General features: G+C 41.7%; 13 protein-coding genes and 2 long non-coding RNA genes across 29 annotated transcripts; 9 read left to right on the top strand and 6 right to left on the bottom strand.

Moving 5' to 3' along the window:
* Positions 1–569: 569 nt before the first annotated feature.
* Positions 570–6048, bottom strand: acmsd (aminocarboxymuconate semialdehyde decarboxylase). The gene is made up of 10 exons (XM_037110754.1): positions 5859–6048; positions 4174–4218; positions 3403–3499; positions 3261–3310; positions 2516–2752; positions 2247–2340; positions 1690–1785; positions 1366–1538; positions 1007–1105; positions 570–781 (listed from the first exon to the last, which is right to left on the bottom strand). Exons 1-10 carry the CDS (start codon positions 5913–5915, stop codon positions 719–721), a joined length of 1011 nt encoding a protein of 336 aa, XP_036966649.1. The 5' UTR covers positions 5916–6048; the 3' UTR covers positions 570–718.
* A 985-nt stretch (positions 6049–7033) lies between these two features.
* Positions 7034–69558, top strand: LOC119026395 (transmembrane protein 163-like). Its single transcript, XM_037110755.1, has 8 exons — positions 7034–8338; positions 15382–15501; positions 54260–54303; positions 56625–56716; positions 60072–60168; positions 65524–65635; positions 68584–68725; positions 68924–69558. The coding sequence occupies exons 1-8, from the start codon at positions 8137–8139 to the stop codon at positions 68982–68984; spliced, it is 870 nt and encodes a 289-aa protein (XP_036966650.1). The 5' UTR covers positions 7034–8136; the 3' UTR covers positions 68985–69558.
* Positions 69559–74272: 4714 nt separating this feature from the next.
* On the bottom strand, positions 74273–90718 carry LOC119026392 (alpha-1,6-mannosylglycoprotein 6-beta-N-acetylglucosaminyltransferase A-like). Of its 2 annotated transcripts, none has more exons than XM_037110750.1 (19): positions 90598–90718; positions 89901–90009; positions 89655–89739; positions 88422–88487; positions 87942–88142; positions 87470–87546; positions 86148–86237; positions 85956–86021; positions 85211–85387; positions 82994–83163; positions 82219–82344; positions 80420–80553; positions 80172–80305; positions 79645–79788; positions 77795–77941; positions 77553–77666; positions 77369–77443; positions 77101–77258; positions 74273–76087 (listed from the first exon to the last, which is right to left on the bottom strand). In XM_037110750.1, the coding sequence occupies exons 2-19, from the start codon at positions 89991–89993 to the stop codon at positions 75889–75891; spliced, it is 2256 nt and encodes a 751-aa protein (XP_036966645.1). In that variant the 5' UTR covers positions 89994–90009; positions 90598–90718; the 3' UTR covers positions 74273–75888. The 2 variants fall into 2 exon arrangements, with proteins under 2 accessions (XP_036966645.1, XP_036966646.1); XM_037110751.1 differs by having other exon boundaries at positions 82996–83111.
* A 5277-nt stretch (positions 90719–95995) lies between these two features.
* On the top strand, positions 95996–110088 carry LOC119026098 (polycystic kidney disease protein 1-like 2). Its single transcript, XM_037110208.1, has 12 exons — positions 95996–96314; positions 99308–99466; positions 99562–99744; positions 101267–101377; positions 102355–102502; positions 103528–103757; positions 103870–104060; positions 105339–105555; positions 106705–106799; positions 107162–107309; positions 108763–108946; positions 109922–110088. Exons 1-12 carry the CDS (start codon positions 95996–95998, stop codon positions 110073–110075), a joined length of 2139 nt encoding a protein of 712 aa, XP_036966103.1. The 3' UTR covers positions 110076–110088.
* A 136-nt stretch (positions 110089–110224) lies between these two features.
* Positions 110225–115664, top strand: LOC119026480 (flocculation protein FLO11-like). The gene is made up of 9 exons (XM_037110912.1): positions 110225–110311; positions 110416–111321; positions 111434–111576; positions 111655–111840; positions 112548–112685; positions 112976–113110; positions 113306–113430; positions 113677–113797; positions 114908–115664. The coding sequence occupies exons 2-9, from the start codon at positions 110451–110453 to the stop codon at positions 115082–115084; spliced, it is 1896 nt and encodes a 631-aa protein (XP_036966807.1). The 5' UTR covers positions 110225–110311; positions 110416–110450; the 3' UTR covers positions 115085–115664.
* LOC119026096 (polycystic kidney disease protein 1-like 2) lies at positions 115554–133738 on the top strand. The gene is made up of 24 exons (XM_037110206.1): positions 115554–115661; positions 115895–116008; positions 116446–116560; positions 116649–116839; positions 116923–117153; positions 117243–117344; positions 118547–118725; positions 119046–119192; positions 119990–120189; positions 120326–120552; positions 120742–120940; positions 121252–121498; positions 122813–123053; positions 123223–123310; positions 123392–123526; positions 123922–124107; positions 125230–125560; positions 125998–126131; positions 126559–126686; positions 128367–128527; positions 129651–129861; positions 130471–130572; positions 130717–130848; positions 132670–133738. The coding sequence occupies exons 1-24, from the start codon at positions 115554–115556 to the stop codon at positions 132877–132879; spliced, it is 4119 nt and encodes a 1372-aa protein (XP_036966101.1). The 3' UTR covers positions 132880–133738.
* A 16089-nt stretch (positions 133739–149827) lies between these two features.
* pth2ra (parathyroid hormone 2 receptor a) lies at positions 149828–204539 on the bottom strand. The gene is made up of 13 exons (XM_037110958.1): positions 204049–204539; positions 196114–196219; positions 193474–193584; positions 192776–192897; positions 190506–190603; positions 186297–186480; positions 179931–180084; positions 175911–175971; positions 169183–169249; positions 163612–163706; positions 158105–158243; positions 152892–152933; positions 149828–150680 (listed from the first exon to the last, which is right to left on the bottom strand). Exons 1-13 carry the CDS (start codon positions 204133–204135, stop codon positions 150294–150296), a joined length of 1653 nt encoding a protein of 550 aa, XP_036966853.1. The 5' UTR covers positions 204136–204539; the 3' UTR covers positions 149828–150293.
* Positions 204540–226597: 22058 nt separating this feature from the next.
* On the bottom strand, positions 226598–245352 carry si:ch73-116o1.2 (ras-related protein M-Ras). The gene is made up of 6 exons (XM_037110120.1): positions 245138–245352; positions 235873–236133; positions 234931–235084; positions 233214–233313; positions 232413–232492; positions 226598–231095 (listed from the first exon to the last, which is right to left on the bottom strand). The coding sequence occupies exons 2-6, from the start codon at positions 236063–236065 to the stop codon at positions 230996–230998; spliced, it is 627 nt and encodes a 208-aa protein (XP_036966015.1). The 5' UTR covers positions 236066–236133; positions 245138–245352; the 3' UTR covers positions 226598–230995.
* Positions 245353–255560: 10208 nt separating this feature from the next.
* Positions 255561–256940, top strand: LOC119026090 (tripartite motif-containing protein 35-like). The gene has a single exon (XM_037110199.1). The coding sequence runs from the start codon at positions 255561–255563 to the stop codon at positions 256938–256940; it is 1380 nt and encodes a 459-aa protein (XP_036966094.1).
* A 1338-nt stretch (positions 256941–258278) lies between these two features.
* On the top strand, positions 258279–261381 carry tmem177 (transmembrane protein 177). 2 transcript variants are annotated; one of them, XM_037108971.1, is made up of 4 exons: positions 258328–258413; positions 259146–259196; positions 259443–259708; positions 259812–261381. In XM_037108971.1, exons 3-4 carry the CDS (start codon positions 259508–259510, stop codon positions 260541–260543), a joined length of 933 nt encoding a protein of 310 aa, XP_036964866.1. In that variant the 5' UTR covers positions 258328–258413; positions 259146–259196; positions 259443–259507; the 3' UTR covers positions 260544–261381. The 2 variants fall into 2 exon arrangements, with proteins under 2 accessions (XP_036964865.1, XP_036964866.1); XM_037108970.1 differs by lacking the exon at positions 259146–259196 and having other exon boundaries at positions 258279–258413.
* Positions 261382–264158: 2777 nt separating this feature from the next.
* Positions 264159–339280, top strand: ptpn4a (protein tyrosine phosphatase non-receptor type 4a). 2 transcript variants are annotated; one of them, XM_037108968.1, is made up of 27 exons: positions 264159–264710; positions 292317–292471; positions 302170–302277; positions 302513–302555; positions 303322–303400; positions 304972–305016; positions 305325–305377; positions 309561–309681; positions 310200–310287; positions 311914–312002; positions 316211–316274; positions 316715–316887; positions 317925–317993; positions 318111–318248; positions 318916–319077; positions 325233–325392; positions 326005–326088; positions 326284–326340; positions 326508–326664; positions 328246–328412; positions 329033–329123; positions 329318–329379; positions 330915–331061; positions 331674–331802; positions 333341–333489; positions 334220–334355; positions 334732–339280. In XM_037108968.1, the coding sequence occupies exons 2-27, from the start codon at positions 292334–292336 to the stop codon at positions 335152–335154; spliced, it is 3132 nt and encodes a 1043-aa protein (XP_036964863.1). In that variant the 5' UTR covers positions 264159–264710; positions 292317–292333; the 3' UTR covers positions 335155–339280. The 2 variants fall into 2 exon arrangements, with proteins under 2 accessions (XP_036964863.1, XP_036964864.1); XM_037108969.1 differs by having other exon boundaries at positions 264160–264710; positions 318114–318248.
* Positions 339281–340810: 1530 nt separating this feature from the next.
* On the top strand, positions 340811–372602 carry epb41l5 (erythrocyte membrane protein band 4.1 like 5). 6 transcript variants are annotated; one of them, XM_037110150.1, is made up of 27 exons: positions 341268–341825; positions 341956–341983; positions 342444–342656; positions 347928–348032; positions 349170–349212; positions 349331–349409; positions 349692–349736; positions 350352–350404; positions 352779–352899; positions 353139–353226; positions 353393–353481; positions 353600–353669; positions 355039–355223; positions 356558–356664; positions 356885–356903; positions 357793–357838; positions 358037–358158; positions 364229–364380; positions 365000–365097; positions 365280–365417; positions 365716–365786; positions 366490–366612; positions 367984–368065; positions 368199–368279; positions 368980–369042; positions 369250–369389; positions 369617–372602. In XM_037110150.1, exons 3-27 carry the CDS (start codon positions 342477–342479, stop codon positions 369684–369686), a joined length of 2370 nt encoding a protein of 789 aa, XP_036966045.1. In that variant the 5' UTR covers positions 341268–341825; positions 341956–341983; positions 342444–342476; the 3' UTR covers positions 369687–372602. The 6 variants fall into 6 exon arrangements, with proteins under 6 accessions (XP_036966047.1, XP_036966044.1, XP_036966049.1 ...); XM_037110152.1 differs by lacking the exons at positions 341268–341825; positions 341956–341983 and adding an exon at positions 340811–341027 and having other exon boundaries at positions 358040–358158; XM_037110149.1 differs by lacking the exons at positions 341268–341825; positions 341956–341983 and adding an exon at positions 340811–341027.
* Positions 372603–379471: 6869 nt separating this feature from the next.
* Positions 379472–404169, bottom strand: LOC119026059. 4 transcript variants are annotated; one of them, XR_005077002.1, is made up of 5 exons: positions 403719–404169; positions 392410–392716; positions 391946–391994; positions 391107–391164; positions 379472–380282 (listed from the first exon to the last, which is right to left on the bottom strand). It is a non-coding gene; the product is annotated as an uncharacterized LOC119026059 (long non-coding RNA). The 4 variants fall into 4 exon arrangements; XR_005077001.1 differs by lacking the exon at positions 379472–380282 and adding an exon at positions 381682–382005; XR_005077000.1 differs by lacking the exon at positions 379472–380282 and adding an exon at positions 390298–390983 and having other exon boundaries at positions 403719–404167.
* LOC119026060 lies at positions 404089–407979 on the top strand. 2 transcript variants are annotated; one of them, XR_005077004.1, is made up of 3 exons: positions 404089–404213; positions 405184–405271; positions 407073–407979. It is a non-coding gene; the product is annotated as an uncharacterized LOC119026060 (long non-coding RNA). The 2 variants fall into 2 exon arrangements; XR_005077003.1 differs by having other exon boundaries at positions 407070–407979.
* A 705-nt stretch (positions 407980–408684) lies between these two features.
* LOC119026056 (neuropilin-2-like) lies at positions 408685–512053 on the bottom strand. 3 transcript variants are annotated; one of them, XM_037110147.1, is made up of 18 exons: positions 510828–512052; positions 497321–497501; positions 483180–483361; positions 474168–474395; positions 471086–471241; positions 470817–470986; positions 465846–466001; positions 454716–454860; positions 450474–450649; positions 449503–449676; positions 447918–448062; positions 434157–434231; positions 433124–433288; positions 428519–428787; positions 427611–427707; positions 425196–425228; positions 412226–412288; positions 408685–410728 (listed from the first exon to the last, which is right to left on the bottom strand). In XM_037110147.1, exons 1-18 carry the CDS (start codon positions 510901–510903, stop codon positions 410400–410402), a joined length of 2820 nt encoding a protein of 939 aa, XP_036966042.1. In that variant the 5' UTR covers positions 510904–512052; the 3' UTR covers positions 408685–410399. The 3 variants fall into 3 exon arrangements, with proteins under 3 accessions (XP_036966042.1, XP_036966043.1, XP_036966041.1); XM_037110148.1 differs by lacking the exon at positions 425196–425228; XM_037110146.1 differs by lacking the exons at positions 408685–410728; positions 412226–412288 and adding an exon at positions 412339–419244 and having other exon boundaries at positions 510828–512053.
* Between the last annotated feature and the right edge of the window lie 47545 nt (positions 512054–559598).

Raw genomic sequence — 559598 nt, 5'->3', positions numbered from 1 at the left:
AATTACAAATGATCAGCTATGTCAGAGTCCACACAAGTTATATAACAAATTGATAATAACTTCAAAGCAAATTATAAAGCTATATACTTAAAAAGCAAGGAAATGTCAACAAGGTGTTTTGTGTCAAAGTTCAGTCTTTTCTGCACAAAATGACCAACTAGGCCACTGTACTGTAACAGTTTTGCAGTGTTTTAGCTGCGTTCATCTGTGTGCTTTATCTCTAAGAGCTGAGTTAATGTGCATAGGAATCACTGCATTGCTCATTCTTAGAGTTAGAGCACATATTAGTGTATAGGTCATTAAGATCTGATGTGCAAAATTTCCTGGCATCCTCATATTGAATGCAGGAACCCTTTCATCTTATCAACATGTTCTTTTACAGCTTATAGAATTTCATGATTTCCAACTGAGGAGAAGGGAAAATTATATGTTTATTTACTATTACAATAAGAAATTAAATCATACACAAGCATAAATTAGACTGATCACTTGCCGTTCTTGCGCATTACCAATAACTCCCCCATTTTCCATTCTGCAGGTTATTTTGGGTTGAAACAAATAATGCAATTTGCCACTCAGAGTAAAACACTCATTTATTGCATCAAACAACAATTGGTTCTATCTACTATACAAGCTTATACAGAATGATTGATCATTCAAATAGGAATACTTGAAGGCAGACATTGCACTGAGTCGCTGGCTGTAGCAGATGTTCATGTTACTCAAACTGCTCTCGTTTCAGGCCCAAAAATTCCAGAGCATTTCCAGCGAGTAATTTATCCTGCAAAACAAAAAGCACACGCCTTATTAAACACTGGACCGGATATATAGTACCCTAAGAGTTTGAAAGTACAGAATTGAGGACGTACTGTCAGAATGTTTGGGATGGATTGTAACATCCTGACTGTTAATAAGACTTTGTTACAGAGTCGTTATAGAGACGTAATAGAGTCGGATCACAACTGAGGTAACATAATTCTTGAAATAGAGGGAAAAATATTTTGACCTTTAGTTTGTCATCAAATTCGTCCATTGACTGGATCAGTGATCCAGGCTCCAGCTCACCCAGTGGGAATGGATAATCTGTTCCCAGCATCACTTTATCCTGCAGGAGGAATACATGCATGTTAACTTTTAGCAGTAAACATGTTCAGATATACACACCCAACAATAATAATAATAATAATACTGACTCATTCTGCAGCATCACAATGCTCGACACCGTTTGGCGTCACAGTTTTTATATCCAAGGTTAAAGTGTCTTTACAGAAATGTTCCACACATTCTCCAGCAATACTTCCTCTGTGTCTTCTGAATGTCCTTTGTGTGCATGTCTGTGCTTTCAATGAAAGAAAACAAGCTCACTTTTCCGATGATGTCAATGAGCAGCTTCAGGGCGACGGGATCATGAACCAGGGAGTCAGTGAAGAAAGAACCGAGGTATTTCCGTGGACTGATCTTGTTGTCAACGGCACACAGGTCAGGCCGGACTTTGTGGCCATGTTCAATTCGACCAATAGTGAATGGAAACGAGCCGCCTGCAACCAGATGAACAAAAGTAATAATAGTCAAACATCGTCCATACAGTGGCTCATGGCATCTTTGAAGAAAGATTGAAACTGAAGCATAAGTGGTTGTATTATTCTGCTGTGAATTGAATGTGCTACAGCAGAAACATCTGGTCTTTACCTCCATGTGCAAAGCAGACTTTTAATTTAGGAAATCTCTCAAAGACGCCTCCAAATATCATCGAGCAAATAGCCATGGTTGTCTCTGACGGCATGCCTGAGAAGGAAAAGCAAGAACAAAATGTAGTACCTTGTTTCAGCTGTACTTCAAATAAATATTGTGCTGTTAGTATGAGACAATGTAAATGTGTTAAGACACTAGGTAATGAGAAGTGAATCAAAATGCTAAATCAAGTTTTCCTGGTTACTATCGGCTGTAACCACAGTGCATCAAATATGATGTGAAATCAACAGTGCTAGAAAATCAACACCAATTAGAGAGTTTCACCACGCAGGGAAGAACAACGATTTGGTTTTTGATGGCTTCATCAATCATTGTAGAAAATACATTATGTGTTCCGTTATGCACGGATAATTAAACACGGATCGATTTCAGCCACAAAATTACTTCATTTTCAAGAAAAAAAACTGTTTTTTTGTTTTGTTTTATTGACATGACCGGGGGGGGGGGGGCGTAATTAAATATCTCCAATTCCGACTCCATCTCATTTCCCTCACCCACCAGCCATGGCAGCCAATACTTAGCCATCCTCCCATCTGTCTGCATGTCCCATGGGTGGACAAATATGGAGCAGCCCAGCTCCTCGGCTGCCTGCGTGGCAGACACAAAGTCAGATCAGTATATCTCCATGAAGGAGAACTTGACCTCACAAAACAAAGGACTGTCTCACACCTGGGTATGCATTTTGTACATACGCAGGTACATTTTCAACTCCTAGAGCTTTGTGCTATCAAATACGCATGTCCTGCAATATTCAAGGTCTCACAGCATAGAAAGGGTAGAGTTCAGTGGCATTTAGGTCCCAGTTGTTGATATGTGAGCCAATCTGCACCCCAGGGAAGCCCAGCTCCTTCACACAGCGCCTCATCTCCAGTACAGCCAAGTCAGGAGCTTGCATGGGCAGAGTGCCCAGGCCCACAAACCTCTTGGGGTGGGTGCGCACTGTCTCAGCCAAATTGTCATTTAGAAGGACACAGAGATCCAGCGTGTCATGAGGTTTGGCCTGTAATTCCAAAATAAGATTTAATTAGGTAAATATACTGTATCTGTGGAGGCTGGAATCAAATTTGCTTCACATATTCTTTATTGTGTTGACACCTCTGTGACTGCAGAGGAATTAAAAATGTTGCAGACAAGTGTGGTGATGCACAAATAAGCCTCAAAATGCAATATGTTCCTTTTTCTCAACGGGAACAGGTTCAGCTCACAGTAATTTATCACAGTCAACAGTGTTTCAGGTTTAAAGGGGCACAATGTAGTTCTGGAGAAGAAATCCAAACGTGTGATATTAAGAACATTAATGAGGTAATAACACAAACTCACAGATATTTATTTCTTCCACAACTGAATAAACAAGCTGTTCTCAGAGGAAAATATGGTCCACAGAACACTGTTTGAAGCTAGAAAGGTGGCAGGGTCCGCCACATACAAAGTAAAACAGTAAAAAAGTAATAAAATATAATAGCCGCACTGTTTTTGATCCAGGCTGCTCAGACTTCGTGTTCACTCACCCAGTAACTGAACATCACAGGGACAGTAGAAAGGGCTTGAACTGTGACACCTGATGATCATGAACACAAACGTCCATTTCAGTCACTAAACAGATGATACACTGCTGTTTATGGTCGCTTTCGTGCATTTGTGTGCATCTACCATGTTGATCCATGTCCCTTATGCGAGTGTTTGCGTCCCAGCAGTTTTGTTGAATCACCCGGAACAGCTTCCCGTCCTTCACCATCTCTGCTTCACCCTGACACAAAAACACAGAGTGTGGGTGTCCTTACAAACAAATGTACTCTACTTGTTCATTTCCCTCATTACATTTATAATTTTCATGCTCGTGTTTTATAACACTTTCAAAACACAGCCACATGATGGCAGCAGACAGCTGATTGATACTGTGTCATGGAAAGCGTACAGGACGTTAACTTTTATTTACATCTGGCATTTAGCCTATTTCATGATCCATGAACTGTCTTTGTAAAGCTTCTTGGTGTGTATGTGAAGGCAGATATACAAACAACATCTGGAGAGTCTTTTTTCCCCTCCTTTTAGTGGTTGTAATTGACTCGGAGTCCTCGTTGATCTTGTTTTAACATTGGCATCAGGACCTAAACAGATGTTCTGATGCATCAGCTGTTTGTCTTCATGTGCAGGTTCCCTTTGCTGCACAGTGGCCGGGCTGCTCCGAGGTCTGCAGCATCGAGGTGAATCTCTCTGATGATGCAGAGGCACCGTGCTGAGTTCTGCAGCTGCTCGCACGGCGAGGACCGGGCTGACAGGTCCACCGGGGTGGGGTGCAGCCGGGAAGAACCTGCTGTGTTCCCAGCAGAGTATGCAGCACAATTGCATAAGTGCCCATGCTGCACCTATACTCCGTCTGTGTGTGCATGCCAGGAAAAAAAAAAAAAACAAGTGACTCACCTTGCAGTGATGGTGGAGCTGGACAAAGCCGCCGTATCCATACCTCTGAAACACATGCAAAAAGGGTGATTATGGTTCATAACTGGTGAAGATGTCAGATACTGAAGAGCACATTTATATTAGATTCTGGTGCATCTGATTTAGGTGTCAGATCTCTGCATAAATGTGGACGTAGTTTGGTATCCCACACACGTCTGGCTGTGGAAAAGCCTCTACTGATTGTGTTATCCCATCTGTGAGGGTTCAATCTTCATGCTAGAGGACTATCCTCTCCATCGCCCTGGAAAAACTCTCAGTGAACGCCATCTGAGGCTGTTGACTCTTGCATACAGATGAAGCCGCAAGTGATCTACGTGAGCAATACAGCCAGTAAAGCCCCATTTCATATCCCTGCAGATCTGCAGTGCTGTGTACTCAGTTGATACAACAGAGAGGCTTCAGCTTTTCAAACTGCGGGATGGACTTGGTGCCCTTCCCTCAAAAGTATTTCTTAAAGTAGCTTTTTCAGTGACAGCCTGCTTTAAATCAAATGTATATGCAACAGTGGAGAACATATACAAAGTGGAGTGACAGAGTTCCCTCCATCACTGCGTTCATGTTCAATTCTGCCACCAACTAAAAATAGCTGAAAAAAAAAAACATGTAGAAAAGCAAAAACAAATTGTGTAAGTCTTTATCTTGTTTTTTGCTTTCCTGACGACTTTCCTCGCTCTTTGTGCTCTTCGTCTGCTCACATTTTTCTTATATTTAATTTTCTCTGTTGTCTGTTTGTGTTTGACTGCAGCATCATCTCCACCACTGTTGATCGACTTGTAAACTTATGCTGTATCACTCTTCCCTAGATTGATTTGTGAATTCTCCTTGTGCTAGATACAGTGGAAATACAAGTTTTTTACAGAAACCTTGTGGTCTCCTGATGGATATGATAAAAAATATATATCAGTAATCACATGAAGAGGAAAACAACAGGAAGTGTGACAAAGAACAATGGCTTTGTTGTCACATATAATAACCTTTATAATCTCATCAGTCATAGGATACAGATAACAACAAACGGGCCCCAGTGATACAGGAAAGCTGGACATGCAATAATGTAATAAATTCTGAACTTGTCATTCACAATTATATTTATGTGAACCTTCAGTGTGTTTATCTAAAACAAGCTGCGAAAGTGGTGAAACACAGTATCGTTTCTGTGTAACACTAAATAACACTTTGCATACAGTTAAAGCCAGATGTCTATAGTAAAGGAGAAAGAAAGAAAGAAAGAAAGAAAGAAAGAAAGAAAGAAAGAAAGAAAGAAAGAAAGATGATGGCAGCAGGCAGCAGACCAGCACTAACTGTGGGAAATCATTAGCTAAAGCCGGGCCTCCACACTGACACAGACATGAGGGCAGGAGCAGATAGGACAGGGAAGACCAAGGCCAGAGCCACTTATTGATTAAAGTTTAACCATCCATAGAGAACACAGATTTATGGAGTGAGCTGTTAAACTCCCTGCTGCCGACACTCCAGTGGGGAGATGTCTGTACATTTTTATCTCCCTGGCATTTAATTCAATGAGCTACAGAGCCGATACAAACAACAATGTGTTTTAAAAAAAACCCACTCAAGCATTCTAAGTGGATTTACACATAAAAAAACAACCTCTCAGGCTGTCGATGAGCTTGTCTCTCAGTGCCTACCTGCTTCAGATCCGGCCACTCCTTTGGTAGAATATGATTGTGAATATCAACCTTCATCCTTCTGGTGTCCCTCAGGGAAACGTGGAGGTCTTCTGCAGGAGGTTTCTTGCAGCAACTGAACGCTAATCTCAGCAGTTTTACTCTCCGCCCTCAGAAAGAAACCAATGACCGACAGGTGACCAGCTGCTGCTGCCGGGACAACCTGGTAATTTATTACCTAATCTATCAGACAAACAGAAAGTCATAATCAGTCTGTGGAGGGCATTCAGCCTCATTAATGTTGGATATCCTGACCCATGACGTGATATTACAGTCTAAGACTAGATTATTTACACTCCACTTTACCAGAACCACACACAGACATTCATTCTAATGCCTGTATAATTCTGCGTCAGCATTTTGTGCTTTATATTTTATGATAAGTGCATGTTTGGATGTTGCAACAGTCACATTACTCCATCAGGCCGTAGTCTCACCACAGGTGAAAATCACAGAGCTACAGAAAAGCTGACTGACATCTTCAGTGGTGCAACGTAACCGAGTACATTTACTCAGAAACAAATCCAAGGTACTTGTACTTTGCTTGAGTATTTCCGTTTTATTCAACTTTGGACTTTTGACTCCACTACACCTGCCTGGCAGCTTTAGAAAAAAACAGAAAAAAGTAGTATGAAGCCTCTTGTGGCTCCAGAGGGAGCTGCATATAATCTGATAAACTGCCTACAGTGCGGTCACTCAGTGGCTAAACTGCACCCTGGGTAATGTAGTTGTTACATTTTAAAAAGCGTCTGCTGGTCTAGAAGTGACCTTTAACAGTGTGGACAGTTTAAAAACAAACGATCAGAATCGATCCAGTGGAAACAGAGGTGTCGCCTCTTAAACTCCACACATTCTTCTTTCTTTTCAAAGCCTGGTGCCTACATTACCCACAATGCAACTTAATGAGTGAGTGATGTCAGTGTAGGCAATTTATCAGATTACATGCAGCCACAAAATACTTTATACAACTTAATTCCCCACATATGCAGTAGTGCCCGACAAGACCTGTAAACACACTTAATGTGTAGAATTGGTGGAGTTACCCTTTAAAGCCACATTATGTAGAAACTGGCATTTCTGCAATTTAGCATAGACTTGCTTGCCCTGCTCTGCCTCTGACCCAGTGTGTGACAGGACACTGCACCATGTGCGAAAAATAACTTCTGAAAATTAAAGTGTATAAAGTATGAATCTGAAAATGTGTTTAAAAAACTGACATACTGTTGCTTTAAGTGACATTTAATGTTGAGGGGTATTTTTTACAGTGTGGTATTGGTAGCCAATAGATCTGAATACTGAATACTCACCTGCTCACATTTAATATGTTTCGGCGCCACCTGGTGTTTAATTGTGGCGGTGAGCAGGTCCAGCTTCAGGACAGCATCAGATAAACAATCATTAACAAGGCTGTGGTGTAGTACACAACTTTGTTTCCCGCTGGTTAGGAGAACTTGATAGCGCATTTGTAGGATTTTGGAGCAAATTCACAATCAATAAAGTTGTGAATTAAACTAATAAGGCTCATCTGAGCATCATATAATAAAGATTAGATTGATAATAGGAAACAATATCACATTTACATTTTTGTTCTAGGAAAAATACAGTTCTCTAAGATGCATTTCAGCTGTGTTTCATCCGTGCGTCAAACTTGTAAACGCTGTGACTGACTGATTGATTAATTGATTGATTGACTGTGGATGGAGGTCACTGGTTATCTCGCGCTGTGGCCTGTGTAGGGAACAGGGAGCTGAGTTGTGAGAGAGGAGGAGAGAAGGAGGGAAGGAGGAAAGGGGAGGAGGAAAATAAACTTGCTGGCACCGCCTGTCAGATCCACAGCAGATCTCAGCAGTTTATCGCATCGCCGCATCTCTAACCCTAAACTGTCTCTAAGTGGCTCCGCCGGACAGCCTGTTTCCACCGAGGCTGTTCCCTCGCTGTTGTCTGGGAGTTTCACGCAGGGGGAGTTGGCTCGCTGCTGATGCTGGGGAGATAAATCCTTTATCTCTCATCTCCTGTTATCGCCATCTCTCCGTCTCTCCTCTCAGCCCCACCAGCACCACCTCAGCTTTGCGCAAGTCTTCACCGGTGGCAGATCGGGCGCGCTGGATGGCTGCTGCACTCAGCGAACCGGCGTGAATATTTTTATTTTCCCATCCTCATCTTTCATCTATATATATTTTTTTAAATTATTATTCTCCCGCCTGCGAGCCTGCAAAACAAACCAGAAACTGCAACTACAATGACGGACCCGGCGACCCAGGAGTCCTACCCCGTCCCGGACCCGACTATTGTGGATCCTTGCCCGGCCACGGTGCGGAACGGCCAGTGCGCCCCGGATGGCTTCACCAACAACCATCACCAGCCGGCCAAAGCCCCCGGGCAGCCCGAGACGTTCACCACGGGCCAGGAGATGAAGATCACAGACAGTGTGGAGGGAGAAGGTAACTCCATCTGTCTCTGTCATGTCCGGAGCTGGTTATTTAAAAAAAGGAAAGAAAAAAAAAAGTTATAGATGTGCGTGAGCGTGGATGTGTGCGTGTGGAGGGGCCCCCGGGGAGACAGGAGGGGGGTATTTTTACCCTGCGAGGTATTTTTAGTCCGCCCTCATTTTAATAATTTATGATGGTCCTACATCAGCAGGATTCAGAGTGAAGGCGAAGTTGAATTCGAGGCTTAAAACATTATGAGATTCATTCATTCATTCATATTGGATTGCCTTCAGGGGACAGACTCAGCTGTGGGAATTTTCGATAGCACTCAGTCTGCTCTCCAGCTTCTGATACCAGTCACATGCGTGCCTAACAGACCCCTTAAGCGTGTCTTTGCATTTGCTTAAGCGCATGTGAGTCCGCCTGTGTGTGATGTTTCCTCTGGAAATAAAGCCCAGTCATGATCTCACACATGCATGAAACCACAGAACCAACACATTCCACCTTGGAGAACAAAAGGGGCCCTTCAGTTGTACCATAAATCAGGAGCCTGTTGCTTGTATATGCATTCAGCTGGATTATTCCTGCTCTCAGTGAGTGATTGACATTTTGACTGAACCGCGCAGCTTCAAGTAGCTCGCAAGACTGATGTGATGGAGCGTGTGTTGAGTTATTGATTACATCTGAAGTGGGTTTATGAATTTAGTGTCTGAGAGAAGGATTTGGCTTCTCAAAGACAAAGTAGAGGTCAGGATGAAGGATGAGATGTTGCAGTTCCTTGAAAGACTTAAAGACAATAGCCAGCTGTCAGATTTGAACCCTTAAAGGCGTAATTCAGTAATTTATAGTTGCAATTCTATAAGGTCTGAAACTTGTCGATCAAAGTAGTTGAGTCTGCGAGATCCTGACGTTTGGATCCCTGGATCCTCTAACTGTAGCCGACCCCTGTTATGTAAGCTAATTGCTGGCAGTTATGAAACACCATTTTAATAACTCAGTCGAGGCTATTTAAACAACTTATTGAATGCCTTTGTAACACCTGACTGCAAAAGAAACAGACATAACTTTGCCTTAGACTTATACTGCCACACTTGTAACACAGCCTTGGATTCTCCTCCTCTCCTTGTTCAAGAACGTAATAAAACCATTTTCTTTTCATGTTTTTTTTTTGTTTGCTCCTCTGTGTAACAAACAGCAGTAACAGGCATCGATATCCATTTTCCAAAGCTGCTGACAAAGCTTGAGGGCGCAGCGCGTGCTCGGCGCTCACAACAGCTTTATTGTTTTGTCACTGTGGATGCTCACGTCGTTATCATGATAGTTATTGTTGCAGTGATCACTCTTGGTGTTGGACGAACCCAGACAGAACCCTGATGACATCAGTATGACATCACAAGGGTTCCTCTCTGAGGCTCTGACAAAGCTTCTCTAGCTATGACAGATGTTATTGGTTTTGAAGCTTCAGGTCTGGCACCGTCTTGTCTTTCTTGGACGAGAGGGCGGAGCTGGGGAGGAGATCCTGAAGACTCGCTGTGGTAGCAAACTGTCAATCCAAACGTGATGCAAATCATCAATTTTACTCTAAATGGCACCATAATTTACTAAATGAACAGCATGCTTTATTGAAGAAGACTTGAAACTACAGACTGAGTCCATAAACCGTTTACTGAGGTAATACGTCACGCGAGAAGTAGGTTAATTTTCTCATAAGCTCACATACAATCAGACCTCTTTTTGAAACCAGTAGCGTGACATTCCTGCAGGAAGCTTCAACAACACTGGCAACTGTCACTAGTGAATCGATCTGTTTAAAAAGGTCATTAACTTGTCTGAGAACGAGGGTCTCACACACGCAGATATTAAAGAGGACGTGAAAAGCGATTCAGCGAGGGGGAGATTTAAACAAACACATCCTGCACAATATATTTCTCACATTCACAGTGTCCCTGTCTCCCTCCCTCCTTCGCTTTCCTCATCTCTCCCCTATTTACATAAAAGTCCCTGCCATGGCTGCAAGAACACCCCTGCAGTCTGATCATGCTTGCCCATGCCTGTGTTTCTATCTATCTATCTATCTATCTATCTATCTATCTATCTATCTATCTATCTATCTATCTATCTATCTATCTATCTATCTATCTATCTATCTATCTATCTATCTATCTATCTATCTATCTATCTATCTATCTATTGCACAGTTATCTCAGATTGCATATAAATGAATCAGGTAAAGACAGGTTTTACAGATTATGTAAAAAATCTAATTAATTTATCTCTTTCAGCTCACACTCCTCCCAGGAGTATTATATTCAGTCATGTGTTTCTGGGCTTTGTGTGTGTGTGTGTGTGTGTGTGTCTGTGTGTGTGTGTGCGTGTGTGTGTGTCTGTCTGTGTGTGTGTCTGTAATCAGCCTTTTGAAGCTGCAAGGCTGATGTTAATTATTTTTAGAAAAGAAAGGTGTGACAAAAGACAAGTGTCTAGAGAGAATGCACACGCAACCACCCACGCCGTGTGTGTGTGGTGTGTGTGTGGTTGCGTGTGTGTGTGAGAAATGAGATGTGAAGCACATGCTTTCAGCTCTCTGATCCCCCTCCCTGCCTGGTATCATGTGAACAAAGTGATTTAACCATGCTGTCTGACTTACCCTCAGCCACACACACACACACACACACACACACACACACACACACACACACACACACACACACACACACACACGGACAGCTGACATGACATCACACTACGTCACCATGTCACTCATTCATATTATTTATGCCTATACTCACAGTGGAAGTGAGGCTAACTGGAAGCTGAAAACACAACAGAGTTGACTGGAGACACAGTGAGTGGTGATGGCTCAGGCGTGTGTGAGCTGACCAATCAGAGCAGACTTGGTCTTTAGGAGGGGGGCCTTAACCTTGACCTGCGTGACAAAACAGAAGTGTTTTTTGAGCATCAAGCCATGTAAACCTAGTCTAGTAATAACCTGAAATCAAATTATTATTTAGTTTATTTATTAAACAATTGAGGATATCGTAATCTCTTCTTGCATATGCAGGATTAAAAGGAAGAAAAAGGTGTAAAGAAACAAAATTATGTCCTGGTGCTTCTGAATGAAAAAGTTAGGTGCTCCAGGGCAACTATTATGGAAAGTCAGTCAAGAGCCCTGCCATAGAAAATGGGGGCGTTGTATAAGAGCAGGATCAGACAGGTTTCAAAACAAGTTTTGCAATCAAGTCAAATGATCGTCTGATCAGAAGTGTTGATTGTGTCTCTAAATGTCGCTCCTTGTGACTCTCACACTCACAGCACTCTTTTCTAAGAAGGTCATTTCCACAGACAGACCCTGATGGAAGAAAAACTTCCAGATGACTTTTAAATCCTAGTACAAGCCATGTGATTGCCTTTGACATTGTGTCTCCAAAAGAAAATCAGTTACAGCCAGATTAAGTGATTTCACATCTGCTATACGGTTAAAGTCAAGGGGAGAATGGGTTTGTGCAGTAAGCATGAGTCGTGGCGATAAAAGGAGCCTGTGTGATGTTTTCTTCTTTGTGTAAACAACATTTAGATGTTTTAATGACTTCAAGTGTGAAAATGACAGTGTATGTAATAAATTCTGGATGTATAACTACTGAATATACACCATAATGAAGATGTCACGTCAGGATTTCAGATTTCTAAACTAGTTACGTTCAAACTTGGTGTCTTTTCTCAACCATAGTCTCAAACAGTACAGGAAACATATATATATGCGTATATGGATACAAAGTAGTAAACGACAGTTATACTGTGGATACAAGTTGCCAGAACTAAACTAAAGCCAGGTGAAGTAGTAAATTGAAAGATCAGGTTGTCCGTCAACAACAGTCGGCAGTGTTGACTGATGGGAAGCCGGTGAGGGATTATATCCCTTTGGCAGCGTCATCTCCTTCTGGATTCTCTGGATTCACGTCTCCTTCTGTCCACACCGACACTAAACACACTGTGGGAGTTAACAACAACAAGTGCTGCATGGAGGATGAACTGTACCGCACGGACTGTGTGGCCAAATGAGAGAGAATATATATACAGGTGACAGACTGTGAAAATGTTGGCTATATGCATTCCTGCAAAGCACGAATATGTTTAAACTTTAGTTTTTAACTCCAGTTTTCTTAAGCATCCATAAACATATCAGGAACATTCACCCTTACAAGTACAGGCTGCAGGATTTGCCATTAGCTAGTTAGCTCAGTTAGCTGTGCAGCTAGTGGCCTGGATTCGGAGCTTGGAGTGGTCGGGCCACAGCTAGCTGTTAATTTTATTTATTTGTTGAATCTTTTTTTAAACTAAAATTGTTACACAGTGAGTCTTTAAGGGTCTAGACTGAGTGATTTGCTCGTTTGTCTCAGTTGGAGCAGATCTGCAGTCGGTGTTTCCAGGTTTCCTGCGGATCTAGTTGTATGTGGCACCCTGACAAATATTTACAATTAAAAAAATGATCCAGTTTTGTTGGGTTTTCAGATAGGAGGCAGAGAGGGAAGGTTTCTGCAGTATTCTAAGAAAGTCGGTCGATTTAAATAAATAAACTCTTCTGGTTGCACAGAAGAGGCGAAGGTCTGTTTATATGGGAGCATTTTTCAGGTTTTGAACACAATCTGGTGTAATGCACAACTCTCTCGATGCAAAGACACCTTATTAGTGTTGAAGTTGATCCGTGCGGATGAGAGCAAATTCGCCCACAGAAAGAGTTTAATACACAAAACATGTCTCATCCTCCAATAGTCCTGAACAGTTGCTCCGTAAATACAACAAATAAGGGCAAAGCCTCACAAACACCTTGACATTCTGACTAAATTACCCTTTGAGTGCAGACTACTTCTAAGCGGACATTTTCAAGTGACTTCCAAATATTATTACTGCAATGTGTCGAAAAGAGCCTTATTTTCCCTCCATTAGCTCCCATTTTCTGTCTGTTTTTGTGGGTAAACTTGAAGTCTGAATAGAAAACACCTCCCATGTGTCTCTGGAGAGTTCACAAGAGACTGCAGTGCTTCCCCGGGACAAATGTCTGGCTCTGGACAGAGTGACAACTGATATCATTAAAAGCATTTTCTGATGTAAAAGTTCAGGCTCATGAATGTTGCATGAGTCTGCAGAGCCGGCCTCACGCTACGTGACAATAGAAAATGCTTGAGGCGGTTCAGAATCTCTGCTTTTTGTCTGTGACTTCAGGCAGAGACTCCTCACACAGACACTGCGCTGGGAGCCATGAGGAAATACGTGCAGGGTTGTTATACTAATATTCCGCTGTAAAGCTCTGTGTCGAGACTGTTAGAGGGGATCTGAGCATTAACTTTGTTTGGTTTTGTTGGTAATTTTGTATTCTGAATGGGTTAGTTCATCATTATTTTGTATGAGTTCGAGGGCTTTGACAGTGAGGGAAGTTCTGCTGGAGTCAAACTTGACAAGCTGCCCCCCCCCCAAGCTGTGCGTCACCCATGACCTGCAATCTGCAGCGTAACAAGGGTCCCTGGGCGTAACACAGTGTTTTGTGTCCCTCGGTGTAAATCCCCGATGATCCGGTGCTCTCTCTGAAGGCGTGGATGATTCTCTAACAGGAGCAGCCAGGAGCAGGGATGAAGCAGCTCCAGTTTATTGGTCAAGGCGCTTATAAATACTCTAAAATAAAGCATTCATTTTTCTTTTTTATCGTCTTTTAACACTTTTTTTTGTTCTCGTCAGTTTAGTCTTCTTTTTTTTTAGCTTCTCCAGAGCTGTTTTACTTTTTTTCAGTTGAAAAATTTTAAGTCTTAGCGTAGTATTTATCATTTTCAGTATTAGTTTACGTTTATTTGATATATTATGTGGGGTAATTGTACAGTTTGTAAAGTCTACTGACGTCCCTCAGTCCCAGTAATCACAGGCACATATGCCCCCTCACGCATTTTCTGTTCGGAAAGTTGACCAATTTGACAAAAACTGAAGACGAATCTGGTGTATTTCTGTTTCTCTTCAGTTAGTTTTGCAGGAACGCCTCATCGGTTTAGTTAATTTGAGTTTTTTTGTGAAGTTTTAGTTTTAGAACTATAATAAACTTTGCTTTGAACTGGGGAAAAATTGGAGAACTTCTGGAGGATTTGGACACAAGTCAATGTCTCCAACAGAATATGGGCAAAAACATGGTGGTATTTTAGGACGTTCTGTTCTGGCTGATTTAAACACGGGCCTATTTATATGTTTTGGTGAGTAAATGATTCATACTGTTTTTGTTTTGGAATTGGTTCAGTAGATCGGTTCGGCTGGCAACTTCGACACACTGCACTAAAAATGGCTGCAACATGATCCGTTGTGGAAGTTTCACCATCAAAGTTTTGTTCACAAAAATTGCTCGTTTTTGTCACGTGTGAATAAAAACCCCCTTGGCAAAGATATTGAACCCCAGAGTACTGATAGCATCTTGCATGATGGCCTCTGCCACAGGTAGATGAATGTGTGTGTGCGTGTGTGTGTGTGTGTGTGTGTGTGTGTGTGTGTGTGTGTGTGTGTGTGAACGGGTGAATTCTGACTGTATTCCACAAACCACCGGCCTCATTGACTTATTATGCATATTAAAGCTGAATTTCTCTTTTTGGTCGTGACTAAAACAAGGCACTGTTGTTGTTGTGGAATTGATCCAAAGTATTGAATTATTACTGATTCAAAAGGTTGAATTAATCAACTTTTATGACGGGTAAGCTCAGCATTTTCCCGATGGACTCCTAATGTAAACGCTCTTTTTCTGTGATGAACAAGCTACTGATTATTAAATATTTAAAGGCCCTACTTGTAAGAAAAGTTTACTTTTAAGTCAAATACTGATCATCTGCTTTTTGAATTATAGGTCGGGTCGGTCGCCATCCTAAAGGGTTTTATTCTTACAAACAGGCCATTAGAGATTTGTATTGTTATGTAAGAATTGTTCCCTCTGGACACTCGATGAGGTCAAATGATAAATATGACATTATAAAACACACACACACAAACAAATGAAGGAATTGTTCTTGTAACAGAGTTTACGTGTCTCTCTGCAGGTCTCCTGGAGAGCAGCATGCGTCTGAAGCCCCACGAGGCTCAGAGCTACAGGAAGAAGGCACTGTGGGTCTCCTGGGTCTCCATCGTGGTGACGCTCATACTGGCTGTGGCAGCTTTCAGTAAGTAATTTAAAGTATTCGTTCATGGGCAACGTGTGTGTGGTGCTGTGCAGTCAGGACAAACTGAGTGTGGCTGTTTATTCCTCACTTCCCCATTGACTCAGAGGAGATGTTCCTGTTCTAGTAATGGTACAAACAATGTTGTAACGTGAGGCTGAAGTTACAGTGTTCACTGTAGATTATATTCATATAACCTGTTTATTTAAGGTCAAAAGCACAAATGCTGCTTTTGATTTGGACAAAAAAATATACCTAATTAATTATTTTTTATCATACTTCTGTTTATCTGCAGGATTAAAGCAATTATTTGTTCATTCGCACAGTATTTGTTGCATATTGAATGCTGTGATTGATTTTAATTTCATGATAATCTGAGCACAACTCGAGACTGAAAGAATAATACAACAGCACATGAAAGAAAAGCTGATAAAAACCAATCACCGAGCTGATCAACTCTGTGGCTAACGCAGCATCGAGGACACATTTTCGATGGATTCTTTCAGTGCGTACAACAAGCGGCTGCGTGTTGTAGGACTTTTAAAAGAAGCCTTTATATTCAGTCATGAAAGTGAGGATAATTCGAACTTCAGCCCAAGTAATGTGTCACTAATTCGGCCTCAGCGTAGGTCAAAGGTCAAGTCACACATCTTCCTGAGCGGTAATGACGAAGAAAGAGCATTGGCCTTTTCAGCCAAACTGACCTGCTGATGGACAGCTGGATGGAAGCACATGACGGAATCTGACTAATTCGTTTTGAAAGCTGAGAAGTTGCTGTTTTCTGGTGGAGCGTGACCGTTCTTTTTATATGTCTTATTCTGAGAATTGTAGTTTGGTGGCTTACAGTAGTGTGGTGAGAAGAAGCACTGTTGATAAATCAGTTGAGTTGTGAAGAACAGAGGCTTTCATTATGTATGAATAGTAGGAACCTGCAAACTGCACCTCACAAGTTGTGTGTTAGGCTTGTGTTTTTGCTCACAGTCACGTAGTTACTCTTAGATACTCTTTAATTATTTGATCCACGACTAAGGTTCAGGAGCTATTTCTTCATACATCCATCCTGAACAGTTTCTGATGTGTTCTCACTCCCAACACGTCAAATAGGGCAGCTACACTTCTAAGTTTGACCAAGTCATCCATAGTGTCATTTTCTCGGAAGCTCTGGGATGGTGACTGGTGGACTTCAGGACTGGCAGCCTGTAGTTTGCATCCTGACAGGTATTTTAATATGAAGCAGGATCTTTTCCCAAGCCTAACCAAATAGTTCTAGTGGCTAAACCTAACTGTGATTGTTTGACAACTTAAATAACAGTCAATAAAAGTAAGATGTCATTTCATGTGAAATGTTTGTCTGTACGCTTCATTTTGAAAGTCTTGACCTTCCTGTTGATACCTTCATTGCTTCAAGACTCCCTGCCAACTATTTTTCGACACACAAGATCAAGGTCTTTTAGTGATTTTGTAATTCCTTCTGTGTATTCTCAATGGTGTCATTGCAGTGCAAGTGTTTCATTAGCCAGTGCTTCATAAATACTAATTAACAATGGTTGGATGTGTGTACATTAGTGTACAGACACAGGGCGTATTAAGGTAAAAGAAGAGAAGACAATTGGAAGTTCATGTTTTTTTACTCAGCTTTTTTCACTGAGTTTTTATCAAAGAGGTTTACAATAGTTTCTTAGTTGGAAGTGTCTTATATATTTCACTGCTGTGATGTCCCTTATGCGGAACAATCATTAACTGTACTCAGAATCTGAATCTAGATCTGGAACAAAGTGACTTCTGTTCTTTCTGTTCTGCCGGGTGATGCACCACGTGTGCTTTACCTCAGTGATCCCTGTGATGTTGTGAAAAGGGTGAAGCAATGCGGCTGCTGCACACATTTTGTAGTCTCATGATATAGAGGATGTCCACGACGTTGCTGCTCCTGTGAGTGCACCGCAGGATGTTGCTTTGTCATCCTGGCTAAGCATCGGCTTCAAGTCACAAAGTGTCCCGGTCTGTTCAGACCTTTTGTCTTATCCTTGATGTGCTGAGTCGGCACAACCTTACTTCTTTAAATGATTTAGCTGAATCACACCAAAGGAAGCCAGATGAGGGGGGTATTCTTACTATTGTTGATGGTGCTCGGAGCCTAAACCCCCTTTATTGACAGATTTGATTACTGATTATGAAAAAATAATTAATAATTAGGATCGCAAATGTTTAAAGAGAATTTTTTTTTTATCTCACAGATAATAAGACAGCATAAACAGCAATTCACGGTCTAATATTTTTATGATAAATTTTTTAGTTTGTTTTCACTAGAAACATCTGGCAGGCCAAATTGAACCTTACGGCGGGCCAAGAGTGAGCAGCCCGGTGGTAGAGCGCACCAAAAATCAGTGGAAAAAAATCGAAAGATTGGAATAAACCTTAAAGGTCCAATGATGATGATCATGATGTTGGTGTTGAAGATCATGATGATGATGATGATGATGATGATGTTGATGATAAATGGATATGTTCTTTGGGTGAACTGTGAAAAGTTTTTTCAGATTCTCAAAAGTCATCATAGAAACCACATTACAAACATTGCTGCAGATGAGTTCGGGTCTGAGGGGACGGATAACCTTTGGTTTGTGAATGGAGTCCTGTTGTCGATTCATATTTTTCACTCCCTTCAATGAAGCCAGTGCCAGGAGCCATGGAGGCAAATGTACAAATGTGGGTGTTTTTCTACTTGTGTGTGTGTGTGTGTGAACATTGTTGGACAGAGATAAAGAGTCTGAACATGGAGATTTAAACAGCAGATGACCCGCAAGTACATGAAACCGAGGCGGTGAATGCAGGGACGATGATGCAGCGAGTGCACATAGGCTCCCCTCCACCAGTCATCACTGCAGTCTAGAGAGAAAGGATAGAAATGTAATAAATAAATGCAACGCTTCCCCCCCCCCCAAAGCGTGGAGAGGGGGTAAAAAAAGGAGATGACTTTAGTGAAAGAGAGCAGAGGTACCAGAGACAGATGGAAGTGGAGGTGTGAAGTGAAGCTCTGAAAGGTGCGATGGCACCAGGGGACGAGGCAGGATGAGTCCTGGCAGGCGGCGTTGGGGATCTTAGTGGATGCTGTGGCTCAACATTAAAGAACGCCAGCGCGCCGTCTCCTCCCGCCTGTGCCCTACTTTCTCTCACACTCCCAGTTTTCGCCATCCTCCATCTTTTATCTTTTAATGTTCCATCAGCTTGTTTCCTCACCCTCTACTTTCTATACCTTCCTCTTTTATGTGCTCTCTATCAGCATAGTGTGTCTTCCTGGGTAAAGACAAAAACAGTTTGATTCTATTAAGCTACCCTGTGTAGAGCCCACTGCAGTCCACTGGGTAGGAAGAGGATCAGGACACTGGACACTTTTTTCCTTCACAATTATGACTTCTCTCACAAAACAGTCAGAATTCTGATAAAAAAGCATCAGAAATCTGAAAGAAAATTGGAATTCTGTGAAGAAAGTCTAAATTCTGAGAAAACAGATATTGGATGAAAAAAAAGTCTGAGAAAACTCTCTGAATTCTGTTTTTTAGTAGTCTTAGTGAGAAAACAGTCCGATTTTGGGAAAAAATGTGTGAAATCTTGAGAAAACATTCTGAATTCTGAGAAAATAGTCAAAAGTCCAAGGAAAGCAGTCTGGGGATTCCGGGTTTAAAAAGATTTTTGAGAAAAAAAAATCACATTTCAAGAATACAGGAGCCCAAATCCTCTTCAATCACTGTGTATTGTGTGTCTTCTCCTCGGGTGGACATGTTTTAATAAAGCGCAGTAAAAGTCAGAGTCCTCTGTATCTGCTCGTTGATCTTTCGTCCTGTTTCTGCCAACCTTTCCAGTCTTTGCGCTGTCTCCTTTCCGCCCCATCGTCTTCTTCTCTGTCTGCCTTTTTTTTTCCTCTCCCTGAGGAGAAACTGCCTCCCTGTGACCTTTAGCAGTATTTTAACATTTAGAAGGAATGGGGACTCGAGGCCGATCCTTTCTTTTTTTTTTTTTTTCTGCTCCACTTTCAATTGTGTCGGGTCTTGAATGTCCTGATGGTAAGTGGCTGCTCCATGTCAGCTCACAACCTTTTTGCGAGAGGCCGGTCTTTTGTGCTCTCTCGGCTATCTGCTCACCTGCGAAAGTGGCACGAGTCCTCGAGGCTTAATCAGACGCGACGGGCTCAGACGCCGAGCCGAGACCACACTTGAAGAGGGAAGCGGCGGGTACACTGGCATCGAGCCGGACAGAAGAGTGCGAAGGAGCAATTAGAGGAACAGCAACAAACGCGACTGACAACACGGGAAACCACCAGATGAGGTCACACTTCCTTTGTTGTGTCGGCCAGTAAAGCATGTGAAGACGCGGGCGCATGGAACTGAGTCGTACATTTCCTGATTTGACTGAATGAATGAAGGGCCTTGATCCAAAAGAGGAAAAAAAAAAAAAAGACAACTGTTTACTTTGATTCTGCGCTTAAACTAAAAACAGAATTCACTGCCAGCCTCCCACGTATGTTTATTTCTGTTGTTTTATGTAAATAAGGGTCTGACACAAGAAACGTTCACACCGGAGTTATATGATGTTGGCAGATATAGAAGTAGTATTTCTCCCCCCTTTTTTCTTTCTTCATGATGAAATCTTAGCAGTAATACAAGACGAGCTAACTTTAGTATATCAGGGTAATAGAGACGGTGGAAGTAATAAAGAGCACAGCAGCGTGAAGCAGATTATCACACCGTCCTTGTTCACACTGTAGACTAGACTTGTACCATCGTCACTTAATGAATAAAGATGAGACTGTGATCAAATCATCACACGTCTGGTTACGAGGAGTTTTTCTCTTGCGAGCTGTTTACATTTACCGAAGCAACTTTTGGATGCAAAACTCAGAGAGTGATGTATGAATTAACTCTCAGAACTCAGCGCCTCTTTATCACACACGCTGACTGTGACATGCACCATCATTCCAAAGTAAAGCAGCCATAAAGTGGGAAAATGCTGACCTGCCAGAAATGTATGGTATGGCTCACTAAAAGCTTTCCAATCTGTGTGAATTTAGTTGAAAGGAGTTATGAAGTAGTGACTCTTATAAGTCAAACAGAGCCTGTTTATAGCAGGAGGAAGAAATACGCTGATTGCTGTATTCATATTTTGCCCCACCTTCATTATTCCTCAAAAAGCACTGTTTTTTTTCATTTATTTTTTATTTTGCAAACTGTAGTTTATACATCACAAGGATGTTACATTTAATTTGGACAGTAGACTTTCACATTTTTCAAACCTTTTGTTGGGGTTGTGACACAAATATAAAAAAGGATTGCTTGTCTCACAGTGTAAGCTTGGGGGGGAAATGTCTTTTTCGGACCACAGCGCCTCACGTTACGTTGTGATTACATGGTTTGGCCACTATGAAAAAACTTGCCTCAAAGCCCGGCACTCTTCCTGGGGGCTTGGTACATCCATGTTGATGTGCTGCCGTTCTGCTTCCCTCCTGCTGTGGCTCGTTGTAGTGTCTTTGGCACATTACTGCCACCTGTAGGTCAGTGGAATTGTGCAAATGCCATTGACAGAAAGCTGCAGCACATCACTCACCTGATCATGCATGCTGATCCTCGTGCACGAACAGGGGAGCTAACAGAACAGGCCGGGGTGCCTTTAAGTTTTTGTGTATTTCATTTCAGTGTTGTCTTCAGATTTATAAACCTGTATAATTATATTAAAGGTTAATCAGAGGCTTTATAGTGGCCACTCCACAGAGTATAAAATACAAAGGAAAGACTTTATTTTTGTAAATAAGCTACAATTTCCTATTCTTCAGTGGAAGCAGAAGCTCAGATGACTACTCTTCTCCTTCATTTTACATTTTCTCTTTGCAAAGGAGCAACTTCACACCTCCGGGCTGAAATATATGACGAGAGGGAGTTTTTACAACATTTCAGTGTGTCTTATTAGAAACCTCAACTCAAACTTTAGCTCTATGAATATGTATTGTGTTGTTATCAGGTATGAGGGATTTTTTTCGTATTGTAGTTTCTAAGCAGCCAGAGGTGAAAGCTGTTCCATGATCAAGGAAGTGGACGTACAAGAATGATTTTCAGACTGCCTTACAGGGCTTTCCAGCAGCAGGCTATAAGAGCCGGCCCGTCGACTCATTTGGTGCCACACGATCAATCAGCGGCACTGCCAGCTACCATTCAATGTTTGAGCAAGGAGGCTTCTGCTCGGAGGGAGCAGGAGCGACAGAGGAGGGGAATAAAGGCGATATAGGAAGGGGACATAAAGTCAGGGAGGGCAGAGGAGGAAGTGCAAAGAGTTTTGGAGCAAGAAGTACAGGAGAAAAAGAAAGTGATACAAAGACGGTCTGATGGACGAAGAAAGTTAGAATGTGACAGGAGGAGACGGAGGAAGATGAAAATAAGGTCAGTGATAGATGGTTAAGTCGTCTTCACACAGCTTCCCTCTCAGTCCTCCCTCTCTTTTTCTGCTTTTCTCTCTGTCTCCACATCCCTTGTTTGCTCTCTCTGCAGTAGAGCTGTAATTACTGCGATTTAACCCAGATACATAAAGTAAAAAGCTCAACGTCGTTATAAATAAACCATCACTTTATGGATATCTATCTGTGCCAGACTTCAGATAGGAGGAGCCGTTAGGGTAGGGGGGAAAAAAAAAAGTTTGCCCAACTTTCAAGCAAGAAAAACGCATATTTGACGAGTGGTAAGAAAGAACTAAGATAAATAAACCACTGAAAGACAGACAACACTTAAAGAAAGGATTGTATTAAAAGTGGTTATTGGACTGTTTACATCCTCTGCTACATACTGAGTTTAAGTGGAGCAGGCACCTTGTTGCCTTGATGTATATTTAAGCATTTCCGGGTCTCAGCCTCGGCTTCACTTATTTTTTTGCTGTCCCTAAACAAGAGTCTTGACCCGTTATGCAAGCAGCATTATACGGTAAATGAAAACTCGCTCCACTTCTGGGGATTTCCGGCGGCGAAGGGAGGAGGACCCAAGCGCAGACAACCGAGACAGACAGAAACTGTTCAATGATTTATTGCCAAAGGGAAGGTGGATATAGACAACGAGACAAAGACAAGGACAGGGTCAGAGTCAGGTTTAGGAGGCTCAGAAAAGGAAAGGCACAACACTTGAAAGTCTGGCAAGGAGTGAGTGGAAATCAGCTGGTTAAATGCTGCAGGAGGGATGAAGGGAAAATGGAAACAGGTGAGCAGGTGTGCAGGGAAAGACAGAAGACTGGACCTGGAGGGAAAGCGGTCACTGTAGGACAGAAGGGAGTGGCAGGCATAATGTGATAACATGCATTTTATCATATGTGTGAACCAGCTCTATAAAGGTAGTCTGTGCTGATCCATAGTGTAACATTCGTCCATGTGGGTTACTGTTTTGTGTTTGTGCATGCACCATATTACACCAAGAAATGTAGCAATGCACCAGCAAAGGGGAAGAAAAAGACCACTAGGAAGTCAACATGAATATTAACAAAGCAGGGTGCAAACTTTTTAGAAAATCCGTTTTTGCAAATCTCTTCCTCACAGTTGTTAAACCTCGAGGATGCACAGCGTGTGCACTGTGTTTTAGTGGGCAGCGACACCCAAAACTTGTGTGCTTTCACAAGAAAACTCGGCAGTAAGGCAAATAGCTGCGTTTTTGAGTCTGAGTTTCTCTCACTGAACTATCAGGAAAGGGAAAAAAAACAAAAAAAAACATTGGTGTTGGTTGAAAGTGATGAAACAAAAAACACTGCGATGGTCCAAAATCCATTTATTCGCTGCACCAAAGCAAGTCCCCTAGCAAAACAAAGACACATCAGAATGTAAAGGGCTTTAAACTGAACAGAAGTACAGCTATAAGGAGACAGTAAAGCAGAACAGAGCAATGATCTATGGGAGCCCGGATCCGTCAATATGTGAGGCGGCGGGAGCCAAGAGAGTGAGATTGTATCTTATCTTATCCAGCAAATACTATCTGTAGATCTTTATCTGATATAGTTTCTACCCTGAGACTTTTTTATTGGGTGACATGTTTCCTCAGCTCTGTGAGCGCTGATACTACAAGTTACTATGATTTATTTTGAGTCATTCTATTGACCAGTGCACAAAATGTGTCTCAGTTCATGGGTGAAGTTAGATTAGAAATGCACTGTTTACTCCTGTATAAGTAATGTTAGCTAAAAACTCCAGAGCTCAGCTGTTTTGGGGACTTACTTAAAATCTAACTATTTAAAAATTAATGTCTTCAGAACCAAGCTGGAAGCTACCAGACTAACTGAGGAAAACACAAAGTTTGTTGGTCTTCTCATGCGATTTATTGACAACAACACTGTAATATAAAAGGAAAAAAACAGCCACCACACACGAGTCACATTTTATTAAGGGTGACGCGAATTAGATTTGACGCCATGAGTAATGACAGACCACACAAGACAAGAGAGTCTTTATGTCATACGTTTGTGATGAAACGCTGTAATGTGTTCATCTGTGGTGATTAGAGATGCATTTGCTGACTCCTGCTGCTTTCACTGTCTCGTTTGCTCAATGTGAAAGAATAACAGAGCCAGGGGGGAAAAAAAAACAAAAAAACAAATGATGAATCACAGTGTACACAATAGAGATGTTTGCATTCAGCTGTACCGTGGTGTCTGCAGGCCATTCATCATCTCTGGGCAGTCACTGCAGAAACACAGTCGTACCGATATCCCTCCCTCCCTCCCTCCTTCTCTTGCTCCAATTCCACCTCTCTCTGTGCTTTACTCCCCCCAATCCCTCACTCCCCTCGCTCCCGCCCACTTTCCCTCCTTTCTTCCTCTCCACCCCAAACCTCCTCCATCTTCTGTTTCCTCCCTGCACCTTCCTCATACACCCCGACCCCACCTACTGTCTGTCTCAGGGTAGAAAACACAATCATTTATTCATTTGTTTTTCTCTTCCTTTCCTGCGCGGTCTATTTATACTGGTAAATACCGAGTTGCCGGCCGGAAATAAGTGCAAGGCGACGTGATGTCAGACTGAGAAATCAAAACCATTCACTTCCTGTTGATTTTCTCTGCAATCATTTCTCTAGCCGTTTTTTTTCCTGTGTTGCCAAATATTTTGCACAATTTCCATTTTCGTGCGACAGTCCAGATGTGTATCTTTTTTTGTGATTACCGCCTGACTCCAATAATCAGCTAAGACTTAATCCCCTGATCCAAATGTTCATTACGTGTCATTGTGTTTTTTGCCGCAGCCTTTACATGTCACTCTCTCGCTCATTTCCAAAAATGTCACTGCACATGTGCCGTCGAGGTGTCGGTCTGCGAGGACCGTACGATCCTCACTGCTGTCACTTTGAGGTCAGCATGCCTTGTCTGTTATTCCAGTTTATGGTCCCAAGTGAATTTAAGTTGCATTTCTAAAGATTCATTCTTGCATGAAGAACTTGCAGACTTGTTCAACCTGCTGGTGCAACATAAACATGTAGGTGGATGTGACAAACAGAAACAGTATGAGCTTAACATCCATTTTTGGGGGCCTAATCAAACATTGAGGCCTAATGTTTAGTACTAACAAGTGGGCATGCGAGACAGAAAGGATGAATGAGTTTTTGTATGTATGTGTTGGCAAACTGTGAGTTTCCCCTTCAAACATTATCCTGGTATTAACGATCTGACTCCCCGATTCTAAATGCAGTTAAACACAAATATCACTGGGACAAATGGACACAATGTAAAGCAGTAAATATCTTCATGTGTAACATCTGCTGAATTAACAAGAAGGGCCATATAGTTAAGAATTTGTTCATAGACAGCATTTGATGACATTTTTAAGTGTATCTTTACTCAGCAGCTCACAAAATTGAGTGATTTTTAAAGGGAGTCTGGGGACTACCTCCACAGGCGTTAAAGAAGTTGTCTATGTTAGTTCATGTTTACTGTATTTGTGAAAGTTTAACGTCAATAAAATGTTGACTTCTTTCATAACAGTGTGTTCAAAACAACTGCAAAATATGCAAATTAGAAACAGAAGCAGACAGGTTGGTACAGCTGTGCTGTGACAAACTGAAAATAAAAAAAAGTTAGAGGATTGTATTTAATGCAGAATTTACAAGAGGGCACGAATGATTTTGAATATGGTAAAGCTGTTTTGCTAAGTTTGGTTAATTTTTCCGTACTCAACAACTCTTAAATTCACTCAATGTGAATGTGAGTCTAGTTACTAGTTGAAACTAGTTCTCAAACATCAGCTGCTGTCATTGGCAGGTTAAGAGCATGTAATTTACATTAAAGTGAACCACGTGGTCATCAGGCAGCGTGTGTTGTTGTGGTTTCTTCTTCTTCTTTTTCTTTATCGTCTTCTTCTTCTCCTTTTCCCTTTTCTTTTTCTTCTTCTTCTTCTTCTTCTTCTTCTTCTTCTTCTTCTTCCCTTCATCCTTTGTCCAGTCATTACCATTCATTCAGCGTATGCTGGAGCTGCCTTTACTGTCACCATGATAATGGGTTTTTAGAAAAAGCGCAGAGGCAGCGCTGTTTTCCATAACGCAGATTTGCCAAAATGTAAACAACTAAGCTGAAGGCTGTAGACATGGAGGAAGTTTGATATGCAGATGTTTGGGGGGATTCATCCCCATTAACATTTCATTAGTATTCACCACGTTTGTTGCACAGTACAGGATAAAGATTGACGGATGCTGCACAGGTGTCTTTTTTATCTCATGATCCCATCTCGTGTGACTTAACAGCAGAGAGAGAACAGAGAAGAGGAAGTCTGGCGCCGTCTCAGAACTCAGCTGTCTCATTTTTTTAACGCTTCAGACCGACTTTATGCAACACAACGATGCCCAATGCCATTTTGAACGTTAAGACTTCCTGTTCTATTTCTACACAACTTATATTTAGACGCAGTTCAGATGATTTTTCAACAAATTTGTCTGTGGCCCAATCCAACAAATGTTTGAATACAGATATTTTTTGTGTGACACCACTAAGTGATAAGCACAAAGAAGGATGGTGGTGTATTTCTTAAAGACGCATCAAAATGAGCTTTCAATTTTGGTTATTGAAGTAAAAAGCAGAATCAGTGATTCTACCTGCGTATTCTTTCTCTCCACCGCTGCCTATTTGCTCGTCTCCAAAGAAAGAAAAAAGGTACTTTAAAGACGGCTAGCTCACCAGTAGCCTGCAGGTAAACTCCCCAACACTTAACCTGCGTGAATGAGGATGATTGACTGGAGATGTTGGGCTCATTTTCTTTTTCAGAGATACTTCATTGATTTGTTTGAGAAAGAGTGTTTCGACCCGACGGGGAGGAACTGAACTGTACAGAACTCAAAACGCTGCCAAAGATCCTTGATGGATTTGTTTTGGAGGAGGTAGAGGAAGAGGAAACTGAACTTTATTGAAAAAGCTTAATTTCTCTCTTGTGTTGTTTATTGTTAAATCACTTCAGGGTTTGTTGAAATCTTGAGTCTTTACTTCAGCGAATGTTATCTGAAGCTAACCTGATAAAATCCACCTGGAAGGTGGAAAGCTCTGGTTGTGTCTTTTCAGAGAAGACAAATTGAAAATGTTAACGACAGCTGTCAGGCCATAAAGCCAGTCCAACAAATCCAGATGCATCCAGCGATGACATGTTTATCTGTGCTGAAAAAGATGTTTAGATCAAATCGAATCTCCAAGTGGCTTTGGAGAATCACAACATCCCTGCTCAGCACATCATTTCCGCCATCCATCGCAACAATTGTTGAGATTTTCCTCAATTACTGACTTTAAGTCCAGATGTAAAATGCCACGAGCCTCCCCCTTCAATTATCTGCCAGCTGCAGAAAGAGAAACCCTTTATTACTTTGGATTGCTGTTATCAGATGACCGAGGAATTTGCAGCGGATAATGTGACCTGAATCCCCACTTTCTGCACATGAATTCCTTCTCAATGATTACTCTTACTATTGTGTTCTAGTACTCCACATACCTGCTCTGTGTTTAGTGGCAACCCCTGTCATTCCAGAGAGGTTTAGACTCTATGATGGTCCACTGCAGCAGAATGGGGCCTCTGTTTGTTGACTGGTATGTTAATCTTTAGTGGTTAAACATCTCATTCTTTGACTTGTCTGGTTTTATTGTGTGGTGAGGAGCATAATGCTTCCTCTAACAGCCCATGATTTGACAGCATGTGCTTAGACTGTATTTGCCACTTTACACACAATTACATAATAAATGGAAATTGTAAGATTCACTGGCCTCAGCAGCACAGAGCATCACTATCTTACTGTTGACAGAATGGGGACAAGGGCACTCTGACTTCTCAGGGTTACTGAGGTGTCTGATGCTCTGCATAGACACAACTCTCCATTAGCTCTACTCTCAGTGACTTGAGGAGCAGAACATCATGGAGACTACACATTAGAGAAAACATGGTTTTGGTTTTAAGACCTCTAGTTCATAAAGTAGTGGGTGAGGGCGCTTTCAGACATGAACTGTTGTGCGTGGTGTGGAAGCAGACACAGGGTTTTGTGATAGCAGCAACTCAGCTGCCAGAATGAATGTTGTCCAGTGTCAGCAAAACACAGATATGTCAAAACTTCACGTCTTTATGTTGCAAATTTACATTTCTTTAGGCTGAGTTTCTTTATTTTGACACGCTCTGGTTAGGTTTAGGCACACACTTCACTTGGTTAGGGTTAGGAGAAGGTAATATGTCAGCTCAAATTATATGTTTTTCTTCCACAAACATGACTCAAGTTATCCAGACTTCTTGTCAAAAATATGTTGTTTTGTCACAACAATCAAGGCTGGTACTTGTCATGATGTCCTTTTAGAAATACCCAGTGCTGTTGTATTTATTAATGTTGAAACATTGTGGTGCCTCATCACAAATATCCAGTGGTTTCTCCCTTACAAATGTAGGAACACAGTAATGAACTGCAGTCACTGGCTTCTCGCCTGTGACTACACCACTTTCTCAGGTCAGCGTAGAATGTGGTATGTTATATGACATGGAGAAATGACAATGTGGCACATAGGCTGGCGACTGGGGCGTGTATTGTATACAAATGTAGTGTTGTTACAGTGTTTCCCACACATATACTTCACCACCCATTTTAGCATTTTAGCCTTCCAAGAGAATGACGCCCCCTGCAATCAGTTGACTAGGTGACGATCAGCCCTCGTTCTAACATCTACCGTCAATCACACGTGCTCTGCAGACAGAGACGCTCTCAGGTGTGAAAACTTGTAAACTTGTTGTGAAAACGGAATCGTGGGTGTTTTTTGAGCGATTTTATAAAAACCTACCGCTGGTGAATACAGCTGATAACGTTGCTGGCAGAGAGAAAACAGGTATCTGAACAAATACGGTCAGTGTATCATTTTGCAGGATGGACCAACTGAACCAAACTCGGATATAAGTGCTAAATGTTTGTTCTAGTTCTTGTTGCTCTCTTTACTTCTACAGATAAATCCACTGCACCAGAGTAGCTGTAATATGCTAACCAGTCACTTGTCACATGTGTCTCTGCAGCCAATTAAAATGCGGTTGTGACAGATGTTTTTGAGTCGGTAGATGTTGCGCGGCTGTAATCATGACTACCTTAACACAGCGCAGTGATGCTGCATTATTACTGCCTGGTTGTCTGCAGAAGTACCCCACTGTCATAATAAACAGATCCACTGTTGTTCACACTCCCTGAATCTCTTCTGAGCGCAGCAGCGAGGTTTATCTTCAGCGTTCTCGCTTTCTCACACCAGATGCTTCAGTCACATCACCCCTCCTCCTCCTCACACTGACAGGACACAGACATTCATACATAAGCGTACACATATAGATCTTCACACGGCAGCGAGTGACGTAGGTCGATGATATGAATATATTTCTTCGAGCAGAGTGTTGGACATGCGTAGAGTGCGAGTGGTTTCCTGAATTTGAAAAGCCAAAAACAAATAAAGGTGTAATCTTTCACAAGCGACAGCTCTTAAGTGATCTTGCCACTGACTCCCCTTTCATGGATTTTATAATTCAAGGCAGCGTAATCTTAATTATCAGTGACTGAAGTGTCCACGGGGTGTTTACTTTGGTGTGTGTGCATGAATCTGTGTGTGTAACACTGTGGGGGGTGTGAGTGTTATTCTGTAGGTGTACTTATGAAATCCTTACAAGGCAGAGGATAATGTCAGGGTTATAAATCACCAACCTAATGTTCCCAGAACACCCATTTTTCTTCCTCTGTATTAGTCCCGATCATTCATCTACATCCATTAGTGGATCATGGCCGGGCCTCGATTATTTATTACATAGATTTCAGTATTTCTTTTCTTGTTATTGGTGTGTAGTTCTTATAAAACATGGTTTACATGCATTTGAATTCTGAAGTTTGAACAGAGACAGATAATAAAAATCTCAAACACTGTGAGATCTGTTGGTGTAAATAAATGTTGCAGAGCTAAAGCTAGCAAAGAATTACTGTACGTCATATACGTCATCAAAACTAGTCTTATATAACATAGTAAACATCTCCAGCTCATCTGGAGATTTTAATGAATAAATCCATAATGATGACTATCCTCTGTGATTATCTATCTATGCGCTGTGTTGAAAACAGTAGTTAGTGTTGTGTTTAGCATAATTATCAGTGATCCACCGGCGGATATATGGAGTTTTTTTTTTCTTCTGGGTTTTGGATTGTTTGAGTTCAACTGATCATAGTAGATCAGACATCCCTGCAAAATATGCTTGTGTACTCACTACATCCTCTCACCCACATCATCCCTACAGGCTCTTCTTAAAGAGATTAAACAACTCCTCTGTTGATTCTAAGCTATACATACAAAAAAGAAGTTTCTCTCAGCAGTTATATCTGTTAATGATGCGACTCGCAGTACAAAGCCTTTGAACACATGAGCGTGTGTGTGTGTGTGTGTGTGTGTGTGTACACCTGTGCAGTAAAGTCTTGATGTTCGGGGGAAACCATGTGGTCATGCACGGTTCGTTGCACAGCTTCAACCATCAGATTTTGTGATTAAATGAGTGAATTATGAATGCTGAAGCAGACACATGTATGAACACATATGTGCACCGTATATCTCGCTAATGTGGCGAACTTAAACTCAGGGGTTTGTTTCATCTGATTCTTTTTAAAGCAGATCGTTGTTTGCACGTGTGGTGCCGACAAATTGCATCCAGTTCAGTGACAATGGTTGAGAATAAAACCTAAATAACTTTAACTAAAACGTTTTTAGCTTATGTTTAGATTCAGACGTTGCCAGTGTTGTCAGTGTAATTCTGTCTGTCTCAGCCTTGTGTGCAGGCTGAATGGATTTCTGTTGAGGCTTCACACTTCATTATCTGTCTGATCCCACCTGTAGCTTGTGGCAGGTGGTCCGATGTGACAACAGTGCTGCTTGGTGACTTTGACGTGGCTAATGGGCTGAAGTGACTCCATGGCAGCTGTACCACTCAGGTCCGGCTTAGCTTTTATTTGAGTTGGATTAATAAAGAGGCCTTGAATCAGGAAGTGAGGCTGAAACAGATGCATATGTTCTCCTTTTTGATGTCTCGTGTTTTGGTGCATGTGTGTCAGTTTCTTGAACGTTTACTGCCTTAAAGAGCAACATTAAAGTGTGAAATGTGTGGAAAAAAGTAGTATAAAGCCTTTTGTTGCTCCAGAGGAAGCTGCATGTAATCCGATAAATTGCCTCCAGTGAAGTCACTCAGTGGCCGAGTTGCATTGTAAGTAATGTAGGTGCCAGGTTATGAAACTGTTGGACTCATTATGGCTAGTTTAAAAACAAATTATCAGAATAATTAAAGCAGATCCAGAGATATCGCCTAATTTATTCCATGCAGTCTTCTTCCTTTTCAAACACTTGTGCCTACATTACCCACAATGCAACTTTGCCACTGAGAGACATCTGGAGTTGATTAAATGCAGCTTCCTCACAAAAGGTTTTATTTTGCTTTTTTTTTAACACATGCAGCAGCACTCCTCAAGACCTGTTAATTAACATGTTAATGTGTAAAATTGGTGGAGTTACCCTTTAAAACCCGTTTGCACACAGGAAGCTAAACATCAACATTTTTGAGTGAAAAACAAGCCATAAAGAAATTGGGAAATTAGCTCAGCTATGTTTAACCTGTTGCAAAAATATGTGTTTACTACAACACCACTTTTTCCCAAATCCACCTGTACAGTGGATAATATTTATACCTTATTTTAGCGCCTGTCACTTTAAGGCAACTCCAAAAGCCCAGTCTGCTATGATTAGTCAGCTTTCACAGGCCTGAGCAGGCAACGCCCACTGTGTTTATGCATCATCTCAGCTGGTGTTTTTGCAAACTTAGCCATGCTGGCGGGTGGTGACTGTGTAGTTGTGACATCACAACGTTACAGAAGTCCTGACGGCTCATTTAAAAGGCACAGTTTCATGTCTCAGTGGATCAAGCATTTAATAAACGACTTGGAAACTTCACTTTCACTTTAAAACTTCTTGGGGGTTTACCTGGTGCAATCATTTGTTTCTGCCTTCATGCTAAGTCGCCTGCCGCAGCTTTCAGCAAGAAGCCATTGAGGTTATTCTCCCTCTCTGCAGTAACACTACACTATTGATCTGCTTCTCAAGAGAAACTGTTTTGAAAACCCTGCCGGAGCAATGCAGGACGGATGCTGAGTCAGAGATACTTTATTTTCCAAGGTCCAATTTGAAACTGTATTCCAGTTGTGGACTGTTGTTGTCCATCAGCTGTGCCTCTCTGTGCTTTTCACTTTGAACCGACACAAAAAAATAAAAGACAAAGAGACTTTTTTTTTTGGCAGCACTTAAGATTCAGCGCAGTGATGCTGACTAGTATGTTTTTAAAGGATGAAATGATCGCGTGTAGGGATTGCGAGTACACACTTCGCCTCGCTGTTGATGTGTCAGGGAACTCTGGGTAGGCATTTTTATCAGAAGCTAGCGAGTGTTTTATCTGTGTGTCTGCTTGGCTGTCAAAAAACCCTCCACCTGCAGCATAATTATAGGACGGCCTCTCTCGGCAGCCTCACACCATCTTTTATCAGTCAGCAGCACTTGGCTATTTTTACTCCTCAAAGACGAGTGAGAGAAGAAGTGAGGTGGTGCGTTATGATGAGATATAAATGTCAAAAGGGAGCGTGTGCGTGTCTGTGTGTGCAGGATAGCTCTTGTCGGTCGGTTGTAATGTTCTGCCTACTTTGTGTCGAGGTGTAATGTTTCCCAGCCAGTCCAAACAGCTCCGTGCAAGCTCAGACACTCAGCGCTGCTGAAATAGGATTCACTTAAAGAGGACTTCCTGGTGGGATGTCTGGATATTTTCTACCATAATATCAAACTGAAGGACGGTCATGTCGTTTGTACGGGACCACACAGTTCCCCTCCGTGTAGTTTGTCCCGTATCTTCTCTCCGGTGTTGTAGCATGTGATCTATACATGAGAGGAACCGCCTTGTGAATGTCATTAAATATTAATGGCAGCTCAATTAATCACACCGTCCTGCACAAGACGCTGTAGTCAACATGGCGGCTAACAGCTGCAGGGGAGCCCGTTTCAACTGCGTCGGTTCGCTAATCCTGAGAGGGGTCAAAGATAATACACGGGTTTCTCTGCTAAAGGTTCCAAACGAAAAACATATATACATGATCAGAATAAAGGGGCACTTCGGAGACTTCAGTGTAAACTACAGTAGAACAGACTTGTCAGAATAAAGCATCACAATCCAAGACATCCTGACTTTTACTCCTTACTATGGCTCGAGCTCCAAAAAACTACAGTTCCCATAATCCAGCTGCAGTAATGCGATTCATTGGAGCCTGCTTACAACTTTCAATTGCCACACCCCCAGTTTACAATGCAGTTTGTAATGCCAGCAGTTTGATTCTCTGTCTATTTACACATCAAGCAGTTAAAGCATTTCACTGTTGTTGGTTCCACCAACTCCAGACAGAAACTTCTCAGCCTTTTCGCTGCTAAAATCTCCGCCATGGTCGCCGACTATTTACTAACTACGTCTGCCTGCTGTTTATGGCCCAGCAGGTAGTGCCGAGTTGATATTTACAGCTGTTTGTTCTAAGCAGCTGCCTGCTGTGACCCAAAATGACATGAACCAAAACAGTAAAGTTGCAGCAGGGACGGCTGCATTATGAGCTGAAAGATGCTGTGAAGCCGGAGCTGAGCTGCAGGATTGGACCGGGACCCTGTCACGGTGTCACCTTGTTTTTGAGACTGTCATTTCATACATTGTTGAAATTGCAATTTCAATCGTTGCAGATATCACCAAATGATTACAGTTGAGCTGGAGGGGAACGCGAGTGTGTGCAGCCAATTAGAAATCTATCTCGTAGATGAAGAGATATTTCACCAGATAAGTCAAGACCCGCTGGAGGCACGGGGGAATAAGACAAGGAAGTCATTATAAGGTGCTAAATTCCATCCGATTGTTGTCAAGACATTTCAAATCTAAAATGTTATCCCCGTAGAAGCAATGCACCGCCTGAGTAATACATGTTCTGCCTTTTCTTCTCCATCAGCACAACAAAGAGCTCACTGAAGCTCCTGACCCACGTTCCAGACTCCTGTTCTCCAGTGGAGTATCTCCTATGAAAGCTTTTTATTTATGAATGGTTCTGGCTTTTGTAATAGACTTTTATCGAACCACTAGCTTTTCTTGCCTCATGCAGTGGGCGAAACACACAAGACCAGGCAGCGGTGAGACTCCCCAGAGCAACCAGCAGCACCACTGTGATCAATGGTAAACTGATGCTTGCATTGGATCAATTACCAAGAGGCCTGGGCTTCCTCGTACTGCAATTTGTTACCTGGGAATAGATTATATACCGGCGAGGGTGGCCTCGGGGAAAAAAGGGACCGGGAAAGCCCAATTTTCCTCCTAATGCAGGACTTTTTATCGAACGTCACACTGTTGTACTGATGGAGCACGTTAATAAGGAGGAGGGAGGCTGCAAGAGAGGTGAGGAGGAGAGAGGGAAATGGTACAGAAGGGGAAGAAAGGCACATCATTAATCTTCATCCCGCAAGGTAATTTCCGTCTTTTCCATCATCTTTTTGGAGAGCACCGAGGGATAATAGGTGGAGCTGATGTCAGCGTGCTTACAAACCACGTTACACCTGCCAAGGTTTTTATGAACTCAGAGTAAGCAAAGACAGACGCAGACGTGGGTACAGGGAGGATAAACAGAGGGAGGGTGAGACAGAGGTCGAGAGAGAAGAGTGACAGCAGTCTGAGGGGGTGAGAGGGAAGGTGGGGTAGAATTCACAGTGCTAAAGAACAAGAATGAGGTATGAACGCGAGCAGAGATCTCCCATCCTGCCGCCCGCGGAGACGAGCGCACCGAGCTGACGAATGTGAATGAATCTGAACTCTGAGATTCGTGTAGCGTTCGTAGGCTGAGAAGAGGCCAACAACTACAATTTTATGTTCATATTTACTCTACTGGAGCGCCTACACTATGATGAGGGTATCTTTCTGTGTTTGTGCCTTTCACAATAAGAGTCCTAATTGTATACACTGCATTACTCAGAGGGGAGTTGAGGACTTCTAGATTGATTTGGTGACAGAAGAGGCCAAAAACTACATTTTCATTTTTATTTTTATTTTCTGTTGGAAAAATCCATTTTGCTGTCTGCATATTTAACTGTAACATGGTGGTTCAACAGTTCTGCTGTGGGTCAAAGTTTCATTCAATGAACGATCAGCAGGCTGAGTTTTATATTAAGTCGGTGTCTAAAGGTGCAGATCCATTGATCTGGCAGCCGGTAAGCATTTATATGCTCTCTGTTATACAATTTTTCATTGAGGAGAAAAGAGACAAGTGCAGCTGGACCTTCAGCTGAATCAGTCTGACCTTGAGTTTGATCTGTTCTTCCAGCTCACAAGGCTCTGCAGTTATATCTTTACTAAAAATACATTAAAAGCAGAAATATTCTCCAAAGAAAAGATGGAGTCCGTCTGGTTCTGGTGGAGGTATTTTAAGCCGGTCCATCGGGAGTGGATGGAGGATAAACGCCACCTGGAGATTCTACCTGCTAAATGCACATATTCGTTTACACAAGTTACTTTCGTCAGTTCTGGGATCGTTTGTTATGCCCACCGCTGAATCATGGTATCCTCTGGTGGGCACTATGCACACAACCGCCTACTCATGCTAGGCTTTGTATGAATACAAACGCACACACACCCCCCTTTGTGCTCAAAGTATTGTTTGATGTTGATTCTGTCGGCCAGAACGTGAACGGCATCACCAGCAATTAGCTCTCATGTGCAGATGAAGTTAAGATTTATAGCAGAAATCCGTGTAGCATCTGAGCTGCGTGGCGGTCTGAGCCAGCGAAGCTCTGCTTCCAGGTGCAATTTAAACTTGAGTGGTTACAAGTGTTTTTTCCCGACCTGTCAGAATCCCCCAAGCAGCAGGCGACATTCACGGCCATGTCCGGACAACACTCTCACACACACTCTCACACACACTCACACTTGAGACAGAGGACTAATTTGCACTCAATTTTCAGCCGGCTCTCCGCGAGACAGGCGAGGCGGCTCAGATTATGTCTGTGAGCCCGTGTGTGTAAGGAAACATGATCCCTCCTGATAAACCAGAAACACATTTTTCTTTCACAGTTGTCTTCCGTCTTTTGTAACAGTGACTCAGGATGTTTTACTGAATGAGCAGCCTGTAGAGAAGATGTCACACTGCACGGAGATGCTGAGTGGATTATGGGCCGTAGGCATGTGTCTGAAGGTGGCGATCCGGTTGGTCGACAGACACTAGAGAGGCATTTACTGTAAGCAGCGAACAATGGGACTTTTGTCCATCCCTGCTGTCTTCACCAGAGGACTGTCTGGCCTTGTTTGTGACATGTTAACAGTCAGTGGCGCCCCCCAAGGGTGGACCAGCTGGTGGCATATGCTTCTATCTGATATTTAACATTTGGGACTATTTAATTGAAGTAAATCAATGTTGAAAATAAGATGAAAATATGAAATGCATGGCCAGACATTGGGTACACATACTGAACTTAAGTGTTCAAATATGAACAGTACCAGAAACCAACTCACTTAACCAGCAGTGAAGATTTTCCCGTCTTTTAGGCTCTCGGTTCATCTAATGCACAGAGACGAAACAGTAAAATGGCCTCAGTTGAAATCTAAGCTGCTGCTCGTCCCCATCTGGTGCTCGTCTCCTGTGCCTGCACAGCTGTACCTCTGAAAGCACACACTGTATAGACAGTAGCAGAATCACACTCAGCATATACGCTCACACCATATGACACACTTGCCAAATTTCACTTCGTGAGATCAGGTCAGAAGCAGCACACCGCCAACATTGCTGGAAGTGTTGATTAATTTCTAACCTGATCGTACATGTGTGGCTGTGGGTCTTGGGTGTTCAGTTTCCAACGTCTTGTACTGTCTTTGTCTTTGCTTCAGATAGCTTCCATTTCTGTAGTCTATTTTTGGTCTGGCAGCATGAGGTGCTGAAACACACCGACGAGTACAAGTTACTGGTCTTTGTTGCACCGTGGAAAAGGGTTGTTTTTAATAAAATTCACAGGAAATGACCAACCGGGTGTACAAAGTGTTAATGCTGTTGGAAACACATTCCCATCTGTCTCAAAGCAAAAGGAAACATCATCATCATCATCATCATCATCATCATCATCATCAGATAATTAGAGTATAAACATGGCAGTTGTTTTTAATGAATGTTGTTCCCTCATCGCTGCTGCTGTTTGTATTTTTGACCTAATTTCTTGCTTTTCAGTGTCTCTGAAGAATGATCATAAACTACGTTTGTTACAGCTCGTGTTTATAAATGAACTGCTGTAGCTGCCCCACAGTGTCTGCCTCTACGTAGGCATACTGATAATCTATATAAATTACTCGTAATAAGTATAACTTCAGCCTGAATGACCCGCCAGTCCACGCATTCCACAATGAAAGCTCTGCCAAAAAAATGTCATTTTGGGAGCCAAAATCAGACGGAGGAAAAAAAAAAATGCAGGGTCGATGCCAGCTAGAAGAAGTGTGAGAGAGCGAGCTAATGGCCCCAACTTCATATCTGAGAGGGCTCAGGCAGCCCGGAGCGAGCTGCATCAGCTGACGGGCCGGCCCCATGGCAGCTGTTTGTCGGCTGGTTTCAACCAGGACAGCCTGTGAGACGCCATAGCTGCGTTTATCCCACTGATAATCAGAACGATAGCCTTCTTCTGTCTTTCTCTGTTAGCACCCAGAAGCAGAGTTGATGGCTAACAGGAAGTGACAGCACAGAATCAAAATAGATGGAAATAGTTGCTGGTCATGACTCACACCTCATTCATTTTTAAGCGAGATGAAACAGTGCACTGGGTGCAGGCTTGTTCCAGTGAGGGAAACTGGGCTGCGGCTGCTCGTCATGAATGTAGGTTAGCCTGCAGTGAAAGCGACTCTTTCAAGAGAGCGGCACAAAAACACTGATGGAGTCATTTCTAACAGCGTTTTCAGAGCAAGGTAAAACTGTTTTTAAAGGGTTAAAAGAGATGCCAGGCCAGGATGACTTTTTGTTAGAAACAGTTAACATCCTCTGTTACTCAACACAACGACTGCACCACAGTTTGAGCAGTTTTCCTCAGCTAACCGAACACCAACACATCACACACAGTGTTTTCAGCTCGGAAGCCTATCAGCGCCTTCTGTGCCCGTGTTACCACGGTGAAAGATGACGAAACAGGATGCCCGTTGCCATGACAGGACCGCTTGTCACAGTGTGCATCAAGATCTACTAATCCCCTCTGTTCAGAGGATGTATAAGCAGAGAAAACATAGATAAACACACAGGACAGAAGATGAGTAACTGATTTATCTTGAGTCGATGGAGCTGATTTTCTTCTGATTGAATGTAACGCTTAGATAATCTCCACAGCTGGTGAAGCTTGTTTCCACATCCTTGATGTCACATTATTGAGGCTGATGAAGTAAATTCAGTCTTGCTGTATATTCATTACAGTCCCATGAGTGACACAACGAGACGCGTTCTCTCGTCTCTTCAGTAACCTGCTGACTTCTAGCCGAGATAAGATCGGTTTGTTTTCAAGTCTGGAAAGATTCAATTAGGAGGCAGCAGAAAGGTAGATGCTGGGATGTATGAATCACTGTGACTCTGATGTCACTCATTAGCAGCTGGCACATTTTAGTCATCACACCTTCATCCCGGTGTGAGTTACAGAGACGCCTTAAACTTGATTATCTGAGAAGTTTAGAAGATTATAGAAATAGGATTAAGGATTATTTGAGCTCGTGTTGTGTTCATTGTCTTGGTGTGATCTGATGAGCGCTTTAAATCAGTCACTTGTTACTTCATGTGAAACTTTTTACGCAGCTCTCTCGGCCAGGACTCGCAAGTTAACAAGATTTTGAATCTCAATGGGAGTATTCCTGGTAAAATAAAGTCTAAAGGTGCAATTTGAAAGAAAGTTGTCTCGTCTCTATCTCGTCTAATTCTGGAGCTTCTGACGGGATTGTAGATCAAGTTGGACGTCAAATCAAAGCGTCAGTTGGGAATTAGACAACGATCTCACAAAGTGGATCTTTTAGATACTTTAAATTTAATTAGGTATTGTATTAATTGGGGAGCAGTTGGTAGAAAGTAACTGAATTTAGCCTCAGTGAATACTTGTTTGTTTTCCTGTTAAAAGTACCGTAAAGCAGAAAGTGAGAGTTCCTGTCTTTTTTGTAATTATGTAGCAGGTGTAGGTGCTTTATAAAAACTGTGAAAGTATCCACAGAGCCTGTATTAAGAAACTGTGCCTGACAGGTGCCTGTTCAGGCCTGCGTGAGCTGACCAATAAAGGCAGACTAAGCTTTTCGTCACTTGTTTTATTTTGTTTTCACCCGTGTCCCTCTGATTTCACAAAAACTACTGACCGGATTTCCACTAAACTCAAATTGAGGATTGGTCTCAGCCCAGAGCAGACCGCCTTAAGTTCCGGTCTCTCTCAATTCCTTTAACATTCTGAGACTGGTAATGACGCATGGATCTTGATGAAAAAAATCAGGCATATTTAGGTGGGAGGTATCCATAAGTGGGTTAAGGTGGGGCAGGTGCATTTAATTTCACTCTGCAATAAATTAGGAGGAGGTTATGGTACTCTTAGCTCATTTAGCTTGTTGCACATGCCTTTAATGAGTTTAATAAGTTGAGTTTTCTTCAACTGAATTGAAACTGTCCTTTGTTTTCTTTTTTTTGTCGCATGATTGCGTGGTTACATCTCAGAAATACGGACGGCAGATGAGAGTTTACAGAAAATTTCCAGATGACTAATACTTACTTCAACTACTGCAGCTCCGGTACAAAAACAGCAGTAATTGGTGTTTGACAGCAGACTTGCGTCATGTGTACGTGTGTGTCGTGTGCTCATTTATTCCTGATGTCGGCGGCATCTCTCGCTGTCTGTGTGTGTGTTTGCACTTGATTATGCAGAACTGGCTGCACGGAGCTCATTAATAAAACTGTGGGGGAAAATGTCTGCGTCACTCGCTTGTCTTAATGCGAAGCCACACTCACACACGAGGATGTACAGGTGAGGAAGATCACCTATGCGCACACACACGTCCACCATCTCTCACTTTCCCTTGTTCTGTCTTGATGTCACTACGTGCTGAACATCACTGGAGTCGGGTCTGAATCAGCGGTTCATCAAGGTCAGTGGGAAAGAGGGAGAGACCTGCAACCTGAATGCACCTGCAGCGAGAGAACTGTGTTCTGCAACTATCTGGATGCAAAGTAACCGTTTTTAAAGGGCAAACCGTGGCGTCTTAACTTGAGCGCGCATTTAATTATATAGTTCAGTGTATTTTTTGTGGTGTGTGTGTGTGTGTGTGTGTGTGCTGTTAAATGCCGGCCTGCAAGACCAGATATCCTTTGGGATTATGCTAAAGTTGAGGTTGCTTTCCGAGTTTTTTGGAATACACTGGAAAGGCGATGTTCACGGTTGAATGCTTGCTTATACATTCTCCTCATTATTTTTCTTAGACTACTACCTCCTCCAGATACCAGCGAGAGAAGGGAAAGAGTCTGTAAGAGCGACCAGGATACACGTTGGCACTGTATGCTTCCGCAAAACACAGTTTTGTTGCGCAGTTTTTGTTTCTTAAGCTCCGATATTCTATTTTATGTTGTGACAGCGCTGTGCCTGTGGTCTGGTTAGGTTCAGCGGTTTCTGGTTCAGTTGTTTCCTGTTATATTTTGTAGTTCACTCCTCCTGTGCCATGTTTTACTTTCCACTTCCTGTGTGTTTCCTCCTGCCTTTTTTTTGATTGCCCTATTAGTGTCACCTGTGTCTTCCCTCTCTTGTGTGTTAAAATCAGTGTATTTGCCTTCATCCTTGTCAGTTTGTCTTGTTCTGGTGTCAGTCCTGTGTCTCTTGTGCTTTATGTTCTCTGGTCCTGATTTGCTTCTTGTGTTCCCAGCGCTTAATTTGTTTGTACTTTTTAACTTTCGTGTTTTCTGGTGGTTCTAATTCTTGGTGTCTGTCCACTTCCTTTTGAGATTTTAACTTTGGTTAAAAGTTTTGAAAAGCAGAGAAGATAAAGCTTGGTTGGTGTTAAGTAAAGATCACGATTTGGCTTAAAATACCCGTTTTACGCAGCTGGGGATGTCACAAAATCTTGTTGAAAATATCCTTCTTTGTCACCACAAACACAGCAGAAAATTATCCAGATGTCCTCTTAAAAATCTACTTGCTTCACACTTGTTGTGACGCACAGTCTCAAACTCTCGTCACTGGCTTGGCAGTCTTCTCACGTTTTACTCCACCACCAGCCTCTCCACCCCCTGATATGACAGTCAGGTCATAAATAAAGGTGTTGAAATGTATGTGCACTCTCTGTAACCTGCCAAAGGTTTTGCACAACTTTGTATATGCATTACAAAATAGTCAATCAGTCAGTGTATTCAGCTCAAGCTCATATGAGTGTTTTTTTCTGAATTGAAGTGAAAGTAAAACTCTTGTGGAAAATTTAGCAAGATCAACTGTAAGCCAGCAGTGATTTCTTAATATTCCAGTGGCCACAGCTAACAAGCTTCATCTTACAAGCTGAGAAAGTGAGAAACTGCAGGAAAAGCCAACCGGCTGGATGAAATTTCCCCAAATCATTGGCCGTTTGTCATGTGACCTGAACTTGCCATTTGCCTTTTCTCCCTGAGCCCCACCGTTCCGCCTTTTCATTTCCACTAAGAGATATTAATGCCGTTTCTGCAGCAGACGGCAAAAAGCTCTCAGGCCGAGGTGTCGTGGGAAATTGGCAGATAGTGAATTAATGCAGCTCTTGAGTGCAGGTAGGATCTTCGAGGGGAGAGGAGAGGGATGGAGGTGAGTGAGGTGACTCAGGTGTCTGGCAGACCTCCTCCTCTCTGCAGGGATAAAACAGACGCAGGTGAACCCACTTCACCAGAAGCTGAATATGCGTGTGGTCATGTGCCCGCTCACTTAGTCTCCTCAGACCCGCGTGGACCTCATGTGGTGCCGACCGTTCGCCTGAATCTGGTCCTGTCAGGTCAGAGCGGTAACACCCTCAGTGAAAGTGCTTACCAGTCAGAGTTAACGGCAGCAGCTGTCTAGTTTGGGATAACGAAGATGTGTGATTCCTGCTAATTATTGCTCACTGTATCCCTGCCAGGCACCGCTGGAGGTCTTGGAACTTATCAAAGTAAATAAATTAGTGAGGAAAACAGTAAACAGAGGGGAGATGATTTAATGCTGCTGCCAGCCGGAGCTCTGACGGACCCAGAGGACACGCCAACAACACTATGGTGGAGTTTGTTTGTTTGTTTGTTGTAATTAAACGGGGACGTCTGAGGTCTGATGGGTATAGACAACAGGAGTTATGTAACGCTGAATGGTGGAAAACAAGGTTTTATCAGTTTTGACTCTTTTTGAAGTGCTTTTGAAGAAGAAGGAGAGAACAGCAGTGCAGCTTTATTGGTTTAACAGACGCCACATAGAGACGCAACGTAGAGAGATAGAGAGTGAAGTTACACAACATCCAGAACATGTAGGTCACCATCGTGAAGACTCGTTTTCAGACCTATGAGGCGCAAATCTACAAGGATTGTTTGAATTGCTGATGTGCAGCTGAAATGATGCCACTGCTTAAGCGTCAGTCGAGGTGTTCGGGTTGATTGAAGTCTGATTTAAGATAATCCACATTACCGGAATCTTAGCCCTGATCTTCTGCTCGCCGGTGGTTTTTGGAGATCGCCAACAAAAAGCCCCAGATCAGAGGCAGATCTTCGAAGATGCGATGCAGGAGCTCGTCGGCCGTCACAGACAGATCAGGCAGTCAGGAACGAGCTACAGCCAATGAGAGGAGACTCTGAGTGTATGAAGTGGGGGGGTGGGGGTTACAGCCCATAGTAGCAGTATCAAAATAAATACAAGCAAGCTGTTGCTGACAAATCGAACAGGCTGCGACATGTTATAGGGCAAAAAAATAATCCTTTTTTCTTTTTCCTCCTCATTTTTTGACTCCGATTAGCGCACAAACGACTTGGACTCCTCAGACCACGCCGTCTGTGTCACGTCTACCGTGTGTGATCTTGTCATGTGTGACCTCCTGTCGATGTGGCGTGGAGACTCCCAATTACGAGACAGACAGTTGTGTGGCGCGAACACGACAGCAGTCTGATGACTCTGAGAGTCGTGCGGTGTGACCGAGGCATCGGTCATAGGAGCTATCCACAAACAAACGATGCACCCTTGCAAGTCTCCATTGTTGTTTGTGTTTTGGTATTTGCTACGCTTCCCCCTTTCGGTTTGGTTATTCTCGGTCATTTTTATTACACCACTCATGTGGACGCAGAATTGTATTTAACAAAACCTTGGCTGCAAAATAACCTGGTCTGGTGTGGACAGGGCCATAGCTGAAATCTAGTCGTAGCCATTCCTGTTTATCGAGCACCATAACTGCAATTTCCACCCTTTTTGTCACATTTTGTAGAAAGTCCAAGTTGGCTTACAAAAAACACAAACAACAGGAATAAAACAAAACAAAACAGACCGTTCTGAGAGGTGATGTGGTGCCAGCTGGAGCCGGACTCTGTGCTGGCAGAGGTTTGGGCTCTAACAAGTGCCTTTAAGTGTGAGATTGAATCTCAGTGATGCAGTGACCCCGATTTGGAGTCAGAACAGAAAAACACTTTGGAGGTGTTCGAAAGTTGCTTGAGTTATGTAGATAATGGTAAACAATTTGTAGCTTTGAAGAAGAAATTCAAACTCAAAATGTATAATACAAACTCAGAAATGTCCCAGAAGACTGTTTGAAGCTTAAGAGGTGGCAGGGTCCGCCACATATTAACAAAGTGAAACTGTGGCGTCCTTTAAGGTTGTTTATTCCATTTATTCAGTCATGAAAACAAAAAAGGTGTTTGTTTATTTAGTTTGTTTAGACATTAAAAACAAAAGTCAGCCGATGAAGATTTTTTCTCTTCTGATCACAACATCTACATAGTGCACCTTTTAATGTTTAAGTCATTTAAGGAAGATTATATTGCTGCTTTAGAAAAAAGACGAGGGACAGGAAATAAAGATAATTAGATACCAGCCTGTACCTTTCTCCTTTTTGTCGCTGAGCCGATGTTTTGAGACCTGAGAGAAGATCCTCATTAGTCCTCATGTCAGCTTTCCCTTGAACTACAAGTTTTAGTTGACTCGTTCTATTTAATGAGTTGTATAAAGATTAAATAAACCAGCTTGTTTGTCTTGTGCTGTATTGAATTGAAGCCGTAACTGCACAATGCATAAAAATCCACAGGGACTTAATTAGATGTTGTTTATGTTACATGTAAAGAGACATACGTCACCGTTGGAGGGCGACATGCTGAAGAGTGTTATAGTGTTAAAGGGGGATTATTCATATGTAACATCACCCTTTGATGTGTAAAGCTGTATAGTTTAGCTTTTCTTTGTCCCTTCATTGAACTGAACTGGATTAAAGTCTGGATCACAGTGAAAATAAACTACAGCCTCACAATCCATCCATCTGAGCTAAAAACCAGCGAGCAGCAACAACTGCGGCGGAGACCTTGAGAGGGTTTTTTTTTTTGGTCTGCCGCTAATGAATTCCCTCATAATACTGTCACATTGTTTGCCCCAAGATGTCCTTTGGCTAACTGCATCACAGTAACTCTCCCTGCTGTGAGGACATTAACACGAAATGAATAGTCGGTGGAAACGTCTTTTATACCAACATAACCCATTTATGACTCTGCTGGGCTTTGCCGAGCTGTAATTCCTGTCTAATTGTGAGGCACTGTGTCAAGAGCTGTGATTAATAATGAGCCTTGTGTGCACGTGTGTGTCTGTGTTTGTGTGTGTGTGTGTGTGTGTCATTATCACTCCACCGATGACGCCTCTCCGTGGAAAGCCGGAGACCTCCTGCCATGGGTTCTGTTTTTGGAAAAATCCTTGAACGCCGCTGCAAGTTTTCTTAAGCTGCTGAAAACGTTTTCCCCGATGAAGCTCTTTAAAAACCTGCAGGTGTGTAGGAAGCATTAGTTCAATCAGCCGTGAGCTTGTCCTGGCTTAATCTCCACGCCAACCCTGGTACCCTCCCCGCACCCCTCCTGGTGCCAAGCCGCTCGCAGATGGCACCTCCCATCGACTGCAATCCTGCCCTGCTGCAAATCAATAAAGCCAGGCTGCGGAGAGGGGAGAAGGGACGCACCGAGAGGGTGGTAATGTAGGAAAAAGGAAGGAAGGAGAGGAAACGGAGGAGACAAATTGAGGGGCGAAATGAAAGGGATGGAAATAGATAGGTAGCGGTAGTGGGATGAAGGAGGGGGACAGATGGGAGGATGGAGACAAATGCAGCAAAGAGGACGAGAGAGAGAGAGAGAGAGAGAGAGAGAGACAGAGAATGAGAAGCAATGATTTCTCTTTTAGGAGACCCGCAGGGACAGAAGGGACCAGGAGGGGCCGTCCACGGGGGGACGCAGAGGGAGACGAGGACAGAAAGAAAACAAAGGGAGGTTAAAAAGGAGGAAGGAAGAGGAAGCGTCCCAGTAGGGTTTTTTTTCCGCAGCGTGAACTCAGCCAGAGCGCGAGGCGCGGTGCAGGGCTGAGCAGTAGGTCCTGAATTATTAAACACAATATTTTGCTGCTGAGCAAACGGCCGCGGCCATGTCGGATGTATCTGCTGAGGGGGCAAGGAGTGTGTGTGTGTGTGTGTGTGTGTGTGTGTGTGGGGTGGAGGGGTTTATGCCAAGCAAGTTTTGTGATGTGTGTTTGCATGTGCTCAGATGGGTTTTATGTGCGCTGAGTGCAGTAAGGTCCACGCTCTTTGCTTAATGGTCTCGCTTTGTGACGCGTACGGGCATCAAAGGGAGTCGATGCCCATTTAGAGACGCTAATTAACGAGGAAGCGGCGTCCGCAGGGCCTTTGTCTTAACTCCCTGCCCCAGTGGACAGCAACCAGCAATTTAAGACTCAAACGCACACATACACACATGTCTGTACACGCAAGTACTCCACATTTACACCTTTGATTCAATCTTGTCTCCTACAAATTAAGTAGAAATGAGATAATCACCAGTAGATTTATGAACTGCACTGAAGTCACAGATATGAGGGGCGGAAGTAACATAAAGCAATCGTTTTTGTCACAACTGTTCTAATCAAATTAGCTTTAACATGTACAACATTGTTATACTCCTCGGAACGTACACATCTTTGTACATAAGCAACAACATAACTCGCTTTATAGATTTGAAGCAAGCAGCGATTAGTGGAACCTGGGATATTTCCCCAGATGGGAGCTTCTATGCCCGTCCCAGAGCCTCCAACAGCCAATGGTCAGTTTTCAGTGTGACAGAAGACTTGCTCAGGTGTTTAGTCTGGTTAGGATGGCAGGAAAGATCACGAGAAACACCTTCACCTCTCATCCCTCAGGTGCCGGTCCAATCAGGTGCAGCCAGCTTGTGTTTTGCGTGGTTGTCAGACAGTACAGCCTGCATGAGTGAAGCATGTAAACCTGGGAAGGAGGTTGAGTGCCCTTGCGTTCCCAAAACAAATTCTGTGGACACGTAGCATCAGTTAAAGTTATTGATGGGCAGCTCCTGGAGCACGGACAGAAGAGGCAACTCAGAATCAAGTGCAGTTTTTGTCCATTTTGTCACCATTAAATAGAGGAATACTGTTCTTTCTCTCTAAATATGTCACTAAATGGATCTAGTGGATATTTTGGGATTAATAGAAACCATTTTTTGTTTGAGTATGATGCTACTGAAACACTCAATACATTTAAGTGTTGGCAAAACATGCTAGTTTGCTAGCTAATTTGGTTGGTTTGTTCCTTGATTGTAACTTGCTGGTGTGGTTTTATTTTGAAGTGAACAGAATCATGAGAATCTACGCTCTTTTAACGATGTATGTCATGTCTCTATACACTCTAATTGAGGCATTACATTACTTTCAGTTGTATTTGCATAAAACCCTTGTTTAGGTTTAATGATGTGTGATCTCTCCTCAGTGACAGTCCGTCCTCCTTCCTCCACTCACCGATCTTTCTGTCTTCTTCCCTCCTTTGTCCAGCTCTCTTCCTCCTCTGTCTGGCCTTTTCCCTAACCCGCCTCTGCTTCTCATTCTCTTCCCATCATAACACTGTGCAAATGCTACCATCGCCACCAAGCTCAGAAATATAATGAACTGCTTTTTGAACCACACAACCCGACTTCAAACACTTTGAGAGTCTCATCTTGGGACTGTTAAGTGTTTTTTTCCTCAACTTCATTAGCCGTGTCTGTTGGGAGGTTCTGGTTTTTTTTGTTTTTTTTTCAGAGCACTAGCACAGATTAGTTATTGGATTGGAGGCCCTGAGTCGCTGATTGGCAGAGTGGCTCCTTCAATCCCTCTCTCTCCATTTTTTTTCCATCTTTCTCTCACTGTGCTAATCTCTCGCTCCGTCTCTACTGCTCTCTCACCCACACTTCCTCTCCGTCTCGCTCTGCAGTCTGTCCATCTGCCGCTCTGTCTGCCTCTGCCGTCACCTTTCTCCCCTTCATCCCCCGTCTCCCAGATTATTCCTTTGCTCCTTGAGACGTAATTGAATTTCACAACCCTGAATTGAGCTCTCGAGGAACGGCGTGGAGGACATAATTAGATTCCTGTTTGGCTGCAAATGATTCCACTAATTCAATCTAGAGGTGGTTTGATGGAAAGCAGAGATTAAACCGATTTATAGTTTCAGTAACATTGCAACTACTTCAGTATTAGATTAAGGGAAGTTGTTGTCATTGATAGCATTGCAAAAAAAAGGTAAAATCAGCACTATTGCTACATATGCAATGTTGGCACATCATCCTTCTCATTCTCTACAAATCACTGGAAGCAAGGCAACATTGTACTCTTCCCTTTCTGCCATGTATGTTATTTTAACCTCATCTTAATCCTGGAAATTATTGTCAAATAATCATAAAACTCCTAGCCCAGTCCATCGCCAAAGTCAGTTCAAAGCTGTTGTCGAACCACTTGGAGTACAGACATGGTTTGTGGCACTTTTAAAAGGTTATAAGCTGAAGCTAAAACGGTCAAAAGCTCTGTAAGTGCTTCTGGCGTTAATCTATAGGAGTTTGAACACACTGAATTATTTATTTATTTTTCTCGCCTACATCTTTTGAGGCAAAAAAATAAGCCTGCAGATGACCTATAAATGCCCTCTTAAATGGAAATCACCATGGGTCCACATCATGTAGTCTGACATGGTCTATTAGGGTCTCACTTAAAATTGACATTGTTTTCTAGAAAACAGGCGCCTGGCAAAGAAAATTGACCTCAAAATACCCCTTATTGAGAATAATAGGCAAGAACTCAGTATGTTTTTTTTTTAATTTCTTTACTTACACAAACTTTATGAAAATAAACAAAAACAAAGTGCTTAGGTGAAAAAACAGCTTAGTAAAAACAACACAACACAAGACGACATATTCTTGCATAACTGCCACATTTAGGGCTTTAAGAACTGATCCCTCACTGGCTGATGTAGGCTTTTATTTGGATGTAGAAGCTCATATCTTCTGAAATGAACTGACAATCAAATGGCTGCCACCTCAGGATCTCTTTTGAAGAGGGTTAATGGTGTCTTTTTTACTGAGAAAAGCATGAAAACGCATCCACAATTGCAATTTTTTAAGCGAACTAGCCATTGGCAGCGCCATTCTTGTCCTACAAGTTCAAGGTTCATAAATTCATACAACCCATGGTTGTGTGGTGAAATGCAGGATACAGTCTCTTTATGCTGCACAAGAAAAACTTCTTTTTATAGTGCAGTGTTGAGGATGAGTTAAAGAGTCTCAGCCACAACCCATGCCAGATTGTGATGTCTCTAGTCAGGTGTGGGTTGATGACGGCTAACACAATGGTTTTGGACCACTGGGTAAAACACATTTTCAGTCCAGGGGCTTCTGTTTTCTCAGCTTTATTTGCATCTCTTAAAAAGGTAGAGCCCTTTCTGTCCTTTTTTGGTAATGATGAAGGCGGTGTCATCTGCACACTTTACAACAGAGTTCTCTCGATGTCTGGGAGTGCAGTAATGGGTTAACAGCAGTGGGCTAAGTGTGGAGCCCTGAGGTGCTCCGCAGTTGAGTACTAAAGTGGCAGAAGTTGGTACTATTAATATGAAGTGTCTGAGGATTGTTTGCGTCCAATATCCAATTTAGTTGATGTATATTTTGAAGTAGAGCCTAAAATGACAATTTTATCTATGCAGTATTCATGTCATGAGTTTTGGTTCACTTAAATCCTGAGATTTATATCAAATACACAGGTTAAACGCTGTCAGCTCCTATCTGAAACAGGTGTCATCCTGCCTTTCATGTATGCACATCGCCACAAGCAGAGGACAGAGCAAATGAGGATCTATTAGCACATTAGCATTCTAAATGCTTGTATGTTGTCTCGCTTGCAGGTCCTCGACGCCCCCAACAGTTCAAAATCTGGTCTGGCACTAATGTCTGATCAGATGCTGCTTCATCTATGTACTGCTTATAATCAGTGCCAAGAGAAGGGAGAGAGAGGGGAGGCAGAGGGAGAGAGATGGGGGGAGTCAGGGTGTTAAGTGTTGGCTCTGGCCCTGCTTCTTGCATAACTCACTGATAATTAGGATTTTATTGCTGCCAAGTCTTAACCATTGCCGTGGCTATGCAGGTGCTGGCAGGACATCTAAGTGGACCGTGGGGAGAATAGAAGAGAATAGAAAAGAGAGTTATGATTTCTACTCTTCTGCTCCTCCTCATCCTCCTCTTCCCCGCTCTTTTCTGAATCCTCTCTCCTCTTTCAGTCCGTAGTTCCTCCCCCTCCATCAGCTCTCCCTTTCTCGCCTGCCTCCCCAGTCTTGTTAGCGCTGGTCACGCATGCTTGCCTCCCTGATTAACTAACAACCCAAAGGATGTTACACCGGGTAGTGTCTGCGCTCCCCGAGAGAGGCATCGATTTGCTGGCAGGCGGCAACCACACAGACGGCTGGCACATCGAAATGAGCCAGAGCTGGAAAAAATGTATCGCTGCCGGCAGAAGAGAAAAAAATAAAATAAAAACCCTATCTTCAAATTAGTAGCTCATGAGGAATAAAGAGAAGAGCTCTGTGTGTTTGGCCAGATGACCACATATATCAGGACTGTGCTGTGGCGTCCTGCGTGTTTAAATGAGGGCAGAGATGAGGTGGAAATGAAGGGAGAGATCAGCTCAAGTTATGGATGAAGCTGAGGGGTCTCAAATGCTTCCCAAATGAGTTTGTAGATGAATGACACACACGCACACACACAGAGGACATCTGTTCTTTCTGGAGCTGAATACAATTTAAGACCAGAGACCGTGTGTGTGTGTGTGTGTGTGTGTGTGTGTGTGTGTGTGTGTGTGTGTGTGTGTGTGTGTGTGTGTGTGTGTGTGTGTGTGTGTGTGTGTGTGTGTGTGTGTGTGTGTGTGTGTGCTTCCTCAGTGAAAGTGTTGATTAACAATTCAGCTGACTCACAGCGTTGCTTATGAAGACAGAGGGTCAGACTAACAGTTTATTATACGGTGAGGAAGCGGATCTTGGGTCGGATGTGTGAGCGATGTGTGGGTACTGAAACCATGCGTGTGCCTGTTCCATCGCATATCAATCACAAATACTTTATTGATCCCTCGATGACTCTACAGTGATGCAGGATGTCGACAGGTGGTTCTGATTACCAACCAGTCGGGAGGTCGATGATTCTGTCCACACAGCGTTCAGTAAAATGATGTGCATTTTAATTGTATTCACTGTACATTGAAGACATTACTCCGCTGGTGGTGATCTTTCTATTTAATCCTGAATGGCAAAGCACTTTATTAAAGTGTGTTTTGATATTGATTGATCATTGATCAGCCCTCTGACGATTGATAATGATGGCTGAGGTACGGCTGGATTAGAGGTATGAGTGCTTTTAGTAGTTGCAACTGTGCCTGATCATCGCCGCTCTGATGTTCTTTGGAGAACCTCCCTGATGAAACACAACTGCTCAAACTGGGCTTTATTTTCCGTGCTGATTTAGGACCAGTGAGTCGGCCCAAATATAAATAAAGCAAATTATGTTTTAAGGACATTTCTTCATCCATTCATGAACTTGAAATGGAGCTTGTCCACGTGCACATCATCCGCGACGACTGAGATTCAGGCGTGCAGTTTTTGTGTCATTGTGTTTATTTCTGGATATGCTACGGTTTAAGTATTTACAGTGACTTACCAGCTCAAATCACCACAGCTAATCACTGCAGTTCATTTCCTAGTAATGTTGAGAACATCCAGTAGATATTATCAACAGTACTGAGAAGACACGGTGCTGGAGTTGATTGCAGTCACAAGTTTAGAATATATATGGACTTTAAACAATAATTCTTCTCTGTAGAAGAAATATACTGTAAAGATCATATGAAACAAATGTTATGTGCTCCCTTTGCTAATTAGGCACAAGTCTGAGTTGTATGTGTTCTTGATGTGTGCACATTATACAGCGTGGAAACCACAAAACTGGGTTAAACCCATGACGGTTTATGGGTCAGTGCCTCTCAGCCAGCAGGTTCCAGCTCTGAACTCTTATCAGAAGCTCTCTCGGAATGTAGACGGTCACACATAGAGGCTTTTAGATCTGAGAGCCAATTATCTGCGAGGTCAAGACCCCCCACATCACTGGATGTATACCAGATGACTTTAAAGTCAGAGTAAAGATAAGTATGCTCATAGGTGAACAAAGAGAGAGAGAAAGTTAAGACATTGTGGTTTAGTTTCTGTAACAAGTTCTGCTTTTGTTTTAAGAAAGTACCAGTTTGACTCTTTTAACAACTAACAAGTTGGAGGTTATGAACAAGGGAAGCGATTAAGTTTCCCCTGAGCAAAGCATTACGCTTTACTAACCACGCAGCAGGGTGGGATTATGGTCGTCCGAGGAAGGTTTCAATTGCAGGGGACTAGTTAGACACGAATGGCAAAAAATGGTCTGTGCAGCTTCCTGGAATTACTTCATCCATCTCAAACACACACACACACACACACACACACACAGACTGTTTGCATGTAGGTGTGTGCGTGTGTTTCCTGAAACTTCAACTTACAATACGATTTTGTCCTCCTGCCTTAAACGTGTACTTAGTGAACCCATCACCCTCAGTAGGGTGTTTTCCAGCCCTCTGTATGATGTAAATACACATTGAAATCAAAATTTAATTTTAAAAAAAGACATTAAAGCCATATATATGCAACCAAATTGCAGGTTTTGTACTATGACATGCTGTCAGTTTTACTAAAACTGCAGTTTGCACTACAAACTGTAGGATACGGCTATTTTGACTGCTGGTAGAAAGAGGTTTTGGAGCTGGTTAGCATGCTAACGTCAGTAGATATGTCAGTGTTGAAACCGTTATTTCTTCACACATTCATGATAATTGTTGATTCTCAAATTTCTTACATATTGCACATTTAAAGCTTGTTACTGATGATGAGTTAATTTGTTATAATTATGCAGCGCTCATGCCGTAAGTTATCATTTAAGATTAACTATTATGAACTGAAAATACAGTAATGGAGGCAGCGGGAACCCAGACACCCATTTACAGTCTCTCAGCACATTCATAGTATTGAGCTTCAGACATAATTAATATGAGGCTCATCAGCATTTGATTTCCGATAGCCCTGTATTTGGATCTGGAAGTCCTGTTAAAAGGCAGGCACACTCTCAGTTCTGGCTCCGTTTCTGGACTGTCCAGATGGATCGCAGGCCTGGTGGAGCTCCAGAGAATCAGCTCACCCTCGGTGTGTGAGAGAGTGTGTACATGAGAGGGAAGACAATCAAGAAGGAGGATGTGTTAGGAGAAAAAAAAAAATAGAGAGGAAGACTGGGCAGCGGTGTCCAAGACAGAGGCGAGACACAGAGGCGGCATAGGTGTGTGTGTGTGTGTGTGGGTGTGTGTGTGGGTGTGGGCAGTCATGTGTCACACATCCAGCCCGACTCGTACCATCTGCCTCGGATCAAAGGTCTATCTGGGGCTGCCCTCGCCTCTCTGCGCTCTTTAATTCCTCTTTCTCACCTTCAACCTATCGTTTATATGTTTTTCCCTTCTCCTCTCTGTTGTGACTGCAGCTCAGGCTGCCTCTCTCACACTAGTGATACTGTGAGCACTGCGAAAAATTCAAAGTTTGACGTTGTTTTAAATATTGTGTAGTATTTTTGGGTCTTGTCTGTTCCTGGCTCGCTCCAAGAAAAGAAGAAAGAAAGAAAGAAAGAAAGAAAGAAAGAAAGAAAGAAAGAAAGAAAGAAAGAAAGAAAGAAAGAAAGAAAACGAAGGCTCTGTAGCCCTTGGCCTCAAATCTCCTGTTACCATGGTGATTTAAGTGCCGATATGCGGTCCCCAGAGACTTTGTCCTGAAAACACAGGAGGAGAAAGAGAAGGAGAGACAGAAACACAAGGACGGGCAGAAGGGCAAAACAGCACAGGTGTGCTGGACAAGGACTGCACAGCAATGAGTGTTCTTCCACTGAAGACAGATAGTGTCCAGACAGAACTAAAACTAAACAGAGAATGAATACCGGGCTTATAGTGTAATAGCCAAATCAAAACCTTTAAAATGGCACCAGCTTGTTCTTGCTCACTGAATATTCCAGAATATAAAACAGGCACAAAAAACTACCTCTTCCTGTGTCCATTCTCAGGGTTTGTGCACTGCAGGCTTCAAGTTTCCAGGTCGCACTTGTATGTCCTGAATACTGGACCGGGATTGGCTTCCAAGCTGTCTGTGATGTCACGAATCACGCTCGTAGCCCCGCCCCTTAAAGTCAGAATTGTCAATGAGCTCAGAGAAAATGTGTGAGGTGTGTCTACACAGTCAAGCTCAAACGTTCAACTGTAGGAACGAGAAGAAAAACACATTTTGGACTGGAGTGGGACTTTAGTGCAGCTTGTGTGCATTCAGCCGCAGTAAAGGAACTGAAACTGAAGGTTGTGATGTGTCACTTTTTAATTGTTTTCCATTTTGCATTATTAACTGTTATTTTTTATGCACACTAGATGAATCTTTAATAAACATGATGCATTCTATGAACCAGATAAACACTCGAACATGCATCAATAATGCAGCTGAAAACATCAATATCATATCTTGTATTCAGTGAATTGATTGATCTCACGTGTGTCACTTCGCTGTACCATAAAAAGCTAATCAGACAGGACTAACTGCTCTCTCTGTCTCTCTCCACAGCTGTATCATTCATGAGACACAGCGCGTCAGCCTTCGGATTTGCCGTGAGTTCCGCCTCCTTTCCTCCCTCCATTTGCATTGATCAATTAGTCATAACTCCGGGCTCTGTGATTTATTAATGACTCCTGTTTCCAGCGTGTTATTGGTCCCTTTTGTCTCCAAGGTAACGGGGCAGGGAGGAGGGACGGGGCGCAGCAGGGGCTCAGGTTGAATGTCAGAAAGCTTTTTCGTGTTGGCTAAACAAATCTGCTGGCTTTCACCAAAATAAAGCTCCTTATTACTCCTTAGGAAGTGATTGAGAATTTGATTAGTTAAAAAAAAGTAATAATAAGACTTAATAGGAGTGAAATGGAAATTAAATCAGCCACAGCTTCAGCCAGGGAGGGAAAATGTGATTAGCATAATGTGATTAAAATGTTATAAAGCGTGATCTGCAGTGTTATCTGTCTCTTTATTAGAGAGCAGGTTTTAATTAGCAAGCGCTTGACTGTCTATGACAGTTTTAATAAAGCAGTGACTCAACTCAGAGGGGTTAGATCACAGAAAGTGTTCATCGCTAGCTTTAGCTGCTATCATGTTGAAAGTTGACGTTTGTCTTTGAGCTGCAGCAGGTGGAGCGTGTGACTGGGACATTAAATGATAAGGATCATGCCACCAGGGGAGATAAGACTTTCTTTACTCTTCTGTGAGAAAGTCATGTTGGTAATAACTTCTATATCCTTGTTCCCCCGTGGCAATAAAACATCAGTGGTTATCACATGTTTCGCACCATAGAAAGCCTGAACTGGATTTTAAACCACTGGGATGGTGTAATGGAGACATAACTGAAGTAGAAGTGCACTCAGAGAGCGCAGAACCTCGCTGGTCTTTCATGATATGCAAATCTGCGAACGCAACCACTTCACATGTCAGGATATATTTCCCATTTAAATATTAAGAGTTACTGTATGTCACAATGTGGTTGTGCTCAGCTGAAGCCTCATCGTCAACTGTTCATTCATTATTTACATGTAAACTGGAAATATTTCACGTGTTAAACAGAAAACATTATCACGTGCAAATGTCCAAATATCAAATGCTTGGACTGAAGTAACACCATGAATGTGGCAGCTTGTTATTGTAAGACATTTTTACTTGGCTGGTTAATGAACTCTGTTACATCTTCTCTGTTTTTAAGATGTGTGACATTTATTCCAACTGGACCAAATCTCGTCTTGTAATGTTAACAAAAGTGAAAAATAACTTGTGTATCTGCCCCATGATGTACGTTACCTATGTGACTGAAGGTTGATTTAACCCAAAGTATGATCTTTTTACGGAAGCCCTGAGGGGAAAGTGAAAAATATGTTTTTAGTGCGATCTGGTGTGGAAAAAAGTTTTGCAAGGATAATCTTTCAAAGTTTCTTCCTATTTATTTTTCTCCTAAAAACATTTTTTTTCCCCACATGTTGTCACAGATGGAAAAATAAATGAAGGAACTTAGAAAGATTATCCTGATAACTTTTTCTTTTCCTCCAGACGCAAGTCATAAACACAGGAGAAAAAAAAACAAATGTAGATCAAACTTAGAAAATAGATTGCTGCAAAAAAATGTCTCCTTTTCCCCTCAGGGCATCTGAAGCCGTGACCTTTTCACAACATTAGTAAAAGTCCAAAAGCCCTCAAGTGTTATAACATGTCAACCTGTCAGCGAGCTTCATATTAAAGTCTAAACGGACATGATAGGGAGATTTTGTGGCTGAACTTTGGTAACACATAATAGTCTAAAGCTTAAGACCACGCTGCCGTGCTTCCACTAAGTCTTGTGAACATTGGGTCTGTGGATTTTTGTAATCCTTCTGACAAACAAACACACAAAGAGAGACACAAAACAAATCAAAAACATAACTTGGACAGAGGTATTAAGCGCCCGCAAGATGAATTCTCCTATTTATTCTATTTTACTCGAGGCAATGCACCACTAAAGGTAAACAAAGGTAAACTTCTTAATCCTTTGCTGCGTTGGGTATGTTTATGGGTGTCATCCATTCTGGAGGAAGATTGATAGTTGACTGTAGAGTCTCATTTCCAGGTTGTTAAAAAACAGATCTTCATGATGGCGAGCCCCAAACCAAGCCAACTGTTTTTCTCGCCTGCTGCATCTTTAAATGTGTGTTTAGAAACAGCAGCTGACAGTATTTTATATATATATACAGTTTGCCTTTGAGTGCACTTTGAAGCTACATTATTATCGCTGCTGTATCAAACACAAGGTGTTAACAATTTATCAAGCTACTTTTTCCTCCTATGCTGCAGATGTTGTAATAAATTAGATGTAAGAAGCTGTAATAACTTTCCTCTCTGGCTTCCTGTGTTTCTGCTGCAGTTTGATGCCACGCTGGACGTCCTCTCATCAGTCATTGTTCTCTGGCGCTACAGCAATGCTGCAGCTGTGCACTGCGCGCACAGAGAGTATATGTGAGTAGAAAACATCACGCTGAGTTTAATTAATGTTTGATTAATGATGAGTGTGCAGTTCATGGTGTGATGCCGTTTGTGGTCTCTTCTCCACCTGCATCCACGCAAGAGGACTTATATACGTCACTGTTTGTATACAGTATTCATCCGTATCTCTCTCTCTCTCTCTCTTTTTAATTATCTGTCCTGTTGTGTTTCATTTTCTTCTTCTTCTTCTTAACATTTGTTTACATCAGTGAAGATGTTATTTTCAGCATTATCACTGATGGGAAGGAAGCATTTAGTTGTGAAAGGGGCGAGGATGGGAAAGAGGTCATTTACATGGACCGCACTTCCAATTTTCATGTTTAGCCCTCGTTTTCAACAGCCCGCTCGTCCCTCCCTGGTTGAAATCTCCTCTTATAAAACGGGGCAAGCCTTCATGACCTTCATACGTCATCAGCCGATGTCATTTTGATTTTTGTCAATAGACGTAACATTTCCAAATGCCGTCTTCAGCTGTGGGGATTTCTCTCCTGGTGGTATCACAATGCAATTTATGCTCTTTAACTGAAAAGCATGGATGCTCGCACTTCATTCACAGCTTCACGCTATCGGTCGCTTCACATAAAAAAAAGAATGCTGCTTCATTCATGTGGCTAACATTAGCATCTTTTGCTCCTACCCTGCAGATTAAATCACTCTTGCTGTGTCTCAATTCAGGGCCTGCATCCTTCGTAGGTCGCATTTGAAGGCCAATTTTGTCCCAATTCAAAGGTTCCTCCAAATGCAGCCTTCTTTCCCTGTTTTTGGAGGATGCACCGCTACCATCCTTGGTGGCCTCACATATCCCAAGATTCTTTGTGCGCCCAAAAAAGAAGAAAGAAAGAGAGAAAATGCTGGCGTGTGACATAAGGGTAAAACATCTGGTGACGCAATCAGGGAATGATCCAAAGACTAGGCCGTCCAATTTAACAACACTTGATGCAGTTAAGGTCTCTCAGAAGGACTCGCCTTCGAAGACCGCAAAGGCCGGGTCCTTCAAAGGATGCAGACCCTGAATTGAGACACAGCATGTATTTCCTCATTTGAGAGTGTGAGAGAATGGAGCAATATTTATTCTCAACAGAGCAAAGTCACCTCACTGTATGTCACCGTACATCTCTGCTGAACAGAAGCCTGTTAATCATCAGTATTCAGGTCTGCTGCAGCCCAGCTGAGCTCATCCAGTGGCTGTCAGGTTGCACAGAGCTTTGTTCATCTTACTGCAGCACCTCTGCTCCGCTCAGAGGGGTCGCACACGATCAGAGAGCGAGCTGCCACTCTACCAGCCGATAACACACACACACAGACACACACACACACACACACACTCGCATACACGCACGCACACACACACACACACACGGTTAGTGATTTTTCTTTGGTTTGTTCTTTTTCCGTCATGACAAAAATCTGTCTCAGCCCACATGGAGTTTCCATATGGAGGACTGTAGGAGCCAAAATCAAAAATAAATAATGACTCTCTTAATGAATAACTTGATAAGTATGCCATTAAATGCACCAAAAAATAACTGAAGGCATTGATTTTTTATCAGACTACTCTATTTTTTTTTTAATCTCTGTGTCAATTCCCCTATTTTTTACTTATCCATTTAATTTTCCATTTATTTTATATTATTTTTAATTTTGAAATCTATTTATGAGAAACTTTGTATGATAATCCCATCATTATCATAACAATGCAGACTGCATTATGAAATAATAAAGAAAATACATTAAAAAACATAAGTTATTGGAATTATATGGTCACAAGATGCAAAGGGGAAAAATAAATATGTATGTAATGTAAAAATGTAAATAATTTATTAGATAAAAGGAGAATAAATAGCGGAATTGAAAATGTGTATCACATTTTTTTAATTAATTTATTTCTTTTATTGGTTTTGGTGATTTTCTTTTTTTCATTTTTTTAGTTGTTTTTACTTGATTTTGTGATTTCAGTCCTCCATATTACAAGACAGTTTCACAAAATGAGCATCTTCTTGTAGATACGAAAACAAAACAGGAATGAGGGGATGAGACTGAATGAGACTTTTAGGTTACTCTGTTTAACTGAGAATATATACAGCAGCAACAGAGGCAAAATGGGACAATGTTATAATATCAAATAACTGAGCAATGTTGAATTAGGTCGAGGAACAGTGATTAAGACTGTCTCGGATAAGACCCATATATATGTATTTAGGCTACATTTGTATTTAGCAGCAATTTTAATATGCCATCTTCTCCCCATTATGCTGTAGCTGTGGGATCTGCACACATCCATCACAGTGTTATTTATGTACTTGTTAATGAATGCATGTTTTAGCACTTAAAACCACGGCAGCTCTCAAACTGATTCATTTTCCATCGTGTCTTGGAGGGAGATATGCAGGCTAAAAGTTGTCGTCTCTCAGGGAATTGTTGCAGTTTCACCGTGAGCGACCACCATCCATATCAGTAAAGGATGAACACCACTTCACTGCACCTGTCAGACACTGTGTCTCCGTTCCGTAGTAAGATAGATGGGACACAGATATTATAATTCAGACCTGGCACAGGAAGTGAAAATGTAAATCAAGATATGAAGAGGCGTCTTGTTCCAGGGCTGCTGGAGAAAGATGGGGTGTGCACACGAAGCATAATGCATCCCCACCCTCCCTAAAACATCCACCTCATTATGCCTGATATTTTTTTAATAAACTATCATCACAAAGTGCCGCCCTCAAGCGCTCTGTCGGAAGTCGGGAAATTGTTTATTCTGGTAGCGCTCGGTGCCTCAAATAGACTGCAGACAGTCTCCTGATACCTGCCAAACACTGAGATCATGTAGTTTGAGAAATGTGGTTTTCAGATTACTTGTGTTATCGCTCAAATCAGACAGCTGCTGTAACACTATACACCATACAGTGTGCCTGACACTATCATGAGCCCGTCGATATTTACCGTGATTGAAGGGCATTGATGCATCAGTAGACTTATCATTACTGATAATGATGCGGATGCCGTGGCTGTAATTCAAGCCAGCAGGCAGAAGCTGTTTTGACTGGATTTAGTTTTTTATTTTCTGTTCTCCTTTAATATTTCACAGAGGTTGGTAGAAACCTTTTCCAGTTTGTAGACATCCAAAGGCCGCTGCCAGGATCATTTATTACAGTTTATGTGAGACGTCTCTGAGCGTTTATTCTGGGTCTTCTCTGCTGCAGGAAATGATAAAACGTCCTGATGCAGTTGCAAGAGAAAGAAACAAGATAAAGTGTCAGCTTCAGTGATTATCGCTGAAGCTAACCGCTAACACGCTGCTCTCTCTGTCTGTCTGTCTGTCTGTCTGCAGAGCCTGTGTTGTCCTCGGGATTGTGTTCATTCTCTCCTCCTTGTGCATCCTCGGAAAGGCCATCCACGATCTGGCGACCAGGGTGCCCCCCGAAGTGGTAAGAATACACACACACGGCCCACAATGCATAGGGATATTGTACATATTGGTGTCCAATGTATGAATGGAGTTGACTGCAGTTTCTGCTAGTAACGACTTGCGTCTTTCCCTCAAGTTAACCAGGAGTTTTTTGTTGCCTTAGGGGAGCCACACTATTTTATAGGACTAAATGATTTCCGACATTAAGGTTCATATGTTATATCAGCAGGAAGTGTGTTTTTGGTTCATTAAGCCTTGGTGTGTCGTCAGAGGACTGTTAAAGACTGTTGTCTTGAGTCGGAGACCTGGTAACTTGGAAACAATGCGAACATGATCTCTCGATGGGGGGTCTTACTCGGCGTCACGGTGTGTTAGACCTTGGATTAATCTTAGACCGGAATATCCCTTTAACGGCTGTTGTGTGTGTGAATTGAAATATCATTGGGTGCTGTGGATACGAGGCACTGTATTGCTCCTGATGAGCAGGTTGGCACCTCGCATGGCAGCCTCTGCCATCAGTGTAGGCATGTGTATGTGGTCAGCAGATGAGAAAAACACTATGTGAATGCATTTACCCAGCTTGATGAACCGACTTGCATTTTCACAGCTCAGTCTTTCATTAGACATAACGCTCTCTTCCCTCAAACTTCTCAGCTGTAGTGTTATAGAGGCTTTTTGTTATGAATTTTAAATGTCAAGTCCTGATTGAGACAACCCTGACAACATCGTCAGGGTTATTTTTTAGAACCGAACTCAACCTCAAACAAGCATTTTTTAACAGGCTGTGTGCCTCTCACCAGAATAACCCATCAGACTGTAAATAATGTGTGTTAAACAGAAAAGAGAACCCTCCGTCCAGCCTCCTGTTTGCTGTATTCTTACTTCAGGGCCTGGTAGTGCCGGGGCAGAGCTCTGCATGTGGCTGTCTGGATTGTGCCGTGATTGTTTATTCATTAAGGGTTGTTTAATTCAAGGTTAAAGCATTTTTTCGAGGATTTGCCAGTGCCAAGACAGAGCAGCTGTTTAAACCTTACCTTGGCTGTATTTAAAAAAAAAAAAAAAAAAAAAAGACTATTTTCAATAACGGTTGTTTTTCCTTCAACAGTACAAACAGTGTGTTTATGAGGAAAGTGGCAGGTGTATGAGTGTGTGAGTGCTCACACATGGGCACACACACACACACACACACACACCATTCATGGTTGTGAGTGAGATATCTTTTTATAGCCCTCCGCTGTGGCTCTGCTGACGTCAGAGTTTTTGTCTGCCTCCACCTGACTTTTGTTCCTTTCTTTCTCTTTGTCACAGATACACACTTTCTTTTTAATGTCAACATCACCACACACACACACACGCACACACACACAGACACACACACACACAGACTTTCTCTGGCGGTGTTAAGATGATGAATAAGGTCTCAGAATAGTCCCAAATTAGTGTTGCTGGGGCACGGCCCGACTCCTCCATCATCCCACTGTTTGGGGAGCGCCCGTCGTGTCCTCTCCAGCTCTCAACCCTCCTATTTGGTTTGTAAATGATTTAACCCTCACCATCTGTCCATTCCTCTAAACCGAAGAATCCAAGACAGACAGAGAGCGGAGCCAGATTGTTCTGCACCAAAAACACAGAGTTCCTTTATCAAGTTTCCCTATTATGTCGTTTCAAAGGGTTTAAAATGCACAGCGGCGCTCCAAAATCCCAAAATATCCTCACATTTCGCTGCTGGTATCGTTAAAACTCAACACAGCTCACCCCTGAATTTTAAAACAGCACTGAGCCGAGAAGAAATTTGAGACTTGGAGGCTCCTTAACAAAATCAGGGAGTGTATTTGAAAGGTGCCATGTGGATTTCTCTTGTAAACAGAAGTGCATTTTCTAAACTCTTGAAGCCTAAAAAAAGGTGTACACAGTCTCAAACCAGCATTGTTTCCATCCATATTCACAGTGGCAGCTGTCTTTGTCTCCCTCTACTTCTCTGGTGTGCTCAGGGTGTTAAATGATGGATGTGTCCTTGTTAATGTGGACGAGACACAAACAGAACACGTCACTGCTAATTTCAGTCAGTTTAGATTTCCTTCTGAAGGAACAAATAATATTTGTACAGATCTTTTTTTGGGGCGGGGGGGGTCTTGTGATCATCGCTCTCCGTGACTTACTCCTCAATGCAAATCATGATTTATTTTTTTTTTTTAGCAAGTAAGGTAAGTTTTTAGCAAACCTTACCAAGTGGTTTTGTTCCCACAACCCTAACCAAACTGCGCCTGACAACTGAAAATGTTCTTTACAACACCTGAAAACAATAAATTCACTAAGTCTAAGAATAAAATCAAAAACATCTTAACCACAGAGGGGACGAACTCTTCCATGGCTGAGACTCTTGTATTCATAGCCTGTCTTTGTTTTCTTTACTTGTGTCTGTGTACATTTATAAAACAGATTCATGGAGCTCCAGTGCAGCCGTGAATCTTTCCATTAAGTTGAAACCCTCGACTTGTGCGCCTGCCATTATACCAACTGTGCAGGGCTTAGCTTTAAGCCAGCCAGGAACTGATGCACCTGTTGTACGCAACGTCTGTCGTCTTTCTCCGGTTTTTTTGTGCACGTTTAATGAAGCAGATTCCTAAAGCCCGGAGTTGCATTCATTTCTCGCTCAAGTTGAAGCAGTTTTACCTCCCAAGGACGCATCGTAGCCTCGGTTTGTATCACCTCCCACGTAAGAACAACTCTTCTTAGGGCTCGCTTGAAAACTTTAAATGCAATCAATTTTAAAATTCACCTCACGCTCTGTCAGAGCACCTCAGTGTTTGTCTCTCAAAGCTTTTTTCTGCTGTACTGGATTAACCAACATATTAAAATCCGCGTAGCAACAGACTGAGAGTTTGTACAATAAATGTGAGACACAACAGATGAAGAGTCGGTGTGGCTAAACAAGAAAGTGATGGAACGCCTGCGGATGTAATCAGATTTAAAGCATGAATATGCTGATATGTGATGTGAGATGCGCTTTCAGTGTCTGTACTAAGTCTCGCCAACTGTGTCTCTTCTCCTGATTATTTTTAAGTGTGCGTTTGATGGCATAAGAAAATCGAGTCGCTGGAGATCCCTTTGACCGCGAATCAAACGCGATAAGAGACGGAGGCAGAGAAGCAGGTTTGGGGGCAGCAGCTAGTCTGCCGGCTGTGTTTGATGCTCCAGTGCCATTATGTTAATAGAAACTGTGGGTGTTGGGTCTCAGAGGAGCTTCCTGACACCAGCAGGAGCCCATTACCACTGCCTTTCTCTTTGACATCCTGCCTCTTTTCTTCACCGTCCCGCTCCCTTTCTTTGTAGCTTCGATCTGGGCTCCAGCACTCGCCGTCTTACCTCGCTGCTTCTTTTTTTTAATTCTTACGTAAAATCTTTCAATGGAAACATGTCACGTACCTATAAATAGATATATGTATTTAGTATCAAGAGCAAGGCAGCTACATATTCTGGATTCTTCTTCTCTTTCATTTATCCAGGCCCTTTCCCTACAGCGCTTCCTCCCCTCACCACCCCATTCATTATATTTGGCCACTGTCTTCCCGTCCTCCTTCACATCTCATCACTTTCATGGTTTCTCTCGCCCCTCTTTCATCATTATCCCCCTTGTCTTCCCCTGACCTCTCCCTACCAGCTCACCTAGTCTACCACTACTCATTACCATGTCTATCTTTATTGCCTCTCGCTCCCTCCCTGTCTCTCTCTCTCCCCCCTTTTTCCTTGAGCTTGTTTCGCTGAATTTTTCATCAAACAGCAGTCGGAGGTGATTCGTGATGCCAGCAGTGATGTGTTTGTGCGCTCGGCTTGTGTTTTGTGTCTGCGGGACTCTGTGCGTGACTCAAAGAGCCCGGAGAGAAATTAGGAAGACAAAACAAAACTTGCAAAGTTCGGGAAGGAAAGTTGAATCAGCACAAGTTGGTTCCCCAGATTTTTTTTTTTTTTCTTTGACTCTAAGAGATAAACAGCAGCAACACAGCACGTGTACTGTAGAACAACGCTGCTACCTTGACGTATTGGCCGGTAAATTCGCACTGAGTGGACAAAGGGAGAAGGAAATCGGGTATCCTGATTCGCATCACGTCCTGGTTGCTGGTCTCATAGCGGCCTGTCTCAGTCTAGTGCCTGATTAAACACAGAGAGCTGAGATTGGCTCTGTGTGTGTGTGCTGGGTGGAGAGAGGGCAACACACACCACTGCAACAAATACATACAGATGGCGCATGCATGCAGTGACACACCTAAAGTGATTTTACAGATTGTTCGCGGATCTTTCTACATAAATAACTTCTGTCTGGGTAAGAACCTTTTATTGTTGAAATGTTCAGTACATATACGGCAACAATGAGGCTATAGAGTCTTATATAATAGGATTTATTGCTGTAAAGACACAGCCAATAAAAAAAGGATATCATGCACGCAAAGTTAAACTCACTACAGTGTAGCCAGCTTTCCAAAATATATCTCAACAGTGCACTAATCCAGCACAAGCTCCTCTGTAGCGAGCCTCGATGTGATTCAAGTAAATGTAGAGTAGAGAAGGGTGAGAGGGATTAACAAGCTATTAGCCCACCAGCATTCAAGAGATCAGAGGATGCTGATGTTGGTTTACCAGGAGGTGTGAAGGCCACAGAGACTGGCTGTATATCTTTATACAAGGAGCAAGGTCATTTTTTAAATGGGTAGAAAAAACTAAATAATAATTGATGCCTTGAGTCTGTGTTGAGTTCAGTTGCTGTTTAATACATTACATTTTGGAAGTGCCGACACTGCCAGTAACACATTTGTTTTTCCCTCTAAGAGTCAGTCAAAACGTCTGCTGTGAAAAAGGCTATCACATCTGTTTGATTAAAGACCGTCACTAATAAGCACTTCTACATAATGCTGTCTTGTGATATAAATAACCCTGACAAAAGTCTGTTGAAGAAAGGTGTCAGACAAACACAATTGACTCGGATTATTCTCACGTGGCTCTGATTGTCCCAGTTTCTCCTTTCTCGACTCCCTCTCCTGCTCTCTCCCCCCTGTTGGGCCAATTAAATCTGACAGAGGCACTCTGGGGTCAAGTGCTGGTTTTTGCTGAGTCTGTTTGAGACTTACGTTGAAAACACCAGACGCTCACATCACTTAGAGGCGTCATCTGTGTGACCTTGGGTGGATGCACCGAGTCCAGCCTGTGTATGTATTATTAATGGTTGAGCTGACAAAATCTTTGTAGGTCAGTCTGTCTGACGGGTGATTCTTCACTGGCGACCCATTATCTTTATCTTTTCCTCGTTTTATGATCAAACAAACAAACCTCTTGTACATCTAACCTGCTTCTCTATCTCCTCCTTCCCGTCTCTGTTCAGGATGACTTCCTCTACAGTGTGTCTATAGTGAGCGGGCTCACATGTGCTCTGCTGGCTGTGGCCAAGTTCATGCTGGGAAGAGTGCTGACGAGCCGGGCACTCATCACTGATGGTAGGGTAAACACACACACACACACCCAAAGTCAAACATGAATAAATGAACAAATGGCCACAGAGGCAATAAAAAATTGAAAATAATATTTGACTCTCACATGTCCTTAACAACTCTGTAAGGAAGCTCCCACACAGAGTCTAAAAACCTGCAACTCCCTCCCAGTTAGCTAGAAATCTTGGATGAGAGATTAAATGTTCTCAAGAAACTGAATCTTCCCTATAACATAACACTTTGAGTTACCTTGGCTTTTATGACTGAGAACCTCCATCAATATATTTGACTGTCAGTACAGATAAATGCTCAGGAAAATTATGATTTTCACCAACTAATAAAATAAGTGTAGTTTTGATAATAAAACATACTACAATATCTTTTGAACTGGTAATGACACAGACTCCGTTTAACACAAATGCCACTATATGACATGCATAAACAAAAAAGACCATCAGGGAGAGGATTGGCTATCTGAAGTTGTTTTAGATATTCTGAATGTCTGACACAGGCTGGATGTGAAATAAAATCAGAACTATTTTTTGTGGTGATTTACTCTGGATGACTTGAGGTCTCGTCCAGCCCAGGAAAAGAAGTTGTTCTGTCGTAGAGAACAATTATTTTCAACACCATCGTATTACAGTTATTCATCTTGGAGGAAATCGAACCCAGTAGAACCAGGCCAGCAGGTGTAATAGAAAAAACGACATTCGTGTCTGTTTTTCACTCGCTCTGAAAATAAATGCACAATTAGTCAGTTCAAGATCTTTATGGCAGGAGGCGGTGGTGCTTGTACCACTGTGGTCCACAGGTGGTGCCAGAATGAACACAAAATGAAAGTTCCTTCTTTTTGAGGGAGAAAAATCTAACCTTAGTTTTGAATGATAATCTTTAACTGTATAGTATATAGATATGTAAATAGACAAAAGATTTAGAACATTCTTGTACAAACAGTTTTAGAAGATGTATTTAGAGCATTTACCTGAAGTAAAACTAACTAATATCTCAGTGTAAAAGCAAAAAGTAATTATGATGCATTTTGTTATCAGTGGTTTTTCAGTATTTTAGCTGGTCCAGAGTGAGCTAACACTTTTATGTGATATGCCGTTATGTAGTTTAATTTTCTCTATATTGATACACCAGATTGTACCGTATATGCTTATTATAGACCTATAGGTTAAAACAAAAAAAAAAGTGGTGAAGTAAAGACTACAATCATTTCCTCTTAATGTTGTGAAGCAGAAATGTAAAGCAGTATAAATTCAGGATAGCGTCCCTTACCCCTAAAAGTCCAGAGTTAATAGTCCGGTTACGATACGGCGACACCAAAAACACAAAACAAGCCTGAAAAATGAAAAGAAAACAGAATCCAAGGCATTAAAAGTAAAACCACAAGCTGGAGTATATTTCTGTGTTGTTGTTTTTTTTGTGCGAGGGGAAAGTTACTCACATTACTGAACAAAAAAAACCTGCTGGTTATGACCCAGTGGCTGCTCATAGACACATGCACCTGTGAACAAATGCACACACACACACACACACTGCACACTGCCATCCCCAGGTCTCAGAGCGCACAGGGCATCAATCCAATAAACCTGAGGTTGCTGTTCTCAGAGCCTGGATTTATTTCCCACAAGACTATACACTTACTGCAGGCTAGACAATAACCCAGCATGCCGGCTCACACAAGGAGAAATGTAATTATGAAAAAACATAAGCTACCATACAGGGTTACTTAAATCTAGTAGATTCAAGGATTATGTGGGTTATAGTACTTCATATTTGAGCCTCAATTCCTATGGTGCCCTTGTGGTAAAGTTCAGTTTAAATCTCTTATTATTTTTAGAAAGAAGTTTATTGTTTTTTTGTTTTGCCGAAAGCTCCAGCAGAGGCTCCAGAAGAGGATCAATATCAATCTCAATACTGTATGGTTGATATAAAGAAATACAGACAGCAAAAAAATTAATAATCTGCTCATCAGCGTCTCCAAGGTCTTCTTTCTTTACTGAAAACACCATCCACAATGTTTTTTCAGCGGAGAATCTTTGGTTATTATGATACAAATTATCCTCAGAAGTCACTTCTCTGCCATTGATATTGTTCAGTCTTTGTCCAGCATTTGAATGAATTAACCAACTTGTAAAATCTATGTCTATGCACAAAAGAACTTGTACCCAGATAAACACAATACTGTTGTAGATAATATCTGCAAAAAGAAGCCCTTCGATGGGTCATTAGCAGTAGGGATGAATGAATACTTCATTACCTGAGTCTAAATAAGCCGTATCTGTTTCTGTATTTTGAAGTGGGCAGAACTTATAGCAGAAGTGGTTGTTTCTTGAATTTAAGTTGTTGTTTAAATCAGAAAAGAAAATATAAATAATTAAAAGTACTTTATTTTTTACCTGATACTTGCTTTAGCTGATTACCTGCTCAACACTCATTATCAGGATTATTAAAGCATATTTAAGCAAGCGGGTGGCCAGTTAATATCCCTTGAACAGCAGGAGAAATCTGGATAGAGAAAGTGAAAGACAGTGTTTGCCCCTTCCTCATTACTGACACTGAGGTGCCTTTGAGCAAGGCCCTTAAGGTGATAGTTTGGGTCTTTTGATGCAGAGTTATGTATTACCTGCCGTAGATGATTCCCTCATCCATATAATGTCCTTTTCTCCTATGCACAAGCGAGATGTTGTGCCAAAGGAAGAGTCTGTTTGACAGCAACGTAAAGCACCAAAAGGGTTCAGAACATAGCGTACACTTCAACTGATGCTGATACGGTTTGCAGCAGTACAATACCCCGCTTCATGCCACTGCCTCGTACAACTCCACATCAAAAGACCCGAACTATCACCTTAACCCCAACTGCTACAGTGCTTTTGACACCTTCAGTGAGGGCTCACAAAGTAAATGTTGTGTTTTTTTTAAAAAAAAACAATGCTTGTGTTTTTCAGGGTTTAACTCTATGGTTGGTGCCATTATGGGATTCTCCATTCTGATCAGCGCCGAAGTCTTCAAGCACCACCCTGACGTCTGGTTCCTGGATGGCACCATGGGAGTTCTCATTGGACTCATCATTTTGGCATACGGCGTGAAGTAAGAGAGAAAGTGACAGCAGCCCTCTGTAGTTATTTTGACTTATTGATTGGAAACATTTAATAATGTTCCATATCCACATATTATCCATTAATGCAAAATCGCATGTCGATTTGACACTTCCTTCCTGGCCCAAACAGGTTTAAATCTGTAATTTCTGCACATTTATATACTGAGAACATGTTTCTGTCTCCGCAGACTCCTAAGGGATATGGTGCCCCGCGTGAGGCAGACGAGAAACTACGAGCGCTTTGAGTGAGACGCGTGTGTGTTGACCAAGTCAAGCAGGTTCACACGTGCACACGCTCACACACCTGGCTGCCTCCTGCCCTCCACCCTCTTCTCTCTGTCTTTCATACACACTTGAATACACATCTCAGCCACACATGCAGCACATATACACTCCACAAGCCCATGTTCTCATATACACACACACACGCTGTATATACTGTACAAATGGCATTCATACATTCAGACAAGCAAACCCAAACACATGCATGCATACACAAACAGAGATGCCTGAGAGACTTTGAGGGAAAAGGACATGGTTGAGGATCAGCTCCCGGAAAGAAAAGTACTTAAATCAAATTCTGTCCACGAACCACCCATTTTAGAAATTACATTTAAAGTAAGAAAAAGCACAAGATGAGAGACTTCTGGTTATTAATAGGAGTTTTGGATTTGTCTGACCTGTACAGTAGTTCCTGCTTTGACGACACACTTCACATCATCACAGTTTACACCCTGCAAGAGACTACAGTCTACTATTGATTGTCTTTGGGGGTTCAGCTGTTGTCATGGTGAACATCAACACTGGTTAAAAAAAAAAAAAACATATGTTTTCTATTGTAGTTTACTGAAGAGAACATATACAATGAGCTTTTTAAGAATTCATTGTCTAGCGATTGTATCTAAATTAAGATGACTGTGGGCTGCCCGCTAATTTTAGTTTTTTTTGTTGTTTTTCTGTCAAAACATCACCGGCCTCCCCCTTTTCAAAGCAGCCACTGCACATCCTCATTTGTTGATAAGAGAGAAAGACAGGAAGTGAAAAGCGGAGAACTCAGACAGAAAGCTCACACGCAGCGCTGAGTCAATAATCACCGCTTTCTCCAAAAGGTAAAAAAAAGCGTTGGCGAACGCATTTAGAAACTCTACTACTAAAAGCAAACAGCAGTAAAGAGCAACAGGAGACACAGAGGACAAACATTAGCCACACGATGGCAATAAACCTAAGTGCACAAGTCAGTTCAAATTACATTGCATAGCCTACTGTACTGTATGTAATATATCCAAGCACAAATGAGCAAACCTTCCTTCATGCACTGTTGTTTGTTGCTGGAAGCTCTCATTTCAACACTGCGGGCAAAAACTATGAATGATTAGAGGGTCTTTATCCTGTTTTGTCTTAAAAGCTTAAAAGCTGCATCTGACTTTACATGTGTGTCATTGTATATGGTACATACGTATCTTCTGAGTTGTTTACAAGCACACATACCATAGTCAGTTATTTATTGAATTCCATCCAGTATCCTTTGTGTTTTACTTGAAACTCAGCTCGATGCAGTAAAGTTCTAGCAGGCAACATCTCTCCACTGTGGTGCGACATATGTGTAGCTGTACGAACTGCATCTCCTTTTCCTTCCAGTTCCAACTCTACATTATACATCTGTAATTATCACAGTGTTTTTCATTCATAACTTCCTTATATCGTTTGTTTTCGTAGATAGTGCTTATGGCATTTTTGATCGATTAGATCAGGTGTTTTTAACTAGCGAGGTGAGCCAGCTCTCCTCGCTGGCCTCCTGAAAAAATGTTGCATATACACATCAATTATCCAGCAATGGGTTTGTGAGCTTTACTGCTCACTTTTACGCGACACTGCATCACTCGCTTTCATTGTTGGCAGCTCTTCTATGCTCTGAGTGTACAAACGAGCTGCATACCCCATTTCGACCAAGGTGTTTCAATGCTTGTTCAGGATCAAGTCTTTGCGATTTGACAGCCACAGAACTGGCTCTTCGTGAGGAGAACTGGTCTAGAACAAAAAAGCACTTATCGTGACCAAGGACCAGCTACAACCTCTTATGACCGCCATTAAAACTGAGTTAGTCTGAGTTAGACTTAAACTACAACTCTACGGTGTCTCTCATGCCCTTAGAAAATATTGAACCAACTTCAAACCAGCACTAACACCAGCCCAGAACCAGCACATGGTCGAAATGGGGTAACAGTGGCCTAACGTTAGCTGGTGTAGCTAGCTAACATTGATCACAGTCCATCTAAGAGATCAAAATAGTTTGAAATATTATAAGCAAATTATAAGAATATATGCAAAGTTAAGTGTTAAAAGTGAAGTATTTTAACTGAGTTATGTCTAAATAAGCTGAGATAACTAAAGATGTTCACTGTAGAGTTACACTGATAGGAAAAGGACATGCAGTTTGTATACAGCGGATGTATGTCACACTACATTGTGCACATGGAGAACTGAGGAATAGTAATAAAATCCCCCTTTTTATAAGGAGAATATGAAAAAGAACACAGCGATACTTCAGTTTTCATTTTTGTTCTAACACGTCTTCAGGCTTAGATAATCAATAGATGTAAAAGCAATTAACTCGGTGGCAAAGTTTCCTGTCCTGTTTGCTGGGATCCTTTTTATTTATCATTTTCTCTAGGGACTGTTGCACTGAACACAGTTGGGGTATTTATTACTTTTATTACTTTTCATTTTACTCCTTTATTTTGAGTCTAAATGAAACTTTGGACATGAGAAAATCTCAAACTTAGGATGAAACAAAGCACAACGACAAAGATAAAGCGGGAATTTCATTTTCATTGCATATCATTTGCAGACAGTGTTTCCATTTGTTCTGCATGTTCCCATCATTCTCATTCATTATTATGTGCAATGAACAGAATGTAAATACAAACCTCACAGTCTGTAAATATGTTTATTACACTGTTTGGGTGCATCAGTAAGAAAATGTCACAAATATAGTCATAGTACTTTATGGCCGACATTATAGGCTTTTTGGAGTAGACCGCATATAGTTAAAGTTCAGGATGATCAGTGTTGCATATAGTTAGAAATGTTTCCTCTATAGTGCTTATATTGTAAATGTTGTTTTACATATTGCTGTAGATTACTGGTGAAATCAAATGACAAGTCTTACTGTAAGTTTTTGCACTGTAAGTGAAAATCTCAGATTGGATGTAGGCGTGATCTGAAGGCACTGTCCAAGGCTCCTTTGTCACTTATTTGAAGAATTTAAAAGAAGGATTTAATGCCAAGCAAATCATCATTTTCGATGCTACAGCTGGCACTAATCAGTGTTTAGTTCAATTCCAGTGGGTGTCATGAGCTCAGACATAAGATCACCCAGAAAAAAAGATTTAAACCATCCCAGAAACATCAGCCGCCAACATTTCATCCTGGTGACTGGGCTGCTCAAACAGCAATGAATCGTGGATGTAGTGACACTGGAAGGAATTTCTTCGTCTCTTTGAGAAATGGAAGCATCTCAAGTTCCAACTGTGGATTAATTTTATACAGATGCATTCAGATAATTACCCAGAGGAAAATTTTGCTGCTCACAATATTTTTTCTTTTGTCTCATCAAAAATAAAACATCTTCTTATTTGGAAATTACTAATTTCTCATCTGTTTCTCCTAAAACCCCCTTTAGGAGAAATAAATGCCACAACTCCCCCAGAGCCACCAGCAGGCTCTCTATAAATAATGCTCCTCTGAAGAAGGCATTCAAAACGTATTTGTGACTAATCAATGGGGAGTTTATACAGACATCTTGTTTTGGCCCTGTTTTGACAGAAGATGGCAGAGCAGCACAATGAATCAAGATGTTATCAAAATCTCAGTATGGCAAATTGGCAATATCCAAAATCTTAATAATAAAAGTAGTACTGTTTGCAGCAGAGGTGCCCTGGCCTACAAATCTTCTCCAGATATAAGAAACAGACTCCAAACAATGTCACATCATCATGATTTGAATAGTTTTTTTTCCAGAGAAAATTATGTAAAAATGATCATTTTCCCCTGATTGTCCTCATAATTATATCCATCAAAAATAAATGTGTACAGCCCCGGACGTGAGGCAGCAGTAACAGCAGGTCAAGTACAGAGATGAGACTTGAATTTGAGTCACTGAGACATTTGTCAGGCTCACGTATGAACCATTCAAGTTTTCTTTTGAATCCAACTCTCGAGAGCTGATTATTTCAAGCTAACACATTTTTGCAGTGAGAAAGAGAGAAAAAAAACACCATCTGAAGATCAAGCTGAGACAAGACAAGGGCTACTTCTCAAAGAGCTGAATTAAAGAATTATGAGAACATGGTCAAAATCTGGTATTGATGTTGAATCGAGCTCAGTTATATCGAGGAGAAAAAGCCAAGACTCTTAAGTGAGTAAAATCTAAAGTGTACACAACTGATTGTAGCCTGGTTTCTTCCCTACAATGTGGATCCACAGTGATTGGGTGCCCCCTTGTGGTTGTTGGCCATACGACACAAATTTTAATTAGTATTCAGCACACTGGATCCATGGGAGAGAGTCTAAATTTATCCCTGGCTAAAGACAGATACCAAGCCTTGGACAGTGATTCTGAGAGGGCCTCCATCCGCTCTGCACTGTAATTAACTCTGAGTCTGCATACTGGCCAAGGTGCAAAATGACTGGTGTTATCTTTCATCCTATTGTGTGAAGAATAAGGATTTAGCTGTAAACTGAAGGCGAGAAACAGCTCGCACCTCTTCGACTCACCAACAGCACACTGATTTGTAATGTTTCCCCCTCCTATCTCTGATGCATAGAAGACAATCTTCACAATGACTTTTATTAGCAAAGCACAGTGTTTACATGCTGATAGGCACAGAACAAACCCATCATCACTCTCAGTAATGGTACGCTTTAATAGCTCTATTGCTTATACGGTTAACTATATTGTGTTTGGATGAACTGGAGGTCATTTTGAATTTCTACCTCTCTTCTTTGCACTTTGTGTTGTTTTCATGCCACTTCTCTCGTGAGCACTCACGCTACAGAAAATGTAGGCCGGGTGCTGTGATTCTCGCCCGTCGCCCCCTTTACACTCCTCAGAAATGAGCGATCTTTGAAGCTGTTGCTCTCATTTGACAACTTCTGCATGAGTGCAACAGCTGGCTACCAAAAAAAAATATGTTGAATATATCCCGTAATTCTCTGATAATTTACCTGTAATATGATTTTTCCACTGCCCCATGAAATGTTTCTCGTGGTTCGTGAAGAAACGAACTCTGAACTGGTATTCAACTTGTAACTTCACTTGTTTGCACAGAAACACGAACCCCTATTCATTTAAACAGGTCACATAATATTCAAATCTGTTTTCACTGAAAAAGCTCAGAAACATGTCCGATTCTGCAGCTTGATGAACTGTGCCAAACCATCGAAAACATCCGTCCACTCCTCTTCTGACGGGGGTGTATCATTCAGTCGTAGCTGTATTGATGAGCTGACTTGTCAGAAGAGGCATCACACCACTCTTTTTTTTTCTTCATTTCCCAAAATTGTAATAGCAATATTAACCACTTCTCAGTTGCTATAGGCTTTGCATGGGCTTGTAAAAAAACCCTTATAGCTTTAGTGGTTACACATGCATTGCAGCCACACGCAAAGACACACACACAAACACACACACACATGTAAAGATGTAATTGAATTTCCAAAAACTCTGACTATGTAACAGAACTATTATTTGTCTGTTTGTACAGTAATGACATCAGTGGTATTACAGATGATGTAAAAATACGTTTATTTATGTAAAAGAATTATGAGGTAGCTCTTTGTCAAAGAGCAAAGTTTTATTGATTAATAAAGTTTTATCCTGCTTATTCATCAGTAACGGTCAGACGTGGTCTTTTCTTCTTTACTTTTTAACCTCACGACTGTCACGGAGGCAGACTGTGTGTATCATGTAGGATGTGTACATACGAGCATCAGTCCCACCTACACTACATCAATGTCTATTTATCCCAAATAATTAATAAGGTGTCAGATTTGTCCAGCTGTATAATTTCTGTTGACCTGAACTATCAGCTGCTGCGTCTATAAGGGAGATAATAAAAAGTTCACACATTCTTTGTAAAGAGTAAAGATACTATATTAAAAAAAGACTCTGGTAAAAGTAGAAACACTGATTCAAGTTCTTTACTCGGGTGAAAGTAATAACGCACAGGCTCTGAGATGTACTCAATGTATGAAAGTGAGAAGTATCCATCTGAAGGACATTTCCATCAGCCATCTCTGTGTGAAGCTGAACTGAACCTCACTTCTTAATATTATAATTATATTCTTCTAATAGGTCTTTTCTCTGTCTCACTACGCCTGCTGTGCGTGATTTGGCCTAATGTCTCTTTCTTTCTTTCATTAATGATGATGAATGACTGATGTTTATGAGCCTAATTTCCAAGGTGGGAATAATAAAATAGGAGGGGTTTCAAAAATATATACAAAAGAACAGACGATTATAAATACATAAATGAAATAAAATCAAATATAAATAACATGTTTGTTTTTTGCACACGGCTTGAAATGTTACATAAAAGTGTGAGCTTGTTTCCGGTTTCCACTCGGTTGGCTAAGTTAAGCTAATTACTTACTGGCATTAGTTTTGCATGAGAATGGGATTAGTCTTTTCATCATCAAGCACTTTGCCTATTCCTTTAACCTTCCTGGTAACTACTCTTCATGCCGCTGTTATCATCACCAGGAATAAGCATCAGTCAGCTACAGTGTGGAAGACACAAATGGTTTATCCGCACGACAACGGTTTACTTTTCACCTTTGCTACCAGTGTACTTTCACCACTTGTGAATCTATGGCATGAATCTATAGAGTACTGCATGGGTAACTCTGTGACTTCAGTGTACCGTAAAGACAAATAAATACTGACACATTATTATAATAAAAACCTTTTCTCTCTTCAGGATGTTCTCCCACCTGCCCTCACTCAATTTCACACTTTTGCATCATCATCATAGTCGGCTTGCACTCTCGCTGCTCTGGCAAGGCCTCAAGGAGATGGCTGGAAGATGGGAATCCATTTTCTTGCTTTTTTTCTTTTCAGGTTTCACAAGAGAAATGAAATGTTGCCTGGATGTTATATACACGCCTTGCATAAGGCTATTTGGTCCTTTATGTAGTCTCTACAGGGGCAGATGCGAATCAAAGACTCTTCTGATCTGACGCAGCTGAAGAGCAGGGGATCAGACTGGAACACACAGTGTTCACTACTGCTGTAGGCTGGAAACACCAGACGACTGTCAGACAGCTCTGATGACCGACAATATACACTGTAACTGGAATTAAGAAAAAACAGAAAACAGAAAAACAAGAGAAATCATCAGCAGCTGTGGACTGAAACAGAAAGCATGAACTTGGAATACAATCAGAGATGGCTCGGACTCAGACAGCACAGAAACTGTTAAACTGTTAAACCTGTAAGGCTGCACTGACAGAAAACTTAGGCACCACCCTCAGCAAGCTCCATTATTCATATTATCATGTTCACACAGCAGGTACGAGTGATTTTGATTGGTTTAAATCTGTCAACCCTGTTGGAACCCTACTGGAAAAAAACAGCATAGACCAGCATAGACCAGAACCAAAACACAAGTAACTTGAACTGATTGCAAATGTGTTGACTGGCGCCAAAGATTTGCAACCTTTTAAAACCTTGAAAATTAGAAATTGTTTAAGACTTGCTATCTTTCTTTGTTTTGGGGCTGATTTTGCTGGACTAATTGCAGGGGATTCAGCTCACCTGAGCACAGGGTTGGGGAGACTGACCCCTGATTGAGGAGTGGAAGCAGCTTGGGCATTCCCCTCCCAGCCACTCGTGGTGTGAAGAAGCCTTTTTTGTCAAAGCTTAAAAGAGGCGGAGAATGGCGCTCAGTGGGCCCTCACACTCATTCTGGATCTGCCCTTAACACATTGAAACCTCATCCTATTACCCAGAAACTCTTTCTCTTTAGAACCTGTTTTCTTACCTGACCCACATCATTCTAGTGAGGAAACTATGTTTATTCTTGAACCCCCAGAAACCCTAAGCCTCTATACACGTTAAGTTTTGACATTTTATTCCACGGTGGCTTGTAGGAGCACAACTCATGTAGATTTTACCCTGAAGAGGCCAGTTTATTGGTTTACATGTTTTTTTTATTTATATTGTTATGCCTCTGGATGTTGCTACAGCAGCTATGTCAAGCTCATGGCAGAGAAACATAACGGCCATGACGGGGAGCTAAAGGTTTTGTACTCCAGCTTTTTTGACTGCATTCATGTGTATGCAAAGAATCATGTGTGAACTGACTTGGCGAGATTGTCGACGCTGTTCAGATGTGGGAAGAACGCAGGTTCACAGATGAGCCCCTTCTCCTGGCAGGCCTGTTTACAGGAAGTGTTGACCTCTGCCTTCACGACCTGGAGCGCGCTCAGTGGGGGCCAAGTCTCTGTGTTGTTGCAAAAGTCCTGAGGCCAAAATAAGAACAATGTGAGAATATAGATGACCAAAGATGTTTTATCCCCAAAATAATAACTCTGATCCTTTTTCCCAACCCCTTGATCAACACTCCTTTGACCTGTTTTTCAGTCAGGGTGTTGACCCTCTGGAGCATCCCTTCACAGGTGAACTCGTAGGGAAGGTAGGGCTCAATCTGAAATGTATATTCAAGAACTGACTCATCAAATGGATTCTTCTCTGTATTTCTGTTATGCTCTTTGTTAAGATATGTAGATTTGGAGCCATATTTAGAAGGCACTTACTGTCTGATTGAGGATAACAGAGAGAGCTCTTTCCACATCCGTGGAGTTTTGCATATCTACCGTCCATACGTAGGGCTCTCCTATCGCCTCGGCGTAAGGATTCTGTGATGACACCTGCAGCACAGTTTTATTTGGAAAAGAAAATCAGCTTAACTTGGTCAAAATTTAAATGTGTGAGGTTCAATGCATCAAAAAGATACACAATATTGTACACATAAACAAAAAATATTTATGGACCAGACCTCTCTGATGGTGGGCTTTTCCTCGAAGAACTTTGTGTTCAGTCGACTGTGCGGAGGGTCTAACCTGGGGTTCAGGAAAGCACAGCCATTGGCTATGGCCTCCAGTGCAGCAGGGCCTTCATAAGGGAAAGACAGTCCCACAAAAACCTGCAAGAGACCACAGATAAACATCAGCGCAGAATTCCCTGACACATTAAATTTTTCAGTCGAATTGATCAGCTGTGCCCCGTTTTTTCACCATATTCTTAGCCCTGTCAATCATCCGTGGTTACCTTCTTTCTGAAGTGTTTTATTTCATTTTTCATCAGAGGTCAGACAATGTAGATATTGATACTGGGTTTAAGTGTGTTTCTCCCATAGACCTCAAAACAGCTGGCACCACAGCCTGGCGCCAAAGCAAGATTCAGTGACACAATGACCCTTCCTCCATTATTTAGGTTCCTTAACACGTACAATGTACTTACACGTGAACCAGCTGCACTTCTTTACTGCCACCACATGGTGCCAGCAAACACCAGGAAAATAAATGATAAATTCAGCTCCTACAGGCAGGAAGGGTTGTCATTACAAACCAATGTTGTGTGGACCCAAACTACAAGAAAAAAAAAATGCATTCCTGTCGTAGTTGAGCTAGATTCAACTCCAGTCCAGATCCAGTATTTCCAAACACCAACACCACGTGCTGAACAATGGGAAAATTAGCGTGATGCTGCTTACATAGTGTTTGGATCCCATCCAGATGTTTTGATATTGCTGAGCACTGTGTTTGTAGTTCCCCCAGGCATTTTCAACAGCTTGGAAACCAATTAACATCAATTTATCACCTTCATACTCAAGAAATGTTCCAACGTTTCTAGAATTAACACTATTTTGAATTTAGGGAATGATCACCACACTACCACAACACTAAAACATGATAAATACAGCAGATTCTTATATGATGTAATTGATGGATGTATGGATGTAATTGATGTTGACAGTACTTATGGGACAACTTAGAATCCATTAACATTTAATTAAAAATCTGTTTATTTATTTGGACCCCTATTATTTGTTACCAGTGCAACAGCTATCCTCTCAGTGTCCCGTCAGGGAAAAAACATATGACAATAACTTCATGTTAATCAAACAAAAGTAAAATAAATAGTACGCACGCATGCAGCTAGTTACCTTGAATAATTTCCTGCAAACACATACACATGAAACAAGAATTTAAGTCAGCTAAAACAAGACACAGAAGTCATTTCTAACATATTTACCACTGCAGCAAATAAGCTTGCCTTGATCCTGTCAGTGGCTCATTAAAATATCTGGTAGCTCTTTTAATACAGCCTGCGGCTGATTTACCATGTCATTGTTTGCAACTTACTGTAAATTAACTTGCAGTTCTATAGCACTTTTCCAGTCTACAGACCCTCATAGCACTTTAAAACACTTGTCACATTCACACAGTCTGAGATGTATGATCAGGAGGCCTCACGTATAAAAAAATGTACACAGCTGTGTTCTATAACTCTTAAATCAACTTAAGATGACAACACCTGCCTTTTGTCAAGAAGAGCCGTGGATAAAAAAAAAGGGGGACATTTTCAAGTCAAGGGTTGGTCCCAAGAGTTCAGTTAACTGAATTTCTGGTTATATATTTATGTTGCTGCTTTCATCAAACATGCGAGCCCAGTTTGTGGCAAAGAGAAATGTTTTCCACTAAACATTGGTTTCATTATTTGCAGTAGTTATTTCCCCACATACAGCAGATGGCTTTAAACAGATGGTGTAATGCCAAAGTCAACAAAATACAGAGGCTAAGTGAACCCACCTGATGTGAAGTGGGCAATCGCTCACACACTCACCTTGCTCTGTCTCAGCAGGACCTGTACCTCACTGCCTTTGACAATGCCGTGGTTCTTCACATAGGCTGGGATTGAAGCGCTTTTATCAACCGTCCCATGGATCTCTAAGTATCGATGGATGACGTCCAGATAAGCCTCTTTATCCTGCGGCATAACAGCAGACGAAACAAAGGTTGACCTGCTGGAAAATCAATCAGTGGACATGGCACAAATTATACCTCTACCTTGCCAAGTGTGTCTTTTATGGGTATGTCTGGCTGATAAGTGGGGGGACCAGCAGACTGCTAAACACCCACAGACGACATCCACAAACTAGTAACTACATGAAAGGTAGTGTGAGGTGACAGAAGTTTTTTCAAGACATGCAAAAGCAATTACAACTGTGTCTCAACAAGTGATAAAAAATGAATACAAAAATACAATTTTCTCTCCTCAACAGCCTCCATCTAGAAACTGTATCCTCTTCTCAAATGAATATTTTACACAAGAAATATGTGCGGGCTATTACAATCTCTGTGTACCGTTACCTTCCAAAAAGTGGCACGCTTCCCATACACAAGCGCCTGGTTTTGTCTTTTGGTGGACTCGAGCTGCTGACGTTCTTCAGAGCTCAGCTGGTGCTGCACCACGAATCCCAGGAATGTGTTGTCTGGTGTATGAGCTGCTCACAGTGCGAGAGAACGCCGTCATTAAGATATATCAACAGAAGCTGTGATTTCTGGTCAATTAACGATACGTTGAAAATGAGGCGCTGAGCAAGAAACAGGAAACATACGAAACATGGTGTTGAACTGCATTGGGATCAGGTTCAGGCCGCCAAAATAACTTGTCAGGTTGTGCTGCTGGGCCCAGGCTGCGTGATTGAAGTCCGGCTCAGTGCCAAAAGAGTCCAACACGCGAATCATACACCTGATTGACACACAGGCGGACACACTCTTAAACACATTAATACACATCATAGCAATCACTCAAAGATGAGAACATTTACATTTTGGGATAGTTCAGTCATTTTAATTCATACATTCATTCATTCATGCATTGATGGTGGTGGCTGCCAGAACTAGTATTCAAGCTAATATGCTGTGAGTTCTCCTTCAGATGGTACAACAGTTTATTAAAACTCCACTCTGCGACAGTCCAAAGGCTGAGACTTTATGTGCAGTGCCTGCCAACATCATGGAGTCCAAACCTAACCACAGGTTATACGCACACGATGGAACGTATGACAGCTCCTGTTGGCCCACACTCTTGTATCCACAGCGTGGTTCCTATATGTTGTTTCAGTCAATCAAAAAAATGGTGCAGACACAAAATATAGTCATTTAAAATGGCCATCATGGATCCTGTTAAATATGCTTGATGAAATTTTGACTCTATTTCACTTCTGTGTTGTGAGGTCAGCTTTTGTGATTTGTGCACAGCTGCACTTCCACGCTGAAATAGAAAATGGTCTTCCTTAAAACTGTTGCCACTTAATTGAAAGTGCACGACTGACTAAAATATTATCCCTTACCAAAGCATTAATTTTACCCTTAAATGGAACTAACTAGCCCGAAACAATAAAACAGTTACATAAAGTAAGTACAGTATAAATAAATTAGAGGGCCATGTCTCAGCACACAGAAAATATGTTGGCAGCGTAACAACTATCTGTCTGCTTTAACTGTAGTTAACAAAACTTTTACAGGAATAGCAGGTTTAAGCTGATACGCATCAGTAGACTTGGATGGTAAATCTTACACTTCCTCCTACTGCTCATCTTCTCAGGGGTAAAAATTCACACCCACAAATATAGATTCACACTGAGATGAGGCTGATTTAAAGTTGGCACATGGAGGTGTGAATCCATGTAGTTCCCCATCCATGTATGATATAATATGGTATGGTATAATCAACATGTATTTCACCATTCTATCCCATCATCCCACCCATCAGTATCAGATTCAGGTGTAACTTAGGAAAACTGCCCTTTTTTGCTATTTTTCAAACTAGTAATATATTTGCTTAACCAGGTGAGGCTACGATGGTTAAGCAAATCACTCATCCACTCTTTTGTAAAAACAGGGGCTCATGCGGTGCAGTTCGCTTCATCAAACAGGGCCAGAATGACATTTAATTCTCTGAAGTACACTTTTGGTAAGTCATTATTCCATGAATCATCAGACTCTTATATGAATGCCGAATGTTTCAGTGTCATATTTATATGTGGGAGTAACATGGTCGACAAAAAGAAGTCGTTTTGCATTTTATCTCTCAATGTTTATGTCAAGTTATTGCAAGGCCTTCGTTAAGGCAAGTCAAGTCCTGAGTCTTCAACATCCAACATCCACGTCCAAGTGGACTCTAAGTCATTTATTTTCTGCCAAGCCAAGTTGCGAGTCATCAAATCAGGGACTCGAGTCGACAGAAGTCCAAGCCACAATTAACCGAGTCCACATCCCTGACAAGAACACACAGGGAAACCCCTCAATTCATCCTCCGAGCGCAACCCTGACACTGTTCAAGGATGAATAATTGTAGTCTCGTCATCTCATCTTCACAGACAAGGTCATCTCTCAGGACTAGTCTACTCACTTGTATTTAACCCAGTCTGTCTGTAGTGCTGCCTGTATCTGTCGAAGGCCGACAATGTCTGTGTAAATCAGGCTTGGTGTCACTACAGAATGAGGTGGGCAGCTTGTTCTCATGATCCCTAGAGAACTGGAGAGAGAGTGAGATTAATATAAGATTGGATATACAGGAATAAGGTTATTAAGAAAACTTCAAAATTCCTTATCTGTTCAAAACTTTCACACGGCCACCATTTTCCTCTGATACCACGCCCAGAGTGGGAAGCATTCAAACATTTACTCGCTAACATACTGTTTGATAATCTTACACAGGGCGAAGATCAATTCGTTGAATGGCGGCTAACATTCAAGCACTTCCTAGCAAACATAAATGTTCTATTGTGGGACATGATGTGTTTGGAAAGGAGTGAGTTATTTCTAAAATATCGATTACATTTTTAATACATTTGTTTGAGTGAAGTGGAGATGAAATGCACCTCATGAAATCAAACAGTAACGTTAGCTAATGGTTATCGAATATGTTGTTTTACCTTGAAATACAGCTTAAACTCTCTGGTTTTTCACTATCCATCTCTCATTATTCACCAAGTTCTGTGTTTTCCTATGTTTATACAATTTGCTACCTGGGAAAACAACAACATAATATAATCCCAGAATTCCAACATCCCATTGTGAGCATCAGAGGAAAATGGTCGCCATGTGAATATGGTCTATAATACTGGTCACCCTGACCAGAAAGCAGTCTGCAACAGAGAGGCCCTTTTTGTGTGCATACTCACACCTTGAGGTCGGGTATTGAAGCAGAAAGGTGAAGATCGTGACCCAGAATGTAAAGTGTGGCGATGAGGTCACTCCACTGGACGAGCTCCCCGAGGGGTCCACCACTGAAGGCAGAATCTGCTATTTTAAACCCAGATTCAACTGTCAGAGCCCCAGGATGCACCAGGATCTGGGGGACGATATGTCTTTCTTTACTCTTAGAAGTCAAGCTGCTCCATTCATATGGCCAAAAAAAAAAAAAGGATACCAGCAAATGTTATTCAGTTTTTCAGTGTAGCATGGCCATCGTGCAGATCCTATTTTGGGTAGGTAAAGATAAAGCAGGTACATGTGATGACTCACGATGACTCGTTTTCTATAAAGATGACATTAAGTACCCCTCAACTGTAAAGAAGCAACAGAAGAAGCTGGGTATGGCGTTACAACAATGGTGTGGACTCGACTTGACACTGAGTTAGGGAAGGTAACACTCTTTGGATGGTTGAGCAAACAAATAGGTAATTAGATGATTAGAGAGCCAGGCTGAAAAGATTCCCAGTGAGCAAGTCACAGATCTGCTTGCATGTAGACTGTATAGAGAGTTCTCTAGCTGTGGACAACAAGTGTTTTTATCATTGCATTAGTCCAATCAGAGGATGAATTAAATGTGATACCTTATCAGTTCAGTTATTTATGTTACATATCCTTTTAAGTACTGGCCTCAGAAAAGTGAATGGTTCATCCAACCACCTCAGCCACCTCTTGACTTGGACTTTCTCGCTCTTTACACTGCGGATCTAGCGGGGTGTTTCAAGACATGAAGACAGAGGAGTAACAACAGCTTCAAAATTTGAAGCATAGGGCCACTGACCAAGCTGCTGTATTTTACGCGTCGGTAGTGAGAACAGCCTTGTATATCAGCTCCATGTGTGATTCTGTTGTTGTTTTGTGCGTCCCTTCGATGCATTGTGTGAAAGGTCTGAATGTTGAAAATGAAAATAAACTCTCAGTTAACTCTGCACTTACATTTGGATATTTTGCCAAGTGCCTGTAAGTGCCGGTCTGGTCTATGGCAGGTCAAGCAGTGATGTTAGAATTGTGAATAAATTCTTCTATTTAAGTGACTCTCACAGATGAATGAGTCAAGTCGATTTAAAGAATCAAAGGTCCCTTTTTCCTGCACTTTCTGACATTTTGGTGCAGTTTATTATCAGGCTGCAGCCTCTCCTCTGATGTCTGTATCAGGGCTGCTTCTCTACAGAAGTTATGAAATGAAACTCTTTCTCACGCATGCTTGGAGTACAACTTGAAACAACTTTTTGGAGCATGTCATTATGAATGAAAGGCTTGCTTCTTCAGACTAGTCTGACAGGATGAGCTACATGTGGCTGTGTGCGTCAGCCCAGACGATTAGTGTGGTTTCAAATGAACATGCCAGTGCAGGTTAGAGCATAGTTGTGACTCTTTCTATTATTAGCGCTTTGTGGTGTCAGGTGTTAAAGCCATAAGCCTTTTACTTTTTTAATGGCACCATTTAACTTTTGTGCCCAGGCCAGTCTTCACCAGAATCACATGAGTGCCTTCTTCAGTGTTACTTCCTTTTTTCATTACAATATTGATTTTCTCCACATAAAAACTACCAGAAATAACATTTGAATTTTAGCCTCTACTGGGTTAGATTAGGTAGATTAAGATCTTTTCAAAAGAATGCACTGTCATACTTCTTATCCAGTGTGAAACCAACCTTATGCCACCAGCACCAGTCTCCTGCTGGATTTTATGTCATTGGTTTTGTACGCACCAATCCGGCTGGCTGTAACTTGATATTCATGCTGTGGCAAACATCATCAGATGTCACTCTGCATCTCTGTAGCATGTTGAATCTCAGCCTAGCTGCCTGTCAAAGTGTCCTGGAGCAAAATACTGAACTACAATTGCTTGTGATGAGCAGGTGGCGCCTTGCATGTTTGCAGTGGCCTATGCATGCAAACAATGTATGACTGTGTGTAAATGGGTGAATGTGATGAGACTTTTAGCGGTTAGCAGACTGACAAAGTGCTACAGAAACACAAGTCCATTTATATTTAAGCCAAAACACGAGGAGCGATCCCGGTTGCAACTACGTGTCGTGTGAGAGCAGAAATCTTGACACATGTAGAGAGAAAAATCTAAGGATTTGGCCAGGTTTGGTGAATTTTCAGGTATTCCAATTAAAACAATTAGAAGCAATATATTACCTGTTTGGCTTTCCGCTCTGCGAGGTTGTATTTGGCTGAAAGAGAGCGCCCGGCGTCGACCCAAATCTGTTCCATACTGTGGATTCTTTGGTGAACCCATTTGAACTGCTCTCTGTTTTCCAGGGATGGATACAGACCAGTAAAGTTGTTCCGGACTACGGCAGTGTCAGACCCCACCTGAAAAAATGAGGAAAACAGAACTTATTGTACGCTCCTAGATTTGTTTTGGACTTCCCTTCACAATGTGGTAACTTACCATTTGGCACTGACTGAATTCATGTTAAATCATTTATTTTTTTGTTGCTTATTCATTTTCTAAGTCAGATTTGAATCGTTTTTGTGCTTTAGGTTTATGACGTGGGTAAAACATAAGTTTCACCAGAATAATCCTCTTTTATTTCTTTATCTCTGGAGTGTTTATTGTTTCATTTGTGAAATCAAGTAAAAAACATTTTTAGGAGAGTTTTAGTTTTGTCTTTTTCGTTTGCGAAACTGAATGAAAACAGACACTTAGAAGATTTAGCCTTACAAAAGACAAAGTAGAAACTGTGTGAAACTGAGTGAAAACACATTTGTCTTTTGGTTAATCAGAGACGAGAAACTTTGCAGTGATAAAAAAAAGTTTTGGTCAAGATGAATATCACACAGACAAATACGCACTTACACCCAAACAATCTCCTGCCTTCTTTTCCACTCAATTTATCTCACATTCAAACAAATTGCATGCTTTGAACTTTGTCTTTACCGCTGAGCTAGCTGTTACACCTGGGGGGATCGCTCGGCCTGGAAGCAGAGGACACCAGTTCTCCATCTTCACAAGACACAGACAGAAACAGGAGACGGTCACACCAGCACAAACACAAAATCAACACACATATTAATCTTTGTGCCTTTACGGAATAGAGTAAGACATGAAAACTTGACACAACTTCAGTACCTCACTGAGGTAGATCAGGAAGGAGCACAGGGACCCGTTCACCCCATAACGGCCGTAGCAAGGGTCAGACCTCCACATCTCCTTCATCCACTGGAGAGGCAACAAACCACATCATGATCAACACAATGACACAAAACTATAAGCTACTGAAGAGATGTTAACACTTTATTCACAGCCCATGATTTACAATATAAGTAAATCTGATAATACTAAAATTAGTATTGGTTTCTATGCAGGTAAATTAAGACCATGGGGAAAGATGGAGGAACGGTTGCTGTAGTATTTTAATGAGGACAGGAAATACTGATCACCGTCAGTACAGCTTTGTTTCTCAGTAACACACCTGTGTTGAAGTTTGGGGCAAACATTTATTTTATCAAGACTGACTGAACACGTTTTTCTAGAGAAAAATCCACTGGTTCAAAATCCACAGTGTGATATTATGACCTCAAAATACCCCCGCTTGAGAATAACAGAGGGAAAAATTAATTATAGGTCTTAATTATTTACATCTACAAAGTTGTTTTTTTGTTACTTTGTGCATATAAGATGTGTGACAAGTGTGTAGGTGGAAAAACAGCCTATTCTATAACCGCATAATTTCCAAATTTAGTGCTTTAAAAACTATATATTGCATATTATTACAATATAAAAAGATGTAGATATCGAAAATTTAATGTAAGGGCATCAGCGATAGCATTTTACCATTTACCACTTAATCATGTAATATTAAGTAGCATGAACTCTGCCTGGTTTTTGTTTTTTTTCACTCTCTCTTACATGTCAGCAGTGTTTTCCTTCACATCGTAGTGATTTACTCTCACAAAATGTGAAGGCCTACAGTCCACAGTTACAGGATTCAACCTATTTCGATACGATTTGGAGTCAGAGCCCCGCGACTTTACATCATGCAGCTGGAGGAGATCAGACAGGCTGCCTCTGGTTCTTCTTTTTTAAAGCCGTCTTCTTTTTTTTTTTTCCAATTGTGCTTTCTGCAGCTTCAAAAATGAGATCTTTTAATCCGATAAGATTCTGGACACCATATATTCTTTCATAACATCCCGTCTAGATTACCGTGACTTGCTGTAACTTTCTGTCTTGTCTCACTCAACACAACCTTTCCAAACTTCAGCCAGTTTAACATGCTGTAGCGAGACAACACAAAAAATACAACAGACAAGTCCACATAACACATTTTATTATTAATCTTACAAGCCTGAATACATACATATATGCATATTTATTTTTTTTTAGAAATGTTTTATTGAAAGTCTCTAGTTCAATGGCATGCTGCTATTACAATGATTCCAAAGATATCTTACCTTTAATTTATCCACACAGTTTGGGTATCCATCCATGAGAGGCAGTGGACAGTTTTTATCCTCGCTGTTTTGACCACCTGAGGAACACAAAACCTTAAATCCTTCTTAACAGGGAACGGTGGAACAGAAGAAGATAAAACTTTCCTGCACATTGATGTCTATTTACTTTAGCACTTGGCATATACATTTAATTAGAAGTCCTGATTAACATTTAAGGCATGTTGAGGAAGACAGCCTTCACCGCTCATATGACTAGCTTCTATCCAGTCCTCACTGAATCCCACACATACTTTATTGCTACCATAAACTCAATAGACTGCCAAACATGTTTTCATCCACTGCTGAAAATAGTCCCCGACAACAGCACCATCTAGTCATTTTTGGGTAAAACTTACCAAAAGCAGTTTCAAATCATACATTCAAGTTCTCCCTCAGTAGTCGTACGTCTCTCTATGCATTTTGATTTCCTTACCGTCCCTGGCAAGTTCCTTCATCGTCTGCAGCCTCAGGAGTTCCTCCAGGTGAGCCACTTGCTGCTGCAGTTGCACCTTATCAGATCGCAGCTCCTCAACCATCTTCTCCCTCAGTTTTTCTTTGTCTTTCTCTGCCTCCATTTGAATCTGGAGCACTCTGAACTCTTCCTTGTAGTCCTTCAAAGGAGGCGGGGGGGAGACTGAGAGGGAGAGGGTGGCAAGTGTTAATTTGACAAATTAGTTCTCTGCACTCTGAACATAATTTGAAGAGGCTTGTATGTGAAAAGAGCTGTTGAGGCAATAAGACACATTAAACATTTACCACTCATACAGGATTCAGTCTGCAAAAACTACATGGAAATGCGTCTTAGATGTCGTGCTACTTCACCAAAATGCTATTTAAGGAAAAAAAAAAATCATTTTATTTACTGAGGGCTGAGACACAAGTGTGGATTTAAAGACAAGAAGAGTTTGCTCACGGTCGCCAGGGGGTCCCACAATGTTCAGGAGGTCATCGACGAACTTGACAATTCTCTTCATTATGTCTGGCAGAGAGAGGGGAGGTATTCAAAGGAAGGTCAGGGAGGAAGAAGGTGGAAACGGAGCAGAGGCTGAGGCGCCAGTTCACAAGATATCTCCCTGAAAACTGTAGTTAAGGATGCAAAAGATCGTTCTGACATGATGGAGAAAAAACATTTGTGACGAAAAGCAGAATGATGTTACCACCATGAACCTCCACTATCCCCTCTCATGCTCCCAATTCAATGTCCTTTTTTGGGACGAGCTGCTGTAACTGAATCAGACGATTCTCTCTGTTGTACTGTATCATAAGGAGGCACGATCTTACATACATCTACTTGAAATTATTAAGTTGTTCATATTTATACCCTACAGTATTTTTCTAGCTTTATAGTGAAAAATGAAGGCAACAAACAAAACAAGAGACAAGCTAACTAATACTTCTCTTACAGATGATCATAAAAATGATATTGACGGTGATCTATAAGCAAAGTGGTCTATAAAGTATCCAGAAGTCATCCTTAAAGTAAAAGTAATGATGTTGTGTTAAAATATGACTTTGGTAAGAGTGAAAGTCGCTCATATGATATAGTATCTGATATTAAAGGTAATCAAATATAATGTCAACCAATTATCGTCTCAGATATTCAGTATTTTTCTGATCATCGTATTGTTTAATCAGATATTTGATCATATCTGTACATTTGTTCCATCAGCTTCACTGATTCACTCATTCAATTGACAGTTCAGGATGTTTTACGGAGTAACACCGTAACGATATATAAACACAGGCAGACGTCACCTTTTCTGCGCTATCATGTTCATTGAGGAGATACAATGCAAAATGCATAATTTGTCTACTAAGTCCCGCCATGAGGCGTTTCTGTCATGGCTCCACTTCTGAAACTTTTCAGAGCCCCAAACTGTTGAAGTGTGCCAAGTTTTTATGCATTAATGAAATGCATAAATCTGGACTATAATACAGACTTTCAACAGCAAATAAACTATGGTGTGATATTATACGTTAAGATCACTTAGGAGAAAGTTACCTAGCAGATAAAATATATAAAGTACTCTTTTGGCAGGAACGAAGGGAGAAGTATGTGTCTGCTGTGGATATTTCTTATGAATCCTCCAGCTGCTCCCTCATCCATTTTATCACTCCTCTTGTTATCTCTGTGCTCTCTTCTCACCTTCAGCCCTGCTGCTTTCCCCCCACGCTTTTCTTTGCACTCTGCTCTGATGGGTCAAACTGATGCCATCCTTGTCAGCAGCACCCTAAAAATCAGTTTATACAGGCAAAACACAGAGTTACACAACAACGTGCTGGTATCAAAACGCATTGTCGCAGTAGGAGGGAACTAAATGTAACAAGGTGGGGTTTTACAAGACATGAGTCAATGTTGTCATGTTGTCAATGGGTGAATGAAGATACAGACCAGGATGAAAAATGACAGAGTCAGACACCAGATGAAGCTGATGGCCACTAGCACGAACAGAGTCCATCGCAGGATGGGCGCTAGTTTTCTCATTATTCTAACCAGTCTGCTGTAGTTTAGTTGGTCACCAGTGCAAAAAAGAAAAAACAAATAAAAGAAAAATGAGATGATTTTACATTGAATGCAATTTTTCCTTACAGAGCTGTATGCTCAGTGGTGAGACGTGAGTGCAGGAATGTGTCTGATGACGATTTCTGCTGCTCTTTTGTTTGAAATATACTGAAGATGATTGAAAAGATCTGAAAAGCTTCGACTTTCAGACCATTCAGATTTGTTTTCTTCTGTGACTCTTTGCTCAGATTTCAGACTTTAAAGGTCCTATTTGTAAGAAAAGTTCATTTGTGTCATTTCCAACTCATCAAATACTGACACCTTTGGATTGTGGGTTGACAGAAATCTGAGCATAAATGGTAGAAATGTCCCTCCGAGGTATATTTTTAATTTCATTCTTTCAGAGTCTGTGTTTGATTACTTTTACTTGAGTTACAAAATTGAGTCAGTGCTTCAGTGCTTTCACCACAGTCTTTTTTTACACAAACTCTGCCACACAGTGAAACAGTTCATTATTAACTTTACTCATTCAAGTATCAAGATAGTTCCAGTGTCCACAGCAATAACAAAAAACTCAAAGACTTACCCTCAGCGTTTTGGTCAGTCCTTCCAAAAGAACCAAATGAACACACAACTATAATTATTCTATAATCTATAATTATAATCCCATTTCGTTCAGAATAAAGTGCCTGCCTGCCGACTGTGCTGTCGGGTGGAACTACTCTCTTCCATGGAAACCTCATGAGGCAAATGCATGCAAATGTGATGATTAACTGATACAACCAGTCTCCTAGCCAGTTTATCAGCGTAACTCTCCCTACAAATGTGGCAATACCAGTTGAACCGCAAGTTGAAGATCTAGAGAATCTATGTAACACCGACAACGCCACCTTAGGCCTTGCACCTAAAGAATATACTCTAGAATATACTTTCTCTGAGGGTTTCCCAAAAAACAACCCATACACAGGTCCTGGGCACAAATGAATACAGGCATGATGTACAATAATTTAACAACATTTATTACTCACAATAAAACAATTTTGTTTATCAGTTATTTCTCTAAAACATGTTTGTAGTTCTTTTCCTTAATCTCCAACACATATGATGTTTCACCTACATCAATACACAGTGGCTTAGTCGGGAAGAGAAAGACAGACTTCCACAGCTAGCTCTGGCAGAGTCACTGCACTCAAATAATCCCCCAAAACAAGAAACAAAACCAAATATTTATTTACAAATCAACTACAAACTCAAAACAAAAGAAGAGAAACCAAACAACAGGTATATTGGCAGGTCCTCCACTATGACTGCTGCAGTAACCCCTCCCACCCCCGCTAACGTCTCAAGGTCTGATTGGGTGAACTCAACTACACTTTTTAAAAGAGCGTCTACACAACGACAACAGACCAGCCGTTTACTGTAGGCTAACTAGCAGGGCAAGGCAAAAAGAAAGAAAAGAGTTTAGAGGAAAGGCAGGGCAAACAGCAGCCTAACACCATACAAGCTTTAAAAAGAAACAAAGTCATCCCTTAGTGACACATCTAATCACACTAGCAGACACAATAGCATTTAGCTTATAGCACTGGTTAGCTGTGTCCTGCACACATCAGTGCTTGTAGCTGTTAGCGGCTACGGCGGCAGCTGCAGCTAACTGGACGGCGACACACATACACACCATCTCGGCCCAACGCGCCAACCCACGACAGAGGACCATCAGCATATTTTTGCATGTTTCATGTTATCTTTATTCCTCAGAATTCACTCAGATGCGACAATGCAAATATAATCAGGAAGTGCATGTTGTGAAACATTTTATATCCAACATTTGCCAACCGTTGATGTTTGACATTTGTACCCTGGGCCCCTGGGTCTGAGTGTACCATTGTTTTTTTTTTCAACAGAGAGTGACAGGGAAACGAACTTCACTGCAAACAGCTGCCTCTTCCTCCTGCCGTGTGCGTGTGTGTGTGTGAGATCCATGCACTTTACTTCTCCTCTCCACCAGAGGTCAGTCTCTAACATTTGTAGCTGACATTGATGGCAATGGTGTAGACTGAGGCACAAGATAAAGCCTCTTGTTTTCGTTGAATATGGAAATGTATCATATTTCCTCAAATATGATATGATGATCTGCTGGGGGGTTTCTGTCCTGCCTGCAGCCTGTGTCTGTGCTCATCATCATATGTTTTCATCCCATATTTGCTTGCAGCACATGGAGAAAATACATGATATTGAGAAAGAAGGCTGCAGAAAGATTTTAATGAGACATTGAGACCAGATGGCAAGAAGAGATAGTTTGATGTGAGTGCTGTCCTTTTGTTTTTCCTTTGTTTAGTCGCTACAAGAGGGATTCAGCACACAATACTGGAGATATAAGTTGAGCTTGTTGTCTCTTATTTGTAAGGAGACCTTGGGACAATTTCCAGTTGTGTTTGTAGCAACCACAGCTGGTATTTAAAGTAAAAAACTTGTATCCTGATTAAAAGTAATTTGTACTAAGAAAACTTTTGTTGCTGTATACCCAATATTGTGAACCCCAACCTTAAAGTTCAAACTGTGCCTGTGGCTGCAACGATCTTCTCAGGCCACCAGTGACACAGCAACAGCAAGAGAAGGTATGGAAAAACATATGAAGTAGTATCAGGATGTGAAGAATTCTCAGAATCAGGTAGGATAAAACAATGGAAATTAGATTACGTGACTCGTATACCGATGAGGTGTCCATAATCAGGAATTAATGGATGACTCGGAGGCCTTAGTGAAGTCCAATGGTCACCACTTATACCATAGTCACTTGCCAAAGTATAGAAATTTAGACCATTAATTTTATTTTCATGCATTTTACAATCAAAATATAGTTTTTCACAAGTCATAACTTAGTTTCCCCAGTAACTGAGGGTTAGACTAATACCTGGAACAATCATTACCCTCCCTTAAGGTTCTTATGCAATGGAAACGTTGCTCACTCCTCCAGTAAATAGGACGGACCATAAATACGACTTGGCAACAGGAGATATTCTAGTCCGCTCAGCGATGAGTCAGATAGCTAACGCTATGCTAGCAAGATTCAAAGTCAATAACATTGCGTACGGTAGACAAACAGTAAACATATTTGACAGTATGCTTAACAACAAGACTAGCTAACTAACCAGTCATGTCATTGCCCCCAAGTCAATATCAAGATTTTCACGAACAAATGATCGGCTGTGTAACATTATCGTTACTGTGGCCGCAGCCTGAAGTAGAGAGTTGAACAGCGAATGGAAGGAAGTGTACTTTATGCAGCTTGTGTGTTACAGTCGCCATCCTGTGGTGTTCAGAGGATAAGGCACTGAAGGACTGATGGACTGTGGTCAGTGTTGGAAATAAAATATTCAGATTTTTTTTCATGTCTATATGCCAGCTAGCGCATTAATTTAGAGCAGTGAACAGACAATTTGACTGGAACTACTTAGTAGCTGTACATATATCCTGAACACCCTGCAGCCAATCAGAATTGAGTATGGTATAAATGAATTTAAAACAGTAGTTCCATAATTCAGTGATCATCCTTCTTGGTCCAAGCCCTTAAAAAGACGAGACCTTCTGCGATCTGAAGTGCAACACAGACACCAGAGGGTTCTGGGATCTCAGGGACCTGAACATTGCCGTTCGCTCTGTAGAGCTAATTCCCATGACAGACAAGCCTGACTGCATATTTTGATAACAAAAATCCATCCTCTTTTGTTGACCTAAGAGGATAAAAAGCCTTTTACAAAGAACGGAGGCTTGTGTTGCCTTTGTCCGCGGCTGTTCACTCCCGCCCAGCCAGATGTAAATATGTTGTTGATACAGGGCTTCACTCATGCATATATAAGAATAATGAAAATCCATTAAGGACGGTAAGGCGGATATTATAAATACACAGATACAGAGACACGGTCAACATTTCCATTTTGTCCAAGTTCAAACATAGGAAGATTCAGACCAGACAGAAACCAATGATGTCAAGCAGTCTGCATGGATGAACATGAAACCACTTAATAAGGAAACTGAAGAATCAAAGAGAGAAATATGAGACCCACAGGTCGAACACATAAATATAGAATGATTCTTTGCTCATTAAAACCGATTTACATCAGAACATGAACATGCAGTCAGGAAATAGCAGGCTCAGGTCAAAAAGTGATTCATCAGTTCATCTTGCAACTGCTTAAACTTATTTCAGAGCTGGAGCTCATTCCTGTTATTACATTTCTTGTTATTATATAATGACCTCTTGGATCAGCAAGCGACAGCAGCAATTCAAAAAGCAGGGGATTCCAGTGGCACAGCATTTGTTACCATTTTGGTGGGTTTCATACCCACTGTGCAATCAATGACGCAGTCAAACTGGTGTAGCTTTTTGGGGTGCAGATTGATCCAAGCTATTTTTTACGCAGGGGTTGTTTTTAATAACACGTTTGTCTTTTTCTTGTCAGACACATCCCAGAAGGAAAAACACTCTCCATCGCATTACAGGGAGCAGATGTCCTTGTTTCACGGAAGTACTATGTGTAGTACTGAGGTGCAAGTTGATACTGAATGGTGTGTGTGCGTGTGTGTGCGTGTGTGTGAGACATGACTCAACTATACCAGACTGAGAATAGCATCACTGGACATCAGTGTTGAAGAGACATAATTCATTTTACTTTGCTTTGTGTTTGAAAATGATTTGAATTTTTCAGATGTTTTGCATAATTTTGAAATTAAACTCACACGTGTGATATATCATCAACATGAATAACCTGGATCCTGTATCAGAAACATGTTTTATTGAAGCTGTTAAGCATTAGCAGTCATTTCGAGGCCACTGACCAAGTGGCTGTTTCAAAATCTCTGAGCCTGGAACCACCGGATATTTCCAAGGAGGCATCAGGACATCTTCCAACAGAGAGCGGTGATCTTTTCTCAACTCTAACCAAGTGGCTGTTGTGCCTAAACCTTATCAAACCGTTAGCACAACATCGTCACAGAATTCTGTTGAAAAAGTGACCACAAAGTAACACAAAGGTCTTTTTTTAATGAGTGTGAATGATGTTTCACTTTACTCAAAGTTAGACGAAAAGTGTAGTTAATGATTCTGTAATGGCATTTCTGTAGCACTTTTCCAGTCTGCTGGACCGCTCAATCAGATTCACCCCTTCACACACATTCATACAATAGTGATGGATGCTGCCACGCAAGGTGCCAACTGTACATCAGGAGCAATTTGATGTCCAGTATCTTACTCAATGACACTTCCACATGCGGCCGGGATTCAAACCAGCGACCTTTCCGGATACTAGACGACCTGCTCTACCTCCTGAGCTATAGCCACCTTATTATCACTAATAACTGAGTCTGTTCTGTAACTGATCAGTGTTTTGTTTCACTTTACTTGAACGTGCACAGTTATAGTTACTAATGATTCAGGAATTAGTATTTAGTGAGTTAGCAATAAATCATTAGATATTAATCACTCCTCCCTCATGTGTGTCTTTGTAACTCCTCACATTTTAGTGTACCTTATGTTGCGTAGAGTTGAGGGGGATAGTTGGGTTCTAATTATTTGTGGGTTCATAAATTTTAGAATATTCACCTCAAAAATGCAATAACTCATTAGATGTTTAAAATATGTACCTACAAACTCCTTTTCATTAATGGTGTAAATCGCTGGTAAACCCTAACCTCAGGCTACTTTGCCATCTGGCTGTTGCCGGTCTCCCAGGTTCCCTTTGTTGCAGCTCTCACTGTGTACAAAGCTAATGCATTCCGTGGTTTTTCAGAGAGCCTCTCTGTTAGGTAAACAATGTTAAACTAACCCAGAACAAGGTGTGTGAGAGAGGCTCGTGTCAGATCCACTTAAAAGCAGGATGTCAGCGGGGTGTGTGTACGAGAAGATCGAGTGAAAGAGTGTTACCTTCTCCTCGGCACTAATCGCTCCGAGAAGTTGAAATGATTGTTTGAAGTGAAAACAGAAAAGGATGATCCAGACGTACATGCTCCTGCTGATCCTGATGACTCTCAGCTCTCTGTCTTGCGCTGAAAATAAGACAGAGGTGACTGTTTCCTGTCCAGAACACCGGAACGCCTTTGGAGCCTCCTGCTATGAGTTTGTGGGTCTCCGGCGTAGTTTCTCCGGTGCTCAGGCTTGGTGTGAGCGGCATGGAGGACACCTTGTTTTCATCCGGGATGAAGGAACTCAATATTTCCTTCAAAGACACTCAGACCCAAAGAAGGATTTGTGGTTCGGAGCAGCGTCCTCTGCTTCTACAAACCTGCAGTATCCTCCAACTGCTGGAGGTAAGACGTCACAGACGAAAATCTACTCTTATGTGGATACTCACAATTAGTTGGATGAGTACTCAGTAGCAAGTCTTTGGCAGGGATTTACATATGATTAAATTAATAGTATTTAACAATTTAGAACGTTCATACTGATCATTTTAGCTGTTTCTGCAAACTACAGAGACGTCCAAGGTCGACAGTTGTACAAAAAGTAACCTGTCACTTTCACATTACTGTGTACCAGAAGGTGGAGGAGACGGTGGTTGGGGTTATTATAGAACAACAAGGCTGATTACAATTCGAGTCACGCCACTGGATGTTTTTAAGGACACCTGGGGATATTTCCAGATGTTTTTGTGGCGTCAAAACAGGCTATTTTTCACGGGAGGTCGGACCGTCTGAGGTGACCAAAACAGGTATTTTAACAGTTTTGTTTTCTTTTTAACCAAAGCAGAAACATAACAGTGTTATGACATGAGAGGGATGGAAAATGTAGCCTATACAAAGTTGCAACATAAAGGAACATTCAGTTTTATCTGTTGTTTTGCAGAAAAATAAAAAACTTAAAAAATGAATATACAACCAAGAACATGTTAAAGCACAAGGGTACAGCTTTCACTTCCTTGCAGTTCTGGGACAGATTTCAGAAATTTAAATCCATATCTGGAATGGAACAAAAACCTTCGAGTCGGTCTTTAATGCAGCTTTGAGGAAATACATTTTTTTGCTGATCCTGTTGGCCGTGGTTGACAAAATTGACACTTGCAGCCTCTAAAGATTTTGTACATATTTGTGGTTATTTAAGATAAAAACTGTAATACGACTAAAGTAAACTGTACATGCCGTACCATAACACCAGACTACAGAGCAGCTTCTTTCCTACCGAGGTAACCATTAAACTGAGACTGTTTCATAGCCAGTTAAAAGTTCTTGTATGTAATTCACTTCATCAAATCCTGCACCGCTGACTAAAAGAGGTTAATAAAGGCCTGGTCCAATTTATCCTTTTGTACAATTTTCCCTCCCACTCAGATATCATTCTCACTTTTCCTCTTTTCAATAGCTAGTCGGCTTTTTTTTAGCTGGTGTGAAATTTTTTTCCACCGGACCTGAAGTGTGAAATGACTTTACACGGTACTTATTTTTGTAAGAAGTGATAATTGTGGATCCCAGAATTGTAACACCTTGTTGCTGTCCCTTGTGCCCAGAAGCCTCTGTGTTTTTTTAAACAGTGGTTAGCATGGGCATATAACTAAGTTCATATGCGAACAAATTCCTTGTTTTCCGAGTGATGAAAAAAATGCATCACCACAGTGTCACTGATAACCATTTTTTGGTGGAGAAGAATAAACTAAAGCAGAAGAATTAACTACATAGGCTTTAGTCTGTGAATAGGATCACTGTTGGTGTAACATTTTAATAACACAGGAAAAATATAGAAGTCCCTCCAGCCTTACCCTTGAAACTGCTACATACTATTTAATTCAAGGTGTTGCGACTGACAATATTTTGAAGAGGTACGCTGAGAGTTGTATTCATCCCGTCCTTGAAAACTGTGTGAACGCTGTTGTGAAGTATTCTGTCAAATTAACAGAAGCACCATGAAGTTGGAAAACGCATCTTTGTCAACACAGGTGAAGTCGGCGTATTTTCAAGCACTTGAGCTTCTGCTGTTGGGTCATTTTGAAAAAAATTGACATGTTATTGCTTTTAGTTCTGGTCGGGTTCCTGTTCACACAGACTTTTACAAAGAATCCAAGAGGAGTAAACATAAAGTCACACAGGCTGAGAGGTAACTCGCTTATTTTGACAGTTTCTGCCTCGGTCGTCCTGCATCATTAGTGCATCATCTTGAAAGATGTGGGGAATTCAAACTTCATGCAGCCCTTACATGCCTTTGATGTGTATTTATGCTCTTTGCTGTCACAGAGAGCTCACAAAGAAATAACTCATTATCAGCCTTTTTAGTAATATCCAGACTGTAACTCCCTGCATGTTGTGAATAATGAGGCAGAGGCCGGCACAAAACAAGGTGTCGTGATTCAGGGGGCTTGTGAGTGTGGGACACTTTAAAATGGAAAATGGAAAAATACCCACCCTGATGTGCAAACACCTTACCATCAAGGACAACGGATTTAAAGGCAACTTAAAGGCAACAAATCGCTTCTTGAACAGTTCACGATCAGCAGATGGATTTATAAGCACTCAAAATCAAACATCTGTTATTCAAAATTCAGCTGTTTGTCCACTTGTTTTCATGCTACAAACCAAACGCAGCACTTGGAAGCTGAGCAAGATCCACCTCTTCAAGCTGTTTCAGCCTGGTTGTTCGGTCGATGCCGAACTAAACTAATTCACCAGAATAAAAGTCAGCAATGTTCTTCTCTGCAAATGTTGAACCTTTACATTCCTTTCTGTTGCAACTTTACTTTTCTATTTGAAGTTGTGAAAAAAGCTGTGCTAATGGATTGTGGATGAGGTTTGTTCATCTGATCAAAGGAGATTCAGGAGAGATGGCAAAGACGCTTCCCGGTCTGCGACTATTTAACTCCCTACAGACTAGTCTGTGGAAAAGTGCCTGCCTAAGTCACTCAGTAATTGAGGGCAGGATACGGAGTTTGGTGTATCATGGAGCCGGTCTCTTTCATGGTTTATGGTGATGATTAGATGCTGAGGGAACAGAGAGTTACCGTGGTGTCTGGGAGACAGCACCCCTTACCTCCCTGGCTGCTCACAGTGGGAGACATACATTGACAAATTCATGACTATGATTTCTTGATGGCATGACATTTTTTATATCTGTTGCCCAATCGCAATAAGAAACATTTTAGAAAACTAGAGAAGGAACTTAACAAAGTCATTATCGTACCATGACATGTACAGATTTGGACAGATCCAAGGTTTTCAAAAACAGTAAACGCCGACCTCCGTGTTCAATCGACTTCCCAAAGAACCCCACCTACACGTGTAAAACGACGTATGTTGAGCCGTTTTCCGTTGCTTCTCAGGTCCTCTCACTTGGCTGGACGGTTCAGACATCACCTATTCGAGCTGGGTGAGCAGCCCACAGCCAGGAGCCGCATGTGGACACATACTGAGAGACTCAGGCTTCCAATGGGAAGCAACAAGAGACTGCAACAAAAGACTGCCCTTCATCTGCCAGTTTGGTATGTGTTCTGAATCACGCTTTAAAAAAAAAAACAGCCTCCTGAATCACTTTATGATCTGCTACTTTTTTTTATGTTTTTTGTATTCTTTACAGAGTCTGGGAGATCCATTGCATGTGCAGGTCATAACACCACTCTACGTTGTGGTTCTGGTCGAGTCTTAATGATAGATGGCGGCTTCTACGGTCGGAAGAACATCCATTACTGTCGATCCTCACCGCTAACACCACCCACACAGTTTCAGTGTGGCTGGGTGGACGCTGCAGAAGCACTGAGAGGTAAAAAACACGGTCAGATTGTTTTCATGTGCAATACAAACATGAATTATTTCTATATTATGTAGTTGTCTGTCTTGTTATGATAACTGATTGTTTGAATGTTATACAATTACCCAATCTGGCGCTGTTAACTGATCTGATCTGCACAATAATCACTCGCAGCTTCATTTCATCTGCTGAACTCTGAATAGGAACACAAACACTGATGGCTCATGAAAAGGTTCTGCATGGATGAATACCGAAACAAAACTCAGTCCTGTTGCGATGAAGTGATTGCCGGATATCACAATGCGCATATTGTCTCACACATTACCAGCACAGAACGTTTGAGCCTTAGGACATAAGGCGGAATAAAAAAAGCGCACAATGAAAGCTTAACAGCTTAATAGCCTTAAAGATACAACAATGATTTCCATCCATTTTTCAAGTAAATATTGACTCATGCATTAAACTGATTGCAAAAGCAAACCATTCATGTATTCAATTTACAAACTTGCTCATCCCGTTCAGGTTCTTGAGGCACTGCAGCCTTTCCCAGCAAACATTTGATAACCGTGACCTTTAATAACACTCTTCATTGGTTCGCCACTGAGCTAACACACACAGAAAAATAATTCAACATTATATATTCCCTGAAACAAATCTTAGCTTGCATTGGTTAAAAGTCAAACACTGACTTTATGAATTTCAATTACATGAATCTTATGTAAAGTACATTATTTAATGTGGTATTTCCATCATGTTGAGTTGAATGAAATAACATTTAAAAGTAATGCATTGCGTATGGATTGTCGTGGTGTTGTCAGGGCCTTAAGAATATAAAAAACAATTGTCTGATTTAATGTTTACCAGATTATAATTTTTAAATTTTGAATTTATTTATAACAAACTCTGATTCTCTCATGTTGAAAAAATATCTGTTAAGATAAGCAGGATTTAAAAAAAATTATTTGTCACTTTCCATCCACTATCATACAAAGTTTTCTATAATAAGGTCCCATGGGGCAAACCGGATGAGGCGTGACTTTCATTAGTACGCTGACATCACTCTTCGCCGTGACATAACATTTACAAATGCAGGATTTGTTTTTGTAATGTAGAAGATGCATCGGTGGCTGTGTTTCAGGTGTATGAGCAGGTCTTTTCTGTAGTTACAGCTTTTGTAGTTTCAGCTGCTCATCCTGTCTGCATATCAAAGCGTCCTTGATCAGGAAACTGAAGATGAGCAGCCCAGGGCCTCTGTGTGTGAGTGTGTGTGGGTTTAATGTGAAGTGTTTTGTTCTGAGCCCATGATGAGACCTTCACGGGAGTGCAATTAACAGTATTCATGATAAATGTACGAAAATGTTGATCCCTCTCTGAGGTGTTATTGGTAGGCTAGTTAGTTAAATAACAGCATAAATCTTTCTAGAAAAAAAAAACAAAAAACTTTCCATAGTCATTCAGCTGTAATTGCTCTTCTGACTCATTACCAGTGCTGTGTGTTGTAAGCAGCTGATTATGCTCTCCATGGGTTTCCCAGCTCACTGTCATGGCCGTCAGGTCTGCCAGATCACTGAAGTTATGCACACCTTTGGTGAACCCTGTCCTCAGCTGGGGAGCTACCTGTCTTTGGACTACCACTGCAGAGAAGGTGGGTCACTCGAATATAATCCATCTCTATTATTAATATTTCAACCGAGAATCACACTTTCTGAATCCAGTAGGAGACAAGCAGAAACTTCTTTGGCCCCAGTAACTGACAAGCCTGTGTGACATGTTTCACAGTCTGCACAGTTAAATAACATTAAACTACGGCACATAAATTGTGTTGGAAGAAAGAGAGCTATCACAGGAGACGGAGGTGGAGCCGATTGGGTTTAACTGGTAATCAGCACCAACAACAGCACTGAAACATAACAGGTAACTCTCAGGACATGGTTCTCACAAACTCAAGGCCTGATGTGCAACCCGCACCAGACACAGGTAGAAATGAAATAAGGACCCACTGATTGTGAAACTGTGGGCTGATACCAATAATGATGATTAAAATGACAAGTTGATCAAGTAGCCGACGCTGGTGTTTATGTGTTGTTGTTTTGTTTTTGTTGTAATATTCACCCTTTAGTACCAGGCAAACAGATTAATCTTCATTATAAAAGAATAACTGAACTGATCATTTCACAAAACACTAAAGATTTTACAGAAAAACACAACATGTAAAATATTAACACAACATTTCACAAAAACGTAAGACATTACACTCCGTACGCGTGACTTGACTCGAATGTGTTCTTTTTATGTTGTCACGTTAGTTTCTTACACCAGATGGCCTGAGTCATGTGTCTGTTGTGTAGTGTACCACAGCTGATGACACCTCACTTTGGTTGCCTCACAACATCCTGCCAGGCACAAGAAATTCCTAGCCTTGTTCTTAGGCATCAACAGAGCACAGAGATTTGTTCCCTGAACGAAGAGGATTGATATTGTCAGTGCGGCGAGCTGGAACTCTTTTTTTCAGATCATTGTTTACAATCTTGTTCCCAGAAGCTGGTCTGTCTGTCTGTCTGTCTTTGTCCAGTTTGTTGCAGGCACTTTGCTTCACCTCTGCTCATTTCTCCCCACCTCCAGGACTCACACTGTCCGTGAGCGCTGTGGCTGCCGTGTCTGATGACATCAGCATCAGTGTGAACTGGCTCTTAGATTTGCAGCGCGGAGACCTTAATTGCAAGCTGACGACGGGAGATGGCCACATTATTTATCTGCGCAGTCCAGAGGGGTGAGTCGCATTTTGTGCAGACCGACTGACTGTGTCTGACTAATTGGATTCAAAATAAGAATCAAAGATGTATTAATTGACACACCACTGATTCTTCATTACAGAAAATACTGCAGTTTTTCTGCTCAAATGATTTGTTTATTTATTTTTTTAAGTTCCCTATCTTTACGGGGATGGAGCACTAAACCATTATAATACCCCTTCAAACTTACATAAATGCTCTGGAAGTTCAGACAAGACAAACTTGGAAAACAACTGAATTGCAATTGCAAATGCTGCCACAAGGGTTATTTTACACCACCCATTAAAAGTTTACATTTTTACTACGATACTTACTCTATAGGTAGAACACATCCTTCTCAAAACATTTTCCCTGGGAGGGCCAAAAGCTTTTTGTTTTGTACAGTTAAGATGCTAAATGGTTTTATACCGGAAATCAGGTGATCTATTTACTCTGAAGTTTGATCCAAAATGTTTTGTGAGGATAATCTTTTGTTCAGTCGGCTCTCAGGGCTTCTGTAGCACTCGGATCCTGCACAAAGTGTCACTCTGCCTGCCATGCTCGGATTCTGAAAAGTAACTGGTAATAAGGGGCCCTACATTCTGCCCCACAAAAATAAAAACAGCATTAACAGTGATATATGTCTTAATATTTATTGTTTTTATATTTTTGTGCCAGAAACATCTAACCTCATGGTATGCCAACACCTGCCTATGGGCCCTGCTTTGGGCAAACCGGCATTATTGGGTTTAGTGCAGACAAAATAAAAGCTCACAAGAGAGCTAATAAATAAAAAGCACAGTCCGGTAAAATGACAAACAACAATGATATCTTTATTTCACCCTTTTGATCAACCCATGAATTATACCAGAGTCTCTTATTATTAATGTGAATACATCTCCACTTTAGAAGGGAAGAAGATGTTTTGACTTGTGTGTGACATACCTTTAAAATACATACATTTTCTCCAGAGAGGAACGTGATGCGCTCACCGCTAACTGATTCTACACATGTTTTTTTTCAGGCTGGAGAGCGGAGTGGTGCATAAATATGCTCATCCAGGCTCATTTGTTGTGGCAGTTGAATGCACCGGCAGTGACACACACATTACAGCTCAGAAAATAATAGACATTCAAGAGCCCATCAGAAATTTTGGTGTCATCACATGCTATGCTGGGAAACTGTCCTTTCATGCAGCCAACTGCAAAGCTCTTTACAAAGAGCCATTTCAGATTCAAATGGAGGTAAATGCCGGTAAGAGGACCATAATCGACCATCATGCATCCTGTCCACTGCTTGGAAAACATTGTGAATCATACTTTGAGTTTAAACTGTTAAAATGTATTTGTCTGTTTACTTCCGACAGGGACAAATGTGACCTACAGAATCCAGAGCGATGAAATGTTGCTGCCCGGTTTGTCTGTTGTCAGAGGAAACGTTCCCCAGAACATCACAGTGACTCCACAAATGGTGGAGCAGCTTGGGCCCGGCTGCCACCAGCTGACCATTTACGCATCGAACATGGTCACGTTCCCCAAAATGTCTACAAATCTGCAGGTAAATCAACATTAATTGAATAAACATGTCGTCCCCTCTTCAAATGAAACAAGTGGCATTTCCATCATGTTTTTATAGGACTGTGATGAAGGAGTATGAAATATAAGATTTAGGGAGATGTCACTATGAATATCATTTGATAACTTATATTACAATTTTTTTTATATTTAAGGTTTAATAGAATAAACAGCTATTTGTGTATTTTGGATTCTTCTCTTTCCTCTTGTCTAAAAGAAAACATGTTGTAGCTCAAAATCTCGCCCATGACCTCCTTGCACACAAGATTTTGATTGAGTTGATTGAGGAGTAAATCCGCTCTCAATTAAAGAAATTAAATTTAACCTTTATTCGTGGAATCCCACCGCCTCATTAGTGGGAACAGCATAGTGGATGCATCACCCACCTCTGAGCTGATGCCTCGGCTAATCAGTGCGACAGTTTTAAAATGTTTAATCAATCAAGTAGACTTCAGGCATCTTTAATACTGCATCCAGTTGTTACAGATAATAGGTAATATGATGTACATACATGCTTATTTGCAGGAAGAGGGAAATAAAGATAATGGTCACAAAAAATACCAATAATAAAGAAATGATAAATAACTCTTTGCAACAAGACATACATAATAGATTATGTTTGGATTGAGTTGATATATTGTTGATACCTTTTATTGTTGATAGTTTTTATTACGGTTTAACTGATGCGTCTTTCACAATGTCAGCTTTTGGGAAAAGTCCCCAGTGCATCACATGACGATTTAAATACACGACTTGGCCACAACAACATCTGGATTCTGGGGCTCTTTGTTGGGGCTTGATCTCAACAATGAGACCAGCCATCTTCTTTGCAGAGGAAGTCATGGTTAAGCCAACTGCATTGAACAGTCCTCCTCCTCTTCTTCGTTGGTTTTACCAGCAGATTAAAAACCACACCATCCACTGTATCGGAGTATATAACATCACAGTGTTCACCGACAGTTGCGCTGTCTTGAGTGAGAGAGAGAGGGTCCAAAAATAGAAAATCAATGTTGCAGCCAATGTTGATACTGCCACAAATAAATTAATGTATGGGAAACACTGCTAGCTATTACTCATTCTATGAGATGACTGTAGAATGTGGTCTGTGAAATAATGTTATAGTAATAGTAATGATAAAGTTTATCTCTATAGCACTTTTTTAAGCCAGCCTTACAAAGTGCTTTACCCATAATTGTTATACTCGTGACCTGGGAGGAAAATTTGTGTGTTTCTCTGTATTGTAATTCTTCACGTATTTCAGGTTTGCGTGTTGGAGAAAGTATCCGGTCTTCAGGCCTTTGTGGTGACAGAGCAGGACGACTGTCTAGACTCTACAGATATAACGGTCAGTGTTTCCCTTGAAAGAGGAGTGCCTGTGCTGCTGCTTTTCACCTTTACTGGAGACGATAACTCATTCACTGAGACCAGAAAGATGAATACAAGGAAGGACGTTTTTCATATTGGACATCAGATACATGGTATGTAAAACTGGAGCCTACATAGTATGTGAATGAAAATAATGATTTCTGAAACACGTACACTCAACACAATTTAACCCTCCTGTTGACTTCAGGTCAAAAATTACAACCTTAAAATTTTCAGCTTGAAATTTTATGACTTTTCCTAAAGTGACCACAACATTATGAAAAGGGGAATATTGCCTTTATTCATATTTCCATGGAAGCTGTACACCACCTGGATACAAAGATTGTCTTTGGGTCATTTTTGATCCGGCAGTCAGTTAAAATCAGTCACAGAGTGAGTTACAGACTACAAAAGACACACACACACACACACACACACACACACACACACACACACACACACACACACACACACACACACAGGGCTGATTGATCTCAGACAGAACCAAAACTTTCTTATGCAGGTGTACGTCAACTTTCCACGACCCCCTACACAACTTTCAAAGATCAGAGTTCAGACAGTTTCAGACACAACCATCAAAGACATTGTTCACTAACACTTGTACACTCAGAGTGTAAACGTGCTGCAGGTGACAGAACCCTCAGTTCTCTCTGTGCTGCAGAACACAGGTCTGGGACCAGCAGGTGAAGAAGCTGATTGTTCACTTGACAGGTCGCCTTGTTGCTTTATGTTGTTCACATTTGACTATTATTGGAAGCGCTTTAAGTAAATTGCATCCAAAACTACTTTCTGTGCATTTGTGATACTTTCTTGGGCTATACAAGTACTATTTCTTGATTTAAAAAAAAAAAGAATGAATAGTGCTTACCACCTTTGCAGTACCTTAAGAAATAATAGTAGAAATCTACTTAAAAAAACATATATAACAGCTGTGTTGAAATAAAAACGAGTGGTGTCCACTGAATGAATGCAGAGCGTCTTTCTGCACTGTTAAAAGGGAGAACTCTGATACTCACTCAGTTTCTTATGAATAACAGGTTGTTTCTGCATGCAAAATAGATTTGGCATTTGAAATGAAAAGAAATTGCTTTATTTTATATTGTCAGTGAGGGTGGGTCATTTTTGAGCCGGAAAACAAGGGGAAGTATACAGAATGTGAAGACAACAGGAGGGCGAAGAAGATTAGCTGTACTCAGCTGTGCATGTGTGCAGGGTGTGCTGATGTGAGCTTGATTTCACAGGATCTGTGCAAGTGAAACTCAAGGCGTGGAACGTTTTCTCCTCTTCAGAGGTGGATATGTTCGCTTTCTGCAGCAAGGATTCAGCTGCTACAGTGGTAAAACGTTTCCATTTCCATTTAACATCAGTGGTATTTTATATTTACCACCAGCAGCTCCATCAAATGTGTCTCAACTGACCAGATCTGCCAGTATGCAAATATTTTTACACAAACTAAGAAATATCTTCATGTAAAACATTTGCCGGATAAACAGATATAAGAATGCTGTATTCAGTGTTTTTCAAAGTGTATGCAGATTCTCCAAATGCAACAAGTCTCGATACTGAGCGTTTTTTTAAATTTACAGCGGTTGTAAAATTTCATGTTTACCATCAATAGGTTTATTCTCATCAGTTTTTCCCATCCAACAATGTGTACTGCATTATTTATTCATTTTTCGTTTTATTTTTCATTTTCAGGCGAAGAAACATATCAGAGTGGCCAGATCTTCACAGACAATCGATGCAAAACCATCAGAGTCGGTGGACAAAAAGGAAAAAATCGAGCTTTCATTGCATGATGTGCAAAATCTAAACGACAATAGCAAACGATACCAGTGGTCATGCAGTAAGAACTACATTTTTTGTTTGTTTGATTTTTACTGTTTTTGATTTCAAGGTTAAAAAATGTACAAAAAGTAGCGTAGACAAAGTAACATATTTGAATATATTGCTGTTGATTGTCTGAGTTGCAAATCCCACCATCACAGTAAGAGTTGCGATGCACGTCAAGCTTTCCATCTTCATCATCTTTTTAATAACTGTTTTTATCAATTCTATCATATTTTTGACCAGTTACATAAAGAAAGTTCACCATTTTTCATAATACCTTGATTGTTTGTTTCAATAGCTTCTAGGTCATTTGAACCATTGACTCAAAATCAGAGCCAGCATGTCCTCCTTTACTGATTGAATTTGACACACTTTTTTGGAGATTATTGGAATTTCTTTATTTCATTTATAAGTTTATAGGTTAATTTGAATACAAACACATGTCTGTTAATGGCTTTGCTAGAACAGTCTGAGGGAGAGAAAAAAGTGAAATGAGCTAAAAGAAGCTCAGTGTGGGAACATTTTCTCAAGTTAAAATTTGTTACTGTAGTCTTTAGTTTAGAAGTACTACTAGAACTATGCTGCCACATCTGAGGATGTCTCGCAGCCATAGATCACCTTGCTGCTGGGACTCCCTACAAACTTGGTATTTTGCCCTTTTAAATACCTGAAAACAATAAAATAAACTCTGGTTATTGACTCAAAAGTCATATCCAGAGCCCACTCAACCATCTCATCACCATATTATGCAAGCAATTAAGCATTTTCATACTATATCATGTAAAGACCCACCTTTCCAAAGTGTCGTAAATCCACACAAACAGGCAAAATATCACCTTCGATGCACATGAATGAGGTCAAATACATGCAAAGCACCTTGAGAAGACGAAAGATGAACTGAAAGTCAAGATGGCCAAGGCAGACAGGCCAACATTCAAAAAATTAACTTCCCTGCTACCTGTAACTTCAGCAGTGCTAAGTGTGGGATGCCGACCGAGCATGAAAACAAGTCGCAGTTATCCTCCTCACCTCTCCATCTGGCACATTAATGGGAGTTTGCAAAATTCGACAGCAAAATTAACTGAAGCTGAAATCCTTAACCCAAACGGATGTAGCGTTAACTGTGCTCCTTTATGTTTGGACAGATGGTAGCTCGGCTAAGATTGGACAACAGCGTCATTAAGTGATTACAAAGATAACACAAAAACAATACGCACCAGTGATAAACAAGTTGTGGATAGCAATGAGAAAAACAGTTCAGTAAAGTGTTCGATAGTTTCACACATAAAAGTTAAATGCAAACAGATGGAAAGCACGTGACAAATACTCCTGGGCTCATAAACAGTCTGATCCCCTTGTTAAGGGAGTGTGCCATGAGTTTCTATTTCACTAACTCAGCATTTCTCTTAAATGTTCAGGGAGACAGTCTTCATTGCAGAAGTATAATGATTTTCCTTCTTTATTCACAGCGAATCCCTGTAAATGCCAGTTTAGTTCTGACGGACTGACATACGAAATCAGAAAAGACTGCGTACCGACACCATTTGAATTTAATAAGTATCATTTTAAAGTGATAAACAAAGCTGACAATAACGTGGACGACTCTGTATCCATATGCATCACTCTCACTCCAAAGAAGATGTCAAAGGCAAGGTAGGCTACAGATCACTAAGAGCACTGAACACGAGATTCTCATCAGTGTTGTCTGTGTGTAAACTGTAATTTTCCTGCAACAAAAGGTCGAATCTGTTGTAAGCGTTGCCCTCAATTAAGCTAACTTCCCGTCCATTTTGCAGGCATCGTTCCCATCCCTCCTCTCTATGTCACCACACTGATCAGTCTACAAGTTAGCATTAAAATAGTTTGCGATCTAAGTTGGCCGTAAAGATGGACAAGTAGAAAGGCTCTTTATGTCTTGACCGATGATGTTTAATGTCCGTGACAACTTCAAGTCTCATTTAGCCACTTGTTAGCAAACACCATTTAAAGTTATACTTTATGTTGTAGAATAAATCCATGTCTTAAGCATGTGTGAGCCACAGACCTTATCTCAGACATTTAACAAAAAAATATTTAAAAAACTAACTGAATTTGAGACAAGGGAACTGGAAAAGCGATAACACTAATGCTGGGATTTAGTACTCATTACTTCAGCACTCTACTGTGGCTGTTTCTTGGTTTTTTTTAGTTTACAGCTGTGTCACAAATTAATAAACAGCTACTGCCGGGCGGCGTAATGATGTTGTTGAGTTAAAAAGAAAAATATGGGGGAAACTGGATCATCCATTGGGCCGACATACAACCCAGTCATTTTCTATTTCTTATAACAGCTGAATTAATATATAAAAATAATTTCAGTTAGTGTTTTACTGTTCAATACCACTGTCACCATGACTCCCCTGTCCTGTATTTCACCTTTTCTGATCCGGCCACCCTAAGCTATCATAGATCACCAGATCAAGCTAAGAACTTAATAAAATGAAGTTAACATGAAGTCATGGGGTACGGCATGAGGAGGATGTTGTTTAACGCTTTAACTCCAGATCCTTTTACAGGACAGCTTTTTTTTAGATTTAAACATTCTAGCTTTGTGTTAACCACATGATTAATGTATCTCTTGTGCCACAGCATTACTTGTACTGACGGCTGTAACCAAGTACAGATAGTAAAGGATGTAAAATTGAAAATTACTTGTGATGGTGATGATTGTGAAAACCATGTGTGGTACACTGAGGACCAGAGAGTGTATAGCCAGTGGCTGGTAAGTCTTAATCAATTATGAATTATTTGGAAGTGAAAGAACAGATACTGTTAGATGAAAAAGCTATTTTTTGCACATTGACTTAAATTGTATGTTGATTTGTTTACAGAGTGAGACAAGGAGCTGCTATCAAGCAGCAGGTAAAAGGCCACTTGAACTGAAACAGCATGGGGGGCAGACTTACACTCTAAGTCGTTCGATTCTTGCATTGGCATTGACAAATGATCAGGATGTCAAAGTGGTGGTGACATTTGATGGTACGTATACATGAGTCAGTTTTTGACTATTTAATCAAGATTAACAAACTAGCCCCAAAATGAACTGTCTTTGTTTTTTTTCTTTTTTTTTAAAAAACACACAGAAAACGATGATGAACCTCGTTACGTAGATTTCACCATGAGGACATCATCAACAAGAGAGACTTCAGCTCCTACCACGAATAAACCAGTTACGGCTGGTACGACACCAACCACTGCTCCTCCAGCAACCACTGCTCCTCAAGCAACCACTGCTCCTCCAGCAACCGCTGCTCCTCCAGCAACCACTGCTCCTCAAGCAACCACTGCTCCTCCAGCAACCACTGCTCCTCAAGCAACCACTGCTCCTCCAGCAACCACTGCTCCTCAAGCAACCACTGCTCCTCAAGCAACCACAGCTCCTCAAGCAACCGCTGCTCCTCCAGCAACCACTGCTCCCCTCTCTACCACTGCTCCTCCAGCAACCACTGCTCCTCCAGCAACCACTGCTCCTCAAGCAACCACTGCTCCTCAAGCAACCACTGCTCCTCCAGCAACCACTGCTCCTCAAGCAACCACTGCTCCTCAAGCAACCACTGCTCCTCAAGCAACCACTGCTCCTCCAGCAACCACTGCTCCTCAAGCAACCACTGCTCCTCCAGCAACCACTGCTCCTCAAGCAACCACTGCTCCTCCAGCAACCACTGCTCCTCAAGCAACCACTGCTCCTCCAGCAACCACTGCTCCTCAAGCAACCACTGCTCCTCCAGCAACCACTGCTCCTCAAGCAACCACTGCTCCTCCAGCAACCACTGCTCCTCCAGCAACCACTGCTCCCCTCTCTACCACTGCTCCTCAAGCAACTGCAGCTCCTCAAGCAACCTCTGCTCCTCCAGCAACCACCAACAACTTCGATGGACTCATGTGCAGCATATCACCACAGTCTGGGACAATCTTGGATGCTTTCAATATAATTTGCAATACGGAAAATCCTTGTTCCACTTGTCATTATTGTTTTAAGACTCATGAGGGTAAGTAGTCTTGGTTTGTAAACATTTCAAGGACATAATGATCATGACATATCTCTAGGTAATGGCCCATAAATCTATTAATCACATTTTTATGTGTTTGAAAATTGATCAGGTAAGCATCTGCGTTGCAGTAAGGACAATGAAGTGAAGTCCATCTTCCTTCCTCTTGGAGACAGCAGTTCCAACTACAACGTGATTATCAAAGCCACTGCAAAAAGTGGCAACTTTGAAGCTAGCACCACTATAACCACACAGGTTTGTAGAAGTAAAAACATGGTCGTCTAACAAGACAAGACGAACGCTGCAATGTGAAAATGGCCTTTTTGTCCTCAGGTGTGGGATTTCCCAGAGAACTCGAGCTCTTCAGTGGATGATCTTAAGAATGCAGTGAAGAATGCTGAAGATCAGCTAAAGGAAGAAGGTCTGCTGTCAGGCTCAACAATGGCACAAATCATAACATCCGTTTCTCAAAAACTCAACGGTCAATCAGATGAATCAACAAAAGCTGAGAGACAAAAGGTGATCGGCACTCACAGACTGTAGTTATAGATCACGGAAGCTGGAGTAGAAATTGACTTCAAAAAATGTAAAAAAAAATATTCATTACATGCATCAAAGATGTCATGAATTTCACTACTTATCCACGCTAATCCCAAAAATGATCTTTAAATGCTTCAACATTTTAGGATTTTTGGATTGTTTCCACATACTTATGTGTATGGAGTCGAATCGACCAGAAGTCCATTAATTATGGGAATCTCTGTGATGTCTGATGATGTGCCTGCAAAACTCCTCCCCTCTGTAATACTTTGGAATTTGCCTCAAGGATGTACAAAAAATGTAACTTTTGTGGTTTCGGGCTGCAGATTAGTTAACACTGTTCGGTCCTGATCTTCTCCCTGTGGTCAGGGACAGAATCATTTTTTCACCTCGTGACTAAACAGGAAAATAAGAGGGGGAAAAAATCATTTCCTTGTGTTGAACACTAGAGGCATTATCCATACATATTTACAGATCTACGGACACCGGTCACACAAGTATGTGGAAAATAGACAGTGATGGTTTACATTTTCAATTAATGACACAGCGCCCTCCACTGTTGAGGATTTAAGTATGAAGTCCAAGCCCTAACTACAACTCACTGAGGACAGTGTTCCATGACAATCTATCCGACTGAATTACAATATAAATCATAAACAACGCCGGTATGTTTTTGTCTGTTGAAGCTTCGCGAGCAGATGCTGGGCACAATAACTTCCGTGGTAGGAAAAGTTCCCGCTAACACTCCAGAGGAGGTTCAGGTGGTGGCCAGGAGCCTTACAGCCCTCACCCAGGAAGCCTCTGAGCTCAGCCCTTCAGCCCAGGTACAGTGGAGCCCACACTGATATATAATGAATAACATTATTGGAGGGAGGAACAAATCATCAATTTGTCATTATTGTGTAACACCATTAAGAGCTCTTTTCACTGATGTTCACGGCTTTATTGTTGATGAATACCCACTGGGATGACAAGGCTGATTATTATTATTACACTTTTTGTGCATTTCAGCCAGGATATTTGAGGATGGATATTAGGAGAGTGTTATAGTGTCTTAGTGTTAAAATGATGTCACTGAACGCTCACCAAAAATATGTTTGATTTCCACCTCTAGGAAGAGGCTTCATTGTTTCTTGGGGACCTCAGCTCATCTCTCCTCAACATGGAAGTGAACAGTAGTGAGGAAATACAACTTGCCGCCAGTGCTGTTGTACAGGGAGCAGGAAACATCCTGGATTATTCTTCCAATGTGAGTGTTTAACCTGATGGCTCCCACGCTGATGGGATTTACGTCCTGAGGGAACGTGGAGTTATTTAGATATTGCATATGCCGATTTGTGATTGTAACGCTTAAAAAGTGCACACAGTATGTGTGCAGTTTTGTTTCTACAGCTCAGGGCCGAGTGAAACAACTTCCTCCTTGTCATAAATGTTTCCTTTGCAGAAAAACGTCTCTGATGTCCTTCTTGTTGCTCTGACCGACACGCAGAGTGCCCTGTTAAAATTCAAAGATGTTAACGAAGGGCCAACTATCATCCAAGAGGCTCATATAAAGATGTCCGTTAATAGGTGAGTTCCTTTCTTGTTCAAAATCTGTGACATAGCTAGACTTTTAAATTTTGCATTACTGGTGGAGAGTTGGGCGGGATGATTTGTACAGCACTGTAGTCATTTGGGTCTGTGCTTAAAACATTTTTGGGAACCATTTCCAAAGACTGATTTGATCACAACATTAGGCCTTGTGAAGAACATTAGCGAACAATTAAAAGCATAACTAATCACTAACATCACTGGTTTTTATATTTTTTCCCTCAGGGTGACACCAGAAAGTTTACACAACACATCTGTAAATATCCCCAACTGCTCCAGCGCTGCATTCTCTCTCCCAATTCTACTGGCGGATATATTACCTTCAGATGGCATAGTGGATATACGCGTAAGTCATTGGGAGTGCTGACATGTTTACATATGTATGTTGACTGTGCTAAAGCTGGCCCTGAATCAGGAGTCGACACCTCATACCTATATGCATCAGTTAAAGATATACTTGCTTCTTCCAGTTATAAGCATGTTGATTTGTCATGCGGTTCGTTGGTTCACGTTTTTTTTTTGACAATGTGAAAATACCTTGCATTATTGCTCACTTCTTTTCTTCAATATGACAGAGCTAAAAAGAAATTCAACAAAAACAATGTTGTTAACGGATGACTCAAATCATGAACTTTCAAGGGGCAGCCTTAAAATGATTGTTTGGGTCTTTTGATTTGGGGTTGAATGAAGTACTTATCCCTCGTCAGTGTATTACCTGCAGTAGATGACAATCAGCTCTCCCCTGTGTGGAGAGAGCGCGTAGCACCGGTAAGGAGGCAGAGCATTGTATTGCTTAACGGTGCCAACAGCAAGACATATTTTAAATATTTAAAAGAAGGCACACCCAAAAACATATACATCTGTTTAAATGTATGCTATATTGAACATTTGTGGTTTACATTGCCATCAGATGGCACTTTTGGTGCTACATGTACTCATTGATTGAAGATGCGGGTAAACCAACTAAAAATAGACAGTTGAGTAGTTTCCATCACAGACGATTGTAGCTGGAGCCAATAAACCTGCAACTAATGCAGAGTTATTTGACCCGAAATAATGACAGCTGTGCCCTTTTAAAGTCATGTTAGTCTGTGTGACATCTGTATTCCTACACACAAGCACAACTGTGCATGCCACACATTGTATAACGCAGATCAGCAGCTGTCTGAGGGCAACGTAAAGTCCCAAATCATCTTCACTGCTTGACGACTCTGTCTTGTCTCGTATTTCAAATTTTTACAACGAATAAATAATCAATGAATCAGATTTGGTGTGCAAGGTTTGAATGATGCAATTAAAGAAACTTAAAAAAAAATGGCCTTTGTTCCCAAGGGCCATTAGTGTGTGCATAATAAAGTATTTTACAGAGGATGCAGTGCATCCTTTTATTGATTTTAAATCAATAAAAATGTGTCTCAGGTGCTAATGGGGTTTTGCTTTTTAAACACACTTACAGATGATGAGCTTAAATAAAAACCCCTTTTCCTGGAACGAGAGAGGCAACATAAGTGGCTTGATAGGCTCTCTATCCCTCACAACAAAAGATGGTTCTGCTATCCCTGTGGAGAACCTGAGCGAGGACATTGAGGTCAGTGCACCAGCAGCGCAGCATCCTCACAGAATAGATCTATAATGTGCTTTTATGTCAAGAGCATGTACTCTTTTCTATACCTTCTGCAGACTGCACTTTCAACAGCATGATGCAAAAGGGAGCGTGTACAAGACGGAGCACTCTGTGAAATGAGAGCTGTTTCTTAATAATGGACAGTGCACATATAGTGTCAAAATGCAATTCAATTAAGCACCATCAGCCATTTTTCATGAAAACATTTCACAAGTAAAGGACATTTTGTTAAGAATTCCCTTTTTACAGCCTCATTTATGTTTCAGTAATATAATTTACGTACTGTATGTGCTCTGCCATCTCATCATCAGTGTGATTAAACAGGACAATGAAATGACGGATATAAATAGCGATGAGAAAGTGACACACAGATCTCAGAACAGTTCACATACATCCATTAATAAATATAAGATCTTTTACTGTTATCGCCGCTTCATTTAATAATCTGCATGCACCATGTTCTTTTACATGGTCTAGCATGATTGGCTGTAATTACCAACGTGACGTGAGCTCTTCCCGGAAGCGATTCTTCCTCTACATTACAACTCAACGTTCTCCTCGCAATGAGCAGATCATTCAGGCTAGAGTAGGTTGAAGGATGACGTTGATGTTGTCGGCCATTGTTGTAACCAGTCTGTAACACACTCACCTTGAATGCACATGAGGAGACACTTCCAAGTTGTATCCAGTTCACTGCTCATTTTGTGTCCTCCATTAGTGAGAACCCTTGCCCACCCTCACAAGCTGAATACAGTTTTACATCTGAAAGAAAAACTCTTACATGCGGATCCATTTTCTTGGATTTTTCCTGGTCCACAGATTCTGTTGCCAAGGTCTGCTGGAGAGCAGGTGAACACCTCTTTTTTGGACCTGGGGAACTTCAGCACAACAGCCATAAACATTTCTTCAGCTGACAGCACATTAGTGTTAAAGGTACACTACGATATTTTTACCTTCATTTCTTGGATGTGGAGGGGGGTGAGGACGAGATTCAAAAATCAGCCACCATTTTTCAGAATTGTTTTGAAAGTTTGCCTACATAGCGTTGCTTTAATTGTCATAATATTCATAATATTCATTCATAATAAAAAATGCTAAAATATATACTGAACGTACCTGTGCGTCCACGCTAAGTAAAGTCTATGTGTGGGAAACACTGGCTTTGGTCTAGTTTGACACTGCAGACTTTTTTTTTTTTTAATCAAATTGAATGTATTCATAGTACATATCACAAATTCCTCAACTTTTTAAAGTTATATTTTTGCCTTTTTATAATGGGGCTTGAAAAACAAAACCCAGAAATCTGTGTTTGGTGATCATTTGTCTTTGCTTTTCTGGATGCCACAACTATGTTGATATTCCTTTTAAAGATGGTGCCCTCGAAAGATCCTTTACCCTTCAAACTGTTCCTTGGTTATTTGGACTATCCCACTGACAAAAATTATGTTGCAAAGACTGAGATGCCTCTCCAGGGAACAACACAAGGTAATACATCTCTTACTTACTTACTTACTCTAATGCCTTTTTAATTAGATGTTGATTCCTTTCTTAATTACTTGTGTGTCTTATGCAGAGGAGAGATACACTTGGCTGCTAGAACCGAAGGATCTGAAGGGGAACATTGGACTGCACTATCTTGTAGTGAGGCCCATTGTTGGTCCAGGTATAAAATCCATCGATGCCAACTTATCAATTACCCCTATCATGACTGAATGTAAATTTTGGAATGAAACGACATTGGATTGGGGCAATAATGGATGCAGGGTAAGAGCAGAGAATCATTCATTCTGTCTATTGTGTGTAAGATATTACCTGAATTTTTATGACAGTAAATGTTGTCTTCTAAGGTTGGTGTTCAGACAACACCTTTAGTCACCCAGTGTCTCTGCAACCACCTCACCTTCTTTGGGAGCTCTTTCTTTGTCACTCCCAACCTTGTCGACGCGTCACGAACTGCTGAGCTGTTTGCAACGTTCGCTGAGAATCCCGTGGTTGTCTGCTTCGTGGGGGCACTCTTTGTGGCATATCTACTGGTGCTCATATGGGCACGACGAAAAGACCTTCAAGATGCGACCAAGGTACACGACAGTTTACTCAGGAATGAAGTGAAATTATTATAACTGTCAGTTCCCCATATTATATGATTGATGTGTTATGTGGTTGGCAGGTGAAGGTGACCGTGCTGGAGGACAACGACCCCATGGATGAGTACCGCTACCTGTTGAGTGTCAGCACTGGGCACCGAAGAGGAGCCTCTACATCCGCTCAGGTAAATGTGTCATCAGATATGTGAGACTTTGAAGAGCTAGTCCCCTGTCATAAGCATACATGAACATTAACCTTTGGTAAATCAACAGTACCCACTGTATCTCAAGTTGGAGGTCAGATGCCGATAATTTGTTAGCACCAACAGATCATGGTTCACTCACTCATCCCTATGCTAAATGTATTTATTTTGCCTTTTAACTTTCCATTCTGCCTGGGGAAGAAAATTGGCAAATATGATATAAACTTTAATACATTGCCCCGTCCATGGACATTGCTGCCTGTGTCGTATCATGTTTTCATTGCCAGTGGTCGTTGTTTGACAATGAAGACAACAACCTCCTGACGCCTTCTTGACATCAAAGCATGTCTTTCATTTTCATTGTTTTGATAGCGAGAACCCAAATGGCAAAAAAAATAAATAAATAAATGAATTACAGGGGATGCTGTCACAGTTTGGCGTAGCTGGTCACCTGCCCTGTCACCAGCCATTCTCACCTAATGAGCCAACTCCACTCACCTGTTCACATGAGAAACCAGGAATAGTCGACTGAGGGTTTTAATAGTCAGATGGAACATGTGAGCAAAACTACAGAAGTGTCTCTTTTCAAAGTCTCCGATTGATCCGTCGATATGGCAAGCAGCATCGGGCAGGGTAATTGCTGGTTGCACAGTAGACTTGCAACTCAGAAGAACAACGGCTACAATAGCAGGCGATGACTTTGCGAAGGTGCAGGCCAGCAGGTGAATGTGTACTCAGCGTACTCACAGCAGCGAGCGAGGCAGCACAGCCGTAGTCTCTGATCACCTGGGAGTCACAAGAAAGCTGAATAGAAAAAGCTCAGTCTGTGGTGTAGCAGTGGAAAATCTCAAAGCGGGAGACAGAAGGCAGGTGAAATTACCGGGGTAATCAGTCTGGAGTAAAATGCTGGAGAGGGCTAAAAGTGCTTGGATGAGGTGAAGAACAATCTGGCAATGAGTATCTGAGAGGCTGGAGTGTATAAACAGGGTAGACTGGTGATGAGGAGCAGCTTTGAGAACAGGTGAGTGGAGCTGGCTGATTAGGTGAGAATGGCTGGTGACAGGGCAGGCAGAAATGAGCAGGCGCAAAGCTGCCAAACTGTTAGCAGATGCTGATTGTGATTGTATTAACTTTCCTTGGGTTTTTGAACTCAGTTTTGACATAAGCCCACCGAACTGTTACAGGTGACAATAACTCTGCTGGGTGCAGAGGGAAACAGCGAACCACATCACCTGTCAGATCCAAAGAAGTGTGTGTTTGAAAGAGGAGCGGTGGATCTGTTTCTGCTGACGACACCGTTTTCCCTGGGAGACCTGCAGGCCATCAGACTGTGGCACAACAACTCAGGGAGCCACCCTGAATGGTACAGCATACAGAAATGTTTCCAGAAATGATGAAATGTTTCCCTTCTCGTTAGAAACTGCTTCTGCCGCTGGTCATGCTGCGCCTTCCTTAATGCAGTAAACATGGAACATAATGTGAGCACACAGTGTCTTGGCTGATAATTATCCAGACCTGACAGATGGTTACTTGCTCTTTTTTTAAGAAGCACATAAAGAACAACAACAAAAAAAAAAAAACATGTAATGCATTTTTCTCAGACAACATTTTAGACATATTGCCACATGAAGTCATTTGTAATTGGAATATTGTTAGTCAGTCATTATATTTTATACTCCCCAGGTATGTTGGCAATGTCATGGTGCAGGATTTACAGACGGAGCAGAAATGGCACTTTCTGTGCAACTCGTGGCTGGCCATAGACCTGGGAGACTGCTCCCCGGATAAAGAGTTTTCCGTTTCGACAGAGATGGATTTGAAGAAGTTCAGGTGAGGTTGAAGCATTGAGGTACTGGACAGCGAAATTATACGTTATGATATATGATGCACAGCGTTTAAACCCACAGAACTGAATGTGAAACTGAAACCATATGTTTGTATGGAAATTTGAACACAAGCACCGAGCAAAAAAATATGTCAGGAATTGCAATTTGTCCTTATAAAATGGAAGTAAGAAAAATCAAACATTATCAGATCAATATTTAAAAGAGGAAACCATAACATAGGTTGCTAAATACATTTACTTATAATACTTTCAGTTAATGTAAATACGGTCAGTGAATTTTTAGGCTGACTAATACAAAAAAATGTATGAATTCATCAGTGTTACAGGAAAATGCTAAATTAACAGTCATGTCACTGAGTATGCCTGAACATATTACTGACCAGATCTGCGCACAGAGCTCAGCAGGCTACAATATGTATAATGTTTCTCATGATTAATGTGTGGCTACAGACAACATGTACAGTATCTGCTGTCACGTTGAATCACTCAGCACTTGGCCTCGTGTTTAGTTGATCTGACTGGTTGTAAATCAGTCCAATTTGTACCCTCTCATAACACATCCTGGGAAATCAAAAATTAGCCGAGAGGTTTATTTATAGCTCTTTTCTTTGAAGACTCCAAGTATTAAATTCAGAGGTGTATGCCGAGGTTGAGCGGCGAGGAATTGAATGCAATAAGCTCACAAATGCGATGCTAGTCAGTTGCTAATTTGTTATTCATGAAGCTGTTTTTTTTTTTTTTTAACTGAAGGGGGTCACTCCTTGTTGCTTTTATTTCGCAGTAATTTGTTTTTCATGAAGACATCAAAGGATTTCAGTGACGGACACCTCTGGTACTCCGTGATCAGTCGACCACCGAGCAGCACCTTCACTTGTGTCCAGAGAATTTCCTGCTGTTTCTCCCTGCTGCTCTGCACCATGCTGACCAGCATCATGTTTTATGGCATCCCCGCCGATCCCTCCGAGCAGACCATGGACCTGGGTACAACACTTTTTCACTACAGCTCAATTTATTCTAAAAGAAAACCCTAAAAAGGCCAGTATTATTTGACCTGAGGTTTTTCTGTGCACATCCGGTGCCACGTCCAGTATTTGACCCTGTTCTCTTCTGTTTCCAGGCCACTTTGAGTTCACTTGGCAACAGTTCATGGTTGGAGTTCAGAGTTCCCTCATCATGTTCCCGGTGAATATCCTTATTGTCAGCATCTTTCGGAACACTCGTCCCCGGGAGTCTTCATGTTGCAAGCGCAAATCAGAAAAACTAGATGCCCTTGAAGAGACTTCCATCCCACAGACGGCCTCCACCAACACGGATGCCAGTGTTACCTTAGAAACTGTCATTAAGGTGCATGCCTCATGTTGTCTTATTTTACTTTGCTATTTTTATGATTTCTGCTCTTCATGAGCTGCTTTTTTAACAGCATAAAAAGTTTTAATGGATAATTACACTCCAAGTACATGTTCATAGCAGAATATTACAATGTCATATATTCTACGTGTTTCTATGTAAGTATATTAATATTTTCTCCTTCAGGACATCAACAGAATTGCCCATTCACTTTCTAAAACCGTGAAAAGCAACATACCATTCACAGAGTCTGAGTTTGGTCCTGAAAAACAAGTCGATATCAACGCCGCCCTGTCTGTGGTGGAGGACTTCATCAAACAGTGCAACAAATCCAGTGACACCGCCCAGTCCAAAACGCCCAACATCCTTCAGCCTGAGCTACCAGGTGTGTAACTGCTGTGGATAGATGTAGACAGTATTGGGTGAGGTGGGTGTTGGGCTGGAAAAGTGATAAACACAGCGTAGTACAACCAAACGTACGTTGTGTTACAAGAAGACCAAATTCCAGTATTGAGGATGAGTTCAGGAGACTCACAGCCTGAGGAGTGTCGACTGGGTGTCATCTTTTAGTAACTCAGAATAGCAGTATTTATAAACTGGACATCTGAAAAGTCTGCAAACGATGACTTATGCACACCTCTGTACACTTAACATGTGAATCAATTCAAGTGCTTAAGTCAGAAATGTTGTTTTCAGGGGACTGTGCCAGTACGCCTCCTGGGTCAACAGCGGAGGGGATTCAGAAGAAGAGCAACAAAAGCCAGTATCTATACCGGCAGCTGTGCCGCATTGACAGAGAGCTGAGTCAGCTGGGACCCTCCGTCTTCCCGACGCTGCACAGCTACAACCAGGCTCAGCTGCAAGTCCAGGGCATGAAGGGCTCTCTTGAAGATCAACTCTTCAGATCTAACTGCGTCAGCCCAGATGATCTTTCCCAGAAGAAGTACGGAAGTGACTCACTGGTGGATTTGCATGTGTTCGTCCGTTATCTACAAACAGAACATAATTATTTTTACCTTCTAGAGTACACCGGAGCCTTGAGAGTCACTAGATAGTATTCAAATTAAATACTGAATCGCATCAATGGTTTGTTTATTTGTCGTTCCTCTTCTATGATAGTTATTTGTCACAACAGGACAATGCCCTTGCTAATGGTGGCCATTTTCTGGTTGTTTTCAGAGGCACCACGACATTCAAGATAAGAAAGTAGCAGTTGATTGACATCACAGGTTTTGATTAAAATGCTCCCTGCCCACGACTGTAACAATATTTGACATTGATATAAAAAGGCCGGGAGTCTTCAAATTTGTTCACTCTGATGAATTACTCTTATCGCGAGTGTTTCAAGCCTTTTCCAATTGGTTTTGTTTGTGTGTCAAAATGAATTTACTCAATTAGGCAGCGGCATTGGAAAGTTGGCAGTCAGTCTGAAAGAACAGTTCAACAATTTGTAAAAGAGGCTTTTTCTTTTCTTTGATTAATCACGTCTTTACGTTTAATATGAAACTGGAGCCAGCAGACTGTTATCTTCACTGAGCATAAGAATGGACGCAAGGTAAAACAGCTAGCATGACGTTAAAAAGTATGTGCCTACCAACAACTTTAAAAGTTGCTGGAGGTTATAACAAATATGTCTAAGATGAGTTGTGGTGTATATGTTGTAACGATTTGTTAGGTGCAGTGACTTCCTGGTGACCTCTTGGCGACACCTGGTGGCTGTTCACCAATAAGTTGTTGGTGTCAAACCCTCCAAAAAACCACAACTTGTAATTCCTCCTTTTGGCTTTTTGTCATGATTAAACAAAAGATGAGTACATTGTAAAATTTACGGATTCTGGAGGGAAGATCATGCAACCCAAATTATATTGCTTCTAGTCTTAATGCTAAACTAAGCTCACCAGCTGGTTGTAGCTTTATATTGAGCATACAGACGTAAGACTGCTGTTTTTTTTATGCAACAGTTTTGCAAAATGTTGAAGAATTAATTAAGGAATACAATCTGCGGATAATGGGCTAAAACTTGCCTGCTGTGGTTTCATCTTGTTAACCAATTTTCATTTAATTATATCAGTTAGTCTGTAGCAGCAGATGTAAAACCACTGATTACATCATAAATGGTAATGTGAAGTAAATGTTTTTGAGCTGAATATGTGAGATATCCATTTAAAAAAAGACTAATCAAGCAAAATGCATTAATTGAGCCTTATATAAAGTTGTGTTGGAGTGAATGACATCCTTTAACTCCTTTCTCTTGCAGGCTGAGCCCTGCAGACAGCACCGATGGCGAGGCTAGTCCTAAGAGGAGGGCGTGCTGTCACGGAGGGCTCCCCTGGTGGTTCATTTTTTTTGGCTGGCTGCTCGTGATCGCGTCCAGCGTCGTGTCGGGATATTACACGATGCTTTATGGGTTGAAATTTGGGAAGGAACGTTCCATAAGCTGGTTGGTGTCCATGAACGTCTCCTTTTTTCAGAGTATCCTCGTCGTTCAGCCACTGAAGGTGAGAAGACACCTCAACCTCCTCATTATAGTTCAGTACAGCACAGTTAACGTTCAGGTGTTTTATAAAGCTTTCCCACAGCACAGAGCTTATTCTTTATGAGCACACTTCAAATATTCATATATTGGGAGAAGACCACATTAACTCATGTTCATGCTTTTTACTACAGGTGCTCTGTCTCGCAGTCTTCTTTGCGCTTGTGATTAAAAGAGTGGATGAAGAAGATTATCAAAATGTGGATTTTGTAAGAAGTCAAGGTAAATGTTAGAGAATCCCAAATGTACATGTTATTGGTCTGAATTGTGGACTTGCGCATCACCAGATATGTTCACCCTCAGGTGATCGCAACAACCAGCACGCGGTCAGACAAGATCGCGGCCTCTACGAGCCTCCTCCTCCTGCTGACATTGAGAAGATGAGAAGGAACAAGATCTTGGAACAGAAAGCTTTTGCCCTCCTCAGAGAGATTTTGAGTGAGTACAAAGACTTTTTTGTTTTCATTTCAGTGAGGGTATCTCAGAAGGGAGGATTAACATATTCACCACATCAAAGGACATTTGATCATGGGAAAGATTCTGCTTTAGATTCTGGAAACTTAAAACCGGCTGCATGTCAGATAAGACAGAGCTCAACTCTTGTACCATGCACATTTTCCGGCTCCAAAAACGTAACCACACTTCTCAAACTGTGTTACCATCTTCTGTCCAGACTGAAACATGCATTATTTATAGAAAGTTTCCTCTGTCTCGTCCCCAACTTGTCTAAGAATTTTGCAAATTTGTGCAGTCCACATCCCATAATCCTGATGTCAGTTTGCATCTATTTAGCAACTCTGAATCTAAAATAAACTCTGCTGTATTTGTTGCAGCCTACATGGGGTTTATGTGGATGTTGCTGCTGGTGGCGTACGGCCAGAGAGACCCCAATGCCTTTTTCCTGAACCAGCACATCCGGGATAGCTTCAGCGCGATGACCTCAGACAGCATGAGTGTTGGGGATGTGTTCACTTGGGCCAACACATCTCTACTTGATAACCTCTTCGGAGTTTATCCAGGTAAAAATATATCCACACCATCACATCTATAACATGTTTATTCTGGTGTCACTCGTTTCTCAGATGGGACATGGGATTCCTCCGCAAACACTTGAAAACACCACAGACAGGGAAGGCAAGGTTTTTCAATGATCTTCTATTTTTATCGCGATATAGAAATAAAGGTCACCATGTTTAATAAACGCCACTGATAAATATCTACCTGCTCTTTGTTATCTATGTATACAGATGGAAGCTTTTTCGTCTGTTGGTCTGTTTTGGTCTGACTTGTCGCTCAAATGCTGCGGCGTCCAAATCTACAGCCAGGCAGCGTGAGGCTTTTAGTATTTAATTTCTAATCTCTCAGTATCACACAGTGTTTAAAAGTCCGTAATTGCAGGCTAATGCCGAAAAAGCAGCAATTAGCACCGCATTTTCACTGGACAGCTGTCTTTAAAGAAAAAAAAGAGCATTTGCACCGAGGCTTAATTAAGTCACCCCAGAGACTCATAACTCAAAACCTGATTAATTGCCTGAACGATCAAAGATCTCGCTGCTGTGCTATTGGTTGGATTCCTGTCAGAAATCTATCTGTTTTGAAGGTTGAGTTGCACAGTCCAATTACTTTCATGGCTGGTGTCAAAACACTTCAGTGAGCTTGTTCCTGATGTGACCGTAGTAGAATTTAACATCATGTGGATGAAACTGTTTGGCCTCATGTTGTCCTCGTTTTTCTAGACCTCTGTGAATGCTTTTTTTTACATTATAATTATTTTTGGACTGAACAAAGTAACACTTTTTTGCTGTTTTGTTTTGTGATGAGCAATCCCATCTTACCCGGTCAACTGATCAATTTGAGCAGATTCTGGGCATGGAGAAAATTCAGAAAGCAAGATGAAAAGTCGATTTTCATCTTGACATGCACAGCAATTTGTGACGGTATTGAAATAAAAGTTTGAAGTTTAAACTTGGCTAAATAACCCAACAGTAATCTGCACAGAAATACAGCAGAAGCAACAAATATTGATAGTTGTGAGTATGTTGTATGCAAATGAAAATAGACCATAAGCCGTAAAAATTCCTTTCATTCAGCGCTTCCTGAGTAAAAGCCAAATGCTGACGCTGTAAAACGCTGTGTTCCAGGATTCATCACAGACGGAAACTCCAAGCTGGTGGGTAATGCCCGTCTCCGCCAACTGAGAGTGCGGAAGAACTCCTGCCAGATCGATAGGTTAATGCTCAAGCTTGTAACAGACTGCCGTGCGCCATATTCATGGGAGGAGGAGGATATGGGCTCCTATGACCCTGGCTGGAACCGCTCTGTCATGGGTAACAACTCTGAGAGCACATTCAGCCCATGGAAGTACCAGACAGAGGCTCAGGTCAGGGCTTACCCTGTCTGGGGCAAAATGGTGCTCTACAGGGGAGGTGGATTTGTAGCAGAGCTTGGTCCGGATTCACAAAATGCCAGCAGGTACATACTTTACAAAAAAAAACATCTTAAATCTGACTGAATGGAAGGATTGCCATTGACTCCCAAATAGACGTGTATCACCGTTGTCAAAAAAGACATATGCATGGATGTTAGTTAGTTAGTTAGTTAGTTAGCTAGTTAGCTAGTTTGCTAGTTGGCTATTTAGCAGCTAAAACTACAGGGATAAGTTTAGGCACTAAAGCTACTTAGGGAGGAAAACTACCTGGTTAAGTGTAGGCAAGAAAACTATGTGGTTAGTTTCAGGCTTAGAAAGGTTTAGGGTTTCTCACTGGACATGAACAGCTGTCTTCTCAGTGTACAACCATCAGTCCACCTCCTCCTCCCAGACTTTTCACTCTTTATACTACAACTAACAATTGTCACTACTATCTGTTCGAGGTGTGCAGTTTAAATATTGTTGTGTTCTCCGTCTGCAGCACCCTTGAGCATCTGTTCGGGAATAAATGGCTGGATATGCACACCAGGGCGATCTTTGTGGAGTTCACTGTTTATAATGCTAACGTGAACCTCTTCTGCATCGTCACTCTCTTGTTTGAGACGACAGCTGTAGGTAAGGTTGAATGTTTCATCTCATAACATATTAACAGCTTTGCAGAAGATGGAAATGTGAATGCAGCTTTGCCAAAGAGCATCTATAATAACTTTACACCAAGCTGTGAGTTTTCGACCGTACTGTCTTTCTTCGTTACATGATGCTGTTGTACACTTCACTATGTCAGTGAGTTCATGCTGCCCTGATTCTGTTAAAGGCACCTGGTTACTGAGCTGGTTTGGTTGCCTGCATAACATTTGTCATTTAAGGTTTCCTTTCAGATGTGTGGAGAGAAAATGAGTTTATGTGGCTTTAAATTTCTGTTCTGTACATGTATGCAAATTAGTGCATATTTAATTTGAGAGCATGCTTTGCATATTTAAACATATAAGACTATCTATTAGTTAAAAATGCCTGAATAAATTGCCCTCTGTTGGTCTTACAGGAGCCTTTCAGTTCAGCAGTGAGCTGAGGAGTGTTCGGCTTTACCAATCAACCGGAGGTCTTCACATCTTTGTTATGGCCGCTGAGATCTTATATATGCTTTTCATCCTCTATTACATGTTCCTGCAGGTAATACTAACAAAAGCTGAACTGCAGCCCTCAGTGGTCGCTCAGTTCTTTATCATCCATGCATCTGTTTGGATTCAGACGTTTAATCAGACCCTCAATATGCAGGCAGTGCTCATTAGTCAGTGAACATGAACCCTGTCACCCAGGCTCTGAGGGGAGCATTCTTCTTATATATGAGCCTTTCAGTTTATTTTTTCCAGAACACATTACAGTTGTTTGTTGCCACGACTTACATCAGAGATATTAACCTGACTTTGAATTGATGATCAACCTATTTTGTGAAAAATGTGCCTATTATTCATCAAACTCTGTCCGACAGATTTGTTTATATAGCCAAAAGCAAATGACAGCTGACTCAGAGCAGCTTACCACTCTACAGTTCATGTTTCCTGTAATATTCCACCTTTATAAATTAAGCATGACAGTAAATAGCCTGTCTCGGTTGTATGTGTGCTAAATTATTACATAAGGGAAGAATTATTCCAGGCTATTAACAGTAATGTGTTGATGGCGATGTTGTCGTCGTGAGGATGTATTTTGTTCATATTCTGTGATTTTCTTCCATATGACAGCCATTATTAGTCGGCTCATAATCACTGTTCCTTCTCTATCTACGGCACAGATATTCTTAGTGTGAGTCATATTTGAATTATGCTTTTCTTTCGGGCCATTTAGGTTTTTCTCAAGGGTGTTCACCATAATATGTGTCATTTGTGTAATTCTGTAATTTCTTAGATTGTCAGGTTCCGTTGCGTGTCCTTTGTTGTCCTTTGACTCCAGGGAGTCACAAATAAATTTGTCTTGGTATTTTTGGTCCGTTTTGCCATGTTTTTGTGGCTGACTAATTGAGGCAACAATTTCCAGTATTGAGCGAGAGCGCTGGAGCCACAGTTCGTCAAAGTTCGCCCACAAAAATTGTTTGTTTTTGCTCCTAACAAGCTCAGATTGTTATTCCGACAACAGTATGAAATGGAAACCCCTTCAGAGATGGACCTTTTCCAAAAAACGAAAAGGGCTGCTGTTGTCCTGACCAAATCCTCCCAACACAATTTACAACAAGAAACAAAGTAAAACACCAAAACAGTCTTGGTTTTTCGTTTCACAACAATCAGCATGTCTGGTTTGGTCTAAATGAATCCTAAATCCAATGCAAGAATTGTGGAGATATGTGACGGAAAGTAGCCAGAATATTTTAACATCTAACGCGATGTATTAAAAATGTAACTCAGCCAACCCAGAGCTGGTGGAAACAGTGGAAAGACAAACCAAGAATTGCTCTGGTGAGTTTTCTTTTGGAATTTTGTTGATTTTGAATGAAATGTGTTTCATGTGGAGAAAATGACTGTTTCTACAGCTGGAGACTTGTGGCTTTGAGGAGAGGCCTCCTGGTTAAACAAAAAATTATTTTAGTCCTTAACAAAATGGTCTGTCTCTGTCGGGATTCTTTCCATTATGTTGTGGCACACAAAAAAATACCAATCTGTGCCTGTCAGTAGCAGAAACAAACACTTTGAGTGGACTGGCAGTGGTCTCACTTGTTACTGGACCAATTTAAAACAGTGGTTGCTCACTTGGACTCAAAAAAACATTGAAAAGTAGGAACTTGGATTATTTTGACTTGTGTTAATGGCTCCTCTCTTCTTTGTCTGCCAATTATTTTGTATTCTTTTTCCCTGGAAGGGTAAATTATTGAAGCAGCAGCGGTGGGCTTACTTCAAGTGTAAGTGGAACCTTCTGGAGTTGACCATCATCCTACTGAGCTGGAGCGCTTTGGCTTTTTACATCAAAAGGGCCCTGACCGGGGAACAGGATATGACCTACTACCACAACCACAAAGACCAGTGAGACTAACATATACTTATTAATAACCTCATGTTTGATCCTTGTGTTTGTAGGGCACGAAATTCAGCTATCAAGTCAACACGTTCACAAGTCAAGAAGATGTGACGTACGCTTTATCCTGAGCTCACACTACAAGAATTCAGCCCTAATGTTTCACTCTCCAATATTGCAAAATGATGCCTCACCTCAGGAAGTCACACTTGCTATTGGCTGAACTTTTGCGTGCATTTACCAAGAGGTCAAAACACAAATCAGACTGGTGTGTCAGGTTGGTTGTGTCAGCTGCAGCTAATGAGAGACACTGAAACCATTATAAACCTTGTCCTCCTTGATGAACCACAATACAAGCAGACACCTCTATGTTTCACTGCAAAAATATATCAGTTTATATTTGTTATCATCCAGTGTTGTCACCTTTATTTTATTCTTTTTCCTCCTTGTTTTTTGCCTCAAATCGGAGCAGAAAAAACAATTGGGCAGCTTGTTTCTTGTCACTTCTTGCTCATTTTTTATGTGAAAAAACATTTTTTTCGACTTTAAGAATCCCAATTCTAAGGCGTGAGACTGCAGTTTTCTTTTTAGCCACTTGTCTTGTCATGTAGCAATGTAAGTCTGTCTTCTGTCCAACCAAAATAACTCAACAACTTTCAGACTGAGTTGCTTGGTATTTTGAACCGACCTCCGAAGTCTCCAGTGGATTGCAAGGAGATGGAGAGGAATTCCCCAGACTCCCTTATAAAATCGCTCAATTTTGAGAGTTGTTGAGTTCAGAGAAACATAATAAGCTTCATGAAATGTTGTCTATGAGAAAATCTTAACTATTTTGGCCTTCTTGTAAATTCGGCAGATGACAGCAGACATTAAGGACATTTATTTCCTTTATTTAAAGTACACAGTCTGTTTTTCTCCCAGTCATGTCTAGAGCACCTTTGAGAGGTGAGATCAGACCACAAAGTGATCACCCAAAGGAGCAGGTGCATGTTAATATCAGGTGTCAACTGACTGATTCAGAGCTGTACATTTGTGAGTGGATCACCAAAGTCACATGTCAGTAACGTGGATAAATGCCCTCACAGATTACAATAATGAAAAATCCTTCTAATCTGCACTGTTTTCTTGTAGATTTGCCAGTTTTTATGATACAGCCAAAGCAGACTTGACGCTCCAGTACCTGATCGCCTTCCTGGTCCTGCTCTCCACTGTCAAACTGTGGCACCTGCTCAGACTCAACCCCAAGATGAACATGATCACTGCCGCCCTGCAGCGGGCCTGGAATGACATATTTGGCTTCCTGTTGATCGTACTGATCATGTTTGTGGCGTATTCCATCGCGGTGAGTATCTTTCACCTTTTTTTTTTTTTTTTTTACCAAGACCACCGAGCAGCCATGGCTGAAAAAATGACATTTTTGTTTTGTGTTTTCCTCAAAATATAAGTTACACAGTTCTAACCTCAAAGTTATCCTGTGTCTCCAGGGATATGTCGCTCAACTTGGGCAATTACAAAAGAGTTGAGTTGCAGGGATTGTAAAATAAGTTAACCTTTTTACCCTTTCCCAGGGAAGGAATCCTCAATGGTACAGACATTTAGAATTAAACCATCAGAGTGCTCTCAATTAAATGAAAACTTTTATAAAGCCAACATTTTTCCAAAAGAAAGAAAGAGTTTTCACTGCAAGCGGTGGAGTGCAGCAAATCCTCCAACACAACCCCAGAACTTACCGATCTTTTCCTTTGTGTGTGTGTGTGTTATTGAGGGTTATTGAGCACAGATGGTGGCGGTGCTGTGGGAGGTTGTCTTTAATATATTCATGAAATTGAATCCTCTAATTAACAGTTCATATTCTCTATAGTTGGAATGTACTGTGCGGAGAGTGTGAAATACCAGTGGCCTCAACTCAATCATTTAACTCCAACATTATCTTTTTAATCATTTCCTATAGAGCAACGTGATTTATGGCTGGAAGCTTCCCTCCTATAGAACATTTGCAGATTCTCTCCTCACCATCATCAGTTTGCAGATAGGCATCTTTAACTATAACGAGGTATGTGAGAACTTCCCCCGCCATGCAGATTTGCTTTAATGTGAGATTTTCTGGGCTAATCACAAAGACATACTACCGAATCTAAAGACTTCCATTGTATCTCAGTGTCAGCTCAAACCTATATCACCGTCTGTCTGTTTGCAGGTTTTGGACCTCTACCCCTCGCTCGGTTGGTTACTCTTCGGCTCCTGCATTGTGTTCATGACGTTTGTGCTGCTCAATCTCCTCATCTCAGTGATTCTCGTGGCATTTAACGAGGAGCAAATATATCACAAGGTAATATCTAAGACGTGACATTATTCTGGGCAACTGATCAAGTGTATATATATATATATATATATATATATATATATATATATATATATATATATATATATATATATATATATATATATATATATATATATATATATATATATATATATATATATATATATATATATATATATATATATATATATATATATTAATGAGAGACAGATAAAGGATGATACAATTGTACACTAACAACATAATGTACAGTGTGGCACAACAAATACAATGTTGTATAAGTACCCAGAAGTATGCTAAAGTCTTAAAGTATCTGATATTAACTGCAATTTGAAAGTTTCAAAAGTAATTATCTGGTAAATGGTATATAAAGTTCTCTCAAAACCGAGATCTCCGAGAAGTTAGAGGCCAGTTTGATGACAGGAAATACAGCGTGTCACGAAGAGGAAGTTTAAAGTAACAGAAAATGTGAATACTCGGGTGCAGTTACTCTAAATTGTAGTTAGGAAAAGACTGAAAACAGAATATTGAAAAAGACAGCTAGTTAAAAGTAAAATAAATAAAACAAACACCATAAAATACATAAAGCTGCCATATTTCCATAAAGGTATTGGTGATGAAAGCAGTAAAAATGTGTATCTGTGTAGAGACCATGCATCACGACGTCACGTAGCTCTAATATGAACAGCCTGTCCATCAGTGAAGGCACAGAGAGAGACTGGGTTATATTTGACTCTCTTCAAAGACGAATGGTTTCCTATAATTCATGTTCCAGCTTCACAACTTCCCCTGATTTAACTGTAAGATGTCTCATTTTACCCTCTTAACAGCTCACAATGGCAGAAGGTACAAGGCTGAAGTGATACATCTCCTTAGAATCTCAAAGGAAAGACACCTTTACCTGCTCATTATGCTTCCTCACACTATGCAGAGCTGCCACTAAGTGCAGTCCCTCGTCAGTCCCAGCTCAGTTTGACAGAACAATTCACCCGACTCGATAACTTTCGAGTGTTTTTCAATATCCTGTGCCAGGATGGTTCAATCACTGGAGAGGACACGACCAACAAAAGAGCTGCTGAAGCCTGACCTTGAAATAATTGTGTGTCAGGATGATAGTCCTCCCCCCTTCAATCTTGCTACTGCAGAGAAAAAACTTCAGCATATGTTAGGTTGTTTTTGTGATAAAAAGACATTCCAACCTACATCATCAAGTTTAAATCAGAGCTGATCGAGCAAAATCAACACAAATAAATGATATTTATGAGAATGTCTGTAAAACTATAGGCCTAAAACTGAAACCATGCCGTGGATCTGAATGGTTTTACTCTCAACCACTCAGATGTGCCCTCGCCATAGTTATTTATTTATATTATATTTTAGCTTTGTTGCTTCTATTTAGGACACTTATCACCTTTGTTATTATTACATATAGATGTAGTGGGATATGTGATTTATCGGAGTGAATGTCTCAAATTATTGAAGTCAGAAGAGTCATTTTGAGGGGGCTGTGTAGCTTCAAAACATTTAGCCAGTGTTTTACAGATACTTCTTTCACAATATGAGTTAATGGGAAAAGATATTTTTGGGCTGCAGGTTGTAATGACACAGTTTGTCCACTATGAAAGTTGGCTTCAAAGATTTGCACTCTTCCTGGGGTCTTGCTTCTCGGTCAATTTAGCGACGTCTGGTTAGACAAATTGGTCACAATGTATGACATATTATATGAATGTTATTAATGTAGTCAAACGGTCCCGGTTTAGGCAAAAATAACCACTTTGTTAAGTTTTGGTTTCTAAAAAGGGTTTTGTCATCTCCTCTCTCACCCAGCCGTCAGACGAAGAGGAGATTGTCGACCTGATGCTGAAGAAACTCTGCAGTCTTTTTGGGATCAGCTATAAAAGTGAAAACAAAAAAGATACCCAGCTTGCATCTGATGAGAACAGAGACTTGACTCTTAATAACAGCAGAAACGTCCTTAACAATTCCGCAATGGATGTAAATGTTCTTCATCCGTCAGATGAAAGATCAAACCACTAAAGTAAAGATATAGCTGAATGTTTTCATGCGATGACACCCACATGCTCGTTTAATCGTGTTCGTTATTCTTATCTTGTTTCATTCTGGACGGTCGGTCTGATCATTCATTAATCATCATCATCAGTCATTGTGTGATAGATAATCATCACACATTAGATCGTAGCAGCACATCGTGTTCCGCTGGCTGCTTGGCAATAAAAAGCTGCATGTAAAGCAGAGAGCAGGATGTGTCATTTACATTAGCTGCACGGCACTGCCGCGGTGTAAGGGGAGTGAACCATAAACACACTGACGCTGTTTTTGAATTAGATTACATGCAGTTTTGCTTTCCTTGTGAATGCCTTGTGCTCGGAATAGTGATGGACACAGGTGGTGATCACTGAATGTAAATACAATGAACGACTGTTGCAGAACTATAAATACAAGGCTGTTTTCTTTAATGATCAAGGTTTATAACTTTTAAATCAAAGCTTATTTTTACATATTTCTACACTTGTTTTCCAGGCAAGTATGAATTGATAGGTGTAAATCCCATGTGCCAGTTAAGAAGTGGTTAGTATTGTCTCTGTCTTTCATGTACCTTCGCCATCTTTTATTCATATTTTGATAACCGGCTAAAGTAAAACCCTCAAAGCAGAAATGCCTTTGTTTCGTGTGAAATATAAACTGCATGTGTAGGTGAAAAGGTTTGTCTGCTTTCATGAACAAAACAGTATATTTAATGCATGAGGTTACTGTTTAGACACCCAGCTAATAAATGGTTCCACCAACATTGTGATGCTGACAGAACCTGAATCTTCTGCGATACACATTGTAGGTTTTCTCTGTGGTATCCAATTAAAGGAGACCTTTAATGCTTTGTTGTGTTTTCCTTTTCCTTCAGTGTGTCATAAAGGTTCTTGTGCATGTAAAAAAAAAAAAAAAAAGTTAGAAAGGTCTGAGCACCAACAGAAGCTCCCACAGAAAACACCGCTCCTGAACACCTCATCAATAGTCCCGTCTTTAAAGCTGTGATTTTGTGACATCACACTACATCACCACGTCGCACATTTGCAGCTATTTTGGCTTGTGAGAATTGATTCAGTTGGGTCAGGCATGTGTGAGTCGACCAATCAGAGCAAAGAGAGGAGCAACTGTCAAACAAAGTGGACAGTATGAAAAAATGGATGTGTTTTGTTTGAGCAGTGTCTCCTTTGAAATTACATTACGTAACTAAAGTTATGAAGATGACTTCTTTACATTTGTGACTGAGCGTGAGCCAAACCACGATGTTTCACTGAACCTAACCAGACTACAGGCGTACAACGGAGGTCCGATACGCCTGTTGTTTTGTGAACAGTGATTCATGTTGTTTTACGAGTCACTAACAATCAATATATTTGGTTGTTTATGAATGAGGATGTGTTTTGCCAGGTCGTGTTTTGTCAGGAGCTGAATGTGTAGCAACACCCACTGTAGGTTGTCAATCAACATCAACAGAAAAGCATTTTTTTGTTTTTTTGTTGTTGGATCAATGATGAATGAGCGACTTCTTACCAATGGGTCGGCACAGGAGGACAGTACCAGATGGAGTTACAGTTTAATGCTCTGAGTCAGGACTAATGTGGGGAAAAAAAGATGTATAACGGCAAAAAAACGTCATTTTGTCACTGATGTGTGCATTTTGTATCCCGAAGTATGTGGACACATGCTGTGTGCTAGTAAGCTATTAGTACATTATTCAGGTTCCACTCTGCTAGCTTTATCTTTATGGCTTATTGTCCATTTATTGCACATTTGTTTTGTGAGAAGCATAAAGGGGCTCCAATAAGCATTAACAATAACAACATGCGCTGTTATTTATGGACACAAGAGGCTGTCAAACATCTGAAGTCTTTGTTATTCAAAACTGTTATGATCTGGAGATCTGTCCGCACAGGAATTAACAGAAATCAAAAAAGGTCACATTCGCCATTTACCCAGCAGGGACACACAGGAGGCGAGAACACTTGACAGCCTTTTGACAGAATGTTGATACCGTGAAAGCTGTGATCCCAGTCCACCGCCGCCCCTGTCGGCCCAAACTCAGCTAGACCACCGAGCCAAATGGATGCGGTGATTACATCTAAGCAGCGCTGATTGCACTGCTTCCAGGCTGAAAGAAATCGGCTTCAGTTTGATCCGACAATGCCAAACTTACAAGTGCAATGACGTGAATTCAAAGAAATGTCTAATTGTTTCCAGTCACAAGCCAGTCAAGTGGGTGTGTGAGAATATTTAATCATCCTGCTGCCTGCTGAGAGAGAGAGAGACCACGCCGAGCCACCGAGTCTGATCGCACTCCGGGGGGTCGACTCTCTCTCCAGTGCAACCGTTTTCCTTACCGGATGAAAATGGCGGTTTCCTGTAACTGGGGTTGACGCTGTAGACCTCATGTAGCTTTGTTTCCTGTTAGTGTTGCAGTTTTCATCCTGGCGGTCCTTACAAAATCATTTGCTTCTTTATTTGTTATGCAACGTTCCCAATTATTTTATTAAAGACCTTAGTTATTGGTTTATTCATCCATTCATCCATATATTCATTAATAATAGTTTTTCATAGTGTGTGTAATTAGCAGCTCAGTGAACATTTCATTGGTATTGAATTGTGTTGGTTTGTGTGTCCCAAGAGGGCCTGATTGGACTCATATGTGTCTAGGCAGGACAAGAAGTTGAACAAATTGGAGGAGAACGAGGTGAAGGGTGGTAACCAGAGACAGGAAAGATTGTCGAAGCTTTCTGTTCTCAGGCAAGGAAAATGTCATCACAAGAACATGGTCAGGAGAAACCCCAAATCATTTCCTCCTGTGAAAAGGCAGGGCTGACAGTAACAGTAACCCTTAGGTGATCTGGGAAGGGTTTAATGGTCTGGTCATACTGGACTGGTTTGACAGTTCCATGGTGCAGTGATGTGAGGGGGTTGGAGGACACACCTCCTAGATTCAGGACCACTTCCTCTCCTGTTATGTAAGTTTTAGCAGAAGGTTTAGTTTGTGTTTATTGGGGTAGCGGTGGCACTCTCATCAGCTTCAGCTTGAAGGAGCCCTATAATTTTGGCTGTTAGCTTTCTTGTTTGGCAGAGAGCGCGATGATGAGTTCAGCAGCCCACAGATAACTGCAGTCTGGGCAAAGCTGCAGTCACAGAGCAGCCAAAGTGCAGTAATGAATTTCTGGCTTGCTTTATTTATTTTGTTTTTTGTTTTTTTTTTTCAGCTCACAGGGCCAACACAAAGACTCAAAGCTGCCAGCTGTCCCATTAGAAATGTAAAAGTGGAACTGTCTGTGCAGAGTCAACAATACATCAGCAGCATCATGAATGAGACATGCAACATCATCATCTCACAGGCTGAGCTGCCATTTCCAAAAACTGACCATCTGTCGGGCTGCCACCACATATTGCGGGTAGATGAGGTTGACTGGCACCATTAAAACTCAAAAGCGACGTTGAAGCCGCAGGTTGAAAGGCAAGAGTGAGTAAAATAAAGGTGGCATTTATTACTTTGCCACTGAACCAGAGGAACCCAGGAAACATGATGGTAGAACCAGTTACACTCCTGTCTGATGTCTGATCGTCCATTATCTTTCATTTTGTAGAAGGCCCATAACTTTTTTTCACTTTTTAGTCTGTTGTCAGTGATCAGCACCTCTGTAGAACCCGGGCATGCATGTTTAACACCTAATTCAGTTAAATGTCATTTACTGGAGCAAACCTGTTGTCACCATCACTTACAGAGCGGCTGTTTAACAATGACACCATTTCACTGAAGTGACAAGTGAAACAAGCATTTTTTATCTATGTAAGCTTATTTGTAATCCACTGGATACACATAAAAAAATAAGAATAAAAAAAAAACACTGGACTGAAATTAGCAATAAACCAGACAATGTCACAGTGATCATATTGGGGAACAGGGTCTAGTGGAACTGAGAGAAAAGCAACCATTTCACATCATCCTTATCGCTAATAAACTTTTTTGTTTTCTTAAAGGCAGAATTCCACTGTGCAGTAATACTGCCTGCTGGGGAGCAAAGAGGAAAAACACTTTAAAGTCAATGAAGACTTGCAACACAATGGGACAGCAAAGGCTCAATATGCTGTGCCGGCCTTTAAGCGAGAGTGAACTGACTTTGCAGCCACGGGACTTCGACATCAGAGCCACTGAAGATGGATAGTGACAATTCATTTTTATATATTCATGAGAATCCTCACAGTGTTCCTCCAGTTCTCCCCGAGCGCATTCATTTCAAATGTATTTGTGTCAAACGCACTCTCTCCCCTGCTGCTGTCCTTCAGCATGCGAGCAGAGTTTTGTACCACATTGCATTACAAGGAATAAAAGAATGTCGTTTTTGTTTTTTTTTTTGAGGGATGCAAAGTGGTGCAATTTCCCCCCCCTAAAAACGCCACTCGATAATATGTACAGAAATGTAATCATTGATGCACCATATTGATGCCTCGGCCTCAGTCACACACCATGCAGAAATACCTGGATTATTTTTTTTGTTCTTGCTTCCTGTGTTTTGTTCCAATCCATAGGCAGCACAGAAATCCTACAAATTACAGAGAATTGCTCCGTGGAAATAAAAGGCCAATCGAATCTCCAGGTCCCACTTGCTGCTATAGCCATAAATGCATTGTTCTGTACACAGTGTGCAGTCTGTCACGGTCTCCGCTGATGTTCATGTTATGCACAGACACGATGGAGAGGATGGAAGAAAAGACCCAAAGATTGCTTTATTGGATTTTTAATTAGGGAAAATTTTTATGTCGTTCTCTGAAAGGAAGTTTACAATTCTCTCACATGGCACACTTGACACACTTACAGACTTGAAAACACGGTCTTGAAGATTGTGTCTGACATATCACCATCATAGATCTTTAGCTCCCAAGGAAAGATTATAATTTGTACCTTTCATAAATCTATAAACTGTCATTCCTAATAAAAGTACTAATACCTAAAATCAGGTTAACTATCATTATCTTGTTTTGAGGAAAATGCAACTCAATTAAGGGAACGTCCTGATCGTATCTGTTCTCTAAATGGCCAGGTGGATGCGCTGAGTTGCAAGATAATGCAGTCGACTGCAAAATGTTCAGTCTGATCAGAAAAAAGCACAGCAGAGACGCCTGAAGCGGAACAGAACAGTCACTCAAACTGTCAAACTGTCAGACAGCGAAACTAAAAATGTTGGAGGCCACCACACAGTTCTGAAAATACGTGACCTAAGATTCCTTGGACACATCCTCTTTAGAGTAGTGAAATTGGATAAAGAGGCTCCAACTAAGCAAATAACGGGGTTTTTTTTCAACATATAAAGGTTTTCTAAACAGTTGGGCCATCAACAACTCACTGTCAGGCAGATTGAGGAAATCGAGGACATAACAGCGAACTTCAGAGAACATGTCGGGGTACTGTAGTCTGTTCACCTCACACATGCGTCAGGAGGCAGAATCGTTTGTACAGTACGAGCCAATTATTTGTGGGAAGCAAGCTGAGAAATGCATGGTGTCTTGTTAATTACACTTGTCTGTCACTTCTTCTATTTCTATGTGATCGGTGTGGAACGAACATATCAACCTGCTGCATCTGCTGTCGGCCCCATGACAGTGTGCTGTAAATATGTTGGAAATTCGTTATTTTGTTAGTGTACCAGGGAGGATTAAAGTAGATGCATTTTTGTGTGCTTCTGTTTTTCTTCCTCGAGCTCATTTAATTGAGCTTTTGAAGAGCAGGGTAACTGAGTATCTGGAGAGAAACCAGCCCAGCTCTAACCCTACCACCCAGCTTTTTCAGTTACTTATTTCAATATGAACATGAAAAGCAATATGCAAACCGTTCCAGGGACAAAAACAAAAAGGTCAGATGAAATTGAGCGAGTGAACTGAAAGGAAGGGAATTAAAAGTACAGAATGAGTACCGTCATTGAGGCACAGTTCTATTGACTGGAGAGAAACACTGACGTCAATGGGTACGGTTGCACTTGGAGGGACATTCAGCCACGCTCAGCGGTGGGTTTTTGTGCCGCTGTGATCTCCGGATGCTTGCACTGCACGTGACTGGGCACCGAAACACTAAATATACTCACGAACCTGCAGCCCGCAGAGAGAAACATGATGAACAGTTATAGTCCTGGTAAGCCTTCCTGGGCAGCTGTTGTCATGAGAAGCCGAAGGTTGGTCGCCTCATTTTCTGTGGGCGATGAAGGTGAGCGCCTGCCGAAATCAACTTGATCTCTGCTAGTGGTTTTAACGCCCGTCTTACTACTGTGGCAAAAATGGTCTCTATGTGTGTGCAGAAATGTGATTTTATCCTCGTGTTTTAAATAGCTCCCCAGTGTTATCGTCCAAAAAAAGAAAATCCATGTGCTAATCACCTCTATTGTAAATGTTCCCCACGCACAGCAGCCTGCCACTCACTTCCATCTTCAGACACGTGATTCTCGAGTCACACCTCTAAATATTTCAAAAGGACACCTGTCTACCGATGCTTCTGTGGTGGCCAGAACTGGCAGAGGAAGCAGGACCATCTCCAGCTGTGATCGTGGTGACCAAAACAGGCATTTTAAGCCAAACCATTATTTATTTTATAACCCTAACCAAGTGTTATTTTGTTTTGTTTTGTTTTTTTTACCTAACCAAACCAGAATAAAAGCACAGCGTTGTGACTAAACAAAAGCCAGAACCACTCAGTTTTATCTCTTCTGTGGTTTTGCTCTTTTGTACTTAACTAACGTTTATTCTGGCGACTGGGTTGCAGTTTAGTCAGTATAATGCGTCACTTGTCTCGTGCCAGAATCATGGACATTGTTGATTACCTCACATTCTCTACGGACCCTCTTTAAGTTGCCGCTGGACCCGAAACAGTGACCCAAAGTGTCAGTATTTGATGCTGTGGGGATGAGATTCAACAATCAACTGTCTGTCTCCATAAAGCTTTTGTTATTTTACATAATATTGCCGCTATGACGCCAGAGGTGGTATAAACGTTTCTGATGTGTGTGTGAGTGTTTTAATTGCCTCTGTGCTTAATTACCCCTCTGTGTCTCAGCTGAGTGTGTGCGTGTGATTGGTTGCAGGTGTGTATGAGTGAGTGCAGATTGTCCAGGGAGCCGATTGGTTCCTGCCTCAAAGCCAGAAGTTTAAAGGCCAGCTCCGCCCAGTTCCTGTGAGCTCTCCTCTCTCAGCCAGACTGCCAGCATGTCTGGTTGATTGTGTGCCAGATGTGTTTTTAAATGAAACCTTTAAAAATGGGATTGGAAGAGTGGAGTCTCATTTTCATGTTGCACCAGGTCATAACAGTTGCTTTTAAGAACACCCCCCCCCCCAAAAAAAAAACAGGGAAATCCACAAGTTTACCCAAAGTAATGGTGTGGTGTTTGATTTGGCCACCCGTTTCTACTTCCTGAATAGGGAAACTGGCGAACAAGACTAAACTTAAAGTGAATAAAGCTTTTAACCATGATCTTGTCTGCAAACACTTATCCCAGGTAGATCATTATCATCAGCAGTGGTTGTTGTTGTTGTTTCTACTCCACTACTTGCTTATCTGCCCGAAACAGCCAGATTACTTTGCTGTACATTAGCCGCAAGCTAAATGTTAGCAAGCAGTGGCACGCACCGCTCGAGGTGACTTCATCTCTTTTCAGTACATTTACCCTGCAGCTCCAGTCGGCTGTCAAAATTACAGTATGTTAACACCCATCAGTGGAGGTCACTTCTGCTGATCACTGATGCAGTCAGGTTGATATAACAGGAGTGAAGATAAATCCACTTTTTTATCCCGGCTACCATCCGGATCAGAGCAGAATCCGACCTGATTCTCCAGAGGTTCTGGCTCAGCACCCGTTTCTAAAGCCGGCTCGTTATTTAAGCTTTAAAGAACTTGTCACTTTCAAATATCAGTTGGCTCCGGTTCCTGTCACCGGCCCTCACTCTGTCCTGGTGAGCCGCTCCCCTGGTGTTTCCTATTTTTCTGTCCCTGAATTTGTTAACGAATTTACCACATCCAAGAAGTGATTTACATATTGTTTTACTCCCCGTTTGTTACCCGAACAGACTCCACACAATGACTCAATCTTGCCTGGAGGCACGTTTTTTATTCAGTTATTCTCATGCAACCTGCAATTTGTCCCAAAAGCCACAATAGGCAGAAATGAATGACGCAAGTCGATCAGCTCAGTTTTCCTCCCATTTCTTTGTTTACTGATAAAATCCTTTTCTAACTTTTATCAAAGAGCGCTGTTTGATTCCAAATAGTCTCATCTGCTCATGCAATCGCTTCCTGACGTTTTTGTCAAAATCAAAAGTTGATTTTAAAGCTTTTTTTTTTTTTGCGCGCAACTGCAGCTGTGAAAATGGAAATCAGATTTTTTTTTTTCTCTCCCACCCAAAGGAGAAATTTGAAATACTGTGTCGAACTTACATAATTTGAAAGTTATTCGCTTTGCTATTTCCTTCAGTTCACTCTGTTGGTGTTGTTTGTTATCTGTGCTTCCAATTCTGACATTTTTTACTTCCGTTCCTCGACATAAAGAGTCATTTGTGGCTTGTGCTTCAGTTAATTCACTAAATTATCTATTAGGTTGTATAAATAACACAAGCTGGGTTTTAATTTGTTCAAGGGGTTCACCCTGTTGTGTGTTGTTAATTCTGCGTGGGATGTGAGAGAAGCCACTCAAATCAGGGAGAGTGAAAACAGGTTTGGCATCGTTATGCCCACTTAGCAGGGAGAGAAGGCACAACGTCACCTGTTTCCCAGGTGCATAGAGGAGGAGGAAGGGGGGGGAGTCTGAAGAGCTTCATAAAAACAAGTAACTTTAGCCAAATCTTTGAAAGAAATGTAACATTGCACCATGAAGACGTGTGAAGTCTTTTAGTTGGCATGTAACATAATTTTTAAATGCATTATTCCTATTTAAAGTGATTGGTAGATAGATTATTACAACAAACAAAACTATTGTTATAATTATTATGAAATTATAATTCTTGCCCCTGTCTTAAATAATTCTTAGTGACATGGCAGCCGTCAGCCCTGCAGACCCAGTTGATGGACGACGTGGTGGACAGAGGAGACTGGACCCCCAAACACCCTGATACCGACCCAGATGATGTCCCACTGACACCAGGGTCTTTACTGTGGCACCCCATCCAGCCCAGCAGCTCTGCCGGAGACTCCTGCTCAGCCTCTTACTGTGCATCATTTGTAATTCTGTAAATAATTTTGAATATTAAGACCGCTGATAATAAACGCTTCAATCCCTTGTTGTCCCTGACTAGTAGCACTTGATGCCGTTTGCTAGCCCTGTTATAAATTAGATTAAAGTTGTAAATATTAAATGGAATAGCAGTCAGCTGTTGTGCTGTGTCTGTGTCACTCAGGTAACAACTAGCCACTTGAAATGTGACGTGAAATTATCCGGCTTTTGATTTCAGTATTGTTTCTCATATGAGGCTCCTTTTTCAACTTCAAGGTCATTATTGTTTTTTGCAAGCGACAAAACAACAAAATATCCGTGCATTTATATGGAACTAAGGTTCAGGAGCGGTCCACCTTTACTCTCCTACCTGCTAGGTCGCACTCTGGGATCAACAAGTCTGGGCTGCCATGCCAACAGCTAGAGGAAGATGCTACTGCTAACATGAGTTGTTCAAAAATGTTCTTTTTAATAAACTCTCTGTACACAAACAGTGTTCTCAATGCTCGAGTTCATGTGTAGAGACCCTGGTGATACTACGAGCAAAGTTTTATGTTGTGTCGAGCCTTCTTAGTGTTTTAAAAATAGCGATTTTGATGCTAGCATAAAAGTGCCCCATCCACTCCCACTGAAAATGAGTTTGAGCCAAAAACAAAAACAAAAAATGTAAATCTTATTATATTCCACATTTTCTGGGCATTTTTTCATATAAATAGATGGAGAAAAAATCCCACATTGTGGCATTCACAGCTTTTGATATATTTTGAGTCTTGCATTGTTACCCCACTATTATGACTCTTTATACTCTTCAGATGTGACTGCAAGTATGTTAAAGCCAGTCAGTTCAGTTTAGCATTAGCTTTTAAACAAACCTTAAATTGATCTTAATTTTTCAAGCAGCCAGTGATGCACATTTGGCTTCAGCTGACTGACAGTCAGCATTCACAACCCCAAGTTCTTCAGATCTTTCTTGATCTTGTTCAGTTTGTCCTTGTTCAAGTTTTTGTTTGTTTGCTGTTATCTTGTGTGTTTTCTTTTTTCATTCTGCCTGTTTTCTTTGGCTGGGTTCTGCACTTTGGGTCCCCTTTTCTTGCTACTACCATAACACATCTATTGCAAACCATTTATGCTTTGTGATTTGTGAAATTGTGATTTCAGCAGTGACTCTAATGTTAATATTTTGTTGTTTATTTTGCTTGGTTTTTATGTCTTTGCTGGAATTCAAAGGAAATTACAACGTTGGTCGCTCAGATTCAGGTTCGGCAGATTGCAGTGGCTCCGCTGATTCACGGATCTAATTGGAGCATCATCTCTCCTAGTAGAAATCCTTAACGCTGCTTCGATTCATTTCCTCTTTCAAATCTGTGTGACCATTTGCTGTAAACGGTCATTTCCTTTATTTGAGTGTCTCAAAATGAAGTGAAGCCTGGCGTGAGATCAAGTAAAGCAGTGAGGCAGCAGCTGTGACTGTGTCCCACGAGGTGCTGTAGCACTAAAAGTCTCCTGAGGAGAGCTAAAAAAAAAACCCAAGCTTTAGCACACACCCCTGCAAAGTAATATTTAATAGCCATTTAATATTGTAACAACATAAAAATTGAGTTATCTGATAAATGCAAATAAAAAAAACATTATTAGTTTGAGGTCAAGGATTGCTGCAGGCAAAATGTTCTATTGTGGTGGTTATATAAATAAAACGAACCTTTTATGATAGTGGAGGTTTCTCTGCTTTTTTAAGGGACTTTCTGTATAAATCTCAGAGTGACATTGTGTGTTTATAACAATGCAATCCGGGAAAATACGGCATATACATGTAAGAAATGGTTATTTTTTAGTCTTATTCAAAGGTTAGGAATGAGGCTCAAAAAATAAACTTTTCTTAAAAGTAGGTAAGTTAGTAAATGCACCTCTGGCCAACAGCTGCAATGGTTTATGAAACTCCAACTGTTGATATGATCAAGATATCTAAATCTCCTTGGAGACAAGCAAAAGGGAGTAAAATGCAACTATGGGTATTTAAATTACTGATCCATTTCTTTTCTTTATGTATATATTAATTATACTCTATGGAAAACAAAAGCGAGTGTTCCTCAAGCAGAGGATGCTGAAATTGCTCTTCATGGAGGAACTGAATGAAAAGAACATTTCATTAAGGATAAATTAAATACAGCTCTTTATCAACTAATTAAAGATAAGCTCCTCCGCCTAATGCAGGTTCTCACTCTGTTGTTAAGGTTCTTAATGGGTCAAGGTTATCTATATCCCCAATAAAGAAAATTCAGTTCATGGAAAGGCTGCATTACTTCATTCTCTCTTTTCTTTAATGCACCTACTTCTTTCTGGATCCTTCATCTATGTTCAGTTTATTATTGAGTAGTCTGAAGGCTGCACGTGTGGTCACACTAAATTAGGCGCTAACACACATGACAGAATAGCAATCCATGAGTCAGGCTGAATTAGATGTAAGTGAGCGTTATTGGTGTGTATCACTGGGTGCACGAATGAACTTTACGATGTTCATTTATGAAAGGTGACTGAGAGATTGCATCTCCAAAATGGCCCACATTTTCACAGCAGTACAACAGCTTGAGGTGGATGAGTTGAACATTTGCTTTGTGCAGGATAAAGACTAAAGTAAAATGCAGCGTTTGATTCTACTTGTTGACAGCTGGATGGACGGGGTTATCTGGAGAAATGGTGTCACACAAATGGGGAAAAATGGGATGTGGAAGATTTTGCGCTTAGGTAAAGTTACAGGACCTTTTTGGGGGTGACCATGAGACTGGACTGGGTTTCAGTGTTATCATGTAAATGGTTGTCTCGGTCCAACAGCGTGTCAGGTTCTAATGGTTCTATTGGCGAGGCTCAGTCTCAGAGGTCAAGGTAATCAGACAGGGCTATCAGGAGGACCCACTGCCACCAAACAGAGCAGAAACTCATCATGTGGGGATACAATTAAAAGAGCAGACAAATCGTCGCTTATCCCATGCACATATTCAACCAGAATGAACAGTTTCTTTCTGCCTGGTTTCAGCTTTGACAGAGCTGCATCATATCATTATCTTGACAGTGCAGAATACTGTGGGAGTAATTAGCTGTAGCACATAAGCAGGAACACAGCGGTGCACTCTCATTATCCAGCCCGTGTACTGTAGGTCGACTGTGAAAGCCGCTCATTAAGAAACATTTACGTTCATGGGTCTTTCACCCTGGAGACGTCTAGTCATGTGAAACCAAACGTCGACGATGATTTCAACTTACAAAACGTAGCGTATATGTAAATTAACATACTGTGTTGGGGAAAGCCCATGGACATTCAGGATCAGGGTGGGTGTGGTTTGGTGTGTGGTTCTCGCACTGTGAGTGAGAGTGGTGGGTCGCCCAGTTATGTTGCTGAATTCTTAAATGTATGTTGTGTGTAATGTTAATAAACATAAAATGCCAATTGGAGCTTGTCAAAGTTAGCTCCTACTTATGTCTTACTGCTGCTGCTCGCTACAATACATTAGTAATTAAGTGGTAAGTGCTTAATTTATCCCAACTCAACATCTTTTCCTAAAATCAACAAAGTGACCAGACTAAATGTTGGCAGTGAATGTTCTTGCAAACCACTGGCCAGGTTCAGGCACAAAAACCACCTGGTTCAAATTTATGTTTTGTCTTAAAATACATGGTTTTTTTTGCCACAACAAGCAGGAAGTGTCCCGAAATGTCCCGGGTCTTCTTACCAACTCATTCAGACACTGTTCAGTCCCAGAGAATCCTTACAGAGTCCGCTGAGAGCTCACAGCTGGGCTCACCTAGCCTTAGCAACACACATGAAGGTCAACGACCTACAAGTGGCCCTGAGGTCTCTGTAAGGACACTCCCACATAGAGTTTGAAGTCAAGCCAACTCCCCTCCAGTTAGTTAGAACTGAAGGAGCTTCTTGGATGAGAGCTGAAACGTCTTCAAGACACTGAAACAAGTTCAGCTGCTTAATTATAGAGAAAGAAACTACATCTACTCGTGTAACTTGTTACAGCCTCTTAATTAAGTCAAAGTGTCATGTTTAAAAAGGGACTCCCACACACAGTCGCACTGTCCACTCAAATAAACAGCAGAAATAATGATACACACCACAATTAGAGTCACTTTTATTTGGATTCCTGGGGCTGTTCCTTCCATGACAATACTTCTAATTATATTGATTGTTGGTGCTTTTTTTTAGTATTCCCAGAAGAAGTAGTAAATGAGCTGAGTTATTTCATCCAAACAAACACACAGCCACAGCTCCCTACTCCTTTGTTTTCTTATGCAGCATATCAGAACAGCTAAGAAGCCTCACATGCCGTACCTTACAACGGCTAATGAGTCCCCACTGTGCCGAGCCAACGCTGTTCTTATTTGTATGCGTGTGTGTGTTTGTTTGTGGTTTCTGTGCATTTCTTGCAAATGGCTGGACTGCAATTAAGCAAAAGCCTGTATGACAAACCACAAGTAAGGAGGAGTATGTCTCTGAAATATACAACAAAGTGGGGGAGAAGGCGGAGAGGTGATCGCACAAAGCACATGAACCAACAGAGCAGGCACACAGTTATTTTGTCCGCTTGTTTCAAACATACAACCAGGCCACTCAAACTCAACCCCGTCCTCTTCAAACAGCCACTTTTAATAGACGTGGAGAGGAGAGCCATACGGATAATTAGAGGTTAAATGATGCTTTTGCTCGCACGGCTTTGATGCGATGAGCTCGCTCGTGCTTCTCCCTCTCTCTCACATGAAAAAACAAAACAGAATTTATGACAATCTATGCAAACACCCTCAGGCCACTTGTGACCTACTGAGCAGCGTGCTGATCAAAGCAGCCGAACCTCCGTCAGCCAAACCTAAACGCCGGAGTGAATTTTGGCAAAAAAAAAAAACGTATCCGCCTTCCTTCAACTCCAGCTCCGGCGCCAAGCTAATGCATGTAGTGTGACAAAGTGGTTTACAACTGAGACCTTTCAAACATCCAAACAAAAGCCATCTGCTTCCATGCACAGCTGTAAACGTGGCGTCGCAAAGTGGACCGATGATGTGGGTGCTGCTCTGCGCAGTGCCGAGAAACAACGTGAAAGTCTTTTTGATGCTTTTCTGAACACCAGCGAGACACTGCCAAGTGAGAGACCACCGTTTGAGACAGCATTTCAATTCCTGTAAGCTTGAACACACTGGATATTTTTAACCTGACATCGGCCATGTCCAGCCATGACAGGATTGCGTTGGCAGTTAAAGTTACCACAAACCACCCAGACGAACATATTTGTTAGCGTCATAGGCCTACATGTTACTTGACATCCATATTGGGGGAGTTACGTGCAAGAAGGCTGCCGTGCCTGCAGTTCAGGAGTGCACTTCAACATTTGTGACCATGACACCAGAACAACTTCTGTCCGTGTTTGCGACTCCAAAACACTGATATATTTGACAGGAAGTTGTGATATCGTCAGCCAAGTTTGTGGGAACCAAAACAGATATTTTAAAGCCAAAACATGATATTCCCCTAAAACTAACCATGTGTGTATTTTGCCTAAACCTAACTCGATCATAAGCGTGTGTGTCCGTGTCTGTGGGCATGGCAGCTGCGTCTGCAGGAGCAGAGAGGTGCAGCTGCAGATCACCAGCTCATCTTCCTCTGCTATGTAACCCTGGTCTCATCTCCACAGTGTTGAGATTTCTCTCTTTAGTGTTTTTACTCCTTGTCTGGGCTTCGTCTCCTGCTCGTGTTTTGTTTGCCCCGTGTGCAGAACCTCCACGCTGTCACCAGACAACCCTGCCTGCCCGCTGGCACGCCTCGTCCGCTATTCCCTCGAGAACTCTGTCCTGAAATACATTTCTTTAAACCTGATGTCCATCTCTGCATTTTGGGTCTAGAGAAAAACTCCCCTGTAACATGATTTGCAGTGTGCAATGTACACTGCCGATATATTTTATTCTGGTGATTAGGTTGGCCAAAACATGATCTTTTCTCAACCCTTTTTTGTTGGTAACATACAGAACACTGCATTATTGTAAAAGCTTTGCACGAAGCGTTTGAAGTCAGGCTGTCAGATACTGTTGGAGGCAACAAAAACAACAACTTCAGTCTGAGTTTTCTGACGCACAAGTCACTTTAAATCAACATCTTTCTGCCATAATTACATTCTGTGTGATGTTTGTGTGGGTGTGTGGTTTTTAGCTTAATCATTTAAAACAAAAAAAAAGTGTCCATCACATTCAATTGATTGGCAGCTGGAATATCAAAGAGCAGCTCAACAGGCGGTTGTTGAAAACATATAACATTTATCAGCAGGTAACAGGTAGGAAGGGGAGGGGGGACAAATAAAGCAGGAAGGCAAAGAAAGAAGGGGAGCCAGACACTGACAAATATCACAAAGAAAAACCTCCAAATGCATTCGGGCAACAAACGAGACTACAAAGAATCCTTTAAAGATTTTTTTTTTTTTTTTTTCAAGAGAACAGACACGTGTACAATATAGACTCGAATGCACTGACAGACACGCATGCATAAAAAAAACTTGAAACCATCGAGCAGCCACAAAGCGTAGCCCTTCACAGTCAGAACAACAGTTGACTGTCAAAAATAAGAAGTCGTGATTTTTGATCTCATCGTAACGCCACATGTGATGCGATCGTAAACACAGTACGCGTTACAGACAGTGACCGTCGTTTTGGACTTGTAAACACACCGAGTGAATCCACAGATGTCAGCGGTTAAAGGCAACAAAAGTCAAAAGTGTCCATGTACACGCATACGTCAGTACAGCTCCTGAAAAGTGAGCGATATCTTTTTTTTCTCTAAATTTCAGCTCTGCTCCAAAAATATCAGCATACTCTTTACTTCCATTTGCTTCTGGCTTCTCACATAAAGAACAGAGTCTTCACAAAGCGGCTGTGACTGTACAAGCAAACACATTAATTCCACCAAGACACTGAGCATGTCCGTGAAAAGGATGCATCAACGAGACGTCCTGCACTTTCTTCACTGCTGGAGTTGTAACCTTGCCAACTGGGGGGGGGGGGTTGGAAGAAACTCCTGTAAACGGCAGTACATGATGTAGCTTTGGCACATGTTGAGAAAAATCACATTCAGCATGTTCAAATTCACTGAACAGCTGTTGGCAAGAACAACGGTTCATCAAGGAGATGGGTTTTATTCTTCCATAGCTGCTTGAAGCGTTTAAAAAAAAAAAAAAGGCATCAACCTTTTTTTCTTCCCACCTCCCAGTTTATTCTTATGTCAAGGTATGTTTCTCAAGAGTTTTCTTTGTGCTTTCATTTCCGGCTCTGCCTCTCCATGCTCAGCTGTGGTCTTCTTGTGATATACAATCAAGGTGAAAGCAGGAAAAATTTAAAGGAAATTGCATAAATCTCCCTCAGGAAAACAAATGCTTTATCAATACTTTTTTAATTCTTTTTTTTTTTTTTTAATTTTCACATCTGTCCTCTGAAGGGTGATAAATAATTGCCTTCAGAAGCAGTCGCTGCAGAGGCTTAATATATATGAAGACGCGTTGTTTTGTTTTGTTGCATTTCACCTTCTGGCACTGCACAACTTCACCTCCCACAAACACATCCATTTGCAAACAATCTCCGTCAAAGTTAATAGCTGTTAATCGTTTTCACATAGCGAGTGAGAAGTGGAGGTGAGGATGTGGAGGAGACAGAAACATGAAACATTTGCTTGCAACACAGGCAGCTGAGGTTCATCACCCGTGTCAAGCTTTCATCTTTTATTCTTTTTCATGTTTTCTTTAAGGGGCTTTTCTGGACTGCCAGCTCAGATCTTTTTCTTTGCATGTCCGGATTGATTTGAGAAAAGTCTGGACAGCAGAAAAATGCATGAAATGTGATTTTGCTAATAATGCTGATTTAGATCTCGGACACATGAAATTCCCTTCGATGTGAACAGGCTGAGCGTCCAGACAAAAACACATTTCCAGAGGTCAGCGTCCTAAAGTGTCACATGTAACGCGACACACAGCGACGAGACAGAGGAGTTCTGCATCGCGACTTGACCATCTTCATTTCTCGTTTCCACAGTGAACTATTCAGACTGGTTGGAGATGTCCAATCAGTTTTATCACAAGTCCCCACGAAGGTTCGAGACACTTTCAGTTTGACTTTCAGTCACATGAGACCGGATTTGGTGGACAGAGCTCCACCTGCAAACATCCCCGACTGCTACAATGTCTCCTCCTCATCCTCGGCTGTTGCACTGGGACTAGGAGCGGGCAGGTTTTCCTTCAGCGAGATATCGTCCACCTGCTTGGGGCCGCTGTCCTCCGGCTCCTCAGGTATGGATGGGTCTGAGTTACTGATCACGTATCCCGGGAGGGTGGCGTGCATGCTGATGGAGGGGGCGCCAGAGCTCCGATAAACACGGCTCGAAACAAGCGTGGTGGAGCGTGTGGACGGGCCGGCCCCTGCCAGGTGGGACTGGCTGCTGGTGCTGTTGTTGTTGAGGCCGACGACGACGGAGCCGTAGCGGTAGCGGCCGCAGACCACCGGGCCCTCCCACTCGAAGGCCAGGTTCCAGCGTGTCCATGTTTTCTTGATCTCCGTCTGGACCTGTGGGAAAGAGAAAGAATAAAAGCTATAAATTATCACCGAGTGCAGAACAGGAGTCTTATTTTGAGATACAAATATCTGACAGAGCATAATTTGACATACAGAATTGTTTTCTAATTAAGATCATTGTTCAATTCAGGTTTATGCAAATGCTGTTTTACCCTGGTTTATATCATTTCTCTTGTGCCGCTGTAGATATGTTTTGGTGGAACTGTGATCCAGCGAATTCAATCTCTATCGTGACAAATTATAATACATGAGCAAACATCCGCCTCCTCACAGACACAGAGCAACAAAGGCATCCCTGAGTCATCTTTGTCCTCTGTAGACTGACTCTCCAGCTCTCGGGCCTCATTTATTTAAAAATATATATATATATTGCTATATTTGTGTGTTGGCTTGCATTTGATTTCTAAAAGTTGGTGAGAATGAAAACAACTTGTTTAAAGATGCACTGTGTAGGGGAAACAGTTTGGCATAATGTCAAAGAGATATCTACTGGAGTTAGCAAGCTAACCAGCTTGCCAAGCTTTACCTGTATCATCTAAAACACTTACACCTCAGGACAGAACTGTCTGGTAGTATCGCTCAGGCCCATTGAGGTGGGCTGTTGACTCGAGTCAGCTAATAGGACTGCTAGCTGCACGGTTAAGTGAGCTAACTAGCTAACAGCAGCTACAGTTATCAGCAGTTAGCAGGTGGTGATTTGTTGCCCCCTATTTGTTAAGAGTATGAATTCTAACATCTCCCGTTTGACTACTGCCTGGATTTTTGCTTTTTTTTGTTGCAAATTTTCCTTTAAGACCCAAATGATTGTGAATCTGTTTATGACGCCTCTGGTTTGATCTCTAAAACTTAGATCCTGTTTTCTCAGGAGCTGGTAATCTTGCTAGATGTTGATCTTCAGCAGCATTGTGTGTATCTTCCATCTCTACCACTCAGTGCTATAACAAGCTGCAAACACTCAGCTGTCTGAGCTGGTTTGCTGGATGCAGCTGCCTGCAGTTTTCTATATGCTGAGGATAAACTATAGCCTCTGTGTGTGGGCTGAATGACTAAAGCGAGGCATCAGGAGGAGCTTAAAGCTGCCTAGTGCTGCAGGGCAGCTGGGTGATTGTTGGATGAGACCATTTTACATTACATGAGTCATTTGGTTCATTGTTTGACAGAATTATGCACTGTGGTGCTGAATTTCAACCGAAATTGAACATATTTTGTTTAATTTGGAGTTGAATTGATATAGAATATAGGATGATACAATGTAGATCACAAAAGACATGAGAAAGGGGATAAAGAATAGAGAGGGTGATGCAGAAATGACAATTCCATTTGAGATGTAACAAGATAGTAGAGGAGCACAGAGAGAGAATTATATCACAGCTGCACTTTTCATCATCAGTTCACTGAAGAGGGCAAGAAAAAGATGGATTGAAAAAGAAAGACAAGTTACTTTTTAAATTCTTCTCATGACACTGGAGAAGTTATTTCTCTCAACAGTAGCTGTGATTTATCTTTGACATATCTGAAACCAGGGTTCAAGTTATTATCTTAACTTTGTGAGGGTCTGAAAAATAACTAACCTTAGAAATAGAGACACATAAATAAATAAAGGCCTAATGGGTTTCCATGAGAAAGAGAGAAAAAGGGAAAAGGACACAATCCTGGAAGCTTAAAATAAAATAAATAAATAAATAAATAAATAAATAATAATAATAATAATAATAATAATAATAATAATAATAATAATAATAATAATAATAATAACTTAAAACTAGCCATACTTATGACATAAATAAATGTCAAAAAAAATAGATACAAAGTCAAAATGTCTCCAACAATATTAACTTTTTATCTCTTAATTTCAACAAATCATTTTTGCACATAATTTTTTTGAGGCAAAATCGTCAATCAATTTTTATGTATATATTCATTTCTTTTAAATCAGTTTTTTGCCTGCGGTGGAAGTGGTCTTCCATAACATCCTCCTCCTCTTCTGAACTGCCCAAGTGTGTGTTGGTCAGTTTGGTTTACCTGGGTAAACATTTCTCTTTCAGCTAATTTGTATAATTAACATAAGTAACACTCACATTAAAAAAAAACATATTTGTGATTACAGTAATTGGTGATTTGTTAATGACCCCTACATAGGTATTATTTTACTGTTTTCATGGAAGCTCTTATGATTGCTCCACTCACACCCGATCCACTCACCTCTCCATTGCAGAAGCAGTAGATGATGGACACAAAGAAACCCTGAAAGGAAGAGACGGATATATGAGCTGTCAGTCATATCACAGTGTGAGCCGAGCAAAGTGTGAACAAACGTCACGTACCAATGGAGATGATCACAATCACTTTTAAAATGTCATCCTTTTCTAATCAATATGACGAGGATGTGAGTTCACAAACTACCTAGTTGATGAAAAAGAGCTATCTGCTGGAGAAAAGACTGACATCGCTCTGCCCGTTGTGTTCTGGCCTTTTTCTGTTCCCACCACGATAAGAAGGAAAAAAGAACAGGGTGTCTTTTTCAAAGTGAGAGATTTCTGGGAAGATGTGTGTCCATGTATGTGTGAGTCTCTGCTGGTAAGAGACATCTAAAGGAAAGCAGTGTACTCTGAAGAAGAAACTCCTCCAGAACAGTTGCGTAACACTAATGTTCTCAAAAAAGGAAGTAGATTATGTTCTAAACTGCAAAATCTATATACAATTCTTTTTAACCACTCCACAGATTTCATGCCGACAAAAGTATACCTTTGGCGAGTCGGTTAGACAGGTGTGATAAGATGTGACTTTATCGATCCCTCGCTGGGGAAATTCTCTGATTATTTCACTTATAGTCGCTACATCACAATTCGAATGGGTCAGGTGTTTATATACGATAAGTTAACTCAGCCTGGATTGGGTTTCCTCTGGAGAGTTTCCTCTGTCCCTTAAAGTTTATAACCACAGCTTTTTAGATTTGATGTTAGAAATGACTGAAAGCCGTCAGGTGCTGCAACATCAATGCGCCTGACGTACATGGTCAGGTCAGTCAGCCCCATTTAGTGATATAACAGTCGATGTTTTCTCACAGGGGAACATATGTAAGACCATTTGATGAGTTGGAAATGACACTTAACAATCCACTATCTTTCTCCAGATTTTCTCCACACCTATGTACGACTAATTAATATGCAACATACAATCCCTTTGCACCCAGATTATCTGCTGTTTACCTAAAAAGAGGGAGTTGGACATAAAGGCACGAGCACCACTGACTTTAGACGACGCACTACAGATCTTTCAAATGAGGCCCTTTGAGTCCAAAATGAAAAGGCTTGTGTCTAATGAATATACACGTCTTCCTCCATGAGGTACCTGGCATAAAAAGGAACGTTTGTTCCGATTAAACAGAACGTGTGATTGACGTGTGAGCTACTAAAGGTCCTGCTTAATGATCTACTCTATTGAAGAGGATCCCAGGTTGAAAGCCTTCATTAGTTCAGTATTGTGCTTAAAGCATATTCATGAATTAACTCTTTTTTTATGATTTAACACACACAGTAAATGAGTAGTCATGTAATGCTTCAGCACAGAAAAGAGTGGGATTTTCAGCCCCAGGCCCAAGCAGCAGGTTCACCTGGCCCGGCGTATTAGCACCTGCTGACTGAACCTACCAAAACTCTGTATTTTTCTTCTCCTCCTTTTATAAAAGTTGCCTTTACTTTTTTTGCTTGCACGAGAGAGCAACACCCTTTGTTTTAAAGTGAAAGACCCTGGTGATAGTACGAGCAAAGTTTCATGTTGTGTTGAGCCTTCTTAGTGTTTTAAAAATAGCGATTTTGATGCAAGCGTAAAAGTGCCCCGAGCACTCCCACTGAAAATGAGCTTGAGCCAAAAACGAAAATACAGTTTATCTTAACAGTGCATCTGTCTTCGTAATTACATTTTTACACAAAGGTTTGACTATATATATATATATAGATATATAGATATATAGATATAGATATACATTCACAAATAAAGCCTAGGTTGCATTTTGGCGAGAGTTTCACTTTAATTAGAATATGCCTCCAAGAAATGAGTTGTTTGTCTGAGCCCCATATGTGAGTGGGTGCCTGCATTATGATCTTTTCATGAAGGCACACATGGTTCTCACCTACTGGCACTTTGAATGTGTTGAGTGAGCGACATCAGATAAATAAAACTAAAGCTCTCTCTTTTGTTTGGACTCATTACAGCCTCTAAACTTTGGCGGTTATGGTGTGTAAACAGGAGCTCATGAGGATGTGAAGCGTTACAGTGTCTTTGGATTCATCACAAATATGATCTGTCTCTGCAAAACCTGGTTCCAGCACGTCACTTATTACTTCCACTACAACTTACTTCTTCCATCATGTCGGTCAAATCTGTCCATATTATTCCAGACGAGGGGAGCCTATCACAAGAGGGTCGAGACGCATTCAATGCCAGGTGTAAATTGACGCTAAGTGTCTTCATTGTCCCAAAGTCCATCGTCTTACAGGACATTGTTGTGGATTCTCTAACATTTGAATTATCTATGAGGGTGGTAGCTATTAAAAGAGGATGTGCAAAGCAATGGGCACCTGGAATGATATTTCCAGGTGAAATTCCAATTATCCTACCTACCTTTGCTTATGTTTGATCTCCCAAATGTGTAGGTATTACACAACCTGAGCACGTACATGAAAAGCCATTTTCATCAGGCACATCCTGTGTTTTAAGTCTGTTTGGTCACATATTGCCTCAAACTAATCTGCAACCTCATGCTGAGGGGGACGGAGTGATGCAGCTGATGTTTTTGTTGGCACAGCGGGTGGTGTGGAGCCATTCTGGACCACGTTTTGGCACCAAATCAGGCTTTTGCTGTGTCTCTGGCACCAATCAGAGTTTTTTTGGCTCGAGTTGATGAAAGTGCAAACAGACCAAAAACCCTTTCATGGGTGTTAAATGAGCTTTTTCCACTTAGATACTAACTCCCTTAAAAACGTATTCTAACAACTTATTCTAACTAGTACACATTTAAACACAAATCAGATATGAAGATGTCGGGTCGCACGTTTTTCGAACATTTGTTTCGAAGATCTATCCTCCCACAGGCATTTAACAAAACAGGAACATGATATGTTATGATTGTTACACAGTAGACCTGACACAGACAGTCATCCCATTTTGTTTATAAAATGATTCTATAAAGATTAAGTCAATCTAAATTGTTCTTCCTGTTTGTGAACACATTCCAGCACATATTTATGAATGGTGACTGATGAAGGGACAATTTCACTTCAGATTTCAACAGTTCAATTTCACGCTTCCCCTGATGAATTCTGAAGGCGTCTCAAGATGACTGAACACACTCAAAAGACTTTCAAATTGTTTCGTGAAAGTCTTTATATTTTTGTCCAGTTAATTTCATCTCCATCCAGAACAGTTATCGTGAGCAGTGATGCTCTGCGTGGATACAAATGAGCATCTGAAGCCTCTTGTGTTTTAATTATGATGGAAAACAAATTGGTTCTGTTGACTTGTTTAGCGGTTCCTTTCATTATATATGCGTTTATTTATTAAAACAAAACAATGTATTCCAGGTGGTATAAGTTCACTATAAAATGTATTTGCTTATGCAAACTAGTTGCATATAAATGTCATTTTTAGGAGACAAGCAGCATTTTAATGGGGTTCAGTGCAGGTTAAAGCTACAGCGTTTGAACAACGCCATCTTATACTTTATTTTTTGTCCATGCTGATCAGTGTGTTCAATGTTTAATTTTCTCAGTTTTGACTCAAGCACAGAATATGAATGTAGGCTTTTTTTATGCTTCTGTCACAGGATGTTTTCATTCTTCCAGGTTTTTGTGTCCAGCTCATGCAACAAATCAATCAATCTAAGACTGTTCAAACAGATCAATCGTAATGTCTAATGTATGCCTGCTATCACGTGTCTTTATTGCAAGCGAGAAGGTTACATAAGATCAACAATTACGTGCATACTGGGCTGATGGGAAACATCAGCATGCACACTCGAGCTCGGTCACTTGACCTCCTGTGGAGAGGCTCTTCAGCCTGGGCTGCGCTGACTCTGAGGAAGAACAGGAAACGACTTGAGAGAAACTTCAGGATCAAGTATACTGCTTAATTGATAAAAATATGAGCAGGACTAATGTAATATAAAGCCGTGAGTCATTGTTTGGTGAGCAAGAGACTGCTTTCAAGTCTATAACCGTCATCGAATGGGCTTAGGAAGGTCAGTCTTTTATAATTTTATTCCCTGATATATAATTTCGCCCCAATTAATATTGTACCAGGCAGCGAAAGTAAAGCCTCTGGTACATAATGATGCAGATTTATTTTGAAGCCGTTACTGCACATGGCATTTTAATGTGAAGTGGCGTTCATCAACTTTTCTGTCGGCTTTGTGGTATGAGGTTATTAAAAAGCATTAAAGACGGGTCAAAAGTATGTTGTCCTCATTAGGATAGTGCTGATACGTGGAATATGCAAGACTTATACAGTTAGTACTCTCGTAGTGTAAAGATGATTTCTTCACGTTAAACAAGAGGATTTTGTGCTTGAAAATTGAACCCTCAGAAAGGTGAAGTTGCCACATATCTGTGGTTTGCAGAAACACTGTACACTACCCAAAATTAATCTGGCATTTGGTTTGTGACAAAAGTTTGTAAGCCAACAGCAGTAATATTAGTTTGAATGCTGTTTTATACTTTTTGCAACAGACACAATGAACTACAAAAATGTGTTTTTCTCTGAAGCCAGCAATCATTAACAGAGCATATGTGACTCTTCTTGGCTCCCCTGTAAGTTAATTGGATTTTGCTCAGACTACTTTAATTTTTTTCACATGTGAGCGCTCATTTGCTGATTTATTCATTACAGACACAGTTGGGTCAAACTGAGAATTACTTCATTAAAACAGCTCACGACTTCATGACAGAATAACGTCCTTGATGCTCTTCAACATGGTCTCCATGGCGAGGTTGAAAAAAATAAACTGTGATGAGATTTGAGCTGTAATTGAGTTATTACAGTACACGGGAAAAGTCAATCTCACACTTACAAGTAGTTTGAAATTGGTCATTTAAACTTAAGCGAAGCTGAATGACGACATGTCTCATTATGGAGCTGCTTCACTTGATAATGAAGAGGACTCTTGACTGTGAAACTGACAGTCATGTAATTTAAAGATAATTGCGGTGAGGGTACAATGAACTGACCATGACTGTGTGTGTGTGTGTGTGTGTGTGTGTGTGTTGGGAGATGAACAGTTGCTATGCCAACTTTGAGATGTTGACTTGCTGACTCTAAACCAGACACTACAGTGTCCGTGTAACTGACAGCGAGTTAAGTTTCGGGGCAGATTTTTCAAGATGTCATCATTTCTTAAACGCAGGAAGACAGAAAAGTACCTGAAAGGAGTTGAAGAACAGCTCACAGTACATGCGGACCTCCCAGCTCGACCCCTCAAATGTGTGAGGCATCCCGACAAAGATGATGTAGTGGATACCGAACACCAGCACCAACACGAGGGTGGACTTCGCCAGTTTCCTACGGACACGAACACACAAACATGTACTCAGAGCAGAGCCCAGTTTGGATAATACTGATGACAGTATTTAAGAATAACAATCACCGAATATTAGCTGGCAGCATGCACAGACACAGTGGCAACTCTTACTTAATATTCACATTTGATATTTTCTATATATCATGTTTACATTAATATTCATCCTTTATTTTTGTATTTTATAAGCATTCCTCCATGTGGCTCAGTACGGCACACTGAACCTTGTGCATGAACAATGACAATAAGGGTTTTCTTCTTATAAACAATAATAAAATACACATTGATATGTTGTGGTGACGACATTTCATGACAGTAAATTTCCATCAGATATCACTGGAAGACAGAGCAGAGGTGGACTCTGTGTTTGGTGCTTGGTGCTCACACACACAAAGCTGATGGACAGTTTTATCTGATGTGGAACTTTTGATAAGATGATCATCGACAACGTTATCGTCACCGTCTTGTTGCTGCTGTTCACATTCACCCTGATGCAGACCTAAAAGATATAAAGTGTATATACATCTTATAAATAACCTCCTGTACAAAAGTTTAAATCCACCTGCTATATTACGTATTTTTTCCTCTTACCATCAATGATGATTCTTAAAACTCACATGAAAACAGTGTGAATGAATGAATAACTGGATTTCCGTTACATACATCTTGACGGGGAAAGTCTCCCTCCCACTGGAAACACCTCATTGATCAACTGCTTCCCATGGTGACCTAATTCCTGATTGGGTGTAAGTGCCAAAGTCTGCTCCCTCTGTTCGCAATAAAGAATGTATTATATGTCACGTCCTCTCACTTGTTTTGTTTCTGTCAAAAGTTTACATGAATGATACATCAAACAGCTGAGAAGAACAGTCTGAGGATCTTTGGAGCTTATTCTGTTTGGATTTCACTGAGTCTTCACTTTCAGTCTGGTTGAACCACGTGCAGTGTTTTGTTCTCCTGTACAAAACATTCCTTTATTTCTTCGAATCCACCCGTTTCCTCAGAAGTGTATGTGCGCTGCCATGACAGACCGCCGGTGGTCTCTGCGCCAAGCTAGCCCAAAACAACTAGCGTTATGTCATAAATGCTAAATTGTATTTAAAATGAGCTCGGGTACAACATGTGCCGTTGTTGGTTGCCACGATAATTCATGAAAATTGAAGGTTTTTTCAGAAACTTCTTGTGTAGAACATCAACAACTTTGCAAAATCAGGAATAAGGTGGATTAAATAACATCAATTTATAAAGAATACTTTCTACAACCTTAAATCACAACAGGCCATTCAAAAATAAGCAGCAGTCCTCTCAGCCTGTACTGAATCACACCTTTGTGGCAGAAAATTACACATTTTCTAACAGTAGTGTATAAACAGTGTTTTGGTATGGGAGTGGTATTTATTTGCTGAGGACGTTTATTGAAAGCTGCCTGCAGACATGACATGTTGCAGCATTAACATGGCAGCTTCATACGTGTGAATGCAAAACAAAAGCAGGTTTATTTCTTTGTAAACGTGCATTATGAGTTTTACACATCAACAGAACTAAATTAGCTAATCAGTTGTACTGTCAGCATGTTAATGGCTCACAACTCTAGATACTATCTAGGAACCAGTAATGGTATTTTTAGTGGGCAGGCTCACCGTCTCTCACAGTTGGAGAGTCTCCTGGCTCCGACGCAGCAGAAGTACACGGATACATTTCAAACTCGCCTCAGAGGGAATATATGTTTTTTTTCTCCTGCAGCTGCCACAGTGAGGGAGTCTCACTAAGGGAACTTTTTGTTCAGGCTAAGTGTCAGAGGAACTGTCATTGTCTCTATTTCCCAAAACATATACTGCAACACTGCTTTGTACTTTCTTTTCCCTTGCTTCAGTCAGAATCCCCACCGCAGCACTTCGACATCAAGGAGCGACAGATTCTACTCTGTAACACAACTTTCTTCAGGGACTAGTTCCTGCCGGAGACAGGTATATTTTTACCCTGACTGCAGAATAATGTGGAACAGATACTGTACATTTTATATTCACAGTATAGAATATCTTATAGCCCTTATCGCATAGAAAAAAATACATTCTCATCATTTCTCTTACAATCCAATCAGTGCAGACTACATTTAATTGCAGTCCAACATCCAGAATATATTGGATATAAACAGCGATTCTTGAGCATCCAATGCATCTCTCTCATGTTCAAAGTAATCTGAGTAAAATCCACAAACAGCCATGAAACGCTCACAGCTGAAGCTTGGACAGCCTTCCAGATGAAATAGCAAAACAGGCTTCATTTCATCCTTTTGATCTACGAACACCATGAGGATTGTTAGCTGCAGCTCGGGGTATGCAATAGATCTGACAGAGGTGAAGTTTCCTGCTTGGAGAAAGTGTGTTTTCCTGCAGAGATCATTGAAATATCTACACCACTTTAAAGGTTTGCAGCTATTCAAACATTGATGGGAGTGTAAGAATTCCTGTGGGCAACAACTGCAACAAACAACAACAACTGCAGAAATTCAACGCAAGATGGTGACCACCTTCTCTATCACAGCAATTTTGACAACCGTCGCAACCAAGATCTATATCAAGACCTTGAAACTGCCTGAACGGAGCACAGTTGACTCTGGTCACTGACCACAATCTCAGCGACTCCCTGCAGCCTGTAACTCTCAGATAAATCCTCCCTGCAGCTGTGACAGTAATAGTCTGTGGCAGCTCTAAATTGTCACACGCATCTGAATTTCAATTCATAATTGGGATAATAAATGTCGTCAGTTAATTCTCATTCTAATTAATTCAAATCAGACTGTTATTTTAGCCAGGAGACCATGTTAAATACCCGAATACATTCTGAATGCTGCAACACAGAGACTAATGATAATAATCTCAGCCCAGTCATCTGGACAAAAATATTTGCATTTAATGTTCCTGCAAACCACAGATTCACAGATGTTCATTGTAACATTCACATGAAGCGTTTATCATTCTGATGTGAGGAAGTAGAGCAGAGGGTGTTGGAGTTTCAGGAGACCAGAAAGCCAAGCCAGCGACCGCAGTTCATGTCTGCGTTTCAACATTTGTAAGCGTCAAACCACCAGATACTTGGTCAGGGTTAGGAAAACATCATGGTTTAGCTTCAAATCTTCCCAACTTCATGTGGAAAATAGCCGGTTTTGAAACGGCTGCAAACACCTCCACAGATTCAAACAGCAGTTGTCGGTTTGGCAGCCTTGTAACATGCACAACCATCCGTTCCACCTCCAGATGGGAAAGTCCAGCATTAAGAATATAATGTGAGCGTGATATGCCCACATCTGCTACAAATGTCAACCTGTAGTTTGCAGAAAAGTTAACGGCTAACACTACATCCTGGTGGCTGGGCTGCACGTTTGTGTTGACGTATGCACTTTGTCTGCTCCTAACCAAGTGGTTTCTCTGCCTTAACCCAAGAAGAGCATACGCACAGCACTGTGACAGGAGAGAAATTGAGTATTGAACCCAAAGAAACTAAAAGTTTTAACTTTGCAGCCCATTATTCTGGCGATTGGGTTGAATAATCTTTATGTACAGGGCTGAAAATAAAGTTATTGCCACAGCAAACAAGAGGATAAACAGATCCCCTCCTCCGTCTCACCCTATTGGAATTTCTGCTCTTGTGACAGTGAAGAATACACGAGGTAAAACAGGATTATTGTCCTGCGATCCAAGAAGCAATCTGCAGTCAGTTTCAGTGTTTTTCAGACATTACCTTTTAAACTGCGTGACTTCAGTTTAAAATTGATTCCAATCTCGTTTTGGCTGCTGCTGTTCATCTTCTTCTCTCTCCTCGCCTCCACAACATCCAACTTGAACACTTGTGATTAGAACTCATCAGAACTTATTCGATTTGGCTTTTAACAGTCATCCATTTAAGTAACGCGTTCACACTGTTTACATAATAATACAGCTGTTTATCTCAACTGATGGTTTCTCGTTGAGCGCTGAGAAAATAAAACACAAGTTGTCATAAAGTCTAACTTTAGCTTTAATTTCCAGCAAGTTACTGGAGTTATCATATCATAAATGTCTCGATTTAATCAACACAAAAGCTCTCTGTCTGTCTGTGAGTGCTTTTTAACTGGTGCACTCATTCAAAATAACTTTTTTTAAACTGCTTTTTTTCATTTATCGGCTTCTCTACTTTTCTTTTTGAGGCCCCCTGACTTTGCTTAGATTTTTTCCATCTGCATGCAATGCGGCGAATCTGGCTTCCATTCATCTCCCGATCACTATCATCTGCTCTGACTAGCAGCCTGCTCTGCCACACAAAGCAAACCTCGCTTGCAGCATTCAATACAAATCTTACAAAAAATACACTGTCGTGTAATAAATCGCCCTTATCTGACCGACTGATGCCAGCTCCAGCAGAATAACAGAGCGAACTGCAGATGTGAGAATAAGGTAGAATTAATTATATCCGTGCACGTGTGTGTGTGTGCATGCGTGTGTCACAACATCACTGTGTATAATGGACTTTGACGAAGGGATCGACGTACAGAAAGGAGCTGTTCTGTTAATTAGCCAAACCTGGCAAGTAAAATCACCTCGCTACTGTTTTCCCCTGTCCCTTTGTACAGGAAACAGGCAGCTACACTGAAGCAAACAATGCTCCACCTGCAGTTTCACAACACCTTCATTGTAGGGATTGGGCTTGGGAAGTCAGAAAATAACTGCATGACAAAATAAACAAGTGATGTGAACGATAAGAATATAACACCAACTTATCTGATTCTTTAAGGATGAAACGCACTTGCTCCACTCAAACCTCTCATCTGTCACCTTCTCTAATCGCCACAAGGGGCACAATGTAGTTTTGGAGAAGAAGTTCAAACTCTGAGTTTTAACATTTACATTATTAGCGAGGTGATAAAACAAACTCAGACATATGCATTTTTTACATAAGCGAATAAACAATCTGTTCCCAGAAGACAAAGGTCCACAGAACACTAGAGCTAGAAAGGTGGTAACAGTATGAAACTGTTTTATCCTTTAAGGTCAGTTTGTTTATGCAGTTTATTTACTTGTGAAAATAAAGAGAGTTAATTCACTTAGTTTGTTTAGACACTAAAAAGAAAAAAAGTCAATAAAGATCAGCACCTTTAACAAAAAATGACCTTGGTTATAATTGACATATTGTTTCAGTTCTGATGTCAGACTGTGGTTCATAAATATTGCCTGTAAATCAAGGTTAACTGCAGTATTAAAATGCACGGATCTATATATTGACATTCATCAAGGTTGGACAATTGTACAGGAAACAGTTTACGACCCTGAACACACAATGAACTGCTGGTTCATTAGAGATGCTGTCAGTACAAACCTGTACTGTTTCCTCGTGTCGTATCTCCCTGCATTGGTCTCTCGAATTTTAGTGGCCAACACTCGTACGATGTTCACAAACAAGATGAAGTTGAGCTGAAACAGAAAAACAGAGATGGAAAACTCAGTTTCTGTCCTTCCACCATACAGACTGTTAACCATGAAAACATGAATGATTTCAGCTTTAACGTACAACTACGGCTGTATCACTGTATATGACTTTCTGAGAAAACCTTATCTGTGCATTTGTCTCAACACTTTTAGGATGAAATAAGTGCTGAAGGGCTACAGATTAATTTTTGCATTCAACAATGGTGTTCTGGTGATCTTTTGTTTTGTGGAATAAAGCCAATTTTTTATAACAGCTAAAGAAAGAAAGCTATTCTATTTTTCCTGCCAAGTTGTGAGATTTCTTTTCACAGACTTTAATGAGACTGAGGCAAAGTAATTTGAAAGATGCAAATTGAGGCTTAACTCTTCCACAGCCAAAGTCTTGGAGCCCTGAACCTGTATCACTCTGAGAATATAACAAACACAGCTCCAAAATACAATTCAACATGCCAGAGCTAACAGCTCTGTACACAGAGATACAAGAAGAAGAGGAAGGAGTAGAAGAAGAAGAAGAATGAGGAGCAGGAGGAGGAGAGGACAAAAGAAGAAAGGGGAGGTAGAGGATCATACATGAGTATTCACAGCAGTGCTGAGGAAGGAAAGCTTCACTTGTGATTGGTTTATACATTAATGAGACGCAGCTGTCTGACCCTGAAATCCCCGACAATAAGTGATGAGAGGAAAAGTAATGACTGACAGTGGACCTGCAGACAGCACCATGTTATTTCTTCCACCAAAACATTTCTCCCCTGTGATGAAAATCAAAGCCATCATTCGTGCGGAATGATTCTGTCTTTGCAAATAAACTCAAACCTTCACCTGGCAGAACAGATTATGAGATGTCTCTTCTAATCTGTGTTCATACACACCATGTGACGGGTGTTTTGGCATTTTATTTGTTAAATGTTATTCTCTGAAGCCTCGGTTTGTTTTTGGAGCGGCTGATAACCAGGAAAGACTTTTAGCTGTCTGTTAAAACTTGACCACATTTTAATGAAAGTTAAATTTAGTGATGCAGATTACGACCAATATTTAAAGTGTCAGCATGTAGGATGTTGGGGGCTCTATTGGTGGAAACTCTGATATCAGTGTGTTTGTCATAATTAATGTTTGCTCCAGGACCAGTGTCCTTTTTATTATCTATTTTAACCCACATCACATTCTCCTAAATGTCTCCTGACTTTTTTTGTTGCCTTAACCTAATCAGAACAGACAGAAAACTGAAAAGAAACAAAAAATAGTAACTTGATTGAGTGTAAAAACCACAGCCTTAGCAATACATTTGTTGGCCAATCACAGATAAATCATTATCCGCACGTGTTGCCGATATCAATATAAGGAGTTCTTTATTTTATTTTTTAAAGAAAACAATATTTTCTTGTTTAACTGTAAAACACCCTGCGTCCACTACGTATTTTTTTCTATGCATTTGATAACATAGTAACAAAATAGATCATAACCTCATATGTCATCACTTCATATGATCTTGTGTAAGTGTTGATCTGACCTGAAGTCAGCCGGTGAACTTGGTAGGTTTCATCTGTGTGTGAGAAACTTGCTTCGCCTTTAGAGCTTCATTTGTGAACCGCCTCATGTGAGTCATTTTGCGAGCCAATGGCAATCAACCTTTTCAGTCAAACTTGTGGTGGTGTTCGATGTAAATTTAGGGGATCACCAAAGAGAGAACTCATCCACGGGGGACCACTGATGTGCGTACAAAATTTCAAGGCAGTCAACCTCAGACAGGTGGACCAATTACCAGCCGACATTTTCATCCCCAGAGGCATGCTGTTAAAAACCAATCAGAGGATATCCTGTGACGTTATTATGACCCCTATTTTCTCTCCAAACTATGTTTTAGATGGACACAGAAAAAATATCTTTCCTGAGGTGAAGCCTTTTCAAAATCTTTTGACACATTAGAATTAATTATCAGCAGTCTAATTTATTAGTGCATGAGGATAACCTGGTTGAGTCTACGTTATGGCATGCGGTCTTATTCTTCAGGAGGTGCGCAGGAACTGCTCCTGCTACAGCAGTGCATTAGTACTGACAGAGCAGCTCTGAGTCTGATTAGAATCTGCAGGAGGTTTGTTTCCAATCACGGCTTGACAGCAGCTTCGCTCCCGAACATGTCTTTTGACAAACGTGTCATTTTTCAGAGGTTTGATCATTAATTCAGAGTCCGCTTTCTTTCTTTTAAGGAGGCGCTCACAGCAAGACGCGTGACCGAGCACTCTCTCAATCGTCTCTCCTTAATTTGTGTCGTCTTCGTATGATAAGCTCCAAATCACAAAGAGGAGCTTTGCACGGTACGGAGCGTAAACACAGAGGTAGAGACTGTTGCTTATGATTGACATTGGCAAGTTCTTTTGCTTCATGCCTTGATGCTCATTTGAATTTTGAATTGGAGGAAGGTACAGAGAAAGATGAGGAAACGTCATGTTCCACTTATTCAGCACTACTCCATGACAAGTAACATGGAAGGACGCTTTACGTTGATATTCAAGTAGCTTGCTCGATGTTATTATACAGCAAACAGCCTCTTTATTAGGCTGTAGTCTGCCTGGAAAAAATGTGTAATATGTGCTTAGTTTAGTTGAGGGAAATTAAATCACCTCATTTCGGGCAGGAGGAAAGTTAAACTTTATAATGATTTGTCCTTCCTGACTCCTCTCAGTTTCTCTTTTAATTTATCCCTCACCTCATGTCTGTGCTGAGCTTCTTCGATTTGGGAACAGCCTGCAGATCATTAAAAAACATTCACATCCAACTAACTCTGAGGCTACTTTCTTCTGGGGTGTATTTAACGTTAGTTAACAATGCCCCGGTTATACTCCGGGTGTTTACTCCGGGTGTTTTTCAGAGGCAGGTGTTGATTTTTAGTAATTGGTTCTTACAAACACATAAAACACTTCCACAACAACATCTTTTTTTATTAGCTTTAGCCAATACTTAGTTGTCTATTCTGTGCAGGTGATGCTACTGGTTCATTGCTTTCATTTGCAGCTGGGAAGATTTCTGTAACTTACAAATTAGAAGCGCTAGATTCACCACATATTTGTATGAAGGATTTTACCACACAGTCTCAGTAACAGTTCCCAAAACTGTTGCTGATGAACAAAGTTAGTTTGAGAACGATTGCATTCTGTTTTCGTTTTTTTTTTTTGTTTTTTTTTTTGTTTTTTTTTTTTATGATTTACTGAGGGTCCCAACAGTTTTTTGGAATGGGTTGTATTGTAGCAAGAAAGACAAACGTTATCATCAGGTGTTTAAATTGTGCCAAAGAACCCCAAAGTCTGGCAGACTCATACAATATTGATGTTCTGTCAGGTGATAAGGTCGGCTGGTTGTGTGTGCGAGCGTTAGACGGGGCGGTGAGAGAAGAACAAATATGGAGAGCAGCAGTTGTTGTGACAGACGCAAATAAGGTAAAAGCCTGACAGCCACGTAACACATCACAACACAGAGAAATCCATAACACACTTATTTTCTTAGATTTAGTAGGAGCTACCCTGGCTGTGGATGGCATTATCGAGATCACGGTGCTTAAAAGTTTACAAATATGCAAAGTTGTAAACAAATATGGGATGGTAAACGTTTTAGACCACAGAATCCATTATACTTCTTCCGCCTGTAGGAGAGACACAATCAGTTATATTAGGTATTCTTTACTTTTTTTTCCTTTTTCTTTTATATTTTTGAAAGCATGACTAATATGGGGAAGCGGGGGTGCTTTGAAAAACCCTGATCAACATGCCTTTCATCATTGCCACTTAATTTCACACCCAGAAGATGCTGTGAACCAAAGCTTCTCTCTCCAGCAGCACTGTGACCGAACAAAGACACTGATGGAGAACTACAGCTGCTGCTGTGGAGCTGTGGAGCTGCGGAGCTGTGGAGCTGCTTACACTGCGTGGGAGATGTTATTGAATTTACTACACTCAGTTCATGGCTTGGGCTGAGGTCTCTGTATCGGTGCCAGTAGAGTAATACACAAGTTTTGTACCCCTCAAAAAAAAAAAATTGGGGGGGATTACACATGTGCTAAATTGCTCAGTGTATCAGTGTTTAATAAGATCTCAAACGTTTTCTGGTTGAGATCAGGAAGGATAATCAGCACTAAACAAATAAACAAGATTCCGAGAGCTTCAAATGCCAACTTCTCATGCATTACGAACAGCTAGGTAGAAGTATTCACATATTTTACTGAAGTAAAAATACTCTCTTACATCTTTGACAGTTTGTTTGTTCCTTTTGTGGTAGATATATTGGTAAATACCATGTTGTTTTTTCAAAATGTTTTTGTAAATAATCATCTTTTTTTATTCTGCTTCCTGTTTTTTTGTTGTTGTTGTTGTTTGTTTGTTTGTTTCTAATTCCTTTTGTATCATTCATTTTGGAGGTTTTACTTTCCACTTCCTGTCTTTGTCTGTTTTTCAACCATTTTTTTGTACACATACAATTATAATAATGATAATATTATTTATACATTTTATTTACAAGCACCTTTCCAGTCACCTAAAGACACTTTTCAAAGCCAATAAAATCAGTCAATACATAAAGAAGACAACCATCTCTGTTTTGTTTGTTTGCTGTGTCAGGCTGTGACTGCGTTTGGGACTTTTTTTCTTTTCTTTTTTTTTTGATCAACGCTGCCAAAAAAATTGCGAGGTATTGCAGTGAAAAGTTTAATACGCAGCTGCACTTAAGAGCAATATAAAATATAATTGAGTTTCACCAAGTTCAGACACCGTGCAAACCTGGGGACAAAGCACAGTGTTTCAGAACAGTAACGGGGACATCTAGGCCGAATCAAATCATAGATCTGTGTGTTCCTTTGTAACAGTGTCAGAAATCACTCCAGCTGTAATACAGTGATGAGCAGAACCAAAGGAAGCACATCAAGGAAATCAGAGGTTTGGACGGCCTCTTACATCAGACCCACAGAATCACCAGATTGTGTTTGTATGGTGCCAGTCGCAGAACAAGGCCTGGCATGCAGAACATTAAGACTCCTCAGCCATCCAAGTCAGATTTCATTAGTTTTTAAGATGATTCTTCATCTTCATTGTACTACGCTGAACAATGAGGTCAGCAGGCAGGAAGCAGTTTGTAATTACACAGTTGTTGAAAAATCTGTCGGACACCAGTACACTGCAGGACTGCAGGAGACATGAGAGCTGAAAGGAGAAGAAAATGACTCAACTGATTACCTATAAACACAACAATTTCTAAATATTGTTATCGCAGCAGGAATGTTCAGGACTCTTTCATTAAATAGGATTTCACCCGCTGGAGTGAGGAAGGAATGTTTGCACCCAGTCTGAAAACAATTATATTTAGATTTATGCCTTAATAAGACACACATGTACAAAAAAAGCCCCAAATCTGGGAATCCTGGCCCTCTTTATAAGAGCTGATTCTTATTTTGAAGCCATCAGTGGGCACTGAAACTTACCCCAATGGCTGTCAGAATGGGAACCTGGTAGATCCACTTGATGTTCCCAGCACTTAACTCCCAACACCTGCCGTGGACGCAAATACAGAGGAGGAGACGCAGTCAGAGAATCAGGAATAATGAGGCAGAAGACAGTTTATGTAGGGTTAAAAACTGATGCAAACAGGCAGAAATATAGAAGGTAAAGATGGAGAGCAAAAAACGTGAGGTAAAACGACAGGAGGGCTTTTTTACATTTCCACTCTATACTGTACCTTTTTCATGATGTACTGTTTTTATTTTTTCTATTTCACTTTTTGTGTCACAGGACACAGAAGCAGGCAGGTTCAACAACCAGAAGCAAGCTTTGCTTTTTGTAAGCAACTGAAGTCCAAGGTTCAAAAACGCAAGATGAGAATAGAATAGAATAACTCGATTCTCAAGCCAGAGCATGGAAATTGTCTCTGGTCTCACCCAGGAAAATACAAACACGAACATGTCCAAAGGATTAAAAGCAAAAAACAAGACACATCACATCAGTGAAACAAAGACCTCTCAACTTATAACTGTCGGTGCGTTCATACCCATAGTGTTCAGCTTACAGTCTCATATTTAAGTTTACTGTAATTGGTTGACTACATTAATTCCATTTGGGATAAACCAGCCGTGGTAGATCTTTTTCTTTGCCGCAGCTCAGACTCGGTGTAGAGTCATTTACGATTGGCAGGGCTTTCCTGTGCTGTACAGATCACCCAGCTGCTTCTGTTGGTGAACTATTATATCTCCCGCTGTCTTAACAATCCTATTTAGCTCGTTTCTGTTTCCTGATGCCAGATGCCTGTATCAAACAAGGTTGACATTCACCTTTTCCAGGATGTCATCACTGACCAAAAGCCTCTTCAGTTTCTGAACTAAAAACATGAGCATAAAATTCCAATATAAAACAACATATTAGCAGAACTAAATACAAGGACCATGACATTCTGTAACCAATAAGCAGTACCAGTTTCTATATTAAGCCAATGTCTATGATGCATTTTAGCACATTATGAACTTTTATAAAGCATCTATGGTGCTCATGACCACAGTCCCTTACAACAATGACCAAAACTCATTATTACACCAATGTATGTAATGTATTATCCACATGAGTATATTGGATTAAAGATCCATTAATTGTACATTAACACCTGTTAAATTTTACAGTGTTTTGTGTGCTGTTGCACGTTTATCTTCAGAAGCTCTACATTACAAGCTGGTTGTAAGTCAACAAAAAATAAACAGTGGTTGCTTTAAGTAAAGTTATGAATAATTATAAGTATGTTTTTAAGGCATCATTATCATCATAATGTGTTATAATGCACTATAGACATGGGCCTTTTCAGAAAGTGTTAAAGTCGTGACTGAATTTATAGTTGTTCTAATGACCTGGACAAGTAAAATTCTTTACCCCTTTTCTCTTATTATGTGTCCTCTCTTTTACTTTTCTGTGTTTTAAATTGTCCAATACTTTACAGGACATTACATCACACACACTTCATGTCATGTACTAATCCTGAGAGCGAAACTCTTGTGGGAATACTTTATGTACAATATAAGTATGAGGGAGTTCAGCCTGGCATTGCCTCTGCATTTCAACCATCAAGTTTGGATTTTGTTTTTTTTCACTTCAAAGGAAACCTCACATCATTATGCACACATATAGATTTCCATTTTGCGTATCTCCCAGGGGATTATGCAAACATGATTATGCAATTGTATCACAAACATTGCGGAGACTCCAAGCCTGCCTGTGAGTTTGTTTTGCATCCCCAATGTAAAGTGATGGAAACTGCACAAGGGTATAGATGCAAGACATTACACACAAGGATTATCTAAACTCTTAATAGCTGCTACACTTTGAACGTTCAGGTTAGGAGTAACATTGTCAGCTTCAACAACTTTACCTTGTACCTATTGAATGTCATGTCATCCATTCATTCGAAATGTCATGTGCTGGACAATATAACAGTAACCATGACCTCAACAAGAACCAAGACTTTATTCAATTCCTCTCAGAGAAAAAATGTCAAAGAGGAACAGCACAATAGATGGATAGATGTTATATCTATACAGTCTTTTTCAGAGTCACTGAATGTAATCTGAACTGTGTTGTACTGACATGAACAACATGCTATTTCACTATTATAGAGAAAGTGCAATAATTGCCCTGATCTCTGTGAAATAGGGTGGGTGAGAGCATTGACACATCAGAAAGGGAAACAACAGAAAAATAAGACAAAAATCTCTAAAGAAAATCAATGCTTGTAATGTAACTGGTTGACATACAGGCGCAGTTTAATACATAGCAGCTAGCAATTTGTAAGATATGGCCAGAGTTGAGTTTAAAACACTCACACACACACACACAAATTGACCGACGTTATCAACAGAGTGTGAGAAAACAACAGTGCTGACGTTGATATATTGTGTTGTGGAGATGACTACTGAAGTAGCATGCTAATCAGCAAGCCCCCCCCCCCAGTCTGATAGTTCCAAACAAAATAAACTTGACTCGACCTTACTAAACAGAAAAAAATACAACCATACCTTCTGAATTCAAGTTTGTCTCTTTTACCCAACTATGACAAGCTTAATTGCAAGTTGAACTTAACATAAACTTAATAAAACTCACCGAAACAGTCTTGGTTTGTCTTTCGACAAGAGTTAGTTGGGACAATATTCTGTTTCGTCATCCCTAAAGTCAGAGTCTTGGTCTGTAAATCGCCTCCTTACTGTCACCCCTGTTGTCAAACTGACCTCAGTCTGTCTTGGAGGCTGTGTTCAGGTCCAGTTCACTGTCCTGCTATGTTCACTCTCAGGCTGCCAATTAGGTGAGCTGAACCCCATCGCCTGTGGGGATACCTGTTCCACAGCTAACAAAGCGCAGCAGTTGTTGATTATGCAGTAATATGCTGCCCCTTGTCTTTTGAAACTACCTTCCAATGATCGCCTTATTGTACAAATTACACCTCTGTATCGCCCCTGCTATAAAGACCATACTCACAGCTCCTTCCCTCCAAGGTCTGCAGTCTGAACAGAATACAAATTAACTTAATGAATCCTCTGGACCTCTGGAAAAGCGATTTTCTGTACCTGCATATTGTTTTCAGGGTCACCAGTGAGTCAGAGCTCAGAAGAAACACCCAAGACAGCTCACAGCATGGCCAGATGGACAGAAGGTCACAACAATGGGCAATTCAGTGAAACTTGGACAGCACAACGTTATAGATTTTCAGCCCACAGTGTTCTTGCTGTGACTCACTACTGTTGATAGACATAGTTAGTGTAAGGTTCAAGGGAACCTTGTTCTGATTGTCCGAGTTACAGTTTGGTGTGTCAGAGCTACTGGCCACTTTCCTTTTCAATTAAAAAAGTTCAGCTTTCATCAAAAGGCTTTGAATAATTCTAATCAAACATCGCTTTGAAGCGAAAAAAAAAAAAAAAATGCCTTGAGGTTGTACGACTAGCTTTGTTTTGAATTTGAGTGTCAAAATAAGTCTGTTACCTGAGGCTGGTGAGACTGTTGAATTATTGTCTCCTCTCCAAATATTTTCTGCATATTTGTCTGTGACATGATGGCTTTTTAATGGCTTTTTTAGATTGCACTTTTGAAAGTTATAAGTTATAAGTTATAATAAGATTCTGCAATCTGCAATGGATGCTGTGTAGAACATCATTAAAACTAATTATTTGCTAATCCTTTTTAACATATACTTGAAGCAGTACAAGGGAGTTTAACGATTCTCCAAGTCCATCCTTCAGTTTTTTCATGCTCCTTTTTTATTTTTGTACAACAACAGCTTGACTGTATCCTGGTGGCTTTTTGCAGGTTAGGGTAAGATAAGTCCAAAAATAAAGATTCCAGAGCTCAACAAAAAATACCAGATTCAACAATGAACAACATAAGACAAATATGAAAATATCACAAAGTTTGGTTCCTCAAATATGTCCTGAGTAAACCCTCTTCCCAAACTAATCATTCAAGGATCTCTGATAATGGCATTATCTATGTCGCAATGTCAGTGACGTCTATTTATCGCCAGACAGTAGAGACCCACTTTTGTGGTGGACATTCGAAACAGGTTCAATATTTGGAAGTCTCACTAGGAGTCGTTTTGGAGATCCATTCATGAGCAACACGGGTCAAATATTTAAACGTCTGGCTAGATAACCCCATGGCCCCAACTGGGACCCCTCTTGGACGTGTACCAGGGCTTAAATATTTGAATGTCTGACTGGGACCAAACTCTTTTTTGCTTGCCTGTCGATGTTCAAGAAATCTAAATGTCTTGATGTCGAGCCAGGAACCCTTTTGGGCATCTACAGACATCTGACTCAGTTTCAACATCTGAACCAATCTTATTGCCATACATTTTTAATAGTCATTTGATATACCTGTTAAAATAAGAAAAATGTTGAATGCAGCAGCATGTTTCAAAAAAATTTGGGAAAGGAACAACAAAAGACTGGAAAATGTGTTGAATCCTCCAAAAACAGCTGTTTGTAACATCACACAGGTAAAAAGCTTATCAGGTGATGGTGTCAACATTGGGTATAAAGCTGAAATTGTGGTAATACTATCTGCAGTTGAAACAGAAATAAAGCCATCTCTCATTACACCAAATCAGTGCGCTTAGCTCAATTAACATTTTTACATGAGCCACTTATTCTCCGTGATAGTCACAGATCCATCACCGGGGAACGGATACTTAGCATCAGTCACATAATGAACATTAAGTGAAAGGTCAGATTGTGATGTTTACAAAGGTCAAAGATATTGCTTTAAAAAATATGTATGTGTATTCATTATTGCTTATTGTCTGTGACCCTGTCTGGAGGGACGCTAAAGCTCAGAGGGTGGGCAATGCATTAACAGGCAGGCTCTACTGAATCAATGCAATCAATGTCTCATAACACCTCTGAAATGTAAAGAATAGACAGATATGCTGCAAAACAGTCGGCAGTGATTCTTACTCAGCCTGTGACACTCAGTATGAAAAGGCTTTTTTCTGAATAGCTGTGAAACAAATGATGATTATTATCGGGTGTCTCTGCGAGGCAGAGGGAGGTCGTATTGAGTAGGAGATATCATTTCATCAGAATATATGAAAAACCAGCACTCAACTCAGCGGTCAAGATCTCTGATGTTGTATTATATTCTGACGAATGTGAATCATTGCTATAGCAGATGTTGAGCTACAGTTGATTGCTGGATTAACAATTTTACCCTGCAATCCACTTTATGCCCAATATGTACGTACTCTTTGTGTACATTTGGCCTGGTGGCTTTTTGCAGGTTAGGGTAAGGCAAGTCCAAAAATAAAGATTCCAGAGTTCAGCGAAAATTACCAGCCTTCAGGGATTCAACAATGAACAACATAAGATAGAAATTAAGTTGTCACGAAGTTTGGTTTCTCAAATATGTCCCGAGTAAACCCTCTTCCCAAATTAATCAATCGAGGATCTCTGACAATGACATTATCTACAGTATGTCGCAATGTCAGTGTCGTCTGTTTAACGCCCGCCAGTAGAGACATGGACATTCGAAACAGGTTAAATATTTATACATCTCACGAGGAGTCCTTTTGGAGATCTGTTCACAAGCAACTCGGGTCAAACATTTGATCTGTTTGCAAATGCATTAAAAGTACAGTAACAAAGTATTTGTTCTTCGTCACTGTCCGGATTTGGTCAAATGAGCAGCTGTAAACACTTTTCCTCCCCTGCAGGATTATCGGAAAATATCCACTGATTCGGAGTTAAACACGTTTAATCTTCTTCAAATGATTTACACCTCAGCCAAGGTGATGAAACAGAAACACAGGAGAGAAACTAGAGAGACTTGGATAGAAAGTACTGAGAGCTGAGCCCACAGACACTTTTAAAACTGTATTTTTCTCCGGTCGCAGTTGCACCACATGCTTCATTGAGGGGCAGAGGGAGAGTCGTCACAGGTTGGCCGTGGACGAGGGATGGCACAGCAGCCTGCCTGGAGGTCGGGTGACCCAGACCAAATGTGGCACGGCTCAATTCACATCAGAATCGGGAAAACAAATCGGCGTGGCATGGTTTGAATCAGCATGGCCAAAAGTGCCAGCGGGAAAAAAGCCCCGATAGACAGATGGTTCATCCAGTGTCTTGCCTTTCTGGAGAACGTCCTTTCCTTTCTGTCCAGCATCAAATTACTCATGTGCACAAAGTCAGCTCTGTAAAGAAACAGTTGTTTGAGTTTGGTGTGGAAGAGCGTGACTGGCCTGCACAGAACCCTGACCTCAACCCCAGCACAGCACCACTAAGGAAGCAAACTTAATGCAGCTGAACTTACTCAACCCTGCAGCCAGGCTCCAAAAGCCTTCAAAGCAAAGCGTAGGCAGTTACAGCAGCAGATAAAACCCCATGAATTCAGATAGAGAGGTTCGACAGTCACATAGAATATTTACGTGAATTGTTCAGTGTCTTAGAGTCTACCTGACATGACAGCAACTGTTGATTTATTCAGATGTGTTTCGCTAATTAAATGGTGCCTATGTAATTGGATGTCGCTGATGATTCAAATGTCACCGTGATTAAGTTCTAATTATGACATCATGCAATTTCTCTTTTATTGTGTTTGTATTCAGGTTTGGCCTTTGGACTCATCAACTTCCTTCCTTTTTTTTTTTTTTTGCTGTGAAAGCTTTAAGACACAGCGTGGTTTGTTCTCTCACCTTGCGTCTGCTAGCGTTGCCCTGACAATCGCCCACACTGCCACGAAAAGAGCAGGAACACCTGAAATCACACACGAGAAGACAGTGAGCTGTGCTGATGTCTTGTGCTTTCTTTGTCTAACTTGTTGTGTGAGTCACACTTCATAGTCCCATTCATGATCAATTTCAGAAGCAGAGGTAACTAGAGACATCTACACACTTACCTCCACCTCGAATGCACTCTGTGTTTAGTATGTCGTCTAACACACTGCTGGCATACTGACAGGCATCATCACTCCACAAAAGCAGCAGTTTTATATCTTTTACTCCCCAGAACAGCGATCAGACTCCAGCTATTGTATCTTGGCTATTTCCTCTGTCAGTGGGATACTTTCTTGTTGTCCCACTGGTGTAAAATGACACTAAGCTACTTGACAAATCTGCTCTGCTAGCCTGTGGAATCACTCACCCTTACTGTCATATCACACAAAAGAAGTGTCTAGACTTTCAGAAACCCTAATAAAGAGCCAAGACCACTGGGAAAATCGGGTGACATTTCTTAGGCCATAAAACATTTCTGGAGCTTCTTAGCACGACAGCTTTGCAGCAAACTGCTTTAACCTCCTAACTGGTGAATCGGCGTTATTCATGCAGAGCGTAGAGCTTTTTTGGATGAGTCATTTTGTGTTTTGTTTTAATTTCTGGTTGTTTCTGTACGTTTTTTAAAGTTAAGTCCTGATCTACTTCAGTTGTCTAGGAGAATGCTGCAAAACTGATTTGCTATTAGGCTGAAATGTTTTGTTGACCGAGACAATTCACCTGACTTTCCACCGGCATTAGGGCCAGTAGATAATTATGACTAAATTTCAATTTTTTGGTGAACTTATTCTTTTCTTTATATCTAATCCATCTTAACTTATTAGTGGAGGCTCTTTTCAAAAACTCCAGCGAGGCCTTTCCTGTGTGACACTTCTAAACAACTTAAGACTATGGTAAGATTTGCTTACCTCAGCCTATTTGCAGTTTAGAAAATCCAAAATGCAAATGGGACCCCTTGACGATTTAAGAGTAGTATCAGTATTCAAATGGTGCTGTAAATGAACTAAAATCATTTCTTAAAACAAGCCCAGAAAAACTACTGCTACTTTTGCAGCAGGAGGCTGAGTTGCAAACTTGAACACTTGAATGGTAAATTATGTTGCTGCTCATCAAGCAGGCGATGTGAATCGAACTTTGTTGCTGTTACGTACTGTTTGTGCCCTCCTTAGTCGAGCTTTTAGAGCAGAGGTGAGTGCATTGGATCGTGGTTGTGCAAGACCAATTTGGCTCAAAAAAAAGTTCACTTCACCCCTCTGTAAGCACCGTAATCTAGATATGGCAGCTTTATTACAGTTATCATGGAACATAAAGTAGCTGACAAGTCTTCCCCCGTATTTTAACATCACAATGATGGACAGAATCTAAATTAATGCTCTATCTAATTCAAGGCTGACAGAACATAATCGGAGCAAGAGAGTGGCGGAGAGTGCACGGATGTGATAACGAGATATATTTACTGTTCAACTTGATGGTGGCTACTGATGGAAATGAGAGCATTTTCATCCATTTTACCTGCTCGGAGTGGGATTTGCATCCCAGGTATAGCATTGCTTTCTTTCAAACCTTTTGTGCTTCTGCTATCCATGTGCACGAAAAGGAACAAATTGTGTTAAAGAGGCTGTATTATGCTTTTTGGGTTTTGTGTTATGTAGCATTTGTTGTGCATGTAAAAGGTCTGCAAAGTGAAAAAGCCCAAACGCCGAAGGGAATTACTCTGCTCCTGTACTGCCTGAAATGCCTGGTTTAGAGTCCAGGCTTTGCTTCCATAACCTTTGTGCATCACTATGTAAAGGGGGTTATATAATGTATATATTTATACATCTATTATAAAATATATATATACATTCCACTGCTCCTGTTGTAGCAGTGTTATTTTAGATCACACTACCTTGTTTGGCATGACCTGCCCTACTCTGCCTCTGATTGGCTACATCCTGACCATTAAGTAATTTGCAGATGCAACTCTCACCAAAGATTGAGCGGAGGTGAAATGTCTGAGTATGTAAAGGGATGCTGCAGCAAAAAAAAACTTTTTGTGAACATGGATAGCAAAAGCACAAAGGTTTGAAAGAAAGCAATGATATACCTGTGATGCCAATTCCACTCCGAGCAGGTAAAATGGATGAAAATGCTCTCATTTCCATCAGTAGCCACCATCAAGTTGAACAGTAAATATATGTTGTAAACATAAAATGAAATCTGCAACACACATCCTCTCTTAAAAGCAGTTTTTTTTACCAGCTAGGAAATTATTACTTTCTTATCTCGGAATGGAATTCCCACCACCGAGTCAAAGTAACAAAAAAATGTGAGTTACAACAATAATAGGGTCGTCTGGCGTCGGCGGAGAAAATGAAGGGGTTCCAGTGAGAAGGAGACGATGGCTCTGAGGCAATTTGAAGGTACCCTGTGGAGTAAAACCACAGAGAGCTGCTTTTACACTACAAGAGGAGCTCCAGTTTGTGTTCTCTCGTGCATGTGCACTCGCTCACATGCACACATACTCTATGGGTGACATGACACAAAGTCCTCCCGCTGATTCATGCATTCAAGAGCTGTAAGCTGTAAGAACACATCAATAATGCAGCAACTGATGGAAAGTCTCCACTGAGGTCAACGACCGACTATCGAGGCACCTCACGTCCCCTGTGTGCCGCCGCCAAAATAAAACACCTCTCCAAACCTGTGCTTGCTGCAGAGTTATCGGTGTCCCTTTGTCCATATGTCTGGGTTTTCATTGCCCAATTTGTAATCAGATAGCTTGATTAGCTACAGAAATGCAGATCAAATTTTTTTTCCTCTCTTTTGCACACATCAGTCATGACAGTGGCCATCTGGTTTGTCAGGGGCTTGACAGAACCATGCCCCTGCTTAAAAGGGCTCTGTGGAGCTTCTGTGTTGTGCTGGAGGCCGGTCGTTAGTTTACGCTACTGGACTCTCGTTTCGTTAGCTTCTCTCGCTCTCTGCAGAGGCATTCAAGAAGTTGCAAGTCACATCCATTGGACTGACACCCCGCTGACATATGGCCAATAAAAAAGTGATTAGCACATGTAAATTCCTACTAATAGTTTGGAGCACTCTGAACGATGCTGAAACTGTTGGGTTTTAATCCAGCCGAGTCTAATCAGCCGTTTAAATTCTGACCAAACGTGCAGAAGGTACAAACAAAAAAGAGACCCGGCTTCTGATGAGACAAAAATCTCCCCTTTTTGCTAATATGACTTCAAAGAAGAGAGCAAAGATTTTCAACACTTTCATCTTCTTGTGGGAGCACTCTTTTATTTATGTGTGGGTGTGTGTATATATATATATATATATATATATATATATATATATATATATATATATAATGTGTGTGTGTGTGTGTGTGTGTGTGTGTGTGTGTGTGTGTGTGTGTGTGTATATACACACACACACACACATCTTATATTTGTGCTCAAGGAAAGAGCAAACACGAGAAATACTTCCAACTATTTTTTTTTTTTTAGATTAAATATCAGAAGGTTTAGTCTGTCTCTAATTTGCCTGTTTATTTTTCTGATGATAACTGATTTTGATCTGTTTCAGAACTGCACCGTTTCATTTAAAAGTGGTGGGATACAGACGTGTGACTTGCTTGAGTTCCTCTGATACTCAGGTCTTGCACTTTGTATGCACCAAAGCACACACTATTAATGACCAGACTATTATATATGAGCTGTTGTCACTGCTGTATAAGACATTTTTCCTAAAATGTGGTTTGCTGCAGAAGAACAATTATGTAGTGCAGAATTAATTAAAGCATTGTATTCTCGGTATATTCAATCATAAGGCTGACATGACAACCGCGGCTGGTTTGTGAGTTTGAGCTCTGCAGTAAAACTTTCAGCTTCATTTTTTCCAAAGCAACTGGAGGACTGCATAAAACGTTTGTATCTGTACATGTATTTTCTTTCCACTCACCCCATCCGATGAGTGTGAAGCCCCAGAGGTATCTGGAGTCTGATCTGAAGGCCATGAAGATGAGGCTGTGGAGGTAGAGGCCCTCGACCAGGATCCAGTAGTAGTTGGTGGCCAAGAAATAGATAAAGAGCAGCACTGTCACCTTGCAGCCAATCTGATGACAAAAAAAAAAACAAACAAACAAACATGGAGGCTTTCATCACATCCTGCTCATACTTCTTTATTTGTGTGCCTTTGCGTTGACACATTTTTCCGAGCAAAGCATTTCACAACAAATATCCTCCCATCACTGGTGCAGCTCAGAGACTCAATGATGTGATTGCAGTGAGGAAACATAAAACAGCAGCAGTGAAACAGTAACTTCATGTCAATAAAAGTCATCAAATCTAATGTAAGCGTGGACGCCCACTTTGTCTCGGCTTTGGTTTTCGGTTGAGTAATTCCAGTTTTGTTTTGGAGTTTTATTCTCTTGTATCTTGTTGTCACTTTCAACTTTGTGCTCACCTGTGATCCTCGTGCTCTGCTTCCCTCCTGCGTTCCTCCCCAGCCTGATTTTCTCGTTAGCACTGACGCCATCACCTGCACCTCGTCCACTCGTTAGTTGAATTTGTATTTAAGCCTGCGTTGTTCCCTCACTCTTCGTTCACTCGTCTGTCACCATCCACTTCTCCCGTGCCTGTTCCCCCATCCTCATGTGTTCCCTGTGTTAGATTGTTCCCAGTTTTGTATTTCTCTTAATTTCTTCCTTGGATTTTCCTTTTCCTGTCTTTTGTTACTTGCTTTTTGGATTTTAGATTTCACTGGACATCAGCTCACTGAAGCCTGCTTATTGTTTCCCTCGGTCCTCTTTTGTTACAGACTTTTGGCCCCATATATTTGACTGAAAACCATTATTTTAATCTCTATTATCAAAGATCTTATTTTAAAATAACACCGTCACTTGCAAATGAGGATTTAGTCAAGAATAAAAGCAGTGTGTTAAATGTGTTAAATGAATGGAGTTCTCCGCAGAAATCTTTGCTCTTTCCCGTGTTTTGGTTTCTTAATTTCTGGTCCACATGTGCTGGCTTGGTTTGAATCTTAATGCATGGGGCCATCCTATAAAAATTAAAATGAATTTGCAGGCCAAATAAACAACTGCCGCAAATGTACACAAAAAAAGATGAAAACTGCTGTGATATCCTCCCACACACGGAGATATCTAAAGGTACAAATCTGCTCTGATGACACTCAGAAAAAATCCCTGAGTTTGCCATGTGTATTTTCTGAGCTTCTCTCTCTTGTTAGACCCAAATATGGTCCATTACTCCTCCTTGTTGAGTTCAATATTGATGAAAGTTGTCCTTCTAACTCTCTTCTCTGTGATTTCCCGGATCTTATTGAGCCTTTTAGTTTAAGAACACGTGCAGGACAGTGGTACAAGGTTTACCAGTCGGAGGTTTGGCCTTTATAGTGAGCTGTGCACTTTAATCCTCTGCTGATTCTCCCAGAATACCTCAACCTCGAGCTCTTTCAGTCAGAAACAGTGACAGGCGCACAAGCTAATTCTTCTACCTCTCAAGACCGAAATGAATAATCATTTTTTATGGCTCAATAGAGAAGCTCAGGCTCTCAAGAAAAAAAAAGTGAAATTGTCCCTGGGCAGCCAGTATCTAACCAGTCTCCCTTAGCATCCCAAGTAGTCATCATCAACCTTCAGATTGCTGTTAATAAGACAAGGTCAGCCTGCATCTCCAGTTTATTTTTTTTTTATTTTTATTTTTTTTCAGAAATCCCCTTATTGCCAAAATCTTACTTAATGTTACTGATTCTGTCATAAGATGTTCCTCCACCCTCCACTAGTCATTCATTAGTGGAGGATTTTCTGAATTGGATTCTGAATCTCAACTAGTTGAGTCGGCCCAGTGTGATCTGACATGTCATATCATGAAGTGGAGAGGATAGTGGTGGATTTACAGGTGTTCCAACATTTGTTCAACATTTGCTTTTCAACAAAACCATTTAATATTTTTAAAGAGATCCATGGGAATTCCATATTTTTTTAATTCAGAAATCAATGTATGGATAACAATGTGTCAGGAATTCAGATAAGGGTCCAGTGTTTTCATCTAGGGTGTTGGAAGGTGTCAGGAAGTCAGATGAGGGGCGATTGTTTTCGTCTGAGGTGTTGTCTGAAAGTCAGATTAGACTGACACTCACTGTCTTGCAAACGTCAAAGGCTCATTGCCCTGAGGACAGCCTTCTCATCTGTCATGAGGTCTGCATCTGTTGTTCCATTGATACCTGACAGTTTATAAGTGAAGAAAATCTGTAAGTCAACAGAGAACCTACCGTCTGGGTCTTTTCTCCATGCTTCATGTATGAAAGAGATCTGATTCATCACACTAAGTGTGTAATTCTACAGAGAATTAGCAACTCTCCAACTTCAAGGAGGAGTATTTCCAATCTGGGGACGAGGATGGGATGGATACTCTGCTGATGGCGCCTGAGCCTGGCCTGAGGGTTAAACTGCTGTCAGCAGTCTCAGTTGGACTCGGGGAAAGTTCCACTCTGACAAATAGAGGACATGATCCTGCCTGAGGGATTTCAGGCCAATTTCATGCCATGTATTGAGGTGACAAAACAGGTATTTCAAGCCAAATCATGATCTTTCTCTAACCTGAAACAAGTATGTTATAATGCCTGAACCTAACCGGAGCATAAGCACCCTAGTAAAGTGAACCTAAAGTAATGCAAAGGTGCAGAGTTAAAATATATACGTAGTTTGCAGAAACCTATAATGCCTACATTTATTCATTCACTCATGCCATGTTTTAAAATAGAAGTATGTTCTTCAGCTGAAGGGAGGAACTTTTCCTTGAGCTCACCTTAAATGTCACCAAGTGTGCTTTGGAAACTTGAAACCTTCAGCACACATATGCATGAGAATTGACTTTGGTGGGAGACATCTGGTATTGACGGAAAAGAAGCAGGTGTTACATTTCAACAAGAAAATGTAACTTTGCTGTAAGCCGTTGAAAAACTATTATCAGACACAAGTTAGTATTCAGAGCAACGTCTTCGATCATGTCAGCGGTGGATCTTAAAAATTAAATATATTTCAATAAAGCTAAATTATAGGTAGACCGTTAAGACCAAGTATTTTTCATTTCCAGAGGCAGAGAACAACCGCATTGTTGATGTGGATGTTAACATGCACATGAGGACACATACGTACTGAATGTAAGACGACAAACACTTGGCGCTCATAACATAACCCCATAATGAGTTTTCACTGAGCATATCGGTCCAGAAAAAAAAACACAGACCAAGTCCCTTAAAATGATGTAAGTCAATATAAAAAATAACTGAGAATGTGTTAAAAGTGTTTGTGACTTGAGCAGACTTACTATCAGAGTTATCTCACCAGGATTAAGCTGCATGATTCAGTGTAAAATAATTGCTTTCACTCTGTCAGCGCTGCACTCTCGCTTTGTGACATGACACAATTATCTTTGATATTTTGTATAAATCACCCGACTGAAACAATCCTGACCCTTTTTGATTAAATAATTGATTCCTCTCTGAACTCAACGAAACAAACAATCCTCCTTGAAAACCAGATGAATGTCAGGGTGATTCCTCCATTCTTATGACTAATGACACATGACCGGAGCTGAGTCACTGATTAAATTAGTTGCTAACTAAATAAAAACAGAAGGACAACATGTCAGAGGCAAGAAATTTAGACGTGTGCTACTTTCAAAAAAAGTCTCCATGGGAGTTTGTTGTGGGGGTGTCAAGGAAGAAGCTTTCACCTGCAGAGATTTAATGATTAGAGTATTTTTGTGACAAAACAGCCAGTTTTAAGATTTAAGTCTTGTCTCTTGACTTATGCAACCATGACAACGTCAGACCAGTAGATTCTTTATCAGATACCCAGGGTGTTTTTTATATATATCTTTATCTGTCAATGCACGAAAATAGAAAAAGTAGTCCTTACAGACATTTGTATTACTATGAGGATATAACTTTGTGAAGCTTGTCTCACATGTGCAACCTTTAAAAGCAATTACACTGTAAAACACAACCTGTAATTTGAAGGTTTTATTCTGTTGTTTTACATAATTTTTCATTATTTTTGAATATACAAAGACATCAATGGCATTATATAAATTTGTAAAACTTGTCTCGTGTGCTAAATTGTAAAGCTGTTTAATGTAATTTTTAAGGATTTTTTGCCTGTTTATTTTACAGAATTTTACTTTACTTTTAATTTATCAATTAAATTAAATAATCTTCTCCTAATTGTCACATAGGCAATGTTTATTATTTTGAATGATTTTTTGCGTTTATTTTACAGAATTTTCCTGTATTTTAGATACAGATTACATACAATAACAGACACTGTGAATTATTATGTATTTATGGTAATCTATAATTTATTCAATATATGACGTGGTTATATTCAAGTCTACATTACATTAGATAAAGTAAGATGGTTTACCATTTTATTACATTAATACATAAATCAAATGAAATACCCTTAAAAAGACCCTGCAGTCTGAAGCCTGATTATCAGAACCATAACAGTATCTAAAGTGGATTTAATTGTTTTCACATGTGTAAATTAAACCTTAAAAAAATAAGATTTTTACGTAAAAGTCAAAAACTGTACTTCAATAACAGGAAATGACTTTTTAACATTGTAGTTGTTGATCCTAATGAACAAGTTTCTCCTTAGAAAAGATGCACTAAGGAAACAAAAAACATTAGCTTAATTCCACAGCGCTTACAAACACAGTTAAACAAAAAACACATTAGCCTTTTTTAAATGATATGGTTCAAGGTTAAAACATCCCCTGCCAGCTCTCCCTCCCTCAGACCGGTTCATGTGGATAAACACTGCTGAACGCAGCCTCAGGGCGACTCTTTAACATGCAAAGCTATTGCGAAGATGTTTCTGCCACAGAAAGCTGATCGGGTGATTGGCCTTGAAAAACTGTTTCATGAGATTCTCATTGAATTAGAGAACTTTTTCCTGTCCGGAAATCCATTAAAATAGCTGGACGCTCTTGCTGCGGTGCATAAAACACAGTGTTTTCTAAAGAGAACGATCAAGGCTACGTGCTGTGGGGTCGAGATTAAGTACACTGCTGTATCGTCAGAGTTTAATAAGGCAATTAAGATCCATTTGTAAAAGGAGGACTCATCTATCAATAATTAAAAATAAATAATTGCAATCCCATCCAACTGTTTATTCTTGCCACAAGAATAAATAGTTTGATAGGATTACAATTCTTTATTTTTATTTTGTTTATTCACAACTGAAGCTATATACGTGAGTTGAGTGCTTTGCTTCTTATTTGTAATTAAAAAATTAATTATGTGGAGGGTCTGAGCATATAGGTGATTTGAAGCTTGAGCAGTCAGAGTTAGACAGATTTAAGTTCACTGCAGTCTATTTGGTACAAAGCTTCCCCAAAACCATGCCGCATGATGCTGATGGAATGAAAAAGGGGTATGATAAATGGATGATTACCTTCTGCAGGACAAACACAAACCAGGCAGCATGTTGGTGAACACCTTTAGCGCCTTCACAAGACATTACAACTTTATGTCGATGGAGCGGTCAGCGTAAAAATACCTGCTGACAACCGCTAACAAGCTAACAAACAAACACTGCAGCAAGCATTCAATACGTTAAACAAACCCTGTGGTGAAGAAAACACGTCTGCTCAAAAGCTTCTGCCCAGAGTCTCGTACAGCGACGGACCTCTCACTGCTGGATTTATAACAGTAGAAACACAGCGAAGCACACACAGATACCCAAAAATTGAAATCAACTCAGGTCGAATCGAATAGAGAGATTTACGAAAGATTCACACCCCAAACGAACATGATATGGAAATGTCAGTATGGTACGTATGACATGTACAAACGTGAAAATATCAGCGTGTTTTTTTAAAAATGTGAACTGCCAACATTTTATTCCGGCCAATCGACTGAATCCCTGATGGCAAAATTGTCCTCGTCGAGATGCGGCCCACGCCCGGCACGTTCGTCCAACCCACATGGTGCTCCTCTTTGCTTCCTGGAGCTCTTTGTGTTATTTTCCCAGAATAAACACAGCTGCTCGGATCACGTCAAGTGTTGGGAGAACAACGAGACGAAAAGCTGTGCTATTGTATCGACGCACGTACTGTAGAAACCCAGGTACCTTTCAAGAGTGCACCAAGGAATTTACTCTGCTTGAATGTCTGTTGTAAGAGGCTTACAACCCACAGTTATCACTGTAAGATGTTCAAAAACAACTTTTCTGTGGTCAGAGCGCTCTTGTCACCCAGATCGGGCTTCAGATGAGAGTCGAGTGGAAGCGGTACTTACGTACTGAGACTTGTCCAGTGGAGCCATGCTGACCGTTTTCAGGTTGTCCAACAGCGCCGAGTCGAAGTCCTGGAGTCCGGCGCTGGAGTGGACGACTTTGTCCTTCACAAAGATGCTGACGGCCCGCAACATGAAGGAAACAAACAGGTGCATGTGGATGTAGTTTCTGGTGCAGTGAAGACGTCTGCCAGGAAAAGCAAACAGCATTCAGAGTTATGGATTAATAATTAACAGCATAATAAAATGTTGTTCAAACCACCGCAGAGAGCTTCAAACAATGTGTTTAACTCCAGAGTCTCGCTCATTTCTTCGGTTACATTTCCACATTTCCGCTGGCTCGCTCTCCGACTGTGATGCTGTTAATTTGTTTTCTGGGAGCCATCTCTCTGTTCTCTCTGGCAGAGAGACACTTTGTGGTCCTTGCCGAGTGTAATAACAGAAGCCAGAGCAGCACTTCTGCATTTATCCTCCTCTTTCATGAGACCTGACACTGATTCTGTTCTCCACCGTGGCTGCACACGTATTAGAAGCTGTATTTGTGAGCGTGCGGCTGTTGGTTGCTCCACGTCTATAAACTTACAGCAACGCTCTGACTCTGATGAACTCTTGTGTTATTGTTGTGGCTGCTTATAATTACTCTGAAAACTCCGAGCTTATTTACCCAGCAGCTAAGCCACACAGCCTGGCACGAAACTGTAGTGTTTCATCTGTAATTGGTTGTAATGGAGAGATTAATTAGCGCAGAGTGGGAGCTGTCTTGGTGTCAAGTGTTAGAAAGGTTTGCTTTCACCTTTCAATTGTGTGTCAAGTTTAATTAAGTTTTTTTTAAGTTCAAAGCAGTCACAGCGATTCTACAGACAGTCTTAGCTGATCACGTTATGGTGTTAGATGTCTCATACTTACAGTAGTTGCTGACTGTGGTTTGCAGTAGGTTCAATCAACTGCAGCCTCATAAATAAAGCCTCATATTGTGGAAGAAGAAAAGAGCCCTGCTGCCGGAGGATGGGGATCATGGGGATTTGATTAATATGCATGCATCTGCCTTTACTCTTAAGCCCACTGCACTAAGAACTCTAAGTCTGGGCGAAAAGACAATGTTCTGTTAATCTACACGCCCCAAACTTATCTTGTCTTCAGCGTCTTGTTGCTGCTGTTTCTAACACTCTGACTCAGATTTAAAAGATAGGTGTTTATGTATATTTGTATATACATGTTTGGATATAGTTTCTGTGTTTTGTGTATCATGAAGGAGTTTGTGAACTTTAATTTCATTATGCAACCACATGTAGATAGATAGATAGATAGATAGATAGATAGATAGATAGATAGATAGATAGATAGATAGATAGATAGATAGATAGATAGATAGATAGATAGATAGATAGTTTGCTGGTTGCTTTCTCCACACCATACACGACAACATGACATGCCAGTAACAGGCGAGCGTGCCCTCCAACGCCGCCGCAGCCCGGCGTTATTAAGTTAACTAAATGATGTTTTTAAGGGTTTTCTAAAGCTCTAAATATTGAGGCAGGGCCAAGTACCGACTCAAGTGGAGAGAGAATTTCAAAAGGTTTCTGAAGTGCTGACTGGATGATTACATCTGTGGATTTCATTTCAGAATAAACCTGAGGAGCCTTTAAGGCAGTTTAAAATGTATGTTTTTAACACTTGTGATCTTTTCTCCAAGAAGGCAACGGAGAGAAATTGTTGTTTGAATACTCCGTTTAGTTTCATCTCTCCAGGTACAAGCAGAGGGAGTTTAATGCCTTCCTTAAACTCTGAGCTTTTATTTGCGTAATTTCTTAAGTATATTATTACTTTTCAATGACACACAGCCCATATATGGTTGTTAAGGCACAGGATTTCTAGAGATAGTGTTCACAGCTTCACAGCTGACGTAAAACATTTAATTCAACTCAAAAAGAATCCAAGGTAACGCAGGATATGGTGATGAAATTGTTGTTTTGCCCTCAAGTTTCCACCCACAGCTCAGAAAATGAAAGCCGATTTCTCCTTGGCTTTCTGTAATAGTTTTACTGATCTGTGATTTCATCATAATTCCCTTATAATTTCCCGTAAAGGTTCTGGGGCAGAACTTTGTAATTCGGTGCTAATCGTGGGAAAAAAAACGGATTTCCATTTTCAATTATTCCCTTGTTAATGCGGGTTTGAACAGAGCCTCTAAAGTAATCGACTACGGTGGAAACTTCTTTTCATTTTTTTCCAACATTGAATTTCCTGCTCTGACGCGCTGACAGACGCTCTGTGTTAAACTTTCAATTAATTGGGATTAATTGTGGAGGGATGTGGATATTAAGATGTACAAGGAACAGGCGAAGACGAAAGAACATCGGGGTAATAGGAACCGCAGGATAATGGAAACTAATCACGCAAATGAAAAGCAAAAACGGGTGACTCGGCGATGACGGAACAAAGGACGGGTCGCAAATGCAAACTAAATAAAGGAGGAGAGAGAGGCGCAGGTGGAGCGAGGGAGAGAAACTCAGGTGAGGGCAATGAAAGGAAAAACACTAGAAACTGAGACGAGGCTGGAAAGACTCAGGAAAAGGGGGGAGGGCTTATTAGGGGTGTGAGGTGCAGGTGTGAAGAGCGAGCAGGTCGGGGGAGAACTCAGGTAACAGGGCTAATGAAACAAATACAGGACAGGTGTGGAGAGAAAAATCAGGCTGGTGAAGAAACAGAACACTGAGACGGAATAAACCCAAAAACCTAGAAAACATCCAAACTCCTGAAAGGACCACGACGACCCGGGTCTCCAAACTTACTACACCTCCATCATCTGTCATTTCAGGCACCATATCGGCACTCAACGCTGGAATATGAACATAAACCCGAGTGACATCTGTCTGCAAAACTTTCGCTCCGTCAGAGTTCTTTGTGGACTTCACTGCTGCTGCAACACTTTTATCATTATTTCACAAAGCACGAGGGACACAAAAACGAAGAGAAAGTGAGAGAGAAAAGTTGGGAATCAACCAAAAGTACATGTCATAACCCGACACCGTCTACTTTAAGTGCTTCAGAAATAAGGCCCGCCATTTTGTACTTACAGGAGGTGTGCAGAATCAAAACACTCGCAGTTTTCAGTCACAATAAAAGTAGCAGATAAACCAAACATTTTCATTTCTATTGAAAACGCAATCATTTATTGCCACTTCATGTTCTATGGTAGAGTCAAAAAATGTGGCAGCAGGGGGACGCTTCAGTTTCAAGTGTTTCCAAAAGGTTTTGAAGGGCAGAGGGGATGATCACACCTGCGCCATTTCATAATAAAAAAGGCTAGCGAGGCTCGAGAGTGGAATTTTAACATTAAAGGGCAGTTTAAAATGTTAAAAAATGACCTCTGATCTTTTCTCCGAGGAGGCGGTTTGTGAAGTGCGGACATAAAATCATCGGTTTACCTGCATCAGCGAGGTGATGCTGTCCTTTACCTCGAAGCTTTTGTTTGCACAATTTTTTGTTTGTATTCTAAGAACATAAATCATCTCTCATTTCATGGAATACATGTAAATTGATCTAGAAGTATTATTATGTTCAGACTCACAGCTAACTTAAGAAGTTCAGTGCGGCTCAGAAGTGAAGCGCTCTCGATTCAACGCAACACATCGGACATTGTTGAGCAGTTATCATGACCTCCGTCCGAAAACTCAATAATCTATTGCTCCTTTATTGTTTTACAAGCTGTCTACATTGGTGTCAAAGCACCGTCAACGGTTTATTTTCATTTTTTAGGTTATCAGCTGTGAGCAAATCCCTTCATTTCCATCCTGTGCACAGCGGCGTGGAACAACGGTGTCCATCAACACCGCACTCAACAATCGAATAATGAGCCTGTGGCTGTCAAGTATCCTCAATTTTAGCAATTCTGTCAGTGTGAGCAGAGCACAAAACATTTGCTGTGACACTGGATCACAGCAGGACAGTCAGAACACAAATGCAGAGGCTGGAAAAGAGACGCAGGTTTCACAAAATGCTGCGGGCGTGTCAACGAAAACTGCTGGTCTCTGCTGGTTTAAATCCGCCTGATGACGTGAAACGTGCCCAGCTGTCGGGCATCGAACCTTCGAACCTCCTGCTGTTTGTCTTTTGAGGATAATCAAGTGGTGTTTGTGTTTGTTACACTGAAGCTGTGAGGGGGAAAAAAAAACAGCTCATCGTTTAAGTAATTAAAAACTGCTTTCATACCTGAAGTACCCGATGATGAAGATGGCCACCAGCAGAGAGCTGAAGGAGACGGCGTAGCCAACGGTGTACATGACGTACAGCCGCTCGAAGAATTCTTGCTGTGAACACGGACAGACGTAGAGATGAAGAAATAAAATGAAGATCTTTCTCTTCTGATTAAAATGTCTTCCCCAAAACTACATAATCCACCTTTAAAGATGCTACAAGTGAGTTTTTTTTGTTTTTTTTTTAAATGAATGTAAGATAAATATCCTTATAATCCTACAGCAATGAATTAGTGTTTGGTCAAAATGTAATCAGAAAGAGAGAGAGAAGAGGTTTTCTGGTATCCCTGCCCACTTTAACCAATCAGGACAGAGAGCTCCAGAAAGAGGCGGGCCTCTCCTTGACAATGCAGCGCAGCTTTAATGTTTTCATCATCGGTGTTAAGTCGTGGCTGAAAGAGAAACGACACTGTTTCACACCTACAAACAGCTGCACAGACGTTTCTGTCTTTGTTCTCTTCTTTGTGTTTTTCTTTTCTTCTTTCTACTTTTAATTGTTAGAAAGCCTCCATCTGGAGCTTTTATCTATTTATTTATCCATCCAGAGGCAGCGTATATTAATCATTATTACTGTTAATATGCCAGAATTGGCCAAGGTTTTTCTTTGCAGTCCCTGGCCACGTTCTGCAGCATCAATGTTCCTCCTGTTGTGTCCACATCAATGACTATCTGACTGTCAGAAGATTATCTCAAGATTATCCACAGACCTTTTAGCTGGCGGGTCTAGTCTGGTAGAGAAGAAAACAGTGCTCAGAATAAACTCTGCTGAGCTTCTGCAGCTTTTATCTCCAAAGATCCACAACTCACCAAAAGAATGCAGCCTACAAAAAAACAAAAATCAGGAAAAATCCCGTCAATGACTCCCAGCTGCTCGGCTACACCGGACACCACGATGAGAACAGAGCAGCCGCCACCGCTGATGTTTCGGGGGTCTAATTATTAAGTGTTTGCATGCCGATGTGAGCTGAGGAAGAAATGACAGCTGCACCAGTAATTAATGTCAAAAACTGACGTTAATGCCGCCATGTAGCCGACACGTGCACCAAATTAAAGACTGGATCTGAAAAACTCCACTCCCGGAACATCTAACTGTGTCAGTGTGTGTTTTTGTCTGAAGTTAATCCAAACAGGAGGACGTAGATTCATAAAGTCTTAGCAGGTAACTTGCAGGATTACATCCTTAATCTCTGACGAATACCTCCAAACAACAGGAGACAACTTCAGGGATTTTAACAAACACTTTAAATCTTGTCTGGTATCTGAGATGACGTATCGTCAGGCATTCATCAGACTCAAAGGAGCCAAACGCTTCAGGTAATACCACAAACTAAAGATGGCTCTATAACTGGTAGGTTTTCATTTTACACAGAGCAGAGGACAAAAAGTGTCTGAGGTGATTTGGTTCCTTGGGTAAATAGTTTGAATTTCAAAAGGACATGATTCATTCTCAAAAGTCAAGGAGACGAATGTATGTCAAAATTACTTTTCAGTATCTACAGTAAGAGAAAGACGATGGAAATGCAACTCTGATCTGAGTCTGCGTGGTGGGCAGCGAGGAGCGATGTTAGCCTGCTGTGCACTTCAGGGTTCGATGGTGGGACGCCTCCTTGAGAACGTGTCTCACAGTGTGTGTCTGGACATCGTGACTGGAATCATCCAAAGTCCAGTTCTGATAAACAGACGATCAAATGACCATCCTGCAGCAGGCAGCTGTATCTCAGAAAAAACCCACAGCAGGCAGACAGGGTCAACATTATGGAGCGCCGAGCAGCTAAATAGCCAGATAATTCCCAGCTGGTGGAGACCAAAGGAGAGCTAAAAACAGTGGATATTTGACATTTGGCCAAAAGAAAAGAAACATGACTTCAAATTAAATCATGTGTGTATTTACAGGTGTGTAACCGAGCAACGTTTGCTAAACAAATCAGCTTGTGTAGCTGACAGCGTGTCATTGTTCCACAGCCAACAAAGCACTAATGAGCGTCTACAGAGAGTCTCTTTGTGAAAACTCCTCAGCTCATCGGTGACCGACTTTCTAATGGTTAGTGTCTGTTTTCTGAGTGCATCTATTTCGCGGCTTTTGTTTTTCACAGAGCGGTGGCGTCCGTGAGGCATTCGGACACGATTTCACAGCGATCCCTTTGACTGCGTACGCATGTGAGAAATACCGGATTAGCCGGGAAAACCAAATAAGCTGCTGTGTAAATACTGGACGGTCAGACTCACTCTCCCGTCCTCATCATTGGGCTGAAGGAATCGCAGACACTCGGAGTAGTTGGTCCACGTTTTGTTCCAGCGGTCCACAAACACCCAGGAGCCGTTCACGTCACACTTCCTGTAAGCATGACCTGGAAACACACACTCCTGCATGAGTTACATGATATCTTAAAGCTAAACTGAAAACATTTCACGCAGCCTTGATATTTTAAAGACCCTGAGCTTCCAAAGGTAAAAACCTATTCATGTGAATTTTATCATTTCTAGCTAATTAGACCTCCTTGAACACAGCGTTATCATCAGTAGAGGACTTGTAACCACCGTAGAGAAGCACGGATATAAATGATGCAATCATCAAGTACTGAATGTCAATTAGTCAACTCACTGTCAGACTCTCATGGCTTGCTGGGACACTCGAACACGACAGAGCCTTCATCAGTGTCATTAGCAATACTAAAAATATTCTAAACAATCAGCGAATTCGGCCAATTAACGTGTGAAGTGAAGTGACATTATAATTCCATCACTCACCTTCAGCCTAAAACGTTTAATTAGCTAGAATAATTGAAGACATTCGAACAACGAGTGTATTTTAGCGGATTCAACAAAACACGACCACAACGTTTTTATTTAAGTAATTATTTCATTCATTTTACTGCAACACATCGACAGCAAGAAGTAAATAAACAAAAGAAGCAAGTGTTAACCTTTGTGATTGAAGTCATAGATGTAAGACGGGCAGGGGACCTTGGTAACGAGCCCGGGGGAGCCGTGGGGCCAGCAGATAAGACCGTCCCAGTCAGGAGGACACGCTTCATCTGCAGCCAGAGGAGAAAAGAGGAAGTCAATGTACAGAACATGGAATCACCGGAAACATTTGATCCGCAGCCAATTCAAATTGTTTTGGGGGGGTGCAACAGATCAAACTTCACCAGCTGAGAGAAAAGATGCATCCGTCTCACTCGTGACAATTTTGCTGTTTGCCTACTGAAATGACAGGGATTGCTGGTTCATGAAACTATTTGAGATTGCAGAGAAATCTTAGGGTTTGTCAGGCAAACACACCAAAGAATCTGAAAAGCAGACAAGAAGAGTTTTGCAGGTTTTAATTAGCAAATGCCGGCTACGCTGATTGTGCTGGTCTTATATCAGACACACTGTGTTCGATGTGAATCTCTAGATAACCCAGTTATCTCCTAAATTATCTCTGTAAACTTGTAACACTTGTTTTTACATCCATTGATCAGATGTTAGAGAGTTTCAGGTGGACTTTAATAATCACTTTATTTGTTTCTCTGCCCTCTGCCAGCAACAGCTATTAACAAAAAAACACACAATGGATGTCAGAGGACTGTATTGTGTGGGATGTATACAAACCAACAAAACAACTTTAAATCATCTCTGACTCATCCTCTCTCTGCTCCCGCCACAGAACGACTGCACTCGCATATGCAAAACATTTTAAAGTGCAACTTTCGGAGCCAGCGCTCTGTCGGTCACATAATTCACCTCACGTCACCGCTAGACAACACATCTTTCAAACACATAAATATGAATCCGTCACAAACACTCCATCAGCCGGGGGGATATTGCTCAGACTCAGACAGCCCATTGCTGTGATAATAACGTGTTGCGTTTTAGAGTTTTCAAGTCTAAAACAGTTCAAGTGAGAAAGCATTCGGGCTTAATGTGTTTTTGTGACGGGAAGTTATCACAACTCCTCTTGATTCTCTTGTGACTTCGGGCTCCGAACATGTCTCCCTCACAAAGACTGTCCACACTGCAGCATTTAAAGTTTCCATGAAGCAGCGAGGGAGGGACTGGCTTATACAGTAGCTCATGGCGCTGGATGATCACTTGCTACTGAGTGGTAGCTACATTAAAGTCGAGCTGAAGCGGAAGGCGTAGTGATAATCACTCTCGCCTATTTATGTGTTTTCTGTAAAAACATGTCAGGAAGGGGAGGGACTTTGGTTTGGTAGTGCGGCTGTGGCTCAGGGGTAGAGCCAGCGTCTGGTTACAGGAAGATCGCTGGTTCAGATCCCCTGGTCTGCATGTCGAAATGTCCTTAGGCAAGATACTGAACCCCAAACTGCTCCTGATGTGCTGGTCGGCACCTTGCATGACAGCCACCGCCATGAGAGTACGAATGTATGTAGGAATTACTGTAAGTCGCTTTGGACAAAAGCATCTGCTAAATGTAAAATGTAGCCAGTGGTGTTAGCACTGATGATGAGTTCCGCCTCTCGCCAAGAAACTGCCTGTCAACGTAACCACCTCCGTCTGAGCCGGATCACAAGGGGCTCCAAGGGGAGACAGACGATAATGTGATCAGAGGGCTCGCCAAACAAGAGGAAGGACCAAACGCAGCATCCGAGACCCGAGGCTGCTGATTTGGCCACAGAGAAAACAGTAGCACAGTCCCGATTATTTCTATCAGCTAGCAGGACAGCAAACATTAGCTCCACGACAAAACGAGCCAGCGGGAAATCAAATTCCCTGTCGACAAACTGGCCGCAGTTGATCTCAGAGTTTCTGTTAATCAAGAAATCAGCCAGGGTTCAGGCAGAGGCAGCTGGAGGACATTAGAAGGAAAACCGTGTATAAAGTTGGGTTTTGTGCAGTAATCCTTTTTTTCCCCAAAACAAAACAAAATGAAGAGAGCATTTACTGGATGCAAAATTAGTAAACGTCCCTGAGATCAAGATGACTCAACATGTTTTTCAAATGAACTTTAAGGTGGATTTTGAGTCCATGCAAAAAAAGCCCAAGATCAGAGACAAATCAAACTCAAACTCCCGCCTGGACTGTTCAGTTACGCACTCTCTGACGTATCGCCGACGCCCGCTGGATATCCAGCAGGCTACATATGTGGCTGAGTCACCGACAGTCCAGGGTTCCTTCCTCTCTCCCTCTCTCATGAACCAGTTTCATCATGCTACTGTTTGTACAGAGCGGGCACAATAATAACCTTCAGTTACTATCAGAAACAAATACACACATGCTGCACACAAACCACAACTCAAGAAGGAAACCTGGCTCCCTGTTCATCCGAATCAATTCTCTTGCACATGTTCTTTTCCTTCCTCTCTTCCTTCTTCACATCTCACAAGTGTGATATTATAATGGGTGCTCCTCCGCCGCTGATTCGTCATGTAGGATGCAAGCCACAACGGGTGTGGTAATCCTGGTAATGAGACAGAAAGTTGGTGTCGTCGATGTGATGGCTTTGAAAGCCGTGGAGTGCGGCCAAGGCATCCGGGGGGGATCTTTCTAACGCAGCTCAGGCCTGGCAAACTTTGAATTTGAGGGCCATGTTTGAAGTGTCGCGCGTGGACGTTCAGTACCTGTGGACCCTGGGTCAATGTTGGAGAGGTTCTCGTAGCACTGCAGTTTGATTTCGTAAAGGATGTACATCTGCTCCTGTGCAGAGAGAGGACCATCAAACCCCACCTGTGGAGCACAACAAACAACATCAGATGTGTGTGAGAATCTGATTCTTTTGTGCTGTTCAAGAACATTTGGAACATCGTGCCACGTACCATCTGTTCTGGCTACAAAGAGGAGGAAAGTTGTGGGAACAAAAGCATCAGATGTATTTTGTCTTGTGGATATGGAGAAATTCAGGTGTAAATATTAAAGTCTGTATATTTTACCATTAGAGAGAGGATTACTGATGCATTCACTTCATGTTTGCTCTGTTACATTCAGAGCACGTCTACATCTGGCTCATTCTGACCTCTCGTGTGTGATATTGTTTTCTGCTGTATAATGAGGATTAGAGTCTCACCGGGCTGCTTGTGTGGTTACAGGTTTTAGTCCCGATCCATTACAGATCAATCAGGAGAAGCCTAATTAATTATTTATGTACATGTACTGCAGGACAAGCTGAAGACCCAGAGTATTTATCATTGACACAAGCTAACTTTACTCACATTTTTCTACACGGCAACACTTTTTATGAACACTTTTAATTCCTCTCACACACAGTATACATTGATTTCCTTTTAACTGAGCTCTAGTCAGGATCTTTCCACTGAGGTATTTCAGTCAGAGGACTGAACAGTTAATTGAGGTTTGACAAACTTTGAGCTGGTTTTGCTTCCTTTACAAGGTCGACCAGAAAACTTTTTTTTTTTTTGGCATTGTACATTTCAAACCATTCATACGTTTAATTTGTACATTTTACACACATCAGTACACGTCATATTACTTTCAGATTACATAACTGTCATGTCCGGAGGTGGACGGGATGGTGCAGGCATAACAGTGAGGCTGCTGAACAAGATGGTGTATTTGGTGTATTTTTAACAGGACATCTGAACATTTTCTAACTATGTTTGTGGTGACAGAACCCTGGAGGCCAAATCTCAGTCTTGGATCCTACACCTATCTAAGACTGAATCCACTGTCAAAACTACCCCTTATTTTCGAGTAAACACAGTATCGTGATATGCAATATATCAATATTTCAAATGTTGTCCAATTTACTTCATAAATTCTAGGATTGAGCACCAAATTACAATATTTTTCACTAAATTTTTCAATATCAGTGTTAATGTAACAAAAAAATATTGTCTGGTACTTTTCACAAAACATTAGTATAATGAGATTTTTGACAAAATGATGAAACGGTCTGGTGAGTTTAGAAATACGTCAAAATGCGAGACTGTCTCGCACAAACCAGCAATAACAACAGCTGCGACATGGACGTCAAATTCTCTGTTACATTTCCAACACTGATTCAGGTCATCGTGTCGGGATTTTTTGTCATTTGCAGACTTTACAGACGCTGTCTGCCACTCATCCAAGAAGCTTCCTCTCTTGTTGGGATCTATCGGGATCGTCTCTGCCATTTTAAACCTGTTCACAGCTGGAGGTCAGACGGGAGTCGTTTCTGTCACTGTGCAGTCACTTAGCGTCACTTGACTTAAAGTGTGAAGTGCCACGAAATTGCCGGAGAGGAGCTATTTTGCAAAAAAAAAAAACACTGTCATGTGTCAAATGAGCTGACAGGAGCGAAGGAGAAAGGGCATCTGTTTTGCCTTATTTCAAATTCAACTCAGTACACAGTGTGCTGCTGTGTCTGAAACACTATGAGGAGCCAGAAAAGTGTCTTGTGCAAATCATAATATTTGCTGTCGTCTTTGTTTCCTTTTGAGAGTATAGAAACTGTGTCGTTGAAACCACTGAAGTCCCACAGTTAATGGCATCATTCCCGCCTCCAGGCTAAACCGTCAAGCCTCAGTTTAGGCTGAAAGGATTTGCCAGTATCTTTTCATAGTCGCAGCCAGAGCAGGATTACAGCTCTGATGATACAACCTGGGATTTCCCCATCCCTGAACCTCCATTTACAAATACATCCTGCATGCAAGGACTCAAGGTCCAATCTATAGCTGCAGAAACACAGCCCGAGAGCTTCACACAACCAATATAATAAACTGTCCTCTGAATTCAATCATCTTTCTCAAACCTATTACCACTGTATATACTACTGCTGGGTCGCGACCGTCATTAGCACTTAAAGACTGCAAGAAAAGAAGTAAAACTGCATAAAATCAGCTTTAATACCAACATGTTGTCATCAAACAGGTGAGGACGGGAGGGCAGGATGAAACTAGTCATAACCCTAACCCAGACTATGGTTTTAGAATAATGACATAATCTGCATTTAGATTGATTCCATACAAACGTTGCTATTACCGTGCAATCCAGCCATGTAATTTTGTCTGCCAAGAAATCTCTGAGGGAAAATTAAAGCTGAGAGGTAAAGCTGTCACGTCTATATTATAGATTAAATGATTGAGGTCGGGGTGGTCCAACATCACTTCAGCAGCTTAATATAACTCTTAGTTTTCCTCATTAGGAGGGACTGTCGTTAGTTTTGTAGGTATTTTATGCAAAACCAGAGTATAAAGTAAAATTTTACCCTGGGGGGGAAAATCAGGGATCACCACCGTCATGAGGATTCATCGTCTGGGACAGATTTCCACACTTTTCAGACTGAACCAACTATCTTTCCAAAGTACCACCAACTGCGAATAAGGATCTGAATCTCTGGCAATCTCGTGATTTGATGCCGATTTTGATTCCTGGCTAAGCATAGCAACATTTTAAATGACGTGTATTATATGTGTTTATATAACTTTTCCCTGTAATGAAGTGAAATCATCAGTTTTATGGTCTTTGCGCCAGTTTGGAGATCAGTTTTCAGCGATGCTCTTGCATAGCACCAGGTGGAGCTCATCACTGATCACTGATCTAGGTACAATGTACTCGCTAAATTTGCCACACACGTCCTTTTAGGAATGATTTAAATTTGTCCTTTCCCGTATTTAAGTGCTGAGTAACCTCCCAGTATCAGTGATCATCTTTCGTTTGAAGTCTTGGCAACAGCAAGATCCATGTCTGTTTTTTTTTTCCCTCCTCTCAAGACTTCTGGGTGAAAATTGTTGTGGAAACCCCTCAACTGTGGAAAAAACCCTGAGATTCAATTATTAGATGTGAAGGCGCGTTTCTTATCTAGAGAAGCAATTTAAGACCTGAAGGGGGTTTTTTTAGAGGGGGAAGGTAATGACATATCTAAGTTTTACCCTTGGTTTTGTAACTATCATTAATACTTGAGTGATTTCTTCTTCTTTTTTTTTTTTGACTGTTGATTGCTTATTTTTGCTTGTACTCTCAGACCTATTTGCCGTTGGGTGTTAGCTAACTGATAAAAACCAGGTCATCTTTCTCACGACTCTCCGTTTTTGAGAGAAATACCAGTGCCAGATCTGTACCATCAGGCCATTTAACAGCCAAAGACACGATAACAAACAAGAAAAAAGAAGCTTTCTATTCATTACCACATTCAGACTTGTTACTTGTTTCTCAGGCCCAGGCTAAATCTTCTCAGTAACTCTCCTTCTCGTTCATCGAGACAGCAATCATTCCGTTTATTTCACTTTTATACATGGACTTATAAGTAACCTGTTTGCATTAGAGAACGGTGTATTTATAGTAGTCAGTTCATAGAGCCATGTGAAATTAGATTTCTGACGCATCATTAAGCACATGAATCAGGCAGACTGAAAGTCTTTCATTAGCCGTAGTCTGCAGCTAATCACACATGGGACACACTGAACACACACCGCTCTCCACGATCAAAGCGTGCGCTCCGAAGGCCCACCATCAACCTGAACCCTCTCCCCGCGCAGCCAAACACAGCACTTAATCGAACGGAGAAAACTGTGGTTGGTGGACACAGCGACTGCACGTTCCTCCAGAAACTATGAGGAAAGCAATATAGAGTTTTTCTGAAGAGATGGTCTCACCTAATGAGATAATTGGAAGAGGAGGAGGCGAAGAAGAAGAAACGAGGAGTATATTTTTAATTGCAGAGATAAACAGCTGTTGCTTTGTTACAGTTATCCGTAATGTGCAGTTGCGGAAAACAAAGGTGCTCATATTTTTTTCTGCAGTTAATCACCAGCTCCTGCTTACCAATCATGAAAGCACATTTGTTAAGCGAGCCGTTTAAATTACACGATAAGTTCATGTTAATGCTAATACAAGCTGTCTTCGTTTGTCATAGATGATAAGTTGGCCACTTTTCAGTGCTTAGGTTCCATTTTCTAAGTCTGATCTGAATTGTTTTCTCTCTGTTCCCTCCATCGAGAGATCAAGCTGTGAGAGGAGACGTGACTTGTAAAGGGAGAGTGTTTGAATGAAAGCTGCAGGGACGGATCTTCAGATCATGCGTGTAATGATGCAAGAGACAAATCCAGTTCTCAAGCTCTCTGGTAACTACTACTGTTGGTGTTACAACTGCACTGTGAAGAAAAAACATCGGAAACACAAAAGTACTTTACTCTAGTTGCTGCAGCTGAAGGTAACCATTATAACCATTAACAGTGATGTAACATGAGAAGGCTCATGTATCAGAATGAGGCCGTTGAGTGTTACTGCTTCATCTGACGTGCTAATAAAACAGGAAATTGCGCCCGCACACATTAGATGTGTCCGTCTGTTTAGAGCGGAAGATACACGTAAGAACTCCCCTGGAAGAACATATGAATCACTGTTAGAACATGAGGAAGTGATGCACTGCAGCCTCTTGTGGTCACAATGAGTAGGACGAAAAGAAACACTTTGAAAAATGAGCCTAAAAAAACCACATGGTTTTCTAATGAGAAATTCGAAATGTGCCAATTTTCTGTTTTCACAGATGACAGAATGAGAAGCTTAGAAAGTTTGTCATGGCAAAACTGATTTCTCACCAGTTATCAAGTCATAAACACAGGTGAGAAAATTTAGATCAGATTTGGAGAAAATGTATCACAGTTAGAGAAAAAGTAGATCAGACTTGGAGAAAACTTAGATCAGCCTTAGACAAAACTTAGATCAGACTTAGACAAAACTTAGATCAGACTTAGACAAAACTTAGATCAGACTTAGACAAAACTTAGATCAGACTTAGACAAAACTTAGATCAGACTTAGACAAAGTTAGATCATACTAAGAGAAAACTTAGATCAGACTTGGAGAAAACTTAGATCAGCCTTAGACAAAACTTAGATCAGCCTTAGACTAAACTTAGATCAGCCTTAGACAAAACTTAGATCAGACTTTAAGGAAACTTAGATCACTGTTAGAGAAAAAGTAGATCATACTTAGAGAAAACTTCAGTCAGACTTGGAGAAACCTTAGATCAGACTGGAATGTAATTAAGGGTTCACACTGACTTTGTTCACCCCACACATGCCTGCCCGTAATACATGTACTGATATCCTTTAGGGTCATTAAAAAAAATACTCTTCCTTCAAATATTATACAATACAGATAAAAAAAAAACAAAACATTTGAGCTTCCACTAAAAATGTCAGTGGAAACGACTTAAAAGCTTGTTTCTTCTCTCTCAATGAGAGTTACAGGATCTTTTCATATGCATATATTAAGCCGCCTGCGGGCAAACCTCAGATACGATACGACAGAAGAAAGCAGATTAGGCACTGCGTCTGACCATGTGTGATTCATGTGCACATGTACATTCTGGAGGCAATTCTTTTTTCCCACAGGATCAGGAGGAGCCTTTAATCAGGCGACAGGTCTTTGAAAAGGAAGAAGAACGTGTGGAATAAGAAGGAGATCTCTGGTTTTGGTTGAGGTTGACTGCTTTTCAAAACCTGGTGCCTACATTGCTCACAATGCAACTTAGCCACTGTGAGACATCACTGGAGGCAACTGCTCAGATTACATGCAGCTTCCTCAGGAGCCACAAAAGGCTTTACACCCATTTCTTTCTCCCGCATGTGCAGTTTTACTCCCCCAGGACCTGTAAACACACGTTAAAGGATAAACTCGGTGGAGTTACCCTTTAAAAGATTACAACAGCAAAACAGCAATGGCTACTGGCTGTTACAGAGACCAGTTTATAAAGGTCAAATGTTTCAATCAGTGCGGAACAAACATTACGTGAGGGTCGTATAGGGAACATTGTGAGAACAGACGCTGGTCTGTCGTGCAGAATGAAATGAAGAAGCTCCGTCCATCAAAGGAAACGTGAACCGAATCAGACTTCAGTGTGATCACGAGGATAAAGCCCACATCACCGGAGGGATCTGAACCAAGTTTGTCTTTAGATTCGATTAAAGTACAGAATCAGACAGTCTCACTCTAGTGGAACATTTCTGCAACCATTTTTACTTAAGGCTTAACTGACCAGAAGAAAACTGAAAAGCACCACGTTGCCGGAGCTTTTTCCAAACCGCTCATTATTCCATGCTCTGCGGTTGCATGGCAGCAGATACTAGTTGTTGTCCGTCTTTGCTGGGGCTTTTTATTCGCCCAGAATCTCATTCATTCATGTTTTTTAGCGGTCCTTGAGCTGAAGGCGCTGTCCGCGGTGCTGATAACACAGGCGCAGTCCTTTCACTCTATTCTTAACAACTGAGTCATTCACCAGTCAGGCGCTAACAACCCTGTCAGCCACCTGAATCACTTGCCAGCTTTTTACTGGCTCATGTTGGGCTGCAGCTCAGCCACCAACATCACTCAAAAACCTACAATTTTGCAATGTGAGATTCTGTCTTATAGATGAGCTCTGTCGAGGGGGTTGGCACCAGATGTCATCTCACTTGTTAACTGAATTAGAAACCATAGGGTGTCAACTATATTGGCAGGTGATGGTGAATGATTCCGCTACTTAAGTCAGGATTAAAACAGCTCCTGGAAAGTGAAGAAGCACAGAGACTGCAGACGCAGACGGACAGCTTCCTGCTGTCAGAAAATACTACGGAGCAGATGACTGTTGTTTTCCTGTGCTCGCATCAAGAGGGCAAATACGCTGAGCAACACCATAGTATTGAGGAAATTAAAAGGGATGGAGAGCTGCACCTTCTACCTGGAGCGCACAGTGAGATTTCCTGCTGGGGATCCTTGAAAAGTGATATCAGGCTGCTGTGTGTCAGTCCACCTCAGTCAGCAGGCAGGAGGTGATTTTCATTAAAGGGATGCATGACTGTTTTCAGCCAATTCAACAACCGATAACCACCTGACACCAACATTTTCTGTGCTTTTCTTAATGCACACCTGAGTGCAAGACAGGGCTGAGATGGTTTATGTACTGAGATTCAGAAATGAGTGAAAAGCACGTCTGTGTTTTTGTTTGTTTGTTTTTTTTTGTTTTTTACAAGCGCACGTTCTGGAGGCAACTACTTCTTCATGCACGATCAGGCGGAGCCTTTCACCAGCAGCGCCTCAGGATTGCTCCCGATGTCGGTTGTTCAGCAGTTCAAAAAGCTCTCGTCTCATTTTTGGGCTGATTTGCCTTTTTTTGTTCACTTTAGAGTAAAGAGACAAACCAGTAAGGAAGGATTTGGATTTTTTTCAGCCGATACAACAACCGATAATTACCTGACACTCGTGGCCGATACCGATAAAATAACCGATAACACAAACCAACATCTCAACATGATTTACTTGATATTCCATTAGGGTGATGAATATGTGATGACCTTTCCCCTCCTGTTGTGTTCCTCTTGTAAGAAAAACATCCACACCAGTGATGACTCAGTGGCTTTTGTCTACATCTGACAATTGGTGATCAGCATGTTTGTTCTTCTCCTCTGTATTTGTTGGCTGCTCACAAAAGCACTTTAAGGGTGCAAACCGCCACCTACTGTGTGTAGAAGCTGCACTCATAACATAATAATTTATCTGTCTTCTTTATATCGCGCGTCTCTGATCTTTCCAAATGCATAATTGTAAATTCGGCAGCAGTAGTGCGTAATGTTTCTTACCTGCGCGTCAACCGAAGTCCAGCATGAGAAAAAGTTGAAGACTAAAATCCACATGAACAAGTTCATAGTTCGTTGGCGTGCCTTCATCTCCAGCGGCACCTTTTTTTTATTTATTTGAGTTCAAGCAGCCTCATACTCGAGGGGAATATCTCCATGAGTAGCAGCTCCACGTTTCCCGGAAAGTTTGTGTGCTCCAAAAGCTGAGCCGCAGGAAGGACGCGGCGGTCGTCGGATCACAAAGCCCACGTGTTGTTTCCATCCGAGAGGCAGCAGCGGCCGTGTGATCGCTTCCCCTCTGCTGCAGGAGGGAGAGTCCTGGAGCCACCGTGGCGCAGGAGATCCCCGGCGGTCTGGGATGTGCTTCGCTGTGAAAGCAACAAATGACGCGCGACAGGGGCGCGTTTGGAGGAGAAAGCGCGCTCCACGTGTCAGAGGTGTCACAAGGAGGCAAGCCTGTGCGCGCAGTGTGCCACACAGAGCTGGACGGTGCGTAAAAGCTGCCTGCGCGGCTTTGGACTGAGATGCTCTCTCTCCCTTTGCGCATTGATGGCACGCACTGTTGGCAAAGAGGACGCTGCGTTTTTGACGCACAGGAGTGTTTTGTGTGGTCCATAAGACACACTGACGATGTTATTTTATGTCCCCTTGTTTTAAATTAGTCTGGCAGCTACACTGTTAGACCTCTAAGATCAGCTAAATCAACCCACAGCTAATAGAAATATACGATTTATTATATGAATTTGAACTAACTGCATGGTCAATTCTTTGTGTGACAATAAAATGTTACATGACTCATATTAAAGGTGCAGTATGTAAGAATCTCTCTGGAAACCAAAAAGGGGGCAGCATATTGCCAGCCGTTAACTGCAGCTGCCATTAGCTACTTAGGTGAGTTAGCACCGCTAGCACAGGAGCTTTGACCGGGACAGGCCAGTGCTAGCCGGCTAGCATGCTAACTTTAATAGATATCCCTGACTACTGAATATTTTCAACTAAATGTATGATACGGCAACTTAAACATGAAATAAAATATGTCTCATGGAAGCTGAACCCCAACATTGACAATAGAGTGCACAAAAATATGGTTATACATGCTAACTAGCATATTCTCCTGTGATATTAGCTTGTAAGCTCAGTTAACGTTGGATCTGATGGTTCAGGCAGGAAACAGGAACTCAACATGACACATAGATGTCATTAAAAAACGTTATTTCTTCACATTTTTTGGATACTTCTAGTTATTTTTTTGCCAACGTTTTCAACTAAAACTCTTACATAAGTCACCTTTAACACACTTAATTGTGTCGCTATGTTTTAGTTTTGAAGGACAGTGTTTTTACAGCGAAACCAAGAGCGAGGACATGTCCACTGTTGTGCTGAGTTTCAAGACTGGCGCCACACCAGCATCTTTATTAAACACTTGTATTAGAATCGATCGGCCCGTTTGCTTTGACCAAATTTTTTAAAACCCGTGAGCTGAGCTGCAGTGTGCTGCTGAAGGATCTGTCCGTGGTGCTGACAAGGCAGGCCAAAGTAATTCAAACCACTGCTGGGACACAAACCTGCCAGCGTTTATTTCACAGCATCACATTCTTTTTTGCATTAATCAGATGAGAAGAAGGCAGGGGAGCAGGTGGCCCCTCACTTATTAGCACAAATGATTGTCATGCTTTATAAACAGTAACTCTTCGTCCCTGTTCGCCTCCACTGGAAGCCCTGTGACTGTTTACTGGGCATGAAGCTCTGCTTGCTGCTCAGCTCGCTGCACAATGCACACAGTGGCAGAGCGTGACTGCTGACTCATTAATGAGCCTATCCACTTAGTCCACACATCATGGACTTCACACTAGTTACAACATTCTGTTCTCAGATGGTGACTGTTGATGGCGAGCAGCTGTCAGTTTGACATTTGTGTGCACGCATTATTAACAGCATGTAATGGCTGTAAAATAAACCACTTAACAACCGTATGTCTGCGCTGTGACAATGGAGAGGATGGCGAAATAGAGCCAGAAAAATGGTTTGTTACTCACAGAGAGAGATCTGGGGAGCGTGCACCCTTTCTCTCTTGAATAAGCTGTGATTACTGTCTGATTTTACACACAGGCGCTTATTATTCCTCCTCTCAACAAGCAGGAAAGGTCATCCACTTACAGTGCTGAAGGCACGGCCTGGGCGGGTTCTGTCTATCCACCTTCATGACGCCTTGAGTGTTGAGAGAGAGTCCTCTTACGTAACCCCCCCGGTGTGCAACCCTAAAGCCTCTCGACAGCTCTTTTGCCTCAAAAAATCTAAACTGTGATGCTCCTAGCGGGCTGTTTCTCTGGAAACACTTGTGCCGTGGAGAAAAAGGCTCTTTGGTCCGAGAACAGAGGGGCAATTTTCAAGTTGCAGCCAATATGTTTCCATTGCAGGCTATTGCCAGCTACCACCTGCTACTAAATGAAAAAGTTAACTACAGTACAGTCATGGTTTGGGCTCTCTGAAGCTCTGAAAGGACCCTGATATTAATCTCCAGGATTTTTTAGCACAATTGAAAAGATAGTGGGCTCACAGAATGTAGTCTGACATGATCCAAGTTAACATTTTCATGATAAGATTACCAAAAACTGCTCTTTTGTGACCACAAAATACCCCTGCTCAAAACTCACAACAGCATTAAACTCATTATAGTTCCTTATTAGCACTGACGGTGTGCATATGAAATAATCAAAAACAAAAAGTTAGGTGTAAAAATACAAAGAGATTTTTGTGTTAAATGACACAAACTTGCATAATTCCCATGGTTAGTCCTATAAAAGGATTTTAAATCTTATTGGCTGCACGATGCATCAGTCATGAAGAATCTATTGTGAGTGGCTCAAGAGAGATGAGGGAAGGAGCAAGGAGTGACTCTCCTGTCTGTGAAATCACTCGTTGGCTGTTTCAGGCCACAGGGCGGGCAAAGAAGCTCCTGACTGGTCAAGTGAGCTGTCAATCAATAGCTTAGAGGTCAGCAGCCATCTGAGGTAACTCTGCCTCAGTCTGGCCCTCTGTGTTTCCTTTGCCCTCACTGGCTGACTTCCTGTGTACCAAACCTCTCTCCACTGCTGACACCCAGACTCTCCATCGATGCCCTGCCCAAATTTTGTACATGCTTATTTGCTGGCCAGGTGGTTTGCTTGTTTATTAGTGGTACCTGCCTGGTGTTGTTTTACCTCGGAATGGTTTGCATGAACCACAAATCACAAGAGTTCACACTTCGCCCGTTAGCCTGTCAGCTAAACTGTGTTTAGTGAACAAGCCGATGCGAATGGAAACTTTTTCCACCCTCCTTTCCTGTGCCGATTGTAGCATCTCTTGTCTAAATACATAAATATATCATATCATACCACTTTTGCACAGTCATTTGTTCACTGCCCCCACTTCTCTTAGTAGTTTCAGTGTCAAAGCATCTCACAGGATGCTTTCTCTCTCTCTTAGTGGAAGAAGTACTGTGATTTTTCGTTGGTGTGAGTGCACATGAAGCTCACATCGCAGTCAGCCTCTCCTTACTGCATTGAAACTGTTTCATTTTCACAACGCTGCTCTGGTGTCTGGTTCTGTTCGGAGTTTTCCCTGAATTTTCAGTGACGTGTTCTGTTGCATTCTCCCACTGATTCATTCTTTCACTCCCTTTCCTTTTCAGCTCGAGCTTCACCTGGAGAGGCTATTGTACTTAAAATAAAGTGGTTCATGGTTTGCTCAGCAGAGCAAAAAAAAAAAAAAAAAGGAAAGATTCACAACTTCCAATTTAGCTCTTTCAAAACTTCAAAAGCGATGGGGTTTGTGGTCAGATGAATTTACTGGCACAATGAATTACATTCGCTCAACAACAAAAGTAACAAAGTTCAGTTTGAGAGATAATAAGAATTTTACTTCAAAATCAACGTCGGTTTGTATTTTTCGATTATATATTGTGTCTCTAAGGTGTCACTGAAAATGTATTACCTGTAATGCACAATCCCAGATAAAGTTTGGAGGCTCAGAACAACACAACAAAAAAGAAGCTTGCACAAAGACATAAATCAATATTTCCATGTGCCATTGTGCAACATTTTTCCCCCCGTATAAATATCTACTCTCACCTTATGGTCTCCTCATCACGTTGCCTGAAGTTGCACATGTTAAACAAAGCTTTTATGAGCTTTTATGTCCCCACAACTTTTCGACACAAAATGACGCCCTTGGTTTCAATGATTTGAATTTGTGGATTTCACCATCTACAATACATGATATCAAAAGCTTCATAGAATCTCGAAAAAAAAAATCTCTGCATGTAAAGGGTGAGGCCGAACCCCTGTGACCTTCAATACTTCAGGTGGCACTGCGATAAAAAGACATGGATATTTTTTTCCTACTCTGGAACAATTAAGAAAAAAACATTTCTCAAACAAACACAGGTCTTAACTGCATCCGCAAATACAATACAATGTATGTGATGTGAAGTGAAAGATGTGTATCAACAACATCCAGAAACATAATATAGAAGTATGAAAAATACTGTCTATTGTGTTGGATAAAGAGCATAAACACCATTCAGATTAGAGCTGCACGATATATCATTTGAGCATTATCACCACGATGTGTGCACGAATGAGAGAAAATCGCCGAAAACGAAGACTTGGTGCCAAAAAGAAAAGTAAACGTCAGTTAACTGGAATTATTTTAGCTAAAAGAAGGATGATATTGACCAAACACGTGTTCTGTGTCGACAGTGCCTTGCATCTGTTGCCACAACGAGAGGTAACACGACTAAAATGTTTGACCATTTACGTCGGTACCACACAGATCAGAATGACAAAAAGAGGTCAGATCAGTGCAGGTTAATTGTCCATAAGATAGCAGCAGTGCAGCATAAAATAAAGTGTGATTCAGGACATCTGATGAAAATTCCTGTAGTTTTTCATGTGGCAATATATATCGCAGGGTTAAAAAAAATTGCAATGTCAGTATTTTTCCAATATCGTGCAGCCCTGATTCAGATTATCACCAGCTTCCGTCTCTGTGATGTGTCGGGGGGTGTTAGTGTCCATGACATGCACATCAGTGAAGGCTCCATTTTCAGGTACATTCCTGCTTATTCAAACAAAGACAGAGCCCAGCCACACTCTGAATCATATGACAACAAAGTGTCCTCGTGGAACAACAGTACAGGCACTAGACCTGTCGGCCATCAAACGTGTGTGGTGCATTATAAAAGGGAAAGTACAACAACAGAGACCCCAGATTGTTGAGCTGTGAATGTTGTGTAACAAGCTAGAATGGGAGAGAATTTCATTTCACAAATCTTAACAACACATTGTGTGTTGATTAACTTCTCACGCGGCGTCCCTACTTTTTTTGGGAATTGGTGTATTGCTTGTGTTTCACAAGCTGTCACTGCTGTAACCCAACAGGGAAATGAGTTACGAAACAGCTTCTTTCTGAAAAAGTTATATTTAAATTGGCTTATGCAGCCTGCGTCTGGTGATGCATTATACATAAATACACTGCAGTGTCAAACTTAACTTGCTCGAATGCATTTGTCAAAGAGAAAAGTGGCTTATTTCTCCAATGAACAGACCACTGCAGTGGAAAATCCAGCACTTGTAGGCCTTTTTTTTTCTTTTTTGTAAATGTAAGTGTCAGAGCTGAATAAAGTGTTTACTCACCACCTTGTATTGTAAAGAAATGACCCTGGATGTTAAAAACAATGCAGCAAAAGTAGCCCCTTAGATCTAGCTCTGTGCTAGATAAGTGCGTGCCCTGGAGTGAATTAGCTGGGAGAGTCAGCAAATAGGATCGCTAACTGCGCTGTTAGCTGTGCTAACTATCTATAACAGCAGCTAGTCCATCAAGTTCTCATTCAGATCTGTTCAGGAAGAGCAGCTGGAGAACATCACAGGAAAGACATCACATGAAAATAATTCCTACTAATGTGACCCACATCATGGTCCTAGCTAACTGCAGTTAGCCATGCAGTTAGTTAGGAGGCGCAGCTAGTGGTCCTATTAGGTAGCAAGCTCTCCTTGGACTGGGAGAGGTGTTTAAAGGCCCAGGGTGGGGGTCTCTGGTGATGGGAGTCAGCTAACAGGATTGCTAACTGCACTGCTAATTGAGCTAAATATCTAATCCATCAGCAAACTCTGTTCAGGAAGAGCGGCTAATATCAGAGAAAGAACCGCAAACTATTGGATCTAAATGTGACCCGCATCATGGTCCTAGACCGCTGGGAACAGAGCACTCAGGGCAGTCGTAAACCTTACATACGTTTAGCTTATTAAAGAAAAGCATAATATTTCCCCTGTTCGTCCGTGTGTTGATGTCTCGCTGCATGCAGCTGGCATCCTTTCTCATTTCTTTGTAGCCCCTGCCCGCTCAGAAAGCGCCACGTCTACCACTCAGCACAAATACGATGGAAAAGCTCTTCAGCAACCTCATGTTTTGTCACCGTTGAACTGGTACTCCAGACCAGAGAGAGAGCCAGAGAGTGCGACTGCTCTGCTGCTTCTCTTCTGAGTGTCTGAGATGAGACAGATGATTGAGGCACAGTGCATTAAGTCCTGCCAGCTCACTTCTCAGCATGGCGTTTGATGAAGCTGTGATGATTGAAATGAGTCACACTCAACGGAGCTCTTCCGTTCATTCTCACAGTCATGACATCTGTTGCGTAAACCGTACTGAAAACCTCTCCGTCTTGATTTAACACTTAGATTTCGCCGTTCGCTTGAGAGAAAGGTGGAGAAACACATGCCACGACCGGCTCATCTCAGACCTTTAGATGAAATAACGTTTGTTGATCATGCATGCGTAATTGAAAAAAAAAAAGTTTTCATCAGATGTGCTCATCATTATAATTGGTTTCAGATTCCTTTGTAGATTTTCCTTTTATCCCTACGTACATCGACGACACTTTAGTTTGATCTGACACGTAGCAAGGTTGATGCCATCGGTACTGTTAATGTAAATATGCTATGCAGCGTGCAGCACAATGTAAAACTGTGTTCATTTTCCGATATAAGTCTATATATTACAAAACACATATATTGCACAACTGTTACACATCAGTTGAAAGGGAGATATGAAGGCACACAGGAGGTCAGAAGTCTTTTCAAGGACAAAAAAATAAGAAGCTGCATGTACTGTAACGTGGTTTAATTCTGAAAGGGACCTTGAGAGGAATAAATCAACCTAAAGTGTTTTATTGAAGGTCAAGTGCAGCATAAACAACCTTGTAAAAGGATGCTGTAAATAAAAGAGGTTACATAAATCATCCACAACCGCTTGATTGTAGTTTTTTGACAGAGGGATACTCAATTTCGGCATCATGTTGATTCAATCGGGCCAGCCTCCATATACGAATGTCACTCTGATGAACTGGCTATCTGACAAGGTGGGCAATGCCAGAGGAGATGCCCACAAAATATGTATAAATTAATGTATGATTACACAAATAAAACTACTTAATTACTTATTTTATTTATTTCTTTTCATCACTGTTTAGAAAATAGTCAGCTATCTTTTCTTTTGATGCTCTTACTATCAAGTGAAAGATAAACGTTTTTTTGGCATAGGATGAATGATTGTCAGGGAACACAATGTCTCAAGACAATTTGGAGGCTTTCACGCTCATGGAAACCCAAAAAGTGATCATGAGAAAAGGAAAATCCCTTCAATTTTGCACCAAACATGGAGCAATGTTTTGCCTTGGTTACTTTGATCGGTGGATCGTTTGTGTTCAGCTGCAGTCAACATTACAGTAAAACAACAGACAACAGAAGTCACCTGCGTGGATCGTTGCTGCAGTCAGGTTGATAAATGGGAATGAAGATAAATCCACTTTTTAATTGCTGTATTTTAGAATTAATCCTTGATCCTTGTCCCCTTCAGAAAACAGCTCTGGTTTGGAGCAGAATGTGCCTCCAGGCGTTTACTCCTCCACAAAATTTGGCTCTGCACCCAAAACCTTAAAAGCCCCACAACATGCACATTTTTGGCTGTGAGCTCATTTTGTTTTTCAACTTAAGCAAATTCACTCATGTCATTCTTGCCACCCAGCTTGAATAGATGTAAATTCTCGACTATTTGATTTTAGATTTAGATTTTATGGCATTTAGCAGGCACATTTTTTATCCAAATTGACTTACAGTAATTCATACATACATTCATACACTGAATGTGGCTGCCATGCAAGGTGCCGACCACCATATCAGCACATACATCATGGTATGTGCCAAGTTGTTCAACAGAACCATTCAGATAGAAAACTGACTCTACAGTGGTCGGTGTGACATCACATCTTGAAGGTTAAGGCCGCAGAGCGAGCTGCAGCATACAATGCACTGGGACTGAGAATACGTAGAATTGTTAAGACACAGACACACTTGAATAATTTCATCTTCTGTTTCCTCCTTGACTCCTTGACTTTCACTTATGTAACTTGTCACATAAAGGGTAAAGTATTCTGTATGAGTGCAGATCTGAAAGTATCGTGAGGTCAGACTAAACCCAGAGGAATTATTCTGATGTAGAAGATGACAGTGAGGCAGGGATGAGATCGTTACTGCCAATGAGAATGTGAATATTCTGTGCCATGCTTTTTGGACTCATTTTGTGATACTCTCTCCTGTTTGTAGAAATACCGTATCATCATCACAGCTGTTGTCAAACTTGGCAGATCGGGTAACTGAAGTCTCACACTGAGACTTTGACAAACCGGCACAATTTGCGAGAACTCGCTGCCGAGGGCATGAACATTGTTGGCATGAATGCATTTTTCAAGGGGTTTTAATGAAAATACTGTGACATACAATATTTGGGCTGCCAGTCACCCCCCGCTTGGATTGCAACAAAACATTTACATGTCGCGATGGAATGAAGGGAGGTAATCATTTTACCATAGGAGGAGCGTTTGTATTCACGAGACGAGGGGGAATCTTTTAGGTTTCTATTCAGCGAGTATGAAAAATGCAAAGGCAGAGATCACATACTGTGACAATGACGAAGCCTTTGTTGGAATCTTTACACAATAACTCTAAACTGTGATTATAGTTTTGTATAGAACGTAAAAGAACACAATTTGCATAGAAATTGCTTTTGAAAGGTTTTTATTTTTCGTCGTCGTATCTTGTCCGTCATTCTTGCAATTGTTGAAGTCATTTCACTCCAATCAGTTGTCCTTCTCAAACAGAGCAGTGGCAAATACATTTCCATTTTATGCAATGCAACACCAATTCTAACAATAAAAAAAAAACACTGAAATAAAACAGAATGTGTTAAATCTGTTACGCTTCACCTGCTTGTACAACTAACCGCTGCTCAAAATCTTTTATTACCTCTGCAATTCGTCTTGTAAATTCTATTCTTTTGCCATTTATTAACATCTTCCATTCATTATACATTAATTTATTTATTTCCTGTGTCTGCATCATACTGTACAGTGTGTTCTAGTATGTGAGCAAGACAAGCTGTTCACTGTCTGATCTCATCAACATCTTTAGTTTTTGTAAATGTATGCTTTTTTGTGGCAGCATCGTGTTTCAGACATGTTGGGACAGGCGACAGGAAAGGACTGGGAAAGTTGTGTCACTTTCAATGATGTCGAGAGCACAAATAAAAAACAGAACGGGAGCAAAAATGTGATAACAAACCGAAACAACGAACACAGTCACAGAGCGAACAAGCAGAATGGGTACATAGAAATGGTAACAGATGAGAAGCAACATGACAAAACACAAACAGAACAGAAAGGGCATAAGAGATGAAGTCGTTCACATGTGAGGATGGGCTGAGGTTCACCACTTTGGGAAACACATGATTGTATGAATGATATCACTACATGGGCTCAGGAACACTTTGTAAAACCGTTGCCGGTAAACACAGTTTGTCTGAAAATGATTGAATTCTGTTTTTATTCTATTTTTTGGAATCCAGTTGTCCTTTTTATTCACAACATTTCAGAGGAGGTCACGGTACTTTGTATTTAAACATTTGATTCAACAATGTCTCCTAGAAACTGGATTTATCCTCCCTCCTGTTAATCAACCCGACTGCAGCAGCGATCCACAGAGCTGACCTTCATTTTCAGGTCAGGCTGTTTGGCGACAGGAAAATACTGCACGAGTACATAAATACACACAGATGTTCCTGCCGTCAAACTTGCTTTGCTGTTGATGTATGAACCATTAAAACAACCACCACTTGCTGATGGAAAATCTGATGTGAGTCACGAATCTAATTATTCATGTTAAGTTTAGTCTCGTTCGACAGCTTCCCAAAAAATATCGTCAGGCAACCCCATGAAATCTATCGTTAGATTTATGGATATGAGTTTGAACATTGCTGGACATTTAGGATAATGTAACTCTAAAATCTGACACAATCAAAAAAACGGTAATTGTATTCTGGAAAAGTTACATCAAAAATAATGTAAATAGATTACATATGCATACAGTGAAAAATGTGCTTACTAACAGGATTAGAATTTTGAAATAAAGAATTATACTAGTCTGTAACAGGAAAGTTACATTACTTTAATATTGTGATACTTGGATCATGTTACTGACAAGGTTTCTTTAACAGGTAATAAGTAACTGTATCTGAATATATTTTTAAAGTAACCCTCCCAACCCTGGTTGCTTTAGAGAGTTATTTGAACAAGTCGGGCTCGCCGAACATCTTACTAAACACATTGACGCTGTTAAAATGAGGGAAATGATAGATAGAGCACCCCACTGTTTCAAATAGCAAGAATTATGTTCGGTCTGATGTACGCTGCCATGTGCTGCTCTGTATTCACTACTTCACTTCTGCAAATAGTTTCTTCCTTACAATTCATTATTTAATACACGCCACACAAAGGCGTGAAGAGTGTTCTCTCCCGGTGCTGGTCAACACATCACACCTCTCGTTATGCGGATGGAAAGACGAAGGCTCTATGTGTACAATATATACTTTGTTATGATAGTATGATTAGAAGGAGCAGAGAAGTTGAAAGAAGGCTGTAATGATTCACCTTGGGTTTAGCTGTGATGTGACTGCCAGTATCTACAGCACTTACGTTACTAACCATGAGATATTTATGCACTTTATCAGCTAGTTATCTGGATTGTGTATACGGTGTACTGACTGTGGGTATCCTGTTTGTTTTCCTTGAACTGTACATGACGTAAATCTTTTAGCAACAGAGTCACTTGGGGTATTTTAGGACCAGGTGACTTATCCCTCGGGGGGGATTATAAAGTTTATCTTGACTGTGGTGCTCAAACAAGCATACTAAAAATGTTAAGGTGGACAATAAAATTGGTAGTTTTTGGAGTGAACTGTGTATCATCTCAGAACGACTCCAGCAGCTAAACAAACAGTCAAAAAGTAGCAGATAGCCACCCATAATTTCCTCACACTGTCACTTTTCATTCCTTTTGGTTTGATTTTCTAAGTTACAAAAAAAACACAGGGTAAGGGTTCGGGAAAGATCACGTTTTGACTTAAAATACCAGATATTTACGGCGTAAACACGGCTGGAGAAGTCTGAACATTTGGCCAAAAACATGATTTTATGTCACCACTAGCATGCCTCCTTGAAGAACTGGCTGCCTGAATTCATACTCCAAACTAATAGGGGGGCAGTATCCCCAGAGTAACCACTACTGTACCTGCTGCTAACTGTAGCTGCCATTAGCAAGTTAGCTCAGTGAGCCGTGCAGCTAGCAGTCCGGATTAAGTAGAATGTTAGCTCTGGATCTTTTTTGACTGTGAAGGGCCTGGGCTAGCTGGTTAGCACGCTAAAGTAAATAAATAACTTTGCAACAATACATAGACTTTATAGCATCAAAACTCTTAATTCTCCATATTCTGTTGATAATCTCAGTTAACTTTTGGGGTGTTTTCTACATAAAATGTAACATTTTGCACCTTTCAAATATTCTGTGGTGTCACAATACAAATGCTGACCATGGCCACTGAGTAAAGCTGTTTTACCAAGGTGCAACTTTGCTTACATGTATTTCAGATCATATGTGTTTTTAATCACATAATCCCGAAAAAATACATGTTTGGCTTCCAAAACTTTGCCTTCAGGTGGGGAGCGCATAAAGACGAGAGGTTTTCACTCAGCTGAAATTAAACATCTGGTCTTGTAGATGTGTGAGAGAAGAACCACACACATCTGTTAAAACTTGACACAGCTGAAGCAACCTGACATCCTAATTAATGTGGTAATGTGTTCCTCCTGTATGTGGCGGCTGTTTCACGATGGTGAGGGAAAGTTACATCAGGGTCCTGTTGTGTGGGAGGAAAATCAGGTAGTGTGTGTTAAGTGTCAGTTTCAATGACGAGGAAAGTGACATGTTTAACCCCGGGGTTTAGGCAGTTAGTGAAGTTAGCTTTTGAACCCACAAAACCTGAGACGAGAACGCAACATTGCAATTCTACTCCAGAGAAGTGCGGTGAAAACAGTATTATGGAATTAATTTAAGTTAAGGGATATTCCGGTGTAAGTTTAATCCATGGTCTAACTCACCGTGACACAGAGAATTTATGTAGTTTTAGCAACCTCAGAAATGACCACATGATAACAATACATTGCAGTATACGCCTCAAGCAAGAAACCGCCGTCAAAAAGTCACAAATAATGCTCAGAACAGCACCAAACTTCAGCAACAGTACAAATAGGGTCTCAGCACAATAGTTCAAGGCATCAAAACTCTGCTAGCTTAGCCGGATTGCTATTGACAAGTTAACGCAACTTTCCTCCAACTCCTGCAGCAGCTTCCTGTTGTGGGGAAGTCCCGACACGTCGATTACCGAGTGCAGTAGAGTTCTGCAGCTCAAGGATGAAAATATATTAGTCCATGGAAATACAACCAAAGTTCATATGTGTCTTACCTCCCAGTTTATAACAGTTATTAAGAACGGAATTGAGCATCTCTTGCTGCACTCGGTTATCGTCGCGTCGGGACTTCCCCAGAACAGGAAGCGACGGCAGGACAGTAGTAGCTCACTTCACTATACAGTTTATTGTTATCATGCAGCCATTTCTGAGGTTGCTAAAACGACAGAAATTAGCAGTCTGCTAACGTGATCTCTCGAGGGGGGGGTCTTACTTGGTGTGACAGTGTGTTAGACCATGGACTAAACTTACACCGGAATATCCCTTTAATTGTCTAAGGGAAAAGCCACAACAGAATTAAGATTGGCTGTAAATACTTCAAATATAGGAAATAATATCATAATTATTCCCACAGGAGAAAGAATATCAAATAATAGACCCACAGTATGAGCATCCAAAGAATGATTAAGAATTAAAATTGTAACTGCACTTAATGAGACAATCAATATGACAGTCATGCAGGAGGAGGGAGCGGCGGCGCCCAGACTGTTCATTTACAGGCAGAGCGTTCTCTTTTCTTTCAGTTTATCTTCAAACTCTCGCATCCAGGATTATTTTCCAGGAATGCAAATCAAATCATTTATACATCAGCCGGGTGTGTCTCAGAGTGTCATTATTTTTCTCCCAGTGTGCTCATTTCCCACGAATACCAATCTTGCCTGTTACCACAGAGCCTGTCACTCCCTCCTGACCTCCAGCTCACCTGACTGCCTCATCAGCCTGCTCACCTGTTTCCACTTCACTCATTAGCCTGGGAGTCTATATACCTGACTGCCTCACATGAACGTTAGACCTTTGACTCTTTGCCTCAGCCCCGTCTGGTTCAGTCTGCCTCTCTTTGGCTGAATCCACATGTGTGTTCCTTGGAAATTAGTGGGTGCTTGGTGCTGTCCAAACCCACAGTTCGTCCGGTCCACACAGGACCTTAAGTGGACCTTCTGCAGACTTACACCCCCATCATACCTGGTCTTTTTAAGGGGATCCGTGTCTGAATATCTTATCCAGATAGTAAATGAGCGGGTGTATTTCTAAAAGCATTCTCCTCATCCTCTCTGACATCTGATCTCTGTTCCCCATGAGTAATTTATGGCAAAATCAGGAGTTTGGTGAGTTTTGCTGAATCTGAAGGAACGTAGAGCTCTTACAAATGCAACTTACAGCCATGACGTGGAGGTGTAGGGCTCACACGAACACACAGTTTTTAAAGTGACAGGCATTAAAATTTATATATCTGTTAAAAGCAATAAATAATTCATTTCTCTGAGACCTTCACAAAATGTTTTGTGACAGGGAGGAAGGTAAAAATGTGTTTGTACAACTAAGAGGAGTTTGTGTATTTCAGTGTGTGGGGTGGACTCGTGGAATGGGTTGTGTGATGAGTTGAATTAAATTTTTTTTTTTTTTTAACTATACAAAAAGGATATTTTTGGCAAAAAACGGAACGGCAGCTGGGATTGTTATTTATGTATTTGATTTGGTGGTAAATAAAGAGGCGAATGCTGTAAATACATTTGAGAATTTGTTGAAATAATGTCATAAAAAAAGTATGCAAATATGTGACTCTGCGACATAGTGTGATGTCATAAAGATGCATTAATTAAAGGCGGGGCTACTGACGAGGCGTTTGAGGTGCAGTGTTCTCTGTGGGACAGAGGAGCTTCTGTTGGTGCGGACGTTGAACTTCTTAAACTTTCCAGATCTTTCACATGCACAGGAACATATTCACCTGTGATGGGAATATGGAGTGTGAGGCGGACAGGCGGTTTGCAGGGCGGTACTGCGGGTGCTGGCTGCACAGGACCATTGTGACTGGATTTACCAGTCCAGCCACATTCCCGACCCTCACCTCTAGTCACGAGCAGTGGGTAGTGACTGAAAGAACAAGATCGTGGTTACGAGCAGGTGTAATGTATGTCTCCTGTAGGGTGGCTGGGCTCAGCCTTAGAGATGAGGGTGAGGAGGTCAGACATCTGCGGGGAGCTCAGTGTAGAGCTGCTGCTCCTGCATCTCAGGCGATTGAGGAATCTCGTTAGGATGCCTCCGGGGTGCTTCCCGTTAGAAGTTCAGAGGGCGCGACCAGCTGGGAGTTAACCCACGGGGGCAGATCCAGCACCCGCTTCTGGGGGATTATATATCTCATCTTGCCTGGGAACGCCTCGGGAGTTAAAACGCATTGCTGTGGAAGGTGATAAAGACCAAGCAATGCATGCATGGCTTCTTAGGTCACAGGTTCAACTTCATTAGCCTCTATGCTTGTTATGCTTCTGGCATTAAATCTTTTTTTTTTTTTGTACTCTGACTAGTCTCTCAAATTAGATTACTGTCGAATTAGAAATCAAATTAAAATGAACTCCAACAAGTCACGCGAAGCAGGACTGAGAGACTGAGTTTCAGGACTTTCTGCACGGCTGTCTCTGGACCTGAATTTGAGACCTCTGTGCCGTTAACGTTCACCGAGGGCATATTTCTCATCACACAGCACTGTCTGCCTTTTTATCTCCTCTCATGTATATCCTCGAGGGACCCCACACATCATCATGCAGAGCTACGAGTATGTGACAAAACCTTTTACCCCCTGTCATCCAACTTTTTCTTACAGAGCAGAACTCATTACCAGTTCCAGAAAGACATTTTTCACATGGAAAACACATCTCCAAGGAGCAGCATGACGGTAAAGGCTCCCTAACGTGACACAAAATGAAGGTTGTGCTGAGAATATGAAATATGCAATTTATTGAATGTCGTTCTCTATCTTCTCTACTACAAGCAACAAAATTTGTTGATCAGGAATTGAATTAAACGACCACAAAGGATTTACACGGCTGCCCGGGGAAAACCTTCGTGCAGAGTTACATGACGTGGCCGGTTTTCTTTCCAAATTGTTAATCTTGCTTCCAAGGTTTGTAGCAGAGCGTGATGTCATGTGGGAACGAAACTGAGTAAAATTGCAGAAGGGTGTTTTGTGTATCTCGGGTACTCACGGATGCTTCTCAGTAATATTTATTTGGATGAATTTGGCTTGGAATGAAAAATCGAACACCTCTCAGGACTTTTACAACTCAAGGAAAAGTCAAGCACGGTTTGACAGTATGTGTGTTTTTTTCATCACGTGCAGGCACAGGATTAAAAAACAAAAAAGAGTTGGTACGGATATATCACAAGAAAGGTTGAAACGTTAAACCTCAGCTGACGTCAGGCTGTAAATGAACTACACCACAGTCTCATGACTTCAATGTTACCAACACTAATCTTCCTACTACACTATACTAAACACACTGTTAGAAAGTTGGAATTGTTGGAGTTTCTGTGTTCAGCGTGACAATGATTAATGTCCACTATGACCTCTGTAGTCTCATTTAGTCGCCTTTTTACAACACACAAACGCTTCTAAGTTCAAATGTTTTGTTTTGACTTGTGTATTTTTGTGTCGTAGACCACAACGTGAAAATGTCTTAAGCTTGTGTAAAGGCATCTAACCGAAAAAAGAAAAAAAAAATTCAAGACATTCATCGACTTTGAGATGGGGAAACCAGGAGTGCAGAAACATTAACTTGAATCTGTGTTTCATCACTCAGACCTGCTGCACTCTATCATGAAGTTAAGCGGTATTAAGGGACTGGATGCGCCAGGGCTAGCTGGTTAGCATGCTAACTTCAGCAGACTTCTCTGCAACACGGTAGGCTAAAATTCTTGCTGTATCTTGCAAATTGCTCCTTTTTAAAGATCACTCTGTAAGTATAACTACGTCTTCATAATAAAAACACAGGGAGCTAAAACTACCTTAAGTTTTCAGCAGCTGATCCATTTTTTTTTTTTCCTTTTACTTTTCATTTATTCTCCTGGTAGTTAATACTGAGCCTGTTGGTGGTGATGGATGAGAAGTCAGGGGATCGCCAGAATATCTGGCATTCATCATCTGAGATTCATGAATGTCTGCGCAAAATTTTCGATCCAACACATTGATCATCGGCTTTGTCTGACAGGAAGTGTGAAAGGAAAGTTAAAACTCTTAGAACACACTGACAAAGTCAATCCAGCATGCCTCCTTTAAAATTCGGGTCACCAGGGACCTGGAAAAACATCAATTCTCCCACAACAAAACATCTGTTACCGCTAAGACAGCATTGAAGCTTTTCCTCAACAGCGACATCCCAATTAAACCCGCTGATCCCAGTCATAGATCGTCTGTCACTCTCTGATCGCTAGCATTGCATATGTAGCCTGGTGGATTTGATGGTCCTGTCACGTTGATCACAATCATTTTGAAGACTGCAGTTACAATACGGTCGTCATCAAACAACTTTCCTTGCATGTTGAGCAGAGCAGAAAGTCTCAAAATGTGTTATCGGAGGATTCAAGTTGTGTGAAGAAGTGAAATACTGTCTCAACAGTCTGGCAGTTCATTTGAAGACTTCTTTGACCGCTTCAGTTCAGTCTTGTTTTCCGGCACCGGGAAATTAGTAGGCCAAAGTGGATTTTGGACACCTCGTATGATTTGAAGGTTGAACCAGTGGTTGTAAAACTTTTTGTCTTGTAACCGCTGATATCAAATATATGTGATTTGGAGAATTAACCCTCTAAACTTTGTTTTTGCAATAAATAGTCAAATATTTCACCCACAAAAAATCAGATTAAAGTCCAAATAAGAAAAAGATTGCGTAGCAGAATGTTTTAGGTGGGTTTTTTGGGGGGATTTGGGTTTCGTTCCTGGCAACCCGAGGATTAGTCATCTAATAGAACTGCTAACGTTAGCTGCATGACTAAACAAGCAGGCTGCAACTACCAGCAGCTAAACTCTATAAAACTCAAAATTGCACTGAATTACCTGTCATCAAACTGGCCGCAGTTGGTCTCGTAGTTTGCGTTAGTTAGGTCCTGACACCAGTCGTGTTCACTTGGAGCCTGGTACAAGTAGAAACATTGGTTCATCAGTAAATAATTGAGGGTTCAGGCAGAGGACTCTGGGAACTGAGCTGTGAGTTACATAATCTGTACTGGACAAATATCAAGTTTATATGACCAGTGTCACAGTTTGAGTTTGTGGTTTTGTTATTTCCTGTCATATTTTGAAATCCAGCCCTCATGTGCGCTGTGTTACTTTCCATTTCTTGCCTTTGTGTGGTTTCCTGCCATTTTTCTATGTTCACCTGTGTCCTATTAGTTAAGTTGTCGATATGATATTGATTTTACGTTTTGCTTTTCGTTTTTTTTTTTTTTTTCTTGATTTGAAGTTTTTGTTCAGCTCTTGTGATTCATCTTGTAGTTCCTCACCTGCCTGCTCGCGTGTCTTGCTCTAAGTAATAAACATGTCCTTTAAAACAAATAGTTCATAGTTCAACAGAGGAACATGAGCTCGAGAAGCAGGGAGTGAAATCAACGGCACAAAAACACAAGATGGCTTTATTGAAGTGACGGAGAGCAGCAGGGTTAATGAAATGTGATGGAGAATTTGTTTCTCCTCATTTCTCTTGCACTTTTTCTATCTGTTCTCATTACAATACAAATTGTTGAGTGACATATGGAGACATAGGATGTTTCGACTGTGTTGCTCCTCTCTGTTAATATCCATCTGTTGTCGCTGCCGCCTCCTAATCTCAAGAAAAATGAGAAGAAATCCATTTTAAGCACGAGGATTTTATACAGTGGTACCTTTCACACCTCCATCCTTCCCTGCTGCATCTACTCATTCACTCCTGATTTTTTTTTTTTTATTATTATTTGTCTTTTTCTCTTTCTGCTCTTTAGGACACTTCTCTCTCTGAGTTGTTCTGTCTTACGCTCTTTGTTATCTCACACTCCTGGACATTCTCTGCATCACCTCCTCTCTTTCACTACAATCCGGCCATCACCTGAAGTCACGTCACACCTGCCATATACAATCTCTGAGGCCATTTGTGAAGATTAAAAAGCAAAACAAAAAACAGCTGGTTGTGAAACATTTCACCCCAGTTTACTGCCAAAGCATCTGCAGTCACAATATTCTACATATTGACAAAATTTTGATCTTTATTTGTTTTTCAGTACACACAAAAGATGGATCCGATGTTGAGTCCACCATCATACAGGACGTGTTACATTCACACAGCTGTCATTTTCCTCTGATGTCAATTGATTGATCGAATGTTTTAGTTGACTGCTTATTGTCCAAGTTGCACTCTAACTGTTATCATATTACATCTTCCTAAAAGAAAGGAAAACGGAAATTGAAACTTCTTAGGTACATCGGGCTGTACTCAAGATATAACAACATATTTGTTAACCCATTAGCTAACGTTAGCATTCAACCACTTCCTAGCTAACGATACTGTTATATCGTTATATGTACGATACAATAACAAACATGTAAATTACTTCTAAAATGTCAACACACATCTTCGACAGAGTTATTTAAAAGGACTCTGTCAAACCTCTGTGTCATGCGCGAAGCCTGTCGTAAGTCTGCGTTAACGGACTTTATTTCTAAGCTAACGTTAGCTACTGATAGCAGAGCCCTCAGAAGGTCGCCAGGCGTCGGCCAAACCATGTAATTACAACATCAGGTGATGCACTGGGGCTGAAAAAAACAACTTTTTTCCCATAAGCTTCCATTGTGAAAGAGAAAATGTCTCGTTTTACTGTCAGAATTTGAGCCATTCACTCCAATAAATATTTTGAAAGTCTAGAAGCGCTAAAAAGGCAGTTTGCCGGCTCAGTCAGTAAAGGACAGAGAATTTTTTCACGTCATGCTACAATCTGTGCACATATTACCAATAAAAATTTGACGAAAACACGGAAATTGCGACAAATTGTTTTTCATAGAACTGCCTTGAAACCTGAGAGTAAAAGGCTCTGGATGTAATCAAACTGTAACTTTAGTGAGTAAGTTGTTGAACGCTTATCAAACATGTTGCTCTACCTTTAAATTCATGTCACTCCAGATTCTCACTATCCATTTACTTATCAGTTGCTGATCGACCAGGAAGTGCTGAAATGAAAATCGTTTGTCAGAAAGCAACCTGGAAGACAGAAATATGACACATGAGAGGAGGAAAACGGCTGCCATGCGAATATGGAATGTAGTACTCGTCTTATTTTAGATTTCAAACCACCTTCTCCCATTTTTTGCACACATACACACACACTTATGCACTCCGCGACCGCTGTACTGCGTGACCCTCAAATTCCACAGAACCGAGACACAGCTGCTTTGAAATGTTATTAACAAGAAAAACCAGCCCGGCTGCAGCAATAATTGAGTATCCAGTTGTGCTAATTGGTGAGCTGCTGCACGCTGCCCAGATGAATCCAGGCAGCTTTGTGAAAAGATTGCGCCCGACATCAATTAACCAAAGGTAACAGGTACACTGACCGGCACCTGGCAGCCACGGAACATTTCCAAAATGAATGTCAAAGGTAATTCACAGTGCACAGTATGAAATAAGCATGATTAATAAGAAACCTGATCTGGCTTGTTATGTGATAAGAACTAAGAGCAGGGAACACACACAACAGGACACATCAGGAGTTCACCACGTGTGAGACGAATGAAACGTACCGGAGCACAATGACTATGACAAAACAGTGATGTATTGTGGCCTTTTTTTCTGCCCCAACAACAGCTGCACATCCTTGTCAAAATGTATGACACACGCTAAACTACTTATCCTTAAACACGTCTTGTTCCTTACTGTGGATTACCATTTAAATGACCTGCTTGTGTAAAGGAGGGCCGACTGAATGTCGTGCAGTATTTATTTCCATTCAGCATTTCATGATTGTTCCCGACGCTGAAATCCAGTTGCGGGGATGTTGATTGTTTCGAGCAGGTCTCTGGGGCTTTGTGAAGCGCACACAGCTTTTTATTACCCACATATTAGGAGGGGATAACTGATCAGTAATGTGCTGTCACCCAGTGGTAGGACCCTCAAATGGCACGGGAACCCTGTGGTGGTACAAGAAATATCTCTTACATTTTTTGACTCCATCCTGGCAGTGTTGTTAAAAGCATCCAAAAGTCAAACTTGAATTAAATGTAACGTTTGCATTTAACCACACATACTGTATGTGAACTTGCACTGTAATTTCACGTCTTGACCTATAACCTCATTGTTTATTACACCTCCCAGCCCTGTGAATTATGACCTGGCCCTAGTGTGAACTGTTTGACTTACTTTCACATGGTGACCTCGCTGATTTATGGGAAAGTAGAGTGCTACTGTACTCCACGGACGCATGTCGGATGCTGTGAGTACATCCGAGGCTGTCCGGCCATCTGGATATTGTTTTGGGAAAAGGTTTCTCTCAGCGCGCTGTAAACTGTGACTCTGTCTGAGACTCTGCCGGGGTTTGCTCGGTGGATGAAGCTAAAAATTTTCAGCTGAAAATTCTCTGTTTGCTCTTTATTAAATTACACAAAGACAACCTTGTGTGAATCATCTATTATTGGTTCACCTCTAAATAAGTATTTCCACCTCATAAAGCCACTGTGTTACATTTTTACTTTGAGAAAAGTCAGCTGTACAAATAGTACTCGAGTGACAGTCTTACACGTATCTGATTAAATGTGCTTTTGTATTAAAAGTCAGAATACAGTCTGCAGAGGAACTAGTGAGTCATGAAATAAATGTAGAGGAGTAAAAAAGTGCAATTACTCCCTCCAAAAATAGAGACGAGTGGACGTATAAATTTGCAGATGATGGAAGTAAAAGTACCTTAATTCAAACTCAGAATGTTAATATTTACAATTTCAAGGAGGTAATAACACAAACTAGAATTTCTTTTTTTCCATAACTGAATAAACAAGCTGTTCTCAGAGGAAAATAAGGTCCCCAGAACACTGGTTGAAGCTAGGCAGGTGGCGGGGTCCGCCACACATAAACAAGGATAAACCTTTGAGGTCAGTTTGTTTATTCAGTCATTAAAACAGTTTATTTAGTGTGTTTAGCCATAAAATATCAGTCAATGACGATCTTTTCTCTTCTGATTAAAATGTCTTCCCCAAAACTACATAATGCACCTTTAAGTGTAGTAGATTTACTAATCCATCACTGGATCCTCCTATGTCTTCTAATGGAAGATGTACGTTTTTTTAAAAAGGACTCTGGTTTCTTTCTGCTGATTATACTCACATTTTGACAATTTCCCACATCAGGTGAAGGAAAATTCAACAATTGTTTAATCTTACAAGCTGACTTACACATTCGCATTTGAAATATTTAACTCTCCTTGATGCATTACTGGAGGATAAAGAATTCTGTCCATCTTCTCAATTACCCTGAACCCCATCTTACAGTTCTCCTGCCTCTCACCTCATGTTGTGCACCTCTCCATGCCAATTTCACTCTGAACATAAATCAATAAGCAGACGCGCGGTACCTGTTCGGTGTGCGGGCTGCCGAGGTTTATCCCGCAGGATTTGAAATCAATGAGGCAAAATGGAGCTTTCAGCACTCTCGGTGTTGAACTCAATGGACCTCGACAGCTCTGAAGATTAATGAGGCGAGCTTCTGCTGAACAAGCACGCTGACTCTCCGAACACGTGTAGCCGTGATCACCGCGGCGGCTGTACACGGCTCTGATCACGGGCCATTCAGCGGTGAGTTAGTGTGCTGCTCTGCATTTTAATACCATGACTCCACCCAGCTACCACCCAACAAAATCGAAACAAGGCAGTAAATCATGTAAAGTCACAATACTTGTATTTCTTTATTGAAATATAATCGACCCCTGAGGCTAGATAAAAAGGCCACAGTTTGTTTGTGCCTCGTCTAGCTCCTCAGTCTGACACAGCCAGTTAGAACACAACAGACCTGTCCAAAAACACACATTACACAAATCCAAAGTTTGTTTGTTTGTTTGTTTTTTTGTATTCCAAACTTAAAAGTTTACGCGGCCCTTTACATACCGACAAAGTTTCAGGACATACACAACTCAAATCAATTTGCATAACTTCAATAATACTTGGTGCTACCTCTCCCAATTCATGCAAACAAAAGTGCTCACTTCAGCTCACATATACTCCAGGGTCACACAACTGGTACGTTTCATTCACTTTCAGCATTTGTGTTTGGTCTACCTGAAATGTGAAGACGGCACAACAAATCAGCAGGTTTCTTTGTACCAGCCACAACGACTCATTTGAGAAAAAGGTAACTTTCTCGTTTCAAACTGATTTTGGACCTCAAACCCAAAAGTTAAATAGTCAACTAGAAGACACCAGACTGGTACATGAGCTCGTTCTGCTTAAAGGAACTGTGCAACATATTTGGAAATGCCCTTATTCACTTTATTGAGAAATAGGTGAGAAGACTGATACCACTCTTTTTTTATTTGTGCTACTGTTTGTCACGGCCAGCAACATTCTTTTGTTTACATTTACGTTTGTGCATCTGGAAAACTTGGTGGTTGGAAGTTGGAAAGAACCAAGTGGGAAATTATGACCTCCTTAATTTGACTGGATTCTGGAATGCAACATAAATATGGAGCTAGGTAGCATGCCCGCTAGCTTAGCTAAGCATTTAAAAAAAAAAAAATTAAAAAGGGGGTTGTTAGCTTTTGGCATGATCCTGGAATCATTTGGAAGTAAGAAGTTTGAAATTTCAACTGGGAAAGTACGACCTCTGACATTAACTGGAACACAACATAAAAACGAAGCTAGTCAGCATGCTAGTTAGCTTAGCATAAAGACTTTTTTGTTTACTTTTGCGTGCAGCTGGTAAACTTGGATGTCCGAAGCTGGAAATATCAAGTGAGGAATTGCGACTTCTGAAAGTAGCTTGGTTGCATCATAATTATGCGCCTAGACAAAATCCCAGTTAGCTTAGCTTAGCATAAAGACCTTTTTTTATTATTATTATTATTTTGGCACTTGGTACGCTTGGAGTTTGGGAAATTATGGCCTCTGAAGATGACTGGATTCTGGAATGCAACATAAATATGAAGGTAGTTGAGAAATAAAAACGGGGAAACAGATATATGGGGCCAGTCAAAAGGTACAAAATAATCCAGCACATAAACCCACATGAAATTACAACTCAAACACATGGAACAGACTAAATATAACATATTCAATGAGTGTGTTTTAGAGGTGCTGGTTGGCTGATTTTGTCACCTCTTGACAGGTCCAGGCAAGCTGCTTTCCAGTCTTTTAGTCTAATCTAGGTTGGTCTGCAACATACAGTTATTTTCATTGCTGATTTTGCTATGAAATGTCGAAAATTTGTTCCTCAAAGTCTAGGGTGATCCAAAACCCAAAGATATTCAGTTTAATATGACATAAAACAGAGAAAATGTCCATATTTGAGAAGCTGAAAACAGCATTTATGTGCACAAAAAAAACTTTAGCAATTAACAAAATAGTTGGCAGCTATTATTTATTTAATGGACTAAGTGTTGGAAGTCTAAAACCTAAGCAAAGACAAAGCCTGCTACTGTGAATAAGTGCATTTCCCAAAGTGTCAAACTATTCCTGTAAGAAATTTCACATTGAACAAACAAACATATTAAAAATTGGACAACAAACTCTCCTTGTTGTGACCCTTGTGTTATTACATTTTCACTTGTGAGGTCAGCCACATGAGCTCCAGTAAAGCAGAGGTCCTTAAGCTCTTTCTTTTTTTTTTTGAAGTTCAGGACCAAATTCTGTTCCTTCATCTCGGTCCACGACACATCAGAGTCTCTTCATATCAGGTCTCAAAGGCAAAAGGCCTCTGAACCACTGACAGTCCCAACGACAAAAAAAAAAAAAAAAAAAAAAGGAGAAGGGGAGTTTAGCTTTTTGTCCAGGTCTGGGACACGCTGAGGTAACATAGACAGTAATAAATTATTCAGTTGTTTAAAAAACACTTTGCAAGAATCATATCAATAATTCATATCAATAATACAAAATGGTATCAAACATACATGATGCAACATTTTCATCAAACACATTCAGTATTTTTTTTTTTTTTAGCTCCCCAAAGATCCAGAGTCTGTTGCTTCACTGCTCAATGATCAGTACTTGAATGTTTTCTTTTCTCTCTCTGCGAAGTCCCTTTAACAGTAGATGTGGATTAATACTGTGTTCCTTCTTTTTGCTGAGGTTGATTTTCCACTTTCATGCTGAGGTGAATTTTTGTTATGCCATTCAATCAAAACTGAGTAAAACACAGAACTTTTCTTTCAACACCTCTCGAATGATTAAACCCCAGCTTATTCAGTCGCCGTTACAATCACCGCCGAGGCAACAGGCATACACAGGCACACAGGGCTACAACACTAATCGCCTATTTGCTTGTTTTGTTATTCCATTTTACATTCAAATTGTTTATTTATTTATTTTTTTTACTGTGCCTTTCATTTCGCTTACAGATTTAAACAGAAAACAACATGCCAATAGGAAAGTCAGAAATTGTATTAAAAGTGCAAAAATGTATTCCTTCAAGAGACGGTATATTCATCCACACACACACAAAAAAAAGAGTTGTCCACTGAAACTTTAGTGCGTTAACAGTACAAGCCATTTCGTAGGTTATTAAATTGTACATTCCTATCCACCTCACAGCTACGAACATGAATACGCAGAATGTCTTGCTGCTCCGAGTGTGTGGCTCTCCTACAACTAGTCTGTAGCTAGGTTAACATGGCTTCATGCCGCCCGCATCGGACAGGCTCTCTAACTCCCCGAACTTAAGGAGCGTCCGTCCTTCACCGAGCATGATTCTTCTTCTTATTTCTCATAACGTTCTCCTGAATTCATTCTGAAAAGCCCCAAGATTGAAATAAAGTGACATCACATTATTTTGGTTAGTGGCCAGTGCAAATCAGCTTCTCCAGCCTGTTTCACATCGGAAACGTGAAGCTCTCACTATCCCTTATCGATTAAGAATTTCCTACAGATGTTTTTTGTAAAACAGCATTGAATTTGTTTACATTGCCACTTAGAATTAGATCATGTTATATCACAAATATAAGTTTTACTTTCTATATTTTTTTTAGATACAAAAACAAAACAAAACATGGAAAGTAACATGAATTTGTAAGACTGCAAAGACAAAATATTTCAGGGCTATTGTTGATACAGTACTGATGAAGGCTGCCCTCACCTGGACTGATGAGGCAACCTAGATTTACCATAATTCTTTTTAAATACATGATGTAAAGTGGCTCTGATATATTTTTGATGGGAAAATAATCTGTAAAAATGGCTGCTGACACGTCAGTGTTGGTGTAAACCCTGTTCTGTTCACATCAAAGTGTAAAAACACACACTGACCAATCTTACTTTCCTTTACAACCACAATATTTAAACACTGATATGACCAGATCATTCGCCTTTTCTCTCAGCATCATGTCACATTTCTCTTGCTCTCTTCAACACGTCCTTCCATCCTCTCTGAACTGACATTTCAAAACTAGAGCATCACATGACCACGAGGTGCACGCCAACACTCCCAGACAACACCACACAACATCTATTTTCACTACCAAAAAAGTCCCCGCCACCGCTCTCGTATCCATCCGTCAGGCCCTTATGATGTCCACTCTATGAAGAGAGAACTCAGGTAGCATATCAGGTGCTTTTCTTCCAGAAACTGTAGGAGGGTGATGACAGAAAGGTGATGACCAGCAGGTTGTCAGAGTTAGAGAACACGAGCCTTGTCCTTCTTCCTTCCCGTTCCAACGATCAGGGTGAGTCTGCTCTCTTTGCTTTCCCCCACTGAGTCTGTCATCTTGTGCCACATTTGATATTAAATTCAAAACTTACACTTGATTGAGAAACAGTTCAGTGACACTGTAGTTCTGTGTTGAATACAGATTGGAGGAATCTATAGACCTTTTGAAAGGGACCATAAATTGAGTAGAGATGGCATAGCACTCGTTCCAAGGCATTGTGAAGGGTTGAGGGGACATCAGTCCAACATTTCAGTATCACTTCTGTCCCTCCAGATCCATCCAGCCATTCGTCGACCCCCCTCCACCCCTCACTTTTGTGCTCCAGTGGTTCACCACTGCTGGGAGTTCCTTCGGGGATATCCCAAAGGTATGTGGGTGTGCGTGTGGATTTGTGTACGTTACGAATGATAAACAGGACGAGGGAGGTCACAATATGGCACAGTGGAACCTGTGGGAGCCCGTGGAACGTTCTGCTCTCCACTTCATCTTCTTTTTCTTCTTCTGGTTTCGCTCGGGGACTTGTTGTCTGTGTGTGAGGAGAAGGAGAAACCGTTTGACAAAATAGTCTAGTGTAGGATCACTTTACTCACTTTTTCTGATACCTTACATTGCAATAATCCTACCGTGTTAATATTTTTTTCTTACAAAGTTTTATTAACCACTTTTATCCACAACTGATAAAACTCAAAGTTATTGCTTATGTATTAATATAACATTCTAGGGAGATGCTCTTGCCTTGTTTTGGTGCTTTCATCTCAACAAAAAAACAAAGTGTAAAAACAAAACGTTGTGGTTTTATTCATCTACTAGAGGCCACAAAACAGTAAAACATGTCCATCCCAGTTTCTTAAAATCCAAGATAATGTCTTGTTTTGTCAATCCCAAACTCAAAGATATCCAGTTTAATGTGATCTGCAACAGAAAAGCAGAAAAATCTCCATATTTGACAGGCTGAAAACATAATTATTATTTTTGCTTGAAAAATTACTTGAACAACTGATTGATTGATCTATTATCAAGATCAATTGTTTTTCTGTCATTGCAGCTCTACATATGTTTGGCAGCATCTGTGAATAATGCACCAGCAGCTCTTGTAGATCACAATTACAATGACAGAATACAAGTGAGTCACACTAAGCTTCAAGCCAAACAATAATATGTGGAAACATACACGCGCACAAAGAGGATTGACAGTTTGTGCCTGAACTGCTGACGCATCAGTCACTAAAGAAAAGCACATCATGTCTTTATAAGTGGCTTTTTTCTACTGTCTGACCACCAGAGGGCACTGTTGATTCATGGATCACTTCTCCTTAGTCAGGAAAAAAAAGAAGATTTTCCTCATGAGTCAGTTACAGACCTGGCATGAGGACCATGAGAATTAAACTTTTTTGCAAACACAGAGGTAAATACAGCTGTGGATTTTATAACAATGTGACACGCCTACTTGTTGCTTATTGGTCCTTGCAGCGAGAGAAGGACTTAAAACAGGATATGACCACATGCAAAACATGGACAGAAACCAAAGTCTTCTGAAATTACACGTCTGTCAAGACAGGAAATAGCTCTGGGATTATTTCTTTGCTTTTCCACTCTTACCAAAAACACTTTCACTGCCTTCACATACCAGCGTAACACTGTCTACGTGCCCGTAACCTCTAAAGCAGTTAAATACACACTTAAAAAAGGAGTAATGGGTGATACGCTCTATGCTGAGACAGTTTTATTGATGTAATGACTGTATTTTAGTTTGTGAACAGTTATAACTTTATATTTCAAGCACACAGTCACTCACTGTGACTTTATTTTACAGTCTTTAGCTCATGGAAAAAAAAAGAGTTACCTTATAACACGAACCAGCTCATGAAAGGCTTTGTCCACATTCATCGGAGGATCCTTGGCACTGGTTTCAATATAAGTTATCTGAAGAGATAAACAGGAACATTTCAAATCAAAGCATACATGATATTAGAAGTGAACACGTTACTGAATGCAATAAACTTACAATACACAACTATAGTGAAACAAATCATAGATACACAGCTTAATCCAACACACATTTTCAGAAAACATTTTCAGTCGTTCTCTCCACTCAGCAGTCACGCTTCATGCGACAGCCGAGTTGATCTGCTTCTGCCTGTTTTAAAGGTTCAGTGTGTGCGGAAATGGAATAGAATATTCATTTTATTTGTTAGTGTTTAATCACTATATCACAATTAAGAATTTGGTGTGTTTTTGTTACCTTAGAATAAGCATTTTACATCTACAGAGGAAGAGAGTCCAATTCCACTGAATCCACTATGTTGCATCACCATATTCTATAGTAGCCAAAAAGAGACAAACCAAACGCTGTCTCTAGAGAGAGTAAATTTCATGTTGATTTACATTTGTGAGTGTTCAGTTGGTTGCAGTCTGCAACCTCGCCACTAGATGCCAATCATTTCTACACACTGGACCTTTACCTTTCACTGAGACTAGTTAAATATTATGCTGGTTAATATTTGTCAAGCCATATATTTTCTCAGTTTCAGCCCTTCGTCCAGACTCAATCAGCCTTCCGCAACAGAGCTTTTTTAAAACAACCTCCAGAGACTGTGAAATCAAGACACCCACCACGATGTCTATGGAAAGGTTCACAACTTACACTATGTTTTGCAGCCATCTCTTGGCCCTGGTCAGAGGTGACCTTTCTCAGATGGACCAAATCCACTTTGTTTGCCACCAACACCATGGGGAAGGCCTCCCTGAGAGGAAAAGGACACACGAACACACATACATAATCAAAGGCATTCCTGTATAACTGAGTAACTGATTTTCAAAGCAGTTTCAGAGAGTGTCTCTAAGTGTCTCAGGTTCTAGGGTCTATTTTAAAGACCTGACAGGTTTACATTTGGATTAGAAAGAGCACCACATGCTTCACAAATCGTCTGGGAGGTGTCAGATTTCTGTAACACTCAAATCTTGCAGAAAAATGAGCTACAGTGAAGCACCACTAAATATGGACAGACAGCAACTTGCTCAGTTCCAGTTTCTATTTTTGTTGCATCTCAAGCTCAGTTTTATTGGCTACTGTCAGTCACAGTCAGAGAGCAGATGCACCATTTTCTCTCACAACAGACTTTCATAACACAACTGATTAGAATTTTGAAAACAAATCTGATGTTCGGCCCAGCTGGTCGGCAGCTTGAGGAGAGAGGAGACATCCTTTACAGTCATTAGTTCCTGGGTCAATTTGGGGGTGGGGGCGTTGGCCAAAATTTCTAATGATTATAACATTTTAGATTTAACTTGTGCAGGATTACATTACATTTGACTGAGCTGCTTCCTCTTTCGGAGACGTTGGCTTAAAGTTCAGTAACTTTAACCTACTCTATTAACCATAGTTGTGCACAAACAGATTTCCACTTGCTTGTTTCGGGATATTCTGGGTGCTGTCTCTTTTCATTTCACTTCCAAATATCTAGTTTAGGTGAGTGGGACAAACTTGGGGTTTATTTAGCTCCAACCAGTCTGATGGCTCACTTCAGTGATGTTGCAGTGTTCCTAAATCAAAGCAATTACTTTGTTGACTAAAATGGTATCATCACTGATGGATATAATGACAAAAAAGTGTGTTCTTAAACAGAAACGGGATGCTGCGCAGATATTAAAGCATACTTGACATCTGTGGTAATCGGTGGTAGGTCTTCAGCCCAGGCCCCAGAGTAAAATGTTGTCAGTTAATATTTCTGCAAACAACTGATGCGTTTGTACCTGTATGTGTCATTACCTGACTTTCATAACAGGAGGTGGAGGGGATGATAGTGGAGTTACAGGCTAATGACCACAGTTCAAGACTGTGTTTTAACACATTTTTTAGCCATGTTCTGGTGACATGGGCTCACCTGCGAGGCACAGAGTCACTGCAGGGGGTGAAGATGACCAGGAAAAAAATATGGTGTGAAGCAAAGTGAATGAATGTGATGTATGTACGAAAAATAACATACAGAGCATTTGCTGATGTTATCCTGCTGAGATGAGATGAAATGAGATATTTTTAAAGCTGACTTGTTCAAGACATTTAAATGTCTGCCTGATTTGACACATTTGACACATTTGTCACATTCTCACATGTAGAAAAAAATAACCAGCTGTGGGTTTAGTGTGCGTGCCTGTTTCACACATCCTGTTTCTCTAAGCAGGAGTTCATGGTGAGTTCGTTGTCACTTAGACAATCTGGGAAGACTGACCTGCTAAACTGTGATTTCATATTCAGGACAGTGTAAATGTTTGGCTTGCATAAAACCGTAACATGAAAGTAAGAATGTCCTAATAATTCCAACATTACCACATATTGTGGTCTTTGAGTTGCCGTAACCTACCTGTCTTTGACCCGTAGTATGAGTTGATGGAATCGGTCCACGTGTTCAAAGCTGGCCTTGTCCGTCACAGAGAAGACGATGAGGAAGCCGTCTCCTGTCCTCATATACTGCTCCCTCATCGCACTGAACTCCTCCTGACCGGCTGTGTCCAGCACTGTGAAGATGGAGAAACAAGCACAAATCACTTTACATGGACAGGTCTTGCTTTTACTCTCTAACTTAACAATTAATATGGTACTTATCAAGAATGCAAAGGCCTGTAACATCTGCAATAAAGACTCAGAATTGTTTCCAATGTGAATTGAGTCCCTTCTTCCCAAAAGCATTGTTATATTCATTGCTAAAGAACATAAACTGAACCAGTTTTCATTATACAATGAGAGTGTTATTGTGACCTGTTTCGATTTCTTGGGATTTTCATAATCCAAAGAAAAAGAAACTTGTGGATTCTAGTGATCCTGTGATCTTTCCCTGAGTGTCCCCCTCAGGGTGACCCTTACATAACAACTGTCACAGAGGAATTTCTAAGCCTTGGCAGAGTTCATTAGTTGTAAGGGAATATCAAAAGATTACATAAAAATGCATTCCCACTGCAACTGTAAAATTGATTTTTAAGTGGTTTTCTTATTTTTTCCAGAGCTTGATATGTTTCCAACATGACTTTAATATTTTATTGAGGGAAGGATAAAATCATGTAATGATGCATAATTTCTCCCCCATGCAACAACCCTAGCAGTGCCTTGCTATTCTGCAGTCAGCTCAGTGCAGGATAACAGCGACGACAGGAACATAGTTAAAGCTCAAAAATATTTTTAGGAACAAATACAAGCGTTGTACACTCATTGGTCAATGATGAGGATGTTTAACCGAAGCCATGGGGAATAAGGAAAATAAATTAAAAAGAAAACTATCATGGAAATGTAGTTTAACATTACTACTCACCATCCAGTATTGCCCACTGTCCATCAATCTCTGTGTGTTTAAGATATGAGTCCTCTATCGTGGGATCGTAGTCTGGCACAAAGATCTTCTGGAAAAACTGGATGGTGAGGGCGCTCTTCCCAACGCCACCATCCCCCACCACCACCAGCTTGTACGTTGGCAGGTTGTCACTTGGCACAGCGCTGGTCGCCATCGCTACCTCGACGCTGGTGGTAAAGGTGGGAATGCTAGGCTAGTAGGTGGCTGATGAGACACACCTGGCTGAGAAAGAGAAGAGAGAGGGGTTAACAACAACAGAGAGGGGAGAGAATAACAGACAGATGGGGAGAGCTACTTTTATATCACCATGGAGATCACAGTCCACAGCTTGGCGCTGTGGATCAAAGCAGAAAGATGGAAAAAGATTCAGAGAGGCAAAAATAGAGCAATCAGCAGTGCACCTGTAAAATAAATGTCATAGCTGGGTAAAAATAAATCAGATTCTACCTAACAGAGAAAGACAACAAGCTGAATGACAGATGTGCATGACTTAATAATATGACAGAAGAGTGAAAAAGTGGATTCATTGTCAATTCACTTTTTTACAGGAGGAGCTAATGTTTTTTCCTGTCCCTTAAATGCAATCAGCGCTTCTGTAGCCATTATAGGAATGCATCTTATGGGGGCGACTGCATCGAATTTATTTATGCAAGGTGGGCAGATATTAAACCAATGAAGCCTGAGAAGCTCTGTTACATGGCAAGTATTAACATACAGTACACCCAGAGCACCCAAAGGGTACCTGACTTTCTGATTAAATTACTTGTATGATCAATAATGTTGCGGATGTCAGCATGCACAATATAGGGGTGACCGGAGTAAGCCACCATGAAGGTTTTATTTAAAAACATTTAATTGATTGTTCATATAAAATTAAAAATTAAAAAAAAAAAAAAAAAACCTCTCTGGTTAAAGCCTGAGACGTGAGTCATAGTTGTTTTTTTTCTGGTTAATATGATGCTGGCACTGTCCTTTTCTTAGCCTAACCCCAATGTGCCAAGCTGTGTTCATATGTATTTCTACTGCTGCCTCAAAGCAGGGGTTAACCACACTGACCTACAATGTTATGGTCCTGCTTAGGTAGGTAGTGCTTATGCACTAAACTGACTGGTGTGCAGGCTTGCAGGCAGCGAGAAGAAAGCATCATTTTCAAAGGACTTGCTGTGTGCAGCTTTTAGCACTTCAGTGTACACTTTAGTGTAAAATATAAGGCTCTATTTTTGTGAACCATGTGAGACAACACAGATCACAGTCTACTGCACCCTACCCAGTACGCCTGAGGCATGTTCAAGGTTCAAGGTTCAGATATATTTCTTAATTTATTTGTCATTATACAATACAGGATTGCACAATGAATTATGAAAAGTAAACTTGAGTATTTTGGTGGCCAGGTTTTACCAGATTACATTTGGCACACTTGGATGAATTAATACATTATCCTACATTATTAGCAACATAAACATGTTATGGTAGCACAAAGAGGCTAATACTCACAATTGTTGCGCAACCCTGTGTTATAAAATGACAAGTATATATATATTAAGCTTTCTACTGGAAACCACAAAAAATGCATTATGAAGCAGCTACAGGAAATGCAGCTGGTTGTCATCAAGATTACCATGTTGCTGCTCTTGTGGTGAGAATTTTTCTACCAATATCCACGAGCATGCTCATATTTTCCTTTAAGCTGGCGTGATTTGACTATAAGGAAGAAAAGTAAAAGCAGCAGCAGCAGCCACAATAGAACTGGCTGGATTGGCAACACGACTTAGTGCAAAGAAAACCACTTTTACTGACCCACATCATTGGCTCAAGCACAGCATGGGTACGACAACTATATGGAAAAGTGGCTAAAGCAAGCCTTGGTGAGCCTGGTTTGGCCTAGTGGCAGAACAACATCTACTTTCAGTAGCCCACTGGAACCACAGAGGCAGCAGAGAAATGTGATGGTTTCAACACACATGCACTTTGTAATTATGGCTTTTTTAAAACAAAAATAAACATCTATCTTGCAAGAATATGAGAGGTTTAACAGAGTATTTTATTTTTCCACATCAGTTAGTACATTAGAGGCTCAATAAAAAACATTTGCAAACGATCAGATGATTTTCACACCTCAGGGGAACATGCTTAACAAAATCATGTGGGGTTTTTTTTATAGATTCAACCTTTTGTAATGAATACAGTCATACTTTACACTAAGGGTAATGACAGGAGCATTAACACGTGCCACGCCATATAATGTTGTTCTGGCAAAAAGCTATTGCCACAAAGGGAGAGCGGCAGAAAAAAAAACAAGACATGAGAGGGAAGTAAAAGAGTTGAGGGTGAGAGGAATCGGAAACAGAAGAGTGAGGGAGAGGAAGCAAGGGCACACGAGGACAAAGTTGATAGAAGCATTACAAGACGGTGTTGAGTAGAGACAACAGACACCACTTCTGGCCACTTTTTTAAATTGCTTTTTATCCTTTTACAACTTATTGAAAGTTCATACTACATACTACTGCTTGATTTCATCTTTCAGTTATCAACTGCAACCGTCCAACACTGGATTAGAATTTCTTTAATTTGGCACAATCAGTCCTGAAACTCAAATAACCATTGTGACGCCACCTTACACTACCTGTGCATATCAAATAGCCAATCTGATCAAGCTCACTTAAAGGTAGAGTTTTTGACCATTAGTAGTGCTTTTGAGCAGTGTTATTATGAGTAAATCCACCATTTGGGTTCCCTACATAAGCGACACGCACTCCCACTGCCAGATTCACTAGTCCACTAATTGACAGTCGCTGGCAGTAACACAGAAAGTAACATAGTAATGACGTAATGAAAATTAAAAACTTACTGCATGTAAGTGTGCCTTTGTTTATTTACAATAAGTGCCCTGTACCTTTTTTAAATAATCACATAGGAAAGAAAAGACCCAAATGTTCATTATGAGTATTACATATTGTTTTGAATATTTCTTAATTCCTAATGTTTTATTAACTAAAGAAAATGTTCTTCTAATACTAAGTTACAATGATCAATTTCTTGGAAGGTAGAAATCTTTGAATGTTTGGTTTGCTTTAAAAACATTTTGGGAGTAATGTTATGTAGGACTATATATATTGATAATATATTATTCTTGTGATATAAGACTGTCTAACATTTTAGTTTTTGGACATGTTATATTGTGTTATGGCGTACGTGCTGTCATTTTCTGGACTCAGCAGATGTTCTACTTGTTCTAATACTTGCGTTTACCCACTTGGTCATAATATCCACATTATTGATGACCATTTATGTAAATTTTCAATGTGATGATAGTTTGTTAAAGTCATCCCTTGAAACCCTATTGTCCAGTATCAATATTGAAGGATGTGGTCAAAAATACTGATGTTTATGCATTTGAGAATTCCTTTTGAGGCGTTTTTAAAACATCAAGATATACTGTGTATCGCAATATAGCCAAAAAGTATTGTGACTTTATTTTAAGGATATATAGCCCAGTAATTACCCAGTAGTAGAACTAGTTAAAACATAAAAATCACTGATACGTTAGAAATTATCCCAACCAGATATAAAACTAACCTACTCTGTCTTATAGTGAAACCTTAAGATTTCTACTGTAGTCCTGACTAAACTGTAGTATACAAAAAAAAGCAGACAAAAAAACACATTCACTCACTACTAGCACAACACCCTCACCACGCACCCACCCACGCACCCATTCCTCCTTCATCCACCAGGAAACAGCTGTCAGCTGGCTACAGTCCATCCTTTCCTGCCCAGCACAATGGAGGGAAGGAAGATGTTTCCTTCCTTTTCAAAGACCAACCAGCCAATCAGCCAGCCAGGTCGGGCAAAGAATTTCGGAGCCAAATTCCTGATGTTCAAAAGCCTCTTCAGTCAGTCAGTTGGCTGGCTGACTGGCTGGCTGTCATGAAGTCACAAAGTAAACGTCCCTGCCACTACACCATTTCACAAGCCACTGCCTTAGGCAGACTTTCAATGCTGTTCAGGAAAACAAAGACAGAACAGCTTGAGAACCACTATGAAAACCACAGTACCTGTCACCAGTAGTGGTTTTCAATCCAGTCATGCTTGGTGAAGCCAAGTCAGGTCACAACCTTGTAAGGTGTGTCAGCATTTCCCTCTGTGAGGGTGGAGTGCACAGTTCTCTGAAACAACACTCACCATCCTGTGAGACTAAAATAATCCACAAACACTAGTTTAAACCAAATTCCTTTGGGAATGGAATCTGTGTAGAGGAAACTATGTGTCCAACCAAAGCTAGTCGTCTGACCGATGTGGCTGGTTGTATAGCTTCACAGAGGGCCAGACATGTGCAGTATCATTTGACTGTATGTATATGCGTATTGTTATAATTTCAACTAATCACAGACTGTTCACATGACTGCTCTCTTGTGTACATAAGATGAAGCAGTGTCACTTTTGTCTGATGAAGATCAGGTTTGCCAAAAACGTCACTACTCTGGTGTATTAAATAATTTGGATCCCTGCAGTCTTTTCGTTTCACGTTTTCCTAATTTTTCGACTCACCACTTTCCCTTTTTGGCTTCTTATATAATTAAGGTTAAGGGATGTCCCAGGTTTTTAATCAAATACAGAAAAAAAACAGAATTATAAATACGACTACTGCGAACCCGGGTGTCAATAACGTTAAACTGCACCATAACTTTTGTCTTACTCATTCAGCCATTCAATCCACAGTGCTTCATGGTGTGTTCTGGACTTCATATTTTGTCTGCACCATGGCTCCGCAAAGGCTCTCTGGGTTCTTGAGAAGTGTTTAGCTGCTGCCTTGGGAAAGGATGAAGAGACTTCCCTCTTCACATGGGAACAAAGCAGCAACATATCTCACAGAACAGGAATAAGGAGGAACACAGTGGTGCGCACACCCCAGCCTGTACTGTACAGCGTTGACATCAACACTCATCGATCATTTAGAAGAGGTGTTAAAACATAGTTCACAGAGTTCAAAAAAGCTCTAAAGCTGCTGTCAAGTAACAAACTCGAGTCGAATTCCTACCTTATTTTCTTGAATTGCTAGCTGATCTGATTATTCATTTTACCTATTTTACCTCACAAAAACCATTGCAGAAATGGACTGTGCCATGGCTGACTAGAATATCTGTCTTCCCAAGTACTGAAGCACTGACTTTTTAGAGGAACTGGACATTCAGCCTTGGAGAAGCAGGGTGCTGGTTCTTGTCACCAAGACAGCTGAAGTGAAAGCAATATTTTACTTAAGGGCCAGCTTGTCTGAGAGCTGCAGCAATTATAAAATGGACCAGAGCGTTTCTTTACCAGCATCAAATCCTCAGTTGTTAATGCAGGCTAAAATCTGGTGCACACAGAGCTCTTAAATGAAAAGTTCACCCAACATACAAATTCAGTGATCATCTTTTCACCCCCATGAAAGTTAAATGAAGTTTTGTCGCCCATAAAACCTTTCTGGAGCTTCAGTTTTACAGTGTTGCAGCATTTTCCTGAACAACTGAAGTGGGTGGTGTGTAAAAAAAAACAATTTAAAAAACATATAATGGCTCCATACAGCTCATCCAGTGTAATCCAAGTCTCCGGAAGCCGTGAGATCCCAAATTAACTTTCAAAAAACCTTATTTACAACCCTTTTAAGCTGAAATCTTCACTTCAGCTGCAGAGCTTAAGTCTGATCATGCACCATGTCTGAAGTGGGTGCACAAGCTTGACTCAAACATAGTCTTTTCAAATGAATTTGGATCCATGGAAGACTTGGATTACACAGGGAAAGTTGTACAGAGCCATTTTCATGTTTTTCCAAGTGTCCATCGGTATGGCAGGGGGTAGACAATGACTAAATTGATATCTATCGGTGAATCTTTCCTTTAAGAAAAGAAAAATTGCACAAAAGACCTAGCCAAGATTTTTGTGACAAGTGGTGGTGCTCATACCACTTTTATCCACAGGGGCTGCCAGAATCAACAGGAATCTAAGTATCTTATGGCTGCTTTTGCAGTGTTTTCTGTAAATGTATGCTTGAAAATTAGGTGAGAAAAGTCCATTTCCCCAGATTTTTGACACCCTGAGTAACATTTGGCTGAGAGGACAAAGTGCATGTAACCGAGGGCTGTATAGCTGATCACATGACTGTCACTCATCACCAATGACTAACTTGACACAGTCTCCGGCCTCACAGCATTGTGTGAGAACACATCTGGCCATAAATAAAACTGATGTATTTTTCACAATACTGCTCTCCATAATACTTTTCAGAAATTCTCTGTGGATAAGGCTGCCATTCACACACGGCCCAAACATCTCACTAATGTACTGTGACTTGCTGGGGGCATTTCCTACCCTGACCTTCATTCATTCATTCTCAGCATTTCACATTTTTCTCTGGCTATTTGGGAATTTCAACCAGGACACAGGATGTTGTTGGTGCACAACATCCTCCAGTCATGTCGGGGAGAAAGAAACAAATGCAATGCACCCTAACAATCTGCAATAAGAAAATCCTGGTTTTACAGAATGCATTAGTAACAATAACGTCACATAACACAAAAGTCACATGGGACATTGAGCACTTGATTTACTAACCATTCATTCAGTAATTTGACGATGTGTGGTATCTGTATTTTTACTTATGTAAAGGATCCAAATTCTCCCTGGATAAGAGATTATTTTGATGCCATTGACAACAGGAATTCGTATTTATTGAGGAGTTAAAGGAAAAGTTCACCCAGAAATTTCTTTCATTATCTTCCCTTGCACATACTGATGGAAAGTCAGGCGCAGTTCCGTAGTCCACAAAATGTTTCTGGAGCTTCACAGATTCAGCATTATCCTAAACAACTGCAGTGGATGAGGACTTGATGGGAAAAATAATGGGGAAAAAAAAAAGAAATTGCGCTATATAGCTTGTCTGGCATATTCCATGTCTCTGGGAGATCCCAAATTGGTTTGAAAAGAAGTTATCCAACCTTAGGCTTGCAGTCAAGCTCATGCAACCACTTCAGAAACTTTTAGCTTAAAGGCTCGAGTGAAGACTTTGGCTTAAAAAGGGTGTAAATAACATTTGGGATCTTGGGGGCTTCCGGAGACTTGGATTACGATGGGTGAGCTGGTGGGTGAGCTGTGTGGAGCCATTTTATGTTTTGCAACAGCTGTTCACAAGACCCTAAATCCCAAATTGATTTTAAAAAAGACATTATTTACACACTAATTATTTACACAACTAAAATCTTGACTGTAGCTAGTAAGCTAAAAGCACAGCCCATCTTAAGTGGGTGAATGAACTCAACCTTGCGTCGAGGGTGTAAATAACACCTTTTCAAATGAATTTGGGATCTATGGATTGGGGCTGTTTGAAAACATTTTATGTTTTTTTAGTCAGGAGTTTAGGAGAATGCTGCAATGCTGTTTTGCTGTGAAGCTGCAGAAATGTTTTGTGAACTACAAAACTTCATCCGGATTTCATCCGAATGGGGAAGGAGTAGATAAAGGCTTGGGCCCATATATGGAACATTGTGATATTTGCCGCCATATATTTTTCACAATATTGAATATCACACCGATGATATTGCCTGTTTGGGCTTGCACGCAGTGCTTTAACATACATACATGGAGGATTTCATTTCTAAGAATGCCAGCTCAATCATTTTACCATATTTCAGGTTTCAAACCTAGATAAAATGGCAAGCCAAGGGATATGAATGACGTTACATGTCGTCTTTGGCGTAAGCAGGTGTTGACTAAATGGGGGCAACACCACAAATTTGCTGTCCATCATCCAGTTAACTAAGTGGTTTAACAAAAAACTAGATGGTATTTTACTTAAATTACAACAAACTATCATTTCCAGTTTGTCCATCCAGTTTAGTGTTACGCAACATGGGTTGCTCACGTTGAAAAAATATCTTTTGAATAGACAAAACCAAATGTGTGGTTCGTGGCACGATTCAAATGGAATCTTAAAAATGATTTGTCTCTCTCGGTTCACTACCAAACAAAGTTTTCTGAAACAAGGTCCCATGAGGGAAACTGACTTCGATAGCATCTATCGCAATATTTGGGCAGGACAATATCGTGATATCGTATTTTGGATATCGTCCAATGCTAGAAGATAATGACTGCATTTTGATATTTCGTTTTCACTTGAGGCCTTAAACACATGACATCTTCAAAAATCACATTCCTGGACGGGGGGAACCCAGCATCTACCAATCATCCAGTGGGTAGATTCCCCCCATCGAAAGGTCACAATTAACTTCAGGGAAATTGTGAAACAGCGTGTAAAAGTCAGCGAACCACTTTACCCTCACATGCAACTCCATCATCATCATCATCATCATCATCAGTAGCAGCAGGGTTTGACATTTCCATGAAGTTATGATGGAAGATGGAGGGATAAAGGGGGGATCTGTCCCCCAGACTGCCAAATTATCTGGTGATTTCATTCTGCTATTAATAGTGATTAAGGTGTGTGTGTGTGTGTGTGTGTGTGTGTGTGTGTGTGTGTGTGTGTGTGTGTGTGTGTGTGTTTCCCTCTCTGCAGACTGACTGGTGCTTCTGAGTGATCTCATCCTATGATTTGATTCATGAAGAATCTCTCTGTTCTCTGTGTCCAGAGCTGGACACCAACACCACCACCACCGACAGCACCACTGTGTGTTTCAACTGTATACAGCTGTGGCGCTAGGCTAAAATATTGCTGTGGGCTGTATTTCTGACAGACGATAAAAGACACACACACAAAAAAAAAAACCACTGTGTTTTTGTGTCGGAACATTTTTTGACACACGGAGGCAAGCGAGGCCCGCCTGAGTGTCTGTCTGTCCGTCTGTCTGTGAGAGAGACAGAGAGAGAGCGCGGCCGTATGGAAAACCGACAGTAGCCGCCCCTGAATAACGGATTTCGGTTGCTTCATCCCTTCGCTTGAAGTTTGCAGCAAAAATGAATTTCCGCAAAAACGAGCCCCGGTCGTTCGTGTCGTTAATTAAAACGAGCTAACTTCCCTCGACGCTCTGCCATTAGTGGGAAACAGCCCGGTGACAGTTGAGCTAGCTTACAGTAAGTTGTTGATACTGAGAGCAGGAGTTCATTTTGACATTAACGGTTAGCAGTTAAGGTGTTGCCTTCACTGACGCCCGCATTCACGACCTCTTCTCTGTTAACAGTATAAATAAATAAATAAATAAATAAATAAATAAATAACTAAATAAAAGCTACTCACCGATACGAGCTCCGCGGTCGTGAGCACAAAGAAAACGTCCCTCACGCCACCGACATATCCCTCCTCATCTCCCTCTTTCACGGCTTCAAACCACCGCCGCCCTTTCGCCTCAGACGGGAGTGAGCTCCCCACATCTGCGAAACAATACGTTGAGTAGCTAATCTTTGTATTGCAACAGCTGATGCTAAAAATAGAAACGCCCCAAAGGGGTGAGCGCCGTTTTTTTGGTGAAGACGTTAAACCGCCGAGTGATGAATTTCAGTGTACTGTGATGTCCGTTTTTAGGAGCAAGTCGATTTCAACGCGTTTGATGTGCTTTTTACCGTATATTTAGCGTTAAATATGTGAAATCTCACGAAGCAGTACAAGAGTTCCCCTTTTTAGTGGAATGGACTGTTCTCATCCTCTGTTGATACAGCGGACTTCTTTAAAGGGATAGTCCTGTCAAATTAGCCGTGCCTAATTTAAGGGGAGTCAAATGGATTTATTACATAATAGTAAATGTTTGGGGGTTTTTTTTACTATTTGTTTTTATAGCACCTTTCATAAGTAACATGCAGCCCAAAGTGCCTCGAGGACAGAAAGAAAACATAGCAGAAGAGCATATAGAGGTAAAAACAACACACAAAGTCATTATAAGAGTTAAAAAGGAGGATGAAAGATATATAAAATAATGTCAAAGGAAAATACAGCATGTCTGTGTTTTGGAGGTGTATGAGTATAATGTAACTAAGTATGTAGAAAATATTGATTTGTATTTAAACTCAAATACTGTTGATCTATTTAAGTACAGTTTTGAGGTACTCTACATGTACTTTACACAAGGATTTCCATCATACTTTACACTTCATCTAAACGCCATTTTGGGATCCAGTATTATATGTTTTTTATTCAATTACAGTTATTAGACACAACTACCTGACTACATTTCAGATTATTAATGCAAACATAGATCAACTAATATATTGTGTTGCATTATAATGGATTAATCTAACCAGCAGGATATAAGTTAGTTGAAATAAGCCCCATCTTTTTCATCTATATCCATTTTAGCCAAATTTAATCTTCAACTACATTACATGTTGGAAGTCGCTGTTGCACCTCAGTAAAATTTATTTGACCACATTTGTTACTGGTTACTTTCAGATTCTTAATACAATATATAGACTGACTAATAAATGATCATGTATTATAGGTTTAATACATTAATACGATTAACATAATAGGCAGATTTTGCTTTCCAGGGGCACTTTTAATGAGTTAGAAATACATGAAAGATCCAAAGTGACCTTTTCACATGGTGTTGTATTTTTGTATCTCATAATTACGAAATCTGTATGACATCATAATTACACGATCGTATAGCTATGATTTAGTTTCCTTGTAATTATGAGATTTCTTCTCTTAATCCTGAGATACACATCTTGTCATGAGAAGAGTACAAGAGTCTATTTTCAGAGATAAGACAAAATCTTTTTTTTTTTTCTCCATCACTGATGTTCTGACATTTCAAATGTGAAGAAAAAAACGTGACACTTGCACATGTTGTTTTCTGGCATTTGACGTGAGGGGAAAAAAAATGACTGTTCACGTGAAAAGCCACCATTAAAACACAAAGTGCAATTCATTTACTATCGTGTGCTCTTTCCTCCTCGGTGAACACGCTCAAGAAAAAAGGATGTGACACCGCAGCCTTGGTTCATTTTAGCTGGAGGTCAAAGAGGTAGATAAGGATCTGATCAATCAAGAGAAGAGAAGGAGGTGTGTGTGTGTGCGTGTGTGTGTGTGGCAGTACAAAATGATTGAGAGCAAAGGGTAAAGAGATTGCAAGAGGGGCTCGGAGATATTGCAAATAGATCAGGACAGATGATGCTGTAGGCTAAAACAGTAAATATGCATGAGGCCGACTGTTCGCCAGCAGATGTGTGCAGAAGAAATACCAGCGTAGATCCTTTGTTTTACAGGTTATCAAACTGATTACGAGTCACTTTTACACAATCACATTCCTCATTTCATAATGCACTCAGTAACAGGTCAGTAACTTGTTCAAAACATCAAATATCAGGGGTTATGAAACATGGAAAGTGTTTTTTTATTCCTTTGGCTTCCTTGAATCTCTGACAATCCTGAGTTTGTTTATGAAAAGAGATGAGTTCATTGAGAATATCAACTGGAAGCCACATAGGACAGGGTGTAACATGCCGATATCTAATGAGATGCTGTTTTTACCGATATATTATTTAAGGAGCGATATGATAGTGTACTTAATAAGTGCACACAATGCAAGTGGATGCTCAGAGACTCAAAACCCAGACGTTCCCCACATTACCGGCAAGACAGTTTACAATGTGGCAGTCCATTACCAGTAACCGTCAGAGATGTGTGTGTGTGTGTGTGTGTGTGTGTGTGTGTGTGTGTGTGTGTGTGTGTGTGTGTGTGTGTGTGTATTTGAGTGAGAGAGAGAGCGAGAAGGAGATAAGATGTAAATAATTCAATAGAAATGAGAAAGAGAGAGCTTGATATGAGTTTTACTTCTGAATAATCCAGACATTAGGTAGGTGATGGGTGAGCTTTCTCTCTCTCTCTCTCTCTCTCTCTCTCTCTCTCTCTCTCTCTCTCTCTCTCTCTCTCTCTGTGTATGCTTGTCAGGATTTCCAGTAAAAATCTCTATCTAAAAGTATGTGGAGACACATGTGTTCTGATTGTCTGCATTAACAAAAACATATTATGATTAGAATAAAGATAGAATGTATGAAGATGTCAAATTCAGGACAGTACAGTGATTTCAAACTGATGGTGTCACAGTAAGCAGCTCTGAATTCTGATTCTAGTAAATGGGAAAAAAAAAACACTTCAACACATGAATACAAATGTTTTAAATTACAGTTCTCTCTCTCTCTCTCTCTCTCTCTATGTCTCTCTCAACCCAACCTGCTATCAGGTTTCGTCCTGTTAAAAGACAGTTTTTCACCACTGTTGCCAAGTGCTTGCTCATGGGGGGAATGTTTGGTGTCTGTAAATAAATGAAGAGAATATTAAGAGAAGTAGAAACAGGGCTCCAACTAGAGATATGTTTGACCCACAATAATGGTGTTAAAAGTGTGGGGAATGATTTCACATCAGATCATATTTAGATAATCTGGCATGTTTTAATCCGTTACTGGTGTCTATTAGCCAAACTAGGTCTACAGCCACCCTGGCGACTTGTTGGGTAAATAATAATGTTAGCAGTGCAAATAAGCCAACGGGAACCATTCGCTATGTTTATCATTTTATGTAAGTAGATAAGCATGCTAACATTTCTAATTTGGAAAATACAAATTTTGATCTGATGAAGGCGACAGAAACAGTAATGAAATCACCAAACTCATGGCAGTTTACTCATGACACAAATTTTACTGCAATGCATCCCATAACTGTCGAGACATTTTCCCTGCAAACCTGCAAAGACTGCAGATCAAACTTCATACTGTACTGTTTCTCAGGAATGTGTTGTGCTGTTGTAGCATATTTGTACCATCATCAGAATTTTAGTTATCCACAAACAAAGTCAACATTCAGAGCCAGTTAATGTAGTGAGCTTGACATGTGATCATGTTAGTATTATCACTGGTTGGTCAGGATGACAGGGAGACAACTGCCTCTTTTCTATCAGCATGGAACAAGTTCCATCTCTGTTGGTGCAGCTAATTTTGAACTGACTGGCTCATTTAGATAAATTAAAACTGGTTTTGAACCCCAAAAGTTTGTTCCCAGCTGGTGGGAACCAATTCATTGCCGTAAAGTGGGAACCATAGTGGGTGAGTTGTATTCTATAGGTCATTGGGCTTTGTGTGGCGCCCTTAGATGACGATGCCTAGTTGTTTACAATGGTTCGACTCAACATTGGTGGAAATGCAGGCTGTCTAAGAATCTTGAACAGAACCAGTTCAAGAACCAGAGCTTATTTTTGTTGGAGAAGAGGCCACAAAGATTGAAAGATATCAGGAGATGTTTGTTTTTGACAACTCTAAAAAGGGATTGATCTCTCAAATCATATGCCAAAGCATCATCAGCATCATCATTTTTTTTTTTTTTTGCCATTTTCTAGGATGAACCAGGATGTTTACAGTATGTTTTTAACGTGAATTCTCTTTTTGTTTTTCCAGTAAGTTCATCGGGCAGTCAAACGCTTGCTGTGTTTGACAGGAAGATCTATTGATTCAGGCTTTGGACGACTTGTAGGAAGCAATCAAGAGGTGGTGAACTGATTGACCGGGTTACTGATTTATTCCTTCATTGAGAGGTCACTCCACTGGATCGGACGGCAGGCTGATGGGATCTTAATTTGAGAATTGATTGCTTCGTGTCTCCTCATTTTTCTTCAGATGCTGCTGCTGGGAGCTCAGTTTCTGACGGCAGACCTGCACCTACAAGCACAGGAAGGCCAAACGTCTCTGGGAACAATTATACTAAGCCACATCACATAATCACAGAATTCCTGTCTGGACAAATCGATGTTGATTTTCTCTTACGGTACATCAAAAGGCTACAGTGTCCATCAGGTCCACGTTGAAAAGCGCAATTGGCATTCAGTATCATGGCTCATTAAGCACCAGTGACGTCTGTGTGTCAGTATTGATGCACTGACGCACAGAATGCAGATGTGCACGTGCATCCATGTGTAAAACACAATGTCCAGCAAATAGCTTCCTTGACCTCTACAAATTGGATTCCTTTGCTCCTTGAACGAGTGTGCTGATGAACCTCTGATCCCACAAAAAGATCAGACAGAATGCAGTATTGTTTTCATTCAGTTTTGGTTTAGGACATAAAATGAAAGGTCCTGATGGTTGTGTTTCTGCATAGTGAGTACAATATAATCCCTTCAGGCTGGTTTAAAATGCCAAGGATCAAAGAGTGCATGAGCAAGATGTCACTCATTCCCAAATCATCTTTTAAAAGAGGCATAATATGCTCATGTTCAGCTTCATAATTGTATCTTGGGTTTCTACTAGGATAGTTTTACATGCTTTTATGCGAAAAAAAAAACAAAAACAAAACACATCAGTTGTCTCACACAGCAGAGCATCTGTCTGAAAGTGCTCTGTCTCTTTAAGAATCCCAGTTGTGATGTCAAAAAGTCACAGATTTAAAGGCGGGACTACTGACGAGGCACTTTAGGAGCATTGTTTTCCGTGGAAGAGAGGAGCTCCACTTTGGATTTTTTAACTTTCGAGATCTTTCACATGCATAAGAACCCACAGTTTATAACACACTGATGGAAAAGAGAAAAACTGGAGAAGCATGATAGGTCTCCTTTAAAATGTCATGAACACAGAAAATCGAGAATCCAATCTTATATTTGTGCACTTCTTGAGGTTTATAGCTCAGAATAGAACATAGAATAGAGTAGAACAGGATAAAATAGAACAGGATAAGGGGATCCTCTCTGTCTGTTTCCCCTTCAGACACACACACTTCCATCGCCTCCTGCCTGTTTCCATGGAGACAGTAGTGAGCTGTTTCTTTCGGTCAGACCATCTGTCTTGATCACAATACATATGCACACACACATGCGTGCACACACATACGCCGCAAAGTGATGAATTTTTCAGTCTGACCACATTAATCGGCGCTGCACCAACGATGTGATACTGTCCTACATACTGTAAACATGATCTCTCTCTACGTGATCAAGGTTATATTAAATATCACTCCACAGGTTTAGATTATATAATAATCTGTCCTCTTTGTGTGTGTCTCTAATTTCCATATTGCTCTGATTCATTTTTTTATGTGATGAAAGTGTAGATTTAAAAATAAAAAATGCACGTCAAATCGTGTTTTCATATTTTAACGAAAAGATTGGGAGAAAATGCTGCAAGCCAGATCTGGGTCAGCTGAGCTCAATGAGCAAGAGGGTGATGAAGGTTTGTGAGGATAATGTGCTTTTAAGAACATAAAAAAAAAAAATGGCATGAATGGCCCCTGTTATTTTATTGCAAACATCTGATTCCTATGGGGGGGTGTTATTCCCCAGTCGTCTTCCCTGCAGATATAGTGAAAGAGAGATTTGAGGTTATTTAACGTATGTGATGAGTTCAGCAGTCTGTGTTATTAGACGAAAAGTGGTGGAGATAAAAACTTCCCGCAAGCGAACCGGCCGAGGTGAAGTAGCACAAGATTGGACTTGAACTGAAGTTAAAGGAACAATTCAGCCCAAAATGTGTTCAGTCATGTCATTCAGTCATTATCTACTCACCTACATGCTGATGGAAAGTCTGCAAAACATATCATTGTCCTAAACACCTGGAGTAGATGGGGACTTTTCTTGAAATCTAAAATAACAACTGAAATAAAACGGCTCACGCTGCATAATCAAAGGCTCCGGAAAGCCCCAGGATCCGGAAATTAATTTGAAAAGACTTTTTTTACGCCCTTCCTTCAGTCTAAACTTCACTGGATAGAGTTTAAAACAGCCGTGTCGCCTGCCGGTGCCTGTGCCTTCTGAATCTGAAGCCCAGCAAAATCAAAAGTGTATTTTCCAGAAAAACTCAATTCGTTATGTGACTTGTAATGAATGCTAAAACTTGTAATGAGTGCTTTTACGCTGTCCAATTGGTCGTCAGTGATGGATCATCACAGCAAGGAAGCCAGAACAAAGTTTAAGAGGCCACGCATCAAGAAAGAGGAACAGATAACGGCTGGCAGAACAGAGACGTCTACGGAAAACTCGGAAGCCCCCTCCACCCTCCTGCACCTCCAAACCAAAACCAGCTGGTGTAGCCACCAGCCCTGGACATGACGGCCCTGTAACTGTTACAGTTATCAGCAAGAGACAAACGTGCAGATGTTCAGCAAGTGGCAGACGGTATAACTCGAGGTTTGACATTGTTGCAACATTATCAGTGAATTTATCGCAGCACTGAGTGAAGACATCAAGTTGCAGCTCGCCTATCTCACCGTATTTCTTGAAACTTTCAGGTGTTGCTGAGCAGCAGCAAACAAAATCAGTAAAAAAAAGAAGATCCATTAAAAAAAAAAAAACACCTCATTATAAAACATTTGTAACGTTAGTTTCAGCAGTTGCACATTCTGACCTGAAATACTGTAATTAAAAGTCATCACGGGATCACGCTGTCAGCCTGACACACTGGACGTTTTCTCATTTGTGTCTTAAGCAACTGCACAACTTTCACTTCCTCCTCCGCCATGACACCACAGCCAGGGACTGGATGGAAATCAGCTGTTGTGTACCCGCTTCCAGCCTTCATTTGCATCCCGTGCATTAGCCCCTAAACTCAACCGCACCATTAAAATTTAACAGCAGCTCGCGGGCATGTAGCCTCAGCTCAGAGCTTTTTCAGATGAAGTCAACGCTACAGATCAGCAGCAGCAGCAGCAGCAAACACACCCCTTCACTCCTTCCCCTTTTTCTAATCTGCACGGGATCTTGTGCATGTTTGACTCAATCTAGAGAAATGTGGAACATGGAACATATGCGTGAGCAATAGCACAGTCATTTCAGTGGTCAGGGTCTCTTGAAAGAGTGGAAAATACCAGTAGAGCTGTATGGAAGCATTCCCTATCTATCATCACACCCACAGACTGCAGCAGCAGCAGCTCATGTGTGGGAGATCGGTTTTATTTTTGTTCTAGTGAGTTCTACCTGTTTGGTTCCTCATTTTTCTGCTCTAATTATTCTGATTTCTATTTTTTTTTTCCACTGATTTCCTGACTGATTCTTTTTTATATATGATTCCTGCTCTGCTTTAATGGTTTCTCTTACAATTGCACATCATTTACAGGATGTAGATATAATAAACTACAATAACTTCTGTCTAAATTGACCTCTAGTGACCTCCTCCTTGAATTACACATTTTCATTATGTTTTCTACCAATAAGCTCTATTTTTCTATTTGTCTCTTTCTTTTCTTCACAAAATCTGTCTGGCTAGGATTTTATTTATTTTTTACTTTGGACCAAGCCACAGCCTGGTTTCTACTATGTAAAATAAATACACAACTAAAATAATAACAATAATAATAAATGACTAAATACGTAAATAAATAAATAGAACTGAAGTAAACAATGTATCATCTTGAAAATCTGAATTTCAGCATAAAATTGACCAATGCATGAGATTATTTTCAAGGTTGTGGTAAAACAGGATACACAGCTAGTATTCATAACTTTCCTACATAACATTGCAATAAAGTGCAATATTCAATAAAGGTTTTTAACAATTGTCTAAGTCCAGTTCTTTGTCAAGAGGGAAGAATAATCCCAACTCTCCATCCTAGGGCTCCTGATAAAAGCACATCCTCTCTCTGCACATATTCCCTCATTCAATTTCAACTGAATCCCGTTTTTGACTGACAGTCAAGAATGTGTTTCCTGTTTAATGCCAGCTCTGGCTGGTTCCAGCTGCCTCACGGGTCAGAGTTCACCCTCGTTCAACTGAGACTTGAAAAAAAAAAGTGTTTTGATGCATCTCATGTTTGAAAATGAGAGTGTGCCATCACCCGGCTCTGTGCCTTCTTATTAAGGCAGACTACATCCTGTCATAGATTGTTCACGCTGGATGGAAGGAATATGGAAAAATAATGAGTGAAAGTTCAAGCTGACCCCAAATAATGCGTCACATGCAAAACATCCGCAGCACATACATGCATGGACTCTTTAACTCCAATTTTACAACTTGTAGATTGATCAATTTATAGTAAAGCGTGTACACTAAACAGCGCTGGGAGATTTTCAGTGGCGCTTTCTTTGTAAAGCAGTTTGATTTCATTCTAAATGCCAAATCTGTTTTGCATGAAGAAACCTGTCATTCATCAGAAACCGTGTAAATATCAGAGTTCTCCCTTTTTACAGTGCAGAAAGTCATTCTGCATTCATTCAGTGGACACTACTTGCTTTGTTTCTATAAAATAAATTTTTATTTTTTGTTTTAATATTATTATTTCTTAAGGTACTGCAAGGTGGTAAACTATATATATATATATATATATATATATATATATATATATATATATATATATATATATATATATATATATATATATATATATATATATATATATATATATATATATATATATATATATTGTCAAGAAATAGTACTTGTATTGCCAAGAAAGTATCACAAATGTGCAGAAAGTAGTTTTGAATGCAATTTACTAAAGACGGTTCCAATAATAGTCAAATGTGAACAACATAAAGCAACAAGGCGACCTGTCAAGTGAACAATCAGCTTCTTCACCTGCTGGTCCCAGACCTGTGTTCTGCAGCACAGAGAGAACTGACGGTTCTGTCACCTGCAGCACGTTTACACTCTGAGTGTACAAGTGTTAGTAAACAATGTCTTTGATGGTTGTGTCTGAAACTGTCTGAACTCTGATCTTTGAAAGTTGTGTAGGGGGTCGTGGAAAGTTGAGGTACACCTGCACGAGAAAGTTTCATTTCTGTCTGAGATCAATCAGCCCTCTGTGTGTGTGTGTGTGTGTGTGTGTGTGTGTGTGTGTGTGCGTGCGTGCGTGCGTGCGTGCGTGTGTGTGTGTGTGTGTGTGTGTGCGTGTGTGTGAGAGAGAGAGACAGAGAGAGAGAGAGATTTTAACTGCCAGGTCAAAAATGACCCCAAGACAATCTTTGTACCCAGGTGGTGTACAGCTTCCATGGAAATATGAATAAAGGCAATGTTCCCCTTTATCTAATGTCAGGGTCACTAGGAAAGGTCATAAAATGTAAAGTTGAAAAAACAACATGTAAGGTGTTTTCTCAGCTGTTGAATACAGTTTCGGGTCATTTTTGGCCCAGAGACAACAGGAGGGTTAAGGAGTTTCAGAGTTGTTAGGGCCACTAGTTGGTCATTGACCCAACGGGTCATTACTACTGACACAGTTCTGCTGGAAAACATGTCTTTGAACATATTATATCATGAATGTACAAAACACTAATTACTTTTTAAAAAATCTAATTTTTGATTAAAATAATGGTTGTTGCTTTTACAATGACAGAAACATCCTATTGTACTGTATTTAATGCCGAATTCGCAAGAAGACGCCAATGATTGGAAACTTGCCATAGCCACTTCTTAAAGTTTGTTCAGTTTCTCCGCATGATGCAACAACTCTTAAATTCACGCTTTTTGTAAGGGAGTCTGGGATATCGCCGTTACTACTGACGTAGTTCTGCTGGAAAACATTTTTCTTTTAACCTATTTAGCATGTATTATGTATAAAATACTAATAACATTTTAAAAAACGCAATTTGTGAATATAATCACGGTTGCTGGTAATGTATTCGGGACCGCCACAGTTGAAAATAAACGACTGAATTTGTGTTCACTTCCGCCAAGAGGAGGGAGCTGTACACTGGTCATCAAGATATCGAAAGTACTGAAGGAACAGAAAGAAAACGAAACGAAAGTAAACAGAGATGTGGTCCATCCAGAAGGAGCTCTCCTGTCCCATCTGCCACGATACTTTTAAGGACCCTGTCCTCCTGTCCTGTAGCCACAGCTTCTGTGGCGCCTGTGTCCAGGCATGGTGGGGGACCAAACGAGTCCGGGAATGTCCCGTGTGTAAGGCGGTGTCTCCAACCGGAAAACCACCTCGCAACCTGGTGCTGAAGAACCTGTGCGAGGCCTATCTCCTGGAGGTGGGGTCCGGGCTCGTCTGCAGCCTGCACTCCGAGAGGCTGAAGCTGTACTGCCTGGACCACCGGCACCCCATCTGCGTCGTGTGTCGGGACTCGCGGCAGCACAGTCACCACGCGTGCGCGCCGGTGAGCGAGGCCGCCGGGCTGCGCAGGAGCGAGCTCCAGGAGGCCCTGAGGCCCCTGCGGGAGAAAGTGAAACTCTTCACTGAGATGAAGGAGAACCTTGTAAAAACGACCGAGGAGATGAAGGCTCAAACTCGGGACACAGTGGAGAAGATAAAGGAGGGGTTCAGGGCGCTCAGGGAGTTTCTGCTGCATGAGGAGATATCCAGGATCGCGGCGCTGACGCAAGAACTGCGTTTCAAGTCGAACATGATGAAGCGCAGCTTCGACGTCTGGAGCTTGAGGATACAGCTCATGGAAAAAACCATCAAGAGCATGGAGGAAGCGATGCGGGATGAAGACACGTCCTTCCTGCTGAGAGCCGATGCCCTGACGAGGGAAGTCCAGCTCTCCCTGCCGGATGACCCGAAGCTGGCGACGGGATCCCTGATCGACGTGGCCAAACACCTGGGGAACATGAGCTACAGCGTGTGGTGCAACATGAAGGAGAAAGTGTCGTGCACCCCTGTGATCCTCAACCCCAACACCGCCCACCGAGAGCTCCAGCTGTCCCAGGGTCTGACCAGCGTGAGCTGCGGACCGAAACTGCCCCTCATGGCTCTGACGCACAGCCAGCCGGAGAGGATGAACCAGCACCGCAGCGTCCTGGGCTCCAGGAGCTACAGCACAGGGACTCACAGCTGGGACGTGGACATCGGAGGCAACCGGGAGTGGGCGCTGGGTGTGATGGCGCAGGAAGCCCAGAGGAAGGGAGACATACCGTCCGGGTTGTGGATGCTGAGGTTCAGCCGCGGTAAATTTACGGCGTTCTCCCCGTCGCGCCAAACGCCTGTCCCCGCACCGAGGGGCGAGCTGCGGACGGTCAGTGTGCACCTGGACCTGGACCAAGGAAAGCTGACCTTCTCTGATGCTGACACCGACACCGTCATACACACCTTCAGGCACTCATTCACCGACATAATGTTTCCATACTTCAACACCTGGAGCGACGTCCCGCTGAAGATCCTGCCCCTAAAACTGTCTGTGGCAGTCTGACAGCTGCAGGAGGGTCAGATGATCCATGTGTCCTCCATCTGATGAGCACTGCATCTAAAACCAGGACACCACACAATGAAAACAGGGACTATGTAATGTAATGCAATGTAAATTACCAAAAACCAGTTTTAGTTAGGATATCCGGTTAACTTGCTGCTCCTGGTTCTTTCTATCAGTTCTGTTTTTCACTAAGCAGGGTGTTACTTTAAACTTATAGTTTTACAGACAGGTTCCCGCTTTGTCACTTTTTTCTTTTCATATTTCTTCATATTGCAGAAAGTTAAGGTACTTTCGAGCTGATCGGACCTCGGTGATGTCATTCTTTAATTAATACATTTGAAGATTAATACATTTGTTGAACAAAAGACAATTGCTGACGAATATTTTGACAAATCGATTAATCGTTTCTGTTTCTTTAAGCGAAAAGTGTCAAACTTTTGCTGGTTCAAGATTTTTAAATATAAAGATATGTTATTTTCCTGTTTATGATTGTAAATTATGATTATTTGTTATTTTTTGCAAGACTGGTGCCACTTTGACCCTTTGACATTTCTGATCTTTTTTTTAATTTTTAAAAATTTTTTTTTTTTTTTTTTTACATTTGACAGACTCATTGTGAAATAATCAAAGATTAATCTATAATGAGAATAAAGTTTTATTGAAACTAATTCCACATTTATATGAATCACTTTGAGGGTATGTTTTTATATTTTTGTTAAACAAAAATGTTCTGCTTTCTGTTATTATATATATAAACAAAAATAAAACTTTGTCTCTGAAAAAAGCAGCATTCATTTGTTAAGTGGTCACACAGTCTGATGATGTCATATATTTCTCACTCTTTTTCAATGTTATTCCCACATATGCTAATTAACTATGCTAATTGATTGATAATTGATCACATGTTGATCACAGGAATGCTACCTGAAACTTTTCTTCCATCTATTTATTATAGAAATCATCACGATGTGTGAAATTAAGACAAGACCTGAAGACGATGAATAAATGTAAAGTACCCAAGAATAGCCTTTTTCAGTCCCAAGATGTATTTATTCTTCGTTTATTTGAGTTTTATTATTTATTTACTTATTCATTTATTTCTGTGCATAATTATTCATTTCTGCATGTTTTATTTATACTTATATCCGCCATACATTAGGAGCACAAGTTTTTTTTTTTTTTTTAACAAAATAGCCTATAAAAAGTATGTATATACATATATATGTATATGGATATAGATATTGATATATACAAGAGTTTTCTAAATGTGTTACAGCATTTCTGGTGTATTAAACTGAAGGGTTAAGGAGTGATTCTAGCTCTAGTCTAGAAGAGAAGGAGAAAACCTGTGAGCTCCTCATTTACGACACGCTGTCGTAAAGCCGTCCACCGCTTTACGGCAGAACTTTCTGTCATCATGTAACAGCCTCGTACTGTACTCTGCTGCTGTCCTTGTGAAGATGAGGAGAACATGTGAGTTTAGAAACATATTTCGTGGCTTTAAAGACAGTAAGCGCAGATTTTTTTTAGCCTCATTGCGTCTCTATTTAATAAGGTAACGCTAAGAGGAGCATTTTCATATCTGTCAGTTAGCTAAGGTCACTTTACAACGTAGAAAACGTAGTAAAAATACTGTCCACAAGCTCAATATGTCTGTCTGCAGCGCTAGAGTTAATTAACGATACTTTTTTAAAGTGTATTTTAGCGTCATTTTCTTGTGTTTCAACGACGTGAAACATCAAGAGATAGCTGTTAGCATGTTCTTGCATGCTAACTTAAATTCGGCAGTGCTGATACATGCGATATATTAACATTATTCACCAAAACAGACACAATATTCAAGCCTCACCACGATGTTATGTTCTCAAACATCCCACTTTTACACAGAGTTGATTATAAGCTACCTCCCAGGAGTCAGCCCAGCATCGAATAATGGCACATTATGATGATAAATCACCCATCATTACCCAAATATAACCCTCAATAGATTCTCATTTATACTGAAACAGGTTTTATTGTATGTAACTTAGTTATGTCGGCTCATGTTCTGCTGGTATTCATGTCTTCTTTGGTAAGACATAATGACGAGGGACCATATTGTACCCTTGTTAACTAAGCTAACTGAATATAGTTTTGAAGGCAAATATTGTACATTTTTACTCTCCAAAAAGGCAGTATCATTTGATAACTTCAGATATTTTGCAGATTACGTGCTGCATCAGAGCATCTAAAATATCAGATCTTATCATTGGTCAGGTAAATGTGTGTTTAATTTACTTTTAATTTTGATACAAGTACATGAATTGCCAGACAATAACATTTAATGTCATATCAGATAAGCTAAGATTTTTACTCTTTACCTTTACTCAAATATTGTAGTAAAATTAGTGTCCTTAAGAGAGACACTTTACCTCTGCTTAACCTCTTTGAATTCACTCTCTGCATTTCTTTAACTTGAGGCGTGTTGTCATACTCATGCACTCTCATCTCCTTCCTTCACAGATGCCACCTACTGAAGTCTGCAGCACCCAAGTGACACAAAATCTCCTAAACAAAAAAAACGTGACATGGCCTCCAAATTCTTCAAGTACTCGGTGTTTCTTCAGAAGTACCGCACTCCTCTGCTTGCGGCGGGCTGCAGCGGGGTCTTTGCAGCCAACTTGTGCTACCATGTTTTCCCTGACATGACCTTCCGTCCCCTCTATCAGGCCTGGTTCAAAAAAGAGCCGGTCACGTTGTCGGAGAATCTTGAGGATGTTTTCCAACAGGTAGTGTTTTGTTCTCTCCTTTCCTTTCTCACTGCTAGATTGATTTTAATAGCATTTTTCTCAACTACGTTATAAATTTCATTGTTCTTTTCATCATTTGCAGGTGTTGAAGGATTATGGTATCAGCTCACCCAACAATTTCAGCGCCTTCGCCTCCTTTGGCTTCCACCCTGTAAGTGCTGGTGTCCCTTGGCTTCCTAAAGGGGCCCATATTGGCATCCCTGCAAACTTTAACAGCACGGCCGACGACCCAAGTGGAATCACCAACCGCTACATTTTCATCAACGGCAAAACTGTGGACTGGAGCAGCGATGACGGCTCAGCTCTGAAGGAAGCACTGGTGTTTTCCAAAGAGGCGCAGAAATTTGCCATCGCACGAGAAGTGGCCCGCTTGCAATCCGGAGGACCTGTTCTGACTGCCGCTGTTGCCCCGTTCTGTCTGGGCGGGGTTTGGGTGTACAGTGTGGTGTTGAAGCAGATGTTGGGGCTCCATGTTGGACCTGCACTGTTTCGCGGGGTTGCGAACGTTGTGGCGCTGGGGCTCGGCGGCGTGTCCTACCTCCTCACCTCGGATGCTGTCAGTCACTGGATCGACTTCACCTCGGACCAGCGTGCAGCGAGCGTGTCCCGTGATTATGCCAGAGGAGGGGTGGAGTTTTACGATAAGATTCTGTCTAGGAACAAGACACTGCGCTCCCTGATGGGGGAGAAGGGAGAGAACATGTACGCTCCCAGTGGGAACTTGTTTCCCGCTAACATTCTTCAGCTGAAACACACACCGTACACATCCAGGAGGGAAGGGATCCTCGCTATGCTGAAAAATGAGAAAGTTTGACAAGAACTGTGTGTTGAGAATTAAGATACATGTCAGTGGGGCTCACTTTAACCTGTCATGACGTACTATGAGTTGTGCTTACGTCTGAGTAGACTGTTGAAAATAATTGCGTGGGTTCCTCAACTTTATTAAGCAGTAAAGTCAAATCTGTCCAAAGGAATTAGAGCTTGACCGATGTGCAATTTTTGGGGCTGATACTGATATTAGGGCGTAAAAATAACTGATAACTGATGTATTATTTGATATACACACGTTTTTCACAGTGATCCGTCAAATGTGGTTATCAAACATTATTATGATAAAGATATTAAATGGAGGCAGAATATTTTATTGCTTAACAAAAAACATTCAGTTTTCATATCAGCCCAAATCAACAACATATACGCTGTTACTGATATATGTGTGATAGGCCGGTAACGACCAACCAAATATATCTGTCGGGCTGTAAAACAGAATTAACACAGATTTCACAGAACATGTGGTGAATGTTATTCTTCGCAATATTGTATGTTTCCTGAAGAGACGATCTGTGCAAATTACAAGACAGTTGGCTAAAGTTCTGTGTCAAATGTTTTATTTATCCAACAAAGACGAGATTGAGATGGTTCATTCTGCACCCTGTGTGTGAATAAACATTTTTGAAACCTTCTCAGAGCATGTGGTGAAATAGACAGTGGTGAATGGTCTTTGTCATGCACAATAAGCTGCAGTCTTTACACTTGAAACCTGTTTGAAACACTCCGTTTAATGAGACAGTTCACCCAGTTTACAAAAAAATGTTTCCCTCTCTTCATTTGTCTAGTCTTCCTGCTGTAACCACATTAAAATCAGGGTGAGTGGGAATGTTGTTGTTGTGGTTTTTAATCACAGAGCTGAAAAATGACATTTTTAAAAAACAACAACTGAGCAGCAAGTTGTCTCCTCATGGTGTATCTGGTGGAACAACGGTCTACTGAAGAAATAGCTTCACCCCATCGCACTGTTTCCAAAAAAGACAATTTTTTTCTTATCTCATAAGTGGAAACCGTTTTGTTTCTCCTCTCCATGGAATCAGAAGATCAGGGATGCACCGCAATATAGGCCAATGACCATGAAGCACCATCTTCAGCATGGAGCCTTTAACTAATAAACACACTCAAGGTTTTGACATTGATTTTTAAGTGTTCACTGTTCAGCTGAATGTTTCCTTGTGACTGAAATTCATTGTTAGTAACTCAGTTTTCAGGGGCAGTGAATCCTCACACAAAGAACATACGCGTACATGAAATATATTGTTATGGAACAGGCATATTTAACCGGTGCATCTATGGAAGAAAAAAATACATTTAAAAAAGGAGCTTGTTTTTCTCCTGTGCTATTTTTACCTGCAGGCTTATATTTAGCGTTCTATGGAAAACCTCTTAATTGTGTTCATTATAATGAAACAGCAGTGTTCTTTAATTCCTCTCAAGCCAGATTTCCAGCAACTCTCACATCATTTGCATGACCCTTACTAATTTATTTAGCGATAATAATCTTAATATGCAGCTTATTGTGACTCGGAACTCATCACACAGCGCCCGAGTTCCCTCAGGTCGTCTGTCTGCATATTAACGAGGCTCAGATACGCTGTTTTAATTACGATCTCGTACCCCGTGGACAGAACTAAATATAGAAGCGTGTAATTAATAGCGCTGCAGAGAGACAAACCCTGACATTTTACAGTATTGTCCTCAGGTGGACCGCGATGAGTGGGATCCAGCATCCGTCGTGTTGAATCAGAGGGACTGCTGCTCATCAGGACAGCTTGGGTTCAGTGATCTCTTTGACAGCGAGCATCCTTGCATACATTAAGTGCCCTTGAGCAAGGTGTAGAATTTGCTCCGGCCTCCGTGGCTATGCAGCAGATTGTGTGAACGCTTTTGTGTTGTTGCACTAAAAATAATCCCCCTTCATCACGAGGCCATATGGAGAGAACATCAATAAATACATAACTAATTAGGAATGTTTCTGTGTAAAAGATGAGGGAGGGGAAAAATTTGTAGGTCTTACTCCATCATTTACCCGACTACAAAGTGTCTTTATAGACATGCATATCGACAACACTGGGCTTATTGTCTCGCTCTCAACACTGCGCTTCATCTGCTTACTTCATTGTGCGCCAAACAGAGCCACCGTACAATGGCCCATTGTTAGCCGCGGCGAGGGCTGTTTCTCCTCGAGCCACTTGAGGTCAGTACAGCCCACGTTACCGCTCTGCCAGTCCGCTTACTGCCTTTCATTTACAGTGTGTATGAATGACAAGGCTGCAGCACAGTGCTGTGGTGTGAATGGGCAGGCTCGGACTCGAAGTGAAAGAGGACATTTTCATAATTACATTCATTCTGAGAGTCTAGTGCTGAAAGATGTGTGTGTGTGTGTGTGTGAGTGAGTGTGTGAGAAATAAAATGCCATAAATTCCCACTGCTAATGCTCTTTTCTGCCAACTGTGCAGAAAAGAGCCTTGAGATACATCAACAGAGCACACAGAAGGACTTTTTCAATACATATCAGATATTGCTGTCAACACAGAACCCTTATGAAGCACTATTATTATTAACCATTATCGTATCCGATACCCAGCATCGATCTGGTTATCAGAATCAGCGTTTTATTTTCATCTGCTTGCTGATAAAATACATTAATTAAAAAAAAAAAAAAAACCACTGCTTCGGCTCTGACACAGCACTCAGTTATATACAATATTGTGTTATGTTGAAATATAACTAAGTACATTTACTCAAATACACAATTTTGAAGCTGCACTTGAGTATGTTTACTTTCTGCTGTATTTCCTCTCTTCTACATTTTCAGAGGCAAAAATGTAACTTTTTACTCCACTACATATATACACTCATGTAAACACGTTCACCATGTTTTCACACACACTGCTTTCCTAATGAACTATTAATTTGCAATAAAGTAACTTGTAACTAAAGTTAACAAATAGATGTAATGGACTAAAAATTACAATATCTGTTTTTGCTGAGCTGAGTTGCAGTGCAAAGTAGCAGACATTGGTAATGCTTAAATGAGGCCTCAAAATTGTAATTAGGAAAAGTACTTAAATAAATGTTGCATTCCATAACTGAAATTTGTTTTACTTCTGATCCTTAAGTAAAGTGAGTGGAGTAATACATGACTTATTACAGTACTTTTTAGTTACTTTCAACAAAATGCCCAAATAACCTCTACAGAACAATGAAATAGCCTGAATCTTTCAGAATAAAGGCATGGCCTTGGACACACAGGGATGAGCAGGCAGACAAAGGATCACAGTCTGATATGAGATAAGAATAATTATTTTCTAATTGTGCCTCTGGCTTCTATAATGAAGTCTATGATGACGTGAATAAGACACAAATCTCTTGTTTTAAAGTCCTTCTGTTCACCTTAAATGTATCTCACATTAGCAGTGGGAGTTTTATTGACATTTACCTTCAAGTTGCCTTCACCGACACGCATTAAAGTCACCGTGATGGCACCGGTGGCTCCTTAAAAGGCTCACGGTGCAGGTAAAGGGTGCGCTCGAAAACAAACTGCGCGCCTCCCGCTCCGTGGCCCCGCCCCTGCGCGCTCGCTTTGCGCCATTACGTCGCTCTGCTGATCGCCGCTGTGCTGCAAGGCAAGACGGGCAGAGCAGAGCAGAGCAGCTGCAGAGAGAGCAGGGGACGCTGACTACAACGGACCGGGCTCATATTGGGAAAGTCACAAACGCAACATTTGCCTTTCCTCTGATTTGATACCCAAATATTTTCACTCGCGACCTCTCCGCTGACCACGACTCTCCATTTTTACGCCTGCGTGGGAATATATTTTTCACCCCCCTCGACCTGAAATGACTGCTAGTCGCCGTGTCTAGCCAATGGTTACTGCGGGGGCTCCCGTCTTGTGGATTATCCGTCGTCGCCGAGCCAGTTGCATGGTCGAGCCCGGAGGAGGCCCCGCTCTGCTGGATGGATGTGTGTGAAGCAGCGCCGGACTCCAAGTGCTGATGAAGACGGTGATAGTGATGATGCTCGGGTTTCATCGGCAGCGGGTGAACTGATCTTGGATGTTCGGGCTATATCGCCCCCACACAAACCATTTCCTCATACAGCAAAACATATATTCCTTAAAAACTGGACGCCCCTGGAGCAGTTTATGACGGTAAGAAAAAAAAGACGCTCATTCACAGGCCACCAGTTTTTTTTTTTTTTTTTTTTTACAGCCAGCTGACGTTAGCTAGCTAGCTAGCTAGCTTAGCGCTGTCACTTTTATCCAAGTTGCTCCTCGCACAGCTAAAACGGCTAACGTTGCGAAATAACACAGAGTTGACGCTTATCTAAAGGGCTCGGTTTGTTGATACACATGTGTCTGTTCGAGTTGGGTTAGAAGGAAATACAGTAAATACCCCTAACGTACATTTTTAATCCCCTAACCGTTGTAGCCAGTGGTTTGTGTAGCTTCGCCTGTTAGCTAGCTCATTCAATATCTCGCAGCATACTTTATGTAGCTGCGAAACGGGAGCTAATCCCTGTGTGCGCAGCGTTGGTGAGCGTTTTAAATGTTTATTGAATTGGTGTTTAAAGGTTGCTCGGCCCTCCTCAAGTCGACATTTATAATTTAGTTGAACAAGGCCGTTAATAGCTAATTCATTACACAGCGCACAATAAGCCCTTTAATGACAGAGTCCAGGTGGCGTTCAGGGGACCCAGGCAGTTGGCTTTAAATACATATGACATTCCTGTATCGCGTCTGAATGCCATCGATTAGTGATTAATGGGATGATTTGCTCCTTGGTGAACAGATATATTGCATACAGATCCTCCATATGAGATAATTTTTTGTTTGTTTGTTTGTTTGTTTTTGTCATTCATTGCACCGGTTGTTAAAACGAAAATGTCCAATATGCTTACAGCGCATGAGTAATTGCTCATTTTCATCCCGACGTGTTTGCCAGAAAAAGCAGCCCATGTCTGCTAACTCTGTGGTATTAAGTAATGGATGTGATGTTTTTTTTGTTTTTTAAAAAAATTTATTTATATTTTTTGCTGTGATGAGGCGTCCTCCTTTTTCTCGATGACGTAATCCTCCACCATCCCTGCCACATCTTTTGGGTCGCAGTCGGCTCCTCCGCTGCCTGCTGCTCGCCAGTCTGCTGCCGCTGCTGAGATCATATGGACCCTGCTCTGTCCTGTTTGTCTAGCCTGTATCTCTCTCTCTCCCTCCTTCCCTCCCCCCTGTTCTCTGTTCTTGTCCTTTTCTCCGTCTAAACTGCACAATGACTTAAAGAAGGCAGAGGGCTCAGAGGCAGGACTGGTTCTGAATGGGATGGGAAGGAATTGTGAATGAAAATCCAGGAGCTGTGGAGGGGAGGGGGATCAGGTTTTTCCAACCCTGAATGCACACCACACAAAAAAATTAGTTATTGGGATATGGGTACATGTTCGTGGCGTGACTCTTCACCGGCCTCACGATTCCGTTACGATTCAGCTGTCAGCGATTCAAACGCAGAGATGATCTCAGTGAATGGCATCCTCGTTGATCTGTGTCACTGCACGTGGCTTCTTTCTCGTCCTTTTAAATTTCCTTTTATTCGGAAAGTCCTTTCAATAATCACACCGCTGCATCTATTCAATACATGAACATCACCAAAACAAAACATTTATCCATCTGCAGTGCCTCACAGGTTTGTTGTGATCTCCAGTAATATTGCTTTCACATGGCCGCTTTAAGATAAGGAATGTATTGACTCTGCTGCACACACACACACCTCTCTCAGAGCTGAATGACCAAGTTGACAGCGCCTCCTCAGATCTTGGCTGATTAGCTGGGCTTGCTGTAACTGTTATTACTGATGGCTCTCGTCCAAGTTCATAAAATCCAACATGTGGACCGAGATGCCTCCTACATAATAAATGTTGCACTGTAACTTTTATTGAGCAATATTGGACAAACAACAATCAACGTAAGCCGCGGACTCTCGATTGTGCTCCGTCTCTGCATCAATGCATAATCTTCCAAGTCAGCATCACGATGTATCTTGTAATCGAGGAATTGCCACATCTCTGGTGCGTAGCATTATATATTGGGGCCAAAAATATTCACAAAATGCAAATTTAAGACTTTGGATCTGTTGCAGAATAAGCCATCAAGCGAAATATCTCTAACTTTATTTGATTACTGTATGATAAGGGATCCGTGAAGGTGGCACCAGAAGCATCCAAGCTAAATGACATGATGTGTATATCCTTTGTAATTTTGCTGTTCTTTTAAAATTGCCAGTAGCTTTTCTACGTTATCAATTCAATAAGAAATGGTTTGTTTGTGACGGTATGTTTTTCTTCAGGGCAGATATTGGTACTGATGACAACTTACTAACTAACCATCTTTTACAAATGTATAGATGCTACAAATATATCAAAATGAAATATGATAATAATGGTATGAGAATATGTGAAAAAAAGTAATCTAAAAATGAAAACTATACAAGCTAATTTTATTACATTTATGCCATTGGGTAGCCCCAGTATGGGTTGGATTTTGGAAAAAAAAACTCCAACATATTTCACATTATTGTTGCAGATTATGATTATGAATTAAAGAAATTGGTTAAAATCCCTGAAGGAATCCATTTAACCGAAAAACTCGGCAGATGGGGGTCTGAAAGATGGGGGTTTTGTGCTTGGTCTTGACCTGAATACGTTGGGGAATCCCCGTCTGATGGTCGCTGAAGCTGAACTACTTATCTTGGGAATTATGCCTGCCATGTTGCACATTTTTTATATGGGACACCATTCCAGGCTGTTGATTGCCACCACATTATATATTAAAGCTAAAGTGGTAGTCAGGATTATTTTGCCACAGTGGATTCTGAGCTCGACCAGAGTCAAGTAGGAGACTTGGGTTTCTTTAATGACACGATCCTGAACATCCCTTCTCTGATAGCTGAAACACACAGAAGGACCGGTGGCTGTGCTCCAAACGCCACCCAGCAAAGTTTTTTGTTATGGTTTTACCGACATGCACTGTGACCAGTTTTTGTTAATACGCATATTATAAATTAATCACTGGTGTGCTGGAGAGAAGCCTGTAGTTGACTTGAAATGTATTTGCTGTCCCTCTGCTGAACACGAAGAAGTCCTAAGTTACAAGAGTGGCTGGACTCAGCTGGTGAAGATGAAATTGCCTGTAGCAATGACCCTGGTTTACTTGAGCAGCACACCTGGACCTGCCATCCCCCTGGTGTACAGCAGAAGTGTGTATGGGAGACAGCAGATAGTAAGAAGTGAGGCGGAGTGAGAGGAGGACATGGATACCTAAAGACAGAGGGGGGCACAGGTGTGGCAGGGGTAATGGGGATAAACTGCACCTGGTAGCAGGGGTAATGGGGGGGTCTCATGGGAGCAAGTTGGGACTTAAGTATAATCAGCAGATCAAAAGGCAGCTTTCTAAGCTGTAACCGTGAATATGGTGATGAGGCAAACTGTAATCTACCCTTACTGTATTCCCTGACGATTCTCAGACAGCCACAGAATTTTTATGTGTTGGTTTTAGTGTTGTTACGATGGCACGATAACCATCACAGAAAATATCAGTTTCACGTCGTCACGGTATGACTCAATTATTATTGTTATTATCAGTTAGAATCGATATAGATCTGAAATATATAGAGTCCGACCAATATGCATTTCTTGGGGCTGATGCCGACACCAGTCTTAGGGAGTAAAATTCTAATACTGATATATCGGCCGAACACAGGATATTTAACAGTTTAGCAATAAACTTAACTGTCTTAAATGACATCAGTGAACTGAAACAGTAAATAATACCAATATATCTTTGATAAGCCAACATTGGCCAATAATATCAAACATCCAATATGTTGGTCGGCTTCTTGAAATGGATCATGGATCAATATCGGCATATGTGTTGGCCAAAATGTTTGGCAGACAAAGATGAATGGAGTGATTTATACTTATTAAATTACCTGTGATTTTTTACAGTTGCAATGCACTGATGATTTGGACACTGAAGTTTGTAGCTCCAGAAATCCAGCATCGGTAGGGCTCTTCTTGACACTGCTGCAACCTTAGTTGGTTAACAGTTGGCAGAAATGCCAGTTATGTCTGCCAGTCGTCTTGAATTGCATTTTACAGGCCTGTAATTTATGCATATAAACTGTTTGAGAAGCTGTCGGTCAACACTACCTGTAGCTTGAAACCAAAAGGCAAAAATTTAGTTACCTTAAGAGTTTTGCCAGCAAATTCCTTCTTATTCCTCGATTAATGATATTCTATTGTTTCAGTCAGAGCTGGAGAAGCCATTAACTGAGGCACAGTGTTGAATAATTCTGTTTTACTGCTAGCGCTACATCTTAAATGCAGTGGTTGAAGGGTGCAAGCATTATGCTGTTTCATTACTGTTAATGTGGCAAGCTAGGAGGTGCAGCAAATTCATGTCCACTTTGACATCCTCAGGCCTCTCACTGCTAATTTATCACCGTGCCGCTTGTGCAGATGTGTCTCAGCAGGTTTGGCCAGTGCCTGTAGAGAAGATGCATAAAGATGACAGCTTCCTGGTTAAACATCATAAACCAGAACACACATAGCAGAGAAGTCAAAGGTCAACCATTGTTCCTGCCCGGTTGAAAGGCTGAGATGTGTATACACTGTGGGATGGGCTGGGAGCACAGGCTGTTAGAGAATTTATGGGCCCAAATTCTGTGTTTTTGAATTCTGTTTTATCTCATAATCGTGCCACTCCAGGAGGATGTCATCTCTGTGCACCGTGAGCTTTAGCTTCTGCCTTTCTCGCCTGCTTTGAGGTGTCGGCTCTTCCTTTTTCTCTCTATCTGTGCCTGACACCTTATGTCTGGTTAGTCTCAGTGTTGGGAAGGCACACCCTCAGCGTGGTGCTCAGTTGTGCTGACAGCTTAGTATTGGTGTTAACTGACAGTGTTAGTATGAAGACTGCTGCCTGGGTGCTGCAGGCAAGATACATTATCAGGCTTCAAAGATGCTAGCATTTGCGTATCTTATTTTAGTAGGCCTGCCAGGGAGAGCTTCGAAAAATGTGTTGGTATTAATTAACTTTCACTTCTGTCACCTTTTCATGTAGTTTTCTGTTTAACTTCTCAGTAAAGGTAAACCCTTACCACAAATGAGAAGAATCACACTTGTGAGTGAGTCAAATTGACATACCTTTTTTTAAGATTCCGCATTAGATCCTCCTCTTTATTTAACTGAGACAAGTCTCTCTGTGACCTATGCTGACTGTCGGTGACAGCCCTGTCAAAGAGCAGCCTGTTCATGTTTAACCAAGAGGACCAGCTGCCTGCCCATTCTATTATAACCCTTGGAACGCTCACAGTCCTATTTGCAGTTGGGGAGAGCAGTAACCAGACCGCTTGATAGACAGAGTTTTGCCATTTCAGTAAAAGCTAGAGTTGGCAAGTGTCTCAAGGAGCATTATTTGTTGTATTTGGAGAAAAACACCCCTACAGCAATCAACAAGTCTTGTATTTTTTTGGTTGGATACTTTCAAAATGCAGCTTGCTCGTGCTGGTTTCTAAAATTTTACCAACCCCAGCTTTAACAGTGGCGGCAGACAGACCTTACTGTTGCCAAGTTACTGGAGATTTTGTGCCAGCTTATCCCATGAATTTTTCGTGTCATGCACTGGTAGTTTCATTAAGGGAAATCACTTTTCTCATTATTCTTGAATTTAATGCAATATTGTCGCCATACATTTACAAATGTGCCTAATTTGGCACCGGCTGGTAGTACTCCCAGGTCGCCATCATTGTCCTGCGCTGCAGCGCTTTCAGTCTGTCTGACTGGCAGTCCTCAAGGGAACATGAAACGGCCATCCATTCACATAAATTTCTAGCCAGATAGCTCTCAGAAAGGCAGCTAGTTAGTGGTCTGTTGCTGGGGCGGATATGGCACAATTCTGTAGCGAAAATCGTCTCCCGAGCCCCAAACACAGCTGTGTTTATTCTGTACAAGATACGACAGCTACAGAGTGCCAGCGAAGCCAATGAAGGTGCCTCGACAGATCTAGACTTCCAAAATGGAAAGCAAGAAGTGTCATATTAATAGTTTTGCCACAAAAGTTTTGATTGGTAAAAGAATCATGTGATGGCATTTCTGTGAAAAATCATTAAATGCCTCAGCAATATCTGTTCATGGAGTCTGTTGCAGTTTCAGCTCTCTTTCTTTCCCATTTTTGAATTTTACTTTGGATAATTTCTCGTCAGATGAGGGTCACCTCTTCCATCCCCTCCACTGACACGTACTCCTTCTCTCCTCTCTCCCTCTCTGTCTCTCTCTTGGTCCAGCGTTGGCGTATCTGGATCATGCAGAACTAATCAGATGAAACTGCACATTATGGTAATGGTGTTCTCAGTTAGCGGGCACTCATAATGGTTTGATTAGCTGAAACAGCATGTTATCCAGCCAGGGAGAGGAGCTAGAGACAGACCCCCTACTTCTTACTCAGGTTTGGTAAAAATATTCACTGTATTACTGTGTCTGTCTTTTTCTCAGGACTGCCATCAAAATGACTCAAAACGCTCTGATTTATTCAGTGAGATTGACTTTTTACTCCACTAGCCCACAAGCCTGTAGGCCTTGGCAGCATAAATAGAGGCTCTAGATATCTGTTGTAATTCATCATCAGTATCAGCCCTATTATGAGTCACTTGTGTGCTCTAACCCAGTTTCTGAAAAATGCAGGGCTAGATTATACCAACGGAGAGAGAAGATGAAGCGAGCTAGATTATAGTTCAGGGGCTGCGTGATAGACTTAGCTGGCCTTGCAGAGGTTGGATTAGGACAGTGCAACATAAAGACATTAAAGTATTAACATGATTAGTTATGATCACGGGGTGTGTGATGCAGCAGAAATGGCCTGGAATGGGAGGGAAGGTGGCAGAGCAGGTAGGAAACACAGGCTAACAGATTGGCATCAGTGGGTGTTTGGTGTATTTGAAGCAGTAGTAAATGTATAGCCTTTGTTGAAATGTGTTTACTTCATTCTCCTTTGTTATTAGTTTAGAAACTTAATTCCTGTTGGTCTATATTTTCCTGAACATGTGAAGATTATCGTGACAGCCTTTTCCTCACATTATCCATCCAGAGCTCTGTAGTCTTTAGAGATTAGTTATAGATTATTGCTGGTAGGGGTGGGCAGTCTTGCAGTTTTAGATTGTGGGCAAATCAAATTGCATTGGAGGCCCTCACCTGTTTCCAAACTTCACAAAATGTCATTGATGAGCAGGTGAGCACCATGTGAACATACCAATGGAGTGATGTAGCCAACAAGATGGCTGCTAATTGGATGACTTACTTTACGTGGTTCTTCCGTGGGTTACATTTTGTAATTAATGCTAGGCAAGTTATGGCTAGCAGAGAAATTCCATTGCTATTTCAAGTCTGGCCATAGTCTACAAGGTGTTTCAAAATTAAGAACAATATTGCAATTAAGATTGGGCAACATGATTGCAAATAAATAGAACATGAAATACTGATGGGCATCTGGGAAAATGGTGCCTCTATTGGTCGCTGAACATCATTTATTGATTTCACTGTTGGCATGTTTGGTTTGATCACAGTTGCACACATTTCTTGTCTTCGCTGTCTACCAGTGTTGATGTGTTTGTGACACGGACACGATAGCGCTTCTTATTGTGTGAACTGTAGTTGCGATTGGATTTATGGAAATGTTCCAATGTGTGTCCAATCATTAGCAAAGCAAATGAAGTTGGAGCTGATGTTACTTGAAACACAATGGGACGGCATGCCAGGGATTTTCGTTTTTTGCAAATGGCCAGAGACTGATGCGATCATGTGGGCCTTTTCAGGGAAGATGTCTTTTGAATTTTTAGGCACAGAGTTTATATTTTATTTGGATCTAGGATTTCAACTTTTGCTTCAATGATTATTTTCATACTAGATGAATCTGTTGAATATTTTCTTGGTTAACAGATGAGTTGTTTGGTCTAGATTAATCCTCAAAAGTCTTGTTTTGTCCACAACCCAAATATATTCACTTTCCTGTCTGAGAGGAGTAAAGAAACAAGAAATAATCACATTTGAGAAGCTGAAAACAGAGAATTTAATTTTTTGTCTGTTTTTCCTTTTTCCTTTCTCGGAATAACAGCCATCAAGTAATTGATTAATTGCTGGGTCTCTATATGAATGTGAAAAATACTAGAAATGTAGTTAAAACTTGGTTACAAATAAGAACAAGTGAACGATACAATAGTACCTCAGCACTTTTCTTCTGAGAGCGAGGACTCCTCTCCAATGCAGCCCCACCCCCATCTTTACACTCCTCAGGTATGTGAGTACAGCTGGCTCCTGTGTCTTTACTCAAGAGTTATGCTCAACTACGTGTTTTGGCTTGTCCTTTGCTTTACTATCATCCTCTGTACTATCCCCCAAAATGCATATAACACTGCAACACTTGCCCTTCAATGTACATTACCACAAGAGGTCGACCAATTGTGTATTTTTTAATATATAGATTGACGACTTCCAGCACCATTTTCAGAAGGTGTGTAACGATTTGCTCAGCAAAGAGTTAATGTATTGCCATGTGCCTATTATAACCTGCTGCGTGTGCAACCTGAGCTTAGTGTGTGTGTGAGTCAGCTTCAGATCCTCAGGTCTGCCTTTGAAACAGCTGCTTAAAGAGCCTTGAATACCTCAGGAGGTCAAAGGACACAGTTGCTTAAAAACAGTGGGACAGAGCCAGAAATGGATTGCCTGTCTCGTGTCCCCCTCATGAGAAATTACTGAGGTCTCTTTGTTTTTGACCCCAGGTTCAGATGAATTGTAAAGTATTTTCTCTAGAGTTTAACTTTATTAAATGCAGGGATTATAGAACCTATTTCCAACCTGAGAAGCTCTCCCTCAGTCAGAATGAGCTACCAACAGTAAATGAGTTGCATTCTTCTTCCATCATTTATTAAACAACCAAGAAGCAGAGACTCTTACATCGGCTACCATGTTTCTGAAGTTTCCTGCCCTCTTTTTCAAACATGCAGTGTGTTTTTGTGCGACACTTGACAGAGTTATTTCTGGAACATCAGCAGTTTACATGGTGAAACCTTGTTTTATCCGCTGCTTGTTTTGCTTGGAGATCTGTGGAGGAAGCGCAAAAGCATCCAACTCAAACAAGAACATAAAGAGCAGTCTCACAACTCAGGACATCAGTACTGCTGTTTTCCTTTTATACCGCTTCGAATTTCTCCACTGTCGGCCTCGTTTTCTATCCATCCTACGTGCTCTCATTTCTTTTTATCCCGTCTGGTTTTCTAATCCTAGTCTGGCATCTTATTCAAGACAAAGATGTTTGCGATTTCTGTCTCGCCATAATTTCTTCTCTGTAGGCAACAGACAGGTGCTGAATGTAGATAAGGGCTGTGAAAATCTTGTCACTTTGCATGTGAGATGATGCAGAGAAAGGAGGAAGAGGGAAAGGACCGACAACATGCGTCGAAGGATCTGGTTACAAAGGATGAGGCATGCTTTTTAGGAGGGTGTGTCCGCCCATGTGAGCTTGGATCACCTCCCCGTGCTCCTTTGTTGACATCTGGGCATAACCTTTCTCATCTTTAACTCATAGCCTGAGGATAGGAATGATCCTTTCCTCAAGCTAACCATTACACAGTAAATCACAACTCCATTCTGTGACCCTTCAGGGCCATTTTGCAACTAAATACTTGGCGACACTATCCTAACACACCAGAACTTATAGAATCCTGCGGAAGTACACTTAACTTATTTATTTTTTCCTCCCAGTTTAATAGCCACTTAGAGGGAAAGAGATCTTGGAAGTTTGTGTGTGCAGACTAGGGAATTGGATGACATTATTAGCACAATAGTAATAAGGACAATTGACTCTAAATGTATTTATATCCCTATATGGAAAATGCATGTTTGATTAGACCCTCTACAGAACATTTATGTGACAGCGATCTCTCTTTGAAGGCATGCTTATGTAGGATTTGTCATTTGCTGTTGGTAGACATGCAACCCAATCACCAGAATAAATGTTGCAATACACGGATATGGTGCAACCTTTCTAATGGTGACATTTTCTATATATATGATATAACAATGCTATGCTGTCAGCTATGCTGATGATACGGTTATGTTTAAGCACAAAAAACACTTGGTAATAGTATGGAGAAGATCAAGTCTTGTCTTAATATACCTGTTTTAGTTGCCCAAAACATGGCTGAAAGTGTCCTAAAGATTTGTTAAAAACACCTGGTTTTGTTACTGCAAACATGGCTGAAAATTGTACAGAGGTCTCCTTGAAGATATCCAGTGGTGTCATGCTTACGCTGTGGTCCCCCCTCATAAAAATATCCAGTGGTTTTACAATTAAAAATGTTGAAACTCAGTCTTGAACTGCGGTTACTGGCTTGGCAGCCTTCTCACCTGTTGGGCTGGTGAGCCACCAGACCAAATCATTGAAAATCCTGCGTAGTATATCTTTAAATGTCAGAAAACCATCACTTTAACATAGCAAACATAGTCTTTGCTGTGAGAATTACACCAGCAGACATCAGCCCGTTCACAGTGGTGAAGAAGTGAAAATAGCAGAGAACAAACAGAACAAGTCGACAGGACGTTTAGCGCCAAAAGGTTTTCTGGGGAGCTGCTGAGTCAGCCCTTGAATGAAGCAAACAACAGCGGACATAACACATAAAGCATGTTCCTATCGAGGTTGAATGCACTCATTTGTTTTACCACATGAATTTACTGTACCACCATTTAACTATAAGGCTTAATATTATGATTTGCAAAATCTGAAGTTCTATATTTAGCCGTCAGTTCTCTGTTTTACCAGAATTTAAACTTTGGATGAATATTCTGACTTTATTTTGTCAGTTTGTCAGAATATATTTTTAGAATAAAAGTAAAAAAAGGGGAGGAAAGAATTAGGGTCATGTGACTATCAGCTGTCTTTTAATTTCTATTCAAAGCATTCATTGGTTACTTTGCCAAAAGATACGTAAATGGCAACATTTTCTGGAGCCTTGTGAACTCATTCTCTTGTTAACAGTCAATCTGAGGAAAATATACTGGTCCACCAATTAGTCAGTCTTACAGTCTATTGATCCGTTTTACTGTGTGTTGGCCGGCTAGTTATGCACTGTAGCAGCTTGTTGTATCTGCGGGCATTTGTCTAGATGTTTCTGTGTGTCTGACAGCCATGGGTTTGCAGCAATTCTCAGTAGGAAAAACAAATTGCAGTGATTTTGCACTGTCAGGTCCTGTCTATGTGTGTCTGTGTGTATGTGTGAGCTTATATACAGTATCTGTGTGCAGGAAAGCAAGCAAGCAAGCAAAATGGACAACCATACCCTGCGAGAATCGTATATCTGTGTGTGTGTGTGTGTGTGTGTGTCAGATATGAGAACGAGAGGACAGAGAGAACACGAGAATAAGATTGTGTGTGTATGTGTGTGTCAGAGAGAGTGTGTCAGAGAGAGAGAGGGAAACGGGCAGCCTCGCCACTATTTTCTAGGGCAGGCTATCAGGCAGCGAGGCAGCAGGGAGGGATAATAACAGAAGCTGTTACATTCTTGTGGTTTCTCTGATTTCAGCATGAGGCAGGGGGCTGGCTCTGGCTGACTCACGACTGCACCGTGCCAGCATGGAAGCTGCTAGCAAGAGGACAATACATGACATTTCTTGGACACTTTAATCTAAGACGCATTAATTACAGGACTATGAATCATGTGCATGTTTCAGAACCACTTGCTCGAGCATTAACCTAGCAACTGATTCACCGTGGCTAAGCTACCTTGACGAGCAGTGGCAATAATCTTACTTTGTACCTTGTCAGGCTTGTTCCTCCGACCACTTGAGGAACTATTTCAGATGCTACAGTTGAGGACTGGCCCTTATTTAGATATAAGATATCTTGGTATATGACTGTGTTAGACTACAGTGTGATAATTTTGTCAACAAATTGTGCATATAGCAGAACTTAGCTGTGTGTGCAGGTTGATTGTGAATGGGATGCTGTTGTGCATATGTGCCATAGGGCTGTGATGGTGTGAGATTATTGTGGTGCGATAACAATATCATAGTTTTATGGTTCATTACAGTAAACGGTATTAATACCGAACAAAGGCAAATTTCCCTTTTTTGCCTATTGTGATATTTTGGAGTGTCTTCAAATGCTCATCGTGCGCAACGCAACAAAACACAGCACTGTTATCTCATTATTATAATGAGGCGGAAGACAGATGTCTAAGCATTCTGCAGAAATAAGGAATGCTCTAGCTAGCATGGTTATGTTTTAGATCAGTTTAAACAAGATTGAGTAAAAAAAAAAAAGTCTCATGGGAAAGAAATTACTTGTCATTTTACATTCTATGGTATACATTGAACATCTGTACATCTGGGTATGCTAAATTGTTCCGCGTGCATCTGTGTTTGTTGTCATGTGTACTTGTGTTGCTCTCAATGCCGTCGTTCATTTTCGTAACGTTTCTATTCTATACATATTACTAAATACTAAATCCGACTGCACAGAATAGCAGCATTCTCTGAAATTGAATCTGTTTCATTGGTTCATTAAGCCCTCACTTAGATCTGGGGTTGCACTAATCTTCTTTTGTAAAACCAGATTAATGCAGAACAGCTAAATCAAGCACTGTTTAACCCGTGTTTGTGAAACCCAGTTTGATGCTGTTTTATACCAGGTCAGTGCTAGAGCGGAAATGCCATCTGCTTCGTAACACAATTGCAAAAACATAACCTGTACTAGCCCACACACAACCCTGATTAGTTGACGCACTGTGGCTCTACTGCAGGCATCGCTTATCTTTCAATTGAATATAGGTCAAAACGGAATTGAAAACCATTGTATTTTGTTTTTATTCATATTTTACAGAGTCCCAAAGTTTTTTGAATCTAGGTTATATGTAAGTTGAGAATAAGTGTGAGTGTAATCTTAAATTTAGCATGCTAAATGCTGCATAGTGCATGGAAAAAATTAATGAAAATGATTTTTTTAAAAATACAGATATGTGAAATAATGGTTTATCTGCTGAAAAAATGTCTGTATAAGGCATCCTTACTAGTTTTGTAAGCTACAGCATGTTTTGGTCACATAGATATCAGAGCTGCAGTGGTTACTGTGTCAGGACTTTGACAGTCCACTGTGTTGAGTGATTCTTGCAGAAATGAAGCCTGATGGTGGGAGATTGGTATCAGCTGTTCAGACATGCACCTTGGTATTCTGCATGAAGCAAACTGTGGCCTTGAAAGGGATTGATCCAGATACACATTTCTCTGCCTTTAAACCTCAAGACCTGCACAAAAAAGGTGACTAATTGCTGTTTCAATGCTTTTCAGCAGCAGCAACAGCAGCAGTCTTATTTTGTACAGCGTGGAAACATTGTACAGGCTGTGTGGTGATCGTCAGGTTGGCCCACGCTTTCCTGTTTTGGCCCTGTTTACCAACCACAATGTGTTCCACCCACCTCCATCTCTTCATCTTCACCTCTTCATACAACCAGTGGTACAGAGACGTCCCCTAACACCTCTCCCACTCACGTACTTCTTGTTATATGAGCTATATAATACATTCAAACAAGCTGTTTAATCATCATCATCATCTCCATTTTTGAATCGCCACTTCCTCTCGGATTGTCTGTGTTGCAGCAGGGCTAACGGTTGCTTAGCTTCGTAGGTTAGTCGTTAGCGGTTAATCTACCTTAAGGAAATTAAATATATTGATTTTATATTTGATATTTTGTAGGTCCTTGAGCATTCATAGTATTGTCATATGAATCTCCCCACCTACGGCTGTAACTGCAGCTCTTGAGGGTCAAATCATGCTGCCATCTGACCTGTAAATGTTTCATAAAAAGTGACATGGTAGATTAAGTAATTTGAGTCAAAAAGATAGCAATCATCACAAAGTAATAAGTGAGAGAGAAGCGTGGCACAGTGTAAACCTTTGGCACAGCTTCGTAAATTATGCATCAAGCAGAATTCCCTTTCATCAGCAAAATAAAGCAGACACTATAAGCCAACAGTACATCCCATCCTTGGGCGCACATACACACACACACTTATACAATTAATTTTTTCAGATTTTTCAAAGCAGCAGATGTGGTGCACCAGTTTGTTTGTGTGGCCAAGTCTGAACTTGGAAAGACTTCGTATGGCGTGAGTGCACTCAAAATACAGCATCTCCTTAGAATTCATACTCATTGATACCTTTTTGTTCATTTTAGAAATGTGATCTTAAACCAACCCAACCATTACTTTGTTCAACATGGAATTTGTCTAAATCTAACTATTTGTAATTTCAAAGTTTTAGGGCAGTCCAAAATGGGGTAAAATGCTCTTTAAATTATGTAGGATTCCTAACAATTGTGTATTTTGTATAATCTGATCGTGGCTGGCAGAGTGATAGTTTCCACAGGATGTTAGTCAATGAAGGACCAGCAATCCCTTTTGAACCCACTCATAGACACCAGCCACCTAAATACAAGAAAATGTCATCCAGATTCATGCATCATCACTTGAGAAATTAATGAGAATGCCAAAGAACTTTGAGTTTTGTGCAAATCTATTCTGTTGTTTTTGTATGATCCTGCTGACAAACCAGCCAACAAAGGTGTAAATAATAACCACCTTGGCAGAGATAATGTATGTATTGGTTGTAATTTTAGTTGTATACTACTAAAGGTAGAAACAGTTCGCCTTTCCTAACAGGGTTAATAGATATCGTTGGTTTACCGCTCAACCTTCAGGCAGTATTTTTGTGAAAGTTAGGGTTAGACCGTATAATGATGCCAACACCACTGTGTGGTTACTATCTTGAATATTTTTAGTTTTCGTATTTCTTCTTAGTTGGTCTATCTATTCATCGTTTCAAGTTTTTTTTTAAATGCCTATAGTATGAATAGGCCCAGAGATTAAACTGTATTGTAATTTCTCTGAAGAGACCTTGACTCATTGTTAAGCGTGAAAGATAAATCAGGCAATCTCTTCTCAGTGCCCGAGCAGTGACCTTTTAGAGGCGGTTCGGCATTGATAATATGGGCACATTTTAGTAAAACCTTGATCGGCAGCAGGATGTGCAGAGCTTCCAGGAAAGTGACTGTTGTATTGCCTCTAAAGGATTAGGCTGATGATAAAAGCCTTTTTCTGAGTACTCTTTCCTCAACCAGCCGCTGCCTATCTCTCATTTTGAATGTCAACCCCCGTCTAATTCTGGTTCTCAGCAAAGAGCAGGGCTGGAAGACTACTTAGAAAAAAAGCTTTGGTATTGTGAGGGGAGACGGGTAATGAACGAGATGGGTTGAAATTTGATGAGATGAGTTCTGATTGGTTTAGTGTTTGAGTGTCAGGGCCTGGACAGCTATAGCTTCTAAGAATAGGAATCCAGGATGATCCTGAGGGTGCGGGGGATTAAGTAAATCATGCAGTCATCATGACATTATCACATGCTATCCTCTCAGCTTTTTTCTAGGAGACTCACATATTATATGACCAAAAATCATGCCTAAATATAAGCATGTTTATATGTTTGCTCTTTATTGTAACAGCACAAATGTGGAAGTTTTGTCTTCCCGATGTTCGGTGCTCGACGGCACTAAAGCACCAGGCTGAACAGTGTGCAAGTCTCGAGGGTTCTTTCACTGTAAGACCTGTACGAGTGCCTCGGTGCATTCAGGCAAAAACTAGAGCTTCTTTCACATGATCCGCACCAAAGTGCTGTAGGCTGTGTAATTCCATTCTTATTTTTAATTGTTTGCAGTGTTGATGCCCCGACTCAGCAGCTACTCAAGAAAATCACTACGCCCTGATGCTCAGACTTTAAACTTTGCCCTAGTTTGAGGAAGACTGACTGCCTGAATGCAGCCGGTCGTGTCATGTGAAAGCCCTCAGTTAAAGTGTACAGTACAGCTTGGGGCTATGTGCAGTGTGCTTTTGCTGCCTAGTTTTCAGGGCTTCAAGGGATGATTTTTTCCCACATTGTTGATTATTTCCTCTATTAATCGATTAGTTGTTTAGTTGTTGTTTATCAAGTACTGAAATAGTTGATCGATTAATCATTGCAGCTGTCGTAGATGCGTTTTCATATACAGCAAGTGAGTGAGGTTTATGTATTAAGCTTTGTTTGTATAGATACTGGATCACCAAGGTTACTTGGGCTTGAGCTTGAACAATTGACATGCTTAAGGGCCAAGATCAGCTCTATCACATGCATGAACATATTCATATATTTGCTTGCATGCACTGTGGGTGAGTGTAGTTTTTTCTTTACGGCGAGCATCACACTCTGGTTATTGATCCTCCACACTACTATACACAGACATGCTGAGAGTCTTAGAGATCTCTTATCAAAACTAGAATCACACGATGAACTGCAGGTACAATAATATTTGAACTTATTCAGTTGAAACACTTGGTGTTCTTGGGGACATCTTTGTTTAATTTGTGAAGTATAGATGCATTCAGGTTTTGCGTCTTGCTACGCGTTATCTAAGCTTGTTCCCATAAAAGTCTAAAAGAAGACAATAATAATACAAATCAGGAAATAACATTCAGTTCTGAATGAAAAGATACACAAGTGCAGACTAAATCCACGTGGACGTTATTGTTTCTGTCAGGTGTAAAGGTGGCCGCAGCCCTCATGCCTGTAGCTGTATTTTCTAGCCTAGCAGAGTAACTGCATAGCAGCAGGGGGTGTGTGTGCGTGGTGCAGAACACCTGGCCTCCCTGCTGGTGGGGCAGGAATGTGCAGGGTTGAGGTGGATGCGGGTGGAAATTTGCAGCGTGCTCAGAACACGACCCCTGCTAACATTTAAAGGTGCCAGCGTCAGCAGGAAAGGAAAAATCAGGGGAATGTGCTGCTTTAATCAAACCTGCATCTCTGTTTCTCTGCTTCCTGTTTTTCTGTGTGCGTGTGTGTGTGCGCACATGTGTGTGTGCATGTATGTGTGTGTCCACGTTACTGTAGAGAAGAGGGCCTCATGTTATATAAATGAGGCAACACTGTCCCACCCCTCTCAGGTTTCCATGTTGTTTTTTTGTTTCAAATTCCTTTAATTTTCTACCACAACATGACACTGTCCAAGTTTAAATATTATTTTGATATTCTCTTACTCCTTTAGTTCAAGAAAAAGTTTTTTCTAGGATCCCCAGAACCTGCTGCTGTTGGACATGATGACAAACAAAACCGATCATAATCTGGTTTACTGTCAGACACATCTGTGGTTATGAAACAGTTCAGATAGCTCCATCTGAAATGAACATGAGGTGGATATATATTTCCTGTGTTTGTTATGGCTTAATGGCTTTACGTTGGACCGGTTAGTTGTTGGTTGTTAGTTGCAGTGTTTGCTGAGAACAGGAAATGTAAGATGTGGCTTTTTCTGCACTGCTGCTAGCCATTCAGCCACCCCAGTTACATTTGTGCTATATGTAAATGAAAACATCAAGTGAAGTCGACCTCTTACCTAGGTGTGTTAACTGTGGTTTTTCTGACAGCAGCTATGATCATAATGCTGCTGACGCAATCAAACTGAGGTGTTCACCTTAAAGTTTCCGTTGTTGGAATGTTTTCTTCATGTAAATCTTGAGACAGTTATGAGCGACGTGAGTGGAGATATATGTATTTAAAGGCACTCAACGGGGTCATCAGAAATGTCAAGAATTATTTGAAGCTTTTATTTTCATGTAAGCTCGATGTGGTTGACATGATTGGGTGAATAGAAGTCGCAGTGTGGTTAGTACAGTGGTATAGGTGTCACAGTTAGGTATGTGTTTGTTAGCTGCTAAAGACAAACAAACAAAGGCATACCGATATGAATCACACACTAAAATGTTGAAGCAAGACACACACACCGTCTGTGTCTTATCCGTAACTCCAGGCGTGTCTTCCAGCTCCGGTATTTCATTTGTGCACAACATAGTGTGACCTACCTGCATGCCAATCATCTTGTTCTGCTAACCTCAGCATGTGTTGCTGACAGTTTACAGCTAAAGGTTTCCAGGGTAGGAACTGTGCTTTTGACATTTGGTTCTGTATTCCATGCACTCCCCATTAATTCATGTCATGTGCACATACACCCCCCGTGATTAATTTGGCAGCAAACTCTAACTGTGATGGGAAGCTTTATTCTAACAAAAACGCTACAAACATGACTGAAAGTGGAAACTCTCGGTATGAGAAGTGCTAGTGGCCACCAAGCCTTGAGGAACTGCGGCAGGCTTTGAAGCCAGTTTTCTTGGTGGCCCAGCCATTTAATTACTTTTTTACATTATGCACTGCGGCCCAACATTTATCCATAAACTAGCATTGTGACAGAGTCACCTGTAAAACACTGGATACAGTTTATTGAGCATCACAACCCCCTCAAACTTACTTAATCCTTTCGATCAAATACAATTTGGAGAATCCTCATTCAAGTTAGCCAGGTGCTAAACGGGAAGTTAGCTGGCTCGTTTGGCTGAAGTCTCTAGTGCGCACCCTTTGTGAGCTGCTCAACACGGTACTTGGAAAGCCTAATATTTTTGAGGTAGTGCACAAAAAAATTAGTAGCAAACATTGCTACCACAAAAACACATTGAAACATTGTTTTGCAGCCTTTGTCTCTTCTAACATAAGAACAGTAATTCGAGAAGATAACTGCAGAAAGACTCAGTACACAGAGCAAAGTGTTTGATGCAGGCGAGGTATCTCTGTGCATTTGCCCTCCTGTGCGACAGGAAGTGCATGTTAGCCGGGTCAAGAGGAAACGAGAACCTTGAGGGGGGAAGATGAAAAGAGCAAACTAGCTAACGAGCAGGTGTAAAGGAGAACAGGTGCAGGAGGATGTATAGATGCTCAGATAGGATCGGAGAAGAGAAGACCATTAAAGGAGAGAAAGGTGGAGAGGTGAACGTTTATTAGCTGATATATGAAGGTAATATGATGGTCAGGTGAGAGGACGTGAGATAGATCAAGAGGGAGATGAGCGCAGCGTTGACCAGAAAGAGCTCCGGCTGAAAATCCCCATCACTCTCCATTATGTGCGACTTTGATTCAGTGGGAATCTCTGTGACAGGTGTTAGGTTTTTATGAATGGCTCTGTGTGTGTTTGTGTGTTTGTGTGTTTGTGTGTGTGTGTGTGTGTGTGTGTGTAAGTAAATGGCTGCTCCCTGGCACTGATCACTATAATTTGCATAATGGACTCACAGGCCATACTGACAGTTAAAGACCGAGAGGAGAGGAGAGAGAAAAATCATGGAGGTGGGGAAATGTGTTTCAAGGAAAGCCTCTGGTGTCGCGGTCCAGTCATACGCAGATCTGATTCTGGTTTTAAATCCACTCATTTCAGGAAATTAACACATGCTGCTTGGGTTGGGAGATTGTACTGAATTGTTACTAAGACAGCTTTTCTTTTACATCTCTGGTTACGTCATCTTGCCTTGTCAAACACGGCAGCAACTATTAATATAACACATTTCTGAATTGTGTAAGATAAGAGACTTCTCCAGACTTTTTCTTGATAGCACTCCGAAATTATTGGGAATATTTTAAGACATTACAGACATTTTAAGAATAGACAAGTCCATAATAAAAGAGATGGTGGATAAATGATGCAAAAAAGTCAAGCGTAGCAGCCAAACTGGGGAAGATATCAGCCAATCGTGTTGTTGGACTGAGCGGAGTGCGCAGATGAGATTCAGGACTGTTTCAACTGATTTGTTGTGAGACTTCTAATAAACTTGAAAAAAGAGGGTATCACGCCACGTTTTTTCAAAGATTAGACATTAAACTCACATTTGTTAAAGTGCCCTGGTGAGATGACCCAGTTGTGTCACGTCACTACACTCTCTGTTGAGCCGTAAAAAGAAGCTGGTGTTGTGAAACCATGTGCGCTTGGAGTTAAAGTATGAGGTGTGTGGGGAAAATGGTTGTTTTAAAACTTGTGTAAGCAGTTTTTATCAGATGTGACTGACTATTCTAGCATTTTTTATGTCCCGCTGACCATTAAAGGTAAAGTTCTAGCTCTCTCCCCATTCATTAAGTTAGTGGCCTGGTCTTGTTCACCCCAAAATAACTGTCTGTAGGTGTTACCAAGATAGCTGCTGAGTGGCAAGACCTGCCTATAAGGACTTTGTTTGGTTCACAGAAGAGGGAAACGATCCCGGGCAGCCGCCACTGGAACCAGCTCTACAAATGAGTTTAGCCTAATCTTTATCTGAAACTGTGAAGTAACACTGGGTTAAAACAAAATGAATGGACAGCCCTGTTAAAATGTTACTTTTAAAAGTTCCAACCGTGATAGAAAAAAGTTTGTTTTACTTAAATAGCACAGGCTGTAATAGATTGCATCCTTATTGCTTTTGTCTTAAATCCTTTTTCGCTCACCGATCGACTCACCTAGTTTGACCCTTGTGGCTGTCAGTTGGATAATGTTTACTCAGGTATATTTTACTTTGGCCTGTGTGAAACCCACAGGAAACCTTGTGGTTCCCCTCTGTTGAAGAGTTGTTCAAGCTGCAGTTTTTCAGATTTAAAGAAAAGTGTTAAGTTAAAGATTTAAGATTTAAATCAGGTTGTCCTCTGATGATAGATGGGGGATGTTACCGCTTAATTGAAAATGCAGATTTGGCATTTGATGGAAGCGTTAACAGACAGGGGAGACAATGAGGAAACCAAAACACATAAATATGTCATTTTGACTTTAAAGCTGCTGTTGGTAAAATACAGCTCATTGCTAAAATGTACTTCAAGCTCTTCTTCTTTCACAGCTCTAAATAAAAATAGAGTAGAATAAAAATAAATGCTCATTATAAAAGGCATGTTCCTTTCACTGCTGTCGCACGTCTTTATTAAGTTGAAATCCAAAATAATAGGCTTTAAGCAGCTGAGAACTGGATTGGCCTGCCTCATGTTTCCCATCAATGAAGCAAGACGGGCTGACTCAGGTCTTTTCTGAAGAGGCTTATTCCATGAGGGCTCAGTGAAGTTCAAGCAGAGGTTTGCAGACGTCTGCAACTCTGCGTAACCGAACTGTGATGAATCTGAGACAAACCGACCAACCCGACTAGACTTTCTCCTCGCATAATAATCAGCACAACTGGCTTACGTTTTTATAAACTGGACCGCACACTTAAACTGAGAAATAACTTGCAACTCGGCCAAATTATAGTTAAAGTTAAATTAAAGTTTTCTCTTTTCATGTTTCGCATGAATGGTTACAATGACGCCTAAATAAACAGACTGTTTTGGCACACATGCTGTGAGACTGGCTCACACTTTTTCTCCATTTCGGTGGGCATAAACATTCTATACAGTTTCAGTTTCAAAGTGTTAGACGCTTCTTACCCACATTCTTTCTTTTTTTTTTTTTTAACTTCGTCAGGCTGCGGGTGGTGTCCTTTTTAAGCATGTGCTCGTTTGACAGCACACCAAGACAACAGATAATGATTTTCTTAAAAATAATTTCTTCTCTTCTCTTCTCTTCTCTTCTCTTCTCTTCTCTTCTCTTCTCTTCTCTTCTCTTCTCTTCTGCACTGTATGGGTTTGCCATCAGCCCGGGCCACATATGGCTATCCCTAAAGCAGGTCAGAGGTCATTCGCTGCCCACATTCCTTAAGCTGCAACTTCCCCTCGGCCCCCCTCCTCCCCCACATGAAGCATTTTAAATGCTTTGTTTGAATCTGTCAATTACACACACACAGACATGAAACAGCACTCTTCCTGCTGCTGTCGTTGCCCTACATAAAATAAGTAGAATTAAAGGGATCACGGGGGTTGTGGAAAGAGGGAGGGGTGGGTGGGTGGAGGGAAAAAAAAAGTGTGTAACATTAAAAACACAGGGAGGGAAGGGGTGGTGAAAACTGAGCGAAGGTCAGTGAGGTCGGTGATGGGCCTTGTTTTCACCAGGTTCAGCAAGGAAATGCTTTTTTTTTTTTGCACTGTTTGTGTTTTTATATACGCATGCCGCATTATTTTGACAAAAACAGCATCCACAATAAATGGCTACCAAAAGATGATGTGAAGCCAGTTTTCTACAAATTTTGCTAAAAGACAAATTAACCACGAGTCAGTGTTTTAAATCTCGATCAACTTTGCACTCGGAAGAAAATTGATAAATCGAGTCACATTACGGCAATCAACCAATTATCTAATTTTTATGCTCTCGACACACAGCACATGCTATCTATCTGAGCCCTACTGCAGGAGTCAACATTTCTTTTAACATCAGGAACAGGAATATTCAAGTTCAGCAAACACGTCAGAGATCACAGACTTTCCCGTAGGAATGAATGAACTCGCGGTTGACTCAGAGCTCTGTGGAAACGAGATGTTAGCGTCTAAATAGAATCAGGTGGAAAGAGGATGAGTGACTGTGCTGTTGGAATGCAAAGGAAAGAAAGAGCCGTAACAGGTTAAGAATAAATCGAGGCCTTGCTCAATTAATACCAAGCACACTACTATGACGCATGACGACAGAGTAACTAGTCTTGTCAGGTCTGAGTCTGTGCATGTTTCATTTCTCTGCTCTTAATTCAGTGACGTACGCAGAAAGAGGGTAAAGATGCACGAGGGCTTTAAAGTCGTGTTTTATTTTTATTTCATCCATTATGAAAACTCTCAGCAGTCACAAGCTGTCTGCACAAACAAACACACACACACACACACACTGGCACACATCTGTAATTGACCACCTGTTTGTCTGTGGCCTAGTTTGTGCATTGTGAAACACGGTGCAATGTGCAGTTCCTCTGGGAAGCCTCTTCTTTCAATTGTTCCAGAGCAACACAAAGGGACAGAAAAAAAAAAAAACATACGTAGCGCGTCTTCTTTCAGTTTCTTTTGAAGAAATTAGGGGTATAAATAGAAATGTGCGGGGCAAATGAAGTTCAGTAGTCGTCCCACATTCCAGCTGGGAAAAGACGTCGAATGTTGTGCAACTTTCTTCCCTTTGAAGACTTTTTGTTCCGTTGGTATAAATAAGAAATACGGGGACAATCGTAGTTCAGTAGGTAATGTTCTTTTTATCGTCGCGCTTCTGTGTGCATTTGTGCGTCAAACTGTACACAACCTGATTTTTGGTGTTAGATAACATTTGTATGTATGTGAATGTGGGGGGGTGTGTGTGTGTCATATGTGTTTATATGAAGGGCGTGTATTCCTGTGTACAGACAGGAAGGCTCCAGGACCGTCTGTGTTTGCAATAAGCTGAGCAAGCCCACCACCGAGGGAAGCTTTAGGGTCAAGACACACACACACACACACACACACACACACACACACACACACACACACACACACACACACACACACACACACACACACACACTCCTGCCTGTTTGTAAGCTCTGCTGACTGCAGGAAGCAATAATGTTAGCGTGCTTCCGGAGATCCGGAGGCTTCTCTCAGGGGAGTGTGGCTGCCCTGTCCAGCTCAGCAGAGCAAAACTGAAAACACGACAGAGCAGAAAATTATAGGACACTGAAAAATGGAATCAAGTAGAATAGAAAACGGTCCAGTAGAACAGGATAGTGAGCAACACAGTGGAGCGGGACAGCAAAATGTGGCAAAACAGAAGATGACAAACCTGACTATGACTTAGAAAACAAATGGCATTGGGATGCAGATGGGCACAGCAGATACGTTACATAAGTTTGCTGCAGGCTTAACGACAAGCCCAGGCTGTTTTGACAAAAACAAATATCATAATATATATTTGACCAAAACCTATGAAAGCCCTTAACGAGTATGGATCAAACATATTATTTACTGCTTTTTTCAGGTTCAGTTTTATTTGTTTTCTTGAGATCGTAAGTTACTACCCAAGATAACAAGTGTTCTTTTCCAGAGAGATATGTTTGGTCGAGATTTTGAACAATGATGCAGACAGGTGAGCCGTTTTCTGCTTCTGTAGCAATTTCGGCCTTTGCCAGGCCTTAAATGTGTGGAAAAAGTTGTTATCTCGTCAGAATGACATAAATAACTTGTGTTCTCAAGATAAACAAACGTTGATAACAACTCTGAGAGCTGAACATTCAGAAAATGTTATAATTTTTTTCATATAATTTCATATAATTTAAAGTGACAAAAAGGGGTTATTTTGGTGGAGAAATGTACTAGAACAGTCACACATTGCGGAGATGATCCAGTACTGCAGTCTGTGGTCTTTAAATTATCTTCAGCTCGATGGCAGAAAAATGTTTGGACAGGAAGAGAGCAGGGAGGACGAGCCGGCCTGTGGAGAGAGTCTGTGTGTCAGACCTCATCAGCTGTGTGTCCCGTTGCTTTTCCACTGTGTGAAGCAGTGATGGGAGAGAGAGCCCTTCCTTCCTTCCTTCCTTCTTTCCTTCCTTCCTTCCCTCCTTCCTTCTGCATGGCTTCATCTCTGCATTCCTCTCCGCTCATCTCACTGGATCGTTCGCTCTGTTTCCCAAGCCGGCATTGCTGTGGCTGCCGTCAGTGTGTGTGTTTGCTTGTGAGCTTGTATGTATTCATGTGTGCCAGATTGCGTGTGTGGTTGTTCTGCTGGCAGTCGGATATATTGATCTGACCAGGTCGACCCACAGTACGACCAGCGTCACGCCTGGTTGGATGTTACCTGCCAGCTCTCCTCCTCTGGTTCCTACACTTCCTGTAATGCAGCTCCACACCCCCGAGTTTGGGTTTCCTCCAGGCAGCTGTTAGTGTAGGTGGTAAGCACTGTCACCTGCAGAGCTGAATCACATGGGCACTGATGCATTTCATGTAGTGATTGGTTGAGTTATTGAATGAAGACATAAACAATTCCCTAACTCATCGTAGATGCAGCGTGATGTGGCGCCTCCGCTCTTTTCCTGTGTAGGCTAGTGCTGTATTTCACAACCGTGTCAGGATTTCTTTTGACATTAGTGGGGGAGGCAGTGCGTCACTTCTATGATGCACTGCAAAAAAAATAATAAAACTTTCCACCAAAAATTTGAATTGTAGTCTCCAAGTCCAACCTGAGATAACCCTGTCAACATCATTGGGGTTATTACATGCAGAGATTCTGCTTTCAGTTGCTCTAGAAGTATCCCCTTAGTTATAAAACAAATCTTCACGTGTAACACCAGTTGTGTGCTCCTTTTAAAAATGCTAGGGATGCACATTAATGTCGGGATGGACAAGTTAGACAATGTCGGTATACCTGTCATTGGAGGAAAAAATCCAATATAGTGCTTTCTTAGAATATATATGATTCCTTTCTGGTCTTATATTCTTTTAAATGGGTCTCACCAATATGGTGGCACATTTAGCTTTGTCCCTTTAATGTTCTCATGGACTTCAGGGTGTCATGTTAAAAAACAGACAAATATTCCTGTGGACTTCTGTTTGAAACTTGTGTCACTGTTGAATTTCAGGGACAGAAGGGCAGTTGATTGCTACAAGGTATTTGATTTCCTCGTTAATGCATTAATGTTGGAGACATGTAATGATAGCACAGTGAAACAAGAAACATGTTAAAAATGACTATAAATGAAATGAAGGATTTTTTAAGAATTATTATTTTATGATAGTCATGTATTTGAAATGCAGTCACACACAGTATAAAAGAATTATACACTGTGTATACTAAAACCACCTGTTAGAGACGTAATAATCTCAAGTTTTTGTGTGTAGCTTGACTCTACGGAGGTCAGAAGGCTCGATGCTGCTGCTGTGGTGTGTTTTATGTATGTGTGTACATACACATTGTGCACACACCATCTGCCAGTGGTCATGGGAGGTTTGTGCTGATGTGTAGTGACAAGCAGTTCAGACATGCAGAGGTCTCTCCATATATACTATATACACACACACAAATAGGCTCACACAGAGCCATCGTTGCAAATACAGCAGCCCTTGATGACGGGGCCATGACCCATGCAGGGTTATTATGTCTCCTGTCAAGACAAATCACAGAGGAATGAAACAAGCGGGAGGCGGACGGGAAGGGCACAGATCCCAGTGCAAACGCATATGTTCCCCAGCAAAATCTAGGAAAATGAAAATATCTCAGCAGCTACACAAAAATAGGAAGAGCTTGCCTCTGAGGCATAGAGAAGGAGCACTGGGGATTTGGCTGAGCGATATAACTCTGTTGTTATCGTGATACAAGACTTTAATGTATATCTTTGTGATATGTCATAAGTGTTCGCGTGGTTAACTGTTTTCTTTTTCATATTTAAAGGCTGCTTTTCAGTCAGTGCCTGACTTATGGGACTGTTCTACTTGTTCTGATACTTGCCTTTACTCACTCAGTCATTGTTCAAGAGCTCACTCTTCATTATTCATCCTTACAGAGCACAGTTGAGGATATATTGTGCAGTATAAGAGGCCATTTTTTTTAATCTGGAAACTTGGATTCGAGGTAGCAAGCTACAAGGTCATTTTACAAAACTGATTACAAATGAAATATAGTTTTAAATGCCACTCGGTGCTACATAGATACAACACAAAGCAAAACCAAACTACTTGTGAAGGTAATCAGAGTGCAGAGGGATGAGTTACTGGTTTCTAAGCATTACTTTTTTTAAATACCAATTTTATGAAATGTGTCTTAACAGAAGATTACGTTACACTTACAGGTGGTGGGCCCCGTCTCTCAGCCTAACCTAGTGTTAGTCCTGCTTGACCCGAGACAGCTGCACACTTATTGGCTCACTGGTGTTGATGAGGTTTACTTCTTAGGATTGAAATTTGGTATCAAATGACAAGACAGTCGTCGGTTCTCTGTAGCGTCGAGACAGTTTGGTTGGTGCCATAAAAGTATCCAATGGCGTTTGACAGCCTATTGAGCAGTCTCACATCCTGAGGCAAGAAGCTGCTCTGCTGTCTGGTGATACGGCAGCTGATGCTTCAGCAGGGCGAGCAGACTGTGGCTGAGGTGGGTGTTGTAGTGTCCTTCGGGCTCTGTGCCGATGGATCCTCTATAGATGGGTAGCAATGATCGAGTAGTAGACCCGTCCTGTTCCGGGCCGTTCACTAACCACACCAGTCTGTGATGTTTCCAGTTGGGATGCTTTCTATTGCTCCTCTGTAAAAGTTGACAAGGATTTGGCACGGATATTTTGCCTTTTTCACATGCGAGCAGTTTGCAGTCAACGAAGACAAGGAGAGCAGTCAGATGTGGCCTCGCCTAATAACGGGCTTTGGTTTGTTCTAAATGGAGCAGCTTCTTGTTGAATTGTTGTTTCTTTATTCCCACTGATGAGCAGACAGCGCTCTTTCTGCCACGGTTTGGTTGTTAAATGTTGAATGTCGGCATTAAGTGAGGCATGTTGGTGAAGAAACTATCAAATTCAAAATGTTGATCAGTTCTGAAGAGGACTCAATATCCTGGTTGTTTTCTCATTTTTTTTTTCCATTTTACAGTAGCTTGTGAGTGTTTCGGTGCTGGCCTGCTGTATAGTTTCCACTCTCCTGGTGGGGAACATGCAGCTTGCCTTCTCATTGACATTCTTTTCTTATGAAGCATTCACTCTTTGCCGCTTCGCCCTGCTTGTACAGGCTTGCCTCACTGTGCGGCTGCCTCACCAAGTACATCATGTATTGCTGTACATTGGCTTATTGTTTTCTTTGCGTTTTCTTACTTTAAGACACCTGAAAAGTCATATATAGTATGTGTAAACTGAGCATGGAGATAATTATGCCGTTTCTTTTTCCGTACCGCTCTGTTTGATGCATTGCCTCCTGTTTCTCTCACTAATCATTTTCTCCTCTCTGCTGTGTGTTGGCTTCTCGTTTTAGACCCTGGTAGGAGCGTGATGAGCGCGCGCTTCCGCTTGCCTGCTGGCAGATCCTACAATGTCCGGGCGACGGAGCTGGAGCGAGACAGGCAGCACACACAGGTTGTGTGCAACGTACTGCTGCTGGACAACACCGTCCAGGCGTTCAAAGTCAGCGTAAGTACCACGCTTCCTGCTCAGTGAGAGTCTTTCTTTAAGTTTTAACGAACTGAAGTAGACAAGACAAAAGCTTTGATGTTTATAGAACTTTGATCTTCTTGTTCTGCCTTCTATGGTCGTGAAATTACACATTACAATATTTTTCAAAACAGAACTGCAGAGGTTTACATACTGTGTGGTTTGCCTCCTAAGGGGGGCACAGGAGAGTGGAAGAGGTTGAGCAGAGGGAGTTATAACTCTGAACACAACGTTGCATAGCACATATTTTTAGATTCAGTGTGACTGACACTATCCCTGAAGTCCACCGTGAATCAGTCTTGAAATAAAAGACGCTCCTTATAACTCCATAACTTGCCTGAGAATCATCAAGTTTTTAAGTAATCTAGAGATAGTTGTCTGTACACTCATGGGTACATTACAAACAGAAACTGATATTTGTTAATTCAGTGATTTTGCCCATCATAATTACGAGTGAAAATTAATGACGAGCAGTATACTGTTATATATAATGTTATATAAATGGGTACATAACAAATAGCAAATAATCATATATTAACCCAAGCAAAATGGAAAAGCCAGTCTTGTGCCTCCTCCTCGTCCCCCCACGTCTCCCATTACTGTGAATTTCCCCTCAAGCCCACCTCAGATTAACTTGTGTTGGTGGGGGAAAAGCCTCTGTGTGTCTCTACATGTCTGCAGACATTTAAAAAGCATCCCACATGTGTTAGATTCTGATGAAGCTAAAAGGTTAAAATATATATTATTAATATATTTCTTCTCACTGGCTTCTATATTCTCTCTTGCCAGCCCAGAGGTTTGAGTTCAGTGTTTGATCTGTCAGTCTTTGTCTTATTTTACAAGCAGTCACACGCAGTCACACCTTGAGGGGGAGAAAACGTGTGTGTGTGTGTGTGTGTGTGTGTGTGACAAGCTGCCTTGTGACTGACATTACAGTCGTCTGTCACATTATGTGACAATACACTTCCTTTTTCCTCTCTCTCACTTTTTTGTGTCTGTCTTCATGTCTTTCAGTGTCACCGAGTGTTTGATCAGAGTTGTGATAGCGTGAGGAGGGAAATTCCCTTTGTGATTCAGAAAATACAATTCCACTAATAACATCCCCTCTGACAAATCACATCCTGCCTGTGCCGAAGTGTGTGTGTCTGCGTCTTTGAGTGCAGCCCATGCATGTGAGCGTGACTTCATGTCTATTCATGCTTATATTGTGTCTAGAGAAATACAGAAAATAAGGATGCTACTCAGAGCGCTGATGATAAAAACATCTGTCAGTGTGAAAGAGAAAAAAACTCTGAATTTGTTTTTTTGTTCACAAACTTGCTTGTAGCTGGTTTGTCTTTCACTTACCGACACTCTTTTGTTCTGTTCTTTCTACGGTGACGGTGATTTTTTGAACATTCGTCTGTCATTCATTGGAATTTGATTAACTTAAATCTCAGGAAACTCCAGATAGTAGGTCCAGGAAACCACGCGAAGCATGCACTGAGTCATCACAGCACTCATCGTCAGACCGAGCTGCTCTTAATTCCAAGGAGCTTCAGTGTTTTCTTCCTCTTTCTCGCAAATAGATGATTTTATTCCACAATGTGGTTCCTCAGCTTCTCAAAAATCAGAAGCGTCATATATCAGAGATTTCCATATTTGAACAGAGGAGGAATCATCCTCTGAGCCACTGAGTCATTATTGCCCTTCTAGTGAACATAAACAAAAATTAAACTGTCAGTTTGTGTACTTTCAAAAATTATATTGTAGTATAGTATAAATCTTAATAGGGATTAAAGCAGGCTGGGTGCAGTTGCATCACCATCACCATACTTATTACTCTTTATATATTGCCCATGGAGAATTTCTGCATTTGAAAACCCATGATTACCCATTGGTCATCAGGCCAAACACACTGAAAGCATCTGACACTTATGTTTTGAAGCCCACCTTTTGTTTTCAGTAACTGGACGAGCATCAGAAAGCATTATGAGGCGTGTCAAAGTGCCTAGACGCCCATAATTCGACAGATCTGACGCACCGTTTGAGGACCCAGTGACCATAGCGGCTTTCCTTCAGCCATGGTACCCATTTGGAAAGAGCTAAATGAACGTAAGGAGAGGCAGAGAGAGACAGAGAGAGAGAGGATGTCTACTGAGATGCTGCGCTCTGTGAGGACACACTGCTGTGAAATCTTTCATCAGTGATGACCAAATTCAGCTATTGTGAAAACGTATCCCAGTTCCGTGATAATAATTTCCTGTTGTGAGTGTGAGGAGGAGGAGAGGAGACTGTCAGAGCGATGCAAACAAAGATGCAGAGTTTTTGTACATGTGACACAACTGAGGTGACTAGAGGAATATCCTACGTATAAATAATGGCTTTTTTTCCCACGAAACTGCTGGCTAAATCATAAAATCATGCATGAAATGACGTGCTTCAATTGAGGTTGCATCAGTTATCGCTGTCAGTGTGTGTGTGTGTGTGTGGGCCTGAATCCTCGGTGGGCGACGGTCAGTGTTGTAGGACTTCTGGTGTATCCAGCAGATATTGCTAGATGGAATCAGGGCCAGGATTTTAATTTCTGTGAGTGTCATTTTTTTCCAGGATAACAAAGGCATGGACCGCCCTTATTAGATTTTAGCCCAACTGGCTTTCCCTGATTTTATCTAGCCTAACCTAGCAAACCAATGAGTACAATGAGTAGTAGCCAGTGGGAGGCAGAGTGAGGTGGGTTGGTATCACTTGATAGTAACCATCATTAATAAATAGTACATTTATTGTAGATTTAACTTTAGCTAACGGTTATTACACTGTAAACAAGCAGTTACATGCTTTAGAAACCATGTATTACCATGTCAGTCATTTATTATACAGTTGCAACTGATGTTTATTGACCTTGACAACTGCTTCATCAACATCTTTTCGTATCATTTTACCCATAATCCTGTCTCTTTCTTTACATCTCTTCCTGCACATTTGCCTCCCTCTCACCCTCTCTGCTTCCTGCCCCAGACTCCCCCCTCCTCCCCCCTCCCAGCCTCTCGCTGAATGAATGACTCGGTCTCTGTCAGTCTCTCTGTCAGTGTCATTGATCAGACCCCTGCAGCAGCAGTAACTTCCTGGAAAGACAAGCCATCCTCAGAGCAACAATACTCCTATTGATCCTCTCCCTGGCCGACTGGCCTTGATTCTAGCCGAGAGTGAAAATCCAGAAGCGGCCACTTATTGTCATGGGAACCCGGGTGCTTGTGGTGCGGGTAGTGGGGGCAGTGAGTGGGGACATGGAGGCTGGTATTGATGATCTTACAGATGGGAAGTCCTTGGGTGAAACTATACCAGTATAAAGCAGAATGTGGTTTAGCCTGAAAGCTTGATAGATGACAGGAAATTAAAAAAGCCCGGCCCACTGGTGACCCACCTCTTTATAAATACAAAAACAGGGTCAGAAGCAGGATTCATTCAGAGTGAAGTGACAAGCAGCTTAACCATAGTAACCACTACACACCACATAAACATTCAGCTGTCTGCTAGAGCCATTGGTAATCAAGTAGCACTTAATGAGTGAGTAAGAGCAGCAAAAGGCTAAGGATAAATAATCCTGCAAAACAGCTGTAATTTACTGCTGAATGAGACTTTTGATTGATATATTTGAAATGAAATCCATGCAGTTTCCCTAAACGAGTGCTTTGAATGGCCTCAACATAACCATAAATATCTTAATCATGCTTCAAGAGGAAATCGCAGAGAAAACAGAGAGATTTGCCAATTCTTCAACCAGCTCTGCATCATTACAGTGTGGGTAGTGTAAATTACAAGTTTAATCAAGATATGATATTACATCAATTCTTTGGACAGCAAAATTCATTCATTTTGTGATCAAATTCAGGGGCCTGCCATTGATATTAGATGAGGGCTAATCAGCATTTAACACACAAACAGTATGACTAAATAACCGATGAAGTGATGTCAAGTATACTTCAAATTTACTCCTCTAACTTGCATAAATCATGGCTCAAAATTTGGCCCAGGATTCAGCGAAGCATTTGACATTGTTTGAATTAGCTCAGTGGCAGTAGTGAGGATATAATCCTTAAAACAATCTGAAATCAACAATCAAAAAAATCTTTCAGTCAAATGACATGATCTTCATTAGCAGCTGAGTGAGCCAATTTGTCAAGGAGCTGTAGATCAACACAAGTAATCAATCATTTAATTTTATGACAGGATTTAAAGCCCCCTAAGAGCCACGAAACAGATATTGTATTGAGTTTAAGAAGAAGTTCACTCAAAAATGAAAACTCGGTCATCATGTTTTCACCCCCAAGCTGATGGGAAGTCAGCTGATGGTTTGCAGCCCATGAAACAAAACAGTGTTGCATCAGTCTCCCAAACAAGTGAAGTAGATGGGGACTAAAAACATTACAAAATAAATACAGCTGAAAATAACCACAAAATGGTTCCATGCAGCTTGTCCAGCGTGATCCAGGACTACGGAAGCAACAAGATCCCAAATGGATGTAAAAAGGGGATATTTACGCCCCTTGACGCCGCACTTCAGATGGGGTCTGCGCTAACACCTTGAGCTTCACAGCTACAGTGAAGATTTTGGCCTAAAGAAAGAGTTTAGATAGTGTCTTTTCTGCAACACTGTTTTGCTGTGAAGCGCCCAAAAAAACTACAAAACTTCCCATCAGCATGGAGCTTAGTGGATAATGACTGGGTGAACTAAAGTTTACTTTCAGTGTCTTATTAAACTGCCGATTATTTTCACAATTATTCTATTAATTCTTTAGAGTGAATACAATAAATAAAATGTCAACAAATTGTCATATTCAAAGTGACAAAAGTGACATCTTCAGATTGCTTCTCTTGTCCAACCAACAGCACAAAACCCAAAGACTCTTTATTTACCATCATCATTGACAGTAAAAAGTAAAGGTTTGCCGCTGTTCTTCTAAGCTGGAACTGGCAAATGTTCAACATTGCAAAAATAATCAATTGATTATCAAGATAGTTTATAGATATCAGTGACCTAGCAAGGTTGTATGTGTAGATGAGTGTTATTAACATATAGCAGCTTTGAAAACTGTCATTTGGCAGTAATTGGCAGCTCAACATTCAGCTCTAACACACTTTGTAACATGGCTGTGTGACGCAGCAGGTGTTTTCTTTACTCATAAGTGCATTATAACCACAATAAATGTTTGAAGTGATGGATTCATAGCGTGGTGTCATATGTGGGCTGATATCTAGAGTAAAGTGAGTTAGAATCCAAAGTCGTTGGAAATTTCTGCTTGATTTTGTGTGTGTTTTGGTCGCACAGAGCGAGAGAGTGAAACAAACGGAGGTGGATGATTCCTCCTCTACGTAGTTCCCTTCCTGTCTGGACAAGCTGCCTCACACATTCCTGAACTTCCATCATTCTTGAACACAAACACGTACATGCAGCACTTACAGCTGTTTCCTGTGAACGGAAAAGGAATGACGAGGGAAATAAAAAAAAAATTGTGTCTTTGATGCTTGTGGGTCTTTTTCCCCTTTAACACTTTAGATTAAACCTCAGGGTGAAAAACTTATCAGAGCATCACTCTCTCCGTCTCTCTCGGCCGGTCTCTTGTGCTCTGATTGCGCTCCATCACCATCTCTCTCTTCTCTCTTCGCTCTCACGCACACAGACACTATTTCAGTCAGTGGTGCTGCTCGACTGATGAAGATCAACACAAAGAGCGTTTGTCTCGCACAGCCGCATCGTCAATCACTCTTTTTTTCTCTCTTCCCTGCTCGCTCTCTCTCGTTCTCTCTCTGTGTCTCTATGACTCTCTGTCTTCCTCTTACTTTCTCTCAGTCGTCTGTTGTTCTCCATATCTCCCTCTCTCGCTCTCTTTTTCTTCTTCCTTTCTTTGCGTTGTGTTACTCTTTCTATCTTTGTGACTCTTTCTATCACAGTGTATGTAGACCGTGAGTTTTCCACAGCGTTGAATTTGCTACGTTGGTTTGTTTTGTAAAGGGAAAGAATGCGTCACAATGCGTGACACTTTTTCCTTCTATTAAGTTTTTCAAATAAACCTTTGAATGTCTGATGTCATATTTTATGACGAACAACACCCTAAACAACAAAAATCCCCGAACAAATTCCTCAGTTTTAATAGTTTTAGAGCTGAAATGATTGTTTGTTATTGTGGTTACATAAATGTAATATCTGGTGCTTGTTATGTAGCTTAGGAAGTAGAGCGGGACATCCAGTAATCAGAAGGTCACTGGTTCGAATCCCTGGCTGCGTGTCAAAGTTCTCTTGAGCAAGATACTGAACCCCACATTACCCCTGATGGGCAGGTTGGCACCTTGCATGGCATCCTCTGCCATCAATGTGTGAATGGGTGAATGTGACAAGTGTTGTAAAGCGCTATAGAAATGCAAGTCCACTTGTTAGCTTTCTGTTGGACCACCACATTAATGCCCCATCCCTCCTTAGTTTTTCATATTTCTCACTTCACCCTTCTTTGCATTTATCCTTGATCCCTCCTTCCTTCAAACACTCCTTACGTACTTCTTTCCTATCCTTCCACCTTTTCCTTAAATGCCTCCCATCCTTGCATGGCAGCCTCTGCCATCAATGTGTGAATGGGTGAATGTGACAAGTGTTGTAAAGTGCTTTGAGTGGTCAGTAGACTGGAGAGGCGCTATGGAAATGCAAGTCCATTTACCATTTAAGTCCATTTGGCTCGCTGTTGGACCACCACATTAATGCAGGTGTGTGCCTTCCCGTGTGTGTGGTGAGCAGTGGAAAAGCTGTTTTTGAAAGTCTGAACGCCAACAAATATGGACTGAAGCAGGATATTTTATTACATTAAAAGTCTTTTTATACTGAAGTTATTGGAAATGTTTGGATCACACGAGTTGGAATCTAATTCTACAAACAGTACAATACTAATAATGTCACTGTAGTCTGATTTGTATCTAAAACAGTGTAGAAATAAAACAGACATGAAGAAAGCAGCATTGGAGTGTTGATTTATGAATGTTAACGTTATGAACGAACCTTCAAACTATTTGTTACAGTCACAATTTTGACAATGTGTCGCTGTTTGCTGCTGCAGTAGTGGTCATCGCATGCTTGTAAAGAACCAGAGTGGCCAGCACACTGACGAGCACATATATAGACACGTACAACACACACACACACACACACACACAGCGGCGATGGGTTTCCTGGGAGCACAGTATAAAAAGTGCACAGAGGGCTCCCACATCCAGCTTGAAAGGCTGCTTCATACAAAGGGGAAGCAGTGGACACACACATTGACACACACATTGACACACACACACACACACACTGTCGCTCAGACATATCTATGAAAAGCCTTACTTGGGGAAAACAACAGCGGCGGTCATATTAAAGGCTAACATATTTTTCACACAACATAGGATAGAGTTTTTCTTTTTAAGATGGATTTATGGTTGCCATCTTTGTCTAGATGTGAAGAAGACGAAAGTGCCTGAGAGACTCTGTCAGTTTTACTAAAAACGTCTTTATTTCGATGTACTTTATTCCTTTTTCTGTGCCGCTCAAACATGATAGTAGAGCTGTAGGGAAGCGAGCGAGAAGGGAAGGAGAGCTGCATCAGAGTTGACTCACTTAACAAGGCTTTGACAGCAGTAGATAGCTCACACACACGCACACACACACACACATACACATACTCACACACACGCACAGAGAGCGCTAAAAGACTGCCGGTGATCCTAGAGGGCTGCCGTGTCAACATGTCAACTGTCAACTATCGTTCCCTTCGTTCCCTACACACATGCCAGGCTGTAAAAGTGTGTCACCGGGGTAAAGGGGAGAGGTGGACAAGAGTGTGTGTGTGTGTGTATGTGTGTGTGTGTGTGTGTGTGTCTTTTCTCCCATGGGAGCTCTGATGGAGTTACACACTCACACTCTCTCTCTCTAGAAGATGCAGCAGGATCAGGTGTGAATTTCTGCTCCACTTGTGGTCCCACAGTTTATCCTCTCGCCCTTCCTACTCTCTCATGAAATGATGTGATATTAATGATCTGCTAAATAAATCATTCCTCAGCCTTTGCCCTTTTTTCCCCCTAGCCTTTCGTCCCTCTCACCTACCTTTTCGCTTTGTCTCTCCTGTCTTCATCAGTGGGTCTCCTTTATTTTTTTCAAACAACTATATTTATATTTCACACACCAGTTTCATTACAGATGCAACAAGGATCATCTATTAAGTAAAATACTAATAATGGTTTTGTTCAACCATCAGTCCAAAATGTCTGACAAAGAAAAGCAGCAAATCCTGACAGTAAAGAAGGTTAAACCAGAAAAGGTGTAGTATTTTTTCTTAAAGTATGATTGAAACAAATAATTAAAGTTAACGAATATCTTCTTTCGATTGACAGATCAATCAGTCAAATCAAACCAGTAAGATATCCGGGGTAAAGTTTTTTGGCAGCTTGTAAAATGGACGTTACAACGTGATGGTATTAAGCCAAGAAATGGGGAAAATGGACAATGTTAACATATCACTGACATGATTAGGGAATGAACCACCAAATATATCGCAGAGAATGATTGGTTTTGTGGAGAAATGGCATTCCAGACCTTTTCTCGTGCATTTCTGCTTAATTATTTATTTTCTTTTTTTTTGTTTATGACCTTTTGTTGCAATGGAAAGTCAATAAAAATAAAGTATTTAAAAGTAGTAGTAAAACCACAGACTTGCTTGCAGACATTCCTTTTGCTACTTCTTTGCACAAAACTGCACAAAGCATTTACCATTAAAGACATATTCTGAAAGCAGAACTTGACAGTAGATTTGAGTTGGTTAACTATTTCAAGGCACTTTATTTTGTTCCTGTAATCTCACCCTCATTCTCTAAATGTTCCGCTTTCCACATCAGTCTATTTCGCAAACTTGACCACCAGACAGACGCTGGTTTTAGTGTTGAACTTCGTCAGTTCTCTCTTCTGATTTTCCTGTGTGTTCTGCTTTTCTGATCCCATGACAGTCATTGATCAGTTTAAAGTTATTTAAAGAAAGATTAACAAAACATTTTACACTTTTTTTGCCCCTGTTCCAACATGAGGGGGGAGTTCAGGTGAAGTTTCCCAGTTGTGGACTTGAATATTCAAATGAAACGTGAATTTGCTTATTTATCTTGATTTTAATGTCATGCTTATGGTTAACAGCTCTCTTTTGGACGATATAACTATATTGCTCCATTGCAGGAAAGATGTCAGATGACATTACACGGGCACTGAGCAAAACCATATAGAGAAACAGATACACGGTACAACAGTTAGCCTGCAGACATGCATCAGCTTCATCTCTCACACATGCTCTTCTCCATGTGGTTGGATTGATGTTAGATAAGGCTCAACAGGCTCCCCACACACAAATCTAAACTTGGGGACATTTTTTCCGCCCCAGTGTGACAGTTAAATTATTTGACTGAGACAAGAGGGGTGTCTTTGCGCGAGGAGAATTTGGCACAGGAAACGCTTTAATCTGTTTCTCACTGTTTCTCCTTGTGACCTTTCACACGAGGAGTCAGCAGGGAAGTGATTCAGAGGTCCCTTTGCTAAGCAGTGCGTCTCGTCTGTCCTTGCTTCTTTCTTTCGGTGGAAAGTGAGTCACAAGTTCATCACTAAGTCATTGTGTGTTTTCTGTCCCTCTCTGCAGAAGTCGGATCATGGCCAGGTGTTGCTGGATGCTGTCTTCAAGCACCTGGAGCTGACTGAGAGAGACTATTTCGGCCTGCACATGGCTGATGACTCCTTAGATACGCCGGTCAGTGCGACGTTTTTGATTGTGCGTGACTGAACGTGATACACCATGCCTTTTGTATAAATAACCACCTAGGCTGAACATTTACTTTATATGTAGTGTGCTGATGTGTTTGTAGGTGTTTGGGTGTTTCTCTCAGGTGTGATATGTGTGTGAGTGTGAATAATTTAGCCTGTGTGTGTTCAGCCTGTGGAAACATTATGGTGTCTCTAAGTGTCTCTCAATCAATATTTTACAGCGCTGGCTCGATCCCAACAAGCCCATCAGGAAACAGTTAAAAAGTAGGTGAAATCCACAACATACCACCTTAGCTAACCGGTCCAGGTCATTTTTTTTTTTTTTTGGAATCAGGATAGAGTCATAAAACATTCCAGCTTATATTCAAATTTTTGCAGAGGTTTGAAGCAGAAATCTGCAGTCCAGCCTCGGTGATGGTTAAAAAGTCCACACTGCACCTCAAGCAAAAGTCTCGAGTCCATGCTGTGTGTGATTTATTATTCTGAGTCTGCCTTCAGCAATGATTAAACTTCACTTCAACTCGCCTCTCTTTTTTTTTGATAATGAGTAATAGAATTTGTAACATGAAGAACAATTAAGAAGTAGCCCTATTGAGAAATACAGTGCTCCTCGAGCAATGATTGAACTGTGTTTCAACTCTGTTTTTATGCTGATTGATGGAGCCATTGAGGAATAACCACGGGATTTGTGCTTTACATAGTTAATGGACATGTTTGAATGAATGTAGGCTCACTTATTTCACACTTTTCAGCCATTTGTTCCTCTTGTATTTAATCCTGTCAAAGCTGTAATAAATAAATACGTGTGGAGACAACATGAATAATGTCTATAGATCAGTCAGTATCACTATATTCTGATAATAGAAGTTAACACATGTTCTCGGATTAGCGTTCAAATTCTTAGCTAAACTGAAAATATTTTGAATAATAATATTATAATAATCTAATCACAGTAGCTGCATGTGTTTTCTCAGTTATGCATCTAAATATAAGATATTCCCTCTCTCACTATTCATCTTCATTTTTCCAGGAGGGTCCCCCCATAACTTGAGCTTCAGAGTCAAATTTTTTGTGACAGACCCCAGTAAACTTCAGGAAGAATACACACGGTAAGACAGGCTGAGTTTCATCCAATGAATTGCTTAATATTAGAGATACAGTATGTAACGTTTCTGCATCGAGGCGTCTGAATTGATGATCATCACATGAAAACTATGAATTATTTCAGTCTCATATCAAAATCCAGTCACATTTCCTTCCTGCAGAACAAGTATGATGCGTACATATGTGGGCTTGAACCAGCTTTTTTAAACCAATAACGCATCATAACACAACAACAACCCATCAGACAGCCTTCAACGTCATTATTTGTAAGCTAGCAACAGCATGGTACATCGGCGTAAATACTGCTTTGAGCAAAGCTTTATTTGTGATAGCTCTAGATTAAGAGCAAAGCATTTTGAGCACTTTAAACAAATATTAGCCTAATACTAGCAGTCAAGATGAATTACACAGGTTTATAGTGATTAATTAAGTGTGTAACTGCCAGGCGCTGCTTTAAAGGGCGCACCTAATTTTCCAGAGCTCGTTGTGTAACAACGGACATGCTGTAAACTATATGGATTTGAAAGTAAGTGTGTTTCCTTTCTGTGGATCTCAAATGAACTTGGTAATGATTAGAAAAAAAAAAAGTGGTTTGATGACAAGATTCCCTCGACGGGAGCTTAATTTTCTGAGTGAACCGGCCTCATTACAGAAAATGAAACGCCATCGTGTTTTGCATCAAGGCCGTAATGTGGACTCCAGCCCAGAGTTCTGCAAACATAAGGCCCGCAGCACATAAACAACATGCCGAGGAGGCGTCACAGCGTCGTATCGCCTTTTTCTGCCTGGTGTTTATTTCAGCCTCTCAGCCACAGCCTCGCTCCCTGAGCCTTATCAACACTTTGTATACAGCTTGCTACAGGGAATAATGAGCCTTGGATCTAACACGCTGATCTGGTGTACTGTAAATTCAAGTCACGAATCAAGGCAACACGCTCCCGATGCTCGATGAGCTTTGAACTGTGCTTGTGATGTTGGTGGTGTAGTAAACAGCAACACCGGGTTAAAAGTACTCATAATGAGAACTTGGGTGAGGAACAGCTTCTTTAAGAAATGCTGGAGTATTTTATTCTTGTTGAATTCAATATTGATTATTCAATTATTAATTATTAGAGGTCAGCGCTGTGGCAGTCAGATTGATGAACAGGAGTGAAGATGAATTGACTTTTTAATCCCAAATGTTAAGAAGTTATTTCTCTGGATCAGAGCTGAATCCGACGTAGATCTGGATGTTTATTCCTCCAGGAGGTCTGGCTCTGCACCTGATTCTCTCCTCCAGAGCTGGCCAGCTTTGTTTTGTTTTGATAGAGACACCCTTGGCAGCAGAGTTGTGTTTTGTGTGTAAACAAGAACATCCCATATGAAAAAAAAAACCTGCATTATGTCTCAAAGGGCAAATTAGCTTTTAAACTGCTAAATGGTCTCTATTGATTTTATACATCAGCAGTGTCGCCATTATAATGTGACCAGCAGGCATCTGTTGGCTGCTTGTCTTTACACCAACTTACATTCATCGTAAACAGATTTAACGCTTCACCGGTCTCTGATCCTAATGCGGTGTGTTGTCTCCCCTCAGCTACCAATATTTTCTTCAGATCAAGCAGGATATATTGACTGGAAGGTGAGTAATTCTTTCTGTATGAACAGGAGTGGACAGTTCTGCCTTACGAAGAGCAAATTGAATTTGTTGTTGTTCAGCTAAAAATGCATTTATATACATACACATACACACGAGCTGATGGAGAAGATGTACAATCACACTCAGCATGCTCATGATTGTTTTTGTCTGTGTTTCTGCTTCTTCTCTAATAAAAAGGAGCTCTTTTTTTTCTGTATCGCTGAGAGAGATTTTCGTATTGATCCGAGGCTTATTATCTCTGTTTGGTGTGTGTGTGTATGTGTGTGTGTGTGTGTGTGTGTGTGTTACAGATTGCCCTGTCCACACAACACAGCCGCACTGCTGGCGTCCTATGCTGTTCAATGTAAGTAGCTCCTAAAGCTCCCTGGATACATCCACTCCACATAACGATGGAAAGGCAATTCATTAGGCCTCTCTTTAGCTGCACACACTGTTAAACGTAATGACTGTGGTTGCTCCAGTGCTTTTATAGCCGGTGCTCTGAAGCCATTATGATTCAATTAAGCTGTGTGGTGATATTTGATATTATTTGCAGCAATGTAAATATTTAGTGTGATTGTTTTTTGGTTGTTTACAGTCAGTCATCCTTGTTATTGGCCGAATGTGGCAAAGTGGCAAATGGAGATTATGCATCTTTTTTTCATCGCTATTTTTTGAATGCGGGACAAAAATAAGATTTAAAAAACAAATGCTTTAGATGTAATGTTTGATGGAATTAGCTAGATCTAGATTTAGATATACTTATTCTAGACCTGTTGATTTTCAGGTAATAATCTACAGTATTTCTGTACTTTACACACAACTAATAACATTTTCAAATCAACATAATCTTTAAATTTCAACACGTGTGACCTGATGAACAGTCTGTTGGCATGTTCTCTTACATCCCCCTTGTTATTAGGTCTCATTGCTCCTCTACTCTTCATTTAAATGGATTATAATCTTACATTTTGATTTAATTTTGATCTATTCATTCACTTTTTGTGTATTACTGAGGTTATAGTTTTGCATTACATTGACAGGTGTTTCTAGTATTTTGGCCACCCTGTTCACTTACATGAGAGGGTCAGAATATTAGAAACATCTTTCAGTATACTGAAATCTCTACCTGCTATTACCTTAATAACAAACAAAGTTGAATTCGAACCTTTCTGACAACAAAACCTTAAAAAATACAAGGTTAGTAAAAGCAGTTATTGAAGCAGAGCTGTTGAATTGGATTGCGTGACCTGATACAGTTTTGATGCTTCATACTTGCAACACTATTCCAGCATCTCATGGCCTACATTTATCCAAACCCACTGGTTTTAAAAAAAAACCCCATCTCTTCAGACCATTCAGTGCCAGTGGACGTTCAGCCTCGTCTACTGTTGTGATTTAGTGTTTGGGTTAAACGCTGACTGGGCCCCTCTGTCATCAGAATAATGACTCCTGACACACTGCTCTGTCTGTCTGTCTCACTAGCTCTTTCCCTTTTATTTGCCACTCATTGTTTCCACGCAGCCTGTTTTGCCTTCTGTCTGTTTCTTTCTTTTATCTCTGTTTAGTCTTTCTCATCCCTCTCCGCTTAGTACTCATAAACCCCCCCACCCCCCTTCTTTCTCTCTTACCAGCCTTCCCTCTGCTCTCGCCCTCTTTCTGTCCTCCACCTCTCCAGCATATTTTGAGGGGAATTTGCACTGCTACGGTATATAGGTCAGAGAGGAGATTTGGCCTAGACTACCAACATCATGACACTACTGCTTCTACACACACACACACACACACACACACACACACACACACACACACACACACACACACACACACACACACACACACACTCACACACTCTCTCTCTCTCTCTAGCTAGGTCCATGTTGTCACTTTGCTCAGTGCCAGGCCAGATTATGAAGATAAATGTTTGCTTTGGGAAAAACGGCTTGAAGCAGCTGCTATGCTGCTAATTCAGCTAGCTTGCCCCGAGTGCTAGCACTGATCACTCTAAATCTGACACTAAAGCTTTGCATTCTCAAAACACCACCAATCCCACCCAGTAGGCCTGAAGTTCTTGTTTAGAATTGACCAACTGTCTGAAAACCAGAGCAGCCCCCCCACCTCGTTTTAGAAAAAAAAGAAATCTTGAATGAACACATTTTGTCTGTCAGTTTTAAAGCAGTAGATGTGGGCTTGTGCAATGCATCTTTACATATCTACAAAAAATGTTGCATCAGAAAACACGAGCTGTGTTTTATTCATATTTAGGGATCAACACTGACTTTTATAAAGGCTGGTAACCAGACATCCTCTTTTAGTTGCCGAGCCTGGAAATGTGGTTGCCATTCATGTCGGATTTGTGCCTCATTCTATCGAAGCGTAAAACATTCATTCTAAACTTGGTAAATTTCCCTTTAGTTTTTGTTCACTGAGCGCATTAAACCAATTACATTACTTCCTCGAGGTCGACACTCTCACCAGCCCCTGACAATTCAAGATAATGACTCACACTTCACACTTCAGCACAGTGTGCAATTGTTGTCAGTGAATATTGTACCTTTGAAATGTTTTAACTTAAGATACTGTACACTTATACATCAGCAGTATTGTGAAAATGTGACTTACAGTAAAAGAAAGTTTAAAGGCTTTATTGCAGCAACTGAGCAAACATTGTTGTAGTTTGTGCTTAAGGTGATTGTGAACATTTGAATGATATGCAGCGTCCAACTCAAAGATGTCAGGATACTTTACCTCCAAAGACTTCTTGTTCATTTTTATCTGGCTCTTTGTCTGTTGAATTAATTTGCATTGCAAAGCTTGTGACTGGAGGGTGGCTGGTTTAACACCAGAAGTATAAATCTGGTGGGGGAAAGTGAAAGGCAGCACCTCATTACCACCAGTGAGGTGCCCTTGAGCAAGGCCCTTAACTAGAGGAGCTGAATCCTGAAAAAGAGAAGACTGCTCTCAGTGAACCCTCCCTGAATAAATAACAGTTTGGAGAAAAAAAAAATTAAAAACGGTGTCAAAAATATTGATTTTCCAACAGTATTGATTCAGAGATGGTTTCACACACACACACACACACACACACACACACACACACACACACACACACACACACACACACACACACACACACACACACACACACACACACACACACACACACACACACACACACAAATCAAGGTTTTCCAGTAGAAACATTGCATGTTATTTTAAAAGGCCTGATCGAAGGGGAAAAAAAAAGTTTCCAAAAAATGTGTCATATTTAATGTTCCTCCAGTCATTTTTCTGTGGTGTCAAAACAATTGAATATCAGTATTTTTCAAGGTATTGGATCAAAGTTTAGAATTACAGCATTGTTAGTATTGTAAACACTAATTTGCACATTTGTTTGTGATATTTACAGTTTCACTTTGCTTTGACATCTCTCTCATCTCTGGTATTTAAATATCACTATAAAGAAATCAATATACATTTATGGGTACGCATTTTGCAGTTTCCTGTCGCTGTTTTCTATTTTTCGTTGGCAACCAAAGGCAAAGAATTAGGTGCGAATTTCTCCAAATGGTTGCCAATGGCAACCTGGCAACTGTTACTGTCGAGCCCTGTATATTGACAGCGGTGGTAAACATGCAGCCATTTTTTCAGTCAAATGGTGCTTGTTAAGTAAGGGAACGCAAACACACATGCACACACTGTCACACATACACACTTGAACTAAACTACCCACAATGCATGAAGACCGATCACCACAAGGAGAGTTGAATGTCTTGTTTGTGTTTGTCGGTCAATAGCATCATTATAAGTAGCCTGATCTCAAGCTAGTCTTTCCACTTGGAGTCGATCGACAGCTAAGTATTGATTTTTCTCTCAATACAATATGAATAAATATATATATAGAGAGAGAGATCAGGCTGTCAGCTGGTCTTTGAGCTTTATTGGCCCTAATATTGAACTTGTTAAAGTAATAACTGCGGCTTAAAAAGAAACCAACACAAGCTTACTGTTCTCAGATGTAAGCTATTGACTGTACATATATTTCTCCCTGGAGCTGTGCGCACATCAATAAGCGGGCGAGCTTGAATTGATTCGTTGGTCAATATGCTTAGGCTACTGGCTAGTAGGTTAGTCCAGGGACTACTTGAGTGAATTGATGCTTTTGAGCTTCAACCACCGGCGAGCGAGCTAATAGCTTTGGGGATTCGCTCTGAGCTACCAGACATTTGGGAATCATTGCACCCGGCCTGTTGTACGCAATCACTTTGTTCTTCGTCGTTGCTTAAAAAAAACACCTTCATTTCTAGTGGCACTCTGTTTCTTCAGCCACATTTCAAACTTGCTATATCTGAAATACATTCATTAGGAAACGGCCCAAACTAATTTGCCATTTAGTTTTTCTGCCGTGTTTGGACCTCTCTGTCATCCTTGTCGTTATCTCATTATGTGTCTCATTCCGCTTCACTGCCTTTTTTAAATTGAGAGTGGTGCATTGACACGTCAACCTGTCTCTTTCTCCTTCTCTCTCTCTCTCTCCGTCCATGTAGCTGAGTTGGGGGACTACAGTGAAACGGAGCATACAGCAGGATATCTGTCAGAATACTGCTTCATCTCCAACCCCCCACAGGACTTCCACAAAGAGGTCTCCAAACATCACCAGCAGCACAGGTACAACCAGATACACCAACGCACACATTCAGATGCACAGTGGTGGGGAAAGAAATCGGTATTTAGATTAACAAGAAATATGTTGTACATGTTACTTTAAGTGGATGGAAACCTCACATTAGTGGTAATACCCACATCTATGTACTTATTTGTAAAAATGCATGCACAAGCACAAAGGAACTGATGCATATAACTGTGCATGTGGCAGGAAAAACACTCAGGTTAATGTGACTGTTGGCCTTGAACAGATAAAAAAAGGCTGTTCATGCCACAAATATTGTTATAATGACACTATTTGTTGCATAAACATTTATCTTTAAGAACACTTGCTACATTTGTGTAATGAACACATAAACAGAAATGACTAACAGTATGTGCCATGGTTTATCTGACCTTTCGTCCTGTTCCTGTTTCTTCATTCACATCTCTGATCGCTCTTTCTTTTGTTTGTTTTTGTGCCCTTCCCTTCCGCTCACCTTCTCCATATGTCTCTGTCTTTCTCCCACTCTCTCTCTCAGTGGTCTATCTCCTGCCCAGTCAGAGTTTAATTATCTGAACACAGCACGCTCGCTGGAGCTCTACGGGGTAGAGCTGCACTATGCAAGGGTAAGTAAGGTTTTATTCTGCCACTGTTGAAAGACTGCTGTATGTACAGTTTGTGTTTCTGTGTTGTTGTTTGTCTAGTGCCTCGGTTTTTTATCTGAGATCTCATTCTAGCCGTCTCTCCTCCACAACAACCCAGAGCAGTACAAGAGCATTTCATCCTCATCCACTGTCAGCCAATAGCAGCAGAATATATATCATGAAGTCCCAATCTGCACCGCGCTGTCATGTTGATCTGACGCTGTTTTCGTTCCCTCAGCAGCTGAGGAGGAATGAGAACAGGTTGGAGGAGTTGCGGTGTGTACAGTTGGTGTTGATGCCCACATCCTGCAGAAATACCACACATTGGCATTCAGCTGTCACTGAAACATCAACAAATAGTAGTAGAGTAGCCAAGCCCTTATTTAGATTGATTTTTTTTTTTAATATAATTTTGTTGGTTTGGTATTTTGAAAACATTGCATGAATCTACTCTGGATACTGCAGGACTGAAAAAATGTATGCAGTACCAACTATCGAGTCATGGAGGAGTACAAATGTGTCAAAACCCTTTCGAGTTATCGTTTCGAGGACGGTTTTCCTGCCGTCCACACCAAGACCGATCACTATACAATAACCATAACAATGTGAGCATCCACAATGATGAACAGGTCTTTAAACAGTAGCACCTAGCATGGCCTGCGTCCTCCAGATGTGTTGGCAGCTCAGGAGAATGAATGTCTGGATGACCTGCTTCTGCTGTACGTTGAAAAGAAACCCCCTCGAAGGACATGGTTTGACACAATTCTTCACAGATGAGTAGTTAGGAGAAGCAAACATCCTAGTTGTCGTCTTTTGAAGACAAATTTTATTTATGCTTATGGCTGAGACAACATCAACTGTCCTGGCGATCATTACGAAAGGACATCACAACAAACTTCAGAGACCCAATCAGCACCAAAGACTGTTAGACCGAAGACTGTGGTATTAAAGTAGACCATCTAAAAAGTGTTTCCTGACTGCTATCAATTAGTTTACATAAGAGAGCTGAGTATGTAAGCCGATGTGTGATGCTGAGGTTTACTACCTGGAAGTTATTGTGAACAAACTTCGTGATTTCGTCTATGATCAAGAAAAAATATATAAAAGCTTCCCCTAACCCTTTCTTAAATGGGGTCATCAGGAAGAAAACAATCATCACTGACAAATTATGTCAACCTGAGGTGGATGACAGTCTCCAGGCTGGGTTTCCAGATTTATTGATTAGAGAGAGTGTAACAAAACTCTAGCAAAATCAATTGTGTTGAAGATAAACATGTTTCAGCACTCGGTCATCATCAGTATCTCATTGCACATGCAGGATGTCCAGTGCGTTCTGTATAAAATTACAGCTCTAAATTAGATAATCAATAAGGACAAAACTCTAAACATGTCTGAAGTTCTTCTCTAATTTACTGTAGATGTTTATTTGACCTGAACCAGTCACCACGATCTCTGTTCATGTCCCAAACAGATTCTTCTGTTTTATCAGTGTTTTCATTAACCTCTGCTCTTAGTTTGTGGCAGCTGGTTTGTTTTTTCCCCCCTGTTGTCTCATTTCAACTCTGCCTCCATAATCTCTGCTCATACACTCTGTTCCCCTTTTTTCAGGACCAGAGCAACACAGAGATTCTTATTGGGGTGATGTCTGCTGGCATTGTAGTTTACAAGAACAGGGTACGGATCAACTATTTCCCATGGTGAGTGAAACAGACACAAAACATGAAATCACATGTATCGTCAAGCACTGCTCTACTCTTCCAGCTGTTTAGGTAATCAATTCAATGGTTTAAGCCATTCATGAGAAAATAAATCAAGATTATTTGATTCCACTTTCTTAAACGTGAATATTGTGTGGTTTCCCCTCTCCTCTATTAATACTATTTGAAATTTCCTGGATCAGTCTCATTATGCACCAAGAGGTTAATGGGGTCTTTACTGGGTCATTATAATCCACCTAAAATTCATGGAAATCTGTTGAGTAGTTTTTCGTGTAATCCTGCTGACAAAACCAACCAACAAACAAACGGACACGGGTGAAAACACAACCTCTTAGGCTGAGCCTGGGATCTGCATGGTGTTCCAGTGTGAGATTACTTTCAGAGTGTGGGGAGAAGCCGAAGTTGTGGACGCTCTTGATGAAAACTTTGGGACTAGTGATGATCATATCAGTTTGTCACAGTTCAGTTTTGGAGAGGTGGCTTGCATATAATTTTATTTCAGTGATGCAGTTGGTCAGGGACGAGTAGGCTTTCAGTGGCGGCAGAATAAGGTGATGTGTAATCATTTCCTCAGCAGTGGAGGTGAAGTCGATGAAAACAGATAAAATCACAAACGTTGAAACAGAAGGGGATCGGGTATTGAACCCTGTGGGATGCCTTCAAAGAGAGGGGCGAATCTGATTTTTAATGCACAATTTCCATCCTTGGTTTCAGTCGAGTGGCAAGTGGGAGATTTTCTTTTTTTTAATGTTTGCTGGAGGAGAAATTATTGACAGGAGGAGGTGAAACATTAAACATACACGTATACAAGTTCAGCTGTGTCTGTTACACCCACAGGAAGGTCGCTGAAAACCAAATATTTCAGAGAAAAGCAGGCAGCTCTCAGGTGTGAATGAACTGTGGAAGGAAAACAGAGCACTTCTAGATACCAAAAAAAGTTTTTTTTATTACTGTAAACACAAGACCAGATTTTTTTCAGGCCAGAGGAATCAAACTCTGCATGTTCTTGTCACAGACCCACCTCTCTGTCCACAAATCTGCTGCCAGCTCCACTTGAGCCGCATCCAGGGACCCTTTTTGCTGAGAGATGCGCTACATAATATTTTGGTAACCTCTCACAAGGGTGATTTTGACATGGCATATTAATGTTTAAGCCTTTAGTTGATCTTTTTTAGAATTATGCAGATGATTCCACCAGATTTTAAATGTTAAACTAGGTTTCCTGGAAATATTTTAGCCATCAAATCTGCTTGCTGTCCTTCTACCTTTACCCAACATTCACCTCTCTCAGTTTCATCACTCTTTACATCTCTGCTCTCTCTCTCTCTCTCTCTCTCTCTGCGAAAGCATCGATTCTTGGAAATCTCCCATTCTCTGCCGCAGCACTGTGGGAGGCTAAATGTTAATGGGTGCTGGGGGTGGGATGGTAACCGCTCAAATCCCTGTAACTCCGGAAGATAATTCACTCGTGTGTAGGCTTAACGCACACACACCCACCCCTGACCAAATGCACACAGCAGCTGGTGTGTATGAGTGTGTGTGCATGAACATCACTGGGTGTCTGACAGCAGCAAAGATGTTTGTGGTAAGACAGGTTTGAGTCTGCGCTAGTGTAGGGTTTGTAGAACGAAGGTTTTTTTTTTTTTTTTTGAAAATGACATTGTGGGGACCCAGTTCGTAAATGTGGGGATCTAGTCTCAACGATTTGGGATGGAAACCATGCCGCCAAACCATGACATTTTTAGAGCACAGACTTGGTTTTTGGTCAGGGTGTTGGACAAGTCTCCGTGGAATGAACGTAAATCAACGGAAAGCCCTTGTAAGCAGTGAAAAAAAATTAAGCTTAAGCCAGTTTGTATGTGTGTGTTTGTGTGTGTGAGTGTGTGTCCAGTCGGTTGAGCTAAAATTAGAGACCAACAGTGGTGTCCCCAGCAGCTGTCCCCCACCATGTGTGCGAAAGAGAGGGAGACATAATAGTCAACAGTGTCTCTCCAAGCCATACTTCTTTTCTCTCTTTTTTTCATTTTTTCTCTTTAACAAAGACTCGCTGTTCCCTCATCTGCATCAGCCCTGTCATGTCCTCTCATGTTGTCTTTTCTCGCCACTTCTTCTCATTCTCGTCATAAATCGAACTGTAAGATACAGTAAGGAAGGGTCAAGACAGAGAGGGAGGGAGAGAGAAACATTTAGACTTTTGCCTCCTTCCTATTTCTGTCCGCAGCAGCCTGACAAATGAGCCACACTTAGATGGGTCATGACTCACACTCTGCCTAAGCGTGTGTGTGTGTGTGCGCATGTGTGTGTTTTCTCCATGCAAGTGTGTGTGAGTAAGTATGTAAAATATATTTAGCAGGGAGCGATGAGTCACAGCAGCAACAGAGCTCTGGGGAGGGATTATGTTACTCTGCTGCTCATCAGCAGACCTCTTGCTGCGGCCGCGCGTGTGTGGTCTCCTGATTCAAACATTATTTCATACCGTTTCTTCCTCTTCAGACGCATGACCAGAAAATAGACAGATTTATGAGAATAGACGGTGGCTCAAGTGCGGTCGCGCTCTTATATCCAATACTCTGCCAGCGATGGAAGGAGGAACAGGTCGGAGGTTAAATGAACAGTTGCGATGTGACACATGGGTCAGCTTACTGGAAGAACAGGCGTTTCGTTGAGAAGTGTGCCTTTCCATTTGGATAAATTGGGAGCTGCTGTTCTTATCCACACTGCCAATCTTAGAATATGGTGGACCGGGTAAAGACCGCGGCCAAGATTTAACCTTTGCATGCTAAAAAAGCTAAAGATATTCACATTTTTATTTTATTTCATAAAAGTCAATGTCAGATAGCTTGATTGGCATGACCATAGCAAAATATAGTATTGACAAAACATTCTCCTAACAATGAGTGTTAATGATAACAACATAAAGCAATATATACATTTGCATTATGTTTTTTTTAGGTTTATGATAAAAGCCTGACTATTAAATAGGCCTAACTCTTGAATATTCTCTCAAGCCTCACCAGGTTACAGGACCTTCTCTCACTCATTTTTATTGTACATCCAACTTCAATCAAAGTACAGTATGTCCCTTTTTATCCATCATGCTGTGAGCTATTTTATTCAGTGGTCTGTTGATGAAATGATCATCAAGTGAATTCAAGCATTTACTCATTGTAAACTGGTATCCTGGACTCTCATTGTGAAACATGAAAATGAAAGTAGTCTGTCTTGATTGTGCTGCAGATAGAAGCTGTCTGTCCTTGTTCAGACAACAGAAACATCGGTGTTGTTATTTGGCATAACCCTCGACTACAATGTTTTACTTTCCCAAAAGCAAAATGATGCAGTAGATCTATACAACAACAAACCTTGTCTGGTCGATTGGTGCATCGTCTTACAGCTGGTGTATGTGTACTCGCACAATTTGAGCAGTGTACTGACCTTTACTGTACTGAACTGAAACATGGAGTTTTTGGTGTGAATATTTCGCTTTCAATAATAAATTGGAATATGCTGATACATAATATATAACTGCGGACAGTGTAGAATTAGACTATTTTTACAGCCTTAAAGTAGAGAAAAACAAAAGGGGATTGGAAGATGTTAAGTTTGACATAAGATCATGATGTCATGACAAATGATGGCTCATCAGCCTGAATTGTAAGCAATACAATAGCAACAACACAACAATAGCAGGGGAAAAACATTCTGAAAAAGCATTAGTGGTTACTGTTATTGGTACAGTAATCATCAAAATATTATCACAGTAACTGGCTGAATGGAGGCGCAGCATCCAGCAAACATAATGAAATTAAAAAGCAGTGATGTGAAACATCATGAAGGCAAAACACTGTTTGACTCCATCGCATGAGCATGACACCCTTTATTTTAGCACATTAGTAGAAGATTTATTTGTGTAACTATATCTGATGGTAATTAAAATGCCCAAAACACATTGTTCTTTTATTCAACAGTAAAATGTTAAATCTTGTTTTGTGTTGTGAGTATTCTATGATCTAATTCCTTTTGAGCTTTGCATATTCATTAAATCGAATCGGCTCAATACTCTTGAAATTGGGGTATTCCTTCTTCTGCACCATGACAGACTTTTAGCTTGTAAGAATGTCTCATTTGGCTCATTTACTGTGGAGGTACTAACTTCTGCCTGGATTTCTTTTTTTTGTCTTTTCCAGGTTGAAAATAGTGAAAATCTCCTTCAAGTGCAAACAGTTCTTTGTCCAGCTGAGAAGAGAACCGGTAGGTGTATGCATACAAACACAAACACACACACACACACAGTTCGTATGCGTACTGACTGTACCATGTGTGTATATACCGTAGATGCTCTGCAGATGTAAGATGAGCTGTGTCTACATGTGTGTGTGTGTAATCGGTGTCAGATTAACTCCCTGCTGTCTGTGTCCTGGTTGACTCTGCTTTAATCCCCCAACGTGTCCTGCATCCCTTGTTTGACACGCGGATCTCTTTATTCTCAATGCCACAAATAATTCCCTTAGACAGCTGATCACTGTTGGCAACTACCACAATCAACCTGAGGTTTCGTTCCCTGATATTTTGTTTCAGGATTGTTTAACGTTTTTCTTGTTTACCTAGACCTTCTCGAGAACTGCACTGGCCTTGAAGATATTTGTATCTTTACACAACCTAATTATTATTTCATAATTTTCTGTGAACAGAACGAGACGCGGGAAACGCTGCTGGGTTTCAACATGGTGAACTATCGGGCTTGTAAAAACCTGTGGAAAGCCTGCGTGGAGCACCACACCTTCTTCAGGCTGGAGCGGCCCATCCCACCACAGAAGAACTTCTTTGCTCACTACTTCACGCTGGGCTCAAAATTCAGATACTGGTGAGAACAAGAGGAAACATACACACACATATACACACTGTACTTTCCCGGAAAACATGGTTAAAATCTCCAAATCGCTGAAAAATCCTGCCGTGACAGCCAGACTTTGACATATTGACATGTACACGCCTTCTGTCAGACTCTCAGCAGTAGTCCCTCTCCAGGGAAACATCACCAGAAGAAGTTTGTTTGGAAGTCGATGCAGTTTTTTCAGTTCGGGTTGAGAGGCTGAAACACTTAAAGGCTGGTGGGAGCCTCTCATGCTACATTCCCCCTGAAAACCACAATTTAATTATTCAGGGTTTTGGGTTGGGCCTTGCAGCCATTCTTTTAAATTTGTTGTGTGTTTGTGTCCGTGTTCATGTGAATTTCTGGACATTTCTCTTAATTTAAAGCTTGAAAAGCGGCACTGAGAAATGAGAGAAACAATACAAACATTTTACCCTGTTCTGTATTATGCCAGTCGCTTTATGACAACTTAGTTTCACTTCACTGGGAACTTTTTATTATATCCTCTTTCTATGAAATATGAGTGAGAGATGAACTGAGAGTTGGAAGTCTTGTGATGCATTACTGAGCAGCAGTGACGAAACGCAAGCGAGTCTGGCTCTGATGTTACATTTGGTTGTGTGTGTGTGTGTGTGTGTGTGTGTGGGTTTCTTGCCCTTACCTTAAGGTATTGACAGACTTCCAATAAGGATAACACGTTAAATTGATATTAACAGTGCACCAAGTGATGAAATAATATATGATGGCAGACTCTTTACTCTTACTGCCGGTGTTATTTTGACTGATTTGTTCTTTTTAAGGCAGAAATTTTCCGGAGGATTTGAGGGATTGGTGGTAGAGTGGCAGGTGTAGCTCTTATCATCTAAGAACAAAACTGTACTTTCCTCTGTTGTAATGTGAAAGAGCAAGTAAAAGTAAACTTAAGTAAACTTTGCTAAACCAAAGTGTTGGAAGTTTTCCACCACTTTCATTTTAGTTCAAGTATTCTCAGACAGTCCACTGACTGTTTCGCTGTCTTTCTACTCTAGTGGGCGGACGGAGGTGCAGTCTGTGCAGTATGGAAAGGAGAAAGGCATCAAGGACAGAGTGTTTGCAAGGTAATGAACATCTCTCTCTTGGTAAGTTGAATCTATCCTTTGCAAGCCACTGAGGATAGATAACCACCACATTACTGTTGTTTTTATGTGATAAGTGAATTAATGTCTTGTTCTAAGCAGATCTCCCAGCAAGCCATTGGCCAGGAAGTTACTAGGCGGAACTGACTGGGAGTCGGTCAGCAGGAACAGCCTATCAGACGAGAGACTGGAGACCCAGAGCCTGCCCACTCGCTCGCCGCCTGGGACGCCCAATCAGTGAGTCTGAAGTTTCAGGGTTCACACCAGGTTGAGGTTCACTTCAGTGTTGTTTTGGGACGATCCCGGTTGTGGACATTTGAGATGTTATTCAATTCCACATGTTGAGGAATATCGAAAATGGGGCTCTCATGATACTTGATTATCGTGTCCATACAAACGATTTCATGATCATCAAATCTAAATCAAGTCTTTTACTTTGTTCACTGTGTGCTTTGTCTCTTTTGGCAAATAAATTTACAAAATCTGCTTTGAGTTAGTAGGAAACCTGTTCTGAAAAGAGACCAAGCTGTGGAGTCATGTCAGGGCTTTATTGGCAAACATTTATGCTGCAGAAGTGCCCTTGAGCAAGTCTCCAAAAGCCAAACTCTCTAATCTCTGACATGACTTGATTATTTTTCCCCTAAATAAAAACAAGAAAACGTTGCATAATGTAATGTCCATTCCCGCAGTTTGCATTAATTCAAGTTTTGTTATCAGTGAGGAGACAATAGTTTTTCTTTGCCTGAATAAAATTGGCAGAATGTGATTTGAATCAAAAACAGTCTGATTTGTAAACAAACAACAAACTTCTGATGCCGGCAACAGAAACATTTGAGTCTGTATTGAAAACGCTGTGTTGTTATTCGGAGCCCTTTAACATTGCGCGTCCTTGTGCGTTCAACAGGAACTCGCTGTTTGTACAAGAAGGCACGCGGCTACGCCCGTCGTCCGTCGGCCACCTGGTCGATCATGTGATCCACGCGTCACCCAGCCTGCCCGTCTTCTCCTCCAATCACAAGTCGGCATCGTCCACGCAGGCCAACAGCATCAGCCTGGACTCCACACCGTAAGTCTCCGACAGTCACGGGAAACGTTCCTCTTCTTTTCTTTCTTCCACTGTACTTTTGTTTTTGATCTATTCTGCCCTCCTTCTTTAAAGCTGTTTTCTCTGGGAAAGACAACTTTTGACTTTGTGGCGGGAAAATAAATTTCACTGTAAATCAAACGCCTCATAAATAAAGCACCCCTCGCAAACAGCCGCCCTTTAATTTTGAAGTTTAGTTTTACTCATCAGCGTTAGTGCCACTCTGTCTGACTGTAATGCTGAGTTGACTGGTTTTTAAATGTCTGTCTGTGTCTGTGGCTTCACCCAGCAGCTCACACCCTCTCCCAGAGTCACTTAGCCGGCCCCACTGAAAAGATGAACCCTTTGAAACGCAGCCTGTAAAATGTGTTTATTGCGGGGGGAGCAGGGCGGAGAGGTTGTACAACAGGGCTGAACTAGGCATTAGTCTGTGTGAATGTCACACACACTATAAAATATCTGGTGAATTCCCTTAACTACTACTATAAAGTTCTACATTGTGTCAAGGCCTGAAATGCTAAGAGTAAGACTCCGACATCTTCATAATTTATTTATTAGGAATCTTCGTTTATCACACACCACAACTTCAGCCTTAGCCTTTAGCGCTTTGGTATTTTAATTTATCATCACTGTATTTTTTGGTGATAGAAGTGGTTGCTTTGAAGGAGACCTTGTGACATTTCTAGCTGTGTTTGTTGCGCCAAATCCGGGTGTTTTAATCCGGACCTTGCAATATTTCCAGCCATGCTGTGGAGACCAATACTGAATATTTTTCACACAGATATGGGACATTTCTAGCCGTGTTTGTTGAAACAAAACAGGGTGTTTTGAAGGAGACTTCAGCATGTTTCCAGCCGTGATTATGGTGACAAAACCAGGTAGTTTAAGCCAAACCATGATGCCAAACCATAACCAAGTGTTTTTTGTGCCTAAACCTAACCAGAGCAGATAGAAGTGGATAACTGATCATAAACAAATGTGAAGTGGCAACTGAAAGAATGCACAGCTTGAAGTTATATGTGGTTTTGTAACATTTAATCTGGTGATTGGGTTGTGTTTTACTGAGACTGGTGAGTCAAAAATGATTGCTCTGAATAGAAAAATCCTTAAAGCCACTTAATAAATGCTTAAAATACCATGGTCTTACGTTTGATTGTCCAGCTGGAGCATTTTGCTATATTGAGCTGGAAATGAGCCGAGAGTATAAGATGCTCGCATGTGCTGTTGGCTGAGAATGGTTTATGCTCGAGTGCGGATAATTTAAATGAGGAAATAGATGCATTGTAGATACAGTGTGCTGTTTGTGTTGACACTGTCAGAGTGTGCCTATGTGAGAGAGAGAATAGAGATGGAGGGCTTGAACAATTCTCAGTTGGAAATCAGAGTGGTTCAGTGCTATTACAAAGGTTGTTCCACTACAAAGCTACACACACAGAAGCAGGTGTTTCGAAGATTTTTTTTTTTTTACGGGGATTTCCAGCCATGTTTGTGTTGACAGAATTTGGTGTTGTGAAGGAGATCTCAGGATAATTCCAGCTGTGTTTGTGGCGACAAAACCCAGTGTTCTGTAGAAGACCTTGGGACATTTCCAACCATATTTGCGTTGACCAAAACCAGATATTTTTCACAGGAAGTCGTGCCATCTATAGTTGTGTTCGTGATGGCAGAAGGGGGAGTTTTCAAGGAGACCTTGGGACATTTCTTGAAATGTTTGTCACAACAAAATCCAGCGTTTCGCAGGACAACTAAGGCCATTTCCAACCGTGTCTGTGGCAACACAAGTGAGTGTTGGAAGGAGACTCTGGCACGTTTCAGGCAGTGTTTGTGGCGACTGAAACAGGTATTTTAAGCCAAACATGATGTTTTCCTGACCATAGCCAAGTGTTTTTTGTGCCTAAACCTAACCAGAGCACATAAACAAACTTGAAGTTGCAACTGAAAGAATGCACAGCTTGAAGTTATATGTGGTTATAACATTTAATCTGGTGATTGGGTTGTGTTTTACTGAAGCTGGTGAGTCAAAAATGATTGTTCTCAAGCGAAAAATCCTTAAAGCCACTTAATAAATGCTTAAAATACCATGGTATTACTTTTGATTGTCCAGCTGGAGCATTTTGCTATATTGAGCTGGAAATGAGCCGAGAGTATAAGATGCTCACATGTGCTGTTGGCTGAATGAGGAACTGGATGCATTGTAGATACGTCGTGCTATTTGTGTTGACACTGTCGGGGTCTGTTGTGTGTGTGAGAGAGAGAATAGAGATGGAGGGCTTGAACAACTCTCAGTTGGAAATCAGAGTGGTTAAGTAACATTACAGTGGTAGTTCCGCTGCCTACAAAACTACACACACACATACACACACACATACACACACACACACACACACTATAACACACACCAAGTTGCTGGCTCGTCATCCTGTTGCAGAGCCAGAAGATGACATAATCACCTGCTCTCTCTCTTCCACAGACAACACACACTTTATCCCTGAGTATTATGTTATTGGCTTTATGTGGTTTGGCCATCATGTGACTCATTTCCGTTTTTAAATTCCCACCTTGCATCACATTGCATGCCTCAGATTTTATGGCTCAGACATTTTCTCAGATTGATTTAGCGTGGCCTTCAGCACTGTGTTTTTTTGGTGACAGAAGTGGTTGTTTTGAAGGAGTCTTTCGACATTTCTAGCAGTATTAATGGCAACAAAGCTGCGTGTTTTCAAGGGAAACTTGGGCCATTTCTAGATGTGTTTGTGGCAACAGAAGCAGGTTTTTTAAAGGCGATCTAGGGACATTTCTAAATCCAGGTATTTTGAAGGGGACATGGAAGCATTTCCAGATACGTTAATAGTGACAAATCTGGGTGTTTTGAAGGAAACCTCTGGCTATTTCCAGATGTGTTTGTATTAGATTATTAACTTATTATTAACACTCACTTATCTTGTATATTCGGTTGGTAGTGAGTCTTTTCAACATCTTTTCTCTGTCAGTTTGTTGACTGAAGTGTTTGAAATATCACCAGAATTATCTTCAAACTCTATTCAAGTGTTTTTATGTGATTTGCACATGAAAGATTTGTGTTGTACGAAGCTTTGTGACAGCAATTCTTCTCTCATGTACATATTATTGTCCAGTCAATTATCATCATCATGTTGTAAATCTCAGCTTTTTTGCACAAAAACATTTCTTAACTTAATGAGGAATGAGGAAACTGGTGAGAATTATGTTTTGCCAAATTTTCTGTCAGATATGTATGTGAATGTGGAAGAGTAGACCGAACCCTCCAAATCTCAGATATTACAACAAGTATATCATTTTTTAAAGTGGATTATTGTCAAAAAAAACAAAACAAATCTGTGTTTTTTTTTAATATCCTTTCTTAGCTTTTGTTTTTCCAGCGCCCTCCTTCAGGTCCACCACTTCTCTGAGTACCACAATCCAAATTTTCCCAATGTTCCTCCAAGATTTCCCTCCAATAAAAACTAAATTAGAATCTCCCACAGGCCGCAGTCATACGCTGTGTTACTTTCACTCAAGAGCTTTACAACAAAGCCGTAGCTTTTGGGAGGCTCTCACTATAACGTTCTGTTTTTAGCTCAGAAAAGTGAAAATTATCTGTTTAGCTAACCGCGGGACATTACAGTGATGGGTTTTTCAAACGCAGTGCCTTTTATGTCCTCGATGGTGTCAGGGAACAAAAAGGTACAATTATAGAATATACTTTAACACCACATGCGACTATATGACATGATATGATATATTACTTAGTGTGCTATAATCAGATATTTTTTGTCATAGATGCAAAGGAAAAAAAGATAATTTTGTATGAAAACATCTTGGGTGTGCACTGAAAGTGTGTTTTTAAATTGATCTTTTAGTGGCGAGACAGGGAGCTTTATAGCACTTTCGTTTTTAGACTCGGTCGTCTCATGTGCCCACATGTGATTCATCGGTCACTGTGAACTCTAATTTAGTTCTGTCTTCTGTCAGGCTCTTTAAAAAAAAAAAGATTTAGAGTTTTGGTTAAGCAACGTTCATACGAAGTCTTAAAAGTCTGAAAAATGTTTAAAGGACAAAAATCTCAGTTACTATCTTCTCACCCTCCGTGCTGATGGAAAGTCAGGGGAAGTTTCATAGTCCACAAAACATTCATGGAGCGTCACAGCAAAACAGTGTTGTAGCATTTACAGCTGAAGTAGATGGGGACTTGTTTAAAAACCTAATTAAAGAAGAAAAAGAAAATTAATATTGATCCATACAGATCGTCGAGCATTATCCAAGTCTCCAGCATCCCCGAGATACCAGACTGTTTTGAAAGATGATTATTTGGTTCGTCTCCTGGCGACAAACTTTGTGAGAATTAGATAATGATAATCAAAAGACACATTCAAAGTAATGACCAGCTGTAATAATAACTGACAATCTACACTGAATGCTTTGGGTTTGAAATAATTCTTTAAACTTTATTTTTCACAGTTGCAGTTTAGCAACAGTTTACTTGTGATGATAAAGTCTGTGAGAGTAAAGAAAGTTTCGGTTTAGCTTCATCTTGAAAGTGCTTCAGTTTAATTATGAAAAAAGTGGTATGAACCAAACCCTGTGACAATCAAAGGTTAACATACAGAAAACTAAAGAGTAAGGCTACATTATGTCCGATGAGTATTAAGACACTGGGCGACGATTACAAATGCATTCTAAAACTTAAGATATTGTTTGAAAGTACCTCCTCAAACCTTTATTTTTCAGCCCTCTGGAGCAAATAGAAACTTGAAATAAAAGCCATTTAAGAGCTTAAGATTTTGACTTTAATTGGGAATTATTTGCTCTAGTGTTAATTAATGTGTCACAATCCAATTTCTTCAGTCACATGTCTTGAAAGTGACATCATCTTCCAAAACACGCAAACACAGCAGCTGGTCATTTTCAAGCAGCTCCTTAAATGTAAAGACTTGCTGCTTTTCTTTGTCGTTTATGTTAATGACGAGGAGTCTTTGGGTGTTGTTGAGTGGTGGTTGGACAAAAGAAGCGACTCAAAGACATCCCTCTGGGCATGTGATGAGCATTTTTCACAATTGTACGCCATTTTAAAGAATAAATGATGAATCATTAAATGAATCTGTAGCTGCTCTAGTCTGGAGTAGACAAGTTTTTAACCTCCTCATCTGTGGTCCTCGTTTGAGTTGTCGTGATGTGTGGAGACACTCCATATTCATTTCAGTCTCATGTGTCGTGTCGAGGAAACGCAGTGATGTAGGCGGATGTTCAGTCTTGGCTCATGCCTGCTGTGCACTGCCCTCCTTCTGAAAGCCTGACCTGGTTCTGACCCATAATAAATGTTAGTTTCAGCCTGTGTGTTTAAGACACAAAGTGGCACCAGTAGCATCAGCCAAAACAAAGTCAATGCTCTTTGACTGGTGCTCTCGCCCCTGAGGAGCGCCGACACACAGCCTCTCACACACAGACACACACACACACACACACACAGACACACACTCACACATGTGCACGCACACACACACTCGCAGATAGAGGCGGAGAGTGAAATGGCTCGCTTTTACCCCCCAGAGAGCGAGCCATGATGCTGCTGAAAGCCTTACCTGACTGACCGTGTTGTTTCATCATACGCACTGGCTGCCTTTTATTGTCTGGATGATGGAGGAGGGGTGTTTTCCTTCCTCTCGCAGCCCTTTTATTGAGGTTAATGCATTGTGACTAACACAGTGCTATTAAGCCGCTCTGTCTCTTGCAATCTCTTTCTCTCTCACTTCCCTTTATCTGGTTTTCCTCCATTCGTCTCATTTTCTGCGCAAAACCCCACCTCTTTGACAAACAGGACAATCTTCAGCTGCATCCTTACATGTGTCTTTTTTTCGCTTTGTGCCTTCGGTTTCCCTGTAAAGATGCAGTGTTTTGTTCTTTGTTGGATAGACATGATCAGAAGGGATTTACCGCCCGCTTTGTCCAATCATATTGCTCAAAAACTAAACACTTCTCCCAACCATTTTTCTTCATTTCTGTCTCAAATCAATACAATTTGAAAATAGAAATAGCTTTCTTCGGCATGGAAAACAGTAGTAGTAATGTTTCCGTCTCTGTCCCTGACTTTTCCTCTCCCTCTCTTTCTTTGGCTCTGTCAGGTCTCCAGAGGGGATCGACAGCCAGCCTCCAGCTCTGCCCCCCAAGCAGCTGAGCAGAAAGACCTTGAGCCAGATCATCCAGGCCCACTCCCAGCAGAGCCTCCTGGACAACCACCTCAACGAGATGTACGATGTTCCCGTCAACGCTGACAAGACCACGGTCAGTATGCCGACATGTATTTGCCACAGTGGTCCTTCTTCAGTATCGTTGAAAAGTGCGAGGAGAAACGATAGTTAAGTGAGAAAAACGCAACATCTTCAGCCTGCAGTGAGAGTTCCTTGTAGAGCGGCACCACATTTTTCAGCTCTAAGTAACTTCAAACTTTGGCATGTTGGTCTAGCCGACATCAGCCTCCCCATAGACGGCTATTTCCAGAAAACAAACCGACTCCCTCTAATTGTTACCTGCCCAGGATCAAACGGCAGACAGATAAAGTTAGTGCAGGGCTGCTGAACAATAGAGCGCTAAACAGAGGGTTGATATTGGCCCTAAATTTGTTGGTTGCAAGTCAGTGCTTTTGTTGCTCTCTTGTCAGTTCAATTGCTTTACTGTCCTTTGTTTGTTTTATGTGTGTTTAGGCTTGTTTTGATTCTTTTTTCTTTTTGCCCCCTAATGGCCAAAAACCAAACACTGATGCTTTAAATCATGATCTGAAACTGGAGATGAGGTGTTGGCATTCCAAACAGTACTTTGTGGTGATAGAGCTGCAGCCAGTGTTCCTGTGTTTTGAAGAAAGCAGTGTTTGACTTTGATGTTCTTATGCTCTTGCAGCTAAATGGAGTCGTCCCTCATGATAATCTGGTCCTGATCAAGATGAGACCAGACGAACACGGACGATTCGGCTTCAACGTCAAGGTGAGAGATGATACCAGCTGGGCCATCCACAACTTTAGTCCAGATGATAGTCGAGTCCATCAGTTGTCTGTCAAATCCAAGTTTGTTAGTTTTGAGTAATTGTAGAGAATCCAGCAAAATGCTTCTCTTAACTCAGGCAGCTTGTTGAAGCATACTTAACAGTTGGCAGTCATCTTGAATTGTGTGTGTTTCCAGGGCGGTGCTGACCAGAAGATGCCCATCATTGTGTCTCGAGTGGCTCCGGGGACGTCAGTAAGTCAGCAACCTGCCCATATAGTCACCATAAGATGAATACTGAATTTTCTTTCCTTAAAAAAGCAGATGCAGCCTCATAATTAGCCACTTTTTTTAGCATTGTTCTGAAATTTCAGAACTCAGACTCATTAGTTTCTTTGTCTTTTCTTTCTTTACCTGCTCAGGCCGACCTGTGCGTGCCGCGCCTCAACGAGGGCGACCAGGTGGTCTTAATTAATGGGCGGGACATCTCTGACCACACCCACGATCAGGTGGTCATGTTCATCAAGGCCAGCTGTGAGAGCCACTCTGGAGAGCTCATCCTGTTGGTCAGACCAAACGGTGAGTTGTTCCCCAGTGGTTGTTATCCTCTGTTATAACATTCCCCTCAGTTTTGTGTGAGTGAAGGAACAAATTAAACATTTGCCCCAAGCGACGAAAGCAAATTAGCATCTTGGCTTTGTTTAACTTTGGTGAACTCTGACCAGCAAAATCGCAACAAAACAAACCAGCAAACTGAGTTCTGTGTGGCTCACATCCTGCTCTGCCCACATTCAGCACCACGAGGCGATGGTAATTCACCTGCTTTTGCGTATGTGTGACTGTATCTTATCTCTGATAAATAAGAAGGAGGGTTAAAAACAAAACAAAACAAAAAAAACTCGAAAAACATACAGTGTGATTCACATGACACCGCAGAGCTGAATCACAGTGACCTGACTACTTCTAAAAATGACGCACCGAGGGTTACTGTTTATTTACGTCTTTTGTTGTTGGCTTGTGTTAGATTTCAAGATTTCTCAGTTGCTTTGTCAATATCGTGAGTTGCCACCGGGCCAGATTGGAAGCAAAGCTGAGCTGTTTTGGACGCATCAGTAGTGTAAATCGGTTACTAGGAATCATCTCCAGCACTGTCCAGTCAAAATCAATCAACAGTGTAAACAGGAAGTCACTCTGTTGTCACAAGCAGAAACATAGAATCCATAAAAGAATAATTTTAGGTGGCAAAATGATAAATGAAACTTGTCTCAGAATCCTAACTGTGTGTATTTTGGATTTCAGCCACATCAAGTTAAAACTGCTGACAGTGAATTAAGGTTGTTGTAAAGTTTCAGATGCCAACCATACCCAAAACTCTGTCTGCTCGGTTGTCATGGCGATAGCTACATTGTCATCGCGGTATACAAGTTTGTCATTCATCAAGTGATACAAGCGAGGTTTTTCGCTTGGTTTGTCCAAATCATTACAGTTTCATCTTGCAGTTGCTGCGTGTAAATATTTAGTAATAATCTAATCGCTATGTGAGAACTACTTTGTGTGGTGCAACCTGTTTTGATTTAGTGCTGCATGAATCTTCACTTTGTTAACACTAGAGTGATAACAAGGAAAACTGTAACATACAGACAGCTGGTGCCGCCCACTCCTGAGAATTAACAGCTCCACATCTGGTCACCAGTTTCACTTCTCCTCCTCCTTCTTCTTCTTCTTCTTGACTGCACAGTCTTACTCGTGTACATTTTAAAGGACGTCTACTGAGGAATGGAACGTGTACATCAGGCTTTCAGCTATAGATATTCATTATGTAGAAAGATGTCAAAGCTTTTCCTTTAATTGGCATCGGCAAAGTGGGAGGGGAGCTTTTAAAGATGATGAAATGTGGAAATTCTTGGTATTCTAACTGGGTCAAAGAGGGATTTATGTATTCTATCCTCTCTTACATCAGAGCAGATATAAGATTGCATCAATGTTTTGAATGCCTGTCAGCCCACATTATTTTTTATTGCTGTTTTTTATTAAATGTAAGGACATACATAAATGAACTGTATGTTCCCCTGATCCAGCACACCGGCTCTCCCTGCAGACAGATAAACTTCTGCTGTGTGTTTTATGAACTGTGACGTATTTCCTCCCTATCCCGTCCAGCCATCTACGACGTCGTGGAGGAGAAGGCGGACTCGGAGCCAGATTTTCAGTACATCCCTGAGAAGTCGCCTCAGGACCCCGCCCAGCTAGACCAGCATGCTTTGAGGGACTCCATGGTCACGCTGAAGGAAGGCCTGAGCAGTGGAGCCATACTGGCACAGTTTGATGTGAGGAGAAATAGAAATCAACACACACACTCAGAGACAGACACTCTGCATATATGCCCAAACAAACTTGTGGGTTTTGTTTTTTTTCCAGGAATATTCTAAGATTCATTCTCTTTTACAAGTTTCACTTAAATCAAACAACAACTTCAAACAAACATAAGTACCCTGAGAAACGAGCGACTGACTTGGAATCAGAAGTTTGAGTGATTCTTTCCTCCCTCACATCCCTATAACTTCCTGTTCTTTATCATAACAACTTAACGGTTTCCTGTTTAAGTTGTGTGTTGTGCTTTTACTGAGAGGGACTGTTAGAAGTAAACACACGGACACATAAATTCTCGCAAAGTCACTGCATGAAAGCTCTTATGCTAACAACCGAACTTCATTGTTTCATATGTTCAAGTATTTTTCATACATTTGCTATGCAACTTTTTTACGAGTTTAAAGGTGCACTATGTAGTATTTATATTTGGCGGACCCTGCCACCTTTCTAGCTTCAAACAGTATTCTAAGGACCTAATTTTCATCTGAGAACTGCTTATTTTTTCTGTTCTGGAAAACAATAAGTATAAAATAGAATTAAATTAAAAATCTATTGATTTGTGTTTGTTTTCTTGCAGCAACTGTACAGGAAGAGGCCGGGGATGACCATGCTGTGTGCCAAATTACCTCAGAACGTTTCCAAAAATCGCTACAGAGACATCTCTCCTTGTACGTGACCGCGCACTCCTCTCTGTTTCTGTTGGCTCCTGTGTTTAAATACATACCGACATTAACCTTTTGTCCCTTCCATCACACTCTCTCTCCTCACTACGTTTTCTTTTCTTTCTTCCTCAGTCAATGATTCTCGGTCTTTTTCGCCTTGTGTAATCTCTTCCCTCCCTTTTTGTTTCCTGTCTCCACAGACGATGCCACTCGGGTCATTCTGAAAAGCACAGATGACTACATCAATGCAAATTACATCAATGTGAGTTCGCTCCTCTTTATTTTTTTCTCTTTCATCTCTCCAGCAATATCTCTGCGTTCTGCTCGTTTGAGGCGTGCTGGGTGGTCTGTTCTCCTAACCATCAAAACACATGTTGAAACACCACGGCGGCCACACTGTTGAATGAATTAACAACATGAGCACCGCACAAACCCCGAGTTAATGTTCTGCAGGATTTTGAGTCCAACTAACAGCAGATCGTGTCCGAGCCCATTGGAGTGATCATTTATTTATTTATTTATTAATTAAAGCCCTTCGTCTGTTGGTTTTTAGCTGTTTTGGAAGTCAAACTCTTGTCGTCTGTGTTATGTAAATACTCTGTAGTGGCTCTATTGAACATTACAGAGAGAGCAGCGCGCTGAAACTGCCACTAACAATGACGTGAAGTAAGAATGGTGCTGTAGTTGAGTGATTGTTAATGATCATTGTGAGTGTGAAGGACACTCGCCCCCTCTTCTCACTCATCTAATCAGCCCTTTACAGACACTTTCTGATTAATGTGATGATCTGATAGATGCTGCCTATTGTCAATCTGACATTTCCCAGGCATTGCTAAAAACGACATGACCTTCAATTTGATTTGTATTTGCTCTACTTGCTGAAATGTAGTGAGACTAATGTTCGTGTGGTGTTGGTAGTTTTCTGAGGTATGTCTTCCTCTGTCATTTCACACTGTGAAGTGTCTATGACATAAATTTTGCTGTTATCTTTCTTGTTTTGTCAACAAGAAATTATAATTCCGTGGGAACAAGACATGCAATTAAAGCTGCAATATGTATTAGTTCTTTTTAAAACATTAAAAATAATAAAACATTCATAAAATTATCAACAAAATGTGAAGAAATAAGAGGTTTGACGCACCAAAGATGTAACTGTATTGCACTGCAGAGTTATTTACTGAAGCCAACATGCTAACTAGCTAGCGCCAGCCCCTTCCTCTTTCATAAAGCTATTCCGAGGTCCCAGTCTGATTTCCTAACTGCATGGCTAACTGGGCCAATTACAGGTAGTGCCTACTCTGGTGATATGCTGCAGGTTTATGATACGTACACATTTTGTTTGGCAAGATCATTTTCACAACTTATTTCACCACTATTATGGTCTCTTAGGCATAAAATTCAACCACTGGAGGTAAAAATATGAAACTCTCTTAAGCTTCGGTTAACCACTTCTGTCAGGTATCTTACCAAAAACATTGAGTGAAGAAGTTCTGAGTCATCTCAGGGTTTCAGGACTCTGTTATTGAAGCTCTTGCTGCTTTAACTTCGGCATTATCTGATGGCATTCACTTTCCAACTTCAATGTTACAGTGTTACTATGTTTGACCTTGTACAGTACGTGACTCAGTGTTTCAGAAAAAAAAAAAAAAAAAAAAAAATCTCTACAGCTCTACACTGCTGAAAACACACAAAACACATCCTTCCTCTTGAAGCTAAAAAGGAAGAGAAGCTGTTCGGTGAGACCTCTGCAACCTGATTTCTCTGTATCTCATTCTCTGTGTCTCTTCCTCACTGTAGATGGAGATTCCAGCCTCCAGTCTGATAAACCGCTACATTGCGTGCCAGGGCCCGCTGCCCAACACCTGCCCTGACTTCTGGCAGATGACATGGGAGCAGGGCTCATCTATGGTGGTCATGCTGACTACGCAGGTCGAGAGAGGGCGGGTACGTAGAAGAATTCCACTGAGGGACTGCGGCATGTTCATAAAAATAAAAGTGTGGCCGTGTTGAGATTTTGTTTAGATAAGATTGACTGTGTGTCCTTACTGTCTATCCTTTAATGCACATCTAGGTGAGATACTTCTTAATTTAAATCTACCGTGAAAATATTTCATTGTCTACCAAAACTGAGCTTCTGCAGCTTTTGTTGTTTTGTTAATTTGAGCTTTATTCACTAAAAAAAACAAACACACAAAGTGAGTAAAAGTTGTGTTGCTGTAAGTGTGAAAACAACTTACTCATCAAACCAGGTGTGAATTCAAGAAGAAAAATGCTCAGTTTGCTAGTTCCCTTGAAATTAGTAAAAAGTGTTGTGTTGGTCATTTATCATCTGGAGGTTCTCATGGATCCAGATGGACTGAATATGTTTGTATGTGCATTGTATTTGTGTGAATTGAACATAAGAGCAAAGAGCAGATGGCTAACTTGAGAGTTGCAGCAGAGCTTGACCTCTGACCCCTGAGCCGAGAATAACAGTTGTGACCTGTTAAGTGAATTAGACGTTCACTTGTAAACAGAACGCTTTGTGTGTGTGTGTGTGTGTTTGTGTGTTTGTAGGTGAAGTGTCACCAGTACTGGCCCAATCCAGACAGCAGCGCCACCTACGGAGACTTCACAGTAACGTGCCACAACGAAGAGGGCAACTCTGCCTTCCTGGTCCGGGAGATGACTCTAACTCACACACAGGTAAACACACTAACACACAGAGCGGGACACGCAGAAGGGACGGGAAGGTGAAGACGAGAAAGGAAAGGGATAACCGGAGCAGGTTAGCGAGGTCCAATCACAGAGCAGGGACCGGCGTCTCGGGGAAAGGACGAGCCGCCGATGGGCCCCGAGGAGGTGTGTTGCCATGGTGACCAGTGTGGGCTGTTCTTTTTCTGGATCCCGCTTTGCTGCATGCGGGCCACGTATTGGGATCTGGTTGCCATGACAACCCCCCAACCACCCCAGTCAGTCACATTGCTGAAATAGAGAGAACAGAGGAACCAAACAGAGAGAAGTGGGATGGCGAGAGTTGAAACGGAGAATGTAAGTTTGTCTTGTTTTGATGCTCACGGTCCCACTTCAGCACGGGTGAACTTTTTTTTATAATTTTCCGCCTGAACTGAAGGCCACCTATTTGTTTTTGTGCCTCGAGTTTCCACTCTGGTATAAAGGTCATCCAACACGCTGGCACTGTGGACTAAATCTAATTGAAAATGAACTTTTAATGGAGGATCAAGTGTTCCCGCTGCTTCCTCCCGCTTTCCCGCTGTCTGTGTCTTCCTGATTACTTCTCTGTGTGTTGCCCATGTATCATGGGCTGTAGGAGGAGGCAATTAGCATTCTCCTCTGCCTGTGATTGTTGCTATGGAGATAGATGTGTTACCATGGCAATGGCAGCGAGGCAATATTAAAGAGGAGCACAAGGGCTCCGAGTCGCGCTTGAAGCAGTGGTCAGTGGCTCTCTGCCACAGGTTCTGTTTGTGTTTGAGTCGTCACCGTTGTGTCCCTGCTGGGTTTAAATGTCATTGACTCTTAATTTCTGATTACTGAGCAACACATGACCTTGTTACAGTAATGTGTTTGACAGTGTTTTCTTTCTCTTTAGCGTAAATAAAAGGATCTTTGATGTATAATTTAACTGCAGAAAAATCTGAAAAATCTGCCAAACGTAGTAAGTAGGACAATAACAAGAAAGATAAAAACAAGTCCTCCAAGTCAGAAAGCATAAACAGAAAAAAAGAAAATTAACAATCAAATATAGCATTAAAACAATAAAACTATAAACGGTATGTAAAATACTGTAGTTTAAATGAAAAAGGCTGTGAAGTTTTGTCCAAGAATATGCAGAAAATATTCTCATCATTATCTTGTGTTCATGAAACAAGACAGAGCGATGTGAAACACCAAGTGGTCCAGTGCAGTGGAAAAAATAAAGCCACTGTTTGTTATTCACACTGCCCGTTTCATAACATGTTTAAAGGCCATAATTACACAAACAGGGCACAGTGCAGTCTCCCCCTGAGGACAAACAGCTCAATGAAACATGCTATGAGGTCGCCCACGTGAAACATAAGAACCAGCTTTGAACCGGCTCTGAGTTCTGATATCTGAGAATAGTTAATTACTCAGGAAGCTCTCAAAAGCCTCAAATAATAAAGAAGCCTTCCTGAAAGGCATGAAAATGTAATATGAAGTCATGTCTTCTCTTCTTCTTCTCTTCTCCTTTGTGTGTTCAGAGTGAGCAGCAGAGAGAGCTCACCCAGATTCAGTACCTGGCCTGGCCGGACCACGGCGTTCCTGATGACTCCACTGATTTCCTGGACTTTGTGGCTCTGGTACGGACCAAACGGGCCGGACAGGACCATCCGATGGTGGTCCACTGCAGGTATACAGCTGTTCTCTCTGAATTATTTGGAGTGGCGATCTGTTGATTTTAGATTGTGATTGATAATGAAGACGTCAGCAATCTGCTTTTCAGGTTAATCAGAGAGATTTCAGTGTTTAGGTCCTCTTACGTATGTTTCCAAACTCCATATCACCTCATTGACTGGCAGATTTAGGCTAAGCTAACAAACCACCAGAGTGATGTAACCAAGTAGCTGGTGATGCTGATTGGACGCATTACTTTACATGAAGGATGAGGGGCTTGTGCAACTGTCTTTGATGCAATATTATGTTTTATTGATGCAAATTTAAAGGCTGTTTCAAGTCTTGTAACAAGACAAGATGACTGGTTGCTCTATTTAGCACAATGTAGGCAAAACTTGTGTCGAGTGCTTCTGGAAAACAGGAGAAAAGATCATTTCAAAGGCAATCCAGGCACTCCAGAAAATATCAAAAACCGAGGAAGGGGAGATTAAAAAGCACTATTCAGGTTTATTGTGCACTTAACCACATCAGTTCTGTAATGTTATTGTCATGCCTTAAATATAAAACAAAATACTGTAGAAAGTGGGTCCCTTAATGAAACGGACAGGGAACAACTGGTCTGTAGGACTTTTAAAATGTAGACTGTGGATGGTGCTAACCTTTAACCAGCTGTGTTGTGTGTTGTTTGATGAACTCTTCTTAACTCTAAACTTAACTCTGTTGTGTTTCTGTTTCTTTTTTTCCAGCGCGGGGATTGGTCGGACGGGGGTTCTGATCACCATGGAGACAGCATTGTGTCTAATGGAGTGCGGTCAGCCGGTGTATCCTCTCGATATCGTCAGGACCATGAGAGACCAGAGAGCCATGATGATCCAAACGCCTGTATGTAGACCAGGGCCGCAACTAACATGTACTTTTATTAGTGATTTATCTGCAGTTTTCTGGATTAGATTTAAAAAAGTCATAAAATGGTGAAAGAAATACTCATCACAATGTCCTAATGTCCAAAGTGACGTCTTCATTTACTGTCAAATGACAAAGAAAAGTAACAAATATTGATATTTAATAAACAGAAACAAGCAAATGTTTGACGTTTCTGCCTGAAAATTGGCCTTAACAATTCACTTGATTGTTACAAAATTATTACGTCCGTCTTCAGATCAACTAATTGTATCAGCTCTAATAGGTAGACACACGTATTGTCTCCCTGCCACTTTAAACATTTCACTAAATATCTCTCTCTCTCTGTCTCCATCAGAGCCAGTACCGCTTTGTATGTGAGGCCATCCTGAGGGTCTACGAGGAGGGCCTGGTCAAACCACTCAAGACCGCCATCTACCAGCAGAGAGAGAAGGTGGACGAGGAGAAGGTGGAGGAGAAGAAAGAGCAGCAGACAGCAGGTGATGGAGAAGAGACGATGGCAGCGACAGAGGACGGGGAGGCGGCTGTGGTGGAGTTACTGGAAGGAGGTCTGGATGAGGAGGATGACGACGATGAGGAGGTGGAAGTGCTGGATGTGGGAGAAGTGACAGAAGAGGGGGAGGAGGAGGAGGATGAAGAGGAGGAGGAGGAGGAGGAGGAAGTGGAGGAGCCGAGCGTCGCAAGCGCGGCGAGCGCCACCAGCGTGACCAGCGAGACCAGCGTGAACCCCGACCCCGATCCCGATCCTGCAAACCCGTGACTTTTGACGGGTGGTCGGGGGTCACCAGGAGGAGGCCAGGTGGCCGGAGAAGAGAACAAAAGCACTGTTGCACTTTATGCTGAGAAAAAAACGGAAAAAAAGACAAACAAACGAACAAACGTGAAAATCATGGACAAGCTAGAATTTAAAAAAAAAAAAAAAAAAAAAAAAAAAAAAGAAATCCAGCTGTGTTGAATAGGTACCATTAGGGGAAATTGTATGTTCAGGGTAAAGAAAAAAAGTATTCAAAGAGTGAAAAGATAAAAGAACGAGAGAATAAAATGTGGATGGGGAATTGCTGTAGTGCCATAAGTACGAAGGGGACGGGCTGCCCCCCTTGATGGAAAGCTTTTTCCCCCTGTTTTATTTCCCCCTGAGGGTCGCCCTGTCCCCTTCTGAGCGAGTCTGCCAGACGGACCTGCCTTTTTTTTTAGTGTCCTTTTTAGCTGATAAAGAGATATACCTTATCTTTTGTTCCTCAGAAAGAGTATTTATTGTGTTTTAGTTTGTGTCAAACCCTGTCCACTGAACAAAAGAAAAAAAAACAAAAAAACTTGTATGTTTGTTTGTATGAATCTAGAGCTTCATGCTTTCCTGATTAAATCTTAGGTAGTTAAGTAGTGCGATTCCTCTTCTTCTAACTACTTCTTAATTTCTTTTTTTGCTTTTTTGTGGAGAAAAAAAAAACAGTGATTTAATTTATTGTACTTGGTTTTTATCTTTCTCAGCTTTCTCGTCTCAGTTTTCTGACAGCACAGACTGACAGATGGACAGCTGAAAGCACTTCTTTTTTTGTGTCTCACCTCTTGTTCAATGCTGTGGCAAGTTGTATTCTTTATCCTGCTTTGTGCTGTGTTTTTTGAGCTTACAGACAACACGCGCTCTGAAGCGGCCGTCGTTTTTGGCGTGGTGAAGAACATAACTGGTTTACAATCCTCAGGGCCCTGTGTGTTTGCTGGCCACCTCTCTTTCTCTTGTGCAGTCACAGCTACAGACCTCTCTCACTGGAAAGACATAATGAGCAGTGATCCGATTATTCAAAGCGAATTCCCCTCACATTGCATAATTAATTCAACGCCAGAAAATGAAGACGGCGTCATAAAGAGAGGCCCCAGTAGACACACGGCCTCACTGAGTTACAATCTAAGCTATTTCCCGGCCGTCACGGCTGATAAAGCTAAGAAACGAGGCTGAGGTCAGTTCATTTCTTTCTTCAGATTCATGTGCAGTCAATTAAATGCTGAATGAAACCTGCAGGTCATTTTGCAACTGACAGAGTGGGCAGCTGAAGTGTCCTTGAGCCAGACACTGACGACAAAGCCCCACTGTATGTGACGCTCTAATTGGTTTCCCCCTGAGCAGGACAACTTTTAAAGGGACAGTTGAACCTAAAAATCAAACATGAAAGTGCTCACGGCAACAGTCTGCGGATTATCCTTAGTAACAGAGTTGTGAATTCTGGAAAAAGACAACGTGATATCAGAGAGAGTACAGACATTTTTTATGGCATGATAAATAGAACTACAGGCGAGAGGAAAAACATGAATCATTGATTTTGGTTTGAACTGCCCCTTTAAACAATGGCCGATCAACGTAGTGCCAACTTTTCTTGCCTGCTCTGCAGAGGTCAGTCATTTAGTTCTCAAGTGGTTGAAAGCTGCTAGAATTTTTTTTATGCAATCAGTATTTGTTTTTTTGTTTTTTTTTATCCCCTCCAGAGTTTCACACACAACAAAACTGCCGGCTGAATCGACAGTGAACTGATCTCAACCTTTGGTGTGAATGGTAAAATCTTTAAAGGCCTCCCTCCGCTGACCTCCCCGCATTTGAATCGGCAAACACACATCTCTGCTTACAATTGATGGGCTTTTTTGTTTGAGAAAAGACTAGTTATTTGTTCTAAATTTTCCTCGCTGGATCTTTGCCTTTCACTGTGAGTTCGGAGGTCACTGGAGCGGGGGCTTTAAAAAAACAAAAAACAAAACAACCTTTTGCTGTTAAACTTTTTATCGAAAACTCTGATTGCCTGCCAGAGAACACTTGACAGTTCAAAGAAGCAGCATAAACAGAAACATTCAACCGATTTACTTTCTACCTTTTTAATTTAATTTTTTTGTTTTCTAAATTGATCTTTCCCAATGGTACTTAATTTTAAGGCACATGTTGTGTTTTTTTAAAGATGATGTGTTGGAAAAAAATGAGTGATAGGAGACTTTTTAATTCACAAAACCCAGCATCAAGTCGCTCGTCGAGTCTCAGTGCAGGTTACGTAGAGCGGTGTGGGATGAAGTGTAGCCTGCTCATGATTTGAGATGTTTTTGTTTTTTTTTCTTATCGGCTGCTTCAGTACCTGCTGTCATTGGCTCCTTCCATGGATTCTGCTGGAAAAAAACCTACTGCTGTGAGTGTGTGTGTGAGAGTGTATGTGTGTGTGTGTGTACTCCTCCTCCTCCTCCTACATTTCTAACATATAGTTTGTTAGCTGTCTGGTCTAAGCCTGCTTGTCTGTTAACTGGAAATGAAAGGTTGTGCCATTACGCCACAAACCTAATCGAAACCTGATCTCAAGATGGAGCCTTTCTCAGAGAGGAAACTCTGTGAAACATTTGAAACCCATGCTCACGCGTCCCTTTTCAAACAGCTGCATCATACTTTGGCCACACGGAGAGGTGGGATCAAGAAGAGCCGAGAAAACTGGCTTCTTTTTCCTCTTCGCTCTAGTTAAATTCCCAAAATCTGCCTTCTCTCAGGCAACATCAGTCGCTTCAGTGGAGCCCACGCAAAACATCCACAGTCCATTCTTCTCATTGTTCTTCCCCAGTTGCCTCTCTTTTGGATCATTATACATGGATCCCACTCTCTCTGCACGGCCTCGAGGCACATCTGAGCAGAATACCATGGGTACAGTAGAGCAGTATCATGCTTATTTCCCACAGGAGGGAAGAGTGTGAAGCTAGCCTGTGAATGACTGACTGAATAAACTGTTTGTTTTTGTTTTTTTAAATCGACAGTTACAAATTCATCACAGACCCCGCATGCATGAGCTTAAAATCAAAAGAATTCAACCCCCAGCGGCTTTTTATCATCAGATTTTTGTATTCAGCAGCAGCAGCAGGGCCAACCCAAATCAAATTACCACCAGATCACGATTAATTAACGCTAAAGCTCTCCTGATGAAGTGGCGTCGATAGCAAGTTGGCGAAACCATGACGATTTCTGACGGAAAAAATACAACATCGGCCCTGCAGTGAAAAGTTAATAATTGATAAATCGGGGCTGCCAGAGTTTCAATCTGCACAAAATGTCCAGCAGTGAGCTGTCTGCGTTCAAAGCGTCTTGTTGTTGACATATAATTGGTACTGTCTGTGCGTTTAGGGTACTGATCAAAGGTAGTTTGGAGGGGACCAGACACAGGGAGGGCTCGGGTTTAGTTGTATTTTTGTAAAGATGAAAACAGCTCTAGGCGGGTAGGGAAAGGACAGCACTTTGTAGAAGAAGGCTGAGTGGCAGGTAGTGCTACTGAAAACAAGAAAAGAAAAAAAAAGAAAAAGTTGGAGACATAAAGCATTGTTAAAATAAGTTGCTCTTCTTATTTTTAATTTGTCATTTTTATTTTTGTTTTTGAAAATAAGACCAGTAGGGAACAAGAAAAAAAAAGAAAAGAACTCCTAACTACACAGTGCCACTTGTTAATTTTGTGTAAATAATACTAGACCATGTAAATACAATGTTGTATATGAAAAAAAATCTTTAAAATAAAAGGGAAAATCATTTGTGAGCAGAAAGATTTTGTTTTTATTTTGATTTTTTGACTTTTTTTTTCTCCCCCCCTTCCTTTTTTTGGATGATTCAAATGTGACACAGATGATGTGTATTTCAAGACTGCTATTTCAACAAAGTTTTGTTTTATTTTGAAGTCTATAACAGCGAGTGTATATATAATGAAACACAAAATAATGAGAAATGTTTTACCGTATTATACCCTTGGTTAACTCCTACCTGTGTTATAAAAAAAAAACAACCTTTGTCCTCAGTTGCTTGTTTCTTTCTGGTATCGTGGTTTTACAGTGCTTTGGACATGTCTATAAGCTTGATTGTGAACAATTAAAGCTTGTCTGTCAAAGCATGGAGACGTGGCTTCAGATCACCTTGCTTTTCCACACTGTAAAAGTGAGGTTGGGCAATGTCAAGAGCACCCCAAAGTTGTCATACTTGAGTAAAAGTAAAGATACTGCGTTTAAAGTTAAAGAGTTATCCAGACGAACAGTAATTGAGTAGAAGTCTTAAAGTATTTAAGATTAATTTACTTAAACATCAAAAGTACAAGTAAGATTACATCAAACATATACTTATATGTATGATTCTAAGGGTTGATCCGAAATTGAGCTTTTTTTCAGTGTTCTTATCTGAATGCCAATTAAATTAATTTTAATAAGTACCACTTTGGCTCTGATGTAACATGCAATCTGCAAACTAATTAGTCACTATAGAGTCATAAATAAATCTATTGGAGTAAAAAGCACAATATTTGCCTCCACAGTGTTGTGGTGTAGGAGTATAGAGCAGCAGAAAATGGAAATATTTTTAAATGTTATGTTTTAAATATGTTTTTATGCACTACTAATGTCAGTCTCTTATGGAAATTACACTGGTAAAGAGCTATTAATGAGCATTAAAGTCCCAGAGCAGAGAAGATAATGCATCTACTGTACTGTACCGGATGCACTCCTTGTATATATAAAAATATGTTTTTTTGATATATGTCAAGTACAGCAGAGTTAAACCGCTGCATTAATCTTAGCATGTATGTTTGTATAGTTTATAGTCGTTTTAAAGAATTGGATGCAACACATAATGTATCTACCACGACGCCATCCACATTATCATTTTTAACAATCCCATTCTTAATGCAGAGAAGTCAAGCCAGTTATATATATACAGCTGTACCCATGAAGAATCACATTGAGGATTTTTGAGTGTTGGCAAAGCTTTGCAGCAACTGAAAACAGACGTGCTATAATATATGTAAGTATACTATATATTTAATACTTTAAGTAAATAAGAGGTCAGCATAAAAGGTGAAGCAGTATTCCAGCTCCTCAAATGACACTCAAAACAGTGAAAATACTTCTTGATGACTCTTAAATACTGCCTCTGTGCACACTAATGCCATTGCATAATGACCTCTAAACCCAAAATGAACCACAGGTCAAACAGGTCTGTTTATCTCTGGCTGATGAATCATTTATTATTTTCAGAACAACCAGCAGGAGGTGCTGCTGTCAAATGATGATGATGGACCACACTGTATGGTTCAAACACATTGTATGAATGAGGCCAATCCTCTTACACTGTTAGCTTTAGACGGCCTGTAAAATAGTTCATGAATGTGCTATTATTTATATATTTCACTTTAAATACAGTATATCTAGTTAACATAGAGCACACAACATTTTCTCTGACTGGATTTTTTTAATTTAAAAATATAAGCCAAGGCTGGTACAACTTTAAGTAAGTCAAGTTAAAGTGTTTCTTAAAAGACAACTACAAAAAAGCATAATTTAATCATAACAGCTCCAAAAAAGTAGAGGAAGAAGAGGAAGAAAAGGCGTTTTGTCGCTTTAAAAATGCTAATCAAGTTTTTTGTTAGGGATTTAACGTGACGTCACTTCCTGCGGCCAGCTTTGCCTCCTACTTTTTGTTGGGACCAGGGAGAGAAAATTATCCCGCAGGGGCGCCGAAGAGGAAGGAAAAACACAAACAGGAGAAGGAGGAACAAGTTACAAACCATGGGAATGTACGAGCCTACTGTTTAGTCGTCTAACGATGCAAGCGGACGTGCTCTCGCCGTGAATTTGTACGAGGAGGTTCCTGTAAGTATCCTCTTCATCCAGACCTCCACGGATCCACAAGTGGCTGCGGAGCAAGTGTATGTCGGATCCAGCTTTGAGGGCTGAAGGCGGCGTTTGTTTTGCGTTGCGCGACGCTCTCGCGTGGACGGAGTCTTTGCCTATCGCTGGCGTTCTATGCTAACGGTTAGCTCCCTGAGTGAAAACAAGCGCACACCTGTTGCTTTTGGTTATACCAGGTACTTCGGGCCTGAAATGTATACAATTGTGATGAGAAGCGTTCAGTTATGTGCTTGTTTGAGTTATTAATCTTCTTTCTGAAGGTTTTGTATAGGTTTCCAAGCCCGTTTTTTTACATTTCAGAACGGGTTTGGCTGCCTGGAACACCTCAACGGTTTATTCTTTGACCCGAAAACACAAATAACGAGCAATTTTAACTTAGACTTCTATGACCGTTAGCTAATTTTTTCAGATTAAGTTAGCTAATTAACGGTTAATTTGGTGTGTAAACTCCATCTCAAATGTGGTCTTTATCCTTACTTCGCTTTTTGTATTCGTCGAATAGCATTAGAGGAAAAATATTATTTCTTACTGACGATTTAAGATATTTTTATCCTTGTTAGCTGAAGTTTTCGTTAGCTAACGTTAACTAACGTATAAACGTCAACTTGTTAATCAACGTAACTAGCTAGCTAACTGACATAACCATGGTTACTGCTGCTCATTCAGTTGAATCGTAGTACGTGATCAATTGTTCGTCTGTCTAGTTAAATTGATGTTCATTTATGTCAACTTGCCATATCGCCTAATTAAGCTATTTTGGTAAGCCAACATTTAACTTGTCACCTGTAAAGTCAACTGTCAATTTAGAGGCCAGTCTAACTATTTAAACTTTTTTTTTTTTTTTTTAAAAACTACTGTGCATACCATATGTTCGGCCTAATATTAACAGCTTGTCGCCTCAACTCTTCCAGGGTCAGGTATGTAGTTTTGCTAATGTCACCTGTCCAAACTATAGTTGATAATGCAAACAAATATGGCGCAGGCGCACCGTTTTCTCAGTAATGTCAGGTATTCATGGTGCTTGACTAACCTTAGCTAACTTACCTACCAGCTCATGTTACAACAGACTACACAAAAACAATGTAATTCAAAGTTCACAGTTTCCAACACAGAGCACACTCTGCCTCTCATGTTACAACTGTTGTCCACCCTACAAGCCTCCACTTACTCTGTATTTTTATGGTATGCAGAAAGGCTGCATCGTTATTCAGCATTTTTCTGATAATTGGTATAATTGCTGATAGCTTACGAAAAGAAACTGCTCTGTAATCTGGTGGTATGGCGCTAAAACAAAGTTTGAGCTGCCAAAATTATCAAAAAATTACATTTCTGTGTAGGAGCTTTAAACTCTGAAGGTGCTGCTCTCTTCTCTCTCAGGTGTGGTAGTGTAAGCCTCCCTCTCCCCCCATCATGCTGAGTTTCCTGCGCAGGACGCTGGGGCGACGCTCCATCCGGAAACATGCAGAGAAAACCCGGTTACGAGAGGCTCAGCGTGCCACGACGCACATACCTGCTGCTGGGGATGCAAAGTCTATCATCACCTGCCGCGTATCCTTACTGGATGGGACAGACGTCAGTGTTGACTTGCCGGTAAGGACAGTTGCTAGAGTGTGTTCATTATGCTGTAATGGGTATGCTTGTTGATCTTCAGCCATCATATCATAGGTTGGGCATTCCTCTATATTTGATTGTCGATATCAAACCCCTAAAAAGTCAGTTCTGTCAGCCTTTGTCTCTGGCTTTTTGGCCAATTGAATGGTAAATGAATTTGCATTTATATTGTGCTTTTCTGTCCTACCAACAGTTCAAAGATTCCCAGCACTGTCCACATCAACCCAACCACATGCACACATTCATACACTGACAAACACAGACTGCCACCACCTGTTTTTGTCAAGTTATTTCTTGTCATGCAGGTGCAGAACCTACCTGTTAGCTGGCTGTCAGCTGTAGTCTTTATGGTGTGTTGAAGTGCATATTTTGGCCCAGACACGGGCAACATGAGGTGACTCAGCAGTTTAAGTCGGTTTGGTGTGCTGGGGGCTCTAGTCATTAATTACAGTTACTGGCTCTAGTCCTAGGCCATTGGTGACACATTAGAAGTCTTACAAAAGGCAAGACTTAAACTTTTAATATGCATGTAAACACATAGACAGTATTTAGTAATGGCTGTTCCTATCATGTCCTCCAAGTCTGTGTACCGGTCTGGAGTTGTTAAGAGGAACATTAATTATCTCCAATTGGACTAAACTTTCTGACAAATGGCTGTGAAATAGGCTTTTAACTACAACCAATTATGTTTATGTGATTATATGAAATCTGGAGAGAAGGAGAACGCTCAAGAGATGTACTAGTGACCATTGTGTGCCAGTGTCAGTAGAGCAGCCCTTTTAAGCCTGTGTAGAGTGTGTGGGTGTGTGGGTGTGTGGTAGTGTTGCTGATCACCTGTAATTCCATGATCCTCCCTGGAGAACACACTTAATCACATGACGCTGTCACATGACCAAGCAGACAGAGCAGAACTTCACTCTCCCTACTTCTTCCTCCCTCGTCTCTCTTTTCTTCTCTTTCTTTCCCTTGTTTTGTTTGTTTTCTCTGCATTGTCTCCTCTTAGACAAACAGCACATGCTTCTGCTGGGATAAAGAATATTATAATGTTTGAGTTACATAACAAGTTAACGTCCATCATTTTAGACCTGAGGACGTAAATATGCAGAGGTTTTTCCCCCCACATGTGATCTTTATTTTTGCTCAGCTCACAGACTTTTCTACATTTTCTTTCCACTTGCATTCCAGTGAGGCCAGCCTGGTATCTCACTGTCTGACTCAGCCTTATCTTGAAATCTAGCCATCTGCCATGAATAACGTACAAGGAAAACGTGTGAGGAGAAAATTTAGTTTGTTTTCCACAAAACTTCCCACTTTTTTTTTTTTTTTTTAAATTTTATTTCTCCTTTCTGTTTTCGTCATGCATTTGCTTAAGTCAAGCAGTAGTACTCAGACATGGTAAATAAAAAATAAATAAAAAAATCAGCCATTGTATTCCTCACCAGCTTATTGAGCAAGAATGCTTACAAGTTCTTAATTCAGCTGTCTCACAAGTGATGTCACACGTTTTTTGAGTGTGTCTAAGTGTAAGACTGGCCAAATCATTAACATGTGAACCTTCCCATCAGCTCAGTATTGTGTGCATGGAGAGGTTGGACTCTCATTCTCATTCAGTCTTACTTATAGTGGACTCTTTCTCTCTCTCTCTGTTCCTCTGTCTCCCTCTTGTATTTGGACAGAAATTATTTTCCACCAGCATTGTTAGTTCAGATTCTTTATTAGCTATATTATTGATAGATTTAATTGATTTTGCCCTGACCTTAGAGTACTCCAATGCCTTAAAAACTCTCAGGCTTTTGCTGTGTGTGCCTGAAGGAAGTTTTAAAATTCAATTGGATTTCTGAATGCATTCCAGCAGAGCCCTGGCCTTGTGTTTGCTTTTTTTGGTGCTCACCCTCCCCCGGGCATAGGTAGCTCCTGCAAACTCCTCTGTCTTATCATCCAGCTATCTCAAAGTGATACAACAGTAACGAAAACACACCAGTAGGAGCATTGCTCTGTTTGAATGCTTTATACTACTAGATATCCTTCACTCACATGATAACATATCCAGCAGTATTTCCACATAATGTGGTAAGAAGTGTAGAAGAGGAAAAAGCAAGCAAATATTATTCTTTTTAGTCATGGGATGGGAGCCATTTGAATGTTTGGTTGAAATAAGTCTCTCTTTCGAAGTTTCAGATACATTCAAAGGTTTCTCCTCCCTGTCTTGTCAGTGTCGATGCCAACTGAAACTGGAGGCACCGCTTCGTTCAGGCAGCATGTTTGCATCACCATTAAGAAATGTTATGCTCAATGTTTTGGGTTTCCTGAGGTTGTTGGGCAGGGTCTGCCACACTTTTAAAGAAGAAAAACAGCAGAGGCATGCTGTTTAAAAATGTGGGACCACGTGTTTTGTCACCAAGGCTTTATGTTTTTGTGGTTTATATTTTTTTGGCTGCTTTGATTTAGTAGATCCAGATGAAAATGCATTTTGTTGTGCTGTTCTCTGTGAACAGTTCCATGCTACTGCCGTAGGCAGGTAAAATGGGAAACTGAACTTTTAGTAGAGGAACAGTGTGAACATTGACAACGCCTCTGACAATAGAGAGCAGCTGAGCAGGTTCGCAGGGAAACATTACAGCTTCTCATTATCTGTGTTTCAGCCAGTTTTAACCATTAGTTAAACAGTCTCTGAGGAAATGTTAGACTCAGCACATTGCTGCCTTTTGCTGGCAGTCTTTCTTTGCGTTAAGTACAGCATATGGTCTAAAAGCCCACTATTGTCGAGTAGGAGCAATGATAGCCATAAAACAGGTTTAACACAATCTGGTTGTCAATTAAACTGACTACAGTCTGGCAGAAACTTTGGGGACCCCTTGCTCAATGGTGCAGTTTGTTTTTCTGTGGTTGTAAATAGACAGCCACAACCTAAACCTGAATAGGACTCATTCACTTGCTTTACTAGGCCTTCCAGCTGTGTGTGTGTGTCCCCAGTTTGTAAGGCCACCCAATGCTGTCTCCTAGGGATACCTCTGTTTGGCAGCATCCATGTCCATACATAATTCGACACAGCCATATGATTCACATTCCTTCTATTTAGATGTACTTCCCTGTCTGTTCTCTTTATCGTTCTCCCCCCACTGCTCACCCTACAGCCACCCACACTGTCACCTCCTTTGACTTCCCCTTTCTCATTGTAGATTTAAAGTACAGTTGTAAAATCATTGTCCAGTTGTGCACTTTTTTATGTTCAGATACTTGGATACAAGATCCCTTGTTTAACCATGCCTGTTTAACTTTAAAATTCTTGTTACTGGTAAATGGGACATTATGGTGTTCAGTGAAGCCATGATGGCATCTCTTGTCTTGTCTAGACGTTGATTTTATTACTTTCACAGGCATGTAAATTGATGCACCATTGAGACAGGGAAGATTGCTTTTACTTATCTCTGCCAGTGAAATGGGTAAACATGGCCATAAAATTGCAAGTTAAGGGCTATTGATCCAATTCTGGATAGCCGTGGTGTAAATGTTTTTATAGAACAGTCAAATGTGTAAAAGAATCCACTAAACTATATCAGCTGCCATCCTAAAAATCACATCGGTCCTAGACTATCTGTTATGGCCCTAAAGTGGATGTGTTACTAGGCTTGTTGGTTAATGGACTCATCACATCAGTGAAATACCTCAATTGTAACTCAAGCATTATGACACAGTGTCTGAGAAACAGAGCTGTATGCTCACAGGCAGGCAGAAAGACTGCAAACAGCCAAACAATACTGCAGGCAGTATAACAAGGCCCTGGTTGCAGCACACATGCACACACACACATACACAATGAGTCCTTTGTACTCCCTCTCCCCGGGTACTGTAGGGGTGCGGTATGCCTTGTCAACTATGCCAGCTAGCATGGGGCCAGCCCCCCTGAGCTGCCCAGGAGCTCTCTTGGGATGTGTGTGTTGGTGTGTGTGTAGGAGACACAGGGAAACTTCTAGAGCCCCCTCTCGCCCCATTCTTCTTTTGCCAGATTTTACAATGAACCTTAAAAGTTTAACGTCAAGACTAATGAAGCAAGTGCAGCACATGATAAAGACGTGGCGACGTGCTGACATCCTGATGTCAAGAACACCCCTATTAGAGTTCATTAAAGCTCAGTGAACTGAGCTTGATAATAATACAGAGGGCTTCAAGCAACAGTGATCAGACACAGGATTGATTGATTGGATATCTTCTTACACATTCTTGGTGTTAGAAAAGTTAGTTAAAAGTTACACTACTACCAGGCTAATGCCACCATCAGTTACTCCCATGTGGGGACTTAATATTTTGTTGTGGATGTTTTGCCTCTCTAACATATAGTACTTTTGATGCCTATGAGAAATTTTAGGCTGGTGGAAATATTTTATAAGCCTTCTATTTTTGCAGCTGAAATTGATCTCAGACTAAACATGGTAAAGACATACTTATGGTTAATACTGATAGTCATAGTGCAAATATGGATAATGAAAGTAATGATTTAACAGACAAGATGCAGCTCCAGACAGATCTTGGATGGTTTCTTTTCCAAATGATCCCATGATGTATCCAGCCACCCTACTTCCCCTCAGCTCTTCAGTGTCTGGGGCACTTCAGCCCCCATCACCATGGTGACCCTGTCGCTGTGCCTCATGGTGTGTGTGTGTGTGTGTGGGTTTGTGTGTGTGTGTGTGTGTGTGTGTGTGCCTGTGCGCATGTGAGAGAGAGATCTCCCAGTCCCAGGCAGGACACAGGCAGTGACTGGTACGGGCCTTGTCAGAAAGGGCAACATATTTCAAACTTGGCGTACCTTCTGTTAGTAATTTCTCAAACTGTATCTTCTCTCAGTTCCAAATCCATAAGACATGACTCGGTACATGTTCACTTCAGTCAGGCAAAACAACATTCAAACAATATCAATAGGCAGGATGGAGATTTGATGTTGTTTTAGGTTGAACTTGTTGATGCAAACTTAAAAAATGTTTTATCAATTAAATATGTAAATATTAAGTGTGTCTGGTCATTTTATATGCAAAAATGCCACCTATTTGCTGGTTCCAGTTTCTTTATTGTGAGAATTTGATGCATTTCCTTGTCATACATGATAGTAAATTGACTGTTAGTCAGTCAAATTAAGACATTTGAAGGCTGGTTTCTCCAGGACTCTTTTGATATATATTTCAACCTGACTAGGTGAGACAGTTTGCCACTCGGATACTCAAGTCCTGTGTTTTGTTTGTGTGTTTCCCTGTTTAGAAAAAAGCCAAAGGTGAGGAGCTGTTTGACCAGATTATGTACCATCTGGACATTGTAGAGAAAGACTACTTCGGACTGCGCTTCATGGACTCGGCACAAGTGCCGGTAAGAATGATGATACACTTTACAGAATAGACTTTCATGACTTTTGATTTATTTTTATTTTTATTTTTATTTATTTATTTATTTATTTCCAAGTTCTACGTCAGTGTGATACAGTTTGTTAAAATGTGTTGGTCTGCTTTTTTGATTTGCAAGTTGTTTTGTATGGTCATGTTTGTATTTTTAACAATACATGAAGACATAACAATTTTGAAAATTTCACACTAATATTATCATAAATACCCTGCAATGGAAGGTTACTTTTTTCTGCAGTTATTGATACCAGTAATTGTAATTAATGACAGTATCTCATGTATTGAACAAATCAAAATTTAAGTCAATAAGCAAACTATTTGAGACCGCCCTCTCAGCATCCATTCATAGCCAGCCCTCAGATTTCAGTCCAAATCACTCCTCACACATTTGAAGGAAGGCTTCAGGCAGGGATTTTTCCCTTCTGTTGAATGGGCTAACGGGATTGGTTATGGGACTTTTGTCAGCTGTGGGAGTCAGACTGTGCTCTTGAGACAAACTGTTTTAAGTCATCGGTCTGCCAGTGACCGTGTTCCTTCAGCCTGATACTGTGTGAAGGCCATGGAGGGAGGGAGAGCTGCTGGGAGGAAAGATGTAACTGAAGGGAGGGGCTCAGCGGAGGGGGGTGGAGGTAGAATCAAAAGGGTGGGAGAGAAAGAGGGAGGAAGGGGGAGGGCTGTAATAAGGAATGTGGGGGAGAGGAGACTAGAGAGTGCTCCGAGTTCTGTTATCTGTCCCTCTCTCTAACTTACTCATGCACTCAAACACAAACCACCTCTCCTTGACATTTTTCATGCCTCATAGAGCCTGAACTTCCAAGAAGAATTACAGCATGGAGCAGAACACTGACTTCAGTGTTTGTGTTAGTGTGTCTGTGTGCATTTTGTCAAAGGACCTCCCAGCATTCAACATTTCATTAACTTAACTGTTTTTGTTCATTCATTCATTTGCACATATAAATATTTAATGTTTGTTGATTAAAAACAGCAGGTATAGTAATGATGAAGACTATACTTAAAGCAATGTTGCTGTTGGCTTTGATTTTATTTTTGTTTTCTATAAACTAAGCTGCTGTGTTTTTACATTGTTGTCACCTTCATGTTCCAGCACTGGCTTGATGTCACAAAAAGTATCAAAAAACAAGTAAAAAGTAAGTATCTCTGAGACAAGTTTAGTATATTTTCACTCTCGTATTGCAATTTCTGCATAATTCGACTCCTCAGCTTTATTACAACATTGCTCAGCAGTCATTTTGATCTGTCTTTCAGTTGGTCCACCATACTGCCTTCACATGAGAGTAAAGTTTTACTCCTCAGAACCGAATAACCTGCACGAGGAGCTCACCAGGTGGGTTAACCCCCACGAACTTTGAACAACTGAGGCTTTGGGGCTTTTTCTCCTAATTTCATATGCCTAAAAGAAATTTGGTGTTATGTCTGCTTCTGGATGAGATTTGGTCTACAAGTAGGTTGTGTCTTTTGTCTGTGCAAGCTCAAACACAGAAATTAAGTGAACTTGTAAATAACGCAGTGAGAAATATGTGGTTCCTGCAAAGTTATCAGCTCTTAAATCTACATAAGGTAGTCACATTTCATTATCATATTAAGCTGAATTGTTTTTTTCTTTCAGATACCTATTTGTGTTACAGTTAAAGCAAGACATCCTCAGTGGCAAGTAAGTAAAAGAATTGTGTTGTCATAGCACTCCAAATAAATGTTCAGTGAGAAAGACTGTTTAATTAACATTTGAGACTTATGACAGTGGTTATATATTGTAAAAGTTTAGGTCAGGACTTTAAATGCCAACAAGCTTGACCTTCACAGGAAAATCCCAAAACCCCTTTTTCATGAAAGATTTGTAGCTTCTTCTCCCAAAGAAACATTTTCCACCCATTGCTGGCCCCTTTATAATGTTGAGCACTGCATTTGTTATAATAGTAGGTATAAGCAGTCTTGTTTTGTTGTTATTTAACCTTAATTATTTCACACAACTGACATTTAAATAATTTGTCCAAGACAATATCGACATAAATCCATTTGTTGTGTTGGCTGTCATGGCCATGTTACTGTAAGAGGCTTACAGGATTACATGCTGGTGAACAGAACAGAATTATTAACAGTAGTCAATAAGTGGACTGGGATGTGTAAGGAAAACATTTGAATTGGTTGGCTGAATATTTAAAAGAGGTTGTAGAAACCAGTCCAACTCAGTGAAGGCTGTAGGGTAATTTTTGTGGTCTGTGTCTGTGTTATAGCTTTGCTATGACTCTTACCATGTCTGTGTTTCCAGGCTAGAATGTCCCTTTGAGACAGCGGTGGAGTTAGCTGCCTTCTCACTACAGGGTAAGCAGATTCTCCTCCAGCTCTGTTTGTGGTAATGACTCTATAACAGCTGCCATTGTTTTCCCAATGAACTGAATTTGCAATGTGATGTGTAATGCTGGAGTTTACTGCGTAGAGCCCCAAAAGGCCTGTGTAGTAAAAGTGGGCTGCACCATTGTCCACTCTCATAGAAGCCTGGTCTGAAGCCAGTCTGCAGTGACTAAGTCCCAAATCAAAGAGCTTGTCTCTGTATGTCAACATAACTGTAATCTGTTACAGCGTCCTAATGGACATTACACTTTAAACCTATTCAGTAATGCCCCAACATCACAGTTGAGTTTCAAAAAGTTTGTTTGTCACACAGAACTATGTACTCTCAAGCCCAGCAGAGAGAAACAAGAGTTTTCCTTGATCTTTTTGAACCAGTCATGGCTGTCTTTGTGAATGAGCATCTTCTCTGAGTGACTCTCCTGGCAACATTGCTGCCATGGACACTAGGGTGCATAAATCCCTCCACCACAATACAATTGCCAACAACAAGTGGTGGTGTAGCTTCTGGTAGCGACAGAAACCGTGAGATTGCAGACACATGTGGCCTGGATGAGATTTTCCCCAACTGCATTAAAAAGGGAAAAAATCCTCAAAAATCTTTCAGAAGAACTTTATTATTGAACTGTTGCCTCTCCTGGCTAGCTGAGTTTGTGTGGGCAGCTGCTTCAGCAAACAGCAGAAGAGGAAAGATGTTGTTGAGGATAGATATATCTGTGGTTGTCTTCTGCCTATTGTCATTATGACCTAATAAGAAAATAAGCAGATATTTAGTTATGTGACAAATGGCTTAATATTTTATTCATAACACTTCAGTTGAGACTTAAACTTCTACAAAATGCTAATGGTTTGAGTTGTTTAATTTTTTTGTTGAACCTTGAATGTTTTAAGGGCAAATATGTCGTAGTTATCCTGATTTCAAGAACAGGAACTTTTTTTAATGTTAAAAACAAAATGGTATAAAACAAACACACATGAAACAATTGCAGCAAAAGTGTTTGTTTAGGTGTTTGATTTGTATTTATTGGGCGTTTGGTTCTCATCCATATGTTTTGTATTCATTACGTTCATATACAGAGCTATATAAAAGAGTGCAGGGACAGATAAACCACGAATGTAAGAATTTTGACATAAAGAAAATAGGATACTTAAGAACCTCTTTTGTTGGACATTGTTTGTTCCCAATGTAATTATCAAAGAATATTCATATTCAAAGAAGTTTCAGTCAAATGTCTGTAACAGCATGAATATCATCTCCTGTTCGCGGCAATATTTGCTTATCAAAGTTTCAGTTAGGGACTTTATAGTAGGACAGCCTGGTGTCCATGTCATGGCTATTGATGTTTCCATAGCTACATACCATGGTGGAGTAGAAATCGATTTTGCTGATACCCTTTTAAACTACACATATGTACTGTTTTCAATGGTCAAAAATGAGTGCTGCTTCAGAGGAACGAAGATTGAGTCATTAGAGACGTTTATGGAATGAGATTGCATGCACAAACCCATGGAGAGACACACACACACACACACACACACGCACACGCACACACACACAGTCACTGTGGGGTAAATGCCAGCTCATTAGTGCTTCATCCTCTTCGGAGGCCCCCTAATCCAGCACCCTTTCTGTCTTCTCTCTTTCCTTCACTTGAGCTTTCTGCCTTCATTTTCCTTTTTTCTAGAATTGTATTGTTGGTCCACTGACATTTCTTGGGATAGGGATAGAATAAGATTATCTTTTCTCTCCTTTTATATCCTGAGGCTTTGCTCACAGCTGGACATGCTAAACATTGAAGTTCTAGAAGCTCCTGTCTACCAAAACAGTGCAAAATGTGATCAGAAACAAGACTTTTCAGTCTCTGAGATCATTTATTCCATTAGTTTACTATTTGTCTTGTTTTCAACACCCAAATTTTTATCTAGTGAATTGTTTGTTTCTTTTCTGTCCTTTATCTTCTTTTTGTCTCCTTTTCATCTGATAAAATCTATGACCTCTGCCCAGAGAGAGATCATCAGTCTTTGACCTAATGCTACACAATATTATGTGTGCTGTGACATGGAGGGAGGCTTTGTTTGTTATTTCGTCCATTAGGATTACCTAATACCACATTATCAGGCATTCCTCCTGGGGTCCTCTTTCCAGGGGTTGGAGTTCAAGGTCTTAGTGAACCCTGCAGTAGTATTTTAGGAATGATGTTGGTCTGTAGCTGAATTGCTCAATAAATTACAGGTTCATTAGACAGGCCTGTATAATATCATGCATTACAGAACTACAGCTCCTAAATAAATCCATATGTTACTCACAGGGTTGAATCATTCATTACGTGTGTCTGTCTGTTTTCAGCTGAGCTAGGTGATTGTGACCCATTAGACCACAGTGTGGACCTGGTGACAGAATTTCGCTTCGTCCCCAACCAAACAGAAGATGTGGAGCTGGCAATATTCAACGCATGGAAGGAGTGCAGGTCAGTACTCCACTACAACAGTTCAACCTAATATCTATGAGGATGAATGCACTTATAAGATGGTCACAGTTATCCTGAATAGTCAAATTTAAGATCGTGTCTGTGACCTTGTGGGATGAAAGTTACTGGTCACACCTCTCTAAATTCATTGATCATTCAATTGATTCAATTGATCGTGTAAACATGGTTCAGTTCTGTGTCTCTTCCTCTCCCCTCCCTTCTTCCCCTCTCTCCTTCAGAGGTCAGACACCAGCCCAAGCTGAAATAAACTACCTGAATAAAGCAAAATGGCTAGAAATGTATGGGGTGGACATGCATATGGTCAAGGTAACTGACATTCTCTCTTACTCATCCTCACATACTTTATACCGTTAATAGTAAATGGAAGTTTAAGGAATGTGCATAAGAACACAAATATGGGAAACGGACATAAAAATGTCTCATTTTCTTTCTTGTTCTTTACTTGTTCTTGTTCCTGTATTTTGCCCTGCAGGCACGAGATGGTAATGAATACAGTTTGGGTTTGACACCCACCGGAGTTCTGGTTTTTGAAGGAGAAACCAAGATTGGGCTTTTCTTCTGGTATGTGTTGTTATATCCCCACTTAATAAGATATTTACTTAAATGATTTTATAGAAACAGCTTTGACTTAATATTGTTTCTGCTTTTGTGTGTGTCTGATTTTCTCTGTGTGTTGTAGGCCGAAGATCACATGTCTGGATTTCAAGAAGAGCAAATTAACGCTTGTGGTAGTCGAGGATGACGAACAGGTAAACACACACATTGACATACTCATCATGCACTGGAATGTTAACAATGCAGAACATGCATTCAATCATGCTTTGCAATTCCTCTTGATAGCAATATATGACCCACTCCAAACAACAGAACCAACCAAGTTTGTAGCAGTAAGAGTTCTGACAGTGTCATGGTTTCAAAAGAAAAGAAGTATCAAAATCTGCACAAAACTTCACAAATCAGTTCTTCCACATTGTCATCTTGTCTTTTGTCCATCTGCACACTTAGTGTGTTACAACTAAGCAAAACCTTTTGACAAATTAATTTTAAAAACACTGCTTTTGTTAATTCACAACATCCATAAACATGAAAGTCTGTATGCATAATATGTGATACTTAAAGACGGCTTGTAAAATGAGCTTGTCTGTTCTCTTTTTAAAAACAAAACAAAACAAGAATAGCTTAAAAGATATTGCATAAACAAGAAATACTCTTAAAACTTTTGTTTGAAGTGGTCCCTGAGCTCCAGGAGAGGTTGGTTCCAAATCAAAATGAAACAAGACTTAGTATTGTACTACCCAGAGGCTAGTGTATATGAAAGAGTCTGTTTATGTCCATCCTGGAGGTCTGTGAGTGAGGTTAATAAAGAAGCCCACCCCCTCTGGTATTCCTGGTATGCGCCATTCTCCTCCACACACAGGTCCGCCCTCCCAACTCAGTCCTAATCAGTTTTATACTGTATGCTAGTCCTGTCACTGCAGGAATTTACTGTAATGTACAAGAATGCTCAATTCTCCATTTAGATGCTTGTTTGTCACACACATATAGACAGAATGAGCATCAATAATGAAACCAAAAGAAAGAGCTCAGACTGTCAGTCTTATCAAGGGGTCATTGCATTATAGATTAATGACTGGTGTCTCTTTGTCAATCAATATTTCTACGTGCAGGTGGTTAGTTGAAATGTCCGCCTAAAAATGCCCAGTTTGTCTACAAACTTGTTTTTGCTCCTTTCTATTTGTTGAGTATTAAATACATCTTTTGCCACTATTTCTTGGTCTATTTTTAAAAACCCAACCCCAACCAGAGGACCCAACTGGATCCAAGTTATAATTCTAGTTCACCTTGGTGTCAGATCCTCGTTATAATCCACTGCTACTGTGACACTGGAATGGCTCCAGTGCAAGTTTGCAAGCGGCTGTGGTGCCAGCCAGACTTTTCATCTTGGCTGCAAAGAGAAATCAGATTAATGAGGCATCTTCTGCACACATTGTAGTGCTCATTCTTCACATTTTAATCTCAAACTAGTGCATGAGCTTTGTCTGACTGAAAATATGTTGGCCAGTGTTGAATTTGATCTACAAACACCTTGCGTACATGTTGTATGTCCTCTTACTTTAGACTGATTCTCCGCAGGGCAAAGAACAGGAGCACACGTTTGTCTTCAGGATGGACCACCCCAAAGCCTGTAAGCACCTCTGGAAGTGTGCCGTGGAACACCATGCTTTCTTTAGGCTCAGAGGGCCGGTACAGAAGAACTCTGCACGCTCTGGATTCATTCGCATGGGATCACGCTTCAGATACAGGTACCAGAGGGCTCAGGTGGGAGAGCAAAGGGTTACGAATGCTTTTAAATGAGGAACCTTAACTTCTAGGCTGAGTGGGATGATGTACAAGTTGTAGCTGCAGTGTGCTTTTGTACATAATATGCATGGCTTAAAGTTCCCAAGCAAAGTTAGATGGGCCTCTATGGAGATTTTATCGGCTGGTTGTTGATTTTAGCAAACTCCATTTTTAAGTTAATATCATCTGCTGTTGCTACATGTTTACAGAGTTGAGAGAGGCATTCAAAAATGCCATTAAAACATATCCTTTGGACTGCCGTAGAAAATACGAGTCCTTCACAAGGAAATCCTTAGTCCAGCTGCACAAAACAACTCAAACAAATCATAAAGCCACTTCAGCAAAACTAAGCTTATAGCAACAGTAAAATTATGTCATATTCAATTCTGTACAAGTACTGTTTACAGAACTTATAAAAGTTATTCAGTCATGTATAGATTTTTTTTCTTGTTTTACTGGATGAAATTAAGGTATCTTTCCACCCACCAATCAGTAAAAAAATCTGATGTCAAAGTAAAATCAAATCTTTTTATTTTTTATGTAATCTAAAAAGAATGATTGTCCTAATGCACAGCATCCTTAAAAAAAACACACCTAAATCATCGCTGACGGCGTCAACTGCTTTCCCAAGTCCCATAATGAATTGAATCAAAAACAATTTTGTTTGGGCAAATTGTGAAAGGCAATGTTTGTTCATATGTATCTCAGATGTCCAGTATCTTTCAGTGTATCTGTTCCCTGAGCACAGTGGCTTCTGTCTGGATACAGTTTAAAATTGTTCTGGGAACCAAATGCAGATGGGTTCGCTCAACAACACATTGGGGGGATGTGAAACTGCTGTTAAGTGTTAAGTGGCACAAACCTAGAGTGCCATGTTTGTCTCTGTACTGTGTGTTTGAACGTTCCTACAGAGATAATCCCAGATTGACTCTTAGTATCATTCACTGTACATACAAAAACAAACAAAGCAAAAAAAAAACACGTGTGTACACACAGATACATTCAGTGGCACAAGACAGGCACTCAGTGTCCACATAGTGCAATAGCTAGCGGTTCCCCTTCTGTGTGTGTTTAAACATTACCCAGTTGGATAAGCATTGGCTGTAATGTTGGTTTAACACAGAGGTTACAGGGTTTGTTGGTAGAAGACGGTTATCGCTTGGATGGATCCAGAGTTCAGCAGGGGTCACTGCTGTGACTTTTTGTTTTGGGGATAGTGAGATGTATACAAGAATCATTAAAAAAAAAAAAAAAATTAATACTTCTACATACATTTTTTGTATCTGTTTGTGACCAGTGGAAAGACGGAGTATCAGACGACCAAGGCCAACAAAGCGCGGCGGTCAGCCTCCTTTGAGAGAAGGCCCAGTCGACGTTACTCTAGAAGAACCATGCAGAACAGAGGTGACTTAGTTAATATGAACAGTTTGCACAGTATGACATCATAACAATGGTTCATGTTTACCTCAAGAATCACGTTTTCAACACTTAACATTGTGATACTACCTTCTGAAGTTAGATAGTGCGGAAACGAGTGATAGTGGCAGACACCCCATTCAACCTCACTGTAAAGTAAAACTATTACATAATGTTGCTTAAAATACTGTTCTTTGTGTTTTGACAGGACCATTTATTCTCCAAGAGTAAGTACACTGGCATGTAAACACTGTGATTCTGCCTCTGTCTGATTCAATTTCTCTTGTGTTATACAGCTTTAATTTTAATTTTGTGTAGAAGATGTATGTAATTTTATTTGCATAGCCCTACTGTGTAATCCTGTTTGAGTTTTTTATTTTTTATTTTTTTATTTGTAATGAATAACAACAACTGACAGGTTTGCACTGGAAATTGTTTGATTATAAATCATATAAGTGTATCTACATCTACTGTTGCTTAAAGTGCCGTGACTCACACTCACACACTCTCTTAACTCATTCATAAGCCTTGACTGTAATCTCGTTACAGACTGAGGCAGCCTTTTGTTATAGGGATATGTGTGTGGGCTAAAGACAAGATGTCAGTAGTATTTTTAAGCTGTCATGGGACCAGTGCGCTCAAAGCTTCGTGATGACAACCACTTCTGTGACTTTTTATTCCATCTAATTGGACGGACCATTACTGTTACAGTGCAGGTCCTTTTAAGCAACATTTGCGGTTTTTAAAGCTGTGTCAAAAGAGGGAAGCACTGCCATATTGAATAACTATGGGGATTTGCAAATTGGCTCAAAAATAACATGGTAGACTTAAAATAAACAAAAAAAAAATAGTTGTTTAAATTGTGCTTGATTAGTCAACACAAACTACACACCTCTGCGTATGATTTGCCAACCTTGCTGGCTGCACAGCCAAATTTGTATGAGCAATATGCTCTGTGAAAAGCATTGTGGGAGATTTTAAGAACCCCTGGTTTATTTCCTAAGTGTCCAAATGACACTACACACAAGTCCAATTATTTACAGTATAAATCCATGTACATTGTTAGGAATTCTTTCAAGGTTTTTGTTCATTTGATCATTTTCTTTCTTTCCACAGGGTTCTTTCATCAGGCAATGGTGTCAGCTCCACCAAAGACACCAAGGTGAGGAGCAAACCAGCAGTACATACTGAAATTCTTTCTACATCAGACAGGCAAACAAAAGAGAGCAGGTTTAAACATGTCACGGGATGAAGTTCCCTCAATAAAGTTGGATGACATGAACAGCTTCAGATATTACATTGCTGTGACTGAACTATTTTACACTCATTAACATGTATTTTTTCTCATTCTTCCCCTCAGCAGGTTGCTCCTAGCAGAGGTGCTTGGTCAGCCATGCCTGTGGTCAGCCCGGTAGCTGCAGCTGCCTGTGCGCCGATGGAAATCGAGGCCCTACCCAGGAGCCCTGGAGGAGAAAAGAGGAGGTTGGTACCTGGTTTAGAGACAGTTCCCTGCCTGACAGTGTATTTATTTGTTGTTTTTTTTCATCTTTTTTTAAGCTCAGTTTTCACCAAATATTTTTTGAAATGCACTCGAACCCTGGAGAGGATAAGCACTTTAGAAAATGGATGGCTGTTTCTAAGTTCAATGCAAGTTCATTTGTTAAATGCCAGTGTCAGCTTGCAACTGCTCAGTGCTCACTGCCGATGAAGGAAAGGTTAGGCTGGCCGACTGATCCCTGTTGGGTGCTGAAAGAAGTGGGTGGATATCTAGGTGTGTTTCTCATGGTCTAATGCCATGAGAGTGGCTTAACATGGCTTATCCACTGACCCAGGTTAGCTGTGACCAGGGAAGAAGGCAGCGAGTATTTTTGTGTGCATTTTCCTATCTATGCCTTCATGTCCCATCGATGCTTAACAGTTCTGTTTGCCTGTTTTCAAGTTAGTGTGCATGAAATACAGGATACATACTTTGAATGTGTAGGTGGAGGTGTTCTCAGAAACCTGATAATAGCCTGAAGGTGGGAAATAATTGTGTATCAGGTTCAATATACAATATTCAGGCAGATTTGAATGCAGGAAACATGGACTGCAGTTAGACAAGTAGCAGACTGATGGTGCTGATGGCCACTAGTTGATGATGACCACTTCTAATTGTTTTTTGTAGTTTTCTGTCTCAAGGATATTCATTTCGTCTGTATCTTTTGCCTCTCCTTCCTCAGTCAAATGTACTATATGTCTGTTTCTTGTCTTGGATTGATCTGTTATTTGTGGATCTATTTTATTTTGTTGTGTGAACATTGTGCGTGTTATTGTCCAAGGACAGTTACATATGCATACAATTATGTTAGCAGCCTCATCTCTCCTAAACATGCAATGTCCCCCTGTGTGTTCTAGTATTAAAATGTACTGAGGACAAATTGGTCTTGTCTGGAGGCAGGCCAGGTAGGTACCATTAAACACTGAAACGCTAACCAATCAGTCGCTATGCAGTGGCGGGCTTTTCCGATTTTGGCTTGGGAAAAGGGTTTTCTTTTGCGATGGAATCGTCTCCTGTGATTTGCTGTCTGTCCACTTTTGATCAGCATGATTTACAAACCTAATCGGTGGAGGATTGTATGTGATTTCGGGGGTTTGGCATCTATGATTTCAGCTTTGGAATCATTCTAGTGTGTAGGGGTCTTTGCTTTCAGTCATCTACTGTCATGCTGTGCCTCCTGTGAACCAGCTTCCCTATAAATTATTATTTGCAAAATTGTTTTGAAGATATTATAAATATTGAGGATGAGTGTATTTGCAAATTAGCCAATGGCCAATATTTATAGTGATGCTGAGTGAAGATTTTAGATTTTTAGCAGTGAGACAGAAAGAAAACATTACTTGGTTACATGGTTACATGCTTTCTGGTGTAAAATAGGTACTTTCTGAGCAAACCACTCTGGTTTCTCGTAAACAAATCTCATTCAGATTTACAGCTCAGGCTGATCCTGTTTCCAGTAAATTTCTGGTCAGTTGTAATAAGAGGATTGCCTTTCATTTCTGTAGAGTGATGAGGCTCTTTCTTCTTTACTCATTGTCCATGAAAACAGGATGCACAAACATGACTTTGGTTAGTGCCAGCACACAGTGATGACCTATTACATTAATAATGATGTATCCTCCTCTTTCAGACTATGTTGCCCTGTAAATCCTTCAGATTGCAAATACTGATTTAAAGAAAAAAAACTTGTTTAACTTGTTTAACTCATGGCAACATTTTGCAGCTGACTCATGAGGAGGATGCTTTGAAAGAGACACTGCTGTATCACAAATACCTCAGATTAGTGCCTGGTGCTCTTCCCTTTCTCCTCCCATGCCTTTTCCCCTTTCTTTTCATACAGTGTCTCTGATGATTTTGCATGGAACCTTACAACCCTCCTGATAACATGAGCAGTCGATCTACTTTGTCTTTCATTCTCCAACTTAACCAAACACGAAAGAAAATGAATACTGTAAAAGATTAAGCCTGTTGCAAGCCTAGTCCAGATCAGTGAGTTTATGCATTTTTTAATTTTGAAGAGCTCAAAACGTCATATTTTATGTAATGGCCATGTACTTTTCATATTCTTCTCTTACAATATTGATTGGCCATACAGCTGTTTTCTCTCTCCCTTTACATTTTAAAATGTCATGTATGGCTGCGTCTATCTATTGCCCTCTCTCTGACCCTTTCTTCTCCTTCCCATAAGCTACTCCACTGCTCTGTTACATTATCATAAGTGAGAGAAGATGACTCCTACATCACTGCTACTGGACTTAATCCTTCACAGTTTACTCTCTAACTCTAACAATAGAGTTTATGGAAAATATATACGGGTCAGTAGAAGTTCATCTGCAGTCAGTCTAGTCAAAGATCACCGAGTCAGTCACTGTTTTACTGAGGCAATGTGAAACTGAATGCTCCCTTGCCTCTTCAGCTCCCACCGGAGCTGTCGTCATGAATAAAAGCTTCCGGCTCGCGGCCTCCAGCACCGAATTTATAAACAGTGATTTGACATCGGCCATCAGACCTCAGTGGCTTGAGGTGCAAAGCCAGGTCACTGACGCTCCAGAGACATCCAGTCCACTTCACTTAGCTCAAGTGTTCGTGTCACAACACTTGTCACAGCACACTTAAGTGCACACTGGTGTATAGTGTTGCTGTCCTGACACTGCCGGGCTCATCTTAACAATGAATGCTTGATCTGTTTTAATGTTGTTTTATGGACACTAAAAGCACAGCTTTCTTATTATGATGAGCAGGATTTTGTTTGCCTGGTCATTGTTTACAATGAACTTGTGGGTGTTCTGTTACAAAATAAAATGAAGCTCATTGCACGACTTTAGAAAATCCTCAGGGAGCTGTCTTTTTCATACAGGTAAAAGTCTTTTAGGCTGAGGCCACACTCGTCAATATTTGACGAGGAGGCTGGAGGAGGTTACTACAGGTTAATGAATCTGATATAGTGGCATGCACACAGCGCTTTAACATACAGGCATGAAGTTTATAAGAAGAATGCCAGCTCACCAGTTCGGTGATACTCAGGGTTTAAACCGGGAGAAAAATAGTGAGCGAAGGGATTTGAATGAGGCTACATGTTGTCTTTGCTCTAAACGATAATCTCGTAATATTTGGGCTGGACAATACTGTGATACAAAATCTGGGATATCGCCCAAGCCAAGTGTCATTAGGATTTTCTAGATACTGCTTGTCTTACTAATACCCGTCATTTCAAGAAGATGAATAATATTCCTACCATCAAAATAGTGAGTGAAGTTTAAAAGAATGAAGCTCAGCAGAAGAGAGGCTGCAACAGTGTGATAGTTAACTACACAAATCGTTAAAAGAACCATTAACCTCACAGCCTAATGATACTCTGGTATTTCATAATTAAGCCACGTGTTACAGTATCCGTCCCTCATAATAAATTACGCTCTTTCTCTAAAGTTATCAGCTGCCTTAAATTCCCTTCTGCTGCCTCCCTTTTTTTCTTTATACTTGTCTTAAACCAGCTGTTCCGTGGTGTTATCTTTCCCTCCCTCATTCATTTACATACAACCTCCCTCCCCTCATTGCTGTTTTCATTCAGTACTTCCCTTCCTCTCCCCCTTTCATTCCCTCTCTTGTTTTACCAACACTCACCCTCACTCCCCATCTTTTATATGTCTCTCCTGTATGTCACCTTCCCCTCCTCCTCCCTGTTTTCCCCAGGTCTCCACTTCCCTCCATCCTTGCTCCTCATGTCTCATCAAAGCTCCCCACAAAGGAGTCGGACAGATCAACTGACAGCCGTCTCAGCCTCTGTGCTGACATGAACTGGACAGCACATTAATAAATGGAAATGGCTCAGCAGTGACTCGCCCATTAGTAGTAACTCTGGTATTTGTGTTTGTGACTGCACCACATGGAAGGACAGATTTGGTGTGAATGCAGAGATACCTTTTTAACGTGAAACATTCCTAAACACAATCAAAGTGTCACATAATAGATCTGGTAACACCCCTCACAGACAGACACCTCTCCAAGCTCTCCATCTCACTTCATACTGCCCTTGTCTTCTCTGTGTTTCACTCAGTCTTGACCCTTTCTCCAGTGGCAACACTGAGAAGTTATCCTCACACTTTTGCTCCACCTTTTCTCATCTTTAGTTTCTAATTTTCTCCACTTTGCGACACTTTCTCCTGCCTCTCCTCTCCCCTTCCTCTGTCCTTCAGTCTTTAACCTCATGGTGAAACTGGCTGGCTGTGGTGAGATGGTATCAGTGTAAGGCTTAGGAATTCACCTCCACTCTCGACTCTGCATGGAAACAATAAGTCACATAGTTCCCGGAGAGTTTCACTAAGTCCTCTTCTGTCCCCGCTGTCATTCTCTTCAGAGGAGTTCCATGTTTGTTTGTTTTTTTTAAATACTATCTTGAGTGTTGTTTTAATTAAGTTTGAATTACATGAAATTATCTTTATATAAGAAAATATGATTTTTCTATTTTGTATTTAATCAGCACTACACATTTTGTGGATCTGCTGCTCTGTTTTTAAAAGTAGTTGGATAAGATGGTCAACACAATGAAACAGAAGCAGGAAGCAAGAGTTGCTTTGGATGCGCTCCACAAAAGTCTGTATCGGTTGTATTTGCACACTTTTTCTTATGTGTTTAACACATTTGTAAAAAAGAAAATCCTGGAGGATGCAATTTATGTCTTGTTTTGAGTTATTGGTTTATTCCTGCTCCAGCGTTGAGCTTGGCAAAACATGTTCTCTATACTCACAAATTAAATTCATACTGACCTTCTCATCCAACTTCTTGCAAGAAATCAAGTATAATACCATTACAATATTTGAAACTGAATCAGAGTTGAATATTAATTGTTTATCTGTTGTTAGTACACTGTAACTGTAACAGAGCAGTGTGTTAGAGGTCCATATTCACTGAATGCTTACCTGCACCTCAGACTGTTTCTTGCACAGCTCGACCAATGAAGATGATTTCTTAATATATCTTAGTTAAATGTTTACAACCTAACTGACCAAAGGATGTTTATCTTTCTGAACTGTATGTTTAAAAAAAATATTTGAGAGAATAAAGGAAGGATTGCTCTTGAAACAGGAGAGTATGTAGCTTTATGGGCTCAATGTAACATCCTCTATGTTTGTTTACTATCTTTGTTACCTTTATCACATTGTAACAGCCTGTTTTAGTACAGACATATTGTTTTTGTTTTTGCTCACACAACAGTCAGATACATCCTCGCCTTCTCCTTCATGGATTACTTAACATGTGGGAATGTTTATATACATTTGATTTGTGTGTCCTCAGGCAAAGCATTGTTCATTTCTTTACATCTTTCTTCAGCTCCTGTTCTCTACAGGCAGTATATATATACATACAGCAATACACAGCGTACTTTTCATGTATTACTGTGTCTCCAGGCTACAGATATATGAGGTAATTACTCGGCTGCTGGAGGAGCTTTTTCCAAAATCCATGTATCAAATGTTTTTGCTTCAGGTTTCTTCTGAATCGGAGGATATTACAGCATATTATTTCTAAGAGAAGTTATTGCTTTCTTTGAAGACTCGCTGCATGCTTTTTTTTTTTTTTTTTAACCTCTTAAGACAATCTGTGCACTGTTGTTTGTTTTAGGGCTTCGTTTTGTGGACACACAGCTCTCAAATGTTCATGGTGGAAAGTACAGCAACAAAAGAGGGCAATTTTTCTTTTTCAGACATACTTTTTTCCTAAAGTGGGGACATCATTGGCATTGTTTTTTATATGTTCTCTTGTAATTTTTTTGTATGTTTCTGGGAATTTAACATAAAATGTCTCCTGATATATCATCATGAGCCAGTTTTGACTTCTCCGTTCATATCTTTTGGATGCTGCAGGTAAGTTGCACAGCTGTATAATCCTGAATTCTAATGTGCTTAATGCTTGTTTAAGACTTGCATTGTTTTCTACATTGTGTCTTCTTGTGTTTGTTTTTATTAAAACAATTTCAAACCTACATATTAATCTGCTGTTCCTGTTTTCTGTCTCCAGTGTGCCCATGGTTGCTGACCTGATGGAGACGTGTATTGATGACGTCCTCAGAGCTCCTGTCGTCCCCACTGTGACGCCTGCAGACGAGGCCGGGCTGAGCAACGCCTATGCCGCTGCGAGTCCTGCTGGGGAGGATCCTCTCAGCCTCAGTGGTGAGGCTGCAGAAAACCAACCGATGAAAATTATGAAGACAAAGCTATATAATCATTAATGGATAATAATATCTTTATTTACATAGCACTTTTTCAAAACAGTGTCACAGAGTGGTTCAAAACAAACAATAATAAAATACAAAGTGTTGAAAAACATACTTGAAGGTTAAAAAAGGAATGGCTACAGTTAAATAGAGCTGTGCACTGACGTTACTGCGGAAGAATGAAGAACAGTAATTAATTAGACCAAATAAACCTTGAAACATTAAATACCCTTGTAGGGAGGCCTTTCCATGAAAATATGTCTTTAAACTGTTAGCAGCTGAAGTTCCTCAGACTCACAAATGCTGCTATTGGAAGCTGATCATTTGGGATAGTCCTCTTTAAACTTAGAAATATGCTGAGTTTTTATACAAATGTATTTGGCAGGATCTTACAGTATAGTGATAGTAGGGTCAGTGAGACACTGGCATCACCAACCACCACACAGACTCACATTACAGCACATACACATTTTATTTTTCACTTAAATTAAGTCAGATAATCACCAGCCACCAACTTCTTAGAGAAGTCATCAGAAAAGGGGATATAATAAATGTCTAACTTTGCATCTCTGCAGAGGCAGCGGCTCGTCTGAAGCAGCTGGCGTTGGACAGCAGTCCTCTTCTTGCGACTCCAAGAAATAACATGAATGTCAACATGGCACTGAACAATCAGGTGGGTGTTTGTTCGTATAGTCTTTAGATAAATTTAAAGTCATATTCATTTTTTGCCATCTAGATGTAGACAAGTAACACAATGATTTACTCCAAGCCCCAGCGTAGAGAATATCATATCTTGTTTCCCATTTTTGTCTTTTTTTATTTGTGTGTGACATTTGTGTCGCCCTGCTCCTGCAGGAGGACGTGGTGAAGCTGACAGAGAAGTGTGGTCTGAACAGTGCAGGCAGTAGTAGCCCAGTTGCCACTCCACTGCGCCCCCCAGAGGATCTGAAGAGCAACATCCTGAAAGCACAAGCTGAGGCAGCTGCCCTCAAGGTGAGCAAAACACTGAATGAAACCAGGAGAAAGGGAAGCGAAGGAAGAGACTCACTGAAATTAGGTGTTGCGTACTGTTCTGATCATGAAGCCCTATAAATATGTTCAAAGTTGCATGTTTTGAAAAGTTTGTGTCTTTCCTTGTGGCAATATTACAGAGTTGTATGTAGAGTGGTAACAGGATTGTCTTTGTCAGAGCAGAATTAAATAATCATGTGGAAAACATCTGTGTTAATGATTCACCCCTCAGTCTGTTCGTTCATTTGTTTTTGTCCTGTTATTCCTCTCCTCTGTGCAGGGACCTTTGGAGGAACATGTTGTAGTTGTCAGTGGAGATAAAAACTGTAACTTGCAGGATGTTTCTACCAGGTATGACCACACACAGTACAGTCATTTTACATATATTATAAATGTTAGAATTATAAAGACAACAGGTCTTTAAAGGGTCGTAACATTTATTCAACTATTCTGTATATTTGTAGTTTTTTAAAGAAACACCTTCCTTCTGTTTAAGCACTGAGCACTGATCGCACGAACAGGAGAGAAGCCATTGTCACTTGTGCTCTATTGTCTTGAAATTGGGTCTTTCCCCTCCTCCTCCTCCTCCTCCATCTTCATGACTCATGCCAACTGTCAACACATTGTCTCAGCCAATCACGGCTCCCTGCTGCTTGAGCTGATTAACTACTTGAATATTCATGAGATTATTAGCATAGTTCACAACATTACATCACCTGCAGCTCATCCCAGCAGCAAGACGTCACAGAATGATGAATCGCGGTCGCTGTCTTGTATCAGAGTCAGTTGCTCATTATACTGAGAGAATGAGTCATTAGATTTGGTGAATGCCATTTGTCGTTTTGAAAACACATCTTGGTAAAATTATTTATTTATTACAGGGGCACAGTTTTAAGCCTTTTGCTGCAGTACACTGCCAAACCATTCACTGGTGTCCATAGAAATACAATGTCAAACACAACCAGATTTTATTTTGAATTTTGTACTTGCGTACAATATATTTAGACACACCAGACCACTGCCACAAAATAAAAGGTTTCCCTTCTGTTTCCAGGTTAAAGGTGCGTAGCGGGCGAATGGGCAGTAACTCGTCTCTGTCCGTTAGCAGTCGTCCCGACATCCAAGACTCCTGGGACCTGCTCAAGCCGGCCTCGCTGGTCTCATCAGCAGGCACCAGGTCAGTCTGTTTGCACTGAATGCTTTTCTAAACTGTGTCTACATTCTGTATGTATCCATTATTCCCAGTTTGGCTCCTAAATGAGAACCAGAGAGTGAGTGAAACTGGGATAACGGATTAGTGGAGAGCAGAATTTCTTGAATCTAGCTGCAGATTCATAAACCTTCTGAGACAGACACAAACAATGTGTCTGTGTTTTCTCTCTTGTATCTAACTTTTAAGGTCAAAAGGTACATTTAGAGAAAATCACTATTCACATTTGATTCAAAACAACAATGTTCAGCTTCATGAACTCTTTCACAGATTATTATACAGGTCGTATTCATGTTTTTTCATTGATAAATTACTATAAGTGCCCAGAGTAACTCACCTTAAAAGTAATGTATTACACTAGGATATTTCTTCAAGCAGTAACAGTATTGTAACGTGTTTCTAATAGGATTAACAATGATATTATGAGTTATTAAGTTTGGCAACGTGTTAAAGCATAAAAATACGACCCACTTGATCGCCTGCAGCCTGTTTGAGCTCATTAAGCGGTGCATTACAATGTTAATGTTTTTTGTCACTATGATCAAGTTGGAGTCAACATGGTCTCATCAGTTATATTCTCCACAATTCGGTCATTCAGTTCAGCTCACCAAAAAACAAACACGTAATTCAGATCTGCTGGCGCATGGTAGACAAGAGAGAGCTGCTGATTGCAGAACGGAAGAAAAATGATGAGAATATGTTTTGAATGATAGTGAAAGGTTTTGTTGTCAATAGAAATCAGGTTAATTCAAGGCTACGACAAAAAAAGACAGCAGTGTTGTCTTTTCTTTGTAGTCTTTGCTGACATCTGTTGGCGTGTTTGAGCAATGTGTGTTAGTGTGTGTCTTGGCGTGTGGAGTCACCTGACCTGACATCTGCCTGGATACTGCTGGCGTCATTGCACATTAAGTGTTTACAGTAGGATGACACAAATCTGCAGACACGCAGCCTCGGGCTCATTGATGCAGTAAACACTTGAGATGTTCAGGCATGTTTTCCTCTTCTCATTCTCCAGAACGATTTTTATTATCATGAATCATTGAAGTCATTAATCCAGCAGAAATCAAACATTTCCATGTTTAATACCTCTGTGGAAACGCCTTGTGGCTTGTTGGTCGTTCATAATAAGCAATTTGCAGGCTTCACCTCGGGCTGTGTGCAGGGCTCCGATAATAAAGGGATTTCTTGAATCATGTGAAAATGCGCCAATAAAATATGTTTTTTATGCGGCTCCATCTCAAGGACGAGGAGTTTGAAATACATTCTGTTAATGTTTTATAAGATTTTTTCTATCCAAGTGTCTATTGCTATTTTTTTTTCTGTTGCTCCATTCATCAGTGCCGAGAGACTAACTGAAGATTTAAACTCCGCTGTTCCCAAGATGCCCAACGAGTCAGCCAGCGAAGCCATGGCACCAAAGGTAACGTAATAAATCACTTCTTGTGGTGCATTTATATTTGTTACAGTGGAAATCATGATTTATGTGTCATGTTAAAACCAACAGAGGTTATTTTGTGTGTTTAATGAGATAAAGTGTTCGTATCATCCTACAGGTGAAAACAGAGGAAGTTAACCTTAAAAACACCGCTCCACTGTCAGACAACCTGATTGACTTCACAGATCCAACTCCTGTTGTAAGTTTCACTCGACTGCATGTGGAGAACTCCTGCAGTGATTTCTAAATTAATAAATTGAAAATTGAAAATATACCAGAAGTTTACAGGATGAAAAAAAAAATATGAGTGAAACTTCATATGGTATTTTTATGTCTCTGTGATCTATGAAAGTAATATTACTAACACATTTTACTGTGTAGCACCTTGCAGCTCAAGGTGCTTTACAACAAAGAGAATTAACAGGCACGAAGTGCTTCACATAAAGGAAGACGGAATGGACGTAAAAACGGAGAAACCTCTGTAATTAATGTGAATTATGACGGGAAATAAAAACCCACTGGATGATAATAGTAAAAATAAGATGATAAAAAGAATGAAAATAGAATAAGGAGATGCATAATGTAAGAAAATGAAAATGGTAATGATAAATAAGTTAAAGAAGTGCAGCACTGTGAAGTGTTAAAACAAGAGTTTGAACTCTAGCAGTGAAGTAAAGGGAAGAGATCTGTTTTTAACTTACTTAGAATATAAAATATTAATTATTTTAATTAATATAAATTATTAATATTTAAAATATTTAGCTTCCCTGATGTCTGTAGTCCAGATAATGTGATCTACGTATCAGACCTGTGTCAGCGATCTGTGGTCAAACATGAGTGAACACACCGCTAAAAGTCAGTGTGGTCATCAGAGTGTAACATGTCTGATTGTCTTCCAGCTGCCTCCAGTGCAGCAGCCCAAACCCGTCATCACCCCCCGCTGGATCATCCCCACAACTGCTGTGAGTCACCAACCTCTGTGTCTACCTGTCTGTGTCTACCCACAGATTCTTGTGAAATGTTTGCATATACAATTTTGTATTTCTTCATTTAAATCTGTCTGTTGATAAAAGGCTCATGCACTTGCCTAGTTGCTGTTCACTTGAGCTGATGTAGCGGCTCCGTAGAGTCTGACCTCCTGCCTTCTCCCTCGTCCCCCTCTAATGCAGCCTCCCGGCGTCTTTACTAACGGCCTGCTCGACCTTGACCCCCCCGCTAAGGTCAACCCTGCTCTCCCTGCAGATGGGGGGGCGCCTCTCACCCCTGCCCTCCCCCAACTCGCTCCCACGCGCAACACCAACTCCACCAGGTAAAAATCCTCCAGCACCCAAAACGCTTACAGGTTTATAAAAGCGAGCTTGGTAGAATGCTGACCTCTGCTGATCGAGTAGGGAAATGCAAAACAGGAGCAAATATTTCCAGTTATTCCTCATGTAGTATATTAGTACAGTATATTTCAGGCCTCTCTATTTAAATTAAGCTGTAAAGTGTGTTCAGCAATCTGTGTCTGTGTAATTCAACTCCTGTCTCCTGCAGCACTGTGGGTCAGCAGCCAAACTCAGAGGATGGAGCCAAACCAAGAGGTCTCCTGACCACTGAGCTCTGATGGAGAAATGAGAAGCAGCCATCACAACATTAATCTCCCTGACTGCTTCCCCCCACCTCACCCCCTCACCCCTCCACACACAAGCAAGCTGGGCCAAGAGGAAAGTGGAACCAGGGAGGAGGCAGCTTACAAACAGATGTAGCTAAATTCACGTGAGAATAATAGAGATATGATTGCAGGTTTTTCATCACACAGTTAGAGGCAGTAGTAACAATTTAGGATCACCTACAGGAACACAGTCAGTGACCTGCTGTTATCCATCCATCCAACCAAACCTCAGTCACACAACTTGTTATTTCATCTTGTTGCTGCAGAGGTGAAGCTGGTCCTGACACACTTAAATCTCACAACACTAACATGTAAAAGCGTAGGTCGTCTCTTTTAGCGCTGCTTTCCTCCCCCTTTTTTATTTTTGACTCACGCTGTTTTACACTGTTAATCACACCACTGGACTCCTGCGACACTGAGCTTCTGTTCACTCACAGATCACGTAGCGTGTAGAGCTGCTGAAGTACACTGGAAGAAGAATCTATAAAACAGAAAGACTTGGAAGAGATAAAAACATCTGGACTCTTGACACGGTGAAACATGTGGATATGAGACTGTACTGTCCTTGTAGCACGACAAACCTTTTTTAAAACTCGGTCAGTACGACGTGAAACTCGACTCGCCACTGGATACGAAGACTTCACTGGATTATCTTTGCAACACTGGAGCTTGAAGGATTTCTGTGTTTTTTTTTCCTCAATGGATGACAAAGAGACGGACACTGTGGATTTACACCTGATGTTTTTATTATCCTGTTCTTATCTTTTTTTTTTCATCTTATGAATTTAATTTCCCCGTCGCAGTGCTTCTGTGTAATTAAGAGTTGAGCATCACTAATGAAAGTTAGTTCTGCGTCTCGTTAATTTTTTTCCCAGACGTGGCGTGTTCTGCTCCTCTTTAAACTCATCGTGGCTTCGAGTCAGAGATGATTTACAAATAATGTGAAGTTTTAAAGTTTTGTCTTAAATGTGATCTTTTATTCCCATTCATTTAACTTTTTAAATTGGTGATGAAAATACGTCAAGTGAAACAAAGACGCTGTGGAAACCTTTTGAAAGGATAAATGTGAAAATTCAGTCATTATCTACTCACCCTGTTGTTGATGGAAAGTCGAGAGAAATTTCATAATCCGTAAAACATTTCTGGAGCTTCACAGCAAAATAGAGTATCAGCATTCTCCAAAACAACAGGCAACAACATTGTTTTCAAAAGGCGTTATCTATGTCCTTAAGTTGAAATCTTTACTGTAGCTTCTAAGTTAAAAGTGTTGGTGCATTGAAGGTGTTAATAACATATAAATTTGGGATCCCAGGAGTTCTGGAGATTTATTTTTGTTGTTGTCTCCATCTGCTTCAGTTGTTTAGAGAAACGCTGCAACACTGTTCTGCTGTGAAGCTCCAGAAATGTTTCCTGAAATACAAAACTTCACCTGACGTTAAATCAGCTCCGGTGTGAGGAGTGAACTCATCCTGTAAGTGAGCTGTGATCTCTGGAGGTGAACGACATTCCAGCGTTTGGATTATCTAACTGGATAAATGAATTAATATTTTTTTAGACTGAAAATGGACCCTGGTGTTTGTAGAGAATTGTTCCTGCTGTTAACATGTTGTAGCTTCGACCCTTCAGCCTTATGGAAAATGAATGTATTCAAATAGTCTCATGTGAGAATGCTGGAGACACCACAGTATGAAAATATCCCCACAGTTTGATGGTTTATAAATTTAACAATCGTTGATATAACTCTGGCAAATATAGGTGATTACAAACCAACTCTGCCAGCTCATGTTATGTCGTGGAATTCATGTTAAAACCTTTATTAAATTCATGGGACCTTGAAAATCCCACAGCTGCACTCAGAGCTGAATATCATCATTTAAAAAAAAATTCCTTGTCTGTATATTCTCAGCGTCTAGTAACACTTTCACATTGAACTGTTTCAAGGAAATTAAAACAATCCTTCTTGGGAAAATCTACAGTTCAAATATGAAAAAAATTATTATTATTGTAACCAATCCTCAACAACTATTGAAATTAAAACACGTTGCCAGGTTTCCTTTGGGTTTCTTGGATGTTCAGCACAAATTTAAACCTCAATCCAGTGAAAAATGAGAGATTAGTGAGACGAAACACACAGAATGAATCCAAAAACTTTAACTTTTAAGTTGGACCCCTGAATTTCATCAGATGTAGTACAGCTGTAGGGTTTGACAGTCCCATGAATTTATTAGATTAACCTGAATTTTTCAGAGAAAATCTGTTACAAGTCGTAAAATGTTGGGAATTCTGTCTGAGCTGGCATTAAACAACCCGTATCTTAAAAGCTGGTTTGGTAAAATGTGAAATTGCGGCCTGATTCTTCCTTTTTTTCCGGTTGTAAATCAAGAATATCATTTGCTTTTTTTTTTTTTTTAATTTCACTGCCCTGAACATCGTCATCATTACGCCTGGATCCTCATTCACGCTGTCTCTCTGTAGCTTCTTCATTATGATTTCCTGAAGAAGGGAAGCTGACGGTTATTTATGCTTCTGCTCAGTTCAAGTGTTCAAACACAACATGTTGTCCGGTGTGATAGCGTTCAGTTCTAATGTGTTGTCAGTATAAACGGTGTCAGCTGGCTGTAGATATGAAGTAGAGCTATATATATATTTTTTGAATATTATGTCGACAGTGTTGTTACTACATTCTGTGCAGATTTCATCGTCGAAGTGTTTTTCTAATTACAAAACTCGTAGGATTCATGTTACTGATGGAGCTGACTGGAAACACGCCGAGTGTGACGTCTCAAATGCAATTTTATATCAACTTTCTTTTGTGTTTTTTTTCTGGAATATCTGATCATGATTCAGTAAAGCTTTGCTACAGTAGGAGTCAAGTGTTTTTCTTTATTCACTGTGGATGTTTGGGTACGAAGGAGGTCAGTGTGAACAGTTGGGTTCATGTAACACTGGTCTGATTTACTGCTGGACCGGATGTGATTCTAGTCTTTGTTAAACCAGCTATGAAACCACAACCTGGATCACTCTGAGGGGGAAATCTCAAGTTTTAGTCCCTCTTAGATTTAGACATAAAGCTTTTCTGTCTTCTGGAAATGTAGCAATAACAGTAAATGTCATCAAAAGCGTTTTTAAGTCACAGCCCATGTTTAAGTTTATCACCATCTAGTGAAATCTGTTTAATCAAGTCATATACTTATCATACATATCAAAGTGTTTGTTGCCCAGACGGTTTTAATTTATTCTTACTCTTTAAAGTGTATTCTCAACTTTCAACAAGATCCTGTCAAAACAATTTAAGTTTGCATCTTGTGAACAGTTCTGTTGAGGTCTTGTTGTGAAACTCCATCAGTCGGTTATAAATTATTGGTTCAACCTCAAAAAGCAAATTTGACGATATCACAGACACAGTATGGCTTTTTTTTTTCCCACGTACAGTCCAAGTATTCATGTACGGAAGTGAAAAAAATGTACACAACAAAAAACAGAAACAATTTTCACTCCCTCTGACGGACAAGTGAGAAATATTTTTGTTCAATCTGCTCAACGCGTGAAAAAGATTTTTTTTTTTCTAGGTTCTAAGAATGTTTTATATTTTTTTCCAGTCGTCCAGCCAAGTGGAAAAAGAAACATTTTCAGAGGAAATCTTTTTTTTTTCATGTGTCAAGTGAAAATAAACACAATTAAAAAAAAAAAAAAAAAAACTGTTTTTGCTCACACAACACATGATTTTTTTTTTTCTGATGTTCCATTTTTTTGTTGTAAGATTTTTTTTTTTTTTGTCGTGTGTTGAAATAATTGAAGAAATTTATTTTCGCTCAGTCCGACACATAAAAAAAACACTTATAAAAAATAAAATTTCAACTCTCACACTAAACATTTTTTACATTTAAACATGTTCGTTTCACTCGCACAAATTATTTTGTCTTTTTTTCATGTGTGAAACAGTGATTTTTTTCTTGTTCATTTTTAAAAGAACATCACTTTTAATTCCGCACATGAAATAAAAATCCCATGAAAACTTTTTTTTTTTTCTTCTAGGTTTCAAACATGATTTTTTTGTTTTTCTTCTGAGATAAGTTTTTACTTGATTTCACACTGGAAGAAAAATTAAAAAAATCTCCTGTAAAATAAAAGTCTGTTATTATTGAGGCCTTCACCTGTGATTTCCCTGCTGTAAAATGTCAAAATGTCATCAGGAAAAAATATTAATTTAGCTCCACTGACCTCAGAAGTTTGGAGAAGTATTTTGCTTAAACTCAAGACAAAAGATTGGCGATAGGCGATATGTCTGATGTGGATGGAGGCATTTTAAATCCTCCTTACACTAAACTTTTCAAAAGAGAATAATTTAATCCACCTTAAATGAAAAAAAGTTCTTCAAACAGACACACTGACCCTTTAACTTTTGCCTGAAGGAGAACTAAGAGTTTATCTAGAGTTCATTTTCCATCGAGTGTCAAAGCTGTGGAGAAATTCACCTTCACCAACCATGTTTGACCACTAGAGGGCAGCACAGCATCATATTTACCACTTGGATACAGTTGGAGTTGGACAGCTGATTTCTTTCCCCCGAGACACTGAAATATAAATCTTTCATGCAAAAAAATGCTACTAACGGAGTTGTAAGAAATTCAAAAGTGGAACTGATTACTCAATATGGAGCTAAACTGGCTCACAAAATGTTTAATTTTCATCTATTAAATGAAGTGTTTTCTCATTTATTTAGGCACAGACTGAAAAATGAGTCAGATCTTGTGAAAAGAGGACGTGAGTCTGAAGTTTATCTCCCAGTGTGAACAGCACCAGAACCAGCACCAGAACCAGCACCAGAACCAGAACCAGCACCAGAACCAGCACCAGCACCAGCGTCATGCTCGTCATAACCTCTAGAGTGTAGTGGAGCACCAGAGTGAGTTCACCTGCTCAGCAGAGATGTGGATCTTTTTTTCTTAATCAGCATATGGAATTATCACTTCCTCGTCTGATATATTATTTAAAAAAAAAAAAACCTACACAAACACGATCACGGACTTAAACAGGATTTGGCTGATTATTTCCCCCTGGATATATTCTGTGTCGAGTCTTTTAATCACAAGGCTGATATCTGCAGGTTCGAGACCAGCTCAGGAGAGTCTGTTAATCAGATTCTTTTATGAGCGACGTCTGCAGCAGCTCACGGAAGCAATGTGAGCTACTTTTTATCGGTTTAGCCGTCCATCAAATGTCTCCTCAGCTGCTTCATTAACAAGGCGAGGGAACAAAAAGAAGAAAAAAAAAACCCCACAGACTCATTACCACAGAAGAAGAAGAGAGGGGAGCTGCACCTTCAGGGTCGCCTCATGTGAGAAAATCCGACCGACAAGCGAAGACTCTTCTGTTACTCGTCGGTTGCCGTATTGGTTTAGACCTCGAGGAGCAGTGATTTGAAATTGATCGAGTGCGACCGGCCTCGGCTACGGAGCAATACATAGTTGGACCATTATTAAACAGCAGACAGCGCACAGCTCAATAACTCAGCCAGGACTGCTCCCCTCAGCAGATGGGCCGACGTTCCCCCGCACCTTCCAAATGAATAATTGATTACGTACACGGACCTTATGCCAGGTCATGATTGCTTAAGCATGCTCAAAGCTCTGGGTGGATTCATGGAGATTTGGCGCCGGGCCCGTTGCCCTGATGTCACCGGTTCAGATCTCGCCAAGCAAACAGAACATGTCCTCTCTTAAATTTTAATATTCTCAGAGGATGGATATCATTACTGCTGGGCAAAAAAGCAAAATCTATGTTTTTAGTTAACGATCAGCTGTGCTTACCGCCTGATGACACGACTTCATCAAGAAAAGCTTTAAAACAGCAAGAAGACCCAACAGAGACGAACCAACGTATCGAGTATCGTCGTGCGGTTGAACACTCCCAACACAAAAGTTAATTGATGCTTGTTGATATTAGAAACAAGGTGGAGCAGCCTCTATCTGTTGCTGTATCTGGTCTACAGTACCGAACAGCCACTAATGAAATAAACCAAAGATCGTTTTCCAGCTTCCTTCATTTCTGATTATCGTTAACGGCCCTGAAAAAGGCCTTAACGGTCGACTCCTAATTTGGAGGCAGTGCTCTGAATCAATCAAAACAAAGAGAACAAATCAATAAAGCGATGTAACGACCGACAAACTGGTTTGAGTTCGACTGCAGCCAGACAGAACACGAGATGACGTTTAAAGATGCAGGGTTCCGACACAAAGACGCAAAATCGCCTCAACGTGAGCAGAAAAAATCGACGAAACCGAGTGACTTTAATAAACGTACAGACGAGAAGACAGAAGAGAGACACTGACTTCCAGCTGACATCTGCACACTTGGTTGGCAACATTAGGAGAATTTTACATTAAATCTGACAATGTGTGTTGCAGGAAAGTGAAATAAATCAAACATCTGCGGCTGGAAATTTTTAAATGAAATGTGTTTTCATCTGTTAAGTTTACATGAGGAATCTATCCGTATCAAGCTTGTTTTGTTTTGTGTGTGTGTGCCCCTAATTAAAACACATTTTCACACTATGGGTAAAAATCCAGATGCCGATGAGACGTAGCTCCTCTCCTCCTGCCCTCACATCTGTCTCCGCCGCCTCGTTCTGTTCTCGCTGTCAGATCCCGCTGAAGTTTCCGGATCCCGCAGAATAAACCGACTCTGATGAAAAAGTTTTGTCCGGCTAAAGATGAACAAATGGTGGAAGCATCTGGACCAGGAGGGAAACTGCTTTGTGTGTGTGTGTGTGTGTGTGTGTGTGCGCGCTCTTCAAGGTTAGATCTTTCCCTCTATGGAGCTCATCTCAGGTGTTTGGAGAGGTCCTGAAAATTCAACAGGTGAACTCTGTTATGTGGAAAAGACACACACACACACACACACACACACACACTCGGTGCAGATGGGACTCTCTGTCAGTCATGACAATAAAGGCTATTGTGCTGTTTGGCTCGCTGTTGGAGGAGATAGCGTTCTCTGACAGGGCATTTTGAAAAGAAGCTTATACATCTCAGCTATCAGAATGGGTTTATAGCCTTGTCGTGTGTGTGTGCGTGTGTGTGTGTGTGTGTGTGGCTGATCGGCGTGCTGAGGTATTCATAGTCGAGGCTTTGAGATGATAAAGACGTGAGTGAGCGGTAATTGATCCCTAAAGGGCTGCATTGTGCCAGTAAGTGTGTGCTGTGTGCGCCAGGTGAGGCAGCACACACACACACACACACACACACACACACACACACTTACGTACACACTAACATACACACTAACGTACACACTCAGTGTACTTGACAGATTTTTGGGTACGTGTGTGATGAAAACAGTGTCACCCTGGAGCCCAGAAGCTCCTTGTTAAAGCACATCTGGCGTAACGTACCGTAAGAAAACTAGCAACGTTTCTAGTGACCCACAGCAGATCAACCAGTGACCAGGAGATACTGGTGGAGACCAAAAACAGAGCAAAAAGAAGAGTGACTATTGGACCATAAAACCTGCTTCTAATGCTGCTCTGTGTATTGTTAACATATATAAGCTTTACAAGGTGATCATATATAAATGTTTTCTTGCCCCCAATCGACAGGAGGATCAAGTTAAACATTTAAGTTAAAGAAACTCCGTTGCTCACCAGACAATGTGAACACAGCTGCCGCGGCGCTCAAACCGCGCTTCCTTTTGCCTTTTTTCTTAAGTGCCGCACAGAAATATACCCTCCAAATGTCAGCCTGGTCTTTTCAAGCCGTCCAACAAGTGACAGAGATCCCCCAACGCATCAGACGCTACATATGAATGAGACTGTCTCTCCCTGCAGAGGAGAGAGGCCTGTTGTTGCTCTTATCAGTAGACCAGGCTCAATGGCTGGCCACGGGCAAGGCTGACGGGTGTGTGTGTGTGTGTGTGTGTGTGTGTGTGTGCATGCGTGCGTGTGTGTGTATGTGTGTGGAGGATACAGTGGGGATCCTCAGCCTGTTTGAAAGCAGAGAGATTCTCTGTGTGTTAAACACAAACAAGAGTCAGAGCAGGAGGCACTGGGAGAGAAATTGAGATGTATGTTGGTGTGTGTGAGAGAGAAAGAGGGAGAGAAGGAGTCGGTGTGTGTGTGTGTGTGTGTGTGTGTGTGTGTGTGGTGGTGTGTGTGTCTGACGGGCAGACAGCTTGACAGACCTCATCTGCGGCAGTCGCCCTCCTGTGTGTTATCAACGATGCCCAAACGGGCGCTGCCAATCATCCTGCATGCCGACGGGACCACACACACACACACACACACACACATGCACAAAAGTCTGGCAGTAAGTCTACAGGAGTGCCAACACACACACACACACACACACACACACACACACACACACCTTATAACACTCAGTAGTGCTCCGACAATAAGCTTTCAGTTTCTGCCTCGTTCTCGGCTGTAATTGTTAGTTGCAGCACATCTGCTGAACGTACTGAACTGATGTCACGCTACCAAATAATGACCGGCACATTACCACAGTGTCCTCTCATTAAGACCGTGTTCTTAAGAGTTGTGTACACACCTGGAATAACTTCTGAGCCACAGCGACGTCTTCCACTGCTACGGTCAGTGTGGACTAACAGGCTGGAGGGAGTAATGAAGGATTTGAATTTCAGGAGGCAGAAATGTTTTGAGTCTTAACAGGAGAACAGTAACATTTCAGGGCTTCAACTAATATTTATTTTCACTGTCGTCTTATCTGCTGATCAGATTTATGGTTCATTTTATCAATCATGGCAGGATTTATATGAAATTATTACAAAAGAGTATAAAAACTGTCAGAAAACTACACAAGCCCTGAGGGGCAAGAGAAGACTTGTTTCTGTTGATCTAGACTTTTCTAAGTCTCATCTAAATTGTTTTCTCTCAGTTATGACTTGAGAACTGGTGGAAATAAAAGTTTTGATGGGATAATCTTTTTTATATATTTTTTTCCTGCCAAGACAAAGTTTTTCCACTCAGTTTCACACACACGAAAAAAAACCAAACATCTTTTTAGTTTTGCACAGATGGAAAAAAAATAAACCTACAAAATCAAAATTCTGACCTTCGACCTTATGTCAAATCCATTCCTTCACAGGTTAGTTCTTCATCATCATTTGTTTTTCTTTCTGGTGTCTTACTCTATCACAGGTACACATTTTGTCACATTTCACTGTAGCAATGTGGAGAAATTTCACCTAAAATCACCTTGGAAAGAAAAAAAAGTTGTTTTTTCCACAGAAAAAAAGGTTTTTATTTCCAGGAGACAAAACAAATTTGGGTGTTTTTAATTGTTTTTATTCCTGCCAAGACTATTCTTTTTCCACTCAGTTTCACACATGTGAAAAAAATTATCTTTGGAGAAATTTTCCTTTTCACAGATGGAAAAGAATAAGAAACCCTGAAAATCAAAGACAAAAATTACAGGACAAAAAAAATGTTAGTGCAAAAAAAAAAGTCCCCAAAAAAAACACTTTTTTCCCTCAGTTTCACACAAACATAAAATATGTGAAACCAAGTGAAAGTGATTTTTCAAGAAATAAAAAATTCCAGAATTTTATTTATTTATTTATTTATTTATTTATTACCAGGAGGAAATAAAAGTTTGGGTGTCTTTTTTAAAACATTTTTTTCTCCTGCCAAGGCTACTTTTTTCAGAAACAGCAACCAGGTAAAATATATTTGGAATGAAAAAAGATATTTAAAGAACCAAACCAAAAGGAGTCATATGCTTAATTTTCAGGTTCATAATTTTATTTTGGGTTACTACTAGAAGGTTTCATTTAATGCTCAGAGAACACGTCATGTTTCAGCTCCTGTCTCTTTAAGGCCCCTCCTCCTTTTGAATACCTGGTCGGCTCTGATTGGTCAGCTCACACACGCCTGACCCAGCACCGCTAACAACAACACAGCAGCTGTGCTGAATCATTTCTAATGCACCAAACAAGCTGCTAGACATAAATCATGCAAATATATGACAATGTGTGACGTCAGAGTCATAGAATTAAAGGCGGGACAACTGACGTGGCGTTCAAGAGCAGTGTTTTCTGTGGGAGAGAAAAGCTTCTATTGGTGCAGACTTTTACCCTTTTCAACTTTTAAAACGTTTAAATGTACCAGAGCCTTTAACACACTGAAGGAAAGGATGCAAATGAAAAAGTGCGGTCTGCAGATACTTCAGAGGTTTTACACAGTTCCAAAGTTTTGAACAGGAAAGTTGTGACTGGTTTTCAGGTTTACTGCCTTTTTTTGAATGGGACGCAAACAGAAAGTACCTTCCAGGAACATTAGTAAATAAGTACCGATGTTCTTCTTGTCCAGTTTGCTGGAAAGAAGACTTTTTAATGAAGGCGATCACACAGGTACTAGTGAAAGTTTTGGCTTCATATTGACCTGAATTCAGTTTCAAAGTCTGAAACTCTGCACTGATTAATAAGCCAAAACATTTTGATTTTGTGTCAGCCGTGTAACCTGCAGTGGACTAACAAGCTCCAACGATGTCACTGGATATGTGAGCAGGGTCCAGGGAGGGCACGTTCACACTGTTAACAAAAGAAAAAATAAAAAAAACAAAACTGCAGAATAAAAATGAAACCAGATCAGATGAAGCCCAGAATAATTAGGAGAAATCAGAACCTGTCTGGCCCAGTCGTTCTCGGGCTGAGAATCAAAGGACACATGGAAGCATTGGAAAAAGCCAGAAATGGACGACTCCGGCCAATTTTCCCAAATGGTTTCCAAAAAAAACCCTCACCGACCATCCACACATGCACTTACAGGATCTTTTTCAGGACAGGACGAAGCTTGTGAACCATCGAACCTGTCAGCGTCAGTCTGGATCCTTTCATCATCTGTCGATATACAACTTGTACGCTGCTCGACCTTCTGTTCTCACTTCTAACATCAGTCTCTGCTCATGGATGTTTCTGCAAAGCTGTTACGTCAATTAAGTAGCAGGACTAAAGGATTAACATTATTTTGTTTAAAAAAATGACAATATATAGTATATCTGTGCTTGATTGTCTTCATTTGTTGTCGCGTTTGTCTTTGCTTTGTTTTGTATTTTATTGCTGTCCGTACGTTCATCTGGCTTTTACTTCCTACCTTACATCCAGTTGGGAAGTATTGAATAGATTAGATAGACAGAAGCAGCTGCCTTTACCAACAAGACTGATTTCAAGTCATGGCAGAAACAGACAGCAGGGAGACTGGAATGAGGAGAAACGTTGTGTTAGTGTGTTAAGACTCTGCCTGGATCTTCTTATTTTCACAGTCTGCTGCTGCTGCTCGGGACGCTTTACCAACCCGAAATGTGGCGTCCTGGGAAAGAGACTCAACAATCAACTATCCTTGTGGTGCGTTTACGGACAAATCCTCCTGATTCTACCTTTAAGTCTCTGAGTTGTATGAATATGACGTGAGTTCAGTTAACGTCCTTCAGAGGGAATCTTTTGACATTTATACTCTGAGTACATGTCAGAGCCTGTACTTTCTTACTTTTACTGCAGTAAAGAAGTTGAATCAGTTACTCAACTCTCTAACTGAATAAACGACGTGCAGACATTCACCACCTCAGCTGAAAAGATGAAAACTAGCTTCTCATCTTCTTCTGCCATATTTACAGTAATGATCGACACACACGGTCCCACAGAAACAAACTGAATAAAGAAAGATCTCTTCCATTTTTACATTTTCCAACAATAATCATAATGAATCACTGACTTTGTAATCTTTCTGGTTTTAACAGAAAGATAAATATCAACACAGTCTTTTTGCTGTATTGACAGATGGAGGCGAAGTTTAAAGGAAGCTGAATCGTGTTTATATTAACACATCTCAGCTTTAACTTTCCAAAGTAATTATAAAATAAGACGAGACGACTTATTTCATGGTTGAATTTTCATTAATTGCACTTGGGATTTTAACGTGCTTCGTGATATTTACCCTCATTTAAGTCTCTATCGTTAATCAGGCGAAAATAATGATGCAGATTTAAATATTTATACCAGCTAGTTGGCATTTAGTGATCCGTCTTTATTTCCATGAATGTGCTCATCCACTGCGTCCATTGTGGTGCTTTGTGCATTGTGTTCTTATTCCGTGTTATTGTTCAGCTATCTGTTTCCTTCCAAATCCGTGTGGCTCCCTTGTGGTTTTCGCCGTATCCCGATTGTGCCACAAACACATCTGTCACACCAAACACCGTTACCATGGCGACCATTACCGAGACAGGCGACGGTGGTCTGCGTGGAGTGTCAATTAACTCTGGGAAAAAAAAAAAATGGGAAAGAAAGACGCGTCGGCCCGCGGACACACACACACACACACACACACACACACACACACACACACACACACACACACACACTCATCAGTGACAGGATGGGTCACATTTGGTCATCTGAAGATGTTATTATTCCACCGATTCAAACAGAAAACTATGATTAGTTCCTCATTACGCTGTCGTCTCCCTCACACACACACACACACACACACACACACACACACACACTGGCTGACTGATAGCTGTGTATCACTTTCTGCTTAGAGTGTCAAGCTGCCTTATTCAAGTTAATTAGCGAAAGTGTAATTCTGTCAGTCTGCGGGACTAAATACAGAAGGGTCTCTCTCTGTTAACGTGCCATACAGACACCATCTGCTGAGACAACAGCAAAATATATTATTTATATATATTTTATTTTATCTTAAAAATAACAAACACTGACATGGAAGCAGGGCTTGAAGGCTTCATCGTGCAGCAACAGCTCATTAAAAGACATTCGAGCGCTCGTTCGCAGACGGCGTCGGCGGCTCAGACAGAAGTGTGATTATAAAGTGTGAAAGTGGACGAGCATGAGACGACTCCTGCAGGTGTGTGAATGTCAAGTTCTGGACATTTCATCAAAAAATGTGTTTAGGAAAGAACCCGCAAATGTAAAAAGAGGTATTGGAGATGTTTGTGTAAGTTTTATCTAAAGTCACAGGGTTCATTTTCTATTTCTAGCATAGAATATATTATTAGACTGACTTCATGAATAGTTGGGAAATGTTGAGAGTACGACGTTGCAGTCAGTCAAATGTTCATATGAGTTAAGGAGATAACTCCGCTGGCGAGCGTCTGGTTTGTATCTCTATTAACCAATCACAATCGTCCGGCGGCGTCTCAGCGAAGTGCCCCTGCAAACTAGCGCCACAGGATGTCTTCTGCACAGTGACGGTGAGGTCAGCTAGCACTCACTCGCGCTCAGTGAACTGGAACCTGGGTGCTGACAAACAGCCACAGTTAGTGATTATTAATTATTATTAATGTCCAGAAATCAGTGACGTTACAGTCGGTGTGAGTGTCAACACCGATTGCCTTTTGTGAAACAGCATTTCGAAAAATTCTCACTTGAGCTAGATACTTTCAACTCATGATTGACGCATATAGGCATATCTTAATTCAACTATTTATTTAATCGTTTGGTCTAAATGGCCCATAACCCAATGTTTTGGTCTAAAACGCAGTTAATGTCATGATAATTTAGATAACGTGTGGCTGGAATCTTGAAACACTGGCAAAGCTGATGAGAGACACGGCGAGCAGCTAAAACATTGTAATGTTAACATTATGTTTGCTAAGAGTTCACAGCTAAACCAATCTAAATTTACAGCTTGTGACTTTGAGACGGACCGACAAACACAAAGTCGTTACAGAAAGGGGAAGATTCCACGAAGGGGTAAACGCACACAAACACACACACACACACACACACACACACACACACACACACATTTTGGATCGCCACCAAACATTTATGTTGCATTTCGTTTAAAATCTTCAGAGACTTTTAAATAACAAGCTGAAGAGATCATTAGATCCATAAAGAGAAATATAGACTGATGCAGGATGAGTCAGTCTGAACTCTGGTTTATTTGTGTGTGTGTGTGTGTGTGTGTGTGTGTGTGTGTGTGTGTGTGTGTGCGTGCATGTTTGTGTGTGTCAGTCCCTACTCAGCACACGGCAGCGTTGGTTGTGCTTTGATGGCTCAGCACAAAGAGGAAGTGGATGCGTAAGAGTTTGCTTGTTGTTCTTGTTGTCATGCGTTTGTTTTTGTGTTTAGATGCCCCAGTTAAAACTCAGCGCTTTGTTCCTCAAACTAATACGAGCCCACACGACGCTCGAAACAACAACAACACTCACGCACGCACAACATTTTTTACATATGCAAATGCCGTTGCCAACACAGCGTTAGTCAGGGATTTCACAGATACTTTAATCACCGAGGGCAATGCGAGCGGAGGAGTTTGGAGAGATGGTGCATGAATTTACAGCTGACAGAACCAATAGTGAAATACAGTCCGTGAACAAGAGACGTTGTCAGCTTAATGCAGCTGTAACGGAGCTGAACGCATAAACACATCACAACACATGACACCATAAGCCAGACTGCTTTCCACTGACTCATGAATGAATGATACAGATTGATCCCAGATGGTTGAAAAGGTAACACTGTTAATAATCACTTATCATCTGCCGCTGAATACTTTCCACCGATGACTTCCCTGTGATTCACACCTGAGCAGCATTTCTTCCACTGCACAACTTGAAATGACTTCAGTAAGTCTTTCGGGGCAAGGTGCCAACATCTCAGCAGATATCCAGATGACGGATTTACAAACCAAGGCTTCCTCCTCTTTTTATAGGATAGCTGACGTGTTTTTGCCAAAACCTTCCAACTCTTTTGTTTTCCACAGACGGTTTATCTGCATGCAGGTCGCTCAGATGTCACTGGTCAGTCCAACTCGGACGCAACGCCGCTGATACTAAACACTTTTTTCTTACTCTTTGTGGGAACACGTGATTGTTTTTGTTCCCAATGATATCAACCAAGCTGTGGAAGACAGCAAGCTATGATTGGTAGAAGACCAACGTGAAGTCCGTCATGTCTTTTGGTTGAGTCACAGCACGAATATATGACTTTATTCTCCGAATCTGACATTGTCACAATCTTACAGTGACTACCAGGAACTTTAGAACTTAGTCGTGTGATTCCTCTGGTGATTAAAGATGACCTGCAACAGCAAACGAGACCATCAACCAAAAATACAAGAGACAATATATCTCCTCATCTGCTGGTCTCTATGTCACCGGCTTCCAAAACAACAATAGCAATGATCCTTAAAACAGATCGTTCCACTTTTGTCCAAAGGGGCGCTAGAATCAACAGAAACTGAAAGCATCTTCCCAAATATCGTCAGTCTGTCTCTTTATCCAGCCTAACCACCTACTCTGTTCAAGAATTACATGTTCACTGGCCTGTAACTGTCATTTTCTCCCAGAAACTCTAATGGCAGTGCATTACATTAATGAGTTACTGGGGACGGCGATGTAATTACACTAATGTGATTACGGTAATATAGAAGGTAACCTTAAATCATAAAGTAATGGTACAGAGTGATGTGTTACAGGGAGTTCTCTCCCCTCTGGCCAGAAAACCCAACTGCACTTATGATACATTTGACTGAAGCACACTTTTTTTTTTTTTTTTTTAAATATTCAAATTGGTTTGAAAGCACAGCGTCTGATTTGATTTGAGACTTCACGTGATAAAGATTTGCACCACTTCAAGCCAACGCCAAAGAGTCCTGGAAGGTCAGTGGAGGGAAGACCGAACCACCAGCTGTCAATTACAGCAAGAGATGAACAAACAAAACAAAAACACCAACGTGTCCAAGCTCTCTGTGACGCAGACATTATCTCTGTGCAGGACTGTGATGGGGCAGTTGTAAGAAGGAACAGTGAAATTGTCAAAAGTGAGTAATCTTTTTAATTTAGTCGGTGTGAGTGTAATGGTGAGGAACACAGTGAATAGGGCAGAATCAGTGGCATGAATAAAAATGATTGTCTTATTAGAGAAAAGCCAATGTAAGGACAATCACGACATTTCACAACCCCGCACTGCTACATGATGGATCATATTTCACTGACATTTAAAAACATTACCATTGCGTACACGTACATGAATATACATGCAGTTATTGCATCGTTCTTCTCTGTGATAGCGATGCCAGCAGCTCAGTCGCCTGAAAAGAATCTGCCTGAGATAGTTTTTAAAATACATTTAACCATGAAACTGCTGGATTTTTTAAAGGAGACGTGATGTTAACAAACAGTGGGTGTTTTTTTGACAGGACATTGTGACAATGTCAAGCTGTGTTTCTGGAAACAGAACCAGGTATTTTAAGCCAAAATATAACATGTTCCTAAACCTAACCAGAGCATAAATCATAAATATTGAACCTAAAATAACATTAAGTTACAACTTCTCCAGAGTTTGCAGAAACGTACATTTCATATTAGACATGGCTAGAAGTCCTATACATATTGCATTGGTTGCATTTTGATTAAATCTAACAATGCCTACATGTATGGTCCCTTAAAAAAAAAAAAAAAAAAAAAAAAAAAAGATGAATAATTCACTAAAATTTTCTTTGTGAGCAACATTTCAAATTAACCATCAACAACAAAAATGAATGTTACAACATGTGGTAATCGTTAAACTGATTTAAATGAAATGTCTTACTAATCCTGTTACATCCTTCCATACTTGGCGACAACACTGATTTTACATCCGCAAACAACTGATCTCAGACATTAAGGTCCAACTACGGAAGCCCATAAAAAAAAAATAAAAAAAAATGTTTAAATATTTTGGAGGAGGATTTTCCAGAAGAATTTTTATCATTTTTTTTTTAGACTAGTAAGACACCGAGCAATTTTTTTAAAAAAAAGAATTTTCTTTTTCTTTCCAAAAAATAAATAATAAAAAAACCTTCAGGAGAATATTTCTTAAGTACATGTGTGAAAAGATTTTGGAAGGAGACAAAAAAATGTGTGTGTTGTAACACTTCTGAACACAACACTTTTTTTGTGTGTTTTCTTTCAGGGGAGTTGAGGCTTACAATATTGTTTTATGCATATCCTGCCCAAACTTTATTTTTACTAAGTTACACACATGCAAAATAACAACAACGTATAAGTGGGTCAATTTTTTTTTTCTGGATTTCAGTTTTACACATTTTTTCTCCTGAAAATGACGAATAGATAATAAAATGTTTTCGCTTGCTTTCACACAAGACAAAAAAAATCCCTTGAAAGAATATTTTTTTCTTGTTTTCTTTCACTCTGTCACATTTCTTCACATTCACAAATTGCAGGTGTTTTTACACACATCCCCCCAAAAAATAAGTAACTTTGTGGGATTATTTTATTTTTTTCAATAGTTCAAAAGTTATAAACTAAGAAGAGAAAATAACTGAGATCAGGCTTCTTCACTTGCCCCTCAGGCTTCTGTAGTCAGCTGTGCTGCTTCTGTAAAGACTGATAAACACTGATTTTTAAAGACGCTTCAATCATTCAAACTGAACATTTGAACTTTCACCAGAATATTGTTTTCACTATTAGATCGAGGTCAGTAATAAGATATTTTGTGTCTCTTGCCTTTGTCTGCAGGATCGTGGGCTGTGTCAGTCTGTCCTCCTCTTTGTTCCAGGCTGAATTATCTCTATAACTATTAGATGGAAATTTTGCACAGACATTTATGTTCCCGAAGATGAATCCTAATTACCGCGATGATTAGGTTAATACTTTGGTTTATGACCAAATACCCACAAAGCTAACGACGTTTCCATCAGCCTCAGCTGCACTTTCTGTTTATTGCAAATTAGCAGCTACCGCAATTTTTTTTCTAATGTTCTGCAATTGTACACAATAAACTCTATTTTCCAGCTCGCTTATTCTTCATTCGTTCTTTCTTCAAGGAGGAAAAACACAGTTTGAAGGTTAATTCTGTGGTTCAAGAGACGTCTGGGTGTATACAAATGTGTTTTTTTTATGAGGCTGACTTCACGTTTGTAATGGTTCACTTGCACGTTATCCACCTATTCATGTGGTCAGCTTTGTGAATAATATCAATTCTCCATGGGAAACTAATGAGCGGCGGACATGCCCACCGGCCACAGGGGACACAATCCATTCCTTCACACTGGGTGTCTGTTGGGAGACAGTGTTGTGTCTCCCCCGTCTGTGTGTGTGGAGCTGTTCCCTCAATGCTCTGCCATATGGCCGCTGTGTCAGAACCCTCCAGGATTTTTTATTTATTTTTTTTTTTTGGGAGAGTCACCCTGTGGTCCTGACTCTCTCTTCCCAGACGTGGCCCACTCATGCTGGGCCAAGATGGGGAGGCAGTGAGCCCCCTCCACCCCTCCTCTGGATGGTAAGAGGGAGAGACAGTCTATAAAAGGGACATTTTAACATTTGGAGAGGCGAGAAACGAGAGAATGTGTGTTGAAAAAAAGAAAAGATTTAGAGATGATCTCGACGCTGTAAAAAGAAAAAAAGTCAGCTGAGAGAGAGAAAGAGGGAGGAGACGGGGATGTCAAAAGAGATGGAAACGCTGTCAGATGCGGAGAGAAGAGACAGATTGAGGAAGACACACAGAAGAGAGAGAGGACTATTCAGTCGCAAAATAAAAAAAGGGCAGGGAGGAAGAGGAGGGTAGGATGGTGCAAACAGAAAAGAAAGAGAAATGATGAGCGAAGGAGAGAAAAGGAGTGAAAGAGAGGAAATGGAGTGAGAGAACGTGAAGAGGCCAGGTGCAGCGGCAGAGCAGATGGAGGGAAGGAGAGAGGGAGGGAGAGAAAGAGTGATGGCAGGGGGGAAACAGAGAGAGTGGAGAAGTTAATGTCTCGACCGTTGTGTGATGGGGCGTGTCTGTTTCAATGCCAGTCTGCTTTTCCACACACTCATTTAAAGACCTCCTTTTCTTTCCCTTTCCCCCCAGTCTTCTCCTCTTTCTCTTTTCAAGCTTCCTCTTTCTTCGCTTTGTCTCAGTTTCTTGCTCTTTCTCTCGCAGATTCAATTCACTGCACTGGTACGACTGTACATCACAGAGAGGCAACAAACCGTTTACCAAAATATAACTTTGACACAACTTTTTTTTTATACACTTGAACTACAGCGGATGATTTGGTAACCGATATCTGTGTTAGCCGTTAAGTTGCTCAAATGCCTGAGACGATATAAAATGATGGTTCAACATTTGGGAATTCTCATTCTTGCTGAGAGTTGAAAAGTTGGACAAACTTCTCATATAAGTCTGACAAAAATAAGATAACAGGCAGCATCCAGTTAGCATAGCTTACAGTCGGGGGAAAATAGTCACCTCAATTGTTCCAAGGTAACTAAATCTACCAATCCAAGCAAGTATCACAGGAGACGATGACGAAATGTCATCTATAGGATGTCAACTTCTTTCATAACAGCCTTGGAATAGTGGACAGCTTTTTTAATGATTACTAGCAGGCTGGACAACAAAGCTGCTTTGTACTAAACTTTAACAAACTTTCTCTTAATTCAAGTCACAATTTCGTGACTGTTTGATGAACCTCCCATCCATGATCAATGAGCTTTTGTGGCCTTAACGTGACCTCAGTTTAGATATGAATCCGGAACGTTGTGTGTTCAACAACTACCCAAACCATTTGCCTGTGTCTTCAGCACAGTGGAAGAAACGTGGATGATGCAGACATCAAGGAAAGTTCTGCCGAGTCCCAAAATAAATATATAAACATTGTGTCCATGTACACAAATCCTGTCGATGATACTCACTGTCAATCTAACAAGCTGCTGTGAAACCATGTGAGCCCACCAGCAAGTAAACCTACTCATCAAACTCTCTCCAGAATAAGCATATTTCCCAAAATGTGCAACAATTATTTTAAGTTAGGGACACACACACACACAGCGACAAACACACACACACACACACACACACACACACACACACACAGTGACACACACATCTGTCCGACACTGATGTCCTGGAGACAGTTTGCCGCCGCAGAAAGCAGGGTGGAAGTAGCATGAACAATCTCTCTTCTTTTCTGCCACTGGGTCACTGGAGCGGCGCGGACATAAACATAATAATCCCTTTGAGCACCGCGGGGGACAGGATGCCCATATATGGAAGCGAGGAGAAAGGGGGGCGTGGCTGGCCGCGTCGGGGAGCTTGACATGGCGGAACGGCTGAATTATATTGGAAGGCCTGAGAAACAGTCGAGCATCCAGACTGTTGGACTGTCTGTCTGAGGCTGGAACACACACACACACACACACACACACACACACACACACACACACACACACACACACACACACACACACACACTCTCGGCTTGTCTGTCTCCTTTTCCTCTTCCCTCTCTCCACCCCTCTGTCCTTCATGCCTTTTTTCTCTAACACACTTTATTTTTTTCCGAACCCATCTGTCATCCACGGCAACTTTTACTTCCTTTATTCTTTCTTTATTTGTGACTTCTCTTCCCTCCCTCCAGTCCTCCCACTGCTTCCACCTCCGATGCCCACACCTGTTAGCTCTCTGTGCAACGTCCAACATTTTCCACCAGGATCGGCTGAGCACTGAATGATCAAATTTCCTCTGAAACAACCATTTCACCTCCCTCACAGTGCACGAAAACAGTTTCTAGTGTCTTGTGTCAAGCAATCCAAAAGTCTGCTGTTTAAAATGAATTATGTTTACTGTTACAAATGTCTTACAGTGCTGTCAGCAGCTTGTTTTTCTGCAGTGCAGTTCACCCAAATCATAAAAAGAAAAATAAATACTTTCTATCAAACTAAAAAGTCAATTATTTGGATTATTCAGAGTAAAACAAGCATGGAGAGAGAGGACATTGATAAATCTGACGCTCTGGACAGAACAAACAAAAGTTCTTTCTCCTCATTTTTCATCCTCTACCCATATTATTTACAGTGTTGACACACTTCTGGAGCGCTCTTCTTTCTTTCATTCCCTCCGTTTTTCCTTTCTAAGCTTTTAGAGTCGAGGACAGATGGTGTCACAGACTATGAGGCCCTTTGAGGCAAATTTCTAATTTTGGGATGTGTAAATAAAACCAATTTGACTCTGGAGGTCATTGATTAAATGCTGAGGAATGAACTTTCCAATACTTCCCACAATAAATCCACTCATGTAGTTCGTGGGACATTTCTGGCTGGGATGATCTACACATGCAACAGTGTAAAACTATCCAAGAGTGGATTAATGTGTGTGTGAGTCCTGACATCTTAAACCCAGAGTGAGGACGCAGAGGAACTAAGTCATTGTCATTATAGATTACTGTTAGAATAAATGCAGTCGACTTTGCTTCAGGCGGGTTGACATCAATCTTTTTCTCTCACTCTGGGGAAAGAAAGGAAATATGTGTATTTCTCAATTTTGTTAGGGAGCTTCCTTGCCTTAGCAGAAAACCATCTTTCAGTTGACATGGCACTCCTTGAGGAAAAGTAGTGATCAGGGCTTTACCTTGAAACCGGCGAAGTACACAAGTTGTCATTACTGTGGTGGCATCTCCCAACAAAATCTGCAACAAAACGAGACTTTACCTTTATAAAAAACACTGATGAAAAGTCATTAATTCATGAATTAGTGCCCCTGTAGGAAAACACTGTCTACACTTTATATAGTTTCACTATGCGAGCAGAGGACCAAGATGTGGGCACTGGAATCTGACAGAATATGTGACTGACAGTGGACAGGAGATCAGGAGCGAGGGCAGATTGTCCACTAGTTAATTGATCGTGGATGGTGTCATTCGCTCCGACAGATAAAACAACAAAAGCATGAAAAACTTTAACTGGTCGGCAAATATTTGTGTGGGAAACACCTGAGAGTTTGCAGTGGCAGTGAGCAGCAGCTGGTTGTGTTGACAGTGTGTTTGAATAAACCTCTCTGATGTGTGAAGGAGTTTGTATTTACTGTTCAGCTCATCTAAACACTGACTGAGGGAGGGGACTGCTAACTGCATAACAGACAGAAAGTTAGCTAAACGCTTACAGCAGCTTTAAATCAGTTCTTACACTGGATGTCTAACAATTCTCTGGTTGTACAAGCTTGAAGCGTGCAACTTTGATGAGAGCCTTTCCTGCTTTAAAATGTGGTGAGTCATTAGCACAATACGTAACTGTAAAAGCAAAGTCTGACGATTGTTTTATTCTGGTTAGGAGTGGGAACAGAACTAGGAGAGAAAGGTTTGAAGCGATGGTGCTGATGTGGATTTCTGCTTGTGTAGGATTAAATCTGATCATTAACAACCCTCTGCTCTCTCTCTCTCTCTCTCTCTCTCACTCCATCCTTCTCCTCACCTCTCCTCAGCATCACTCTCCTCCTCTCTCCTCCCTCTGCTCTTCTGTCCTGAAAGATTTTAAATGTTTAAACAGCGACTGTGGTCAGTCATCAATCACACTGACACAGATGATTACTGAAGGCGCACACACACACACACACACACACACACACACACACACACACACACACACACACACACAGTCATTACTAAACACCTAATGGACACGCAGCCGAGCATTGGCCTTTAAGCACTACGTCCGTCATTTACACACACACACACACACACACACACACACACACACACACACACACACACACACACACACACACACACACACACACACTATACTCTCCATCACTCAAGCTCATTAGCCTTCTCTTTTGCTTCATCTGTCTTTCTCTCTCTGTGTATTCCTCTTCCTCTTACATTCATTCCATTTTGCTTCCATCTCCTCCTCGCACAGAAAACACCTTTCTCTACCTTTTTCACTCCTTCTGATGACCAGTCTCCGTCATTGCCCCCTCTTCCTCTTCCTCTTCCTCTCTCACTCTCTCTGTCTGTCTGACACATTTGAGTCTTCATTTTTGTCCAACTGCATCTCCATTTCCTTTTGTCTCTCCTCCCACCACACATGCAGGGCGTCATCGTCTGTAATAAATCTTGTTTCCTGTCCGCTGAGGCTGATGCGGCCCGCAGCTCTATGCAGAGTGATAGATGATACAATATTGAGCCATTGTAAAGCTGCGACGGAGATCTAGGGTTCTCATAAGAAAAGGGCCCCCGTAGCCTGTAGGGAGAGAAAGACAGAAAGTATGTGAGAGGAAGAGAAAAGGCAGAAAATGTGGGAAAGGCAAAAAAGAAAATGAGTATTTATACAGAGCCGGTGAGTGGGGGAAAGCGAAGGCGGCTGGAGAAAATAAGGCACATTGGTAAGAGTGTGGTTATGAATTATTTAGGTGTATTACCTAATAAAAAATGTGATAATTTATTTCCACTGCAATACAAAAATATTACAGTACAGTGAATTATGGCAGGAGTTTCTTCAACAGAAAAGTAGAAAGGCAACATGACAACAAAAATAATCTGCTGTATATGTAATGACATTCCCTACACAACGATGGAAGAAGAAGAGGAAGGAGAAGAAGAAGAAGAAGAAGAAGAAGAAGAAGAAGAAGAAGAAGAAGAAGAAGAAGAAGAAGAAGAAGAAGAAGAAGTGAAGGAAGGAAGGAATGAAAGAATAACAAGAAGAACAAGAATCTTCAAAGGTCCTATTACTGTAGAAAGTGAGATTTCCATGTATTTTGTCATTATCTAAGCAGATTTAGGTGCTTTGTAAATACTTGTAAAGTATCATATGAGTCTTTTCTGAGGTTGCTAAAACTACATAAGCTAGCAGTCAGAAAACTTGATCTCTCAAGGGGGGTCTTACTCTGTGTCACAGTGTGTTAGACCATGGATTATATTTACGCCGGGACATCCCTTTAAGTGACAGGCCCTAAAACAATGTGTTCAGACAGAGTGATGCATTTTTGAATGTTAAAGCATCACCCAAAACAGAGGCATAAACTGTAAAACTGACCTTGAATCCATCCTGTCTCATACAGACAACAGTAAATCTTTGTGAGTTTGATTAGGACAACAAATCCTATTTTTAGAGAACAAGGCATCTATGTGTTTGTGCACAAACTGCTGCCAGTTTCTGTCACACTGTTTGCTGCAGTGTTTAGTCTGATAAATAGAGCCACCTGTGGTCCTCTATTAGGGATAATGACATCTCTCTCTCTCTCACACACACACACACACACAGACACACACACACACACACACACTACACACTGGTGTTCACAGTCATCCAAATGCATTTGGAGGAGCAGGAATGTACACTCACACAGAGAGTGGTGTAAGCACAATGAGGCCGTCCTCACCATAAAAATGACAGAAATGCAAATATTTAACATGACTTATGTTTATGTTTCCTGAGACGTGATCTCTTGTGGCCGTGACATAGTTATTGTGCTGTAAAACTGCACCGAGAGGAGGTCGGAGTGGATGATTTGGTGTACAAAGTGAACTCACTGTAGATGTTATCCTTTTCACATTTTGCTTTTCACTTTTGGTTAATTTTCATCTAATCTGACGCACAACAGTTTTTAATCACAGTGAGCAGGAGTTTGCTTACTCTGGAGAAAATCAAAGCCTTCCTGTGGTTTGTCTTTGGGAAGCTCTTAATGTGAAGCAGGAGCAGTAGGAGCTGTTCAGTCGGAATCAGCTGCTTACAAAAACTGCAGGGTGGGGTTTGCAGTAGATGTCTGTCGTCTGCCTTGAAAAAGTGGTATTCTTTCTCATCATGTTATTGTTATGTTATGTCATTCTTATCTCATTTTCTTATGTTCGTTTTATTGTTTCATTGTTTTATAAAAGCCTGTCAGTGAACCTGGTTTGCTACCATGTTGGCCCGGATCATTTTGGTCAATAACAACAAGCCACCTCCGAACACGGATCACCTGCTGCTGTGAAAACAGAGTCAGAGGTGGAAAAAAAACTGTGTTTTCTGGGCGACTTTATGAGACATTATAACTCTGCTGACAGATAAAGTGGCTGTGCAAAAAGAGACCAGAGGTGGAAAGAGAAATGACAGGAAAGGCAAGGTGAGCAGACTGAAGTAGTTTGTGATTAAATCATAAATAAGGTGGAGGATTAAGCAGAACTAAAATGTGAGAAATAACCATCTGAGAGAAGAACAGACAGTGTCTGGCAGGTGATGGTATAAATGGTAAAAGCAAAAGTGAGTTTCAAAAGTAATGGGCTTATTTTCATCCAAACCACAATGTTTACCTGAACAGAACCAAGTTGTTTAAGTACCTAAACCTAACCAAATGGCAACCATATGATAAAAGGTCTGGTATCTCATGCTGGAACACTGTAGTCATGTTGTGGGAGTCATCAGCAACAGACTTATTCACTGGTTTAGGTGTGAGGGTTGAGTTGATGAACTACACCATCGTCCATCACCGATGACTGACAGCCATCTACTACTAATCCCTGACCATCGTAACATCATGATTTAAAAGGCTCCCCACCAGAGTTGCCTTAAGGAAAGAGTTCTTGTTGTTTGTGATATGTGTTGAGTGGAAACGAAAAGAAGTTATGTTGCTGCTCACTGCACCATCTTTCTTCCATGTTGGAAGTGTTAGTTTGATTCCCTCCAATCATTAATAATATGGTGTTTATGTTTTTTTGCTTGTTTTTTTTTTTTTTTGCCTGTTCGTGATTTTGTGTACATGCAGCATGTGTGTGTTCCTGTTGGATGCATCCAGTCTAATTGTAGCCAGGTGCAACATGATGAGCCAAGAACTCCCCAGGTACACTGCTGCAGTTTTGGACAAGCCTCCCTGTGGTAATTATACAGTATGCCTGTATGTGTGTGCATGTTTTTATAAACAATCAATATCAGTACACTTTAATTTACATAAAAAAAATAACACATTGTCATGGTGACTGTGTTAGAAAACAGACACGGAGCAGCATTAGCATTCATGTTTCTGTCCAGCTGATGAATGTTAACTAAATATTCACTCTGCTCTCAGCTTCTGTTTTGGTCTTCACCAACTCCAGAGGGAAATATCTGGTTCTGTAGCAGCTAAATGCTGCACTCTGTTCACCAGCTAGTTGGTAACTTTGTCATTGTGCTGTCTGTTCCCAGACAGGTGCAGTTGGTTTTATCAGCGTTGCCTGTGGAGTAGCAGGCAGGACAGAAGGTATGGGGGCCAAATTGATTGAGAGCCACTGTTTAAATCAGTATGAGCTTTTATTTACAGCTGCACACCGAGGTTCCTCCGGTCTGAGCAGTTGTTGCTCACAATCACCAGCTGTCACTCACCACTACATGCTGAGACAAGAACACACAAATACACGCATATACAATACACTTGAAGGTACAAAAATGGTCTGTGTGCACCTTAAACACACACGCACACACACACACACACACACACACACACACACACACACATATCATGCTGTGCAGGAGGAGCTGGGAGTCCAATAACCTTCTCTTAACTCAGCAGGAAATGGATGAGCATCCCCAAATCTCTCTCTCTGTTTCTTTCATGTGGCAACTTACGTTTTAATTTACCCTGAAGCTTCTTTCAGTATTTTCTTCGCTGCATTATTGCTTGTTGCTTATCACAGACATTATTTAGACCCCATCTTAATCTGAAGCTTCAGATGCAACGCCGTGCATGGAGGGTATAAATAATAGCAAAATAATTTGCCAAGGTATAGTAAGGTACTAGGAGTGGGGAAAAAAAATCGATCCCCAAAAGAATCATGGTTGTTATCTCCCACGATTCAGAATCTAATGTCAACCATTGCTTTTGTAAAAGCAGTCGTTGTGAATTGTTGACGGAACGAAAAGGCCTTACTGACCTGCAAGAGTAGTGTGGCACCTGGACAATTCACGTACATGCTACAGTTATCTTTAAGCTCATCTTCAAACATGGCAACAGTTGCAAGCATTTCTTTTATTTAATGAATAGATAGTTTGCAAAACAAAAATATTACAGACGCTGCATGTTTGTGAACACTGCCATCATGAGACGTTACAACGTAACGCTAACGGAGGAGAGCAGCAATCAGCAGTAACAAACGGTCGGATGACAACTGCTAACAAGTTAACAAACACACACAGCAGGATTTAACACGTTAAACAAACTGCTTCTGCTAAGCATCATGTACATCAATGGACCCCAGGAGCAAACACTGCAGCAGAGACACTGCTGGTCTTATAACGTTAATAGCCACATTGTAATTGAGTATTTTTCAGAGTGTGGTAGTTGGACTTTTACTTAAATAAAAGGATCTAAATACTTCCTCTGCCACTGGTCGATTTCCATGCATGAACTCATAGCAGGAGTCATCTGTCACTCTCCATCAGGTGATGAATAATACACCAGTCTGTCACCAATCCAATAAGCACACACTGCCCCGAGCCGCTGGTGAATGCACAACATGGTGAAACACACAGACACACACATACAGCAAACCACACAAATAACCACAAATAACACCCCTGTAAGCACACACACACACACAAAATTCTGAGCTGTGATTGATGTGTTTGCAGCTCTGTTCACATGTGAAGCCATGGGGGCATTATTAGAAAATTAATGATAGAGGACTTTCATCCCTTCGAGAGGTAAAGAGCGCAACACACAAACACACACATACACGTACAGAGGAAAAGAGAGGCATTATTAGAAACCTCATGACGACAGCCCCGGCTTATATTATGACTTATTTCCTCTTTCTTTTTATTATGTGACATTTTTCAAAACAGAATATCACAGAACCACCAGAAGCCTAATTTTTTTCTCCAAAGAATTCCATAAAAACAAAAATAGAACAAAGAGAACAAAGACAACCACTACGGCAGATAGTCACCTTTACATGAACATCAGTATGTATGCAGACTGACCACAATGCACTTCATCAGGAACACATTTTAAAAAGCTAATGCTCCGTAATTGTGTATGACTCAATGAAACTCATATCCTCTGCTCAGATTTCTTCTGGTAGAATTTTTAGGGTTCCTCAATTGCAAAAAGCAATCATTCTCATATATATATATATATATATATATATATATATATATATATATATATATATATATATATATATATATATATATATATATATATATATATACATATATATATATATATATACATACATACATACATACATACATACATACATACATACATACATACATACACACACACACACACACACACACACACACACCATACATACATCACCTGACACCAAGAGGTGTTTTTGGCTACAGGGGTTGTGCATTAAATTTTCAAAACCACCTATGAGCATAAACATGATGCATCATGTCAGCTGACTATGTCAGATACAGTTACGTGTGCACATGAATGTAGGATTGGGTATTTTGGTTTTCTCTGATGGCAGAATCGCTTCATTACCTTTAGTTTTTTTTAATTGTGTCTTTTAGAAATTAGTAGTTTATCCTGATGGGCGATTTTGTAATTATGGTAGGTCATTGTGGGCATCAGCCCAAGACAAGTTTCCCATGTATAAGAATCAAATTAAATCAAACCTGTAAAAGGTCATATTGATTTAGTAGATTATAACAGAGGGTTTCTCAGTCTTCTCCTGCCCATGACTCATCATTTGCATTTGATTTAATAAGTTTTGCCTAGTTTGCATACGGAGGAACCAAAATAACATATTGGCATTTTACATTTCTCTAAGCCACATCATCTCAACATTTCTACAATTTTAGTTGTATCATGTTCAGATAAATCTTTATTAACTTTAATGTCAGGAGGCTGAGGGCAAGGTGGTGGTGTTGAAGGTGGGGGAGAAGTCAGATACCACTGTTTTAGACAGTGGTTCAACTCATGCTAGTGATTATAGGCCCTGGTGTGCTCAAGTGTGCAGATTATCAGTATCAGACTTTCTGTCAGACTGCCGATAAAATGGACTAGTTTAAAAATGGTACTTTGGCCCTGATGGAACATCCTCTCACACAACATCCTGCCAGAAACAATATCTGATTGGTAACATGTAACATTTAATAGACACAAGGTGTAAAGTAGCAGAAAATGGAAAGAAAATAGTAATGATTTCATCGCTCCTGGTGGTTCGAAATGAAGACACAAAGAGTAAAATTTCTACTACTGCTATGAAAATCTTCGACAAATTTCGGTTGTTTTCGGTTTTTAGTGTCCTTGATTTCTATTGGTTGACCCCTAGTTTCAACATTTTGTGTGCGCCAAACAACTGAATATTTTCAATGAGATGTTTGGACAATTTCCAGCCATGTTAGCGCCAACATGCGCTGGTAAGCCAAAACACGATCACTTCCTCACCCTGACCAATTGATTTTTGTGTTGTGCTGCGAAAGAACCAAACTGAAAACTGAAGGAACATAAAGCTGGAATGTCAAAAAATCTCAAGATCCAACATACCCATGGTTTGCAGAAACCTACGCTGCAAACATTAATTCTGCCGATTGGGTTTTCTTCTTTTTTCCCCCTTCACTGTTCTCCCCTCTTATGAAATATTTTATCATGACTGTCTTCCCTGCCTGCTCCTCTCTGTTTTATTATTTCCAGAGCCTCTTATCCATTTGTACAACTTTTCATCAGTCACCATTACTGCAGAGCACATTCTGTTATGATGATATCAGTCTTTCCGTTCAGTAGCCTTCGGCTTATCTAAAACGGCTGCTCAGCCACAAACACTTGTGCTCTTAGAGGTGGCTGTTGACATTAAGACTCTTAAACTATCCAAGGCTGCGGTTTCCCCCCCTTGCTGCGTTTTGTGTGTGTGTGTGTGTGTGTGTGTGTGTGTGTGTGTGTGTGTGTGTCGAGTTATGCAGATCCAGCCACAGTGTGTTTGTAGCAGGTCTCATTGCTTCAAGTACAAGCACTACAGACGTACACACACACTCTTCAGATATAGAACTGAAGCAAACATAAACACCTGCAAAGTATGTGTTGCAGAAACAGAAGGACGCACAAACTCAAAAACATACACAACATACTGTAGAGTACACACTGCTGACTCCTTACCGTATAAATAGCAACAATAGCCCTAAACAGGGCCTCCAAGGGAGCCACAGAGTGGTCTGCCACCGAGCCAACGCTTTCATCTGGGTAGGTGGCACAATGTGTGTGTGTGTGTGTGTGTGTGTGTGTGTGTGTGTGTGTGTGTGTGTGTGTGTGTGTGTGTGTGTGTGTGTGTGTTGCAGGGGTTGTTGCTGGCACCAGCAGCAGAATGCCTGTGTTTTGTACTCCCTGTCCTCGCCCACACAGCCAACTTTACCTCACTGCAGAGGCTCAAGCCCACACATACACTACCTGTCAATATGTGTTGGATCAAACCCGATCTGCCCACTGAGCAACCTCTCACTCTGCGAGCGGTTCAGTGTTACATGAAATCACACTTTGAAGATTATTTAAAAATGACTAACAGTGTACTTAGGACAAGTTTAGCCCCAGTGGGAGTTCAGCCTGCTGTCTGTTCTTTATAACGGTAAAGGAAAAGTTCACCCTTTAAAGAAAATTCAGTCAGTATCTACCCACACCTGTGCTGAAGAAAAGATGGGTGAAGTATTCTAGTCTACAAAATATTTCTGGAGCTTAATAGCAAAACAGTATTCTCCTAAACAACTGAAGTAGATGGGGACTTAAAAATGGTTGCATACAGCTCATCTGATGTAAGTTTCTGGAAGCCCGAGACTGCAAATTGATTTTAAAATATGCTATTTACACGTGTGGTCATGATTGTATACCCACTTTAGAGGGTGAGATTTGGGCTGTTGAGGGGAACCAGGCACAGTGTGTTTCTAAATATTATGACATAATGAAATAATATAATGTAAAAACAATTTTCTAACATCATTTTCTACTTTCCTACCAACCCTGTCACCAGAACAAATGCTGGCAACATACTGTATATTTCTGCAAACCACGAATATGTTGAAATTTGTAACAAAGTTATTTTAACCTGCATATTTTAACCTTAATGTTTAATTTTGTATTTTATTCTGGGACACTGTGCTTATGGTCTGGTTAGGGTTTAAGCACAAAATGCACTTGGTTAGGGTTGAGAAAATATCATATTTTCACAGCTGAATAATGTCCAGCGCAACACAGTCTCAAACTGCAGCCACTGACTTAGAAGTCTTCTGGCCTGTAACTCCACCACTGTGGCCTCCACATCGTGATATGAGCGTCAGGTCATAACCAAGTAATATGTACGTGACGTGACACACATTGTAGAAATGTCAACATAGTACATAGCCTGTGACACATACACATATGAACTTATTGGTGGTTTGCAGAACGGGTTGGGGATGGAAGATGAGAAGTTTGAGATGACATGCGGTGAGAGAAACGCAGGCGGTAGAAGAAAGGGATTAACAGCAGAAGAAGAGGGAAAACAAGAAACAATGTCCAACCAGGATGGTTCCAAAAAACAGAAGCAGGGGAGTGAAACACTCAAACAAAACATTAATTACTCGAAAAGAAACAAAACTTTTCAGGTGAGACTAGCAGCTTTCGTGTAACTTTTTTATTTGGCGAAAATTCAGGGACAGATGCCAGCAGCTGGCAAACAGCCAAACAAATGAAAACCCATAAATGAGAAAGCAATAAGCCTTATACTGTGATTAGATTTACAAGAATCTTATTTGTACTGGTGTAGTGAGAAAAAAAAAGAAAGCTTTTGTCTGATGAAATGTAATTTGATTTAGCAGCATGCAGCCAGTGAGTTCGGGACATTGGGAGAGCAGGGTGCTGGAAGCTGCCAAGACCACGAACAGCTCTCTCACCCAGACGCCCACCCAGGTGGTGCAAGATAAAACAAAAAAACAAAAAAACAAAAAAACATGTAATGGATTTTATACAGTCAATAAAGGAGACATTTAGCACTTAGCTTACTTTATGTTTTCTACAAATTGAAAAATAAGATTCAGTAAGAGGCTGAGCAGCATGCAAATTTAATTTGCAGCTCATTATTTTTATAAAAAGCTTTTTGGTCCCGTCCCCTCTCTGCTTGTAAATGCTTTGTACGCTCAAAATGATAATAACAATAATAATAATAACAATAATAATTGAACTTCATCAATTAGAGGAATTTCCTGGGAGCAAAGAAAACAAAGAAAAAATGTGGAGCAGGTGCAAAGACGAAGTAAAAGAAGACAGAAGGGGGAATGTTAAATAAATATTGGACTAAATTATCTGCAACACAAATAATTATTTCAGTAAATGAAAATAAGCTGGAGAAAAGGGAGGAAAAAGCTACAAACAAAGAAGGTAAGGCAGGGATTATTCTGCTTCCAGTCACCAGTTTCTGTCTCAGCTGAAGGAAATATTTCATTTGCATTGCCAACAAGGTGGAAATAATGCTAAGATAATCAAATCAACTGTGCTTCTCTAAACCTTACAATGGGGGTCTGCTGAACGCGAACACACAAACTCTCACAGGAAGATTCATCCCTCAGGATGTGTGGAACCGAAATTAAGCCCAATGTTGAGTATTTAATGCAAATTTTCAGTTTTTACTGATTAGATTTAGTTCATTAGGGCTGCTAGGCATTATGCAAATTCAATATTTTTAGTTGACATAATATTAGGAGTAATGGTTCATAATAGAGTATCTGTGTGGTTAATGCTATTGTCTAACAGCACGAAGGCTCCGGGGGGCCTCTCAGTTGCACTTACATACAAATGACCCAAGTCTCTTCTACTGCTTTGTGCAGCACATGAGTATTACTGCCTTCCAGTACCAGTTACCGCATTTATAAGGGGAAGGCCTGTTGGTTTAGTGGGAGCTGTGTGTGTTATAAAAAAAGAGAGACAGGGATGGAAAACATATAAAGGAGGCTGAGAGGAGGAGTGATATATATAACACCCTCATAAGCTCCTTTTTCCCCCTAAGAAAATACTGTCTAAACTGCTAATTAGCTCAAATTATTGTTTTTGGAATGATCAAATGAACAGATTATCCACATTTTTTTTTACCATAGCATGGAAAATCTTAAAATATGAATGTCTGATACTTTTTATCATCTTTGTTAGCGTGTGTGTGTGTGTGTGTGCACTATCAGTGATTTGTGCTACTAAGCAGAGAGTTAAAATATGTGTTAGTAGGTTACACACTCAGCAAAAACCAACCACAAGAGACCTGTCTTAAGTGTGCGTTCGCACACACACACACACACACACACACACAGACTGCAATGCTTCCATTTGTACGAACCTGTGTTAAACTGAATTCAGGATCTGGAGAGATTAGTGCGGACGAAACTAAAACACAACTTAATTGCTAGATGGAAAATCCTAAAATTCTGGGCCATCGTCAACACTTAGTCATCCTCACTAGGAGAAGACTTGGTAGTTTCTGTTTTACTTTGTCCATTTCATAATACCACATCACTCCACAGCTCTCAGACTGGATCGTTAGCTGCACAGCTAACTGAGCTAACCAGCTGCTGGTGGTTAAGATACACAGAAGTTAGCGCTTCTTCTGGTGTTGTGCTGCTTCCTTTTTTTTTTTTTGACAATAAATTTGGGTGGTGGCCAATTCTTCTATATTGCACCTTTAATCAAATAGAATTAAAAACACAAATTGAACCCTCTTTTGGGGAATTAGTTGGGTTAGCCTACAAACAAGGGAACCATAGTGACACCTTAGAAGAACAATACCTTCAACATCTATTCGATCAATTACCACTGAACAGAACTATGTGCATGAATGAAAGAAAGCTGATCAATACAGCAATGTGATGCTGTTACTCTACTTTAAAAAATCAAAACACAAAAGCTGACAATATAAAAATAACCCTCCCTGCTGGGAAAAAAAACAGCATAGACCAGCATGATGGTTATGACGGTAAGATGATTTATCTTATTGGACTTTAACAAATGTGTGCTAAAAAATATGAAAGAAGTAATTCTTTTGTGTACATAAAACAGAAAACCATTCTAAAATTGTTTACTTCAGCTTGTGAGAGAAATGGGAGCAAAAAACAAAGTGTTGCATTTATATTTTTGTATGTTTAGAGTAGTATTTACAGTTTATTTTGGGTTCCCTCAAATGACCCCAAAATCTTGCAGTTTTGAAGCTTGTGTTCAATAAACTTGGTCTACTGTGACAACCTCACTGACTCTATGTCTCTATGCTGGTTTTTCCAGCAGGGTTGTAGCAGGGCTGAATGTAGCCTGGCAATGTAATGTGGAGTTACTCACCAGGTTGATCAGTTCAACAGTCTCCTCACTGACACGACCAGTAAATGAAGAAAGATGGTCCAAACTCTGTCTCAGGGACAGTGAAACAATAAAAGTCCAAGGGCAGGAGGGAAATGGCGGGTCTCCCTCCAGGCAGACAGCGGGGCAGCCGGTCAGTCACAGGGCGCGATGTCCGGAGCTCCGAGTCGGCCAACAGTCCGAACATGAAGCACTAGCAGGACATTAGCATGCTAACTGCTAGTAGCCAACCGTTACAACGAACGTTAGCTCTCAGCCACACTGTACATACGCAAACTCGTATCAGAGCAGTTTAACACACTCTCTGTAAGCGTGTCAGGCTTCTGCATGTACTTTATCTTACTCTTTACATATTTTAGTTGCTAGTTGTTAGCCAGCTGCTACACGTCGGGACAGCACACAGACACACACACCCCGGCCGACTCGTCCACTCTCCTCCGCTTTGCTAGCATGTCCCGTCCCCAGAACAATCATAAGGTTAGCTTAACTTCCATCGTTACTTTATGCAGTTAACAGGGTTCTTTATCAGAAGGAAGGTTAGCATCAAATTGTTTTGATTTCACTCTTGGTGGTTATATTTGACATATTATAGCCCACTCACTCCCTTTTACCTGTTGAAATACCTTTAAAGGGCCAATACAACTCACAAAAGGCTGTATTTCACCTGCCAAAAAGTGATTACAGCTCCTACCTTGTGACTTAAAGGTTGTTTGTGCATCACATTGACTTCATTATTACTCTTGGTGGTTATATTTGACAGATTATAACAATCCTGTCATTTTTACCAGTTGAAATACCTTTAAAGAGCCAATACAACTCATAAAAGGCTGTATTTCACCTGCCAAAAAGTGATTGCAGCTCCTACCTTGCGACTGAAAGGTTGTTTCTGCATCAAAATAACTTGATTTCACTCTTGATGGTTATATTTGACAGAATATAGCCCACTCTATCTTTTTTTACCTGTTGAAATGCCTTTAAAGGGCCGATACAACTCATAAAATGCTGTATTTCACCTGCCAAAAAGTGATTGCACCTCCTATCCTGTGTCTGAAAGGTTGTTTCTGCATCAAAATGACTTGATTTCACTATTGGATGTGGCATTTAAATTGAAATGAAATTGCTTTATTCGAGATCTTTAGTGAGAGTGGGTCACTTTTAACCCGGAGGACAAGGGCCAGATACAGAATGTGAAGACAACACGAGGGTGCTTCATGTCGAAATGTGAGCCGCTGCATCTTATCAGCGCTCCAGTTCTCATCTTTCATCCTTTGAGGCACTGGTTTGTACTTAAAGACGGCTGATGCGAGGAGACTCCTTCACCCTTAAGTTGCGCTCGCTTAGAGCTTGCGCCGACATGTTGATGCCTCTGTTCCTATACACACACACGTGTGTGTGTAAAGTTGTGTGTAAGTGTGTGTGTGTGTTTTTTTTTTTTTTCATGTCAAAGGAAAGCGTGAGAATCGGGTCAGTCTCCTGAGGAGTAACAAGATGAAAAAGCGATGAATAAATGAGGCCAGAGAAAGAAGAAGAAAGAGGTGAAGAAATGCTGATGCACAGAACCAACTGATAAGGGCTCTCTAAGCTAATTAGAGGGCTGAAACCAAATTAGCATTGTACAGTATACAGTTACAGCCAATTAAGGAGTAAAGTGGGGCAGATGGTCAGGGAAGTGGGGCAGTCCGTAGTTAAGTTATTTGGGCCTCGGAAAGGCAAAAATCACTTCCCTCCGTTTGATCCTCATTGTTTCTTTTCTCCACATAAGCTACTTCCTTAAATCCACTGATTCATAATGTGCTCACACACATACTCATAACCCGCAGTAAGCCAGTTATCCCAAAATGTCATCCTTTTTTCTTCAATCATTACACTCACTTTCTTACTTTTAAGATAAATGAGTCGAGTGGGCGACACATTTCCCTCTTTGTGATCTTCCAGCTAATCTCCAGCAGGCCGGGGCTTCTTTGGTTTGTGTGTGTGTTTTTTTTTTGTTTTTTTTTATGGGTACGTGTTAATTAGGAGCAAGCTTTCACGGCGCGATTAAACGAAGAACATCTTTGATCCTTCGTGCTTCGGCCTCTCGCGGGTACAAACGCCAGAACACCCCTGAGATGGATGAGAGGTGAAAATTAAAGAAAGGAAGGGAAAGGAAAGTTAGGAGAGGGGCCAAAACAAAGTTAAATAAGGGCCAGGCACATTCTTTGGGGTTTTATTTTAAAAGGGGGTTTATGGTTTGGCCCTGAATGTGTATGAATATATAAGTGAATGTGCGGACCACATTTCAAGGCAATAAATCTAATTGTTGTTGAGAGATTTTACTTTAACGCCAGAAATGTCAGGCTGGAGGTAAAGTCAGGGGATTCACCAAAATCATGAGGATTTATCCTCTGGGGATCACGAATGTTTGTGCCAAATTTCGCCCAATCCAATAGTTGTTTGCTCATACACATTTGGCCAACATTTTTAGCTCTTTCTCTTAATGTGAGTTCTAAAGATCTTGATCACTGTGATTTGCGTCTTCTTTATGAAATAAAACAACTTCTATATGTGTGGGGATGTAAAATCCAGATATAAACCTGTTTAAAATCTTCTTATGAGTGTGAATTTCAGAAATTTTGGTTGAAAACTTCCAACAAAACCTTTCAAGTGCCAACTGCCTGTTCAGGGATTAGTTAGTACGAGCGCTCAACACTCAGAACAAATACACAAGCAAACACACAGAACCAAATCACTTGTTATTTAGCCTTTATTAAATAATAATAATAACATTAAAAAAGAAATTCTTCTGTACAAAGTCTACAAACAACAGTTTGAGTTATCTGGCCAGTGCCGTAAGTGTGTGTGTGTGTGTGTGTGTGTGTGTGTGTGTGTGTGTGTGTGTGTGTGTGTGTGTGTGTGTGTGTGCGTGCGTGTGTGTGTGTGTGTGTTTGTGCCAGTGTGTAAATGTAAATGTGTGTATCCATCGAGACAGAAGAGGTAATACTATCTGGACTTCCAGAAGGAGAAAATTAAAGTCAATCAGGAGAGAGACGATAAGTGTGTGTGAGTAGGTGCGTGTGTTTCTGAATGATTGTGTGTCAGTTATGTGTCGCACACCGATCAGTTTTTAGTGTTTCGGTGTGAGAGAGTAAGAAAAAGAGAGAGAAATAGAGAGACATAATAAGAAGAGCTCCAAGGCACTTGGAAAACAGTCCAGTGAAAACACAGTAAGATGGACAGAAAACCCTCCGTCTCTCTCTCTCCCCATTGTTCTCTTCCTCCATCTCTCCTCCTCTGACCGTATTTCAACATCTTTTCTTTTTACATTTCCTTTATCTTCTGTTTGTTTCATCTCAGCAGGCCTCCTGGTTATATCCGTGCATGCCCTCGAACAGGGAGAGATGAGAGAGGAAGTCAAAAAAGAGAGAGAGAGAGCGAGAGAAGGAGGCTCCAGGCAAACTGACAACAAGTGTTTCGTGTTTGATTCTTTTCTTTTGCCTTCGTCTCTTCTGCGCTTTCAATTTGCCACCCCAGAGAACAACAACTTGACCCGGATATTTGACGGATTCAGAAAATAACAAAGAGGACTTTCTGGGATTGACCTTCATCAGCCGGGGCCAAGCAGAGCGAGAAAGAAAAACACAAAGCAGGCAGAGAGAGGACAGCGTCTGGTCCTCCAATTACTGTTTTTAGATTTCTGTCTGGGTTGCTGACTCCTGCCTGCCTCCCTCCCGGCCTGCCTTGTTTTGCTGTCTCTTTGTCTCTCTTGCCTCTCTTTCTCACCGTCCACCTGGCCCGCTGACAGTCTCATTTTGTGTTTCATTTTGTTTGTCATCTGTCAGTTGAGTATCTCATTTGTTATGTTTACATGCAGAGAATCAACGTGCCGACAAGCCGACCACTCCGATTGTTTAGACGAACCCTTTTCATTTGAATCTTTCACACGCTTTAATTGACTCTGTTGACAAGTTAATCAAATGTACAAGGACCACAGCTGGAACGGTCTGCGAGCCAAAATGTAACGTCTTTAACTGTGGGTAGTTTCAGTAACTGTCTGTTGTTATGTTTTATATTGCAGCAGTCCATGATTTTCATTCATCTGCAGCAATGAGGAACTTTCGCTAACTCCTGTTCATTTTTAACTATGACCACGACCTCCCCCGAAGCTTTACAAACTGCTTTTAGTTGTCAATGTCCATACAAACTAAAATGATGCTTCAGTTTCCACATGTATATTGTAGGAAAAACATATGAAACACGAGGAAACTCTCAAGAGAAAGAGAATTAAACCTTTACCTTCTGAATCAAATATTCTTACTCAGCTCTGATGGAGCTCGGGATTTATCAGGACGGCGGCTTTATTAAAACTTTTCCACTCTACGAGACTGGACTGTGTGTGACCTTTTAATGAGTGGAGGAACACAGAAGATTTAATAACATTAGATAATGACTGAATCTGTCGCAGTCTCAGGAGATTTAAATTAAGCTGCTGTGCCTCGTGCGTAAATCTGCACATAGATCTCTCATAATGGAAAAACACAGTTACTGTTTCTGCCGCTGGGGAATCGCTGCAGATAGTGTAATTAATATTTTTCAATATTTGTGTCCAGCTTTGCGCCCAGTTAGACTGAACCTACATGCACTTGCACTGTCTCAAAGATCATGTAACAAACCATACTGCTATGAGTGGTCAAGTGTCCACAGGGTGCCTTAAGGTTTCCACCAAAACGTATTTAGCTGAGGCCAAATGGCGGCACGTGAATGTAATTCTTGGATCAAACAGCTGCACAATGTTGACCAAAAAATGTTCACGTGTAACCTGGACATTTGTGTTCAGTATAAACTCACCAGGCTTTAAATAATCTGAGCATAAACTTCACTAGTTTTTAGGTTCAGACATCAACATTCCTGCATGTAAACATAACCACCACCTCTCTCTTTTTCTCCCGTCTGTCTGTCTGTCTTTCTTGTGTGTGTGTGTGTGTGTGTGTGTGTGTGTGTGTGTGTGTGCATGTGATTCCTCCGGTTCATCAGTCTCTCCAGCAGCACTGGCCCTCCTTGATGGCTGTCCTCCGATACAGCGTATACTGTAGTTAGCTTAAGGCTCGATTGTGTGTCCAAGAAAGTCAACGGTACGATTTCCGTTCTTTCGTTTCCTTCCGTAAATCTGAGCGTCCTTCATTCAGGGGGGTGGGGGGGTGACGCTAAGAGCGGCGGATAAAAGGCAGGATGATTCATCACTCTCAGTCCGTTCTCCACCCGGCCTCTTTTAACACTTGTTCAGACCCCCTGTGCACATACACAGCTCTTTGGCAATCCATAGGTTGCAATAAAACAATCACTGACATTTTGTTCACACAGTGTCTGTCCATCGTTTCAGTCTGAAAAGCAAAAAAATATAGATATATACCAAAGACAAACCCTAGAATACTGAATCTAAAGCACGACTCCATAACAGCATGTTAGATTTAGATAAACCTCTGATTTTCTGTCATCCATCTTCCTTTACTTTTCCTCTAAAGACTGATAATCTGTAATGGAAAATGTGCCAAAATAGAAAAGGACTGAGGTTAACAGTTAAGACCATGGAGTCCAACACAACGCTAAAGAAAGTCTAAAAAAAAAAAAAAAAAAAAAAAAAATGGCGTAAGAGCTCTACAGGGCGGCTACGAACTGAAGCTGGCTTTTCATTACCTTTTATTATTTTTTTTTCTCCAAATAGACACGAGTCTAAAACAAAACAAAAACAGTCACCATTACTCTTCTATGCCACTGGTTTCACAAAGCGCAGACCAAGGGCAGACAAAGGAGCGAGCGGGCGCCATTCGGCGTGCTAATGGACGGTCGCAACTCACAGAACTCATATCTAAAAAACCTTCAGAAACAAACAATAAAAGTAAAAAAAGGTCCTTTTTTTTTATCATCCTCTTTTTCCTTCTTCGCCTTTAGAAATCTAGATTCTTTTGAGTTGATATCTGTTAAACTTCTTTTGTGGGGGGGATAGGCATTCGCTTGATATGTGTTGATTTCAGTCAAAAGTACCCACATGAAACGGTCCACTGGCGTCTTCACGAACACTCAGAAGCTGCAACTCTTTTTTTTTTTTTTGATTTCTGCATGCCGTCTCTATTGGCCACATTCAAATTCTGCCAAAGCTAATGCAATTCTCTTCTTCATTAAGAATCCCATCACCAACCTTTTTCACCGAACACCCAAGACTGTGCTGTCAATTGAGGTCCAAATGTCCAGATTGTCATGGGTGCTCTAGTCCGTCTCACTTCATCAGCTTCATTCCAGCGGCTGGTGGGTTATATTCTGTGGTAGATCTGTCATTCATATTCATTTATTCATTCCTTCATTCATTCACAGGCTTTTTAGAAATCGAGCAGGCTCTCTCCTGCAGGCGGAGGAGATATGGTACTGTAAGTAGGGGGGTTCTGGGGTCAGTTGTTCCCCCAGCTTAGGCCTCATAGCATGTAGGGTGAGATCAAGGTCTCATGTTCCCACTGGCACACAAATAGTTAGGGGAACTCTGGGCTGAATGTTACCCCTTTAGACATCAGAGCAGGATATAAGGTAGGGGGACACTGGGGATTGAAATAGTGCTTCGTTTTCATGTTTTCTTTGTCCAAACCGAGAACAAAATTACTTCTGTGTGGGGGAAATCGCGAGACGCGTCGCTCCCCCTCACGCCTCCGAGCAGCACCTCTGCTGGTTTATCTTCACTTTATGCTTAATCCCGTCGTACAGCTCGAAGTTGTAGTTCTCCAGCGTCGTGGAGGAGCGTGACGAGAGCCCGCTGTAGGAGCACGTGCAGTAGAGGAGCAGCCCCGCGCAGACGGCGCCCAGCAGGACGCCCAGGGAGCTCATCACGATGATGGTGAGGAGGATGGGGTCCAGCGTGTACAGCCAGGCGTTGTCCTTGTCTTTCTCTGACACCAGGGTGACAGAGGGGGGGTCCATGTCGGAGGAGGAGGGGGTGGAGAAGGGGGACGGCCATCCTGGGAAGATGTAGTCTGGAGAGAAGACGGGACATTTCAGGATATGTCGTTAGAAAACAGTTAGTGTTGTTGCATGTGCGTGCCTTCTTACAGCAACCAGTTGTACCAAACTGCTGTCATTTGGATATGAGGATGTATTTTTCCAAATATCCAGGCAACTATTGGTTTCCATTAACTTCCCTGAAATCTAAGCGGCACTAAAGTTTGGGTGCAGATTGATTCGAAATGTTTTTGTGATTATGACCGAAGCCATAATGAAACACAGACACAAAACAGATTAGGTTGAGGAGTTTTTGAATTTAAGAAATGGATCTAAGGTGCTTAAACTAGTTAAAAACAGTAGCATATTCCTTTAAAGTAAGATTATGTGACTTTTGCCTAAAAGCACCGCCTGGATAGAGTCATACTGTGATGTCAGACCTGACTCAGTAATGTACACATCAATATCTATCTTAAATTTAAAGCTAACAACAGCCCCCATTAGCTAGTGTCCATAACAAACCAAGTCAGGCGGCTGCAGCATTATTTATCTCAGTTAAAGAGCTTATAATCGCAAAATAGATTCAATTCTTCATGTTCAATAGAGTAAATGTGCTCACACATCTTTCAAAAGGCCACACGGTCACACTCTAAGGAAATTAGTTTAACCATTGCAGAGAGAAAAGTCCCACATTATGCCTGATGTATTCAAGAACGGCTAATTCTGCTAACCACAGCCCCGGTTGTTACCGACTTCAGAACTGTGAAAACATAATGAAACGAAACGACCGTAAAGGTGCTCTCTGGTGTGTTCTGGGCGTGTGCTGAAGTGTGCGCGTGGAGTCGGCACAAGCAATCATGCTAATCCACTTAATGAATGTATACACATGAACAATCCAATCCGCAATTAAGTACTGCATTTAGAGTGTTTTATGGAAGCACACACATGCACGCACGCACACACACACACGGGAAGCAGTAGACAAGACTGTAAACAGACTTGTTTAGTGATGAAAAGGCTGAGTACTCTTCTTGTTTCTGTCAAGGGGGCTGAGAGAAACAAGGGACACACACACGCACAAACACAGGAAGTAAACCGTGATCGTAACAGACAGATGTTTTCGAGGTGCCCAGGAGGAAGCTGTCTGTCTCACTTTGTCTGCGACGGAATATGAAAGAGGAGGAGAGGAAACATACACTAACAAACCTCACTCACACACACACACGCTCACTTTCAAATGCTCTCTCACACTCTGCCCTTGTCTGCCACACACACACACACACACACACACACACACACACACACACCAAACACACACCAGAGATCGTCTGTCACTGTTGCCACAGGCTTTTCTCCTTGTGGAACCACAAGTAAAAACGAAGCGCCACGAGCATGGCCCCCCCCCCGCTTAAAGAGCGATTCCACTATTCGTCGGGTGAGACTTGTAAAACAGCCAGCGTAGCCTCAGGGCTGAGAGGAGAGGAGAGGAGAGGAGAGGAGAGGAGAGGAGAGGAGAGGAGATAGAACCTCACCTCCGTCGATGGGCGGCTTGGGGTGGAAAACGTGACCTTCTCCAAAATCTATCGATCGAGGATCTGTTGAAAAGACAGAAAGACATAACAGTTTTAATTTCGACGATCCAGTCCACAATCTCTCCATCTCTTACTTACGTCAGCTTATAAGTTACATTTGTAGATGAGAATCAAACACAAACAGCTCAAAGAGTGAGTGATCTTCTTAAGCTGTCTGAAAAAATCAGGTAAGAGATCTGTGTCCTGTGCTCAGTGGATCGAGACATAATAACATCCAGGGTTACGTAACATTTAACCAAGACTACCTGGTTTCATTACGCGATAAGCATCATTGCTCTTTTTTTTTCCCATTTCTTTAGAAATGAAATAGAGATTGTGAGAGTGAGTCGACAGATAGAGAAAGAGAGAAAGGGGAGACTGAACTGCGGAAAAAGAAAAAAGACACACGAAGCTGTTTCATAGAAAAATACTGCTTTTATTACCTTCACATTCCTCAACAATATAGGTTCTTTTCATTCCAAGACCGTGAAATTCAACAAGCTAAGATACCACATTATATTTCTGAGGCAGGCCGGAGTGCAAGGCTGTGGAAGGGTTTGGAAGCTCAATTCTGCTTCAATTCAAGGAAATTGATATTATAATCCTCGTAAAAAGGGAGCGAGAGCAATATCTGGGCAGCTGATAATCATTTATTGCCGTGGCAAAGGAACCAAAAACACATTATGAAGTGAAGCCGTCATAGATATTCAAAAGACAAGAGGTGAAAAACTAATTTGGTTGATATGAAAAAGAGATAGGGAGCCTCATTTCCTCACTTAGATAAGGTCAGTTATTTTTTTATGAGACAATTTTAACACCTAGATTATAACCTTCTAAAAACAGCCTTCACAAACTTCTAACACTCTTCAGTCTGTAAATAAAAGTGATTCATACCTTCAGCTGGAAAATGAAAATATCTGCTCTCCACGGATTAAATATGAGGTAATTTCCTTGAAATTAAAGTGAAGTAAGTCAATCAAACCTTATTTCTTAAACACTGACTCAAAATTGGCTTCCAAACCCAATTAGAGAATAAAGAAAAAGAAGCTGACTCGATATCATTTCACTTTCAGTATTAGATCCACCAACAAATCCTTTGCTAAATGGTTTGCATTCGTTCTCAGATGTTTGGTTGTTGAGAATTTGATTATTTGAATGATCCGTAGTTCAATATTTAATTTTCTGGAAGTCAAATCCAGTCAGAAAGACAATCACAAAGTCGAGGTCTTTCCTTCACAGAGGCAGAGAAAGTGCACAGTAAATATAACAGTGATACCGCTGAAGCCAGGGATGAACGACTGAGCAGTTTACACAATCTGAATTAAACACTGACTCAAGTTCATCCCTCGATCTGATTGATAAAAAACAAAACAATTATCAATCATTAGAACATCAAATCAGAGAACAATCAGAACATCATCGCTCCATTTAATAAAAATGACATCATCAAGGTAGATTTTTACATAAACTCAACTTGTGGTTCTGCTTCACCCACAGAACGTGTGATCTGACACCGCTGAAACTGAGGGCGGAGAGGTGAAACTTGAGAAAAAAGACTGAAGTACAGGCGATAAGAAAATATCTGACCAACCTGTCAAACATCTCAGATCTCTTATAAACATGACTTCAAATAATGGAGACACATGTCTTCACCATCCAAGAAAATAAAGTAATAATAATAATAGTGGGCAGTTAGCCCTGAAACACAAGCAACCATGACACACGTGACACAGCAGTTCATGAAATTGTGACACTGTGTCTAAATTCATAGTCTGCATCCTTCGATGGCCACATTTGAAGGCCAATTACGTGCATTGCTACTATCCTTCGTGGCCTCACATATCCCAAGATTCTATGCGCCCGAAAAAGAAGAAAGAAAGAGAGAAAATGGCGACATCGCGTGGCGTAGATCGTCACTGTCGCGGGCCTGGGTGGCAGAAATCGTGACGCAAGGGTAAAACATCTGGTGACACAACCAGGAAATGCCCCAAAGGCTAGACCAACCCAATTTAACAACGGTTGACATGGTTAACAAGGTCTCTCTGATGGACTCGCCTTCGAAGACCGCACAGGCCGGGTCCGTCGAAGGATGCAGACCCTGAAATGAGACAGAGCAAGAGTCTTTGCATCCAGTCGGTACCTTAACCAAAGTGCTTTTGGTTAAGGTACAAACTGGATACAAAGACTGAACTCTGGTGTGTCACTCTTGGTGTGACCGTGTGCACCCACCATCCAACCCAACAACCTCCCAGTTTATAGATGGTGTTTATCATTGAGTCGAACTCTGTTGACAAAGACAAACCGTTCAGCTAGCTGAGCCTGATACCTGTGGTCACACTGGAAAATGTTCTATTTTAATGGAGGTCTCGCTGAAATGTAGCCTTCATGTAAAACCACGCTTCAAACATGCACATGAAAGCGTCTAATCAGTCGTCTCTCTCGTCTTCTGATCGTCTAAATGTGCGATCTTACAGCAGACCCTCCAGGCTCGCTCTAGAGTCTCCTTTCTCACAGTCAACTTAAATCACTGAAGGCCTTGACAAAAGATTAAATTACTAACAGAGAGATAGCAAAAGAAGCAGGACGGGAAAAAAAAAAAAAAAACAACCCTCGGACACTCTTTGGACGACCGTTGAACACTTTCTAATGATCCTGGCTTAAAGCCCTCGGGCTACGATCCTGAGAAGAATCATCATGCGGATCTGAAAGGAGATTAAAACTCCCTGTAGCCCCATTTTATCTCCACTGTCCAATTAGCAAAGAGTAGAATAAAAAGAGGGGTTTTTCTTTTTTTCTTTTTTTTTAGACAGGCAAAGACGCGGATGGCTCTTTGGCACCATACGCTGCTCCAGTGGAGGCCCGAGGACCTGTTAGAGTGCTTTCGCTTGTAATATTTCTCCAGGAAAACACAGGAGGAGGAGGAGGAGGAGGAGGCAGAGGGAGAAAAAAATAGAGATGGCCTGAGGGCGAGAAGTGCTTACCGCAGGGTTTTATGAATGCAATCAGCTCCATTAACTAATTAGAAATATTAAAGGGCCTCAAAGTAGCCCGTGATGGAAAAGGGGAGCGGGAAGCGGAGGGGACGGTTGATTTAAAAGCGCTGCATGAAAAGACGCCAGCACGTTTTCCAAATCTTGCAAAAAGTTTGATAGAGAGAGAGAATGAAGGGGAAAAGTGCACTGGCAGCACAACATAAATACAGTCGTATATCATTCTTCTATTTGAATCTCGGACTCACATTGATTGGGTTAGCAGCAACGAGGCTGCTAGAATGAGTCACATAATGTGTAAATCATACACGAGTCGATTGAAGTGGAAGGGAGAGGGGATGGATGTGCAAAAAAATGAAATACTTGTTGACTGAAGCACAAAAATGCATTTTATGAGGCACGAGTTGTTGAAGTAAGTCAATACGGAGAGCCGCGGAGCAGATAACATTTTAAACATGTGTGAAACAATGATTTAAAACGACTGAATCTTGCCGGATTCTTCGCCGTCTGTGTGCAGCGTGCCTCCATCACGCTGTCGATTCTGCCAAAAGACTTTCTTTCATCTGCTTTTGTGTTTGAAACAACCTGCCCTCCTCCTTCAGTCCTCTCCCTCCCTCAATCCAAACCCCAACCTGCCTCCCTGTTAGCCCTCCTCTCCGAGTAAGAGAGAAATCTATCTTTAGAAAGTATAGAGAGTCGGTTTTTTTTCTTTTTCCTTCTTCTTCTTTTCTTTACTTCTTTCATCTTGCTCCATCTCTGGGCGCATTCTGTGGAGGGAACGGGGCCTCGCTTAATGGGCCCTTCTCCTCGGAGAGATTTTGCTCTCCTCCATTTTCTGCCTCTCATTTTCTCTCCTGTGTTTTTTACTGGGAGGATTTGCAATGAAGGGAAGGAGCAGAATAGGAACAAGCAGAAAAAAAAAAAAGGGCTGGAGGATTTGGGCATGAACAAAATAATGTTGGGGGGGGAGCAGCACACAGCACAGGATGGTGAGCTATTGAGAGTACCACAGCAGTGCGAGCATGGATCTGAATAGAAGTTGAATCTGGGCTTCTTAAATCTAAACAAGGTTGATCTTTATCTTTTTTGGGTTTTTACACCATCTTGATTATTTGCACATAACATATCGATTTGCTTCACGTCCATGGAAAGTAGCCCAGTAGCCAGGATGTTATGTTAACAGTGAATGTTCCTGCAAAACGCAGATACATCCAAGGTTGACATGCTTGTTAGCCACCAGTTGCAGCAGGAGGTGGAGGGGAAGGTGGTGGCATCATTACATTCAACAAAGGCTGCAAAACTGAAGACTGGAGTCACACCACTGGATATTTTTAAGGACACCTAGAGACGTTTCTGTCTTTTCTAGTAGCAACAAAACCACATAGTGCTTCTATGTGGTGACAAAACCAGGTTTTTGTTCAACAGAGATGCGTTTTTTGTGGTGACCATAACTCACAGGAAGTCAGGCCAACTCCATTAATGACCATGGCAACCAAAACCGATATTTAAAGCCAAATCGTGATGTTTTCCTAACCTTAACCTTAACCAAGAGTCTAAACCTAACCAGAGTATAAACACAGCATTGTGATGAGACATGAATAGAAAAATCAACTGAAACAAATGCAGAGAAGTTATTTCTGTGGTTTTGCAGAAATGTACTCGCGCTTGGGTTGAAGCCCTGAAGCTGGACATTTTAAACAAGCGACAAATATTTTCAAAATGGCGTCAACTTGACAACAATTTGAAAGTCAAGAAAAGTTGTTAAGATCATCTCAGTGAACACAATCAACATGACTGTTGCCTTCAAACAATAGTCGATGAGTATAAAAAATAAACATTGTATTACGATTATACATCAAAAGCACACGTAGACTTACTGTAACGTGACTACAAAGAAAAAAATGTATGTTCAATTCAAAACCAGTACATTATCAACTCATTCTTTATAGTTAAAGTAATAAATTGTCATAAAATCATTAAAGCTTTCAATAAATGATTGTTAAAAAGCATGAAAGTGCTAATGTTGCTAAATAAAAGCATAAAAAAATGCATCATGTCACACTCGTCTGATTGATTTGTATGCAAACTTAACTGTTACCAAGGGAGAACATAAAAAAAGACAAACATACAGTTGAGGAAACACCAACAAGGCTGTGAAAGGGGGGTTTGACAGTAGCGCTGCACTGGAATCAGTCTTTTTCTGACAGATGACAGTGACTGAAATGATCAAAAGAGCTGACCAGTGATCCTGGATCAGTGGTTTTTCTAAAGGGCTGTCTCACAGTTTACAGTATGTTTGGTCTCACCTGTCGAACAGAAGAAAAACTCACAATTTCTGCAGCCAAGCGCACCACATTTGTATACGATGTGTAGGACTGAGCTCCTGTGAAGATTTTAAATTGCACAGACTTCGAAGAAAAACTGCAGCTTTTACGATACATATGACATTTGGATTTGTTTTCATTCACCCAGTCTAACGTGTGCAGGTCATACAAAGATGTTTAGTTCGAACATTAACAGACACAGGCATTGGGTTATAAAATAAAACCGTTTTAGAGTCCATTCATACTCTTAATTTGACACTGAGGCACTAACTTGTTACGGAGGTGAGGAGGTAATAGTCATAAAGCACATTTTTGAAAAACAAAAAAAGGCATATCAGGATGTAATGAAAGAAAAACTAAAAAAAAGCACTCAGGGTAAACACGTAAGACTTAGCAAAGTTTCGAAGTGTCCGTGCATATTGTGTGTGAGACGTTTCTGGGTCTAGCAGGATGCGATGCGAGCTGTCTCGTCCTATCTCCCCTCCGAGTAAACCAGACAGAGAACAGCACGACACCGATTCCTTCCCCAGACCAAAGGAGTCGGCCACGGTGGATGTGTAGCTGTCTATCCGTCACGGCTGGACGGGCAGCGCTAATTCCTCCTACACCTCTTTCTCCTCTGTTCTTAATCTGTCTCTGTCACTCTCACTCTCTCAAAGGCTAGTGGACGAGTAAACAGCAGCTTCGTTCGGGACCCAAAGAAATATCCTCTTCTCTTTTATGCAGCACACATTGTGACTTCTATCTCCCTGTACCTGGGTGTAAATCCCTGCTCTGTCTGACAGGGTATTTGGAGGCAGGTAGACTTATGGAGGAGGAAAAAATATGCTGTTACAACCCTGACATTGTCCACTGTTTTGTCCAGGGTCTTGTCAGGCGGCCAACCTGTGATATACTTGGTATTCCGATCATAAATCCATTTCATTTTTCAGGTTGGGGTGCAGCCGTAGAAGCTCTTAAGCATGAAGTTCCACTCTAATCTTGTTATCAGGCCCTCATCAGCCATCAGAGTTGGCAACCGCAGTTCTTTCATCAGCTCGCGCCACCGAGGGATGTAAAAGTTTGAAGTCAGGAGTTCATTACGCCGGCCCCAGCCAACACGGAAGTCGAGCAAAGGTGCATCCTGATTAGAAGTTAATTAGATCAGTCATCAGCGACAGGAACTGCAGCGTCTCCTCCACGTGGGTTCTCATCAGTGAAGAGCGGCAATTATGCTGATACTGCTGTTTGATCACAAAGCATTCCGAGAAAATGGGCTGTTTTCAACACTGGGAGTCACAGCCGTCGTCTTTCTCCAGTCGGATGGTGAGCATGGGGTCAAGACTCTGACCAGTACCTGGGTACAGGTGGTTTTGGTCGGGGCTGTGGATCAGATTATAGCTGAGGTTTTGGTTCTGGTTGTAGTTTTGGTGACCCTGCTGAATCGGATGCTGGCTGTTGTGGTACGTCACTGAGTGATGATGATGATGATGATGATGGTGGTGATGACCACCGCTGGTCTTCTTGGGCGCCCAGTGGTACCGATGGCGGCAAAGTATCACCACCACGGTTACAGTGACCAGCAGCAAGAGGGCGCCGCCTCCTGCCAACACATAGTACCAGTAGGCAGGGACAGGCTGCACCGCCACTGTGTCTACTGTGGGCTCCATCCCAGACATGGCACCCCCTGGAGGGCAGGAGGACACATTACTGGTTGGCACCATGGATGAGGGAGGCAGGCATGCAGGCCGCATCGGAGAGCTGTTGATCGTCTCATTGACCATTCGCTAAACCGCTCCCCCAGATAGCGATCGTCAAATCAAAGCTTAGCGACTCTAGCACGGCACTGCAGGTCTGTCAAGCTTTCTGCTGAATGATGTGAGCGGGTCTGTAGTAAGAGCGATACCTCGCATTTAAAGTACTGAAAACACGACGAGGGATATGGAAGTGTGATGCCGAATTCACATGGATGGAAGAAGACGGTAAAATGGAGTGAGGCCAGCAGAGAAAACCTCAAACGGTAACAGTAAGTTTAAATATTTTTACTTTTTGTAGGATTGGGTTTATGATCAGGAGTCAAGAGTGATTTGTTTTCAAGTTATGATATCTAAGTTAACAGACATAAATGACATTATTTAAGTTACGTAACTGACTTGACTGAACCTTATTTTAACACAAAGCAGGAGGTTTTGCTAGTCCTATCCAAACTATGGCCATTTGGCCACCTTATAACATCCCAAACCTTAAGTGAAATATTTGTGAGGAAGCTTAATTTTGAAAGCATAACCAGACGTTGCACCTGCACATTTGCTACCTTAAACACGGAGGACTTAACCCTCCAAACTGATGATAGAGGTGTAAGTAGAGCATCATAGCTTTAAGTGCTGTATTTGTTTATCCACCTGTAAATCAAGGATCTCCTGTCTGAAAAAGTATTTTGGATTGTTAGCTCTAACATCCTTATCAATGTAATCTGCATACATGATGTGTGAGAAGGGAAAGCTTGACAGGCCTACTTACAGGAAGAGCATGGGACTTAGTGAATGGTCAATAACTGCATCAGCGAGCTGCAATGACTCTGCCTGCCACATGTAAGATCAACAGCAGGCAAAGAAACAGGCCGGCAGCTTCTAGACGTAGCTCGCTTTTCGGTATTTCGGCACCCATTTGCATTTAAAAATCTTCATTCTCTGATGCGTATATGCTCTGATTGTGCCGATTTTACTCGTAGTATCCTCGGTCGATGCAAACGTCACAAGCATTAGCTGCACATTGACACGCAGAGGCTCATGCCATGCGTTCGGATTTCAATCAGAGAATGCAAAGCCTTGATTATGCAGCGACTGGCTGATTCGGACAAAGGGTGGGGAGTGTTAAGTGGTTGTATTCGGTAGGATGCAGCTGCTTTTATCAGGGCAAGATCACGTTGAAGGGAGTCGAGTGGAGGGGGAAAGCGATGGAGACGGAGAAAAGGGGAAATCAGAGAGAAATTACAGGGATAGGGGAGGGATAAGAGCGAAGGCATTATTGGGAGGAAGAATGGAGTGAAATAGAGAGGGGTGGTAGAAAGTGAGGGGAGAGGGCGGGAGGGGAGGGGAAGTGAAGGGAGAGAGCTAATCCTGCCATGATATCTTTAATCCTGCATTAGAGGGTTTGTCTGAAACTTCAATACTCTGTCAACTCACTGTGAAAGAAAGCCGCTGAGAGAGAGAGGCGGAGGAAGAAAGGGAGAATGGGAGAGAATGAAAGAACTCGAGCAAGAAAGAAAGAAAGAAAGAGGAAATAGAGGTAATGTCGGCAAGATGGAGAGGAGAGAGGAGAGAGAAATAATGAAAGGACACAGGAAGGAGAGGTGCAGAGAAAAGGTAGAGAACCTCGAGGAAACCGGCGAGCTTAATTCAGTCTTTTTTTTTAAAGTTCAGACGAACTCTTTAAGGGTTTAAAACCGTCTTTGATTGTAAAGCTGCGCTCTAAGCAGCCTGCACACAGATCCTTCCCACCAGTGGATTAAGACACAGACGATTTCCAGAGCTGCAAAAAATTGACCGTTACGTTCATGCTTTTTTTTTTTCCTCTCTCTTTTTATCTAACGGGAGGAGAAAAAAAGGGAAAAAGGAAAGTTTCCCAAGAGCATCGTTTCCTAAAGTGAGCCGAAAAAAAGGTGCGGCTCTCAAGGAACTTTTCGGTTACTAGAGTTTTTCTGAATCGCCCAAATTTTGGTCTTTTCTCATTCCGGGTCTTACAATAATCTTTTTCTTATCAGACTGAGATACTTTTAAAAAGTGGAGTTAAAAGTGTGAGTGCTACAGTCAAATTAAAGCTAGAATTAGCCTCCTTTCTGTGTGTGTGTGTGTGTGTGTGTGTGTGTGTGTGTGTGTGTGTCGGTCCCTTGCCAGAAGCCAAATGCCTCCTTGGTTGCCATGGATACAAAACCCCTGACGGTGTGGCAGACTGGATCATATCTCACCACAATAACGGATCATGTTACCAGGATATAATTAAGGAGAAACTTTCTTAAAAAAATTGTGAATTTCCAATTCTCCTGAAGTTTCACTGTGATGAGAAGATTTTGGGGCAATTTTGGGTCATTAGATTTATTAAATTTATATATTTTCATTCATCGTTTTTTTCCACAGGGGCACTTCTATAGACAGCTTATCATCTTTATTCTCATTGGACTGAGTCGGTCACCTTGTTCCTGTTTGACTTTTTAACATTAATCAAATTAATTAGATGAATTCTCTTCCTCTTCGTTTTCTGTGTACGTCTTAATCACTCCAAATCTGGTTTCAGTCTCCTTTTTACCTACATGATGTCAGTTATAACCGCAGTAAATAGACCACCGATTAGTAGATATTTGTATATTCTTAGTGCGTTTTAAAATCGACACCAAGACGTACAAAGTAAAAAACAGTCGAGGCGTTTAAACTGGCAATAAACAGCTTCTTCTGCTTCAGCTCATCACTCTGAAGTAACGACTGATTGCACACTGAAGTGACTGTAGAGTAGTGACACCATCCACGATTTCCCATAAGCCTCGCTTTCACTTTGGTATTCAGTCACTGACACTGGGCTTGATTTCTTTCCTGGACAAATCAAGGTTTCAGATTATGGCACAAACACTGCCACAACAGGAAGAGGCATCGTTTGGCCCGGTCTCTATCGCCCAGGTAACGCTGGAACAACTGGGATAACTGCGGAAACTCTACACTGCAAAAGAAACCCGCTGATGGAGGAGGCAAAGAAGGCAAAGAAGGAGGGAGATAGAAATTGAAAAACAACGGAGAGCTCTGGTGTTGCGTCAAAATCTGTTCCCCCCTTCCTTACGTGGTTCCAAAACAGCAGTCTTTCTACAAGATCATTGGATTTCTTACGCTTGTCTTAACGGTGCCATCAGTAATACCACCAGGAAGTACAAGGAGGGGGTTGTTGCCAGATATGCTGTGAAATGAAAGCGAATCAAATTCCCTGGAACTTTAACTTCAACTTCAGCTCATTTAAGGTGCACATCACCCAGAGAGTCAGTCAGTGAAAACATCTGAACATTTTTCATAGTTTCAGACTCCATCTGTGTTTTATAACCACTTCTGAGGGATCGTTCCAAAAAATGTGCGTCTATCCGCCGATATATTGATATCAGAATTTTCTGTATCGGCCCCCAAAATTCAAAGTATTAGTAGGGCTCGACTTTAATTATACATTTGTGATGATGCCGGACTCAAACAACAGGGTTCAACCACATCTGTTCACCCAAAGACAAACACTTCAGTTCTGAGCTCACTTTTCATCAGACGTCCCAGAGGACAAATTTAATCCCTCTTTCCGGGGCTCATCCGCATGAAAACACACATTATGTTGTCATGCTGGGAGTCATCTGATATCTGCTCACGATCCGATAGCCCGAGAAAAACCTGCGAGCGTCAGGTCAGAAACTCCGAGTGTGAGTCGGGTGACGAGGTCGACTGTTGGGTTTGACTATTTTAGGGAATGGAAGTTACGTTTCTGAGCTGACCAAAATCAAGCGCTCCTCAAGTTTCTGACAGTATTCAAAGAATGCTCTTGATCTGCGCGCACGCACACACACACACAAACACACACACACACACACTGAACTGACTAAATCAAACACACCGTCAGTAATATTGACACAAACAAAGTGAATCGTTTCCTTGCACCTACAGCAATAAAAAGTAATTAAAGAGTTAGATGTCCCAGCTCTAACCTGGTGATCAATCTGGACACTAATCACCAAGTGCAAAAAAACAAATAAATAAATAAATAACATCTTAAAGTCTTGATAAATTACTCAGGGTCTGCAGATATAATACCACTTGTCATATTTTGTCTGTCTCTAAACAAAAGCCGTCCTGCAGGCAGCGTTTAAGGTCCCGACCCAGACTTTGAGAGCGGGAGATCCAGTAGCATAATCTGTCTAAGCCCCTTTTCTTTTTTTTCTTTTTTATCTAGAGAGAAAAAGGAAAAAGAATAAAGGGAAGCTGGATGGTGATCAGCTCTGCGTTTCATTTATGGATGGGATCAGGAGTTTGCCAGGCTGGGTAACGGAGAGGAGAAGGGGAAGGAGAAGAGAGGATAAAAAGAGGAAGGGAATTAGAACAAAATAGCTGAGATGAAAGAAGAGAGGTAGAGAGGAGGGAGGAGTAGAATACAGAAAAGTGCAGGAGAGGGGAACAAGGAGAAGTAGGTGGAAGAGGAGAGGCACCTTGTATGGTGCTGAATGCAGAGAGAGGAAGCTTTCATGGACGAGGAGCAATCGCACCGTCCTCGGCTATTACAAAGCAGCGGAGGTTGGAGCAGACGTGTGAAGCAAGTCCTGCCGAGTTCTTTAAATCCGAGGAAAAAAGACCGAATGGAGACCGTTTGACTGTGTCTGAGCAGTCTGACCATGACCTTGTGAGTTTAACCCTGGATCCTGTCAACTTCAAGTCACAGAGACTCGCCACATACGTGTAAACCAGACACAACATGGCGCCCATCGTCGGTACGCTGCAGTGTGACGCTGTTGTAACTGCACGTGTTTCTTTTTTTGCTTTTGTTGTAAATATTCTATAGCTCTATTCACCGGGGACCAGTATTACCAGTGGACCTCTAGAAATCATCTCATCCTGCCTGCGTTTCATTTGCCATTTTTTCCCCCTGTATATGATGCCAAGGCTCCGCGTGATATTAACATTTCAAAAGGCAGAGCATCTGTTCCTCTGCAGCCACATTATTAACATAGTTTAGACTTGTTTTGCAATCTTAATACATTCCTTACAAGCACGGCTACATGTGTTAAGTTAAAAAAAATGCTTTGTCTGCGCTTGAATGCGACAACATTTTGTTGCTCCTGACCTTCTCCTCTTGAAATGTCAACCCCAAAAATCACTGAGATTCCCATTCCAACAGGACTAAAACTCTCACATGACCTCTTTGCAATTCACATTTTTTACATTGCAAACTGCAGACACGGCAGATTCTCACGGGATTAACAACCTAGACGACCTCCGCAAGTATTACCGATCACCGGAGGTCCACAGGTAACACTAGTCCCGTATGAACAGGGCTTCAGCACTGTGGTTTTCTCACATACCAAACTATATAACCGGGAGTATCAGCCCAGCATGCAGAGAGTCATGCTGGAACAATGCAGTGGATCCATTCCCTCAAGTTGCAATGCTGTCATCATAACAGTGGATACATTCCACATAAAGTAAAAACACCTTGACAAGAGACTTGAATGTGTTATTTGTGAGAAAAGTAGATTTTTTTAACTACTTGTCAAAAACTTGTCAAAAACTGATGCTTCAGGATGTTGGCCGACCCGTCCTGCAATCCCAAAGCCTCAGTTTTGTTGGGAACAAGACTCAAAAATCAACTTTTTTCTCAAAAAACATCTTTAATAAAGAACCTCAAATGTGTAAGTATGTGGATATATTGAGAAAAGAACTGCGTATGTGTGGAAGTATTTCAAACGAATAAGAGTGCTCTTACGCTCCATTGATCTGTATATGACACGTAATGCACTAACAAGGTTCCTCGGAGGCCGGTGCCGTGCTTGCGAGGCTGAGCTTAGCAACAAGCAGAAAGCACGGACATGTGACACAGGAAGTACAAACGGAAACAGGAAGTAGAACTTACTGGATATGCCAGGAGTTAAGGCAGGGAAAGGCTCTGCAAAAGGAGAAAGAAGAGAAGAAGTGTTACTGATGACGGTTAGTAGAGTGTGCACGGTGAAAACAATGGAGGGAAAACCGTGAAATTAAAGTTTAGATGACTGATAATTGGCGGGGGGAGGACGATGAACTCGAATGTGTACCGACGCACGTTTTAACGACTGAGCCGACATTTGGAACAACTGTATTGCAAATGACCGATAACAGAAAATGGACTGTAATCCAGCTGAATCACGAAATTGCAGGACGCTGCACTTTTACCGCGGCACTTGCTACCCCCTCTCTGAGAAAATCAATAAAGATTTGTCGAGTTCCGAGATGTTGCAGGAGTCTAAAGGCCCATAAATCTTCCACGGATGACAGTCATTTTTACCAAAATGGAGAGAAAATAAAGAGAGGAAGACAAAAGTGTGGGCTGTCAAGGTTTAGAGGAGAGGAAGACTCTCTCATTTTGAAAACTGCTCTCGCCTCTTCCCTTCTGCTGTGTCATCCTGTGTCTCTGTCCTCTGATTACTCTTTTTCCAAAAGGTGAGACACAAACTGTTGTTTGGTAGAGAAGGAGCGAGGAGGGGAGGACGGCTGGAAGATGGGGGTGAGGGAAAGGGTGAAGACAAGTGAAACCGAGGGAATGGGAAGGAAGGGTGGAGGTAAGTTAAAGGGCCGTGGGAACAGGGACTGAAATTTACCGCTGTTTATTATTTGCCGGAGGAGATGACATCTATTATGAAAGTGAGGGGAAAGGGGGGGAAAACAAGAGGAAGGCACTACAGAGAGAGAGAGAGAGAGAGAGAGAGAGAAAATGATAAGATGAAGAAATAAAACATACGAGCGGAAAAACACATCGGAGGGAGAGGATGGAGGAAACATGTAGTCGCGGACAGTCGGTAAATAAGAGTCTTGTTCTGACCTGTGACGTTTGGAAAAAATTGATTGGAATCAAATCAATCAAGAAAAATCATATTTAACCCGCAGAAAGTTACTGTGTTTAAATGCCAAAGTTAGCACTGTGCCAAAGGGGCACTCTGGCAAATTCGTATTGCATTTTCATGACATTTCGTGGACTTTTGAGGGACAGATTTCAACAAGAAGAGTCAGAACTGAGGCAGAAAAGGCAGCGATACCCTGACTTTCAGTTTGTGGACATATAAATATACCAGAATCTTACGGTTCCCATGTTGAACGTTAAGTCTGGGAACCACCTGAGTCGACAGCATTCCAGTACAACAGGTTGGGTTACCAGTTCCAGGTCGGTAAGAGATTGTTAGCCATTGCTCCTCTGAAACTTCAGTGCCATTGTTTCATTTTTATGGTATAAAACTAGATGAAGAACTGAACTAAACTTAAATTTGGTGCCAAAACGTTTGAAGCTAAAACTCTGATTTAATCCTGACCTGACAGAGCTGAAAGAGCAGCAGTGGCACAGCGAGAAGCTTGTTTACAAGAGTGTGTGTCGTGTCTGTGTGTGTGTGTGCTCATGTGTCATGGTTATTAATGCAAAACAACCGTGGTGGTTTTCACATGTCATTATACATTATACATTATTGTGTGCATTTCCGTGCCATTATGTGTGCTCGCTTATAGCAGGCTATCACCGCCCCGCTGTGCTCGGTGCAGCGGCGCTCCGCTACATTAAATGATAAGAGTATTCCCATTACTTCAAATGACGGAGGGAGCAAGCTGTGTGTGTGTGTGTGTGTGTGTGTGTGTGTGTGTGTGTGTGTGTGTGTGGTTGGAAATTCTGTTTCTCAAACGAGGGGAATGCGAATGATTTCAAACTTAATCCTGTGTCTAGTCTGTGTGTCTCAAGTCCGTCTGCATTCTTTTCTGTTGAAGTAATATAAAAGTCCACAACTGAAGCCAGTAGGTCTGAACAATAATAATAATAATAATAATGATGATAATAATCTACGTGGCCGGTTTACGTCTTTAATCACAGAATAACTACGTGTTGCTCTTTCATGTAATCATGACACGCACGTTGTCTTTGCTGCTGTATGGCCCAGCGACCAGGCTGGAGACTGGAGGGCGGAGGAGAGAGCGACACAGAGGAAGACTGAGAGGAATCGTAAAGCGGTGGGCTGGGGCGGTGAAGGGAAAGACTGAGGGAGATAGAGAGAGGGAGATATGAAAGATAGATTAGAATCCATGCCCGAAGGCCGTTTGTGGCCTACTTTCTTTTTTTCTATTTTTTTTTTATTTATATATTTTTTCTTTCTTTTGTGAGTGTGTGTGTGTAAACGAGAAACACTGCGAGTTTCTTTTTCCCCCTCTGAACCGCTCTCTGGTGAAAACACAGCATAAGCGGCGTGACGTGGAGGAAGCGAGACAGACGGATGGGCGGACATATGGATGAGTGCGACGGGCAGGTTGTGGGACTCACGTGTGCACTGCTCCAGCTCGACGCTGCTGCTCATGTGGATGTTATCTATTCTGATGTGGCCTCGTGTCGGGTGGTCAAAGAAGCCCTCGAACACCACCTGGAAGACAGAAGAAGAAGAAATGACATTACAATCTTCATTAAAACACATTCTGTTCTCAAACATTTTCACGTCAAGGACACAAATTAGACCACAGACGCCCATTTGCTAAGAAAAGTAATGAAACACATGACCAAAAACTCATGTATTCTCTTATTGGGCTACTTATGGATTAAATATTAGTGGAATTAAATAATTCCCCTTATGGCTGAGGAACCACTGGAGGTCCCAAACCACACTTTGAGCAGTAAAAGACTGAAATTAACCATCTTAGTGTTTCAGCTAAGTGTCTGTACTGTTAGGTAGTTAAATCTATCATATCTTTTTTACCTCTATAAGCTCTTAAAATATTAATTTGTAATGGCAGTAAAGCTGTAAAGTAATTAGTGAATAGTGAATCAAAAAGTTTTTTTTAGCAGTATAAAGTGGCGTGAAAAGAAAAGACTTCAGCCGAGGACAGAGGGACTCAAATTTTCATCAAAAGTTATGACAGGAACTTTCATTTTTTGTTAAACGTGGCAGCTGCTTTGGACAAATTAGGACGAGGGAGAAACAACTTTGTTCCAGTGCTGAACTGAACCAACAGACAACAGAGCTGCTTCTTTCCTCGGGCTGTTAGACCACCATCAAAACTGTTTTAATCTATGAGTCATCTGACAGGCGTTTAGAAGAACTATAACTACTAAGAAATCTTGCTGATGGTCGTGTTTGCTTATGTGGGTCACATAGAGCCATCAGTACTGAATCGAGACTGTTTTATAACCAGTTAGAAGTCACTGCTGCCTCAGTGAGCTCAGAAACAAACCCTCACCTGGTACTCTTTGGGGCTTTGGGGCAGGATGGTGCGGCCCTCCCTCCAGTGAGCCCCTTGGTCTCCTTTGAGAACCCACAGCAGCGTCTCCTCCTGGTCGCTGTCCCTCAGCAGGACCCTCAGGCTGCCCTGCGCCTCCCCCTGGAGCTGGTAGTGGAAGAGGAGGCAGAGCGGGCCCTGCTCCGGCCCCACCTCGGGGCTCAGCAGCCGGGCTCGCTTGCGCTGGGTGTGGGCGCCTGCGTCCAGGTGGAGGTAGTTCCCTGAGACATCTGTGGGAGGACAGCAGACGCTGCATTGTGAAATCAGACTAATGAGGCGTAAGACGTGATTCAAACCGATGCATCGCCACTCTTGTGAGCCACATTTATGATTTTTTTTCCTCCTCTCTGCTATTTGCATTTTATTCTTTTAATGGCTCCCATTTTAATGAATTTTATGATTTGTGGCGGTGCTGCCGCAGAGCGCCGGTTCGCTCCCAACATACAGCGTGATGTACTAATGCAGTGGGATGTGGTTGCTTAGAGTTTTAAGGCATTACCGCCATCGTTCTGTGGTATGAGGCTTAACCGCAAATGAGACTGCCATTTCATCATGGCCCCTAATGGCTATAGATACACACACACACACACACACACACACACTAACACAACCATAATCACTCCAGATGCTGACACCTCGTTCTGTTGCTCTCCCTGTTTTTGCTACTTAGTCAGCAGAGCCATCATACCGCTGCACTCACAACGCTTCTGCACACACACCTTTATTTATTTATTTATTTATTTATCTTTTTAAAATTGTAATTCACTTCTGTTTCCCTCCTCGCAGCTCCAAACGTATTGACGGGCAGAGGGCCCAGAGGAGAGCGAAAAAAGGAAAAGGAAGGAGTGAGCGAGCGAAAGAGTGAGCAAACATGACACGGGAGACAGAAAAGAAAGACGGCGCTGTTGTGTTTTCCCTTCCCCAACAGGACCATAATCATTAGCTGGCTGCTGTGTTTGGCTGTTTGTCTATTATGGCCGCAGAGTAAAAGCTTCGCCGGAGCTGCAAACAGTGTTTTTTTATCGATGTGCAGACGCTGCGTGCGACATCTCAAGAGAGAGACGAGGAGAGAAGACAGAAAATATCCATCCATCCATCTGTTTGTCTATCTATCTATCTATCTATCTATCTATCTATCTATCTATCTATCTATCTATCTATCTATCTATCTATCTATCTATCTATCCATCCTCACCTTGTTTTCCCTCCCTCTGCTAAGACAGAAAAAGAAAAACACTCGACAGATTTTGCCGCACATCACACTTAATGAATAATGGATTTGGGTTGAGGTAACTCTGTTTCTTCACTCGGAGGCAATGGAAAAAAAAAAAAAAAAGGAAAAAAAAAAGAAAAAGAAAAAGGGGGACCTAAATTACCGCTGCTCATTAAGTGCAGTTAGAGAAAGTTGCAGTGTTTTTTCCGTCTCCTCGCGTTTGATCTTGGCGAACGTACAAAGGGAGGGAATTAATTAACAAGTCTCCATGGGAGGGATAGGCAGGGATGTGGAATTGGCTCTGAGGGAGGAGTGTGTGTGTGTGCGCGCGTGTGTGTGTGTGTGTGTGTGTGTGTGTGTGTCGGTGCCTGTTTGCATGAGTTCATTTTTGTTTATATCTGTGTGTGTGTGTGTGAGAGAGAGAGAGAGAGTTCATCTGTCAGACATTGTGTGTGTGGGTATGTATGAGTTGGTAGATTTGCATTTGTGTGGATAAGTGCAGAATGTTTTCTAAGTTTAGAGACATACTGTACGTCTGCGGAGGTCAACGCGGGCTGAGGAGTAAGTGCAGAACAATGTCAACTGTTGTTTCCACTTGTACTGAAGCATGACAGGGACTTTTTCTTTTTCAGCACTGATTCCTCACACTCCCAGTCATCACAAAAAAAAGAGAAAACAGTAGTTTCAGAGGAGCTATTTCTGTGGACCGAGCCGCCTTCATCCTGAATCATGAACATCTTAAATCTGCATCCTGCCTCGTCCGTCGTGGTTTGTGAGCTCTGGTTCAGTTATTTCCTGTTTTATTTTGAAGTCATATCCTCGTGTGTCATGTCTTACTTCCTCCCTTTGTCCATTGCAGATTTAAAGCACTTCTCTATTAATTTTAACAACTTTCTGTTATTTCCGTGTAGAAAAATTGGCAAAATGTTTTGGTTCAAGATCAGAAAAGCTCACGGAAAAAAAGCTACTTCACGGTTGGTTTCTCAGTGACACCTGTTGGACCACATCAGAACCACTCAATCTGATATAATCAGATGTTAGAAACTCTTATCACTTCCAACACCGAGCAGTGCGAGGGGTTTACTTTCGATGAAAATCTCCACAGGGTAAAGAATTTTCCGTCTCGGCCCGTCTGAGATCAAAAGAATAACTTGCGCGCTCTGCTCGGGTCGGATTTTCTCCTTTAAAAAAAAAAAAAAAAAACCCTAACAGGGCTTTCAGTGACAAGGGTTGGGGGATTTGATTTGCATATGGAGACAGCTTCCAGACAGGGTGCTGCGCTAATGTTGCTGTTGAACAAGACTTAATGTCATGTTGCTGTCGAATACGCAGACAGGGATGCTGCTATGTCAATTACACACACCCCCGCGCGCACAGACACACATGTGCACACACAACACACACACACAGCAGCCTGGTGTGATGTAGAGGCCTGCCCGGTGTCACGGCCCTGTCTGTTTATGAAGGAGCTGCTCAGTCAACCATAAACTGGATGGCTTCAACAGATACAGAGGAAACCTTGGTGGATGGCAAGGTCGAGGGTGTGTGTGTGTGTGTGTGTGTGTGTGAGTGAGTGTGGGAAGCGAACCCACACACCTTGAGTGTTTAATACGCGGTCAGTCCCACCTTGAGTGGTTTGTGTGTGTGTGTGTGTGTGTGTGTGTGTGTGTGTGTGTGTGTGTGTGTGTGTGTGTGTGGAGCCTCCGGGGAGCTGGAGAGCCAAGGCAGCACTTCTGTCAAAGCCATCATCTGACTTATCTGACTGCTCTGGGCGAGTACGTGTGCGCCTTATGGGTGTGTAAGTACAGTAAGTATGTGTGTGTGAGGAATGTGCATGTGTGTGTGTGTGTGTGTGTGATGGATAAAACAGTCTCGGTTATCCTCCTGCTGTCTTATTAAAGACGGGCAGATGTGGGGGGAAAAAAAAAGAGGCAAGAAGCACTGGGGGAGATGGGAGAGAGGTCAGCGAGGAGAGGAAGAGGTGATGGAGTGACATAAAAATATGGACATTTTATACTGAAGTGTGAGTTGAAAGACGCGGCGTAACAAGAAGAGGCGAGATGGTGATGACTGAGACAGCAGAGGTCGATGAAATGCAGAAAGAAGGAATCAACGTGGGAAAAAGAAGAAGCCGAAAAAAAAGTTGTGGATTAAAAAACAAAGGATGAAAGTGAGAAAAAGAGGAAGAAACAACAAAAGTACCAAACTAGGTTAGGGAAAAGTGAAACTGTTAAAAACTCCAATTAAGTCGTCGCGCACACTTTTAGCAGATCAGAGTGAAATCCTTGCATCATGGCTGTTGTCGGTGGTCCCTCCCAGCGCTCAGATCTGTAATATTCCACCACAGGACAACCGCTTAGCTCTTAATTAGCTACAGAGAGTCTCCGTGCTGAGGAAGGTCAAACATCTCAACGTGACGCAGCGTTCACGAAAGCGAGAAATGTCTGGAAGTGAGAAAATGAGGTTGCAACGGGCACACAAAGCTTGTAGGAAGTTGAAGTGGAGGGGAAGACCAGTGAAGAAATGTTGCTTCTGGTTCTCACAGTGTGGATGTTTTACTTTTTACTGCTACAGGTAGTTTAGAGACAGAGATATTGGAAGTAACTGAGCAAAGCATGTGTTTTTCGTCTTGGTTCACTCACAATCTGCGATCTATGAGCACGACTTGGACGTCACAAACAGTTTGGATGCACCAATATTTAGCAAACACAAGGTTAGGTGTAGGAAAATATAGTTTTGGTTAAAAAAAAAAAACTGCATACATACAATTACTGTACCTCAGTTTTTTACAGCGGAGGGGAGCTTTTAACTCAAACCACGTTTTTGCATTTGAATTGCTTATTGATTATTATAATGGTACAGCAGTGTAGGGCGACCTGTGAGATGGGACGTTGTGAAAACATGTCAAACTGTATTTTGGATTGTATTCTGTATAACCTGTAGAACTCATAAAGATACTTTGAACAAAAAAAAACTTGATTTCTTTTCTCTTTTCCATCATTCTGAATTATCCCACAATTGTCAGGAAATGGGAAAAGCTACCATGTGTTGAACCAATCACATTGCAGTCTTCTGCATACTAATTAATTATTTAACGTGCTCTGGCTCTTGAACCTGGCCACAATAATCATCGCTCTTATTTGGATACAAGAGAGTCACACAGCAGGGGCAGTGATTCATGGGCTGTGTTTTGTTTTAATCCAGAAAACATGTTTCCAGTTTGGATTCTCAGTTCTCTGGTGCTACATCTGTATTGTGTGTATTTTGATGATGTTTCAAGTCATTTGATTTCAAGCCCTTTATGCTCCATGCGATCAGAACGTGTTGTGAATCACGGACAAACCGGTACTCACTGTCTGATCCGAGCGCCAGGTCCTGCCTCGTCCCATGCGTGCCGTGTCCGGTTGAACTGCTGCTGGCCGTGTGCAGCGACCAGCTCACACCTGACTGAGGATCAGCCGACCAGCCGCACAAGCTCTGCTCGAAGTCGCACACGGCCGACAGGGACGGCGTGGTGGCTGCGGGTGGAGAAAGAGACACAGGCCGTGGATAATGCTGATCATCAAGTCGCCTTTCTGAGAGCTTTTTAGACACCACATCAGATTTAAATGTTTTTCTCTTTTCCTTATCTTCCTTTTATGAGACTTAACGCCGTGATTGTGCGCCGCCTCTTTATTCTGATGCTTTGAGAGAGATCCCCACTGTGTTTAGATGTTTTGGCAAAAGCGCTCGTGTATTATGACATCTCAGTAAATCAGGCTGAATACAAATATTAGAGTTAAAGAGATGGAGAATGAGCCCCGACAGAAGAATCAGTGCAGAGGATAAAAACGGGGGGTTTAGCTATGAATCAAACGGAGAGAGAAAAAGAGCACGGGAAATCAAGAAAGCATGGAAAATAAAAAACAGGAGAAATAAAAGACTAAGTAGAGCTTTATAAAATGATCTGAGTGTTCCTGGTGCTGGATTTACCAAACGGATCAGAGCTTCTTAAACCACATCACTGTACATCTACCCCACTGAAGCTACAGCCGTGAAAGTCGCTGACCTAAAGCTGTGAAATCATATTCCCAACAAGTGTGTGTGTGTGTGTGTGTGTGTCTGTGTGTGTGATCCTCCGGCTGTGCGAGCCTATTTTTCGCTCAGGCGGAGCTTCCTGTGGGACTCCTTGAATCTAACAGACTTCAAAAGCCCAGAGGCCCTGCGGTGCGCGGTGACATCATGAGTTTGACCTTAAGAGCGTCGAGTGTGTGCCGACGAGAGCCAGAGAGAGGGAGAGAATGAACGATGTGTGTGTGTGTGTGTGTGTGTGAGAGAGAGTGCTTTAACTATGTTTTATGTGTAGGTGTGTGTGTGTGTGTGTGTGTGTGTGTGTGTGGTGTTTACCTGGTCTCATTGCAGCAGTGGTCTGTTCCTCTCTGGGCAGGGTCGGGGTCGCAGTGTCGGGTACCGTGGTGGTTTCTGTCAACGGGAGGAAAAAGACATTGGTTAGAAAGAGATGACGTGGATCGGAAGTTCGCCGGTTCGATTCCCCTGGTCTGGATGTCGAAGCGTCCTTGGGCAAGACGTTGAACCCCAAACTGCTCCTGATGTGCTGGTCGGCACCTTGCACGGCCAAATCTAAGCTCCTCTCTTTAAATATTCACACTTTGTTCTCCCACACGCTGGAAAACATAGTCATATTTTAGCAGCCTGGCAGCGGAGCGCAGCTTGAGCAAAGAAAGATTTAGATATTATACGCTAACTGATGTTGTTTGTACACACGTCGCTGCCGCCGCGCGTTAAGGCGGAAGTTTGTCACGATGGCAGGCAGTGACGGAGCGAGCCGAGGCGGTGAGCTGAGCGCTGTGACACAACACACTCATTTTACCCACTGCACGTTGGCACACACACACACACACACACACACACGTACACCCACAACGCTATGATGATAGATGCCGCACTCACACTGACCTTGGTGCACAGCAGCGTGCGACCAGTGTATGATAGATCAAACGGAGTTGCACGCACACACACACACACACACACACACACACACACACACACACACACACACACACACACACACACACACACACACACACACACACACATCCGTCAGCAGACCTTCTGGTCTTAATAAGCAGTTTTTCTACTGTTGGTTAGGATTCCTTAAACGGCCTTGAATGCCTCACCGGCTCCTTTTTTTTTCTCAGACACGCATCTACACATTGACGTAAGGGAACAGGAGGCTGACACGACAGACCTCTCGCCAAATTATTCTGAGAGAGATGACTTCTTTCTCTGTTATTCATTACACGGTCTGTCCTCTTTTGTCACTCATCATTGGTCTCGGTGAAGCCCCTCCATCTTTCCATCCCTGCCTCGTCATTTGTCACCATAAATCCGACCAGTTTCAGTTCTGCTTTGCAAAAAAACCACCGTCGACACCACAAAAAGCTCTTTCTGCACACACACACACACAAAGTCGATCTCTCTTATTTTCCCTCTACGGCACAGACGTGAAACCCTATCTAGTGTTGTTTCTGTTTCACCACAACCGCAATTTTCTTCCCGATAACTCTTTCTCCCGCTCCCTTTCTGTCATCTCTCCCGGAGGCATATTTTGATTTCCACTCGTCCTTTTCTCGCCCCGCAGATCTTTTTCTTTCTCTTTGTTTCGGATCTCTCTCTGTCACTCTCCTCCTCAGCCCTCTCAGCAGCTTCCCCCCTCTGCGCCGTAACTCTGTCTGGTGTTTTATTTTATGTCGGTCACAACCACCACCAGCACAGTAAATCTGAGACCACTGTTGATTTACTGCTTGTTTGGTTGCTTGGGATGTTTCCATGACTCATGCGGGATGGGTGTTGGGGGGGGGGATCTGTGCGTCTTGTTTGGCCTGAACTCTTGACCTTTTTGCCCCGCTAACAGCCTCGAATTTGCTGCGGAAACCCTGGTTTGATTCATTCCTCACAACGCGCGTTGTGTGTGCATAACTTTATTGAGTTGTTGACACAGTCTGCTCACAGTGAAAATATGCAGGATTATTATGTAAGCCTGAACAGAGTGGCCTAATACACACACACACATATGGGCACACGCAAACACACACACACGGAATTAGATATTAACATTGGATAAGTAGCTCCCAGCTGCTGACATTAAGCTGTTTTAATTTGGTGCCCTTTACCACTGTAATTAGCCCCCCATATGGAGGGAAGAGAGGGAGGCATGGAGATGAGAGAGGGGCAGAGAGAGGCATGGAGGTAGATGGAGAGAGAGGGAGATCGACATGGAGAGGGGAAACCTAACCCGTTCCACCTCTCACCACCATTTTCCTAATTAGTGACCACACACAGCTCCTGTCAGCCTCCAATTCTGAACTCCATCTCCATCTCCTCTCCACTCGTCTAATCCAATTCTGCCCCTGCTGTCTGTCATCTCCCCTCCTCTTGTTTCTCCCCCTACCTTCATCATCCTCCCTCCCTCCCATTTCCATCCATCACGGCCCACTCTGCGGCTACTGTAAAGGTCAGTAAAATCATTTAAATGAATTACTTCATAATTAAATCCGGTCAAACTTGTAATTTTTCAACGCGCTTTTGCAGGACGATGTTTTTTTTATCCGCCGACTGGCGGACGTGCTCGGCCTTTTTCTTTTTTAGTCGCTTGTGCGGGGGGAAAAGCGAGGATGACGAAACTGTCAGCGATGTTTTAAACATGAGGACTCAAATAGGGGCACGAAAGAAAAACACAAATCTCTACATCTGTATTCTGCAGACGGGTCACCACAAACACCACCGACTCACACACAGAAACCTGCCACGACTCTACGTCTATTTCTACCTCAAACTGGGGAACTGAAAAGGTGTTCTGCTAACCACACACACACACACACACACACACACACACACACACACACACACACACACACACACACACTGTCATAGGCCCCAGGGCTCATTGTAAAGCTGCTGACTGAGCAGCGCGAGGCGGAAACAGAGAGAGACGAAAACTGTTCAATTATGGAAAGAGCTCTGGGTATAAATCTACCTCTGTCAGCCTAAATAATGACTACTGACACAGTGTGCGTGTGTGTGTGTGTGTGTGCGTGTGTGCGTGAGGGAGAATGTCATCCCCACTCAAATTATTGGTGACACTGTGAATGTGTGTGTGTGCTGAAGGGGTTTCCTTTACTTAATGACTCTGTGATTGACTGACTTATTGACTGGCGCGTGTAGCTGAAGGAACGTCTTCTTTATTACGTCAATCTCCCTCGATGGTAACGACCATTAGCTTCAGTGTGACGCCGCCGGATGACCTTTCTGTTGAAGGTATCTACTGTAAGTTGAACTTCCTTTTAAAAAGACCTTCTTCCATCCACAGCATTTTGTTAACCTTAACGTAAATGTTCCTCTGGGACTTAAAACTGTGTCCTGCAGCTCAGCGTACTACAACACTGTGTTCTGCTTTAGTTTATTTGATTCATTGGACAGGTTGGAATGCCACATATATGCTGAAATATGTAATAAACATACATATTATTATGTGCTGAACATACAGTAAATGTCAATATATGAAATTGCTTAATTTGTTAAACAGGTTTCATAGATGACAATGAAATATTACATATTAACATATTTTTGATATATGAAAATTGCGATACCTTCGTCATTAGCGTAGGTGAAGGCTACGTCATATTTTTCATATATGTTATGAACCTAAATCTCCTTATATCCAAGGATGTATACATGTAATTATGATATATTGCCTTATGGGTAACATATATGGCCTTGATAAACGGGTATATTTATAACATATATTACAATCCATATGGGAAATAACAACAGTCATACGTAAATATGCTTTGGGACTCAAAAGTAAGAAAAATTAATAGAAATTTACATCAAAGTTTATGTTTACAAGTTGAGGTACGGTAAGGTAAATAAAGAGAAAGAAAGATCTAGAAAGATCACTGCTTCAAACAAGCACGTTTATATGCAACGCTACATTTGGAAAAAGCAGTAATGAGTTCTTGAAAGTGAAAGGAAACTTGGAAACTAGTGAGTGAAACTTGGGTTGCGGCTCTCCTCAGAATGAGGCTGTTAAATGTTCGACTGCGACATCGATTGAGAAGCGATGGTGGAAAACATGAGTGTGTTTTTTTTTTGGAGGACAATCATTGCCAGTGATCTTGAATGGCAAATCAGAAAAAACTGTACTTAAAAACCCACAAGTGCAGGTTTGATTTGTACGTGGCTTAAAGTGCTGGACTAATTATGACTCCCTCGTCTGTAGATGAGTGGGTGGGAAAATGAGTTCTTTACAGCAGGAAACCCTTTTGAGACTAAATGCCTAATTAGCCCATTGTACAGCAAGCTACCGACAATATCTGGTTTTTATGGTAAGTGCTGCACTGGACCGCAAGTTTTAATGTCTGGTAGACGAGGGAAGGTGCGTTTTTCTGCAGCCCAGTTAAATGTATTGCCGGTGTAAGACCGAGCACATGATTGTCGTTAAAAAAAGCCACCAATAATAGAGCTAAAGAAAGCGGAGCTGTGCACAACACGGCTCAGACACTAAAAGCAAAGAAGCTCTTTATGTCAGGAAACTACAGACAGTGAATTGCTCATTAGCAGATCGTGCAACAAAGCACCATAAGGTACGTGACTGTAATTGTAGCCTTAAGTGTGAAGCTAAGTACGGCAACAACTTAGATGATAAAAAAGAAAGCTGCTGGCAATGAATGGCTAACTACATCAGCCGACAGTAGCCCGCTACAAAGGGAATGAGTTTAAGTGTGGCAAAAAAAAACAAAAAAACACTGAGCTAAGTACGCCATCAACTGCTCGGGAGAGAAGAACAATGCCAGGATATGTTTTAAACAGCTTCAAGCCCCAATCAGAAGGTTTACAATACAGGAGGACTGACAGACTGTATGTTAGTAAGTGTATCCAGGTAATGAGCCAAAGCATTTATCATATAATTTGTACAGTAATAATTTGAAAGAAAAGTTAATGTTTCCATAATAAGGAAGGACAAATTCTTGGCATCATGATACGATGATTTACGACTTGTGATTCCAAACGTCTGACGCAGTTAGCAGCTGAATATACTGCAAGCATCATCAACCTCTACTTCCTCATCATCATCAGGTGATAGTCACAGTAACATCATAATACCATTTTAATCCAAAAATTGTAATGATAATATAATATAATATAAATACTGTAGCATAGCATAGCATAGCATTTCTGTCTAGTATTACCCATTTACATTGGGGATGGCTGTGGCTCAGGGGGAGAGCCAGAAGGTCGCTGGTTCGATTCCCCTGGTCCGCACAACAAAGTGTCCTTGGGCAGGATTCTGAACCCCAAACTGCTCCTGATGTGCTGGTCGGCACCTTGCGTGGCAGCCACCTCCATCAGGGTATGAATGTGTGTATGAATTACTGTAACTCGCTTTGGACAAACGCATCTGCTAAATGCCCTCAAAATGTAAAATGTAAATATACACCCATATCTGTTAATACTTAGCTACTACCTTGTTGTTACCTTGGTACTTTCATGCTTTTTACATAATTATTACCTCTTTATTATCAAACGCTTTCCTCACTATCACCACGTTATTACCGAGCTGGAGTGGAAAGTGCTACAATAGCTAGATAAAGATGTGAGGCGGGGAAATTATGCAAAGAGGTGGCGAGCCAGGCCTAAATATTTATACTGGAAAAACACAATCTTTTTTTTGAACACAGACACATATAAACAATGAGCCAGTCCTAAGTGTTGCCATGTGCGATGTCTCAAAGAGGAAGAGAGGGAAGTGATAAATATTATGGTCCTTCTGAAGTGAACAGAGCATGAGTGTATATGGTTTGAAACAACAGCCCAACTTTCCGGCTCTTGAACATCTTCATAGACGACCCAATGTCAACACGGGCTAATGTGTTTGTTGGAGCATGTAATCAAGTCAGGAGCATTTGAGCCCGTCTGCAGTGGTGGGCAAGACATTTCTTCTTGCCTCTACAACCAAAATGGAAACATGCTGTTGGTGTCCTGTAAGAGCGCCAAACAGTTATTCCTTCAGGAAGTATGTTTTTGAAACAGTGTCAGTTTCCATTTTCATTTGTTCGGAAATTGTGCAATACCTTATCTGTGGTTTTGGCTCTTATGGAGTCGGGAAACATTTACTAACCTCTGGAGATAATATTAGCTTTCAAAAGCTATAAAGCAAAGGAAGCACTAGCAACAGGTTTTTTTTGGGTTTTTTTTTTTGAGGGAAACAATAAAAGCAGAAAAATGGGTCTTTTGAAACAATGTGAGAAGAGCGAGAGAAAGAAGAAGAGAGGGACAGAGATCCCTGAGGGTAATGAGGTCAGGGGAGGGAAAAAGGGAAGGTGAAGACATGGGAGAGATGGAGTGTGTGTGGTGGAGGTGGTGGTGGTGGAGGGGTTGTTACAGGAGCCTTGGCAGGAGACGAGAGTGATTAAATTCTTCTGATGGGGAGGGAGTCGAAGGGGCGGAGACGCGGCAGACTGCAGAAGGCACAAACATTTGTACACTCCTCCACCTCCCTCCCTCACATTATTTTCCATTCCTTCTCATGTGCTTTTTTAACCTGTTGCCATAAAAGAGGCGGGTCAAGTCTGCAACTTTATGAACCGAAATAATTGAGTGAAACATTAATTTAACATAATGATTCTTTTAACGTGTCTAAAATGATTTGCTTGGAAATACCAAGTCTCCAGTTCACGGCGTACTTCTGTGCAAATGTTATCTTGGTAATAATGTAATCTGGTTGTTATCATTTCTGGCTAATGCAGTGTCAGAAGTGTAATCTCTGCAGTGAGAGGAGGAGTGAGACAAGACAGGAGGAGGAGGAGGAGGAGGAGGAGGAGCAGAGGAGCGACGTGAGTGGGTGTAAGCGCGGACACATCCCACCAATCACATGGAAGTCTCTGGACCCGGGCCACGGCTCACATGTGAAAGCTATCAGCAGTGTTTGGACCTGGAAAACACACATTCGCACACTTGGCTCAACCTGAACAATTCGCTGGAAACCTGGAACAGCAGAACACCTCCAGAATGTTCTAGACCGGGAACTCTAAACAACGCTGTCTCCCGGGTGACCTTTCAACATGTGTGTATCAACAACGGGCTTTTAGAGACAGACGGAGCAAAGGTCCCTACTATCATCCAGAATAAGCTGCAAACTTGCTTTTTATTTCGAGCTTTATTTAGGCTCCCGACACGGAAACTCGCCCCGGTGCAAATATGTTATTTCGACAACAAACAGCTTAACATTCATGAAAATCATCATATTCCAGGACTGACCACTGACTCCCTCGGAGTATTTGTTGAGGTATCTATAGTTAATTCAACTCTAGTTAATAGTTATACCACTGTAAACAACAATGGAATGCATCATAAAGCATTTATAAAGTATTCTTTTAAAGTTAAGTTAAGGTAGCTATGCCCTAAAACATACTCTGTTCTATTGTTTATTTGTCTATGACGGGACCAGAATTTAGAAAATGTACATCATGTCATATTGAGGCGACTTGAAACTAGCGATTGAGATCATAAACTCATTAGGAAACTGCTTAATGAGATACTGAATCAAGTTAGAAGTGTGGTGATGTTCCCATAAGCTTACATACAGCCAGACTTCTACTTTGAAACCAGTGGAGTCTCCCACCCCCTGCTGGCCACTTAAGGCACGGCTCCATCTGCTTTGTATACAGTCAGAGACTCAGTCTGATTCGCTGCCAGTCCCAGAGCCAGCGTCTTCGCTACAACTGGCCCGACTTCACACCGAACGGAAACAGATACAAGCCATCAGCCATTACTGATGATGTCGTCTTCCAAACGCTGCGCGCCCCCCCACCATTGAGCTAATTGTGGTTTTGTTGGAACTTGGAGGCAAAGAAGCATCATTTCTGCCCGGCGGTGTTTAAGGTTTTTATGACGATCAACGATTCCAAAGAGCGGCAGCAGCAGATGAATGAAGACAAAGACGTTATTAGCCGATCTGAGACTCTGGACAAAAAGCCGCTTTCTCTCTCTCTCTCTCTCTCTCTCTCTCTCCGTCTGCATTTCCTCTCTGTTATTTCCCCCAAAGCACCCCGCCCAAAACACAGCAAAATGTTTTTCAATGGCGACGAGAACCTAAGCGTGTATTTACACAACTAAGAACAAACCTTTGTCTTCATGCCAAACAGGTGGTGTGTGTGTGTGTGTGTGTGCGCGTGCACAAATGTGTGTACATATGTGCCTGCCTGCCAACAACTAGGTGTGGAGTGAAAGAGATGAGAGCATAGCAGATGTTCTGATCGCTCAGTCATTTAAAACATGAACAGAACTGGCAGCCCGGCAGCTCTCACTTCACATCCAATAGTCGGGGGTTACACGACCTAAATTACATGTTGCCGCCAAAGCTAGCGCGAAACGATCAGAACGAGTCCTGCAATAATATTCTGGCTTTTGTTTCTGTTTTCGCATCGCTGGTTCGGAGCCATAATGACATGCTAAACTACAATATCGTGCGCGCCCCCCCTCCCCTCCCCCTTACTAAGAACCCCGAATCTGTAATTTCAGATTTCTTCATTGTAATTGGGTGCCCAGATTGTCTCCGCCATGTGAGGAAATTGTTTTACAGCCCTGAAGCCAGGTCAATGCGCTTGACAAAAAAAAAATAAATAAAAAATGAAAACAATACAGGGGCAGTAATGGAAAAGCAATTTCTTTCCAAGTTTGTTAAAGCTGGTGTTTAGAGGATATGAGGTTTGTGATTTACATTGTGTCATATTGTGTGTGTCCCTACTTTGGAACAATGAATAAACTAAAGCACAACAACAACATGCTGCTTACACACACAACACACATACACGGATGCCGTAATACTTTTTGGCAAGTGTGAATGAGGGGATGCTTATCTTCTTATTTTTCGGTGAATGATGTATGACTGTAATTTGTACCACAAAGTATGGATGCTAATGATAATGTATAAACATTTCATGCCGTCGAAACACTTTTAAACAGGTCCAGGTTTGTTATTTGTGTCAACAGAGAACAGAGGGCTTCAGCTGCTGAATAATACAGAGGCCGTCCTGATTGCTGCATCCACTGCGAGCTGGCCTGTTTGTGAGTGTGTCAGTGATCATGTGATCGCCTCACGCCGCTGATGCCTCTTTTTACTTATTCATCAGCGCATTAATTCACTCGTTTACTTCCTGAGCAGAGCTGCAGACGGACGGGGCTGCGGCCCGACTGCACGGGGAGCCGTGCTCTGAGAGAGAAGGGACTCCTGCAACTCAAACTTCTTCAGTCGTTTTGTATATTTTTGGGCCTTATTCCATAGGATTGCTTGAGAGATGATAGAGAACGACATGCGATAGAGAGAGAGAGGAGGGATGACATGCAGCGAGGTCACAGGCAGGACTCGAACCAAAGCCTCTGTACAAACTGAGCTACTGGAGTGCCACACAAACTCACTTCTGGTCGTCTCACAATCGAACGATTACAACACACAACATAGTTTAATGTTGTTGTGAAGCTGTTGCTATGTGTGTGTGTGTGTGAGGATGATGATGAGGTCATCACATTAGGTGATGTGGTGCAAAACGAGGTGACAACGTGTGAATGGCAGGACAGGAGAGAGAAATTTTCCTGGAAGCTGCAGCCAGAAGTGACCAAATGAAATGTGTCCTAACCTTGGGAAAAAAAAAAAAAATGGGGGAATTTCTCTCGGTTCGAACAACAAAAGTTTAGGACAATTTAAGGCAAATGTACTCAACTGGTGGCCCTTTAATATCCTTATTTTTGCTCTTTTTGATTGTGAAAAGTAATTCACAAGCTACTTAACCAATTCAAACTCCCAGCATTGCAGATCAGACATGGAGGATGTAAGAATGACAGCCTGATTGAGGAAAACAACAAAGGTGTGGTTGTTTTTGGACATTTTAAATGTGCAAGTGACATATCGTAAATGGGAGGAAGCGTGTCCCTCTTAATGTGGGGTGACTTCCTGGATATCACAGTTGGTGAAAAAGAGGAATCAGGATGTGAAGCATGTTGCACGTCGCCTGTGTACAGAGACGGAAAGCAATAGACAGAAGAAGAAAAGACAACCTCGGAGGATTTAATCTGAAGGTGTCGTTTGGGCCTTTTTCCTGGATGAATTTATATCTCACTTCCTATCAGTAGCCCTGTGTGTGTGTGTGTGTCTGTGTGTGTGTGTGTGTGTGTGTATTGATAGGAGAGGTCCACCAGAGTTGAATGTGTGTGCGTTTCTGTGCGATGTGTAAACAGCTGTGTGCAGTGGACTAAAGCTGATGCACTCCGTTGAATATTTCATCTGCCGTTACAACTCGGCACTTGCAACAGTCACAAGCGAGAGGCGAGACAAAGTCGGGTTTGTCTTCAGTCAGATGTGCCTTTCCCTCTGTTACTGTTTTCGCTAATAGCGCCAACATTAAAGAAAGAAAAAAAAAAATGATTGTGACTGCGTGACTGGTGAGATCATGTGTTTTTTGTTTTGTTTTGTTTTTCAGCGTTATTATCCTAACGTCACTTAGAGACAATTAAAAACCAGACGAAATGAAATGTAACAAAATCAATTCGCCCTGAGCCTCTAAAGATGTAGAATTACCAAGTTGTGTGTGTGTGTGTTTGCGTGTGTGTGTGGTACTTAGGATGGTAGCAGGAGCAGTGGCTATGGTGTTCACGCAGAGCGGGAATGAACTGTTATCACGTCTAATGCATGGATTACATCCAGAGGGCAAACATCTGGCACGCAGACGCAGACAGCCAGACCAGCAGACGATCACTGTAAAACGGTGCAATAGCCAAGAGGTTGATGATCTGCGCTGAGATGATGGCTGCAGAGACGATGTGCGTGATGTCATTAGGGGCAATAACAAGCAATGTGTATGGACGGGATAAAACCCCACCGGGGAACTCGCAATGGGCATATTAGGATGTATTTCTCTCCATTTGAAAGGAATCAGTTGCTGCCATTCATGATGTACAACTGGAACATGATAGATAATCAGTCCAGTGAATGTTTTATTGTTCAGGTCAAGGTTGGTTGCACCTGAGGGCCTTTATACCAGCAACTGTCTGCTCTCTACCAGTCAACTGAAACTCAACATGAGATAAAGGGAAATAAAAATAGACATCTGGACATGACATCTCGTCTGTCCTCTCTTTAAAGACACTGTTAACTAGAGGAGTCATTCAATTAGACCTACATTTAAAGCACGAAGTTTTACTGGGCAAACTTTAAAAGCTAACTGATCACCAGACTAAATGTTGGCAGTGTATGTTTCTGCAAGGCACGGATTTGTTAAGGCAGCTTCACATTTCTTTGGGTTCACTTTGCAATTATATTTCATGGCAACGCTGTGCTTAAGGCCCGGTTAGGTTTAGGTGCAAAAACAACTGTGTTCATGCCACGAACATGGCTGGAAATGCCCTCATTTTATTGGCACAAGAATGATTGGAAAAGGTTCTGATCTCTAGTTAAAAATATCCAATTGTTTCAAAAACACTGTCTTATACACTGGTGTCTGTCTTGTTGGCTTTAGAGACAAAACCCACTGGACTGGGGTTGGGAAAACATCATATTTTGGCCACAAACACAGCCTGAAATGTCCCAACACTTTGTTAAAAAAAACACAAACGACCTGACCGCTTGTCAAAAATATCCCGAAATTTCCCAGTATCTCCTTAAAAATATCCAGCGGTTTCATGCTTGAAACACCGTCTCGAATCATGGCCCAGCTGTTGTTCCACCTCCATCCCACTTCTGCTCCTGAGATGAATTCCCGCTCATATACATGGAATGTGATTGTGATATGACACATAATGTGGAAATTGTCAGTATGGTACGTATCACACGTACTAATCTGATACACATCTGTGGTTTGCAGGAAGATAAAACGCCAAGATTTTATTGTGGCGACTTGACAAAGTTCACTCTGCAGATTTTCTTCTGACTGCTCGTCCAACAAAGTCAAATCTGTCTCTGACTTAAAATGTTCTAACTGAATTTTGACGTTTATTACACTCATGGTAAGTGTGTTAACGGTAGAGGATGTCTCTTCTCTGCCCGTCACCACCGGCCTCCTGGCTCGTCCTGACACATCTAGGATATATCGTTCCCCTCGGGCTCTCTCTCCCTCTTCCGCAGAGTTCGAGCGGCAGGCCATCAGTTGCAGCCAACGGCCCACTTCCCGTCCACTGGGAGCAGGTACGTGTCATTTCCTGTTCTTGTCTTCACCTCCCGCGTGTCACAACCTGACTGAAGCAGTGAGATCCAATGGGCACATGAAGGAGAAGACGAATGGAGGGACGACTACAGTCTGGGCTGTGATTTCCTCGTAGCACAGGACAGGACACAGGAAAAAAAAAAACACCTCTGCTTCAGGAGAGCCGCTGCCGAATTTATGCAGCATGCCATTATTGCTCAGATTAAGTAGAAACTGTGGGGAGATTTGTACAACGACTGCTTTATTATTGAAGTTATTGTGCAGCTGGGGATAATTTGCTTTTCCACAGCTAACAAGCCCTGTACAACAGTAACATATTGTAATATATGGTACTTACAAAACATACCGACTAATGGTCTGCATTCATTACTCCGCACACTAAATCATCCCTGTGTTTACACCGATCGAGTGGAAAATATATCAAACGGAACACATTGAGAAAGAAAAGCTGATGTTTTTCTTTTAAAGAATAGATCACAGATTGATGAAATTCAGCCGAGCGTACTAATCCCGCGCAACGCACTCGCAACATGTTATTAACGTGATAGGCTGCGAAACACAATGCGGCGCAACTACACAGCTGGTCACTATTAGTAAAAGTCCCATGACCTAGACATGTTAATCCCTGTCCAGACATGCTGCAATGCCTCCTATAGAGCAACATGATTAACTTCAGCCACAACGCTGAATGCACACACGCACGCGAGTACACACACACACACACATACATCGACGGTTGAGGATATATACTAAGAAAGTGAGCATGCATTCCAAAAAGCTCATAAAGCACGCACACAGAAATACAGTCTAATTATGGACGTCAGTGAGATGAATGGTGTGATTTAGACATTCAAGTCTCTAATGTTGTTTTTGTAATTATGTTTATGGATCATGTAATATACATATGTGTACAGACGTGGCAGAATAATTATGATGATGTATGTGTGATTGCTCTTGATCACACTCGGGTAATTTCTCTTAGCCGCTCTTATTTCAGTGATTTTATGGGAGAAGAGGGTCGCTGTGATTGTGAATTAGGGGGTTTTCATTAAAATGGTTAAATATTTGTTAACTGACTCACTTTTTTTTTCTTCTTCCAACAATGTTCCAGGGTACAATCTGTGGAAAATGGCCGCCTTACCGTCCATGTGTAAACTGGCAATATGCAATTTCCTTTGAAAACGGTGGCAACAGGACTGCACTTTGTAGATGTCTATTGCGTGTTAAGATCTGGACAACATTAACAAAGCGGACTATCGTGCTTCGTTAGTGCTGCTGACTGAATTTGCTGCACCGCACATCACCGTTTGGTAGAAGATAACGTTTGTACGCAGGTTTTATTCTGTGGTGTTAAATTGGAAAATTACACCCCCCCAAACTACCGGCCTGGCATGCACGCTGCGGCGTCTTCGATCATTTGTGGGGACCCGTGTGGAAGACCGTCATTTTCACGGCGTTGTCGTTTGAACGCAGAACTTTTATAAAGAGAAATGCGTTTATGTTTAGTGCAAAAATGTCATGGCTGCACTCCACCGAGTCGGGTTCTACTCAAGGTTTTTAACTGTTAAAGGACAGGTTTTTTTTTCCCTTGCCACTGTTGCTAAGTGCTGGATCATGAGGCAAATGTTAATTGATTACGAAGAGTATGAACTAGACCTGCTCCAACTGGAAAGTGCCATGAGATAACTTTTGCTGTAAATAGAAGATGGACTGATTGGCGTCATCTGTGTATGTGAGAGCACAAGCGTTCATCCTGCACGCTCGATGTGGTGAAGCATGTGTGTGTGTGTGTTTCTTTTCTGCAAGTGTGTGTGCAGCCCTCTGTTATGTTCCATGTGCACGTGTGTGTGTGTGTGTTTGTGTGTGTGTGCATGTGTGTGTGTGTTCTTACCAGGCAGGTCACAGCCGAGGACCTCCATCCTCATGCCGATCCCAGCGGGCGACCACCTCTCCGGAAAGACTCTGATGTACTGGGCCACGATCTCATCAAACCGCCGCACCTCTGGAGTATCGTAGTGGCTGTTCCCCTCAAAAATCTAGGAACAGATGTTGACGGCGGTGTTACTGGTGTTTAGAGAGTTATTGCGGAGTGCTTTCTGATTTTCATTTTAGGGAAAAATCAGGATAAAACATTTCCCTCCTGTGTAGAGGACATCTTCCTGCCAATTACGACATTCCTATGTTCAATTTGCTCACTCCACAGGAAAATATGGCAAAGATCTCTGGCCAGCTCGACTGACGACAGCTGCGTCTGACAGTCAGATCCTGCTGTGTCTTCCCAGTGCTGATTCAAAGGAAACTGTTTTACAAGTATCACTGCTTGTCCCAGAGTTTGTCTCAAAGCCAGAGCTGTCTGCGACGTGCCTCAGATACTAAAATGATGAACGATGAGCTTTACTCCAGTGTTTATTTGATATGTGTGACATCTCTCAGTGGCGGGTGCAAGGATACAAGGCGGCGTCGAGGATGAGTACCCTGAAACGACGGTGGGAAGACGTAAAAACAGCTGCAGAGGTGGTTGAATTCCTCTTTTTACCACTCCACCGCTGAAAAACAATAGCAAAACTACGGTGGAGCCTGTCTCTCAAAAGTCTTGTAACGCTACTAATCAGCATTGTTTCCAAGCACGGCTTGACACGTGTCATAAAAATAACAACAGAATCTGTGTTTTCCTTTGATTTTCCAAGTAATTTTCCGAGGCGGCTTGCAGCAGCCTCTGGCAGGAAGCACAAGATTTATCACGAGCTGGAAACTGACTCGACTCCTCTCACAAATGCGGGGCTATAAAAGTTGTAATATTGGTTTCATTAATTGAATCGTCTCTCCTGTCTTCCCCACTTTTTGGAGTTTAAAAAAAAGAAGAGAAAAAAAAAAAACATATGATGAATTTCCCAGGATGCTCATTTAAAAAGACAGTCAGATGAGAGAGGACAGGATTTTAGCATCGGGGAGCAAAGCCAGGCACTCAGTAGTACTATTAAAGCGCTTTAAAGACGGAGTCTCAGAGAGGAGAACAGAGTTTAAAGTGCCCTGTCTCTCACAGAGCGTTAGACTGCCAGCAGTGCTGAGTGGTGATGCAGGAAAGACATTTTTAATTAACACCCATGAGAGACAAATAGAGGATGAGCACAACGAGAGGATGAGACAGAGGAATAAAAAAAAAAAAGCGGAGCGGGAGAGTACAGAGGACTTAGAGAGGGAGAAAGACAGGAGCAGGCAGAATGAAGAGTGAGGTGATTAAATTGAATTATTATCAGAGCCGAGGCTGTAATATAATGGCTTTTCTTTCCCTGAAAATGACGAGGCTGAGAGAGGGGAAAAAAGAGAGGGAGAGCGAGGAGGGATTGAGAGAAAGACAGCTATAAATAAACTACAAATGAGGGAGAAGTGACAGTGACAATCAGACAGAGGAGAGTACATATGTAAGTGTCAGACAGACAGAGTGTGTGTGTGTGTGTGTGTGTGCGTTTCTTTACCTTTGCAAACCCAGTCTTGCTGTCGGTGATGAAAGTCCAGTCTTTGCCCGTCAAGCTGTGCGCCAGTTTGTACTTCCTGACGAAGGCTCTGTTCTCGGCGCTTGTGCTGCCCTCCAGGCCTCGTGCACCCTGGGTAATAATGCCGCGCACCGTCTTGGGCACGCCGAGGTCGGCCTGCAACACGCACAAAGATAATTATTACTGTTAGCTCGCGGCGGCGCAGGAGGGCCGATCCCCGACGCCTGTTTTGGCAACCCTAACTTTCCCCCTGTGGCCCCCCGAGCGATCGATCACTGCTGGTTTTCCAATTACAGAACTTTTAACAACTTTTCTGGGCTTAAGAACTAAGATTGTCTTTTGCGTTTGCATTGGATTTCATGAGCCGGGTCGGGTTCAGAACAATCAGAGACACAAGCAGACCGGTGGCTCGAAATGTTGTCCGCTGTGCAGATTACCTTGTCTACACTGAGACTAACAGCCTTGATCATTTTTGTTGGCAAAGTGGCACAATGCCCACCTGTAGCTCCTCATCTGCAGCTACAGTCTGCACTTTGTAGTCCTTCATGTAAAAACACCACTCAGAAGTCCCTTATGCTCAATTTGCATTTGTATTTGTTTATACATTTACATTCAATTTGCATTTTATATTATACTCTGTAATCATTATTCTCACTCTGTTTTTTCTCATTATCTTATCCGCGGTAATTAAGGGAGTTACTGGCTATGGTATTGATTATTTATTTATCTATATTATCCACCGTGATCATTATTCTTGTGCTGTTTTGTACTTTTTAATCGGCTTACATTTGCACTAACTCTATTATAGCCACAGTGGTATTTCTCGTTGGTAGATCATCATTTCACAGCTGTGTTTTTATCATTGTGATGATATTCTCCTTTTATTCCTATATTCTTCTTTCGTACATGTAGAAACTTCCCTCTGGATCTATCTAAGGATTAAGGTGACGCACCTGCAGCCATTCCTCTCCAGCGATGGGCTGCGTCGGGTTGGGGAACCAGCCTGACCGACTGGCCACCAGCCGGGCCGCCCCCATGGAGCCGTGGATGTCCCTCATGGACGACGCGGAGATCTGGGAGTCGGGCAGCAGCCCGGACAACATGCCCTGCAGCTCTGAGCAGGGAGCGTCTGAGCAGGAGACAGAAGAAGAAGAGCTTAATGTTTCTACTGGGCATTTTCTGAAGCAGGACTTCAACTTTTTGATTGATTTCTTTTAGAGTTACAGGTGGAAAAGGGGGATTTTTGGGACATTTTACAGGTAAAAGTTGACAAACCCACATGAAAAACAGCAATAAACTTAATTGACATGAAAGGAATACTATTACTTGGATATTTCTTGCATTTAAAGTCTGATGTTGGACCTCTGTTCTCTCTAACTAGTCTGCATAAGTGATGTTACCGCATTGCCTGACATCATATAGTTTAAAACCTCTTCATGTATGTGTGATTTGTCGTCACTGTTTGATCTCATCTCTGTGCTAAACTCTGCGGTTTCTGTGACGCATGTTGTTAAAAAAAAAACTGGTGTGTCGCACTCCGCTGCTTCCCACCAACCCATTTCATTATTTCCCCTCTTCCTGCGGCTGCGGAGTTGCTGCATAACTTTAGCCGAGCTACCGACGGGGATACTTCGTGGGGAATTGAGCCAGAGTAGTCCCAGACGGAGGAGCTAAATGAAAGCTCGCTGCAGATCAAAGAGGAACTGTTTATTGTACTGACAAATGTGTTTTAGTCTAACAAGCATCGGAATATGTTATCGCGCTAAATAATGATGAAATGAAACAAGAGGGAGTGAAAAAACATAGTGACCGTTCCGGTTTCAGAGCGGGAGGACTGGGGGGGGAAGAAGGGGGCAGGATGAAGGGTGAGGAAGAGGAGGTAAAGGACAAGGAGGAGGAGATGAAGAGATAGACGAAAAGGTCAAAGAGAACGATGGACTGTGGAGAGAGCGGGTGAAAAGACAGGGCGGGAAAGATAAAGAGAGACGCCGGCGCAGAAAAGAAAAGAGAGAGGGAGCAGATTGACAGTGAAGGGTGACGCTGATTGATGGTGACATTCTTCGGGTCCACACGGACATGAATGTTTAATGGCGTGACGTCTGCAGCCGCGCCTCGCCGCGGTAAATAATGAATCAACAATAAACAACAACAGCCCCGCCACGCTCGACGAGCTCCCTCAAGCTCCGAACAGGAAAACTGATTAGCCAGGAGAAAATTCTATTATTGTGTTGTTTATTTTATTTTTTGAATCTCTCTCTCTCTTTTTTTTTAAGCAACTGCACACATGGAGGGTTTTTTGGGTTTTTTTTTAACTCAGGGCTGCAGTGGGAGTGGATGAGAATATCATCTCTGGAGATCACAGCGGCGTGAGAGTACTTAAAGCTCACACACTCATGTATACACACAAAGCGACGCATGCACCGGCAAGTCGAACCAGTCAAGGTCTCTCACACACACACACACACACTTCCACTGGCTCGTGCTCTGATGTTGAGCCCACACACACACGCACACACACACACACACACACACACACACACACACACACACTACCCACTGTGCTTTTCCCTGATATCAGGGTCTTGCAAAAGCTGCAAAGTAGACCACTGAGGCTCGCTGATACACATGCACACGGATGCACTCACGCAAAAAAAGAAAAAAAAAATGATAAAGGTGCTAAAAATAAATGATTGATAGATGATGCTGCGGGGCTAAAATAAAACAAGATTAAGGAAGGAGAGAAGGCAGGCGGAGGGCTGGAGAGCTGAACGAGGCAGGGACATGCAGGGAGAGATTTAAGGAGAAGGGACAGAGGTGAGGGAGGGGGGGAGAAAATGAGAGAGAGAGCGAGAGAAAAGTGGGAATGGAAGCTGTCAGCAAAGGCAGTAGAAGGACAGAGGAGGGAGCGGAACGAGAGGGAAGAAAAAACAGAGCGACGTCGAAGAGGGATAGGTGGGAAGTGAGGAAAAAAGAAGAGAGCGGGAGAGACATAAAAGTGTGATTTAAGTTAATGACATGTCACTGACTGACTGCTTTATGTCCGCCTTTATAGGCCTGTGTAGGGCATTATCACTTTCCCTCTGGTGGTGTGTTCGGGTGTGCGCTTGTCAATATGTCTATGTAGAGGGAGAGAGGAAGAAGAGATACTGCGGAGCTATTAGCGGGCGTGTTTGGTTGTGAAGTTTTCTCTGCAGGTTATAGACATATCCCCCCTGAAACCGTGGAGGAGCAGTTTGTTTTTACCTCGGGTGAACTCTAAAGTTACAAATCCCACTTCTGCATCAAAATTAGCAGATATGTGTCAGTTTTTTTTAATCGTGAGTGAGCAGGCTGACATAGAGAATTGACTCCATTCCTGTTTCCATTGTTTCTTTTTGTCTGCTGTGTCATGTTCGGCGTCACAGACGGGACAGTAGAAAACAGCTTTTCCCATCAAACTGATCTGCGCTGATTTGCTTTTACTTTGAAAAGTTTTTTTACGGCACTGAGTTGAGCAGAGATGCAACCAAAATGGACCTTCTTTGTAGCCGTAAGCCGCAGCCAACACACGGCTTGTCACCTTCTTCCCCTCACGAGTCTGTGTTGCCCGACCAAAGGCAATAGCAGGAAAAATGGAGGAGGCTTGTGTGTTCAAGTCCCAGTTATTTTGTAGCTTCTTAGTAAGTTTCTGCGGTTTGAAGTTGAGTTTCTCTCCTGCGTCCCTGTCTGCACTTTCTGACGCCGGCTGTATTTTACTGTTTTATGGTTTTCGCTTTCAGCCGTTTCAGGAGAAGTTGCTACTTGTGAAAATCCAACATTTTCTGATTTTTGCTGCTTCATAATAAAGCTTCTAAATCACAAAGAAACAGGGAACTTTAACTGAAGGATCTATTGGAAATGCAACAAGTTTATAACCAACTTAGTGGAGCCATGTTAGCGGCTACTCTTTGATTGTGCTGCTGCATGGACAGCCACTACTACTGGTAAACACCAGTGACTTCTGCAAAGTTACCACTGATGACAACAGCCAGACATTAGTGGGCGTTGAGTGGTTTCCTTGACAGTGTGAAAGGGATAAAGCTTCTCCGAAACTGACGAGATTTCAGTCAGGGCTCGTGATGTATCGCAGGCATTACGAAGCGGCAGAGATGAGCCACGCGCAGTGAGACACGAATGGCCGAAAGACGTGTTGAATCGGACCTCACTGCTGTAAGTATAGTGAGGAAAAAGTGCGGTGATGTATAATGCAATTTCAGGTGTTAAAATAGGGTAAAAAATAAGGCAATTGGTGGAACAGGAACACAGGAAAAGACACCCGATATATGCCACGTCCCTCACTCTATCACACACACACACACACACACACACACACACACACACTGGGAGTATCATATTGTTCTGGTGCTACTGTGATTTGTGTGGGTGCTGAAATAGCCCTCCGAGATAAGAGCATATCTGTCCCTCTCAATGGCCACTACGATGGCAGCAGAGAGAGGCCCTAACCTAATAATGATACAGTGGAGCCGGGACACACACACCCACACCTACACACCTACACACCTACACACACGCACACACACACTGAAATGGATTCGGACTCTCTCCCTTTTTTTTTTCTTTTTTACCATTTCTGTAACACACGCACGCACAGATACACAAACACAGACGGTCTAATTAAGTTTTATCTATTTATAGTATTGAGCTGATTATGCCGGTTGAAATCGTGTTTGTTTGCCAGGGCTGCAGATGAAAGCTGAGAGCCTGTTACTCTCTGATGTTATCACCCACACATCACACTCTAGAATTATTCTATTAGGGCTGAGTGTGTGTGTGTGTGTGTGTGTGTGTGTGTGTGTGTGTGTGTGTGTGTGTGTGTGTGTGTGGGAGACGGAGAGAGAGGATATGTATATGAAAGAGCGAGGGGTCAGAGTGTGAGTGCACATGAGAGTGGGTGTGTTGTGTGCATGTGAAAGGGAGAGGGAAGTATGAATAAGAGCACTGGTGGATTGATGGACGGATGAATTAAGGGATTATTTATCATTAGGTCGCATGAATGAAGAGGGGGGAAAAAAAATGTCATTTTCCAGAAGTTATTTATTTCATGACCCGCCTTCTGACCCGGTGAAAAACTACCAGTACATCACTGGTCCCAGGAGGAGATGGGCCAGAAAAAAAAAAAAAAAAGTCTGAGAAAGCTTCGTCTCTCTCTCTCTCACCTGTAATCTGACAGCCGTAAAGCTCGAACCGCAGCGCGATGCCGTTCTTCCACGTCTGAGGCCGGATCCGTACGAAGCGGGCCAGCACCGGCTGTGGGATCCGATTGAGAACCACCTCCGTGGCGTCGGTATTGGCGTGGAAAACCTATAGAGAGAGAGAGAGAGAGAGAGAGAGAGAGAGGGGTTTAATCATATCACATTCATGGCTGGAGGGATTTTCTGTCTCTCCCTCGACAGGAAGGACTTTTTAAGGACATTTGATGATGACACAGCAGCTCAGGATGGACGATGATCATCTTGTTCTGGAGGACAAATGATAAATAAATGTTGTGTTGTGTCATATCTCACAGAGGGGGCGGGTCCAACTTCAAGAGGTCCTCCATGTTGTTTGTACAGTGGCCAAAAATGGACAAACCAAACACACTGACCCCCCAAAGTTGGTTGCAATTTGTCTCACTGCTTCATGCCAGTAAATCTCACAAACTGGACCTTTATAACACAAGTTAAAAGGACATGACGACTATTCTACGTGCTTATATACATTAACACACACACACACACACACACACACACACACACACAGAGTACATTGTCTCTGTTCATGATGGAAGAAACGAGTGCAAAGGTTGTTCAACACACACACACACACACACACACACCATCAGAGGCCGCGCGGTGTGTCATAAATTAAAGTGTGTAGAAGTATGTGGGAGAGCATCCTCTTCACACGTCCTCTTGACTTATCCACACACACACACACACACACACACACACACACACACACACACACACACACACACATACACGCACGTGACACAAAGGAAAACATCATCTTTACACTTTCACCATGTCGACCTTTTGACGCACACACGCAACATGTTATTCAGCTTCCAGACATGAACACACTCCACCGCCTCAGAGCTCCCTATGTGCACATGCAACACACACACACACACACACACACACACACACACACACACACACAGACACACACACACACACGACTTCCTCTGAAAACCCACACAAGTACAGATAAAAAGGAAATTGAATGCAAGCGCACATGGCCAGAAGCACTCCTTTTGTCCCCTGACACCGAGACTTTATATCTCTGTCTATCTGACGGAGTGTCATGTCTCCCTCTCTCTTTCTCCGTCTATGATTGTCATCTCCGTCAGGCCTCTCCACAGGAAAACACAGCTGGGCTCCTGCTCTCTTCTCCCTATCATTTCACTTTCCGCTTCCCTTTCTCCGACATCTCTATCTCCCGTTCTCTGTCTCTCTCTCTCTCTCGATTGCCACGATGATATTCTGCTCCAAATGTGAGGAAAGTAAAATCTGAACATCTATCCGGTTGTTCCATTAGAGGGCTGCAGAAGGCTGTTTTCCCCCGCCGTGACTCAAAAACTCTTTCTATTATGTTACATCAGTGCGTAGTGTGTTTATTACAGAGAGACGCAAACCTCATTCAACAGAGCCAAAGGCCTTGCAATTACTTGCTTGGGTACTCATTTATAGATGTTCGCTTTGTTTTAGGAGTGTGTGCGCTCGTCTGTGTGTCTGTGTGTGAATTCACTTTTTTTTTCTCTTCCTGTTCCTAATCAATTAAACAGCGGGGCGCCGTCAGGGGTGACAGAATATGGATGAAAGGGGGTTTTTCCGAATCGCAGGAACAGAAGCAGGCCGTCCGGGCCAGCTGGGAATTGAACCCGTGACCCACTGGGTGTGCGATACAAAGTCAGACCCACTGAACTCGTGCCCTTACAGTGGCCCTAATACCACAAAGTGTGACCAGTTAAATGATGGAAAACTGCCGCAAGGCCCCAAAAGACTTAATGGGATTGTGGCAGCGGACTGTAATTACAAGTGTGTCACGCTGTGTGTGTGTGTGTGTGTGTGTGTGTGTGTGTGAAAGTGTAATTATGAAGTCTCACTCTGAGGGGTTGAGGGCTTGCGGGTGCTTTCTGATTTCCCCCGGTGCGCACTGAAACATTTCCTCAGCAAATGTGTGAGCATTTTTTTTTTTTTTTTTTGGCACTCTATTTCTTTGGGAGTGTGTGTGTGTGTGTGTGTGTGTGTGTGAATGTCTAGTCTTATTACTGTACTCTTACAGCTCTTACAGTTGGTAATTGTGTGTGTGTGTATGTGTGTGTGTGTTGCAGTCGCTTCAGTACACAAGCTGTTAACAGACACAGGTCTGATTCACCAGCTTTATTCAGGGTTATCACACAGATCTGTAACTCTGTGTAACAGTCCACTGAAGTCCCTTTGGTAAGGATAAAGGTGAGGGGAATTGTAAGGTGCCTTGATGTAAATCCTCAACCAGACCAACAGATTTTTTTTTGGTTCTGGTGATCAACATGTGGACTTCCTTACATCATTTTGAACGGACGTGGAGACAGTTTGTCCTCAAGAAAGATTCAGTGATGTAATAACTCCTCAGTTTGTTTTAGGTTTCTTGCACATAACCAGAGAGTAAACCTGGAAAACTCTTTCCTCTCCATGCGCCAGGCGAGGACATTTCTGGGTTCACTAACTACTTTTATTGAAAATCTCTGGCTTCAGCTTTCCTGGTGTTTTTGCGACCACATCCTGGGGGACTTCTGAGGGCCGCGACGACACTGTGACCAGAACTGTTGCCCTCCGGTAAACACTACAGGTCCATCAAAACACACACCACAAGATTCATCAACTGTCTCTACCCCGAAGCCATCACCAAACTGAACTCAGAACTAAAAACACACCTGAAACACACGTCAACACTAAAATGCAATAATGTATTATCACAAATGCACTTTACTGTCATGAAACGTGTTTTGCATACGTTGGCGAGCTGGCGTGACTGAGAGAATGGATGATGAATGGAAGCATTATTTATAGTATTTCTAGGGTATATTATCAATTTTATCTACTTTTGTTTAGGCATTTTGAGTCCAGTACATGACTACACCTGAAATTTCGTTGTATTTCTGTACAAACACAAATAAAGTCTCTCTATCTATTATGGAATTAGTGACGACTTGATTGAAGGCACGGTTTCTGAACGTGGGCTGTGGGCTTTGATATGTTTCAGATGTTTGTATAGCACCTCAACCTACGAAGAAGACATTCAAATCTCACTTCCTACAACATGAGACCTTTAATATTTTGTTGTTTTCCAGGTCTTTTTTATCCATGAATGTCTCTGGACACCTCTGCTCCTCTGTTTCCTGTGCAGCAGCCAGTTTTTCATATCCCCTCTTGATCATCAGGTCATGTCAGATCATTTGACTGCTCCGTGCATGATCCAGAAACAGAAAAAAACAAAAAAAAAATAATGACACTATCCGTATTACTCGAGCTACTCTGTGATTCAGAGCACTGAATTGGCCGCGGGCCTGGCTGCGGGAGGTTAGCCCACTTGAAGAGAGGGAGGGCGGCGGTTTTCAGCGACCCGAGGTCTCCGGTCGAGAGACGACGTTGTCTCAGTGTGAGTCTTCGTCTGGAGGAGGCTGAGGCCTGTTTTCGCTGTGGGAGGTGCATTTAAGCTCAACGTGGCACAAATGTCATTAAGCAGCCCTCCTGAATTGCTGCAGGCAGAGCTGTCCGTGGTCATTACAACACTGGACCTGGGCCAAGACCAAAACCTCCTATTCCCACCTTAATCTGTGGGAGGGAGGATGGATGGAGAGGGAGAGAGGGATGGATGGAGCAGGGAGACGTGGGTGGAATGAAGGAGGGAGGGAGAGCGATCGTGATGAGAGGAAAGTTTCGGAGGAGTTGTAAGAAGAAAAGAAAAAAATTAGCAAAGAGAGAAAGAAATGCGGAATGAAAGAAAGAAAAAACACAAGCAAAAGGTCAACCAGTCAAGCGTCGAGCTGAGCGAGAGAGAGGAGAGAGTGAGCGGCGCAGAGGGAGGAAGAGAGGTGCAAACCAGGGGGAGAAGGGTTCATAGGGGAACGGGTGAGTGAAGGAAAGAGGCAGAAAGGGGAGGAAAGAAGTGTTCACGGGGGAACCGAGGAGCGAAGGGAAGGAGGTAGGGATGGATGGATGGAGAGGAGGAATAATGAGAATAACAGACAAGGGTGTTGACCACAAATCCCTCCGGACGCATCAGAGGTCCCAGCAGCACAGGCTGGGAAAGGATGTCGGGAGAGGGGAAATTAAATAAAAACGACTAGAGTAGTCGGAGGCGAGGTGAGGGAGAGGTGGGAGGGAGGGCGAGGTCAAAGGGGAGGGGGGAGAAAAAAAGAGTTTGTGACAAATGAAGAAAGAAAAGCTGGGAGGAGAAGAGAGGAAGGGGACAGCAGGGGATACTACCAGGGTGCCATGTGTCATTCGGGTTTGCGGGATTTGTGGACCGACCTGTCACACGTCGCAGGACTCAGCTGTCAAATACAGGTTACCTCCCGGACGTCGGTGTGTGTGTGTGTGTGTGTGTGTGTGTGTGTGTTTGTCGTCGTGTGATGAAATTAGAGGAGATGGAGGGCTGTTTTACTATTTTATAACTCCGTCCGCACACATGCACACAAAAGGCGCACAGCACGGACATTTGAATAATTCAGTGTTGTCTGCGCCGCGTCCTCACCGGCTGACTGACTGTGGCTCTGCGGAGCTCACGACACAACACACACACATACGCACACACACATACGCGCGCGCACACATACACACACACACACACACACACACACACACACACACACCTGGTCTTTTTGCTCCCATGAGGCGACACATTCTTCTTCTTCTGTACTGAGTTGCGCTTTTATGTAGTGTCTTATAATTTCATGTTTTTTTTCTGTATTCTGTATCATTAATATTGCCATTATTATTATTATTATTATTATTATTATTATTATTATTATTATTATTATTATTTTATTATACTCTGATCTGATTAACTTTTTGAATCAGCTTTTATGTGCAATATCTAATTTATTCTATATCTTTGATTTAACGGTTTCGTTTCTTGGTTTGTATTTGTATTTTTTTAAATCTTTTTAAAATTTCAACTGTTCATTTGTCTCCAAACCTTTGTTTTCATTTTCTTACAATACCATGTTTCTTAAATCACATGCAAAGCACTCTGCATTGCATTCTGATTTGTTTGGAAGGTGTTTTATAAATAAAGTCTGATTGAATGATTGATTCACTGCAGTCACATGTTCGACCCGGTTAATCGCCTTTGACACCAGAATCATACTCCAAAAACGCGAAATCTTACCGAGTATATTTTTCTAATATCTGGTCAAATAAACATCTAAATGTAATATGAGATGTAATCAACAAGAAAACAGAATTTCTGTGAGACAATGAGACTTGTTTAAGACAGTTTCTACTTGTTTGGTATTTCCTTCTAAACACTTGCGCTCATTGTTATTCAGCGGAGACGTTCTGTGTAAATGAAGCAGAAAACAGCATTCGCTCCACGTCTGTCACCTCTGACCGCCACTGAGAGATGAAAGCTCAATTTGAATCCGGGAAGAATTCTCTTCCTCTTGGAAGTGTTCTTGTGGTCTCGGTGTTAAACTCCATTTGTGTTTGTTTGTTTTGGTCTATGAGTGTGTGTGTATGAGGCTGTCTGCTGGTTTGTTAACCGTCTGATATTTCCACCTGAGTTAAGAGACGAAGCAAGCTGACACCGGGAACACTCGGGTGAACAGGTGCTCGACTTAACTCCTAATCTACACACACACAGAATAACCTGAGCTGGGTGGCGGGTTGGAGTCCATTAACTGATTGTTGCAGGAGCCTTTTAGAAAGAGTTTGGTTAACTGTGAATTTGGGAGCTGAAAACCTCAGAGATGCTCCGTATCCCCTTACACCTCCTGACTGCAGAGCCACAACCTGCAGGTAACGACTTTAGTTAATCTGACAGCCGAGTGTTATGTAGGTTTCACCTGTCAGTACCGGCAGTTTCGTGGCACTCTAACAAATAATAAGTTGCACACACGCACTTACTCAGAGTGATCGCTCTAACGTGGGTTGATAGGGCCGAGCGGGGAGGGTAGGAATTAAGATAAAGCAGTTTAAAATATGCACTATGTGGAAAAACACATTTAAATTTTGACAGCGGGGTCAGCGCAGCAGCGATTCTGAATATTTAAGAGACAACTCTTCTCCGCAGTTCTTATAAACATAATCAGTGTGTGGTGCTGAGCTCTTACAGGCTACGATTGTTGATTCTGAGGAAAAATCCTGATAAATCCTGGTTTCACAGTTTCATGATTATAATGCATTATTTTATCATACACTATAGATGTATAAATATACTTATATATTTGAAACAGTGGCGCAGCCCAATACCACAGTTAACTGCTGCTAATGGTGACTGCTGTTAGCTGGTTAGCTCAGTTAGCAGTGCAGCTAGCGGTCCAGACTGGAAGACTGGGGGCCAGGGGATTTTTTAAACCACTAGCACTGGTGCTTTGGACCTGGACGGATTGGGGCTAGCTGGTTAGCATGCTAACTTCAGTGTCTATCGCTACAACGCAACAGACATCATGACATATAAACTGTTATTTCTAGCTACGTACTGCCCCTTTAATGGAAGATTTAATTGTATTTTGCGCTGGCTCAAACAAAGACGAGTGAACCACTCAAGTGTTAAGAGATAAAGAAGATCAGATAAATGCATAAAGACAATAAAACGGGATGGACTGAAACACATTACTTGCCCCTAACGACCAACTACATAAAGTGCAGAGTAAAACAGAAACATTTGCCTCCTGCCCAGTAATTAAAACCTACTGAATAGCCCTCAGTGCCCCTCTGTAGATGGGCTTTTTAAAGAGACAGGAGTTCAGACTGATTATTACATTCATGAACAATAAAGCGTGCAAATATCTTAACTCTCAATCTGAGAATGAACACAATACAGAAGGTAGGATTCCAGCACAGCAAACTGGTTCCACACTGATGATTTGCAACATAACCTTCAATAGTTTGAGCATCTGTCTGCCCCTCTCTCTCTCTGGTTCACATCTCGAGTCAGTATCTGTCATCTGTGAGCCCGTCAGTATGACGTGAAAGCTTCAGGAATATTACTTCTGCTGCTCTACCGAAATGTTTTCTTTCTTTCTTTCTTTTTTTTTCCTGCAAGTTAACATGTATTCCATATGTGCCATCTGGCTCGCAACAGCCCTTTAATGACATTATCAAATACATTACAGATCGCACAAATCATCGTGATGTTGTGTGACGGTGGCGCCGCCCCTGTGGGTCGGCTCCCAGATGTTTAAAAACCAAAGAGTGTGTGTGAGAGTGTGCAGTGGCTTAGTTATTAAGAGTTACTCATCTGAGACTAATGCTCCCCCCCCCACACACACACACACACAAATAAGAGGTTGTAAACATGTATATGTGTGTTTCTTTGCTGTTACCTGGATACATAATTACATTGTGCGTGTGTGTGTGCGTGTGTGTGTGTTCACATGACAGTATGCAACACTCGTACTGTTTCTCTTTCTCTTTACTTTATAACCATGTGGCTCTCATTACTTTTTTTTCGTTCTCCTTTAATGCCTCCAGCTCATAAAACACTAATTCAATAATTCATCCAGATTAACACACGCACACACACACACACACACGCACGCATACCGAACCGTCACTCTAGCCAAGCACAAAAAGTCATTTGTTCGAGCAGAGTAAACCGTCTAAATCATGATGACTTTCTCAGACACATACTGCCGGGATGGGACGGGAGGCGGAGGGGGGAGGGGGGGGAACGGAGAACGAATGATAGAGTGTCGAGGGAGGCAAAAGAGGAGAGATGGAGAAAAAAAAAAAGAGGAAGGATGAGGTGAATGAAGATGTGTGCGTGCAGACAGGGAGGCAGGAAGGAGGATGGATGAAGAGATTGTGAGAGATTTGGGCGAAGGGGTGAGTGAATGAAAACGTCAAAGCAGGGAGATGGATGGATGAGCGGACAGTTCAGCAAGTTTAACAGAGAGGACGCTTCTATGTATCCCCCTTGAATTTTGAATTGAAAGCCATAAATAAGTGACTCGAGGTGGCTTTCGCGTGAGTTCGAGTTCAGAAAAAGGGGAAAAATGTGACATGCTTACAAGTGATCCCTGCATGAAAAACCAGGATCCAGGATTTGTTCTCAATTATACACACCCAAAACTATAAAACGACCTGCCAGAGGAGCTTTCTGGCCCTCGTAGTGGAGTTATTTATGTATTCATATCTTTCTAACAAGAAACACGCTCTGAGACAGTTGGGATCACCGAAGGAGGGCACACATTAGACTCCATCGTCTCATGATCCCATAACTGACCATCCCTCTCGGCGTCTTTTCCAGCTCTCTCTCTCTCTGTCTCTCTCTCTCTCCGCTCTGACTTCACCCTGCCTCCTCGTTCCTGACGGATGAACAGCAGCAGATCAAATGAAAACACCACCAACCCTCAGCTTAACCATCAGATTACAGAACAGACCGACTCACCAGGGGGGCCGAACAGCTCAAAACACCCGTACTATTTGGTTTGACGTTGTACATGTATGTTTGCATCTGTGGCTGCTGATCTACTCTGACCCTCCTCCTCCTCCTCCTCCTCCTCCTCCTCCTCAAAGACACACACATCCCTGCTTTATGCACACGCACACCCCTCTTCATCTCCCTAGGCAGTGAGCTCCGAAGCAGCTTTCCAGGGTTGCGAGGGAATCAAGGGGGATTATGGGTGGTGACACCAACGACTAACCCCAAAACATCATCATTAATCCGTTTTGCATACTGGATTTTTGTTGTTTTAGAGCCAATATTGCTATTTTACGGACGCGACTGGCTGAATGTTGGACTGCTTGATTGATTGTCGGATTGTTAAAAAAAGAGGCAGATTTATTTGCACATACTTTTCCCATTACAGGACCAAATTCACAATTTCTGTTCATCTTAACCCTGGACAAAGTTAAAAGAGACAGTTTGTGTTAAAATCAAAAAATACATATTTTCCTTCTTACCCATCGTGCTATTTATCGATCTAGATTGTTTCGGTTTGAGTTGCCCCAGTTTTGGAGATGTTTGCCTTCTTCTTGAATATATCTATCGAAATAGATTCCACATGTGGTGTTCAAAGCTCTTTCTCTAAGTCTTTCTTTCCAAAAATCATAACCCGGTTACTCAGGATGATCCACAGACTTTGTCATGAGCAAATTCATGTGGGAACTATTTTCCTTCAACCACATCACACTCACTCCCAGTATCACCTTGCAGGATGAAGCGTGCATCAAGTCATGGACGAGAGACTCGTCTTCTGCTAAGCTGTAACGTTAGATAGCTTCGTTAGCTCGCCTCTCGTCCATAAGTAGATCCACACTTCCTTCTGCACGATACAATCGGTGGGTGCAATTTAGTAGAAAGAAAACAAGTGCCATGAAAACAACACATCTCTTTAGCAGATATACTGCCTATATCAATGGACTATAGTGCTATATGTCAGAGTGATTTTTGGGTGAAATGTCCCTTTAACAGCTGTGCAACTAATTTAAAAAAAAACAGCTCTACTCTCTCGTCCTTGTCCTCCTTCTATAATCCCTCAATTTCAGGGCTCTGGGGTCGCACACAAACCCAAAAATCTGTCAAGTGTAATTTAAAGAGAAAGAAGAAGACACACCTAAAAAAAAAAAAAATAAAATAAAAAAAAATGGATATCCGTTTCAGCATACGCCATATTTTATACATTTTTTCGCTTTACATTGCCGTCAGACAGCCCTCCCCTCTGGGACTACATTCCCTCAACTGGACAACGTACGTATTCCTGCACACAAGCACAGCTGCGCTTCTCCGCACTGTATTTCACGGCTGTCTGGCGGCAACGTAAAGCCCGAAAAATGTTCAAAATAGAGCGTGCACTTAAATAGATACATACTAATTTAATTGTGGCTTCTTTTGGGTGGCTAAGGTACGTCTGTTTAGCAGCACAATGTTCTGCTTCCCTGTCGGTGTTACTCGCTGTGTCACCACACAGGTGGGGAGTTGACGGTCGTCTACTGCAGGTAACCAGGAGACCAGTACCTCATACAACCCCACGTCAAAAGACCCGAACTATCCCTTTAATATTTTCATAGGTCGTGATGGTGCGCTTGAAATCTGAATGTTGATAAATGTTATCGGTTGTTGCGTGTGCTTAAATTTCGATAAACATGTATCTGCACGTTTATTCCTGCGTAGCTTCATTTACATGATGTGTTACGGAAATAAATTAAGTTATTAGTTGGTTGTTATAAAGAGAAAATGTAGACGCACCAGTACAACCAGTGTAAAAATGTCTGCAGCCCTGAACTTCTTTATTTATTTATTTTCTGCTGTTTTATCCATCCATCACCTGTCTGGGAGTTATACAGGGCTGTAAGCCTTGTGGGAGCTGCAGTCTACAGAGGAACCCCATATGGTTAAACTGGATCTCCTGTTTCCCCTCACACAGCGGTAGAGGTTTAAAAGTTTAAACGTATGCATCTGCGAGTGTGCGCGCGTGCATCTGTGCATTAGCGTTTATAGCGCCGAGCGAGACGTCGGCGATAGACCGCAGGACAAACACACCGTACGTGGGAGAGAGAGAGAGAGCGGCCGTGATGGAAAGAACAGCCACAACCACTGGAACGCTCCCTCCACTTTAATTGCAGTTGCGACCGTTTTAAAGACCCTCGGTACTGTCTGCTTCATTTCTACAGCCCGGCACCCCCAGAAAGCGCTGGTGATTCATCGTGCCTGAACACCTCAGAGAGAAGCAGCTCAGAAACCCGTCCAAGCGAAGGTCGACGCGAGGCAGAACTCTGACCAGCGCGTAACAGGAACCAGATGGGATGTGAAAAGCAGACTGCGTGGTCTAAGTGCAGCTTCACCCGATGATGTAAGGTATCGCTCGGAGCTCGGAGACGTGTGCCGATTCTGGCTCGGTCGTAAACCCTTAAATGAAGCCAAGTGAGCGGCGGTGGAGAGGCTGTAATTGCAGACACCGGGTGAATTTCGGGCTTGTGGTCAACTCCTGCTGCATATATTCCGTCTCATATTTTTCTCCCCTTCCGTGTGCGTGCGTGTCGAGGCATGTGTGTCACCTAAGAGCATCCAGACTTTCTCCGGTCGCCCAGAATACTTTGCAGTCCATACCGTAGCGCGAAAACTGTGTGCCTGTGCATGAATCTGAGCCCTACCTTGTGATTCTTGCCGTGTCTGTAGACCATCCAGTCCTCCCCGTTGGTGCTGACCTCCAGCTTGAAGGTGGTGACGTGGTACGCCTTTTGGGTTTCCTTGGAAATGGCGCCCTGGGTGGCGATGCCCGTGAGCACCTTTAAGGTGTGGAGGTCCACCTGTTGGCGAGGAAGACAGGGGAAGTCTTAACTCAAAATAAAACCAAATCGCCTCATTGCATTTCGAATTTAAACCCCAAGCGTCTGACACTTGACAGACATAAGACACACACAAATACCTGAACTTATCAGTATCCATCTCTCACCTTCACCCCTCTCCCTCTCATCTCCTTCTCCCCCTCTCCTCTCTGTGTTTTCTCTCTCTGCAGATCAATAGTAATGACCCGGGGCTCATTTTAATTTCCTCCCATACAATAGCCATAATCACTGGCCCATCCTGATTGTGGATGCTACGCTACGTGTTCGGCATGCTGCTGGCTGCGCTGCATTATACGCGGAGGCAGGCTTCATTTTCAAAGTCCCTCAAGAAGACTCACATTTGTTTTGCTCCGCGGCGCCCGAAAAGCGAGTGGATCGAGCAGAACAATGCCGCTCTCTGAGTCACAAAAAACAAAACAAAACAAAAAAACAGAATATTTTGACAGGTTTTCTGATCAATTTGTTCAGGACACAGAGCGGCTGTGCTTCAATGGGCCCGATGTTGAAAACTGCCGGTTGTAAAAAAAAAAACAAACAAAAAACAACAAAAACTGTAGTCAAATATATTAATCCACAGAATTATAATCATTTTTGTTGAAAACCACAACGACCAGACCAGGAACAACAGGATGTTCATTTCCTGTAACTTTCTGCTGCTGTGAAAAGTCATTTTTGACACCGCGAGCTCCACATAATCGAAAAAGCTGACGTAATTCATCAATAAAAGCCCCAAATCACAAACAGACTCGATGCTAAAGGTCAAAAACAGCGTGGGTGTGTCTGTGGATGCTAATCTGGCCGTCATGTGTAACAGCCATGCAACTCTACACCTTGTGCTGCCAAGTGAAAAGGATTTCCTCTAAATAATCACAGGCAAAAAGGTGACGCAAGGTGCAGGAGAGGAGGACAAAGAGAAACAATGGTCATGCTTTCCAGCGATGTGATTGACGCTAAGGCCTCATTCAGACCAATTCAGGCGTTGGAGCGTTAAGCGCAGGGCTGTACCTTCATCTGGTCTGTGGCGGAGCAACACAGTGTTGTGTTTCCACCGGCTGCACCACAGAAGAGGCTCTCAGACCAAAGTGGACCACAGCTGCGTTGATCTACACGGGGAAGATCGAGCTGGATGCACAGGCACAGGAAACGGACACGTGCCCAGTGGAATCTGTGTCGTCATTTCCTTGAATTTACTGTGAACGGTTTGAGCAGCAACACTGTTGTCTGCCCGACTTATAATGACTGGCAGCAGCGTCGGGCTGCAATTCTCGCAAAAGTTGATCTTTCGACACTTTCCGACGCAGGGCGGCCGTGTGTTTTTCAGTAACTCCTACGTTCCTCACCGGCACAGCCTCAGAGAAACTTCCCACACTCAGAAAATAAAAGTAAGGACGGGAATTTTGCCGCAACTCCTGCTTTAACATGTTTTTTTTTTTTTTGTAAAGGCTGTAGTACAGTTGTTACATTTACAGTTTACAGCACACCTGCAACTGCTTTGAAGCACTTTTCTCCTGTTACTTGATTTATGTTCTCTGCTGCGTTGGGACAGTGATTGCAGAATCCGACCCTCCGCTTCACAAAATGAGGTTTTACATGGGAGAGGAGAGGGAATAAAGACAAAGAGAGGCTGCGGGCGGATGAAGAGCAGAAGATGAGAAAGGTTCTTCTGCAGGTTATAACATTTATTCTCCTCCACTGGAGCTGCTGAAACCTGTAGATTAATCAGAAACTTGTTGTGTGTGTGTGTGTGTGTGTGTGCTGTCCCGCTGGGGTATAGTACAAAACACCGGGGGTGGTGAAATGCTGCATTTGTTATGTGTCAGAGAGACAGGTGTTTTAGATTACTTCCACACACACACACACACACACACACACACACACACACACACACGTCCACGCTTAGGGCCAGACAGAGATCCACCAAGACAACTAATCGATAGTCCGGAACTAAGGAGACGAATGGATGAGGAGAGGAGGGGTGAGGAGTAGAGGAGGAAGACGAGAGGGAGGTGGAGAATGAATGAATATGAGAGGGAGGGAGAGAGAGATGCTAAGTGAGGCTTCTCGGGAAGGGGCTTCTCATCAGTCACAGAGTTGTTAGAATAACACGGCCACCAGAACTCACACCATCAATCTGCACCACACCTCACCGGACCGGATCACGGAACAGAACAGAACAGAACAGGAACAATATAATCTGCAGGAGCCCAGAGAGAGATTTTTAAAACCACACACGGGGCTCTTGAGCCAACATAGCAACACACACACACACACACACACATGCCTCAGCAAACACACACCAAAAACACAATCGCACACAAACACACACACACACTCTGTTATAAGAGACCACGGGGGTGCGAGATGCAAGAAGGAGAGGCATGTTGGCATTTACGACAGCTGCTTGTCAAGACAGGAGGCCGCACACAAACACACTCACATGGACACACACACACACACACGGACACAGGCGCTTGGTGCTAGGTGTTAACGAAGGCGAACAGCTGAGAGCCTCCGTGGAACGCAGCCGCCTCGACCACAACACCGGCGACCGGAGAGAGAGAGAGAGATGGAGGCAGGAAAGACAACATGAGGGAGGGAGAAAGTTCATTTTATGTCGAGTTCTGATCTGATGCGTCACGCACAATAAAACCATAATCAGGAGGCCGGGGAGAAAACACAGGCAGTGGGGAAAAACATGGCGAACCTTTAAGTGATTCTTTCATGTCAGCTAATTTTCAGACAAGCCGGACAGAGTGATGAGAGACAGGAAGGAAGCGTCCCACTGATGGGACCTTGGCCTCGCCGCCGCCTCTTGGCCGCGGTCCCTTCCTGTGTTTGCTGGCCCGGACTTTTAGCCTCAGCGGAGCTCCGACAATCACAACTACTGCTTCTACTCCACATCTGTCTGCGGCCGTGTCATCTAATCTGAAAGATGAGCTGCTCGTCTGGTTCGCTCTCTCTCTCTCTCTCTCTCTCTCTTTCAGCAAAACACTGATCCGTCACCAAACAAAACTCTTGATCATTCCTCCGAAGCAGCACATCTCGGGCTAATCTAATCACAGGGATTTCAAGACGATGGAATATGTTAGCAAACCTTAATCTCACAAGCTTCTTTTTTTTGTGGTGTGAGGTTTTGAGCCAAGCCAGACAGCTCTAAACCTGACCAACTGGTGAATTATGGAAAACGGTTGTGGAGATGATGTGAGCTTCTTGGTCTCAGAAACTTGTTTTCTAGACTGATTGATTATCGTTAAGTCTATAAAATGACAGACAACTGGGAGAAATGCACATCACAGTTTTCCATGAGCTCCAAGTGACATCTTCAAACTGCTTCCTCTGTCCAGCCAACAGTCTAAAAACCCAGAGACTCTTCATGTAACGCCATAAATGACAAATGCAGACAAGTACAAAAAAAACCAAGATGAACTTTTCCTAACCTTAACTGAGTGCTTGCTTCAATCACCACAAATGAAAAGAAAAAAAGAAATACAAAGAAAAGCCTCAAATTTACATATTTGACTTTCACTCTTGAAAAGTGACTGAACCAAAGTACCAAAATAGTTGGCAATTAATTTCGTTTCAATTTATAAATCAATTAATCAAACAGCCACTGCTTTTATATGTAAAACCAAGCGCTGCCAGCTCCTAAATACAGTCATGTTGTGACTTTCATTGCTTGAAAATGGACTGAAACGACCGATCAATTATAAATACTGTAGCTGGAAACTAATTTTCTTTCTTTCTACTGATGTATTAATAGACTAATCATTGCAGCTCAAAAGAAGACTGCCTCGGATATGAGTACAGGAAGGGTTCAAGCTGATAACCTAATGAAGGGAAGCACCTGACGTCAACGCTTCTATTAAAAAAAACAAAACAAAACAAAACAACACAAGATAACGTGCTGTTTGTGGACGGTCTGAATTCGTTTCTCTCTGAGGGGCGAGTGAACCTCACGCTCGCCTCCCCTCCTCTCAGCCAGGCAGCCTCGTAACTCAGGCTCAGGCGCGGGGATGGCACAAAGTTGGCGCGGTGATAGAACACAGGAAACAATGCCTTACCCCCGGCATCTAGCCCGCTAAACCTGGATATCACTACACCTCCTGCCCGCTAACACACACACAAATATAGCTGTGGTGGAGTTATTATGTGCGACATGTCAACACAAGCGGGGAAAAAAAAACCATGCTATTAAAACACAATCTGTTTTTAGTTTAGGTAGGGTGAAGAGTAGTACGGCTGTGTTTCAGGATCAGGATCTTGGATTTGTGGCTGATAAAAAATAGAAACTTTACATTTTCCTCAAGGTTTTGCTGCATTGTTTTCCCAGTTATAAGTTGGTGATGAACAACAAAGTCGTTGTGGATTTCTTTGCGAAGGACTCGAGTCTGATTTTCAACGACAGTCCGAAGGATGTGAATGGTAGAGTCTCGACTGCCTCGTCTCAGTGCCAACAGCAGCTATCATTAGTTTAGAAATGAAGCCCGCTAACATAATCTAATGACTGGCTTCCATGACAAGACAGAAGTTCATGATGATTCAATGATGTTGAATTTCATGCTTTAATTCACTGCAGACTTTTCCGATTGTTTTTCGCGACTCCTAAGATATATGGTTTTTGCTTCAACATAGCTTCCAACACCCAAAATCACCCAAATCTTTCTTTAATCTGAACGAAGTGACTTGTCATGTTATGCACCGTGCCAGATATGTTAATCAGCAACATGAGTCCCACTCTGTTCGCACCACCGGTTCCAGCTGAAGACCGACTCGTACCTGTATGTACTCTCTGTTGCTGTCTTCGTTAGGCGTCCACCCGTTGTCGTTGTAGTTGAGTCGGGCCTGCTGCGGCAGCCAGTGTTCATCGTAGAAGCTGGACGAGGCCGTGATCTGGTCGTTGGAGATCTTTCCGGACTCCATACCGAACGCTTGGCTGCAGTGGAAAGCTGCCAGAGGACGGAAGGAGGGAAGAAGAGAGGGAAAGATTTAGACCAAATATTCTTTGAAAAATAAATAAATAAATGAATAGAAAAACTTCATCTTACCCTCATTGACTTCCTTGTGTGTCATGTTGTATCGAGCGGCGAAGCCATCCTTAGCCACGGCCATGTCAGTGTGGAAGGACAGAGACAGAATCCCAGTCGATGATTGGATCTCAGGGGGCACGCTGGTCCCGCAGTATCGACCAATCAGAGGGCCCACTGTCGATTAGGGAAGAGGTATCGGATTAGCCGCCAGTCTGCCCCCAACTTCTACATGTCATCATCGTTGGTGGGAAGCGACCGTATCATTTCGAGGGGCAAAATCCTAACGTGTGTTTGTTTGTTCTCTTTTTCCCTCCATTATCTCTATCGCTTCCCTCCTCCGCTGACATCTGCTCATCGCTCCGCCCTCTCGTGTCACCACCTCTCTCTCCCTTCATCTATCAACTCTATCTGTGGACTGGACATGGTTTTTACAATGTGTGCTATTTATATATATATGTGTGTGTGTGTGTGTGAGAGAGAGAGAGTGTAAATCCAAAGATCTAAGTGATTCCTCTACTGTCTTCTTTTCTAATACCACAACTTGTACACGTCAACACAAACAGATGAGTGTGATTTAGAGCCCCGGGGTGTGTGTGTGTGTGTGTGTGTGTGTGAGTGTGTGTGTGTGACCTGACTCCTCTCTTACACTCTCTCTCTCTCTCTCACACACACACACACACACACACACACACACACACACACAGAGGAGGCTTGTGGAGGAGGTGGAGGAGGAAAACGAGAAAACAGCCAGCAATCGATCAGCGCTATTGATTTTTTTTCCTTCCCTTTTGGAATGGGTGGATGTTTGAAATAGGGCTCTTGAGCAAATAACAGTAATAACTCTTTGCTTGATAGTGGTGAGGAAAAAGAAAAAAAAAAGGGGGGGAGCTCAAATCCGCAGAGAGGATCTCTATAAATGATGACCCGTGTTTGCATAAAATTCTGGTGAAACAAACTGAATATATATATATATATATATATATATATATATATATATATATTTTAGGATCTAATATTCAATATTTCTAGCAGACAAAAATCGGCTTGTTTCTCGTCCTCACTCTGAATTTTCATTTCAGCAGAGTCGACACGTTTGTCCCTCGCTTGACCCCCGAGAACACATATGTGGTAACACAAACACAGAAACATGATAATAGCAGCACCACTGGCCCTCCACCCCTCCTTTAATACTCTCACATTGTGGTTGTGTGAGTAAGTGGCCTTTCATTTTTGGTAGACGTAGAGGCACTGATTCAACATCTTTACTCAGGTAAAAGTAAGAAGTAGTATAAAAGTCACAAGTGTCCCTCTGAAGGACATTTCTGTGCAAAGCTGACTGAGCCTCATGTCACGTTAGTATAATTCAAAGACTAAAAGATAGAATTAGTAGGATTTGTCCCGGCTGTGAGAATAGTGGACTGTTGAGTTTCATTCCCAGGACGTCAAATTCTGACATTTTTTTGGGGGGGATGGTAAAGCGTCCCGAGCAGCAACAAACTGAGAAAAAGAAAAGAAAATCCAGGCAGAGGGCTGCAGGGTCTCTGCAGATATGAGACACATTTCATCCCAATTCAACTCTCGACTTCCGTCCGTGTGTGATGTGCACCGGCGTCATTCCCCTCAAATGCATTTAAGCTAAAGTAATGAGACTTTTTTTGAAAATGTGAGGAGCAGAAAGTCCAGAAATGTGTGTTAAGAAGTAGCCAGTAAAGGTCAAAGGTAGAAAATAAATGATTACTCAAGCACGAACACTTGAAGTAGTTGAGTCTCTTCTGTCACACATTTGTACAGACAAAACAAACACATTCTTGACTGATTCTTTGCACTCGTTCTCTTTCCCTTTGAATCGAACGATCTTTCCTTTCCTTCGTCCGGCACACGTTCCTTCTCCTCCCTGCCTGTCGTCTCTTCCTGCTCCGGACTCCGAGTCCTTCCCCTCTGAATCTCATCCTGTGCGTTTTCCTTCGCCTTTCAACCTCCTCCCACTTCATTTCACTTTCCTTCCTCTGCTTTCGTTCTCGCTTCTCTCTCCGTCGGTCGGAGGCAGCGACCTCTCCCTCCCCTCCTCCTCTACCGTACCCTCTCGTTTCTCTGCCTTTTCGGTCATCTTCATTTTCGAATCTGCTTAACTCCTCTCATCTCCTGTTTAATCCCACCGCAAAGAGGGACCAAAGGTGTTGTGGCTTCTTCTCACCTCTCCTTTTCTATCCGCCCTCTCGCCTCCCTGACTTCTTCTCTCTTCCTCGGGCTGAATTCATATTTATAGAAGAGTTATTCATAAGAACGAAAGCGCAGTTGTTTGGCTCTCCTTTGCTACTAAAGCTGTTCAGTCTCTGTTGTTAAGTACCTCACAAGATTTAGGAGTTAAGCTATTAAAAAAAAAAAAAATGTCCCCAGTCAATTTGTTCAACGTGTACAACTAAAAAAAAAAAAAAGATGGTATTTATTGCACAAACACAGTTACCAAAAACTGAAATGAAATGGTATAAAATCCCGGAGCAAATCTTTATTTTCTCGCACAAATCTTCCACTTGCTGAACTTCCTTCAAATCCTCCTCTTCTCTGAGGCAGACCAGAGGTCCTCTGGCCCTCTCTTTATTCATCTCCACATCTCCTCCCTTTGTTCCAGTCTTCCCAGCAGTCTAGGAACCTTCGCTGCCCTCCCAGTGCTCCTCTTTTCTCTCTATACCTATTCCATCGCTTGAAACCAGATCCAAGGTCTTTGTGCCTTGGATTTGTCCGTCTTAACTCTTCCAGTCCTCCCAGCAGCTAGACCAGAAATATCCCAGCACTCCTCCTCCTCCTCCTCCACCTCCTCTCACCTCCTTCTCTTTTCTCCCTCCTCTCAGCGACTCCTGCTTTTTTTTCCCCCCTTGAAAACTTATGTTGTCTCTCCACAGTGGGTGCCAGCATCCTGCCTGTAAGCTCAGCTTTCATCTACCAACGCAGCGCTACTAAAATATCTGCTACTCCACCTCAGTCGATAATGATGTAGGCAGGGCAGAGTACACACTGTTTTAACTGCGCTCACAGTGTCGGCTCGTGAAAACGGCTCATCACCCAAAAAAACTCAAAAACGCATCGCGATCGGCAGCCTTACCTCCCGGCAGCCCGTCCCACACCTCCAGCCAGTCGTACTTGCAGTCCCCGTCTCCGCCCGGCAGGGGGTCGTTCTCCAGGTCGAAGGTGAGGAAGCTGAGGGTCACGTCCATGCTGGGCGGGACGATGATGATGAAGGAGCACTCCAGGTTGTGCGGGTACTTGTCGGGGAAGCCCGGGGACTCGATGACGCCCGTAGGACTGGTGAAGTTACGGGAACAGTCTGAACCTGCGACGAGGACACAGACACCAAGTGCATATCAAGAGACAAATATTAAATAGAAAACGTATTTTAAAGCAGTTTTGAGGTTGGTGTGACTCAATGAATGTGAAAAGCGTGAGCACAGAAAAGGGCACAGACGTCAGATTATTATATATATAATTCACTCTATTCTGGGCCGATGCTCGACGTGACTCTTTTTAGAGGAACTCACAGCAAACTGAATAATTTATCTATATTGATCAAATTTAAGTCTTGCTTTGCGATATTAATTCCACTTTAAACACAGTTAATGTGACTGTTGGGCAACATGTAAAGGTGGTTATTAGATCTGTGCATTTGTTGTTAGTGTTGTTAGTGTGTTGATGCCATTCTTGGTCAGCTGTCCTGTGTGATCTCAACCTGGACCAACCTGGTTACATTCAAAAAGTAATTCAATAAAGACAATTTCAGTTTATATTGTTGCAGAAAGGGCCAAAAAAGGGGCATAAAACATCCAGGAAATAAAGTGTTTGATGCTCAAATGTGCCCCCACTCAGTTTTGAAATGAATCCTTGTATGTAGATGTGATTATTTTGGGTAAACACCAAACCCAAGAGTGAAGTGCCAATGCTGAATATGATCAATTATTAATCCAGTGTAGCAGCTCCAGAGAAGTAACACAACTTCTGACTCTGTCACCTCTGAAGACAACAATACAAAGATCGACCGAGTGATAATATCAAAAATCAAAAAAAGTTCAGGTGTTCATAACAGACAAATGTGTCTAAAGTGCTCTTGAGCAGGATGCGGTCTCTCTACCAGCTCTCTGGAAAATGTAGGAGCAACCTTTACCCCGACAGAGACACGGGCTCTTTGAGGATCAACAAAGAGAACAAAAAAAAAAGATAAATAAAAAATAAAAAAATCAAAGTGAGACAGAAGAAAACAAATAAAAACAGAGAAAAGGAAGAAGAAAAAAAAAACAGAGTGGGAAATGAAACTGAGCTCAGGGATAGAGACAGAGAACCGAAGATCTGTGGGTGAAAAAGACAGAAAACCAGGAGTGAGGAGGACTGATGTGGAATCTGTTGATAGAGTCACGGTTGGGTGGTCCTGCAGTTATACACACACACACACACACACACACACACACACACACACACACACTGATCTGGAGTGTAATCTCGGGCTCTTCATCTCTGAATGACTGTAATACCTTCTCTATTAATACTCACACACACACATACACACATACACACTATGGAGTGTATGCGGTCACACCAACTGGACCATTATTCCAGTCCAACCAGCCATGTATGACCAAACCCACACACACACACACACACACACACACACACACACACACACACACACACACACACACACACACACACACACACACACACACACACACACACCCTCTAAGCCTCTTACAGCAACCCACTTCCCTCCTGTCTGTTTGGGCGTCTGCTATTGTGCTCACTTGCTTGCATGAGTAAATAAAGAGAAAGTGAATAAAGACACATCAAGAGAAAGTGTGTGTGTGTGTGTGTATGTGTGTATCCCAGCATGCATTTTAAAAATGTGTGCGTACATGTACAGTCACGTATGTGTCTCACAACCTGTCTGCATCACTCATTAACCCTCTTTTTAATCTGTCTCCATCACGTGTGTCTGACCAGACAGATACACACAGATTTTAATTTATACAGAAGTTCTCTGTAGCTGCTTGATAACTTCCACTTTATGCTCATAACTGCTTTAAATCTACTTTCTTCTGACTCACATATATGTAGAGCTTTGAGTGTTGTCAATAATGAAACTGGTCCACAACTAAAAATGGCTAGTTTGTTCAAGAGAAACTAGGTTGTTACACCAGAGGCCAGACGCATAAACTCTACTGTGGATTCACGATGGAAACTGTGTGTGTTTATTCTTCTGTCAGATTAATAAAGCTGTGCGTACGGCTGATTCGGATTTAAAAATCTCAGTCATCTTAGAAAGAGTCACACACGCACGAGCTGCACAAATCATCTATAAAACCAGGTGTTTTTTTCATGGGAAGGCAGACCATCTCCTTTTTGTGGTGACTGAACCAGGTTTTTCAAGCCAAACCGTAATTTCCTTTTCTTTTTTTAAGTTGCTTTTGCCCCTAAACCTAAGCAGAGTGTATACACAGTGTTGTGACCAGAGAGAATCACAAAAATGAACCTAAAGTTTCAGTTTGTGTGTGGGAAAAGGGTTTTTTTGTGCGTCTGCTCCCAGGGTGAGTCGGACTCAGTCATCAGCCATCAGCAGACTGAAAGACGGAGTCAGACGCAGGCAGAACGTCTGTCTGTGAGAGACGCTGCTCAAAATCAGGTGAATTTTTAATAATTTAACAAACTGCGGTGGGTGTAATCAGGAATATTGATGTTGTGTTTCCTGTCTCCGCCCCTCCTTAAGCTGCAGAAGTTCCCCATTCAGGCTCGTTTGCTGACCCGCATGATCTACATCACAGCGGTCGTCCACTTTTTCCCCTACAGGATCTTTTTTTAGTCCGATGGAGATTGTCTGTTTGTCTTGATACGCGGTCTGTTTTTCTGTCCCACTTTCCTCTCAGATTTGCTTGTTATTTTGACCCCCCCTCCCTCACGCAGTGACCCGCAGATGCAGGCAAACGCACACGCTCACACACAATCACACACACTGTCTCTCACGGGGATCCCCTTGCGTCTGGCCCCCCTGCAGAGTCAGTCGCTGGGTAGCGCAGGTCTGCGTGACTATGAGCATGTGTGTGTGTGTGAGTGTGTATGAGTGTGTGTGAGTGTGCAGAGTGAACGCCTGACCAGTTCTGTTGCCGACAGCGATTTTATTCCCTTCTCATTACTTCATGTTGGTGCACATTGCCAAAACACTTGTGCCCTCCTTTCTCCTGTCTCCACCTCGGCCCTCCTCTTCCGCCTCTCTGCTATCTTTCAAGCACACTCGAGTCCAAATAATGTAGTCCACATTCCAAAATCTTACTACATCTGTCTGTTTTCTTTGACTTCTCCTCATTGTTTCCTCGGCTTCTCTGATCTTTCTTCCTCTCTCCCCTCTCCCGCTGTTCCTTCTTTGCTGTCTTCCCCGTGCATCTTTTCATCCTCCACGGCTCCATCACTCCCTTTTTTTCCCCTCCCACTGTCTCATTTCCTATTCTTTTCTCCTCACTCCCCATCTGTCTGAAGTGGATAAGTGTGAAAGAAACACGTGGTTCAACTATGGGGTAAGGATAGAGGAAGTGTGTGAGTGTGTGTGTGTGTTGCTGGGTAGATCTGGCGCTGGTGCTCATGGCTCACTGATCTCTGGGGTGGGGGCAGGACACAGACTGTGTGTGTGTGTGTGTGTGTGTGTGTGTGTGTGTGTGTGTGTGTGTGTGTGTGTGTGTGTGTGTTTATATGCCTAACTTGTGAGTGTATATTTCCTAAATACAGTGTGTTTCTGTTTATGTGTGTGTGTGGTAAGCTGGCATGCAGATGTCTACTTCCATTCAAACTGTTTTTCATGCCAATGGGCTATTAGTCTGGATCAAACCTACAATTATATCCCCTCCTTCCCTGCACCGATCTCCAACATAAATGCATATGCAGAGGAGACTTAACACACACACACACACGTACACACAGACACACACCGCGGGCCCACACACAGCTCAACAGCTCCTGCACCGCCACAGCTCGTGTGGTTGGATCCCACCTCGCTGTCATTTGTTGTCAGCATACTTGCCAACCTTGAGACCTTAAAAAAAAAGGAGAGGATTTTGAAACAAAAGCCGGGTCACGGTGGTCCGACCCCGGAAAATTTGGGATTCAAGGACTGCGCGGTTCCCCCTCCAGCATAAACTTGTGCAAATCTGTGGCGCTCATTCATTCATGCCTTTGAGAGAGTCTGTGGACGGGGATTTACGTGAAGCGAGGCTCCCCCGTGATTGACAGAAAAATCGACGCGGCAGTTTTTACAGCCCCTTTTCCTTGAAATCTTCATGCAAGAAACAGGAATTCTTCCCTCCAGGGCGCCTGAAATTTGGTTACATTTTCTTTTTCCTCCCCGTTTCTCTGTTCGTCTCTACCTCACTGCGGTGGGCGAGGCGCAACAGTACAGCAGACTACACGCTGTTCAGCGGTAAGGATAACTAAAAGGGTTAAAATTTAGTGGGAAAAATGTAATTATCGAGAGAAATACTGGAGGAAAATTGAGAAATATGGAAGAAATAAGTCGGAAATATGGGAGGAATATGGGGAAAATATGGGAGTAATATGGGAGAAATCAGGGAGAACTGTGACCCTTGGAGGAAACCGGGTGAGGGCAATGAAAAATGGAAGTCCTCCGGGAATATTAGGATGGGATTGGCGAGTATGTTTGTCAGTCAAGTCGCAGGCTCGTTGTGCCGAAGCTCCTCCGACGAATCCCAGCAGGAGTTTCCCTCCATAATAAACTCCTCATTCAACCAAATTACCGCATATGAAATTAAACTGTCAAAGGACAACCACCCCTTCAGCTATCCTAATGCAATTTGCTAAAAGCTCCAAAGCATTTCTTTTAATGATGTATTGCATGGAAATATTTCCAAGATTCATTCTGGAGTTTGGCACGTAGACGAAATTGATGGGAAGATTTTTCAGTCTGCCATAACTCAAAATGCTGTTTGCCTTTTTTTTTCTAATATTGACACACAAACCGGTGTAAACAAACCTTTTTCTAGCAAAGAGAAAGAAGGTGCATTCATCTGTCACCTTATTCCCATTACGGCATAAAATCCCCATCAGTCAGCGGCAGATTGAAAAACAGCTTTCAGCCTCATGAACAGCGATGTAAGCAAAGCCATTATTAGTGGGTGTGTTTTGAAATGGTGCAATATGCTGCAGTTCACGTCGAGGATATTATAAAAATTTCAGGTTTAGGTTCGCTCTGCATTTTGAATAGGGAGAATCACACCTCTGCTGTTTGTTACATTAAGCTCTTTCGCTGCTCACTGGGTCAGGTCTGGATCCACTTTCCCTCAATGAAAACCAGAGGAGGGAGGAGCGAGCGACGTGATTGGTTAGAGCGTGTAATAAAGCGGGGCTGATGGGTAGTCGGACAGAGGAGGAGAGGAAGTGCCTGAAGGTGTTTTGGAGAACGTAAACAACAGCATGTTATGGGAAGGATTGTCACGATAGCTTCCGCGTTACACCGCCTCAGGAGTGTGTGTGTGTGTGTGTGTGGGTGTGTGTGTGTGTGTGTGTGGGTGTGTGTGTGTGTGTGTGGGTGTGTGTGTGTGTGTGTGTGTGTGTGTGTGTGTGTGTGTGTGTGTGTGTGTGTTACTCAAAGCAATGTGTTCACACGGTTGCAACCACGTGGACTCACTTCTCATTTGGGTCAAAATCTGGTTCCCCCACAAGGTAAACCATTAAAATTTGAGGCTCAGATTTGTTTCTGGATCAACGTTAAACTAAAATGAGGTTAAGACTCGATGTTAGGCGTGTTATTGTTAACCCTACGCAGCCCAGCGCCCACTGACCCGTCTAAAGTGACAAAAATAAATCCCGCGTGTGTGTTGCGAGTTCAGATTTGCGTGCAGACACGCGAGCAGCGATTCATCAGTGAGTAACCGTCCAGCCTGCATCAGTGCATTCATATGTGTATGTGTGAGTGTGTGTGAGTGTGTGTGTGTGTCTGGCGAGTTCTGGGTCACAATAACAGCTGGGGGCACACTGCCTAGACAGTGGATTTTGATTGGTCGCCACGTCGAGGCGGCTGCGTTCATATTGGCTGAGGTTTTTTTACTACAGCATCCATAGTATCCATAGTAACAGAGCTGTAAACAAAAACAAGTGTGGCGTATGTGTTTGTTTTGGGGTTCAAGGGTTAAAAAATGTAGTTACCTTTACGTTCACGTGCATTAACTTTCCTTATATTCACGAGCTGTGTGCGTTGTTGTATACTCTTCTGTGTTTCATGTCCATGCTGTCTGTGTGTTACTGTAAACGTATGCACGACATTTCCAGACTGATCAGACTGTTAATCTGTGATGGGTCCAGTAATTAGGACACCCAGAGAGACAATCCTCCTCCAACATGCACGCACTCATTACATCAAAACACAGACCTCAAGGAACAGTAATGGATCCAGACAGAGACCTCCCCCCCACGCACACACACACACACACACACATCATGGAGGAATCGACGAGAAAAGGCAAAACCATCATCCACCATAGCAACACGGGTCGAGGAGACAGATTTGGAAGACTTGGGTACATTGATTTAAACTGCCAAGCCAGTGACCGCAGTTCGAGACTGTGTTTCAACTTCTGTCTGCGCATTTTGACGAGAGATCAACAAATTCGATTTTTAAGGAGCCATCGAGACAATTTCCAGCTGAGTTTATGGCAACAACATCTTGATTTTTGAGTCTCGCTCCCAACTCGTCAAAAACTGATGCTGTGGGATGGTGGCCGACTCGTCCAACAATCCCAGAGCATCAGCATGTGTCCAGTTGGGCGTGATCTTTATCTAACCCCAACCCAAGTGGTTTACGCACCTTAACCTAACCAGACAACAAGCACAGTGTGGTCAGAACATGAAATAGAAAGTGAAACCTAAAGTTGCACCGCATACGTGGTTTGCCCAATAAACAAGGTCCTCTTGCAACAGCTTAGATTTTCACTAATAACAAAGAAGAAAATGAATAAATAGTAAAACCGTTGACTGTTTTCTTTTCAAAACTATTCAACACTTCTCAATAACAAACACTCATTATATCAAATTTTCTGGAAAATGAAAAAAAAGACCCGCAATTCTGCCAAGAAATTAAAAGACAAAATCAAAAGTTACAGCTGTGACTTCACTCCAACGGCCTCTCGACTTGTTTCTCTCCATATTTCCTGCGTCTATAGTGAAAAAGTATATTTTGTTGGCAAGTGGAGGGAACACACAAGTGGAGAGAGGAGAGACTTTTCATCCTCATTTTAGGTAGAATCGAGCAGATTGTGCAGGGCTAGCGCGGATAGATACGTATCTAGACAGTTCAGTTGTGAGAGCTAGGCTTTTTTTTTTTTTTTCTTTTTTGTGTAACGCACACACCAAACACACACATTCACCCTGACACACACAAAATCCAGTCACCCACGCAACCAGACGTTCTGCTGCACCTTCCAGGATAACAAGATCGTGTTAGCAGTATGGCAACAGCTTGAGCGTTCCAAATGGCTCCATCATTACTGCCAGGGAAGGCTGGACACACACACACACACACACACACACACACACACACACACACACACACAAAGTTACACAGACAGAGACGAACTAGAGGAAGTCCTGAATATACTATTGGTGAAAAACGCCAAAGATTAGATTTTCAAGGAGACCTAATCCGCTTTTACATTTTGTTCTATATGTTCTTGTTTAAGTAAAAGAAATTTGAATGTTACAAAGCTCAAAGTCTGAGCTTAACTGTAGTGGACTAACTGTAAATGATTCCCATTAAACTGCTGTGAAAGTGTCTCATGTTCTTTGTTTTTGAAATGTCATCAACCAAAAAAAATCTATCTGTTGATTCACAAATCTCTGCCTGTCGCTCCCGGCTCTGATTTTCTCTCTCTGGGGTGCTGGGGTGTGAACACCGACACCCTTGTTGTTTTAAAGTCATCAGGTGGACTGTGTCAAGCGCAGGCGACAGACCAACACACACACACACACACACACACACAGAAGATGTCCCAAAAGGCCAGAGCCAGCAAGCGAGAAACACCGACAACCGCACGTGTTGTGTTAGTAACCTCAGCCCTCTGTGTGTGAGTGTGTGTGTGTGTGTGAGTCTGTGTGTGTGTCTGTGTGTGTGTGTGCATGTGCGTGTGTGTGTGTGTCTCAGGGGAACAGGGCTCAGGACTCAATTAAGCAGACATGTGTGGAATGCTTTCAGGGGGAACAGGACAAGATGGCTGTGGGGCCGACACTATGCGCCCCTCTGTCTCACTCGCCCTTGATCTCAATTGGTCTCGCTTTGGCTGACCCATGGCAGCGTGAAGGGGAGCCATGTGAGGCGCGCACACACACACACACACACACACACACACAAAGTGCCCTGAGTGTCTCGCCTGGACAGTCTAAAGGGCTCTCCTGGGTCCTCTGCCATGTCTCTCGTCTCGTTCTCTCTGTCCCCCCGTGATACCAGGGAGATAAACGAGGCTTGGTCACCTAATGAAGCATGTTGAGGCTTCTATGAGTAGCTTGTAATACAGCTGATAATACCCTCAGTAAAGGTGCAGTTCCCCGAAAATCTTGTTCACATTTGTCCAGGTAGGTGTGAGGGACACTGACAGGGATGTAAGTCCCTCATTGGTGGGCACCAGTTGTTTGTTGAGGTTAGCGGACTGCTAGCTAGCTTTGCACCTATGTGTAGCCTTCAGATTTAAAAGTTTGGGGAATATTAAGAAACTATTCATAACAGTAACCCTGCTGGCCATTACGAATAGTGCAGCCAGCATCCTGTTGCTGTTTTAGCTTTGACTACTGGAATTTGCGTTTTGGGGCTGTTGCTTGTTTGTTGACATTGACGGACTCTTTGTCTAAGCTAACGTCAGCTAGCGTTACAGACTGTTGGCGGTGTAGGGGAGCAGGAGAGAGGCAAACCACCAGTAAGCATGCATAATACATCAAATATAGATCAGTCCACAGGCTGTTAAAGGCAACCAATGAACCAAGAAAGTTCATAGTTGGATGTGGATGTGTCACATTAACAATGCAAAGTGAATAATACAGGTTAACTGCTTCACATTCCTGAACTATGCCTGTAGCATCCATTTACCTGTTTTGAAGATCTCGTAGCGCAGAGAGAAGCCCGCCCCCTGGTGGGCGTAGTCGGACACGAACTTGATGTGGAGCGACGGCCCGGACGATATGATGGGTGCGGGGGCGATGTTGCTGCAGTGCTTCCCCAGCAGGTCGGCCGACTCCGAGTTCCCATCGTGGATCTCTACGTAGTCGTACCTGCAAGAGGGAGGAGACGCGAATGATATTAAATCCCCCATCCGCCTGATGTACAGACATTTAATGAAACCTCTAATGAGGTATTCTGAGGAAGAGCGGAGGAGAGAGAAGACTTTCATTTGAGAAAGAGGAAATTGTTAAATCCTTCCAAGCTGCTTTGACTCTCGTGTTATTAGTCTTTCTTTTTTTCCTTTATTAGATTTTTCATCTGGCAGGCGTCGCATCGGATTTGACAACAAAACAGAAGCAATGAGCAAATTGTTTGCATCTATCTATCTATCGGCGGCGAGGGGGGGGAACCTCTGAAAGCGCAGTCACCGTCGGCGGAAGCACGAGTGTCATTACAGTTCGGATAAAAGCAGCAGAAGACATTGGCAGCTCACAGATGGCGGAGGAGGAAGAGAACCACCTGCATTGGACGGAATAGGAGGAGAAACCTGTTTAAGATTCTCTAACTGCACTGTAATTGACTGATTAAACACTCTAACTGCTTTGGGCTACAGAGCATCATTATATGGATTAGATCTATATTATAATACAAACAAAAGGTGAGTGGGAATGTAGGAAGCCGTGCGCCCTCTCAGCTCGCATGAGGAAACACGTGGGCCGTCTTTCAGGGACTAATCTAACTCCTTTTTTCCACTTGATATCTTCAAATTTAATGAAAAGCTTCAAGATTTTCCCGAAGCGACGCTTGTCAGAATAAATTATCGATGAATGAGTCTTACGTCGTGCAGGAAAACAGACTCGAAGTGTACCTTCACGTGCCTTTTGCTTTATGTTGCAGCGCATTCATGACGGAAAAAAACGGAAACATTTGTTAACGACTAGGAAAATTGGGCTGTAAAAGAAGAGGGAGAATTTATTGGGTACTGGCAAAAATTGGCCGACCATCACTGTCCCAGAACCCCACATTAGGGATTAATGCAATAAATACAAAGATGTGAATTAAAATGACTTTTAATTTGCCTTTAAGTCACAGCTCACAGTATAATAACTGTTAAAAAATATAGAAAATGTACAAAAAGTTGAATTTATGGTTCACAATTTGCTGATTTTTACATCACACACATGGAAACATTGCAGAAGGAAGTAAATGTTTGGTTGATGGTGGGAAACTTTTTACTAATTCACATATTCCTTAGTAATTTATTACTAACGTGTAACTTGTAATACGGTATTATATTCCAACAGTTAGCTGCTGTCCACATAAAGTGACCCTGATCAACCTTAAGAAATCAGAATAACATTATTTCTGTGGATTTAGGGACTCTATAAATGCTGTGACCCATCTTCCTTGTTGTCTCCATGATGTTTTCAGACACTAAAGTCGGAAGAACGACTTCCCAACACGAGAAGAACGGGAGCATCTGGAGGAGCATGTGAATGTCAGGGTTTACACGAGGGTCCAGTCACGGTGTGAGAGCGCACCGTTCACAGGCTTTTTTTGAACTGTGCACGAACCCTCCAGCCTTTGATGCTAAAAAAAACAGGATTAACGTGGAACAAATGACTCTGGTTTACATCTCTGCCTGGTTCTAATTCAATAACGTTAGGAACTCTGCCCGAGGCCGCTCACTCCTCAGAGAAATTCACATTTTCCACTTTTTAGACTGGATTAAGGCTGCTTCATCAGCTTCCTGGTTCTTACTTCCTTAGAAAATATCTCACATGTTCTGCTGACTATTGTGCTGTAGGTGGGCTGTGCTGACTTATCACCAAGCAAGCTGGCTGGGACTAAATGAAGGAATAGATGAATTAGGAATAACGAGGTTTCCTCAGCATGCACACTAGATCAAAGTTGATTAGAATATTGACAGCTGACATTAAAATGACAAAAAGCGCAGCAACTTGTTTAAAGCTCTTTGTGAATTCAACCTAAAAATACCCACACAGGACAGTATGTGTTCTTTTGCTGAATATCACACATCAGCAGAGGACAAAAATGGGGTCTGAATGGAAATCTATTTTTATTTGTCTTTCTTTCATGTTAACTGACCACAAATGTTTCGGGCCTATCTCCAGAGCCACAGCAGGAGCGCTGCCTCTGTGTCTGGATACCAAAGACACACCTGCCCGCCTCTAAAATAGCTTCCGGGAAAAGACAAAAATTCCTCGAGCAACTTGTTACGGAAGAAGATATAAAGTTTGACTCAGAGGTAAGAGAACTCAGCTGGGCCACCGGTTTGAAGTTAAGTGAAAGGAAAAGAAACGTGTTTTTTTTTTGCACATCTTCGTCCATCAGATCGATCAGTTCTGACCGCTCTGCAGTGAACTGCTCCGCTGTTGAGCTTTCTACATTTCCCTGAGGTGATCGCCCTCAAACCTAAAGAATCCAGGGTACACAGTGTACAGATTGAAACGTATGTCAGAAGGCCTCGGCGACCCGACAGATGAAGTTTCACGCACCGCTTCCTGTTGCTACTGTACACACACATATTAAAGATACATGAATATATAAGGGGTGTTAATCTTTTCACTATTTGTGAGCATGCCGTCACCGTTACGTGGACTATCATTACTGAAACCAAGACGGAAAAACACCCTTATAAACACACACTGACTCACACACACATATACTGGTTTTGTCACTTATGAGATGGATTAATTAAATCAGAACAACCATAAAGTTTACATCCGTCTGATTCCCTGAAACTACAGAGAACAGGAGTTGGTTCGATGCTACAGCTGACAAGAGTACAGACGAGAACTCCGCTGTGCACGGAGACGCTGTAATGTGTGTCGCTGTAGCTCCGTGTGTTCTGACAGGTGAGCAAGCTCCCAACATCACGCGGGTCACGCCACCTCCCACTCTCCCCATCATGCTTTGTGTCTGCTTCTCCGGGAACGAACGCCACGGTCGTGACGCAAGCTGTCACCGCACTGGGAAGCGTGTGTGTGTGCAGCATCTGTACGCGTACGTTTCACGGATCCCGTGTCGTGTTTTTTTTTTTTTTTCATGAGAGAACGCCTCGTCCCGGCGACAGCTTCCTCCTCCTCCTCTTCACTGTAATGACAACTTTGTTTAACTCCAATCCTGACAAGATCTTTCTCTCTCTCTCTTCCCTTAATTATTTTCCATCGCTTCACTTTTCAACACTTGTCTCTTTTTCTTTTTTTTCTACTATTCTTTGTCTTCTTTTTTTTTTCTCTCTCTCTCTCGCTCCACTTTTCCCTCTCCAGCTCTTCTCTAATGTGCTGTCAGGCACATAGCCAGTGGCCAAGAGCCAACGTGTGGGTGAGGCAGAGGAGGCAGAGACGGGGAAGAGAGAGGACATTAGAATTTGCAAATATTTGAATTTGAAACTACCATTTATCAGCGAAATGAAGCGTGACACAGACAGACGGACAGACAGATAAATAGATAGATAGATAGATAGATAGATAGATAGATAGATAGATAGATAGATAGATCAGATTCAGATTCATCCAACCCAATTGACCTAATAAAATGGTGGCAGCTTACATTTCTGCAAACCACTGTTACGTCCCACATTTTTACGTGTCATATCGGGCTGAATAACGTTCATGTTTTCATATTCCCGACCTGTCATGTCTGGAAGGTGGCCTGATGGTTGTCGAGGTACCGTGCGTTTCAACATTTGTGAGCGTGACGGGAGGTCAGGACATCTCCTGCTGTGTTTGTGGCGATCAAAACATGTAATTTAAGCCACAAACGTGATCTTTTTCTAACCCTAACCAGGTGGGTTTCGTGCCTCGACCTTTCTCAAAACCTAAGCACGGGGCTGTCATGAGCTTAAGCCATAAAACTGAACCTGAATTAAACGCATAAGTTGCGACACACAGTAATGCGAGATTTCACTTTATCCACTGCGGGGGCCAAGGCACCGAAACAAAGTGAAAGAAGATTTCAAATGTAGCCGGCGCAGAGTCAGAGAGAGAACATGACACTGCACTCGCTCCTGCCAGCTCCTCCCCTCTGACAGACAGAGACAGGTGTCCCTCCCTCCCTGCTGCTCTCTGCCTTTAGGTCACATAAGTCAGCATGCACACGTACGCAGGGGACACACAAACTGTCTGTCTCACCCACAAACACACTGACGCACAAACACAGACACACAGCCCCGTGGCCATGCACTCAGATGGATCTATAGAAGGGTTTGAGATTTTTTTTTTTTCCCCCCCCCTCAAAACTGCCTCTGTGTAGGAGGAACACAGCTTCTAACAAACTGCTTAATCCCATCATCTCTCCCTCTCGCGCTCTCTTTCCCGATATATTCCACTGCAGCCAATCAGAGGTTTGTTTTGGGACTTGCCATAGGGAATGACGAGCAGTGTGAATGTGTTTCCTCCCCACTTTTCCCTGAAATTCGCTTGTTAACAAGCCGTACATGAGATGTTTTTGTTGTTTGTTTGTTTTTTTTCCCCACTGACATGAAGAGAAAACAATAGTTGGCACCAACACGACACGGGAGGTTACAGCTGCTACAGACGGGCGAACATTCACGATGCACAGATTGAGCTTGTGGAAGGAGACTTAAAACTAAAACATTTGACATTTTGAGAGATTCATGTGTGTTTGTGTTTTGTGGGGTTGGGGGGGATCTCACGAGAGACAGAAGCTCTCCCACGCCCTTCTGACGTGAGCCAAGGAAAAGGTTTGGATACAGATGCACTTCCACCCCTCCTCCTCCTCCTCCTCCTCCTCCTCCCTCTCTCCCTCCTTCCAGCTTTGGTCTTAATTGCCTTTCACACGTTCTGTCTCTCTCTGTAGGTCGGGAGTTGTCTTTTTACACCTGCACATTTCTTTCAAACATCAGGGGTGCCCTTAGCAGCAGACAGAGCGTCTGCACCACAGACACATGGACAAACATAGACACTAAAAAAGAGCCCAAAGCAGGCCAGAATAGTTGGGTAGATATGTGACGTGAGCGGAAACTGCGATGTTTTGTTGAGCTGTGCACTCAGTGTTCAAACTCAGATATCTTATTCAAGGTAAGAGCGTGTTTCATTTGGTCGCCTATTGCTAAAAACTTCCAAATTTCGCTGGAAGAGAAGTGAAATCACCTTTTTTGAAAGGGAAATGAAACAGAAAACGATGACTACATTCATGCACATACTCCATAAACAAAAACAGAACACAGAAAACAGAAGTAAAGCGACTCTTCGCTCAGAACAAGAACAATTATGGAGGTGGTGGATTCAGCCGTGCCCTCTGACTGTTCACAGATGCCTCCTGCAGGGCTGATAACTCCTTCGAGGCATGATGGGCTCCAGTTCAGCAGCTGCCACTGATGTTATCTACCAACACCTACTTCTTATTCTCATGAACGAACATCCCTGGAGACAAATAGTTTCAAACTCTACACATTCTTACGCAATGGTTAGCATTCGAAACAAAGAGCTCAGTGTTTACAGACAGCGCTGAAACACCAAACCCCGATCGTCGCCCTGTACACACTGTATATATTATACTATATTCACACACCTGTGCGGAGTGAAAGCAGCCGGAGTCAGTCTGTCAGTGAAGCAGTTAATAGAGAGTGAGGAGGATGACTGACTTCACTGTTATCAAGTAATAGGCCTATTACTGCAGACAGATGGACAGTGTGTGTGTGTGTGAGTCTGTGTCCGACCGGCAGTAGTCTCCAGGACAACCAATCGATTCCTCATTATGGCTTTAACACACATTGATCAGGGTCAGTCCTTCAAAGGCGCGCACACACACACACACACACACACACACACACACACACACACACACACTACAGTAACAGACATAGATCAGACAGACCTGCAGGGCATCGGGGAGTGTTAGTAAATCAGACCACTAATATTATCATCATTACCTGCCTTCCTCTGTGTGTGTGTGTGTGTGTGTGTGTGTGTGTGTGTGTGTGTGTGTGTGAGAGAGAGAGAGAGAGAGAGAATGGATTTCCTAAAATCACCACCTTGGAACTCAACAAATCTTTACATTTCAGACCTTCCTCTTAAACCCCAGGACGGTGTCCAAAATCCCTCCCCGTGTCTTCTGCAGAGCTCTATATATTTACCCTCCAACGCCACTTTATCTGTCCTTGTCCGTTCTGCTAACAATCCCACATTTTATTGATGTTAAAGTTGCTGGTGTATGGCGCAAAAAAATGATAAAGTTCAGGAAGTGTTTTTCAATTTACTACTCGCCGTGAGGAGTGTCTTTGCAGTCGAATGAGTTTTGAGAAGTTAAGGATGCCTTTTTCTAAAGTGATGAACCCACGCCGTGTTAACTTCCTGGCTGCAAACCGCCTCCTCAACTAGCTCCGTTTAATGAATGTGCACCATATGTATAACTGTGTGTGTAAATTGTGTGTATCACATCGTATCGTATCGTATCATACCGTATTGTATCATATCGTAACATATCGTATCGTATCATATCATATCGTATCGTATCCCCTCAAAAACATCACAATAAGCAAAACTACCAATGTAGGCACTGGTGGACCATTAATGTTACAGAGGTTTGATTATAAACTTGAAGCAAACATTTATAGCTTCAGGTTTATTCGTTTGACTTTTGATTGATTTGATTGATTGATTGATTTATGACATTTCTGAGACACGTCGTCCTGCAAAAAACATGAGCCAAAGTGACCGTGACAACTGTACGGGACGACAGCTTGGTTCACATCCCTTTAAAAGGCATCTACAGTAATTACCTTCTTAAAAAAAGGTTGCCTGGCGAAGTCCTCCGATTTTTTCAAAAAGCGGATTAATGAACCTTTTAACAGCACACCTCGATCCAGAGCTCCTCTCCTGCCTCCTCTGTCTGTAGCTTTCTATTAAAGTTGTCTTTCGGGCTCTGTGCCGGGACGCTTGTCTGGACGCATGACTCTCCTGCTGGCAGAGTCGCCGTGATGTTAATTCAAACATGCAGGCAGCTGCTAAATGCCCACAGCTGGTAAGTGAACATCCACTGTCACTCCGAATGCTGTTCCACTCTCTGTCGCAGAGTCTCTTCATCTCTCCCTCACAACTTTCAATTTTTTTTTTTTCTCTCTCCCCTCTCTGCCCTCAGGCCGGTGTCACATCGCATCACTCTACCTTTATGCTCCTCTCTTGGCCGTGTCAGGTGTGAGAAAACGAAGAGAAGAGAAGAGAAGAGAAGAGAAGAGAAGAGAAGAGAAGAGACAGACTTTGCCGGCATAAAGTTAAATGATTGATAGCGGCAGAGTACAAAGACAAGGTCTAAATCATTAGTGAAACCATTATCGTTGACTGCAGCTTCTCCGTCATATAAATCACTCTTTAACTCACCGCTTTCCTCCACACATACTGTGTTAGCCACGTAACCATGAAGCTGCCTACGTGCACGTCTGCCTCTTGTGCTTCCACTGCATGGAACTTTATTTGAGCGCGTGAAAAATGCTCGAGCCTCCCGTTTCTGCAAGCAAATGTGAGCCTTATACTGTGTGTGTGTGGCTGTCTCATATCAATATTACAGATAGCATCTGCCTCGGGTGTGATATGAGGTAAAGGAGAACTGGAGAGGGTGGAGAACGACGAGTGGATGAGGATAAGAGACAGACATATAGGAAGGGGGATTTAAGTGATGGATAGGCGCAGACTGGAGGATAAAAGGAGGATGAAGACAGATATAGGCTGCAGAAAAACGTCCGTAAATGATAAAGAGAAGAAGAGGAATAGATGCATTTTAAAGAGGGAGACAAAGGGAGGAGGGGGAGATGAGAAAATAAGAGTGCGAGAGAGAGAAAGGAGGAGGAGGAGGAGGAGGAGGAGAGCATGGCATTTGGCTCGCTGCCTTTTTTTTTGTTTTTTTTTTCATAAGCAATGCTGAATAATGATTTGGCCTATAAAAGATTGGCACTCTGCAGAAGGATGAGGACAAGGAGATGAGAAGGAAGGGAAGGGAAGGAAAGAGGAGGGGAGATTGAGGTGATGAAGGCGTGCAGGGAGGAGTAGGGAAATGGAGGTGGGACCGAGGGGGGGGGAGGCGCAAGAGCAGACGAAAGATGATAGATGGGGTCCATTGGGCAGTGGTGGTGGTGGAAGGAGGGAGGGAGGGTGGGGTGAGGAAGGGTGAGATGAATGGGAGAGTGGGAGAGGACAGGAGAGGAGAGGGAGAGAGCCAGGAGGAAAGAGGAGAGGAGAGAGAGAGGTAGCTGTCAGGATGATTTGAGCCTGCCCTCAACGGACCCTGACGCTGCACTTTTGCCTCAGCAGCTGTGTGTGTGTGTGTGTGTGTGCGTGTGTGTGTGTGTGTGTGTGCTCTTTCCAAACACTCCAAATAGAGATCTTGCTTTCAGAGACAGCAGTGCAGCGAGCTAAGAGGAAAATGTGAAGTAGACGATCCACCGCCGCTTCAAAAAGGCCAATAGGAGATTTTGCAGCCGTTCTTTGACCTTAAGTTAACCGCCGCTGCGGTGCTGCCACACCGCGCTCTGACAGGTTCATTTGCATCAGAAATATTCATAATTTAAGGGCATTACTCTGTTCGAGGAATACAAATTTAAATAAATTAAGTGTTTTTTTTTTTGTTTTTTTTCTCTACTGTTATACTGTCATTGACATTTTAGGGAATTCATTTGCTTTTGTTCTCCTGCTGAGGATCAGAGGAGAAGATGTATTCCTCTCTTATCTGAGTCTATTACATGTGAAGGTGGAACCAGCAGCAGTTAGCTTAGCTTAGCTTGAAGGGGTGAAACAAGCCATACAGTAGGCTTTGTTCTGTCCGAAGAGAGGGAAATTCAACTAAATCAGCACTTTTAAAGCTCTCTTATGAACATGTTAAAGCTCCTTCGAGAGTCTCGTCGTCATCCCAAGGCTGCCAGGCAGCTTACTTCCAGTCTTTTATGCTAAGCTAAGCTAACTACAAACCTTCTTGTGAATTGGACATTAAATGCAATACAGTTATTTGTTTCTTTCCTTGTAAAAAGTGTCAATATGTCGATATCTGCTTCCGTTTCCAAAGTGCATCCTGCCTCCCAACAGCAGTTTGAACTGATTTAACCATTTACACTACTTTCATTAAAGAAGACATTTTATTGATGGTAAACAGGTCAATTTTTACCCATACAGACAACAGTAACCAATTAAGGATACGTCTTTGTCATCCCCAGACTCCCTTAAGAAAACCTTAATTTAAACACTTGTTGCATTAGGACAAACTTTTTAAACTGTGTGAAACAATGTCTAGAACACATTCTTATGTATCTGGGTATGCGTGTTAATTCAGCTAATGTTAGACATGGAGATATATCTTTGTCTACACATATGTGCGTGTGTGCATGTATGCGGTGGAAGTGACATCTTATCGCCAGAGGTCAACTTGTGATGCATGTCGAGGCGCATGTTAACGCCAGGTGTGAACAGACAGCCTCAAAGCTTGTCCACTTGTGATCGGATCACTCGGCACGGACGGTAATACCAGATCCGAACCGCTTGTAAGCGAAAGACAACTTTCTCTCTGATGCAGTTTCGCTCGGAGCATGCTGAAGCTGGAAGTCACGGTAAAAGACACAAGGTGGACGTTTCTTCAACATTTCCCTGCCTCGTAACAGGCATACCCATGTCTGCAGACACAGCTGTTGGGTGATAACTGAATCCTGTCACCCCATGATGGATGTCATGTGATGGGAAATGGGAAGTCACGGTGAGTCATGCCTGGCCGTGGCTGTACTGATCTTAGAGGGGCCACGAGCTCTTCTCCCTGCTCACCCCCTCCAGCTGTCCCCCCCCCGCACTTAAATTGCTACTGTACATGAATCTTAATGAAAACATCTCTCCCTCTCTCCGTCTGACCACCACTCCATCGATCCTGCCTGCAGAGCCAGCAGAGTGCTTGACAAAATGTGATGCATTATAGATTACAGATTACCATTTTAAATTGCAATCAGGCGCCGTAATAGATTAGATTGCCTCAACGCAGTGACATAAAACAACCCCTGTCTGACCGGGGGCACGCAGATTCATAACAGCGCGGGAGTGTGTGTTGATACCGAATGTTTTATGCGATAAAGACAGAGAGAGAGAGGGGGGAACCATATTGTCTGCTCATAATGTAGTCTTTGTGGACGAACACAGACGACCGCTTTGTCTCGACAAGACGAGGGTGTGTGTGTGTGTGTGTGTGTGTGTGTGTGTGTGTGTGTGTGTGTGTGTGTGTGTGTGTTGGGGGGGATTAGCAGCAGTATTCAGTTTCTCAAAGCTATAAATTACAAGAGGAGAAACATATGGATAATGTTCTAATGACCGTGTCAAATCAATCTGATGATTCAAGAAGAGGATGTTAAAGGGGCAGTTCACCACCAAATCAAAAATGCTTAGTTTTATCCCTCTGGATTGTTGCGACCTGGTTATTCAAGGTAATCCACAGACCGTATTGTGAGCAGTTTCATGTGGGAACTATTTTCTTTTGCTACCGAGAGGCTCATGAACGTGACAGCGCAGGATGTAAACATCAATGGCCGCCTCCTCGGCTGAGCTATAACGTTAGCTAGCCACTTGTCAACAACTAGATGCAATACTTTCTTCTGCGCAGCAAAACGTAAATAGCAGTAGTTCCTACATGATACTGCTCTCAACATGGTCCATCTCTGGGTTAGCATTTTCAAAATTCCTGTCTCTGCAACCTACACACTGAAAATAGTGCAGCCAATAGCTCAAGTACGACACGACCACAGGAAGAAGGGAAAGAAGTTTTAAAAGTTGGACAGCGGTGATGAAAAAGTTGATGTCTGCGTGAGACAAAGTTGACTCCGAGGATGCATTGAAGTACAGTATGCGGGCAGTAATGGTTTTATCATTAAAAATGTGTCTATTTTCAGATGAAGCAGGAGCAGAAATTAACCTTAACCTGGTTGCAAACAGTAAGCTAGTAAGTAAACAACCTAGCCGCTCTTACCTTTCCTTTTGTGGGGATTAGGCTGATTGAACGCCAGGACTCCAAAATCCAAAACAAGCTTCTCCCGTCACTATTTTGCATGTTCAAAGGTTTAAATGAAAATATGTCTGGCTATATGAGACTATATCTGAAGTAACCATTTCAAATTTGAGTCTTCCCAAATGTATTTTCTGGCATTCTACTTCCAATATATTCAAGAGAAGGCGCGCATTCTACGGGTCGATATCCCCAAAACCCTGCAACTAGCACCAAGACAAACTAGAAGGATAATTAGCACTACTTTACTAATTTTGATTTTGTCTTTTTTTTGTGTGTGTGTGTGTGGGGGGGTTGAACTGTCCCTTTAAATATAGCAGTAAGAGCCAGAGAGAGAACAACACTGGAAAGCCAGGGTCAGGGTTGGTGCCGACAATCACTCGATGACCACGTACGTCTGCCCTCCACAGACACCCACTGCTTCATCTCCTTGGCCTCTTTGCCCTCTGAACCCTACAGCTCAATTTCAGCCTACTGCTGCACACACACAAACACACACCAACACAGACACACACACACGCTCCAGGCGTAGGGCGTCTGTAGACTTAAATAGCTCTGCGCTGTAGGACAGTTGTAAATAACAGCCTATTAGACCTGAGATGTTACCACCAGCACTGCACATATCTCACTTGTACTGGCACGGTTCAACATTTACTTTCCAGCGAATGCAACTTGTCGTTACTGGAAGCGCTCTGAGCTGGAGGAAAAAAAAAATGTTTTGACACACACAGAAAGTCTTAGAAGAACCACAAATACACACAGACTGTGTGCATACACCATAATAAATAAATCAGAGCCTGTTGTTTCCAGCAGATCAGCCAGATTTTTGCTCCTCCTGGAAAACTACTGGACTTTAAATGGATAAAAGAAATTCAAAGAGGAAGAGGAAAGAAGGGCCTGGGGGGCGGGGGGAACAATAAAAAAGCATCAAATTGATCCAAGTGAGAAGAAACAGAGAGTCAAACTAAAAAATAACGAGAACAGGGAGACAGGCGGAGAGGCATGTTTTCCATTTCCACAGCACAGCGCGAGAGTAAAGCAGAGCAGAGCAGAGCGCAGCGTGGCTTCAACCTTTCAGCCTCTCGACAAACAGCCGGCCGGTGAAATATTGATGCTTCAATTCCAACAAAGAAATGTCTGAATGATTCTGGTACATCTGAGTGGGGAAATTCGCCTATCTATAATTGATACGGCTGAAATGTTAATAACTGGACGGGGGAAAGCACCGGAACAGAGAGGGGAAAAGTGTAAGTGTACAGGTTTGTAAGTGTGTGTGTGTGTGTGTCAGTCGGTTTGTATCTGTTCCCATTAGATATCTGAAAGCCAGTGGTCCCTTCTCTACTATGTGACGGATGGCTTCATATGTAGCGTGACGGCCATATGAAGATGATGTCATAACGTCATCGCCAGGCATCATCCTCGTCTTCAGCGACTTGTTTTTTGTTTCTCAAATGAAATATTTGCTTCCTCAGTGCCTGCAGAATCAAATGTGTCATCAAATTGTTTCTTTGATTAACTCGTTAAGTTGGTTTTATGATGTTAATATTGGACTTTCATCGCGGAGTCATATTGTTGGGAGTTGTGGGTATAATTGGCGTTTTATGAGCCGCAGCTCCGATTGGACCCGCAGCCATCTGTGGGGAAGGGAAGGGGATCTCTTTTATGATAGCCCGTCCTTTTACAACGTGTTAACTCTGGTAACTTTGTCACAGTGCTTGGGCCGGATCAGAAAACTCTGCAGCAGCTGGCTAAAAAACCCCGATGATACTTTGTACTGTATGTCTGCACAGTTTTATCAAGAGTGGATTCAAGCACTTATGAAGCTCTTTCAAGGTGCATCAAGCAAAACCTGTCCAGACTCTTGGAGCGTTTGTTATCACTAAACTATCTAAGTTGTTGCTGTTAATGCAATTGTGATAAATAAAGTCTACACAGCAATCAATGTCTTTTGCCAGTTCCTTCATCTCACCAGCTGTGGACAATCATGCCTTTTTTTATTCAGCGGTAATCTTACAGTGAAAATCAAACATTTTCCAAAAAAACAATATGGACTGTAAAACTAAACGTGATGTTTTTCTTCCAATCGTATTTGTTGATATACTATTTCTCTTCTCTTATTTAACCTTTTTTATGTTTTAAAAGTGATGCAATTTGTAAGATTGGGGTACTTTGGAATTCATTCTCAAAATATATGGGGGAAATATAACTTAAATAAGACAAGAACTGCTGCTGGCATCTACAATTAGCTTGTTAGCTCAGTTAGCTGTGCAGCTAGCAGCCCAGACTGGGAGCTTGAGCACCAGGAGCTTTGGACCATGAAGAGCCGGGATACTACGCCAATTTCAGTGCGTACAATACTTCCTCACATCATAATATCAACACTGTTTCTTCGCATTTTGATGATAATTTAATTTTCTTGACTAAAATTCTCACATATTGCACCTTGAATAAAAGCTACGGTTTATATAACTTCTTACTATCTAACATTTATGTAACCTAAACTTTCTGCCTGCTCTGCCATCACTCCTGCAGTTATCTTAAATGTGTTTTTTTTTTGCTTCTTAACCAGTCTCAATCCTCTCTGCAAGCATTCTCCATGAAGTCCCAGCATGCCGTTCTGTCCTCCCTACTCTCTGCATGCTGTATTTTTATTTCACGCTGCAGAACTGTCGGCCTTTTCTTTCGGTCTCACCACGCCGCCAACAGCCAAACAGCCAAAAACAATGACGGACACCAAATCCTCCAATCTGTGTTAATTCCTCCTAAGTGTGAAAACCATCCTGGAACAGTGAATGTGTTGTAATTAGACTTTGATAATTAGAGACAAGGGACAGAGGGAGGTCCCTGTGTGATTATTATGGGATTGTTGAAGCCAGAGAAACAGGAGGAGAGTGGGCTGAAGTTCAGCAAATACACAAAACAACTCTCACACAAGCTGGTGGAGGCAGAAACTCCGAAGGCAAAAACTTCCCCTCATCTCTCATCCTTCCTTTAGTCGCAACTGAAACCTCCTCGAGCAATTTCAAGCTTCACATAACAACCATCCATCCCATCTTTACCTGCAGTCCAGTTTCTCGATCTCAAAATGCGGGTTGAAGTTGAGGACGATGCGTTGCAAGGGCTCGGGCGCCGTGATGACCCAGCGGCAGTTCTGGTGAGGCGGGTACTCCAGCGGGTAGCCCGGGGTGGTGATGTAGCCGGCTTTACTGGCATCAAAATAGCCACCGCATGGCTCAGACGCTGCGTGGAGAGAGAGAAAGTGAAATCAGCTTAAATACGAGATTAAAAAAAGTCAAGTTGAAGCAGAAACACGTACATTTTCTGTGGATTTGGTCCATCGTAATATCAAAAACTGTTCAAAAACTGATTACAAAATCATTGAGTTCCCTTGATATTTGGTTTAAAATGCCAAACTCCCAATCAGGGCCGAGTCAGCTAATACAAATGCTAATTTCATGGCTAGCTGAGCTAACGAGCTAATGGCACCCGCAGTTAGCAGCAATTAGCAGTTATTTTGGTGATATGCTACAACACATCTGTTTGAATTCAACACACGACCATGACCATGTTTACATACTGCACCTTCTACAGCTGCAACGATTTATCGATAAAATCACCAACAGCTTTTTGAATTAGGCTATTTTCTGGTTTATTTGCTCCTACATGAACGTAAACTGAATGTTTTTGGGGTTGCAGGCAAAACAAGAAGTTTCAGGACGTCATATTGGGCTTTGGGAAAAACTGGCTGAAATTTTTCCACTAGTTTCTGACATTAAATAGACTATACAACTAAACAGTTAATCATAAACAAGATCGTCTGATTAGTCAACAATAAAACAATCATTAACTGAAGCCTCAAATTTTGCTCTAACATATTGATAATATTATTCCAAAAGCTGACGATACAGAAAGACATCTATGGAGCAAAACTGACAGAAGGTTTGTTAATTTGAGTAAAAAAAAAAAAAGTAACTGAAAGAATGCAATTTTAAACTGACATTTCAAGTTCTGATGTTGAATTTAAAAAAATAAAAATCAAACTAAAGATAAGTGTAGGTGAGTTTTTTTCAACTTACTTCCATAATTCCATTCTTATTTTTCCAATTTCAAGACTTATCTTTTCAATTACTTTCCTTTTTAAAATTCAACAAACCTCTTGGCCTCAGTTTGACTCTTCAGACATCGACATTCACGATTCTGTTAAAGTTAAAGAGTCCCGAACTGATAAAAATGCGGATAAGAGTTGTGTTTGCAGAGACAGGATATGAGAAACAAAGAGGTGTGTGTGAACGTGTCCGTGTGGATCTGTGATGTCACAGGTCAACTCTGCATCATGACACACAAAGACCCCATTCTGACCCACGAAGACCGACACACACACACACACACACACACACACACACACACACACACAGTGGACGAGGCCTCCAGATGCCACAGTTACTGTCACAGAGCGGATCCACTTGTCGGTGGTCATACGTCTGCGTTGTGTCGCGGACAATGCCGCTCATTCACCGCCGCAGATGTACCCTGACATTGATGGGTAACTCATATGTATCTCCGACACCCGACGGCATAACACACACACGACTCTACTGTATTACGTCTGTGGCGTCTATTGTACGTCATGCCTGAGCTGTTTGATGGACTGTGCAGACGTTCGACATGAGCTCAACTTCTTCATTGTTTAACAGCCCATAACCTTAAGTTAAACCATCATGGTGGATATACTGAATACAGTCATTGTGGAGTCAAAGCACTTCCAGTATAAAAGGGGACAGTATGAGCCACAATCTGCCAGAAAGGAATGAAGAAATGATGTCTCATTTTACTAAAGCTGCAACTAATGAGTGTTTTCATTAAATCCATCAAGGAGGTTCATTCTTCCACTCGTGTCCGTTTGATTATTGGTTGGTTTGTTGTGAAAATCTCATAAACTTAACGTATATCCATGAAACTTGGATGGAGGAAAGGTCTTTGGATTTGGATCTGGATAAGACAGATGGATCTTAGATGGATAGATGTGTCTGGTTGAAGAAAAAACAAAAAACAATCAGGTGTATTTAGGTGGCTTGTACCTATGAGTGAGGACAATCTGATGCTGATCCGACACCTGGTTGGTTGAAATTATGCTGAAGCAGTCGTAGGTGGTTTGAAGTTTAGAGTCACACGGAGCCTTCGAGGCTTGATGTTGGATCAGGCTTGATGAATTAAAGGGGACTGTTTGGATATTTTAAGGTGACCTGGGGGCAATTTCCAGCCATGTTGGGACAACAAAAACTGGTGTTTTAATCTAAAAAGCGATCTCCTAACCCTAACTAAGTGTTTTTTTAGCCTAAATTGAACCTAAAGGCTTCTTTGGTTTGCAGAACATTGCCACCACTTACCTGACTATTAGGTTGATAACTGTATTGACCTAATGTCTATCAATGTTCGCCGACAAATGACTTATTTTGAACTAGTAAATATGTTAAGTGTTGATGTGACTGAGGGAGAAAACTAAAGAACTAGTGCTTTGTGTTTGACTGTTATTTTGAAAGGACTTTGTTCTTTATCCGAGGAATCCTCTCAGCACCAAACTGTGATTACGCTGCACATTAGGACCGGAGCAGATTGATTTTTCAACAAATATTTGGGGTAAGACGAGGGCCACAGTGGAGCAGGTTATGCTAATAAAAAAAAAAAAAAAAGAACAGCATCTGTGAGTGTCGGCTGCGTTGCTGGGAAGTATTTGGCCGGTGAGCAAACCCCTGAGATAATTTCCTGTTTATGAGAGGGAAAAACAAACTCTCAAAGAAGCTCCTGACGGTCTTGTGTTGTTGTTTCGATTCGAGCTGAATGTGCAAAAAAAAAAGAATCTGTGCGAATACGTTGTGTAACTTGCTGGTCTGCAGCGTGACGTTTTTTTTATTTATTGCCCCTGTGCTGAGTGGGGTGACATCGCCAAGTCAAACTACTCAGCAGAATACAACATATCTTGAGGCTTTAAATAGACCTGCTACTGTAAACCTAATCTGAGAGGAGTCACACAGCAAACATTAGCGCGCACGCACGGCATAAACACTTTAACGGACGCCGTCTTCAGATTAAATTCAGCTCTGAGAAGGGGAAAAACAAACTTGCAGCTCCTCAACCGTCCCCTCGATCTCCCCCAGTTTTGTCTTTCACCGCTTCGAATGCGCGCATGTGGGCTGATTCATGTGTGCCTGAGAGATTGGAAATGGAGGTCAGATCTTCCAACAAAGTGATTGACACTTTGGCGTCTATATCTGGTGTCTACCTCACACTGTCTGCAAACAATTAGCGATCGCCCCGCTTTCTCCCTCTCGATCCCTCTGCCTCCGTCCGTCTCCCCTCCCTCCGCCACGCCGCGAGCCAACTAGTCCTCTCGTCTATCTCCTCCTATCTGTTTCCAGTCTCCCCGGTGACATACAGTAATACAGGAGTAGAGTTACAAGGGCCTATGTAACCCGGCCAGACGCATTTCATCTCAGCACCACCTGGATTAGTGTTTAACCACTCTGGAATCTCGCAGCACCATCAGCCAAACACCACTTTTAGCTCAGCGCTTAGCTAACTGTCTCTCACGAAGAAATCTGGGTTATGCAGAGGCGATGCGAGGGGGGGAAACATGCGAGGGTTGTTAGAGGAATGAAACCGATTAATAAGCGATTGCTTGGGACTCGTAACGGGAGCTCGGCTGTTGTTGTTGGGTGCGGTGGGTCTTAAAATGAAAAGAGCACAAATTGTGTTTTCATTAGATCCAGTCCCCACAGAGACGGTGAAGGAGACGGTGAAGGTTTATTCTTTTCACAGACGACTACTGTAATCTTTACTTTACACTTAATTCAGGCATCTCCGGTGCACATACACTGAAGGGGGTGGACACAAAAACATGAACACGCAATCTAAATGTCAATCTCGCACCATTAAAACACATCATTAATCTAAATCTTTGTCTTTAATCACCTCAGACTAACTACCACCACCCTTCGTCTCCCATCTTCACCTCTGGCCTGCAGCCGATGAGGACGCCACCTCCCAGCGTCTGATGAATAAGGCCGGCGTGATGAAGAGGCAGACGCCGTGTGCGCGTAAAGTACTGTGTCTGCTCTGCTTCAAGGGTGTATTTATATCGAGGCTTGCACACATAAGTCATTCTACCATTATCGCAACCGAACAAGGAAAGGAAGTGACACACGCTGCGGGGATGAGTGCACGGGTGACATCACATCCTCCTGCATGAGGTTGATATTGTTTGTCTGGTTCTTGTGCGCAAAATGTGAGTCATTATAGAGTTCCTGCAGTAATAGACGGGAATACTGGAGAAGTGAAAAAACAAAAACAAAAAACTGTATCACGCAGCTTCCAAAAGTAAATCTATTGCCACGCTGATTTGTATTCCGCACTACAGCGGCTCTGACCTGCATGCTGGGAGGAAAGTGTAACGTCTGTGTGCACGAGGAGATGCTGAATTGGGGAAAAATCCTGAACTAATGTCAAGAATTAGAAAACAAGTTAAAAAGCCCCCCTGTATTCACACGTGTCAGCTAAAAGTCAAGGAGTCCAAATGTTGTCAGAGCCGATGAGGAAATAAGATGATGACAGAAATCATACTGAAACAGAAAGTGGCTCATAGAGATGTCCACGTTTCCTCAGTTTGTTTATTCAACACACTTAAAAGAATAAAGGTTTACCCAAAATGATACATGGTACATAAACAGAGAAGGGAAGGTGAGACTATAAATAGTATAAGATTGCAAAAAATACAATAAAACTTAACAACTAACATGATAAAATGAATGTTGAGGCGTAATAGGAAGTTAGGAGACGTTCCATAGCAGATTAGAAGCCGTAAAGGGACATTTCACTGTGTGTCTTTGACGGGTTTGTCCCTCACAGAAGACACAAACACTTCCCTCCTCTTGACTTCACACGAGGCAGCTTCTCTCTTCTCCACCACATCAGCACATGTGATCTTCAGAGAGACGTCGTATTGAGACCGCGCACTCACAACAAACACACAAACACACAAACCGCTGAACATGGTTTCATCCCTCCTCTGGCTTAGACACCACTGTGCTCAGACCACACACACACACACACACACACACACACACACACAGAATAAGCAGCAGTAAACGGTGCTAAGCAGTCAAGCAGGGATATAAGACAGGCCACTGCATTATTTATGGCTCTCCGCCACGTTAAGTATTGCATCCTGATAACACCTATTCAGCAACTTTCACCCCCCCCTCACTTGCACAGACCTTGACACACACACACACACACACACACACACACAGCAAGGCAGCCATGAAGAAATGTAGAAATGCTGAAAACAGAAGTGCAGGCACTGCAGCAGAGAGGAACGAGTCCCGAACATGAAGAAAAACACAAAACTGATCTAAATCCTTGTTTGTTGGCCCCAAATGCAAATTTCCTGACCTTGATTTTTCTGAGCTCTCTTACACATTCATGTTCCTGGCTCCGAAGAGAGAGACTTTCTCAGCCCTGTCGCAATCGATTTGCTAGCCCGCGAGAACTTTGCTAATGTGCTGGACCGCAGTCGGAATTTATTTCCTTTGGCCGCGGACCATAATGATAGCATTAAATGATTTAGTGAGTGTTTGCGCATGAAAGTGTTTGACCCAGCTAACCAGGCGACGTTTTAAGAGCGAGGCTATTATCTATCAACTTACTACCCACATGCACTGGCCCAAAAAAAAAAAAAAGGCGTAGTGAGTCTCACACTCTCATTATTTCCGACCTTGTTGGAAACAGGTCCCTGAATTTAACAATCAATAAACCCTGATCATCTGCATCAAAGCCTGAGGGAATAAAATGCTAAGCTCACCATTGATTTCCATGTATTTATTATTTGTAATGTTTACAATACATTTTTAAGTCGAGCACTCATAAAACACTTCAAGCAGCGTTATCGGTGACTGTAAAAAGATTTTGTGAGACTCTGGGAATGTAAGGAACTCTGAAAATAACGGGCTGAAATGTCTTTTTTTGGACCCAAACCAAGGTGCTTTTAGTCCAACCTGGGAAACCTCAGGAATGGACAGAACGATGGAGGAAAGAGAGAGAGAGAGAGAGAGAGAGGGAGAGAGAGAGAAGGAGGCAGAGCAGGACGGAAGAAAGAAAGAAAAAGAAGAGAGTAACGCCAGAACATCTGTCTCTCATCATCTGAAAAGAGAAAGTCAGCAGCTCAGAAAAAGGCTCACTGGACAGAAAATACAACCCTCACACACACACACACACACACACACACACACACACACACACACAAACAGGTGGGGTTGTGTCTTTTCTCCAGGTGCCCTGCATTAAGCCACAGTGGAAAACTACAGAGAGAAAAAAAAAAAAAAAAAAGAGTGTGCGTGAGTCTAAGTGTGTTTGTGTGTGTGTAAAGCGGAGGGATTGGACGGCGTAGGACTACAAAGGATCCGGAGGAACAAACAGAGCGATGGGAAATCGGAGAGGAGAGAGACGAGGACTCGTAAAAATAAATAAAAGAAGGATGAGCGTGTGATACGGAAAAAGAACTGACATGAGAACAAGCTTCTCGACTCAGGAGAGAAGACGCTCGGATGATCCGCGGGGCTTTAGAGAGCGGAGCGAGAGTATGACAAAGTAAAAAAAGAAAAAGAAAAAGGAAGACGCTGTAAAAGATTTAAGATCAATAACAGAGAGAAGAGAGAGAGAGAGAGGAGCTGAAGAGACGATTGAAGGAGAGGAGTGTGAGAGGAGGTCGGAGGAGAGCAGCCTGAACAGAAAGAGGGAATGTTCAAGAATGACGAGAGAGAGTTTGAGGATACGTGAGATGGTTTTAGACGACTAACACTGATGGTCAACAGCCTCCATGCAGATAAATGGAAGATGATGCACCAGTTATGTGAACAATCCATCAAGTTCCCCAAATTAAAGCTCAAAGGTGTTTTCTGAGGTTTATCTGATATCTGGCTAACGATTCAGAAATAATTTTGCTTCGAGAACGTCACTGCAACTGGAAGTGATGAAGTCTGTAGATGGAGCCGGTCGTGGTGGACGAAATGGTTCCTCAACGGTTCGGTTCTTCATCACTAATTACTTAATAAAAACAATTATTTGAAGGTTATTCAAAGGACCGTTGGGAGTTCTTTAAGGAGCCTCTTGCTGAAAGGTTCTTTGTAGATCCAAAAATGATTCTTGTCTGGCATCGTTCCAGAGAAATAACTTTTTGGACAATAGCCCAATTAACCGCAGGAACTTTCCCCAGGGACCGGACACCTTTGGTTGAACTCAGTGCCTTTCCACCACAGGGTCCAGACCAAATTAAGTTTTGGGGACGTTGTTTTACCCCCCTAGAAGTTCCTGCTCGGTGGGTAGTACTTTCCGAAAAAAGCACAGGAACTCTGAAGTCGGGGCCTGGAGCGCCGACCACATCTGATTGGTCGAGCGCTCACAGCAATTTATTTCAGCCAAGTTAATTTTGCTTCAACTCATCATAATGGAGGTGCATAAGAAAGCAAATCACAGATTGGACCATCGCTCATCGTTGCCCGATTGCTTGAGAAATCCGTTATTTGGGTGAAAACGTATCTTATCTGTATTTATCTGCAGGGCAGATGGGCCTCCTGTTACTATCTTTTCTAACGAACTTAAACTGACACTGTGTTTATGCATTCCTGTTCAAGTTTACCTTTACTCGTACCGTTGAACATGGGGTCAAGTGCAAAGGTCGAATCTGAAGATAATCCAGATAAAACCAGATCTTTTAAAAAAAAGTTTTGGGCTGTTCCCGTTTCAGCTAACACATTGATCTACTGTCTAAACGAGGCTGAATAAACACGGGCACTGGTACGGTAGGCTCCTGTCAGCCTGTTCTATCTGTTGCATTTACTGCAGTACTTATAAAACCAAACACTCTCCTAACTCCGGAGCCTGTTATTGGTCATCTTAACACACCGAAGAGTTCACCATGTAGAGAATTTGTGTTCATTGACTACTTTCAATATACACTGAGCAACATTTCCGCTTAAAATATCCACAAACGACGCGACCTTTGTCGTACAGTCTGATGTATATTTACATTATCCCGAATGTTTCCAGAGGAAATGTTTGGAAACGAACGTGACTAAACATAATGTGAGGAAAACTCTGATAGATCACCTAATCTCTGAACAACTCCCATGATCCCACGCTACTTCACAACATCATTAAACAATATTGTGATTGAAAGACCCCTAGTGGCAGAGATGACATACTACGCAGCAGGAACATCTGCATTTGAAGACTGACGTCACTCTTTCAAGCCGCGTAATTGGATTTCCAACTGTTGAGCTTCACTCCTGTCCAGGCAGAGCGAGCCGGGGACGAGAAAAACCTCAGACTGACAGAGTCGGAGAGAAAAGAGTGGCTGAAAGAGTGAAAAGATTTCCCAACGTGGCAAAGTGGGGCGAGAAGAGGGTGAGGGAGGTTTCTTAATCGGAGCGAGGGAAAGAAACACCGACGAGAGGGGCGGCGTGGAGAAAGAGACAGAGAGCGCCATTAAAGGAGAGGTGAAGTGGCATGAAAAGAGGAAAAACAACTGGATGATTCAGCGTGAAGGCAGAGAGGAAAAGGAAAACAACCTGTGGCCTCGCACGGCGCCGCTCCGGAGGGACCGCCGAGGACACAGAAGGCTTAGCTCACACACACACACACACACACACACACACACACACACACACACACACACACACACACACACACACACAAACACACAAAAGGAGTGAGGACGGGCAAATGTTCTCATTTGAAGGATTTCCATGATCTCCGCTTCCTCTCCGAGGACATTTGTTCTCCACAAGTGTACAACACACTCGCGCTGACACACACGCTGATCTCCCCATCCTCTCTAATTACTCCAGTCATTACCAATGGCCAATGAAGACACCAGAATACTAACAGTTTACTAATGACATGATAACTGTAATTAGAACATCCTGCTGGACCCACTAATTGTCCTTTCCCTTTTAGAGACGAGAGAGAGACAAAGAGAGAGAGAGAGAGAGAGAGGGGGAGAGTCTGCGCTGAAGGTTAATTAGCTTAATGTTTATTCGCTCGCCGCAAACTGGGTTGTTGATGTCAGCGGACCAGCGTCTGCTGTTAAACCACTATTATTCTAATGTGGGGAAGACCAATGTTCTCGTCTGAACGTCACGCGGCTCATTAAAACGTGTTCTTTTACAGAGAAAAGACTCGAAAGACGGCAGTTCGGAATTCAGGAGATGGGCACGGATAGCTCTTAATCCTCAAACCTGGCGGTAAACACCTGTTACCTGCTCCATGATTAAAATGAAATCAGCTTTTTGAGGGAAAAGTCTGCACCACCTGTGTCACCCGCCTCAGATTAGCATAATCACTTCACAGTTCATTTTAAATTTCATGACCTCTCTCGTGCGCCTGGTTTGTCCCTCTTCCTTTAACAACATGGCCGCCGTTTGGAAGCTTTTTTTTTTTTTTTCTACGTCTATATCACAATCAGTGTGTTTCTTATTAACGTGCTCCACTTTGGGCCAGAGACCTACAAGTGCCTCGACGGAGAGGAGGAATAAATCTGGCTCGCTTTACTGCAGGTGGCTCCACTCAGCTACTGCTTCACACTCGGCTGCTCGCCCCTTATTTCACTAATGCCCTCTCATGCTCCCCCTCTCTCTCTCGATCTCTTCTTCACTACAAAACACTCATATTTCCTCGCTCCCTCTCTCTCTCTTTTTTATTACTTCATTCTTGGGATGAAAGTTCACCAAAAGCTCATATTGGTGAGGCGTTCTCGGGCCTTTTTTGTTGTAGCTGCGAAATATACAGCAGCAGCAGCAATAACAGGCGGAGACAATATAGTGAACACACGGACAAACACCTGTGGACGGGGTGAGCAGGTGTCCCACATATTGAGAAGACGTCCCACATTTTTATCGACGGAAGTCTTCAGAAGTCAAAACCACTAAATTAAAGACGCTTTTTCTGAATCGTCCTGAGGCGGTAAAGAAAAGCAGGGAAGGATCTGCACACACTCGAGTGGAGTTTAACCTCCGTCACCGTCTCTGTGACCCCAAAACTGGATGAAAAGTACCACAGAAGAAAAAAAAGAGGACAAGCGGCCTCAACAAAGGCTCGTAACAGCTGTTTAAATAAGCAGCGTTTAACACACTGTGCCGCACTCCAGTCATCAGACTGTGGCAGTCAGATGGCACCGGTCATTTTTTTCAGACTTGTTTTCCGACAAAGGCAGCGTGCTCCTGAATCAGCGAGAGAACTAAAATATGTTACGAGCTATGGAGCATAAATAGAGATCTCAATTTTTGAAGTAGAGATGATATCAAAACTTCCTCTCATTACCGTCACACGAAAACAGACTCTTTGTCCCAGATTTGGGTTGTTGTCAGATTTCAGAGGCATTAATTGTCCGTTTTTTCAAATAAATGTTGCTATTTTGACTTTCACAACGCGCTGATGTATTTCCAGCCTTTGCCAGCAATAATCCACGGAAACTCAAGATTCCACCGAAAGGAACAAATACATTCAAATTAATATTTACAGACAGTCGCATCTCTAATAATTCAGGCTGACGACTGATCCTACCCCAGAGTCGTTACACAGAATCACTGTGTTAGTGGCCCGCCAGTCAATTCATTATGTGGTGAGTTAAATCGGGGTATAACCCCATTGTGTGAACAAATGACATGGCTGGTTTGTTTTATTGACCGGCTATTGGAGCTTACGAAGCATTATGCCCCCACACCAGTGTTACATTTAATTATTACAGGCTGGAAGCTCAAGGCTAGATAAATACTAACGCGTGAGGAAGCCCGATCACACTGAGGAGACATGGAGCACATTAGCAGGAAAGCCTCAACATCTGAAAGCCAGACTTGTTTATTTCCCTTCATGCTGTGGACGAGAAAAGTCCTCCTCTCCGATTCAGACCTCTACAATCACATCGGTTCGGTGCGAGCCACCGACAACCGTCTGATAAAACCCCCCGTCCCCCGGTGGATACCTGTGGGGCTTTTCACCCCACCGCCGGCTCTCTCCGCACACTGTGCAGCGAGCGAGCCTGTTTCATCATCCAGGATATTTCAGCAGAGACACTATGGAGGCAGACAGCTGGTCTTGAGTGGCCAATTATGTCCGTTTATCTCCCTTCCAGGCACAGCTGTGATCAAACGGAATGAAGAAACAGGATCAAACAGCGAGGCTAGGAATCATTCTTCCGTTTCGTTCACTTCTTTTTCTGCAGCTTCCCTTCTGCCTGATTCGGTCTCAGTAACTTCCCCCCCCTCCCTTTTTACTTCCATCTCCTCCCTCCTGTCTCTCTCTCTCTCTCTATCTATACACACTTCTTCTGAGTCTCACTAACACTCCCCTCGCTCGTCTCTCCGGAGATGACCGAGCAGGAGGCATCTGCAGAAAGTTTACTGCTGAGGAAGCTTCGTCCTGTGCGAGTGTAAGTGTGAGCTCCGGTGGTTCTCAGGGGAACCAGGAGAGAGATCGCAAAGGGGAAGATTTTGAGGAAGATATCAGGTTTTTACATGAGAAAAGTAGTTTGGGCCGCCACACAAAAGCTTTTTATAGAAGAACTCATCTTGGGAAAGATTGTGGTCATGGTTTAAAAAAAAAACTAATGATGACTGCTGTAAGAAGACGGAAACCTGGTCTCTGCTGTCTGAATTAGACTCTCCTTCTCGCCACCACTTCCGCTTGGCAGTGCCAAGGATCCTCAAACTTCCTTCTTTGGTGGTAAATGAAAAAAACGGTCTTGTCATCAATCTCGACGTTTCGAGGATCCACACGGGCACTGATTGACTCTCAGAATTCACATGAAATCTCCCACACACTGCAGTTTTCTTCCATGACACATACGTCCTCCCATCAGAGGTGAAGCAGGATGTAAAGAAAGCCTCCACTGTGCTCTCTGCTCACTGTTTTCTCCCCCCCAACAACATTTGGCAGCCGTCGCCGCTCAATCCGAGTCATGAGATCTGCAAAAGCCCGGGCTCGCCTCCCCGAATAAGCTCTAAATCAATAAAATTGAGAATGCAAACAACTTCTCCACAGCTAACCCTCCTCAGCTCGCCCCATTTACACGCACACAAATGTGTGTCAGAGCAGAAAGTGAGCCTCGAGGTGAGATTTTACACACAGAAATCTCTGCCAAGATCTGGGTCTCTTCCAGAAGCAGCTCTGAGAAACCATTAAAGACAGTTAGAGTGTGTCTGTGGTGAAACATTGATCAGCAACTCCATGATTTAGCAGACAGACACAGAATTAGCTTCTGAATTCATGATGTAAAGTGAAGCGCAACTGTTTTTTTTAAAGATCATTTTGTGAATAAAACAACTGTTACTGGTTTTAATTGGTCGTGACGCTTTAAGTTATCCAAAAACGCACACCTGAGGCCACTTAACAGCAAATTTAAGTATTGATTCTCGACCTGGTGCCACCGCAGATAGGTTCGTTTGAGAAAAACGGAATAAAAGACTTGTCCAATCGGCGCCCTGTGCGTAAAGATCGTTCTATACGTGGCTCAGACGTACAGAAACCTCCTTTTAACGCATCGGACCAGCGCGCGTTTTCGCTTTGCCACCTGTAACTGGACGTAAATGTGAGAGTTTGGAGCGTTTCTCACATCGGATCCTCTGCGTTAAACCGCTGATGGATGAATGCAGCTGTCACCCTAAAGCGCGCACGGACCGAAGGGGGGGGAAGTGACAGACCTCCGGACCTCTGTGCGTCTGGAGCGGAGACAGCAACCCGGACAGACTCCGACATAAAGGGAACCCTGCTGCGGGCATCTGCCATCCTTGATGTAAAAAATCTCTCAAGGAATATTCTCAGACGACCTCACAGCGACACGTTATGAGACGAAACAAGCGCGATTAAGTCGCTCTAAGGTCCATCGAGCTGCTGACCTGACAGACCTCTGGCTCCGACATTAGTCCCGATACGAGCCTCGCAGTGATTTCTCATTATTGAACAGCTCTCCAGAGATCAGCCATTGATAAAGCTGCTGCGTAAAATCCACGGCGTGTGGTTCAGATGTTTGTCGGGACGACAAAAATCGATACCGATGACCAAGTCCACATCCTTCACGCGTGACTGGACGGAGCGGAGCTGCAGTGGAGGGAGGCTGCTGTCACATCGCGCTGCTGGGAAGTTGCATTTAACCGTTTACGCAGATGTCTACCGAGTGTTTTAGAAAAACAGCTTATTTCAAGTTGTTTCTCCACTTTTCCCCCCCACACCTCTTCACCTCTGAGACGGCTCAACATGCTGCAGCGTTAACCCAACTGACCCACAGTCCTCTGACGTTTACGCATTATTTAAAAGAGTCACAAAATTCGTGTTTTTGTTTTTTTTTTTCATCCTTAACGCGTTTTGTTGGACACGAAAGCGCCACTCACAGCCCGCTATAACTCTGCTGCGTTTTTACTGACCCCGTGCTTGTGATGTTAATCTTGTCTCAAAAAGAAGCGGGTTAATTTCTCTTTAACACCGCGGTGTGACTGGTTTGAGCGAAAGTGTCAAACTTACCTCCTTCCTCTGCTTTGACCGCTGAAGGCGAGAGAAAAGCCAGTAAACATCCACAAAGCCAAACGAGTAAATCCATCTTCTCCCCTCGGGTGTGGAGAAATAACGCCTTTTTTTCTCCTCCTCTGTGATGTGTATCTGAGTCCAGAAGTCCCCTTCTTCTCTCCTTTTTTCCACAGTTCTCTGTTTCTTTGAAGCGCAACTCAAGTAGTGCCCAAAATCCGCCACGAACGCCGGGTTGCGAACACCAGGAATATCGCGCTGGTTTGGCACTGTTCAGCTGTATCACTGCGTGCTTCTTCTTCTTCTTTGGAGGAAACAAATGTGATCTACGCAAACTGATCTGAAATCAGCACGTTTCTCTTTCTTTCTTTCTCTCTCTCTCCCTTCTTTTACTCTAAACACGTTTTAAACCCTCAAAATCCATGGCGGTGCGCACAGTCGGCAGCGCTGTGTCCCCCTGTCAGTCTCAAATATAACAAACCTCGTCTGCACAGCGTCTGAAAGACAAAATCATATCATTCAAACAAGGTAAAAAAAAAAAAAAAATCACCTGCTGACTCAACAGAAATCAACTAAAATAAAAAAAAAATGTGCCGGCAAGTTTGAACAAACGAAAAATAAAACTGTAAAAAGTCACACGAGTGTTTCCTCCTCGTCTCGATAAAATATCCCCAAACCTTTCGCTCTGGTTCTCTTCCCCAAACTGCGCATCTACTTGGTAAGAACACGTGTGATTAGGAAAGAAAAAAACATATTTTCCCATCTGGGGGGTTTTCTCCTCTGAATACACTGTCCCGGTAACAGTCCCGTTCTTGCGCAAAAGATATCAGCAGATCTCGAGGAGAAGGAGGCGAGCAGCTCCGGCGTGCGTGCGTAAAAACCGCTCGGGAGACGAAAAACCAAAGCGTGCAGCCTCTCCGCTCTCCTCCTGCGTACTGTGCGTTTCTTCTCCGAAACACGCTCCTCTATACCTCCCTCTCTCTCTCTCTCCGTCACGCTCAGTGTATGTCTCTCTCTCTCTCTTTCTCTCTCTCTCGCTCAGTGCGTCGCCTCTCCCGGCAGTGCGCTCCTTCCTCTCCGATCTCCGCCGGGTTTGTGGCGGCGGGCAGGACCGCTCACTCACTCCCCTGGCTCGGAGGGCGTGCACGCCGCGCGCGCGCACGTGTATCGGATTACAGTAGGCACCTCGACCCGCCTCCACGTAGCCCCTCACTGATTAAAGAGCAGTTTCATCTCCCTCTCACTCCCCCTTTCTCTCTCTCTCTCTCTTTTTTTTTTTTACCTCACCCTCTCTTACCTCTCTGATTCTCTGATTCTCCAGATCCTCCTCCTCTTTCCCCATCTCTCTCTCTCTCTCTCATTTGTTCCTCCACCTTTCTCTCTCTCCCTTTCTCTCTTGTATTAAAGAGAAAGAAGAAAGGCAGAAAACAGGAGGAAGAGGAGGCCCACAGCACAGCTTTATGAGCTTTGTAGTGGTGCTGCTGGGAGCTTTAAAAGGGAACCTGGTGCTGCAGCCTTTACAGCAGCAAACAGAACATACGCACGTGTAAACTAATCAGAATGGGAAGTAACCGCCTAAATAACTGAGTGATCAATCACCAGAATTACTTATTAGCAGTAATCCTTTCTTTTCTACAGAGGGGTTTTTCTTTTTTCTTCGTGTACTTGTCATGCAGAGCAGCCGTCGTGGTGATAATGTTTAAGCTCCAGGATGGAAAAAAAAAAAAAGAAAAAGAAAAAGAAATGCAGGCCAGGGCGAATAGCTGTTTACCAAGGGCACACGGGTCAGTGGTGAACAGAATCTAAACAAGGGGAGGAAGATATAGACAGCAGTGTGATGCTGACACACACACACACACACACACACACAGAGGGAGAAATGAGGCTGGATGGCAAACAGCCAGAGGATCATTTCACAGGGGAAGAATGCATTCAAGTCGACTGAGTCAAAATAAAACTGTGCTCCTGTTTCTCCCCGCTCCGTCCGTGGTGTAGCACAGGGTGTATGTCAGCGGGACGTGTGTTTTCAGGGACCAAAGCTCGCGGTCTGCAAAAACCAACCAAGTCTTGGCTCTCATAATGGCTTCCCAGGACACACCCTGCACACTTTCACACACAGAAGCACACTCACGCGGGGCTATAATGACACAGCCGAACTCACCATTGACCGCCCAGTTAAAAAGAAAGAGAGAGAGAAAAAAAAATCACGTTGTGTGCTGAGTTATCTCGTGGGAAGAAAATCCCCTCTAAACCTCTTTTTTCTTTTATGACAGAGAAGAAAAAAAAATAAATCACACAATCGCTGCCGCCATGTGACAATTATTTATAACTCCTTGAACTTTTTTCTGACACAGGGCTTTTCCAAGAACAAAGAAGTGTGCAGAGCGGCGTTTCATTCATTTTACTCACCACAGTCCTGATAGTGTTGGGGTTAAAGGGACAGTTCAGCTGCAAATTAAAAAAAGATGTAGTCCTGTTAGAACTGTCCATCTAGATTACTACACTGTGAGTTGTCAAGATTTGGAGATATTGACCGAAGACATGTTTGAACAAAAATCCTTGAATTAGATTAAAAAAACTTTTTTCGAAACACGGTTACTAACACAACAATGAATTCAGGGTCTGTATCCTTCGGAGGAGCTTCTGAAGGCCAATTATGTCGCTACGCAAAGGCCGGGTCCTGAATTGAGACACAGCGACACACTGGTTTGGACTTTAAAGGTCTTCATCAGGGAACAAAATGGTGGATGCAGATCAAGTAAATGTTTTTGAACGGGGAGAGGAGTGTCACCAAATCTCTGATGAGTGAATGCAGGTGGTGACATCAGTGAATCCCAACAGAAGTCATGCTGGAGACGACAGGCCAAATCAACCAAAACAAACATCAAAATAACATCCTTAACATGAAGACATCTCCAAAAATATTCAGTCCATTATTTAAATTATTTGGCCTTATATATAATTTAAAATAGAGCCTGTTTGTTTACTCTTCTCTATTCTCTTTCTAGTGTGTCTTCCTAGAAATTATGACCTGGTTACTCAAGATAATCCACAGACGTTATTGAGAGCAGTTTCACGTAGGAACTACTTTCTTTTCTGCCGAACTACATTTGGCAACTGTGCAGAAGGAAGCGTCTAGCGGTGAGCGTCTCCTCAAAACGCCGGTCTCCTTCTGTAAAGTGACACGAAAATACAAACAGTTCCTACATAAGTTACTGCAAACACTCCTGGTTTTAGCGGAAGTCTCCCTGTTTGTAACCCTTCCTTCCATTGTGTTCTTTAATCTCCAGATTTCATAAAACAAATGGCCGTTTCTCAGTTTCTGTGCAGGATATCGATCATCGACCTGGCAACCCCAACCTAGCGCCAGAGGTGACGTCTCTTCGGCCATTATCTCCCAAAAACTTGCAGTACAGGTAAGAGGGTGAACTGTCCCTTTAAATCATCCATATTCTTGATCAGTTTTACTTTTTACTGACAGCGGCCCACAATTCCCAGCAGGCGGGTGAATCACTGGTCTGAGGTCAGGACAGTGACATGTGACACACACACACACACACACACACACACACACACACACACACACACACACCGTCAAACTGTCACTCAGATGTTTCCAAACATCTCTGGAGGTCTGAAGGTATTAAGTTCTTTTTCCATGACAGGTCCTGTGTGTGTGTGTGTGTGTGTGTGTGTGTGTGTGTGTGTGTGTGTGTGTGTCACCCTACTCGTTCCTTGGGTCCCTCCAGTCGTTCGACCCCTGTAACCTGTCCCTCTCTCCCCTCTTGCTCTCCTCGTGCTCGCTGAAACTAGAACCCAACCCCTCCCGGACCAACTGGAATCTGTCAAGCGACGAGAGCAGCGAGAAATCACATGTTAATATCGACGTGACGCTCCGCGGAGGAGAGTAAGCTGCGGAACAAAAAGAACAGGAAGCTGCAACGTTTTGTCTACCTGAGACACTTGAACATGGCGATGCACGGCTCTACAGAGAGGCATCCGCTCCTACGACTGAACTGGAATAATAGACAATGTAAAACTGTAGCTCCAGTTCTGGTTTCACATGGGAACAGAGCACAGTGAAAGCAAAAAAAGAAAAAAGTACCTCAGATTTTGCTATCCGTGAGTTGGCAGGGGAGACTTTGGACAGGAAAGCTTTGTAACAACCTCTGAGAATTATTCCGAATTTACACCAACTCACCACATGAACTCGAGCCTTCTGGACTTTCCCTTCACGCATTCCTCTGTATAACTGACACAACAGTGTGTTGTGAAACTAGGATATTCTAATCCATGACACCTTTTCTGCTTGCCAAGCAGTGGACTCGGGTTTCCCAGAAGTTTACCGCTGACATCACTGAGAGTCCTTTTTCAGGGAAACGGGCAGAAATGTTTCTCATAGATGGTCCAAAGTGCTTCTAACTCACTGGAAACTGCCTGCGAGGTGAGTTAGCCATAGCGAGTGTGAGATCCTGCATCCATGTGATGTGAAGTCCAGTCTGAGTAGCATCCTCATGAATCCAAAGGTTTATCACTGCAGTTTATAATACAGCTTTTAAGAGTTATTATGGCGGCAACTATTTTATCTGTCTGCCACGTCAATCATGAGGTAAACAGCAGTGACACGTCGTTAACATTGCAGAGATGTGTGTGCTTTTACTGGAGTGTTTTGCCGGAAGACGACACCTTAAAAGCTGAGCCTGGTTCAACTGTCCTGACCTCACGTTGTTTTGCCAGAAGCCCCTTTAGTTGGCACCTCGACCGTCAACATGCAGGTCTTTCTCGAGTAAATGAGATTGCTAAATGCATCATACAGGGCTTATGTCAGTCTGAATGTCTTGGTTTGAATCAATGATGTTTGAAAGCGGCGCTATTGAACTGTGCAACGGTTCTTGGCAGTCAGCTTCTACTTCTCATCAAGGATTTTCAGGGCTCTCGTCATGCTGTTGCTTGGAAAAAACAGTAGAAAAAAACAGGATGAAGAATTCGATCTAAGAGAGGAAGCTGCGATTCATCCCTACATGATGACAAAGCTGTCACAGTTCGCAAATAATCGTGAGGACACAGGAAGGCAGGTTGAAAACAGAAAGTGAGCTTTAATCCAAAATCTGAAGTCGGAAAGCGAGAAACAAAAGCAACAAGAAGAGGCAGGGGGCAAATCCACGACGAAACGAAAGAAGTACAAACCAAAGAAGCACCGGGAGCGCAGGAAGGAACAGAAGGAAAATGAAGAATAAGAGGAACAAGATAAACCAGCAAAGAGATGGAGGGAACGACGCAGGCCTGAATACAGACTAAACGTACGAGGGAATGAGCTGCAGGTGGAGAGACGCTGGGAACAGGTCAGTGCTAGTGAGGAGCACAGGAGGGAAACAGAACACCAGGAACACAGGAGAGCTGGAAGTAGACAAGAAGACACACGAAGGTGGAACTACAAAAGAAAAAGGAAATGAGCGAGGCCCATCTGGCATCATCACAACCAGCCTCTAAGCAGTCGGGTGTCCTTTGACCTGAGCCTGTAGATGGAAACACAACTCGACGCAGCGAAGTTTGACTCTGCACGAGCCGACTGTGGCGATGAAGAAACCTTTCAGTAGAGGTGAAAACCCTAAATTTGCCTTCAGGTGTTCAGTATTTACCGGTAAATATTTGCACCCTCACAGACATTTGCATTCCAGTCTGGCTGCCGACAACAGAAGCAGCTTCACCTGAAACATCTTCAACCTGCTGTAACTGGTCGGTCAGGGTATCAGTTGCATTTTTGATACATCACAGCAAACTCACATTGAATGGATTTATTGTTGAACTTCTTTGCCTATCAGAACCGTCAGAGCTGCTCGTGAGGTGTCAGATAAACCTCGTCTTCTCACATTTTTTCCCCCCAACGTCGGTTTGGGAGGAAGCGCCGTGTCCGACTACTTTGGTAACTTTTCCAAAAAAAAAAATCGAGAATCTGGCATCTGCACCAGCTTCAAGCTGTGATCGGCCAGCTGTGATGTGAGAAATGAGCCGGGGTTTGAACATCTCTCTCTCTGGCTCTCTTTTTTTTATTCCCCGGAAACAACTGTATCAGTCACTTTTCATGTGAACAGATAAATGCGACACTGTAAATGCCTTCCAGGAGAGACTTCCTGAAAACACGTAACGTTATTGCTGTAGTAAAAAATGTTGTTTAAACGATGAAATTCAAGATTCTGCACAGTTTTATCTTAATTCAAAGCAGTCAATGGAGAGAGTGACACAAAAACCAACATCAGAGATCATTTTAACGAGCCAGTCTGTAATGAGGGGTGTTTTTTTTCTTTTTTTTCTGCTGGATCTCTCTACTAACTGCTCGACTTTCAAAGTTTCATGCCCCAGTGTGAGCCAAAGCTTTTTCTTTTTCTTTTTTCTTTCAATTCCTCTGCCATTTCTTCCTGACACTGCTGGGTTCAGATATTGAATGGAGAGGAGTAAAATACAAATGTGCTGCTATAAAAACATTCTTGAGTGTGTGTGTGTGTGTTGCAACAGAGCTGTGAATCCAGCAGAGGGTAAGGTGATCCCTGCTCTGCGTCAAGGGAAGAACTTGTCCGCTGGACTGTCGACAAGCACTACTGGCCCTGTCCTCACCTCACCGGCACCCCGCTCACCTCTCCCCTGCTCACTGGATTTTATCTGTTAATTTTCTTTGCTTTCACGTCTCTTTAAATTTTGTGTTTTCTTCTTGGGGTTTTTCTCTGTTTTGCCACTGGTTCATTTTCAAGTTTCTGTTCCTTCTTTACTTTATTTCACACTAAATTCTGCGGCCTCGTGACCTCCCATGCATGGAGCTGGTTTTCCTCTTTCTTAGTTTTAAAGCAATATTTTATTAAAGCGGTTTTCAAAAGGATCACTGAATGCAGGTCCCCGGAAAATAAGGTCAGTCTTGGTCACTGGAAAGAAACCACAGAGCAATAAAGGCCTCCATTTGATCCAAATCCTACAACAACATGTTTCAGTTATTTTGACTGCTGGAGTAACTCCAGAAAACAGAATACTTAGAATCTAAGGTTCAGTATGAACTCGTACAGAAAGTAATCTGAAGTCCAATCTGGACTATTGAAACATGAGGAGTTTATGCAGAAAGTCGCTGATGACCAAAGCAGTTTCTCAAGATTCCTGCAATTCATGATATTAAATATTACGTGTGGGCGTTCCGATCTCCAGCTGTGTTTATGATGGCAAAACCATGTAATTTACGGAAAAAAAATATCTTTTCGAAAGTCAATTTTGTGCCTAAACCTAACCAGAGACATACTGAAAGTGTACATTTGTAAGTGTGACACCACCGGCTGTTTTTAAGGTGAATTCAGGACACCTGCAGTTGTGTAAATGGCAACAAAAGTGGTTATTTTAAGCCAAAACATGATCTTTTCCTAACTCTAACCAAGTGTTTTTTTGTGCCTAAACCTAACCAGATCATTTGCACAGCTTTGTCTTGACATACCAGAAATGCAAAACTGCTTTTCAACATTTCTAAGTGAGACACCGCCAGTTTTTTTTTTAGGGAGACACCCAGACATCTGTGTAAATGTAAATGGCAACAAAATCAAGAACATAATGTTAGGAAAACACAATACAACATCTGATAAAAACTGAACCTAAAGAATTGTAAAGTTGCAGACATGTATTCTCATGGTTACTGCTTCACCGCTGCGTCTCTCCCTCCACACAACCATCTTTGAGGTTAATGGCACATGGAGAATGTGTTGATCTCAGAGGGACCGGCAGCCCCGTGTCCATCAACAGCTCCTCACCTCCGTGCATGTGAATAAACGTTTGTGTATGTGTCTGCATGTCGGGGAGCTAAAAGATGTCCGTCTGAGTGCATAGTTGGAAGCTCTCTTTGGCGATTTAGATTTTTTTCTTTTACCTGTGTATGAGTGTGTGTAGTGTCAACTTGTTGGCACCTCCACACTCCAGGGACGCCGCAGTGGCTGTATTATGTCCAGTTTTTCATCACCGTCCAATTTCCTGCTCCGAGATCTCTCCCCAGCTCACAGATCATGTTTCCTCTTCTCTTCTCTTTGGCGTCAGTGTCATAAATTCCCAGCAAATGCAGAAAAAAAGAAAAATCTAATCATCGGAAAAAAAGATATTCCACATAATATTCACCTGACCCACAGCTATCAAAGCGTCTCACAGAACAGACACATTCCCACAGAGAGAGGGAAGGTAAATATTTATGTGTGCATACATCACCCGTGGACTGACCATATTTATCTGCAGCGCGGCAGATATTTCATCTCCGCTGTGGGTACACAAGCGCTGAAAAACACTCAGCAATGCAAACACACAAAAGGCACACACACACACACACACACACACACACACACACACACTCCCTGTGGCCTCATCAATAAGCCATATTAGTGAGCAGGTCTTACGGGAAGCCACAGTAAATTAGTGTGTCAACAGTTAACATGGGCCGCACTGACATACTCATTTAGCGCTGGAGCCGAGCTGAGACACGCTGCAGGGACACACACATAGCAGAGCACAGATATAGACACACAGATCTGTGAAGATTTACACACACTCAAGAGATGCACGCTTGCACGGACGCACATGTAAAGAGAGACTGGAAAGTACAACAATCCATACACACTTACTTCTTGAAATACCGGAGATAAATTCCACATTTCACTGTATGTTATTGCAAATATCTCGTTGTGTGTGTCTCTACGTTTGTGTGTATCACATAACATGTCCGTGTGCATGTGTGTGTGTGTGCGTCTGTGTGTGGGTGATAATCACAGTACAGCCCGTGGAGCCTGCAGGGAGTCCACTCAGCTATTAGCAAGGACACAGAGGTGATAGAGAGAGACAAATATACACACCGCCACACACTCCAGCACAGACGCTCACTGATACACAGACACATACGGACAAGCAGAGTCCAGGGAGCCCGGCTGGCTGTCAGAGCCGAGCGGAGGCCGTGAAAAATGTCTGCTCTTTCTATTAACTTTATTGTCCAGCCTTCTCTTTTGGTTTCCCTCCAGTCAGAACCAGAGAATGTGGCTGCAGCTGAAGGCAGTGTCAGCGTGGGGTATACTGTAGCGGTCTATAGTGCACGGTAAAGCTGCTTTTGTTGAATGTTTAAAGCGCGGCTCAAGACAAACCTGTCGTCTGACCACTGATCTGTATCACTGTACAGGTGCTGAGGCTGCCAAGCCAGTGACCACAGCTCAAGACTGAGTTTCAGTATTTGTACGTGTGAAAACACTGGATATTCCTTTTTTCCATGCAGGAGGATTTCCAGTTGTGTTCGTGGTGACAAAAAAAAGGACATGTTTGAGGAGATGTCCAGGCCTCTCCAGCTGTAGATGTGGTGACCAAAACAGGTAATTTTAGCCAAACATGATCTTCTCTTGAGCCTAAACAAGTAGTTTTTGTGCCTAAACCAACTCAAATAAACATTGGCAGTGTACTTTTCTGCAAACTACGGATATACTTTACGCATCTTTAGGTTTAATTTCACATTGTGGCACTGCTGTGGTTATGGTCTGGTAGGGTTTAGCTACAAAATCCCCTTAGTTACACGTTTTGGGTTAAAATATACGAATCTGTTGCCACAAACAAAGCTTGAAGTCTTGTTGAACACCACCTGGAACTGTCATATCTCACTTAGCAGTCGACTGGCATCACCGTCCCCCTTCACGTCATGACATGAAAGGTCCAATGCCAAGCCATCAAAGGTTTCTCTGGTTCTGCTGAAAGGGCAAGCCCGTGGTTCTGGACTGAAAGGAGGGACTACACTTGGGCTCCACAATGACACCAAGGACGCGGTGGTGTGTCGGGGAGTGAGGATTGGACGCCAGGCCTCATCGCTGATCCCTCTGGAGGTGTCGTGCGCTTATCAGTGAAATGCTGAGAAAGGATTGTGCCCAAACAGAACTCTTAAAATATATTCCCACCCAGGGACAACACATATAAATTGGCAATACAGCTAACTCTGAATCGATTGCTGTGTTGTGCACGGCTCCTGTTAGATAAACTAATAAACTAAACAAACCGTCCTTTTGTCTCCATTTTTTCCTCTCACTCAACAATATCTTACCCTCTCTCTCCTCGTCATTTCCCGGTACTTTATATTTCTTCTGCTTTCTTTCTGCGTTTCCTACCTCTGCCTCTCTCACAGGACACTATTTCTTGTGTCTCCTCTGTCTGACTTTCTCATTTACTGCTCGCTCTCGCCGTAATTCTCCCTCCTTCCCTCCCGTCTCTGTTTCTTCTCCCTTCTTTCTGTGGTTGTAGATAAGGATGTCCTCTCTGGATGTTTGACTCAGCTGGTAGCGCAGCGGCAGCAGCAGTTAGCACCTCAGTGTTTCTCAGTGGGGAGATGACAGGCACTGCAAAGATGTCAAACTGACTTTGAGCCATGTAACTGAAACTTTACCGAGCAAAGTAGGTATCATACTGGTGTCATAGTCTCATAGATATCATAGATACATAGTTTTTTCCCTGAACGGACTGCAATTAAGCTGCAGAGCGTCTGGATTGCATCGACCGCGGGCTCATAACTGGAATTTTAATTATCTTTAAGACTAGATGCTGAATATAATGTACGCTCTCGCAGCTGTTGTTTGACACATTTAGAAATGAGCATAAATACACCCTCAGCCGAAACCGTGATTACACTGCGAGTCTATAAGATGAATAGCCGTTGAGCTTTGCTGCGAGGCTGTCTGAAATTCTTTTTTTCTAAAACTCGTAGTTGGAATTCCTCTTTCGCTTGTACATCCAGCTACTGGTGTTTTTAGCAGAGCGCTTCCTCCAAATCAATTTCAGTTTGTGTGACCGTGACTCACGATGTCAGGTGTTTTTCTGCACCAAATTCTTGATGAAGAAGCCGAAGTATGAGTATACAGGCGTCAATACACTTAAAAAAGAAAATCTGTGCCGCCTGAAAGTGGTGAAAAGCTTCTTCCCAGTGTTCTTCCCAGCCGTCGGGGTTTGAAGTGTTTCCTCTTCTGTTACCTTCAGAGTGAATTACAGCACTGAACCGCAACGACTGCCTCTGTGTTGGCTGCAATTACAGGCGGCGTGCTTTCAAAAGAGAGATGGGAGCACAGCCGAAATCAAAATCACGTTCTGAGCAAGATTTTTGGGAGAGAAGGAGGCAGATAGACAAACTCAATCGATCTACCTCTCCTGTGTTTCTTGGTGCTGCATTTGCTGCCCGTGTCCTCGTGCTGTTCTGGTTGATGTTTTTTGGTTTGTTCTTAGTGCTTGTTGATCACTCCTGTTCTGTTGCCAGCCTTCTTGCCTGCCTTTTGTTTCGGATTATTGGATTTTTATTTTGGACCTGGACATCAGCTATTATTAAAGCTCACTTTTAGTTTCGTCTCTTGCCAAACGTGACAGATTCTGTCAAAAAATGGAGGACCATTCGTTTATCTGCCTTTGTTCTTTTTTGAGTGTCGCCAAACAGCAAACGAGTAAAAAAAAAAAGAAAGAAGAAAAAAAGCTCTTCCTGTTGATCGTAAATTTGTGATACCGGCACGAGAGAAATAAAAAGAAAGAGGAAGAAACTGATTGATTGACGGCTTTCGTGAGCTGGTTACAGCTTCAGCTATTTGAGGTTTTAATGATCCCAGCAGAGCGCTTTGGAAAATAACAACACTGTTCCCAGAGCATCAGTGTGATTTCAGGGATTTGTGTTTCCTGTTTCCTCGAAAGCTGACATTTTACAGTTACATGGTTTTCGGTGTGACAGCTGAGGTTCTGTGTTTAGCACCATCAGTCACCGTCTGACAATACAAGACAGCAGTGAGGGGGGAGAGGGGGTGACAAAAAAAAAAACCCCTTTACATACACTCCCCCCTTCACGCCCTCCCAGCTCTCTCCCCCCATTCATCCCCCTTTAATTGTTTCCCTCTTCACTCTTTTATCATTGTAACTTCAGATCAGTTCATTAGTCGCCCCATTCTTCTACATTCAAGGCACCACTGATAGAATGCCAGTAACTGGAACTAACTGTACTTTAGTGTATGGGAAACACACACACACACATACACACACAGTTTTCACGATCCACTACCTTCCAATTGCAGACAGTACAGTCATATGTATGCTGAGTATTGTTGAGGAGAAACAAAAGACAGACCTGTTTACAGGCAGGTCACTCGACTGTAACACTGGGAGCTCAGAACCGTTCGGGTCACTGCTCACGGTGTCGCGCACGCCCAGGAATTCCTGGAATTGATCTTTCAGTGCATATTATAAATATTAATCATTGTCTTTTTTATATTTTGACTGATTTGTCTTGGTTGTCATGGCACTTGAAAGCTCATTCATGAAAAAAATTTCAATTTTTGAGGCGTTAGTTAACTTATAAGAAAAAGACTATACAGCATCATAAACATGTTTACTGCTTAGGAATGTTAATAAAAGCCAAACAAGTTTTATAATTGTTCATGATAGCATTGCATGTTATATGTTTTATTAGCTACAGATATTTGTGTTTAAATGAAGGTAAAAAAGTTGTCAGAAAAAATAAATACTCAAGTAAATCACACATCAAATACAGTTAAGAAGTTTGTTTACCTTGTTACTTCCCACTGCTGATTAACTAAAACCTTAACAAACATTTGAAAAGAGAAATAAATACTAATGATATTCAAACGGTTATTATAAAGTGCAACAAATTTAAGTGTTAGATTACCTTTTTATCTACAAAAGCATTCCATGTGATTCAAATTCATTATCTTTCAAAGTAATCTGACCCGACTCAGCAGACGTATACTTTCATGCACTTCCCATCCTTCTCCGTCTAATGACGGTATCAACAGCAGCGGCCTCGGGGGGAAACATGCGAGTGTGTCCGTCTGTGTTTAAGGAGCGGATTCCTTCGGGCCGGAGGGGAAGAACACAATGACACCGGTTTTCACCGCGGAGGGATTCCCCTTGTTGTCTGACACAGACCGATAGGATTATCAGCGAACGGCTTAATCACACACACAACATCAACACTCCGCACAAAGGCGGAGACGCAGCGGTCTCTGATCACTGATAAGATGTCGGGTCAGGAAACCTAACACTGATAAAATGGCTTCACACCCCCTCAGAGGGCTGATTACACAGACTGTGTGAGAGAGTGTGTCGCGTTACAGCATGAGGCCTTTCTGTCCGTCCTCATCACTCTCTTCTCTCCACTTCACTTCCATCACTCTGTCCTTCAACTCAGTCCTTCCTTCCTTCCTTCCTGACATTCATTCATTCCCTCATTCATATTCATATCCAAGAGTGAGTAACAGTTTGTCTTCCCCTTCCTGAATACCCTCTGTATGCTAATGCTCACTGTAAACACCTTGAAGTGATCTGCCTGTTGTCTTAGCTTGTAATTAAGGGGAAACAATACTCAATTACATGCCAGCAAACACACACAAGGATCAGGTTTACCTCACAGCGGGGGGTCTCCGTACGCGCACATTCAACACGGCTAATTCGAGACAAGTTTTTAAGCTTGTTTTATTTGTCTGAGGACTATTATTCCACAAATATCACATTTTGTTTAGGTTATAGAGCCAAGCCATGAGCATGACAGGAAGTGAGATGTGAAACTCTCAACTACACACACACACACACACACACACACACACACACACACACACAAGCCGAGGACTCCCATTGTGCTGCACTGTTCGAACAGCTAATTTCCAAGCACTCCCAAAGCTCATATACAGTTCGGGTGACATTTGCGTCTCCTATAGGGGACTGAAATGGAAAACATTTTGACCTTTATGCAGCCATACTTAGGATTGGAAGGAGAATGACAGTAGACGGAGTGACTCAGGGGGATGGCAGGTTGATGGGGACAGACGGATGAAGAAATGGCCGGCTCTTTGACTTCGTTTGTATCTGTACAGAAAAAATGTACAAGCGGGCAAAAAGCAGCATCACAGGGTGGAAGGTGATGGAGACACATATTGGATTCAGCCGTGGAATGATTGAAAATGCATTAAAAAACCTCCAGAGGTGTTTGTTAAAGGATGAAATAAAAATGAGACCGTCCAGTTTAGTCAAACGTCCATGAGATATAATTTTAACTGATGTATGCATAGGAAAGAGCTCTTTTTACAGATAAAAAGCATGAAAAGGCATCTGCGGCCGCAATTTAATTGGGCATTTTGTCATCATTTAATCACAAAATACTGTGTTTTGGACAAAACATATTATCGAAATGGACATTTGTGAATGAGAGAAGACAGATTTTGTTGGAGTCTGACGCAGAGCTGAAACACTCAGAGACTTTATCGGTGAGTTTGCAAAACTTCGTACATGCATGTTTGTTTGTTTGAGTATTTAAGCTTTCTGATGACGTGCACCATGACTAGTGGCTCAGAAAAGGGTTAAGGTTCTCATTAGTTCATAAGTTTGTGTGCGCTGTGGTGACCTGGTTACTCAGAGTCTGCCCATGTGGACATGGAGCTCATCAGTAATCAGACTGCCGAGCTGACAATGAAAGCATGACTCGCGGTTTTAAATGCACAGTATGTCGTGAAGTAGGGTGGAGTCATGAGAGTTGTAGTTTTTCTAAATAAAGCAGCCACCATGTGGCATGCTGGAGTGGATCAGGTTGACCCGTGTGCAGCAGATAGCAGGCAGGAGGATCATTGGGTGAAGATGTTTTCATCGGCAGTACTAGGAAGAGACAAACACAAACTGGATCAGGGGAACTCAACAGACGACTCGACAAAGACTGAACTAAAGGCCGGACTTAAATACAGTCTAAAGTAACGAGGGGATGAGGTGCAGGTGGAGAGAGGCGGAGAAACACAGGTGAGCCTAGCTGTTCATGACTCACAAAATGTAGTTGAACTCATGCATCGCTCCATGTTAGACATCCTCTTTCATCCACCTGCTCTGCTCTCTCAGCAACGCTCTCCCCGCCTAATGTCTTCGTCCTTGCACAAAGGCACTCGCTAGAAGCTGGATGATCTGGGGGACACCAGATTTCTCTAATCCCTTAACCCCAATTGCCAGAAACCAGATTTTTTTTTTCTCATTTACATTGCACTGAAGGAAATCAGCTCGCTGGAGAAAGCCAACGCTCAGAAGAAAAGTAAATATTGCGGGTGATGGTAGGAAGCAGGCACAGATCGTTCAAAGTGAATATTTACATGAATGGAAGCCCATATTGGTTCATTCATTGTGGTTTGAAACAATGGCGATTCACCCAGATGTGGCCCGACAGGAAGTGATCCATTTGTTCGGAACAAACCGGAGCAGAAGTGGGAAGCGAGCGCGAGCTGTAATTACCGCAGACGCTGAGAAAAGCTCTGCCTACAGAAACCAAAATTTTAAAATGACAAGGCGGGATCTACACCATGGAACAAATATACAGTTGTAGTCACGCATCTATTTATAGGGAAGAGAGAGGAAGAGGAGGGGTAGGGTAGGGTGGTGGGGGGGAGTGAGGACCAGAAGGGTGGGAGTGATATAATAATTGGAGTTACTTCCAGGGAAAATCCTATTTTTGCAGTCTGGCAGAGATAGAGGAACATGTGAATGGAAGGAGGATTGAGGGAAAGGGAGGAATACACAGTTGCTTTCTGGAGAAAATCCTATTTTCTCTGTCTGAGGAAAAGGATAGACAGATGGATCTCTGGCTGGCTGGATGGATGGATGGATGGATGGATGGATGGCAGGCTGGATGGACAAACAAGCGTTATGGAGATGACGAATAAATGCAGAAAAAGTGAATAAGTTGAAGACAGTAAGGTTGAAAGAGTGTGTGAAGACAGAAAATCCCTGGCAGGGTATGGATGGATGGATGGATGGATGGATGGACAAAAGAGTGATATATGAAGAGCTAATAAACCAAAATAACGTGAATAAATAGAAGACAGAAAGGTTGACATGCTGGGTAAAGACAGTAAATCGTTGGCTGGGTATGAGAGGATGGATGGGTGGATAGATGGATGGATGGATGGATGAGTGAGTAGATGGATGGAGGGATGGAATTGCCTCCAGTAAAATCCTATTTCCTGCAGCTGGTAGATTTAGCACCTGGAGCCTCCAGATTACCATAATAATCTACCATGAGGAAATAAACAGATCCTGGACTCAGGTTCTGTGTGTGTGTGTGTGTGTGTGTGTGTGTGTGTTTGTGAGTCTGTGTAAGTGTGTGAATGTGTATGTACATTGTATTTCTTCATTCAACATGTCTACTTTGTGTGTGTGTGTGTGTGTGTGTGTGTCGAGCAAGGGAAAGATGAGAAAGGGAAATGAGGGGTTGCTTCCCTGGACCACAAATTTGATTTGGAGCTGCCGCCTCAATGAGATGGTTGACCGCATCCACAACCACCCCCCTCCCCAAACACACACACACACACACACACGCACACAAACACACACACACGGAGATATTAGTGGACGCTAATTGATTGAAGAGCGTTGGCTGACGGACAGAGTCTGAGATGGGTGGAAGAGATGAGAGGGTCAACAGCTGTTTGATTTCCCAGACCTACTAAAGTGTGTTAACAGACGCCGAACACACACACACACACACACACACACACACACACACACACACACAAATACTAGTGTGTAATGTTGTCATGTGGCACTGAATGGCTTGATGACATGGACAGACAGATATGAGCGCGCACACACACACACGCACACACACACACACGGTCCCTCTCATAATGCTATCATACAAGCTTGACTGAGCACATTAAAGAAAACACGTGCGCCGTCACAGAGGGAATTCAAACAGGAAGACACACACACACACACACACGGAGACGTCCGACCATGGGAGTGTAACATACGTGGTGTCAGGTCACCTTAAATCTCGATCATGTCCGATCATTAATCTGTCAGGCTGAAATCTGGGTCAAAAGACTCAAAGATCATCAAATATGGCTGACAGGCCTCAGGCGCCATTACTGAACAATGAAAACATATTCTTCGACACTATTGTTGCCTTTTTTTTTTTTTTTTTAAGATTTATGAGCTGGAGTACATGCCACATCCTCAATGTCAATAACAGTCAACAGGGTGATTGATCGGCTTAAAAATAACGTTATTTTGATGAAGGCAAGAATGAATCCACAAATCAGGGCACGCTTTTCTGTACAAAAAGAAAGTATCATTAATTTGTCTCCCTCTTTGGTTTTCTTTGAATGTAAAAACATCTGATAATTGAGTTTTCATTAAAGTACATATTTTATATCATATAAACACATATCCTCCCTCACTCCGCACCACGTCCTTCTCCTCGCTGCTGATCATCACTCTTCTCTTTTTTACATCGTCTCTCCTCCTCCTCGCTGTGTTTTCATCCTCCTGTCATCCTCCTCCTCTACCACTTCCTCTCCACTGTGTTTCCCCACGTTCCCCCTCGTCACGCCTATTTCTGTCCTCCCCGTCAACCGCTGTCCCTCTCTCTGATATAAAGACTCTGAGCGTCACAAAGCTCGAAACATCTTTCATCCGCTCTTTCTCTCTAATTTGTCTATCATGGAGAGTTCAGCCAGGACAGAGCAGGGATGGAGAATTAAAAGAGGGATCTGTGTGGCTGCTGTGTGTGTGTGTTTGTTCTCTCTGTGAGAATAAGACGTCCCACACGCAGCTCATAATTGAAGATAGGGAAGTTAACCAGATGTGAATTTGTGCCAAATCTATTTATTCACTCTCAGTCCTCGTGTTTAGAGTCGTTTCTCTGTTAGAAGCCAATCGTACTAACTTAAAACACTTTCAATGAAAAAGAAATCACACTTTTCTTTAGTCCAAATTTGTTTTTGAATAAAACAAAATACAGTCTGTCCTCATCAGAATTTTTATTACTCATAGTCATGTTTGTTGTCACACATGTATGACATAACGTACGTTACTCAGGTAATGTATGTTAGATTCCCTGAACCTAACAAAGTAGTTTTAGTGCCCTGACCTGAGCAAACTGTGACCATACGACAGGTGAAAAATGTCGTTTTGACAGACGCTGACAATCCACCTTTACCTTATTGTTGCAGTTTCAGTTACTGTTAATGTTTCTGCAATCGACTGAACTGTTAACATCTGTAAGTGATATAGGCCTGACTGTCCATATATCCAGAGGTGGAGGCGATGGTGGTGGTGGAGTTCCAGGTAAGAAGTGACGGCAGTTCGAGTCTGTGTTTCAGCATTTGTAAGACTGACAACACTGGGTATTTTTAAACTTATCTCAGGACAATACTAGCTGTGTTTGTGGTGACAAAAACAGATATTTTTAGCCAAATAACCAAAACAAGACGTTTTCCTGATCCTAACCCAGTGCGTTTTGTACTGAAACATAAACTAAAGCCGGAGCATCAGCATACTCGCAACATAAAGTAGAAAACTAGACCTAAAGAAATGTTTGCAGAAACAAACGTTGCCAATATTTATTCCTGCTATTTAGCTGATGGTTCTAGGCAATGACCAGAGTGAACCAGAGCAAGCCTAAAGCAAATAATTAAATGTGTATAAAATAAGAATAGAACAAAATAGAAACCATACTTGTGCAATGAGACACAAAAGTGTTACCTGTGTTTTCTCTCTCTGGCTTCTTTGCTTGGTTATCTCATAATTCTCCGACGCTCTCTCTTTTCTCCGTCGCTTCCAAATCCCTTTTCTTTTGCCTGTTTTCGGTGTCTAACAAGCGGTGTATTTTTCTGAAATAAGGGGTAGATTTTGCAGATTTATTGACAAGGGACGGGAGTGGAGATGGGGAGGCGAAGATGGAGAGAGTCGATGAGAATGGAAAAGACCACCGTAGCTCAATCTTTTATGTTTTTCTTCTTTTCCATCTGCCTCCCTGTGTCTGCTTTATAGCTATGGATGGCCGTAGAACAAGGCGCAGGATGAAATACAAAGGATTTAATGAAGCATCTCTCTCTCACTCACTCTCTAACACACACACACACACACACACACACACACACACACACACACACACACACACAGCTTCTCTATTTACAGCTCCATCTCAGGGCTCTTTTCTCACTCCAGGGTTTTATGGTGCTGTAATAAAACAGCAAAAGACAAATGGTCAGTGAAGAATTGCTTCTGCGAGGGGTGTTTAGTAGTCACTCAGTCATTCAGCTGGTCAGTTAGCCGGTCAATAATCCGACCACAGAGTGACCAGACCAGTTGGTCGGCCTGTCAGTCCAGCGATGGAGCAGCTGAAATGTAGCTGGTCAGTCAGGAAATCGCTCGCTAGACGGCTGGAAAACAGACCATGAGGGGGAAAGAAAAAAAAGATTAGGGAATAAAAACAGAGATGACAAAGAGGAAGAAAAACTACACACTCAAATCTGATAATTTTCCAACTTTCAAAACTCTTTACAAGAACACAAAGGACACACAAACAAAGCGTACAGAGACAACCATGTGGAGAACTCTTTTCTTCTGTTAAAACAAGAGCCGGCTCCTAATAAACACAATTGGTCTCTTTGTGTGACCCCCTGCTGCTGCCCCACTCCATCACCACTAATGGGTTGTGACTCTTAAGCACACACACTCACTCTCTCACACACACACACACACACATATTGCAGTGAGAATACACTAAAACATTCAGCCCATCTATCTGTCTTTACAATCTCTGTGGCCTCTATTACCCTTTATATTTGGGTGAGCCACGGTGGCCAAAGTCGGAGCAGTGAAACCGAGAACCAGAACTTTAGTAAAGAGAAAAACCTTTTCATCTGTCCGCCCGTTCCTCCGTCTCACCATTTGTCTGAGTCAAGTTTGCGCCCTCATGGGAAGAAGAACATCCTTGCACGCCTGCTTATATAGTTTAATTTTCAGTTTTATGTTGTGGCAACGATGTGCTTACGGTCTGGTCAGGGTTAGGCACAAAAAAGGCTTCTATCGGTTTGGGTTTGGAAAAGATCATGGATTTATCTTCACTCCTGTTTATCAGCCTGACTGCAGCAGCGGTCCACGGAGCTCACCTCGGTTTTCAAAGAAGTGTGAGAAGCAGAGTCTCTGGTGAGTAGTTTACGTTAGCTTACAGAACAATGCATGATTAACGCAGAAGAACACAAATCTTTTGAAGTTTTAACCACCTTGAATTTGGTCTCATTTGAAGACTTTCAAGGAAGTTGCGTGCAACCTAATGAAGTTTGAACATTGTCGGAAACATTTAGGATAAATAATAAGTAATAATAATAATAAGTACAAGTAAGTACCACCACCACTGTCCTTCTACTTCCGGCTCACGGCCCCGGGAAAACAATCTCGAGCCTGCGCAGTACGCAAAATCTGATCCGATCTGATGGAATGTATACATGCAGGAGTAATGCGACTATCAATTGAAATCCAATCCGGTCCCATTTTAGTCAGACTAAGGTCTATACATGCATTTACTGTCATGTAAACACACTGGCTTTCATGCAGAACTAATATGTGTTGATCATGGATAATAAATACAGTAAGTCTGAGTATTTGGTCCAGCTCATTTAATCAAATCAGAAACCTGACCTGGCCAAATCAGTTTGGCCGTGTCAGTCTTCGCATATGAGAATTGTACCTTGATGTTTTGGTGCGTTACACTTAACAAAGAAGATAAGAAAATGAAAAGCATGTATGGTAAAATTCAAGAAACATGATCACATGTATATCTTAAATAAGCACAAGGCGTGTGAGATGTGGAGACTGTGTGTTAGTGTAACGTGTCGAGTGTGTTGGGCCGGGTCGGCAGCCGGTCCAGCACAGCGAGGTTCCCACCTGTGGCGAAGCAAAATCCTCCTCCTCTTACCGAGAAGCGACCAAACACTCCATCGCTCCCCACCCCAGCTAACCAGGTCCGTTTGAGAACCTCGCCCTGCAGCCCACAGACTTCTAATCTTCTTCCAGCACGCGAACCCATCCCTCAGAAATGAATAAACAATAATGGTCTCCTTGGCAGAGCAGGAGCCCCAGTAATGTACACCAAAAACCTCTCCCCAGAGCAGAGCAGGGTGTGGACTCAGCTCTGCCCCTTTACACTTTCCCAGCCAATTTCTATAATGAGCCTGGAGCTCTCATCCTAAGACAATAATTCCTCTGTGACAGGATGTTTTGGAAAAACGGTCGGCATTCATTTTAAAATGTTTTATATGTTTAGAAATCTTGATTCTTGTAATCAGGGAGTGTGATGTGTGTGTGTTTTCACTACCAGTGTCGTACAAGGTTACAGATCACCAACGGTATTGATTACTGTTCCTGGAAGTGTAACCTTACTTCGGACTACTGTACGGATCTGATTCCTGGGTTAAACTAATCAGGGTTTTGTGAAAATCAGGTTAAACAGCACGTGATGGGAACGTGATGTTGCATGTTTCGGGGAATGTTTTGTGACGTAGCACTCGACACCTACAAATCTGAACGTATCTGCGGTTTGTAGATACGTTCAGAAGCTTTCAGTCATCTATTCAAACCCAAGAGACGCCCAAGGACGGATCTGTCTCGACGCACCTCCTCTTATATCCACATAAACTCTGCAGCACTTGTTGATTGAGGGTCTGGGTCGGGATGAGTGATTGATGAATGTTGAACTATGGTGACTGATGGTTGTACGGAGCGCTATGCTTAATGAAAATCTAAATACAAATATTTTGATGCATGCGCCAAAACGAAATGCACAGGGATTCAAAGGTGCTTCGAATTCAAATAAACAACCTTTGTTTTAAGAAAACAAACAACTTAGATTTTCCTAAATGACACATGGTGGTTGCCTCCTGCTTGAGTAACATTTACACTTTTAGCAGATTATTCATACACCGATGGCGGTGGCTGCCATGCAGGGTGCCGACCAGCACATCAGGAGCAGTTGGTTCAGTATCTTGCCTGTGGTCTGCACTTCCACATGCAGACCAGTGGAATCGAACCGGCTTCCTTCCAATTATAAGGCGCCTTTGTAGTTCTTTAATCACAAACAACAAAAGTGACTCTGACACACGTTCACCGTCAACGCTCCATCCTCAGCGACGCAGCTGATTCTAAAGTTAAAGGTATATTTGTCTGGTCGTTACGCTCAGATTTCAGCTGAACCCACCTTTGATCTGAAAACTCTTTCTTTTTAATCATGTTGTCTTGATGTTTTGTCAACAGTAAAATTCGCCATCCGTACGGCGCGCCGAACTGATGTATTAGACGTTATTGAATCGGCTTTGAGCGGGGGCTGAATTGGAATTAATTCAAATGAATTGACTGAATTTGGGAGAAAGAGAGAGAGAGAGAGAGAGAGAGAGAGAAAGGAAACAAGCCCTCAACAGGTGATGAAGAGCGAGGGTGCGTGTCAGTCAACGCATTGTTAGGCTAATTTCCCCAACAGCCTCCTGCGGAGACACACTGCTTCATTTCAATATCAAACGGCTTTGAAGGAAAGGTTTTTAAATGGCACGCTAATTGTTGTAATGGTCTGTTCCTCTGCACCTCGCTCTCCCTCGCCGCTCCCCTCGCACAACCTCTCTGTTCTCCTTTCACACTGTATTATAATGACCCGCGCCCGTCTTTCCTTTTCTTTCTCTCGTTTCCACGCACACACGAGCGCAGATTGGTGAGTGACAGTTTAATGAGAAGTGCTTTTCCATTAGACAGACAAAAGGAGAGAATGCATCAATTAACACCCACTTACAAACAAGGCACACATACGCGCATGCATTTTCTGGATGGGCAAAGATTTTTTTTTTTTACTTTTTTTTTTGTGTTCGCTTCTAGATACACACAAACACCAGTAGCAAAAGACGGATGTATAGACGGGAATTATACGAGTCAAGTAACCAATGCAATCGTCCCACTCGCACACTTTATGCGGATGAATGAATTAATCTCTACTTCCCTCATTCTCTCTTTCAAACCCGTACAATGGTATAGACACAAACGCTGGCTGTTCTTCCGTCTTTTTGTCAAGTCTCCTTGAACACAAAACACACGAACAAACACGATGATTATAAGGGTCTGAAAGGAAGAAAGTCAGACGTATAGGCGCGTCATAGTGAATCATTACATTGTGACGTCAGCAGCCATGTTGCTAATTGTCAAGTGAATGTTAAGTGCACTTTTGAATAGTCGCCCATGAAGGAAACGCATGTTAAAGACGTTTCCATCAACTGGTTTGGTGTTAATGAACTCGGTCAATGCAAAGTGTAGTGTTGTCAGCAGTTGGTGGTCAAGGCTGTGTTATGGATAGGATAGAAGGAGAAGAAGGAGAAGTGAAGAAGAGGGAGAAGAAACTAAATGAGTCCTCTTGGACGTCAGCGTGATCAACATGGAGGGATGTCCTCAAGAATTCTCTCGCAATCAGGTAAGTTGTAATTACTCGTTAATTTTGGTTTATATTCAGGAAGTCGCTGACAGCAGAAACAGATCCAGAGCAGAAAACAAACAAGTTTAATGTTCACAACGTCGAAACTTAATCTAAGTACATTCACACTTTTTTAAAAGAAGGAAAAAACCCAACCCCAAATCACCAGATAAATGTTAGCCATGTACGTCTCTGCAAAACCCCTTGTGAGTTAAGAGTGGATGTCGCAACTTTCCATTTGTTCTTTCCTCGTCACAACACTGTGCTTATGCTCTGCTGCTTAGGTTGAGGTGCAAAAAGCACCTGGTTAGTTTTAGTAAAGCATCATTATTTAGCTTCAGCGATCACGGATGGAGACAGTCTGACTTCCCATCACAAATGTCTGGTCTTGGTCACCGCAAAAAAACTATGGAAATGTCTGCAGCTCTCCTTAAGAAACACCCAGTTTGGAAGCCGCAAAAATTAGTTTGATAAATTTGAATTCATCCCGGTGTTGTTAAAAATATACAGTCGTCTGACTCGAACTCCCGTTTGGACGCCTCGTCTGCTGTAACGACGGCACCACCTTCCCCTCCACCTCCTGCTGCGACAGGTGGGTATTAAGAATACACTGTGATGTGACACTTCATTGTCTACATCAGTCTTGCAGATAAAAATACATTAACGGGAACAGCTGTAGTGATCGTCACATTTGATTCAAAGAAGGAAAACAAAGTAAAATCTTTATCCAGAAGGTAAACAGCAGTAAACACCTGTATTTCTCATGCTGTTTGGTGTTTTTCAGTTCAAGTCTTCACTTCTCACTTCATGAACCTGTTCCCCTTCCTCCGAGCATGTACAAAATATACTTTTCCACAGATATTCTGTAATGGTTGTGTTTATTTCTGGAACACAGCTCAGAACATTGCCAGGCAACTACAGGGCTGCAGCAGCATCATTTACCACTTTATAGGTGCTGCAGTTGTGCGAATCCAGCGCTGGAGGTATTTATGTTGGTTGAGCGTCATTAAAACAATAAAAATACATAACTCTACAGACACAGAGGATGTCGTTATAAAATACATTATAACTGTAAATCAAAGTATGTACGATATTCACAAGAGACAGTCGTTAGTCTTGAAACCCGTTGACACAGAATGAATGTGTCGTACAAACTTTAGCACTAAATGCTGATGTTTCTCGAGGATAGAGGCTTTTGAAGTAAAGCACGTCGGGTTATAAGGAATCTCTCTGCACAACACAGACACATTCCTGATCATGAACACATCTGAACAGGGCAAAGTAGTTCAAATCCACAGAACTCAACTGATAAACTGGCGTGTTACCAAACGTGTCAGTCTTCAGAAAAGAAGTGACAGAACTGGAGACGACGCTGACACATAACAGACGTGCCAGACCGCCGGTCCACCGGGACGCTGGAGATGATGCAGCCGCAGGAAGCTGAAGGGTTTTTTTTTGAAAAGCTGCAGGTTGTTAAGGCTGCACACGCATGTTTCTCATATGGACGAGCGTGCACGGATATATGTGCGCTTGTGGTAAGTTCATGGACAGACGAGAGAGGCCGGGACAGAAAGCAGGATTTATAAATTGCGAAGAACATCGACGCAGAGAAGCTTGTTTAGTTTAAAAGTTCACATATACAGTACGTCCTTCTGTCTACACGCAGATACAAGGCAGCAGGAGAGGGACGATCGGACTCCACCGGGTTTTATATCTAAATAAAGTAATATACAGAAACAAATGAGCACCAGAGGTCTCTGGTCATGAAGAGGGAGAACAAGGGAGGTAAAAGAGAAGACAGAGAGCGAGAGAGGGAGATATTGATTGACGCCAGTGTGAAAGAAAAACATATAAGGAAGAATAAAATGATGCGAACATTGTTTACATGTTTATCTTTAAAATGACTCACCGTCACTCTGATGATATGGAGTAGATAGATAGATAGATAGATAGATAGATAGATAGATAGATAGATAGATAGATAGATAGATAGATAGATAGATAGATTTTTTTCCATTCAGATCATCTGCTCTATGGAAGCCCTGAGGGCCAAGTGAAGACATGTTTTATTTCTGGTAACACATCTTCTAGCTCTTAATTGTTTTCTGTCCTGTGTTTCCGAAGAAAAGAAAAAAAAAATGCAAGTCCGTGTTACGTTGTTACTTTTCCATCTGTGGAAACTTTTTTTTTTCTATTTGCCAGAGAAAACATTTAGAGATTTTTTTTGTGATGTGTGTAAACGAGGGGAAAAAAAAGGAAAAACATTCTGAGAAAAAATGTTTGTTTCTTTTTTTGTTTTAAGGAGAACATTTTTTTTCACACATGGATTTTTCTTTTTTGGGGGGGCACTTAAAAAAGATGATCCTGTCAAAACTTTTCTCCCCCACGACTTCTCAAGTCAGAAACACGGGAGAGAAATCAATTTAGACAAACAAATCAAAATCACATCAGACCCTCGGGGCTTCTGCAGTTCTCACAGAGTCATCGCTTCTCTCCCCTACAAACCAAACTGAGCCTGCACGCTGGGTAAATCTTAAAATGCCGGTGCAGGTGTTTGAACTTTCTATTGTCATCATCACAATCAAGAATTAAGGACTTTATCCTGCTGTGATGCAGTTTAGAAGTGCCTGCTAACATGTAATATTAACTACGCATAATCAAACCTCTTTTTCGTGCACTGTTCTTGGACAAAAGAAACAGAATAGTATGTAAATAAGAACATATAAAAGGTATTCGGCTGCATGTAAACAGTGTCTGTGATCACAGAGAGCAGGACGAGGCTGAACACTGGTTTACCAGGCGGACACATGAACGAACAGATTGAGCTGAACACGGACTGCTGGTTCGTTTCTGTTTTACACTTTGATGTGTTGTCATGGAAATTGCTTTTATCTCCCATGGTTGTGTGTGTGTGTGTGTGTGTGAGAAGCTGATTGCAGGTGAATTAGTTGCTTTTGATGGAGACATGTACAGCAGGCGGGAGAGAAGGCTGACAGAGATTACAATCAAACCAGAGAGAGAGAGAGAGAGAGAGAGAGAGAGAGAGAGAGAGAGAGAGAGAGAGAGAGAGGATGTGGGAATGATTGAGAGCCGAGTCGAGGAAGGAGAGTAATAAGGGGAAATCAGTTTATTTCCCGCCGCTGGCTGGAGTCCAGACCGAGGACATGAGACACTAATGTGGACAAAGTTGAAAGCGAACGTCGATACTCTGAAGGTTTTGTGAACTTCAGTGTTTTCAGATCATTAAAAGTTTGAGTTTGGACAGATGAAAAACACCCGGGCGAAGATGTAAACTTCGACAAACTTAAATTTCTTCGACCTCTTTCATTTTGATATTGCCTCAATAACAAGTGAATGGTAACTGCCAGCGTCGGATAAGGAGTGTGAGGGAACAGAAGCTATAGGCGACCGTCACTTCCCTTTGTGATGACTTCTTTTGTTTATCACGCATTCTGGAGTCCTCGTCTACTTTTTTTTTTTTTTTTTTTTTCTGAGCGGCAGCATCTTTTTGCAGTTGTTTCTGATGAGGAGCGTATTTTTTTCATAGCACTCCGCTTTTTCGTTCAGCCACTGTGAACGCTTCTACTTAAAAATCTCTGCACTTATCAGGACGGAGGGCTGATGGTGTCACCTTCAGGAAACCAATCTTATATTAGATTAAGCTGGGACTCATCATCCGTTGCCCCTGTCACCAACAAAATCTGTGTAGACCAGCAAATATTGGTGGAAATGCGGCATTAGTTAAAAAAAAACCCTAGTATAAACACTGATTACTATCTTTTCTCTTGTTCTATTTCACATCTACCAACTTTTGCATCAAACCTGCGCTGCGTTGCTGCATACTGCACAATGGAAGTCAGCAGTAGCAGAAAGATGGCAGATTGCAGTAACTGCCTGCGAGCTTTCCTTGTGTTCTTGCAGACATTTGTCTCCATCCTAAAAACACGATAAGACGATGTCAAAGTCTTATTATGAGCAGGACTTCTCCGGTCTTTTTGTCTCCATCATGTATAAAACGCTGCGTGCCACTTCACAGAGCAGCCGGTCCATGATGGTGGACGGAGTGTGTGTAAGTGAGAGGAAGAGAATAAGGCTGTGTGTGTGTGTGTGTGTGTGTGTGTGGTTCAGGAGGGTGAACGACTCACAAAGACGACATTCAGATTTGTGGCAGTTCATTTTTTTTTTCCTTGTGTGTGTGTGTGTGTGTGTTGAGAGGAAGCGAGATAAGAGGCGCCACTAAAAGCTTCCTTACTCTCACACACACACACACTCTGTTGCTTGTTTATCAAACAGGGTCACATTTTCTTTTCTTTTCTTTTTTTTTTCCTTTTTTTTCACAGATTTTGTGTGCCGTGCGAGTGTATGACATCCTGACACAGAGTGGGAGGACAGACAGAGACGGAGAGAGAGGGAGGAGAGTGACGGAGGAGGGAGGTGGAGAAGTCACTTGGGTGTCAGAATGACAGAAGGGAGGAAGAGGGATGGGAGGAGGGAGAGCGGCGGATGAAGAGAGAGACGAGCGAAAGGTCAAGTATTTGAAAGAAGAAGGAAGTGCGTGTGACAAACAATCCCTGATCTCTCTCTTTATTTCCCAACTTCTCTAAGAAACTGTTTGTTTTCTTTCCTCTGTCATGTTGACTGCCGGAGCGGTCCCTGTCCACCCAGCCTCTGACCCAACCTTTTATTTGACTTGGAAAGAAAGACGGAGACAAACACACACACACACACACCGACACACGTACACACACAAACACACAAACACACACACACACACACTGTAACAACCAGTTGAACAAGACTTAGAGAGGAAGCGGCTTCGGGCACAAACACACAACAAGCATGGAATGATTATTTACTGATGAAACAGACGAAGAACGAAGGAGAACGGAGGAAAGAAAACGTACAGCCTGACGTATTTTTACAGTAAATTGGAAGTAAAAATCTAAGATCAGCCAGTTAAAACATTAAACACTAACAGTTGTCCACAGCTGCGGCTTTAATGCGAGGTACTATTTGTTCTGGCAGAAACGAGACACTGGCTGAACTTTACAACTGCAGCTGCTGGTTTCACTTCTGAAATAGCAGATTTACTTTTTTTTTTAATGTTTTGGCTTCTTTCAAAGTGTGTTTACAGGCTTTGGCAGAAAACCAAACAGATAGGCAGTGAGGTCAATAAAAGAACACTTTTCATTCAACTACTATTTTCCTTCCAAGAAACACACACACACACACACACACACACAAACACACACGGACACTCTTAAGAGCACTGTTAAATTGCTATTTTCATCAGTGTTGGAGCGATGGAAACACTGTAAACACTGTGAGTGCTGCTCCTCTGGCTTTTGTCAGGACTGTCCAACTGTCCGAAATTACTTTTATTGACTTCCATTTAACCGCTGCTGAAGAATGCAGCAAGGTGACTCACATTCAAGGGTCCATTTTATAACCAAGAGGATGTCTTGAGCAGATATTTGCAGACAGACGGGAAACTCACCTCCACTGTTGTTTGTGGTCTATTGTGTCTGATGATGTCGGAAATCACGAGCTGGAGCACGAGTGGAGATCAAGGGTTCACGAATATAATTCAATCTCAACACAGCGATAGAGATTTAAAAGACTCTGATGTTGTCTTCTTAAAGAGTCGGCTCTCCAAAAGATAAACTTCATTTGAGCCCATTGTTTATTTCTGAATCGGCCATTCAATAACTGTTACTCCGATGAGCCTCTTGACTAAAACCAAAGAAACCAATATCACCTTTTTTCTCATGGATACCTGAGAAAATTATCCTTTAAACTATCCTTTTTTTTTAAATTGGCATTCTTGGCAGTGGTGTAATCTAGTTTATTTTAGTGGATATAGTACGGATTAGCCAGCAAAAACACAGCAAGTAGTGCAGCACCCAACAACACCACATTTTTAAGTACTTCACTTAAATTCTGAAGCTTTCTTCGTGAGTAAATGTTTCAGTCCTGTGTATCACAGAGAGGAATCCTTCCTCACCTCCTCACGTTTCTTCCATTTTTCTTTGGAAGTCCAAAGTCCAACAACACAAATTCCAAAAGTCAACAATGCAAGAAACAAAATGGCAGACAGCAAAAAAAAAAGATAAAAAAAATAAAAGAAGCAGAGTTAAGAAGTACGACAAAAAGGTACAAACTGAAGAAGCAGTGGGAAAACGAGGAAACACAGAAGAGACAAAGAGAGGAAGTAGAAAGTGCGACAAGACACATGAGGATGTACCTACCAAAATAAAACAGGAAACGAAGGTGAATTCTTGTAAATGTCGGAAAACCCCAAATCAACAAGCTTTGTAAGTAAAAATGGTGTAGATCCTGACAACAGAAACACATTTGCTGGTAAATTCAATGCTGCAATTGGACAAAACATCAACATCAACGCCCAAACTGACGACTGAGTTTGAGCACCAGTCATCTGGACATCATCAATATATGTTCATCATTTAAACGAGCCAGCAGAGAAGTGAAGAAGGCACAGTGAGGGAAAAACAATACACGATTGTATGATTTCATTCTGCTCTTCTGTGTTCGCCGGCTCATTACGACTAAAAACAAAATAATTCCAAATGTAAATCGTCATTTAAGTAATCGAGAAGTAAATGACTGCGCACTGTAAACTGAATCTCAGTGCAGAGTAGAAACAGCTGAGAGAGATTAACCAGAGTAGCTGGAGAAAGAATGGCTCATTACAGAGTGTGTGTTTGTTTGTGTGTGTGTGTGTGTGTGTGTGTGTTTATGATTATTATTCATGTGGAGTTGCTATGATACAACGAAGCCAGCTGGGGAGCAAGTACTGCGCTCAACCTTTGTTGCCCTTCCTCATTTATTAAACACACACAGAAACGCACGCCAGCAAGACCCCTAAACACACAAACACACACAAAAAAAATCAGACAAATGATTAATCTAGCCGAGCGATGCAAACACAAACACACACACAACCCCCTCGTACCCCGGCTCATGTTAACATTCAGTTTATAGCAGCAGGCTCAGTAAGTGGCTTCCTCTCCGCCCACGCGCCAGCTCGCGAAGGCCGAGCGCATCTATAAAAAAAAAAACAAAACACCGACACACAACGTAAAGCAAAGAGAAGACAACACAGGGAGGAACGCATGTGTGATCATCCGTCTGACACGACACCTTCCGTCACTGACCTGCCGATTGTTCGTACCGTCGGCAGCCAATTAAAACGGAGCGGCCAAGTCCAGCGACACAGAGCAACAGCTGGCGTCACATGAAGTGATCCGTCTATGATGCTGTGAGTATTTATTCACTATTTGATTTTCTCTGTGAGGCCTGGAGACAAAAGACAAAGAGGGTGACATAGAAAGGCCTTTTTTTTGGGATATTTAAATGTCACAAAATATGAAAACAAATGCGTCAACAAAAGTGATAAACCATATGTCTGACAATCAAAAAAAAAGCTAAATACCAAGTATCATTTATTTCATCCAGGATGTTTCTAAATCGTATTATTGGACCAAAACCAGTGAAATCCTGAGGTTAACATGTGAGAGCTGGGACCAAAACTTTTTTTTTTTGGCCTTTCAAACACATGTTAAAGTGTTTTAGACCCTCTGAAAAGTCATTTTACGGGGAATTTATTCAGGAACTGGAAGGGAAGAAAAACTGGGATGTTTTGGAAAACGAAGACAAAGATGCCAGACACCAGTCTATGTCTTTGCAAACTAAGCGCATGTAATGATATTCTGACTATTTGAGTTTGTGAATTGAAGGAATCGATGCTTTGTTGTCTATAAAAAGACACAAAAATGGTGATTATACAGTGAGGGAAAAGAGACAAACAATGATACAACAACAAAATTCAATACCTTTAAATCTACTCTGGTAAAATCAGAGCAGCGTCACCTTTCTAGGCGACAGCACGCAAACTTGAACTGTCTCCGGTGTTACTGCTGCTGTTGTTTCTTTAATCTCGCTAAATTTACACATTAAACCATCCAAGACTTGTGAGCAGCGATACAGTTTCAGAAATTTAAGTGAGGATAAAACACCATGAGAATAAAGGAGCATCAGTATTAATGTGTAAACGAGTGTTTGCCTGCAGCAGAGTGTAGGTGTGTGTGTGTGTAAGTAACGTGTCTATATGAGCGCGTGCAGGAAAAAGATAACAAGGTTATCCTGGTCAATATGGCGATCAGTGCAATATGGATCAATCAATACCCTGCATGTGTGTGCTCTCATCTCCATGTTCATCAGCTCATCGTGTTACTTGACATTCGCGTTTGCCCCCATGTGTTATCGTGATGATCGCGTGTCTGTGTTTCTGTTTCTGTACATCACCGTGATTAGTCAGAAGTAGGTCAGCGCAGCGCAGCAGTAAACGTAAACACGGGGGGCTGAATGTCACTCTGTGTCAGCGAGAAAACAATTATTGAGTTACTCATCAAACGGTTGTTTGTCCTGCTGCCTGTTGGTTCTAATGTGTTTTCACTTCAACCACTTTACATCCCATCTGATTAAAGGTGAGGGTCATTTATACATTATTATACAACACAGAGCTGTATAACAAAAATGAAAGTTTGTAAACAGAACATATATACAGTTGTTAAATATACAAATACATGTAGGACACCTTTTGAATCTGTGGTCGGCATCTTCATATAAGTTCGCCATTTGGGACACAACGTTCATCGACTTCGACTGCGTGTGAGCAACAAGCATCAATGTTATAAACACAGAGTCCACCTCTCCTCATCCCGCTGCAGTCCTGCGCTCTGTCGGCTAAGAGTACGGACCGCCAGTCGAGTGCAACAGATTGATCCGAGATGGTGTGGAGAGAAATCATGGCTAAAAAAAACCAAAAATGTAGCATCACACACACTGTTTCCATAGCAATTTCAACCAACTGGATGCCATAAAATGGTCCTATAAAAGTTTATAGTAAAACTTTAGATATTAAAATCATGAATTTGTGAGAAAACAGTTTAAAAAGAGTACGTTTACTTGGTAATGCTTCATATTAGGTCTTGTAATAAGTGATATTTAAAGGTAATAAGTCCTTAAGCAGACCATCTTAACACAAAGTTAAAACTTAGTGATAATAATAATAATAATAATAAGCATCATAAACAACAACAGACATTTATTGTTGATGATAAGATTATTAAAAGCCGTCACAAAAGTCGATGGACAGCTTCAATATGTTTCCTCTAATCCAGGCCCCGACATGATATATTACTGATGTATTACTGAGTATTTCTATCTTTACAGGCGCAGCTTTTCTAGCCTTTATGGCACAAGTGGACCAGGAAACTGAAAGGCCAATTGCCTGCGCCGTTATTGCTCACTTGAGGCCAATCAGCCAATCAAATCTAAATATTATCTTAAGTGTTGGGATTTGAGACAAGGCGAAAGACAAAAGTCTGAGAAAATAGATGGTAAAGCTGAGCATTTAGTCAAGATTCAACTCATTTATTCGCACAAGGAGTTCAAAATCAGCATAACTCGCAACTGAATTTACAGTCTGTCGATTATGAAGTAGCTTACTGACCTCGCTTCAGCCAAAACCTGCAGTGGAGATATTGCACTGGATGTTGGATAACTTTGATAACTTCATGAATACATAAATGCTAAGAGTGTCTCAAAGAGCAAACACACATTCAGACATGGACTCACAGGGCTGAGCAGAAAAGCAGAGAGAGAGACACGGACCCTCCGCAGGTGATGACGACCGTCCTGGGAGCAGCGCCGGGGTTCAGTAAAGAGCAACAGTCCATGACCCGTCTGGACAAACACTCACACACACATAAAACCCTGCAGTGACACGCTGGTGCAGTCAACTAGGACCTCATTATCACCTGGCTCTGAAATGTACCGCTGACCATTCAGGAACAAAACACACCTGGTTCAGGCGCTGGTATCGGTTAAGGGTCATCGAGCGGGATCTGAACCACATCTCAAGCGACCAGAGGGTGTGTGTGTGTGTGTGTGTGTGTGTGTGTGTGTGTGCATATATTTGAAAGCGAGCCTGCGTGTGAGGGCTAGCGTAAACCTGCCCCTGCTATCGATACCCTCAGAGTGTCACACACGCCTGACTGACCAGCTACAGGAAAGAGGAAATGAGAGGATTTGGAGTGTGACAATTGCGCCTGCGTTCGAGGGAGTGCGAGGCTGTGTGTGTTTGTGTGTGTTTGTGTTCGAGTGTGGGCCGTATTTCCTCCGTCACTCTGTCAGGCTGCATGGGTCAACGAGTTGGTCTGTGCATGGTAGGGAAACAGGCAATCGAGCATTCACTCCGGAGGCTTTGCCTCACTGCGAGCGTTTGTGTCGGGCAGAGGAGGTTGTGTGTGTGTGTGTGTGAGAGACGGCGAGGCGGCGGGTAACTCTAGTAGGTGAAACAAACTGAGAGGAAGTGGAAGAGGATGAGGGCGGATGAAAGGGGAAGGAAGGGACAAGAAGAAACAGTGAGGAAAGGTGGAGAAAGGAGGGGAGATGAGCATAAAGGAGGTAAAGAAAATGAGGAGAATGGATCGCTTTAAAACTCTGTGCCTCCGGACCACGGACCAGACCACCAAGCTGAACCTCGGTGCGACAGAAAAGAGTTGATGTGGGTCACAGAACATGTTCTCACTTCCAGCGTGAGAGTGCGGCAGCTTGGTCAGTGACACTTCACCTACATCCTCCCCCATCAGCTCTGAACAGCTCCGTGGTCAAGTTAGCATTACTGATTTTTAACGTCAAGTTACAGTTCACAGAATATGACATGACTTTTGCACGATTCTTAATGTTTTAAACTGTCACAGTTTGGTTAGGTTTAGGTTTAGGAAAAGATCAGTACATTCAGTCACATACATAACTTTCATCACGTTATTTACAAAGTGAATTTCCTTACAAAACTGCCGAAGGGATGAGGGAGAGAGAGAGAGAGACAGTGGGACTGATGCTGACGTCAGACAGATGTACAGACCTGAGGATGCAAGTATGCCATGTGTTGTTCTTTAGCACTCTCACATACTGTAATCGTAATCGACCAGGTAGCTGAGGGTGGAGGACTGACGGTGGAAAAGAGGGAGAAAGAAATAAAGACAGGAACGCGACCACGGTTCCCCAGCTGGACTCGAACCGGAGACGCTGCGGTTCATGATTGCTGCCTCGACCCCGAGGCCTCTGTGGCGTCTCTCAAGATGAGAAGTAATAACTCGGCACCGAAATTGGATTGAAAGTAATTGGAATGGGATTTGGACCATAAAAAGAAAAAGGTAGAAATAAATCCACTCGTCCGTCTCCTGCTAATTACAAACACCTGTCACATAGTAGCAACAGAACGGCGTCTTGAAAAAGCGTTTTCGTGCTTTTACTGCACAAACATTGTTCTTAAATTTTGATTGAGTATGTCATTACTGGTGAATAAATCATTCTTGTACAGTTCCTCCTGATGACAACCTTCATTAAAGTGTTTTGCACATGAAACCTGAGTTTCACTCTGATCCAAGCCGGTTTTAATCACTGCTTTTTTTTTTTTTTTTACATTTTGGGACTTTGATGATTTTAGTCACAGATCTGAGCCTTGATATGTTTCCTCAAAGGTAAATTCTGCACGTGGCAAACTTTTAAAAACTGACATCAATGACTGCACGGTAAAGTGTTGGAAGTGTTTCGCAAAGGTGTGACTGTTTTTCATAAACCAACAGGAAGCTCTCGTCTTCTCTGAAACAACCTGCGAGTCTCCTTCTGTGATTCATCGATGCAAAAGTGTAAAAGAAGTCACAGAATGCTTTTAAAAAGATTACGTACGAGGTGCAAACTGTGGGCTCAAACAAGCCCAACGAAACATTTCCTTGCTGTAAAGAAGAGCGATGAAATAATCAGAAGTGATCGGGCACCAGAGAGGAATCTTAGACCTGCTGTATGGAGCCGCGTGGGCGACTTTACAGCTATTTCAAGTCGTTTATAACTTTTGCACTCTTGACATTTTACGGATCGCTTGTGTGGGCGGGATCTGACCACGCAGCCAAAATGTAAAAAGTTACAAAATACGGTTATTAAAAATTAATGATAATGTGCCATGAAGTTACAGCAATGTTTAATTTTCAGGGTTTCTTTTTTTTGTTGCATCTTGTCTGCAAATGTTAAAGCTCAGAAGTCAGTTCGGTTAGTCGCGTAACACTCAGATTTTTTTGTCCTCAGCGAGAGGGCGAAGAAGAGAGAAGACGTCGCAAATTGGAAGTGACGGATAAAAGGTGAGGGCGAGAAAAAAGGGCGGAGGGCAAACAGTGGAAAAAAGAGAAGGGAGAAAAGGTGAGAAACAAAAGAAAGCCGGAGAGAGCGAGCAGGGTTTGCTTTGATGAATTGGTTCGGAATGAAAGCCGAGTGCTGCAGAGACCAGCGAAAACAAACCGGACCGAGACGTTTATTTACACTCTGCTTCTCAATTAAATCAAATAGGCCACTTTAACGAGGCTGACATTTCAACAGTGTAATGAGGTACGGAGAGCTGAGGGTCCTTCTGCAGGATGTATGGCGAATGTGTGTGTGTGTGTGTGTTTGGATATCCACATGTCCACATTTGCACATGAAAGCAAACAGGTCCTACACATAGTTTGGCGTGTTTGTGTATACGGATCCACGTGTGTTTATTCGTATCCTGCGGCGAGGCCCTCCGTCCTCCCGTCCCTTTACCTCGTCCGTCTCCGCCGCTCCCTCCTTGGCAGCGCTTTTGTGTATACAGGACAATCTGGAAAGCTTCAGCGAGCCCCGGGAATGTTAACAGGCCGCATCGTAACATTACACCTACAGGAGTGTGTGGGTGTCTGCAAGTGTTAGAGAGAGACGGGAGGGTGGAGTGTGTGTGTGCTGGTGTAACAGAGCGAGAGAAAGAGATCGGCTCGATGGAGACAGAAGGATGGAAAGTGAAGGTTAGCATGTGTGTGTGTGTGTGTGAGTGTGAGGAATGCAGTGTGTGTCGGAGCGCAGGGAAACTCCCTCCTCGGTTAATGTTTTAAGCAGCTAATAAACTCTCGTGGCTGGAAAAGGATGAAACTTTATCCGCACCAGGTGAAAACCATTTCTCGCGCTTTCGTGTTTGGATGTGAGCGAACACACAGATTCCTGTGTGTGTGTGTGTGTGTACATATACGCACACACGCTCTGTTTATGTGTCTTCGTGTGTGAGGGATAAATGCTTAATTCATGGAGGAGGATCTCTGTGAACGTTTGTGTTTTAACGCAGAGCAGAACTCCTGCTGAAAGGATCCATTAGACGTACGTCACCACACCTTCACACACACACGAGACGCTACGAAAAATAAGCTTCCATAATTGGACACGTGGCGTTCTTTCTCCTCAGCTTACAACAGGCCGGCGGTGTAAATCTGTGGATATCAAAAATGACTTTTTATGGGTGGAATAGAGGGCGACTGGGCTTTAGTGATCCACTGGTGAAGGTTTTTTCAAAGTAACAACAACCCAAATCACCAGAACAAATGTTGGACATATCCATAAACTATGTGTACGTTCTTTAGGATCAGTTTTCGATTTCGTGTTGCAGCAACGCTTGTGTTTATGATCTTGTTAGGTTGAAGCAAGAAAACGTCTTTGTCACGGTGAAGAAAACATTAGCGTGAACATACATGTGGTTACTAGGGGGGGAAAATGTCATTGTCATCATCCGCCAACAGGATTCAGTGAACAAGTCAAGTGATTGCAAGGGGCATGTGTTGTCTTTAATTTGTCAGTGAAATGTAATAAGCAGTCTCGGTCAGAAAAATCTGAAAAAAGAAAACATGTTTAGCCTTAAAAAAACAAAAAAAGATATATTTTTTGTTGCGCCTTGTATTCACGTACGAAGGTGAACACATCTGTGGTTTCGAGGCAACATGGCTCATGACAAACTCTTTAATTTGAATAAAACTGTCATCCACAGTCAAGTGATTGCAGCATTGCAGAAAATGTGAACGTTTCTCCATGAGAAATCATAAAATAAAACACAAGTGTTTAGAAGTGCACAGACATTAAGAGCGACTTGGCTGTGACACGTATCTGGAGAAATAAAAAAAGAGTTTTAGTTGTATCTGGACACGTTGTTGTAAACGTACCTGTCAGGGTTTGTTTACATGTTACCTCCGCCTCTCGTCCTCTGGACTCCGTCTCCGTCCGAGCGTTTGTGATGAGACGTCTTACAAAACGAGCGTGCGCGACCACAACAGACGATCCAGACCACAGTGGAAACCCTCATTCCTTCCAGCCTCGCCATGAAGAAGGCAACATCAGTCCGTCATCAAACACACAAACACACACAAGTTTCACATCCAAAGTCTAATTCTTCTGTCAAACTTTGCAGATTTTTATCATATCTTAAGTACAACACAAGACTGAGTTCATCTCTGCGTCCCCCTCTCTCTCTATAATTTTATCACATTACAACATTTATTCAAGTGACTAATGAGCAATTCACAATTGCCACAGAGCTTAAAAACGAAATGACACGGAGAATAATGTCACACTTTGCTTGTTAGCTTATTTGCATTTCGGAATCGGCTCACAAAGCAGAGCCGCGATGGACGCCACACTCCGGAAAATTAATTAAGTCCCTGTTGACTATAAAATGTTTCTCAGTGCCATCAGTGCTCTTAAACGCTTGTTGCAAATCCTCTCATGACCATAGAGTGTAAAACGCTCCTCCGCAGGGACGGTGTTTTGTAAGAGTATATGTGTGTGTGTGTGTGTGTGTGTGTGTGGCTGAGCACTGATGAACATTATTTGAAAAGCCGACTCCCATTTCAAAATGCTTTTGGCCTCTGTGGATTAGTTCCATATCAGTTTCCGTGAGATAAAATGGTTGCGTCCACTGCAAAGCGCCTCTTGGTTTTTTCCTCACAACAAACACCAAAAACGTGGTTTGGCATGAGAAACGAGGCTTTGTCACCAAATTCACCTAAACCTCCCCCCCACCACCTCCTCGTCGTGAAGTCCTTCCAAACCAACAGTCACACACTCAGAGCTTACAGCTGATCCACGTTAAGATCGTCAGCAGAGACGCTGCCCTGACCTCAAACACGCTCTGATCCTTTTCTCTGCAACTTCACTTTCTTCCTCTCCGACTGATTGTTTTCTCCCTTTAATTTGTCGTTTGCCGGGCTCACATGTTCCAACGCAGCGACGAGTTTCTCCCGATCTCCCTTGCGCTCGTTCACGCACAGGAATACAATAAATACGCCAAAATCTGCTTTTTGCAGCGCCACAAATCTGGCTCAGTGCTATTTTCCTCTTCCATCGCCGAACACGTTGTCTGATAAAATGGGATTTCACACCATCCACAATCAATCTACAGCATTTTTTTTTTAAACAATCGCAGAACACCAAGTGGTTTTGAAATGAAGATGATTTTTTTTTTTTACATTAAAGTATTAAAACTAATGTTGAACTGACAAAAACAGCTCGAAAAAAATAAAATGGGCCTCTCAGGTCGCGTCGATTCACAAGGACGAGTTTACAAAAACGCGCAATTCACGGTGTTTCACAAAAGGTCGCGAGGACCTTGTGCGCTCTCATTTCCTTCCCAATTGAGCTGTGCGTGTTTTCTCTTCACATTCTGCCACAAAAAGAGCTTCACCTTGTCCTTTTTTTTTAACAAAAACTATATAACAGAAAACATGACATTAACAAACACAAGCACACAGACAAAAGACCCATCGTTCTCTGACAGTGTTTGGAAATTATACTGGATGGTCTCATAAAATACAGGCGGAGCTTCCGGGTCTGAAAAGCGAAGCTAACTCGGAAGTGCCTTAAAAACTGCATTCGTTCTAATGGCCAGAGGGGGGCGACGCCAGTGGTTGCATAAAGAAGTCTGATGGTGTGTAAGCTTATGAGAAAATGACTCTACTTCCAACTTGACTTATTACTTGGGTTGACAGTTTTCTGATGAGTTTATGGTCTCAATCGCAAGTTTCAAGTCTTCTTCAACACAGCATGATGTTAATTCGGTAAAGTTTGGTCCCATCTTGATTAAAACAGCCAGCAAGGCGTGTTTTAGGGCACAGCTACCTTGTGACTGAGACGCTACAGCAGCGTGTCCTCATGTTCTCCGTCAGATACGATCAGGATATTCTCCAAAACCAAGATGGCAACTAAACTCGTGGCTTCACAGTGGAAGTCCACAAACCAACAGATCATGTGACCTGTAAGCAGCATTACTCTTCTTAAAGCCACAAAACGTAACTTCCTGGAGAAAGGCGGTTGATGGTTGTGTCTCATCCCCCGGTCGTCACGTACATACAGTGGCAGGAGTTCACACTTTCGGTCCATAAGCCTCTGGTGCACATTCCTAACTGTACAAGCCTCCCGTGACATTATTATTAGTCATTAAGGACTTTGTGTCGTTGCTTCTGGGAAGTGACTGTGACACAAAAACTGTAGAACAAAGAGGAGACTGAGGCTTTCCAGAAGGACAGCTGATTGAATTAAGTCAGCGGAGGCAGCGGGACTCTGAACTAACAGTGGAGATTCAGCCCACGTCTGGTCAGTGTGACCAGAGTGTGTCGGAGAAAAGCAATCGCCCACCAAAATGTTAATAAACTCTACTTACATCATGCTGAGTGAATTTGTACCACATCATGTAATGTTGGCTTTTACAGTCACACACACACACACACACACACACACACACACACACACACACACACACACACACACACACAGTCTGAGAATGGAAACGACAGCTAATCCTCATCCTCTCGCACTCTTTATCCTTCTTCCCTCCTTTATCCATGTTAAACTCTCCCTCTCATCCCTCTCGCTTCCTCCAAACTGTCGCTCGTCTCCACAGGTCTCAAACTCGCCGCTGACATTTTTGTACACTGTTTTACAAAACTTCACTGTTGCGTTGAGAGAACCGGAGATGGAGACTTGAACGGATGCAGAATCGAGAGGACAGATGGAGGGGGGAAAGAAAGTGGGTGACATTTGGAGGTTCTGACCTGATAAACCCGTCTCCCTCTCGGCCTCGCCTGTTCACTTCCAGCCTCGCAGAGGATAAAACGGGCTTTAGGGGAGAATCTGTCCACCGGTTCTCCACGCCAGCATGCCGACACATGGCACTCCGTCACGAGAAGATCAACTTATGGCACCACCAACAAACTCTTTATCAAGTGACTCAGACCAGAGCGAGTCGGCCATCTGGAGCACGGGAGCGTCGGAGCCATGAGGCCAAACTCCGAATCTGAACAGAACTTTGAGTTACCGACAAGACCATAAACTCTGTGGATCCAGAACAGGTGATCGGTGTTAGTTCAATCAGCTGTGGAGCATGGCTGGACACCGAACTGGGAAACGACCTCCCGGACCACTGGAGGGCAGTTTGAAGTCTTCGGTACAAAGACGTCTTTGCTGTTGTTGAAGTTATTCATCATTTATTATTATTATTATTATTATTTTTTAAATGTTTTTTGCTTCTTTAAATGTAAATGATGGTGTTTCTGATGGCATGGACAGCCTCCTCGTACCCTCAGAGTCCAACTTTGGTAGGCAAACAAGTCCACAAAACTGAAAACCACATGTCAGGTGAAACAAACACAACCTCCAACACATTAATAATGTCTGCTGGAGGTGCAGAACTGCTGAAGGAAAGAACTCAGTTAACGCAGCGACATCAGATCCTCGGCACAGCAAATGTTGTTTTCATGATATTAAAGCAGAGAAAAAGAAATCTAACCGCCACTAAAAGAAGCAAAGATGCCTCAAAATTTCAGAATTGGCATTAAATTGAATCCACACTGTGATTCATTATGTCTGTCGCGTGAACATCTTAATAAAACTCATAAAAGGCAGAGGAGACGATAACAGAACAAAGAAACATAAACAAGTGTGTAATATCCTCTTCACGCCACTTATCTTCCACGCTCCCGTCATCTCCTCCTCTCTGTCCTCGTGTGTCCTCTCGGCTGAAACAAAAGCTCCTTTTTTTCCCTCCTCGTTGTGTCTCCTCGAGTGTTTTGTTGTGAAATGTTCGGGAACAATCATTCCTCCATTTTTTTTTTTTTTTCCGCACAAATTTATCCCCATTCAGTTTTATTTTTACACCGTCTCGTCTCCTTACAAAACAAGAGATGTTCTAACTTACTGCCCTGCGTAGAAACGAACTAAGTGGGCATCAAAACCACGAGAGGGGAGAGGGACTGTGCTGAGTGTTTAAACAGACATTTACTTTATATGTGTGTCGTACGTTTATACCTGCTCATCTTTTCTTCTCCGATCCGTCTCTCGCTTCTTTTCCCTCCAGGGATTTTAGCGTAAATCCTCCTCAACCACAGACTCTATTAGCTCGGACAGGGACTGTGTAAAGAGGGAGATGTATTTTGGGAAGATTATAATTGCTCATGTCATGCTGGTCCAATCCCTGTGACTGACTGATCCTGACTGTTTTTATCTGTGTGTGTGTGTGTGTGTGTGTGTGTGTGTGGGCTGAAAGCTCCCCACAGTTAAATTTAGGGGTCGGCTGATTATTGGGGCCAATATTCTGAATTTTTCCAAATCATTGCTATTGGTGATCTTTCAGTCAGATTGCTGATAAAATACATTTTTTGATGTAAAAATGTGCTGCCTGTAAACACTGAATACTCTGAATCTGTAAAGTAACTAAAAGTATCAGATAAATGTAAGTGTAGCAGTAGCAGAACATGGAAATACTCAAGCAAAGTACCTCAAAAATGTACTTTAGTGAATTGTACTTATTGCATGACTGGTTCCAAATTATCACACAGAGATTTTAATTTTTACTGCAAATGAATATCCATCCCAATTATTGGTTCTCAGTCTTCTCTTTTTTTTGTAACATTCAGTCGTCCTGAATTAAAATAGCAACATTCAGTCATGTAATTTATGAATCTTATGTTACGGCGCTGACGTACATTAACTTTCTTACGTAACATACCTTTAAAAACAAAGGGGTGACAAACTTTGCCACGTATGGCCGCCGACCAGGCTGCTTTATTTTCACGCATTGGCAGTGAGAACGAGCTGCGTCTGAAGCTGCACGAACTCTTCGTTTGGGTCTGAAGACAACAAGATACAAATCACACGACCAAATCCAGCTCTTGTTGATCGAGATGCATTGTGGGTAATGTTTGTATTTTTATTTGAATCCAATGTTATAGGAATTATTAGGGAAGAAACAGAATAAGTTATTGGTATTTATAGATTTTCATTATGATTCTGTTTATATTTGTGTTTTGTGTGTGATTTTAATTAACATGTTCTCTATTAATACAATAAATTGACTCGACCAGTCTCATAATTAGCACGGCTGTTTATTTTCTGTATGATTAGCTTTTTCTTTTCCAGCTCATTCTGTTGTAATTATTTTAGAAGACAAAATATTATTCGCCCCCAAAATAATAACGTTATCAATAGTCAATTGTCAAAACAAAGCCCGTGCTGACTGACAGCTCCACAGCTCCACAGCTGGTTCCCTCCTCTAATTGAAATGTCACGATAGCCTGCGAGCCGAATTTACTTCTTGACCGCAGAGTCAATGAAATCTTCTTCCGACTCCGCTGGGAACTTTCTAGGACACGTTTAGCAATTATGAAAAATTAAGCCATGTTCTTTTATTATTTTCCTCGAATGATTACAGCAGAAAAAAAAAAAGAAAAAGAGAAAAGAAAAAAAACAAACAAACAAACAAAAAAAAGATGAAACAAAACGAAATTTTCTAACAAGGTCGGTGAAAACTTTAGAAAGACAAACGAGCGAATGGAGAGACAAACATTAAAGGCTGATGGGGAACGTAGATACAAAGAGACGAGAGAGTCATATTAATGAAAAGCCGAGCGGGAGTCTGTTTGGTGGTTTGTAAAACCGTGGCGGAGGGAAAGGGGGAGAAGATGAAAGAAGAGCAGACAATTACTGAGGTGAAGAAAGCAACGTCATTTTCTTTTTCAGAGAGAAAGCGGCAGTCGCCCGGTGCGTCTGATGGGTGTCATCTCTCCTTTTATCAACTCCTGCTAACAATAAATACTGCTGCGGTGGAGAAATGTGTGTTTACTGGAGAGGAGAGGAGGGACGACGGCGCAGGTGTCGGATGGTGTGAGTTGTAAAACACGAACCTTGAGAGGACAAAAACTCGGCTGACACTCGAAGCTCCACAGAAGAGTTGAAACTGAGACCGTCTGCTGAAAGCCTCGGTGCAGCTGGTGGCATGAGACCTCACTGAGATCACGAAACTGTTCAAAACCGACTGATGAGGTGTTACCTACTTGGTTTTATGGGCTGCGGAAGTGACCATATTTGGACGAGAGGGTGGAGCCGGGGAACTCGATGAAGCTCTGTGATAGCGACATGTCAATCACAAGGTAGCCACGCCCTAAATCCAACCTACTTTACTCTAAATGGGACCGTAATTACTAACTGAACATCCTGATGCCATTAAGAAGAATTGAAACTATAGGCTGAGTCTTATGAAGTCATTTTCAGTTACTACCTTGCGATTGTGACACAAATGAAATTCATAATCTCAAGAAAACAAAATTGTACGCATTATAATGGAGAAACAGAGGAAATAATATGTTCCACCCACGACCGTTTAGCAGAACCAGCTGTGAGTGTGGAACCGAAACGATCTTTGAAGCTGAGTTTCAGTTTAAAGCCGGGTCGTCTTAACTGGACCGTGAGCTGACATCGGCCCGCCATAAGATTCAATCTGGGCCGCAAGAGGTTTCAAGGGAAACTGTAATATAAAATCACTGTTCATGCTGTTTAATGTTATTTAATTCTTAATTATTATCAATTAATTATTCGTAATCTGAGCGCAGCTGGCAAAGTGAAGCAGCAGAAAGTCAGTCAATCAAAGAAACTTTGGATCCAAGTACCATTAAAAATACAACAGGTGTTTGCTTTGGTTCAGGTTTGGCCTTCCAACAGAAACAAGTCTGAGAGCTCCTGGTTTAAATAACTTCCTAAAAAAACAAAACAAAACATAATTCAGGCTGAAATTACATCAAAAGAATCAGTATCTCCAGGTTCAGGCGCTCCACATGGAGAGAGCTACAGCTCAACAAGTTTGTGTTGAGGTGACAAAGACAAACAGTGTTTTTAGCAGCTGATGAGTTTGTTTTGTGTTCACAAGTTTGGCCGACTGTTCATACCTGAGTTCTGTTTGTGTTCGACTCCTGGCTGCTCTCTCCTGTCCTGGAAGTCCCACGTTGAACTTGCATCATGAGACAATGCTGGCAAGCCAACGGATACAGCAGCACACACACACACACACACACACACACACACACACACACACACACACACACACACACTCAACAATTAATCCCGGTGTCTCTTGGATCTGTCGCACAAAGCCGGTCACACTCATCTCTCCAGCAGCCTGGAGGATCCAGCGAGAGAGAAAGCAGGAGTATCTGTGTTAGCAAGATGCCTCAAGGTTACCTCTGGGCTGCACTGTGTGTGTGTGTGTGTGACTGGAAAGGGGGAAACAGCTGCCAGTGGAGTTTACCACTAGTCATTACTGCGCACCGGGGACAGAGGAAATGTAATTTTTACACACAAACACTTAATAGGACACACTCACAGTGTTCTTAATGTACTGTCCATGACCCTGTCAGGATGTGAAGCTCAGGACTGACACTGACACACACACACACACACACACACACACACACACACACACACAGATGCACACACTTCCACTTCTCTTTCTGCTATTTGTAGGTGGTTAGTTTGTTGTCCACACAGTCCCACAGTCGAGGTGAAGTGGAGGCCACATTTTAAAGGTTTCATTTACATGAGAACAGATTCTCAACCCGAGTGTCACGGCCTGCAAAAAAGGTTGTGAGAGGTTTAAAATGAGTGCAAAGAGGATAAGAAACAGTCCTTTTATACACGACTTCTGATGATTCAAGCCCAGAGAAAATATTAACAATAATTAATAACTGAGCAGCTTCTTCAGTCTTCAGTCCCAGTCTGATGACATATAAACACAAAAATACACCATATGTGACTTTGTTTATAAGATTACAAGTCAGAAATGCTGCACTAGAATGTGAATCTGCAGTTTTCACACAAGCCTGACTCACTATACCATTAATTAAGCTAAAACACTTTTCTAAAAAAGAGAAGAAAATAGCACTGACTGGTCTAAAATGTGAGAGATGTGAGGCTCCACTTTCCTGTATTCCTCTGAAGTGCACACAAAGTGCTGAATGGGACAATCGAATCTGATGACTTAATGGAAATCTGACTTATGACCTTGTGTATAACTTCTGCATATAAATGCTGATTTATACAGTATTGAATTGCACCATCAGTTTCAGTCAATGATGACTCAAACTCACTGGAGTTTTCAGAGGCAACAACAAACACGAACACTGTGGTAAACATGTGGTAACAAGATTAAACAGATGTGTGTGATATGAAACCCAATCGCCAGAATAAATGTTGGCAAAGTAAGTTTCTGCAGAACCACGGAGAGGTTAAAAGTTTACTGTTACATTTGTTTAGATTAAATATTAAATGTTTGTCTTGTCACAGTGCTGCACTTATGCTCTGGTTGGGTTTTGGCACAAAAACCACTTGGTCAGGGCTAGGACATCATTTTTGGGGTTAAAATATCTAATTTGGTCACCACACACAAAACAGTCCAAACTACTGTTTCATCTCCACAGGCACAGTTGGAAATGTTCTTGTGAAATACACCGGGTTTTGTCATCACAAACACAGCTCAGTATTTCCAGAGGACTCCTCAGAATTAACTTTTTTGTTCTCCACAAAGACAGCTGGAGATGTAATGAAGTCTGTTTTGCCCTCACAAAAAAAGGAGTGGAGATGTTCCAAAGTCTGTTTACAGACACTTGTTCCTGTCTCCACAAACTCGGCCGAATATCATCTGAAGTCTCATTAAAAATAACGGTTTCTGTCTCCACAGACACAGCTGGAAATTTTCAGAGGTCTTGTTTAATACACCAGGTTTTCTCATCACAAAACATGGCTCAATATCTCTCAAGGTCTACATAAAATTAATCTTTTTTTCTCTACAGATGAGATGCACCAAATCATTAAAAACACCCGTTCATGTCTCCACAAACACGGCTGGAGATGTATCGAGGTCTTCTGAGAAATATCCAGTGGTGTCACACTTTAAAATGACGATATAAAGAGCCGAACCACAGTCCTGTCCATCTCCTGACATGAAAGGCAGATAACACATTTGCACTGGAAACATGATATGACTCGTTTTGTTCACATGTCGATATGGTCTGTCACCTATGACACGTACACGTTTGAACGTATCTGTTATCTTAAGAAACACATTAACTGCAGACATTTTATCCTGTCGACTAGGCTGGCGTTGTGTGTCACCCTTGAATCCACAGCCATGTAATAAAAAAACCAAAAAAAGAACCCACAAGATCGTAAGTTGACGACAGTTAATGAGGATTTCGGGAGGTCTGGCAGTTCCAAGGTCGGCCTTAAAGCACAGTGTGTACATGGAAAACAATCAGAAGTCAAGGGAACAAAAAGTAGGCTGCCAGGCCGCCTATAATAGCTACAACTGAACAATACCTTGCCAAGCAGACACACACACAACTGGCAGCCACTCATAATAGGAAATCCTAATTACAATGGCTTCCAATGATTATTAAAACTACTAATAATAACTGCTAATAATTACAGCATGCCAAACCTGCCCCGGGAGGGAGGTTGGAGCAATTACAGCACCAGTCAGTCAGTGACTAGTTCATACAGTCACTGTGCAGGCTGTCTGACAGTTGGCCTCAAACACGGCATCAGTCAAAAATGTTCCTAGCAACACAAGGCCACTCAGTCGAGTCAAGAAACCCAGGACAGTTCTGTAGAGTTAAGTTATGATCTGCACAGATAACACGTCCATTAAAGCTGCATTAAGCGACTGTGACAAGACGACGGACGGACGTCTCCCAGAAACAGATGATTCTAATATGTCGTCAGCTTCTTGGAGCACTTCCCATATTTTCTATTCTAAAGTCTGAAAGCTGGAGGGGACACACGGCTTTGTTTTAAAAATGTGTTTTGTTCTTCCCCCTGAAATCTGGATTCACTCAGAATGCAGACCAGTAGCATTTTCCTCTAGCATTCCCATATTTAGCTTCCTGTAGCGGCTCAGCTTCGTGTTAGACTTGAGTTAAGCTGCGTGGAGGTAAGTCAGATTTATTTGAAATCATGAAGAAGCAAAACAGGTACAACGGTTTTCTAACTCTGCACTGAATACAAAAGTTCTTTATCTTAGAAACTCTTCAGTGTCTAAGAGACTTGACATTCCTCTGATGCTTTGTAAAATCCCCTGAACTTTTCATCCCACCCCATCCAAACTCCACCGTCTTTGTCTTTGTGGAGCGCTCAGCGGGAGGATCAGATCTGACTGAACACTCACATTTGGACTTGTGCCACTTTCCAGATGTGTTTTTTTTAGAAAGGACACCTGTATTCCCCCCGTCTGTCATCTCAAACTAAAATGAACTGAAAGATGTTTTGATGTGTAAAATGGTGGAGCGCTGATCTTTTATCGGTTATATATTACTCAAGTTATTACACCTTATATCACCACAGGTTGAATATTTATTTAATTTGACGGACCTTGAGTCTTTAGCTTGCAGGATATTGGATGTCTTGCATTAGTTTTTCATTAACATACTGTTATTTCAGGCTGTAGACGTCCTGAACAGAACGGTTCTCCACTAAGACTCAACCGTACCGTGAGGTGAAAGATAACAATACTTTAATCTTAAAGCTTCTGAAAGTGGAGAGAATTCAGATCAACATCGACATGTTATTGTACTCTAGCAGAAAGTTATTTCAACGTAGTGGTAAAACTAATCAAACAGAGACTTTTACATCCTTTTTACACAAACATCTCACAACACCCAGGTGCTTTCTCCTACATTTGTTCTTTGCTGGCACCAATGTGTGATTTTGGATTGCATGCCACGATTCCAGCATCGTACTAGCAGAGTTTTCTAAACAATGTCATTAACATTAACAACCATTTACCATCCTTGTTAAACGACAGGTGATCTCGTCCTCTTCTCAGTCGATCGGGAGCTCCTGGACCAAACGTTGTCTCCCCGGTTTGCAGACATTTTGGGTTGTTGTTTTTCCTCCTCCAGTTAGCTGCTAACGGCCGCTAGCTGCTTATTAAATCTCTCGTCTGTGGGTTGCATACACGACACGTTGTCAACGTGTCACGCCCGTGTCATGGCATGTCGGCTCGCTCTTTAAACAGACGTCAGTTCGGTGCTGTTGCTACCTCTGCCTTCAACTCAGAGGCGGAACAACAGGCTCTGTAGAAGGACCAGGCAGCGATCAACCGAGTCAAACAGTGACGTGTTGGATCAGGACGGTGAGACGAGTCCAGACTACAAGTAATCTCTTCAACTAATTTAAGTTCTGTTGAGTAAAACGCCAGAACTTAACTATAACATAATTAGAATACTGAACTGTGAAACTACACAAACACACGGACA

The sequence above is a fragment of the Acanthopagrus latus genome, chromosome 9 (genome assembly GCF_904848185.1).
Source record: "Acanthopagrus latus isolate v.2019 chromosome 9, fAcaLat1.1, whole genome shotgun sequence".
In the NCBI taxonomy this organism is placed as follows: domain Eukaryota; kingdom Metazoa; phylum Chordata; class Actinopteri; order Spariformes; family Sparidae; genus Acanthopagrus; species Acanthopagrus latus.
This window is presented reverse-complemented; position numbering and strand designations above follow the sequence as displayed.

Bases quoted from the DNA above. Each gene is read 5' to 3' on its own strand.
- LOC119026090 (XM_037110199.1), top strand. From the start codon at position 255,561: ATGTGGTCCATCCAGAAGGAGCTCTCCTGTCCCATCTGCCACGATACT.
- LOC119026480 (XM_037110912.1), top strand. From the start codon at position 110,451: ATGAGGACATCATCAACAAGAGAGACTTCAGCTCCTACCACGAATAAA. The intron at 111,841-112,547 runs GTGATCGGCACT...TGTCTGTTGAAG, and splicing joins CAAAAGCTGAGAGACAAAAG to CTTCGCGAGCAGATGCTGGG. The intron at 113,111-113,305 runs GTGAGTGTTTAA...TTTCCTTTGCAG, and splicing joins TCCTGGATTATTCTTCCAAT to AAAAACGTCTCTGATGTCCT.
- si:ch73-116o1.2 (XM_037110120.1), bottom strand. From the start codon at position 236,065: ATGGCGACCAGCGCTGTGCCAAGTGACAACCTGCCAACGTACAAGCTG. The intron at 233,314-234,930 runs GTAGGTTACGGC...TTTTCCTCTCAG, and splicing joins ATACTACGGGTCAAAGACAG to GGAGGCCTTCCCCATGGTGT. The intron at 232,493-233,213 runs GTAAGTTGTGAA...TTATCTCTTCAG, and splicing joins AGATGGCTGCAAAACATAGT to ATAACTTATATTGAAACCAG.
- ptpn4a (XM_037108968.1), top strand. From the start codon at position 292,334: ATGAGCGCGCGCTTCCGCTTGCCTGCTGGCAGATCCTACAATGTCCGG. The intron at 303,401-304,971 runs GTAAGACAGGCT...GTCTCCCCTCAG, and splicing joins CTTCAGGAAGAATACACACG to CTACCAATATTTTCTTCAGA. The intron at 309,682-310,199 runs GTACAACCAGAT...TCTCTCTCTCAG, and splicing joins AAACATCACCAGCAGCACAG to TGGTCTATCTCCTGCCCAGT.
- acmsd (XM_037110754.1), bottom strand. From the start codon at position 5,915: ATGAAGGTTGATATTCACAATCATATTCTACCAAAGGAGTGGCCGGAT. The intron at 4,219-5,858 runs GTAGGCACTGAG...CATGTGTTTCAG, and splicing joins AGTGGCCGGATCTGAAGCAG to AGGTATGGATACGGCGGCTT. The intron at 1,106-1,365 runs GTGAGCTTGTTT...TTCCTCCTGCAG, and splicing joins TCATTGACATCATCGGAAAA to GATAAAGTGATGCTGGGAAC.
- LOC119026098 (XM_037110208.1), top strand. From the start codon at position 95,996: ATGATCCAGACGTACATGCTCCTGCTGATCCTGATGACTCTCAGCTCT. The intron at 103,758-103,869 runs GTAAGAGGACCA...TACTTCCGACAG, and splicing joins TCAAATGGAGGTAAATGCCG to GGACAAATGTGACCTACAGA. The intron at 105,556-106,704 runs GTATGTAAAACT...TTGATTTCACAG, and splicing joins TATTGGACATCAGATACATG to GATCTGTGCAAGTGAAACTC.
- epb41l5 (XM_037110149.1), top strand. From the start codon at position 342,477: ATGCTGAGTTTCCTGCGCAGGACGCTGGGGCGACGCTCCATCCGGAAA. The intron at 365,418-365,715 runs GTGAGCAAAACA...TCCTCTGTGCAG, and splicing joins CTGAGGCAGCTGCCCTCAAG to GGACCTTTGGAGGAACATGT. The intron at 365,787-366,489 runs GTATGACCACAC...TTCTGTTTCCAG, and splicing joins TTGCAGGATGTTTCTACCAG to GTTAAAGGTGCGTAGCGGGC.
- LOC119026392 (XM_037110750.1), bottom strand. From the start codon at position 89,993: ATGAGAAAACTAGCGCCCATCCTGCGATGGACTCTGTTCGTGCTAGTG. The intron at 89,740-89,900 runs GTCTGTATCTTC...ACTGATTTTTAG, and splicing joins CTCTGTCATTTTTCATCCTG to GGTGCTGCTGACAAGGATGG. The intron at 87,547-87,941 runs GTAAGGAAATCA...TGTGTTCCTCAG, and splicing joins GAAGGAACTTGCCAGGGACG to GTGGTCAAAACAGCGAGGAT.
- LOC119026056 (XM_037110146.1), bottom strand. From the start codon at position 510,903: ATGGATTTACTCGTTTGGCTTTGTGGATGTTTACTGGCTTTTCTCTCG. The intron at 433,289-434,156 runs GTAAACACCACA...CTCCACCCGCAG, and splicing joins CACTGCTGCAATGAGACCAG to CCACCACGCCGTCCCTGTCG. The intron at 425,229-427,610 runs GTGAGTCCCACA...CTCCTTTTGCAG, and splicing joins CGAGCTGGAGCAGTGCACAC to AGCCTTTCCCTGCCTTAACT.
- LOC119026395 (XM_037110755.1), top strand. From the start codon at position 8,137: ATGACGGACCCGGCGACCCAGGAGTCCTACCCCGTCCCGGACCCGACT. The intron at 15,502-54,259 runs GTAAGTAATTTA...CTCTCTCCACAG, and splicing joins ACTGGCTGTGGCAGCTTTCA to CTGTATCATTCATGAGACAC. The intron at 54,304-56,624 runs GTGAGTTCCGCC...TTTCTGCTGCAG, and splicing joins CGTCAGCCTTCGGATTTGCC to TTTGATGCCACGCTGGACGT.
- tmem177 (XM_037108970.1), top strand. From the start codon at position 259,508: ATGGCCTCCAAATTCTTCAAGTACTCGGTGTTTCTTCAGAAGTACCGC. The intron at 259,709-259,811 runs GTAGTGTTTTGT...CATCATTTGCAG, and splicing joins TTGAGGATGTTTTCCAACAG to GTGTTGAAGGATTATGGTAT.
- pth2ra (XM_037110958.1), bottom strand. From the start codon at position 204,135: ATGAAGGCACGCCAACGAACTATGAACTTGTTCATGTGGATTTTAGTC. The intron at 196,220-204,048 runs GTAAGAAACATT...TGTGCTCCACAG, and splicing joins GGACTTCGGTTGACGCGCAG to GTGGGGTTTGATGGTCCTCT. The intron at 150,681-152,891 runs GTGAGTGGATCG...TCTTTCCCACAG, and splicing joins ACTGCTTCTGCAATGGAGAG to GTCCAGACGGAGATCAAGAA.
- LOC119026096 (XM_037110206.1), top strand. From the start codon at position 115,554: ATGATTGGCTGTAATTACCAACGTGACGTGAGCTCTTCCCGGAAGCGA. The intron at 118,726-119,045 runs GTACAGCATACA...TATACTCCCCAG, and splicing joins TCAGGGAGCCACCCTGAATG to GTATGTTGGCAATGTCATGG. The intron at 124,108-125,229 runs GTAAAAATATAT...GCTGTGTTCCAG, and splicing joins CCTCTTCGGAGTTTATCCAG to GATTCATCACAGACGGAAAC.